The following is a 526540-nucleotide window of genomic DNA, read 5'->3' as shown; positions in this document are numbered from 1 at the left end:
TCAGGTCGGTGTGTGTCCTGGTTTCGGCTGGGATAGAGTTTTCTTCCTAGTAGTTGGTATAGTGCTGTGTTTTGGATTTAGTATGAGAATAACGTTGATAACACACTGATGTTTTAGTTGTTACCGTCCCGCTGAGCTGCCCGTGTCCTTCACTGAACAGCGGAGCATGCTGCGTGTGCTGTCCCTGCTTCGGTTTTCACCTCCTGGCCGTGGCAGGGCAGTAGCGGGAGGCCTCGGCTCTACCCAGAACGCGCGCCGCGGGATCCTGCAACCTGGCACGCTTTTGCCTGCAAACTTTCAGCTGCGGCTGCCGGCCTCTGGTTTGTTTGTGGGTGTGATGGAAGCGCAGAAGTGACACAGGGAAAGACGGTGGCTGAGCCCGGCAGCTGAGACGTGTGAGTGATCTGAATTGTGGTGGGGCGCAGCGTTGCGGCGTGCTCGGTGGGTGCAAGCTCCCCTTCCCGGGAAGGCTCTGGCCACCTCCAGAGGTTTCCTCCATTCTCTGCTCCCTGCCAGAGCGGAGGTGGGTGACGTTCCCAGGCTGAGCGAGGGTTTGTGGCAGCAACTGCCCCATCCTGGCGTGGGTGGGCAGAGGGTGACCCTGGGCTGGGGAAGGGCCTGGCTCTGCGCTGCCCCTGGCCCAGGACAATGCAGGCAGCGGGGGTGCCGCTGGGCAGGGTGCTACCCGCCCTGACGCCGGGGCTTTGCCAGAGCCCGGCTCTGCCTTCCCTGTGCCGCAGGGACCAGAACTGCCAAAGTCAGCAGCTGGAGCCAGTCCCAGTTTGTTAGAAGTAAGCACGGATTTTGCATCCATCTGTGAGCATGGGAGCGCCCGCTCCTGTCTGTATTCTCCCTCCCTGGCTCCATCAGAGCCTTCGCAGGGGCCTCATACAAGCACTGGGATAACCGGGGGGGGGGGGGCATTTGGCACGTACCGGACCCAACTTTTGCACGGGAATCACCTCTTTGGTTGCACCAACTTGCAAACCACCTCCTGCAATTCCTTGACCCCATCCCTGCGCCTCGGGCAGCTGTGGGCAGCAGGAGCGGCTGCTCCCCCAGGACTTTCGCGCCCTGCGGGGGCACGGTGGGTGCAGGAGGCAGCACAGCCCTGTCTCCCCCTGCAGTTTGCTGCTTTGGGAGCAAAATTGAAGCACAAATTAAGCCCAGCGAGCGTGTTCTCCCCACGGACTCATCCCCTTCTCTCCCCCAGCCACACCACAAACACACGAGTGCTTTCCCGTCTGCGCTGCCCCGTCTGCTCTCTCCGGTCTCGTTTTACGGATGTGCAGTGGAGCAGCGATTGCTGCTGAAGGATTAGCCTGGTAATTTGGCTAATTTTTCTTGAGCTTCATTTTTCACATTATGAGCTTTGCAGAAAGACTAACGATCCTGGGTTTGCCTCTAATAGCCAGCGCGGGAGCGGGGAGGGGAAGCTGCACTCCATCCTTTGGCAAAAAAAGAAAAAGATGCATCGAGGCATTGGGGAGCGTGCCGGCCACCCCGCCTGGCGTGGGCGAGCGTGGGGCCGCGGGCGGCCTGACCGGCAGCACCAGGGGAAACGGGGGGCTATCCTCTGCTGCGGGACCCAGCGATAGCTGGGGGACACTGGTGTTTCTTGCCAGCAAAAAGGAAAACACTTTGTACAAAAAAACCCTTTCAAAAATCTTCCTTTTCCTTCACTGACTGCGGATGCTGCCGGTGCACAGGGCAGCATCACCGCTGTGGTGTCCGCAGCGAACAGGCAGTGCCGGGGTGTCTCCCACCGCCCTGGGGGGGCTCCTGTCCCCCACCCAGGGGGTCTCCCCCCTGACCCGAGACCGGAGGGTGCTGGCTGGGTGCTGCCCGTCCCCTGCCAGGCACAGATGGTTTGGTTTTTTGTTTTTTTTTTAAATCCGTGTCAGCAGTGGCTTCTTTCTGCTCCGGTGAATAGATGCTGAAGAGGCAGTGACATTATTTGAGATAACACAGAGAACAGAAAAAGGGTCAGTGAGAGAGAGGAAATGTCAGCGTGCTGGCGCGGGGGGCTGCTCAGGACCCTCGGGGCTCCCCGCTGCTCCTGGGGTCCCTCCGGGGGCCAGGGAGGGAGTGGGGCCAGGGGACCCCTCCGCACGGCTGGCAGGGCTCAGCACTGTGTTGTGTGCTTGGCTCTGTGCAGGGAGCCTGAAGGGCTCGGGGCATCTGGGGGTCCCCCCTGGGGCTGGGGGTGCCCCAGCTGGGTGCTGCCCCGTGCACCCAGGAGGACCAGGGGCTCCTGGGCGAGCCGGGACCCCCCTGGTGCCATTTCAAGGGCAGACTGCAGAACTTGCATCTGCCTCTGCAGAAGGGCTCCCGTGCCCTCTGCCGCCCCGGTGCCGGGGATTTTGGGGCTTGGCACCGAGCATGCGGGGTGCCCAGCTGCACCCCAGCGAGGCGAGCGCCCATGGGGAGCCCGTCCCCCCCGTCTCTCCCTTCGCTCTCCCCTCCCGGCATGCTGGAGGTTTTGAAAGTTAAGTATTACCGTCTGCTTTGTTGTTGCCTAACTACGACAGACAAATTGAGAACTAGTTGTCAAAATGTCAGTGCACAACAAATCAACATTCAAAATGAGTCTCAGCGCTATGTGGTGTATAATTAAAAAAAAATCCTTTTTAGAAATTTCAGCAAGCGTTGGCTCCGCTTTATATTTGTCTGTGTGATTAATAAAGGCAGCTAATTTTCAGACTTTAAAAACAGCTAGAAAATAGCTCCTAATTACATATTAGGTTCCAAGCGGCCCCCGCTGAGCAAGGCTGGTATTGGTGGGCCAGAGAATTTGGCAGGGGCTTAATTACATTCTGAGCATCATCTAATTTTAGTTAAATGTAATGTAATCAGCAGCAGATGTCTGAAATAAAATATGAATTATGAATATGATGAAATTTCATTCTTGAATAAAAAAGTAATTTGCTATTTAGTTCATTAAAGTCGCAGAGGTTTATTAGGGAGCAGGTATACGGTGCGGCTGGCTTGTATTAAAATGGTATTTCAGAGAGAGTAGGAAATTGCATTAAAGGTGCTAAAATATTCTGCCGGGACGATGCGCCGGTTGGGAATTAACATTTACAAAAATAACGGAGCCTCTGGGCTGCCGCCAGCCCCCGGCGCTGGCAGTTGGCTCCGGAGCGTCTCATTTATGCAAGGTGACGTCCCACACCGCGGGGTGGCCCCAGGGACCCGCTCCCACTGTCCTGCCCCGGGCATCCCGGGGCGCGTCCGGGCTCTCCACGCTGACGAGCTCAGCCCTTTCCCCCGTTATTTGGGGAGGCTCTGGTGGGGACGAGAGCTCCCGGCGCATCCCCAGTGCAGGCGTCCCCCTGCCACGCGGGGCCATCGAGCTGGGCTCCGTATGCCTTTTCTAGCTTGGCCAGGAGAGCGAAGCATCAATTCACCCGTCGGCTCCAGGGCCGCGGCAGATCCCCGCAGGACGCCGTCGCCTGGCCATCTCGCCCCGCAGCACCCTCTGCGGATTCTGCTCTGAAGTTTAAATTGCTTTTCTCTATTCCTCGGTGGCCCGGACTGACAGATAAGCATCTTCTGGAGAGGGAGAAAGATGGCGTGTTCATTATTTCCTTGTATTACAGATGCTGTCATTTTAATCCCTCCTGGATGCCGGGAGAAAGGCTGCGCCCGGGCACCAGCTTAGAGCCCTGCCCGCTTCCCAAATGTGGTCTCGGAAGAACAGCTCGCGGCCGATTCCTCCTGCCCACAGCAGGCGAGCGCGGAGGAAAGCCCTGCTCGCCACGGCGTGCCGGCGGCCGGCAGCATCCCCGTCTGCCGGGTCCCGGTGGCTCTGGCGTGCCTGGCATGGGTGATGCTCGTCAGCGAGCATCGGTGCCGGTGCGGGGGCTCGTGGCGCAGCCAGGCTGCCACGCTTGCTCGCGTGGGTTAGCAGTCCTCCCTCTTCTATTCATCAAGGGCATGACAGCTAAAATTCATTTGAAGATGAAGAAAGTGCCGGCTAATCCTTTCTGTGAGACAGTGATAGACTAGCGGCTCGGGAAGAATTGCACAGCAGTAATGAAATTAGGCTAAAACTGCTGGCGGATAGCAGATAATTGCCCTTGTCTGTCACGAGGAATAACATCTCCCAAATCCAACACAATGATTGTTAAAGTTGCAGGAATTTATTTTATTTTATTTTATTTATTTTATGGGTTTGGGTTTGGCTTTCCAAAGGCCTTTCCTGGAAAAAAAAATGAGCAGGAGCTGCGTGCTCTCCTCCTGCCTTCCTCGGGCGCTTCCCCCGCCTCCGCCACTGCAGCTCGTTAGCCTTGACGAAGCAGGCGCACACGCACCATCGCCGTGATGCCCAGGACGCCCGGATGCGGGACCCTGCTGGGGGGCTGTTCCCGGGGAGCAGGAGATGAGCCAGCTGGCACGCTGTGCTGCTGCTCCCTGCCCGCACCGCGGGTTTGCGGGTGCAGTGCTGCCGGTCCGTCCCCAGCTCCCGCTGGCCTTGCCGGGAGGACCCGGTGCTTTCCAGGGGGGAGCCGTCCCCCAGCGCCGGGGTCCTGCCTGGCCCTGCCTGCCCCAGCGGGACCTGCCTGCGCGGTGCCGGAGCCGGTGCTGGCATGGGTGCCGGTGCCGGGGTGGTGATGTGAGCCCCAGCACCACGTCAGGGCTGACCACCAGCCATTTATTTTGTAATTTATGGGGGGCGGCCGGCAGCACAGCGCGGGTGAGTGAGTGCACTGGCCGGCAACTGCGATGTTTTATACGCGAGGGCTGGCACGGGTAATTTACTGCGGCCGGCAATAACATATTTCACTTTCCGTCTCCCAGATGAAGATTACTTGTGTTTGAAAGTGCCTGAACACACACTCAATTCTGCTTAAACGCTCGCAGCCAGCCGAGCGCGGATCGCCACGGCCGGCTCAGCCCTGCGCCGGCGTGGGATGGGGATGAGGACGGGGACAGGGATGGGGACAGGCTGGACCGTAGCCTGTGCACGCGTTGGAGATGCCCGTGGCGCTGGGGAAACCCACCCGCAAGCACCCGGCGCAGCGGCTGGAAATATTCGATGCACCTTCCCTGACATTTAATCGGGCCGGGCGAGGAGCTCCGTGGCATTTCCGAGAGGGGCTCGGGAAAGGTCAGCGGGTGGAAAAGGTTGGCAGGGTCGGTGCTCCCGCCTCGCCCCGCGGCTCCTCCTGACCCCCCCGCGCAGCTGCGGCACAGACGCCGCATCAGCTGCCTACGGCCGGCGCCGGCACGCTGGGAAGCGCCGCGCGCTGTCCCGGGGGTGCCTGAGCCACCTGCGAAATGGGTCGGAACACACCGGGGGGGTCACATCTGCCCCCCCGGAAAATGTCCCTGTGAGATGCAGGGTGCTGAGGGCAGGAGCTGGGGCTGGGGCGGTGGGTGAGCGGCTGCAGCACCCAGCGGGTGGGTGCAGGTGCCGGTGGGTGCTGCGGGGTCTTGGGGCGAGAGGAGGTGGGTAGCGGGGAGCTCCTACGCCCGGCGCCGTGGGAGCAGAGCTGGGCGGCAGCTTGGCAAGTGCTCGGAGGAGGTGTGAAGTGCCCCGTCCCTGATGCTGCGGTTAGGCAGGAACAGCTATGATGCTCTTTCTCCATCTCTCTCTTTTTTTAATTACCAAGACTAACAGCCAGCCGGGCGCGGAGGACGAGGGGCTCAGAGTGGTGGGGGGGACCGACGACAGGGCCGTGCTACCGGAGCCGTGGGGCCGTGCAGACCGCGGCTGCCCCGGCCCCACCGGGGGCTCGGCTTTGCTCGGCGGCAGCCTGGTTTGGGCGCAACGCTGCTGGCACGGGGCCGGGACCAGAGGGGAGCCAGCACGGCTGCTCAGATGGGGCCGTGGGCATCCTCCCGTGTGGGGGACGCTCCAATGCAAAGGCCAAAAGAGCAACGCTGGCTTCGTGGGCTTTTTAAAACCCTGGCTCGCTCTCTCCTCCCGAGGTCGGTTCTGTTCATCGCCCCTCCCTCGCGGTGTGCACATCTACTGGCAAAATGTGGGATTTCTGCAACTCCCCGGGCGGGGAGAGGTGTGCTGCGCCCCAAAATAACAAGGAGCCGAAGCTGGCTTCAGCCTCCAAAAGCAAAACTTAGCGGGGTGCTGACGCCGAGGTGTGAGCGGAGGCGATGGGGAGCCCGTGCGGGGCTGGACCCCGTCCAGCTCCCGCTGCCTTTGCCAACGGCCCCGGGCGGGCTCCAGCTGCGGGCAGAGCCGAGGTGTTGGTGCGGGAGCCCCAAGGCTGTACTGGCCCCCCTGAGCCCCTCGGCATCCCTGGACCCTGCGGAGGGGGTGCCGGCCTGGGGCTGCGGTGCTCTGCACACCGGCCCGGGAGCCGCCGCTGCTCCTGCCAGCGCCGGTGCGTCTCTGCAGCGCTCCCCGGTGCGGCGCTTCTGTTAATGGATGCTAATGTGTCACCCAGCCCATTTGTCTTCATTTGGTGCTAGCTGGCGGCACGCAGGGACACGGCCAGGGCCGGGCACGCAGCCCTGCCGCCCACCCCGCACCGCTCCTGGCACGGCTCAGCCCGTCGCGGCACCAACTCTGGCATGCTGGCGCTGGCGTGGCTGGTGCAACCAAAACCAGCCGACGATGCCCAGCCCGTTTCCACGTGCGCATCCCAGGGAGCATCCCCGGTCGCTTTGCAGGCGTGGGGCTGCCAGCCTGAGAGCCCGGCAGGGCTGGGGGGACCCGCGGGTGAATCCCCCGTCTGCCGCACAGCCTGCACCTCTCTGTGCCGCGGTGCCCGCTGATCCGGCGTCCCGGTGTCCCCATGCCAGCACCGGTGGGATTTTGGTCTGGGTCTGAGCTTGGGAGTGGGGAACATCAAGCCCTTGTACCTCTGGGCTCATGGGATTAAAAGGGAGCTGGGCATGGCTTTTGGGGCACGGCAAGGCTGGGATGGGACGGGCTGGCTCAGAGGTACCCGTTGGCTCCCCATGGTCACCCGTGGGTACCCACGGCCACCCGTCATCCTCCCGCCGTGGCTGGGCGTGAGGGGGACCGCGACGCTGCCGCCACGTCCTGCCGGATTCCAGGATGGAGCCTCTCCACTGGAGCTGCTGGTGGGTAATTTCTGATTAAGGATTACTGTACCATCAGCTTCAGTTTGATTGCAGATGTTTTTAATTATATCGTATAAGATCGTATTATGTAATTGCATTTATCTGATTGAAGCCTTAATTGTAGGATTTCATAATGGTATGACTGGGTAAATATACCATTGCGTCTGTTGTCCCCCAATGAAAATTAGGTGCTTCATGTCTTTATTGCATTATCCTGGAGAGGAGTTTAAGTTGGGAAGAAAGAAATTAGGAGAGAGAGGAGAAAGGAGAGGCGAGTTTGTCCTCCCAGTCCCGGCGAGCACGGTCCCCTTCCCGGCGTGGGGACACACGGGATGTGCTGTGGTGCCCAGGCTCTGCACTCTGCCGCTGGAGCCGCCGGTGGCTGCCGGAGCTCCGGCTCCTGCCCGAGCATCGCCTCCGGCCGGGCATCCCTGCCCGGGGGCAGCCGGGGCGGGCAGAGCCAGGCAGAGCCCAGCCCGGGGCATGGCCGGGGTCCCGACGGTGTCGCGGCCCTGCCGACCCCGGCTGCCGGCGCGGGGCTGAACTGCCCTTCACCTCGGCGCTGGGATGCAGCCGCCTGGGTTTCCTGCAGTGATTTTTGCAAGATCAATGTTGCAATTATCATTTGGTTAACGGCGGCTGGGACAATACATTAAGGGCGATTACAATTAAAGAGCAGGAGGCCGGGGAGGCGCTGGGCCGTCGCCTCGCAAGGTGGAAGCTGCAGTTACACCTGATGGGGGAACTGAGCCAAACCCTCCTGCTCCCCGTTAGCAGGAGCATCCTCGGAGCGCAGCCGGCCCCGGGCGCCATCGGCCTTTAATAAGCAGGTGAGGGAAGGCAGCCCGGCGCTGCCGAGGGGTGCCGGGGCCGGCGGGCAGCGGGTGCCGGTGGAGCCGGGAGCACCATCGCGGTCCCCGTGCAGCCACCCGCTGCAGCCCCGCTGCTGCCTTCCAGCTGCTTTTAAAATAATCTTTTTTTTAGGGGTGGAAAGAGGCACTTATGCAAAATTAATATTTCCATTAATAACGGCGCGCGGCAAAATAATTGGAAAGCCCTCCACCTTAATTGCAGGCCGCCTGGTTCCCGAGGAAAGTGCTAACGAAGTGTTTGCGAGGGGCTCGTTAGCAGGGCGAGGTGGGAGGTTGAGGGCTCTGAGCCCCGGCGCGCTCGGTGCACCTCCCGCCGTCGGGGGGTCCCGCGTCTTTGCGCCTCCCCGCAGCAATTAAGGGAGGTTCAGGTTTTTGTCGGAGCCTTTTTTCCGGCCATAATCCACAACATGTGGTTCGCACGGAGCCTCCTGGCTAATGGGTTTAGGATTACGGGAATATGCACAAATCCTGCGTCTCTCTGTCACTCTGCTCGGCGCGGTAAGGTGATTTCATTAGGATTTAGGTCTAGAGAAAAGTCTCTCTCTCTCTCTCTCCCCTTAATATTATTTTTATTCAATTACATCAGCAATTCATGAAACTTCAAAGACGTTTCATCAGCGCAACCCAAATGCTGCCAGATCGCGCGCTTGAAAGAGGGGAAGAGAAAGAAAACATAAGCTGCTGCTTTAATGGAATTACTGAAAGGGGCTTTTTAATTAAAAACAAAGGTTGGGGATGAGGGCTATCCATAATTCAGTGCTGCTGGATGTAATATCTGCTGGTGGTTTAATTTTAATAAATGTATATATTATTAACGGTGCGATCTATATTTTCCACGCCGGAGGAAGGCCCAGCTGGCCCCGCAGGTACGGCTGCTGCTATTTGTGCCTCGGGGCTGGCGAGGGGACGCTCGGTGGCCACGGGGCAGGGACGGGGACGGGGATGCTCCCGGTGACCCCCCCGGTGCCACACCGGGTGCTGGAGCCGTCGCAGCCCTAACGAGTTAATTACCGGCTAGCACCAGCGTGGATTATTTAGCGTGACTCCATCCCCTCTTTTTGATGATTTCCTCTTAATTAGCCTTTATTAATGAGATGTGACCTTGTCCGGCGTGCTGGTTCCTCGCCACCATCTGCCGGGAGGATGCCCGTCACGCCCCGGCGTGGGACAGGGCTGTCCCCAAGGCCGAGGGCAGCCGGGCGGTGGCCGGGGGGACGATGGCACGCAGCGGTCCAGCTCGCTGCCCGGGTGCTGCCCTTGCGGGGGCGGCCACGGGGGGGTCCCCATCCCATGCGCCATCCCCTCTGCCAGCCGACGCGTGCTAATAAAAACAAATTAACTTGTATAAGCATTAATTTTCCAGCATCCATCCATCCTGGCCTCATTACAATGGCGATCCCAGGAGCCAGGGGTTTGGGCATATTGTAATGAGGCGCATGCGGTAGTAAAAGTCCTTCTAATAGGATTTATTTACTGTAATTGTGATTCGAGGCACAGTGCCATCGCCCGGCGAGCCGGCGGGGCCGGGGAGGAAGGGGCATCGCCACCGCTCCGCGGTGAGGCTGGAAAACTGCTGCATCTGAGAGGGGGGGAAGGCGCCCGGGGGGCCCTGCAGAGCCACCCCCGTCCCTCGCGCCAGCAGAGGTTTCCCAGAGGACGGAGACTGTCCCGGCGATGCCAAACTGCCAAGAACCCAAATGGATTGGTTTTTCCCCCAAAAGCTGGGGGGTGCTGCAAGGAGGGGTGGGGGATGGAGGGAGCGCGGTGCTAACGAGGTGCTGATTGACTGTGCTGCAAGACTAAATATTGGGGCGCAGCAGCCGCTGGCTGAGCCCCATTAAACCTCCCCAGCCCGACGGCGGGGATTTGCATGAAGCCGTGGCCGCCCCATGCCCCCGCCGCCGTGGATTCATCCTGGCGGAGGGCGGCTCACCTATGAGTTCATTAAGGGAGAGGCGAAAGGGGAGAAATACCATTCCAGTGAGATAATTAAAAACTCAGATTAGCAATGACAGGCGGCACTGCCGGGCTGCGGAGGGGAGCACCCGCCATCGGCACCCGCTTGTCCCATGCTGGTGGCCGGCGGCAGGGACTGCTCGGGGCCCTGAGGCCGGAGGGACGCTCCAGCGCGTGCCCCTTCCCCGAGCATCCCGCCAGGAGCTGCCGGGCAGGTCGTGCCGCCGGGCATTGCCGCGTGACATGGTCACCCATCAGATTTCGGGGTTTCCCGCCGGAGCCGGGCTGCGGAAGCTGTTTTCGTGGCACGCGGTTCCTCCCCGGCACATCTCCGTCCTCCTGAGCAGAGGCAGCTCGGAGATTTGGGAGGCGAGAGCTGCTCTGCGGCCGGAGGGATGCTCGGGCGGTGCCGGGGCCGCCGCTCTTGCACGCGGTTTGGCTGCCTGGCACACGTGGCACCGGCACGCGCCGGGGAGCAAAGCCCAGACCCCACCAGGGCCGATCCCGCTGCCGGGGCCCGCGGTGGCGGCTCCGCTCCCGCGCCGGCGCTGGTAACGCATTTCTGCTATCGGAGGTACCCGAACCCGCCCGGGAGTCCCGGAGGAGGGAGCGGAGCCGGGAGAGCTTTTCTCGCGCTCGCACTTCATTATTGTTGCTAAGGAAACCTCTTCCCGGGATCTCGCCTGGAACATGTCTGCCTCGGCGGGGCCGCACATCCATCTCGCCGAAACTGCCCTGAAAGCCAGAGCTGGCGCAGACAAAGGCCGGGACGGAGGCGGGAGGCTGCGCGGGGGCACCGCCGCGGCGGCAGCACCACGGCCCTGCTTTGAACCGCAGCCGGGCGCCGGAGGGGGCCCAGCCGCCCCGGCTGGCTGTGCAGGGTGCACCGCATAGAAAAGTTAACAGGGATCATTGTACAAGAAAAACAAATAAAAAAAATCCCCTGGCCACCCGAGCTCTGGCTGGCAGCAGGACCAGGGGTTTGCAGCCGTGTCCTCCGGCACGTGGCTCCGAGGGCTGGCACGGCAGCGGGGCGGAGCGTGGCCACTGCGCTGGCCAGGGCGGCTCATCCCGCTCTCGTTTCACCCCATCGTTAATTTTGGTCCCCAGCTTATGGAGGGGGCTGACGCTCATGGCCATGGGGCGAGTGCGGGGGCACAGCCCCGGCCCCACATCCCCCCCCCGCGCCCGGCTAATGCTTCGCACTGTAGCGAGATGAGTTCCCATCGTTAGGAATGGGAGACTCATGCATTGATTTGTAGCTTCCTTTTGATGCAGCAAGAATTTATTCCTCGGGAAAGCGTTTTCTATAGCCATCGAGGGATTATTGATGGCATTGAACTCCTCGCTGCCCTCTGAATTGCAACCAGCCCCCGGTGTGGTGCGGTGCCCGCGGGACGGTGCGGGGGAGCCGGGACACCCTGCTTTCGGCACGGCAATGCAGGCGGGCTGGCCCTGTGTAACGACTGCTGGGAATTGGCTGCTGGGGCTTGGGAAAAATATTAATGGGGCCGGAATGGCTGTTGTGCAAACTGTTGGCAACGTGGTGGACCGGTTGGCAAACCGGTGTTGCATCTGTGTTTGTGGTGCCGCACCGGCACCGGTGTGACCTCGTGGCACACGTGGCTCCGTCCCTCGTTGCGCAGCTGGTTGCACTCGTTCGTGCCACGAGCTTGTTGCATGTCCCACGCATCTCTGCAAGACCCCCGCGGGCCGGGAGCAGTGTTTGAGCACAGCTTCCAGGTGGGAGCTGCCGGGAACCGCCGGTGCCCTGCGTGCCGCTGCCACCCCCTTTCTCTGGGGATGCTCCCAGAGCCCTGGGGTGCCCGGCCCCGGGGGGTCCCCTCTCCCCTCCTGCCCTCCGGCTGTGGGACTGGGTGGTCCCGTCAGAGTGAAGGTGCCCGCAGCAGCGTGCGAGCCCAGTGCCCCGCGGATCGGGGCCACGGCAGCGCCCGGCGGCGACACCGCATCCCCCAAAGCCCCGCGTGGCGGAGGTGCCTTTTGTCTCGCCCTTGCCAAGCCACTATCTCCTCTTCTCCTCCTCTCTATTTTTTGCCCTGCATTCCTCATTAAAGACGACTACAGATTTCCCAGCCTGTCTCCTGGTTTTATATTGAAAAGGCTAAATGATATGCTGACACCTTAATTATACCCCATTGTCACAATGTAGCGTGGAAGTGGTGTGAGTGATATGAGAAGAAAGGGCTGCAGCGTGCGTGGCAGCTCCTTTGATTCGCGGTGGCAGGTTGGGAACGACACAAACGGGGGCTCGCGCCAGCATCACCCCCGTGCGCGGCATCCGCGGCCCAACCGTCCCGCCGGCCGCTGGCACGCCGAGCCCTGCCGCCGGCTCTCTGGCATCAACCCGTCTCTGAGGATGGGTGGATTTGGGGGACAGGGAGGGCGACGGGTGGTGACACCGGCATGGACCCTTCCAAGGCTAAGTGATGTGACCAAGGCCAGGTGGGGTGGGTGGCCCCAGCCCTCCCGGTCGCCCTGCCCGTCCCCACGCGTCCCCGCTCCATCCCTGCTCCCGGGCTGCTCTGCCGGCCGAGGGTGCGAGAGCTTTTGGGCTGCGGCTGCCGGGAGCGACGAGGCTCCCTCTTTGGCAGAGACCCCAGAAATGTGCCAATTAAGCAATTGCTCCTGATTAGCAGGGGCTGGGGGAATTCGTTGGGCCGGGAGGGCGTTGCCCTCTGCTACATGCTGTGGTTTTAAAATCATCGTCCGAGCCGCGGCAGCGCGGGCACCCGGCCGTCCCCTGGTGCCAGCTCCTGTCCTCGCCGAGGGGCTGGCAGGCGGCAGCGGGGGTGGCACACCGCGCCCGCCTGAAAATACCCCCCTCCCCCTGCAAGTTTGGAGATGTTTGACTATCTCCAGCGCCTGTTGTCACCGCTGTCACAGCGTCGGGGCCTCTCCAGCTCCTTGCGGGCTTGGCTTTGCCTTCTCGGCAGCCTGGTGCACTGCCCCTGGGGGAGCGGGGTCCCCAAGGCTGGGCTGGGGTGCAGATGGGGTCTGGCCATGCCTCAGCGGCGGGGGCAACCTTTGCGGGAGCCCCCAGCTCTGTGGGACCCCCAGAGGAGCAGCCTCCCACCCTGGGGTGCCCTGGCCGTACGCCAGGGGCTCGTACTTCCCTGGTGGGAGGGTGCAGGTGGCACCCCTGTGCCCTGGGAGCCCCGCTGCCCCCCTTCCCCGCCGCGACTTGGGGGCCAGGCTTGGCTCCCCGCAGTGCCTGCAGTCAGGGCCGTGCTTCCCCCTCCTCCTCCTCCTCCTCCTCCTCCCCACGCTGCTGCTCCTCGTCAGAAATTTATGCTCCTGTTCACTGTGTTACACGTTTAAAAAAACTCCGCTTACCGGCCCCCGCTGATCTGCTGCCAGGTAGGGCGAGGGGAGGGACAGTGTCCCCGCGCGGTGCAGGGGTCCCACCAACTGCAGGGACCAAATACCCGCCTCGCCACCCAGCAAAGCCAGCGTGCGCAGGCGCACGGGGCCGGGACAGCCCGGTGTCACGGTGAGAGCACCCGGCACGTGCGAGGACAGTGGCGGCGGTGGCACGTGGGCAGCCCTGGTGGCACACGGCCAGTCCCCTGTCCCATCCCGCATCCACTGAGGCTGGGAAAGAGGAGATGGAACAGCCACGAAACGTTTTCCATTAACAAAACGTTACCTTTTAAAATGACATGATGTGGGAACGAGACATCAAACAGCCAGACGGATTGCCCGACTGAGAGGCACTTTTCCATATGCATTCAGCAAATGCATTTGTTTTTGAAAATGAAGTCCCGGGGGAGCGCAGGCGCGGAGCGGGGAACTTGTTCAAACAATTGTAAATGCCTTTGTACGATAAACAGCGGAGTCGGCGTCGCAGAGCCGCTCGCGCTCTGACAGGGCAGCGTTGCAGAGCCGACGTGCGACACACAACAGCGGCATGCACCGCGGGGCTGGCGGCTTCCCTGGCTTCCCCGGCGTGCCCCGTGTCCCAGCTCCCTGTCCTTGCTCCGTGTCCCTGCCCCGTGTCCCAGCTCCCTGTCCTTGCTCTGTGTCCCGGTCCCGTGTCCCAGCTCCCTGTCCTTGCTCCGTGTCCCAGCTCCCTGTCCTTGCTCTGTGTCCCGGTCCCGTGTCCCAGCTCCCTGTCCTTGCTCCGTGTCCCTGCCCCGTGTCCCAGCTCCCTGTCCTAGCTCCGTGTCCCTGCCCCGTGTCCCAGCTCCCTCTCCTTGCTCCGTGTCCCCGTCCCGTGTCCCAGCTCCCTGTCCTTGCTCCGTGTCCCAGCTCCCTGTCCTTGCTCTGTGTCCCGGTCCCGTGTCCCAGCTCCCTGTCCTTGCTCCATGTCCCTGCCCCGTGTCCCAGCTCCCTGTCCTTGCTCCGTGTCCCTGCCCCATGTACCAGCTCCCTGTCCTTGCTCCGTGTCCCGGTCCCGTGTCCCAGCTCCCTCTCCTTGCTCCGTGTCCCAGCTCCGTGCCCCAGCCCTGTGTCCCGGTCCCGTGTCCCAGCTCCCTGTCCTTGCTCCGTGTCCCTGCCCTGTGTCCCAGCTCCCTGTCCTTGCTCTGTGTCCCGGTCCCGTGTCCCAGCTCCCTGTCCTTGCTCCGTGTCCCTGCCCCGTGTCCCAGCTCCCTGTCCTTGCTCCGTGTCCCGGTCCTGTGTCCCAGCTCCCTGTCCTTGCTCCGTGTCCCTGCCCCGTGTCCCAGCTCCCTGTCCTTGCTCCGTGTCCCGGTCCCGTGTCCCAGCTCCCTGTCCTTGCTCCGTGTCCCAGCTCCCTGTCCTTGCTCCGTGTCCCTGCCCCGTGTCCCAGCTCCCTGTCCTTGCTCCGTGTCCCGGTCCCGTGTCCCAGCTCCCTGTCCTTGCTCCGTGTCCCAGCTCCCTGTCCTTGCTCCGTGTCCCGGTCCTGTGTCCCAGCTCCCTGTCCTTGCTCCGTGTCCCGGTCCTGTGTCCCAGCTCCCTGTCCTTGCTCCGTGTCCCAGCTCCCTCTCCTTGCTCCGTGTCCCGGTCCTGTGTCCCAGCTCCCTCTCCTTGCTCCGTGTCCCTGCCCCGTGTCCCAGCTCCCTGTCCTTGCTCCGTGTCCCTGCCCCGTGTCCCAGCTCCCTCTCCTTGCTCCGTGTCCCGGTCCTGTGTCCCAGCTCCCTGTCCTTGCTCCGTGTCCCGGTCCCGTGTCCCAGCTCCCTGTCCTTGCTCCGTGTCCCGGTCCCGTGTCCCAGCTCCCTCTCCTTGCTCCGTGTCCCGGTCCCGTGTCCCAGCTCCCTGTCCTTGCTCTGTGTCCCGGTCCCATGTCCCAGCTCCCTGTCCTTGCTCCGTGTCCCGGTCCTGTGTCCCAGCTCCCTGTCCTTGCTCTGTGTCCCGGTCCCGTGTCCCAGCTCCCTGTCCTTGCTCTGTGTCCCGGTCCCGTGTCCCAGCTCCCTGTCCTTGCTCCGTGTCCCAGCTCCCTGTCCTTGCTCTGTGTCCCGGTCCCGTGTCCCAGCTCCCTGTCCTTGCTCCGTGTCCCAGCTCCCTGTCCTTGCTCTGTGTCCCGGTCCCGTGTCCCAGCTCCCTGTCCTTGCTCCGTGTCCCAGCTCCCTATCCTTGCTCTGTGTCCCGGTCCTGTGTCCCAGCTCCCTGTCCTTGCTCCGTGTCCCAGCTCCCTGTCCTTGCTCTGTGTCCCGGTCCCGTGTCCCAGCTCCCTGTCCTTGCTCCGTGTCCCAGCTCCCTGTCCTTGCTCTGTGTCCCGGTCCCGTGTCCCAGCTCCCTGTCCTTGCTCCGTGTCCCGATCCCGTGTCCCAGCTCCCTGTCCTTGCTCTGTGTCCCGGTCCTGTGTCCCAGCTCCCTGTCCTTGCTCCGTGTCCCTGCCCCGTGTCCCAGCTCCCTGTCCTTGCTCCGTGTCCCTGCCCTGTGTCCCAGCTCCCTGTCCTTGCTCTGTGTCCCGGTCCCATGTCCCAGCTCCCTGTCCTTGCTCCGTGTCCCTGCCCCGTGTCCCAGCTCCCTGTCCTTGCTCCGTGTCCCGGTCCCGTGTCCCAGCTCCCTGTCCTTGCTCTGTGTCCCGGTCCCGTGTCCCAGCTCCCTGTCCTTGCTCCGTGTCCCAGCTCCCTGTCCTTGCTCTGTATCCCGGTCCCGTGTCCCAGCTCCCTGTCCTTGCTCCGTGTCCCAGCTCCCTGTCCTTGCTCTGTGTCCCGGTCCCATGTCCCAGCTCCCTGTCCTTGCTCCGTGTCCCAGCTCCCTGTCCTTGCTCCGTGTCCCGGTCCTGTGTCCCAGCTCCCTGTCCTTGCTCCGTGTCCCGGTCCTGTGTCCCAGCTCCCTGTCCTTGCTCCGTGTCCCTGCCCCGTGTCCCAGCTCCCTGTCCTTGCTCCGTGTCCCTGCCCTGTGTCCCAGCTCCCTGTCCTTGCTCTGTGTCCCGGTCCCATGTCCCAGCTCCCTGTCCTTGCTCCGTGTCCCTGCCCCGTGTCCCAGCTCCCTGTCCTTGCTCCGTGTCCCGGTCCCGTGTCCCAGCTCCCTGTCCTTGCTCTGTGTCCCGGTCCCGTGTCCCAGCTCCCTGTCCTTGCTCCGTGTCCCAGCTCCCTGTCCTTGCTCTGTATCCCGGTCCCGTGTCCCAGCTCCCTGTCCTTGCTCCGTGTCCCAGCTCCCTGTCCTTGCTCTGTGTCCCGGTCCCATGTCCCAGCTCCCTGTCCTTGCTCCGTGTCCCTGCCCCGTGTCCCAGCTCCCTGTCCTTGCTCCGTGTCCCGGTCCCGTGTCCCAGCTCCCTGTCCTTGCTCCGTGTCCCGGTCCCGTGTCCCAGCTCCCTGTCCTTGCTCCGTGTCCCTGCCCCGTGTCCCAGCTCCGTGCCCCAGCCCTGTGTCCCTGTCCCGTGTCCCTGCCCCTTGTCACAGCCCTGCAGACGTCAGTGGCTCCAGCCGGTCACTGCAGAGCAAAGCGGGGATGTGGGTCCCAGCTCGATGCACCATGCTAGACCATGCCATGCCGTGCCATGCCGTGCTGTGCCATGCCACGGGCACCCAGGCATTCCAGGGCAGTGGGTGCAGACCCGGGGAGCTTCAGGCGGGGACAGACAGCAGCCGCTGCTCTGAAGGAGCCAGGAGCCAATTTACATGCAAATGTCATTATTAATCAAGGACAAGAGGAGGACTGAGCAGAAAACACCAAATACAAGGGCAGAGCGTTTTTTACACCGGATGCTTTTCAAAGTTGCTAATGAGGCATCAGCAGCTCTTTTCATATCCAGATTATTTGCTGTCTGGATTCTCCAGCGATCCCGTCTCCTCCCAGGGCTGGGGCTCGCTCTGCTCCCCAGCATCGCCCAGCCCGGCCGGGCGCCTCGTCCCAGCCTGTCCCCAGCCCCAGCCCGGCTGAAACGCCAGCAGCGGGAGGAAAACCAGAGCAGTGACATAATGGCACCGGTTGCAATGAGAATGATAAAGCATCCCGTTGGTAGCGCCTCGGCCGAGCCCACAGCGCTTTGCTACGGCGCGTGAGGACGTGATCCCGCTTGCTGTGTCCTGCCCCGGCTCACTGTCCCCACGCTGCGTCCCCAGCTGCCCTCCCTGGGGCTCGGCTGGGACATGCCCGCATGGAGGGATGTGTGCCCATCGCCATCACTCTTGCAAGATCACTTCATCTTCTCCCGCTGGCAGGAGGGCCCAGAAACCCTCCAGGAATGGCTTAGCCACTTAGAAAGACGCTGTCTTCATCTTCCGTGCGTTTATCCCTGTGTCCCCGTGCCGCCTGGTGCGGGATGGGGACCCTGCGGGGGGACGCGGGGCTGAGCCACCTCCTCTCCCACTGCGGCCGCCCCGCTCCTGGGGCTGTTCCTGCCTCCCGGCAGCCCCGACCTGCTCCCACCATGTTCATTCCTGCGCGGGGCTTTGTCTGCTGCCCTTAATCTGATTTCATGCAGCTCAGGGAGGGAACGCCGCCCTGCGAAGGGGAGCCTTGGGAGAGGAGGGGCAGAGCAAGGCGGGGGGGCTCGGGGGGCTTCAGAGAGGACCCCCGGGGCCATTTCCCCAATCTGGTTGAGTCTCTTGGTTTCCACCCTGTGATGGAGGGGCTGCAGAGGGGCTGGGAGCCTGGGATGTGAACTGGGGTTACAGGGCACCCGTGCTCCCCTGAGCCGTCCTGCGGTCCCCCCAGCCCACCCATGTCCCACTGAGGGACCCCGACCAGCACATCCCCAGTGGGTGACCACACGCCTGGCCCTGCTCCCAGCCCCAGAGGGGCATCTGCCACCTGCGAAGGCAAGAAGGACGTTGGCACCTGGCACAGGGGCTGAAATGAGTCCCTCGATATCCCTGACCCGGGGTGCCACCAGCTCCCTGGGTAGTGGGACTGGGGCACCCAGGGCAGTGGGATGCTCGGGGACATCGAGGGCAGTGGGATGCTCAGGGACATCGAGGGCAGTGGGATGCTTGGGGATGCCCAGGGCAGTGGGATGCTCGGGGACATCGAGGGCAATGGGATGCTCGGGGATGCCCAGGGCAGTGGGATGCTCGGGGACATCGAGGGCAGTGGGATGCTCGGGGCCATCGAGGGCAGTGGGATGCTCGGGGACGCCCAGGGCACCTGAGGCCGGAGCAGTCACCTGGCGATTGCAGGACAGGAGGGGTGGCACCGCCTGTGGAGGCCGGTGCAGGGATGGGCAGCGTGCCGGCAGGCTCTGCCTGCACCGGCAGTCCCGTCCCCACCATGCTGGGCCAGTCCCACCCATGGGTGCCCGAGCAAACCCGGGAGCCAGGATTTCATAGCTAAAAAGCTGGGCCCCCTTCATGTCCACCGGCAGCTGCTTCCCCTGCCCAGCCCTGCTGACGTGCTGCAAGGCAGAGCCAGAATTAAAAAATACTAATAAAACACAAAAGTAGTCAAAATAAAATAGACTTGTTACAATGAAGCCAACCTGAACAAACAAACACTGCCATGATTCAATTAATGAAGCGGTTAAGCATATAATATTGTTAAGCAAAGCAAAACAGCCTTTTGATGTGTTAATCATACTTGCGCCTGGCAAAAATCACTGAAAGCAAAGAAATCTGGGCCCCCACTTTGCGGGGGAGGCGGCGACAGGGGCGGCAGCCGGCAGGCGTGGGGAGCGGGGTCGGGGTCCCTGGGACCCCGGCATCGCCCCGCGGCCGGGCGGCGGGATGGGGACGGAGCAGGGTGGGAAGGGGCCGGCAGGGACCCCCGTGCCGCCGCTCGCCTTTGCATGTCGAACACGTCCCTGATTTTATTTCAATTTCATTTAACCGAGGCAATTTCTAAGTAGCCCTGGGTCTGCGGCTGGCAGCGCCGGCTGCAGCCGTTTCTCTTGAATTTTATACAGAATGTTCTCCCAGTGGGAAAGAACCAATATCGGAGATCTCAGGCACAACCTGCCCCTGGCTTCAGCCATGAAAATAAAATAAAATGGAGCAGCGGCGGGTGAGGCCCCCGAGATCGGCCGCGGGCTGAAGCATCAAGGGGACGTTTCAGCCTCTGTGGGTCCCTCGGGCAACCGCCGCAGCTGGCGGCTCCCTGGGGGATTCCCACCTATTCCCTCTCAATCCCGTCGGGAATCTCGGCCCTGAGAGCGGAGGAGAAGGCTGGTGAGATGGAGGGGCTGCGCAGAGGACAGGGACTGTCCCTCTCCGCAGGGGCGGCGGCTGTCGGCTCAGCCCCATAGCAGCCACCGGAGAAGCCACTGCCTGGTCTCCGCGTATTTAATCCCCCGTATTTAGCACCCCCTGAAATGTGATTTATTTACCCCCCCCAGCGGCATCTCAGCTCCAGCACCCACCACCCTGCGGGAAGAGTTGGCAGCACCCACGGTCCCTGCAGCACCCGTGGGGACAGCGCCGGGTCCCCCGGACCCAACCCTGGGGACGAGTGGTGCCCGGCAGGGTCCCCGGGATGGCGGCGTCCCCCGGGTGCCCCGCGGCGCAGCGTGGCTGCCGGCCCCCGGCGCGCACGGCGGCCCGCCGCAGATAGTGCCATAAATCACGGTGACACCTCCTCGGGGCAGGGCGGGGGCGATGACAGGGACCATCCATCTGCGTGTCACCCGCGCTGAACTGCCGGGGCAGAAACGGGGGCGGGAGGGGGCGGCGCGGGGGGCCCGGCGGTGGCATCCATGGCAGCCCCTTTGCCGGCGGCACCGCAGGGTCGAGGCCCTTGGGATGACGGGGGTGGGAGCCGGGTTTTCCCCCTGGAAGCGATGGGGAAGCTCCGGAGGCGACAGCACGCCCAGCATTGCTGGGGCCGGATCCTGGCGCGGGGGGGACGGGGCCCCGGGCATCGCTCGCTCCCGCTGCCGGAGCAGCAGAACAAGAAGGCTGCCAGGTGCCAGGCTGGAAAAATTGCCGTCAAATAAACAGAAAGTTTATTCAAATCATTCCCACTGCAAATCGTCTCCAGAAACGAACTTGAAAGCGGTTCCGGAGCAGTTCACCGGTTTCACAGCAGCCAAAAGCACGGGTTAACGGGGCTCAAACGGATCCCACGGGAACTGTAAATCCCTCCGAGGGGCCGGGGGGTGCTGCTCAGCCATCACGCCGCCTCCCCTTCACCCTCCCAGCGGCAGAAATTGAATAACTGGTGTCATTTGAATAACGCCAGGATTTGTAACGGTACTGAAATGTAAAGATAAAAAGGGATGTAATCAAAAGCTGATGGCAAACAGTTGTTGCTCTGCACTCGGGGCAGGCGCGCCGCGAGGGGCGTGCGGTGACGGGCGCGCTGCGAGCGGCGTTAATGAGCAGAGAGGGGAGGCAGCGCCGGCGTCAGAAATAAGATGCAACATTTCCACCTGACTCAGCAGAGCCAGCACGGAGAGGGGGCAATTATTGAAATGCAAAATCATTACCATCCCGAATCGTATCCAGAGGAATTGATTGCTTTGCCCGGGCACTCGGCGGGGCGGGGGAGAGGGGCTCCATGCTGCGTCGGTCGCCCACCCCGCTCCCCGCTGCGGCCGCACTTATCCTGCTGCGGGGCTCCTCGGCAGAGCCACGACGGCGGAGGGTCCCCATCCCCACGGGGTCCCGGCTGCCACTGGGAGGGTCCCCTGGCCCCGCCGCCTGCTCCAGCCCTGGCGCGGGGCTCCACCGTGCCCCGTGGCTGCCCTGCCCGGAGCCCGCGGCCGTGCCGCCGGCAGCCCCGCTCGCGGGTGGGCTGCTCCTCCCCGCGGGGGATCTGCTTTTGCAGTTTTGGGGCGTTTGGGTGGGTTTTTTCTTTTTTTCCTTTTTTTTTGATAAAACCCAGCAGCACACCTCACTGACACCAAGGAGGTGGGAAACTTGCCACAGCACCCACCACACCACCACGGCTCCCACCACACCACCACGGCTCCCACCACAGCACCCACCACACCACCACGGCTCCCACCACACCACCACGGCTCCCACCACACCACCACAGCACCCACCACGCTGCCATGGCACCCACCACACCACCATGGCTCCCACCACACCACCACAGCACCCACCACACCACCACGGCTCCCACCACACCACCACCTCCCGACACCCGGCCACTGCCGGGGGCTGTTTTTTGGGAAACAAACTGCTTCTCCGGCCGCAGCATCGTGGCGGTGGCAGCCGAGCTCCTGCCCTGCGTCGAAGTGAGTTTGCTGAATAATTTCTCCTGCAAATTGCGTGGTGTTTAACAATAAATTCTCCCCTGGGTGTCTGCAAAGCTGGTGGCTCCTGCCAGAGCCCCCTGCTCCCACCACATCCCCAGAGCCCCCCGAAGATGCTCTCGGGGAGCGGGTGGCGGAGGAGCAGCATTCCCTTGGAAAAAGCCAAGCCAGGATTTTTTCCCGGCTATAGGTGTTTGCCCTGGCGGGATCTGTGCCCTTCCACGCCGGCTGGGCTTCGGCTCCGGTGCCTCGTGCCGGCGGTGCGGGGCTGGAGCACAGCCGGCTCCGCCGCGGTGATGGCAGTGCTGCTCCCGCTTACGGCTCCATTTAATCCCCCGCGATAAATAACAGCACAAAAGACTTTCTGAAGTTCTCAAAGCGGCGTTTGCCGAGCAGCCTCCAGGCACTGTTTGTGAAGAGAGGTTATTAAATTGATTTTTTTTTCCCCTTTACATGCTCAATGAACATTAAAATTAAAGTTCTGCTTAGTCTCCCCCTGGGGCGAGGAGGGGCCGTGGTTCAGCGGAGGTGTGCCCACGTGCCGGCACCGCGCGCGGAAACCGGAGCGGCTCTGCCACGACGGAAGGCTGATCCCGGCGTCACTGCGGTGCGCGGGACGGAGCTCGGCGTGGCTGGAGCTGGAGCTGGAGCTCGGCACATTGGCCCCGAGTGCCGGGGGGCTCCCCGGACCAGTGAGCACCACGAGCTGGACCAGGGTGATGGATGCTGGGAGGGGGACGGGGCTGCCCCCGGTCCAGGATCAAACACCCCCAGTGCGTCCAGGGGCCTGACCCGGTGCCAGGCTGTTTGTCCCCCCGCCGCGGCGGTGTCCCCGGAGGCCAGCCCTCCTCCCGGCATGGCAGAGCAGCCGCCGCAGGCGGAGCAGACCGGGCGCCTGAGCAAACGCCGAGAGCCGAGAGCCAGCCCCGGCTCGGGGAGCAGCCGCGCGCCCATCGGTGGGCGGCACACGGGGAAGGCAGTGCCAGCTTCGTTAGGGTGACTGATTGCTGGTGGCGCGGCAGGGAGGGGGTTGCAGGTGCCGTGTGGGGGCCAGGGCCGGCGTGGCTGCCGGCCCCCCCACTGGGGCACGTCTGGCACTGGGGCACATCTGGTGCTGGGGCACATCTGGCACTGGGGCACATCTGGCGCTGGGGCACATCTGGGCGATGCTCAGGGCAGATTTTGCAGCACCACAAACATCTGCCAACTCTCCAGCTGTGCAGGGCGGCAAGGGGTGATGGCGGGGAGGCAGCAGCCCCCTCGTCCCGCCAGGGACAGGGTCCTGGGGTGTGGGCTGGGGGGAGGCAGGGAGAGGATCCCCATGGCCCCCCCCTTCCTCCTCCTCAGCCCCATCACTTCTCCTCCCGCTCCAGCCCCAAGGACTCGAATCATTGCCTAATTTAGAAAAATGACGGGGAGACGGTTTTCCACTGACACAGTCACTACTGAAAATTTACTTCAAGGTTCATTGTCGGCAATGTCAAAAGTGATGAAAACCAATAAAAAGAACCAGCACAGCATGAATGTCTGGGTGACAGCGCGCGGGGGGGGCCGCCCCAGCCCCCTCGCCGCAGCCTGAGCCTGTACAGATAAAAGGTAATTGAAATGTTAGTTCCATTAATATTTCAGCGTGCCCCATATCTGACAGCCGCGCTCCTCACGCTCTCCCAGCCCTGTCTCTTTAGCTCCCCGGCTGCTGGGGGAGGAGGTTTCCCACAGCCCCAGCCCAGCGTGGCCGTTGGGCAGGGCTGGGTGACACAGAGGGTGTCCCTGCGTGACACCGGAGCGGGGTCCCCGGCACTGACACGTGGTGCTCATCGCCTCCCGCGGTGCAGCCGGGCTCAGTCCTGCAAGAGCTTGGGGTCACCTCGGCGTCGGCTCGGAGATGGGCAGAGTTGTCCCCCTCGTGCCGCAGGCTGTGCACCGGCACACCGGCACGTCGCACACCGCGCACCGGCACGTCGCACACCACGCACCGGCACATCGCACACCGCACACCGGCACATCGCACACCGGCACATCGCACACCGCACACTGGCACGTCGCACACCGCACACCGGCACGTCGCACACCGGGCACCAGCACATCGCACACCGCACACCGGCACGTCACACACCGTGCACCGGCACATCGCACACCGCGCACCGGCACGTCGCACACCGTGCACCGGCACGTCGCACACCGTGCACCGGCACATCACACACCGTGCACCGGCACGTCACACACCGTGCACCGGCACGTCGCACACCGTGCACCGGCACATCGCACACCGCACACCGGCACGTCACACACCGTGCACCGGCACATCGCACACCGTGCAGACACCCCCCGCACCTGACAGAGCTTTTCATCTCTCTCTGCGCCTGCCTCGCCGCATCCTCATCTATATCAAAGCATCAGGCAAATTAAATTGTTTGCAAAGTACTGTCTGCGCGTCTGTTTTATTCCTGCTTTGGGAAAACACGACGCTGCCGAGCCGCCGCAGCTGTGCCATTTTGTTGAGTTTTCCCTGTAATGCCTGTTCAAAGCGCTGCCGCCGGCCCCGCGCGCCCGCCTGCCTCCCGCCATCAGGCTGAGTGCCGCCGCGCCGCTGCCTGCGCCGGCATCAAAGGCAGCCTCTGCTCCCCGCACCCGCCCCGGCGCAGCCCCGACAGGGAAGGCGGGAGGGCCCGGCTCGGGCAGCCTGCCGGGGAATGGGGGGTCGTGGTTCCCCCGCGGTTTGAAGGCCGGTGATGGGGGTGACGGGGGAAGCGCGCGAGCAAGGCGTCCGCTGCGGCAGATGGTGCGGAGGGTCCCCCCTGGGTCCCAGGGAGAGGGGGGAGGATGCTGGTTTGGGAGCCGCAGGGTGTCTGGCAGCCCTGGTTTGGGCACCCGTAGGTGACACCGGCTCGGGTCACCCTGGCTGAGCCAGGGCGATTTGGAGATCCCGAAGGGGCCCCTCGGGCTGCCGGCAATCGCGCCCTCCCCGCACCCGGCAGCCGTCACAGCCCAGGGTCTCACGCCGCCCCGGCCGCAAAAGCAAACAAACAAAATAAACTCTCGCCACCAAATTGCTTCCCATAAATCCTCCGCTCCCCGCCGCGCTCCGGAAAAAGCCCTTTTTCTTCTCCATTGACTGGTGGTGGCTGGAAACCGCCGCGTCCCAGAGCCCGGGCTCGGAGCTGCTGGCCCCGGCGGGGACGTTTGTCACCATCCCGTGGAGCCGGGACAGCGGTGGCAGGGAAAGGGCGGACGGCAAGTCGCCTTTTATTGAATTTCAGCTCGTCCTCACTGTTCCCCCGCTGGTTTTTCCCCCTTTCTCACTTTTATGGCAAATAATTGGATTTAACTTGATTTTTTTTTTAGCTGATGGTGAAGCCAGCCTGCCTGCACGCTGCCGTCCTGGCCCAGCAGCACCCAGGGTGCCCCCAGGGTGAGGGTGATGCCGGATCCGGCCCTCGCCACGGCTCTCGCTGCGGGCACCTCCCCGCTGGGGGCTGGGGAGATTATTTGTGTTAGCAAAAAAGCAGATTAAAAGCCGAGAGAGCAATTCGTTGCTGCTGAATTGCTAACGCGCTGTGTGCAGCGGGATCTGCCGCAGTTGTCTTGGTCCTGAGCCACGGTAATTGTATTCTATGAAATATTTATTCATTTTCATTTCAATTTCATTTCCAACATGTATTTCCTATAAAATGATGTGGGGGGAAAAAAAAATCGCCCTGGATGCATTTATCATCATCACAGGTTCCTTCCCAAACCTTCCCCGAAGTGGCACCGCCGGGCAGGACCACACAGGCTGCCAGATCGGGTTTTTCTAAAAACTTTAAATGCCATTTTTCATTCTGCCGGGAGCCCACGGGGACCTGGGTCGTGCAGGACCCCCCGGAGCCCGGCTCCTGGCCCTCCTCCCCAGACCCCGGGAATCGCACGGCACTGAGTGAAGTACCCCCGTGCACAGCACGATGCCCCTGTGCACAGTAAAATGCCCCTATGCACACTAAAATACACCTATATACACTAAAATACACCTAAACCTGCTGCAGATCCCGGGCTCGATGCCGGGTTACGGTGCCTGAGGGCACTTGGGACCCCCCGCCCGCCTGGCATCGCGGGGAGGGTGGCACCCGACGGCCGCTGCACGTGTCACCTGCGCACCCTCAGGACCGTGAATTTAAGGTGATGACCGTATAATCTCCATTACAATCTATGTAAAACTCTTACCCTGGTTATTATTTCCAGGCTGATTGTATACACCATCTGATAAACAGTTGATTACTTCTCCTCCCAGCCCCGTGCCCAATTTGCATACAATAAATATCGCCCTCGGAAGCGTGCAGGGGAGAGCTGAACCTCGGCTCATGCTTTATTTATGAGAAATAAACACGAGATCAAGTTTGCATAATCAACACATATTTAATTTGTGAGCTCTTCCACTCGGGTCTCTGGCTGTAATCAGGCTCCGTGCGCGCGTCTGACAATCAGGTTGAAAATATCTTCATTAAGTGGCTGTCAGGTTTCGGAGCTGACGTTCAATTGCCGATGGCAAAGTGTGCGGTGCCCAGCCGGGCTGCGAGCCCCGAAATGCCGCAGCGGGACAGGGCACGGCCGGGGAGCGGGAGTCCCCCCTGCTTCACACGCGGCTCCTGAGAAGTTCCCTTCACTGCCTTTAAAACCGATTTTTACTTTACTGTAATTTGTCGATCTTAGCTTCCTTGCGCATGCTAATATATGCAAAAAAACACTTGGGCTCCTATTAAAATGCCATGAAAATCTAATGAAATTAATGTTGGCAACAAATATTACCTAATGGAAGAGCCTCCGGGAAAAAAAAATGAGTGCAAATATATATTTGCACATATTTAAAGGACTCTGTCAAGTAGTTCAGCTTCACAGTTTAGATTTTATTAAAAAGGAGGGGGAGGAAGCACAGAGCGTTTACCAAGCCCAACACGAGCAGAAGGGCTTTCATGAATTATATGTTTAATTTCAATGAAAACTGTTGCCAGTATAACGGAGACCCTCCCAGCTGTGCTGGATGCTCAGGTAGAGGAGCCCGGGGCAGAGGTGGGAGCCGAGCCGTGGAGGAGAGGTGAGCTGGGCACGCCGCATCGCGTCCGGCCGGTGTCGCGTCCACCAAGCATCGCAGCTGGCGAGCATCGAGCCCGGTGAGCGTCCCGTCCGGCGAGCATCATGTCCAGCAAACAGCCCGTCCCGTGAGCGTTGCATCCAGCGAGCATCGCAACTGGTGAGCAGCCCATCCGCCATGCATCGCATGCGGGGAGCGTCCTGTCTGGTGAGCTGCCCATCCGCCATGCATCGCATGTGGGGAGCGTCCTGTCTGGAGAGCAGCCCATCCGCCATGCATCGCATGCAGGGAGCGTCCTGTCTGGAGAGCAGCCCATCCGCCATGCATCGCATGCGGGGAGCGTCCTGTCTGGTGAGCTGCCCATCCGCCATGCATCGCATGCGGGGAGCGTCCTGTCTGGTGAGCTGCCCATCCGCCATGCATCGCATGCGGGGAGCGTCCTGTCTGGTGAGCTGCCCATCCGGCAAGTACCATGTCCAGAGGGCATCCCACCCACAAGCATCCTGTCCGGTGAGAGTTGCATCCGGCGAGCATCCCATCTGGTCAGCATCCCGTCCGTCAGGCCTTCACCTGGGCAGCAGCCCATCCATCAAGCATCACATCCAGGCGCCACTGCGTCCGGGGAGCATCCCGCCTGGAGAGCATCCCATCCAGCAAGCAGCATGTCCAGCGAGCACCCGATCCAGCGAGCACCCAATCCAGCGAGCACCCGATCCGGCGAGCACTCCATCCAGCAAGCACCCGATCCAGTGAGTACCCAATCCAGCGAGCACCCAATCCCGCGAGCACCGCATCCAGCGAGCACCCGATCCAGCGAGGACCACATCCAGCGAGCACCCGATCCGGCGAGCACCGCATCCAGCGAGCACCGCATCCAGCGAGCACCCGATCTGGCGAACACCCTGTGCTGGGGGTGCAGGACAGGGCAGCACCCAACCACGGCTCTTCACTACCAGAGCCGGGGAAAGCCGTGACTGACCCGTCACCGCGGCTGTGTGCCGCTGGTGGGGGATTTCTGCCTTGGCTTGGCCCCGTGGCACAGCCGATGCTCTCCTCGGCCTCCCGTCCCAGGGGTTAACAACCCACAGCGAGGTGGCATCCACCCAAAACCCAGCCGAAGCGAGCCGGCCGCTGCCCACCGCCGAGCCGGCCAGCGCGCGCCGCTTTCGAACACCGTCAATAATTCGCTCTCATTTCTAACCTTCGTGGCAGCCCAGCCCAGCGCGGCAGCCGGCTTTGTGCGCGATGAGGTGGCAGAGTGGGGAAATTTGGCAGGTCTGCCTTTTAGCATCCTCCCAGCCAAAGGGGCACGGCCTGAGCCGCACGTTAGTTAGCGAGCTCGGCGGGGTGCAGGGTGCAGGGTGCTGGGTGCAGGGTGCAGGGTGCTGGGTGCAGGCTGCTGGGTGCTGAGTGCAGGGTGCAGGGTGCTGGGTGCAGGGTGCCACGCTGCCGGCTGCTGCCAGCCGCCCCGACACGGCTGCTCCACCGCTCACCGCAGCGGCCCCGAGGCCTCCCTGGGGAGGGGGCACCCAATTATATGTGTTTATTAACGTACGTGTTAATACTCTAAAGCCATCCGGCAATGACAGCTTATTATAAGCTTATCTCTCACAGAAGGCTTCTCCTCGTCAGCAATTACAACAGCTCCTATTAATTCCTCTTTAAAGGAGCCCTGGCAGGTAATATCTGCCCCTAAATTTAAGATTTGCAAAAAACCCTAAGACCTTAGTGCAAATATTCCCATTAATTATTTTACCTTTGGGCTTTTTTTTTTTTCAATTTGCAGCAGACGCAGCGCGTTTCCCCTTCAGGCTCGCCAGCAGCTTTCAGTCGGCTTTGAAAGTCTCCGTCAAGACGCGTCCTTGCCAAAACCTCGGGGGCGAGCCCCCTCCTGCCCCATGGGGCGAGAGCTGCCACCTCCCGGCACCCGGCGGGGGCCCCGGCAGGGGCTGTGCCGGGGAGGGGTGATGGGGACCTCGCGCTGACAGCTGATGGGTGTGAGTTTTTGGGGGCTGGATGATGCCCCCTCCTTGTCCCCATCGCTGCAGTCCCACCCGCGGGACTCGGGGCACCGGCTGCGCCGGCGGGACGGGGCAGGAGGGGACAGTCCCCGCGGCGCTCGCGCCCCACTGCGCCGCCGATTGCTGCTCCAGTGACTGCGGCGAGCGGTAATAATAGATTTTATGATCCATAAAAGCCATCTTTAATGCTTAAGAGCTTGTATCTGTGGTGTAATGGCATTAAAATGCTACTGGCGGGCAGCCATCCCGCCTGCCAAGGCGAGGGCCTGCCTGCCTGCCTGCCGGATTTTTCCCACCGTGTTGCTGTTTTACCCACAAAAACAGACCCAGCGCGCTGAGAGGAAAATCTGCCGTGACGCCTCCAGCGCCACGCGGCCCCTTGGCTGGTGGGAGCGCGGCGGCGGGGGCTGAGCCCCGGCACGCTCGAGACACGTTTGCCGGGGACGCAGTGCCACGCCAGCCTGGCACGGGGACAGCCAGCCACCACGCCGTGTCCCCAGGAGGGCACGCCGAGGGCTTTGGGGCCGTCCCTAAGCCCTTCTCATTACACGGGAATCCCAGGCGAAGCCGACCCGGCCGCGCGCCCCGGCCATGGGCTGCGCCGCGTCGGCCGCACGAATGGGGATAAACGAGGGGGTTCGGCCGCGGGATCCACGGCTGCGGCAGCCTGCGCATGGGGAGGGACGGGCAGATGGGGATGCCCCGGCACAGCCCCGGCACCGCACGGCACAGTCCTGGCACCGCACGGCACAGCCCCGGCACCGCACGGCACAGCCGCCGGAGCCCCGGCGAGCAGCTGGGGGCAGAAAAATATCAAATTTCCCAAACTGGATTTGCAGTCCCGGCTTTGCGTCCGGGAGGAAGCCACTAAGCCGGAGACGCAAAAGCCATCTGGCTGCGCCGAGAGCCCGGGAGCCCAGCGCCCACCCCTGCCTGGTGCTCATGGCCATGCCACCACCACAGCCACTGCCATGGCCACTGCCACGGCCACGGCCACGGCCATGCACGCTGAGCTGGCCCAGGGCGTGCTGCCCCGCGGGAAAAGCAAACAAGGGGGGTGGCATTTCGGTGCCCAAAGGAAAACCGTGTGGGAGGGGGCTGCTTTGACCCAGGGACATGGTGACATTTGTCCTGGAAAATAATCCAGAAAAATAATTGTTTCGCGTCAAATCAACTCATCGTGTTTGCCCTGAAATGCAAACATTTGGGATTTCCTTTTTTTTTCAAGTTAAGCCTTTGCAAAAGCCTTCCCATTGATGTATATATATAAATATATAGATATAGAAAAAAAAATACGAAGCTCTATTTTTATACTTATATAAAAATGAAGTTCATTTTCAACCATCGGCATGTCCAGAAAAAAAAGTGGCAGAATTTCACCTGGGAAGCATGCGGACGGGAACCTTTGAGCCCCGGGAGCCATCCGCCCGCAGATCCCAGCCCCGAGCCCCTCCACCTCCCCCGGCCTCCCCGGGAGGGCTTCATTCTTCGTTTTAAAAACCAGTAACCCCCTCCTCGCCCACCTCTTCCCAAGTCTGAAATAGCCCCGGCGGTATCCGCTCGGCTCTTCCAGAAAGGATTGTTCAATATTTCTCTGCGAGCTGTGGGATGTCTGATGTTAGTGAGCACATTAAACAGGGGTATAAATTCGTAATGAGAGCCCTGAAATGAATGGTGCTTATCATTTATGGATGGAATAATTAAAGATACTGTACTTGGAGGTTTTACATGGTCCTGTAAATTGTCATCCGTGGAAGTAGGGGAATAAGTAGAACTGAAACACCTTCAATTCGGGCAGCTGAGGCAGCCCCTCGGTGCGCCCAGGGCCGTGGGACCCCGGAGGGTGCCACTGCCAGCGGTGGCTGCGGGGACGTCCCCGTTGCCACCCGTGGTCCCCCTTCCTGGCTCCTGGAGAGAGGGAGCCTGGGCTGTCAGGAATTTGGAGATTTACACTTTTTTGATGACTTTCCTGCCCTTGGAAATCGCCCGCCGGCAGAGCCAGCCCTGGGGCTCCCGCCTGCTGCGCGGCCCCGGCGCGGGGCTGTGCCAAGCCCAGGCACGGCACGGCACGGCATGGCACGGGACGGCACGGCACAGGGTGCCACGGGCCGGCGGGTGATGCTCTGCTCCAGGCATCCCGGAGATTTGGGGGGTTCCCTGCCGGTGCCCCCCAGGGTCCCTGCACAGCCCAGCCACGGTGCACGGGGCTGCGGGGTGTCTGGCCGTGGGGCAGCCTGTGCTGTGGGGCAGCGGGTGCAGGGGGGCACCCAGCCCGCCCAAGCACCCCTGGGACCCCCACAACGCCCCGGTGCACCCCGGGGGGCAGAGCTGCCTCTCCCGGCACCACGTCCTCTGTCCTATTTTAACTCTGATCATCTAAAATACTGTAACTATGGCAACTGCTGCAGGTGAGACTCATTACAGTTAATCCTCTAATTACTAACTACCTCTTCAATCAGTTGTAATTACTTTGGGGACACAGTTAACCTCTCATTAGAAACGCATGGCCACGTTTTACCAAAAGCACAAACAGTGACATGCCTGGTAATTTAGCACCGCGGCACTCAAGGCCACTCTCCGTCTTTTATGCCGGCACAATCTCATCCCTGTCATTAACCAGGAATGGTTGTCATGACAATTAATCATTCAATCCCTCATCAGCAACTTTTGCCAAATGTCACCCTGCTCTCGATCAAATGAGAAGGGAAAATGAAATGAATCAATTCAGCACCCTGGTATTTGTGCCTATTTTTTTTCTGGGGGGGTGTTGGTGGGCAAGTTGGAGATCGCCCAGCAGCCGGGCTGCCCCGCTCTGCCCACGCGCTGGGGGCCTGGGGCGCCTGTCCCAGTTCTGGGGGACACCCGGCACCCTCCAAGGAGCCCCCCCAGGGCTGGGGGTCACCCTGTGCCCCTCGGGGCTCCCTGACATGATAGTCCAGACCCTGGGGCCATTGGGCCATTGGCAGCCCCAGGTCACTGCCAGATCCTGCTGCAGCCACCCAGATGTGCCATCTCCAGATGTGCTGTCCCCAGATGTGCAGCGGTGATGGCTCGGCCAGCCGGGTTAAGGCTGGCGACCTCCAGAGCAGAGCAGAGCAGAGCAGAGCAGAGCGCCCGCTCCTCCGCCGTGCCCCAATTTTGCAAACAATCCTCTCTCCGATCATTTTCCTTTTAAACCTGTAATTAGCTGGAGTCATTTGCTGCATGCAAATCCCAGCCCTTAATTGCTGGCGCTAACCTTGTGCAGCTCCGGGGCTCCCGGCAGCCCCAGCCCCAGCCCCGGCCCCATGGGGGGCTTGCATGGGGTCGGGGGGCTGCTGGGGCTCTTGGTCCCACCAAAAAGGTGTTGGGGTCTCAGCGCCGTCAGCCAGTGCGGTGACTGGCTCTGCACCATCCTGCCAGCCCCAGGGAGAGGTCGTGGAGCCCCGTGGTGGGGCATGAGCCCCCCAAAATATCCTGCCCTGATGTGGCACTGCTCCGCTCGGGGCTTCATTTATAATTTCTGGGGGCTGATCCAGGCCTTCCCACGGGGAAGGCAGAGGGTGCTCGCCCGGCTGCACGGACCCCAGGGAGATGCAGGTGGGTGGCTGTGCATCGGGGCGGCTGTGCATCGGGGTGGCTGCGCATCGGGGCGGCTGTGCATTGGGGCGGCTGCGCATCGGGGCGGCTGCGCATTGGGGCGGCTGTGCATCGGGGTGGCTGTGCATCGGGGTGGCTGTGCATTGGGGCGGCTGCACATCGGGGTGGCTGTGCATCGGGGTGGCTGTGCATCGGGGCGGCTGCGCATCGGGGCGGCTGCGCATCGGGGCGGCTGCGCATTGGCATGGCCATGTTTCGGGGCAGATGTGCATCGGTCCCGGGGGCTGTGTACTGGCAGAGGGTGGCTGCTGGCACCCCAGGGCACCCCGAGGCCACGGCTCATCCCAGAGGGGTGTTGACCACCGTGGAGAGCACAGCATTGTCTTCGCGGGGGGATGCGCCCATGATCCGCACGGCCCTGCGACAGGAGGGGAGGCTGCGGCAGGCTGGGCAGGGCTGAATCATCCCCCGTGGCCGGGGAAGGGGGAAGTTTCGCTGCGACTCAATTATAGAAGATTGTAAAATCACATTAGGAAAGTTGGCATTTAAAGCTTGATGCATTTGGACAGTGTGTCTCTCCTCCGCTCGGGGAAATCGATTATCCGTCAGAGGGCCGGGCGGGCTGGGGCGCGCTGCTCACACCGCGCACGCCGCGCACGCCGCGCGCCTCCCGCCAGCAACTGGGGCAGCCCGGGGACCCCCGGCTGGGGCAGGAGCTGGGGCCAGGGCTGGGGGCTCCCCCGGGGCGCCCAGCTCCAGCGTCCCCATGGGCAGGGCAGGGCAGGGCAGGGCAGGGCAGGGGTGCCTGTCCCAGGGCGGGCGGGTGCCCATGCCCCCGTGCAGCAGAGCGGGGGGCCGGGGGTCCCGCGGGGCCGCTCCCATCCCCCTGCAGCAGCGAGCAGCACGGCTCAGCGCTTTTTTATTTAATAGCCTTGATTGTGAATTCCCGTCCTGTTTGCTCACACGTGCGTGGCTCGGCTCGCGCTCCCACCCGGGAGAGCCCATCTGCTGCCGAAAGCCCCCGGCACTGGCACCGGCACCCGCCTCCCTCGGTGCTGCCGGGTCTGCGCCGGGGCCAGGGCCACGCTCGCTCCCCAAACGGGGTGCGGGATGGATGACACCGTTCAGCGTCACCTCCCCGGGATGACACGGGAAGTGTCACTTTGCCTTAGGCTCACTTCTTTCCATTCCACGTCCCACTGCCCTCCCAGCACCTCGAGGCAGCCAGGATCTGGCCCTGCTGTGGTGCGGGTGGGGATGTGCGGCCCCGGGGGACAGGGTTGCCGTTATATTGGGGTGTCCTCCGAGGGCCCCTCCAATGGGCCGAATTCCCCCCGGGCGCCTCCGGCACAGCTCCAGGCACCATCGGCAATGCCAGGCAGTGCCGGGTGCCGGCATTGCCCTTCCCGCCCAGCCTGCCCCGGCTACCCGGCAAGCCCCTGATTAATTCCCTGAAACCTGCAGTGCACAAATGAGTAATAATCCCAGCAAACGCTAATTGGTAAGCTGCGTCCTGACAAATTGATTTGCTGGCGCAATTGCGTGGCGGGGCTGTGTTAACATCGCACGCCCGGCCGGCCCCGTGCCTGCCGCGCAGGAGGCTCACGCTGGCCTGCCGGGCGCCGATCCCGGAGCCGCGGGGTTGGACAGCTCCTTCCTTGCTGGCTCCTGCCTGCACTGGGGTGGCCAGAGACTGGGGGTGAAGCCAGAGCAGCACCCAAAGCCCCGTGACTTCACCCAGGGGCTGCTGTGCTCCGGAGAGCACGAGTCTCCAGCCGCGGGAGTGCCAGGCACGGGGGGAAGGAGCCTGGCTCCAGGGATGCTCCGGGGATACTCCAGGGATGCTCCAAGGGCTGCCGGTAGCCAGCACCGCCACGACGATCCCGTGCCACTGGCTCACACCAGGAGAGACCCGGAGGGAGCCAGGATGGTGCAGCCAGGCTCAGTCTCAGCGCCCGAGAGCAGGGATGGGGACAGTCAGAGAGGGCGTTGGGACAGGCGGTGGCTGGGATCCAGCACGCTGTCCCCGCACCTCTCCTGTCCCCTGGGTGACATCCCCTGGGCTGGCAGCAAACCCCTCCAAACCTGCCCTTGCCCGCCCAGCTCCATGGCAGGCAGGAGAAGCCTGGGGAGAAGCGGTCCCGTCTCCCCAGCGCCCAGGCGATGGTGGAGCAGCGCCGGCTCCTGTCTCCCCGCAGCTCCGCCTGAGCCCCCCCATCGCGGGGCCGGGGTCCCTGCCCTCCTGGCAATGCCGGGAGAGGGACCACCCCGGCCCCAGCTGGTTTTTGGGGGAGAGGGGCTGCCTGGAGCGGGGAGCCAGGGGGTTCAGAGCGGGGATGGGACCCTATGGGAGCCACAGGACCACATGGGGGGCACAGACGGCCCCGAGCCCGGCAGGGTCCGGGGAGGGGGCTCAGGATGGGTCAGCAGGGATGGAAACCTGGGAAGGAGCATCGGTCCCCACCACCCTTGCTCACCCCGGCTCCAGCACCCATGTGGCCCGGCCGGCCTCACCCGTGACTTGTTGCTGCCGAGCTCGGCAAGCAGGAGCTGGGCAGGAGCCCGGGGCTGCGCCGCTGCCGCTCGCTCTCGTCAATTCTTTATGGCGCTGCATCTTTAATAGCTTTACAGAGCCCATTTAATGTGCTCCGAGACATGAAGTGCTGTCTAATCAGCACATTTAGGAGAATTGCCCACATCCTGGTCTCGCTGCCATAAAACAGTGCCCACAGAAGCATCTGTAATTAATGCTTTTTTCGCTCGCTCCCTCTCTCTCCCACTGAATCAATTTATAAAGCGCGGACTTCCTCTGCGCTGGAGCTTTTAGGCTGTTTTACTCCGGCATCCGAGGTGACTAGGCAGCGCTCGTCAATTAAGCAGCTGTGTATAATGGATGCTTCAGAGTAAAAAACACAGTCTGATTCCCAGAAATGATCAATGCACATTTTTCGCACAAAAACCCAGTGTGCTGGTTTTGGCTGGGGGAGAGTTAATTTTCTTCAGAGTAGCTAGTATGGGGCTGCGTTTTGGATTTGGGCTGGAAGCAGCGGTGGTAACGCAGGGATGTTTCCGTTCCTGCTGAGCAGGGCTTACACACAGTCAAGGCCTTTTCTGCTCCTCACCCCACCAGCGAGGAGGCTGGGGGGGCACAAGGAGCTGGGAGGGGACAGGGCTGGGACAGCTGACCAAAGGGATATCCCATACCATGTGGCGTCAGGCTCACCATATAGAGCTGGGGGAAGAAGAAGCGGGGGGGGACATTCCGAGTGATGGCGTTTGTCTTCCCAAGTCACCGCTACGCGTGGTGGACCCTGCTGTCCTGGGGGTGGCTGAACACCGGCCAGCCGGTGGGACGCGGCGAACGAATTCCTTGGTTTGCTTTGCTTGCGTGCACGGCTTTTGCTTCACCTATTAAATTGTTCTTATCTCAACCCACGAGTTTTCTCACTTTTACTCTTCCGATTCTCTCCCCCACCCCACCGGGGGGACTGAGCGAGCGGCTGGGTGGGGCTGAGCTGCCGGCCGGGTTAACCCGCGGCAGAGGCTCACACGTGCCCACCGGGCTCCGCTCACCCGCCCGGGGCGGAGCGAGGGAACCCAAAAGGAAAGGGGGGGAGTTGGAAAAGAGCTTCTCCTTTCTCCTGCCTTTGGAAGGGAAAAGGTAAAACAGGCTGAGAATTAGGGACAGAGCTAATTACTGTCACCCACTTGGCAGGGACCTGCCTGCTGTCACCCGGAGTGGGTGTGAGGTCCCCGGGGAAGGCACTGACTCCAAATTGGGGGTCCTGTGCTGGGGGAGCAGGTCAGTGTGGCCATGGAGGGTGGGAGGGAGCATGCTGGGCCCCCCTGGGGGTCCTATGAGGGTCGGCCCCTGGCACAGCCCCCGGCCCCCAGCTGGGGCTCTCCGGGGAAGTTTGCAGGTTTTATTGCATGAGCCGGAGGTGGCTCCTAATTGGGAACAAGGAAATAAAAAGACAGAGAAAGCGGGGCTGGGTGGGGGCTGGGCCGGCAGGGAAGGGCCAGCTGCCCCCCCACGCCCCCCACTCTGTTTTGGGAGACTTCAAAGCCTCCCGGCGCACAAAGGCGGCTGCCTTTGCTCTTTTGCCGTGCGGATCAAAGCCCTGCGGCGGGGAGGACACCCGCCAGCGCTCGGAAAGCTCAGCGATGGGCGATGCCGCGTGGCCCCCAGTCCCCCTGACCCCCCAGCTCCCAGCCATGCCCAGCACCATCCGGCATTGCCGCCTCTTCCCTATTCCCACTGCCATGGGATGCAAGAGGAGCCGAGCCCTCCCGCGCCCCATCCTGGCCATCAGCCCACTGCGGGTGTCCCCGTGTGCCCCCAGCATCCTCCCTGCGCCCCGGCTCCGGCTCCAGCTCCCTTCACCCCACGAGGGATGGGGATGGGGACAGTCCAAAGCAAGGCACCACTCCAGTACTCGGCACCATCGTACCCACCAGGACACGGGGACACAGCCAAAGCGTCCCCGCTCCCCTGTTCAGAGCACTTTCTGCCTTCCCAGCAGCAACCTGCCATTTCCAAGGCGGCAGGTTTGGGATGCTCTGCTGGTGCCGGCGCGGCAAACAGGGGCCGGTGCCGCCGCGGGGGCTCAGGGGTGGGAAGCCACCCCGGGGTGATGGTGTGGGGTTCAGGAGCAGCTTCCCCCAAGCAAGGGCAGCCACGGGCTCCAGCAGCACCACCAGCACCCAGCCCCGAGCCGCCCTGCCCACTCCCCGGTGGGGAAGGCGTCCGTCCCCGGGCGGTGGCAGCTGACGGTAACCTGCTCTGAAACGGAAAACTTGTAATGGCGTTTAAATTGTTTTTAAGCAGGGCCTAATTGGGACCATACACCTGGGCTTCGTGCTAGTTTCCGAGCAATAATTGGCCTCGTAAAATGTATGCGGGGGTGGGGGGTGGCGTGGCCAGGCTGCAGCGAGCGGGGTGCCGGGAGTGGGGTGCTGGGAGTGGGGTGCTGCTGGAGGTGGGGTGGTCCTGCCGGTCCATCGGGCTCAGCAGTCCCCGGCTGGGAGCCCCGCCAGGCTCTCGGCCCCGGCAAGCTCACATGAAGGAATAGGAAAGCTCTTGCCCATGAGGGCTATGGCTTTTCCAGGAGGGATTGCAGGGCCAGCTCCGCACGGAGCCCGCTCAGGGGCACGCAGCGGCTGATTTGCACGGTCTCGGCGGCACACAAAGGCGGAGCAGCCCCGGCAGTGACGGATGCGCCGGCTCGGTCACCGAGGCTCGGCTTCCTCCTCCCCAGCCCCGCTGCGGCTCACGCGGTGAGGATGGTCCCAGAGGGGCAATCGCAGCCCGAGCGGGGCTGGGGACGCCCGATGCTGCTGGCGGGGCTGTCAGGGAAAAGCAAGATGATGTGGAGAAAAAGGCTTTTGAAAAAACAAGAGAAAAATCCTGGTTTAAATCAATTGTCTGCCTTGGAGGCGATGGGCTTGGAAACACCCTGCTGAGAACGCGGGCAGGTTTCGGTGCCAGGTAACAGGGCCAGCAAAGGAAGCAGAGCCCGAGGCTGGGACGGCACGGATGGATGGCAGAGCTGCGGCACTGCCAGCCGAGATGTCTGATTTTTCTTTCCCCCTGCAATGTTCCGGCCGATGGCCGTGATGAGGCTTTTTATTTCTCTCCTGCAAAAATATCAATTTTGATCGTTATCGCCATGCGTCCCTGGAGCTCTCGCAGCCTCGTGCCTGCCTCGTACCCCATGGGGACAGGACAAGTGTTTCGGTGCTGCGGCTCAGCGGTGCCCTGGGCATCCGTGTCACATTGTCCCTGGCACCCGGCGAGCCAGTGCCAAAGTGCAGACAAAACTCCGACGGTCCAAACTGGAGCATCTTTGGGCGAGTAAGCCCCTGCAGGCAGGACGTGGGGTGCTGGGGAGAGGGCTGTGGGGCTGGGGACACCCCCCAGCATGGTCACAGCACCCCCACCCCTCCCCTACGGGCTCCCAGCTGATGGAGGAGGTTTCCCACTCCTTTCACTTCGTTTCCAAATTCACCCTAATAAATCCTCCCAGGAGCTGGCGCCTCCTAACATCATTGGGAAAATCCAGGGATTTTGGCGGGGCGATGGATCAATCCCAGCCCCGCGCCTGCCCTCGCTGACCTCTGCCGCGCCGGAGCAGCCGGTGTCCCTGCCTCCCTCTGTCCTCGGCTCTACGGCTGAACCGCTGTAACCGGATTTACGGCCGCGGGCTGGAATACATCATGCGGGGACGGAGCCGCTCGTGCACTCTATATGTCTCCATTAATCTTCCCCGGCACTGTGGGTCACCGGGCCCCACTCCTCGGGAAGGCACCCACCGCTCCTGGGGGGAGAAGGGGCCACAACCCTGCCGGGGGGCAGATGGGGCAGGAGGAGCAGAGCCGGGTGCCGCGGCGGCTGCGGTGCCACGGCCAGGCTGGGCCGAGGGGACCGGCAGAGGTGTGGGCAGGGGGCTCCTGCCCATCACTTTGCTGGCGCGGTGCTTGCCCGGCTGCGGCACGTTGCTGCCTTCCCGGAGGTCGCAGCTCAGCTGTAGTGCCTCCCGAAGCCTGAATGCGTTTGCCTGCGGCAGTCTGCCGAAAATTAATATGCAGAGTGGGGGGATCCGTCCCCCCCGCGGGTGCCACGGCAGGAGCCGTTTGAGTGAGGGGAACATAAACCCGAGCTGAGCGCGCCTGCCACGGGAGCGGCGCAGGAGACGATGCTCTTATCAGAGCAGCGACACCGACAACCGGGCTTTATACATTTTTAATAAATCATTTTAAATTCTTGACTGTCAGGAGGATTGAATCAGGTGCTTCCCTGGCTGAAACGCTGAGGGGCTGTGCCGGCTCTCCCGGCAGCCCAGCACTGCTGCTGTCGGGGTGCACGGGGGCTCCGGTCCCACCGCGCGGCATCGCTTGGGGCCGCCGGGCATCGCCCTGTGCCACGGGCACCGGGCTGTCCGGCCGCCGTGGGCTTGGGGATCTTTCACCTCCCTTTTCCCCCCGGTCGGTGCCCTCTGCCGTGCCGGGGCCACTGACAGCCCGGCAGAGCCGTACCGAGCCGGGAATGGCCCAGGGGAGAGGGGGAACTTGCTGAAACAAGCAAATTGCAATGATTCCCCTTTTCCAAATGTCAGCAGATTTGGAAGCAAATAAGTTAAAGGTGAAGATCTCCCGGGAATCTCCAGCTCGCTCCGATTTCACTCCCAGAGCCCAGCTTCCAGCCCAGCTGCCCACAGACGCGCGCTCCCCCCGGGCTGTCCCCCTCGGCAGAGACCACCCTGTGATCCATGCTGACAGCACACGCCAGCACCACTCCCTCAATGCAATTAAGCGGCGTAATCAAGTCGTTTGGGGGAGCAGAATACTAGCTTCAGAGCAACGGAAGAGAAATGAAAAATGCGTGCAGGGGGAGGTACGTAACACCGCACGCCAGGGATGGGGCAGGAGCAAACCCAGAAGCAGCATCACGCCCGGCCCTGATCATCTCCTGTTCCTGGGAACCGATCGCTCACAAAGCCAAAAGGTTTTGGCCGAGGAGCCGGTGAATCCCCTGCGATGGAGCTCCGAGCCCCTGCCAAAGGAAGAGGCACCCCGGGCTCTGTGGGTCTCTGCGGGCTGAAAGGTGCCCTGGGGACCATCAGGGAGGAGGCGATGCCCACCGGAGCGGGGGACAGTACCCAGCTGGAGGTGGCCATGGCTGCTGACCCCTCTCTGGGAGCGGTGCCTTCGCTGCTCTGTGATGGCCGGGGTGCCGCCCGCCGCAGGTCCCCTCCGCAGCCGGAGCCACGGGGACACCCCAGACCCCCCTCGGCTGCGCTCCCTCCCAGCCCGGCGATGCTGCTGAGCACTTCTGCACAAAGAGGCTGCAAAACAGCCCCGTGCCGGATATTAAATGTTCCCAGGTGAGATAAAACCAAATCACCTGTCAGTCAGGCCCGTATCTCTCATGGCATCGGAGGCTTGTGACTAATAGGGCTAGAAAATGCACCGCAGGCTGGAATCTGCTCCTCCTTGCGCTCCCGTCCCCGCTCACGAGGGCTTTTGCCCAAGCTTTTGAGCAAGGTTGACTTTTTCACAAAATACAAATGGGAAGGAAAGAAAAAGGCATGGGATCTGCTCCGTCGCTGGCAGGGGACCGAGTGTGGGGACAGCAGAGAGCGAGGACGCAGTGACCCCGGGATGCTCCCTGGCCGCTGCTGGGACGCAGAGCTGGCATGGGGCTGTGCCGGGGCACGGTTGGGGCTGCTGCTCCATCGTGCCCCGGCCCCAGGAGCATGTGGGTGTTTCTTGCACCCCCACAGTGTGGGTGCTGTGGTGTCCCCTAGGTGCTTTTACAGGGTGGGAAGCGTGTGGGGGGCTCTCGCGGGAAGCCTGACTCTGCTCTTCGTCTCGGAGCTGAGAAGACCCGGGGGGAAGTCGCAGGAGCGATGATCCATCGTGCCAGTGACCCGGAGTGGGATATTTTTAAGCAGGGAATAAAAATAGACTCCGGCTGATGGCAAGCACTCGCTCCCGGCATCGCTGTCAAAGGGGCTGGGGCTGTGCTGGGGGGCAGAGTGCACCCCGGCCCCCCGTGCCCCGGCCAGCCCGGCCCCGAGCCCTGCACAGTTATCCCCCTGCCATGACCATCAGTCCCGGCTCACTCTTAGGGTGGCCCTCGTGTCACCGCCTGCACCCTGGGGACCATCACCCAGCCCGGCACAGCCCTTCCTCCTGCAGCCTGCAAACGCCGGGTCGTTTGTGCCGGGCTGTGGATGCCCCCATAGAAATCGTGCTGCCTAATGTATGGCTGCCTGTGAGATAATGCAGGCTGCCGCTGGCCCCAGGACCCGACTGAAACGGAGATTTGTTTCAGCTGAATAACTTGCTGAATCTATAAATAAACTGCGGAGGGGGGAAGCAACCACAGAGCAGAGGAGCCTCTGCCATCCTGACCCCTGCAGCACCCAAGGCAGCTGCCCCCGAATACTGGCCAGCCCTGCACCCCTGACACCCCCACGGCAGCAGCATCCAAGGGGACAGCGAGGAGGATGCTCTTGGGACTCGGCTCATTGCCCAAAAGGGAGCTTTCCGTGCCCAGACCAGTCGCTTGCCCTCCGTGCCTCCCGGCTCTGGCTCTCCCCAGCCGGCCCCGGTGCTTGGAGCATTTCTGGCCCCGGGGACCCTGGCAAGGGGCTGTACAGGACCAGTTTCTCACCTCGGGCTTCCCAATGGGCAAACTCTGCTCTCACACCGGTAAGATTTGGGATCCAGGAGCGAGCCCACGCGCTGGCATGGGGCGAAGGACAGCAGATCCTCCGTGCCACAGCAGCATCTCGGAGAGACCCCCGCTCCTGCCTTCCTCCTCCTCCTCCTCCCCCTTCACGCCTGGCTGCCCGTGGCCGTCTCACTCCGCTCCCGCTCTCCATTTGCTTTCCCGACAGATGTTGGTGTCTCTCTTCTAACGAGCGTTTTAACGCCAGAATCTCTCTCACCCCCTCGACTGGGAAGCAAAAAGCTTGACATCTCCCGTCAGCATCAAAGTCACTCGCCCAAACACCCCGCACCCCGCTGTGGCTACCGGCGCCTCACTCCTCTGTGCCCGCAGCCCGGTGCTGCCGGAGCCCACCCGGCACGGTGCCGGGAGCCCCACGAAGGCACTCGACGCCCGCTGCCTGCCGCGTTCCTGTCCCCCACGTGCCCTGTCCTTGCCCGCAGGGAGCCACCTCTCCGTACCCCCATCCCGGGGGTGTCCCCTGGGGAGCCGCCTTTGGAAACGGCTGGGAGCTGGGGAAAACCGGGATTTGCCGTGGAATGGGGACCGGGGTCGTTAGCCGAAAACCAGCCATGAGAAGCGCCCACCTGCGCACCGACACCTTCGTTAGCACCAATGAACCCTCAGCCCAGCGGGTGAGTATCCCCTCCGCCCCTCGCCGTGCTGGGCTGTGCCCTGGTGATATTAATTACGGGTGGGGGGGCGAAGGCGCCGGCCCCCCGCCGTGTCCTTCAGCGTCTCTTTGTGTCCCCGTTGCCAACACGGGAGGGCTGCGAGCAGGGCAGGAGGCAGCGATCCCAAATATCGATGCCGGCCCCGATCAATGCTATCTCCTTTTTCCATGCCTATGAGCTCATTGATTTTTTTTTTTTGTTGTTACCTCTCTGTTTATGTAATGTCTGAACTTTGCACAACTGAACCGTTTAATGTGCAGAAAAGAGCCCTGTTGCCATGAAAACGGACCTGCAAATGACAGCACGAATGCGGAGATATCCCTGTTTTATTGGGCCATGCTGAATGTATTTTAACCTTGATAAGTCAATAACTTTCCGTACAAAAGGAACCAAAGCAGCTACGGCTTTCAGAGCCTTGAATGCATTTAAAGCGGAGAGTAATGGCCCGGTTTTAATCCCCTGGAAATCGTTCCCATTCTGAGGGCCAGTCATTTCCAGAGCAGACTGACATTTTGGTCAAAGAATTACAGCGTGCATTTGTCAGGATGAGAGATGAAAACGCTCAGCGCTCCGGATTGCTAGCGCCGGTCAAAAATAATGATATTAAATTAAAGGGACACCGTCGTCTTAAAGATCAGCGGTTACGATCCCGCGGATCTCCGCTTTGTGAGCGCAGTGACGAGCGGCCGGCATGGCAAACTTTGGGTGGGCTCCCCGGCGCCGCAGAGGAAGGACTTCCCCGCCGCCACCCTGGACCCAGCCGATGCATTATTTATTTGTGCTAAAGCAGAAGGACTTTTAAAAATCTCTCTCCTGCAGCAGCGAGGGCTGCCCGCTTCCTTTTTGCAATTCAATCGCTCTGGATGTGGAAGCAGGGCCGGTCTCACTTTGCAGAGCTCATTCATTAGCAGATTAAGGCTCTCCTTGTGTTCCCAACATCGCTGGGTGAAATTTAGGTTCCGGCAAAGTAGTCACGGGTTCCCTGAATCACAAAAGTGTTTCTCCTCTGTAAAGTCTTAAAAAAACAAAAAAAGGATGTAAATGGGGAGGTCAGAACTGCTTAATAGTATCTTCTTGAAGGCATGCCGAAACACCCACCTTTTGAAGTTCGCTATTTTGAGATGGATCTCTTCCCCAGCAAAAACGCCGTCACCCTTTCAAGTCGTTGTGAGTGACTTCAGGTGGTTAAAACATTTTCTGAGAAGAATGAGGGCTCCATTTTTTTGTGCCGAATAAAAAGCAATCTTTCTTCCTGACTTACTAATAGCTTTGATTAAATTATCTTTGAAAAATCTAAGTGCTGTTCACAAATCTATAATGGTTTTTTTCTTATCGCTGGCCTATATTGCAACACAGAAAGCAGATAAATAAGCTGCAGAGAACGTTCAAAGCTGCACAAGAACCTGCCAGATATATGAGCTAAAAATGTTTGAACTGAAACAAATGAATAGTGTGAATAGCCCTGCTCAAAGAGGGAATTTATTCAATATAATGTATTTTCACAGGGAGGATAATACGTATTATAATTACACAGAGGAATCGCTCTCCTGAAACCATATCTAGCTATTATTTTAATTTCTCTTCAGCGTTTGCTGGATCAGAAGTGGTGACTGGAGCGTTCGGAGATACCCAGCCTCCCAAAACGGTTCCTGGGCTTCAGCTCTCCTCCTGCACACCGAAGGCCCCGGACGCCTGGGGAGCTGCCCTGGACGGAGGAGCAGGAAAGGCCCCGAGAAGAAGCCAAACTGCTCCAAAAATCCTCAAAGCCTTGTGCTGCAAGGCAGGAGCCGGGGAGGAGGGAGGCGGGAAGGCGGCAAGCCCCGGGGGCACATGCTGGGCTGCTGCAGAGGTGCTCTGCGGTGGGGAACTTCATGTGCTTGTGTGTAGGGCTCCTCAACGTCATTATGGGCAAGAGTGAACGGGCTGCTTCCCAAAGTCCTCTCTATCCACGGACGCTCACGCTCTCACGGCCTGTGGCAAAGGTACGGTGGATCTGGGAAGGAATAAAGGAGCTCAGGGCTCGTGCTAATGAGGGCAGGCTCAGCGATGACAGCACTCCCTCTGACTACACAGACCACGGGGGGCTCAGTGGTGGCTACAGCCATCGCCACGGTGGTCACCAGGTCCCCGGCTGTCCGGTGGCGCACACCGCGCTCCTCCAGCCGAGGTTTACATTCCATGTTTGCCGGAGCTGTGGCACCCCGGGGGGTCGCCGTGCAGGACCCGTCCCCGTGCCCTCGAGGGCCCTGGGGGGCTCCCCACGAGGCCCGCGGCCCCGCCGAGCCCACCCCGCCGGGGAAACCCTCTTCCGGCGGCGGGACTACAACTCCCATCACGCCCCGCGGCGCCGAGCAGGAGACATGGCGCGGCGGCGTCGCGCGGGGCACGCCGGGAACCGCAGTCCCGCGTCGTGCGCCTGCCGGAGCCGCCTGCCGGCGGCCGGTTCGAATTTTCCCGCGAAAGGGGCGCGTGTGCCGGGCGGCCCCGCCCCTCCCCGTAGGACGCGCGGCGGCGTTCCCTTGGTAACGCGCCGGGGGCGGGGCCGAGCCGCGTGCGGCCGCCGGGCCCCGCGCGGGGCGCTCAGTGTCGCCGCAGCCGCGCACCGGGCGGGAGGCAGCGCCGAGGGGGCCGCGCCCCGCCGAGCCCCGCCGCCATGGAGCGCTGAGCCGCGGCCGCGCCTGCCCGCCCCCCGCCTCCACCCCCGGCCGCCGCTGCGCCACGGGCCGGCGGGCACCGATCGCCGCCGCACAAAGGAACCGGAGGACCCGCGGTGTGATGCCCCCGGGGGTCCCCGCGCCGCCTGAGCCCATCTGCGCGGGGGTTATTTTATTTTAATTTATTTTTTTCGGATATTTTTTCTCTTCCCCCCCTCCCCCCCCGCCCCGGGGGCAGAGCGCCGGGAGCCGCCGCACGCTGGCCGCGCACGGGGCGGGGCGGGCCGCCGGCGGGGCGCGGGGCCGGGCGGGCGCCGCCGCTGCTGCTGCGCGGCCCGGGGGGGGCGGCCCGGCGCGCCCCGCACCGCAGCGGCCGGAGCCGGCCCGGATCCAGCTCTGACGGTAACGGGGGGCCGGCGGCGGCGGGCACCGGGGAGGGGGGGGGGATTACCGGCGCGGGGAGGGGGGGGCGCGGGGGACCGGGGGGCTCCGGCTCCCGGGGCGCATCAGGAGGCGGCGCCGCCGCAGCGCGGTGCCCGGCTCTCCCCGGCTCTCCCCGGCCGCGCAGCCGCGGGGAAGGCACGGCGGGCGCGGAGCCGCCGCCGGCCGGGGACCGGCTCACCCGTCGCTACCGGAGAGGAACGGGAACAACTTTTTTGTTTTTTGTTTTTCTTTTTTTAAATTTTTTTTTTATGGCTTTTTGGGTCGCCTGACTCGTAAGTGGAAATAAAATATCCACGGGTGCCTCCACGAGGAAAGCTGAGACACTTCTAGCATGAGCCGTCCGTGAGCTGCTGCCTTTTCTGCCCCCTTTTCGCCTGGAAAAAAGGGGTTTTCTCCTCCGCCCGCAGCCGGCCGGGGGAGGGAGGCAGCGGGGAAGCGCCCGACCCCGCAGAGCCACCGGAGCGGATGGTGGCAGAGCCAGGGCACCCGCCCTGGACCCCGCGCTGGTGTGGATACCGCCGGTCACAAAGGAGAGGAGAGGAAAAGGAACCACCCTGTGATGTTTTATTTAAGAGCCCTGGCTGCCCCCCGCCGCGTCGGGTAGCTCCGCCGGAGGAGAGCTGAACACATCTCCCGAAAGAATCTCCGCTGCGGAGGGAGCATCCCAGTGGCATCTTCTGGACCATCCGCGTTGGGAATACGATTCACCGGGGACGAGGCGTCGTGGTCCCCGAGAGCCACCGGGCAGCACGGCTGGGCATCCGCCTCTCCAGCTTGGCCCCCAACAGAAGATGAGGTGTTCCCAGTGCCAGCGGTGACGGCTCAGCTCCAGCATCCAAATCCGGCTCTGGGGAGAGCCGGGAGATCGTGGGAATTTAATGGCTGGAGAGGCAGGGCCTGGACGCAGGGAGCCGGCAGCAGCTCGGCGCAGCTGGCTGCAGGGCTCCGCTGCACCGGGTGAAACCGTGGCACGGCTCCGGCCCTGCGGCTTTATTTCTGAGGCAGCGGCAAAGTTTTACAGCCGTGCTTGGTGTTTTCCGAGGGATGAATTTGCTTGGCATCGGGCAGTGGTGGTTTGCCTGGCTCTGGTTGTCGGGGCATAAATGTCTCTGTAGGGAGTTTTTTGATATATATATGTGTGTGTATGTATATGTATACGTGCATCCTCCTGCTAGGGATGCTCTTGTTCAGAGGCTGCAGGCAGCTTGCCTGGCTGGGCAACGCGCTTTCGTGGAGGGCAGAGTGCTAAGGGCGCGTGGCTGTGGGGGCAGATCCACGTGGCCCCTCTCTCAATAAGGAGTCTCCCGTGTCTTGCTCGGCATGATTTTGTGGGATTTGGCAGTTTTATACCTTCCCGTGTCCCTGCTGTGGGGTTTTACCATCCGGCATGCCGGGCACATGCCGCTGCTTGCTGGTCCGGGTGCCCGCACATGCCTGCGCTGCTCCAGCGGGACCCCGGCTGGCAAAGCCTTCGCACGTGGGCTCCGGTGCCGGGGGGTGAGGTGGGAAACATCCCTGGCAGAGGGCACCCAGCATCCCAGGCCCTCGGGAGGAATTTTTCTTACTAAGGATCCTTAAAACTTTCAGGAATGGTTTTTCAGGTGCTGAGGGCTGTGCCAGGGCGAGCCGCGGTGTGAGCCATGTGCCGTTGGGTCAGGCTGCCTCGAAGCCATAGCGGAAGGAGAAGGAAGCTCTCGCCGCGGCGCCTTCCTCTGACCTTGTATGTAGAGCAGGGGAAGAGAAAGCCGTTCCCCGGCTGTGGGAGCCTGGCTTGTTTTCCTGGCTTTAGGAATGGTTTTCCCACCGGCTGAGTGGATTGGTACTGGTGGGGAGTGTTTTCTGTGCCGGAGCAACGCCAGCTGCGAGATGGGCCCCTTTTCAGCTGACCGTATCATTAAAAATTGAAATATCTCAGTGTGAATACTTATCCCCAGGCTGGAGCAGAGGAGCCCACGGAGGGAGGAGATGGGGTGGCTGCTGCCGTGCTGTGCTCGGGGGACAGAGCACCTCCGGGGAAGCCATGTCACCTCTTTTTTAAGCCCCTCTGGTTATCTGTTTTATTTGAGCCTGAAACACGCATCCATCCCTGAATGCTGTTTCTTAACTGCAGCCTGCTCCCCTGCCCGGGGAAGGGCTCCGGCTCCCAGGGCCGAGGGTCTCCCGGGTCCCACGACCCCGCGGCGGTGGTCCACGGTCTGCGCCCGCCGCCGTCCCTGAGCTGCCCCCACGCTCCCCGCCGTGTGTGTGGGATTAGTGCCGGGCGTTTGCATCCCTGCCAGGTGGCAGAGTTAATTTTTGCCTGAAGCAGGTTTCCTGCGTGGCCTGAACTTGTGCAGGAAAATCTGCGATGCAGCCAGGCAGCCCCGCTCTGGCCTGGTCCTGGCCTGCCTGTGGCATAAATATTTGGTGGGAGCCAGCCCACCCTGCCATCCTCCTGCTAGCGGGGTACCGAGGGCAGGGATGCGGGTGCCAGCCCTGAGCGCGGTGGGTGCTGGGGCGATGGGGTGAGTGGCGGGAGCCTTGTCACCCCGCGGCTCCTCTGGGGACGGAGCGGGCTTTCCTTTCCTGGCAGGATAAGGTCCTTGGCTGGTGGTGTCTGGTCCTGGGGCGGGGGGAGTCCCTGCGCCGTGGCCCCCCAAGGCTGGCCGGAGCGGCCCGCAGGATGCTGCAGCTGGCGGGTGGGCCGGGGGCTGCACCTGCCGGGACCCCGCTCCCAGCCCCGCCGGCATCTGTGCCGCCGCATGGCCGTCTGCAGCGGGCGCTTGCATGCAAAAATAAGACATTTCTTCTTTCTCTTCTGCCTGCGCATTCCTCAAAAAGCTAATATTCATGAAAGGTAATTCAATCAAACCGCGATGCCTATCAGCTAATGCAGCAAAGCTGGCGCAGGGGTGAGAATGGGAGCCAGGAACACAAAAGCCCTGTTTTATTACCTCCTGCTTGCCTGAGAATTGCTTTTCTCCCTCGAGTGAGCCGGCTAAAGCTGGCTTTATTATGTTAACCTATTTGCGTGTCAAGAGCTATTGTGCCTCTCTTTATCTGTGTTTGTATTTGCTCGATGCAGGGAATAAAAGGACGAGGCGAAAATGGATGGCTGGTCAGTGCTTTGCACTCTGGGGGCACTGATTGGTTGCTAAGTGATTTGCATCCCCGGTAATCGCTTTTATCTCGGAAGGATGTCGTGTATAATTATAAGCCTACTGACATCTTTTGAAATCTGCCTAATGGGTGTTTTTAATTTACATGGGAAGCAGGGGCTATTTGTGTTGCTCTGATTACAGGTTGTGCGAGTATATGCTTTAAAATATAGATATTTCCATAGACATGGGGCACTGTGAGTGATGAGGCTGTGATTTTTGGGGAGTCCCTGCTCTCCTGGGGATGGGTGGAAGAGCAGAAATCACTGTGCGTGAGTTTGGGGTTTAATCTCTTAGCCGCCGTGCAGCCTGGGGTGCTGCTGGACCGTGTGCTCGGCCGGCGCATCAGCCATTCCTTTAGCTGTTCTGTGAAATAAAACAAGAGGTGGGCTCCTGGCTGCTGCAAGCCGGAGCCGGCTGCACTGCTCATGGCCATTGACCCCCAGGACCCCCCCTCCGCAGCCCCGGGACGAGGCACGGGGGGGGCCATGGCACCGAGCCCCTGCTCCGGGCATCCATGCCAGCGTGGGACTGATGGTGCTGAGCATCCCCGCTGTGCTGCGGCCGTGTCAGCATGAGCCCCGCAACCGGGTGGCAGGCGGGAGCCCAGGCTCTGCAGTTCCGCGCTTGGCCCCCCCATGCAGAGAGTGCCGGGTGCTTCGCTGGGCCGGGGGATAAATATTTCACGGGTGCCCGGTGCTCCGGCTGAGCCCCGCCAAGTCACGGTTCTCAGGAGCCGCGTGATCCTGCGTCTTTATTAGAGCTGCAGCTGGTGGGTTCGCACGGCCGCGGTGGAGCCGCCGTGTTCGCTTCCGGCAAATAAAGCTCCCGATCACCTGCGGTCCCGCTGCCAGCCCCGGGCACCTGCACCCGGCGGGCTCCGAACCGGGAGGCACACCGGAGCCTGCTGAGGCGTTAATGGGGCTCAGCGTGTGCTCCTGGTGTTGGGGGCATCGGCAGTGCCGTGGGCGCATCTCTCGGGCGGGTGGTGGGATGTGGGTGCTCCGAGACCGTCCTGGGTGCGCTCGGGTGCGGGGGAGCCCCAGTGCGCAAAGCAGCCCGGCAGGAGCGCGGTGCCGTGCCGGCCATGCCGGCGGTGCGCTCGGCTTTCCTGCTTTCTGCCTCCGCGCTGGTAAATCGTCGCGGTGCCTTAGGGGCTGCTGGGGAAGGGTGGAGGTCTGAGGTGGAGGTCGCGGTGAGACGAGGGGTGTTGGGGTCCCTCCTGGGGCTTCGTGCGTCAGGACTGGGATGTGTCTCAACTACGCAGAGGTCCTGACGCGAGGTCAGTGCTCGCGATGGGTGCAGAGGCCGGGCTCCCTCTGCAGCGGGTGCTGGGCTGGGTGAGGGTGCAGGGCAGGTCCCAGGGGCAGGTTACCCATGCGGGCAGCTCAGGCCAGCTGCCTTCCTCCTCCTCCTCTGGGAAAGACCACACCTGAACCACAAGCGCGCCCAAGCGCGCGCCCTGGCTCCCTCCGGCCGCGCACAAGGTGACCCCATGGATTTGCAGGGCTGAGGTGGTTTCGTGGCAAATGGCACCGCGGGCAGCGCTGTGCCGTGCCGTGCCGTCTGGGTGCTGGCCGGTGGGAAACGTGGGGCCCGGGAAAAGTCATTACGGCGCGGGTGAGCGCTGGACCCCGTGCCCCGGGGTGCTGCACCCTCCTGCGTGGGCAGCCCCGTCCCGTCCCACCCTGTCCCGGCTGGCGAGCGGCGGGCGCCGCTATTTATGGCTGACTGTAAACAAACTCCCAATGAAAGAAAGTTAATGACCTGAGACTGACGGGAGCCTGCTGGGAATTTTTATAGCCCCTGGGACTCCTTTCACTAAAGAGAGAATACATCAGCGTTTTAACCCAAAACGGCGAGCCGTGCGGTGCGGGGGCCAGGGCACAGCCCCAGCGTGGGGAGATGTTTTGGAGGGGTTGGCCCTGGGCAAGGAGGGGGGTTTCAGTGGGCTACCGGTGGGGGGACCGGGCTCCCAACCCTCTCCCCGTCCTCCCATGTGGGACCAGGGTGCGCAGCCCCCTCCTCGCCCCGGCAAGGGCAGGCACGTCCCGGGGTCCGGGGCTCTCCAAGGCTTTCGCCATCTGCCTCTTGTAGGTCATCTCTGCCGTGCTCCAGGCTGGAGCGAGGGCTGGCTTAGCGTCGCTGGTAACCACACACTAATAAAGCCTTAATTCCCTGCAGCAGGGAGATTTTGCTGTCAGAGATGAGACAAATATTCATATTGCTTTCGAATTCAGCTTTGGTTGCATGACAAGGGTGACGTGGGGGAGACGGGAAGGCTGTGGCGTGGGGTGCTCCACAGCCCCGCTGGCCTGCCTGCCCTGCCCGCGCCTGCCCGCCCGGCCGGCGCCTTTAATATCGCATCCTGGCTAATTGCAGGGTATGAATATCGCTGTCGGTGCTCTCGGGGGACAGGATGGCAAGCATAGCACAGGGTGACCCACTCCCTCTGCTCGCCGCCGGCTCCCTTCACCGCCACCTTGCACGCGCAGCCTCCGTTTGCGTGCGACGCTTGATTTACCGAGAAGAGCTGGCAGTTAAACCTGACAAATTGAAGGCGGTTTTAAGTGGTTCAGGTTAATTAATAGTCAGGGAAGTATCAATTTTTTAAGGGATGCTCTTGGCTCGTGGGGAGAACCAAAGCTTGACTTTCCCTTTGGAAAGTAACGCCGTCTGTGCGGGTCCCCCGGGCAGGGGGACGGAGCCGGGCTCGGTGCCATTGCTCTTCGGTTTCTGACCCACAGCCTTGTATTTCTGCTTAAATTTCTTATCCCGCGTGGCTGGTGCCGAGGGAAGCGCCGGGATGGGGAGGGATGGGGTCATCCTGCACAATCGACTGCGGTGCCAAAGCCCCACCGCTCCTCTTGGTGCCCTTTGGGGGTCCGATTATCCTCTTTCTTTTCGCGGTGACCTGCTGCTCCTGGGGTCTGTGCCATGGCAGCAGCACCGTAGCGTACAGCCATGCTGCGCCGGTAACCGGAGGGCTTTGGCTGTAGCCGGGTAGTGGTGCAGCCGGGTGGCCGCGTTGCCCCTGCTCCCACTGGGGACCCGCAGGTGAGCACCAGCATCAATGGGACCATCAGACTCTGTCCTGGGCTGGGACTGGGAGCTGATGCGGATGAACTGGAGCAGCACCCGCTCCCCTTGGTTCGTGCGCACGTGACCCAGATGCTCACATCTGCTCGCTTCTGCTGAGCTTGGGCCGTGGGAATGCCGTCCAGGGTTCAGATTTTATAAAAATTCATAATGAAAGAAGCTTAAACTTCCCTGTAAGAAGGAAAGGCAGAAGAGCGGCAGTGCCCGGTCTCCGGCGGCGTGCAGCACAGAAAGCCTCCGAGCTGCATATGATAAGGGCTTGACGATACGGGGGCCCGAGCAGCGTCTGCGGTGGTCTCGGTGTGCCGGTGCCACGGGGTGCGGCAGAGGTGGGCACCTCGGGGCCGTGTCCCTGCCTGGGTGCCGGAGCAGCACAAAGCCTTCGCCGGGCCACGTGCTCCATCTGTCTCGGTATAGACTGGGATGCGGGTGGAAGTGGAGGTTTTTCAGCAGCCCTGATGCTTGGGGATATGAGAGATTAAGGTTAGTGACCATTTTTTAACTCAATAAAGGGAAAGACAAGCTGGAGTCTGCAGTCCAGAGATATAATTAGTTCGCAGCAGTGGTGCTTTCTTGATTTAGCTTCAGAGAGCAGAACAAGACAAGGATGTTATACCCAATTAGCAATAACATACAGTCTGAGCCTCGCTAGGTAGATAACAAGCCATTTTTATAGCTCTTCTTTACGGACCTTTTTTTGGGAGGGGGGAAGGGGGAGAGGGACCGAGTCTTTATTTCTTTTCATCTGGGAACAATTATTAGTGAGCTGAGAAAGCCCAAAGCAAAGAGCAAACAGCAAAAAAAGCTGCTTCAGCTTTTCATGGAGCTGGGCTGAGGCCGTCTGTCCGTCCGTCCCAGCGGGCTACACGGTGGCCCCGGGGCAGCCGGGGGAGGCTGGGCGGATGCCGGCCGTGTCCTGGCAAGGACACGGGCAAGGGCCATCCACGCACCGCGGATGTGTCCCATCTGCTGCGGTGAGGGTTTATGGCACGTGGACTGCCAGCGCTGCTCGCTGCCCGGAGGGGCCCGGTGCGCACGGGGCGGCCGTCGGCGCTGCTGGCAGCCCGGCTGTGCTCCGAGCCGTGTCCCCCGGTGGGCACGCCGGTCCCCCAGCACTGTGACCCCCAGCACTGTGACCCCCAGCCGTGTCCCCTGCACAGCACCGGTCAGATGCCAGCTGCCTGCCGTCTGCCAGCGCCGCGTTCCCGCTTTATATCACGGATCGATGGCCATTGATTTTTTCCTCCCGTGTAAACCTGGACGGGTTGGGGCTGCGGAGGGTTTTCGTGCACATCTGGCTCTGGCGCTCCCGCGGCCGGAGCATCCCGTGCTGGTCTCCACAGCCCACCCACCCTCCCGCAAGCCTCCGTGCAGCGGCCAAACTCAAGGACATCCAAAAAGCCAGCCTTGTAAAAAGTCTAGAAAACTCGGGTTTCATTTATCAGCTTTTAATAACGGGCTCTGCTGTTTGTGTGGGTCACCTGCAGGCTGCTCTCCCCTCTCCTTGCTCCCCGGGCAGCATCGCCAGCCCGGCCCCTCCTGCGGCGCCCAGTGAGGCCGTGGCTGTCGGGACCCGGTGGGCACCCATTTGGGGCACCCATGGGAGCAGGGTGGCCCAGCGTGGGGCATCCCTGGGGACACCCCTGCCCCAGAGGGGTCTCAGGGTGAGGGACATTCTCCCTCCTGGTGTGTCCTCCTCCAGCCACCCCTCTCCCGTGGGGCAGAGCCAGGGGATGGGGCAGGGGGCTGCTGTCCCCTCCCCTGTCCTTCCCCTCCCCTGGCCAGAGAGTTTGACGGGCAGTGTCCCCTCCCGGGGGGGCTCGGGCCGCATGGGACCACTCGAGTCTGTCCCACTGCACCCCCAGCCCACCCTGGGGAGCATCTCCCCTTGCGCGCCCAGGGCTGATGGGGACGGGGATGGGGACAGCCCGGCTCTCGTCCCCACCGGGAGAAGCCGCAGAGCCGCTCTCCGGACTATTAACGCCCCACAATGATCATCAGCACTCGTCGTAATCATTAAGACTATTAGAAAGAAATGTTGGCTTGCAGCTAATGTCAGACTTTCCGTTCTGCTTTGCAAACGCGCACGATTAATGCCAATCAGCCGGGGGAGGCAGCCAGCTCGCAATCACGGCTGCTCCGGCGCGGCTGTCAGCTCTTGCCATCCCGGCTTGTACATTTTCATACAATTGCTATAAACATCCGAGGGAAACTCCGCGTTCTTCGGCAGGCGCGGGTATTGTTCTCTGTTCCTTTTAATTACTCGGCATTCAGCAGCTCATCCGGCCTCGGATCGGTGGGGGAAAGTAGGGCTTTGTAAAACAAATACATAAATCTTGAGAGATGCCTTATTTTCCCTGTTTGGTGGCTGCATGAGGTTATCTACAGCTAAATAAGAAAAGCCTGTTTAATTTTTCTTTGGCTTTTTCTTCTTTCTCCCCCTCTTTGTGTTGCTTTCTCCCCACGGGGACGGGGCTGGTCCCTCTCCCCCAGGGAACCCCGAAAGCAGGGCCAGCTTGGGAGAAGGGGGGGAAGAGCTGGAATTACTTGACCGGATGGTGGTATAATCCTCGTTACAAAAGTACACATCAATTATAAGAATTCCTACAGTAATCTTAGAAATCTATCTTTTCTGCTGAACCAGCTCATTAAAGAGCACCATTCATTTCCATCTCTCCGGGTGAGAAGGGTTTAAATCTCCAGAGCTTTGTATTACAAAATAGACTTAGGGTGATGGACTCTCGTTAAATATTAAAAGAAAGAAGGTGATTTTTTTTCCCCCCTTTTTTCCCGTCTTTTCCCCCAGACTGGCGGCGCAGACGAAGCGTAACGTAAGGAGGCGAGGGTGGGGGGCTGGGGAGGCCCCCGCCGTGAATAGCTTCCCCATCTGTCGGCGGGGCGATGCGGGGCCACGCTCAATGGGCGCCTTTGAGGACCCCGCGCCTCCCCTCGCCCGGGGACCCCAGCCAGCGCCGGGGGAGGAGGGAGGGAGGTTTCCCCGGGCCGCCTTGGCAAGCCCCCGAGCCTGCGCCGGCCCCGGCCGCCGGCACAGGCAGGGCTTTTGTCTGCCGGCGGGGCAGCGGCCGGCCGCGGGGCGAGGGACGAGCACAGAGCCCCTTTGTGTGCAGCTGCGCCCCGAGGCGAGCAGGGGCAGCGGCGACGGAGCCGGCCGATGCGGGGATGGGGAGCGGGATGCGGGGATGAGGAGCAGTGGTGCGGATGGGGAGCGGTACCCGGAGATGGGGAGCAGGATGCAGGGATGGCGAGCGGTCCCCAGGGATGAGGAGCGGGATGCAGGGATGGCGAGTGGTACCCGGAGATGGCGAGCGGTACCCAGGGATGGGGAGCGGGATGCAGGGATGGGGAGCGGGTACCCAGGGATGGAGAGCAGCGGCCGGCCGGGGTCGAGGGCGGCGCGGGGCGATGTGTGCGCCGCCGCGGAGGCTCTGTGCAAACACGTTAATTTGTTTTCTTTCTTGCCTCGCCTTTCAGGGTAATTGGTTGCATTTGAAGCCTTTGTGAAAGCCTTTGATTATAGTAATTTCAGCAGCGCGATCTACCCTGGATTCCTTCGTCAGATTCTTTCACAGCTCAGGCGCTCGGGGCTGTAATTACCGAGCGGCGCGCGCCTGGCCGCCGTGCACGGTGCAGCCGGACGGGCGGCTGGCCGGCCTGGGCGCCGCGGTGCTGCCGTGCTAACCGCGGGAGCCCCCGGTCACCGTGGGGTGCAGGCGAGCCCCCGGGATGGGGCAGGAGAAGCCGTGCTGGGCGCTGGGGAGCTTCAGTCTCTGCGGTGTTGAGTCCGTTGGGTCTCAGCTGGGGACGTGGGTGCTGCACACGCCCAGGGGGTGGATGCCCACACTGGGCTGGGCTCCTGGCTCATCGGGGTCCGGGGTGCTTTTAATTGCTGCTCCGGAGGCCTCCCTGGAGCCGCTTGGCTTTTCTGCCGGTTTGATCCCGCATCTCTGCTGGGGCTGGGACCAAAAGCCCGTCAGCATCCCGAGCCTCCGGCATGGGCAGCTCAGCGGGCTCATCCCCCGGCCCCGCTCCCCCATCCCTGTGCACGACCGTGTCGGATGAGCGAGGTTTCGCTTCGAGGGGCTGGGCAAAGGCCCCCCTGGGGCAGCGTGCCGCCCGCTCCCACCGCCAGGCCCGCTCCCACGGGGTACCAAATTAGAGGGGATACGTACGTACAGGTGGGTCCTGCCTGCGCGCGGCGCTGCCGGGACCCCGGTGCACGCAACCAGGGCCAGGCTCTGCCAAAACACCGAGGGCACCCGAGCGGGGCCCTGACCTTTGCTAACGGGGCCGCTCCCCCCCTCGCTCCTGGCATTCCGTTCCCAGTCCCACGTAATGACCTTCTCGGCAGCGGCGTGCCAGCATCTGCCACTTCCAATTACCCACGCCTGCTCAGCGCCGCAGCCTCTCCTCGCCCGGCGGCGGCACGGGGTTTCTTCCTCCCCGGCAGGTTGGGGGGACGTTGTACCGGGGTCCCCCACCACGGCTTGGGGACCCTCCGGGACCTGCCGGTGCTGCCCAGGGCTCCGGCTGCCCTGCCCCGGGGCGCTGGAAACGCTTGGGTTTCCAGAATCATTATTAACCTGTTCGAGAGCTGTTCCCACTCGCAGCTAAAATAGATCTTTAATCTCTGCCCAAAATAGCTCATTTGATGAGAGGCCTCCTTAAAGCTGACACATAAATTTAACCAGGCTGCCCGAGCCCTGCATGAGGATGTCTGCAAACGCTCAACAGCACTCGAATTGTTTTTTGTAATTCCATTGTTACGGACACACCTGATACCTTATTTCGTCCATCGGGTCATTTGTACCAGCCGGGAGGCAATCTGCTTGTGCTCTGCTCCGGGCTGGGGGGCCGTGCCCCCGACCCAGCCTCCCTGACCCCCTGGCGAGCAAAAGGATATTTTGTAGGGTTTTTTGATGTTGATTTTCTGAATTTTCAGGGGTTTCTCCTTGGAGCTGCCTCGGGAGCAGAAACCTCGGTGGTGGGTGGGATGGGAGAGACCGTTCCTTGTTGCTGCCTTAGGATGCCGGCAGCGGGGGGATGCTCTGTCCGGGTGCTGGCGTGGGCTGGCAGCCCTCGCCGCCTGCGTCGGTGCCGCTCCTTCCCCAGCGGTGTGCGGCGGCCGGTGAGCTCCGTGCTGTCCCGGGGCTGTGGCAGCCCCGAAAAGGCACCGTCCCACCGGCAGTGGGGCAGGAAAATGTTTCCTCCATAAATAAAGGCAGGCTGTGGGGAAGCGGGAAATGGGGATGCTCGCCGTGTGGGAGCGGCAGCCACCCCCCGAGTTGGGGCTGAGATGGGGGCACAGGCAGTGCCTGGCCCTGCCTGGCCTCCTGGGGCCCCGGCGCTGGAGGGGACCGTCCCGCCCCCGTGCAGGGTGCGCTCGGGAGAGGCTTGTGCACCCACATCCCTCTCCTCTGGGGGGTTCTCCCTGCAGGCTCCATCTCCCAGAGTGGGGGATGATGGAGAAGTTGGGGGGTGAGGGACCCCCCAGGCGTGCAGCTGGGCTCGGCCGCCGGGGTCGGACCCTCAAGCTGAGGGCGCAGCTCTGCTCGGTGCCAGCCGGGTCCTGGGCTCACCCCGGGCACCGTCCCCCGCTCAGCCGGCGCGGGTCGCTTCCCCAGCCCCCCGCAGCCCCCGCTCCCCAGCGAAATCCCGAGCAGCAAAATAATCACTTCCAGCATCATTATCCGTTGCAAACCCCAGCTTCCAATTTTAATCAGAGGAGCTGGTGTTGCTTTAAGATCTGCGGGTTTTAAAGATCACAAGAGGGGTTAGAGAAAATTACCCTTGACTCTTACATGCTAATGTAATCTCTAACCAGATCTGCAGCACTGCAGCTAAAATTGCTTTTTAGATTAACATTTAATTATTAACAGGGCCCCCTGAAAGGCCTGGGGCTGGAGCGCGCGGAGGGGAGCGGATTAGCCGGGCGGGATGGAGCGGCGGCCGGGCGAGAGGAAGGTGGTGGCGTGGCCGGCGGCACCGTGCCGTGCTTTATTGCAGCCCTCGGCACGGCGGCGTCAAACTTTCTGCTTTATTTTATCTGGTGTTCCCCGTGATTTACAGCGGGGTGACCTTTCCTGCGCTCGCCCATTGCAGGACCGAGCTGCAGCGTCGCTCGCCGAGCACCGTGTCCCCGCCACCGCCTCGGCCGGGGGACCATAAATCTGCTGCTGGATGGGAGATGGGCACGAGCTGGCACGGCAGCTGCCTGCACCGCCGCGGTGCCAGGCAGCAGCGCCATCCTGCTCGACCCCTCTGTGCATGGAGGGGGAGCCTTCCTCCCCTGGCACCCCCTCACCCTCGCAGGAGGGATGCCATCTGATGGGAAACCAGTGTCGTGGGGACCGGGGATGGCGGCAGCGGCCGTGGCGGGGCTGCTGCGGGGGCAGCACCGATGTCGCCGGAGCCAGCGGGGAGGGGGAGCTCCCCAGCGGGGTGGTGGGTTCCTCCTCCACCCCAGTGCAGAGGGACGAGGGACGGGGGCGTCCCTGGTAGCCCCGGCTCCGCGGCGGGGGGGGTGTGTTGTACTCGGCACGCCGGGGACCGGCGAGGGCTTTTGCTTAATTTGTCAGGGCTGCCGGCTTGCGAGGGTTGCTGCCAGCCTTGGCCTCGCTCCCATGCTGTCTGTCCGTCTGTCTGTCTGGCGCTGTCAGGAGCCTCTTGTGCCTCTGCTAGCCGGGTGACCCGGTCACCTCCTGTCTTTCTGCCGAACCCAGCGCTGTCTTTTAATAGCCGGGGGGAGACGCGGCGGCGTGACTCAAACAGCTTTGCGGCATCCCTCTTCCTGCCCCCTTCCTCTCCCTACCCCGAAAACTCCCTTTTTATGGGCTTGCACCCAGGCGGCCCCGCTAGCACCCAGGAAGGATGCGCACGCGTTGCACGGAGCCCGGACGGTGACCGAGACCTCGGCCCTGGCTTTGCCCAGCGAGGGGGCTGCCCCTGCCCTCCCCTCCCTTGCGGCACAGACCCGGTTCAGGCTGAGACTTTAAAAGTTCCCTCCCCCCCACCCGTCACATTTTCTTTTATCTAAATCCTCGCCTGCGAAAGCCTCTATCGACAGCTGCGCCCGCCTTATCTCGCCGGAGGGACCTTCGCGGGCTCTCGGAGGAGATAAGCCCACTTATCAGCCGCTGATGTCAGAGGAGGTGCCAAACCCTCCCGTCACGGGGGCTTTAGACAGAGAGGGTTTTTTTATTTTTTTATTAAAGTCACAAAGACCTTGGGCTTATAAATAGTGCGATGGCTTCGGCCCGGGGCGGGGGTGGGAAGGAGCGCTTGGAGGGGGGCTGGGGAAGGATGGAGGGGGATGATGCTGGGGAGCGGTGCCAAGGGATGTGGGGTTGGGGGTCCTGGGGGACACTGCTCCGGGTGTCCCCAAGGGACCCCGCTCCTGGCGTCCCAGAGGGACCCCGCTCCTGGCGTCCCCGAGAGCGGGACGCTCTCCCCATGTGCCGCGGTGCCGGCTGTGCCGCTGGCTGCGTGGTGGCGGGGCCGTCGGCGCGGGCTGGGCAGAGGCCGTGCAGACTCGGGGCGGTTTGGCAAAACTGCTGAGTGTTGTCTTTCCTGCCACGAAAGAGCCAGAGCAGCTTGAACTAAATCGGATCCTGCTGATTGGAATTAGTTCAAATGCAGATGGGGCTAACTAAGCCGGCGCTAAGCGTTCGGACAGCCCAGCGCCCAATTCCCATCAGCTGATTCAGGGGCTTTTCTGAGCGGCATTAACGAAATGCCACGGCGGCACAGATGCCCATTGTGCCGGGCTGCCCACCCGCTCGCCTACGGGCGCTTTAGGGGGCTGGGGGGAGGGACGGTGTCGCGGCATGTGCGGCCCCGGGGCCCTCGTGGTTGTAAGCGTGCCCGTGAAGGTGGGGTGAAGCGCAGCATAGCTGTTGGAAAAATCGTCTCCGCTGCGTGACGCTGGGAGACGGGGGCAGAACCGGGACCTGAAATAATCGGCGGCTTTATTTAGTTTGGGTTGTGGCCCCCGTGTCACTCCCGGCTGATGCCGGTGATGCTCCTGCTGTGCATGGCCGAGGTCGGGACGGCTCCGGGAGGGTGCTGGGCTGTGCGCGGGTGCATGGCAGGGCCTGGAGAGCAGCGGTGGGGAGAGCACCCCTGCCAGCATGGGGGTGTCCTCAGGGGACCTGCAGTGCTGGGCTCCCAGCGCCGAGGGTGCCCGTGGCTCCTGTGACTGGCCATCAGCATCCCCCCTTCCCCGGGGGCTCAGCCCTGGAGCAGGGCTGCATCCTCGCCCTCCCTCCTGTCGGCACCCGGATTTGGTGCCCCGCCGGGGCCGCATCCTGCCCCGTGGGGTTGGTTGGCCTCTCCGCTCGCCCCGTGCCGCCCCCTCCCCTGGGTGCTTTCTCTTTGCCCTCAGCCCCATTGTCCGGGGGGACCAGCAGGGACCTGACGTGCCGACCTGCCCACCACGCCCGTGCCCACCAGGGACACGGGGCAGCGTCCCGGCGAGGAGCCGGCCTCGCTGCAGGGGAGGAGGTGACGTCCGCCCGCTAATCGGCCAGATGGTGACAGCCGGTGGGACGCCGGCCCCGAGGTCACCACGTAGGTGAGGTTCAGGGATGGCGGGAGCCGGCGCCTGGTGCAGCGTGGCCGTGGGTGCCCCAACCCGGGGCCACCCTGTGGGACAGGGTCGGCGCGGCAGCTCTCCCCGGCGCGGATGCAGCCACCGCCGGAGCCGGCCGGTGGGCACGCGCCGGCGCGTGCCGGGGGGGAGCGGGGCTGCGTAATGAACCCCGAGTCCCGGCGGGGAGAGGAGAGCTCCCTGGCAGTCAAGTGCGCTCAGCCTCTGAGTAAGAAGCACTTCATTCTCTTTTCAAACTGTATAATTTCTGCCTGATTGTAATGGCATATTTTAAAATTACCAGAAATCGAAGCCAGAAAATGGATACGGCTGCTTTTACTGTGAGCTGCATTAACAAAGGATATGTAATGCATGAAATAAAAACACCTCCCTGCCCCCCTCCTTTTTTTTTTAAGACAGTAATAGGAGAAAATTGGTTTTGAAACTGAATAAAAGTCCCTTTCAGAGGAAATCATTTCTTTCAGGGTACCTTTGCTGAAAGTAAAATAGTGAATAATGAAAGGTGGTTACATGATTGTCTTTCATTTAGAGAGCGCGAGGACAGATGGAATCTGGGAGAAATGCACGATTGGAATAATTGCATGGTAACAAGGCGCTTGTTGTGAAATTAGTATCTTAAGAAAGTAGTGAAAAAGGCTTTTACTCATGAATACTTCATTATTAGGAGAAAACAGCACAATTTGGGTTCTCCAGACACCTGCTTGGTATTAGATGACTTCCTCCTCCCCTCCGGCTCCTCACACCTTTCGCTAACGAGTCTCTCCCTTCCCCAGGTTTGCAGCGTGGTGGCGGCGGGGGGACGGGGCGAGACCCCCAGCCCCCTCGGGCACAGCCCAGCCACGGCACTGACGCCCTGTGCGGGTCCCACCGCCACCGCCGGCCGTCCAGCCCGGGGATGGGCCCGGAGCCTGGGACCCCCCTGCCCCGGTGCTGGGGGGCGCGGGGCGGGAGCGAGCAGCAAGCGCGCGGGCACTGTTCTCGGTGCACCCGCGGTGGCTGCGAAGGCGCGTTTCGAAGGGTGACGTTTAAACCGGCGGAGCAAGGAGAGCCCCGGGCACAGCTCGGGGAGCAGCCTCCATGCTTTGCTGCCCAGCGGGTGATGGTCACAGGCTCTGCCAGTGCGTGCCCCAGGCCACCGCACAGCTCCCCTTGCACGCCGGCCCCAGCACCGCTTGCCAGCGCCGGGGCGGGCAGGAAACGTCCTGTCTGCCGGATGGCTGCAGGAGGAGATGGTTCCCCCGCGACGAAGTGATGTACCCAGCCATGCCACCCAGCTGTGACCCCCAGCCATGCACCCAGCCGTGGCACCCAGCCATGCACCCAGCCATGCACCCAGCCGTGCCACCCAGCCATCAGTAAACGTTCAGCCAGGAGAGCGATGGCTCAGAAGCTGCGACGCCGGAGGACGGGCACCGCTGCCTGCTTTTTTGCTGCTCTGCCCACGTCTCCCTGCCCTCTCCAAGCGGGAATATCGCTCCCCGCGCCAGCCGGAGCAGTGGGAGGGTGTCAGCAGCAACTGGTTATAATTCATGCCCTCCGCGGCGGCTCGTGAAGGATGTACAATTAGCAGAGCGGTGGCGGCAATGACTTTGGCCTGACCCCTCCAGCTTTTGTCGAGCAGATTTTGATGCCAGCTGGGAGCTGGCGACGGATCCCAGGACCCCAAGCAGGATTTTAACGCCATCTTTCCCAGCCTTGGCTGGAGCCGGCGGGATCGCTCTCTGCCGGGAGGCGCCGGCTGGCACGCCGGCAGAGCGGTCTGGCACTGCCAGGAGTGCGATGCCGGAGGGATGCCCTGGCTCTGCCCCGTTCCCGGTGGGAAGGGTGGAAAGCTTTGCAGGAAGCACAAATCACCCACCGTGACCTTCGTATTTATTTTATATACATTCATATTTATTTAAGGCTTTCAGTGTTATTTATTTATCTCCAAAGGAGCAAAGGGCTGTGAGCAGCGCGTGCCCACAGTTGGTGCCTGGAGCTCACCGCATCCAGCTCCTCTGCCTGGGGAGCGGCTGGGTGGGCGGGAGGGTGGCGGGCAGCGGGCGGGCAGGTCCCCTCGCCTGACCGGCGTGTCTCTTCTCTCGGCAGGGCGCGGGCCGGCGGCGGGGGCGGCGCTGCCCGCCGGGAGGTCCGGACCATGCTGGCCTGCCTGCAGAGGACCCAGAACCCCCCAGCCCAGCACCTCGCCTGCCCCAACAAGGCGCTGGAGCCGCGCAAGTGTAAGTGCCCCGGGGGGCGCGCGCCTGCTTTGATGCTGCTTCTCTTATTGAAAAAGACATTTATTTAACCGATAATTAAAAAGAGCAGGAGAAGCGGGGAGGGGGGGGGAGGAAGGAGACAAGATAAGCAAATTAAATTGGGTTGCTCTGGTTGATAAGTCGAACTTCAGAAAATGTTGCAGAGCTGTCTGGGAAGCGCGGCGGCGGCAGAGGATGCTGCCGTCGGCTGCTCCGCAGCCCCCCAAAGCTCCCCGGCCCTTCCCCCCCTAATTACTTTCCCCGTTTTGCTGCAGCTCGCCTTCCCCAGGAGCTGGCCTTTCAGATAAGCTGTAAACTAGTTACATTAAAATGGGATCCAAAAGGTCACTCCAGTAAAGCACCTGTCTCTCCCAGCCTTTGTCTCTCAATCCAAACCATGATTAAATGTATATTTAATGAGCCTGCTTTAGGCAGGCGTGTTTGACCTCCCCGGCTGGGAAAGACGCATTAAGATTCTCAAGTGATGAATGTGTGTTTTAAAGAGGGGAGTGGATATTTTTCTGCTGGTCTCAGTTGGATTTTTAAACATTGCCGGCTGAAGACAAATCAGCTGCTAAAGCTCTGCTTGTTAGTCTGTGACAGCCCCCGGGCATTTGTTTAATGATCTGTGTTTTCCCGGAGACGGTTTTTCCCCTCTACCTGGGCACCCCGACGCAGCCGAGCGAGCCCGGCGCGGGGTTTGGGCGATGCTCAGCCACCCTGGGGGGGCTTGGGTCACGCTGGCAGCCAGGAGGGTTATTTTTCGGGTGAAGCTCCCCAAGCTCCAGCGCAGCATCGCTGCAGGGAGCAGATCACCCAGGCCAGAGGCAGGGTGATGGGCACCCGCGCGTCCCAGAGTCGCAGGCGGGGAAGCACTTGTGCGTGCATCAGCAATCGCAGGGGTGGGTGGGATCGGTGCCCCCCCGAGCTGCTGGCACCCCAGCACCCATCAGGGTGTCAGCTCTCGGGGGTCTCAGCGAGTCTGCAAAGTGGGTGGGTGCGTGCGTGGACCCTGTGCGCTTGCGCTGAATCGGAGCTGGCGGTGCCGCTGGGGTCTCCTTATTAGCGTCTGAAGGAAAACGGATGTTGCTCTTGTAAAATTATTCCTAATCGGTCACGCCTGAGCAGCGCGCGGCGGCGCAGGGCTGGCGCGAGGGTCCGGCTCCCGGCGCGCCTCGTTGCCACGGGCTAATTAGCTCAGCCGTGCCCGCATGGTCCGAGACCCGCGGGCGGGCTGAGCCTGGCAGGGTTTTCTGGAGACCTAGCTGTGGCTCAGAGCCGGGGACCGCCGCAGCCCATGGGGATGCGCAGGAGCAGCACCCTGGGGACGGGGCCCAGGAGCACCCTCCCGTCGGGGGGGTTGGTGCTCCCCGGCGTTTCCCACCCCACCAGAGGCGGTGCTAAAATAAGGCGGTTTGGGGAGCGGGAGCCCTGTTCGTGGCATTTCGACGTGGCAAGGCACCCATCGGTGGGGAGAGCCGCTCTTGGGTGCAGCCACCCACGTCCCAGGAGGGCCCCAGCTCCAGGGTGCCGGGGGGTCCCTGAACCGCGTCGGTGGGAGGAGGGTGGGTTGCAGAGGTCTGACCTCGAGCCGGACCCTGGCAGGCGCGGGGGACCGAGGCACCGGGGTTTTTGGCTGATCGCGCCCCATCCCTCGGGGCAGGACCGTGCTCGTCCGGATCTCTGAGGCTTCCGCCCGGGGCGGGCGGTGTGCGGCGGTGGCCGCGCTGCCCGGCCAGACCCCCGCGCCCCGCTCGCCGCCGGCCACCACCAGCCAGGTCACCTTAATCAAAGTTTAGCTGCCCGTATGTTTCTGCTCATTATGGGCAAATCCAGCACGTCTCGCTCCTCTCTGCCTCCTGCTAGTGCAAATTAAATTGCAGGTGACATCCAGAGCCCCGCATCTGGCCTGGAATACGATTTTCTCTTCTTTATTTATGGCACCTGCGGTAAGCGCGGCGCAGAGGGGCCGGCGAGCCGGCGCGCGGGGCCGAGCCTCCTGCCGCCTCCTAAACGCCTGCGTAGGTAATCGACAAAGATAGCGTTCTCTTAAAACGAGGCACAATTTAGAAGTGCCTCTGATTACTTAATTTGCTCCTGAGTATCTCAGTAATTATCTTTATGGGTCTTATTTCTGTCCTCTGGCATTGTTTCTGTCGATATTAAATGAGTCTGGCTCTCGGCACGTTGGCCGTCTGGCCCCGCACCACTGTGAAATCCTATTATCCTGCCCGCGCCGCTGATTAATTTTTGTATTAATTTCACGTAAAAGGTGAGCTGACTAATTTTCCTGCCCGTGCTGGGAGCTGACGGCCCCGGTGCCTTCGCCCCCCAGTTCTGCCCCTTGGCTCTCCTGCTAATTACCGTCCCCCGGGCGCGGTGCCCCACGCGCCGGCGCGGCCGCGTCCCAGCGGGCTCGGTGCGTCCCCTTCAGTGCCGTAGGTGACTTTGCCGCAGTGCTCGCCATTGCTGGCCCACGGCAGCGGCCGGTTTCCCTCACTGGCAATCCCGGGGCTGCACCGCGGGCACCGGCGTTGCGTCCTCGAGGAGGAGGCAGGAGGCAGCAGGAGGTGCCCGGAGCCCTGCCAGCCCGGCCTGTGTCTGCCCGCCTCCAGACAAGGAGCAGGAGCCTGCGGAGAAGCAGCATCCTCAGGAAAATATCACGTCCAATTAACTCCAGCAGCCTGGTCCCTTTTGATTTTATTCTGTGCGCATTACAGGAATCCTGAGCTTTATTTAAATTATAAATCAAATAATACCACTCTTGGCTTGGCCAAACTCTTTGCTGCTCTTGCTCTCTGCAGTAATGTAGTGGGGGCTTATGTTTAATTAAATGTTACTTTCTGTGTGCCCTCCGTCAGCCTGCGCTGCTCTGCCGTCAGCCTGGGGCTGGGCTGGGGCTGGGGGTGCAGGATGCGTGCTCCCCTAGGGGGTGGGATCCATACGGAGCTGGGAGTTACGGGGAGCTTCCCGAGCTCCCTCCATGCTCACAGCACGTTTCTGCGTGCGAGCATCGGCCGCCCCCTCCCACCGTGCGCATCCTTCTGGCAGGGCTGGATGCGGAGCCCAGCCCCGCTGGCCTCGCGCTGGGGTCCCGTGGGACCCCGCACCTCGGCCCCCTGGGGACGGTGCAAGGAACGGCTCATGGGGGTGGCGGGAGGGGCTCCGGCTGGGTTATTAAAACGCTAATGAGAGGTGATGGCCAGGGCTCGGGGAGCAGCAAAGTGCCAGGGACCCAGCTCAGGGTCACCCACGTCTCTCCCACTCGCCCATGGGGACTCTCATCAGCGATAAAACTGTTTAATTGCATATGGGATAAAGCCCCGTTTAACGGCTTCTCGTTACCCAATTCTACTTATTCCAAGGGCATTTTCATTAAAGTAGCTGCAGCAAGGCTCTGCTCTTGTACACACCCATAAAATATCATTTTAATTTCATGAGGGGTTACACATGAGTGAAATAAGATTAATTCTTTCATTTTCAGTTTCTGGAAGGGATCGGTTAATGATGGTTCTGTGTATTTATATACGTGCCATAAAAAGGAGTTCAATTAACTGCCGTGCCCAAAATGTGCTGTTGACTTGCACTTTCCCTGCCAGGAAACGCTGCAAAAACACTTTTCGATCGGTCACATGCGCGGTGGGAGATGGATGGGTGAGGGGGGCTGCTCGGCGCCGGGGCGGCCTCTCCGGGTGGGACCATCTCCCACCAGGTCAGAGCCGTGGTCTTTGGGTGGGCTTCGCTGGTAACGCCCGGCACACGAGGGGGGTTTGGTTTGTGTCCAAACTTCCCAGGACCGCACGGGTCCATCGGCTGCGGAGCAGGTCCCCGGGCACCGGCGGGGCCGTGCGGGGCTGCAGACCCGGGGACGGGGCACCCGCTCCCCGCAGCCTGCGCGGGGGGTGCCCACCCTGTTCCCCTCGGCAGGGACGGGGTGCCATGGGCACCGGTAGCCGTGCTTGGCGTGCAAAGCCCGTGTCTTAAAATTAATCAAATATTAATTTACTGTCAATGACAGAGCGGAGGGGCTGGGGGTGGCTGGGCTGAGCTGCGGGGCTGCCGGCCCCGTCCCGGAGTCCCCTTGGTGGCTGCGTGGTGGGATGGCATCAGGGGGCCTTTGGGCTGGCATCAGGGCTGTGTTGGGTGTCAGAAGGGTGCCATCAGGGCAGTATTGGAGTGGCACGGGGGTAGCATCAGGATGGCATTGGGACAGCATTGGGATGGCACTGGGTGACATTGGGATAGTATCAGGATGGCATTGGGGTGGCATCGGGGTTTGCATCGGCTTGGCATCAGAGTGGCAATGGAGCAGCAGTGGGGTGGCACCGGGACGACGTTGGGATAGTATCAGGATGGCATTGGGGTGGCACTAGGGTTTGCGCTGGGGTGGCAGTGGGGCAGCAGTGGGGTGGCATCCTCATGGCCACGATGCCGCCCTCCCTGCGTGCCTCCCACCCGGCGCCGTTCGCCTTTGCCGCGCCGGTGGACGCGGTGGCACAGTGCGCGCGGCGCTAATACCTCGTGGAGGAGACAAATGGGAAGTGACACGTGTGTGTGTAGACGGGTATTTGTGGTGACGCTTTGACTGCAGATAATAAAGTGCTCGCCCTGAGGTGATCCAATTCAGCAGCCGCCTCGGCAGAGCCGCGCGCCGTCGAGGGGGAGAAGAAAGGGGAGGAAAAAAGGCCCGTCTGAAATGACATGTCAGCCTAAAAAGGGAACGTGTTAACGGATGAATATCTGGGGACGGCGAAGCCCGGCGCTTCCCTTTGTGCTTTGTCATGAATTTTGTTGTCTTTGCAGATTACGGCTCCTGCGCGGCTGCCGCGCGGGGTTTGCCACCTACGTTTATTCAGATGGATTTCTCCCGCTATTATTTCTGTAGTTGGTTTTAATTTAAGCCCCCGAAGCCGGGGCGCGTTTGTCTCGGCTCCTCGCGCCGAGGATGCTCTGCCGGAGGATGCTTTTGTCCTGGCTCCACACCGGGGGCCGGGGCGCAGGGGGGTCCTGCACTGGGGGGTCCTGCAAGTGAGGACGCAGCGTTTTTGGGGGTAGCCACGGTGCTGCCGAGGGTGCTGGTCATGGGTGGCTGCTGTCCCTGCTGGGGCTGCGCTCGCGGGGGGCCGGGGACCACGCCGGTGCACGGGCCCCCCGCCGCATCCGCCACGGCACGGTGGCCTCTGCGCCACCCATCCTGGGGACACCGTCACCATAGAAACCACCGCACTTCACAGGGTGGGAAAGCTGGTGCAATGTGACAGCAGCCCAACCTGCCTGGCGCAGAGCGAGCGGCGGGGGGGGCAGCGCCGGCGGCCCCCTCTGCCCGGCTGCACCCCAAAAACAGCTCGGGGCACACGAGGGACCTGCGCCGGCTCCCATGGCCGCTCTCCCTGGGGCGGGGGGCTGCACACCCCCATGCCTGCCCACGGGTCACCCCGGGTCTGGGCAGGGCAGCATCCTCCAGCAACCCCCCCAGCTCCACCTGGGACCCCCTGAGATTTGCCCTGCCCTTGGCAGGGGTCGCCAGCTCCAGCACCCCGCTCCCCGGGGCCGGCTGCGCCGTGTGGGCAGGCTCTGCCCTCCGGCCCCGCGGGGCGGGCAGGGGGTCCTGCCGGGTGCTGCTGCCCGCGGCGGGGGGCGGCCGGTCCCTGCCCAGGCAGCTTTGCCACCTGGGGCTCAGACCCACACTGCAAGGACTTCATTTATTTGGTAAATGCACCAGGTTTTGTTTGTTTTTCTTCCAAGTGTTTTCCAAATATTGAGGTTTCTTCCAAGTGTTTTGCAAATATTTAGGGTTTAGCTCTTCCAAAATCTGTTCCCAGTGTTGCAGAAAGAGAAGAGGGGACTTCTGATGCTTTTTGAAGCTTTGAAGACATTGGGATCTCCTTGCTGCGAGGGGAACAGGGAGCCTGGTCCCAAAGCCGGGGGATGAGCTCTCGCCTCTTGCAGAGTTTCATTCATTCGGAGGCTGCAGCACTATTATTTTTTAATAAGAGCCATTGGCACGCCGACACTGAGCGGCTGCTCAGGTCCCCAGCGGCTCCTCCTGCCTCCGCCCGGCGCTCTCAGCGTCGCTCCCCTTCCACCCCCTCCCGCCCCTGTGCAAATTAAAAATCCTGCCTAATTGCTGCCCTTTTGCCCCACGGGGGCTCGGGGAGGCAGAGCAGGAGCGAAACACCAGCTCAGCGCTGGAAACACCAGCGCTTTCCTGCGAGAGGGGCAGGGCAGGACAGGGATGGAGGGCGAGGATGGGGACGGAGGGCGAGGTCTGCCAGGATGCTCGGGGAGGGCACGGCGACCCCCAGGAAATGCCCCTTCCCGGGGTGAATGTGGCGGATGGGACCACGGGAGGGAGGTGGGCAGAGCCGGGGCATCGTGTTGGGGTTCGGGGCAGAAAACCAGGGCCGAGCTCTCGGGCGTTCCTCCCGAAGGGCTGCCCAAGCGGCGGGCATGCCGGTTGCCCTCTGTGGTGGAGCAGCCGGGACGTGCCCGCGGTTTGCCCGGGGCTGTGCCGGGGCAGGAGGAGCGTGGCAGCTCCGGCGGCTGGGGCAGCCCCGGCAGCGGCTCCGCTCCCGTCTGGAAAAGGGGTGAAAAGCGTTTTCCTTTGGGGGTGCGGAGAAGCGAGGCCCGAACAAGGCGCCGGGTAGCTTCCAGCCACAGCTTCGCCTTCGGCAGCGTTATAAAGATTTACTGCCGAGATTACTTCTTTCATTTGTTGCAAAATATTTTAGCGCTTTCGATGTGTAAAAATAAGGTTTGTCCCATCTTATCTCACAGAGGAGCGAAGGAATGGAGGAGAGGGAGGGAGCACATCTTGCCTGTCTGTGGCAGGCAGCGCATGTCTTTCGTGCCGGCTGTTAACCGGTTAGGTGCCGCATCCTCGCTCAGCTTGTCCCCGCCGAGTCCTCGCTCAGGGCTGCGGTGCTGCCGGCGCCGATCCCCGGCACCTACCCCCCGTGCACCCCGACGTCCCCTTCCAGAGTGGGGCAACGCCTGGGGAGCGCAGCATCTCCTGCAGCACCATGGCCTGAAAATTAAAGCCATAAATTGCTGGTGCGTGAGCTCGCCCTCCTCCAGGGAAGAGGAGGCCCAGGCAGGGATGCTGCTGCCGCACCAGGCCGGGGGACACCCGGGGCAGCTGGGCTGCGGGAGCAGCGTGGAGCATCCTCCCTGGTGCCGAGCATCCTTCCTGGGCATGAGCATCCTTCCTGGTACCAAGCACCCTTCCCAGTGTCGAGCATCCTTCCCATTATCAAGCATCCTTCCTGACGATGAGCATCCTTCCCAGTGCTGAGCATCTTTCCCAGTGCTGAGCATCTTTCCTGGCGCCGTTTTGATCTCACAACTGCTTTAACCGAGCAGACACTGATTGCCAGAGCCCCAGTGCTGCCGCTCCTGTGCCGTCACCGCGCTCCTCGGGTGCCGAATTGTTCGCCTGACTGACAGCTGAGCAGCCCAGACAGGTCTATTATTTCTATGGGGCCCGGGCCCCGCGGGCCTGCAATTTAGGTCTGCGCTATTAACCCTGCCTTGTTCTCCACTTTGTAACTGCTTTAGTGCCTTTAAAAGTGTACAGTTAAAATCAGGGTTAATTAGGGGCCTGGCAGCTGGGCTTTGATGGCGCCCATTGTGTCCCAGCGGAGCCGGGGCCGGGGGTAATTGGGGACTGTTGTGGGTTTGTGCCGCTCCTGTGTGGCACAAGCCCTGGATCGTTGGCCCCGGTTAGCCTTGGTCTCTCCTGTCGTAAGGATGGCTTTGGTTAGCTTCCCTCCCCTCCCTTCTCCCCATCTTTCCTTCTTCCCTGGCCCTTGTGGGCTGTGGCTGCAGCCGGGCACAGCGCGGGGGTCCCCGAGGATGCAGGGGATGCAGAGGGTGCAGGAGATGTGGGGGTTGCAGGGGATGCCAGGGATGCGGGAGATGCAGAGGATGCGGGGGATGCCAGGGACGTGGGGGATGCAGGGGATCCCCATCCCCATCAGACATTTTGCACAGACCCGGCTGCTCCGGGCACGGCGGGGCTGGAGCTCCCCTACCCATAAACCGAGATTTATTCTGGATCGCGGCGTCGGTGGGGTCCAGGATTTACATCTGTGTCTCAAACCGGGTTTGGTGGCCAATTTGCTAAAGTAAAAAGTTGTTTAGCTGGAGGCGTAATCTTATAAGCCTGTGCTGCCATTATAATGGCTTCTCGTTTCTGCCTGGCTTTCCAATAATGCTTTGAGCAGAAGCTCGGAGTAATATAAAAAGCCATCGGATTATTACTGCGGGCGATGCATTTTCCATTTACAGTAATAAAATACTGAAGAAACAAAACAATTTAAAATTCCAATAAAATTCAAAACAAATCTTTGGCTGCTGAGCAGATTCAATTATTTAGCTGTTATTGAGTGCAGGCTGGAAAAATAGAGCAGGTCAGGGAGGGAGGGGGAGCCCGGAGCTGGGGCTGTGCTGGCCGCATCCCGTGGGAACGCCAGCGAGGGAGGGAGCCGGGAGCCGGCGAAACATCTTCTGGGAGAAGCGGTGATGGGTGCCTGTCCCTGGGCCGGCGCGCTGCCGGCGGCTGGATTTGGTTTAGGGGTGGCAGGAGCCGGGGCTGCTCGTGGTGGCGAGCCCGGCTGAGCCGGCCCTGTGTCGGCAGCTGGCGGAGGTAAACCGCGCCGGCCGGGGGTCCGCGGCGCATCCCACCCGGCCCCGGCGTGACGGCTCCGATGGTTCAGGTTTAAGAGGAGGGGGGGCAAAGCCGGCGGCGAGCGACTGGTGTCAGGGCTGCCTGCGCCTGACGGGTGACGGCAGTGGTTCGGAGAGTTTGCATCTCGCAGTAATTACAGCCCGTTAGAAAGCAGTAATTACTGCGGAGAGGGGGAGCGGCGGAGCCGCGCAGCCGCCAGCGCGCCGGGAGCCGCCGGGAAATCGGTCGCTCTGTAATTTTCCCGGCGGGGGTTCGGTGCGTCACCCTGATATGTGACAACACACCGAATTGGTGGCTTGTCACATCCAACCCAGCTGGCGCGAAGAGGTGACAAAGGCGGCTCCTGGCTTTCCCCCGGCCGGCTCGCGGCCGGCCACGGCGCTCTCCGGGCACGCGCCGGCACCGGGGCTCGCGGGTGGGATGCCTGTGGCCAAGCTCGCTCACCGGGCAGGCAACTCTGCCCGTCCCGCAGCAGCGGGCAGTCAGGGGGGCTGCACGGGGCCATCCCAAAAGCGTCACCCGCAGCCCTCGGGTGCTCGGGGACGGGGTTTTGGTGACTCGTGCTGGGGAGCCGCAGTGCCCGTAGGCGATGCCACCTCCCTCCCTCCTGCAATGGCCCCTTTTTTTTATTTTTTTTTGCTCAGAAAGGAGCATTTCTGTGGAATGGGCTCATTAGGGATTCTGCAAGTGTCACCAGCTAATTAGTGTCATGTTAATTGAGTGTTCACGATGCTGCCACCTCCAAGGACAGCGGTGCCGGCATGAAGGGGAATGCAGATGTGCATGGCTCGTGGTGCCAGCGGGCTGCGGTGCCGGGCGGTGTGCCATGCCGTGCCGTGCTGCTGGGTAGGTGGGGGTCCTGCTCGCAGCCCCCTGCACCCGTCGGCTCGCGGGGTGCCCGTGCCCAGCGGCACCCAGCGTGCACGCTCGCCTGCGCCCGTGCAGCTCGCCGGCTGCTCTGCAGGTGCCACCCGGGCTTGGGAGCTTTACCGAGGTTGGATGGTGGATGCCCGGGACGTGCCCGGCGGGACTGGCGGTGCAGCCGGGATGCCACACGCCTGCACGTGTCCCACCGTAGGGAGCTGCTGATGCCGTGCCTCCTGTCTCCTGGCAGCTGCATTAAATCCTACTCAAAGGCCCTGGTTTTAATTGGCTTAATATACTCGTTAATAACAATGCTATTTAAGACACCTGTAAAAAGCCCATAACATTAGCTTAATGGGAGGAATGGCGGGTGAATGCTCTGCCGTTCTGCCTGTTAAATTACTGCTGCACCGCTCGGGTGGAGAGGACGGAGAGTGGCCACGGCCTCGCGCCTGTGACTGCCCCAACATCAGGCTGCTGCCCGGGGGTGAGGTGGCGTCCTGCAGCTGCCAGTGCCCCCAGCTCCCCCTGAATCCTGGTTTTAACGCCGTGCCTGGGTCCTCTGGGCGTGCCTGCGGCTGCGGACACCGTGCCGGAGCATCACTCGGAGCGGGACGGAGACAGGCGTTGCAGACCCATTGAACGACTTCGTTAGGTGTGCTGAATGCACCCATGGCGCGGCTCTTCCGCAGAGACGTTGCCGCCCAGCACACGGTGGCATCAGGAATCGCTGGTCCCGGTGGCATCCGGAGCAAAGCGCTCCGCAGCGTCCCCGCAGCGATGCTCAGCGCCTGCAGTCCCCGTCCCCCGGGTACCGTGGGGCTGCGCTGCCTGGGAGCCTCCAAAATTGCCTGGCAGCAGGGGAAGGGTCCCTGGCAGGGCTGGGGCTCCTCGGTGGGGGGTACCAGCCCCAACCCCCCCGATTTGACCATCTCTCCCTTGCCAAACCTGGCTCCTGGCAGGCGCCGGGTCCAGCAGCCCCCGGGTGCTGCAGATGTCCCCTGGCAGGGCCGGGGGTTTTGGGAGCAGCTCGGGAGCTAACGCCGTCCCCCGTGTGCCGGCGTGTGTGTGCCTGCGCCCGTGTGTGTGTGTGGAGATTTTAAACACCTAATTTATTCCATCTATTAGATAGATTTTGTAGATTTAATCATTTTCACAGTTGGTGGCTCATTGGATACTCAAGATAAACTCCAAATGAAAGTATAATGGGTACGACAAATGAGTTTTCACACCAGAATGGCAGAAACTTGCTCGGGAAAGAGTTTGAAAGGAACAAAAATATATACATATATAATTTTTTTTCTGCAGTGGCTTTTGCTGACTCCAGTAGGTTACCACAGTTAATTTCACCAGTTTTGTTCATCTGTAAAATTGCATAAAAGTGACATTTTTGTGCTCATTATAGGAACTGCTGATTTATGGCTGGTAAATGCAATGCTTTTCCATTTTTGGTGAGGTTCTCGTAGCAGCGCAAAGCACCCATGAAATTGCTTGTATAATGTAGTTTAAATCCAATCTCGGAGAAAGATTCCCCCGTTGGGTAAAGTGACATTTCCATTCTCCACACCGAGTTTATTTTAGGCCACTTAGAAGTGACTCCCTCAGCGGGGGGGGCAGGTTGATGCCCTGACCTGGTTTCTGCCGGGAGCGGGTGGGAGCCGGGGAGGGGGCAATGGGTGCCGGGGCGCCGGGTCCCCCTCCTCCTGGCAGCACCGGATTCACCCTACGCTTTGCTCCCGCAGGCGAGACGGCGGCACCCATGCATTCCCCGCGCTACCCCAGCCCCGCCGAGCTGGACGCCTACGCACAGAAGGTGGCCAACAGCCCGCTGACCATCAAGATCTTCCCCACCAACATCAGGGTCCCCCAGCACAAGCACCTTAACCGGACGGTCAATGGCTACGACACCACGGGGCAGCGCTACAGCCCCTATCCCCTGCACGCCGGCGGCTACCAGGGTCTCCTGGCCATCGTCAAAGCCTCTGGCAAAAGCGTGGTGAAGAACTCGGAGGGGAAGCGGACTAAGCTCTCGCCCGCCCAGGTCGGCGTCGCTCCCTACCCCGCGTCAAGCACTTTAGCTCAAGGTCCCTCCTGCGCCGGGCAGCTGAGCTACCACGGCGGCCAGAAGCAGCTGGAGGGTCCCGTGCCCCCCAACGTGACGGTGGCGGCCTCCGTGCTGCCGCTGGCGGGCAGGAGCCTGGCCCTGCCGCCGTCCAACCTGCCCTCCATCCAGAGCATCATCTACCAGATCAATCAGCAGTGCCAGGCGCAGGGCGCCCAGCCGGGCTGCCCGGCCGTCGTGGCCGCCAACCCCAGCCCGGCCAAGCACGGCGCCTTCCCCGGCACCTACGCCGGCGCCGTCCTGCCGGAGTGCCGCAAGGGCGCCGAGCTGGCGCTGGCCTCCAACCCGGCCGCGGCGCTGGGACCCAAGGCGGGCGTCTACCCCGAGGGCATGGACTACCTGGTCTGGCAGCAGAAGCAGCAGCAGCAGCACCTGCGAATGTACAGCGGGGGCAGTGGCGGCGGGGGGGCCCTCAGCAAGTCCCCCGAGACCTGCGCGGGCGCCTCGCGCCCCTACGCCCTGGGCGGCGCGGCCGAGAAGGTGAGCTCGTCCCCCTTGAACTGCATGCACGGCAACTTCTCGGTGGGGCAGTACTTTGCCCCTCCCTGGAACAGCATCTTGGTGACCCCCAACAGCGACTGTTACAACCCGCCGGAGCTGGGGGCCGGGCCCCGCGAGCTGGGGGTGCCCCCCGCCGAGGGGCTGCCCAGCAAGACGCTCTGCAATACCTCCATCCTCAGCAGCAGCCTCCAGTCCCTGGAGTATCTCATCAACGACATCCACCCGCCCTGCATCAAGGAGCAGATGCTGGGCAAGGGCTACGAGACCGTGTCTGTGCCAAGGCTCTTGGACCACCAGCACGCCCACATCCGCCTGCCCGTCTACAGATAAGGAACCGATGCTGCTTTTCCCAAACCCAGGGCGAGGACTTTGGCGCGAGCCGCGCTCCCCTCCAGCACCGCGCGGGTACCGGACCGTGGCAGCGAGGGTGGGGGGACGGGGAGGGGGACATGGGGTCGGCTGCCGAAAGGGCTCCCGGGACACTGGCATTTCACCGGGGTCCCCAGACTGGATACACCCGCAACCCGCTGGAAGCCGAGGACGAAGGACCGCTTGTCTATATAGCTCAGAAATCATTTTATCTCCACGAATGTGAACAGGGAATCGCTACGAGTTGCTGCTATCCAGGGAGAGGAGGCTCCGGTCCGCGCGCCTGCGGGCGCCCGGCCGGATCCGTGCGGGGCAGAGCCCTGTGCCGCGGCCGGCCGGGAGGCTCACTGGCAGCCGGTGCCCGCCCGGCAGCCGGCCGGCGCGGCGGCCGCAGGGAGCTCGCGCCTGACCTGTAGCTGAAGTCCGTAACTTGCACTGCTTTGATTAAAGCTAATAACTGGGGACAGTCTGGAGGCTATTTAAGAAAAACACTTGAAAACTTGAACAGTTTTTTTTTTTTTAATTTTTTTTTTTTTTAGTTGACTAGGCTGTACATCTACATGTTGGCTGCTACAGAGTCTCCTCCCGCCCCTCTTCCTCCTCCTCCTCTCACCCGGCCCCACGTTGGCCACCGGCTCCTATTCCCACGCAACCGGGAGGTTTTGTGCCCCCGCGCCGGGTGCCCGGCGGGACCCCCGGCCCTCTCCCGCCCCGCGGCACCCCGGGAACCCGCCCGGGTCTCACGTCCCCAGGCTGTTTGTTTTTCCCCCTTTATGTCAATTCTACCTTGGTTCTGGGTTAGAGGCGACCACGTACCAGGGAGCTCACATACCTCCTTTTCTCTTTTTTTTTTTTTTAAAAAAACAGTTCCAAAATGCTCATTATGGTCCGTTATTCACTACGTGTAATTATGTGTTTAATAGATTTATTCATTTTAAAAAGGCTCCGCACCACAAAATACAAAGTGTTTTGATGTTCAAAAGGAAAAAAAAGAAAAATACCCCGATGAAACCCAAGGTGATTGTGCTCGGAAAAGAGGTACTGTATCCCTGAAAGGCCTGTTCAAGCACTAAGTGCATTTACAAATCTCTGAGAATGTTTTTTTTTATACTAAAATTGACCATTATATTCTACTGTGAGAAGTGCTGGCTGCACTATATTGTTTTAAAAATGAGAGAAAACAAATGGAAAAAAAAAAAAAACACCAACACAAAACCCGCAAGCCGTGTGTCCGGATGGTGTTTTTCCCAAAGTAAAACCAGGATATCGCTGGACGTGTGCTCTGGAGTCTCTTTGCTTTGCTGTGGCCTCCCCTGGGCCCCCCCAAAGCCGGGACCCCACCAGCCCCCCCGCTCCTCCTCTTCCTCCCGCAGATTTTTAGGGCACGGAGGAGCACCTATAAATAACTGCCTAACGATGCTGAGCCATTAATCCCCGGCGCCAGCCTCCGCCTCGCACTCAAAGGGTGGCCAGGCGAGGCGGGCGCACGTGGGCCAAATCCCCGGGGATTAGGGCTGCGGCCCCGCGTGCACCCATGGGCTGCTCGCCCCTCGCAGCCCCGAGGGCAGGGTGATGGGCGCTGGGGGTCGGGTACCACATCCCCATCCCGGGACTGGTGGCCACCACTGGTGCAGCGGTGGCATCTCCCCTGCCATCCATCATCTGTGGCAAGTTTGCCACCGAGTTCCCCCCGCGGCAGGAGGGTTCCTGTGCCGGCGCAGGATGGGGGCTCTCCGGCAGCCCCGCTCCGGCTGGGGGGCTGCTCTCCCCTACCCAGCCCACCCCCGTCCTCGGCCCCGCAGCAGCCTCCCAGCCCAAACAATGAGCCGGTTGCATTAGGATAATAGCATTAAACCCCAAATAGCTCCGGGCGGAGGGTGCATCTCCCTGGCCCCCGCGTCCTGCGGCAGTGACATATGGCGTGCCGTTATCCCGGCCGGGGAGGGGGCCAAGGGCGGCAGGGGCTCGGCTGCCCGCTCACACCCCTGCCCGTGGCTGCCTGCGACCCCGGCACGGCTGCGAGGACGCGGCTGGGGGTTGCTTTATTTTCCACTTACCCACCTGCAGAATTCGGATCGTTTTTAAACCGGTTCTTGCCCACACTTGCCCATGGCCATCGCTGGCTGCGGGACCGGTCCCGGTGGAAACCCACGGCAGGTTGCAGGTGTAGCGCTGCCCGCTCCTGCCCGTGGCCAGGCGTCCGGCAGCGTGGAGCGGCCACGACCCGTGCCGGAGCCGCCAGCCCGAGCTGTGCGTGGGGGGCCGTGGGTGTGGGCTGGGAGCCACTAACAGGAGGCACAGGGCTGGGGGCAAAGCTTTATTATTATTTTTTGCCCTTGTGCTGCTCCCCCCAGCCCTGCTGGGATGAAGACAGGGATGGGGACAGGGATGGGGACAGGGACACAGCCACGTGCCTGGAGCCGCCCCGCGGCCACGGCTGCAGCCGGGGAGCGCGGCTCCATTTGTCTCATTTGCTCTCTTGCCCTAACCGTGGCGTGCGTGGTTCTGCCAATATTTATGGCGTGCCGGGAGGGGACCACTCCGTCACTGGCAGCGAGCGGTGTGACAGCCGATCCAGGGAACAAAGAGAAATTGGGACAAAAGGAAATTTTCACAGAGGTTAATGTTACTGGGGGAGGGGGGTGTGCCATTGTCTGCCTGCGTGTTAAAATTAGACCAGCTGGAGGAAAATACTTCCTTAGATCTTTGTCATTAAAAAGATGCCACAGCAAAAGAAATGTGAGGCTGAAACACGGCGATGCTGGTGGGTCCCTCTGTGCTGGGCATAGGGTGGTGGTGCTGGCTGCAGCCCCTGTGTGTGGCTACCAAAGGGGGCGGCCCCGGTGCAAAAGAGCCTCACCAGGGGCTTTGGGGGCCCCAGGAGAAACTTTGCTCCGTTACCTGTTCCCCTCCAAGGGGGGGATTCATTAGCGCTGCCTCCATCATATTTCCCACATCACCATAAATCAGGGCGAGCGGCTGGAGCGACGGCGCGATCCATCTTGCAGGTCTCGAAGTCATTACATTTCATTAGGAGGTGCGCAGGGTTTTATTATTTAGCAGGTTCATTCTCCCCTCAGATAGCTCCTCTCGGAGAAGGGTTTCACTGTGCACGGGAAGACTTCAAACGTGTAATGTAAAATAAATGGGTCCCTCCTCGGCGGGCGCCTGCCTCCATCCAGGACTGCCGCAGCGCCGGCTCCAGTGGGTGCAGGTGAGTCCGTGGGGACCCGAAGAACGTGCAGACGCCGGCTGGAGATGGGGCAGGGACCCGTCCCGAGATACATCCTGGCACCCAGGGTGAAGCCACCGCCACCCATAGGCCCCTCGCCCCGGCAGGATGCAGCACCCCACAAGCGCTGCAGGAACACGCCAGGGGGAAGTGATGCCGCTTCTGGTCTGCAAGTATCTTCCTTTTAAAATAATAATAATAACAATAATAACAATAATTTCTAAGGCAGGCGTGCATGAGGCTGATATTAAACTTAGCGGCCGCCTTTGCTGTTTGAGAGTGAGGAGAAGAGACAGGCAGTATAAATTGCATGGCTGCAAAAGGACTTAAAAAAACCCATCTCTCATTTTGATTGATATTAGCTTCACAAATTAAGCTTTAGATTTATCTAAAAATAAATTTGCTTCCGCACTCCGCATTCTGGATGACAAGTGCTTTTCTCTTCCCTTTGTTGGGTTTGTCATTGCTGGCAGGATTGCGCGGGGGGGCCAGGGGGGCTGTGCCCGAGCACCCCCAGCCTGCCGGTCCCTGGGGTGCCCCCCACCTCCACAGCCGTGCCTGAAGCCAGGGGGTGCGGTAGCTCAGGGCTTTGCAGGGCAGGGTGTAAAAGGGCCAAAGGCAAGCCCTGCAGCCCCGAAGGTGGCAGAGGTATCCTGTGCCGGGATGTCACCGTGGTGGCCGCGGTGTCCCCATCCCCACCAAGCCATCGTGGGGTCCAGCGTGACGGTGCAGGGCGCTGGGGCACAGCGACATCCGCCCCTCCTGCTTTAAACCCCGCTCACACATGGGCCCTCAGCTTTGGGACATTAGAATTTGCACAGGGTGGGGAAAAATTGTTTATTTCCAATTACACTGGAAAATCCCATCTCCAGTGCCGTAGCCGGGGGCAGCTGCGGCACAGCGCCCATTTCCGGCACACCGGGCGGCCGAGCCCCGTGCCTGGGCTCCCCCAGCCTCTGCCCCCAGGTCTGCTGGGGCCCGGCCGCCCGGCTGGGCGAAAGCAAAGTTTATAATTTTCAAATAACAGCCAGCGTGAAAGCTGGAGCCGGCTCAGCTCCTCATTCGATTATGCAGCGCGAGCCGAGAGCTGAAACCTCAGCCTCTCCTAAGTAGTGATAATGAAACTTATTCATTCCCTCACCCTGGGGAAATACTTAAACCACAATATGAGAGATATATGTAAATCACATTTAAACGGAGACAGTGCAGTTAAAGCTAACGGCGAGTAATCAAGTTTGAAGATGAACTGTCCCCTTTTCTGCTGTATCATTTGCTTACGGAGCTGGGCTGCCTCCAGGGCCCTGGCCAGGGTCTCTGCCACCGTGCCACTGTGCCACCGGGCCACCGAGCCACCGGCGCCCCCCCGAATCGGTCCTTCAGACCTACCCGATGTCCAGCTGCAAAAGGGAACTATGCCGTTGCAGGTGGCTGCGAAGGGAGATGAGCAGAAAAGGAGCATCAGGGTTAAAGAGGGCGATGGATGGGATGGGATGGGATGGGATGGGATGGGATGGGATGGGATGGGATGGGATGGGATGGGGAGCGTCCCGCCGGGGCAGTGCTGCCCGTCCCGCTCCTGCCGGGCAGCCCCCGGGCCCCAAACCTCAGCCCCGCTCCCTGCCCCACAGCTGGGCACCGCAAGGGCAGCCAGGAGCGGGTCAACGGCTCCTCCCGCAGACCCACGTCCCACGGGCCGGTCCCCACCCGAGGCCGGGGCGAGGGGTGCAGAGGCCGCCGGGGCGGGTGCCCAGCTCAGCGGCAGATCCTGGGTTTGCCCCCGCTCCAGCTCCCCCCAGCGCAGAGCTGCCCAGCCCCACGGCCCGCCCGCCCGCCCCGGTGTGGGGCAGGAGCCCAGCACGGCCCGGCCCGGGCTCCCCCCCGCCTGCCGGGGCCGGATCCGGCATTGCACGGTGTGTGGTGCCCTCCAGTGGAGCAGCAGCCCCGGCCCTGCGCCGTGGGCCGTGCAGCGCAGCCCTGCACCACAGTCATGCACCATCGCCGTGCACCGCAGCCATGTACTGCACCTGTACACCGCAGCCGTGCATCATAGCCCTGCACCGCAGCCATGCACCATAGCCCTGCACCGCAGCCGCGTACTGCACCTGTACACCGCAGCCGTGCGCAGCAGCCCTCTACTGCAGCCAAGCACTGTAGCCATGCACCATAGCCCTGCACCACAGCCATGTACTGCACCTGTACACCACAGCCATGCACTGCAGCCCTGCACCATAGCCCTGCACCACAGCCATGCACCGCACCTGCACACTACAGCCATGCACCGCAGCCGTGTACTGCACCTGTGCACTGCAGCCACGCACACAGCCGTGTATCATACCCGTGCACCACAGCCGTGCACCATAGTCACGCACCATCGCCATGCACCGCAGCCATATACTGCACCTGTACACTGCAGCCATGCACCACAGCCAGGCACCATACCTGTGTACTGCAGCCGTGCACCATACCTGTGTACCACAGCCGTGCCATGGCAGCCGTGCACTGCTGGCCATGCACCACTGGATGAGCACAGGGCTGCCAGGGCCAGGCTCTGCCATCTCCCGGGCAAAGCAGCCAAGGCCGGGAGGGCAACGCCGGGCGCTGCAGCCAGCCACGACCCCCACCTGCTGCTCGGTGCAGCCCTGCCCGTCTCAGCCGGCACAGGGTGCTCTGCCCATGTCCTGGGGACTTCTGCCCACCCCGTACCATCACGGTGCCCTGCCAGGCTGGCAGCAGGCTCCAGGCAGCAGAGGGCACCACGAGAGGGGCTGTCTGCAGAGAAGCGTGAGCTCAGGGTGTTGGGTGGCCATCCGCTGCCTGATGGCACGGCACGGCACAGCACGGCATGGCACGGTGCAGGGAGCAGCAGGCTCCTGCCTCCCTCCCGGAGACCTGCCTGCAGCGATGCTCTCCCAGCTGAATCAGTCAAAGCCAGGAGGAGGCGGTGGTGGCAGGTCAGTCTTTATTACTAAATAAATAGTCATATAAATCTTGTGCAAAAATGTGTGGCAAAAACCATTGGCCTTGGTGAGCGGAGGGGGCCGCGCTCCCCACCGGCGGCAGAGGTTCCCAGCACGGCACAACCAACGGCCCCAGCGTGGCAAAGCAAAGCGGCGGTGCTGGAGCTCGTCTGTGCGAGCTGGAGACCCCCAGCACTGCCGGGACAGGGCCAGGCCCCTCCGTCCGGGCTGGACACCTGCCGGGACAGCAGCTGCCGAGGGATGGAGGCTGCACGAATCCCTGAGGAGCAGACAAGCACCATCCAGCCCAGTCCGCGATTCCGGTGGCTGTGCCAGAGCCTTGCCGGGAGCACGGGCAGAGTCCGTCGGCTCCCAGCGCCGCCGTGCTAGAGCAGGGAGCTCGAGGCCTGGCCGTGCCGCCGCTCCCGCGCCTCCGCCGTCCCCACGGTCCCCAGCGGCACCACCACCTCCTCTGGCTGGCAGCTCTTGTTGAGCTCCACCACGCGCGGCACCACCGTTGACCAGCGATCTGCGGAGACGGCGGGACTTTGCCAGAGCCGGCAGCCTGTGGCTGCTCCCCCCTTGCCAGTCAGCCCCGCGCCACCCGGCCCCCAAAGCAAGTCTGCTCCTGGGGCTCATCAGAGGCTGCAGGCAGCGTCCCGAGGGATGCTCCCAGCCCATGGCAGCGCGCTCACCTCTCCGCAGCCGGCCCACGGTGTGGGAGAAGCCGTAGTACTGGTACGTGTCGCTCTTGCCCGGGTCCTCGCTGATGATGCCCAGATTCTGGTTCCAGTGGGACCAGTTCACCTCGTCCACCCTGCGGGGAAGGTCAGACCTGGAGGGGCTGCACGGAGCGGCTGGGAGCCAGGGCGGCAGCTTCTGCATCCCTGCACCATCCCGCCACCAGCGTCTGGCTCCAAATTAGTACAAACTACCCAGCAAACGAACGCATGGCGCCGGCCCCCCGAAATGCTGCTCGCTGCGGTGGGAGAGGCTCGGCTGCTCCCGGTCCCCAGCTCCCCGGGGCTCCCGCCTTTACCTGAAGCACCAGCGGCGGTCGGGCGTCCCATCGGTGCCCTTCCCCACGGTGACCATCTCCCCCGAGCGGAAGGCTCTCCGCAGGAACACAGGGAAGGAACGCTCGATGTCCAGGATGGTGGTGGCCCACTGCCGGGGACACCAGGGATTCCTCAGCCTCTTGGGGATGGAGGCATGGGGGTCCCTCGCCCAGGTGGTGCTGCTTTGATGGAGCTTGGGGTGCTGCAGTGCAGCTCCCGGGGTATTTACCTGCAGCTTCCAGATGTGCTTGCTCTCCTTGGAGACTTGGCCCACGGTCTCACCCATGAGAGCGATGAGCATGTTGAGGAGGAGCACAAAGGTGAGGATGATGTAGGTGACAAGAAGGATGATGAAGACGCCGGGGTACTTGGCACTCTCGAGCATCTCCAGGTCGCCCATGCCGATGGTGAGCTTGAAGAGGTCGAGCAGGAAGGTGCTGAAGGTCTGGCTGTCCCGGCAGGAGGGGTAGGTGGGCACCGTGCAGTTGGACTGCTCCTCGCTGCAGGACTCGCTGCTGGGACACGGGTTGAGGAGGGACACCAGAGCTGGGGGAGGAAGGACAGGGGCAGCAAGTCCGCAGGGGCAACGGCAAGGATGGGGCCCATGACGGGCCCCCATGCAGCTCTGCACCGGCTGAGCCCCTCTCCCTCTCCACCGCAGGAGGAGGCAAAGGCTGAGCCCGCAGGGGGTAGGATGGGGCAGCCCCCTGCCCGGCTGTGCCACGCCATGCCGCAGGGCTCATCCTTCCCCCGAGCCCCGGCTCACCAGCCAGGCACCTACCTGACGCGTAGCCAATCATGAAGAGCAAGTAGACCAGGAGAAAGCGGAAAAGGTCTTTGAAGAGGATCTGCAAGTGATGGAGAGGGGGGTGAGATGTGCTGGACCGCAGCGCCTGGCCGTGTGCCAGGGCACCATCGCCGAGCCGTGCTGCCGGGCTGAGAGCAGGGCATTGGTGAGCCACAAGAAACCCTAGAGAAAGCATGGAGGACCCTCCTTTTGGGCCACACATCCATAGGAGGACCAGCCCCCGCTGGAGAAGGAGAAGACCCCCAACCCCACCAGACCTTCTGGATCATGATGCTGTAGGTCCCCGTCAGCTTGAGCCCACGGGTGAAGTACAGCGCGTTCATCCAGCCCAGGACCAGCGCGAAGACCATGACGGCCAGGTACGCCTCGATGCCGCCCAGGTACAGCCCCGCCGTGACAATCACCAGCACCGAGTAGATGAAGCTGGAGGAGAGCCGGGGTCAGACCCTGCACCGACAGCCACCGCCGGCTGCTGCCCCTTGCAAGCCCGGGGGTGCTGTGGCTCGGGGAGGCCCCGGGGGTTCCCCACGTACTAGAGCAGCTGGAAGGAGCCGTCGATGAAGAAGGAGTTCACGCCTGGGCACTTCTTCATGAACAGATCCTTGATCTGGGGGAGAGAGGGAGAGGTTGGGGGGGGGCTGGGGGGAGCAAGCCCCTGGGCGGCAGGGTCCCGGAGGGCATCGCGGCAGGGGCTGATGCCTCGGGACACGAGGCTGTCGCCCTCGAGTCGCTCCTTGCGTGGAGAACACGAGGGCTCTGCTGTCCCACGGGAGGACCCCCCGCCTCGCCGCACTGACGTTTGTGAAGAAGAAGAGGATGCCGGTGAGAAGGGTGATGATCTCCCCGGCCAGGCGCAGGTAGTCGACGGTGGTGGTGTACGGGTAGGGGGGCTGCGGGGAAAGGACAGAGCCGAGCTGCTCCACCACCCCAGGGCAGGCAGGGCTGCTTGGGGCAGAGACCCGGCAAACCCCTGCCAGGAGCTGCTGGGGCTGTGCCACGGTGCCGCGGGACTCACGGGGCCTTCCATGGGGCGGTAGTAGGCCACGAGGGTGAAGATGACCATGGCGCAGAGGTAGGAGACCACGCTGATGTAGAAGGAGACGGCCCCGAACTTGCGCCACTTGTCACGCAGCAGCTCGTTGATGGGCTCCACGGCCAACATCTCGTGGCGGTTCTGGTGGGACACGGGTGCCGTCAGTGGGCACCTGGCCCCGTGGCCTCCCCCGGTCCCCCCCGGCTCCTGCGCACCTCGATCTTGCTGTTGTAGACGAGGATCTCCAGCACGGACACCTCCTCCCCGCAGGTGTCCAGCGAGGAGAGGTCGTAGAGGGAGGAGTAGACGGGGCCGTACGCCCAGTCCTTGAACTTCCGCGAGAGGTGCCGGGCGTCCTCGTCCGTGATCTCCCGCCGGATGATGTGCTGGAAGATCTGCCGGAGGGAGGACCGCTCGCCCGTGGGCAGGCCTGCACCCGGCCCCCGCCTGCTCGGGGCACCCCGCTCCCCTCCCACCCCACCCCAGGCACATCCCCTCCTGCCGCTGCACACCCCAACCCACCCCCTGCACCCCAGGGGGGCCTGGGGTGCTCCCGGGGCGCAGGGACACCATTGCAGGGGGCAGCCCCCCAGGATGCTGCAGCTTTTGCATTTTTAACGAACCCCCTGCCCGCACCGCTGGAGGCCGAGGGCAAGTCAGGGGAAAGGACGAGATGTGCCAAGAGCCTGGGGTTAATTAGGGAAGGGACGGAATGCAATGGGGGGTTAATTAGCCAGGTTAATAGGCCGCACGTGCAGATTTCCAACAGCATCTGCAGAGAGAAGCCGTGCTGCTTGCTGCCGGCAGGGACGTGCACCAAGTGCGACAGGGCTCAGCCCTCGCAGGGACGGCAGGGCAGACGGCTCCCAGCTCCGGAGGGGTCACCGTACCCCGATCTTGCCGGTCTTGGCAGCCATCATGAGGGGGGAGAGGCCGTCGTTGTTGAGCAGCGCCTCCAGGTTGGTGTCGGGGAAGAGCTTGGCGCACTTGACGAGGAGCAGGTCGTACATCTTGGTGACGAACTTGGTGTTCTCGCGGGTGTTGTCGGCGATGGCGACCAGGGCATGCAGCACGGTGTTGCCGCGGGAGTCCTGGCGCCGCAGGTCCGCCTGCTTGTGCCCGTTCTCCGTCAGGTAGTGCACGATGTGGGGCTGGTTGGTGCAGGCTGCCAGCGAGAGGGGCAGCTCGCCTGCGGGGACAGCACGCCGTCAGGGTGCCCGTCGCCCTCGCCCTGCCGCGGGGGCATCCCCGGGGCGCAGCCGGTCCTCCCTGGCGACCCGCCGGCTCCCTCCCCGCTCACCGAAGTAGAAGTAGCCGCCCTCGTCCTTGGGCTGGAAGAAGCGGCCGCGGGCCTGGGCGTGCACGTCCGCTCCCTTCTCCACCAGCAGCTCCACGTAGTGCTTGCAGCGGCGCTCGATGGCGATGTGCAGGGCTGTCTGACCTGCGCTGCCGGCGCCTGTCAGCCCCCGCCTTGCCCTGCTACTTCCCCGGGGTGCCCAGCCTTCCCGGGGTACCTGCTGCTCCGGTCCCCAAGGCCCCCCGGAGTCCCCCAGGGTCCTCGCTGCTCTGGTCCCCAAGCCCTCCAGCATCCTCCATCCTCCCCAGGGTCCCCGCTGCTCCGGTCCCCGAACCTCCCCGGGGTTCCCCGTGCCCGGGCAGGGCTGGCGGCGGCCCCTCGCCCCCCTACCTCGGTAATAGACGTCCCTGAAGGGCGAGTTGATGAACTCCCGCATGTTGCCTGTCTTCTCGGCGATGTCGAGGAGAAGGGGGATGGTGTCATTCCTGCCCCCGCTCAGGTTGAGCAGCGCCTTGGGCAGGCAGGTCTTCCCCGTGGAGGGCTCTGGGAGCGGAGGGTGTTGAGGAGGGGCCGGGGCAAGTCCCCCAGACTATGGGGGTGCCCAGCCCCGCACCCCTGCGCACCCTGGCCAAACCCCTGGCTCCCCCCGGGCACTGCACACCGCAGCCCCCCGTGCCCGGGCTTTGCATCACCATCCCCGTGCGGACATGGGGACCACCGGTGGCCCAGCACAGCCCCGGCACCACGGGCTCCCAGGGCAGCGCCAGCCCCAGGTGCTCACCTCGGAACTCCTCATCCGTCAGCCGCTTCTTGTGGGTGAGGAGGAAGGAGAGGAGCCCGTCCAGGCCAGCCGGGGACCCCCGGGAGACGATGTCGAAGAGGATGGGTCTGTTGAAGACCTTGAGGACGGGGGGTGGGTTGGGAGCCGGCCCCTTCGCGCCCGGCCCCTGCTTCCTGCGGGAGAAGCACCAGCGCTGGGGACCGGAGCCGCTGCCTCAGTTTCCCACCTGTGCAATGAGCTCGAGGCTGCTCAGCTGCCGGCGAAAGGCACGGGGGACCCCCCGGCTGGGGTCACCCACGGGGCCAGGGCAGCCTCCCCACCCACAGCAGCCCAGTGCTCCCAGCATCCCACCTCCCAGTATCGCCCACGGGGGCTGGTGGGTGCCTTGCCAGCTCCCGGCTGGGTGCTGCAGCAGTTTGGGCCCCCAGCTGTGCCCCCCCAGCAGGGACAGGCCACGGGTTCGGCCACGCTCCAGCGCCGCGGGCAAAGCCAGACCGGTCGGAGCAGTTGGTGGCAACAGGACGGGTTGGGGACAACCGGCCAGCTCCGGGCACCGGGAATGGGGGAAGGAGGGACAGTGGCTGCCCCAGCCAGGGGGGCACACGGGGCATCCCAGCCCCCTCCACCCGCCCGCATCCCTGCCCACCCAGGGGACCGAGCTCCTGCCGGGGCACCCCACTGCCCCGAGCCAGGCTGCACCCTGGGGTGGGGACAGCGGCTGGGGGCCACGGCGGCTGCCCCAGGTGCCCGGCACAGACGGGCATTGTGCGCCCGGCCGTGGGCTGCCCCCCCCAGCTCCGGTTTCCTGGCGCGGGGAGGGCGGAGGCCCTCCTGAAAAGCCCTTTCATGCCGGGGAGCCAGACGTCCGCACCGGCCAGGGGAGCGGCTGGGCGCACAGAGCCTCTTTCATGGCACCGGCAAGGGGGAAGGGGAGCCACGCTCCCGGCACCGCGGGGCTGCAGACCCACACCGCGGCACGGCACTGCCCAGCGCTGCCGCTGGGACTGGCTGGGAGCTGCCCCGTGTGCGTGGCTCCCCCTGCCCAAAGCACCCCAAAATGCCACTCCGAGAGCCATGGGGGGGTCTGTCCCTGTCCCCAGCTGCCTGGCACCCCCATACCCATGGTGCTGCACCCAGGGTGTCCCCCACCCCATCACTCCCCCGGGTGCACGGGCATCCCCGTACTCACTCCACGACCCTCCTGCGCCAGCGCTTGTTCTCGCTGGGGTGGTGGCGGTAGGTGCCATAGTCGAAGAGGGAGTCCATGGGGGCTTTCTTGGGTGCGGGGACAACAGCCGACTCATAGATGGTGGCCTCCAGCAGCTCCATGGGCTTCGGGGCACCTTTCCGGAAGGCCCCGTGGAATTTCATGCGGAGGTTTTGCTTTCCATCCCCAGCACCAGGGGGGCCCCGGGCCGCCTCAGCAGGGGACGGGGTGTCCTCGCTCTCGAACAGGTTGGCCAGCGAGGAGAGCGGGAAGGAGTCGTTCTGGAGCGACCCGTCATCCCCCGGGCCCTCCCCGGCATCGCTGCCAACGGCGCGTGGGGGATCTTCGGCATCTGCCATGCTCCCTGACCGGAGGGAAGGGTGCGAGCAGCCTGCCGGGGCGGCTGCGACCCCCAGCTCCTTCCACGAGAGCAGGAAACCTGGCAGAGGAAAACCCAGCGTCATCCCCAAATAACCCCTGTCCCTCCCCATCCTCTCCCACGGGGCACCATGCCCCCGCGCGGGAGCAGGTCCCACACCGACCCCGGCAGCGGTTGGGGCCAGCAGGACCCCCCACAGCCCAGGGTCTCCCGGCCTGCCCCGGCTCTCCTCACTGCCCACCTACCCAGCCGCGGGGACCCCTCACCTCTGCAGAGGCCCCACCAGCTGCGGCGCTGCCGGCTTCAAAGCGCAGCCGTAATGGGTGAGGGCGAGCCCAGCCCCGCTGCCTCTCCCCGCTGCGGTCAGCTTGGGTGCAGCCCAGGACAGGGCACAGAGCAGACCCTGTGCGCTCCGATCTGCCGCCCAAGGAAAGAAAACATTCCTGGGATACACCCTGCGCTCAGGGAAGCACCCGGAGGCAGCGGGAAGCTGCCGCCGCAGCGGGGCTGGGAGCTGGTCCCTGATGCCCCACCGCTCCCGCAGCCCCGGAGGGCTCGGTGGGACCTGGCCCTGGGTGCCCGCGGTGCCGGCACGGCCACGCTGGGCACCAGGATGCGGCACAGGGGGGCTGCAGCCCGCGGGAGGGCAGGAGCAGCGGTTAGGACAAGAAATTACAGGTTTAGGCTAGAGGGAGATGGGACTGCAGGAGAGCCATGCTACCAGCACGGAGAGCAAAGCAGTGCACCATGCCACCCGCACCGCTGTGCCCTGCCCGCCAGGTCCCTCCGGGCAGGCAGCGCTGGCAGGGGCATGGACAGGCAGGGCAGGCAGGTGAGTGACCCCGGGTTGTCCCCCAGCCCCAATTTCCACAAAAACACACCCATGAAACACATCAGCGTTAAGGCTCAGCCCAGCTCCTGCCTGTGGGGAGCTCAGCCCTCCCTGCGGGTCCCGGGACAGAAAAAGCAGCCGGGAAACGTATCATTTTCTGCTGGGCTGCAGCTTTGTACAACAAGCCATAATGGCAGGCTGGGCCCTCCCGGGGCGGGCAGGGATCTCTGCTGGATAACGTGCTTCTAATTAGGCAGCGTGTCCCACAGCCGCCCATGGCAGCCCCATGGCAGGGGACACAATGCTCCCACAGACACGGGGGACGAGGGCTGCAGACAGCCCCAAAATCCTGGCAGCGGTCCCCTCCTCCCCGCCGCCCTGGGGGACACCCAGCGGGGACGGTGCAGCCCCGGGAGATGTGGGGCGAGCCGCAGAGCCGACACGGTTTCTCCTCCTTTCCTGCCATCACCCTCTCTGCAAGAAATTCCACAAGCACCTGCCAAAGCCCGCAGGTCCCACACCCTGACCCCAGGCAAACACGAGCCCTCCCACGGCCGATTTGTCCTTGGACAATAGAGAAGAGGGGATTGCCAAGCACACCAACCCCGCGGGCTGTATGTGGGGACGGAGCACCTAACTCCTCAGCTGTGCTGGGAATCCCAGCCCCGGGACCAGCACAGCTTTAGGGAAAAGCCCAAACAGGGCACGGGCTGTCCCATGCGGCCGGAGCCCAGGGCAGAGCCAGGGAGCCACCGGCACAGGTCACTATTCCCCGTAGGAAGCGGCTGGGGACTCGGCCGGGCGGCAGGCAGCCCTGGGGATGCTCGTGAGGCCGGAGCCCGGGGAGACGCAGGGTGGAAGCGAGGGGACGAGTGGAAAGGGCAGGTGGGGCCGGGAGCCAGCGCCGCCACCAGCGACCGGGGCAGGAGGCTCGCGTCGGAAACGACGGGCTCGCTGGCCGGTGCCGTCAGCCTGGGTGCTCCCATGGGCACAGCCGCTGCCAGGAAAGGTGCTGTCAATGGGGTTTTATTTGGCTTGTTAGTTATTTGGGTTTTTATTTTTCAGACTTCCTCATCCCATGGAATAAATGAGCTAAGGTGCAGCTCATCGTGCCGAGGCTCGCCGGCATGGCCCCGGCTCTCGCATCCAACACAAACTCTCCCGCCCGCTCCCCCACGTGCGCTCCCACCTCTCCCCAGCTTTCCACCAAGTTACCTCCCAGCCAGACCAGTATCCCCAGCTAGCCCCCCACTCCAGCCCATCGCAGGGGCACAGATGCCGGTGCCGACACCGGGATGTGCAGGGACATGCCCTGAGCGGGCGGCAGGGAGGATGCCCCATTAGCGGGTGGTGCAGATTTTGCCACATTAAAGTGTTCCTCAAACTAAAACACAAAGGGCTCTGGGTAGGAGTGAATCACTGAAACCACATCGTGTTCACGTTCAGCCCCGGTGGAAACGCTCATCCGGAGTGAACCAGGCAGCTTCCAAAATAAACCGCATCGCCGGGACCGCGCTCACCTGGGCGAGAGCCGTGAACTCACCGTGGTCCAACGGATGAACTTCAAAGCCGTTGGTAACCCCTTCCCCAAAGCACCCCGTGGGAACGCACCCGGCACCTCACCCTCGCAGCGGTGAGCCCCCAAACCGTCCAGACAGGTCAGGACCCCCGCAGTGCCAGGGGAGCCCATGGGGCTGGGCCCTGCCTTGCCCAGCACATCCCACAGCCCTGTCCTCACCCGGGGGCTCCATCCTGCCCCGGCCCCCATGTCCCGCCCCGGGGGCTCCGTCCTGCCCTCGTCCCTGTGTCCCGCCTCGGTCCCCGAGTCCCGCCCTAGGGGCTCCGTCCTGCCCCGGTCCCCGTGTCCCGCCCCGGGGGCTCCGTCCTGCCCCGGTCCCCGTGTCCCGCCCCGGTACCTGCGTCCCGGCCCGGCCACCCCCACGGCCGTGCCGTCCCCCGTTTTTGCGGGCCCCCGGGCCCCACCCGCTCCCCGTTCCGCTCCCGGCCCGTACCGCGGCACGTCCTGCGAAGGCTCCCGTAGGCTCCGGCGCCGCCGAGTCGCCGCGGGGCCCGTCCCGGAGAGCGGCCCCTCCCCGCCCCGGCTCCGGGGGCGGGCGGCACCGGGACCCGCCTGCGGGAGCGGCCCCCGCCCGCCCCCTCCGCTCCTGCCGGCACCCGGGCACCGGCCCGGCCCGGAGCAGCCCCGGAACACCCTCTCCGAAACAGCCCCCCCAGGAACAACCCCCCGAAACAGCCTCCCCAAAACAGCCCCCTCCCAGGAAAGCCCCGAAACAGCCTCCCCAAAACAAGCCCCCTAGAACAACTTCCCTGAAACAGCCCCCACAAGGAACAGCCCCAAAAACTCTCCTGCAAACAGCCCCCCCAGGAAAAGCCCCCCAAATCTCCCCCCTCAAAACAGCCCCCCCAGACACAGCCCCCCAAAACATCCTCCCTGAAACAGCCCCCTCCAAGCACAGCTCCCCAAAACACCCTCCCTGAAACAGTCTGCCCAAGGAACAGCCCCGAAACACCCTGCCCAAAACAGCGCCCCGAAACACCCTCCCTGAAACAGCCCCCCAGGAACAAGCCCCAAAACAGCCGCCCAGGCCGAGGTTACCGTGAGTTTTTATTAAATTTTGTTTCCCTGCTCTGCGGGGGCTCGGCAGCGCCGTAAGGCGGTCGGTTAATAAGGCAACGCGTGCTTCCACAAACACCGTGTCGGGACAGTCCCCCGGCTTCAGCCGGCGCGGCCGTGCCGGCGGAGGCGGCTCGCTCCCACGCAGGCGCTGGAGGAGTTGAGGTCACCCAGGAAAGTCATCGGCTCCTCCGCTGCCGGCATCATTCGGGAAGTTTCTCACCCGGGCGCCCATCAGTAGGTGAGCAGCACCGGGCGCTCGTCGGCACACGGCGGGTACCGGACGCAGCACGGCCGAGGGTGCAGCGGTGCAGTCCGAGAGTCAGGGCAGAGCCAAGGCAGCATCGGCAGGACGCTGCTGCCAGCCACGCTTCATTCCCTGTACCGTGGTAGATACAAACCCGGCGGTTAGGACTAGAAACACTTGTTTTTCCTCTTTAGTACAAAAGCTTGGGAAATCCTACGATGACACGGGCTACAATTGTTTTATTGCCGTATTCTCAATAGAAAATTAATTTTTTTTTTTTTTTTAAGAAAACAGGTTATCCACTGCAGATCCAGACGAGAATCAAAGTGACCTGACAGCCAGGAGCTGCCCCAGCTGCCTCAGTGATTAAGACACAGGTAGCACCCATCACACCTTATTTAAGCCCTGCCAGTCCCGTGCGAGCCTTAGGCTTTGTAGCTCAGCTCGGCGTTCATCTTTGTGTACATCTCATAAATTGCATCCAGGATGGGGGTGACCCTCGAGAGAAACTGATGAATCTTCTCTATGCTTTCCTCCTCTTTGACTTCTTTACCCTTCTCTAACGCCTTCAGCAAATCCGATTTGTACGGAAGAGCGTAGACCGAGCCCTATAAAACAGGGGAAGAAGCTGTAAGGCTCCCACAAACCCAAAGTCCTCCCTATCCCACATGCAGAACCCCAGTTTGAGTTGTTCCCGTGCACCTCCGAGTGCCCGGAGACCCCGTGGCATCCCCATTAGGGATGTTGGCTGGACACTCGGAGAAGCAGGGATGCACAGAGAGGGTCCCCTAGAAATACTGCTCAAAATAGATCAGCAGCTTCCCATGTTTCTGAGCCCTTATTCCCCTAAAACACAGGGCAACTAATGGAGCAGCTGAGCTTAAAGAAAAGCTGTTTTCCTCCACAGAGATGTGAATGCTTACCGTGAAAAGCTTCTGCAGCATCCAGCCGTGGTATTTCTTCAGCGCGATCTCGTAAGCCTTCATGGCATTCACTCGGATGAGGTTTGGATGCTCCTCATCCCGCTCACCGTCGGAGATGCTCTGCAGCAGAACCAGCATGAACTTCAGGCCCCTGTGAGAAGAGCGGAGATGTCAGGGTGGGGAAGGGGATGCTGCTTCCCAGCCTCCAGCACATACCCTCCGAGCCCGGCGCATCCGGGCCCCCCAAAAACTCCCCGCCCCGGCAGCCTCCCCGCAGGGCTGATGCCTGCCCCTGCGTGTTCCTGCTCGTGCAGCCAGCGTGCCGGGCTGTGCTCCCCGAAATGCAGTACCCCACGCTGCCCCAGCCAGACCCAGCCTGAGGGGACCAGCCGGACCCACGCTCTCCGCAGCAGCCTCCGGCCGGCGTTGGACAGGCTCCCCGCGTGCCGGGACACAGCCCGGAGCAGCCCCCCACGCCATGAGTCACCTTTTCAACCACATCAGCGCCAGCGTCGCACCCGTCTTGGGCCAGGCCGAGCCGTGCATCTCCTTCTCCACCTCCAGGATGTTCTGCAGCGTTTTGAACTTGGCGGGGTTGGAGTCGTAAACCGCCCGGATTTTCTGGGAGGGCAGAGAAGGGGGGTTGACTGCTGGGAGCTCCCGGGCAGAGCGGCAGCAGGCTCATGGCTGTGGCGTGGAGAGTGTGTGTCTGCAGCGAGAACGGCGGCTGCTAAATGGTGCTTTCACCAGGAAACCTCGTTAATAAACACACCGAGACAAGCCGCCACTGAGCCTGAAAGCCCCCATGGGAAGAAAAGCCCTTTTTAAACGCCTCCGGGTCTTGCCTCTCCAGTTCCACAGCATCTCTGCCTGGGGGTTCACCCCCCCCAGCCCTCCCGCACCCCTTCCTACCTTGATATTTCCAGTCAGGTCTGCTTTGACCGGCGAGTAGACGATGGGAGTCCCCAGGCAATCTGCGGAAACACGGAGGGAGGACGATTAGTCGTTAGGGGACACAGGAGACACCGCAAAGTCCCGAGTCGTAACCAACAGCTTTCACCTCAACCACGGCCAAGGCACCGAGACACGCGCCAGCGAGGCTGGGAACGGCTCTTCGGGCTTCGCACACGGCGAGCGGCTGCCAGCCCTCCAGGACAGCCCTGCCTCCCGCCCCGGCCCCGCCAGCGACCCTCCGGCTTCAACAGGGGGGACCGGAGCGGCACGACGGGCACAGGACCCTCTCTGCCCGTCCCCAGGCAGGCAGCCCTGTGCCCTGCCCGGCCGAGCCCTGCCACGGAGCCCTCACACAATAGCCGACATTGTGGAGGGCAGCAGGCCGGCGCAGGCCGGCGTGGCACGAGGGCGGCCGCCCCGACACACACCCACGGCCCCGGCCCCGACGTGGGGTGAGCGGCCGCGGGTGGGACCCAGGGGCCGGCCGGGAGCTGCCTGCCCCGAGCGATGCCTGCGGCCGGGGCGTACCGGGAGAAGGCGGCCGGGCCCCGCTGCGGCGTCGGCGGCTCTGCCGGGGCGTGGGGCCCCGGGGTCAGCGGGACGTTTCCCAACGGGGCTGCTCGGCAGGTTTGACGGGACCGTGATGCAACCCCGGTCCCACCAGGCTGCGTCCCCGCGGGGCACCAGGCACCGGGGGAGGGGAGCAGCCGGGCCCGGGGGTGAGCACCTACCGGGGGGGACGACCCAGAACTGGGGGAGCCCCAGGAGCGGAGCGGGACCCAGGACCGGGGAGAGGCTACCCGGCCCGGCGGCGCCCGAGGGCCCTCTGCCCGCAGAGGGCCACGGCTGGACGCGGCAGCGGGGCCGGTCCCGGGCCGGGCCCTGCCGCAGCTCCCTCCCCCGCAGACGGCCGGCCCGGGCTCACCGAAGAAGGGCGGCAGGTGCGCCACGGCCTCCAGGAAGGGCAGCGTCTCGATCTGCTTATCGGCCGGCAGCGGCTTGAACTCGTGCTCCAGCAGCAGCGCCATGGCCCGGCCCGGCCCGGCCCGCACCGCCCGCTCCGCACCGGCACCGGGACCGGCCCCGCCGCCCGACCCGGCAGCGCGCTGCCACCGCGCCCCGCCCCCGCCGCTCTGACCAATGGCCGCGCACCGCCCACCCACCCGCCCGCCAATCGAGACGCGGGGGCGGGCCTCGAGGTGCGGCGGGGCGGGGCTGGGGCGGGGCTGCGCTCCCCTCAGGGCTCCCTCAGCCCGTCCCCGTTCCCGCCGCGGAGCCCGGGCCTGGCCGGCTGCGAGGGCCGGTCCCGGTGCCGGGGGCCGGAGCGGGCAGTCTGGCCTCCCCTCGCTGCTCAGCCCACCCCGGCTCATCCCCCGCTGCGGCCCGGCCTGGTCAGGGCTGCACGGGCACCTGCGGCCCTGCCCCGGCAGCGGGGGGCGGGGCGGAAATCGGAGCATCCCCGGCCGTGGTTGTTCACACACTCGGCCCCGCACCAGCCGTTCCTCCCCTGGCCCGGTGCAGTATTTCAGTCTGGTCGTTGTTAATTATTTAGGGGAGATCAATTTTTCATGGGGAGCAGGCGGTTCGGTTGGCGCGCTCCCTCGCTGCCTGGCCGGAAAACAACCCTCAGCGCTGCCGGGGGGGCGATTTCATTTTAAACACCTCTGCGGAGGGCTGGGGGTGGGAAAAATGACCCCGAGCTCCGTCCAGGCAGGGTGAGCCCACGCTCCCGCAGCGGGAGAGGGAACGGGGAGGACGTGGCAGCGTGGGGAGGCTCAGCCACGTCCAGCAGCGTGGAGAGGGGATTTACCCGTGACGGGGCCCCAAATCCCGTGCTTTTACCGGCTGTTCTGGAAAAACAGGTCGTGGGGCGATACCGATCTCTGGCTCGCAGGGAGCCTGCTGGCGCGAGGCCGCAGCCAGGAGCCGCGTGTCGCCAGCGGTGCCGCACGCAGGGGCCGCCGGCTGCCGCCTCCTCGCTCCGCCGAGCCGGTGCCCGCGGTGCCCGGGCCCCACCGCTGGGGGCTCGGCACGTCGCAGGTCAGCCATAGGCCGGCCCGGTTGGGGTTCGGTGCGGGACGAGCTTCCGCAGGCAGTGCGGGGCTGGTGTCGCTGCCAGGGCTGGCAGAAACAGAAACCTTTAACCCACCTGAAATGTTTACAGCGCAATAAATACCCGAGCTGCTGGCAGCTACCACCCGCCGCGGGGTTTTACGGCACAACAGCTGGCACCAGCCTGGCTGCCCTCTCAAACCACCCCGGCCGCCCAGCTCAGCGAACCGCCTCCTCACGCCCTGCGAGCGTTCGGGGCCTCGGAGGGGGCACGGAGGTACCGGGGGGGGCGGCAGGAGCTGGGCCCCCGGGCCGGCTCGCTGTGAGCCCGCGGCGGGCGGCCGCCCCTCCCTTCCCGCGAAGCTCGTCCCGGCGTGACCCTCGGCGGCGCCCGTAGCGGCCGGCCGCGTTGCCATGGCGCCGGCCGTTGGTGGCGGGCGGCGGGCGATGGCGCTGTGGTGGGCGGCGCGGGGCCGGGCCCCGGAGCGCTGGGCCGCCGAGCGGCGGCGGGAGCTGGAGGCGCGGAGCCGGCAGCAGTGGGAGCGGGCCAGCCGCTCCTTCGCCCAGGCCGCCATTTGCTGCTCCAGGCAGGCGCGGTGGAGCGCGCCCCGCGCCCTCCCGCCCAGGTACGGGCCGGGCCCGGGGAGGCCGGGCGGGGAGGCCGGGCCCCGGGGCCGGCGGGCGCTTCGCCCCTGACGCGCCCGGGTGTGTCGCAGCCCGGCGGCGGTGCGGCGGGAGGCGGAGGAGGCGGCGGCGGCGCGGCTGGAGCAGCGGCGGTCGCGGCTGCGGCGGCTGCTCGGCGAGGAGCGGGAGGCGCTGGCAGCGGAGCTGCGGGAGCTGCGGCGCGGCCGAGGGTCGGAGGCCGTCGGGATGCGGCAGCGGAGCGAGGAGCTGCGAGCCGGCCGGGAGGAGCGGAGGAGGAAGGTGAGGGGGGGCCCCGGTTCTTGCCGGCGCCAGGAGAGGCCTCGCAGCCGCGGGCTCGTTCCGCATCTCTGCCGCTGAAGGCGCGCCCGTACAGCTCTCCCCGCGACGGGACGGGCCAGGCCGCTTCAGATGTGCACATGGCCCTTGCTGGGAGCCCGACAGAGGTGCCCCGCGCTGCGTTTTTCAGCACTTGGTGCGCTTAACTAATGGCTGCCTTGGGAGGGTTTGGTATCTCGAATTCTTCTGTATTCTGACATAACCCGACTCTCTTTTCCAGGTTGCTGAGCAGCTGCTGTTTGAGCACTGGAAGAAAAACAACGCTGAGCTCCGGGAGGTGATGTTACTTTCTTTTTAGTCCCTGCTGCCTTGCATTTATTAAACCAGTTTTTAACTGGAATGTCCTTGTGTAACTACTGTTGTCACTCGTCTTGAATCACAGCAATTGTCCTAAGTTCTGATAAGCAGAAGAAGAAAATGGCTTAACTGTGTAAGAAGTCCCCTCAAAACTGGTATTTTTCAAAAACAGTCAGAAATCTGTTCTGACACTGAGAGCAGATTTTCAGTGCCCGTGATGTATCTCAGGTGCTTTTTAAAGCTGTACCTGCTGTGTCCTTGGCGCTTCCTTATTCTTTATTCCACCGACCTGTTGCTCTAGATGCCACAGCTCTGGCTTCAGTTCGCTGTAGTGACACTGAACTGGCATGTGACATTGACCCTCAGCTTGTGTCCTGGTAGGCGAGCCCACCTCTGCAGAAGCAGATCCTGCTGGGATTTCAGGGCTACGGCTGGGCCTGGAGGAGCTCTGGAGAGTCTGTCTAGGTCCTGGGGGACAGGAGAGGCACTAATGGCATCTGTTGTCATCTACAGGTGGAGTCGGAGCTGCACAGGAAGCACGTGATGGAGGCTTGGGGTGATCAGCTAATGCAAAAAACCAAGGTAGGCTGGGGTAGCCCTGGTGTTACCCGTCGCTAGGGCAGACTCCTGAAACGCGCGGTGTGAGGTGTGACACTGTGTGCCTTTTGACCCGGCTGGCAGACAGCTTACCTTCCTGTACGGGCACGGCTCGGATGTGGAAGGAATAGGAGTTGGCTGTTTGTTTTTCTCACACCAGCCCTGAACCAAATAATGACTGAGGTCGCCTTGCTCATTCGCGTAGCGATGGGGAGTTCTGGTGTCCGTAGAACGACAGGAGCTGCTAACGGGAAGGATGCTTTTAATGAAGAGCCATCGTTCCTGTCTAACAAGTACACGCTATCTGTCTGCTAGAAAATCCAGTGCTATCTGCTGGACGATCCATTGCAGGATTCAGTGTGGCACCAAGTGCTCGTCTAACAGCAAACTGCAGTGCAGAGCCAGCGCAAAGCCGCAAGAGCTCAGTATTTGGATACGCACATGCATGGGAATACAGTGGTTTTGATGTGAGAGAATAATAAAGGCCTTCAAATACAGATTCCAGAGTTAGCTAAAACAATAATTTATGTTGTAATAGGAAAAACTGAGTGTATTTTTAAGACCACCTGTGCTTCACATCAGACCGGTGCAGAGTCCTGCAAAGGATGCGTACAGACTGATAACCATTTTCAGGCAGTGTTCAGCAGATAGTTTTGCTTTGTCCTTGTTTCCTTCCTAGCGTATTTTGTTCCATATTTTCTCAATACGTGTCAGCTTGCAAGAATTTGATTTGTGGATTTCCTGAGCCAGAGGCTGTTTCTTTGTGTTAACCTAACCTTAAATGCCATGCTTTCTTTTGGCTCGGAAAGCAAGAAGCAGCTGAACTTGAAGAGAAAAAACGTTATGAGAATGAATATGAAATTGCACGAAGGGAAGCGCTGGAAAGAATGAGACAAGAGGAAGAGAAGCGTCGGCTGGAAGAGAAGAAACAAGCGGAGACGTTGCTTCAACAAATAGAAGAATTGAAATTACATGAGAACGAGGTAATCTTTAGTTTCTCCTCATTTGACAAGGAAGTTCATTGTTTCACTTCGAAATGCAGCAACACTGACCTGACTTCTTCCCTCCAGGTTTCCGCTAGATTAAATCTGGAACAAAGTTAGTTGTGACATAATTTCTGTTAGTAATGTAGACCTCTCCCATGAACACTGGCGTATTAACTGCATTCCGGTAGCTTTTGTTTGCTCCTCTTGAAATGTGAGCACCCTTTTGTGCTGCACCAGATGAGAAAGAGATTGCTAGAAACTTCTAAGTGTGACAGGTTCGGGTCAAAGGCTTTTTCAGCTGGGGCTTCTCACAGCGTCTCTTGAGCTGTGAGCCACCGAGCCACGAATTAAATTAATGTGGAATACTTGCTGCAATGAGGATTTTGACTGCTTGCAGAGGAGCAGAACGGGGTACAAACCCTGGTACAGACGCTCTCTCTGGGATGTGCTAGCTCTCTGATGTAGTCTTTCTCGGTGGTTGTTTTTTCTTTTAGGCGACACAGCTGAAAAAAGAACAGGAGAATTTATTAAAGCAGCAATGGGCACTGGAGAACTTGGAAGAAGAAAGGAAACAAATGGAAGAACACCGGAAGAAGAAAGAGCTTGGGTATGAGATCGAGTATAGGTGGTTTCAGCAGGGCTTGGATAGAATCTGTTCCTACGTCCGCAACAGTACTTGCCGCACGAGGAGATATTTCAGATGGCAGCGGTGGGTTGTAAATATTTGGTTTTTGACGGAAGCGCCCAGAAGAGCCAATGAGCAAACGTGTTAGTGCCGTCACTTCTTTTTGTTCATGTTAGCAGTAGCAGGTACCTCTGTCGCCTGTAGGTTACGTTGTCACAGACGTACCTTCTTGAGTGCTGGTGTATAGTGACATAGGGCTTTAGAGTCAGTTTGAATGTTTTCTTTTTCTTCTCCTTCAGTCGCTTTTTGAGGCATCAGTGTAATGCCCAGCTAAAGAGACGAGCCCAGCAGATACAGGAGGAGCTGGTAAGAGAATACCCCTTGATTTATACGTTACAGATACCGTGTGCTGAAGAAACTTGTTCTTTGTGTTTTGTTTATGCGTCTGCCTCTGATGCCTCCAGATAATTAGTTAGGAAGCCCCTTCCAGCTTGTGAACAGGGCTGGAGCAAGATCATGGGGAAGCCAGCAGACCGAGCGTCTTCCTGAGCCCACCCTTGACACTACGTCACCAATAATTTGTAGAGAGTAGCCCTGCACACAGGCTGGAAGCCTGTTGATAGTTGTTAATCTTGTGGTTTTTCTCCAGGAGATAGACAGGCAGATTTTATTAGCCCTCCTCGAGAAAGAAGATGAGGATCAGCGCCGCCAGTCTGCGCGACGAGAACGAGCTGTTGCAGATGTTGCCTGGATGAAACATGTCATTGAGGAACAGCTCCAGTTAGAAAAGGAGAGGGAGGCAGAGCTGCAGACTCTTTTTAGGTGAGTCTGCCCGCCTCTGAACGTCATCTAAAGAGACCAAGTGTGCTGAGCGTTCCTGCCTGGTTGGCAGAGCTCCATTCACGTTTGTTAAATAGGCTTTGAAAGGGGACCTTAGAAAGCGGTGTCTGTTTGGCCTTGCAGTTCTAGAAGCACTGCAGCAGAAGCGAGCTCTGCCCCTTCGTTCGTGTGCTAGTACTGCGTACGGCATGCCAGTACAGACAGACCCGAAGCTTTTCTGCCAGGACAGAATCAAAACCTGCGGTTGTTTTTCAATTACTTCGGCCCAACACCTCGTCCATGTAATTTCTATTGTGTTAGCTCTAATGCAAGAGCTTTAATAACAAAAAAAGGTAGTAGCACAGAGGCAGCAAGAATTACCTTTTAGTTGCAAGCACTTTGTAACCAACTTTCAATGATTCTGCATTACTGATGTGGAGGACTCCAAAACTTGCATATCGTTTCCTTTTCTATCTCAGAGCTTGTAGATAAAAGCTGCCTCAGGTTCCTCGTTCAGGTTCAACTTACGCTCTCCCCAGCACGGAGAGCATCTTCACTGGTGACAGGACGGTGCGTGCTACCATCAAGTTTTAGTTAAAGGTTTTGTTGCAGAGGGAAGATTTGCAAAATCTTCAGCTTTTCCAGCAATACCCTTAACTACCCACCCCTTGTGTGAAGTAATATCTTTGTTAAGAGGCACGTTTCCTCCGGAGGCCCTTCTGTGCCTGGAGCAGATCCCGCATCCGAGAAGTGCTGCTGCAGGCCAGCGTTCCCTTCGGCGTGTTCCCTCCCGCTGTTCAGTGACAGGGAGGTCAGGGCGGTTCTCTGAAATAGGCACAGGAGGGGCGCACACGCCAGCTGCCGGGGAACAAGCATGAAGAGAAACCTGAGGGCTCCTCTAAAGCACAGCGCAGCTCGTCTATGCCCAAGGGTTTTTTAACTTCTAAGTAGTAACCTTAGAGATAATTCTTTCTCTCTCCTTTAGGGAAGAAGCTAAAAAAGTGTGGGAGAAGAGGGAAGAAGAATGGGAAAGAGAGAAGAAGGCCAGAGATCGCCTGATGAATGAGGTGATGACCTTTTTTGATGAGGTGTCTCTCTTGGTTCGATGAAGCCCTCGTTCCAGCTGTGACCCTCCAGAGGGTTAGAGCCTTCAGTACCCAGGGCAGAATTTTTCTGCTTGTCTGATACATTTTCTGAGAACTGTTTAACTGTTTAAACCGTGAGATTTCCCCAGTTCTGCTTCTGGCCCCTTTCCGGACTTACCTTCTCCCTTAATCCTCTCACAAAGGTCCTTGCAGGCAGGCAGCGCCAGATCCAAGAGAAGATGGAGTTAAACAGACGAGCCCAAGAAGAGTCTATAAAGTATCGAGAGCAGCTGATTAAAGAACTTGAGGAGGCAAAAGAACTGACTAGGCGAGAGAAGGAGCAGGAGGAGGAACTGAAGACAGCCCGCAGGCAGGAGCTGGAGGCGCAGGTACAGCTTTCCAGACGCACCCAGCTGCGGATGGTGCCCAGTCTGTGCCTGATCTCGCTGTAACAGCCCCGTCTTCTCTGTGCCCAGCTGACAGAGCGCCGCTTGCAAGAACGGGAGGAGCAGCAGCGCCAGAGGGAGGAGGAGGAAGAGGAGAGATCGGCCCGGCAGCGCTGTGAGGAGTTAGTGCGGCAGGAGGCCAAGCGCATGGCTGAGCAAGGGTATCGCAGCAGGGTAGGTAGCAGCGGTTCGGGGAGGCCTGTACGCACAGGTCACCCTGACAGGCGAGCCCATTATTTTTAAATAATTTTTGAGGCAGACTTGTTGCTACTGCCTCAGATGTTATTCTATTTCCAGCATTATCAGCTGCGTTAACGCGGTTGGTACAGCACATCTCAGCTGCTCAATGTCTTTCCACCTTCTGTCGTGCTTTGTCTAGCTCTAAAAAAGCAGCTGAGTAACCCTATCTAAACCACATGCCCAGCAGGTCATGTCTTCATACTGAACTATGAGCTACCCTGCAGAGTAACTCACCTCTGTCATTTGTTAGACCGTAGCTACTCAAGTCAGAGGAAGCTGGAAGGAGGTGTTACTGCCTCAAAGATCAACTCCTAAACGTTACTGATGCTTTTTCTTGGAGGATATTCTGTGCTCTCCAAAGTACCTTCTTTGCATGCTGAATAGCACGGGTGTGGAAGATTAATTCTAGAGCCCATGAAGTAGTTATGATCTTTGTTTTGACCCTGTTAGCTCTACAGTTACCCAAAAGCAGCATGGACCTGAGGATTCTTGTCCTTTGCCCCTGAGGAACGAGCACTAAATGCAGCTGCAGACTACAGAAAGAAAACTTTGAAGAATCAAGGAACTCTTGAAATGATGGTGGCTTTGGAATAGCCTATAATGATGATGAGACTCAACTCCGTAGATTTCTGAAAATATTTAGCTGTGGCCCAGCTGAACACAAGCGAATTCCTCCTGGCTTCTAGAACGCGGAGGTGCGAGCATCCTTGGAGGGCTGAACTGCCTCAGTTGCTCCGCGTTCAGGAGCTGCGATGATGTATTTTAGTACGTGCTACACTGGGGCAACACGGCAAACAAACGGGCCCTTTGGATCCAAACGGTGACAGAATCCGTGCCTCCCGTGGAACAGGAACTGTAAGCCGCGACATGCCGCGTTTGCTATTTAAGTGTCAGGCTCCCTCGGAGCAGCAGGACGTGCCTAGAGGCCCAGCTGGCTTTTAGGAGTTAATTGATAATGCATTGCAAATCAGTAGGATAACGTGTGCTGTGGCAGTAATTCTTCACATGTCCAGTTCCTCTCCAAAAGGTGCTGAAGACTTCATTAATTTTATTTTTTTTTTTACCCGTTTCATAAATAATGAATAATTGCAACCTGAACAACTGTTTGTTTCTTTACCAGGAGGGGCGGGGAGTTTTAGTTGATTATTGCACTTGATTCCTTGCTATTACCGTAGACCACTGCAGCTTAAAATCAGCCATGCACTTCAGCTGGTGCGGTGTGTTCAGATCCTGTCGCAGCGCGAGGGGCTGTTACAGGGCTGTGACAAAACGGGTGCCGTCTCAGCACTGCCGGCTTTCCTCAACCATAGGAACCTTTTCAAGATCTTTTCTTTAGAGAAGCAGCAGTCAAATAACCCCAAATAATTTTGCACACTGAAAGGGTTTTAGCATTTTATAGTAATACAGTAAACAAAAGATTAAGTCAAAATATTGTACAGACAGAATGACACTGATAAATACAAGTTTTGGAAAAAGGCAAAAAGATTTTTACTTTCCTATGCAGCATTTTGTAAAGAAAGAGCAAGTTTGTTTACAGGGGAAAAAGATCTAGTCATAAAAGAAAAAAACCACCATTGTTATTCCAGGTATTACAGACCTTCTGACCCGCAGTGCTGTATGACTCGAGGGCTACTCTACATACTGCTCTTTAGTTCCACCGTTGGTTTTGAACCGTTCTGCCTGTTTTGGAAAGAGCTGAGGTAGCACACCAGCATGTGCTCAGACCACTTCTGCTTTACTGAGAACGTCAGAAAATTGCTTATCTTGCATGGCGTTTGTTCGGAGACAGGGGAATTGACCTGAAATGCTGTTTAATCAATCGCGGGTTGGCCATGTTTTTATAGCTAGGCCTTCCAACAAGCAAAATGGTTGATTTTAGAAAATCTGGAGCTAGCATAGCTGGAACAAGGGCTTGCGGTGATCAAAGCGTCCGTTTGTTTTGGTACAGAGGCAAGTTTAAACAACTGATAACTTACAACATAACTCAGTGTTACCCTGCTTTGGAAATCAGGTAAGATATGTTAAAGAAAAGCATACAATGGTGTCCTGAGAGATTTAAAAATGCCATCCGCTGCCTTTCAATGATACCAATTTAAGGAAAAGCTCCTAGAAGGCTATCAATGTATTTAATTGCCAGTAGCATAATTTTGAAGTAGGTTTTACAAACGTCTTTTGTATTTCTAATCCCAGCCTGTCTGCATTCCCATGAGTTTAGAGACAGGTCTGGAATTCAAAAAGGAAACAAAAAAAGCCACAATGAAGAACATTAATTTACTGGGCTGTCATCAACTCTCTCCATTCCTTTCCTCCCTCAAACTTGCACTACTTTAAAAAGGGAGCTAATTACAACATACAAGAATCCAACAGTGTTATGGCACTTAGTGTTTATATATACATACAAACACAGTATGATTTGAAAAGGAACCAACCACTGAACCTCAGTTTGTTGTTCACCTAAGTACGGCTTTGAGAGTTCGTGGGTTTGGCAGACTGCATGCTGCAGACCTGTTTGTCGACCAGCAGATAGCCGATTCTGACTCAAATGTTTCTGTGAAAACTAAATGTTCACATCAACTGCTGCTGCGTGACAGCCGCGGCAGTTCCGTGACTTCACTCGTAACTAAAAGACCACCTCAAGCGGCTGCCAGCTGAACTGCCGGCCGGCTCCTGGACATGACAACACCCTTCCACAGGGGCACATGCGAAGGCAAAAATTAGCAATCCCCGCCCCACCCCGCCATGGAATTTAGATTCCCAAAGAACTCTATTTTTGAAAGTATGGACTGACACAGTTTTGTGTGTTATGAATGAACTGTTATGAATGAAAAAACCTGAAACACACAGCGACATTTATCACCCACTTACCCCTTTCTAACGGGCAGCCTAGCTTGGGTTACTCCACATGTAGCTTGTAAAATTTTGAAAGATTTGCATAAAACTTGCTAGGCATCAGAAATCTTTTCACATTTGGATATGCTGAGGTACAGAGGTTATATGCTATGGCAGACACAGCTGCTTTTGCACTGGCACTCTTCTAGCTTCCTTTTTTGTTTTTACTTATCACAGAAATCTTTAGTGAAACTGCATCTTGAGTTACTGAGCAATGCTGCTGCAAACAAGATTGTGCCTTGAAGATGACAGTAAAATTCTGTAGGAAACTTAAGAATGAATTATTAAATCAGAAACAAAGCATAATATTTTAACCACTAATGCCCTAAAGTAACATCAAACATATATATTAATGGCATAGTGACAACTAAAAGAAATAACTATTAAGTTTCAAATTCCTTCCAAAACAGATAAAGTGACAAAGACCTTGTATAGTTACATGGAATAAGCTCGGATGCCCACAACTACTATTGTTTTAGCAGACTAAAAACATTATTGCACAACAGTTGATATGGGAACAGATAATATTCGGCTTGTACTCCATTATCGGGACTACAACCTTCTTCCTGCTGGGTGGCAGTTACGGTCCTGGAGCCTTCAGAGCCTGTTTCGCTGCAGGTTTCTCGGTCAGCGGCACCAGGGCACACGAGGCTCCAGGACGGACAGAGCGGAGGCGAGATTCTGCCCTCCGATACGTGCAGCTGACTTCAGCGGCAGTTTTGCAAGCAGTATCTGAAAGCAGAACGTGGCCCCAGGGAAACATCTAGCAAGAGCTTGATACAACGCTGGTACGTGATAATGGCTCAACAGCTATTCGCAACATGCTATTATCTGTAACTAAACTGGCAACACAGGCACAAAATAAGGCAGTGGGTTAAATTAATCATAAAATTGTTAGAAAACATGCAAAAATAATACTGAGTTTTAAAAAAAAGTTTCTTGCCCCTTTAGTTTTTCTCATAAAAATTTGAATAGTTCCACACCTATATTTGAAATTCAACCTTTAAAAAACAAGACTAAAAAGCCAAGTGTGACTCAGTTGTTGTTCTCTTTGGTTGTGATGGTAACCAGCTGTTTCGCAGCCTTGGCGATGTCGTAGGCGCACTGGATAACTTGCTGCGTGACCAGCTGGATGTCTGTGGTAGGGCAGGTCTCCACGGGAAGGGTTTTTTTGCACTCGGATTGGAGTCTGTAGGCACTAGATGTCAGCAGACGCAAAGAAGTCCTTACCAGTTCAGATTTGGGTTTCTGGGAAAGGAGAGTAGAAGTTGAACTCGACAGAACAACAAAACCGTTTTAGGATCGCTTTTAATTAGCTGGTAGTGGTTCACCAGTGTTCTTTAATACAAAACTTGTCCTGCTAGGGCCCTGCTTTCTGCACAGACTTCTCGGTGCTGTAGGAGACATCGCTGCAGAGACGTGGGGTAGGGGCGGATGAAACAAGTTCCTGCAATTTCTCCTCTCTCATCTCAGGAACATTTCAAACTGCTGCCAGGCAGCATGCAGGGAATACTGCTTCATGCTCTCATTTAGGAGATTACTCACACAAATTTTCTAGTACCCGTTTACTGCTACCCAGCCCATGTCCTGGCTGACATCAGGGTACAGCATGTACAAGACAATCCGTTCAGGTATGCACAACAGCGTTAGATCTTCCTTGCGGTTTTATAGAGGTAGGTAAGACTTTACAAAAATGTAATCACGGGGATTTCCCTCCCTAAAATTTGCTGTGAAGAAACAGATTGCTTTGGTAGATGGGTAACAGATCTAAACATAACCTGCAAGTAAGAAATCCAGGCAACGGCGTTCAAGCAGAACCTTGAGGGAGATGAGTCTAGCAAAATTCCCATACAACCACATCACTACTCAAGCTGGATGCAAGTAGCCTCCAGTTTTGGAGGAACTGCGTGCAGTTCTTACAGTTTTAAGTTCAAGAGTAAAATTACAGACCTGGATTCACAACTGGCATGCTAATAAATACAAAGATGCAAGATTTGACAATAACACCTAGTCATTTCTCCCTACCTTTGGCTTTTGGTTTCCATTTACTGAAGGGAAATCTACTAACGAGGAATGAAGCCAAAAACATTTCAATGCTGAAAGGTACTTACTTTTGGGAACAAGGCTGCCATTTCCGTTACTGCCACATGTATTCTCTCGGAGCATGGTATATAGCTGCAAAAAGATGCAATGTATTACTCATTATGCAAAGACTCCCTTTTCCTCTTCAATTTCACTAGTCAGTGGCTATTATTCTAAACGCAACTGAGCAACAAAAACCCCATATATATTCTAAAAATATCTTTGTAGGCTGCACTGAAGGCAACTGACGGAGGTAGTGCAACACACCATGTGGTGACTCCTGATGTCTCCTCAGCGTTCCCCAGCACGCTGCAGCGCCAGTCTGTATGTAACCACGTGACTTCAGAAAAGCAACAACTTAACCCACAGTATAAAATTTAAGTTTTCATTACCCTTTGATCAAAGTTTGTTTGAAGGAATAACTGTCCACACCTATTGTACCAAACATTGTCAGAAAAAGTCTCAATTTGTATGCAATTATGGAAATGTGTCTATGAATATTAACTGCACATTAATTCATATGCTCGCATTTCCTAACCTCCCCTGAACCCAGCTATTCAAACGCTAGAATTCGTCTCCAAATTGTACAGAAAATGACTCAGCTCGTTCTGTTTGGTGTATGCACAACGACATATTATTGTTATATGTGGGACAGCGTGCCCAAGCAAACTGGTTCATGTGAGTCAGGCACAAAGTAAAGTAAGGTTCTGCAGTTTGGAAATATTTAAACAAAATCCAGTGACACAGAGGTGCTTTGGAAAAAAAGCAACTTTTTTCCTCAGTGCAGTGTTGACAATCAAAAGTGGATTAGAAACCCACTTTGTACGTGGGATCTGAGTAAGTTTAGCTTGCTGCTATTTTAGGGAAATCTCTATCCATCTGTTTCAAAAACGCTCTTTCTGCATAAGCCAAGAGACTGCAAAATCAGTCTACTAAAAGAAAAGTTTTTAAACTGCTAAGGATCTAAGCAGCTAAAAATATCCAGTAATCTCTGAAGAAAAGTTAAAAAAAAACCCCAAAGGTGTTTCAATTGATTTTATGTTTCAGATTTGAATTTTGGCCATCTAAACTCTTAAAAATAATTTAACAGCCAAGAGTTCATATTTATAGGACTTGTCTACACCTCTGAAGCAATGCAATTTTTCTGCACTACTTTTCCATATGTAAGTTACAAAGTAGAAGCCTTTAAAAAACCCACTTTGTACCTAAGTTACCAAAATACTGTAAACCCAAAAAACTCTACTCAAAACACTTGGTAGCAAGACCTAGGGCCTGACCTCCGTAAGCTTTTAACCCATCGGTTCTGAGCTAAACTCCGAGCGATCTCTGTAACAAACACGTGCCTCTCCGGGTCAGCAGCCGGGCTGGAAGCTTTAGTTTGTCGCAGAGATGCACGTTGAGGACACACCTTGATTCCAAGGAGATTTATTTCCATCCTTGTATCAGTTCAGTATCAGTTGAAGCCAGGAATGCAGCACCATGCACATATTTCCCCTTTTTCATTTCACAGACTGGAAGGTTAGACACCTCCTGAGAATGGGGTATGCCAAACTTCCAGTACAGAATTCATACCTTGCTTTTTTGGTAAAGTTTAACTAAAGGTAAAACATCACATGAAGGTAACTTAAGAACACCAAGATGCCTTCTCGGATGAATTCATACACATTAAACAGACAAGGAACAATTCTGATACAGCAGCTTACGGATACATGCATCTCCAAACTACCAACTACTTTCACAGTGTGAGAGTTTTAGGCTAAATATTCAGTAATTCTGTTAGCTAATAAAACAAAGGCAGATTCCATCAGTCCTCACAGATTTCACTTCTAATTTATATACCAAATGAAAATTGGTCTGTTAAAAATAGATCTTAAAACTATTTACCATAAGCTGCTGTGAAGTGCTGTGTTAGGGTGGTCTGTCAAAAGTCTAATTTCAAAAGAGTCGGTTTTATGCTTCAAAGACTCAATTTTAGCGTAAGTTAGTTATGATTCAATCTTAAGCAAGAGAATCTCAAAAATCACACAGCAACAGCATTCAAGAAAAATATTTAGCATCTGTAGATTATGGTAGATCATTGCCTTTTCAAGCAAAAAAACCCCAAAAACCAGTCCCCCTTGCCCCCAGTCATTATTTATGCAGTCATCTTGCAATACGAAAGGTGCAAAAATAGGTCACTTGCAAATGCACTGAGAAAGAAGCAACACACTGGGGTCATTTTGGCAATGCAGGAAAATTGCTTTAAAAACAAGTATTTCCGTATGTCTCAAATCACATGAGTTCTTCCAAATAAACTAAAAGTGGAGAGAGGTCTTCCAAGTTCACTGTAATTCCCATTCTGCTATTGAGTTAACAATTAATTTGCTCCCTGCAAGCCACACTGAACAGCACCTTACCTCATTAAAAAGCCAGTTTGCTGATTAAACCCTCCACTAACAAGGAGAGAAAGCCCTAAGAATTACTTGAACGAAAGAGACCAAGATTAATGACACATATTTCATAATATGCTCTCGACGTTAGCTGCAAAGTTTACATTGTGTCTTGGAGGAATGGCTTTATTTTATAGTCTAAACACTCACTGTAAGCTCATGAAATAAGCTGACACATTTGTTGAGTTTACACACATTCCAGTAAGACATCAGAAGATATTCAAGTAGTGACAGCTTGGAAAAAAGAATCCATCATTAGCAGTAACTCGTGGTAACCTCTTCCTCCAATCCTGGTATATTTGTCACTGGCAATAACACCTGGGGTTAAAACTTGGGAAGTTCTGTTTTAAAGAACATCTCACTTAAATTTCATTTTTATTTCAGGCATTAATAAACAATATTTTGGTCAGGTTGGAAGATACTATATAAACACACATCTTTTTTCATTGGTTCAAGATACAAATGATCTCATTTGACACGCCAGCTGTATAAACAGTTGAGGGCCTAAGCTGTCAGGTGTGAATGTTGCATCTTGGGAACTGTGAAACTTCTGCTACTCTTACAACAGTGCGCAGAAGCAGCAACCACATGTTGTGCTGTTAGTTGTCATAATTTAACTTATGTCAACAGACAATAAACAGAACAGAAACAGGAGAATCTTCTACACTAGAGACAGTTACAGTTCCAGGCTGTGATTCTGTTCCACATTAAATCAATACCGGGAGCTTCGACTGAACGGGTAGTATCCCAGGTTCACAACCCTCTGTACTAGCTATCTGCAGTTTCGTTATCATCCAAAGCATTTCATGCATAGCCTTCAACGACCCCCGTGCAGATGGTGCGCGAGGGAAAGAGGCAGCAGAGAGAAAGAGAAAGGACACTGTGCCTGGGAGGCAGGGACAGAGGCCAGAGTACCAGGAGGCAGGACCGGGCTGCTGGATGGTCAGAGGCTGCAGGGGAGCTCTCTCAGCCCAGGGAACCAGCGTGCTGAAGCAGCCGAGGCTATGTCTGAGCTTGAGCATGCCCGCACGCTCTAACGGTCTACTCGGCCAGTTGAGCACAGGAAAAGGAACGGAAGAAAGCGAGAAAAAAAAGGAAGAAGGTGTTTCATTAATAGATTATATTCTTGCATCATTTTATTACTCTCTGATTATCTACGCAGCGCATGGTTTTTACCTACAACGTTCCCAGCACTAGCTTGGAAGATGTATTATTACATTCCTAAGTATCTCATTTTGTTAAGGAAGTGTTCCCCTATTGCAAGAAGAGAATGGTGGAACAAGCCTATTCCATCTCCTGCGTGCCCCAGGCTGTGCAGTTCTCAGCCCACTAAGACAAAGCCAGGGAATAGGAAAACAAAGAACAGCAGCTTCATAGTTCAGTGTTTTGCAAGATTACACTCATTTAAGTACTGGCAAACACCCCACTCCATGCATGGTGCAGAAGAGAAAACAAAAAAGAACATAACAGGTTGTCTAAAAATCTACTCAATTTAACAGCAAAAGCTAGGTAGGCTGTATTGTTTCTTCCAATGATTTTTTAAAAAATATAATTCAAATTCTGTAAACTGTGATATACATTAAAACCAAGCTCATTTAAAGCTTCTCTTACTGTTGCTTCTCTGTGAGAAACAAGCAACAAGGGATTGCAGTGGAAAAGGTTACGGACAAGGGCAACGAGCTCAACACAAACACGTTAGAACTCGCCATTCAGCGTGAGGAGGAGAGGCCATGCACTGTCCCTTCTAAAAATAGAAAAGTACAAGAAGGAAAAAACATAGAACAAAAGTGGCCCCATTGTTGTGCACTTCTCTCAGCAAGGCAGGAAGTGAGGGCTTAACATAAATCGCCAGCCATTTCTCACAGGCAAAGACGGGCACAGAACTTGGGACAGGAGGCAGAATGTAAGACCTGCCAGTCTGCAAGTTCAGATTTTCTGGAGACCAAAGCTGTTCCAGACCTAAAACGTGTTCATACCTGGGAAGACATAACTCTTATTTACAGTCTTCTAAAAGAGCTGTGCAGGAGCACCACCTGATGATCACTCAAGGGCAGTATCACTTTTACTCACTCATGGCTATTCTGAAAATTAATCGTTCAGTTGGGCCAGGAGTTCCCCGAGGGAGCTGAAGCTGCGTGCTACCTGACATGCCGATGAACAGTCTCCTGCCTACCCAGCTATGTCTGTGTCTAAACCCAATAGTTCAAAATAGCTTTTGCTGGTATGTAATCTGCACTAATATTTCAGTAGGAAAACCAAATTCTCCCTGCCTTGGCAATTTTTTCCTGAAACCAGACTTGGTGTTACTATCACACTTCTGCGAGGTGTCCTTACCTAGGGACATGGAGGTCTGAAGATCCAAGAGAAACTTATGCCAGGTTCTCTGCAACATGTTTGATTTCTATCTAAAACAAGACTCATTTTGCAGGAGGATTTCACAGGTGCTTTGCTCCCCAGCGGTCCCCATCCCCGTGCCAGTTGTGGGCAGGGCAGGCAGGCGGCAGGCAGCAGGCAGTGCTGCAGCGAGAACCCACCTGCAGGGGGCTGCGCCGGCTTTTTGGACAGGCACGTGTGTTCCCACTGCCTGTGCTGGTCACTCATCCCCGCTCACCCCGTGGCACTAGGTCCAGCGCACCAGGAAACACCACGGACCTACACGTTTTGTAGGTGTGAAACCAGCATCTCCAGCATTAACACGGCTGGTGGCGGCTGTACTTCTGCAAACACCTGAAGAATTTTCTTCATTTTCTTGCAAACTCCAGAACTTTTCCAGCACTCATGCCTTACCTGTCATGCTTGTTTTCTTGCGCTGCTCGCAGCAGCTCCTGAATATTCTTAGTGATCTGCTCAGTTTTCCGAATCACATCTTCTGTACTGGGCAAACTGGAGCTGGGGGTTGTGTCGGCGTCTTCAGGGATGGATCCCTCCCCCTGCCAAATGACGCTCCTCTGCCGGCCTTTCCTGCCTGATCTGCAAAGGAACAAAGCAGAGGTCAGCCCTGCGGGACGGAACTGGCTGCTTACACAACTCCCTGTCCTCCAACAGCGCGGAGCTGTGCTGTCAGCTCTACGTCACCGCGCCATCAGCTCTGCGTCACAGCACCTACCCTGTCTCCTCCAGCTCCAGAGAGGCGGTGGGGTTATCATAGTCGCTCTCGGACACGCTGCTCTGCTTCTCCAGCTTCGAGGCCTGCAACGAATACAGATTTATTTCAGCGTTGTGCAGGAAAGAAGAGCCCTGAGCTGTGCCAGCGCCACGTCCTGCGTACGCGCGCTTGCTCTTTAGCACAACAGCCCCTGCACCAGCCACTACCCTGGAGCCCGGTGTGCCCCCTCACCCTGTGCTGGGCTCCTGCTGCCAGCTTGTACCCGAGGCCCTGGGCGCTGCTGGCACAGCACGGCCCTGCCAGCCCCGAAGCGAGGGCCCTGCCCTGCAGCCGCAGGGCTGCAGGGCAGGACAGACGGCCACAGCGCGGCGTCCTTCTCCTGCCGCTGACACTGCCACGTGGGCACGGATAGGGAGGCCTGCAGGGCAGCGGAGGCCAAACGGAGAGGGCAGGACCGCCAGGGAGAAAGAGGCCAGATCAAGAGCCAGAGGCCTGCAGCAGGCTAGAGGCCAGACGCAGCGAGGGAGGCTGAACACAGAGTGGAAATCAAACTGAGCATGGGAGGCTGAAACGAGAACTGAGGCCCAGCACAAGGTGCGAGGCTGAACCAAGAGTAGGAAGGCCCATGACAGAGTAGAGGCCAAATCAAGCATGGGGGTCTGACCACAGAGCAGAGGCTGGCCCTGGGAAGTCCATCCATCGCAGAATGGGAGGCCAAAACAAGGGTTGAGGACTATTGCAGTGTGAAAGCCAAAATGAAGACAGGAGACTGAAATGATGGCGGGAGGCCCATTGTGGAGTGGAGGCCAAATTGCGGGTGGAAGACCAAAGGGCATGTAGGAAGCTGAACTGATGAGACTTGGAGCCCATTGAAGACTGGAGGCTGAAACAAGGGTAGGAGGCCAAAATGAGGACAGTTAAGGCCCGTTGCGGATTGGAGGCCAAAACAGGGGTGGGAGCCTGAAACGAGGAGAGTCGAAGCCCATCGCAGATTGGAGGCCGAAACAGGGGTGGGAGGCTGAAACGGGGAGAGTTGAGGCCCATTGCAGACTGGCGACCAAAACAAGGTTGGGAGGCCAAATAAGTGAGAGTTGTGGCCACAAGAGTAGAGGGCCACTGAAGAATTCGTGTCAAAAGGAGGGTGGTAGGCAAATTCCAAAGCAGAGGCCGAAAGGAGGGCAGGAGGCACACAAGGCAATGAATGCCAGAGCGAGCACTGTAGGTACAGAAGGAAGTGGAGGCCAGACCGAGCGTGGAAGGCCCACTGCAAAGTGGGAGGCTGATCCAACCAGGAGTCTGCACCCAGAGTAAAGAATGAATGAAGAGTGGGATACCAAAATGAGCTTGGAAGCCAAATCCGCAGCAGAGGCCGAACCCCGAGTGAAGCTGAGTGGGAGGCCGAACCGAGAGCGGGAGGCACACAGTGGAGCGGAGCGTGAACTGAGCCTGCGACTCTGAACTCAGAATGGAGGCCCACCACAGAGTAGGAGGCCAAACCTAGATTGGGAGGCTGAACCAAGCGTGGGAGGCCCACTGCAGAGTGGAGGCCGGACCGAGCACAGGAAGGCCCAGCTGCAGAGTGCTGCTCCAGAAGGTGGCGGCCATAAACAGAGTCAGAGGCCCAGTATTCTCCTGCTCTCCCCTTCACGTGGCATTCTCTGGGGAGATACGCAGTGACTGTGTGCACACCGGGAACCGGAACGCCGCCCATTCCCTGCCTCTGAGCACACGCGCTTCCTCCCAGGTGTGGTGGCAGAACGTTCACCACCTCCTACTCCCATACAGACCAGCTCTGCACCTCCCAGTAAAGCATTCAATCCGTGGGCAAGGATGATGCTCAGGATTTTTTCCTAAACTCCTTTTCAGCTTTTTCTTTTCACCCTCTCAGAGGGCTGCTAACACAAATAAGCATACTTGCACCATGACAGCTCGCGAGTGCTCTCCCTGCAGATCCTAACATACAGCCCGCTCTGCCAGCAGCAGATTCAAAGTAGACTTTCAGATAGAGAGCTGGCTCCCTTCTCTGACCTGATTTAGCCTTCTTGGATATTTTATGCCCAGGCAATACAACATCCTGGAGGTTTACACTATGAATACCCGCTGTCAGGCCAATCTCTGCAGTCACATGAATTTGCAGTTTGAAGCCCCTGAGGCACACTCCCATCCGCAGCCAGGCCCCAGGATCACCACACAGCTGCCTACTCCAGTCTTAAAAATTGCAAAGCTCATCAGAAGTGCCTACTGCAGCTCGTCCATTTGCAAGTACGCCACGTCAGTCTCACTCCACATATAGACCAGCCTCTGCATCAGCTCCTGCCTTAGTCACAGACACTGCTCACATAATAGGGTCCTTCGCAATCTCCGTTGAAGAACCAGCCTTGGAGCTTTACAGAAACTCTGAAGTTAAGATGAGGGAATTTCAAGTGTTAGACTGTATGGGACACCTTCAATTTGCATCCCTGATCCATATACTTAGGAAATAATATTTCTACCTTGAGGACAGACCAAAAATGTGACTAGGAATTGGTTTTCATTGGTTAAGATCCAGTACATTTGTTAAGCATTCACCTAATGTTAAAACCAACAATTCTTAACTCTGAAGCACCTGGAGTATGAACACTTTCCATCCATTTTAAAGTTACTTCGCACAGAAGGAAAAAACAAGCATTTTTTTGAACACTCACCTCTCAGGATAGCTAGTAAAGATGAATTGTAAAAGTGACACATATTTTGAAGATATGAAACTATTATATGTAGGGTCTGACCCTTCCCCTCTCCCAGACGTATAGAGGAGAACAATACGATTTGTGGCAAAGCTCTATGCTATGGTAAGAAATACAAATGACAACATTGAATTACAAGAATAGGATATTATGGAATCAGTAATATAGTATAGAATCAGTGTACAATAAAAACAAACAAAACTTCTGCAAGTTTCTAGTACTACACAGTACTGATATCAGCTGCAGCCAAACCTAGATTTGCATTTGACCAAGCAGGAGATACTCCCTTGTAAGTTTTATCATCTAGCCCTACTTGCAAATCTAATGTTTTCTTGACTGATATGTCCAAACGCTGTACGGTCAAAATAAAATGGGGACACAGGAGTTTAAAAAACAGGTTCTTTATCCTGGCAGGAAGAGGCCAAAGTATGACCATTCAAAATCTAAACTCACAGACTTGTTTTTTAAAAAATTTAGTATGAGACTCTGCAATGCTTGCCCCCCCAAAAAAATGAGACGGTACTGATTTCATTATAACCACACAGAAAAAGCAGAGCAAAAAGAGAGAACTTTTCTTGAAAGATCTTTTCAAAATCAGTTAAGTCTTACAAAGAAATACAAATACTTCTCTCAAGTTTACTCTCAGAAAGTCTTGTTTAACACAGAAATAAGCAAAGCCTCAATCTTGAACACATGATACAACAATGGGTATAAGCTACTCATTATTTTCTAAGAAATGACACATAAACATCTAAAAACCACCCAAAGGACCTTGTATCGATATTTGCTTCAAAGTTAAAGAAGTTTAGTCGGAGCAAGACCTCGAAATGTGATCAACTCATTCTGATGATGGAGGGTACTTTCTGCAAGCAGTGCAAGCTGGTAGGCTCAGGCTGGTCAAACAGCAGCGTAAAAGCTACGGGTTGTTCATCTTCAGCATTCATTAGTCTGTGACACATGAAGCTGTACCTGCTCAGGGTCCATTACTACAGTCACAGCCCCTTCATAGCCAAAAATGGATGTTATTCTAAAGCTGCAAATGCAATGTGCTTTTCCTTTCTTTTGAATATGTAACTTGCAATTAGTTCAAGGATCCCAAATAAAACAGAGTCTAAAAAGAAGCTGTAATGGACAGACTAGTCTATCAAACTGTTTGCCTTGCTAAATATGTCCTTTTGCAAGGTGGCATTTTATGCTCACTCAAATTCATTTGCTAGAAGTAAGACTAGATTTAAGTGTCCCACTCCCAAAAGAGAACAGTGTTTAAAAAAAGTTTAAAAAGCTGGACAAGGCTTCTCTAAATAGCTAATAGCTCACATATGAGGCCACAGCAAAGACAGTGTCTTTGGAACAACATAAGCTTACAGAATGCATTTAATGTTTCTTGGTAACACTGCAATTTTTTTCCTAAGAACAAAGTTTTGTAGATCTTGATGGAACACCAATATAAGCTTCCTTTATACTTTTTCAGTGTCTTTAATCTTGCCCTGAAAGGAGTCTTGCTAAAAACAATTCCCATGGCCAGTCTTTTGTCTATCAAGGTGAGTAGAAAGCAGGCTAGCTGATACTAAATGCATTGGTGGGCAATATGAATGGCTATCTGGATGCTTAAAGAACTCACTTCAAACAAACTAATGAACATCTGTAAGATAAACAGTCAATCAGTACCAATTTGGATTGGTGCAAACTGGCAGCCCCCAAAGAAAACAGGCTTTAAAGCTTGAACCCAGTGAGCTTCATATGCCTCATGCAGTGCATTTTAGTCAGGAGGAAGAGTTATATATTGGCTTATGGAATATCAGAGTGCCTGCCAAATTACTTTCCAAACAGCAACCAACTTGTCTTCTGGCTTTTTTCAGTGTTACGCACTTGAACAAGTGATATGGAGTAACTGTGCATAGTGTTAAATGCTAAAGATTTTAGCTGTTGTGAAGTTAGAGAGAAGCAAGTATCCACAGCATGTGGCAGAAGAAACGGAAAGTGATGAAATACTGCTTCGTGCAAGCATGAAGGCTAGTCAGCATAAAAGGGGAGAAGACAGAGGCATAATGGCTTCTAGGCAGATTGCCACCTCCTCCAGGTAAAAGACCAATTGGGAAGGTACTTAACCCTTCGTGTGCTTTCATCCCTTGACCAGGAAAGCGTGGAGGGGAAGGAAGGTAGAGATGAAGAGGAGGTCACAAACGCACTCCTCCCGATCTAAAAATGGGAAAGAGAAAAACACTCGGGAAAACCAAAACCAAAACACAAATAAATTCTTAACTGAAATAAAGGAACATTCTTAAAACCATGGAGATGACATAAAGCAAGAATGATTTTGAGAATTTGGCTAAGCCTGAGCGGACTTAATTCTTTCGAAATACAATTGACTTCATGTTAATTCTAATATTGATATTCCAGAGGTACTAAATTCCACAGAGAATAAAATACATTCTCCATAATACCAAATTAACTAACTCCACATAACAAATTAATGCTTCAGAACTGCTACTTCTAACCAAATTTCAAACCAAATGACCAAAGGACCTATATAAAGCACTGTCATGTTTTGCAAACACTGCCACATGCAAAAGAATTCTGACATTTCTTGCTGCCAGAACTGCTTTTATATCAACATGCCAATATAATTTAAGATGACCCAGATTCCATAGTCTGAAGGTCTTATTAATTTAATTGAAGAGGGGGGGAAATCCAGCATACAAATTTCTGCACTGATGCCCTGGTGCACTCCACTGTCTTCTTTGGAATGTGCATGGAACATTTGCCCTCCCTCATGCCAGGCAAAAAACCCGTTAACTTCCAAGTATGTTTTAAAGGGCTTAATTGTTTATCTGGAAGGAAATACAAGACAGTGCTACCAACAGGGAAACATATTGAAAAATCCACAAATGTTAAATACATGCCTAAAAAATATTGTCCCATATTCCTGCCCACAGGGCAATCTAAAAAGATGCAACAAAAAATTAACTTTAATAAGCACTAGTGTGTGTTTGGTCACTTATCTAAAGTGTGAACACATCAGTGCAAAATCCTTGTGGCTAATACAGAACTCCCTCTCCACTATTAGCACATCATACAGGAAAATACTAAACCACAAGAATTTGTTCAACTAACATATCTAAACCACCTTCAGCCTCCAGTTCCAAACTCAGAATAAGAAATTGGTGGCCTAACAAAAAAGTTAGCTTCAATTTTATTTTATTTTTGAAAGGTGGTTCTGAAGTTCCACAAATTGGCACATACTGTATATCTCAAGAAAGAAATCCATGAACTTTACCTACCTTCTTGGAATACTACTTTTTTCCCCCCTCCTCGTTTTCAAACAGCCACACATCAATATTTGGCATATATATTGTGGTTAAAAGAACAGCTGAGCAGAAGCCAAAAGCTCCAGTTTACATATTCCAGAATTGTTATAGCTTTTACTTTTCAAAACATCAAGCTCCTGCAGACATGTTAATACAGCAAACATTAACAATTCTTACAGTTCAAATTCACTCTGAAGCAGACAGTTGAGCAGCTTTGGTAAATGAGCATAGTTGGAATAGACAGAAAAGCTGAATGTAAGAGAAAATGCAGAAGCACCAGCAGTTTTACTTACATGTGGAGGGAAAGGCTGCAGTCTTGTTATGCTTTCTTCTGGGTATGTGACCTCTCCCATGGGGAGGTAGGGTTTCTGACCTGATCCAGTCTCATACATGGACATGGGTCTGCTACCCCGTGCAGATGGTCGCCGCTTTAAAGAAGAATTGTTGGTAGGGTCTGTGTATTCAGAACCAGTTTGGACCTGATATATATTGGTTGTGGCCTGTCTTCTGAGGTTGGTATTCTCACTCTGTAGCGTTTGAAGCTGAAAGAAATGTTTAGCAGTGGGACTTTGTTTTTCTAATAGCAAGCGTCAAAAGCAAACTGACTACACAATACACGCTTGTCAGCTTTACTAGTAAACCCAGTTACTAGTAGCTGGGGTTTGATTTCTTTTTCAAAATCTACTTGACTTGCTTAGTATAAACATAGAAATGTCTATGTTCCAGATCTGGAAATATTTATGTGCTGATTTCCAGCACTTTTTGCTGGGATGCATGCTAAATTAGATCTTAAAATTGGCTGTTGTAGTTAAAAACACACAATCCATTTCTTCCAGCCTGGCTGTACTGGCACATGAATTGTGTAATATAATGAGGTTGTGGGGGGAAGGACTGCCAACAAAACAGTTTTTCAAGCAAAGTGATCCACTTCAGCAGTCAATACAAGAACTTAAAAGAGGACTTTAACATAAGGCCTATGAAATCTGAAAATGCCAAAACTACAGCACAGACACCAGAGGCAGCGCACAGAAAACTAGAGCTTGCTCTGCAAAGCAAGAAGAGAGTTTAGCTTATGAAAATTAAGTATCAGCTACTGCTTTCTAAGAAGCCAACAAGAAGTAATTTTAAAGCTTTTATTATTATGTATTTGATGGATAATAAAAATGCAACAATTCTGATCTTTTTTGTGGAGTTACTCAGAGTAAGTTTGCTATATTAACACATCATAAAGAAAAGATGTAAAAAACGTCAGTATCAGCAATTCTCTAACAATAATTGAGTATAGTATTTCAAATAGTCGATACCCTTTTAAACAGGAAATTGCATATTTACTACTTGCATTTACTTTGCATCATATGAACCTTCAAGAACATTATCTCTACCAAAAAATCCTATTTTGCCTAGATCACTTCCCAGAACCCTAAATTGAATGTGCAGACTTCTATCAAGATAATTTATGCTTTTTCTCCCCACTTTGTGTGCTCTGTAGTAAGATGCATCAAGTCTTAAGATTTGAGGATCAGCCAGGAGCCAAGCTTCCCCTTTAAAGTTTGACATTAGAGGCAATTAAATAGGTCAGCTTTATAGTCTCCTTCTTCCAAACTTCTTCCACGTTTTAAAACGTGCTTTTGGTGCAGTTTTAGCCAACAGCTAATGTAAACTCAGACCAAACTCTTAACCACCTATATGCACCTAAAAACATCTGCAGGCATAAAAACCACAATTTTTTTCCATTAGAATGCCCATTAAAGCAACGGAACTATTTTCATTTTTATTTAGGAAGAATCTATTCTGAAGTGCCATTCAAGTGCAGCTTTGCCTCTTCTTTAATTAGCATCTTTTGCTTAGTAATTGCCATGCAAAAGATTAGATACGCAGGTGGCTAATAAGGTGATACATAAGTGGACAGATTTTTTTAGTTTATGACCTTCTAAGCCCTTGCTTAGAAAAAAAAACAAAAAAAGGGGGATGGGGGGAAAGAGACACTCTTGAATGACATCTATTGCATTAGAATTGCTGAAGTAGTACAAATATATTGGTGTCTTGCCACAAATAATCCAGCAGAGAATTCCCATATTGTACTGAAGTTCCCAGTAGCTTAGAGCTAAGACAGCTGTTACCCCTTCCTCCCATCCTGCATTCTGCAATGGCGCACGGCTATATCGATTCTTCACCAATCCAGAGCCACTAAACACCAAGTTAAAGAAGCCCCATAGCTACATACATCATCAGGACATAAAATTAGTGCAACTCATCTTCAAGGTGAACGAGCCCTGGCTATGCCATTTTTCAAAACAAGTTCAACTGCAGAACAGCAATGATCTCTCTTCTGCTACACCACATAAATATATTGAAGTCTCATTAATTCATAGGCCCTAAACACTTTTTTTTACCCTAAATAGACTGTATCTGTTTAAAGAAACTCAATGTAAGTGAAAAGTTAATTCAGTTTGATGCAGAGAAATGCTTAACCAGCACAAGCTGTTAAAAGACCAAGGAAACACCCTGAGATCTCTTAGGTTCCTCTGAGTATTCACCATTCCAATAGATCTGAAAGGCTGAACACAATTGTAACAGAAGGATGGCACTGAACAGGCAAGGATATTCAAATCTGCTGACTTAGCTTGGCCTCAGATGCTTAAGAGCTAAACAGTTCCCACCACTCTCCAAAGCATCAGCCTCTTTGCCCCAAAACAATGGGGAAACAAGCTCTCACCACAGGTTCACCCTCTGCAGGAGCACAGCTTTGAACAACTTTCTCTACAGGGAGAGAGCTTACAGGGAGACTGTAAGTCTTGCAGTATTGTAATTATTTGGAAAACAGGATTTTTAACACTAGGTAAAGGAATTAATTTGAGGAAGCAGCCAGCCCTTTCTAGCTAGCATGACAGTCGGGATAGTGAACTCAATACAGATATAAATTCTCCTTTACCCCACAAAAATCTCTATTTACCAGAACACTGGCAAAGCGTTCAACAAACTGTTGATTTGTTTATATAAGGATTAGAAGGTCTGGCTTCCAAACTGGGTTTTTGGAGCTTTACATTCAGGATTTTAGCAAAAATGTTCAGTTTTCTGTTTGTATAAGAGTATCTATACATAGTAACTCACATGGTAAATGAGATACCTCTACATTATCCTCGTCTAGACAAAACCCACCCTGAAGGTTTAAAGCAGTAATTGAGTTTACCACTGTATCTTTTATGTGCTATTTCCCATACATTCAAATGCAAGCAAAGAAATAAATCTTGGCCTCCTGGTATACAAGAATTTTATATTGTATTGCCACATTTCAGATTATTTTCTACTGCCAAACTGGATTGGGATTTTAATTTCCCTTCATTCCACCTAGGTTTATTAATGGAAAAAGACCCAACATATTTACCAGAAAAGTTGGAAGTATATTATATAGATATGTGCACACACGTAAGATGTGTGCTAGCACTTACTTCCTCATTGTTGAAAACTGCTTATCTTGAAGCAAGACAGCAAAAACGATACAAGACTTGCAACAACTGTCTTGTCACTTGGAAAATTTATGTCCAAGTGAACTAAGCAGATCATCATCATCTCCACAAAAAACATTCAAAGCATGTGCCGCACATATACATTTATAGTCTCATATCTGATTCCAAAGCAGCTCCATTTTAAAATAAGTTTTCTTACTATCCTAATATTGGGTTATTGCATCTTCAGTTTCAGCAGTTTTACACTGACAACTTAAAATACATCAAGAGATGAAGGGGTTACACTATTGTGCCTGTTACCTTTTTCTGCATGATTCGCAGCTCATCACTCAAGTTGACGTTCACTTTCATTAACTGCTGAATCTTTACCTCAGAAGCCACCAATGCATTTTTAACTTGCATATATTCTTGGGCTGTCACTGGTCCATCTGACAAGTCTGAATCCAGGCTCTATAAACAGCAAGAGAACAATACTTACACCTTTGAGAAAGAGACTACCAAAAGGAAACAAGACTGAGATTTTGACAGCTTTTCATGTACTTAAAGGAATCATGGTTCAAATAAAGTTCAAATTAATAAGATCCATCCATTAAAATAATTTTAGTCCAATATAAAAAAAATTTTACGTCAATCAACTCTTAGCTCCTCTATGCACAAAAACATTTGTCTCAGCATTTCACTGACACAACACTCTTTCATAAGGATTTTTTTTTTTAAATATGCAATAAAGAACTGGAAAGTCATAAAAGACACATTTCTAAATATTCAGTGTGCATGCTACCAGGGAAGATTAAACTAGAACTACTAGGTGTACTGCCCCTGTTTTACCATGCTGCATTATTTTCAGGAATGGTTTAAAAGACTTAGTCACTATTGGTCTGCTGTAAATATTTCTTCAGTAGGAAGCAGTAAATGTTTTGATATACCATGGAATCACTGATTAAGAGTGTTTTGGTAGATCCAATTATTTCATCTGTGCAATTAGATGTGTATCTTAACTCCAGACATGCACAATGGCGCACATTACTTTTCTAGAGGAGGATTTTATTTACAATAAAAATTCCTTAAGTCACAACACTTAATTTTTTTAAAGTTTGTGGACTGAGGCATGATTCTGAAATGAATTTGAAAGTGAATTAAAATATTCATTTTCTGATCATTTATGCATGTTAAATCCCCTCACAAGGGGAAAGATTCACTGCAGATTACCTTTATGAATAAAATTTGGTGTGTGTATAAATATTTCAAACCTACCTTCTGTCTGTTTGATTTAGCTGCATTTGTTTCCAGATCTGTATCTTCATCTGAAGCAACGCTGTCATAATCAGGCTGGTCATTATCCTGACTTTCACTACTATGTTGATTGCTGATTGATTTGAGTATCAGTTCCACATTTTCTGTAGATCAACATACACCATTTAAAAACGTACTAGTAAGTTTGGAGAAGAGATGGAAGTGCATACTTTAAAGTAATTAAAAAAAATTGGAAAAGATCTTCAATCAGAGAGACAATACAAGACATGGCATAATAAAGTATCATTTGAGTAGCCCAGTTCAAAAAATTAATTTAGATCCACCTAATAGGTATGGATTATTACTGTCCAAAACATCGAAGTTTTATGGTTTTGTCTTTTCATTTCTTGTAAGTGTTCAGACAAGTTAAAGTAAGTGGTGAGAATCATGCTTTAGCAGCTAAATAAAATTCACATACGGAAAAAGAAAACCAGAACAGACTACACTGGACAAATGGATGCCGACATTCAAATGAAAAATATAGGCAAAAATTAAAAGTTAGAAAAGATTTTTTGTATTTTCTCTCCAGGAGGAGAACTAGTGTTCACACGTTGTTTCATACCACCATGGCTAGAACTATGGCTCTGCCTGGTTGTTGGCATAGGTATTTGTATTCTTTGATATCGATCATGCTCAAGAAATACAGAAAGCAAACATTTTTAGGCAAATTAGCAATAAGCTCAAGAGCATCTAAATTACAGCAAAGTCCTGCATGTATAGAGCAGCCAGGAGAGCCAGCATCTAAACCACTGACATTATCCCAGCTGCCAATCAGAAGAAGTATCACTCTAAAACCGTACAGCAGTATTCTGGAAAATTTTACTAAGTTATCATAAAAATCACAACCATCATAAATAGATGTTTCTGAATTGCACACATCCCACTTGATTTAATTGTATTACAAATACCAATCTTAACAGACAAATCTCCTGAACTTGGGCATTATTTTGGTGGTCTAATACATGTTGTCAATAGCCTGCTATCCACATGATTTAGTTCTTATCGTTTATAAAAACAGTATAAATCTTTCTTCATTCATATAGTACTTCTGAACGAGGCTATGGTATTGATTAAACTACTGAAAAACTGCATATAGAAGAGCCGACAACCAAAAGTATACCCACCTTTTGAACCAGTGAGAGGATTCCCCTGTTGTCTACGTTTGGCATCACTTAAAATATCTATAACTAGTGTGGCAAATTCATGGGCATTAAATCGAGCTAGTTTCTGTCTTCCCTAAATTACAGAATAATGCAGAAAAAAACAAAAAAGTGCATCGTGTATTAGATGAACAGCAGAGTTGCCAAGTAAAACTAAGACTATAGCACTTAGTGAGTTGATTGTTCAATTACATTTATTGCAAAAAGTGTGATTTAAATTATCCAGCTGCACACTCCAGGGCAGGGGAAATGTGAAACTATTTTAACCTCTTTACAAGTAGATGCAACTCTTCTACAGTAATGAAGTACAGTAAAGCAATATTACTTAGAATACCTGGCCTATTAAATAAAAACAGTTTTACAGTATTAAGAAGATTGCATACCTGATTCCTGGTTGAGGAATATTCAGGATTTACGGGAAGAAAAGGGACCACTGTGGTCTCTGTCACAAGTGTACTATGATTCTGAGTAGCAAGCCAAACTGCTCGAGGGGGGGAAAAAAAAAAAAGGGAATAACCTTCCTGTACTATTTAACAGCGTTTCTTGTCAAAGAATAAAAGACAACCATTTCAAACACAAACACAATCAACTCAGAGAAAGGCTTTTTTCCCCAGAAAAAAATTTGTAAAAAACATAAGATTTTTTTCAATTAACGTCACCTTCAGACAATGCAAGACAAAGAAACTACCATTATCAGTAATTACTGAATACAAACGTACTTTAAACAGAACCATATGCTTGCACTAGCATCTTGCATGTAATGTAACAATTCAAATTTATTTTATACACATTCTGGAAAGCCTCATTCACCTGCGTCTGTTTCCCTCCTGTCAACTTCATCATACACATCCATGGCAAGTTCTTCAAATAAGTGGTTGCTTAGCTAAGGGTAGAAGAGAATAATTACAGCTTGAAAATAAACAAAATGTAATAAGACCTCTATAACATAGAAAATACAAGAGCACAACTCTGCTCGGCTGCTTTTCAGCCTATGTAATTGCTTGTTTCTCAGCCTGCATAGTAAAGTAATCCATTAAGCAGACGTATACGACCACCCAATTGCTAGATACAGAGACGACAATACTGTTCTACACTTTTCCTTTACTGGTTAATGAATTTTTTTCCTTTCCTATCTGATCACAAAAAGACCTTGTGTATTTGGGGTGAAGCAGACCTGCTGTGGGCATTAGGTATCCAAATGCCACTGTAGATGTGGGCTTAACCGAACAGTGAAGACTCACAAAACGCTTGCGTGTTTCAAACTGTGTTCCTACAGTGGATGGTTCAAGAGAGATACTTGTGTTAAGAAGTGAGCTGTTGGAAGATCAGACATGAAATTAAGATGTCACAGGGCTTTGTGGATGTTTCACTTACTGACGTACAGTACATTAACATTAGTAATGGGTACCAGACTTGGTAACTAACTGACAGCGTAAGCAAGCCTGAATAGAAGGCTGATTTTCCTTCTCTGGGACAAGCTATACTAAAAAGGGTGAAAAACCTAACACTTTTTCTAGGCTTCAGCTTTATTTACAGGAAAACCAGTCCCGCTTTTTCCAGAGTTTGAGTCCTAAATTCTTAACCAAAGAGCAACTGCCATCATTCCTGAACTCAGATAAAGCCAGTATGTTTACTTGTGTACTGGCTCTGGCTGGGATGGAATTAACTTTCTTCATAGTAGCCCACACAATGCTTGCTGTGTTTTGGATTTGTGGCTAAAACAGTGTTGATAGCACTAGCTTGTTTTGGTTACTGATGAACAGTGCTCGCACAACATCAAGGCATTCTCTTTTTTCCCCCACTCTGCCCACCCCACCACCCAGCAGCAAGTAGGCTCAGGGTGGGCATGAAGCTGGGAGGAGACAGAGTCAGGACAGCTGATGCGAATCCGTCGAAGGGCTATGCCATACCGTACCACGGCATGCTCAGCAATAAAAACTGGGGTGGAGGAAGAAGTAGTTTTGTTTTGGGCTACCAAGGGGGCTGTGCAGAGCCTGGCTGGGCAGCGGTCTGCCTGTGGGAGGTGTTGAGCGATTTCGTTTGCCGCACTTGTTTTTTTTCCTCTTTCCTTCGCCTATTAAACTGCCTTTCACTCAACCTATGAATTTTCTTGCTTTTGCTCTTCCTGTGCTCTCCCCAGTCCTGCTGGGGGGACTGTGTTGGTGCTGGGCTGCTGGCCAGGGTCAACCCACCACAACTTGCAAAAATATAATGCAGGAATCCATCTACTTCTAGGTAGCTATGCATTTAAAGTAGCCACTAACAGCATGTTAACAGCAGAAAGCCACTTCTAAAGGAGGATTCATATTTGGTTTGTATTGATTACTATTTGAATACCAGTTCTACACATGCTGGCTTGCTTAGCTGAAGTTTTCATGACCAATAGCATTACCTTTACAGAAAAGTGGACACTGTTGAACAGAAGAGCATCACCAGGATTGTTCTTCCCCCAACTGCAAAATTTTTATCCTTTGATACAATTTGCTTCAGCTAAAAGCTTTAAGTAGAGGGAAAACATACCCCCATTCTAACTTGTATAAGGATTTGGCCACCAACACTTTAGTAAAACTAGTGAGCTGGCATTACTATCAATTAATTAGGAGACAGTAATGCTGGCTTTCCAGAAAGTTAAAGGCAAATAGTAACATTTAACAAACAGATTTATATAAAATACATGACAGCAAGACAAACAACAAAGTTTAAGGTTCTGAACTGGGGACACAGACCTAGAGATACTACCCCAAAAAAGACCAGCAAGTATTTGTTCTCCATCATGGATTTGTCATCATCTCTGCTCCTCCATTTCTGCCTATTTTTATGTTTTTCTCCAGACTTTTAACTTGCTACAGAGATGACATTTATTTATGCAGGAATTAATAGCAGCTGAAACCAGCGTGAAAGATGAAGTGCAGAGTTTGCCACGTCTAGACAAAGATGTGTCACACAGCACACACTGGAAGTTTTACTTACAGATTGAAGCTTCTTCTTCGCTGCTTTTGCAAGTTCTGATAAATCTAGACTGCTATGAAAACAAAAAGTGATCATTACATCTACAACACTTAATAGCTTGTCTAAACACAAATTCTACATTTCAATAATTCAATGATTAAAATGTCACTTTTATTTGAAACTCCTTAATCTTTTAGTATTTTTAATATAGTTTTTAACACATTGATCTTACTAATATTGCTAATACACCAATTAGTATAGTCTTAAGCTTTTCTAAACAACAATCTTAAATTTAAAACAAAAGAATCCCAGAAATCCTTTGGAATATGAATATCCACATTTGCATTGCTCAAGAAGCAGTCAAGCTGTAGCACAACAAAATGCTTTCTGTAAGGAATCTGAACAATATGATCATTCTGACCAAAACTCGAGTCCACAGAAAACACACAGGATTTGTTCCACTGGTCTCTGCAGGAGGTAGGTGACCATCAGGCTGGCAAATAGCTACAGCGATAGGGCCATGCTTAAAATTATTCTGTACTGATTAAGAAATAATCTCTTCTACTCATTTCCAGCCTTGAACATGAGGCACAAGATGAAGATTGTGCAGTTCAACAGAATTTATCATAAAAGTCACAGATCAGGAAGCTGACAAATTTTGAGTCCATATTTATACCACCCAGGGGAAGACTTCCCTGACCTACAAGGAGGGAAAGGCCCGAATAAAACCTCTGTATGATTAACTGACATCACAGAGAGTTTGTGTAGGCAGTCACCTAGACAAGAAAGAAAAAAAAAGAAAAAAAAAAAAGACCAGCGGGGGACATCAGGCAGAGCTAAGACAGTCAGGCTGTACTGCAGGCTCTGCAATCTGAGCAGCATCTTTCAACAAGTAATTTTCTCTGCACGTCAACTTCCTTCTCAGTGTAATGAGGCAAACGATACTTACTCTGCTCTGCAAAATACTTTGCATTGAAAATGCACAGTACTTTATCCAATAGCTAAACACAGCATATCTAAAAAAATTACAGGATGTTAACACTAAGTATTTTACCAACTATTACATAGTTTCTATAATTTTTATTTTATTACAGTTTTTCATAGAAATTTTGCAAGTAATAAATTGAACAACAGTTTACTTACAGCCGTCTTATTTCCAATTGCATAGCAATAAAAGAAAAATAGGGACTTGTGATTAATACTCGATGTTTTATACAAATATGATTTCATTGATTCGTAATCAAAAGTTAAAAGCACTCAGATGATTAGAAGTACAAATATTTTCAGAGAAAAATGCAGCCTTCTTGCAAGTATTAGTTTCAAAATGCTGTATCAGGAACATAACTCAATTGGTCCTTTCATTATTTACAAAATCTGTTTCCCAGGAATCCCCATGTGCGTTCCCTTAATATAATTGTCTCACCTTCCCCCTGCATTTTAACAAATACAGTCAACTTCTATAATTTTCTGATTTTGTGTAAATGCCAACATTCTTTCTAAAAAAAAAAAAGCTTCAAAGATTGATAAAGGCACACACTAAGAAGTTAGAATGACAACAAGCTTAAAAGTTGTTTCAGAAAGGAAAGGGAACTTAATTATTAGGGTTTTTTTTATTTTGACGTTTTCAGACATGCCATGGAATGAGCAGCTTACCTGTCTGCCATCTGAGGTATAACGAAGTGCTGTCCATTTTTATGCTCTAGAGTTGAAAACAAATTGCACTTTAATAGGTTCTTACTGGACTATAGTTTTCAATGTTATCAGGATATACAGCTGGTATTCAGTTTTACTAAAAGACATATAATGAGAAACCCAAGAATATATGCAACAGGCAAACACAGAATAATTTATCTTGCATGTAATTACACAATTTCCAATTATAGGAAGCTAGCAAGTCTTAAAAGAAGGTTCCTAGCACAATTTGCTGGTGTTATCAAAGATTCCAATTAAGGCTTATCAACTGTATTAAAATTCCATTAAAAAAAAAGTTAAGTTCTAACATAGATGCCTTTATGGCACCTAATGGCTACAAATTTTTAGGTGTGCTTGAGTTCAAAAGCTACCCACTTAATTGAATACTCCCCTGCTTTTGCTTTTCAATGAGAAGAAACTGCTTAGAAGAGTTTCTACAGTATCCCCTGCAGACTATTCAACATTCACAGAATTTATATTTTCCCTGCAATTCACTCCTTGAAGTTAAACAGTACTCATCTGATCTTATGTGTAGGTTTCTCCACACTTTCAGGGGTATTCCATTTATAGAACACATATTTATGGAAAAACAGAAAGGGACTTAATTTTTAATTTAGGTATACTTAAAATCCTGGAGTTTTGTCTGAATTTTAAATGCATTATCACTAATAAATGCATTCATATGCACAATCACTAACCTTCTTTAGTTCTTCCTGTATAATTTAATAATGTTAGAATATTTGCAATGCATATAAAAAGTGTAGTTACACTGACACAAACATTATATACCATAGTTTGAACTGTCCTATAATTAACACTGAAAGATCTCGGAGTGTAGTTTTTTCTACTTACCTGGTTTCCTGCCACAGAGATAGAAAGCTAACCTGTCTGTGAGTTCATACTGAATTTCCACCAGGCGCTCTGCCAGTTCATGATGCCCACCTTGCCTGGTTTACACACACACATATAAAAGTTACATTAGTTATTCATTTTGAGACACACAAAAAATTTAAAAATGGTTAGAGAAACAGATTTAGTACAAGCCACTGTTCAACGTTGCACGTGTTTGAGTGTATCAAAAGAGCACAGACCCACAGCAGGATTTTCAACAGTATGTTCCAGTAGGCAAAAAACTATAGATAAACTTTTATGAACTCCCCAAAATAAGTCAGTGAAAACTCTGAAAACCTTTGCTTACTGCTTTGCTGTAGAAAAGAAAACAGATTATATAGGCTATTTTGAATACATGATTTACAATCTCCTAGACAGTTCCTGAGCTCATGCAACAAATTCACCCAACTTCACATTTGATTAATAGCATTGAGAAATAGAAATATTCTGGCATACTGTGTTCTGCAACCAAGTGAATTTATTCAGTCTTCAGATCCCATGTATGGCCTCAATTCAAAAGCAATCAGAGTAATGAGGATGTTTTACACAAATGTGCAGCTTCTAGTTGATCAGTAACGTCCAATTTAGCATATAAACACAAAAAATCTTCAGTGCTGTGCTGCAAATCTTGCAGTGCCTCACTACTGCCCAACTGATCAAGAGACATTCATGTTTAATCTTTCTTGACATGAATGTTGTCTGCCCTTGGGAAGCCTAGAGCCTTTCTAAAGGTAAGCTTTCCTGAGGGTGCAGTTCTGCAACTGGATGCGCCTAACAGTTCACTGCCATTAAAAAGCCTGGTTCCATGCCCTGCTCCCTGCTCCATCTGTGCAGTCCAGCCCTTTCCTACAGCAGTTCTCTAGTTAATCCACACTCCTGGAGTTTACTCAGCTTGCTGAACTTGCAGAAACTCTTCTCCTCAGCTTACTTTTCTCTGATTCTGCTAGATTGACACAGCCTGTTTCACTGGGATCACAACTGTTGTCCCAAACACCCAGGAGAACACAGGCTATGAAATGATGAAAATGCTTATTTATACTCTTTATGCATTTGCTCTTTCTGGAAAAAGTACTTATTGGCATTTAACAGTCAAATTATTTTCAGGACAGAAACATATCTAAGCAGGTTCATCACATGATTTACAAATGTCAGTTAATATATAAGAGCATCACATGTATAAGAGCCTTCTACCTTGCATAGTCAACTGGAGTTTTCCCATTGGAATCTTGCGTGCCAGGATCAGCACCATAAACCGCTAATAATTCTGCTTGTAAAGTCTGCCCTGCCTTAGCAGCAACATGGAGCGGGGTGTTTCCTTTCTCCTACAAGTTATTAAGAAAAATATCTACTTAATCAACAGGTCTGAGTAGAAGATTGAAATATAATGTGTATCAGCTGAAATCAGTACAAATATTATGAACTGTAAGAATTTATTATTTATCAAAATAATGAAAAAAGCATTCATACAGGATGGAAGAAGTTGGCTTGAGCTCCTAAGGAGAGTAATCGCAAACACGTCTCCAGATTCCCTGTCCTTACACTGGAATGGAGTTGCTGAAAAAGAAGCAGGATTGTACTTAATACAGCGGCAATAACTGTGATTCATCACTTGTTTTTTCAGCCATGCTTTTAGAAACAGGTATACAAGAATTCTTGCTACAGCTTTTTTGTGTAAACGTTTTTCTCCAAGTTAACCTAAATTGATGCCACTCAATCATCCTCATCTCCAGTATCCATATATATTACCCAAAAAAAGTGGCTTCAAGTTGAAGTCAAGCCGTATTTGTTTATGTAACTATTGCTGTTCTTCAGCACTATTATCTCAAGTCAAAAGCAACTAATTTAATTCAGTCAGATTTCACTGTTCTGTTACACAGAAGTTGTAGCTTCTGCAGACTGCCAGAAAAAACATACTAACCTTACTAAGATCTTTGGCAGTAACACTGTCATCTTCACGGCATGGCAAGCGATGAACAAATGCTAACATTTGATATTTAGCTCTAATGAATTCTGCTTTATTGGGACTGTAAAGAGAAACCCAAGCAACAGAAGGGAAAGAAAATAAATTAGTGCTTTCACAATAATATAGATGCTTTAGAAAAAGGAAAATTCACAAGTGATGACTGCATTAAATCTTTGCATGCTACTAGTAGCAAAGTTAGACACAGAAAAATATCTTCATTAAAAAAACAACCCAGTGCAGATTGTCTAATTATATAGAGCCTACTTTTGTTAAAAACATCAAAATATCTGCAGACTCTAAGATGTAGTGTATATTTCTTAGAAGTAAACGTGGAACTTAAAATTATGCCAACTTAAGATCTATACTTACTATATACAGTTATTTACATTTTAAAATGAAGCACCATATTCAGTGACAGAAATGTCTCAATTTTTTTTAATTCATCAACCAAATTCAATCTCACTAGTAGCATTCAGTTAACTGAAGCACGTGGCATGAGAATTAACAGTCTTTTGATTCAAGTACAAGTAAAGGTCCTCACTATTCAAAGCTAGAAGTCAGGAATCAATAGTTCAGGAATTCTAGCCATGTATTTCCATTTTTGCAATAAATTTTAAAACATTAATCATTGGCAATTTAAAAAAAAAAAAAAGTGAACAAATAACTAGTTTACTCCTGTTCTCTTCCAGCAACAAAATATACACAGGTTCCCATGAATACCTTGCTGCCTCTGTCACTGCTGAATAAAATAATCATACTTCTACAAAACCAAAAATTTTGTAATTTTCCCACTTACTGCACTTTATCCTGTGGGCTAGCTTTGCGCCTTCCACTCATAACAGAGGCAGGGTCCAGCAACGAATGTTCCCATATGGAGTTAGCACCATTATTGTACAGTGTTTCAACCATCTGAAATCCAAAATGTATACAAACAGGCAGTAAAGAAATTTTGCTGTTAGCTGCACAGACTGACTAATCAAATAGCTGTAATTATTTTCAAGCAAACAGCAAGCCAACAGAGATTCATATTCTGTGTGCCAGCATCCATAACTTGCTGGGATATCAGAACCAGGCACGTGCCTAGGAGGTTATTGTGTGGAATGTAATAAGAACCCCCTTAAAATTCTCTACTCTTCTCAACAGCAGCTCTACTGAAACGAGAGGCTTGCTATATATTGAAAATTTAGGTTGAGGCAGATGCATTGCAGAAGTCTGAAAGAAAAGTTGAAGGTGACCTTCCAAAACAAAGGTATCAAATTAAAAAGGCATAGACAATTCTGATTTTAGTGGTCCATCATGGCAAAACAAGAGAAATAAAAGGGGACTAACTTAGAAAAAGAAAGCTTAAAAAGACAAGCCCCTCTCAAACAAAAGCTTAGCGATTTAAATTCCATAAAAAATGTTAAAAAAGTTAATATATCTAGTTTTAATGAAGGAAGACACAGCTTTACTTTTTACCTGCAGCAGTGTTGGAGGCCATGGTGTATGCTTGAGATGTCTCACTTGAGAGATATGACGCCCCAAACTTCGATGAACACTACAGCACTCGTCACAGATCAGAATCCCCCTGTTTATAGATGCCCAACAAGGATCTGAAAAAGAATACATTACTTACAACACAGAAGACAACATGACCTTGTATTTCAAACACAGGGTCTAAACTGAGGAGCTCTGCCTTCTAACCTTAGCTTTACTGCTTAGGCATTGTATGAGATTCCAAATGTTACAACCTTGCTGGGCCTCTGGATGCTGGGGAAATAACAGCCCTTGCACTTACTGGGGATGTAGAAGTCCAAGGACAGCAAGGAGACCTGCTGTGGAAACTCTAAAAAAAGCCCCGCTGTTTGCAGTTCTTCCTATGAAAATGGAATACTTTCCCCTTTGTAAGTGTAACAGGACACTAAATTTATTACCTTCTTGAAGTGCTTACATGTCATTTAGTGGACTCCTACAGAAATATTTCTAACAATAGTACCTACCTGCTCTTTTGAAAAACTCAGAAGTCTATAAATAAAAAGTGGTAATAGTAGTCATGCTTTTTCATATACTACGCAGTCTTTAGTTCTATATTACCTCAATGTTTTTAAATTTCCACATTAAATAATAAAAACACTCAAGAGTATCACAGTAAAAAAAAAAAGGGCAAGATACATATGTGTCAAGTTAAAGGCTCAGTAAAACCAAAAACTGTCAAGCAAATTAACTTCAACACTGAACAGATCCAAATTGAAGCCATCTTATAAGCAAACCAGAAAAAAAAACTGAATGGAAGGTAGAAGTAGTAAATAATATATACTAGCTATTATGTAGCTCCAAACATCAAAAAGTATAAAACCGAGTACGAATGTTACATCAGATTGAAACTGAATATATGCACAACAGGACATTAAATTGAGGTCCCTCTGCAGCTCTCAGCTCAGTCTTCAGAAGAAACGCCAGATTTCTGTCAGCGACACATGAAACTCAACGTGCCAAGAACCCTGCCATAACAGCCAACTGAGTAGCGAGACAGATCTTCAGATCTAGCACATCCCACGAGAAAGAAAAAGGAATTCAAGATCTCTTCTGTTTGGGAAAATTCTTCTTGATTTCAAATCCAGAGATGAGTTTAAGGCTAAATAAGCAAGTACAACACAAGCCTGGTATCTGATGAGAGAATTTCTACATCCTGTCAGAATACATCTAAGCCATTGTGCATCATAAAAAAGTCTTCTCTGACCCATGCAATAAATTTACTGAATCCCTGAAACATGAGATCTGATCATAGTTGTGGTTTTTAAGCAGAGTTGATGTTGTGTGTGTGCTGAAGGCAATGTAGGCAAACCTGTTCGAACCACGGGCCATGAGGGATGGGAGCATCTATTCACAGATGATAACTATCACAGCCCAGAGCCAAATTAAAGTATATGTTTTAGAAAAAAACTAACCTAATTTAAAAAACAAATTAATAATAAGCACGCAACCTCCTTATTAAATCATTCCATTATTTTAACGACTTTAACTTCTAAGAAGGAAAAAAATAACAACAAAATGAGATGCATTAGCGCTAACCTAACAACACAAGACTGGAGGCAGCCTTCCAGATTAATGAGTCTAGTCCCTTTTCATTACAGACAACCTTATCACACACTCATTCATAAACTAATAGGATTCTTCTGAAAGCCATTACGTTTCTTGTCTCAATCACTAGTCACAGGCTGCTTGTAAGCCTCACTCTATTCTGACTAACAGTCATCATCAGGTTTTTTCTTTACATCCATCTCAATGCCTAACTTAACTGGCTCCAAACAATGGCCATTCAGCCACGATAAAGTCAGCTACTGTTTACTTGGTCATTTCATAGCAGAAACGGGGCTTTACAATTCTTCTGAAGAAAAAAACCTGAGGCCTTGCTTGTAATTTCAGCTTGTGCGTACTACTTAATAGAAACCCCATTGATGAAAGAGTCCACATTTATGTAGAATCTGTCAAAAACTGGCATCATTGGAAATGTGGATAGTGTGATGCAAAAAAAGACAACAATAAAAGAAAAACAAAAGGAAAGAGAACAGATGGATTCGGCAAGGGAACGGAAGAGTTCAGCATGATGGGGCAAGAGAACGCTCTTTGCCCCTGCTAAGTGTTGGGGAGGCCAGAGAGGACCAACAGCAGCTCAGGCCCCAGTTTAGGAGCCTAAATGATACGGAACAGAGCAGATTTGACGGTGTGTGTGGTGGAGAGTGGACTAATCAAAAAGCAGTGGGAAGTTAAGCACTGCAACCTGTTTTCTGAGTCACACTGGTTTAACTGAAAGAGGTTTTTTTAATGAAACTGCACAACGATTTGTGGCCCCTCAACTCAATTCATACCTGGCTTGGTACCATTTACTTGTTCCCAAGTAACAGACGGGGATGGGAAAGGGAGAAGGAACACAATATTAGACAATCTGAAGAAACAGAGAGAGAGCTGTGAGGTTATGGAAAAATTGATATTTCAGGTTTAAATTTAATTAAATTGAGTGTTTGTGCTGGAATTTATTTGAATCATTGTTAAAAGAGATCCAATTATGGACACAATCAAAATATGCCTAAGCTGATACCAAAATACAACAGGGGAGAAGCTAAAAAGATAGGTCAAGTCTGTTTGTCTGTTTTCAGGAACACGGCAGAGCGATTCAAAACAGGAAGCGTGTGATGAAGACAAGCCTGAACCGTGAGTGTGAACGGTGAACTCCTGCCTGAGAATAGGAAGTGTACCAGAAAAGTACACGTAAAATCACCTCATGTAAAAGAAAACTATTCATACTTCGCTATAGAAATAAAGCATGTGTCAATGAAGTTCGAGGGGCAAGTACTAATTACTCCAGCAGTTGGGCATCCTGCACTTTGTACACCTGATGTGGGTGAAAAGGCTGCAGTCCGCCAGGTCTCCTGACACAGCTGCATACGTAGCAGCTCCCAAACACACCTCTGACAAATCCTCTTTGGTTTAAGTAAAAGAAGGGTTTGATTTTTTTTTATTTAAGAAAGGATTAAGTTAAGATTTCTTTATATATATGGATAAGCCAGCAGATTTCTTCACCAAGATCAAGTACATATCTGAAAATGCTGTAATGTCACAACACAACAGAATTAAAAGGCCGGCTTACAAGATTACCCCAATAGCGATTCTGATACGTTGCATACTCCTGACGAGCTTAACAACTACAAACACAGTAAAACAACTTTATCTCAGCGTCGTAACACCATGATGTTTAAAAGCATAGATATACTACCTTGTATGAGATAGGGACAACTGGTTACATAAGATATGCAACTTTATTCATTGTGAAAACAAAATTCTGTGAAGATAAAACTAACTCCCTGGGAGTTAATTTAGGATTTTTTTTTTTTTTTTTTTTTAAACAGAAGTCCCATTTTACAAAAGTTGTTATCCCCTCTCCTACATCATACCTTCTGGCAATTCAGGTGATATCTACATTACAGTGTTTTAATTCATTTCAGTATGTACGTAAGTAATTATACTGGAAGAAGCAGCACACACACAAACGACAAAAACTACATAACTCTGAGAAGGAAAGACAACAAATACACGCAGTTGCTAAAAAAAAGTAAACCAGACAGTTTTAAATGTAAGAAAAGCAAAACTACAGATGGTTAGAAAAGGAGATACAACCGACTTTCTAAAAACAAGATTTGTTCCAATAAGGTCCCAAATTTATCTGCAGCGTAAGACAGACAACGTGCATGTCAACACAGAACATATGTTGCTCATGAACATCTCCAATCCGAGTCTATAGGGCATTTCAGAACACCCTTTAAGTTTGGGATACCTACACTTAACTCAGGCCGTGGGGCAAATCATGCACTTACCAAGTTTAAATTTTACTTCCCCCTGACCCTCAGAATAAGGGACGTCCCCAAAGTCCGTCCCGCTCTCATCTTCACAAGCCCCCCGAAATGGCCACCGTCCCACTCAGTGACACAACATACACCCTCCTCCCACCTTTCAGCTCCGTGACTGGAAGACTTCTTTAAGTAACCCTTCCTCCTTTCGAAGCCGAGGAGTTCCAGAGTTACTTACAACCCAAGCGCGGCCGTTGTCCGCAGGCCATCCCCCGATGGTCTGGCCCCTCGGCGCGGACCCGGCCCCCGGGGCGCGGAGCTGCCCTGGGGGAGAGACGGCGGTACCGGCCGGGCTACCGATGCGACCTGTGTGCTCTAAAACCAAGATACAGCAAACTGAAGCGCACCATCGCTCGGTATGAGAATGGGTCCTTCAGAAAAAGGCCGATACGGGCAAAACCGCTGAAAACGCGTCCAAAACCCAGCAAAACCGGCTCCCCGCCGCCAAGGGGCCGCTACAAGGCGGTGACACCCCCAGAACAGCGCCGGGGAGGTGCGGGCCCCCGCCGGCAGCACCGCCTTCCCCCGGGACGCTGCGCCGCGCTCCCCCCGCGCCGGGTGCCGGGGGCGGCCCGCTGACAGGAGCCCCCCGCCCGCGGCCATGGCGGGCCCGGAGCTTCCCGCCCCTCACGGGGCGCCACCTGCCCGCGCCCCCTCAGCGCCTGAGGGGGGAGGAAGCGCCGCTGCCCGCTCTGAGGGGAGGGGGATGGGCTCGCCCAGCCCCTGTGGTGCCTTCGCCGCGCCCCCGACCGCCGCCGGTGCCTACCCTGGGCGCTGCAGTCGGCGCAGACCTCGCTGCTCCTCAGGCGCTTCGACATGGTGCGCGGCGGCGGGACCGGGCGCTTCCTGCCGCGCTAACGGGTCCCCGCCGCCAGCCCCCGCCAGGCGGCCGAGCCGAGGCGGCAGCGCGCAGGCGCACGGCAACTCCGCCCGCTCCGCCGCCGGCGCTATTCACCAAGCTGCGTGCGCCAGCGCCGGGCTGCGTTCCGCAGGAGAAGGCGGCCCCGCGCCGCCATGTTCGCTCCTGGCAAAAGGGCGGTAGTCAGCCCGGGCGAGGCTCTGGCCACGGCGCCGTCGGCCACGTTTGTCCCTGGCAGACGCCTGCTTCAGGCTGCGCTCAGCTTCACAGAAGCGTTGCGCTTCTGCGGGGAAGCATAGAGACCTTCCATAAGTGGCTGCGCCGGCCTACTCGCTGTCCCCTCACGACTAGGGCAGAGGGGGAGCTGGGAGAAACAAGGCTCCGCCGGCTGGCGGAAGAGGCTGCTCTCCATCAAGCCCTGCCCTCACCCACCATGGCGGCGACAGGGCGGGCGGGCGAAACCAATGCTCGGTGGTAGGCGGGGGGGGGGAGCAGCCAGCGCTGAGCGCCGAGTCCGGCCCAACGCCGCACTGCCGCCCCTCTGCGCGGAGGGCGATGGGGCAGCTTGCGGGCGGGACGCTCCATCTGCCCGCCCGCGGAGGGGTAGGATGGGCGGGGAGCAGTAATTTCCTCTTTCCGTGGGCTCGCCAGTGGCGGCAGGCTGAGGGGAACTGAGGGGGAGTTCCCCCCCCCGCACCGCCGCGCTGTGGTCCGTCCCGGCCGCTGCCCTGGAGAGACGGGAAGGAGGGACGCGAGGGCGGGGGTGAGGCGCTGGGGTCAGCGGGGGGCGGCTGGGGCCACCCGCGTGTGTGGGGCTGGGGGGGGCCCAGGGGCAGGGGAGACCCTCAGGAGTGGGGGGGCGAGGGGAGCGGGAGGCTCCCAGGAGCGTGGGGCTGTGGGGGGGCACCAAGAGCAGGGGAGGCTCCCAGGAGCGTGGGGCTGTGGGGGGGCACCAAGAGCAGGGGAGGCCCCCAGGAGCGTGGGGCTGTGGGGGGGCACCAAGAGCAGGGGAGGCCCCCAGGAGCGTGGGGCTGTGGGGGGGCACCAAGAGCAGGGGAGGCCCCCAGGAGCGTGGGGCTGTGGGGGGGCGCCAAGAGCAGCGGAGGCTCCCAAAAGTGTGGGGCCGTGGCGGGTGGGGCCTGTGCCCAGGAGCAGGGGACCCCCAGGAGTGTGATTTTGCATGGGGCACCCTTTGGAGTGGGGTGAAGAGTTCGTAGGGGGTTGTGGCCCAGTGCTCCCCCCCACACCTGGGGCAGGTGAGTGCCAGGAGAGAAGCTCAAGGGGTCAGGGCTTGAGTAATCTGGGGTCTCCAAAACAAAGAGGGGGGGAACAGTGAGGGTAGGCACCCTGCTTCCCCCACTCCTGCAGGTGTGTGGCATGATGAGTTCCCCTGGCAGGGCCAGCAGCGCATTTCCCCTGCACGTCCTGGTCTGGAATAATGACTACAGGCGGCTGGACGAGGAGCTGCAGGACAAGGTAACTGGGATGCCTGGCCGGGCGATAGAGGGGCTGCTGTGGGGCTGGTGGCCCCGAAAGAGCTTGTGCCATGGTACAGGGCTCGGGGCCCCTCGCTTACTGCCTTTCTAGAAGTAATCTTGATGGTACTCCCAGGTCTGTTTGCTGGGCTTGCGAGATTGCTGCGCTTCTTTTTCTTTACCTATTTATTTGTGGTTGCGGGAGTGACGTAAGAAGGAATATACTTTTTGTTATGTAAGTTACCTAACGTTGACTTCTTATCTGTAAAGGTATGCTCAGAGCATTCGAGTGCGGGTTGCAGAATAGCTCCATCTATTTTTCTACTCTACAGAAAGTATTAGGCGTCATTGAAACAGATCAGGAAGAGCAGATATGATGGACATTAATTTTTTTTTCTGTGCCAGAAAAGCAATAAATACTGCTTACCTTAATGGGAAGTCAACTTGCAGAAAAGGTGACTGCTGCTGCCGGAGATTAAACCAGCCTCTAGCTTGCTGAGGACCAGCAGTTCTTACAGATTCATTGCTGTCTGAGACTGTGGGGGCAGCGTTTTTATACTGGCTGGAGTGTTTTCAGCATCTCTGGTAAAAAAATGGATCATTGTTTCGTGCTGTAGAGTAGAAAAATAGAAAGCTGTTCTGTCTCTGGGACGGCTAAGCGAGAAATGGTAATGACGTAAGGAAATGGTCTGAAAAGCTGCAGCAGAGCTCGAGCAGCAAAACATCCTTCTTGCTGAGATGCTATGTAAAAGCTCTGATATTCGCTAGTGTGGAGTATAGTTTGCAGAAGCGGAGCATATTAATTACATTATACCTGACACCACAAGTATATGAGCCAAAGGTCAGCTGTGCCACCTCCTGACTAGTGACTACCATCTGCAATTCTAACGGTACCACAATTTACTAATGCTTGCTTAGAGCATGCTCCTGTCCTATTTTTAAGAGAATCTTTGGAATGCAGTTACTTTTTATCTAATTCATGTGATCTTATTCCTTAACAAAATCTTTAACCTTACTGGCACGTTGCTTCTGTGTATTTCTTTCTGTTTCAATAACATTCTCGCCTGTGAAAGTTTGTCATTAAATAAGGATCATTCTGCTTCTTGTTAGTCTGAGACTGCAGTTCACACCTGTGAAGTGCTGCTTTCTACCTCAACCGCTTTATGCTGTACAGAAATGAGCAGCGTGTTAAGGTGGAATATGTCTGTCTCTTACTTCCTTTATCTGCTTTTAAGTAACTTCTTTTTTTAAAGTATTCCAAAGATCTGTTTCCTCCTGCTTCCTTGGGATAAGCTTCTTGCTGTCAAAGGGGTGCGTGAGGGAATCAAAAGACACTTGCCAGCTGCACTTGGTATGCCAAATGACGGGTAGAACGTGTGGTTACCGGTTAACAGCAGCAAAGACAATTGGGAGGGACACCTTCGAGTCCTTTACCTGTCAGCACAGTAGGCATTGGAGCTGTAGGAAGTGGGGAAGCAAATTAATTAGTATTCCACCACAGAAGTGAAAAGAGAATGCTTTAAAATGAAGCATTTCCCTACTCTGTGTGTGATCTTTCCAACTTAATGCTGTCAGATAACCGTGTTAACTTGCATAATAACTTTCCTTTCTTATTCTGCTATTGACTTTCCCCTTTTCCTTTAGTTATAGATGCTCTTCTGTTTCAAATCTCTAAGCTAATAGTGAAAAATATGTAAGGTATGAGTATGTTGTGCTTGCATGTTTTGGATATTTATGCCTGTGTAGTTTTTTTTTCTTTTTTTTTTTTAGTGACTTGTACAAAATGCACTCACTCTTCATTGTGCTGTGTGTCAGTCAAATGGATGCTTTGTAAAATACCATTTGCTTCTATACTTTCAAAAAGTGCTATACAAAATTGGTGTTGTATGCCCTGTTACTTCTTTTTTTTCCTCCCCCCCCCCCCCTTATGTTGTGTGATGTTAATAAACCCTCTCGTCGTCTCTCAGGCTGTTGACTGTCCATGGTGCAATGCACACAGATTAGAACTCCTGTCTTCTCCTGAAAGAGACTCCTTTTGAAGGGAGACAGAAGGGGAAATAATCACAGAAAAAGAAATGAGAAGCATCAACAAGAACTCAGCGTGTCTTATAGTGATACCAGTTCTTACCGTGTTGGTTTTATAGGCCCTATTCTGCTTCTCTTTTTATTTCAGTGGGGAAGTGAGATTGCACTGTACGGAGTGCAGAAGGGCAGTAGAGTAGTGTTTGAAAACTGAGTCAGCTGTGCACCACAGACTGATACGTGGGAATACCTGGGGAATATTGACTCCTGTATTACTACTGACAAGCTTTGCTTATATAAACTCTCCTCAGTGTGCTCTGATTAGTTGCGTTTGGTGGGACAGCTTCAGCATTATTTCTCTCTCGGATACTCTACAGGATGTTGATCAACGTGATCCACGAGGCCGGACCTTGTTGCACCTTGCTGTTTCCTTGGGTTATATAGAATCTGCCAAAGTCCTCCTTCAACACAAGGCAGATGTAACTAAAGAAAATGCGCAGGGATGGACAGGTAAAGATAACTTGGAAAATAGAAGTCAAGTGTTAATACTTTTCAGTTGTAGATGTTGTATTTTGACTGCTTTTACATCATGTATTTTGCTCAGAAAGCAAACTGAAACAAGCTTGTGTCTGGATTTCTTTTAGTTTTACATGAGGCTGTCAGTACAGGAGATCCAGAGATGGTACAAATGATTCTGCAGCATCGGGACTACCAGCAGACCTCTATGACACTTGGAGGAGTTCCTGAATTACTCCAAAAGATTAATGAGGTAATTATTTAGTTTAAACCTCTTACTCCCCACTGCAATTCTCATTCAAGTAGTTCAGTTAAGTAAACTGAAATCAGATGGGCAATTGTGTTCTTCATTTTAACTTGCATATTCCATAGCGCAATAGGAGATGGAGACTTTTTCCTTGACTTTACTTTGAAATCCTTAGTCATGAACTCCAGCAGTGGAGGCTGAATCTTGTTACTGCTCCTATAGTAAAATAAGGAAGAATAGCTCATCAGAAAGCAGCGGTGGTAGGCCAATGTCTTTTATGGTTGTTAGTTTCAATTTCAGTTTTTTTAACGTTCATTTATCGTGTCTTGAGTTCTGTTCTTTTTTTGTTTTCCTTTACCTAAAATGTTCACGAGAAATGTTGTACTGAATGTTAGATTAAAACTATTTCATGAAGTATTCATAAAGTATTTTCCTTCTCCAGACTCCTGACTTTTATGTGGAAATGAAATGGGAGTTCACTAGCTGGGGTAAGAATCCTGGTCATCATTACTTCTTCTAAACTGTAGACAAAGGGACTTACTTATGTACAAATGTCACAAAAGATATGCAGAGAAATATCTGCTCCCCAGAATACTTATCTCTTCACCTCTCAAAATAGCATTTTATATTTTTGTTGCACAATTATTCTTTGTTTCCTGTTTATTTGGTTTGTTTGTTGTTTTTTTGTTTGTTTGTTTGTTTTTAAATGGAGAGTTTAGCCATCGTTGGGGTTTATGCCATTTCACATCTTTTACTCTGAACTAATGGTGTCTTCCTTTTGATGTTCTTCTTTAATTTAAAGTTGGTGGGTCTTGTCCCTAAGCTGATTGTTCTTAAAGCTAAAGATGATCAGTATCTCACCTCCTCTGGAATAATGATCGTAGTACTGAGCGATCCTGTATCAGGGATATAGCTTGTGCTTGAGTTCAGACTTCCTGTGCGCTTAGTCTCTTGAATATTTTCTATTTACATTTTTCTCATTTTTCTTTTATAGTCCCACTGGTTTCTAGAGTTTGTCCAAGTGATGTCTGCCGCATCTGGAAAAGTGGTGCCAAGCTACGTGTTGATATCACTTTACTGGGCTTTGAAAATATGAGCTGGGAGAGAGGAAGGCGTAGTTTAATTTTCAAGGGAGAAGGTAAATATTTTAGCATGTTTGCACCATTGATCACCCAATACTGTGTGAGCCACAATGAGAAATCCCTATTTTGCACAAAAAGACCTGCTGAGGCTGAGTACTGAATTTTATAAAAGTTTTATAAATATGTTCCATGAGTGTCTCATAGAGATACTGTTTTGTGGTTTAACATAACGGCTTAATTTCTTTCCTTTGAGTAAATCTGAGGTCAAAATTTGGTAACAGAGCTAAAATTTGACTTCAGTCTTTTACTTAGTTTTCCCCCTTCTGTTCTCCTGCCCTGCAAATAGAAAATAATTTTAGATACAGCTCCAAATCTGATCTCAGCTGAGTGCAAAATACAGTGAATTAGCTTCCACCCTGATTTGATATACAGTATATTCTCAGTTTTTCATTCTGGAATACTATTGATAAGTTTTTTAGGTTGAAATGTACCATTTCCAACAGATACTGGAGGCTGGGCAGAGCTAATTGAGATCAATCATGATGATAAGTTTGTTACAACGGAACGTTTTGAGATTTCCCAACACATGAAGCGTTTGACGTTGGGATCTATGACACCAAAAAGAAAAGATGTGGAAAGACGCCTTACATCTCCAATTATTAACACGTGCCTTGATACAAAAAATATTGCTTTTGAAAGGTAAGATACAAAGTTTCTCTTAACAAATAAACATACTTGCAATAAAGCTTTACATACAAACTCTCAAAAGCCCTGATAATAAAAACTTTTAGGGCTAGATCTGAAATTACTTTAAACTTCACATACCATTAGATAAAGAAATTTGGCTTGGTCGGCTTGCCACTATTGCTTGGCAAAAAGTTTCCAGTTGAAAGAATTGATTTGCAGAAAACTTCCAGTTTATCATATGACTGAGATCAATGTTAATGTCTCATTACAAGTTTGCATTTCACCCAAATCCATATGTGCTGAAACTAATGGACAAGAACTTGTAGCTAAGTCAGTCAAATCTCACATTAATACTTTAAATAAAAATACGTGTACAGTGTCTCTTTCCACACACACACATTTGTCTTCCTTGTTTACTACACGTGTTTATCCAGGTATCTGTCAGCTTAGTTCAAACAATCCTTTTTATGAAGCTCCTTTTGGAGTGCTCTGTGATGCAGTAAACCATCCCCATGATCATAAAAACAAGCGTTTCCAGCATCTTTCTCTTGAATATTTAGTACCCTTTCAAAGCTGTCCAGAATTAGTCTCTCTAATGTTCACTGAGCCTTAGTAACTGCAGCATCTACACATCCAGAAACTAAGACTTCTTAGACAGGAGTGTTCCTACTATCCGGTGCCCCAAATTGCAGTGAGAGGTTACTTTTGAAATTGAACTGTGTGTTAAAAGCTGCCATGCCCAGGCTCTCAGGCAAAATAATTCAGTGAGGTTTTAAGCTGTCCTCCTCTGTGGCTCAGGTATCCACATCTCAATCTAAACTCTCTCTGAGAAAAACAGCATGACTTCTTTTGCCCTCTTGTGATATGTGTGTGTGAGGACAAATTGACCTGTGCTTTTGTCTGGGGTTAATAATGAAATAACCTGTCAAATGTTGTTTAAAATCAATTTTAGAAAAACGGGCTGGGGATTGTGTAGAAATGCAACTGTATAGACACTTGCGGTGTTCACTTTTTGTCAGAACCACATCTGGATTCTGGGTATGGAAGACAGAAAAAGCGGAAGGTGTAAACGGTTATGAAGCAAAGGTAAAGCCCATTCTATTCTCTTAAGAGGTCTCATAGCTAACTGAAGTGTGATTGGGTTTTGCCTTTATTCCCTGAATATTTCAGGTCTTAAACTTCCCATCGAGAGCTTTGTTGTGTTGCCAGCAGAACTGTGCAGGAGTGAGGAACTTCAAGGCTGCCAAGCTTGTGGGAGGGATGGTGCCTGTATGCAGGAACATCAGCAGGGTCTTTAGGGGGGAGGGAGGGTCAAAGCATTTCAGGAGAAGAAGGGCAAAAGATTCAACATAACTGCTAGGACTCTCTTCCATCCAAAAACTGCAATTTAACTCATTCTAGAATATTGTCATTCTTTCACTGTTTAAAAGGCGAGGAACTCGTTGGTGAAGTGCCTTGAGCGCTCTCTAGTAACAGTATTGCAAGGAAATAACAGGCTCCTGCTGCCTTGAGTTGCATCATGTGTTCAAGTAATAAAAGACTGCTGGTAAATTAAAGACCCTGTCCATGCTCATGAGTCATACAGTTGCTTAGATTTGTTCCATGTGACACTGGTTTTGTCTTCCATTTCACTTTAGTGAAATATTTTTGAAGATGGCTTTACAGCCTTACTGTGTTAGGAATTTAAGTTAAGAATCACAAGAATTACCTTCCCTGATTCATAAGTCTGTTTACTCCAGGTTTTGGAATTTGTGCAATAAATTACGTTTTGTAATTTCATTTAACAGAAGAATAAATGCTGAATAGCTTTCTACATTTTTATGAAGGTTTTTCTGGTAAGACTGCAGGGCTATTCAGTTGGACGTGTGGTTTGTTAGTGTTCCTGCAGAATTAAACTATCACTAAATTTAATTTGGAAGGTCTTACAAGTGACCTCTGTTTAGAAATAGCATTATCTGACTTTCCTTCTGCATTCTTTCTTAAAATCTCTGCCCAGGTGGGGATTCTTTCCAGCAAGCTTGGAAATGCCTGTCTAGTTTTGAGGTTGTTTTAGTTACAAAAGCATATTTAAAAGTGTGTAAATCTGCTTTCCAGGAAATTGGTTGAAAGACTGACTTCTGTTGCCATCAAAGTCGATGACCAAACTCCTTTGCCATTCTTTCAGCACAGGATGCTTGTGAGATTAGTGCTCTCTGGAGATACTATGGTGTGGAGATACTTTGTGGATTTGCAGAGTTTCTTATTTTATCAACTTGCCCAGCAGGTGGCATGTAATTTCAACCTTAGCATAGGTCTGTCAAGAATATATTGTGTAGGATTTCCATTATACCAAAGCCAATAGAAAAATCAAAGTGCAGCATTTCCTGTTGATCAGCAGTATATTAAAGATTAAGATCTTTGTCAATGAGAGGCAGATTCATGCTGCTTTATTCTGTCTTTAGATTTGTGTACATGGTGTTTTACTAGAGAGAACTCTCTTTTTTAACCTGTGATGCTTTTTGGGTTTTGTCCTTCTACTTTTTTTTCTTTTTTAAGGTATACATTGCAAACAATGTGAATGTGGTCACAAAAATCCGAACAGAACATTTAACAGAAGAGGAGAAGAAAAGATATAAAGGTAGTTTTCCTATAGGATAACTGGAAATAAGTAGAACCTTTGGGCTCTCTGATACTTTCTCTGTGTGACTGCAGAAGAACGGGGCACACAGACAAGGGAAATACTTTTCTTGCTGACTTTGCCCTGCTTTACTTTCACACGTTGTGTGTCTGAGGTAGCCCGTTGCTTGACTCCTAACCTACAAATGAACCAGTATTTATCCTAGCTGTATTTAGAGGAAAGAAGAGCCCTTCAAAACTGCTGAAAGCTTAGTGAAACTTTTAAAGGCTGCACTTTTCCGTGCTTTTTCCTGCTCTGGAATGTATTCATGCCTTTACTTCGCTTTGGCCATGATTACAAGATTCATGTAGGCTTTGTTTGCTTGGACTTTTTGTTTTGTTTTGGTCCACTAATTTCTTCTAGTATTTAAACTAGAGTAAAGGGTGACCGGCCAGTAACCTCATATGGAAACACTGCCCTTCATTGGCCTACTTTGGGGCCTAGGAGGGGAGGCACTGTGAATAATAAAGCTATCTGCTAATGATAGAAACCACTGAAAATCTTTTTCTGTGTATTGTACCCATTTTATACTATCACCTTTAGGTCCTGGGCTGGCTTGCTAAAGCTTACAAGAAATGTGAACAGCTTACTTCACTTTGGGTTAGAAGCTTTGCTTGTTAGCCTGGTGTGTACGTGAATTTTACTGCTAATTAGTAGTAAGAGATTTTTTGGTTTTTCCCTCCTGTTACCTGAAGCTGACAGGAACCCCCTGGAATCATTTCTGGGTACAGTGGAGCATGAGTATGGTGCTCAGGTGAGTGTCTTTGACGTCAAAACAGGTCACTGCAGCGCAGAGATCTGTGCTGATAGGAATTCTAGGTGGAATCACCTCTTCTTTCCTTAGTTTGGCAGCAGTTTTGATTATGAGGTTTAAATTTTCCCTGAGGATGTTTTTGTTTAAGCCCTCCAATGTTCTGTGTGAATAGCAGGTACCTCCTTCTGAACACTTATGAAAAAGACATAGAAACCACTAGCACAGCAAGAGCTGGGGTGTGAGCAGTGGCAGTAAATCTGAGCAAGCACAGATCTTAGTGGCAACCCACCAGTAACCTGGGGAGACGCGTCCGCAGACCTGCAGCAGCCTCAGGTGGGAGATAGTGCTAGCATGGTGATCATCAGACAAAGATGGAAGGATGAAGTGACATTAGCACACTGCTCTTGAGCAACTCGGAGGAAAACCATATCTCCTCTGCTGTTCTGAAATGTGTTGATAATGATTTCGATATGGCTTTAGAAACTCCCTTGCATCTGTACATATTTAAGTACAGTAGATAATAGATTTGCCAACTGCTGGCTCTGTATGGCATTGCAGATCTTACATGGATCTAGAGATTTTTGTTTCAAATACTCCATCAAAGTTTTGCCTTTAATAAAGGATTTGGCGTGTAGAAATGCTGTAGCTTGTGTGTGCGTTTCTGGTTCGTTTCTAGCTTTAAAGTATTTAAGCAGATTTTTCTTGTCTCTAAAATGCTTGGAGATTTTTAACCTCAGTAGAAAGCAGTCTAAACCTGTGTGCTTGTATTTATGGCTATGTGTCACTGGTGTCTAAAATAGAGAATGAGTTACTTCACAACGGGTAACTTAAAAGTTGCTTGTAGTAGCCACTGTCTATTTGTTCTGTACTTTTGTGGTTTGTGGTTTTTTTTTTTTTCTCTTTCCTTATAGAGTACGACCAAGACAACAGAGTATGCTGCAAGTAACAATCCTACTGCTATTACTCTGGAGGAATACTTTGACCCAGAATTTGATTTGAAAGGTAGAGACATAGGAAGACCAAAGGAAGTCACCATTCGAACACAGAAGTGAGAAATAAAATTTTAATTATTTCTAGTTTGTCTCTTCCCAGTCATCTAATCTCTGGAAATAATTTTTACAAATATCCAGTGTTGTTTTCCCCCAGCCTTCAAAATTAATCAAAAGAGAGTTCTTGAAGTATTCAGCTGTAGTCTAATTCTTCTTCCACTAAGTCAAAGAAAACATTTGGACTAGTGCTGTAACTTGTTAGTAACCTCCTGTGCTTTGCCTTTAGTATGACCAGGAATGTGGTTCCATTTCTCAGAGCAGTAACTGTTCTGACTCTTGGAAATGTATGAAGCAGCTGACAATGCTATGTGTTTTGCTTTGCATCTGCTTCTAAACTGTGAACTTAAGATGCTTTTATGCAACTTTCTCTTTAAGATTTAAAGCAACCTTGTGGATGAGTGAAGAGTTTCCCTTGTCTCTTATGGAACAAGTCACTCCAATCATCGATCTGATGGCCAGAACTAGTGCACATTTTGCCAGACTTAGGGATTTCATCACTCTGGAATTTCCACCAGGATTTCCTGTCAAAATTGGTAATATTTAGCATTTTTTATTCTAGCATCTTCTTTATTTGCATTCTTTCTATTGGTTTTGCAACATGTATTTACAAAAAACATGTTAGTTTTTTACTAGTCATCTCACTGATACCTAGAACTGACAACCCAGATGTACATTGTCTTGTACTTCTGGGGTCATTGAATCCAAATTCTGAATGACCAGTACAGAAGTATAATTTTAAAGACAGTATCATTTCAGTAAGAACAAGCTCTTGCCAGCTCTGTCCTCTTAGCTTCAATGCCTTAGATTTGGCAAATCTTATTATAAAATAAGAGATTTAGAGAGAGAGTGAGAATGAGTAAGGGCAACTTCTTGGTGAAGTGAATTGCTGTATACTTTGTCACGATGGGATGCTGCTTGTGGAATATATTCAATAAACATGTAAGGGTTTGATGTGGCTATAGGTGTGGAAGTGAATGAGAGAGTTCTCTTTTTGACAGAAATCTTGTACTCCTCCTTAATAGAAATTCCCCTATTTCATGTGCTGAATGCCCGAATTACATTTGAAAATGTCAATGGCTGCAGGACAGCTGACAAAACATCATCACAAGTGGTTGGAGGTGCACAGTGTGATTCAGGTAAGGAGTGGAAAGATGCAGTGATCCCATCTTTTTACATTTCTGTCAGCGGAATGCACAGAAGAGAGAGATGGTTTAACTGCAGGGAATGAAACCTTCACAGGTGAGAGGAAGCTGCAGTGCATAACAGCTGATCTGGAGTGTGTGATACTGATTGTAGTGACCCATCCTGCCCATTCCGTGCCTGCCGAACTGACTAAACTGAAGTCTAGCAAGCTATCTCAAGTATTTTGAGGTCTAAATTCTGGTGCAAGCTATTGCTATGGGAAGTGGAATACAAAATTGCTGTAAGCGACAGCTCAGTCTGTATGCTCTTTCAGAAAACAGTGGATTACGTTTGAGTACGATGCTCATGACTGCATATATCCAGTGATACTCTGTCCTATGAGCTGTTGCAGATCCATTCATTAGGCATAACCTCAGAAGAGCCACTGCAGTATTTATCTTTTGCAACCTTTTTTTTTCCCCATCTGGTTTTGTCAGAGTTCAGCCACCTTAGCACTCTGCTGCCCACTGGTTTTATTTGTATAACTTGCCAGCATCCTAAAGGAAGGCTTTGCATTCTGTCTTACTGCTGTGCTTGTTTGCCACAGAAGTCTTTCAAAGCCTGTTGGTATATTTAGCCAGGTGGACTGTCTGCATCTTTGGAGTTAACTTAATCATGCATAAACATTCATTAGAATTTTTTTAAGTCTCAACTTGTAAAAATATACTATGCCATGTTTGTAACCATATTTGGCTTCTGTAGGTGCTAATTTTGAGGTTGACCAGTCAGTGTTTGAGATCCCCAAATCTTACCACGTCCAAGATGACGGTAGGAACATACACGTGCAGGATGAAGATAACGAGATCATGCAGTTTGCTATTCAGCAGAGTTTGTTGGAATCCGGTGGAAATAAAGTAAGTGTGCTGTAATCTGTGCAGTGCAGGTCTGACAGTTTTGACAAGGGCTATGCAGCAATAGCTGCATCTCTGTATTAAACCAACGTAGGACCTATTTTTCTAAGAATGTCAGAAGCGAAAAATGCAGTAATGTATTTCAAAGAAGAAATAAGAGTGATTTAAGAGTTACCTTTCAGTGAGTCGCACTGCAGATCTGGTAACTGCTGTGGAATTGTCTGTCTTTCCCCATTTCTAGGAAGTGGGGGTGCATTCCAATGGAGCAGTTGCATATTCACAGGACTTCAATATACAGTATCAGAGGTAACTGATTTTTTTCATGTCAAGCCAAGCAGTGATAGAGCAAAAATACTTCCAACAGTAGCGTCAAGCAATTTTGCAATTTTTTGTGTATGTAGGTAGCAGATGCACAGAACTCAAAGTCTCTTTTCTTGTGCTTCTAACTTTTACTTTTTCAAGAAGCAAGGACTCCAAACTGGGCCTCCCTTGTTTATATAGTATAGCTCTTTAGCTTAGCTGTGGGACTGATCTGCACACATAACAGACTCTTTACCCAACTAATAAACACATTCCTTCTGTTCTGCTCTTAAAACTGTGAATTTGGTTGAGTATTTGTTTATTAAGTGCTGCACACTTCAGGATAGCTCTTCTTTCTTTTCAAAATCATTATGTAATCCTTAAAAACTTAGCAACATATATTTAATGGACCCTTGAGAATATGCTCTGTATCTGTGGGGTCTTCCTGCAATTAAATGCAAAGAAATCTTCGTGCACACAGAGAACTGCATCCTCTTGGTTCTTTTGTACATGGGAAATCATGTTACCTTTAAACTAGGTGAGAATGCTTTTAGAAGCCCATTGAAAATTTAACTGTGAGTATGTATGAAAAATTCTGAGGAACCTTCAAAGGACAGGTTTTACGTTGAGAATTTTATGGATGTTAGAACAACTGCTCTCTTATCCTGAAATCTGCTTTCTGCCCTCTGGGGAGAGATTTTCAGGTTTGCAGTTAGAAAACAGTTGCTAGGAAGGATCATTGCAGGAAATGTGAAATAGGCTCTGTCTCTTACTTCTTGAAGTTCTTTTTCTCCTTCAGGGCACTGCAGGAGAGCTATCTAACAAGCTCAGGTAACTCACACTGCAGCACCCCTAGTGAACCTTCCAGTTTTGAAAAAGACTTACAGCTTGCCATGGAGTTGTCTGTCCGAGAGCAGGAGGAACGGGAGAAGCAACGTCGTGAAGAGGAAGATGCAGAGCTTCAGCAAGTTTTACAGCTTTCTCTTGTGGAAAAATAACTCTGTAGCGATCTCCTGAAATAAGGATGACCAAATCTGCATAAAACTGAAGGCTTTCAGAGCTATCAGTCTGAAGACCACTCCTGGACTGCTTAAGTAAATATTTCACCTGCCTTCTTAGTTGGCATCATCAGCTACAAAAAGCTGATTTATTTTTGTTTGAGGGAGTTTCAGATCATGGGACTCTGCATGTGGCTCCCCAACCATGCAGTCTTAGCTTTGAAGGAAAAGTTTTTATCTAAACATATTTATTGAAGAGCAGATGGAAATTTTGCTTAGCATCAGGACATAGGATTGCAGTAAAGCTTGAAAACCTGATTTATGGGGAATTCAGGAGGGAAACTTCATTACTTACCAAAGAAATATTCATCAGCTTAGTAATTTCTGAATAATTCAAAGCCATTGTCTGTTTCTTCCAGTTGTTACATGGAAGAGTATATATATGCATATACACACATACGGTAGTTCTTCATGCTGACAGTGTACCATGCTGACAGATGTTTTCTGTTAGTTTTGTTTATATGTGATTATCTCTTCTCTAGTTACTGAGATTTTATCATGTGCTCCTGCTTAAGAGGGATAATTTTATACTTGAACAGCTAATCCAAGCTCAAGATTTAACTAGTGCTTTCTGAAAAAGGACAAAACAAATAGCCAGTAAAATTTTAGATCCTAAAATGGGACCATCTGTCTAGTGAAGTAGCAGTTTCTGCAGTGATTCAAAACCAGCTAGTTCCCATAGTCAGAGGGCAGGAAGAAAATAAGCGATAGATACAGGTGCTTCTTTGCGATCACTTGGTGTGTGTGCATGAGTGCGTGCCTGTGTGTGGGTGCTAAATTCAAATAGAGAAAAATTCAGGTGAAATTTTAATGTATACTTATTGGAAGATAAGTTTTAATTCTGTCATCTGAAAGGGAAACGTGTGTTGCTTTTTAAAATTCAAATGCTCATCCTTCATGTGAATACATATATTTTTTTATCTGAATATTTTTATTGATTTTAAAACAAGCCAATATGACTACACTCATAAAAAATGGTATTGTAACAATTCCCAAGTATGTTTTAACCAGCTTTCCTCAGGTCTTTCGTCACACAATATATTTGTAGCTATTTTACCTGCACTTCTGTCAGTGTTTACAGTACTTACACTGTGACTCTCAAGTGCGCTCCACAAGTACACAATGTACATCCACAGGAAAGCCTTATAGTAGTTAAATGTGAGCAATATTCCTCTGTTCTGGCTGGCAGAAGTGTGAAGAACCTACGGTACATACGGTCTGATCTTGCTCCTAATCCTGCACTTGTTCCTTGGGCAAAACAGGGCGGTTCAGTGTGACCAACTATTAACCAGTATAAAATCACTATAAAATGGACTTGAGCGTAACCAGTGAGATGGTTGGTAACTTGGAACCCTATTTTAAACCAATAATCCATTGTTTTACATAGCAAATGATTAAAATTCCTTCAGCGTACACTAGAATTGGTATATCTGCACCATTTTGTTTAATGATACAGCTTGCATCCCTGAACAGCTTATCTGGTGTTTGCAGGAATGTTGCCTTTCTTGCACAGTGGCAGTGGTCTATGTTGGAATTGCATCTTTCTTTGAAAAGGGGATTACTGTGACTTTCAGTTGGAAAAAAGGGAATAAGCCTTGCATTGAGCTCTTGACAAAGTTGTGAGGGAGGAGATGAAACTGTTTTTTTCCTCCAGCGGAAATAAAGCGTGCTGTTGCCTTTATAAAACCATCTGTCTGACATTGCTTGCTTTCTATTAAGCGTTTCAAAGGTTACAAGGGAGGGGTGAAATACCTTTTTTTTCAAGCTGCCTTGTTCTCTGTTTTTTATATTGTAAACTAAAGTATATTGAGCAGTTTCAGTTCAAGTTTTGTTATGCTCCTGCTTCTTAGTCTGGGACTGTAAAAAAATTTGGGTAGGTTTTTGTTGGGTGTTGTTTTTTTTTTTTGCTTTCTGTGACATTTGCGTCATTCCATCTAAACTAGAAGGCTCTGCTTCCCTGACACAGCTACTGCTTTTCTTAAACCCTAGCTTACATCTTACACTGTATGGGTAAAAGGTATCCTCTGATCCTCTGTGTGTGCTGGAAGAAAAAACAAAGATGCTGCACAATGTTACACTACACACGAGTATTTTTTTCTAACATTGTAACTGGAGTCTTTCTTAATAATTATCTTGCCTTTTTGTTGCATTTTTTGTACATCAAAGGTGACGTTATCATCTATGAAACTATCAAAGGTAGTTCTGGTTCAGTCTGAAACAGACACATAATCCCTGGAAACATTTTCTGACATTTTCAGCCAACCTTTGAGTCTCCCTGTTTTGAAAACAGGGATCCGTGCAATATGGACAGTTTTGAGGCAGTGAAAGGCAGGGTGGTGGGAGGACGCCAGTGCCCTTGATTAGTTTCTGTCTGTACCTTTTTGTGAGTAGCAGAGATAGAAGTTCAGCAAAGGGTTGCAAAGTATGTTTAATATTAATGCTGAGGCTGCTGCATAAAAGCCGAGTCCAACTTCTCTCGCCAAGGAAGCTTGAGGCTTATGTAGGAAAGCAGCAGCTCAGAGTTACAAATACCTGTAGTTTGTTCTGAAACTATAACTAGCTTTTAAATACTGCAATTTGAAGTTCTTCAGACTGACACTATTTCCACAGTGTTGGTGCTACGTGTCTGTATCTGTTCCTGAAAGTGAGACTAAGTATGGTTTTTTGTGCGCTTTTGGATGGTTGTTTGCAGTAGGTAGGCTATGTACCGCAGTAGTTCATAACGTGCTTAATTTGGAAATCCTTCTTACAGGGCTTTGCTGACTTGTGATTCAAAATAGACAGTCTTCATAACCGAGTTAACCGTTAACGTCTACTGGTACCTGCACTACACTTGCAGGGTGAGCTTTCGTTTTCCGTTTACTGTTAATGGTTCCTTACTAACAAACATCCATGGAAACGGGGGCTTCACCCAGCTGTTACTGCCGCACTGCTGTCCTGCCCCTGCTCCCTCGCCACTGAAAAGGGGGTAAGAACTGTAAGATTATCAGAGGTGGGAAAGGGAACTGCCTCATCCCTTCGTACAGCTACAGCTGACTTAATAACAAACAGAACATCCATGAATAAATAAAAGTCCTGGCTTGTTTACTTAGCTTTTTATTTGTACAAAGAGACATAGCAGGGAGTGAATGAATGCAAACAAGAATGCTGCTCCCAGGAACTCGGAGCTGTAGCTGCAAGCTAGACCCCCCCAAACAGCACACAGCTACAGGCCAAGTTTTACACCAGATGAAGGACCAAGAAAAATCAGTGATACAGGACTCGGTGATCAAAAAAAGAAAAGGATCAGAAAGCAATAGAGCAGTGTTACCTTGCTTCCTCACTCACGTTTCACTTAGATTAGTAACTAGCTCTGTTCTAGGCCAGCCTCCTACTGCCACTTTGCTAACAGAGCGGCAGCAAAGAAAATCCCCCATTGCAATCAGAGTGGTCAGCGTCCTTTAAAGCAAACTGAACAGAAAACATATCAGATGCAGCACAAGGTTTTAGAGAACAGGTCAACACAATGGTTCTGGAAGTTAAGTTTTAAAACACTAAATAAATTACTAGCCAAGACACACCTATGTTAAATACCAAAGTAATACTTAATAAGCAAAATCCAGTTATTACTCATAGCAGTGCAAAACAAAATAGCAGCATTCATATGCAAGTGTGATTTCAGTGTAAACTCTTGAATTTATTACTGAAAATGCATGGAACAGGGCTGTCCGGAGCTTAAACACAACATACTTCCAGAGAGCCTGAGCCCGGCAGTCTCAAGCATCCGCCTGGCTTGCAGACTTTTGGAAACTTCTATTTCCAGTAGGACAGTAACCTGCTCGGGAGCACAAATCCACCCGCAAGGAGATGAGTGTTCAGCACAAGCTGGAAACCCCCGCCTGCACCCCAGTTTGTAACAGGTTCAGCACGGCTGTTTTGGTGCAAGGCTGCTTGTGGCTGTTTAGGTAAGAGTTAAAGCAAATAACGTCAGGAATGACAAGCCCATCCCTGAACAGCTACAGCAGGGTCTGCTCATGCTTCAGTATTTCTGCTCAGAGGTAAGCACACACCAGCCCCCCACAGCCACAGCAGAGTGCTGAGCTTTTGCCTTTGGACTATTTTCGGAGGCTGCGCTACAAACCCTCAAGACTCCGCATTCAAGCAAGGAACCGAATTAATCAGAAAGCAAAACTAGATGTGGTGTAATTGAGTGCATGGGCCTGCTCGACAGACGGCGATGTTACTAGTCTGCCCGCGTCCTTGCGCCGACCCAGGATGGTTCCCCGGGCACGGATCAGAACGGGCGTTGCGGCCGGTTGCGCTGCCCGCAGCCTCCCGAGGCTCCGGGTGCACACGCACCAGGGATGCTCTCGAGTACATCGCGTCGGATCAGCCTCGCCGAAACGCTGCGTTTTGGGAGGAAGGGAAGACCCTGCTCAAACCCAACCGGCTTTGCCGTCGAAGCGCTCCCGGGAGCTCCAGGCGTCGGTTTGCTGAGGGCTGGGGTGTGACTTCCAGCACCCGGCCACGCTGTCGTTGAAAGTGACGTCACGATGGAGCCAGGCGACGCGAGGAGCCGGGAACACGACGTCAGGCCATCCCCCGTCGCTGGCAGGAGAGGCGGCGGGACGGCTGGGTGCCCGGCGGGAGAACCAGGCGGCACCGGCAGCGCTTCCCCCCGGCCGGCCCCGCTCCGCTACCGCCGCCGGACCGGCTTGTAGACGCAGACGGCCATGAGGATGATGGTGAGCAGCAGGGCGCTGAGGATGCTGCCCAGCAGCACTGCGGGAGGAGGGAGCGCCACATGTTAGGGTCTGAATGCCCCCCCCGAGGCGTTTCCCCAAATTAGCGTTAAAAAAAAAAAAAAAAATTAAATCATGAAAACCAAGCAGCAAGGCGCCCAAGCGCTGCGTATTCGTAACCCGCCCCTGGCCGCTCCTTACCCAGGTTCTGCTTCTGCAGCACGGCGTAGGGCCGGCTGCGCTCCGCCGGGCCCGGGGCCAGCAGGGCCAGCGCCGCCAGCGCCCAGCCCCGCACCGCCGCCAGCGCCATCGCCGGGCCCCGCCGAGCGACCGGCCCCGGCCCCGCGCCCCCGGCCTTTGTGCGCCCGGCCCGGCCCTTCCTCTTCCTGCCGCCCCGCCCCGGGCAGGGCCGGGCCCGACCTTCCGGGGAGCCGCGGGGCGGGACCGGCCCGGGCTGCGCGCTCCGCGCTGGGTGGCTCCGCGGCCGGGGAGACCCGGCTGCCCGCCCCGGCGTCCCTGCACCCCCGTGTGCTCCCCCAGCCCCGTGTGCATCCCCCGGCACCCTGTCCCCCCCCAGCGCCGTGTGCTCCCCCAGCCCCGTGTCCTCCCCAGCCCCGTGTGCTCCTCCAGCCCCGTGTCCTCGCCAGCCCCGTGTGCATCCCCCAGCCCCGTGTGCATCCCCCGGCACCCTGTCCCCCCCCAGCCCCGTGTGCTCCCCCAGCCCCGTGTGGATCCCCCAGCACCCTGTCCCCTCCCAGCTCCGTGTGCTCTCCCAGCCCCGTGTGCTGCCCAGCCCCGTGTCCCCCCCAGTCCCATCGCTCCTCCAGCCCCGTGTCCCCCCCAGCCCCGTGTGCGTCCCCCAGCCCCGTGTGCATCCCCCAGCCCCGTGTGCTCCCCCAGCCCCATGTCCCCTCCCAGCCCCGTGTCCTCCCCAGCCCCGTGTGCATCCCCCAGCCCCGTGTGCCCCTCCAGCCCCGTGTGCATCCCCCAGCCCCGTGTGCTCCCCAGCCCTGTATCCCCCCCAGTCCCATCGCTCCTCCAGCCCCGTGTCCTCCCCAGCCCCGTGTCCCCCCCAGCTCCCGGCTGTGCTCCCCTCTTCTGTTCTGCATCACCCTGACGGAGAGTGGGAGCCGCCAGGAGGGCACGGGGGGGGATCACCGCGGTAGACCAGCACACGGCTGAGACCCCGGCGGGGAGCTGCTGCTTTGCCTCCGCCGTGGTGAACGTGGGTGCTGGAAAGTGTTTAATGGGCCCAATAACTGCTGAGAAATGGTGAGACTGCATTGGAAGCAATGTGACATTATCGGGAAGCCGCGACAGACGGCAGGTGGCTGGTTCACAGCAGCGCCGGGCTGCCTCACCCTGACCCCAATATTTGTTTTTAAAATGAGATATATTAAGGTCTTGTCTTCTTCAAATGCTGGAGGCCGCCACTTCCCCCGCAGCCAATCCTCCTGGCGCAGCAGAGCTGCCGCATCGCGGGGGCAGAGCCGGGACAGGGCGGCAGCGGGGACTGAGCTGCCCTGCTGCAGCAGCATGTTCCTGGAGCGACCCGAGGGGCCACACAATTTCTTTACCAGACTTTTGCAACAGAGCAAGGTATTTGTGGGTCAGGACAGCAGCAGACCCCCCCACCTCCCCCAGCCCAGCCCTGTGCTCTCAGCGGCACCATGGCGCTTCATGAACACAGCACGGCGAGCTCCGGCTCCCCGCCTCGTCTGATCTCCTAACAATTGATATCAGCTTTATTTTCCACGTCACTCGCTGCACAGCTAAAGGCATGCACTGCTCGCGCCGAGCAGGTTTGCACAGCAAGGTCACGAGTGTCTCTAAGCAAGGCGCGTTCACGGCTCGTACCGTCGGACAGCAATCCCTTTGCAGCGGTGCTCGCAGCTGCGCCTCCGTCTTCACCGGGAGTCGGGGTTCACCTCCAAACCGGAGGAGTTTGGCCCCTTCGCTTCCAGCCCATGGGACTCAGCGGCGGGTCCCGTTCTCCCTGCTGTGGATCAGAGGTTTCCCTGCCCGTAGTGAGAACGGGCTCCGGTCTGCCAGCACGGGCTGGCGGTGCTGCTTCCGCCGAGATGCTCGGATGCGACGAGAGCCGGCGGCTGGGGAGCTGCCGCCAGCACCTGCAGCTGCCGGGGGAGAGGCGAGGGGCGGGTTGCTGTGAGGAAGGTGACGGCAGCTTCTCTTCTGCCTGCCCCGTTGCTTTGTCGGGGCAGGAGCAGGAAGCCAAAGCAGTCAGTCTCTGCGTCCCCTGGACGTGCCACCACACTACAGGAGAGGTGACATGCACACCGCCTCTGCTTGGGGGTCTCGTGTTGTTTTCTCTGGCCGAATGCAGATGGCGAGGCGCTGGAGGGTGTAAGCAGGCAGAGGAAAAAGGCAGTGGGTTTCCTTCCCGCACCGGGGCCTGGTGCCACGTGCAGGGCTGCCTGCCCCGGCGTGCCAAGCCGTCCCCACTGGGATCTCGCTCGCTGCGGGGCCGGGGCTGTGTCAGCCTGCACCAGACCCCAGAAAGCAGGAGGTGTCCCAAAAATGGGCCGAGAGGAGGGGTGACGGCTGGGGACAGTCTCCTGCCTCCAGGGCCGTGACTTAAAATGATCAAGCCATGGAGCCATGCTCCTCTGAGCCCTTTGCCAAGCAGCTCTCCAGGCGTGATTTAATTGCCACGTCAACAAAGATGCTGAGGAGGCATCAACCGTCTGCCCAGCTCCCCGGCCCCGGTCTCAGGCTAACCCAAGCGGGGGTCCCTGCCCACCCCTAACCCGCGCAGGGGCCGTGGGTACGCCCACCCTGCTCCTGACCTGCTTGAGAGACCCCGGCGTCCAGACGAGCTTGTACACCATGTAGAAGGGGATGCAGATGAAGGACGATGCTCCTATGAGGTACCCCACCGAGATGCTCCACTCGGGGTACTGATAGTCGAAGAGTGTCAGAGGCGGCTGGTCCAGGAGGGAGCTGACGACTATGAACTGTAACGAACGAAGCGGAGCCCGTTAGGGAAGGATGCTCGTGGGGCAGGGCATGCCCCACTGCCCGGCACAAGCAGGCACAGGGCAGCAGCAGGCTGTGCAGCCCGCGAAACCCACGTGCACATGACATGGGCGGCCAGGAAAGCTCTTCCGTGACAGCCGGGCATCCCTGGCAGACCAGCCCCGTTGGCTCCCCGCGGAGAGCAGATCAGCTGCGACATCCCCCCAGCGCCGGCACTGACGCCGGCTCATCCCGGCTCGGTCTGCATCCCACTGCCACCGCTGCTTTCCTAACCGCGAAAGGCCAGCGTGGACGTTGCAGTGACATTTCCCAGACTGCCACCCCTCGCTAGGTGAGGGCTGGGAGGTCTTCGTCTAACAAACCCCACAGAGACAGGGCCTGCGAAGGCTGCACGTCCCCGTGCTGAAATGAAATCATTTGCTGTCTGCTTTGATTATAATACTTCTCTCCTAATAACCTGTGCAAAGCGCTTAGAGCCATAATTAATCCTCACAAGGCCTCTTCTGCAGATCTGGCGAGATTAGACCCCTCTGCCTCTCGCAGACGGCAGCCTTTGAAGTGCCGGGGGAGCTGGCATTTCAAAGGGGACGGATCCGGCCGGGCGCACAGCACCGCAGTGCCATCAGAGACGTACCCGTGGCTGGCCGTGCCAGCGCGAGCGTGTGACACCGCGGACCAGGAGGATGAAACGAGGCTGCGCTTGCGCGCGTGTGAGCACCCAGCTGCCGGCTCCCCGCTTTGCCCTGGAGCTGCAGAAGAGGCTGGAAAATGCACTTCCAGCTCCCTTTCTTGGTGAAACCCGCTGTCCCAGGGGCTGTGGGCAGCTTGTCATTGCCCGCGGCTGGAGCAGCAGCGTGGGGAGCCGGCAGGGAGGGCTGGCACGAGGTCCTACAGCCCCGGCCAGGACCCTGGTCCACCCTCTCGGCAGCTTGTTCACCCCGCGCAAGCGAGAGGGGAGTCAGCAGCAGCGCAGGCGCCCGGGGAGCTGGGCAGTGGCAGCAGCCGGCGAGGGAAGAGCAGCTCCCCTGCGGGGCATTCGGAGGGGGGTTGACAACCCGGTCTTTAATTCGGGCCGTAGATACTCACCGCTAACAAGGCGGGGCTGACGGCGGCCCAGCACACCTTCCAGAACATCCCCGGGGTGAAGCCCAGCATGGCTTTCACGTCATGGGAGAACCTCTGTATCCCTGCCGGAGGAGAGAGCCGTCACGGCCCCGGAGACCCGCAGAGGACGTGGGTACAGGGACACGGACACGACACCCTCCGTGCCCATCCCAGCCTCGCCAGGAGTCACACGTGCTCCTGCCCCAAACCCTCTGGCATTTACACACGTGCACACGGTTAAACACCCGCGCGGGGGCCTGCAGGATGTTTTTCATAACAGAGGCAGTTTCTAACCGTAAAACCAGGAGACGGCTATCGTTTCCAGTAGCACCACCGCCAGGATTGAGCAGCCAGCACCGAACTCCTCCAGCAGCTTCACCACGTAGGCTCCCCCCTGGCACAGCACAAGGGAGGGGAGGGCGGCTGCAGACCCGGCGGGGATGCGGAGCAGGTCTTTGGCAAAGTCCCGCGCCAGGGGTTGTTGGAGAAACGAGTAGGTGTGTGGCAGGGACGGGAGCGGAGCAGTGCCCGGTACTCACGTAGGTGAGGGTGCTCAGGGAGCCCAGGAAACAGATTGTGATGAGGCCGAGGACGAAGAGCTCCCGTCGCCCGGCCAGGACCTGGGGGTACTCGTCCATCACAGCCGTGATCACGGCCTCCAAGCCCCCAAACTGCAAAGGAAACGCCGGCGTGGGGACAGTCCCGCTCCCCGAGAAAATCTGCTCCTCCCATGGCCCCCTCTGCCTGTGAGCAAAGGGGGGACGTCCCATCCCGTCCCCTCCCTCCATCCCCGCGCTGGCCATGCTCGGAGGGCTCGGGCAGGCAGCCCCCTTCCCAAGGCCATAAGTCCCCTTGTCACCCCGCTATTAGCCGTGGGACACGGCCGTGCCCAGTCCCCGCTGGGGACCCGGCCCCCGGCTGCACGGCTGTGCTGCCGCGCTCCACGGCGGTGCCTACCGTGCTGTCCAGCCCCAGCGTTATCATCATCAGGAAGAATATGATGGCAAAGAAGGTGGATCCCACCATGTTGGCGATTGCTTCAGGGTAGGTGATGAAAAGGAGACTCGGCCCTAGGAGGGGACGCTGGTTTGGTTTGCTGTTCCCCGGCTGCTCTGGCACAGCGCTGGGTGCTGGCGGGAATGCGCTTGGGGAAGGTGCCCCAAAGCCAGAGCGGCCGTGCCTGGCCCTGGCTGAGAGACGGGGGTGGACACCTCGCTGCCCTCCGCTCCTGCGAACCGCTCCCGGGCACAAGCCCCCGCGCCCCGGCAGACCCCTGGGCCGGCCATCACCCTCAGCCGCGACGGGCACCCGGAGCCCTGGGCACCGCGGGGCCAGGATGGGGCGTCGTGCTGGGGGGAGGCGAACCTTTATCTCTCGCTACATCCTCCACCTCCACGTCCCTCATCTCAGCCATGTAGCCCAGCACGGTGAAGATGACGAAGCCCGAGAGGAAGCTGGTGAGGCAGTTCACCACGCTGGTGACGAGCGCGTCCCTGGACGGCAGAAAGCAGGGAGATGTGTCCGGCGGCGGAAACCTCCCTCCAGCACTGCTCTCGCCCCGGCTCGGCTGCCCCGGTCGCCTGCACCCCCCCCCGGTTCCCTCTCCCGGCCCCGCATACCAAAACCATCAGTAAAGCGGGGAAAGATGCTGCGCCCGTGGCCGCGGGGTGCAGGAGCTGTCAGGATGCGGCTCCACTGCAGCCGGGCCTGGCACAGCCCCCGTGCCCGCAGGGTGCAGCCCCCGTGCCCGCAGGGACCCATGGCTGCGGGAGCTCACCGGTAGCAGTTGTTGTGGAAATGGTTGTAACTGGCGAGAGCAAGAAGGACACCAAATCCAGGGCCCAAGGAGAAGAATATCTGCGCAGCAGCATCAACCCAAACCTGGCAGGAGAAGCAACAGGCAGGCTGGAGAATAGGCAGGGGGTCCCTGGGGCTGGGTTGGGACCGAGAGGTGCCCCACGGCGTGCCCACCCCATGGCGTGCCCACCCCACGGCATAGGGATGGGGTCCTTGTTGGTACATGCCGCCAAACCTCCTCGCTTGCCTGTGGCTCCTTCCCCTGCCCCATCCTCCCGCAAAGGCATCCCAGGAGGAGGGGACCTGCCATGGGGCGGAATTAAGCAGCGGCATCTGCGCTCCCCCGTGCCTGGAGTGGGGACGAAGTCAAGGGGAGCCCCGAGACCCCCAAGCCCACTCCTGCCCGGGGAAGGCTCAGCCCCAGCAGCACGGCCCTGATTACCTTTAATGAGAATTCTCAAGTGCTGCCTGGTAATTACCCACAGGAAGCCTATTGTCAGGTCAGGGCGAGAACATGGCACAAACAAAACCCAGTGGCAATGAAATGGGTGATTCAATTATAGATTTGCATTTCCAAGAGCCTGTCCAGGGCGTCTTGTTTCTGTAGGAGCAAGGGCCCCATCGCCCTGCAGCTCCGGCGGCGGGGCCAGGCCCACGAGCAGGGGTGGGTGTGCGTCCCGGGGAGGGGGTCTGGGTGCTGCCATCCCCGGGGCAAGGGGCAGCCAGGGCCGGGGCGGCGCGTCCCACCGCGCACTCACTGCGGTGCTCAGGAGCTTGCCCCAGTCCGGGCGCAGGTAGAAGACGACCCCTCTCCAGGCGCCGGGCAGGGTGGCCCCCCGGACCAGCAGGATGAGGAGGACGAGGTAGGGCAGCGTGGCCGTCACCCACACCACCTGGAGAGAGGCAGCCGTCAGCCCCCGGCACCGGCAGAGCCGCTCCACCGAGCACCCAACCCGCCTGCGTTGGGCATGGCCGGCTTGCTCACGGCTGCCCGGGGTGGCCGAGGGGTAGGGGTGTGGGGAGGAGGCACTATCCGGTGTTTAAGCAGCCAGGAAGACCCCACCAGCTGCCAGGCACATGCCCTGCTCGGTCCCTCCTGCCTGGCCCTGGCCATGGAGGGGATGCTGCGTGCCGGGCTGCGAGCCCCCACGTGCCCAGGGCTCTGGCACGTCTGTGCCCAGGCAGGGCTGGCACCAGAGCCCTCTTTCTTACCTTCCCAGAGGTTTTCACCCCTTTCCACAGGCTGAAGTAGACAATGGTGAAGATGAGGAAGAGGCAGAGGAGCAGCTGCCAGTGGATCCCCCCCACGTCGTACAGACCCCTGGACTTCTGGATCTCCAGGACCTTCCTCCTGCGGGCAGGGATCCCCCCGGCCGGGGAGGGCGTCTCAGGCCAGCGCGGTGCTGCTGGCTCTGCCCTTGCAGGCAGTCCCATGCTCACCTCTCCCCCGGCGCACCGACAACAGGGACCGTGAGCTCCCCGAGAGCATCCCCACATGACAGCCTGCTCCCAGGCACCCCGGTCCTGCTCCCCACACAGGACCCCCCTCCACGGGGATGTACCCCAGCTTAAACGCATTGTCCATATACGTGCACTTACGTATAGAACTCTTCAGCAGGGGACCTGGAGAAGTTGGTCCAGGTCACGTTGCTCCTCCCGAAGTAGTTGGTGCAGTGGGGCGTGTTCCAGGGGTTGTCGCAGCTCGCCCAGGGCAGGGTGCCCGAGAAGGACGAGTAGAAGTAGTAGAGAGCCCAGGCGATGATGGTGTTGTAGTAGAAGGAGACGTACAGGCCAATGATGCAAATGGCAAAGCCGATGCCTGGGGAAAGGAGGGGGCAGACTCAGCAGCCTACACCAGTCCAGCCCTCTCGCTGTCCCCCTGGGACGGGGCTGCGGGGACCTGCACCGCGGCGGTGGCCTGGGGCTGGGGGTCTCTTACCTTTAAAGATGGGGCAGATGCGTTTCCAGATGGGGATGGCGCCCGTCCTGTGGAACTGCCCCAGGGCCAGCTCCATGTAGAAGAGGGGCACCCCTCCGAAAACAGCCATCAGTGTGTACGGGATGAGAAAGGCTCCTGCGGGCGAGGAGCAGAGCGGCGGTGACCACCGCGGCCCCGCGCCGGCCAGCGAGCACAGGCAGGCTGCGGGTGGAGGGCTGCCACTGCCGTCCCTCCCAGCGCTGCAGGGACGTGTCACGGAGCAGCGCGTGCGAGGGGTTTGGACCTGTGTTTGTAAGATGTTTTGCAAATTATCTGTTCAGAGGGGCTCACGGTCCTGTTCAGAGGACCCTGCTCGGTGCCCCGGCTTCCTGGGCTGCTGTGTTGGTCCCTGCTGGCGTCCCAGCCTTCGTTCAGCCGGGACATACAAAGGTAGAAACCATCGGGGCGCAGGGGATGGGGCACCAAGCACCTCTCAGGTCTAGAAGAGTTTTGGAGAATATCCCACTGAACATGCACGGTCACCCCAAGACACAAGTCATTAACGCTGTAATCTGCATTACTCATAATAATGTCATCAGTACCAGGGCTACACTTGTACCCCATGGAGGTTTTGGAACTGGAGCTGCTCACCACAGAACAGCCCTGCTGGGATTAGTTAATTTAACCCCCACGGCTCCTCTCTCCGAGAGCCCTCCACGCGCTGCACCCTCAACCCCTCAGGGGTTTCTCTTCTAGGAACAGCTCCAGCTGACGGGTGAGCCCACCGCCGGCCTCGACCCGCGCTCCCGCTCTGCGTGGGCCATGGCTGTCCCTCCCAGGAGCTGCTATTTGAACTCCTCACCCTCCTGCGTGCGTGGGGCCGGTGAGGAAAGCATCTGCCTGGCCCACATCAATGAAGAGTGGCTAAAGTTTGCTCCCGGTCCCACCGGAGTAAATCACAAATAACTGTGCTTCAGTGTGGGCACCTGGGATCCACATTTTAGCCTTGAGTATGGTACTAATTATCTCCCTCTCATTTTCCCAAGCAGTAGAGGACGTCACTCGAACGCCGACTTTGGCAATTAAATCCACTGTGCTTTTGCAAACAGCACAAAATTTTCATTCCTCATTTTTAATTTCCATGCAAGGGTTTTTTCTACCCTGCTCTATTTAAAGCAATTTATTTAGATGTCATTTACTCAATGTTTTTTCCTTCACAGAGCTTTTGTATCTTAACTCTCTGTTGATCCCTCATAGGAGCGAACACCCCGAGCGCTGTGCGGCGCGGGGCTGCGCGTCCCGGGGAGCCGGGGCTCCTCCGCCGGGTCCGGCACTGCCGGCTGCACGGCCGGGATCAGCGGCAGGCGGCTGGGATGCTTGCGAGGATTATTTTAGAACACGAGCCATCAGAAAGAGTTGCTTTCACAAAGTCACAAGATCATAAAGAGTACAAACCTCCCACCCCAAATTTGCAGATTCTTAATCCTTTTGTGCAGTTTAGACCACGCTAGTTTTCTCTTTGTGATCCTAGAGCTGCTAACACACCGCTAACCATGCCGGGGAAGGAGTGAATGGCAGCGGGGAAGGAGTGAATGGAAGGGGATTTTGAATGAAGAAAGACACAACACAGAAAAGAGGCAGATGTCCGGAGAAGTTGGGTCAGTCTCTAAACCGCCCTCTCCGGAGAGGAGCAGCTAGAGACAAAGAAAGAAAAGAAGCAGCGAGTTTTTCAGCATCGGAAAGATGAAAAGCAGATTTCTCTTCTCCAAAAGAAGACTTAAATAACCCTAGCGCTGTCCTTACCTCCTCCGTTTTGGTAGCAGATGTAAGGGAACCGCCAGACGTTGCCCAGGTCGACAGCGAATCCGACGACCGAGAGGAGGAAATCCATTTTTTTGCTCCACTTGTCCCTGGGGTGGGTTTGGGGCCGCGGGGGCGCGGGGCCGGCCATGGGACCCGGGCCGGGGGCCGTGCCCTGCCGGGGAGGGCTGGCGGCGGGCGCCGGGCAGGGCTGCTCTGCCATCCTGCTGCCCTGGCAGATCCTGCAGGATTCAGGCTGAGTAACTTGGGGACTGGAAGGATTTTTCTGTTGCTGATGACAGATCCGAGGAGGGAGGGTCAGGCTGACTGCGCTTCCCCACCTCCCGCTGGAAACCCACAGCACCGAGGGCGGCCGGCAGAGAAACCCATCCTCTGATCAAAGGCAGCAGGGGGAGAGCAGTTTTCCGAGCGCAGGGCTGCGGCGCGGGGACCAGCCTCACCGCAGGGGTTCCTGTCCCCTCTGCTCCTCTGCTCCCTGGGTCTGCAGCCCGGCGGGTGCCTTTTGGGGTTGGGGTGGGGTTGGTGAAATGGAGCTGTGTTTGCACACAGAGGTGCTGCTCCTTCCTCCTGACAGACAGTTACTTCTTTCTCCCCGGTGAATTTTGCAATTACCGCTCTGGGAATGATGACACCAGACCCACCACAGGAGACGACCGCTCATTCTTGCAGGGGAAACTCTGCAGAGCAAGCGGGGCTTGGAAATGCCCCCCGGCCGGGAGGCAAGCGCGGGGCACAAACTCGACCAGCATTCGCCGTGGGCCCACGGGACCCCCGTGGGCTGGGGACATCTCTGTGTGCTGCCGGGAGCCAGCGTCACTCGCACAGAGCTGCCCGTTTGAGCCATCCCGCATCGCCCCGTCCATCCTCATGGACTCGCTGGGTCTTTCTGTAGCCCAGGGGCAGGAGTTGTTGCAAATAAGCCGCTTGAAAGTGAAATAACTTTTGCAGCTCAGATGCAATCAGGGAGGGGATGGCAGTGTACCGAAAGCCATTGCTCTCTTCAGTTTGACAGTTTAACAGCAAATTTTATTGCAAATGAAATGTGCCTGTGGAGGCTTACAGCCCGGGCAGGTGCCTGTGTCTCGCCCCCGGCCACGGCACGGGGGCTGGTGCCAAGCGAGCCCTTGCCCGGGGCCACCCGGTGCTCCCAGGGTCCTGGGGTGCTCCAGCACCGGCTTTTCCAGGCACCCACATCTGTAATTAAAAGAAACTACAGAAGAGATCAAACCGGGAACTGCGGTTCTTAGGGCCACGGTTAGCGGGTTGCTGTGACGACGTGACGCCAGCCGCCCGGCGTCTGCCCGCCACGGGAAACCTCTGGACACTGTTAATCCTTCAGGCACACGCATGGAGACCTGTTAGAGACGTCCAGTTAAAAACACTTTTTTTTTTTTTTTGGTGTGTCTGGTGCTGGCTGCCGGGGCTGCCGGAGCAGCTCGGGGGCCGATGCTGGTCCCTGGGCGGACGTCCCGGTGCTCTGGGCGAGGCGGGCAGGACCGGCCGTGCCTTGGTGGGTTTAGTCCGGGCTGCGATGGCACAGTCACCCCGGGGCAGAGACACGGCTCTGCCGGGGACGTCACCCCACCAGCTCCTCACCCGCACAGCGTGAGCACAGGAGTCCTGGGATCGGGATTTTTTTTGTCTTCAGCAGCTACCCCTCCTTGCCATCCTGCCCCCAACACCTCGCTGTGTCCCCCCAGGTGTTTCCTCACCCGGTGTGGGGACCACAGCCGTGGACGGCTGAACTGGGGTGCCCAGCCCCGAGCTGCCCCGTCCCAGTGGGCAGCGATGGGTGGTGGCTCCGCTCCTGCCGCCCGCCTGCTGTCGGTCCCCAGGCAGGGCGGGCTGCGCTCCGCACGGCTTCTCCCTCTCTGCTCGTGGAAGGTGAAATTATTGTTCCTTTGAACAGCTCTCGTTTGAAAATGCAACAATTTTCTGCTTGTGTGTTTTCGAGGAATGACTGGTAGCAGCTCTCTGCACGTGCTTTTCTCCGAGCAAAGGGGTTTAGTTGGAGGGTGTCACCCCGTGCTGGTCCCTGCGCTGGGTGGAGGTTGGGGGGGTCCCGTGTGCACGTGGCCCCGTGGCTTGGCCGGCACGGCTCTCCCCCAAGCCGAGGCCCAGCACACAGGTGAGGGACAATTAATCTCCTGCAGGTTTGTACGGGATTTGTGTCCCTCCTGGGACTTTGCAAAGCCGTGAATTTCAGTTGCAGTCCTTATAATGCGGGTGTGGGCGCAGCCGTCGGAAATTAAAGGCGAGGCTGTACTCAAGTGCCGGCGCTGCGGGGGGCTGGCAGAGGGGCTGCAGCCACCGAGGGCTTTGAAGACTTCAGGGATGAAGGTGAGAAATCCCCACTGCCGGCGTGATCTGTCTGAGAGCGTGCTGGGGGAAGCGAGGTTTAATCCCCCCTGACTGAAAACAATTTTAAGGGCATAACTGACAGAACAGAGACAGCTGGTGCCATAGCAACTGTAAAGAAATGACAGCTCTTGCGCTGTAGCTGACCCTTCTTTTCTCCGGGTAGTTTACACGCAATGGAGACCCTCCTGCACCCAGGTCCTGCTCGCTGCCCGGGAAGCCACAGCAGATGGGCTCCGAGTCACTCCCAGCCCCAGCGGGAGGAGCTGGCTGCTCTGTGAGAGGGGGTCCGCAGTGGTCTGCGGGGAGCAGGTCCCCCCACAGCATCCCTCAGCGCGGGGCGCTGGGCTGGGGCCACTTCCCGAGTGTGAAGCTGCAGCTGTTCAACCATTGGCATCTTTTTAAAACTAAGCTACTTGCTCCCCTGAAGAGCTTCTTGTTTTCTCCACACTGATCTTTTAAATTATATGTGATGAGAGGCCCGAGGTGGACTTTGTACTTGCACCTTGGGCGAGCTGATCATGCAGGGATGGCACTAGCCAGGCTTGGCTACAGCTATTCCCACAGCAGCTCCAAGCCAGAGCCGCATGGTGGTTTTGCAACGCAGGGATGTGCAGCCTGCATGTTGCCATCCAAATGCTCCCTATGTCGAGGCACAGACCGGCATCAGTTTCCCAGCACACCGATGCTGCTCCGCTCCAGCCGAGCCGATGAGCCACGCCGTCGGTTCGAGGGCGATGCTGCCATTCCAGCAGCCTCCATCCCTGACAGATCCCCCCGGGTCCTTGCTGGCAAATGAGCCGTGAATGCACCCAGCGCTCCCGTCCCACTCCCCCAGCTCCCACCTTCTCCTTGGGCGCCCGATCGCCCACCCGTGCCGCTGCCCGCCGCCTCTCTGCACCGACCCGCTAATGCGGCTGCCTCTTCTCCAGCATCGGGTCAAGGCTGCCGCTGTCAAATCAATGAGGAGAGAGCTTTGAAATCTCAATTTTTTTTAGAAGCTGCAAGCCGGAAAAACCATTGCGGGTTCTCAGGGCTGCTGGAGATGGGAGGAGGGCAGAGGGAGAGGTGTCTCCGGGGATGGTTTTCATTGCGAGGAGTTGTGCTCCCCAGACTCAGCCCTGGTGTTTTGGGGCCCTGCGAGCGCTGAGCTCCCAGCAGGATCCTGGCTCTGCGACGCGCTGGAAAGACGAGTTTTCCCCAGAGTTTTGTGTATCCTGGTCACAGTTTTCCAGCCCCTGTGTAAGGGGCTGTGTGTTGCTCCAGCCTGGCCCATCAGCTGCACCGCGTGGGGCTCAGCGTGCTCGCCAGGGACACACCAGGCAGGGAGTTTTCTGGGTAAAATGTTGTTATTTTGCCAGTTGTAGCCAAATATTTTTGTCCATCATCTGACATTCAATTAGAAGGATTTCAGAGAGGAGGCGATGGAGAGTACGTAGCATTTGAAATAATACACAGCTGAAGTCAGGGGGGCTGGATCCGAGCGCTCCCTTTGGCCCGTGATGAGGCAGGGGCAGCCGGCAGGGGGTCTCCGCCTTTTATTTACTGCAGCTCACGCTCTGAAAGCCGGCTGGTCCCCTGCGCATCAGCCATCACGTTGTCTAAATTCCTGCACCATCGCGGTCGGACATACTCTGTGTGCTCCCTCCATCGGTTTAGTTTTGCTTTTTCCTGTTATTTTCTTTACTCAAAGCATAAATCACTTTAGATTTAAAATGTAGAGTTTAAGTCTAACTCAAATCAGATTTAAATTTGAATTTCCATCGAGTTAGAAGTTGTTTCTAAACAGTACGATTATTTGATTAGCAAATTGCTTTTATCTTACCTGCTCATCCATGCAATGAAACGCAGAAAAGTGAATTGTGGTCTTAAAACAACTATCCTGTTTAAGCCGCAGAGGCAGCAGTGGGAAGTTTAATTTAATTAGCACAATACTCAGAATGTAACTTAATCACATTAAGTATAGATCAACGTGCTCTCATTTAAGCTCTCCAGACTTCAGAAAGCAGGGGCCAATCACCTCCCGCCCATCTTTAACCCAGGGAGAAGCAGAATTTTCCAAGGAAAAGGAACCAGCAAGGCTTATGGAGAGCTTGTCCCTGTGCTTGTTTCAGTGAATTTCTCCCCAAAGGAAGGTAATAAATTAGTAACAGCTCCCATCCCCTGTACAGCACTGTTGTTCCTGGGGAGCAAGAAGCCAGGAAAATCACTTTTTGTCCCTCCCAAATGGCCTAAGCGTTGCCTTACTTGCTACCCAGTCCCACAGAAGTGCCGGCACCACCAACCCCCGGCACCTCCCTGGGCTGCTCGGCGTGTGGACGCTGCCCACCCCGTGTTAGTTAGCCCGGAGTATCGCAGAGAGATTGACAGGACTGAAGATTGTACAAAACCAGCATGGTTCATTAACAGGAATCGAAATGATCTTCTTGCTCCTCTGGGCTCCCCTCTGCCAGCGCTGTGCGTTTGAGTCAACCGGGTGGTCATTGCTCCCCCGAGCTCGGCGGAGCCCGGGGGGAGTGTGGGTCCCCTCGGCATCACCCCTTGGCCGCATCCTGCCGGCACGGGTGCGGGGGGAAGCAGGCAGCGCTTGTCGGAGCACAAACGCTACGGCAGAGCTGCCAAGGTGTTCTGGGATCTGTGGAAGTTGCTTGGGCTCATCTTGGCCCTTAAAATAAGTGGAGTTGTGTTTGTTTGTTGGGAAAGGTCCTACAAGAGTTGTTTTGGCTCAGCTTGGACAGACTCGTTTTCCTGATTCAGGTGCTAAACTGAACAATTCCTGCTGTCCCTATTCTTCCGCAAGTCAGGAGGCGGGTCAATGGCTCCAACATCATTTTCACAATAGCGAAAGTGAGAAACAGGCAGGAGAAACTCGCCTGCCCGTCCGAGGCCAAGTCCAAAGCTTTGCCAGGCAGCCCAGGCTCTCCTGGCTGGCAGATGCTGTTGGTTTAAGTCAGACAGGGCTGGAGAAGCTTTACAGAGACCAGAGCCGTGCAAGGTGCTGTGCGTGACACGTCCGTGCTGCGCCCTGGCTCCTCGGGAACCTGGCACCTTTTCCGTTTCAGCATCCGCATGTGTGCAGAGCCACGGCTCCACGCTGTCCCCACCACAACTCGGGGTCAGGGGAGCGCGTAGGCTGTCTCTGCCCTTGGTAATTTGATTCACGGTTGGTATCTGGTAGCGATCCTACACGGTGTTTTATGAGGCCACGATGCCTTCATTATGATTGTTTATTAGCCTGTCTTAATTGCCTGTTCAAGACTGTAGAACCCGCGGTCATCAATAAATGACAGGCGGGGTTGCAGAGCAGCAGAGCTCGGTACGAGCCGTGTGGGCTGACGGCGAGCGCGGCCCGAGCCCCTCGGGCAGGGGGGTACTGCAGCCCGGCTCCCGGCCGGCTGTGCCGGTCTCAGGTCAGACCTGAAAAGCCCTGGGCTCCAGCCCCTTAGCACCCTCGGTCCTTCTCCTCCTGCACCCCTTTTGGAGGAAGGGGACCCCATCCGCAGGGCTCTCCAGGGACAGACCCCCGGCGCAGGCCGCAGGGCTGAAGAGATGCAATGGTGCCACCTGGTGAGACCGGGCAGCCGGGCTCGCTGCCTCGGGGGTCCGCAGCTGGTGGTTGTGGGGTGCAGAGCCGCAGCTGTATGGACAAACCAGGCGCGAGACCCCCGGCGTGGCACGCCAAGTCCTGTGCCGCTCGCAGGAGGCCAGGGGTGACTCCCCGGGCTGAGATCGGCATCCCGAGGTCGAGTCAACACTCAGCGACTGCAGACGGGAGTCGTGACCCCAGCAGCGGCACCTGGAGCTGCCTGCCCAGGCTGGATTCCCACGGACCCCAGAATCTTTCTGGGATCCGTCTGGATCAGCAATCACATACCCCCAAGCAAGCCGGCCCTGTTGCTGCAGTGCAGTAATGTTTGCGCTGCCACCACCTCTGTTAACAGGGTGTTTGGCAAGCAAATAAACAGTGAAAAGCAAATAACGTACAAGGAAATAGGTTTTCTCTACAACGGATACGGCACAGGTATTCTCCTGGCCCCTGTGCCAGCGGTAAAGTACAGAAGGGGCCGAATTCTGATTAATCCCGAGTCCAGAGCTCCTGGCAGACGCACGCCCAGCCCGGGCGGCAGAGGGGAGCTGTCGGGATGGATGGCTCCTGCCGTCTTCAGGGCGACCGAGCACCGGCACAGAGCGAAAGGCAGCTGCTCCGACGCAGAGGACACGGCCCAGCTCCGGGTGCGGCAGGGGAGCAGTGCCCAGGGCTGGGGGGGCTGGCGGGTCAGCGGGGGGCTGGCGAGGTGGGAATTTGTAACGGGCTGGGACCTTCCCTGCTCCCTGTGCTGGGATTGAGTCCCTTCCCAAGCGATGGCAGCGAGGGCCAGCCGGGGCTGCGCTGGTGGCCGGCGGCCGCATGCCTGCGTGCGGCGTGGCCCGGCGCCGCTGCCCTCGCGTTAATGTGGTTTGTAGTTATTGGAAACTGGACTGCGGGCGAGCCGGGATCCTGTTTCTATGGAAATGTCCTGGAACAGCAAACGAGGGAAGAGAAAAACAGAAGATATGTTAATGGGAGCTGCTAGGCAGGGCTTCCTCTGAAGGGGTTGTGATTTTGATAGGAGCATCTCGGGTCTCCTGTGAAGAAGTCTTCTCAGCTCGTTATCGTCTTCCCAGTGCGCAGGAGCCCACAGGAGCGTGCCTGGATGGCGCACGGCCGCCAGGACGTTGTTGCTTCGCACCCCCGTGCAACTCCCAGAGCCCCCAAACCCCCGCACGACGCCGGCTGCCCGCCCCAAAGCAGCCCCGCCTGCGGGGACACACCGAGGGCTGGCCCCGGCTGCGGCCTGCGCCCCGTCCCCGCGTCACCCAGCCCCGCGGGTCGCCGTCCCTGGGCACCCCGGGGCACCTCGGCCCCGGGTTGGGGTGCTGGGGCCTCGCTGGGGGGGTGTCCCCTTGCTGCGGGGGCCTGGTGGTGGTGAGCCCCTGGGAGCTGGGGTCCCGGTTGTGGTCGGGGCCGGGCCTGGTTGGGGTCCCCCACCGAGGGCCGGGGCCCGGCTGAGGCCCCCCGTGAGGGCCGGGGTCTCCCCCCCGGGGCCGCCCGTTGCCGGCGGTGCCCGGTGCCCGTCGCCCGGCGGCGCGCGCGGATTGGCGGCGGCGGCGGCGGCCCCGCCCCGGCGGGCGCGGGTGGGCGGCGCGGCCCGGTCGGCCCGGCCCGGCCCCGCGGAGCGGCCCCGCCGCCAGTCTGCCGGCGCTGCGGAGCGGAGGAGCGCGGCCATGGCGGCGGCCCCGGCGGGTAGGGCGGGCGGCGGGCCGGGGGCGCGGGCGGCGGGGCCGGGCCGGGCCGGGCCGCACTAACGGGCCTCTCCCCCTTCTCCCCACAGAGGCGGAGACCCGGCAGCGGCTGCTGCGCACCGTCAAGAAGGAGGTGGGTGCGGGACCGCGGCGGCCCCCGCGGGAGCAGCCCCGTCCCCCTGGTTCCCTGTCACGGCTCGGTGACCCCCGGCCCGCCGTAATGGGCGTCTGCGGCGGGACCCTCCCCGGAGGGGAGCCCCGGCCCCGGGCTCGCCTGCCCGCAGCATCCCGCTGGCTCCTGCCGGTGCTGCTGCAGCGAATTTAACAGCCCCCCCCCCGAAAAACCCCAACCCCGAGCAGCACAACGGGTCCTAGCGTGAGCCCACCCCGGGCGGCGTGGGCTCCAGATGCAGGGCGAAGCGTGGCTGCCCTGGGAAGGTGGAGGAGCATCCCTGCAGCACCAGTGAATTTTGGCAGCCCAATGTCCCGTGTCTTTTGAAAATTGCCTTTCGCTGGTGGCAGAGCCGCTCTCGCAAGTTGTGATTTTCCGCAGGGAAAAAGGGGCGACTCCCGGTGCTGCTCACCTTGGGAGCTGGGATGGGACGAAGCCCCCGCTGCAGCAGGGTGCCCTTTCGCAAGGCGGGAGGCAGCCGGTGTTGGAGAGCCCGGCACAGACGGGGCTGCGCGCAGCAGCCAGCCAAGAAAATGGGGAACGTGCACGTGTGTGTTAGTGTGTCCAGTGCAAAGCGATGGCGTTTTACATCTGCTTGCTCTGGTCTCTCTTCTCGGGCATCTTTAACTCTCTATTAGTTCATACCGTGTTTTATTCTGAGCTGCCTCAAGCTCCTTCTGTCTGCGCAGAGCTTAGTGTTTATAATGTGTGTAGCGTTAACGCAGTGAGCTGACGGTAGATCTGGACAGGGAGCTGAGTCCCACTGCTCTGCCACGTAGTTCGTGTGTTGCTTGTGCGTGGAGGTGCGCTGCGTGGGCCAGCGGGGCCGTCTGAGCCACCCGTCCGTGGCCGCTGAGTCTGAAGCGGCTGAATGTCCTGGGACCTGCAGCAGGCGACCCTGGTCTTGCTCTGCTGTGTGGTGGAGCGCTGGATCGCCGGGAGCTGTTGTCATCTTCTGCCTGTGGTCTGTCCCCACAGGTCACCTCTCCTGGGATTTTGGAGGGTGTGATGTGTGACGTTTTGTTTGTGGTCTTACGAGCGTCTTGATACCCAGCTTAGGGGCTCTGGAAAGTGGAACGTCCCCGCTGGAGACACTGCTCGGAGTAGGGTGAACAAGACCCGTGGGTGGTAGGTCTGGGGACGGTGACGGTGCAGTGTGTCTGGCTGTTCATCCAGACCACTTCCCACCTTTAATCCTGTGCCGGGTGTGGTGGTAAGGAATACTACATGTTGCCTTGGCAACAGCTATTAAACCAGAAAAAGGGTATGACATTTATTTAGCATTGTGGCTAAAGCTGACATCTCATTATTACTGTCTGTCTGCGAGGACTCCTGAGCGGAGAGAGACAAAACAGCAGACTGCACGTCGACTTCTGCTGCTGCAGAACGGGAGGTGAGGATTGCCCATCGGCTGCTTAAACTGCACGGCCAGCGGACAGGAGCTTCCTTCTGGAGACTGCTGTGGCCTCTGCAGGTTGTCACTGCACATGAGCATCTTCTGTGCTGGCGTTCCGTACTGGGCTTCTCTCCCTTTGCTCTTCCTCCAGGGGCTGTGCTTGAAGAAAGTGCAGCTTCTGCCTAGGGGAGCAGAGCTGAGGGTTGTGATGTGCCCTTCTGCTGGCTTTTGGTAAAATAAACATATCGTACGAGGGTTTGGTGAATGCAAGTAAAGATTGAAGGAGAGAGGTGATGTATGGGGAAAGCCCTTCTGCCCTGGTGAAATGCCACCAGCCAACGCGTCATGGTGCCATGACGTGCGTGTTTGAGACAGTCTAGTATCTCTCCAGCAGCCCTTCAGCAAGAGCAGTGCTGACGCAGAGCAGAGTTTTTTCTGGTGGTCTCACCGCTCTGGGCTCTGCCCTGGGACGTCGGTGCGGATGTGGGTTCTTTGCCCGCGCAGGCTCCGGGCGGTTGCACTTTCCTTCAGGTTTCTCCCAGCTCAGTGCCTGCTGGAAGCGGTGAGACCTGGCAGCGGCCTCGGCCCAGCGAGACGGGGCTGTGTGCGCACGGCCACACAGGTGGGCGAATTCCATGTCAGACCCCTGCTCTGCGCTCTCTCCACCTGGGCTTTGCTCTGTTAGGATTTAAGAAACACTTGGGGAAACATGATCCCATAGGTGTAGTTAATTATTTAGCAACCTCCCCGAAATTGGGAGGTGGTGAGACATTCTTTTGCCTGTTGCTCCCTGCTCATTAGGCCCATTTTGCTCATGCTTTTGTTTTTTCTTCCTCTCCTGCACTGACTTCAGGGTAAATCAAGAGCTTGTGCAGACTCCAAGGAGTAGTAGAAAGGGCCAACTGCAGAAATGTCCTTTTTTTCTTTTCCCACTCCTGGAATTTTTACCTTTCACAAAACTGCATATTCTCATTTTATTAGACCATGTCTGGTTTTGCTTCAGCCATGGCTCTGTGTGATCTGTTGAGGTCCTCAAGTGCAGGTGAGCTCCACTGAGACTGGGGACAGCCATGGATCGTACTTGGGAAGCCATGCAACATCTGTTGTCCCAGTGCAATAACTGAAGGAATAAAATATTGTGAAGACAAGGTCTGATTAGAGAAGGTAGATAAACAGTGAATTGAAATTACCCAAAGCACCACAATGAGCAAATGGACTTCGATATTTGATTGTCGCCGTTGTTAATGCATTTTTATTTTTAAGAAGATTTGCAGGTTGAAATGAGTTGTGCAATCACCGTCTTTCCTCCCCCCATATGGTTATAATAAATCAAACTAATCCTGAAAGCTGCAAAATTGGCTATTTGTCAGCAGACTGCAAGGGAAGGAGTGGAAGTATGACTTTCTAAGGAATCCTGTTTCCTGTTATGCAGGATGAGAAGCATAAGCAAATCCTCTCTGATTTCTTTAGAGCTTTTATCAGATGGAACGAGGCTTCTTTAAAAACTCAGAGCCTGAAATATCCAGATTTAGAAGGGTGTTGGATTCTCAACTAAAAATATTCTTCTTGCAACCCATGCTCCTCCCCTCCTTTTGCACGTTTCATTTTTAATAGAGGAGAATCCTCTGGTCTGTTTTTGACTACTCCAGGTAATTGCATTGCATACAAGAATAGGCGGGGAAGCAGGTGTTACCTGTGAAATACAGGCTGTACTACACTGTGCCTGGAAAAGGAGTTGTGGGAAAAGCTGAATGGAATATGAAAGTAAACAGTTGTCTTGCTTATTCTTCTGCAACAACTTAGTTTATATTTAACTTGCCGTTCAGCAAGTAGCGTTAAGTCTTTTACTCATCAATAACTGCTGTGCCTGTATTGAACGTTTTGCTGCCTGTTCTTAGAATTTTTTTAAAACTGTTACTGATTGACTGCAGCCTGCTCGCTTGCTGATGTCCTGTGGTCTTCTATTGGATATATTGTTTATTTTTTAATAGCTTGAATGGTTGTCACTATGTAGCTGTTGACTAATTCCATCATCATATATGATAGGGACAACAGTCAGTCCCTCTTCCCCTCACCCTTTACGTGAAGTGCCCGTGCTACGCAGCCATATTGTCTAGTTCGTGGCTAAGTAGCACAGAGTGGCTGGTGAAAGCAATATTTCTGCAGCTTGGGTTTGTTTTTCTGGAGCGTGTATGTATGCCTGTGGTTCCAGAATATCAGATTGCGGGGGTCAATGCCAGCTATTTCATTCTGGATTGGTAGAAAATTGTAAATTAATTTAATGTTATTAGGATGTAAAAAATTAATGTTGATAGCTTTAAATGTTCTCAAGGCCAATTTAAAAAAAAAAAAAGGCCTTTGGGTAGCTGTCAAAACTGGTCAGGCAAAATGAAGATGAGGATGATAAGCTGCAGGTTTGTAATGAAAGCTGCTGTTTGCAGAGGGGCCTTCTGATGTCTCTCAAGCACCCAGCTCAGCCTTTTTCAAATGTTCCTATATCAAAAGTAAACAGATGGCTTCAATGCAGCATTTCTCGATTGCCTGCATCGATCTCTTCTGAAAAGAGTATTACTAATCGCTGGGGACCATTTTCTCTCCTTTTGAAGACAAAAGCAGTGGTGTGCAGAAGCGCTCTCATACTCCAGAACCCCCTGGCTTGATCTTTCATACTCAAGACAGGTTTCGTGCTGCTCTCCTCCTTCCTTCATCTTCCTTCTCGGCGTTGAGGGAGACGAGATCTGTATGCCAGAGGAGCCTCCTTCCTCCCCACCCAGCCTCTCCTCTCTGCTGCCAAAATGTCATCCTCCTCTCCTTGTGGCGTCCTGGCCGTTGCCATGGAAATACCTGGTTTTGCACAGATTCAGGACTTCAAAGCAATTCGGGGCTGGAAGTTGCACCTGGTTTCAGTGCAAATAGTGTCAGTCTTTGCCGTGTTTGCTAATTGAATCCGAAACGCTTGTCAGCGTAACGTTTAGCACCTTGGAAAACAGAAGCTTTGCGGTGTGATGGGTGCAGAACAAAACAGGGTAATAAAGCTTTCAGAACAGGCGTTAGAACCGGAGAAATGACTAAAGTTTTTCCTGAAATGTTGCAGCGTCTTTATTGAGCATCTTACAGCTAGCAGCACCAGCAGTGCCAACAGATGGCACGGAAATTTGCGTTTGACAAGCACAACAGGAATAGAACCAGCTATAACATGATCTTACGTGATCTTAAATTAGTGTTGCACGTATGGATTTTTGGCCAAAAGTTGCTGCCCTATGAAGAAAGTCTGGTGCAAAATATTGTCAGCGAATACACATCGCTGGGATCATTCCTCTTTCCCCCAGGGTACAATGTTGCGTTATGGACCCTTCCATTTAATTTTTTTAAAATTTCTTTTCCAGCAAACTGTCCAAATATTCAGAGTTTATATGCGTTAGCACCTTCTTCCTCCTTGCCCCCCAAGGAGACTCAGCCCAGTTCCCAGCCGTGAGTACACGTGGCTCCCGGGGAAGGTCTGCTGGCTGGCCTGAAAGTCCCACGTGTGTCACATGGATGATGCCCCAGCTGCAGCAGGTGCTATGTTTTATTTAGTAAGCGGTGATAAATAATTAACTAAGACTTTTAGAAAAGCCAAAGGTCTCGGTAGGATTGTGATCAATGTTTCTGTGGCAGCAAGAATATGGAGTTGGCAAACGGCTTTAGAGGCAAGAGCATGTAAAGTGCCTGGTGCCGTTAGAGCTGTCCCCGAGCCGTCCTCCCGCGGCGCGAGGGGGCCCTGTTCTCTGTTGGTCCATCGAAATGGCTGGCGAGACTCCTTGAAGTCTCTGGGTATAAATAGTGCATGTACTCTGAAGCTGGCAGTATTGTAACTGATTGGAGCACAATTAATTGGAATTATTTAGTGGTCAGCTAGTAAACTCTTAGATAAGTGGCAGAGCTTGGCTGCAACTTGTGATGGTGCTGGAAAAGTCTGTCTGGCACTTGCTTTTGGAATAATCAGGGTGTTTGTTGCTGGAAAGATGAGAAACTGTATCTTGCAACACTGAGTTTGATAATGTGAGTTTTATAAATAAGTCTGCTAAAAAAGGATGTTGTAGCTTTCTCGGCTAAAGCAACAAGACAGGCAATAGGCAGACATCTCATTTTCAAATGAGGAGATAAATCTGGTTTGTGAGAGGTATTGGACTGAGAAGTTCCACTTTAGCTGAAAAAGTGGCTTTTAGCTGCGGCGCTGCTAATTGGTGTGATTGGATGTACTGGTTTTTTCTATCCACCATCCCCAGCGCGCTGTGCCCCACAGAGACTTCCATGGGCACCAGAGTGGACGGTCCAGACGCAGAGGACTTTGGGTTTGGGGTTACGTCTTTGTGTCCTAGAGCTGAACAGAGTCTGCACTTGCCTTGCCTTGGACACTGAACCACCTTTGGTACAAGCCAGCGACGAAAACCAGCCTCGCGTTTCTGCTGGGAAACGTTAGCTGGGTGACCTGGTGGCAAAGCCCTGCGGTGGGACTGCTGGAGCTGCGGTGCAAGTGAATTGTGTTTGTCCTTGCGAATACAAACATGCCTAGGATTGTCTTCGTATTGCTTCACTAAGTGTTCCTTTAGCATTTTATAATACCTGAGAAGTGATAATACTGTAGTGCTACATGGACAAGTCTTGCACAGCGTATGGGAAACCGTTTCCTGTGGAGCTTAACCAGAGCTTATTCCTGGAAAGAGACCTTGATTCGGAGAAGCAATTAAAGAAATGCTCAGATTACATCAAGGAGTGCCCACGTGGACTTGTTGCACCAACACTAACATGTAAAATGGAATTTTTAAGTGCTAGAATTAACTTCCAAATACATAATCAAAGCAGCACTTAAAGACTGCAATGAGAATGATAAAACACTGGCTCATAAAAGAATTTGAAAAGCGAACTTACAAAAGCAAACCAAGTTTAAAGCCTGTATCATCAATGTAGGGTTTTTTTTGGTTTAGTTTTGGGTTTTTATTAGCCTATAGAAAAGCAGATTAAACAAGTTCATGGAAAGGAAATGGACTGAGATTTAGTGAGGAAACTTCAGTGCCAAGCAGCAGCTGTAGATCCTGAAGGCAGTGCTTGTTGGTGCTGGGTGCTTAGTGGGATGCTCTTTCTGGTTCCCTGCATATTTACTTGGGATAGGAGTCATCTTCCTGCAGTCTGTTAAAAAGAGGTGGGAAGGAGGAGGGATTCCCAAGGCCCCTCTTGTATCTGCCGGGGTTTTTCAGTGCTGCTGGTGAGCAGACTAGTTTTGTCTGGCACCGTAACAAGTCAGTGCTTGGTTGCCCTCCTGGCAAGCTGGAGTCAGAGGACACAGGCAGTGCAGCTGCCTGGCTCTGGTGTTGCATCATCTCGTCCCACCCGAATCCTTGACGTCCCATGCAGAGGTGGATGTTCAGAGTAGCAGAAGACATCTTAATTTCCACCATATTTTTAACTGTAAATCTTTTCAGGATGTGGGTTACATGAACGTTCAGCAGAAGGTCTTACTGTTCTGACCAAACCAGATCGATAGCAGTTTCTAAAAACATACTTCTGCAAAGACCAACTCAATCGCTGGAGGCATTTATTTTATTGTAGCTTTTATTTATATGAAGTGACTCTTTTTGTGGAAAGTCCCACTACAGGGGCTGAAATCGGACCTGGTTCTGCTCTCCTGTTGCCCTGGCCGTACACGCTTCAGTGTCCGGCTGCTTTGCCCCGTTGGAGGGGGACAAAGGAGTCTGAGCGCCCGGCTGTCGGCCTCGCTGCTCAGTTACCTGTGTGTCTCCATACCAGAGGCCGTGCTCCAGGGTCCTGTCTCCGGGACCCACGAGGCTGAGTCTGGCAAACAGGCCCGTGCCCGGGAGCGTCACCGCAGCCGTATTGCACAGAGCTCGCTGTTCTGCCGCGCTTTTGGCAAAGTGACCTTGAAACAGGACGGGAAAAGGATCAAGCTGGGGACTCCGCCTCTGGCTGGCTATAAACAATTCCACAGAGTTATGAGTATGGCCAAATATATGGGAGATGCTGTGCTTCAATACAAATGCCTTGATAACCAGCAAAAGGCTTTGCAAGAAGCGTGGCAGGGAAAATTGTGACTGTAAACGTCACTGAATAATCTAGAGTATAGATTGTACGGTGACTTGCCTGGAAGAATCCAGCCCAGTAAAACAGAGTTGTCAGTTAATATTGCCTTAGACTAATTAAACCCAGAGTTATTGGTTTGCTCCTGATCTCTGCACCTTGGTGATTATTGTAACTGCTGTAATATTTAGGTGGCTCCACGAATGTAAATGACAGCTGGGACTGGGTACGGTTATGAAGCTCCGTTACGGGAAAATTGGACTTTGAGATGAAGCGTAACCCTGAGAATTTTGTAGCAGAGAGATCTAAGCCTGCATCCCTCATTGGGGTCTGGGGGCTGTTGGATAGGTAAGGTTTTGTTTTCATTTAATTTTGGAGGGGTGAGGGGAAGCAGTTTGTCAAACAAAATTTTAATAGCAATGTTTCGGCTGCAATGGAGCTGGCCAGGCCAAGGGGAACCAAAGGAGAGGCTGAGAGCTCTGGGATCAGGAGCCTCACTGGAGGTATGGGGGTGCAAGCTCAAATCCCTGGTCTGAAGTGGGGGCGCTGGGATTCCTGATGCCCCTGATGAATGCCATAACCCAAGAACTCTTCTCAAGGCCAGTGGCTCTTGGATCTGGCTTTGGAGATGGGGCAAGGAGGAAAAAAAATTCTTTTCCTTGTAATTGGGACATGCACGTGGAGCAAAGAAGGACTAGCTCACTTGTTCATGAGTCCATGATTCAGATGGTAATGTCGAGACCAGCCTGTCTTCTGTGGTATTTTTGGAACTGCAGTTAATGCTGTTGAGTTTGTGTGGACATCTCGTTGTGGGGTGTCCCTGCGACCCTCCCAGAGCAGGGGGTGACTTGTCCTGTGCTCACAGCTGGAGCCAGGAGGAACGTTTTTATTGTTGTGGAATGCTTTATGATATTCCTCTCGAGTTTACCTACAGCTAAATTATTAGTTGCTGTTTTAATTTCCTTTCGAATAAAAGAAGAGCAAACATCTCATTTTCCTTAGACTGGGTTTGGATAAAGAGTGGGCAGCTTCATTTGTTGAGATTGTTCTGGCTACAATATGAGAATTAGCATTAAAATGCTGGAATGCAGCATAGTTAGAGGCTGTTCAAGTTTCCTCTATGGAGCGAGCCAAGCGTGGGTTAGCTGGCGTTCTCCGCCCCGCAGCGTCGCAAACCCGCTTTGCTTTCAGGAGAGGGTCCGGGAGCACCGGGGCAGATGGCGGCTGCTGCTGCGGCCTTTGTGATCCCAGCGGCTGGGGGGGGCTAGGGTCCGGGTGGGAGAGTCCTTCGGGACCTGCAGACAACGGCGCAGGAGACCTGTCAAGAGTTTTGGGGCTCTCTGGGTTGGAGCTGTCCTACAGATGCCAGTCGTGTCCGTTTATAGACAAATGTGAGATTGTTTTGTTTGACAACTTTCTCGGTGGAACCTTGTTTTCTGTTACGAGACCGTGTCTGTCTGTCCGGCCCCTACCTGCGGGGGCTCTGTGTGTGTTGGATAGCTGCTCCCGTCCTGCTCCAGCCCTCCGCGGCAGGTGAGTGCCCTTGTTGCAATGCCCTTTCCACTTCCAAGTCTTTAGATATCTTTGATTTATTTTGTTTAGTGCGATAACCTCAGTCAACACAGTGTGGGTTGGTTTTTTTTTCTTTTAGTGAGTAATTTTCCACTAAACTGCATCTCTTGGAAGGCTTTTTTCTTGTGTGTCTTGAGAGCGCAGGTTGCTTGTTCTGTGTTGGCAGCAAGATGCCCGGTCAGAGCTGGAGCCCCGCCGTGCCGGTGGCTCCCCAGGCACGGAACAAGCAGATGGCCCCTGCCCCGCAGCGGCGGTCCTGCGGTAGCGCGACTGCGGGCCTTGCGTCAGGGCAGCGGGCGATGGCTTGTGCGAAAGGTGGTTGGCAAGTATTTGAATGTACTGCTTTAATTTGAATATGCTCCTGATTTTAATCAGAAGCTGGTAACGAACTGTGTGCGTTGATTCCCCAGTGTATTTTAGGGGGTTTAAAATACGGTTTACACTTTTGGGTGATTCATAGAGAGGCTGAGTTCCCTGGTGGTTCCTGATCACAATGTTGCAGAAAAAAATTCAGATCCTGAGAACTGATGACCTGATTGGAGTTTAAAAATCCCCACTTTTTTTTTTTTTTTTTTTAAGCAATATCTGCCGTGGTTGGCAGCATGGCCCCACGAGCAGTTGTATCCCTTCAGCTGCCGGGAGGAGCAGGGAGGCAGGAACCAGCCCCCGGGACCGCGAGCAGACCATGTGCCATGAGGGTACATCTTATATCCGTGTGGTCACCCTTTTGTGGTAGATCAGTGGATACGTGAGGGAGAGGTGCCCGTGACCCGCTGACGGAGGAAGCTCAGCCCGGCCAGGTGAGGGCCGTGAGCCGTCTGGGCAAGGCAGCTCGCCCTGCAGGGAGAGCCCAATTTTGGGGGGTCCCTGAGGGCCCCGAGGCGTGCATCGCTGCAACGAGGGGGCGATCGGTGATGGTTCGTAGGCCGATCAGGTTTCTAAAGGAGGGATTGGCTTGTCTTTGTTAGACACTTGTCATGTCAGGTGGAGGAAAAGCAGGAGGTCCGTTTGGTGCACACCTGGGCACTGGCGAGAGCTGTGTGCTGCTTCCCGGCTCTACTTCACCGCGGCAGCCAAGGTCAAGGGATAATTCTCGCTATGATGCAGCAAACCAAGGAGAAGGACTCCTTTCCTGTTGCTGGGACTTGCTCTGTCCCCGTTTCTGTTTCACGGTGTTCCTTCTGTTGTTGAAGTTTAAAATAAAACACTGCTGGAGCCGTGAAGCCTGAGCGAGGATTGCAGCTGCTCCCTTCCCTGGGGCTCAGCACGTGGCAACGGTACAAGGGGCACAACTGTACGTCGGGCGTAACGAAATGAAGGGCTGGCTAACCTCGCCTGGCCTCGCCTTGCCGGAAGGTGCCCTGATAAGGGACAGATGCAGCTTTTGGCCACTTGCCACAATAAAGCACTGAGGTAGAGGCAGCTTTTCTGCAGGTCTCTGGAAGCGGAGCCCTCCGTGCCCGGGGCGTTCCTGCGGCTGGAGTCGCTGCTCCGAGCGCAGAGTCGGGATGTAGGAGCTCCAGGAGTTGTATCGTGCCGTGTCCAGGGGAATTTCCCAGCGCTATGAGCCACCTCCAGTCCCGAGGTCCACATCTCGGTGACGTTCCCTGCTGCGAGTTCCTGACTCACTGTCAGCTCATCTGAGCTGCCAGGATACAGGTGAAATCACACGGCACTGGGAGAAGTCATTTCTGTGAGAGTGTGAGGTTGCTTGAGGTGCCCAGAACCATTACTGTTTAGAGCAGCATGTGTTTTGGTGTTCCCTTCAGTGTCCTCCTTATAGAGAATAACTGAGTTCAGCACATCAGCAAGGTAGCTGCCAGGAGCAGGGGGAGACGTGGAGGGAGGACAACATGCTTCCAACAGGAGACGTTCAGCAAGGGGGGGACAGTCTGCTGGCAACCTGCGTCGGAAGCTGATCATTGGAAATAGGAAGTCAAGGCACTTAAAAAATCCTCTCCTTTCGTAGTGACTCAAATTTGTAACCTGCAGTTGCTGACTAGGGTTGGAACAAAGCTCTGTCTAGCCCAGTTTTCTAGCTCCAAAATACCAAGGGAACAACACGGGCTGCATGGGAGAGAGGGCTGGAGAGCTGAGAGCTGGCTCAGGTACGTCTGCCGAGGCTGCGGGCACGGTGGGAAGCGCTCTGCATTGGAAGGGTGAGGGCGAGCCCTGCAGGATAACCCTGTTCCGTTTGAGCTGCCGGAGCTGAGCCATGGGGAACCAGTCTCGCGGCAGCAGCTGTACCTGCTGATGTGTAACAGACAGCTTTAATGCACAACGAGTTCATTAGCACCTGCAGGGTGGCCTTGCCGTATCTCCGAAAGAGGTCTGGGGGGTCTGTACGCCATGAAAGGGATGCCCTCAGTGGGAGGGGGAGAGCTGGGCAGTGTCAGCGCTGGCAGGGACAGGCAGGAGCAGAAGAGCAGCAGTGCTAGGGGTACTTGGATTTCTTGCTCTGGTAGCCCTTGACTCCTCAGGCTCCTCTGAGCTACTGCTGTGGAGTAGCCAGGCAGTCCTGGGAGCTTCTCCAAGGCTAGCGTCTGTCCTCTGCAGCCTGCTTGTCTGGCAGGTCTGACCTCCCATCTTGTGTCTGCAAAAATTATGCTCCTTATTTATGTGGGTTCCTATTTATTTTCTTCCCCTAACCGCGCCCCTGCTGTGCAACCTACACGACAGCTTCCTTTTGATTAATTGCACCGAAATGCATGTCAGTAGGATGTCATGAGCAGTACAGACTCAGTCGGAGGGCAGCGCTGGTTGCATTGCTATGCAATTAGTGTTGCTGGTCACGTTTGGTGCCAGGTGATCACTGACTTTCGCATTGACAGATAGTTACAGTCGTTTGGGACAGCTATGTCACGTGAAATTTGTCAAATCCCCATAAAATGAGGGAACAAAACAATACTGTAAAAGCATTGAATATGAGATTTGGTTACCTTTATTAAGATGTCTTTTATCTAAATGATTCCTGCAGTTAATTCTCTGCTCGTAGTTTTTCTACTTCGAAGTTTCTCAAAAACAAAACATCCCTTTTTGTTACCTGACTTTTTGAAATAGCTGGTGATGCTCGGCAAGCAAAGATGCAGTGGTACTCCATGAGACCTCTTGTGCCGATCGAGGCGATCAGAGAAGTCGGAGAGCAGAGGAGGTATCCTTACAGACACGAAGCAAGCAGCGCATCTCGTGCCCACTCCACCGCAGGTCTCCTCACTCTGGTCTGAGGCTGAAATTCAACATTTTCTCTAACTGGGCCTCTGTTCAACAGGTGAAGCAGATCATGGAAGAGGCGGTGACGAGGAAGTTTGTGCATGAGGACAGCAGCCACATCATCTCCTTCTGTGGTGAGTCTCTGGTGGTGGGATGTTGACATGACCTGGGGGCTGGAGCACCCTCTTCACGCTGGGCTCTCCCTGCCCGGCGTCGGGGCGGTGGTACGCGTGTTTCCTGGGGGCACGCTCCAGCTCTGGGGCGTTGTGCTGGGGCTGGGGAGGTGGTTAGCGCCAGAGGATGAGTCGTTCTGGCAGCGGTCTGGGTCCCTGAGGCCTTCGCTCTGTGCTTAAAGTATATTGAGAAGTGTCAAAAGAGGGAGGGATGTTGGCAGTGTATACAGTCACTTCAGAAACGCTAGAAATAATCTTTTATTTTTAATTCCCTTGAGAATTGATTAAACAGAAAGTCTGTCAAGTCCAAATATTTCTTTGCTATTACGGAATAGGAATTTATGGAAAGGAGTCTTCAGTCTGCCTGAGTGCAGGAGCAGAGAGGCTGGAGGCTGCTAAAGAATTTTAAATGGAGTTTGTGGAAGATCTGCTCTGATACTGCGCTGGTTTCGGGCTTGTTTTTTGGCAGCTGTGCTTTTCGCTTAACCTGCTTTTTTCACCTTTTTTTTTTTTTCCCCTGGTGTGACAATTTTGTAAATGTGGAAGTGTTTCAGAATGGATCCATCAAAGTCTTGGCAAAGCGTTTTCTAAAAACGCCCCTGAAGAGCTGTTGGCTTTTGTCTGCGATAGGTGCCGGGGGGACTCTGGGCCAGGACTGTGGAGCAGGAGAGAAGGAGTATTTGTACCTCAAAGGTAGTGCGGAGCAGGAGAGAGCAGCCTTGTTCCTGGTGGAATGTGTCACGAGTTTGAGGCCAGGTCTCAGCACCCTGCCCGGTGCAGAGCTCAGCAGGCCAGCGCAAACCGGGAGGCACGTTTGGGGCAGCCCGCCGGCTGCCCTGTTGTGCTTCCCCACTTGCCCTGTTGTGCTTCCCCACTTGCACGTGTGAGCATGCAAACCGTGGAGCAGCACGGTTTGTGGCAGCCCAAACTGCGGCTGCGATGCGGTAACGCGCAGCCTGGCGAGCTCGCTTGGCGGCGGTGCCCAGGCTCCTCTCGGCAGCTGCTCTGCGCCAGAGAAGGCTTCTGGGGGCTGGACCAGCCCACAGAGCGGTGCTGCTGGCCCAACACGTTGGTTCCCCATCTCTTCTCTGACAGATGAAAACAGAATTTCACCCTTTAATGAGATCCCTGCTGATCATCAAAGGAGACTTGGCAATCAAGGTGGCAAAATTAGATTGTTTCTATTCTTTTGGCCCTTCTGTGCAGCTTCGGTCCCCCATTCAAACTGGAGAATAAGCGTCTGCCTTGGGCACAGTTAATGCCTGAGGTAAAGCAGCTTCTTCAGCAGATTCTGTTGTCCAGTCCACCAAGTGCTGCCAGGGTCAGCGTTTGCAAAAGTGGGGAGACCTGGCTGCTGGACGGGGAGGTGTTTGAATTTCAAACCTAGGCAGAAACCAATTAGTCTATTGATAGCAGGGCAAGCACTTCAGGCTATCGGATGGGTGGGGTGGTGGTAGCCCAGGAGCCCCTTGTGCTAGGTGCTGCATGGATAAGAAAGTTCCTCAGCCCCCTGGGAGTGCAGGTGGGATGGAGCTGGAGCCAGGTGGGGGGCTTCAAGGAAACAAAGGGACAGCATTAATCAGACACCTGAGGTGTGGTTTCTGTGCCCCTGTCAGTGTCAAGTGTTTACCCACTCACCCAGAGCTCGAGAGCGTGCTTTGGCAAGGTGCCTGGGGCCTCCATCTGCCTCTGTCTCCCCACTAGCAGCTTTCTGAGACAGACACTGGTTTTGGGAGATACCAGTGACCGCTATGGAAGAAGAGTAAGTCCCCTGCTGTCCTCCAGGTTGGCAGTAGGCTTGCACCTCGGTGGTTTTCCCAGGTGCCTTTGGGTTTTTAACCTGTTTATAGCCCCTTGCCTTGGCAGTGTTACCTACAACAGAGCAGCAGTCAGCATTGCAACGGGCCGTTCTGCCAGACTCCTGCCAGACGCAGTGGTTCTCCCTCCAGGTGCTCTCGGGGCAGTGTTGCTGTTGCTCTCGGACCAAAGCTGTTGCTGTTGCTCACTGACAGCACTGGGCAAATGGTGGAGGTAGTTTGCTGAGGGCTAGAGATCGTGCTGAGTGTCTTACCCTGTTGTGCTTCCCCACTTGCATGTGTGAGATGAGGCTCCATCCACCAAAGTCTGTGGAATTGCCCTCTTTGGGATGCTCCCTGAATTTTGCAAGACAAAGTTCCTACACTGGACTCGTGATGGAAGCGGTTAGAGTTCCCTCTGCCCACTTACTCCCAGGGCAGGATGTCTTGTCCTGGAGCGCAGCGTCTGTCCCTGCTTGGAAGGGGCTTTTGGGGAGCGCGGTGTGCGTGCCTGTGCCCCTGGCATGGGTAGAGATCCCATCTGCAAGGTGGGTGCTGCCCTTTCTCCTGGCTCGGTCTGATCTCGCGCACTCACTGGCCACGCACCACTGCCGGGGAAGCCGTGCCTGCCCTGCCCTTTAGCAGGGTGAGGTGCTTGCCTGCTGCCCTCCCCGTTCCACGTATTTCTACTGAGAAGACGGAGAGAGGAGGCATCATCGTAGCTCTGCTGGAAGAAGCTGTGCTCCCTCTCTGCCCAGTCACCAGTTTTGTAGCTCTGGCACCCGTGCTATCCGCCATGTGCCGGGTCTCCCTGCTCCCGGCTGCCGCGGTAGTGTCTATGGCAACACGCGGGGTGATGGCTGAGCAGGCAGGCCGCGGTGCCGGCGGCTGCAGAGCCGGAGTCTGGGCCCAGCTCTGCCATGTTGTGGGCTCCCTTGGCCTGAGCCTTCCTAACAGCCACGGCCTTCCGGCTCATCGCAGTCCTGAAGGTCTGTGGGGAGTCCCCCGGGGCACCGCTGGGCAGAGCCTGGGCACTGCAACGTGCCTGGGTGCTCCTGGAGCAGATCTCGGGCACTGCCTTGTCCTGTGCTGTGAACCCCTGAGACCAGGAGCCTTCCCAGGCGCTGCAAAGCACTTCGATGGCCGATAGGCAGTGAGGCCTCCGGCAGAGGCAACCTGCATTCCTTTCTGCAGGGCACAGAGCTGCTGACAAACCTGCCCTGCTTTCTGCAAAGGAGGAGCATTAAGGGAGGGAGGCAGGCTGTCCCCTGCAAGCGGTACGGCTGAAAGAGCCTTGGGAAAGACCGCTGGGAAAGCTACCTGCTGGCTTTATCTGTGGCTTGCTGTTTGCTGCCACCTCCCCTCCCCAGGTGACAGCTAGGGGTCCCTGCCGTCCCTGCTCAAAGCCCAGCGTAGCTGCAAGGGGAAGCATTGCTCCTGCAAACCGAGGAGCCTGGGCAAGCACAGCCGGGCTCCGCTGCGGGGTGTCTGCTCGGCATTGCTACTGCCAGGGGTTTGAGATGGGGATGTGGACCTTGCAGGGTCCTTGGCCGAGCAAGTTTCTTTGAAGGGCAAAGCAAGAAACTCCCCTGTCATCCTGCGGCTCAGCCCTGGGACGGAAGCTGCCAGGGAAGCTCTGTGCTGCTCCACTCCGACACCGCGAGCCCTAGCTTCCAGGTAAGGGGGTGGCAGCCTGTGCCCGTCTGGAGCCTGATCTGCTTGCTGTGCCTGTCGCTCTCAGCAGAGATGTTTGCTGAGTTACAGTCAGCTGCGCTTCCAGCACGCCCAGGCTGGGGCCATGTGGCTGCTGCTGAGCAAATGCTGCAGGCAGCGTGTGGAGGGGGAGCGGCACTCCTCAATTTCCAAATAGCTGAAGGGCAGCTGGCTAATTTGGAGGCTGGGAAGAAAATGACAGAAGTGATGACAACTAGCTTTTGAAGAAGTTGCTCCGAGAAGGCTCGTGCAGCACTGTCGCCACTGAGTAAGACTGTAGCATCCACAGACATAGGCACAAAAAAAGAAAGAGAAGGGAGCTGTGAGGTCTCCTTTTCTGCTTTGGAGAGCAAAGAGGCTGCCTTCTTCCCTTTCTCCTGGGCCCTCGCATAAAAAGTGCTTGTTTCAGGCCTGTGTGCTTTTGGATGCTGTTGACCGAATGGCATCGAAAGAGCAGAACAGACTTCAAGGTGTGACTCATTCTCTGCTTTTCTGTGCAGCACGAGGCTTCGCAGCCTGGAATTATTTATAGCCTCCTGCGACACGGAGCTGAGGCATCCAGGCACGAAGAGCTCCTTGGTTCCTTCTGGCTTCTTAATGATGCCGCTGTACTTTCACTGGCTTCTGGTGTCTACACCTTCTGGTCTGTCTGCTGTTGCCCTCTCATTTGAATGGTGTGTGCACCTTCCTCGGTGCTGTGGCTCTCCGGATGAGCTTATAAATAACCTCTTTCCCTGACAAGCAGAGCGTGCTGTGAGCCTGGCTCTGGCTAGGCAGAGCTGCCCTTTTCTCTGGGGAGAGCCACCTTCCTCACAGAGCCCTCCTCATCAAGCCCTCCTCATCCTCTGCGTAACCAGTGTACCGCAAACCCCTTCTGATGAAACCAGTGGTCTGGCAGGAAAGGGCAGCTGCCCTGTTTTGCCCGCGAGGGAAGGGTTTGAAGCAGACAAACGCGAGTTGGCATCTGTCACGTTCACGCTGCCCTGGGAGGCTGATGGAGAGCCAGCAGCAGGGCTGGGGGCCTGCGTGAGCCGAGGGGTTTGTTGTCCACAGCAGTGCTGAGACTGCCTTCGTGAATTGTGCCAGGCCAGAGCGCTCTCCGGATCTCAAACATCTTCAGTCTCTTGCCAAGAAATAAAACTCCCACCTTGCCTGGGTGTAGCTGCCCAGAGCCCCTGCGCCGTGCGTCTCTGCTGTAGGGATGGGGAGAGTCTTTCGCTTCACAGTGTCCGTTGGCAGTGGTGACAGTAAGTTATGAACTGAGCCCAAAAAATCATAAGGTTAAAAAAAACCCCTACCATTACCCCTGGATTTAGCATGGACCCGGTGCACTTAGTTTATGTGCTCAAGTTTTTGAGCCCTTGGGAGAGCACAGGGAGAGTTTTTCCTATGGAGACTGCACATTCATGTGTAGTTTTGCCAGCAGGAGTAGTGTTTTGGAGAGGTTCAGGCTATGGCATTGAGGACAGATGCTGATGACTGCTCCGTCTTGCTGGAGCGTGCTGGGAGGCTTTTCAGCGGTCCGGGTTTTCTCCCTTGTGCTGCTCCCTAGCTGGCAGGGAGGTGTGATGCACGGCCCGTGAGCAAAGCGATCTGCCGCTCTCCCGCGCGAGCATGAGTGCTCTCGCCTGTCTGCTGGGAATTCGGAGCGGAGCTGGCGGCACATCGAGCATCTGGTGCCCAAGAGAGGTTGTCTCTCGGGAGGGCTGCAGGGCGGCTGTGCAGGGCGGCAGCCCCGGCTGCTGGCCCCCCGGGGCACTGGGAGCCACAGCGGCCCCTCGGCAAGCCCCTGTGCTTGCCAGGGTGGGGTGCCCTGGTACCGTACAGCACTCTGGGGGCCAGCGGAGGCAGAGGGTGCCCCCTTTGCTAAGGCATTTTGGTGGGCAGCAAAAGCAGGGAGACCTCATCTGCCTGCCCCAGGCTTGCTTGCATGACTTCTCTCTCTGGCATACGAGGGTGGGTGCGAGGCACAGAGGGGCTTTTTGGGCTCATTGCCTTGCTGGCCTCTTGTTACCACGTGCAGCTGGCACAAAGCTGGGCCCTGATAAGTTGCTGATTGGCAGCATAGTCGATTTGACAACTGATGGCTTGGCAGAGCTGGGAATGCCCCAAATCCAGCTCTGCTCTTGCACCGTGTCCCGCAGCTCCGGTGCCCGGCTGCACCAGGCGAGCATTGGAGCCCGGCCAGGCTGGCGCCCGCTGCGGAGGCTGAGGCCACCTCCGAAGAGCTGGAGATGGCTGCTTGAGAGCAGGGAAATCCCCCAAAATACGAATTGGAGGAGGGAGTGCTGGTGCCCGGCCCCATGTTGGCAGCAGACCCTGGGGCTGAAGTCCAGCTCCGTTGGTAGGGTGCTGACGTTGGCAGTGTGGTCCCACAGAGACCTCGCCCTCGGTTCAGTCTCGGTGGAGAGAGCGGGAACTTCTCCCCAGGTTTTGAAGGTGCTGCTGTGATTTGCCTTTTCAGCTGTATGTCAGCATAACTTTACCCTCCAAAAACAAAGCTGTGGGTTAGTGTTCATGTGGCTTTTTTCTTGCAGTTCCACTTCCAGCGGGCTCCTGACCCCCCTTGGCTGGGGTTGATGACTGCTATTGCACCCTGCTGAGGTTAGCAGCAGAGACCTGCCTGAGCTTTCGGGAGATGCCTGCTCCATGGCTGGGCACTCTGAAATGGGCATGCCTGGGTGCAGTCTCAGGCAGGTAGGGTTGTTTGTGTCTGTCACTTGTATTTCAGCCTTGGAGCGTAGAACAAATGAATGAAGGGATGTTGAGTGGGGTGATTTGAGTGTGTGTGAGGGAGGGATGGGTCTTCTTGCATGTGGTCCCAAAGCTATGAAGCAGTCTGGTCTGATTTTACAGCTGCAAATAGTCCTCTGGGACAGCTAGGAAGACCCGTCCGTGCATGGGCTGTGCTATTTGTAGCACGTCTGGGCTTCAGGAGGGTTTGTGCAGGGCTTTGTTTAAAAACGAGGCTCTGAATGGCTGGTTTTGGGTGAGCAGGACTTGCTGGCCCAAATGTGTTGCTTTTCTGCTGTTAGCACAGGACGTGTCTCGCAGCACCTCAGATGCTGCACGCCCGCCCTGCCCGCTCGTGGTGAACTTGGGCATGGCGCTAAGGAGGGCAGAGATAATGAGAGCATCTCTCAGCCCTGGGAGCTGATGCTGATGGGTCTGCATGAAATGTCCTTTTAAATGTCTCCATAGAGTTGTTCAGCTGTAGGAAAAAATGCCTTTCCAAACAAGAGGCGAATCAGCATCTGCTGGGCCGCTGCAGGGAAGGCTCAGCGCAGCTGGCTCTGCAGCGTCGGGTTGCTGGGGAAGGAGGGGTGCCGGTGCGCCAGAAAGCTTGTTGTCAGACCCAGATCAATAGCCTGCAGAACTGTGGGTCCGTGTAATTTCCCAGTGCTTTGATCAGCCCGTTTAATAAGTCTGTGTTTGACGCTAGACATCCATCCTGAGCCCTCCCGGGGGACTCTGGCAAACAGATTGCCGGTGGAGCCTGTGTGTGTGCGCGTCTTTCTGTGGAGTCATCGCCGTCTCCCATCGCCAGCAGAGCCGGCTCCCCGCTCGCTGCGTGCCCGGGCGGGGAGCCTGGCAGGAGAAGGCGGGCGGCCGGTGCTTTCTGGGCGCTCGCTGTGGTTCGGTGAGTGCCTGACGCTGCCTTTCGGCAGAGCCCAGTGCAGGGAGTTAGGCGGAGCCTTGCACGGGGACTTCACTGCCGAGTACCAGCTGCAAAAATCCAACCGCATCACCACCGAGCTGGGAGGGTCTCCAAAGCCAGACTGAGCTGCTGGCGTTGCCTGTGGTTTATCCCCAGGTTCTCTATTGCCTTTATTTTTTTTTGGGAAAATGTTTGTGTGAACACTGAGATTTTTTTGTGAAAAAACTGCCCCATTTCCTCTGCTGCTTTAGAAATCCTCAATGCGCCTGTCTCTTGCTCCCGAGCTTTCTCCTTCTCGCTTGGACCATCCCAGCGCAGGGGGCCAGGGCCAAAATCTCCTGTTCCAGTCCCTCAGACGGGGCCGAAGGGAAAACTTCAGTGAGTTGTTCGGTTTCTCTATAATCTGCAAGAAACCTGCGAGGAGAATGTCAGCCTGTTTGTCTGCATAGCAAAGCAATTATCCTACCTGGAGAAGATGCAGCACGCTTGCTTGTTAGTTGTCGCATGTCTGATGAGGACATTTTCCTGAAGGCCAGGTGGGGATGTTCTCTGCCTTAAAATAAATTGTCTGAGAAGTTTCACGTCCCGTCCTTCCATCTAGCCCGTTGATTAATGATGGTGGCTGGACTGATGAGCACGCTGGAGGGAAAGGAGAGGGACTCGTGCGCTGAGCTTGCAGAGGGACCCCAAGCCTGGTGCGCTGTTGGCAGTGCCCTCCCCAATGACACTGCAAAAGCCTGCTCTCTGTCCCGGGCTGCTGGGGCTGCTGGCGCATGGACAAACTGGTCACCTGAAATGGTTTCCAGCCCCTTTAGCCGGGGGAGCACAGCCAGATGCAGCACTGTACAGCCACGCTTAGCTTCAAGCTGTTAAACCACAGATAACCTGTTTACTCCCACAGGCTTAACCCGAGTGATCTGTGTGAGCGGCTCTTGGCAGCTCCTGATCTGTGCGATCACTGCCGCGCCACGAGCCGGGCGCTCCTCTGCTGGGAAAATCACCTCTCCGGGAACAGCGACCGTGCCGGTGCAAACCTGGAAGCAGGATGCGACCTCTGTGCACGCTGAGATTTCCCAGCGTTAGCATCGATTTGTTTGCATTCAGGATATCGTGTAGCAGAGCCAGATCCTGGCATTTTCGGAGCAAAGGCTGCGAGCACAGCGGTCCAGGTCCTTTCTCCCGCTCTGTTTCATGAATGAACAAAGCACTCTGAGAAATCCTACTCCAGGCTGCTAGCTTGGCACGTCGGTGCAGACTGCTCGCTCTTGGTGGCACAGAGGTACCACCTCTGTGGTCCAAAAGCTGCACGTTCCCATTTCATCGCCAGTCTAGTAAGGTCTCTTTAGGCTGTTGGTTGGTCAGATAGGTGAGTCCAAGACAGGTTGTCTGCCTGACTAGGCCCTCTCAGGTGACTTCAGGAAGACCCTGGATCTACTTTAACAGGCACAAGTTAACTCTCCATCGAAGTAGGTACATCTTCGCACACTCACAGTTCATGTTTACTTCCATCAAGCTAGCCCTTCTGTTCAGAGTAGCCGAACTGCTAATAGATGTCACCAACCTCAATTTTTCTGTTTTGCAAAACTGAAATCGCACCTCTGTGTAGTCAGCAGAACTGATGACTCTGCAGGCAGAAAAGCCGAACCACTGCTGCTTTGGGTCAAAAGACATCTGGGTTCCTAACCTCCTCTCCGCTTAGGCAGGAATAGAACATGGCACTGTTTTCCTCTTGGGAAACATTTCTGCTGTGGAGTAAGGTCATGGATGCAGCAGGAATCTGCCGGTTGTGATGTGAGCTGCGAGTTCTCCTGCCGCTTCAGTAACGACTTTGCTTTGTTGCAGCTGCTGTGGAAGCCTGCGTCTTGTACGGCTTGAAGCGGAGGGCAGCGGGATTCCTGCGCAGCAACAAGATAGCAGCTCTGTTTATGAAGGTGGGCAAGAGCTTTCCTCTGGCAGAGGAGCTTTGCAAGAAGGTGCAAGACCTGGAGCAGCTCATTGAGAATGCGTAAGGCACCAGCATTGCTGTTATCCCACAGGTTGCTCGCGTTTCGGTGTGGATGTGTAGTTTGGGTATGGCTGTGGACCGCAATGTCCAGCTTGAGTCTCTGCAGGAGGAATTGCTTTTCCAGTGGAGCAGAGTCCTGTCTTGGGCTTTTGATATCTTGACTGAACTGGTGGCTTTTCTAAGAGACTGTGAGTTGCGGTTGTGGTCTAAGCTAGGATGGACAAGTTCTTACTTCCTCTGCCCCTTGTCTCGTGCTTCAGGGACAGCTAAGCACGTTTGCTCCTGAACTGTCACAGTTTATGGACCAGTGCGCTAAGCCAGCTGGAACCAAATTTGGTCTGCCTCAATGTGCAGGGCTTGAACCTGCAGTAATTCAACTTCTGATTGAGAGTGGCTTACTCATCCTTGGACGGGAACCAGGGAGATGGATGGTGCAGCTACCTGGGGGCAGGAATCTTTATGCTGTCCTAAGATAAGCCACTTTGCTTGTGAACTGCTGTCCTCAGGCACCAGTGGAAAAGGTGTGTGGGTTGGAGGACTCTGCTGAGGCAGAGGCTTGTTCTAGGGTGCCTTTACAGTGGGAAACCGATTTACTGAAGTCAATTTTCAAATGCAGATGTGGGCCTTCTGGAGTAGGGGTGGAATAGATGCAGGGCGCAGTCTCCAGAGCCCTGTCCCCATGCAGTTCCCTGGGCATCCCCCTGCCACCACAGTCAGCACCTCCCAAACCCCGGCCTCGTGCCCCACAAGGTGCTGTGAGTGCCCTGGGCTGCTGCAGTGCTCGGTATGAGCCAGTGATGCTGTTGTCTTTTGCCTTGTACCTCTAAAGACGAAATCAAGTCCAGGGCATCCCGGAGAATGTGCGCAAGATGCCGAAGCTGCCCAACCTGTCTCCTCAAGCCATCAAGCACCTCTGGATCCGCACAGCCCTCTTTGAAAAGGTCTTGGATAAAATCGTGCATTACTTGGTAGAAAATAGCAGGTGAGTCCTGGCACGGGCCAACCATTTGCCCCTCCCAACTCACTACCAGCATCTTCCGATGATCCTGGAGTGGTGTTGGCTGAGCTGTGCCCAAATGGGCCAGAGGAGTCCCTGGATGGGACAGTTGAGTTGTTCTGTGCCTAGCACAGGGACTCTGACTGATACCCTGCTGCTGGTGGCCACCGTACACTCCCTAAAATAAAGACAGGCCACGCTTGCTTTGCTGATGGCTGGGTTGTTGGGGACCGCATTGTCCTTATCTTCTGGAAACCGCATGCTGAGGTGTTCTGTCCTGGGAAGGTGTCATCTCCAGTCCTGGGGATGTTTTGTTAGGAGATGGTGATGCTTGCAATGTGCTGCAGGAGGGCATCTATCCCCCAGGAATTTCATGGCTAGCAGAAACATCCTGTTAAGGGCTTCTTGCCCTCTCCCCATCAAAGAGTGATACGGAAAGGGAAGGAAGGGCGTTTCAGTGGTCTAAAACCACTGTCTCTATCACTTTTGCAGTCACAGGAGGTTGAAATGCTACAGCATTCTGCTCTCTATTTCTTTTAGTAAGTACTATGAGAAGGAAGCTCTCCTGATGGATCCTGTGGATGGGCCAATTCTTGCATCTTTATTGGGTAACACTTTCCTCTTACCCTACTTTGATAGCTTGCTTTCCAAACCTGTGTTCCCAGTTCTGTGATCTGGGATGTGAAATGCGATTGTTTTCTAGCAAGAACTTCAGAAAACTTACTAACCCTGGACAGGTAGCCCCGTGGAGTGCTTATAAAGGCCGCACGATGGCCAGCTGCTGAGCAGTGAATAGAGATGGAGAGTTGCAAGGCTGAGCTTGGGGTTTCCTTTTCTCGCACAGGCTTCACTAATACTGACGGGCATAAAGCGGGGCTGCGGCCGGGGCCTGGGGAGCAGGATGAGCAGATGAGCAGTCACGCAGTGGGTTATTGCTTGCTGCCAGGGCCGGCGGACCCTCGGAGTTCTTCACTGCTGTGACACAATGCAGCAGCACTGCATGCTAAGCCTGGTGCTTGTTGCCTGCTGTCCCACCACCCCTGCTCTGAGATGCTGGGCTCCGGGGATCTGAGAAGTGACTGCAGTCATCGGAACAACACCGATGACTTCCTTACGTTTGCGATTTTCTTCTCTGTGCAGTGGGGCCCTGTGCGCTGGAGTACACGAAGATGAAGACCGCTGACCACTTCTGGACAGACCCCTCAGCTGACGAGCTGGTTCAGAGGCACCGGATCCACAGCTCGCACTGCCGCCAGGACTCGCCCACCAAGCGCCCGGCGCTCTGCGTGAGTGGGGGGACGGCCGGGCTGGGAGGGCCAGCCCCTCGCCGCGCTCCTCCTGGGGTGCACAGGCAGCACTCGCCAGGGTTTGAGGCTCCATCTGTTTGAAACGGGCTGTGAAGCCCTCTGATGAGAAGAGGTAGGAAAGTGCAGTTACGTGAAGTCTTCAAGCCAGAAGTGCTGGGAACACGGGCCGTGGAGACCGCAGGCGTGCCGGACCAAGGCGGCACGGCATCATGGGGTCTCCGCCCTTTGGGAACGGCATGTGTGAACGAAAAGCAAAGGCAGCTGAAGTCTGCTCTGTTTATTGCAAACAAAGTACACTCCTGGGGCTTCTCTAAGTACAGAATCGAGCTTGGCCAGAGCCAGGAATCCTCTCAGAGGACACAAGGGAAAGATTTCTAGTAGTGGCTTTCTTAAGTGTGTAAGTGAGGAGGGAATGAGCTTTCAGGAGAAGCTTTCTGAAAGCGAGAGGCGTCTGTGCTGACCTCACGTTTGTAAGTGGATCTCTTCCAGATTCAGAAAAGGCATTCGAGTGGCAGTATGGATGACCGGCCATCGCTGTCTGCCAGGGACTACGTGGAGTCGCTGCACCAGAATTCCCGAGCCACGCTCCTCTACGGCAAGAACAACGTCCTGGTGCAGCCGGTAAGTGCCTGCTGGGGCATCTGGGCTTTACAATACTGCTCTGCTCCCCGCCAGGTAATTCTGTCCTAAGTTGCTCTTTGATGAAGGAAAGCACAGGCTTGTTTCTAATCTGGGAAGGCAGTGCCGGGACTGCGTGTGTTGAGGTCCTGGTGATATGGATCCTCCCAGCGGAATGGAAGAGCTCTGCTTCTGTCAGAGTAGAAGCAGGCTCCTCTCCCTGCCCACTCTTGACCAGGGGCCACAGAACCCTCCTCCTATCCCTTTCTGCTTATTTAGTCAAATCAGCGAAGTGCAGACTGCTTAGGGGGAGGTGTTAAGTTTGGCTCAGCTGGGCAGCTGCTCTCGGCCCTTTTCCAAGCTGGCGAGGTGTCCTGTGGTCTCTGCTGGGAGGCTTTGTGGGGCACTGTGGGTTCTCACTGTTGGCGAGTGGATGGGCTCAGGGGCAGCAGGCAGGGCTGTGTTACGGGCCAGGACTGTGCTCCGGGCATGGCTCAGCCTCGGGTAGCCTGAGGTGGTGCTTCACGCTTCTGGCGTCTCCCAGCCTGCTCTCACCAGCTCGCTCTCTCCTGCATTTCTCTTCTCAAGCGAGATGACATGGAGGCAATCCCGGGATATCTGTCCCTTCACCAGACTGCCGACATCATGGCGCTGAAGTGGACTCCCAACCAGCTGATGAACGGCTCTGTGGGGGATCTGGACTACGAGAAGAGGTGACTGGCTCCGAGGGGAGGCAGAGGGGAGGCAAATATTCCCCCGGTTCAGAGTTTGGATCTGGTGTCCGAGGCCATCAGTGAGTTTTCCCACTGACTGCAGAGCAAAACAATCATCCTTCAGTCTGTAACAGGGGAAGGGACGGGGAAGGAGGCCTGAGGTGCTGGGAGAGAAGATGGGGAGATAGTGTGAGATGCTGTGCTATTGCCCGTCTCTGCTGGGAAGTCTTCAGCAAGGGAACTGGGGGGTGCTTGTTCTGAAAGGCACAAAGTGGTTTCACTTATTGCACTGTGGGGTTTTCTCAGGACAATGCTCTCTCTACACGCTACACAGTGCTTTCAGGTTTATTGTGGTTATTTCAATCTGGGGAACTGCGGAACTCATAAACAGGGGAAGAGTGTCTGCAGAGAGAGGGAACGTGAGCAGTTCCCAGATAATCATACCTCGGTAGCAGAGTGCGTCCCATTTTCTAGTGCTGTTTCCGTGCAGTCTGCAGCTGATGCTACGTGCAGGTATTCAAAGTCCCTTGGATTTAACGGAGTCCCTGGAGCTTGTTCCTCCAGGGGCCCTGAAGTCTCCTTAGTTTGTCTGGCAGGGCGTGTTGCCATGCCCTTTTGCCTGGGATTGCCTTATGGACTGCTGGCATTTCTCTTGATAGCTGCAATCCTTTTAACAAACTACAGGATCATGCCAGGTCCCAATTTGCCTGAGAAACGAAACAAAGCAAACAAAATCCCTTTCCACTAGCAAACGCTCCGGGAAAGCTGGAGTGTTTAGGACACTGATTCTTTGACCTAGGGTAAAGATCTTCGTCAGCAAAACTTATTCTCAGTTTTGTTTATTCTCAATTGTAGTTTTTTGGGTTTTGTTTACCTGTGTTCTTTTCATCTCCCCTTTCTTCTTGGCCCCTGGGCCATTCCGTTATGCCTGGTACACTCCCCCTAAAATGCTCTTTTCATCCCTACACTTCTTTCCTGAGTTCTTGACTTGGGCATCAGCCTAAGCTCTAAAACTTCCCAGTGTCAAGACGTGACCAAGGAAGAGAGGAGTCAGATGACAAAGTAAGTATGGATCTACAAGTAGTGACTCTTGCGCACCCCTTCCCGTCCTTAACTGTCTTCATGAGCCATTTTATAACACCTTTATTTTAAGTGCTGTTTTTTTAAAGTGGCAGATAATGCTGCTCAGAATCTGGAAATTTGCTTTGTTGCAGAGAAGTAGGATGTTATTAAACGCTGACACCCGCACAGAGCAGTGCTCTTGCTAGGCTCTCCGCAGAAATGAAACCCTGCGTGAGGCCACGTGTCTCCTGGCGAGACCCCCTTCCCCGGCTTCCTCCTGGCGTCTCCCTGGCCCTCTGCCCTGCCTGGTGGCCCGCAGCTCTCCCAGCGGTCTCTAGACTTGCTCTGTCGCCTGGAGGTGCCTGTGCTGAGGGAGCGCCGTTCTCAAACAGAAGCAACTGGGACCAAATCTATTTTCAGCTTTGAAAAAACCCACAAATGGCGAGGGTTTATTTCCCCCTCCCTTGGGGACAGGAGCTCAGCAGAGCAGCAGCCCAGGCTTGGACGGCACTGCCTGTTCCCTTGGGGCTCTGGGGCTGCTCCTGCCAGGTTCATGGGGTTCTCCCAGCACCGCAGCAGGGCGAGGAGTCCTTTCCGGGGTGCCCAGAGGAGAGTGCTCAGCTCTGCAGGGCTCCACGTCCCTCCCTGCAATTGCCAGGATCCATGGGCACGTTGCCCATGTCTGGGAACAATGTGAGGACAGAGAAACAGCCCGGGGCAGGTGGGGCTGGACTTGCCCCGATGGAGCTGTAGCGGCAGGGGCAGTTACTGGTTCTGGAGGGGTGTTGTCACTGACTCGGGCTGGCTTCGTGGCAGTCGCACTGCTGCTGGGACCTCGTCCTTTCTGTAGCTTCCCCTGGTGCCAGGATAGCTGGAGGCAGGATCTGGAGCTGATGTGAACAGAAGCAGAGCCTCTTGCATCCCTGAAGCTCACGACTTCCTCTCTTTCTCTGTTGCAGCGTGTACTGGGACTATGCCATGACTATTCGCCTGGAGGAGATCGTCTATTTGCACTGTCACCAGCAAGGTAAAGCCAGAGTGGGGGGCTGCTGGAGGGTGCTATCGCCCTGAGACTTGCTTCATTAGATCTTTGGGGAGTACCCACATGGGGATGTTTTGATTCAGCTCCAGGGCAGATGTCCAGAGCTCTGGGTGGTCACTACTATGTAAGTGCTTCTAGGAAAACCTTTAAAGCAGCTCCTGGCTGTGGTGCTTGGCTGGGGAGCGCTCCCTGCAGAGCAATGCTCTGTGGTTTTCAAGAGTGTGATCTCCCAGGCAAGCCTTCTCCAGGGCCCCAGACTTGTAATGGACTTAGGGAAGAATCCAAACAAGGAAGAAATTCTTTGTTTTGCACATGAAAAAGACAATTCCCTGAGCTTTCTTGCCTGTCCTCTGCATTTTTGACTGGTAATGTTTCCCTCGTTCATGTGTGTGTATTCTCTCTGCTGTCACTGTTGCTAATAGTAGACAGCGGTGGAACGGTTGTCTTGGTGAGCCAGGATGGGATTCAGAGGCCCCCGTTGCGGTTCCCCAGAGGAGGGCATTTACTGCAGTTCCTGTCCTGCCTGGAGAACGGCCTCCTGCCCCATGGGCAGCTGGATCCACCCCTCTGGTCGCAGCGGGGAAAGGTAGGCACCCCAAAACCGGGCTTGTTCCTGAGCCCATGGCCCTGCGCGTTCTTGCTGGGGTGTCTCAGAGCAGAGGTGATGGGAGGACCCTCTGCCTGACTTAGGGGCTGCTGCATTTTAAACAATCGCTCTCCCAAAACTAAGAAGGAAGGTGGGCTTGAAATATGGCAGTTTGGTTTAGCTCATGGCCTTGACCAGCTAAACAGACCCTTCTGGGCAAATCAGAAGGGAGGTGGTGTGGGGCTGCTGGTAGGTTTGGTTCTCATGGACCTGGCCGTGCTGCGTGGATTATACACACCCTGTGCACAAACGGGGTTATGTATTCACCGTGTAATTGAAAGCTTAATCCAAAGGCTGCTCCAGCACAGGGAACGTGCAAACATCATCCAGGCTGACAAAGCACGTGCTCTCGTAGGGCAGCAGTTTGGCAAATGAGGCAGTGACCGTGCTGGCCTGCGAGGTTGAGCGTGGGGCGGCTTGTGAAGAACAGGTTTTGTTCACCTAGGGAAAGGTGTTTCCCAAGCTGAGGAAGCGAAGTCCCCAGGGCTCCTCCGAGTCTGCGTCCGACAAGGAAGATGATGAAGCCACAGATTACGTTTTCAGGATAATCTACCCAGGGACGCAGTCTGAATTCGGTGAGTGCGTCAGCAGAGAAGTTTCAGGTGGATTATCGCGGGGTGTACGAGCAGCCGGGATGCAGCACTGACAGGCTCGTGGCAATTCGCCCCAGCAAATGGTTCCAGAGAAACGGGCTGTGCTTGTAACAGTACTGCCTTTTATTCAACATCATGTATGGATTGGGTTTTATTTTTTTGTTTTAACCTTTCACTTGGTACCGAGTCCTTCATTTCTGCAGCTGCACAACAGGCCATGACTGCCTTAATGGTTGGAAAAAAAAATTCTTGCACATAATTTCAGTAGTAAGGTTCACTTTGGTCATGTTCCTTGGGGGTCACTTTTCACCATCACAAGCCTCCAGGGCTGATTCTTCTCTTGCTATCACCAGGCCAACTCGGCAAGTGCTGCATTAAATCCAGCTTTGTTCCTTCAGCGTTGCTTCTGCAGCGCAAGGGAGAGGATATGGCACCCTCCTCTGTGAACTGCCAGGCTTGACCCATGTGTCTTCACTCCTTAGCTCCCAGGGCAAGGGAGAGGATGCTGCTGGATTCTGTCTTAATGTCTGGTTGTGAATGATCTGAACAATGCGCTTGGCTGAAGTGACTGTACATTTGTCCTCACTCTTCTGTGGGATTCTAAGAACAATTTTTTGACCTCTGGGAACATCGTAGATGACTTTATAAGGGGGGAAACAAAGAGTACAATAGAAGACTTGTGGAGTGCTTTTAAAAAGCTCTGAAACTTGATCAAAAACTCGTTCCTATATTTTTGAGGCTAGAAGGGGGCAATCACATCTCCTGTGACTCCTCCATAACATCAGCTAAGGTTATACTTAGTTCTCCCTGCCTTTAGCTGACTAACACAATGCAGTGAGTCAGATAAAAATCTGATTGAGGCTAAAATAGCAGATAGAGATGCTCCTTTCTGTAGCTTCCTTTTGATCTACGCTGTAAAATTCCGTGCTGGGGGCCAAATTTTCTGTGAAATGAGTTGCTGCAGTCTCCTCAGCTGGCATCATCAAAGTCTGTGCGGTTCCTGTGGACCTTCCCAGAGGGGGGTGGAACTGCATCAGTTCTTACTTCTCAACAGATTCTTCCTTTCTGTTCTTTCATTTGTGCCCTCGTCCTCTCTCTGTGTCGCTAGTTACCATTAATGGTAATTTTCATCCATTCCTTGCATCTGTGATCTCCATCACTGCTGTGAGAGGGAAGATCGCAAGGACTCCAGCTGCAAGCAAGACAGTGGTGATCCCTAAATGGTTTCTGAGTCTTCCCATCACGTCCCGACCTCCCCTTGCCGCTCTGGGGGCATCTCGACATCAGTGTAATGCGGCTGTCGTTTGTGTCTGGTACTACTGCTTGCCTGTGTTGTCACTTGATAATTCCTGCAGAGGGGTCCCCTGTCGCTGCTGACCGTCACTGACCCATCAGCACCTGCTCAGTGTGGGAGAAATAGGAATATTTCAACGTTTTTCTTGCTAGTATCGGTTATTCAATATCACGAGCAGGGAGAGTCAGTGAGACCAAGAGTGAATGAGGAAGCCCTCTCCCAGCCGGAAGCTGGAATTTCTACCACGGTTTAATTTCCAAGGAGGAGCAAGTAGGATTATTCTTCATTAATCTTTTTCTGCATCCCACCTTTTTCATGATGGCCTTTTCCTAGGGAGACCCAAGGCTGAAGGGCAGGGGCTGTTCCGGGCCAGGACAGCGTGGGGCAGCTCGGCTCTCGGGGCTGCACGCTCCCCTTGCACCGGCTCTGCGCCTGTTCGGTTTGCAGGGCGATACCTGAGCAGGATCCGAGGCCATTGCAATAGCACTTCTGAGTTTAAGCAGGGATGTAGCAAGTGACAACACGAAGAGCTGCTTGCTCCTGCTGTCCCTCTCAACCTCAAAGTCTTTATCTCTTGTCTTGTGATTTGGATGCTCCTGTCTTTCCCTGAATCTTGGATGGGATCCTAGTGTTTGAGATACGGGGGCTTTTCTCTTCCAGTGATCCACTCTTCCTGGGGCAGTGGTTGATTTCAGCCATGGTTTTTCTCATCTGTGTGACAGTCTGTTGCAGCCCCTTGTCTCGAGTCTCTCTGGGTTGGGTGTTTGTTTTCTGCTTTGGTCGGCACTCAGCAGTTTAAGATTACCTTGCTGAAGGCACTGTAGTTAATTAGCAGTTAATCTTGCTCTCTCTCATCAATGCTCTTTGTTTCCTTTCCTTTCTCCTGAGCTCACCAGTGCTGGTGCTGTGATCGCCTGGTGTGGGTCCTACCTGGTTGCTGGAGTCTCCTTGGGAAGAGTGTGGGATGCTGCATTTGCTAATCAAAACTCTCCTCTCTGTTGACCCCCGGGGCAGTGCCAATGATGATGCTGATGCTCCTCTCTCTGCCCTCTTGCAGTGCCCCAGGACCTGATGGACACGCCGGCTGCTGGCCTGCCTCCCATGTGGCAGCCCAGCACCCGCAAGTCCTCCTGCTCCTCCTGCTCTCAGAGTGGCTCCTCTGACGGTGGGCCGTCCAACGGCTGCAGCCACGAAAGGTATGATGGCTCTGGTGCTGCTTGCTTTGAGAAATACCGGTAAAATAAAACAGGGGTTGCAGGTGAAGGCCCAGCTGGATGGCTGAACTAGAGCAATTATGGTGCAAGTGGTGTCTCCAGCCTCACCTTGGCACAGTTGTCCAGGGACCATTTGCAGGGGCCAGCGGGCCATGTCCAGGCTGAAGCAAGGCTTGTCCCCTCATCTGGGATGTCTCAGCTGCTCTGTGGCCATGTCCTGGCAGCAAGAGTTGCTGCTCCCAAGCCGAGCAGAGGTCCTGTGGTGCACCTCTGAAGGCAAAGCTGGAACAGTCAGATCAAAGCAGGGGGTGAGGGAATGCATGGAAGCATTTCCTCTCCTCACATCCAATATGTTTTTATTGGCAGAGCTCCGCTGAAGCTCCTGTGTGACAATATGAAGTACCAAATCCTCTCCCGGGCCTTCTACGGCTGTGAGTACTTGTCACATCCATGATGCCTTGAGGTGTGTGATGGGCAAGGGTTAAGGTCCTGGGCTCCGGGCTAGGAGTGGTGCTGAGGCAGCAGGGCAGTGGCCAAGGGTACTGGGACCAGTTGCATGCAGGGCCCTATGTACACATGCTCAGGATTGGGAGCAAACATCTGAACTCTGATCCTCGGACTTCAGCCCAGCGAGCAGCAGTGCTGGTGGTACAAGACGATGAGATGCTGACCTGTCCCAGTAGACTCCTGCTTTGCTGCTTAGGCTGGATGTGGCTTCAGAGGGTCTCCTTCAGGGACCAGATTCGTCAGAGCCTTCTCCTGCACGTCAGCCTTATGGCTCCCTGAGTTCCCTGGCTGAATGTTTGCTTCTGCCTGATGCAGGGCTGGCCTATTGCAGACACCTCTCCACGGTGCGAACCCACCTATCTGCACTGGTTAACCACAACATTGTGTCTCCTGATGTGCCCTGCAACGCCAGCTCGGGACTGACTGTGGACATATGGCAGAGATACCTGCAGGACAGCACGGTAGGGCCAACGCTCTTGGGACATGCCAGTTGTGGTGGGCTTGGGGTGTCAGAGCAGCGTCACTTAAGTGGTCGTAGCATGACGAGGTAAAGCAAATTGAGACGTTCCCTGAGAAGAGAAGTCATACAGCCTGCCCCAGGCTGCCCAGAGCCGGGGGCTCCTAATCCTTGACACGTGGAAGCCGGGGAAGGAAGGCTGCTCTCCTTAGCACGCTTCTGTGCAGAGCCTGTCTGCAGCAGCGTCTGTCACCCTGCGTACTGTGGTCTTGAGGGGGGTCCCAGCATTCTGTTACAGCTGGATAGCTGGGGACCTGTGACCAGTGCCACAGTCCTGATGTGACTTTGGGCCACTTTCTGGCTGTGGTGAGCCAGTGTTTCCCAAAATGTCCATCTGCAGGGGCCTCTGGCTGTGCTTAAGCCCAAGTGGAGATCTGAGAGAGCATCTGCAATGAATGGGCAGTGAGTTTGCGGGTGGTCAGCGTCTGGGCAGCACTCTGGGTGCTGAAAGGCGGCATGGCTGGGCTGGGGTTGCCCTTGCATCTGCCGGCTGATGGGCTGTGCACTGACTCAGAGCTCTTCCCACAGAGTTACGAGGACCAGGAGCTGCTGCGGCTGATCTACTATGGCGGGATCCAGCACGAGATCAGGAAGGCTGTCTGGCCCTTCCTTTTGGGCCATTATCAGTTTGGGATGACGGAGGCAGAAAGGAAAGAGGTTGGTATGGGTGTGCTGCCAGCCCAGCAGCCTGCTGTATTGCATTGGTGTGCCCTGGATATTTCACAGCTTGAAGCGTCCATACGCCAGAGTCCACCTTGTGTCCCACCGTTGTGTCCCCTTTGTATGGCAGCTGTAGATAGGAGGTGGGAGAAAGACTCAGATAAGCAAGAATTGATAGGACCGAGCTCGACGCCCCCCTATGCAGCTGCCGGCTGCTGATGTTCAGCGCCCTGCACGCCTCTGCAAGCCAGGAAGGAGGTGGATGGTCATTTTGCCATCCTAATTTTTGCGAGGTTTTGTGGGTCAGGCTCTGGCGTCACGGTGCTGGAGATGGGTGACTGTCTCATCTAGCCATAGTGAATGCAAGCCTGCGCTTACCTTGTCTGTGCAGGGCTCTTTGGGGGACGGAGGAGGCACTGGCCCCTGGGCTGTTCCAGGGGCATCCGTTCAAAGACCCTCTCTCTAAACGCTGCAGGCTGACGACCAGATCCGCGCCTGCTACGAGCACACCATGGCGGAGTGGCTGGGCTGCGAGGCCATTGTCCGGCAGCGGGAGAAGGAGTCGCACGCAGCAGCTCTGGCCAAGTGCTCCTCCGGGGCCAGTCTGGACTCCCACATTCAGAGGATGATGCACAGGGACTCGACCATCAGCAACGAGGTGCGGTGCGGGGGCTTGGGGAGGGCTGTGCCCACCCAGGCTCCCTGTTGGCCTGTGCTAAAGGGAGGGACAGAGACACAGTTCTTGCTCACCCTCCTTCCCTGACCTCTGCCTGCCTCTGCGCCTCGTTGCTCACTGTAATCCGTGCAAGCTAGAGTTGGAGCTTTCTTACCTGTTCTCTTTCATCTGCTCTCCCTGTTCCGCAGCAGGAGTGGGCATCTCCTGCGGTATGACCCCAGTTCCCACACTCCGGGGTACTGCACTGACCGAGAGGTTTTGGGCTGCAGCCTGAGTGACGTATCGGAGGTCTAACAATTTGCTTTGGTTCTTGCAGCCGCAGTGTCCACAGCAGCACTGCTCTGCGTCCGTGACCCTGGGTGGGGGTGCTGGGCACAGAGGACCTGAAAGCCAGGGGCAGCAGGGAGAGGGCAGGGGGTCCTGGCAGAGGGCAGCCAGGAGCCCAGAACTTGTTTGTGGGGCCGCGTGTCCGAATCCAGACACTCTCACCAGTCCTGTGAAACGTTCCTTGGGGGTATTTCTGGAGAAGAAGAGAGATCCGTTACCCGGTTTGCACTCCTGGTGCACATCAGGATTAGCTCCATGGAAGTCAGTGTTGAATTAGGGGGAGGGAGGAAGACCATGTTTCTGGCACTGAGGGACTGTGAAAGCGGTCCGTGGGCTTCTTGACTCCCTCCTCCCACCAGCTGCTCAGCAGAGAGCCGCTGCCTGGGGGCAGGAGGAGCGGGGTGGCTCTAGGACTGGCCCTGACGGAGCCTGCGGGGCTCGCGGCAGCCTCGGTGCCATCGTGGGACAGAGGTGGGCACCGGCACCCGGCTCCGTGGGACTGGCTTGTAGCAGTGCAGTGAGGAGTTAGATCCACAGCCCAAACCAAAGGCTGTGGAGGGAAAAGCCCGTTAAAGGAAAGGCAGTCCTGGGAACAGAGTCCAGGGAGTGTTTCCCCGTGGGTTTTGCTCTTGGAGGAGAACAGCCGGCACGGCAGAGCAAGCGGTGCTGGGTTATCTGACCTTGTGCCGCTGCACCGGAGGCAAATGGAGGCCAAGCCGAAAAGGGCCCGGTAGGTGCAGCGCTGGAGACTTCACTTGGTTCCCTCTGGGGAGTTTGAGTGATGCTTTTGGAAAGAGATGAGCTCAGCCCCCACCACGCGGGCTACGTGTGTGTACGGGGAGGGAGAGGTGCAGGGAAGGCAAGTCCAAACCAGGGTCTGTGTGCAGGCGCTGATGACGCAGCTCTCGCAGGGGATGAGCAGAGGTGGGCTGCATGGCCGGCGTTGCTGAAGCCCTGTCAGTCATTCCCATCCCCACAGCATCTCCGCTGTGGTCCTTTTTTTTTATCCATGTCTGCCTGTTCTGGGAACGCGCCCTGGGAGGGGAGCTGGCAGAGTTAATACATGCAAGGGTTCGCCCTTTTCCCATCTTAACGTGAAATTTCCTGTTATAAAATGCTCCCATGGAAATGGAGGAAAACTGTCGCCCTTCCTCTCTCCATCAGAGCCCTGCCCAGCAAACACCCACAATACTAGGGTGGGGACAACTCCTGCTGCCGTTCTGCTGCCATTAAGTGTTTTCTTAAAACCCTATTGTTTGTGTCTGAGGTCATTGCAATGCTCCGTACATCCCAACTTGCGTGCAGCGTGAGCAGCCGCGGGCTCCTGCGCTACGATAAGCCTGGCACAGGGGCGGCTCAGGTAACAGGGAGGACTCGCTCTTAAGTGAAGGCTGTGGCTCAGAGGGAATCCACGAGGCAGGGCGCTGAACTGCTCACTGCAAAGCCCAGTGCTTCCTTCTGTGCTTCAGCTGGAAGCCAGAAAAGGGTGCTGTTGACTTTTAGAGGGGCTGCCTCGACTGAGTTTGGCTTGAAACACCAATATTTGTCCTTTAAGAAAAGGAAAAAACATTAATATGCTTGGAGGGATTGTTTTATAGCCTGTGACTTCATCGTTTATGTAAACTAAGATGGAGTGAGCCACATTGCTGCCAAATTAGGACAGAGATTTGTAGAAATTTGCACTCCAGGGAGACAGCGTGACCTCTCTGAAGGCCAGAAGAAAGCAGTTCCTTCCAGACGCAAACATACAGTGCTTGAACAACGGGGTTGGCCTGGGATTTTGTTTTTTGTCATCTTCTCCAGCAGTAAATGGCAGTGGCGGGCTGAGGCAAGGTGCTGCGCCGTGTGACAAATCTGCACGGCAGAGTTGATGTGACGTGAACGTCTTTCACGGTCAAATACGAGAATTTATTGGATGCATTTTCTGTGTGTTCTTTACATGCAGATGTGCCCACCTCTGATAGCATGGCTTAAGCCTCCCCCACCATGCTCTTTGCCTTTTCACTGGCCTTTTCCCTCTCTCTTGCAGTCTTCGCAGAGCTGCAGCTCTGGCCTACAGAATCATGCCCGGCTGCAGAGCGACTCCAGCTCCAGCACGCAGGTGAGCGGCAGCGCTGTGTCCCCTCTTGCTTGTTCGGACACCCAACAGCACACGTCTCTCTGCCCCGGCCTGGGCTGATGGCTAGTCGATAACCCTAGTGATTTCTGGCAAACAGAAGCGGTAGCTGCAGGAGGTAAATGACTCGCAAACCTGCCTCTGGAGCCACTACGCACTGCTTGACGGTGTTTAATATTCACCAGCCTGCTCTGCCCAGGCTCGAAGGACCAACTCCTATGTGGCCTTCACACTTGAGGAGCCTTGGCTGCTCCGTATGTTAGTAGCCATGGGTTTAACCAACCTGTTTAAATGACGTTCTGCCCAATACATTACGCTGAGTAAAGCGTAGTCCTTTGGAGCAGGGACTGTGGGCTCCAAGTTGTGCAAATGCCCAAGCACTGACCTGCCAAGTCCAGGCAGGGCAACCTAAAGGCTGAGGACTGTGCCCAGAAATTCCTCCAGGAGTCTGGTTAAAATGGGACAGAGCGCTAGATGCTCGGGCTGAAGTTGTCTCTCACTATAGTGAAGACGTGGAGCCACAGCCAGGCACAGCACTAGCAAGTTAAAATGCCCTCAAGTCCTCTGAGCTTTCTTCCGCTGGTTGCTTGTAGGAGCCCTGCACGTAGAGAGCGGATCTTCCTCCCTCCTCACCGCTGGGAACACAAACACAGTGTAACTGCTGAATGCAGCTCTTGGGGATATAACGCCTGTGTTCCCAACAGTTTGCTGAATGCAGGGGGTTGGCTCGCTCTCCTGTGGCTCTCTGCTCGTGCTTTGCAGGTGTTTGAATCTGTTGACGAAGTGGAACAGACCGAAGCAGAAGCTCAACTGGAAGATGGCAAACAAAGCAAGATGCCCAATGGGACGGTTCCCAATGGCACGTGTTCCCCTGATTCTGGCCACCCCTCTTCCCAGAACTTCTCCATCGCATCGGGATTCTCGGAGCGCAGCTTCAGCAATGAGGACAGTGCCCTGGAAACCAACAAATCCTCGGCCAGCTCTCAGGGAAAGGCCGGTGGGTCTGACGTGCCAGGCCCACAGGACCGGGATGGTGCCCAGCAGGAGGAGAAGCTGCAGGGCCAAGACAGCCTGGAAGGTGAATTTCCCACCGGTGTAAACGTGGACTTTGTTCCCGTGGCTGAGAGCTCGGCAGGGGTCCTGCGCGATCGTCACGCTGTGGCCCTGACTGTGGTAGAGAGCTGGGCAGACAGCGAAGCTGAAAAGCAAAGCTTGGTGGAGAGTGAAGATAACCTCTCCGAGGAGCCGGAGATGGAGAGTTTGTACCCGCAGCTGGATTCTCTGGCTGTAGGGGATCTGGCCACCAGTGAAACATCTGCTGTCTCCTCGACGGGTGTCACCTACTCTGTAAGTATGGACTTGTTCACTGAGTGGGTTTCTTCCTGGGTGTCCCACTATTTACCTGCATTTGCCCTGTGCTAGTCCTGCAGTTGTGTGTACAGGGGCTCTCCACCTCCCACCCAAACTCTGCCCTGTCGCTCCGTTGCCCTTACAATTTTTTTTTGGTTGTTATTTGAAAACAAATCAACTTTGCTTTTGTTTTGGGCAGCCAGAGCTACTGGACATGTACACGGTGAACCTGCACCGCATTGAGAAGGACGTGCAGCGGTGTGACCGCAACTACTGGTACTTCACCCCTGCCAACCTGGAGAAACTCCGCAACATCATGTGCAGGTGGGAGCTGCGGGGTTGGGGAGGGGGGGCCTGCCAGCCCTCCCTGCGACAGGAGCGGGCTCCTGACACTGCTGGCTGGTCTCCCTGAATTCACCCTGAGGCTGGAGCCTCAAACTCTGTTCTGGTTACTGAGTTTTGCCTCCTTGGCTTCCTCCCCCAAATCCCCTCGTCATCTCCTCCGGGAGCCACAGCTCCGAGGACCTCACGGTTACCAGACCGCGGAGTCCAGCCGTCCCGCTTGCGCGGCTCTGCCCCGTGACTGCCGTGTGTCGGGGTTGCTGGCCAAAGCAGAGGGCCCCTGGGGCTGCCCATGCGTGCTGCCTCGCGCTGTCAACCCAGCGCAGCCCGCTGCTCTCTGGAATATGCCTGGAAAATGTTGTAATGAGGATCAGCCTGCAGAGCTGTAGTGCTAATGAGGAAGTGCCTGAAGCGACCAAGGGTTAGTGCCTACCCAAGAACCCAGGAGACGGCAATACCTGGGTGCGTTTCTGATTCTCTTTGCTTAGTCCCCGTGACTAAGAGGTGTGACATTCACCGACTCAAACCAGCTCCAGCTCAGCAGCTGCGGCTGCTTCAGGGGCAGCGAAGGCTAAAATATTGTTACTCATCTTGCAAATATGAGGAGAAGCTGCTATTTCATTAGAGCTGTCACTTTATCTGACAGCCAGAGTTGGAGATCTCTGCTGAGATTAGACCTACAATACAGCAGATTTTGGAAAACTAACGGGCAGGATGGAAAAGATTGTTTCCTTGTGCCAGCAGTGGATCTGAATCCTTTCTGAACACATTTTGACTTGCTACCAAATATGGGAAGATATCTCTGCAGGGCTGGTTGCTTCCTGGGACGCTGGGTGCGGGGAAGCAAAGCAGGCAATATCGTGCAAGAGGATGAATCGAGGGAGAAGGGTGAGAATGAGAGATAAATTAACAACTCTGTCAGTCTCGGCCCTTTGACCAACCACTCCACCTTGCTGTGCTTTTTGATTTCACTTTTCCCTGCACTGATTTCCATGCAATGGCCGTGGCACAGCCCTGGATCAACACTGCACCATGGCCACGGCCATGGCCATCGCGGGGTGTTGATCCCGGGCTGTGCCCGTGCATGGCTTACCTGAAAGTCACCACGGGAAACTTAATCATTTACAGGCCGGCTGTAGAGGAACGGAGCACAGGCGTAACAGAATAAACGGGTCTGATTTGCCCTGCCTGCTGCTGGGCGTTGGTGGCAGCACGTAGGGAACGCCAGCGTCCCAGGAACGGAGGCAGGGCGCAGGCAAGCGAGGTGGCAGGTTGTGGCACTCGTGTGGCACGGGAAGGGCTCACGGGCCACCTTTCCTGCTCTCTCACACAGCTACATCTGGCAGCACATTGAGATTGGCTACGTGCAGGGGATGTGTGACCTGCTAGCCCCCCTCCTGGTCATCCTGGATGACGGTGAGTGGGTGGCTCTGCTCCACTGGCCCCATACCTGTGTTGGGAGCGCGTGGGGGGATCTGCCGGGCTGGTGGTGGCCCTTTGTAGTAGGAGTGTCCCGTGCTTGGAGGTGCGGAGCAGCTGGTGGCAGGATCCCATTTGTCCTTGATGCTGCCTGACTCCCGGGAGCCCAACGGACAGCGCGTACCTTTGCAGGGTGAGGTGTGTTTCCGAGGCCAGTCCCTGCTGCGCAGCCCTGGCTGTGTGTGTGTGGGGCGTGGGGGGACATTGCTGCTGCGGGTGGATGGCGGGGTGTGGCGATGCGGCTGCAGATGCAGCGGTGTCCGTGCAGCAGAGCAGCGACTGTCTCTCTTCCCTGCGCAGAGGCTCTGGCTTTCAGCTGTTTCACCGAGCTTATGAAGAGGATGAATCAGAACTTCCCCCACGGGGGAGCCATGGACACCCACTTTGCCAACATGAGATCTCTGATCCAGGTAGGGGGGTCCTGGCGCAGGGTCGGCAGCCTCTCAAAGCGGAGGGGGAAAGCTGTTCTTGGGGCGGGGGTCTCGGAGGGGCTGAGAGGAGCTTTCAGTGGCAGGAGGGAGAGCAGGGGGCTGTAAAAAGAGCCTGGGAGTGACACGTGCCAGGATTGCGAAGGAGGGAGAAGCCGGTGGAAGATGGTGCGGTAGGAGAGCAGTAGGAATGGAGGAAGGCAGGCAGAGGAATGGCTGGTGCCTTCGGTGTGCACTGATGAGTTTCCTTTTGCTTTTCTTGGCAGATTCTGGACTCTGAGCTCTTCGAGCTGATGCACCAGAATGGCGATTACACTCATTTCTACTTCTGCTACCGGTGGTTTCTCCTGGACTTCAAGAGAGGTGTGTGCTGGGAGGGAGGCAGCTAAGACCAGCAAATGGGGAGGAAAGGCAAGGTCTGCCAGCTTCCACACGTCTCAACACACTCTGCCACTTCAGTTGTCTGAACTTAACTTTTTACCATATGTTCCTGTTTTGCTTTTCCCTGGTAGATTTGCGGCTGACTTTTCTGTCTAGATACAGAACCTGTTGTTCCAGAGCTGCTGGTGAGCCTCCACCGGGTTTGCGTCCTGAAGCCTGTGCCACCTGCTGCAGGCCAGAATATTTGTCTCTACAGATGACTGACTTATTGCTTCCAACTGGAACAGGTTCTTGTGGGAAGAAACCACCCAGCGTGTCTTCCCAGTGCTGCTGTGAACTCCGTGAGTCAGGATGATTGTAAACCCGTGGCTGGTGTAGTAACTGCTGGGCTTTTTCCTCTGTTAACAGAGCTGGTGTATGATGATGTGTTCGCCGTCTGGGAGACCATCTGGGCAGCGGCACACGTTTCCTCTGCACACTATGTGCTCTTCATAGCCCTGGCTTTGGTGGAGATGTACCGGGACATAATCTTGGAGAACAACATGGATTTTACAGACATCATCAAGTTTTTCAACGGTACGGCTTGTGTTCTGTTGGGCTGAACTTAGGGCAGCCGCTCAGATGTAGGCAGCACATGTCTGTCTGACTATAGACACTTACATCTGGGTAAATGTTTAAAACAGCAGTGTATGGTTGTGCGATGCTGATACTTGGGAGGCGATGGTAAAGAGACCCCTTGCCCCTGAACAGTCAGGCTCTGAGGGGGTCTGGTGGTGCCTGGGGGAAGCCACTGCCATCCCTGGCAACAGCCCACCTTGCCGTGCTTGAAGGGAGCTGTGAGCGTAGGCTGTGCTTCCTGCTGGCTGCAGTCAGCCCGAGATGAGCTGGTGACGGCTCTGCAGTCAGGCGTCTGCGAGGGACGGTGCTCGGGGACTGGGGCAGGGATTCACAGCTTCAGCTCCCGCCTGGGGCTCGGCTGAGGAGCAAGAGCTGTGAGGCTGGGGGACCCCTGGAGGTGCCGGGCTGCTCGGGTCTAGCCTCTTTGGGGGTTCCTTCTGTCTGTGTTCCAGAAATGGCTGAGCGGCACAACACCAAGCAGATCCTGAAGCTGGCTCGGGACCTTGTCTATAAAGTCCAGACTCTGATTGAGAACAAATGAAGGACACGGGGAAGACGAGGCATCCGGACAAAGATCCGGGACTCTCCTTCAATGCTTCCTCCCTTCTCCTTTTTCTCGAAGTGCCACACCTGTGGAAGTAAGGTAGTTGGACACATGCTGCTGTCTAAACTGGAAGTACCCTTAGCTCTCCGAGTGCTGTGTTCAGTGTTAGGTCCAGGGGCCCCGGCTCAGATCTTCGCAGCCTTCTTCAGTGACTTAACCAAAGATCTGTACAATTGCATTTTATCGCTAAGGACTTGCTTTGGAAGCAGGACCCAGGCAGTCACTTCCTTGCCTTGCTGCAGCAGAAGGGCAGCACGTGTGGTTACTACCACAACTACCGAGGCAGTTGCCAGCATCCCAGCTCAGAGCTCGGGGTCTGGGAGGGCAGAGCTGCCAGCCCCCCTCGGGGCCGACTGGGGCTCGCCAGTCTTTGTTGCAAGGAAATAAAGCTGCTTCCTTGGACAGCCGTTACCCTGTGGCACGGGGAAGCCAGCCAGCCCTGCAAGCCTGGGCAAGACAGGGCTGCTGCCAGGACTCAGTTTCTTACTAACATCATGAGGTTCTGCTGGTAACAGAGAGGGACTTTGATCACAGAAATTCCTATTCTTTTGATCTTGTCCCTTGATGCATAGCATCCCCTTTCGTATTTTTTTAGGGCTCTGTTCTCTCCCTGGGATTTTTACGTTGTTTGTTACTACAATATCTGAGCACACAAGCATCCAGCTTTGGATGGATTTTCAGAAGAGCTCCAAATTCAGCATTGGGTTTTTCTTTTAAAATCCAGCCTCTGTAACGCTCTCTGAACGCTAGAAAATCTGGTCCTAACCTCCTCTGGGAATTCTAGACTTGAGGTTTTCATACCTGCCTTACTCTAGCTGCTTGTGTTAGGAGTCTGGTCTCCCTGTCATTCCTTCGCAACCCCCGTTAGGGGAGAGCTCCTCGGAAGGCCGGTCAGAGCTCCCGACTTCGGTGACTGTCCTGACTTTCCCTCTGAAGGTGCCCGTCTCCTCCTGTCTTAATTAAGAGACCAGCTGCTCAAGGCTAGACAGTGCAAGCAATCGCCTTGGTGCCTGCAGGTTTTCTGTGTGCTTCTGGGGCTGGCTGCAAAGCCCCCTAAGTCCACTGAAAGTCTCCAGTTAGGTCTTGGTGGGCTTCTTGCACATGCCTGTGAAGAGGAAAATAGCCCGAGGTCCCTGAGTGGTCTTTGCTTTCGGAAGATGCACTTCTGCGGCCACTTTTCCTGCAGTGGCTCTCCAGCGCCGCAGCCCCTGGAGCACACTGCATGAAGTGCCTCTCCAGCGCTGCCGGCGTGAGAGCTGAGCTGCTGTGTCATGCTAAGGCTGCGCTACGGAGGGTTTGGATTCATTTTTCAACTCAGGTAAAAACAATAAAGGAAAAGGAGAGGTGTAGGTTGTTGGTAGGTCTAGTTCAGCCAGGGAGGGCTTTGTCATGGCCACAGAAGGCTGCCATGAATGTGCGCTTCCAGCAGCAGGGAAGACGCTGGGTGGTAGCTCTCTGAAGGGTACTTTCTCTCAAATTTTGCTGCAAAAATTTGTGTTCCCCCTCCATGCAATGTGCGATGTGTGTGCGCTCTCCTCCTCCCCTCTGCAAGGTAAGGCCCTGCTCTTCCCTTGCTGTTGGGGTGCTGCTCACCAGAAGGGAAGAGGGGCCCTTCCCTTCTGTGGAACATCTGTCTGTGCTGACTGTGTTTTGTATTTACTTGTGGCGTGTGTCAGATGTTGCTTGGAGAAAAGACGACAGATGTAAATCTGCCGGAGAGAAAACTGCTGCTTCAGAGAAGCTCTGCAGTGTGGTGAAGCGATTTGCCGTTTCTGAGCAAATCAGCTAGTCTTTCTGCAGCTGGGACACAGGCTGCAGCTAGAAAAACCCGGGAACTGTAGTAGGTGCTGAACCCTTTGGGGAAGAGGACTGCAGCAGGGAGTGAGCGTAATGGGGAGCCTGTCATTTCTCATAATCCCAACAAGCAAAGGTGTACCAACAATCTAGGAAATTCTTTGAAGCAATTTTCTGCACTAAATCTCCAAAGAGTGCTTGGTCTGTAGTAGCACAGGAAACAAAGGTATTTGAGCTTCAAATCTGGCCGTTCACGTGTGAATCTTTTCTCTTTCTACAAAGCAGAGCGGGAATCTCGTGCCCTCCCTACCAGGCTGTTCCTGTTCCCTCTAGGTCCTAGGACAGGTCAGGGCTCACCTTCTCCGAAGGGGAAGGGACCTGTCCTCCCCTTTCTGAGGGACAAGAACCCATAGATCAACTTAAACACGGTCTTATCAAGCAACGTCGCTGACACTTTATCTTTCAAGCTTCTGTTTTCCTTTTCTTGGTTTTTTAGACAAAAACAGCCAAGAAATTCTGCACAATATTTGCTGTCTGTATTAACTGAGAGTGTCTTTGGGCCGCTCAATAGCAGTGTTTTTTGAATAACTTCTGGGGAAAAAAGTATTTATTTATTGATTGTACATTACTGTGTGTCCTTGTATACTGAAGTATGTGAGTGTGCATCGTTATGCAAATGGAGATATATCTTTTCAATGTTCTTTACAATATCTTGTAAATGTTTACCAGAAAATTGTGTCTATATATAATATATATATAGTATAGAGAGAAAATATGTGAATTAAGTGGGTTATTTTTTTGAGGGGGGAGAAGAAATCTTTTGCTTCTAGGAACCGTGTTGTTTCTATAGCACCTATTCCATGATGTGGCAATCTGTCACTGTCCCTGTACTGTGAGAGTTGTCCTGGTACGGCAGCAGGAGGCCGTTCCCCCGCTGCCCGCCCTGCCAGACCCTCGCCCTGCTGCCGAGGTCAGAAATAGGCTGTGACAGTCCCTGTGCTCTGCCTTCCGCAGCCCCACGCGTGGTCCCGGGTTTGAGCATCTTGTCAGAGTCGCAGCGGGTGGGAGCTGTGCTCCGTGCTGGCCCCTGGCCGGCAGGTTTGTGTGCTTGTGGAGACCCAGGGGAAGACAACCAGGAGTCTGGGGCAGAAGATCTGTTCGAGGGGTAAAAGCTACTAAAATTTAAGGAAAGGTTTTTGTTGTCCAGCTGTTCGTAGGCCTTCCCCTGCCTCAGCCTCTCCTGCCTGGCTCTGCCCCTCTGCCAGATCGCCCTGAGGTTTCCAACAGCGCGAATCCTCGTGGCCCTGCAGGGCAGCACGCATCTCTCCCGGCCCTGCAGCCGGAGCATCGCCTGTTTACCGCGGAGGGAGAAGCCCGTCGCAGGGGAATGCTTGCCCATATACAGTCATCTTGTCTGGCTCCTTGGGGGAGAGGAATGTCTCGTCCCAGCAGCTCCGTGCAGCTGAAATCCACCCCGTGCAATGGCCCTGCGAGCCGGGGACTATCTTTAGCCTGCTGCTGTTCACGCTGCGGGACCAGGGACTCGAGCTGCTGTGCCTTCTGACTCGAGACCGCTGCGTGCTTCCCGCCGGGCGCAGCGAGCTTTGCATCCCACTTGCCCCCAGCCCGTGTTCTCCGCTCCGGGTCGCTCCAGAGCTGAGCTTGGCTGAAGGACGGGCTCCAGGGGCTGAGCTGTTCAGCTCGCATTGCACCCGCCCTGAGCATCCCCAGAGGTGTGGGGTTTTCGCTTTATCTTTTGTTAGAGCTGCTCAGCTCGCAGGTAATCTCGGTGTGTTTAAATACAGTGAGTGTTTGTGTCCTGGCCCTGTGTTCTCCTGAGGGAGTCACTAATGGATTCTCTTTCTGCATTTGAGCTTTCTGCTGATGCAACCTACCAAATAACTCTTGGTACCCATCTCTTTTAGTGTTACTCATGTAGACACTTTAGAAGTTGCCTTTGTTCCTAAATGTGAGATTTTTATAGGAGTTTTTCTCTTACTGTGTTGAGTCTCTGAATTGCTTTGCTATTAACATTTTTCATGAAGATTGAGAGAGTTTTTTTGCATGGGAACTTCTTGCTGCCACCCTGTTCTGCTCTCATCCAGCCTCTTGCATTTTGAACATCCCCTAAGGTATCCAAACATACCTTTTATTGTAACTAGAGCCAGCAGTAGAAATGCAGATATCGGCAACCATTGTCACGGCTAAGTAAAAAACGGGTCAAGAGAAGTGACTATTCTTGATGTGGCAGCTAGGAACCGCAGTTCTGCTGGGAACCCATCATGGGCAAGCTGAGCCCATCCCTAAATCCCACCTTGGAGACACAAGCCTTGTGGTGGTGAAGAGCAATCTATGGGATGAGATTCTTCTTATTCTTTATTTATTTATTTGTTTACTTCTTTTAATCTGGCTGGCTAGTTTTCCTTTCTTTCCCCATTTACTTTGAGTAGCTGGCTAATTCTCTGCACTGGGAGCCACTGTGGCACCCAGTCCTCAAAATAGGTATGGGACCAGTTTCAGGATTCTCATCGTGTAAGTTTGCTTTTAAAAATACCTTATACTAGCCTAAATTGCTGCTCTCTACTGTGGCATTGCTGTTCAGGTAGTGGTAGCCTTTGAGCCTGTTCATCAGTGGGGCCAAAATGATTGTCATTTCATCAAAACATCTGTCAAATATCTTTCACTCCGTTTGGGAATTTCCAGTAGCACCGAGCAGTTCTGGGCACATTTTCTGCATTTTACTATCGCGTGAGCACAAACTGATAGTGAAAGAGCACAACTGGCAGATGAAGTGACAATATTCTAGCAATACGGAAGGGTTGTAACTCTCACCAGAACCAGTTTTAAGAAATTCTTAAAAAAGTTTTCAGATACCCTGAAGTAGATAAAATGCTGCTTACTGTTGCCTGCTATTTCAGGCACTTCAATGATCTCCACTCAAGGTCACTACCCTTGTTGCCTGCCCTGAAGTAAACATATACCACTGATTAAGGCACCTGAGGTCTTTGTGGTCCCCAGTCACACTCACCGCGTTTATGTTTTACAGTGGCAGCGTGGGGCAAAGTTAAGGCTGTTTGGTGCCATAGCCGTGCGTTTCTACAGCTTAGAGTGCTTGGATTTCTTCTAAACTTTGTCCGAATCCTGAATTTCCTGGAGAATGTACGTTGTTGGAATAGCCATAGCAGTCTTTTAATATGTGTCTAATTTTAGATTAGCGATAAGCATATTCAACCTTAAATTCTCATTCGGTAGTTTAATAACTTCCTTTTTTAAATTGGTTTTGCACACGGAGACGGAGCAGGGAGCCCGCAGACGGAGCAGCAGGTGACGGCCTCCGGTCCACGGCCCGGTGCGATCGCTCCCGAGCCGCTGGCACACGAAGGGTCTGTGGCCCCATCGGCTCTGCCTGCGCCGGGGGCCAGTCCTGCAGGCGCAGCCGTGCCCGGAGCAGGCGGGTTGTGTCCCGGCCTCTGCCCCACCGGACGGGTCCGCCGAGTCTCTCGGGTCTCCCGCAGAAAGCCCCCGCTTTCCTCTGCCCAGCAAGAGCAGCCGTCGCCCGTGCCCTCGGCGCTGGCGAGAGCCTCCGAGGAGCTCGGCAGGCGGCAGGGGACGGGCACTGCGTGCTGCTGAAGCGGGAGATGGCTAGGAGGAAGGCCGCTTTTCATCAAATTCTTTGTGAGGGATAAAAAGCACCATTTATCTTTTTTTTTAAATAAATCAATGCTAAAATTTAGACTATGCACAAGATCTCAAAAAGTACGTGGAAGTTTTAAGAATCAGTGTGGCTTCACTGCTAAGGAAGATAAAGAATTGAAAATCCTAATACTGCATACTGAGGTACTAACAATTTCATTTTCGTGACTACATAAGAAGATCTACTTAAATTCTCCGAAATTCAGTCTCTTCTTGGAGAGTAATTCCCAGGAGCCAGGGAAGGCGAAAGCTGTTTTTCGCGAACAGAATTAACAAAAACTTCTGTGGAAAATCCAAGTCGGATGTAACCTTAGACACATGATTGTCACCTCCCCAGTGCTAAGGTGTGTTCTGGAGAGCTTGGCAGGGTGAGCGGGTGACGCTGGGCTGTCACCCTGCTGCAACCATCGTGGAGATGACAGGTACCATCCCAAGCTCTGTGGCACAAGGGATCACCTCTCAACAGCAGGGTTATGAATGTATCTGATGTACTGGCATTAGACTTTTATGTTGCCCTACACGGAATTGCTGCTTTTATATGTTGGATGCCATTTTGGTCTCTGGGAGTTGCTCTATCTGAGCTTAACGAGCACTATAGCTTTTAATATATTTGTAGAAGTGCTGCTAACGTTCTTAGATTATTTGAATTCCACACTGTGGTATAATATCTGTTTTATATTATTTTATCCATGCTTTCGGTTTTTTATGTAAACTGTTCCTTATTGTTGTTCAGAAAGAAAAATTAAAGCTCTATTCTCTATGGTTAATGTATTTTCAAATCAATAAAATCCTGGTTGTTCTTTACGGCTGCGCAGTCCCGTAAGACAGCAAACATGGAGTACCCCGACAAGGCAGTGCTGACGCCTTCAGAAATGCTGCGTCCGAGAGCACTGGGGGTAACGGTGGCACCCAAAAATGCTTTCGTCTCTGGGGGAGCAGTGGGATGCTCAGGTGCCGTCATCCATGTTTGGAGGACAGATTTCTGCTTCCCTCCTCAGGATATCTGCTCCTCCTTGCTAGAAAAACTGCTACTAATTTTTAATGAGCGCTCAGAGCCACAGCAAAATAACTCAACTTTGGGCTGGAAAAAGCTCCTCTCGTTGCCGAATGCATGTCAGTAAATGCTCACTGGCGCCATTAATGAAACAGTAATTCCAATGAAGTTAATCTGCACCAGGCTATTTTTGTGCTCTCTAAGCTGCTGACAAGGAATTTTTCAAAGTAAGAATCAGTGCGTGGCCTGAGATCTTCTAGAGCAGAATCTTCCGCTTGCCCTCCTCCCGCTGCCGGCACTTCTGTTATTTTCCAAAAGTCACAGGCAGCTCTGCGCCGCGCTGCGATTGCGCTTCGGCTTATTTTGCGCTGTGTAGCAGCTTCTCTTGCTTCCTCGCAGCGCTGCGAGGGGAAGGCCTGAGATCCAATGGTGCCTCTTGGGTACGCGTGGCTGGGGGAGCAGATCGTCCCGGGGCGGGCAGAGGCGTGCTGGTTTCGTCCCCTCGGGTGCCGTGGAGCTGCGGCGTGCGCAGCCCCGCAGGCAGCAGCTGCAGCTGGGGTGCAGGCAGCTTGGCTGGAGACCTGCCTGCATCCCGCAGCTCCGGAGGGGCGAGAAGGGCCCGGGGCCGCAGGCTGGCTTGTGCAGGGGAGTTCAGGCGTGGCCGTAGGGAGTGGGACGGGGAATGGCTCTGGGGGTGTTTTGAGAAGCCTGGCTGCCGGCTGCAGTTCGGCAGAGCTCCGGGTCCCTGCCCGTGTGGGCAATGCCAGGCTCCCCGCGGTGCTGGGGGTCGTGTGCGTCTTGCCCAGGCGTCTCCTTTCCAAAATAACCCCGAGAGGGCCATCGCTGCCGGGCTGTGCAGAGGCCTGCCAGGAGCCGCACGTGACAGGGTGAGATGCTCCTCAGCATCCCGTTAGTCCCAGCCTCCGGCAGGGCGGGTGCTCTGGGGCAGAGCTGCTGCTCCTTCTCCTGCAGCGGAATGGCGGGAGGCTCCCGGCTCTGCTTCCAGCCCCCTGGTTGCGCCGGCGTGACCGGCTGCACCGTGGTCACCCGGGCTCCCGTCCCAGCACACGGGGCTGCAGTCTGCTCCGCTTGCTCGCCAGCCGAGTGACTCATCTGGGGCCGGGGCCAAGTTTTACCAAGACCCTGAGAATTTGCAGCGCGTGGGATGGGGGAGCTGAAACGAGCTGGGCCCGAGGGGGAGGCGGGAGTGCCGTGGTAATGAATTGGGGGGGTCGGAGCAGTGCTGGGACAGGCCCGCGCTGCAGCTCCGGGCCAGCACACGCCCTGCCGCAGCCCAGCCCTGCTCCACAGCTGGGGACCTGGGGCACGGAGCGGGCGAGCGTGGCTGGCCGGGGTGGGCAGGGGTCGCAGTGGGCAGGGGTCGCTGGGGGTTGCCGCCGGGCTGGGGAAACACGACCAAGGCTGGGAAACTGCAGCCCTCCGCACCCCACCACCCCCAGCTCGCCGGGGGTGGCTCTTCCCCCTGATCGTCTTTTCTCAAACTCAGACCCCGCCGCAGCTCCGCACGCACCCGGTCCCGTTCCCGGAGCCAGGCCATCGCTCCGCGGGAGGTGGAGAACAGCTTTGCTCTGCAGAGCCGAGGGCTGGGTCCCGGGGTCATGGAGGCACGGAGGCAGCCAGGTGAGGAGCACGCACCGCAGGATCCCCAGCAGCCAGAGGGATGATCTTAGAACTGCGTTTTTGAGGATATTTGTATTTTCACATCACTCCCAGCTTTCAGAGCCCTCCTTGGCTCTTGTCAAGCCCCTCTTCTCCCTTTTGCGCTTCTCCCCTCTTGCCCTGTTGCAGTGCTTGTTTTGATCTGCATCGTGGTCCTCGCCTTCCCCGATGGCTTCTCTTGGCCTTCTCGGTCCAGCCGGCCCGGGGCCTCGCAGCCTGACCCGTTCCCTCCCCGGGCAGATGCTGTGTGCAGCCGGGCGGTGACACCTCCTCGCCTCTGCTGCCTGCTGATACTGTCACCTCTGTCCTTCCTCGTGCTGGTACCCTGGTGGTGTGGAGAGTTTAAACTGATGACTGTCAAGCTGAAATAGAGCCCCTAAAGAGGAGAAAAAAGGCTGCCAATCGCTAGGGAAGGGCTGGGCCAGACCCTCGCTGCTGCACGGGGTGAACTGCACCACCGTACGGCGGATGGGAGGTGGCGGAGGGCCCTGCTGCGGGGGCAGCTCCTGGCCGTGGGGCAGCCCAGAGCCAGGACGCGGTGGTGGTTTTTCACACCTGCCCGTGATCCTCCGCTAACACAGACGGGGTGTGCAGAAGGCGAGGGAGTGCTCTCTGTACCACCGCGTACAATGACCTTTGGACTTGATCTCATTAGCTTGCCTTGGTATTTCCTGGATCTCTCTCTAGAACTTTAAACCGGTGGTGATATGACAGGCTGCGGTGCCTTTCTCGCTGCAGGTAAGCGGGTAATGGGAGTGACAAGCTTCTCGTTAAAAACTGCAAGGAGGATGAGAGGAGAGCGGGAGGACGAGCTGCTCACGGGTCCCTGCTTTGCTCAGGGCTGGCACCCGTAGACTCCAGAAGGTCTTTGGGTGCTCACGGGGGCTTCCAGCGCTCCCCGGGGAGGGTGTTGCGTGTGGGCGTGAGGAAGAAGTGAACCCCGACCATGGGAGCGCTCGGTGCCATCAGCCACCTTTTAACGACGTTGCGCTTGTCGCTTCCTGCGCGCACTGGGAAGGCAGAACAGATTTGCATCAGCCTGAATGTCATGTTTTAAACAGCACCAACCAAGTTTAAATGCATTTCTAAAAATGGGATAGAAGTGAAAGCAAGAGTGGATGCTAACTCCAGATGCCTGGCTCTACCTACTTACGAGAAGAGGCTTAATTAAATAAAACCTGGTATTTAATTAATCCTTAATATGTTTGCTTCTTGGGGCATGTTTGCTCTAATGGCACAGCACCAGTTTTTAGCACAGGCTAATTGATTGCCAGGGAGCTCACGGTTAAGAACTTCAAAAGGCTGATGAAGACACTCCCCAAACATGCATCGTTTGCAAAATGTCAGGGTGGGATTCCACCAGCCCTTGCGAATGTGTTAATTACCTGATATTAATTGGCAATCTAATCACTAGAGGCCAGTCCCCACTGTGCAAAAGCAGAAATGCTCTGCATTCATGGTGCGGAGAGACTGGCAAAAATCCTGCTGTTTAGATGGAGGAAAGTAAATGATCCTAAAAGTGAATTTCATTAATTTTTAACACGGGATACTTTCTCACAAAAGCAGATATCCTGAGGTTGTGCTTTGAAGTGCACTTACGTTGGTACGGCCACTGAAATTTCCATCAGAATTGCCACCTCCATGCGGCGGAGGAGACAACAGCCTGCAAAGCAGCTCCTGAGCGGTAGCAGGAAGAACTGTTCCCGACGTTGTGCGCTGGGTGCGAACAAGGGCACTTCGGGAGATGCTTCACCATCAGCCGGTGTTGGAGGGTGGCAGCTCCTCCGAGAGCGGGAGGGGTGGTGCCAGCCCCAGTATTTTCCGTGGTCCATTTTGATCTCTGCTGCATGAGTCTGAGCCCTTGGGCTGCCTGTGCCACTGCAGCAACTGCGGCTGACAAACCAGTTTTCCGTGGCACATGCCCAGGGCAGCCCAAGGCGGTGGCTGTGTCTGATGGGGGTGAGCGGGCGGCCGAGGGGCTGTGTTGGTAAGCCCGGCGCTGCGGCTGCCGGCGCTTGTCCTAACACACCCTCCCCGCAACATCGCGGCACATGGCACCTGCGCAGCGCCTCGGCCGTGGCCGCAGCGGCAGGGAAGGACCAGGCGTATTTATAGCACATTGCTAACATACATGAATGAACATGTTAAAGTCTCAGCACAAAGAAAGTACTTCTAGTCTAAACATCTACTTCTGCTAAGGTCTGCTCTGTCCTGTTAACACCTCTAGCTACGTCTGACTGTTTAAAGTGTTCTAATACGTATTTCAGAGATGCTCTTTTTCTAGCAAAAATAAAGCCAGTATACAAAGGCTTACCCACAACTGGCTGTAGCAAATCCTTTGGCTAGCCCCATTTTGCACCAGTACAGCACGGTTTGCAGAGGTGCCACTCACTTACCCTGATGCCAGGTTTGTGCAGTAGCACAAACCAGCCTTGGGGCCCTACCCAGCCCAGCAGCGCCGAGAGCCGGAGGTCTGTGCAATAGGGACGGGCTTTGCCAGCCGGGGATTTGGAGTCACCTTCTGCTAGATTTGTGTGTGGTGGCTGTGGTGGAGCAATTCGTGCTATGCTATTTCCAAAGATCTGTGGATGTACCTCACAGCCATGAAAAACAAGCTCAGACGCAGGAGACAAAGGAGCAGGGATGTGTTAAGCTGTTTCTTAAGCACAAGGAAGTAGAGTGCTTTTTTCCTGAAGCATTTCTCAGAAAGTGAAAGCATTTCTGCAACACTTTTAGCAGCTGCATAGAACGATATGTAAGCATTCACGATATTTATCAGAAAGCTCTCAAATATGCTAATGCACAAAATGAGATCATCTGTGCTGGTTTAGACAGAAGCGTATTTGCCGAGGAGTTTCCAGGAGTTCAGCGAGGCTGTTCGGGAGCAAGATGCTGTGGTCACTGTGAGGGGGGCTTGGGGTTCAGCACATGGTCTCTGGTTTAGTGACTGAGCTGGCTGTTGGGTGAACAAGTTTATTTGAGCTTTTATTAGTTCAGCAAGTAGAACAAAGATACTCGCCTTTATCACTTTGACTAACAACGTGTTGTTGTTGGCTGAGTTACAGGAGTGCGAGCTGAAATCTGAGTCATTCTTCTGCTTGGGAAAACAGAAAGAGACTCCCAGGAAATCTGCTTTCCTTTGTTCTCACCACAGTCCCCCCACGTCTGACCATGTGCCGTTCGCTGATAGCACAGGGCGGGCCCCCCGACCGGGATGGGTGCTGTGTCCTCGCCCAAACCAGCGGAGGCAAAACCGCCAGAGATTACATAATTGACAAAAATTCCACACCCACTGATTTTTGACTCTGATGCCATAAACCCTGCACTACAGTGCAATCTAATATCTCCGTCCTACTGAAGAGCATTATACACACAAATTTGATGCTCAATTATCCTTGTTTTTTTGTCAAGGATTTCTGGCTATTGCTGCTTTCAGCAGCTGAGGGATAAGGAAGGTTTGACAACCTCTGCCTTCCTGAATTACTCCTTTCTGGAGGAAGAAGTATTTTGTGGATACGGAAGGTATAATCCTGTGAGACACCGTGCACCCATTGGAGGGGTGATGCCCTTTCCAGGGCTGCTCAGCACCCTGGCAGAGCTCAACCTTCGCAAGGGCGCGAATGATGGTCAAAGCGAGCTGGCTGACGTTGGACTGTGTGTTTTACAGACTCTTCTCATTAAATCAGGACTCTCCCTTCTGCGTTCCTTCTCCCAGTCCTGCTCCCGTTTAAATAAGGAGTGAAACTTGGGGGGTGGGAGAGGAAGCAATGGGGGGTCCCGTGGCTGATGGGGCTTTTATCAGGAGGGCCGTGCTCGGGCTGTCCCCTCTGCTGTGCTCTGAGCTGGGCATTTAGTGCCCTCTGTGTAGCTCTGCACTGATTTTCATGGTGGATGAACATGAAGAGGTGGGAAAGGAGCTTTTAAGGACCCCTGCCGTGGTGGTGATGGGGAGTAGGAGGATTTTCTGCTTTCCTTTTTGCAGATTACCTGTAGTTGGCAGCGGGGCACCTTCCTGCAGTACTTAATGCCTGAGGTGTGCAGGGAGTTCCGGGCCGGTTCCTCCTGGGGCCTCATCTTGAACCTTCACCGACTGTTTTGGCTTTCATGGGAGCACTTACTTCGTGGAGGGTTGCAAGACAGGACACTGAAGTGCTTCACTGCTTAGCGCCAAAGCATTTCAAACCCACGTGGGCCTGAGAAGAGCAGATGCTTGTTCCCCAGATCCAATGAAGTGTTTTTGCATACATCTCCACCTCTTCATAACAGGAGCAACTTGCTCGGCGGGAAGAGATGGAGATTGTTAATGGCTGGAACAAAGGAGGGGGTGAAGTCAGGCAGAGCCTGGCTGCCATTACGGCAGAGGTGACGCGGGAGCAGACTTTTGTCCCCGCGGAGGCAGCAGGCCAGATGCTGTTATGCAGCGGCAATGGTGTTTGCCTGGGATCTCCTCACCGGCTTCTGTGGCCTGACCTCAGGTTTGCGGGAGTGCAACACAGCAGTTTGGCAGTCGCTCCATGTGGCATATGCAATTAACCCATTTCTCCACTATAGGGCACTGACAGACTATGTGAGAGGAACCAGAGCACCGGAGCAGCCTCGCTGGTACACGCAACATTTGCTATTCTTCACTGTTTTATGCAATTCGTAGTTTAATTCTGAAAAGGTCCCACCCTGGAAGTTAATTGTATGGTAGAAATAGTGGCATTACCCTTCTTGAGAAGCGGAGCTGCTAGTAAACTGGTGCATCAGCCTGGCTGAGCCTTTTGTTGGTTTGATGGCTAAGAATTGTTTAAAAAATGGAAACTTCTCATAGATAAGGGGCCTGTCATTTTTTCTGAGTACAAGCACTCCTTCGCTGTATATTGCTTGCATATCATCGTACGGATGGTTCTGGTCAAATCATAACCCAAAGGTTCAAAGCTCAAATGTCTGTGTGAGATGGGTCTGGCAGTGTCTGTTTGCTATTGCCATCCACACCGCAGGGTGGAATTACAGCTCTAATTTATATACATGGGGTGACGGAACAGGACTCTGCATTTAACTCTGCCCCTAGATTGCAGTTAACTCTAGTCCAACGCTTGCTGATAAACACAGTGGGAGAAAGGTTCACGCAGGGCCTCAGATGGGGAGAGAGCACGGGGGAAGAAACCCTTCCTGGAGCCAGGGCTGCGTGCCCCACGTTAGGTCCTGCGCTTGCCCAAGGCAGCGGCAGCGGCGGGGTGCCGGGGGGGTGGTGGGGGGGTGGTGGTTCTCCTGCCTGGTGCTTGAGCTGGGGTGCAAGGGCTGAGCGTGACGGCCGGTGGGGTACCCAGCTCCTCGCAGCAGCACTGCAGATCCCACCGTTCCCTGCTCTGTGCTGGACCCGCACTACAGCCGTTCCCTTTCCCACACGGTCGGGATGTCCCCAGGGCAACAGAGGCTGAGTGAGGGTGAGGATACGGCCCCTCCAGCTTTGCACGGAGGCTCGTCGAGACCAGGCCTGCTCTGCGCCACTGCATCTACCCCGCAGCCCTGCGATCCCGCAGGTGCAGCTGCTGCCTCTGGCCTGCCGGGGCTTGAAGCATCGAGAGTTTTTGTGGCTACTTTGAAGCTCCCAGGTCTCATCTCCCCGGGCATTTGCAAAGGCACACGCTGAGGTTCCTCCTCAGACAGTGGGAAACAAGGCAGCAGCTTCTTGGGAATGCGTCTGCTCTTCTTGAAGTTGTCCATTTGAATGCAGCCTCCCAGAGGGTATGTAGCCTCCGGAGCCTGGCTTGGCCAGTTCTCTCGTCTCTGGCTGTGTCGACGCATGTAGGTGTTTTTGTGGAGGGTGCTGCCATTAGAGCGGCTCCTGAATAACTGATCAGGCGATTTCATTGTTTCGCATTACTCGCTGAAAGCCCCATGTGCTAGAGCAGGGGTTCCCAAGCCATGGGTGGAACAAGAACCACTTCAAAGAGGCGTAAGAAGCAGTAACACCCTCTTTGCAGAGGCACTGGTCCGAGCCGTGGATCATCCTCTTCTGTACGCGCAGGTACCAGTCACCAGCAACAGCCTGAGCTGCAGGGTGGGTGCTGGCACGGAGGTGACTGCTGCCAGGCTGCCGGGGAGGGGTGCTGGGGGGGATAGGTGGATGAGGGGATGGGTTATGTCTTGGTTTCTGGAAAAGAGAAAGGCAAATGAGTCATGGAATTGGGATCCCTTTGTGTTTGCATGTGTGGTGAAGATAAAAGGGTTGCTAAGGTGGGGAAAACACATATTATCCTGATTTGGGAGCAAGGGGGGTCTGTGGGAAAAAGATCTTAATTTAAATGGGATGTGGGCGTGGGCGGGGACAGAGGAGGTGAGGCGCGCTCTTCTATTAGTGCAGCTGTTGCAGAGCTGGATGCTTTTGCTGCTGAAACCTTTCCGCTGGCCCCCATCCATGCACCTGCTGAGAGGCAGCTACTGTGCACCCGTATAGCTAAGGCACGCCGAGAAAGTGTCACCTCTCTCTTGCAGTTCGGGAACGGGTCACAGAGAGATCAATCAGCTTGATTTGCTCAGGACCCCCGACGTCTGCAAAAGAGGCGAGATTGCAACCGGCTCCCTCCGGGGATGGTTAATGGCAGACTAGTAAGGTCCCCAGTGAAGGCAGGGACACGGGACCTGCTGCGTGACCTTTCAAGGTCCTGCTAAGGTGGGGATGCGGAGCTGCTTTCTCGGCATGCCACAGCGCTGGCCCTCCCGGCGCTCCTTTCCCTCCAGGCCACAGCGTGGGCACTGCCCGCCTGCCGGGAGTCACGAGCCTCCGCGCCGGCCCTGCCTCAGAGGCCGACTTTGGACTCCTCCGTCACACAAAACCACACCTTTTGTAATGACGAAAAGCAGCATTTGGAGCATTTAAATTACTACAACTGTGGCACGGCCTTGGAGGGGCCACGAGGTGCCCGTGGGCAGATTTAGTGACTTGGGCGCCATTCCTCGATGGGGGGGCATCTGGCTAAGGAGAAATGCTCCCCAGTCTGAGGAGAAACGCGCCCTGGTCTGAAGAGGGATGTTCCCTGGTCTGAAGAGGGACGTTCCCCGGCCTGAGGAGAAAGGTTCCCCAACGGAGGAGATGTGCTCCCTGGACTGGGCTCCTTCCAGGCCGCCATTTGAGCACCCTGCAAAGGCTGTGGCCGCTGCTCTGGCGGGGGTCTCAGGGAGGCTCTCACGGGGGTCCCTCTCTGCAGCACAAAGCAGAGAGCCTGAACCATGGCGGCACAAAGCTCACCCAAAGGGCCACCCGTGTCCGGGGTGCCCCTCACCCAGCGCCTGCCCGGGGAGGGCGGGAGGCCCGGGGGGCTGCGGGAGGCTGGGCGAAGGGGCAGGGGGTTGTGCTTTCCTTAGGGGAGGAGGAAGGGCAGCGGCAGAGCGCTGCGGCGTGCCGAGGGGGGGGGGGGGGGGTCTGCCCTCATCCGGGCCCTCTCCCTCAGGGGGCCGGGGCGTTGGCACCGCTGGCCGCGGGCGAGGGCCGGGACGCGAACCCGCGTCCGCCGCGCCCGGGGCCACCGGCGGGGGGGGGCGGGGGGGGCAGGTGGAGGGGGCGGAGCCACCCGTGAACGGGCACCGGGCTACGCGCGCGAGGCCCCGCCCATCCCGGCGGAGCCGCGCGGTCGTCATGGCAACAGAGGCGCTTCCCGCGGGGCCGGGCCGGGCTGCGCGCGCGCCGCGGCCGGCGGCTCCTGGCGCCGGGGCGAAGGGCCGGGCCCGCCCCGCGGCTCCCGCAGCCCGGAACGCGGCGGGACCGGGGCGGGGCACCGCGGCCCTCCCGACCCCTCCCCTCCGCGGCCCTCCCGCTGCCCCCCGGCAGCCCCTCGCCCCTGGGGAGTGCGGAGGGGCGGCCCCCGCTCCGCCCCGTCCCGCCCCGCCCCCGGGTGGGGGTGTCCGGCCGTGCCCGGCCGCTGATCACCTCAGCCGGGCAGGCCGCTGGGCTCCGCCGGTCTCAAACTTAAGTTAACAACTTCCCCGTTGCGCCGGAGCCAGCGCCGTCCCGCGCCGGCTCCTCTGAGGGACGAGCCGGTGCCCCGTCAGGGTAAGTGCCGGCGGTGAGTCCCCGGTGAGGGGCGCGGAACCGCGCTGGTGGCGGCGGGACAAAGGCGGCCCGGCCCGGTGAGGCTCCCTGAGGGGAGCGACGCCCCGGGGGCCCCCCCACCCTTCCCCCGGGCCGGCTCATGAGGGCGAAGCCGGCCCGGGGGAAGGGTGGGGGGGCCGGGGCGTCGCTGCCCGTGCTGCTCCCGGTTCCCCGGCAGCGGGGGCGGGAACACGGGGATCCCGGGGCTCGGGGTGCGCGGGGGTCCGTGGCGGTGGTGTTGGGATCGCCTCGCTGCTTGTTTTTCACTGCGTCAGAGCCAAGGGCGAGGGGAGAAGTTGGGTCGTCGTGTGTCTGTGTGCTCCGGGTTAAAAAGAAAAAAGCCCTTCGTGCTTTTAATGTAGCGTCCGTGTGCGGTTGTAGGTAGTTTGGTGGTGATTTTGGTGGTTCACGGGTATACCGTTTTGCTGGCGAGCGCTGCAGATTAGAGCCTTATTTTGTAATCCAAGATGACTTTTGTAAGCACTGCAATTATCTGTTCCCCTCTGGATTAGTGATGATAATGTGCTTGGCATTCTTAAATGTACAAATAAAGATGTCCCCCCCTCTCCCCCCGAGGAGTTTACAGCCGTGCCGACTACTGCTTGGGTTAACAGCAGTCTGCAGAAGGGACACGGGCGTTTCAGAAGTGCGGTATGTGACTCTCTTATGCCTTGGACTTTAGGAAATGTACCTGCTCTCTAGAGTTAGTTTTAAGTGCCAGTTTAAGGTCATCGTGCTGGTTCTTTTTAATTGCACATGCACATACCTTTGCTTGTTGGTATATCAGCCCGTGGATGTGTATATGTTTTTATTTGAAAAGCATGTCTGACATTTGGGTGGATAGATTTGTATTGCTGTCTTGTGTTATGCAACTCATTTGTCCATTTTTCTTCCTAACTCCAAATGTAAGTGATTTATGTGTGGATGAAGGGATGTGGAGTTCTGCTTATGGGTGGAAATAGCTGATCCGAAAGATCACGTGGAGGTCAGTTCCCAATTCCCTGAATTTGCATGGAGTTCTGCGCTTGGATTTGGGAGGGGGCAAAATCGGGATTCTGAAAGGGTGAAGCTAATCTGTGAAATCACTTTATTTCCTGTGTGGTATTGCATCGAGTCGTGTAAAAAGCTTTGCCTTCCTGAGTCAGTTTGCAGCATTGTTACTGTTCTTGGCGTTTCTCCCGTCTGAAGGTGGGAGATTAATCTTTTGGATTCAGGTATTGACTTGACTTCTATTTCTGTGGCGTAATCTGTGTGATTTTGATGTGTGTGTGAGGAATGGGATTAAGGGAAATCACACTTGGCAGATGGCGGAGCTCTTCTATACCATCATGAGATATTGTAACCTTTTATTATACCTACAGATTTGATTTTTCAAAGTTTAGTAATATAATTCTATTTAAAATAAAGTATTGCTCATGATAAAATACTGGTACTGCGTTAAAGCAATTGCAGCATTCAGCAATTGATATTTTGTCAAAACTGATGCTTTATTCCATTGTGGTAATTGCAGGCAATTTTCATGGTAGGCTGAAGAGGTAAACTATGTTTCCAGGGTAACTGTGAAGTTGTTTAGCTGCTTCAGAGGTACTTTTTGCCAGAACTGAAGGTTTTTGGTATTTTCTTTTCCTTGTCTCTCTTCCATAAATTAGAAGGCTTTGCATCTTTTTAACGACCTTTTTAACATGAAAATACTATTTTTCTTTGTTTTCCTGTGACATTTTTAGGGTGTGGTAGGGAAACAGACAATGTACGGCAGAAATGCTAATAACGTTGCCTGGCAGCTTAATCCAGTAAAGACTTTTTCCAAAAAATCTTTCAAGAATTTATAAACTTTTTTTTGGTTTTGTTTTTGGTTTTTTTTTGTGTAGGATTTTCTTCACTGTATGCTATGCGTTTTCTGTAAAAGTTGTCAAGGATATTTATTAGCAAGTAAATCTATAAAGCCTTTCTACTGTAGAATAATTAAAGAGGTAGGAATCCTACTTAAATAGAAGACGTAGCCTGTAATTCACTTTTGATAGGTGTTGAAAATACACTTGTAAACTGTAATCTGTTCTCTCTCAGACGATGCTCTGAACTAGTTCTAAGCTAAATGTTTCTTTTCCAATATATGTAAGACATAGAACAAAGTGACTGAAGTGTCATAGTATAGATGGTCCCTAGAAGAGGTTAAAATCTAGGACTGTTTTCCAATTCAAATACTTGCGTTTGTCATTTTTCACTATCTCATTTTATATATGGTAGCAAACGATGTGAATGTCACCAATCCAAGGTTTGTGCTCACGCTGCAGTTCTAGAGGCTGCCTATCTTAGGGCTGGAGGAGAAAGGGCAGAGTACCCATCTACGTTTCTCCTGACCTGGGCTCTTAACTGACTAGATACCAATGTATTAGGAAAATTGTAATGTCTGGTGATTAAACAATTTATTACCTCTCATCATCATCATTGCCATGTGTATGTTTTTTTTTTTTAATACTGTTTCCAACCATGTGTAACACTGTCATCTTGGATGCTAATTGAGCCCCTTGTGTGTCTGCAGACTCCTCTGACAGTAGTAATGTGCTTCCTGTATGCCTGATTTCTCCCAAAGGAAAAAAAAAATAAGTTACGACTTGGAAGTAGGCTTTATTGAAAGAAAGAATTTTAGGCTCTAAGGTCTGTGTTTGAAAAGCTTGCCAGCCCTTACTGCTCCATGGACTGAAGGTAAAATTCAGACCGCATGTGAAAGAAGCAAGTCCTGACCAGCAGGTCCCAGGTGGAAGGTAGATGGAGAGCTTGAGTATTCCACCTCCTGGGATTCTTTGCACGGCTCTGTGATTTTCCTTGGGTGTTGTCCTGGACTCTGCTCCATTCAGTGCTTCTGTTTCTCTGGCTACTAGATAATTTTGAAACCAGTCCTGTCACCTCCCTTCTCTTTCACACGTGCTTGGTTACTGTAAAGTAAAAAAGGAGCTCTCTGTCCTTGGTGAAGGATGTGTTGCTGCGTTCGCTGCCTAGTCCTTTCCTCGGGATTAGTCTTTCTTTGATCTTTGGTCATGGAGTTTTCTCTCTTCTGGTAGGTTTTCCAAGTATCATCAGAGTCAAGTTGATAGAACTCCTAGTGATTTTTCTCCTTGAGTCATAGAGTTTTTAATAGTGGTAAGAAAACTGCCCATAGTCGTGAAAATTTCAGTATAGCGGTGCTTGTGAGGAATACTCTGCAGATCAGGGACACAGGACTCGGGGTCATATTTGAGAGGATTACTCCAAGCACATCAGTTAGGGACACGGTACAGTTGTGGCTGTAGAAAACTACCTCTCTCATACCTTTGGCTGCTCATGTGTTTAAAAATTGTACTGGTTTCTTATTAAGGATCTCATATATCAAGATTTTTCTCTAAGACTTGGTATGTTTTCTCGAATTGATATTCCACAGAAATTGATAACTTGGCACTGCTCACTAGCCAGGGGAAGTTTCCTTTGGCAAATGAGTTTGTCATGCTGAGTTGTATGCTGTGTAGTTATTTAAAAATTTAACTAGTAAAAGGGGTGTGTGTGTGCATGCATGTCTAAATGCAAGTTTTGAATGTTCTGCATCCAGTTACATGTAATGTCACTGTTTTTTTCTTATTTTCAAGCTGTTTCTTCTTAAAGGATGTTTTCCTGCATGAGGATATGAATGATGCTCGTTGGAAGTCTTTCTTTCACTTTCATAACTTGGTAAATTTACATGATGCTGTTGGTTGTAGGGAGGTATTCAATGTCTTAGCTTTTCTGCTAATTTAGGTTATTAATTTATTTCTTAACGCAGGTGCAGCCCTTTGGGGCTCCTTGTTTGATTCTTAAGTAGCAGGCAGCTTTTGGGAGGAAAGTACTATGTCTATTCAATACTTTAAAGAGACGTTCGCGGAATAGGAGATCATACTGTATTCAGTGGGCTGTTTGTAAAAGCGAGACTGAAGTAAACTACTTAATCCTGCAAGCCCAGGCATGAAGCTTGCAGTGATGCTGTGAGCACAATCTGTATCACTTCTTTGTGTTTGATGCACAAGGGTGACTAGAACCTGAGAATGTTGCAATGTTTTAGGTGTGTTTTTTGTTTTGTATGTAGGAATCGCCCAAAGACATCATATGGAAAAAGCCATAAACTTTTTGGTTTTGCTTCAGGAATCTATTTAAATGAAGACTCCCTGGTGGCAGTAGTCTTTGCAGACTAAACCGCCGCGTGGTTGTCTTGAGTTTGCAGCCAAAGACACTGGAATAATAGCGTCAGGAGAGCTGTGGAATTCCCTCCGCAGCAAACTAGTCTTGAATCCTAATCACAACCTTCTGAATGACCACAGACCTGGTAGATTTAATAGTTTAACTGGAAAACATCATGCTTGATAAAGTCTAGATGCACCTGCCCGATGCAGTTGAACGTACAGACTTTTCCTAAAAATGTACAGGAATTTGCTGTTGGGTTGCCCATATATGTGCTTCCAGTGAGATGTGACTGTAAGGAGCCGATTCTGAGGAGATACTCTACTTGCTGGATGGAAAGAGGTGAAAGAACTTGTCTGCTTTCTTTTCCTTGATTGACTTAGTAGGGCATACATAAACTTTTGTCTGAACTTTCAGGCCTTTCTTTTGAAGCTGCGTTCTAGTAATAGTTAAAAAAAAAAAGTAACAAAAACATAGCAAGTCAATTACTGTTTGCCTTGGATGGGCTTCTGTGGGTGAAGCAGTTTTATGCACAGTGCACTTTCCTTATCTTAGGTTCTATTAAGTGGCAGAAAAACCAAATTCTTAAGAAAACCTGGGTATTGAGTTTTGGCAAAACACACTAAATTTAGTATGATGACTATTCTATCTTTTTGCAGCTATTGGTTAAAAAAAGTTAGTAACGTTTCCCTTTTCTTTTCATGACTGAGTATCAATTTACGCTAGCATGACCTGAACATTGGATCAGAAAGAGATAGGTAAGTCTCCTGGATGACGATTTTCCTCAGGCCTGGGCTTAAATAATCTAGACTCTTAAAAGAAGTATACTTCCGTAAACAGCTTAATCATCAGATTCTTTTCTCAAATCAAGGTGGCTTATTTTCTTGCTTCCCACTGTCTTTGATTTGTTCTGGAAATATGTAATGCTGAAAGTTCTGCAGACAACAAAGCCTTCAAACAGCTTTCCAAACTGTTTGGGGTTATTTTTCAATGCATCTGTACAAATAGGAGATTGTTAATACATGTTTTCACAGTTCCTGAATGCCTTACAATTACGTTGAAACAATGGGAGTTGAATTTTCTTTTCATACTCTTCATCTCTACAAAATGTGCTTGAGGAGAGGAAATGAATTTTTTCTTAGGCTTGTGTGATTGCGGTGATGCGATTTGAGCAGTCTAGGACTACAGAGGATTATTATGTGAAACATTGCTTGGTTTTGTTTTGAGTAATGTCCTATGAACGTGCACTTAAACATTGGGGCTGGAAATCTGGGCTCTGTTAAAACCACATACAGAGCTGTTCATTAAAAGTTCTTATCAGAATTAAGTGCCAAAACTTTCAGTTTTGGGCTATAATAAAGCTGTTGCATGCCTGAAAGAAGATAAGTGTTGGACTTGCAGCAGTGTGAGAACTGAAAGCTTCTTACTATTGTAATAATTATGAGTCAGGATGGTCATTAGCCTGCTGTAACAAGTAGAAAAAGATAACCAAACCTTCAGCAACTGAATTGTTACCTACACAGTTTTCACTTACAGGGAAAAAGCATGCGTGTGCATTCCAGCAGTCTCTTTAAAGAGTGTCTGTATGCAGTATACGAACGGCTCTATCTTTGGTGTAATTTTTACTTGTCTTATTTTACAGAATTAGCGTAAGCTTTAGTGTGGGGTGGTAGGAGATCTAAGTCTTTTTTCCAGGTCAAAATACCCCTTTAATTTGGTTGGGGGCTGGGGAGAGAATTGCCATGAGCCGAGTGGCCTGTTCACTCCAGCTACAAGCTTGACCCAGTTACAGTTCGGCGGCGAAGTCTGCAGAGCTCTGGCATCGCTGGGCAGTGCGTGCGCTCTTCCAGCCATGGCAGCCCAGGAATAGACAACTTTAACTGTGCGGCAGAAGCAGCACTTGGATGCAAATAAGATGGATGGCAAAAATAGAAGAAAAAGAAATTAGCTGCGTTTTGTTGTTTAAATCTAAAATACATAGGTTTGGCACATTGGAGAAGAGGTGAAGAAGTGAAGCTGCTAATGCTTTATTTTGTTAGTTTTTCTTTAATTCTAGTAGTTAAAAACAATTTCACCCTTCATAGTTTCTAGGGATAAAAAGCTGCCAGTATTTTAGTGAAATGCATGAAAATACAAGTATTTGTGTGTGCTTTTGCTGATGCAAACAATGTTTTTGCCATACACATCAGCCCCTTCTGTTTATATTTTCATAGTGATTGTTTTTTCTGGTATTGGTTAAATACATGCTTTCTGTGCCTTTCAACAAGTGATACTAATAAATGTGAAGTTCTAAAACTTGTTATTCCTACTGTTGTAAAACTAGGATGATCTTTATTTTACAGTGTTGATGAGAATTTTAAACACATAAATAGGAGTGGAATTTAAGTTTGTCTTTATTCCATTCTTTTAATGAGCTCAGACTTCAGCTTGGATTAAGTCTGGCTGCTTTTTCAGTTCAGCCTTAGTATCAGTAACTCTTGGTAGGGAGTGAGTTGTGCCAAAATTTAAGAGGGATGTTTATCTGCTGCAAGTATATTCAACCATACAAGGCTTTCGATGGACAAAGCTGTCTCATCTGTAACGAAAGCATTCGGCCCAGCAAAGCCGTGATACATTTTAAACAGGGTTGGAATTTTTGGCCACCATAATTGTGTTTGATTTTTCGTGAGAACGCTCAGAATTCTTCATTGAACGAAATGAGCACAGATGCCTTTCTAAAATGGGCGTTTGTGCTGAAGTTGTGCAGCTCAGCTGGCTCGTTCCTTTACTTAGAGACCTTACAAGAAATGTCATTTTTATTATTTGTTGTCAAACAGTGCTTCTACTGTATTGGCACTATTAAATGTCAGATGTTAGTATGATCTGCCCTTAGAATGTTTTAAGCAACATGATGGTTGCAGACTTACCTAAATATGATCCTGTTCTTGCAGTACGCACGTACAAATGATATAGGGTTTGTCTTTTGCATGTTCGAGCCTACAGTAAGTTATGTCCAAGAAAACAGATATCTTGATTTATGCAAATAATATTAAGTATTTCTAAAACATGTTTAAGTTTATGTATCTCGTAATTCTTGCTAGTCATCATAATGTTCAGTTTACATTATTCACAAAATGATTTTTTTTTTTAAAAAAGATTACTGCAGCTCTCTGTGGTTACTGCTTGCGAAGGAGCGAGTAAATGGATTGATTTGATTACAGTAGAGTTTCTAGTACAACCTCAGATCTTTTGTTACTCTCGTAAATACAGTTTTACCTAGTAGGAGAGAGATGCGCACTATTGCTACATGGTTGTGTCAGGCTGCAGGAGAGGTTTCTGCGTGTCTGACTTAGTCTCACTAAACTTGACAGGGCAATGGATGTTTCTTGACTTCTTCAATATAGTTGAGTCACAGTACACATAGGAAAGACTCATCAATAGTTGCAGATCAGCATTTCAAGGAGGTCGGGGAAACCGGTTTCTGCGTGGTGAGCATTATGCTAATTTGGTTGTTAAACATATTGGAATTGTGCTTCCTTTTGCTTCTGCAGTGCTTGCAGATTCCATCAGAGCCTTTGCGCTGCGCTTGGAGTACAGGGGGTTAGTTTGGACATGGAGAAGCTTTCTTGTACGCTGTATTGTAATCACATGCAAGAAACGTGTCTGCAGATCTCAGTTTGTATGGAGTTCTTTACATGAAGTACTTGCTTAAATAGTGTCACTGTCATGCTGGTGCTTATGCATGAAGATGAAATCTAAGGAGATGATACCGTGATGGAGAGGTTGAAGCCTTGTTTAAGATGAAATATGTATTTTCCTCTCCCAAAGGCACTTTATATTGGGATAAAAGGCTAGGGTAGGCTAGTAGCTGTAATGATTGAATTCATCATTTATGTACATGAGAAAATGAAATGAGAGTGTGTATTGAAGCAGGTGTGTAACTTAGGTCCTGTTACTGACACCTCTTACAAACACTACTAAGCCTTTTCTCTCATATTTGGTCTTGAATACTAGGAATGTGTATTAGTAAACAATTAGTATTGTTTCCTAACCAGCATGTGTAGTATCTTTAAAGATTATTTGTGATATGTTAAAGCATATGTGATATATGTGTAATGTTGTGTGTGTTGATATTGGACTGTTGCACACAATGTAAGAAGCAGTTAATTTTGAATCCAGTTTTTTTGTAGTATAGATATATGATTGACTAAGATGGTTTTTGCACAAGCTTGGCTCTGTAAGGAGTAGGTTAGTATATTTTTCAAATTGTCTCCAAATGTCTTGTCTCAGCTCCACTGAGTTTAATTTTTTAAATTTTTTTTTTTAAATGTAACAGCTTTAATTCCAGATTAGTACACTTTCAGAATGCTGCCATTATAGATACTGAAAATGGTTACTTTGAGGTTAAAGATCTTGCCATCTTTTCTGTTCAGCTTTGCTGTAGAAATGATTGTGCTCTTATGTCTGTTACATCCTTTCTAATAACGCTGGGAAGTTGAACTTGGTGGTATTGCTCCTGATGAATTAGAAGCATCGTTGTACCTTGGGACAGTTGGAGCCTTCCCACAAGTTCTCAGGGCAGGGTGACTTCAGCTTTCCTGCCTACCTCCTGCTCAGGGCTGCTGTAGTCTGGATTTTTCTTAATGCTTTAAAACCCTTATAAACTGTGGCCTGCTCCATTTTCTGCTTATGTTGGCTTCTTCAAATACTGTGAGGCAACTCTATTCTGGAGATCTGCATCTCAGCATCCTGTTAATTACACTGGTTCCACCAGGACTCAGTTGCTGATGGGAGTGTGGAAAAAACCTGTGAATGTGGGAGGGGCACCTAAACCCAGGATTTTGGGAACATCTTCAGGAGTGTGGAGAAGGAGGTAATGAAGCAGATGGCAGGTTAGCATCTGGAGAGCTTTAAACCTGGTAACAGCCCATACTGGAAGGCAAAGGATGCCATTTGGATGCTTGGGTGTCTGGCAGCTTCCTGCTTGGGGGTTCTGTCTGAGTCCCTGGCATTGCTTTGAGTGTGGTGGCCACTGCCAGTGCTTGATGGGCTCCGGTTGTTGAGCTCTCTGGCGTGTTTGAGACCAGGGATAGTAACTGCTAATGAAACAGGGAGAGTCAATACCTGAACTTGTCTTCAAAGAGTAACTAGAGAATGTACTGTTGGCCAGATTCAGTGGCTCTGCTCTCGATTATGGAGAGTGTACTGGAGAGGAGGCTGGAGTGAAAAACTTGTTGAGGCATGAGTGTATATTTTAAACTACATAATTAACAGAAGGTTGTTTATAACTGTTTAACCAATATTGGCTTTAAACCAATGTGCAAGTGTTTATAGTAAGTTGGACTGGCTTTTATTAGGCATCAAAATCTGTAGGGTTTATCATTTTGCTGCAAAACAAACAGGCCATGCACTGCCTGAACGTTGGGCAGCTTTGGTCAGATGGGTCTCTTCTCTCATCCTGTATATCTGTTTTTTGTTCACTCTGATTTTTATCACTTTGGCTTTTGAACCTGAAGACTTCTGGAGAGGGGAGCTCAGGCTGATCAGTACGGTTCCTGGGCAGAGTTTGTGTCCGGTAGTTCTGACACGATATGCTGGTTGGTTCATAGGTGATGAAACAAAAGAAAACAATGAGCCGATCTTCTTCACCGGGCAGGCAGCTTGTCTTCTGTTGGCTCATCAAGTGGCTGAACTATAGATTACTGGAAACTGAAAAGAAATGATATTTTGTGCTTATGTCACTTCTGAAGCATCCTCCGCTGGCTGCTGTCTAATGAAAGATACTGGGATGTGTGGATCTTTGATTTCACTTGCCAAGTTTGCCACTGACTTGGGGAAGCCGAAGATACATTTGGCCTTAACATTCAGCTCCTTGGATTGGCCTGGCTCCTGTTCTGTAAATGGTTTGATTCAGATGGGATTCCTCCTGCAGAAATTCAGGGTCCAGTGTCAGTTACCTGTTGTTTTCATGACAGCATCGTGTCGCTGTTTGAACTTGCAGATCTGCAAAAAAAAGGCCAGTGAGGGAGTCAGCTTTGCTCCCCAGTAGCTGCAGCACTTACCGTGCCTCTTGAAGTTGGTGAACGTGTCTTGTGCCTTCCAGAGGCATCCAGTGGTATTAACAGTGAAGCTAAACCCAGGATCAGTTAGTCGTGCTTTGCTGTGTGGCTTTCTGGGGGCAGGAATGAACAGAGGTGGGGAGCTGGGAGAACTCCGTGTATTCTGGTTTGGTGTTGGATCAGATTTCAGTCAAAGGGACGTTCTTTGTATTAACTTTGGAAACATGTTGTTTAGAAGTTCACTGTGAGGCCATTCTCAGGTTACTAAAATGCTATTAAAATCCTTTCTTTGGATATGCCCTGAGAAATTTGGATCAGGTGTGATTGTGGTTAGGTGGGTGTGGTTTGAGGGAAGCTTCTGGATGCTTGCAGGCAAGTGAGTGCTCATGGCCTGGATGAACTGTTGAGAACATACCTGTGATCCTTCATTCCTGGTAATTTTTGTGAGCTCCAAAGTATGCCTGTGTCAGCTATTCATTATAATTCTGCCTTAAAATGTAAGTGATCTCTACGCTGTACCATGTATTCTTCGACAGTGTCTGCTTTTTTTTAAGTGTTTTTATGTTACTCTTATCTTCATTTTGATGTGTTAGAGTGGTTCTGTGGTTTCTATGCTTAAAACTTGCCAGGAAGTTTAAAAAAACCACTGTTCACTCGTGGTTAATAATGCACTTGTATGCTAAAGCTTGTGAATGTCATTTAAGTAGCCACTTATGCTTTCCTTCACCTCCCCTCCGTGCCCCTGCTAGTGCAGTGTGCTGGACGTGGGGGTGCGTTCCCCATGAGTGTTTGTTCACAGCCAGGCGCTTCCACGTTCTCAGTGCCTCCACAGTGTGGATTTCAGTGCTGTTTTGTTAGTACTTCTGCTATTTTCTTTTTTCTTCCGCCCCCCTCAATAAAAATGTTAACATTTTAAGTGTCTGAACTGTTGCCTTTTAATTAATAGGCAATTTTTCCCTTTGTGTGCTTTCTCAAGCATATAGGGAGATGGAGTGGATTGTTTTTGTTGTCATAAAGCTGCTAGATAAGTGTGTTGACCAGTAATTCATTATAGGCCTTGATCGTGCTGAATAACATTGTGTTTCTGAAAAGCAAAGTAGTAAACGATGGCTAACGTGCACATGCAGGCTTTGTGCTGTCAGAGTTCTTGGCTTAAACACGCTTTTGTTCACAAACGGGAAGAAATGTAGTGTCACTGCGGTGGTTCCTCATAGTCATACAGGACTCTGATGCCGTGTTCAATTCATATCACTTTTGGAAGAAGGGGAAACTCCTTTGTGGATTGCTGATAACAATAACCTGCTAGCAGGTAACAAAAGAAACATACATACAAATTAGCAAAACCAGCCAGTGTTTCTGAAATGGGTAATTGCATTGGTGGAGGAAAAAAACTTAGACTATTTCCTGCATATGTGAAAAGCTAGATGTGACCACTGAAGGAAAAATGGGAGCCTTATCATCAAGGTAGCAGCAGTAGCTCCTCTGGCACATAAAACATTCTTGACATAGCAGCTTTTTTACGGCTGTGCAGCTTGGGGCAGATTATTGATGCCTGACAGGAGGCAGCACCCTGCTGCATAACGTATCCTACCGAAATTAATGCTGTGTTGAGTATATATGGAAGAGATCACAGAGCTGTCTGAAAATTGTTGTTAACCTGAGAGGCAAAAAGATTAATTTCAAAGTATGTAACTGTTTTGTAGAGCAGAGGATGACATAAGGGATTTTGGCCTAGAGAATGATAAATGCCACCAAGTATTTTCCTTTTATAACAATATTTTATTTGACTCAAAATAGATCCACCCATCTCTTGCTGGTCTGGTAATTTTTTCAATATTTATGAGAAGTGAGTGGAAATTGTAAATCTGATGGTCATGTCCATTTGAATGAGTTTCAATGGCTCCATCTGTATACTGAAAGGCATAACTAGAGTAAAATTAATCCAGTTGAAGATTGTTAATAATTGGCTTGTTCAAAATCGGGTCGTCTTTTAAGTAAAGCATTTGAATTACTGCTATAGGAGCAACAGGTTGGGAAAGGGAGGGTTTTTATCAGATAACCTACCCTGCATCATACGTAGTGCTGGGTAAAAGAGCTAAGAGCAGTATTTTCCGTGCTGTGTCGTGTTGGCCTGCCAGAACCGGTGCTGAAGTTGGATTTTCAATGTGGTCAGGCCGTTGCTGAGTGCACTGGAAAATTTCCCCCAGAGTTGATGCAATAACATGTACACCCAAGTCCAATTTCAACTCTTCTATTCCCTCCATTTTGCCTTAAATATTTTTGGGTTATGGGGACCATGCATAAAAAAGGGTCAGTCATAAAAACTCCTCTGTATTCACATGTCCGAGAGAGACGTGTCGGGATCTGCTTCTGCTAGCACACAAAAGGAAGCTTGTCAGTGAAGCTGAGGTTTGTCTTGGCAGTGCCAGTCAGCCCTGTGCCTGCAGACCCCAGGGCTCGGGGCGGAGGTGCTTCCCCCTTTCCAGGCAATCCAGTGTTATGTGCGCTGCCACCGTTGTTATTGTCAGCTGTTAGGAATGTCGTTAGTCAAAATTTGCTAGGTGGTGCCTACGGCTTTTCTTTAAATGTTTGTACCCAGTGCACTTAGTTGCATTCTGTGGTAATTCAGAGCTGAATCTCGGAGAAGCAAAGCTTGGTGCAAGGCGTTGTTCTAGTGTCAGCACTCGGTGTCCCTGCTGGCAGTGCCTTTAAAAGCTGCTCTGTGGGACCACCTGCCTGCCTTGGCATGCAAATGGGGGGAAGTGAGATTGTGTTGTGTTGTTTATTAATGCTAACTCTGTCAGTCTGTTGTCATGGCGTTTGTCTTTTCCAACAGTGACAGTGAGATATCATTATTGTCCACTTCAGATAGGTACTGCCATGGTACAGCTTTGTGGCAAGCTTGATCTTTAAGACAAAGGTGCTACAATTTAGAGGAGCAGGTTAGAAATTGTTCATTTGTTCATGGAACAGAATAATCTGTTCCCGGGAATCATCTGGTCCAACCCCCTGTTTAGAGCAGGGCCAGTTCAGAATGTCTTTCTCCCATTATGCTGCAGCTCATTGCTAGAGTAGGGCTTGGGACAAGTATTTTGGGCTTGAGTATAGTTGCTTGTTGACCAAGCGGGGCTACATGCTTCTGTTATGACTAATGCAAATATTTGAAAGATAGAATGGTGGACTGAATGGAGAAATCGCTGCTAGACAATATTGGCTGTCTGTATTGAAAGAAAATGTGTCGTTAGCAGCAAAATCCAAAGCTGTTGAACACAGAGCTTTTTAGTGTGTTATATTTAAGAAAAGAAGTGGAAAATAAGCTAGTGAAGACATCAAATGGTAAGAGCTCAAGCAGAACATAAGCATTTGTAACAAGAATCGGCAATGACAAATTTCTTTTTAGCTAGGTGAAAGCTTAGAAGCAGCATAATCTATTACAGCATCTCTGCTCTAAGTATTTCATCTGTAGGTGGCACATGTTTTTTGTGAATGAATCTTTTAGCTAGTGATTGTGCAGCTCAGAATCTATCTGTCAAGACAAGTACAGGTGTAAAACTAATACAAGAGACATTTTCCTAGGGTCAGTTAGTTTTCGCTATTAATAATCGTTGGCAGTGGCTGTATAGTGGTCTGAGACAGCTGGCTGTGAACCTTCATGGTGAGAACAAATCCTGAGGATTAGAACAGGAGGAAAGCTGTCCTCCTTATGGAAGCTGTGCAGTTTAGCTTTGCCCAGGTGTTCTGTCTTGGAGAAGATGTGCATATATATATATATAAAAAATTTTTAATCTGTCATGATTCTTTTTGGTCTTCTATCCCATCACTCTGTTTCCTTTGCCCTCCATTTTATGGGTTCAGGTTTTCTTCTGACAATTAAACTGTTGAAGTGATCTAGTGTGTTGAAGGTAATGCTCCAAGGCAAGTAGCCTCAGGTTTTCTTAAAGTCTTGATGAAACTACTTTGTTTTTTTTCCTCCATGTGGTAATACCTTAATCCCTTTTTCAGCAATCAGACAAATGTATAAAAGACATAGCATTTATAAATTAGTACTGGAGATTCCAAGTCAACGCGAGCTGGTTATGCTTTCTGAAGGTGGTTTACTGGGCCAGGTCACAAATGTGTTTTCCAGTGCTGGAAATCCTGTTAGAATTTGAAGAGGAAGATCAGAGGATTATGGGCTTTGTCCTTTCTTACAGTCCCTTCTGACATAAAAGCACCTGCCACGCATAAAGGCAAGCAGGAAATGTCTTCTCACATCACGCTATTTCTGTAATATAGTGACCTTCAGAAGCTCAGTTTATATAGAGTGATCCGTTCCCTCTGATTCCTTCCTGGGTGCAGAGGGTGATGTGTCAGGTTTATTTCTGAAGGCTTCATAGCCTTTGCCTGCAAGCAGTAGTTTGTGAAGGCACTTGCCTATTTTTGTAACAAGTAGGTGGATTTTGTTTTTTTAATAAACCAAAGCCCACGGATCTGTTTCACTCGATACTTTGACTTGCGTGCCACTTCGGGTCAGAAGCAGACCTATCTCTCATGAGGAGTGGGAGTGTTGCACCTTTGCAGTTGTCATTAACTTTGCTTGTTTCCATACTGGCTGGCAAGCTTAGCAAGGTGGTTTACTGCAGGGATTTTCTCAGGGATATTTTAACTTCACATTTGCTCCATGAAGTAAAAAGTTTCAATGTCAGTGTCTGTGTAGTTTTCACCAATGTTTTGGGAGGAAACTGTCCCAATAATATCGTTGCTGCTAATAAAGCATTTGCAGCAGCTGGTACCTCTGAAGGCAGCAAGCGTGGTGAGCGAAACAGAAAATCCAGTGGTAGTATCTGTGTCCTGTCAGCTCCGAGATAGGAGACAGTTGTCCTTTGTCTTCCCTTGCTGCCAAGAGGACAAGAAGTATGCGCAATTACAGTAAATATTTTCAGGTGTGGGTGGTCTCTAAGCTCCTTTTACTGTTGAAACATGGTATTGAATATGGTATTCTGTAGGGGAGTATGAAATGGAAGAATGCCAAAGGTTTTTTTCAGTCCTGTATTTCTATCTGTGCTGCAGACAGCTGGCTCGTCCATCTCCTTACTCTCCTTCAGCCGCGCCCATGGTGTGCCTGCCAAATGAGAGCATTCACGCTCAAAGCTGCAGAGAAAATGCAGCCCTGCCTCGCCTCTGTGGGCTTCAGCTAGAAGGGGATGGTTGAAAGTGCCACCTGCTCGAGGTCAGAGGGATCAGTAGCTACTTGATGTATTTCTGAAACCATAATGAACCAAATTTCACCTCTTCTAAAGCAAGGTCATGGAGACCATACGCTCAAAGGAGGTATAAATAAATTATTATGTGATTAATTTCATCGTATTTGTGATGTACAGCATAAGAGTATGAAAAAGACATAGCCAGGGATTTAACCCTGTCCTTTTAGAATCTGTGCAAAAAAATCTTATTCTAATCAAAATTTATTTTAAATACAATTAAAAATCAAGTTAACCTTCCTGCAGCAAGACAACTTGTGTTGTTCCTACAAATTAACCAGGAGGAAGTTTTATAATGATTCTGAAAAGGTTTGAGGAGAAATTTGCCAGGCTGCAAATTAAAGTATCCACCCTCCGTTGTGTTAGGGATGTAACCCTGTTGACCTGTGGGAACTGCATATAGAATAGGCTTCTGCCTGAAACATCATCTTCCTCTAAGAGCCTTGGTTTGACTTCTTTTTCTTTTTTCAGTTCCGTAGTCAATTTTTCTTGCTTGTAGCTAAACCTGATCATTAATATTTCATCTGGCATGCAATGCAATTGTTTCTGGAATGTCTTTTTTTCACGCTAAACTGCATATAATGGGGGGAAGTTATTTGCAGGCCTTGTTTGTGGGTGAAACGCATTTATGAGGATGAAACCTAAAAGAATATTAACAGGAGTTGAAGCTGACCACAAAAACAAATGTTTGATGACATAAGCAAACAAAGCAGCGCTTTCTGAGGCCTGCTGGGAATACTGACCTTCCGCACAAACATGCTCTTAGCCTGACTTCAGCCTTATCCAGTAATTCTTGTTGTTCCTGCTGAATGATATCCTCCGTTGGCAGAAATCAAGATTTTGTCTTTGTTCTCTATTTCAATGGCCAAAAGAATTGGACTTTCTGAAAATACCCACCCACTAATGAGCCAGGTGGAATCCCTCGTGCAGAATGATAGCTGGAAATAAAAGATGACTCACTCAGGAGGGTGAGGATGCACAGCATCTGGTACCAAAAAATGATGATTCACCAATATTTCAAAACTTTTTTTCCTTTGGTTAGGGTTTGTTCTAGCTAGGTCTCATGAGACTTTCAAAACAAATTAGACCCTCTGTGAAACTTGGAAGGGAGAAGAGTTTACTCTGAAACTGTCAATGAGAGGGTTGTGGAGAATGAAATTATGGAAGAATGAGATGTAATGAGGTAGTTGTACAGGTCAGAGGAAATGCCTAACATGCTTTTTCAGCCTGTGTGCTCTTGGTGGACCTCTCTCTTGAGGAGAACACACTGGCAATGATGTACAAAGAAGAAGAAGCCTAGTCAAGAGTCTGGTTTTAACAAAGTTCATCTTGACAGAGAAGTAGTTGCCCTTAATTGTCTGTGGAACGGTGGTAATTGCCCCCAAAACTCACAGTGCAGAATTTCTTTGAGATCTTTTCAGAGCTGAAAACCCTGAAAATGGGTGAGGGTTGATAATAAATGCGATGGCTGTGTAGGGGAAAGTATGGTCACGGTTGATGTTTGGAGGGATCTCTCTTTGCTGGGAAGAATCACAGATTCTTCCTTTAGAGCCATTCGGCACTAGAGAGGAGAAGAGCGTTTTGTTGGACAGGAGGGGTGGCGGGCGCTGTCCATGGGTGCTGCGTGGTGGAGGCTGGGCTGCGTGGGGGGAGAGCAACAGAACAAGCAGGCTGATAACCCAGAATCAGACTGGTCATTTTTAAAGGGTGAAATTCTGAAACTGTTTTCTTGAAATAACCTTTTCTTTCTGAACAGAGTGCAGAGATGCTGCCGGACAGACAGGGGCCGGGGACATTACTGCTCGCTAGTGGTGACTGTGATTTTTGTAGAGTAATCCTGTTTGGTTACTTTTTATATGTGACACGCAAACATTGTTATGAACACTCCAAAGGACTGACAGCTGCGGAAGCAGACAATTACATACCATTTTTTTCACGAGCGATTCCCTCCAGACCAATCTTTGTCTCACAAATTCAAGGAAATTTGGAGGATGACTCCCTTTGCCCCCCAGCCGTCACAGTGCGTTTCAGTCTTGGTTATGGACAATTGCGTTTTGCTGTTGAATCCTATTTTAACATAAATTAATGTGTTTTCCTGAATGATTGTCTCAATCAATTGATTGTCCTGCTACATCAAGAATGTCATCTTATATTTGTTGTCTACTATGTGGACACGCCAGCATATTTAACATCCAATTTTTGGTTTGCTATAAATGTTATTGCCTGTGTGGGGCCAGTTTGGATTACTGAAGTTACTTGCTTGTAGTGCTTTATAATTTGTTACCCTTTTAACTATCTTACCTTGTAACGTGGGTTAGGATATTTAAATTATTAAAATAATGAGTATTAAAATATAAGGTGTAAAATTGTCACTCTAGTACTGAGATTCCAGCACAATCAAAAGGATAGTTGAAAATATTTCTATTCTTTAGTGCATGTCTAGATCTCAGTGAAGCTCTAGCAAGTGATGATAGTTACACAATTGTACTGGCAATAGCAATTAGAGATTTACAAGTGCTTGTAAATGCTGCTATTTATAGGATGGGCACTTTATTTAACGAAACGCTAATCTTTCTCTGCAGTGGGTGAAAATGTCAGAGTGGAGTGTTTCATCCTTGTGATGGGACTGGACTATAATATCCAAAAGAACAGTACTTTGTCCTTTTTTCTAAAAAAACTAGAGGTTTCAAATAGGCTTGCACATGGGCAATGGAGAAAGAATATTTTAAATTTTGCAATGCTTTGGAATATTAGTATTAAAGATCTGTGGGGCTTTGCAGGTCACAAGATACCCATCTTGTGAGATTTGGAATATGTATTTTTAGTTCTCAACCTGTTAATTTTGATTATTGAGGAGCAGAACAAGCACCTTGTTCTACTGAACTTCTCACTTTGAATCTGGGAAAAGATAATTTAAATGCATTTTATTGCTTGTTCTTACTTTGTGAATAAATTTGTCCAGGAATATTTTTAAAAATTAGAGCCAGTATGACCATATTTTTGTTAATCTTTCTCTTTGAGAGACCCTGTATGTCCTCTTAAATACAACTGATGGCTCCCATTTCAGTGAATGACGGTCCTAGTAACGTGAATCAGCCTTAAATCCAAGAATAGAACAAGCCTTTTTTTACTGAGTTAGTTGCATGATCTACTTAGTTATAACAGTTTCAGAAGAGGGTTTTCTTTTTCCTCTTCATGTTAATTTGACTGTGCTATAGTAAGTCTTACGTTCTGGACAGTATTCACACACATGGTTAAGCTATTCTTTTTTTCATATATGCACAGTGCGTGATTGGATTAAATAAGAATTAGCAGAGCAGATCCTATCAGCAACTCTCCAAGTGTCGCAGGAAGCAGCAGAAGGATGATTGCTTGGGATAACTGACATGAATTGCTGTAGACTGATACCAATATATGGTCAGTGAGGAGAGGAAGGAAAAAAAAAGAAAAAGAAAAAACTTTTTTTTAAAGATTGAAAAATTTCAGACGGTGGGGAAGCCTTTTGGCTTGGAATGAAATAAATCTTGTATTGTTTTGTGTCTGTGCGGCATGTATGGTCGCTGCATTTGTTTTTAGTAGCTCCTGTGGCTTGCTATACCAGTGAAAACCTGCAGGAAGATGAATATATAGTCATTGGCAAAGTTGTGTTTTCAGAAGCTGATAATACATGTAGTTATACAAATCTCTTCCTGTATTTACACACTAAGGGAGTAATTTTTTTATACTGCTGGCAGATTTGCTGGTAAAGTTGTATTTAAAGAAGGAAAACCTTGTGTATATTTGGTAGTTTTCTACTGGAGTATTCTTAGTATAAACAGACACAGATATTCACTGTTGGAGCCATGCTTTCTGGTTGTTTTCAATTTTAGAAACTGGATTTTTGGGGTTTGTTTTTGTTTTGTTTGGGTTTTTTTAAAATAGCAGAGAGATTTTCTCTGTGGAATTTTTATGCTTTCCATCCTTACAAAAGACAGATGGACTTGTTTATCTGCTGTGAGGTTCAGGGACAGATTATAGATTATTTTGCTTTGTGTCATTTAAAACATTCTTATTTATGAGCAAGGAAGTTGGCAATAATCACGTGATTCATGGTGGAAAATTATCTGCAGGCTGCTGCTCCTGTTGCCCTAATAGGCTTAAAGGAATTACCAGTGATGTAAATAATAGTTCTGTGTGCCGCTGATGGGCAAGGCAGGGCAGGCAAACGCTAAATATAAAGGGCGTGTTTTGGGTAAAGCCCCTCCTGTATGATTTTTGCAAAAATACAGTGTGAAGTGAATAATCCATTTTGATTTCTAATAGGCAATGTTAATAATCTTAGTAAAGATAGATTGTTTAATGAAAAATCCAAACAAGACCTTAAGACATTAAGAATTTAAGACTCCGTTTGAGCCTGCACTGGTGTTTGTGTGTGCATCTCTGTAACACCCTGTAGTGGTTCAGCTTGGCCCAGGAAAAATCACAGTTGCAGTTGTTTTGAAGCTGAGGAGGAAGAGCAGCGGGGGAAGAGCCAAGCCTTCATGCGCCATTCTTTTCATTAAAAGCAGGAAGAATTTCAAAAGATATTTCAGTGCCATTTATGCTTTCATTTGTGCATGCAGAATGCAACCCAGAACAGCCAAGGGGAGCGTGACAAAGTGTAGGGAGCACGAAGAGAAATAAAGTCTAGAAAAGGTGACAGCATGGTTTGGGTGCTTTGCTGGACGGAGTGGGGACGTGTAGAGGACAGAGTGGCAGCGTGGGGCAGCGCAGCCGGCTCGGCGGCCACGCAGCACGTGCAAATTGGCCCTGAGCAGAGGTGGGTCAGGGAAAGGAATAACATATTGTAGCTAACACTGGGGTATTTACAGTTGTAATAGTACAATTACAGTAGTTACACTAAATATGAATAGCATCCAAAATTCTCATGCAGTTTAGTTTACAGTTGATTTTTTTAAATTACCCAAAATTTTGTACATTGCCAACTTAACTAGATAGTATTTTATTAGAGAGAAGCACATTTATCAAAACCAAGGTTGTATTTCAAAACCGAGACACAATGTCTAGTGTATGTTATAGGTTGCATTGATAACATGATTCCTCTTTATCGAATGTACAGCTTTCTGAAGTTCCAGGAGCTTTATAATTTCCAAAATTGGGTGATATTTTTTTTCCCCAAATATTTGTTCTCCTTTTTTGAATACTTGTCTGTTTTGGGCCACATATCCGTTGTAGGGTATCTGAGTAATAAGGATTTAAAACCTGAAAACGGACTTTGCTAGATCATGTAGAAAAAATGGGATCCTGTAAAGCTGAGGTGTAGTGTAATAAAACTAAGGAACAGATATCATCAGAATGGGTAAACTGTGGTGTAGGAATGTTGGCTGAAGAAATGAGTTGTATGCTGTTAGCAAGGATTATGCCCCGCATTGTATACTCACTGCCTTGCGTTCCGTTGAGGATCAAGTTTTATTCCATTTAAGAAGCTCCGTGCCCCCTTCTTCTTTTCCAAAAAAAAAGAACTACAGAATGATATGAGCTAAACCTGCTCTCAAGTACTGCAAGACAGATGCTGGTTTTACAGCTTAATTTTTTGCTTTGCGGTATTTCCTGTAGCATTGCCCTTTTTTCAGCAAGTGTTACTATTCTACTTTTAGAGTATAACTGCGCTTCGCAAAACCTTTGCGTCCTTGGAATGTGAGAGCATTTTAATCGGATTTTGATGGTGTTTCTTAGAATAAGGAGTGGGAGAGGGAGGAAGATTTCATTAAGATCTGTGAGATTGTGGAAGGAACAGATTGATTCTGATAAGCTGATTGGGTTAGTGACTATTTTGGAAAGGAGAGGTCGTGGACTCAAAGGGGACTAGCATAGCGTGTAAGTAGTTGAGACAGAATTTCAAGTGGATTGAAAGATGAAAGGGAATGGGCAAGGTGAAGAGAGTTCATTAGCCTGCCTGAGAGAGGAAGGCATAAACGCAAGGGACAAAAATAAATCTCTGCAATTTATGGTGCCGGTGTGGTGTTAGTCTCTTCAAGGAAAGCTGAAGGTGAAATAACCATTTTTCCAGACTGTAGGATCAGGAAGGCAATATCTGTTTTTCTAATATTCACGTGCAGGGGCCTTCATCTTTCACAGAATCTACAAATAGGCATATCTGTAGAGTAAATACACACCAAAATAGATCAGGCGAGAGAAGTCCAAAGACTGCTCCTTCACAGGCTGCCCAAAAGTAGACAAGAGGGTGGCAACACAAAATTGAGCCCCTGAGTGAAAGACTATATGAAATACAGTATGAATTTCCTAAAAATGAAGAGTATGACAGCTTTTAAAGGAAAACAAATGATAATGCATCAAACCTTACATAGCCACCTGCATCTGCTACAAAATTTAAATACACTTTTTATTAGAGAAAAATTCAGGTTACTTCTTGTTGCTGAAATTCTAATTATTGCTGGTTTTTCCTCATCTCTGCAGTAAGAATATAATTAAAGCCAAAGCTAATCTCCTGCCTTTGTTGGCGAGATATTGAAAAACTGCTTTGTCATGGTAAAAGTTATATTTTGATTGAAAATCAGCCGTTTGAAGGTCAGCTTCTCAGGTAGCACTTCACATACTCTTGTCACAGAAAGGCGATTTACAATAGAAAGTAAATTACAGTAATTGAGATTACAGTAATATAGAGCTCAGTGTTTTTAACCAGTGATTGACAATACTTGAATTTGCAAACAGTACTCATGGAAGTGTGGTTTTAACTATGTTCAAATTTGGTCTGTCTATTGTGCAGACCAAGTTATTTACCCTTCACCTTTCACTTACACCTTTAAGGCTTTAGGTGATAATTTCTTGTTGATTCGTTAATAACGGTCTGAAAAATAGTCTTTTGCTTTATATAGTTAAATCAGGTGGCTTTATAATTCAAAATAGGAGCCAGCTGTTTTTACTTAAAACGCTCAGGATTTTTGCCTCATGTGTATTCCCTGTGTAGATCTGGGTATGTGCCATACTTGAATCTGAACACGCTTTGTTTGTTTGCAGGAGAGGTCTGATCAGTGTTGCTGAAGTGATCGCTTTCCCCTGTTCTTAATGTGATCTTGGTGACCAAGATCTTGTTTTTGCTATGAGAAGTGAATCCAGTTGTATGGACTGGTTGCAGCAGAAAATGCAAATTAAGGTAAGTGGTAGCAAAGCTTTTGGAGATTTGTAGAATATGCATTTATTTCCATTGTTTAACTGTAAGCTTTAGCTAATAGATTACAAATAACACTTTCAGTCACACCAATCTTGATGTTTTTGTTAGTTTGAAAGTACATACTCAATGCATCTGGCCAGCTATTTATATTGTAAAAAAGAGTTGATGTTGTATGTCAACATTGAGATGTCTGCTTCAAAAAATAAATTAATTTCTTTATTTTTAAGTATCTCAACCCTTGAAACTTACTCGATTAATGGGAACTCAGTGCTGTGCAGATGCTCTTGCAGATTTTGTGATGTATTCTTTGGTTGTTAGGCCTAATCAATGAATAATGGTGTTTCTTGCTGTTTTTTTAGAGGAGGAGGAACAGTATGTCTTTCATTGTGTGATACACTCTGTAAACAGCATATCTGAAAGGCACCTTAATCTGAGTTTAGCTACCTTATGAATTTAAATTAGAATGATGTTATTTGATATTCATGCTGACTCTACATCAATACTTGCATTTTCTTTCTTTTTTTGCAGATTCTTTTTCCTCGTTGGATTTTTTCAATTCTGTTGAATGTGTAATTACAACTATGGCAACAAGAGTAGAAATAAATTCTACTTTGGCGTCTTTGACGACAGTACCTGACTTAAATGAAATCAGAAATGAGGATAAATCACAGCGTGTGTATGTAAGTGTGCTTTCAGATGCAAGTAGCAAGACAAAGGAGGCTTCAGCATCACTAACTCTTGAAGAGAAGAACAAGTTTGGGAGTACTTTGAGATCTGCAACAATGCCGTCACTAGGATCACGGCCAAGACTTTTCCCAAAGCCTTTTTCTAAAGAGAAATCTTCAGATACTTTTGCAAATGTAAAACCACCTATTCCGGCTTTCAGATCAAGTAGTTTTATAAGAAAGGCCACTGAAGAAACATCATCTGTTAAGGTATTAAGTGGAAATGTTCCTCCGTTAGTAGATCAGAAAGCAATTGAAAATGAAAATAAGGCTGGCAGTGAAGTAGTCACAAACATGACTTTCTACACTGGTCCCAGTGCGAATACGGTCATTCTTTTTGAGACAGCAGGCACAGAGCAATCAAAGGTAAGCCTTGCCCAAGAAAAAAGGGCTGCTGATGACCACAGAGTGTTTAGTACTATGCAAACAAAAGAGCTTCAGTGCAATGCGAAGCTGGAGAAACCATCTCAGCCATCTGAAACATCCAGGAATCCTGAAGGGTCTCTTCATAGGCAGATATCGCTTTCCACCAGTCTTAGACCAGTCTCTTGGAACTCCCTCAAAACTGGTGAAAAAAAAGATGCTTATGAAGTTCGTCCAGGGGAGAAAAACAATGACGATGCAAATAATATCAACAGTAAAGTTGATTTCTCTATTGATGTGCAGCAAAGGCCAAAACATAGACCAGTATCTGCTATTTTTCTGGAATCATTACGAGATCAAAACCATCGCACCGTCGAAGCTTCTGAGGAAGAATCTCCTACAGAGAAATCCTGGGCTAGAAAACCAAGGCCTTTGTCCATGGACCTGACAGCTAAGTTTGAACATAAAGATCTTTCTTCTTGCAAGAAGACTTGTTCATCTCACGAAAGCAAGCAGGATGTATCGATAACTTCTTCTACTGACGTGGGCTGTCACGATCAGTCTGAAATGGGGCCAAAAACTGAAGAAACTGAATTTAATAAAGGCAGTTCTTCTAAAACAAATTTGAAGTGCAGTAGTCAGGACATAGGCATCCTAAATAATGGAAAATACATATGGGAAACGAAGCTTAAATCTAAAAGTGAACAAACTGAGACAAACCCAGAAATAATGACTAACTTGCATGGCTCTGAAAGAAGCCATGAAACCACTAGTGAAAGCAGAACTAATAAGGGGGGGGGAAGGCCAGATCAAAAGGAAACGTCTATGTTTCTAGGCTGTGAAAGCCCTGCAGCTTCTGCGGAAAAAGAGAATAATATCGTAAGAGGTAGTGTTAAAAAACACATTAATTTGTTTACTTCAGAAAATCCCAGTACCTCAATGGATACAGAACTTCTCCCATCAACTGCTGAGAAGGAAAACAGATGTGTGAACATCCAACAGAGAATCAAAGAACTGACAACAGAAAATACTGATGTTAAGCCAGGAAATCTACGCAGATCTCTTCAATCACGACCACTTTCTGCAGACTTAACAAAGATGTAGGTTGCAGAGAAATTCTATTTAATCCTCTTAACTTCATCTCATTCAGTAAAACTTGCTCTCTCAGTATAGTAAAATAACTGATTATTTTGGTTCCACTAAATGTAATTATCCTTTCTACTATTATTCTTGAGCCCCTTTCCCACCTTTTCCCACCCAAAAAAAAAAAGAAAATTTAATGAAATATACCCTGACAACAGCTGCAAAAAAAAAAAAAGCTGTCAATATTGTGGTCTTTGCATGTTGCTGTAACTGTATATCTATTATTAAAATTTCATGCATTTGGAAATCTTGTGGTGAGCATTGTAGACTGCAAGCTTATATATTTGTGAGAAAGGAAAAGAATGGTTAGCATGCCTTTGACAGCGGTGTAGAGTATCAGCTTTTCAGCCAGACAGGAATCTTATGTCGCTGTCATATTAAAGCCTAAAGATCTATGATGTCTATTCTGCCTAAGCTGTGGCAATGAGCAGTGTTGTTAGAGTAATATGAGATCTGCTAATTTTTACATACCAAAACAAAACAAAAAAAATCTTGTCCAGTAAAAAGAGATTTATTCCAAGATAAAATGTATTCTCTCAGTACAAAGTTGGGTAATTGATGATTCAAAATCATAAAAATTTGTTTGTGACGTGAATGAGATGGCGCTTTGTGCACTTTGCAGTACTATCTGAGGCCATACTGCAGGGCCTGGTACTAGTCCGGGTAGTTCATGTTCTGTATGTGGTGACAAAGGGCTAAGGGAAGAAGGATAATGTTTTTTGGTAGTGTAAAGGAAGTGTGCTTCACATAATGAATGCAGCAGACGTTTGGCGAACAGGACCTGCTTTATGAACAGTGGAATAGTAGACTTTTTCAGCAAACCTTGGTCTTTGAACATTGTGATCAAAATAAAGAAAGGAAATTTAACTGAGGCATGAGAGTATTAGTATCTCTTTCACTATGCCGCATCTCTAAATCTTATACTCTACAATAAGCTGCATAACTAACCATTTTTTGGGAAACAACAATCCTTTGGTCTAGATACAATTAAACCACCAAATACAGTTACTTACTATGAAATAGTGATGTTTCTCCTTTAAGAAATATAATTTATTGGATAATTTCTACCAATCTGCTTTGGTAGGAAGCGTACCTGCTAACTAACTAACTGGACTAAAAGAAGTAACAGAAGTCTTTTGTCTTAGGTTTTCAAGTCCGACATCAAGCAATGAAGCAAAGCCTGAGAAACCTGCTGAAACTAGAAACGACTCTACCAATGAAATGCAAGAAAATCAAAAAGTAAGAAAATGGCATCAGCTGATGTGGTCTCCAGCTAGGTTTGCATTTAGAAGGCAGAGAGCACTGTCCTGTGTCCCATGTGTCTTTATCAATCCATGACTTTAAAACGGGTATTGAGAGTATTAAGAATGACGTAATCCTAATAGGTTTACTTGTGTAAGTCTGTCTTTAGGACACACTGATAAAGTATGGGAGTATCATGTCTGTTCAGTTTTTAAAAGTTAAATATGCATGCTGTTAAATGCATGCAGTGGTATAGAGGGAAAAGTATTTTGTATACTATTTTAAAAGGACTTAAAATGCATGAAAACCCATAGTGAATTGACTATGGCTGTTGTGGTTTTGTGCAGTGATTATCCTTTATTTTCTCTAAGCATAGCATTAGTGTAGTGTATTTCTACGTCTAAGTCACAACACCGTGTTAAATATATGCTGTATGTTTCATGTCGATCTCCTAAATAACATTTAGCTTAGAAGTTTTGACAATAAAGTGTTATACAGAAGTTCTGATTTGCTGTAAAAGCTGTTAGGCTGTCTTTGTTTCTAAGCAACACTTTGGTGTTGCAAAACATAACTTCTCTGCTGACACTTCTTAATATTGGAGATTTAATGTCGTTTTAAGGGTATTTCTTGTATGTTCTTGTGGCTGTGCTTTTTTCCTGTCTAGGTTTAAGATAGGAATATATGGTAAGGAAACTAGCAGCTAGATACAAAGTTTCTGTAGTTCAATATAATTTTAAAGAAGATGAATTTGTTTTAGAAAGAAAATCTTTCTTTAATGGAAGTGCTGTTTTCAGAATCTGAATAAAAGTAGGATTAAAAAAATTCCTTTGAATTCCTAGAAGAATATAGATCAGATTTAAAAGTCTTTATTGATAAATGTCTTTAGTGTTAACTTTCTGACATTATTCAGCTTTTTTTAAAAGAGAATCTTAAGTCAATTCCAAGTTTTAAATTTTAAAACTTGAAAAAAAGATTGAACTCTTGTAGGACCAGGGAGTATTCTTTGATTCTGTTTATTATTTACATGCTGTGCTTTTTTAACGAATGTTATTAAAAATAACAGCTTTCAGGATGCTAGTTGCATTTCCTGCAAGTAGATAATAGTAAAGAATTGGCAATAAATACTAATTCCCACTTTCTCTTTTCACTTCAGCTCAGCCTTAATGTTCTTCTTGAGCAGCTCCAGCTGTGGTATTTACTCAGGTCTTCATGTTCCTTGCAGTTACTGACCATGTAACTATTTAGTTAGCGAACAGCTATATTTGAAAAGATAGTTTTGACAAAATACAGTGTATTTGGTGTCTCCTGGGAGTTTAGACTTCCTCTGAAGGTGCCTACATCCCTGTGGTGCTGTTCTATGCTTTGCTTTTGAACCTGAATTTCTGTAGGGCTTGCAACGTAAATGTTCATAAGTGTTTCTGTGGTAGCAGCGGTTATGAACCTTCTGAAGTTTTGTACTATTTTTGAATGTGTTCCTTCTCTGGAGTATGCTGTGGGTGTAAATTCACTGCAGATTGAAATCTCTTGTGAAATCTGAGCTCAGGAACTTGGAGTCATGCATATCTCATGTATCGACACTTCTTACATTTCTCCTTTTTTGTATTAAAAGTAAAAATCAAACTATAAGAGTTCTGTTATCAAGATTCAGGAGCTGGAGGTACACAGTTGCTCAGATTACCCTGATCTCGGTGGATTTTGTGTTCAGAGAACATGGATGTGTTTAACTTGTGCAGGCTGTGTTGCACAGAGTAGGTGCAAGTAAGTTTTAAAATGAACTTTATTACGCATCTTTTAAATAAACTATCTTAACTGTTGGATTTTCTTGTTCCAGAGTAAGGAGATCAAGCTTGCATATGGCACAGATTTCACTGAAGCACATGCTACTGGGAACCCTTGGAAACCCCGGCAGATTTTAAAAATAACAAATAAACCTGATCAGATAGAGAGGAAAGGAAGCTTCCTTGGAGATGGTCGGCATTTTTCTCAGCAAAGTGAAAAATCTGTCTCATTCACAGGCAACTTGGAAAAAAAGTTAAAACCAACCGCACTTATGGAAAAGACGTACATTAAAACTGTCCGAGCCACCATGTTTGACCATAATGTTCAGAGGCATAACGTTGCTGCTGATCATCCTGGGACTGATTTTGCACTGAAAATGAATAATGAGCTTGAGGCAAAGCACGACGTGGTGACTTCAGGGCATAACAGACGGTCGTGGATGGGAGAAGTGGAGGAAACCACTAGTACAAAGAAGGAGTATCACAAGCAATCTGATTCATCAAAACATATAGCAGATGTGGAAAAAAGTGGAAAACTGGCTTGTTCAAGTGAAGACAAGAAAATGACTCTGGGAATTCTCTTAGAAAAATCTTTGGTTGAGAAAACTGAAAAACCCACTCCTAAAAATGCAGAAGACTCTCTATTTTACCAAAGAATAGAGCCAAGATATGAAATCTTTCAGACGTGTGGTGAAAGAGCTCTTAGTGAAGCCATTACAATGGCTCCTGAAAAAAAGGCCATGACACTCAGAAGTAGAAAATCATCTGTGAAAGAGAATAAAAACAACGAGGATGTTTTACACACTGGTCAATCGACTAGGGCAAATAGTAAAACTCTCTTCTTGAAAGAAGATAGCATTATTTCAGAAGCTAGAGACACAAAGGTTTTTACAAGCAAGTCTGCACTGAGAGAACCGAATGATTTTTTCTCCAATGAGTGCACTTCACCTGAAGAGAAAAAAGGCTCCGATAAAACTGAAACTGATCCGATATCAATAGCTGAGAAAATACCCTATTCTACAAATAAAAGTAAATGTTTGGGAATGAATGAAAAAGTAAACCAACTATATTCTGAAATTAAAAATAATAAGAGTGAGGTCTCTTCCATGGATAAAACGGAGAGGTCTAATATGATGAAATGCTCTTCTGAGAAAAGAAGTTTTAGACCAGGTGGGACAGACAGCTATGAATTCAGAACCAGCTTTGATCGTGAAGTTATTTCAACAAGTGTAAACAAACATGGGGCCCAGTCTTCTTCAGTGCTTTCAAGTGAACAATTTTGTAAATCTTCCAGTAGCCACCATCCTGATACAAAAGTACTAACCAATAAAGAGGAATCTGGGGCCTTCGGTTTGAGGACAAGTCTAGACTTAAATTGCAAAGAACAAGACTTTAGCTTAGATAGTACAGCTCATGAAAACAGTGAAAAAATCAAAGTAATAGATCCAGAAGAAAAAGTCAGGAGAACCAGAAGTAGCATTTCTGACTTGAAGATTTCTGAAAGGTGGAGGAGGAGGACCTTGCCTCAGGATTCTATCAAGACAGAAGAAGTCGTCTGGCTCACTCCTGAAAATATCAAAAGGCTGAGTCGGACAGATTCATTGCAATTGGATGAAGGTTCAGTTAAAAAGAGAAGCAAAAAAAGCAAAGAAGGGGTGGAAGGGAATGAAGCAAACCAAACTGTTCTTGGCTGTCCTGATGATTACTTGAAAAATCAGAGTTCTGCCTTTGAGCCAAAGGCAACTTATTTTGCAGTGACTTACCAGATTCCTGGTAACAAAAAAGAGAAAAGCTTTGTTGGCACTTCTAGTGCAAGTGAAACTAATACAATTTCTAGCTCAAGTGAGGGAGCACCAATTAATCTGGACCCTGTTTTTCGTGGAAGGTCCAAACCTTTATTGCAACAACCAAATAAAAATCTGACAAGTACAAATTGTAGAGAAGACTCATGGGAAGTGCATGTTAACAAGGATTGGGTCAAAGAAGAAAACAAAGATATTTTTTCCAAAAACATTGCAGTTGGTAATTTTCCTGTATCTAGGAAAGATAACCAACAGTATCATGAAAGAGGTCTGGATCCTTCTAAAGAGAAAATTATAGATGTTGATGCTTTCCTGTTAAAACAGGATCTGGAAAATACAGCTCAAACTGATCTCAAAAGTAGCAGAAGAAAAGTCTCCTCTTACCATGAACCCAGATCCCCCCTGCGTTTTGCACAGTTACATAAAGACAGTGAGCTAGTTCCCCAGAAAAGGAGTGAAAATAATTATGGTTTATCTGGAAGGAAGGCTGAGGATGGTTACAGATCCCAAATTCTCGATATTGATGCGCTTATGGCAGAATATAAAGAAGAATCAATGAAGGCCAGTAACGTTCCAGACAAGCTCTCTGAAGAGTACAGTTCATTTAGCAGGGAGAAATCAAAGAACAAAAGAAATGTGTCAGATAGGACGACTTCTTCCTATAGCTGGAAAGAGTGGAAGGCATCAGATCACTATTCTGTTAATAACAAACAAGGTAACTGTGCAGAAGAGTACCACAGGCCAGATAAATTAATTCTAAATGAAAAGAGCAAAGAGAAACTAGAATCATGCAGCCCTGAATTTGATAAACAGAAGTCCAAAGACAGAAAGTTCAGTCCTCCTTACTGGGGAAATCCTAGCAGCTTTTTTTCAGATAAGTTTGTAAATTCACCTGTGGAGTTCACTAGGAAGAAAACTTTCATTGTTGATGAAGATGAAGAAGTGAACTTAACTTCCAGGAATCAAAGTTCAAAATTTGTAATTGATAAGGTACAGCCTATAAATGCAGTTGGTACAGACCAAAGGTTGGAAGTTAATTTTGCTTCTAAGTTGTCCATAAAGGCAGATGATGGCCTCTTACAGAAGAAGTTGGTCACAAAAGAACAGTTCTTGGAGGTGTCTCCAGAAGGTGATTGGAGCAAAAATGTAGCAAGGAGCTCTATAACGAGGAACGAAGACAATGCAAATAAGACGATGTGTGGGAACGACTCTTCCAATGTGAAAAGTAAAACTGATTGGAAGAACTATACATCTGGTTTAGGAAGTGCAGCCCCAGATTTAAGACGATCCTATTCAGAAAAGAGCCGCCAAGGAAAAGACAATCTACCGTTTATGCAAGAAGTGAGGGGAAGAAAGGATCTATACCGATCCAGGCAAAGCTTCCCTTTGGAAAGTGCCGATAATGGATGGAAACACAAGATGTCATCTCAGTCAGAATCATTCTTCCATGAGGATAAAAAGGTATTTCCAAATGGTTTCTAAGTGTTTCCTGTAACTAACATTGAAACTTTTCAGCATTAGGTGTGATTTTGCAGCAAGTGAGCAGATACATACTTTTCAATAGAGTTCATTTCCTTTTGGGTTGTATTTTCGTGAGGAATTTGTATTGTACTAGATGACTATATTTTTGTTTCAAGTGTATAAATATTTATTGATGTTTCCATGGAGAGCTTGAAAAAGCTTTAAAACGTGTGCATATTATTTTATTAATGCTATGAACCTGGGATGTTAAATTGTTAACTGCAATTTTATAATTACTTAAAAAGAGGTAGTTTGGGTTTATTTTATAAGTTGTCAACAGTGATCTTTTTGGAGTTCTTTTTGTTTTGTTTTTCTGAAGGAAGCAAATTCCCCCCACCACCACCCTGGGTGAATGGTCCTCATTTGTATGTGAAACTTCACTGCTGATACTGACTTTGGTGAAATGCAAGTGATTCTCTTAACACAGTGACACGTTAATGCATTAATGCATAGCCAGCTGGACGTTGATGGCTATAGTGTTTTTCCATTTTGTGTTTTCAGCTTTGAACTTCTGGGTTTTTTTTTCCGAAAGGGCATTTTATATACATATGTATGTGTATGCATGTATATGTAACAACATATACAACTTTATTTTAACAGGCTTCTAGGAAAGAATGGACCAAGCAGAGTTCAGGCAAAACAGACGGAACAGACTTTTCATTGGTTTCTGCTCAGAGAAGCCGCCACAGTTTTTATAAGGACAGAAGGGCAGATAATGGGACGGTATGTTATTTTGGAGGAGGTTCTTGGGCAGGGGCTAGGGGACGGATAAGGGAGATGCAGCCTGGCTTACTCCATTCAGCCCTGCTTTCCTCTTTGCAAATGGCCGTGAAAGAGAGTATGCGTCTTCCTAGCAGAAGGAGCAGATGCATTTTCTGTGGAGTTTAACTGGCAGAGAATGCTGCTCCCTGGGATTCCACCACACTGGTCTATGCCAAATCTTCAAAACACAAAGCATTAACCATGCAGCTTGTTCATTTTCCTTTCTACGCGAAGAATTTTCATCCTAAACTCTTAAGATAGATCTAGATCATTATGCTTTTTGTTTGTTTCTCAGCTTAGATAACGAAAATTGGTTAGATTCCAGAAAATCTTTTCTGGAAAATTGTGCAGACAAATAGAACCATGTCATACCCTGAAAAATGATGGGTTTCGTTTCCTTTCTGTAAGCAAGACACAGAGAAGTATTTATGTGAAGAATCACCGCTGACATTTTTGGTAGTCTGATTTGTCCCTAATACGCGTACTTTTGGGGTAAATTCCCACTTAAGTTGTTGGGTGATATTCTCCTAAGTTGCAGAAGGATGTCCTGACTTTAGCCCACAGATGAATTTTATGTTGGGAAATAGCATCTTATGTCCAGATGTTGTTCTGAAATACAAAGCAAGATCTGGCTCTTCCAAAAGTTATGTAAGAAATGAAATATAAACATTTTCTGTGGAAAATAAAGGATTTGAAAACCACATCAACAGCACAGAACTCTAGAATTGTAAGAGAGACATTGCTGCTGCCACTGAAATCCTTCCTTACTGGAAGAACTTGTTTTGAACCACTGCAAGTGCTGTGTGGTTGGTTTTTGTTGTTTTTGTTTTTTTTTGGTGTGGGTTGGTTTTTTTTTTTTTAAAAAAAAAACCTTGTGCATGGAAACAGATTTGATACACTGGGATAATACTGTAGTCACTTCAGAGTGCACTCTTTTATAACTCTTCACATACATATTTGCAGTTTTTGAAAATCTGGATGTCCCACATCTATTCAAAACTCTTCCACTTGTATGGAAAAGGGGTGACTGAAAGATGTTACCATACTAACTGTCCCAAGGTCAAATCTCATCTGTCCTCTTAGTCTGCTAGCACACTCGTGTGGTGACTGAATGTACTGCCCTCTGCAGAGATCCTGTTTTTGTAATTACTCATACTGCTATTTACAGCCCTTTAATAGAGAATAGACAAAAAGATAAAAAAGGAAAGGAACTGAGTGAGTTCTTTTTTCTCTTGTAGTTAAGCAAAAGAAAACATCCAAACCTATAAGGATTTTGTAAACAAGTTTCCTAATAGGAGTTTTGGAAACGGGCTCATATTGTTCCAATTTTAGTCTTAAAACTTCATGGAAGGTATCCAAGGGCTGATATCCCCTTGTCTTTCCTATTCTTAGCGTGGACTTCAGGTTAAATGTTCATCTTCGGGGGAGTTTGGGTTATTTACAGAATTGGCAATTATCATTCAATCCCTAAAAGTTGTTATATGCCATCAGCTTACAGTACAAATATGCAAAGAGGTCGTTGACGAGGCAGAATATGTGGGAGAAAAGTGCTGTCAGAAATAGCGCTGTGATAATTGAACTATTCAGGTAGTGTACTCGGATAAATACGACTGTTACTCTCCAACTTGGTCTTTAAGTGTGAGGTTACTCAGTAAACCTTGACTTCATCAAGTGTAGCCTGAGACAGGGAAGGAAGGCTGTCAGCCCCACTAAAAGAGAAAATTCACATGTCCAGCATCCACTGGAATTCAGTAGGATCCGAGTGCTTTACTCCTTTGTATTGCTTTGAAAAGCCTAATCGTGGTGTATTTGTTGTTCTGCAGTGCCATGGTAGCAAAAGGGCAGTCTGGCCTTCGTGCATATAAATTGAGAGCGAGCAGGTGCAGAGAAGCGATTTTTACATGCATTCGGGACGTGGAAAAGTCGCTGTGCTTTCATGTTTCCCAAAGCCTCACATAGATACTGCAGAAGATTATGTAAAACTGAACCATTTCTTCCGGCACCAAGGTTAATACCTCTGTTTTCATTTGGAGGAGATACAAAGGCTTTTGCTGTGCAGTCGCCGTTCTCAGCAGTGCGTTTCAATACTTCCCTCTGGTGGAGAGACACGTTGTGTTGTCTTTGAGTTCGAGGGACGTGAGAGGTCAAGATAGATTCACAGGAGACTCACGGTTAAGTGACATATTTCCTCTGAATTTGAATGCAATCTGTGTTTCACTTAGTACACGTTTAAAAGAGGATTAGAAGGAAACAAAACTGCCGCTGTTTTCTTTGAACAGTTTCTAGTCTGTCTGTTTAGTTGTGAATTACTTGCTTTTTCTTGTAGCGTAGTGACAAAAAATATGCTACAGTACATATCACTGGTCACTCAAGATGTTATCTTTCTAATGAGACTCTAGTGCTCAAAGTGACAAGTTGCTGCTTTTATTGTAGAATAAAAGATTCACTTTCATTCACATTCATTACCAACATAGTGTAATGAACTGTCCCGTATTCTTTGATATTTGACAAACCAACTTAAATTGATATGCATTTGTTGCATTATTTCCCATCTGGCTATGATAATAAACAACTACTTGAATGAAATTTTCCAGGACAGCTAATGAACTAGATTCTTTCGGACGAACACAATTCTAAATAGAAGCAAGGTGCAATAGTATAATTTTACTTCTGGAGAAGTCATTTCTTTGTGATTATATTCTAGGGAATCTACTTCCAATGAGGTTATTTTTCAAAACGTTATCTAGGACTTCTTTTAAATCAAACCATTACAAAATACAATTGACGATACAGGATTGGTGGTTGAAACTATGAAGCATGATACTCTTGAGATTTAACACTCATCTGGATTGCATTTTTTAGCTATTTCCAGTTTGTATTGCTTAAACACAGAGTCAGGCTTTTGTAAAGGTTTCAGTATCATTGCTATCATTGTGTTTTTGCTATGGGTGGTGCTTCTCTCTGTATGTCTTTTACAAAGAAAATCTTCAGTGCTGTAAGGATTACAAGGCTGGTAAAGCATCACAGCATTCAAAGAGGTTATGTTCTGGTGGAAAGGAGAGGTGTTCTGTACTTACAGCAGTAGCGTCCAGACTTCACCACCTTCGAAGATTGTGGTGAATTAATGACTGTGTATGTATCATACTACCAGTGGTTTATATGCTGGAGTTTGAGGAAGAATTGTGCTTGGGCTACAATGTGTCTATGTACTTTAAAAAAAAAAAAATCAAGTGTTCTACAACCTGAAAAGATGGTTTCTCTCTCCATGAATAATAGAAATATCACAGTTTGAAACTGCCCCCTTATTTATTTGGGCTGTTGCAGAATAAAGAATAACAAAGTCTGCATTTTAATGTGATGGTCTTTGAGACTGTGGAGGTGTCATGTCTTCAAACTGAGAAGATCTTTGAAGACTGACAGATTTCTTAGAGTATATTTTCCTCTGAGGTCAGTAGCATTACATCTCATGTACTGGAGAACACGTTATGATCTGCAGATCTATTCCTGCTGCTGTGTAGTTGGATGTTTTAGTGTTCTCTTGGCTGCCTTTTGTCAGAGAGTGACTTGCGCCGCAGCAGTCAGCCGGATAGCCATGTCCTTGGGGTTAGGACGGGAGATGGACTTCTGCTTTCTGGGGTGCGTGAGTGACACAGATATAGGTCAATATAGCAAGGCAAATTCTTCTAATGTATGATTCCTATGTGAATATTTTGGCCTTTCTCTCTTTTCTTGGAGGTTAGAATAAGTTTATGATTGTAAGCTTTGTTGTTAGTATTTTTTTAACAAGTGACTGACTGTGTTATAAATATTACTGCTAATTGTAGCTTAGTGCTTAAATGTTCTATTCCAACAGAAGATTTTTTTTTTCCTTTCCCTTTTCACTCTTTGATATAGCCTGATTCTAATAAAGAAGGAAATAGTTTCATATTTAAAGGCATTCACCTAATAGAGAATTAAGGAAACAAATAGAATTTATGTGAATAAATAATTTCCTGTTTGCTTCGCTAGAGCTAACAGTATCAAGAAGACAAAACTTTTCCCTGCTCATTTAAAAATATTTACTCCTTCATGAAGTCAGATACTCTGTATGTTGTGCTTTAGCCCTGCCTGCATCACAGTATATGTATAAAAATAAAGTTGTTCTTATGTTTGCTCTGGACAATTGGGATTTTAGCTCACAGAATTAGCTGCAAGTCTCTCGGACTCTCTAGCAAGCAGAGAGCTCATCTGCATGGCTTAATACCTTAGGCTATTGTAGGAGTCTTCCTTTAGACCTTGAATGCAATTTGAGGGACTGCGAGCCTCTGTTGTAACTATCTGTAAAATAAAAATGCTCTCTGGTTTTGTAGCCTGTTGTAAGACTTAGGGTTATTATGCACTCTGTGCTCCCTTAGAAGGCACTATAACTGCAACGTGCTGTGGTAAACCACTTGCATTTCAGAAGGTGTTTTCAAGTATTGTCTTTCAATCGTAATGATTCCATCACAGCTGACACAGGTCTTTAATTCTCTGACGTTTGGTCACAAACCTCAATTCCTGATTAAGTCATCAGGACTGATAGGAGTCTTATGAATTAAAAACTGAGGTATGTGCGATGCTGCTCATCCCCCAAACAGAAGTAACTGCGCTTGCTCTATTGGGCTGAAGGGCTTGCGCCTTCATCTGGAAACAGAGCAGCTTTAATGCAACTATGGTTTATAACCAAAATTGCTGGTGTGTGTAGTTAAAACAGAGCACTCTGGTACTAGAACTGGTGTAGGCATGAATTATTTTGAAGCCTCTGGTTATATATTTTATTTATTTATTTTACATTAAACTGCATTTTTTGTCCTTTGGTGAGGAAAATCTGGTATCTGTAATGGTATCCATATGAAGATGCACTTACTTGAGACTGTGATGTGTGGGTGGAGAAGGATTTGTTTAAGAAAATCATGAGCTGACTCTTAAAAAATATTTTGGAAATGAACTGCAAGGGAGAGAAGATAAATATTTTATAAACATGTGCAGATGAATTTAGAGTTTGGCTTGTCACAGTTCACCAGTTGTTTCCAATTCTGCCCACAACAGGTCTCTCTCCTGCCCATTGAAAACCAAGCCTTCTCATCTTCTGATTGTATAAAACCTCTAATATTGCAGCTTCACTCCTTCCCAGATGGAAACAGATGTACTAAAAAAACCATCCTATGCAAATTGTTCTGTTAGCCTAAAAACTGAATCAGCCTGGAAGAAAATCAAAAGAATTTGTCAGCTGTACAAGATCTTAGAGATGGCCATTAGAAAAGTGGGGGGTATTTTCTTAAACATCCAGAACCAAAATTGCAAGCAAAAGAGATGTGGAAGCTGTTTTGTGTCACCTCGGTGTTGTCCCTCCCCGGGAAAGGTGGGAGCCTGAGGAGTGCTGGGTTGGGGGGAAGCAGTCGGGGTCCTCCCTGGACGGGCTCCTGTCACTTGTCTTTCCTTTTCCCGTCAAAAAAGTAGGAACAGATAGAAATGTTAGGATTCCCTTTTTTGCTCTTCACAAAATACCTACCATCATTTAGTCATTTAGCTCTGCTTCCTATTTCTAAAAGCAGCCCAGTGTTGGTTAATAACTTGGTTTGCCCAGGCTTTCTTCCTTTTTTGGTAGTATTCGTTTGCTGGGAACATTCCAGTGGTATATAAAAAGACACTTTGTTGTGTCTATTTCTTCTCGTTCGCAAAAGACATTTTTATATTAAAAGCAGGAGCTTTTCTTTCATATGTGGTTTTTTCTTTTTCTTGTACATTACCCAAAAATAAGGTCAGCTAGCAACCCCGACAACCGCGGTGGCATTAATAGCGTTTCATAACCCAGCCTGCAAAACAGAGTGGGTTTAGAAGCTTCTCTTTCCTTCCAGATGAAGGGCTTTTTAGTGTGAAACCCAAAGTACTATTATTAATTCTAGACTAACACATTACGGATTACTGAGATGGGAGAAGTCTGAGCAGTTAGATGCTAAATAACAAGTGGTTAAGTCACATGGTGCCGGTAGCTCAGCCACTGCTTATAAGTAGCCACAGCATCTGTTAAAGGCGCAGGGCTCAACGTGGTGACGTGGGGCCGGATAAACAGACACCGTACATTATTCATGTTGCTTTTAATTGCTCCGGTCTGCTTTTAACTTCTGCTGGAGGCGGGGAAGAGTGGGGAGGCTGAATCTAACGAGAATGGTTTTGCGTTAACTTTGTACTTTGGAAGATGGAGTATTATTACTGTCCACGTTTGTTGAAGTTGCTGCAATATTTGTGGGTAAGTGTACTCTTTAATGTAACTGCACTTACCAAGTTGGACATTTTTAACTGTTTACAAAAATCCTGAGACTCTTCATAAGTAGCGATGGCTTTGCTTGCAGTTTGCTTCTGATCTTTTTGAGTAGTAACGTTAAACTTGGGAGTTATTTTGGGTGAGAAAGGCTATTTTGTCTTTAATACTCACTTATAAACGAGGAGACTGCAGACTACTTAAATGTGCCTCAGAAAACTCTCTTAGTAATTGGAATTTCTTCCTTGTTTATGTCTAACTGTAGGGGTTGTAGTTTTGCATACTGCACGTTAGAAATATTTTTCCCCATTTGTTTAAAAGCTATCCTTGGACTCTGGAGACTGCTGCTTTCAGACGCACTCCTTCCCCTGCTGCTAGCTAGAGCTGCTGCCTCCTGTTTAAGTAAAATGGCCAGTACTAATGGCTTTGGAAGTGTGTATGTGTGTGTGTGTACAATTCCTTATTTATTTTTAATTTGACTGTGTTAATAGGTTTCACCCTTCTCAGTGAGCACTTCCTCTTCAAACAATCCTTAGGGCCCTCTTCAATGAAAAGCTCTTTTTAACAGGCTGCTTTTACTGTGCTAGTCTGCCGGCTTTGAAGGGTTACTTTTGCACAGTGATTGCTATTTGTCTGACATTTCCACATTTATAAAAGATGAATTTGATTTTTAAAGCCTTTATGAATAGATACTATATTACTTTGAACCTAACTAGTTAATGTTTTAATTTCTTCAGTACTAATCAAATACCAATTCTCATTTGTTTGTGGTATTGTCTGCATTAACCTAGCAATTTTTTCAGCTGTAAATTCAGCATGTAATCAGCACTGACACTTTAAACCTTTTAATGCTAGCTGTTTGCTAACGCATTTTGAAACTATAGCAAAGAGTTGGCTTCCCTCATTTAGAGTATTATTTTACAGTCCTCGCCTTGTATGTGCTTTGATCAGTAGTGAGATGAGATTGCCTACTGTAATTTTTTTGCAGCTGGGAGAGAAAATAGTACATGAAGAACTGGGCATTTTCTTAAAAATCTTTTCCTGTTGGAGACTGTAGTATTGTAAAACATGGAAGTCTTTGGACATTTCTGAAGGTATTTTAATTTGATTAGCTAGGTTTTTAAGAGGCTTTCTTTAAATTGCACATTAAAAAATGAGTGTGATATATCAGACTTTAATATGACGAGGGGTGGATGTTCTTCATGGTTTGCCATGTGTGAGAAGAAGTCTGAAAGAGATCTCTGAATGCTTTTGCTTTCACATATATCTGGCGATTTTCCATAAGGCCAGGAAAAATAAAACAAACCAAACCAAACTTTTTGATTAGTCCAGAAGATCACTGGGATGATACCTAATATTGTGCAATTTTAGTCTGTAACAGAAACAGGTATGTTATATTTTCTGTGTGTATATGCTCTTTTAGAGGCCTTGAAGTATTTCTTAAGCATTTTCATTAGTGTACACTCTCCTGATATGTTGCAAGAAAATATTGGAAGGACAATTGTGATATTCATGATGTTAAATATATATAAAAAAAAGAAATTTCAAGGGAAAAGCACAGCTGTGCCTTTTGTCACTTTCTGTGTTGATGTTACAGCTGAAGGCTACCAAGGAGATATTTATCAGTTCTCTCTATAATCAGGAGTAACCAGAGATGTCGGGGTTAGTTGTCAAGCTTTGTGTTATTTAATCTATCTTGGGGAGCCAAGGTACTTTATTCATTAGGTAGACATACCTGAAGAAGCTGTAACTCTTAGTTAAAAAATATTATAATGAAAATCCATTTTTAAAGCTACTATTTTGAGTTATCAATAGGTTGCATCTCTTCTGCTGTGTATTTGTTTTACTCCTACACGGTGGTGGAGTTGTTAGACATCAGTGGACCCACTCAGTGCCAGCTATCTGCTAATTACTTGCTGATTCCTCTTCTGATCTTTGAATAGGATGTGTATTATTGTGATGTGTAGGAAAGTTGTCAAAAAAGAAGTCTTCATAGTATTTTTTGAGCACAGCATAGTTTGTGGTCTGCCCGAGTATGTGTGAAATGATGACTGACCTCCAAGAAGTCTGTATCCTGTAGTCAGGGTGTTGAGTGACAGCTCTAAGTTTCTGAAAAGTAGTCTTTGTGTCTGGCAAAATGTTTTGTTCAGTAGGTTGTATTAGATGCCTGCAGAGTTCTGTCCAGTAATTCAACCTAGAGCTCCCTTTTCAAGTCAAGTTGCAATAATGAGGAGGAGAGCAAGCTTATCACACCTGGATCGTTTGCACTCTTAATGAGGCATGCTGCAGGACTCATACTGCAGTCGTTCGTGGCTGGTGTTTTCTTTAGTGTGATGCATAACACTGAAACAGGGATTACTGAGAAGCTGGTTCCTAGGGAAGACCGAGCATTAGATTTTTTGATGACAGCAGATGGACTAATGAGAGCTACTGAGAACTATTGCTGTAACTGTACCAACTCGGTAAAAAAAAAAAACACAATAAAAAATGAAAGCGAAAAGTGCTGATGGAGCCTTGCAGGTTGCTGCATAAGGCTTTTATGAGTCTTTAGGATGACTGTTCAAGAACCCAGAAGTTCCTGTCTGGTGTGATAACACAGTCTAGTTTTGGTCAAATTAGTTGATGTTTCTTTGAGAAGGGGAAGAGCAGGACTCTTAGGCACCGGTCCGTGTTTGGTTCACTCTCAGTAAATTGTCTCTTCATACTACAGATGTGCTCGTTGTTGGGAGAGATTTCTCAGAAGCTTGTGGATTTGTGACTCCAGCAATATATCGGTCCTCCTTTGATTCTGGCCATTCAGATTATAGATGGTGTGAGAGATTATCTGTATGGCATACAACCAGGCTTTTGCTGGTGACAGGGGGAAGAACGCTCTGGGCTGCCTCCTAGGTCTGTCAGCAGCCTGTGGTAGGACTGCCTGTGGTTGGTCTTGCCTTAGCCTGTGTTTTCACGAGGGTGCTGGTGGTGCTCTGCTTCCTGGTGTTTTCAGGGCTGGCTCTTCACCATCCAGCTGGTGTCAGCACTGACTCCTTTTGCTGCCTTTTCCATCAGCCTCGAATCCAAACTAACTGAGTCGCTTTCAGTCATACGTTCAGTTACAGACTGTATTTGTTGTTTGGACCCCTTCAGTCAAACGCTCAGATAAGCATAAAGCAGAGCACTCTGTCTAATCGCCAAAGGCATTGTGGTGGTCTGTAGTTCAGCAGCTGAAATTCAGAGACTGAATCATAGCTCTCTGTATTCCCCATCATCACTTCCTTCTCTGCTCTGCCATGTACCTTCCTCCTAGCTGTGATCTTTTCATCATCTTTAATTGTTTAATTAATGTAATTATGTGTTCAAGTGCCAGTCTTTTGGTGACCATGTGCTATATTTATTATATTTGAGTATTTTCCAGGGTACATAGGGTATTCATCATCCCTTTTCCAGTTGGTGAGGAGCTTTGGTGCAGCTGATACTAGACATCTTTAGGTCTGACTTGCATAAGAAGTCCTTTAAGTGCAGCTCAGTAGTCTGTTGTCCAGCTGCTTGCATCAGTCACACTGTCGAGCTGGTCAGCACGCCAGGTATGCAGCCACACTACTGAGGTTTCCTGTTCCTTTGTAATGCCCTTTGTCCAATAACCAGCTTTTTTGGCTCGCTTGTGGACACAGCCACTAGTGGAGTGTCTCAGTTGGTTCTGTTCCTGTCCTTAGCCATCTCAGAATTGTGAGCAATTCTTCCTCTGCCCCAGGGCATTTTGTGGGCTACTGCAATTTGGATGATGTAATCTCTTTTTTGATGTATCTGAGGCTACGCTCGGATACACGTAGGAGCACGCTGATAAACAATGATCCATGTCACAAGTAGGACCAGGTAACATAAGCCAGCTCAGTGAGTGGAGGCCAGCCTTCTTGGAGTGGGGGCAGAGCTGGCAAGAGATAGGAGAGCTCTGGATCTGTTCTGGAATAGGTGGTGAAGGAAAAGGATAGGAGCCCTGGCTGATTTTGAACAGGCGCTGCGGTATTTGCAGGGAGAAGAGGGTTGGTGGACATGAACTATGTTAGGTGCAATTTTTAGTACCTTGGTTAGGAACCAGCTGCGACTTTGGTGGTTGCTTCTGCTGAGCCACCTTCAGAATGGTCCTGGCTGGCTTGATGGTTAGTGAGGGACCTGGCTCAGAGTGCTGGCTGGGCCTCCAGCTGTGCTGCTGTGGTATCGGAGACAATCAACAATCAAAATCTTGGGGCTCGATGGAGAGCTATGTGATTGCTGTTCAATCTAGATAAGACAGGTAAAGTCAGTAGATGAGAGAAGACAGCTGGAAGAGCTGAGAGCAGCTACCAGTGCACCCCGTTACATGAGAGAGCACCGTGATCTCTAGTGAGTGTGTAGTCTTTCCCTTGACAGCCAGATGTTGGCCTGGTCTGGATCCGCCCGCCAGTCTGTGTGGTAGGTGCATAAATCCTGATGCCTCATCAAATGGATAGTTGCATTAGTTTCTATTGAGTGTGACAGGAAAAGCATCTGGGGCAAGTGGGTGCCTGAAGATGCCTTGAAAACATGAAAACATGATAGCTATGGTCTAAGAACGGCCTTGGCTCCACTTTAACAAAACAGAGGTCTGAAAAGCCTGTGGGAGACCGGTGTCCTATTAGGAGCAGAGAATCTCTCATACACGTTGTAGCTCCGTAGCTCATACACGTTATACATACATATATTGTGATATACAGTGGAAATGAAAGTGGGCTCCAGATTCAGTGCACAGTTTTGGCCTTCTGGAATGGATGATGGTGGTGAGTCTCCTGAGCATGCTAGGTACCATTCTCGATGAGTTGTTTCTTCTCAGTCTGGCACTTGTCTTTGTTCAAATAGCAAACAAATGCTACATCCTGAAAGCATTCAAAAGTAAATGGCATGTTTTAAATAAAATGTTACCCTGAAGCACTGTGATGGTTTAAAAGGACCTTCTTATTCTTTGACAGTCATTAAACAATAATTACAAAATCAAAAGAAAATTGGGGTATTTAAGTAAGAAGTAAGATCTAAAGTTTGTTTTGACAAGATTTTAGTTGCTGCCTTCTAGGAGTGGTTTTGATACCTCTTTATCAGGTGACTCCAAAGGAAGTGGCAGCTCGTTAATAGCCATGCTGCCACGGCATGTCACTGCAATAGCATTTTGATGGGTGATGGAGGGAAACCGTAATCACTGGTCTGCGTGCCGTGGGTATGGTTATCCCTGCTTTAAGGGAGGGAAGGCATTCTGTGTCGGTGGTGTGTGGCTTTCCCTTTGTGTGTGCTGCCTGGGGATTTCCTGTGGACAGTGTCTGCTGCTGTTCTGTTACGGGGTTTACTTTTGATGACGGGGCAATCGCATTTCAGGCATACATTTTTTCCAAAGACTTAAAAACCCCTCACACCCAGGTAGTGCTGAGGTATATCTGCTGTGCTGATGTCAGCAGCTAAATCTTCCTTTTAGATAATCTGAGTAAGCGAAGCCCTGTTGCAGGGAAAAATCTGTTTGGAAAGGCATTTTCTTATTTTCTTAATTCCTGAATGCTGCTGTAGAAGAGGAATTCTAGCTTTTGTGTCATTGCTAAGAGCAAGCAGACAAAATAAACCCGGCCAAGGAAGCCCGTTCCCTGTGGGAACGCGAGAGAGTGCTGTTCAGCCGCAGGAAGCCGGCGTGCTGGCCCGAGGCCACTCGTCCTCGTGCAGCTTCAGAGCTCGCACAAGGGAAACAGTGCAGAATCCAAAACAGTTTGTTATAGTTAGGTGCGGTATTAAGTTTAATTTACCATAAAATGCTTTTATGAAATAGCGCATTCTAGGTTAACTCGGTGCAATAAGGTTTGTGTTCAGTAAGATGTAACCAGGTGGAAGCCTGGTAATTTTTTTTTTGTAATGACTGTGTCATTCCAGGCTCAGAGCAGCTGGAACTGGGGGACTGTCTGCCCCAGCCCCTCTCCTCTTTAGTTTGAGTCCAAAGTAGTGAGTACGCTTCTGATACGAGGCCGAAGTGGATTGTTAAACCTCATTTATACATACAAAGCAGAGGTAACTTCACTGCCTCTCCACTAATATTTTGATCTAAAGTTGTTTTGACTCAGTTCCTGCTTTCCCATGCTGTTGTCCATGTCGCTAATGCTGGGAGACAGCCAAGTTCCCACTATTGTTCCTGTTCTTTCAGCAGTTGTGAGTTGTTCATACAGCCAGTGCGTGTTTACTGTACTGAAAGGAAATGGCATTTTAGAGAGCAACTTGAGCATGGTGAAAGTAGTTCTTTGTGCTGGCCTTTCCTCGAGATATGACAGGACTTTGTACTGCAGTGCAAAGCTTCTTTTGAAAAGTAACTTAAGATAACGCACCTCGAATCCTGTGTTCAGTTTTGGGCCCCTCACGACAAGAAGGACATGCAGGTGCTGGAGCGTGTCCAGAGAAGGGCAACGAAGCTGGTGAAGGGCCTGGAGCACAAGTCTGATGGGGAGCGGCTGAGGGAACTGGGGGTGTTTAGTCTGGAGAAGAGGAGGCGGAGGGGAGACCTCATCACGCTCTACAACTGCCTGAAAGGAGGTTGTAGTGAGGTGGATGTTGTTCTCTTCTCCCAAGTAACAGGACGAGAGGAAATGGCCTCAAGTTGCGCCAAGGGAGGTTTAGGCTGGACATTAGGAGAAATTTCTTTACTGAAAGAGTGGTCAGGCCTTGGAACAGGCTGCCCAGGGAAGTGGTGGAGTTGCCATCCCTGGAGGTATTTAAAAGACGTGTAGACGAGGCGCTTAGGGACATGGTGTAGTGGGCATGGGGGTGTTGGGTTGAGGGTTGGACTCGATGATCTTAGAGGTCCTTTCCAACCTTAATGATTCTGTGATTCTATGATTCTATAAATCTGAAGCCTGAATGAAGCTTGGAAAAAATGTAGTATTTGGTTTTGTGATTCAGGGTTGAGGCTAATAAATACCTGCCACATTAAGGAAGGCAGTATAGGTTATATGCTAACCACGGTACATATTTGGAAAGTTTTGATTGCTGGGATTGGAGATTGCAGATGTCAGATGAGACTGGATTTACTTCTGCGTTTGTTCCATAATTCAGCACTATTGCACAGTTCAGGGAAGGAAATACAGCAAATCTAGTTGAGAATGCAGAAGGAATTTCAGCAAATCAACCTTTTAGCTTCACAGAGTTCCAAACCAAATAATAATGCACTTAATCTAAAAAATGTAAACGAAGGCCACACCTGTAACAATGACCCTGATAAGCAATTTAAGATGCAGCCTTCTGCAGGGTCGCATGGCTATTCTTGTACCATGCCACTGCTCTGGGCTCCCGAAAAGCATGTTGGCTGGGTGTAGCTCGCTGGAAGCGTGGGGTCGGCTGTCTTGTGGTCCCTCATCGGTGTGCTGACCGTGTCCTGGGGGAAGTGGGAGCATCGGGCTGTTGTGTGGCTGGGCTGTGCAGCCTCTGTCCCCTCAGATGACGTGGGGCTGACGTGCTGTGCATGGGAGGAGGAGGAGGTAGTAAGAGCAAAGAGTCCAAGAAATAATGGAACCGTGTATGCATGCAGTGTTACACAGCAATGGCAAATAAATGCTATTGCTTTTTTTTCCCTGCCACCCCCCCCCCCCCCAACATGGCATGTTGCAAGATAAAGTGGATGAAGGATGTATTGTATAAACTTATACCTGATATTTGTTCTACTTACTGCGGTCAAGAAGTGACTGATGTAAATGAAAGATGCATGGAATACAGTGTTCTGTAATGGAAAGAACAATCAGGCACCCAGTGCTTCCCAGCTGTGCAGTGGGAAGGTGGTTTAGGCAGTTGTTAGGCAGCATGTGATTATGCTGAGAACAGCCAACATGATTTAAGACGCAGTTTTACCTTCCAGCTTCTTGTTACTACTCCCTGAAGAAGGAAATCCCTTGCACAAAAAAGCATGCTCCTCCTTTGGAGTTCTCTGAATTCTGAAAGTCAGATTTGAACCTTCAGTAGTTGGAGATTACCTGAGTACCCTCTGTGAGAAAGAGAAATACTACCAAATTTCTCCAGGCAGACGGTAATAAAAAGTTCCGTATTTTCTGTCTTTGAAAGGGATGACAGAAATGCACTATTTAAGAAATAGTAAACTTGTCATTTACTGACTGATTTAAGAGAGCGGCGTGCTTTGGACCAAATCTAACTCTTCAGAGAACATATCGTTCCCCAGTATAGCATGCAGTGTGTCTGTCTGTCACTTCTTGAAATTGGCCTGCCTGTGTTTGCTGTGTTTTGAATTGCCCGTGCTGCCTGACTCTGGGAGCACACTGAAATGACCCTGACTTTAGGTATGGTGTTACCAAGCAACGCTAAAACTTGTGAGATTTGAGGAGACATTTTCTGACTGCTAGAACCTGCTTAATAAATGTAACGTGTGTGGGCCAAATCCTGCTTACCCGAAAGCTCAGCTGTGCACAAGAAAAGAGCTCTTCTCGCATGAGGGAATTCCTGCTGTGACAGGATGGAGATGACAGACCCCATCCAGCCTGCGTACTGGGACCGACTGCCTCTGGTGAAAAGTGAGATGCTGGCTGAGGTGTAATGCTACAAAACTGCCCAGACCGCATGTAGCAAGATGAATCAGAATTTCATGGCGAACTTTTAAGGAGATGGAATGAAATTGGTGAATCTGGCATTATCCCTGAAGTCAGATTTTGATGTCTTTGCGGAAGGGTGTTGGTGAGGAGGGGTTTGAATGACTGCTCGTATGCAGGTCTGGATTGACTTTTTATCAGTCAAAGAAAAGGAAATACTTTGAATGTCTCTTCATATCGGATTGTCCTTTCTCGTTTGCACATAATTTGACTCACTTTTACGGGAGCAAGAGCTTTCCCAACCCCTCTTCTTCCCGTTATCATTTTGAGCAGAAGTAGCATGTTCCCATGCTTGTTTTCTTTCACTTCGCTTACCTGCTTTGCCCTGTGAGAAAAGTTCAGCAGTTGGAGGTATTTTAGGCCACGTTCTGTCCTTGGGAAGTCTCTGTTAAAGATGTTTTGCAGTTAACCTGTGCTTCACGTGTGAGAGTCTATTGGATCAAGTGATGGAGAAATAACTGTTCCCCTGTTGGACTTAATATAAAAGCTCTGGCTATGGTGCTGCTTTGTTTTGCCTCCTTGGTGCAAGGAGATCCTTTGCAGGCTGAAGCTTTTGCCCTGTGGCTGCCTGGCATGCTGGGGAGATCCCCTAACTGAAGATTGGGACCTTGGGGAAAATTGGATCAGTTGCGTGTTGAGATCGTGTATTTGATCAAAGCAGCAGAACTGCTCCTGAGAACGCTTGGGCACGTTTGCAGGGAGCATGTGGTGTTCAGCCTGCTTTTGTATTTGTTTACATGTTCATATTTTCATTGCACTGTGCAAATAGCTTCCTTTTCTTATGGATAAGTTTCACATTGTGTTTCTTGTTGACATTAGATATCTCCCCTACTGTAAGATAGCTCCTGGTTTTCCATAGCATCTTTCTTAGGTGATACAAAACTAATGCTTAGCTAATTTGTTTGTAGTTTTCAGCCCACATTGGAGGGAATGTCTAGTATTTCTATGGTAATGTTTATCAACAAAAAACTTTCTTCATCCTGGATTTTTATTTGTATAAATGGAAAAAACTGTATCTATCCATCTTTTGCTTGGCTTGATCCTTTTGATGTAAACAAATGTAAGGAAAATGTTTTTAGTACTTTCCAGAATATTTGTGCTGTAGGAATTTCCTGTTTCTGTTTTGTTTTTCAGTTTTTCCTCCTCCATTGAGATGGAAGGGAAGTGCTGAATGATTATGTACATGGGCTTTCAAACAGCATAGTATATTTTTAGCTTGTTCCCGCAGCTTTAACGTTGATAGCTTTGTTTTATACTGAAACAATTCAAGGTACAAAAACTATGGATATTCAGGATGTTTAACTGGGCCTTTCTTAAGTTCAAGAGAAACATAGTTTGGGGGACAAAAGAATTAACATTTTCCGAAAAACTGTTTTGGCACTCTAGTTGTTGTAATTCTTACTGGTAATCGTATTTAAACTTAAATTGTTTAAAAACTTAGATTAAAAGTTGTATTTCATAATTACCTTTGTTTACAGATTTTTATTAATCTTGGAATAATTACATACTACTGTAAAAGTGTGCAGAATTTTGTATAGAGAAAAGGCTGGCTGATTTTCTACTTTGATTACAAATGAAATGGGAAACTGCAGTTTTTCACTGATCCCATTAAGGATGACCGTGGTAGTAGAATGGTAAAATTATTTTGGCAGGCATAACCAAGTAGGTGGAGTGTTCAATCATGAAAATTATTAATGTGTTTTCTTTTATCACAAGTGTAGTTCTGTAAAGAAAACAAGGAATGCAAATTTAAGTGGTTTTTTTTTCTTCTTACCTCATTCCTCTAATATTGGTTAATTCGGAGGAAAGCACAGCTTTGAAGCACATTTGTGCCTCACTCTGTGCCTCTGCTTTCCCCTCTTCTTTCTCACTTCTGTAAGAAGTGTAAGTATCGTACTTAAATGTGACTTTTCTTAAATGAGAAGGTAAGGTACGGAATTTTATCATATTGAGGTGATAGTGCTGTGATTTTATTTGTTTGGTTTGTTTTGTTGTTACAATGTGCATGAGTGTGTTACATCTACAGAAACAGTAAGGCAAATCTACCCTCAAAGAGTCATAATCTAAAGAGTGGGTGTAAGCCACACGATATCATGAAACATGTTGGGAAGGGTGGTGGTAGCAGAGAGGGGGGATGCGGTGAGCGCTTACAAAAGTGGGCAGAGAGTGCACGACAGCTCGGCACCAAGTGTTCCTGGTGAGAAGAGTCAGGCCGTGGGATGGACTTCGAGGCAGATTAGATGCGTTCGGTATCTGACCTTCTTTAGCAAACATTGCAAAACGTTTCTCTGTGATAAACAGCTTCATTTCATATGTGCTAACGTGCTTCTTGCGTGAGAGGGGAAAAGATGATGTCCCAGCAAAATTTCTAATCTTTTTCTTGTCTTGTTTGAAGTGCGTGAATGTCTAACACTATTTCAAAATTATTGATCAGACTGGGTCACTCTATTTTTTTTTAAAAGATTGAAGAAGAAAAGGTGTTAAAAGTAGTAGCTCTTTGTATATAAAAATGGTTTGGAACCTTGCCCATGGAAGTTTAATCAGCTGCACGCATAACACTTCAACAGCTTTTTGCTGTTTTCACGGTATTATGTTGGACAATTCTCATTGTATGCCACGGGGAATGTTTTATTTGTCAGAAGATGTGGGTGAGACGGGAATCCATGTTCAGGCATAAGCTTCAGCTTTAATAAATTACCACTAGGTAGATATGAGAAGTTTACCCCTTTAATGTTCCAGCTCCTGTTTGAGTTACAGAGTGTCAAGGATCTCCCTCATACTTGCTTCTGAATCCTCTGATTCTCTTTAGACCTGGCCATTTTAACCTCTACTTCTTGAGCACTTCTTGATGCATTTTTCTGCTTGTTTTCATGCTTCTAACTCCAAGTCATTCTTACTGCAGATAAATGTATACAGAGTGAGAAGGTTGGAATGCCCGCAGTCAAGACAAATGGTACAAAATAGGATGTGAAAAATTTCCTTCCTGCTCCCCAGACAGGCGATATGCTGCTTGCAGAGATCTTTGGAAACAAAACTCACATTCAGCAATGGGGGACAGGGGAGAGGGGAGTTGGACTGCAGGTGAGGAAGGAGCCCTGTCTAATGTAAGCTCGTTTTTATCAGCGCTGAGCACTGGCTCCACTTGGCAGCAGTGCTCAGGCAGCGCCAAGCCCGAGGAACAGTGTGTCCGCTATCCCTTCGCACACTGATCTGGGAACGGCTCATACCTGTTCCTTCGCCTGGCCAGGGATGTTCCAGTGGTGCTGTAAGACGACAGTTGTACCTGGGGAGTGTGGGTTTTTTTTTTTTCTTGTTTCACTTTTTGTTTTAAAAATTTCACTGCCATTTTGTCCTCCCTGTAGTCTAACCAAGTCTTTTTCTGTACGAGACCTGGAGAAAGGATATATTTCTCTTGTTTTGTCTTTCCTTGTTCCTTTTTGTTGTCCTCTCTTAGCTGATATTCAAGAAGATATGTTGCAGTGACTATGAGCTATTTGGTTGGTTGTGAAACCTTGGCAGATCATATTCATTTATATTGGGGAAGTGGCAAAACCTGTGCTGTAGGTCTGCAGGGAAGTTGCTAGTTTCCTCCCTGAAATCACTTTCTGTGGCAGGGAATGTTCGTGTTGCTTTTCTGCCCTTGCATGAGGAGACTCTGTTGTGCCTGCCATAAAACATGATTATTTTTATAAAGCGCTTTGTGCTCTGAAAGGATTGTCAGGTTAGCACCCAGCAAGGCAGAGAATAAAGCCTCCCCTTACCCCTCCGTGCTTGGGAGTTGGGCTGTTCTGAATCATCATTTTCTCCTTACCTTGGACACTTCAGCTGGAGTAGGCAGGATAGCATGATGGCAGCCAAGTGAGTTCAGCTCTATTATTTATCAAATAAAAGTAGTAATACCACAGGTGAACTCTAAGAATAAAGTAGTTGTGGAATAAGGATGTGCAGCATGCGGGTGGTATAATTCCTGTTTTCAACGTCTGGCTGTCAAGTGATTCAGTCTTCTGGAGCTTGCACTGCCACCGTTCTGTTACATTGCGGGGTAGGAGATGAGACCATGATGAGTATCTGTCCTAACGTGACATGGTCTGTGCGGACACTTGTGTACTAGGGAATGTGATGTCTTCAAAGGGACACAAATAAGTTTCTTAGTGAAGGTTGTCCTGAAGCAAATTTAATTGGATGATAAATAAAGAATTCTTGTGTCCTGTTCCAGATCAGATGAGACTGATTTCAGAGGCAAATTGCAAAGACAGTTTTATTACATAAGCCTTTTTGCAGTTATGGTGCATAAGTATCAAGAAATTTCCTTTTGCTCTTCAATCTGGAGGAATAAATTAAAAGTACTTGTCTGCAAAGCCACTGGCACTGAATTTCAAAATGTAATTGTTCCCAAGATTGAAATGCGTTACTTCTTTAAGAAATTAGTATTACTCTGAGGTTATTATTACTTCTGTTTAAAATAAAGATTTTAAAAATAGCCATGGACTACATTGCTGAGATACTTTATGAAGTGCTTTAGCACTTTTTTTAAGTCTCTTGTATTAATGTGTGCTTGCGTAAACTTTACAAGCACTGATCCAGAACCTGTTGCTACTGCAGTCTCTCGCTGCTCACTACTTTGTGAGGCCTCTGTGGGCTTTTAAAATAACCTAATAAAAGAAAAAAGTCTGGAAATGGAATTTCAGTCTCTCTTGTAGTTGGCTATGTGTACGAGGGGAACGCCTTTAATGTCAAGTTCTATGCAAGTTGTCTTAAATTCTGAATAAGCATAAATTAAAACTCTATACATGAGCTTAATTTGCTTAGTTTCAGTAGGAAACGAAAGTAGGAATAGAAAACAAATATTTAGTGTAAATATTGAGATACCCGGTGTTTCAGGTTACAAAAGAGATTTCACTGTATATAGACAGTGTACAAAGTCCTTGTGCTAAAACACTCATCCATTCAACTCTTTCTCTCTTTTTTTTTTTTTTCCTTTCTCTTTTGGCCATAGACTGCTTATGGTTGTTGTGGCAAGTGAAACAGTCTAGGCATCTGAATTAATTTATTCATTTATCGTACCACCATGAAAAAGAAAAAAAGCAAAACAAAGCAGATAAAACCACTAAGCTCTTTCATCTTTGGCTGTGTTAAGTTTCATGAGGAATCTTGGATTTGAGGGATGGGAAAGCTAGGTACAGCAAGTGGGGAAAAAGGATGGAGTAAGAAGCAAATTTACCTCAATGATTGGCTTAGAGTCCATGTCATCTCAATTATTTTGTGACGGTATATGTGATACTGTGTAAAAATCAGAGGAGAAGCAAGGTTTTTGTTGTCTTCAGAGTACCTGTGCAACAGTGTTGGTTTTGCTGGGGCCCGTGTCATAAATTTGTTCCAGTATGGGTGTACTGGTACCTGCGTCACAGCTGACGATGCCCAGTGTGTTGGAAGCATACAGGGAAGGTGTGAGTCTGAAGGATGCTGAGCTGCAGACAGAGCGCCTAGCCTGCTGCAGAGCCTTGTCTGGACTGCTGGCTTCGAGGTAGAGATGGATGCTGTGATGTGAATTGTATCATCTCCTTCTCCTCTCTGAGAACAGACCTTGATTGGACCAAGGGATTTATTTCTATTTCCCCTAGACGATGCGTGTCACAGCAATCTTCTGCACCCATGCACCAAGCAGCTTGTTACGGTTTTGAAATTATGCTAGGTTTTGAACTCTGTCAAGTATAAACAGGTGCAGGAGCCTGAACAATTCCAGTCTTTTGTTCATGGACCTAAATGTAAGCCTTTTGTTTAACTTGAGCTCTGCGTTAATTTTTTTTTTTAGCTTAAATGAAAAAAAGATTGCTATGTGCTATGACCAAAAATTAAAGACTTTGTGCAGTAAGACAGTTCTATGAACAGTCGTGACAGCTCACTGACAGGAACAGAGGAAGTCTTGCCAGTGAAGTGAGATTTAACCTGGCAGACAAACGTAGATGGTTTTTACCCATAAATCTGATTGAAACTTGCGCATTTTTCATATTTCCCCAAATCCAGGTGTTCTACAAAATGTACCCTTGGGATGTGTCTTTTTTGTTTGTGTAACAGCAAGTCATTTTGAAGAGAAAGGGGGGGCGTGAGAACTGGCAAGTGGATAGGGACGTTTTAAAGAAACCAACTTGATACACAAACAGTTTTGTTCTTTGCATGTGCAAAGCCAAACATACTGTATCTGTCCAGGCTCTTACCAAATTATGTGTTTTCCCAAGTTAGGACTGGTTTAAAGCAGTTCAGTTGGTCTTGGTTTGGAATGAAAGAAAAAAACAAAAACCTTTGCTCCAGGCTTTTGTGTCTCTGCCAGATGTGCGGCCGGGGCCCTGCCGAGCGGCCAGGGCAGTGGGGCGGTTGGGGAATGGATCGTAGGGGGAGCAGGACTGTTGCAAACTGGCAGATCATTGGGAAGCCTTGAGAATATTACTTGGCATTTCAGATGACTGAGTATTAAAGCATTTCTTTTTTACTTTAAACGAGAATTTGAAGGTGACATGATAAAAACTTTTATTATGGGATGTTACATGTAAGAAATTCAGCCTGTAGTTAGGAATGCTTGCTAGTCCTTCTTTGAACATGACAATTCAGATAGCAAAATAGAGAATACAGAGGCAAAAATAAGGAGGATATAAAAAACGTAAGTTGTTTTGTAGTGTCTGAGGAACCCAGGGAGTAATTGAGTCTGGAGCCATGTAGCTAAGCTCAGCACAGTGCTGCGTCTTTAAATAGTCCATAATGTCAAACACAACAGGTTAAATTAAGTTCTCTTACTAATGAAACAGAAAGAGACTTGATGTGGAATGCAAGACCAGAACAGCCTTACAAGGGCAGGCTTTACTCCTCGGTGGTTGCTGAAGACTGAGTGTAATTGAGATGGACAAACTAAGAGGCCTGAGATGGAATTGAAGCTGTCGTGATCTTTGCAAGTACTTGATCATGATATTTGTTTGTACGTGCGATGATGACTTGCAGAAAACACTTAAGAAATGCATGAATTATTAATAATTGCTAACTTAAGTGGAGCGATGGGGTGTGAGGCAGGTAAGCATCAGGAGAATGGGTTTCTGACTGAGGGTCCCACAAGGGAGAAGCAGAGACTTCGTTTTTGCAGTTTAAACTAACGTTGCCCATCCTTCTCTGTCCTCATCACAATGACAAAGGATCATTCAGGGATCCGGTCTAGGTGAAAACTAATCCCCAATATCCTTTTGATAGGTCTTCAGCTGGATTGCCTTCCCAGTTCCATGCGTGCAAGTGCTGCCAGAAGGGAGGTGGTGATGGGGGGACCCAGCCATTGCTAAAGACCCTGTGGACTTGAATGGCTGACACTCATGGCTGTGCTGCAGGTTCCACCTGCCTCTCATGGTGTGTGTATTATGTGCTGTGCTACATGCAGGCCTGTTTTTAATTTGACCTTCCAATCCTATATAGGCATTAGCATAATTATATGTATTTGAGAACAGGTGAAGCTCACAATGAGCTGAAAGAAGCTTTTGGAAAATATAATGTAACCATAGAATTTTGTTTTCTACTGAATGAGAGGAAAAATAGGGATTGTTACTTCTTTGTGCAGGTTTGGTTTTTTGAATTGTAGGTGGAATAGAAGTTGTTTAATAAAAGTATCCAGCAATGTTTTAATAACGAGGTCCCATTTGCTACTCTGGTAATTAGTCATGCAGTAATGGTTAGCAATGTGTGCTCTCTGTTTTCTGAAACTGCAGACCCTTGACAGATCCAGGGTGGCTGCGGCACGAGATAATCACTAGTATTTTTCAAGGGCAGAAGATCATCTTGTGCTGTTCTTGTTCAGAAACAAACCCTTGCTCAGCCTGAGAAACTGCTGGACTGAAGTGGCTGGGAGACAATTATAGAACATCTGTATGGTTTGAGCTATGTTCTTTAGGCTGATAGTTATAAAAAGATACGTGGATTCACCAGAGAAGTAGTGAATAGAGCCTGTGTGTAACCCACATGCTGTTATTTAATAAAAATATGGTTGTGAGCTTTTGCCAGCTGGGAAGTTTGCGTGGAGTCCTATAGAGCATCATATTCTGGGGAGCCTTAGGAAAGAAAGAAAGAGAACAAGTTGGTGTACTCCCCGGGGAGCCCAGGCTTTCTTGGTCCGTTGTGTGCGCGCCCACAGGCAGGAGATCTTGTCTGTGGCAGCGTGCTCTTTGAAATCGGTACTCTTCTATGGCTAATATAGTCCTTAATCTATTGTGAAGTTGATTTATGTCTTTTAAAATTATTTTTAATAGTGGCTTGTGTTTTTCATACAGGTGAAATCTCACTTGAATCAGAAATGCCCCAAAACATGATTTGCTTTTGAACAGCTTTTGAAAACTCCATCCTTTAGATTTTTCAAGTGTGGTCCAGCTTTGCTTGGCTGATGTAACGGGGTCCTCTGAGGTTTCACTGGATTATTTTGCTTACTAGAATAGAAGGGATAGAAGCAGTCCATTTTAATAGAGTAGAATAACCCTCCTCACACACACACACGCTCTGCACAGATCAAGGCAGAGGTCAGCATATTATGCTTTTGGTGGGGAGGGGTGAAAATAAAAAAATACATTGTGAAATAATCTATCCAGTCCTTGCAGTGTCCAGTGAGAGGTATTTTTGAGGACGTTTCTTCTCTATAATTGCTATGCAGATGCATTTTAATAAAGCAATATTCCTACAAATTTTCTTAAAATGTAATCCATTTTTTTCAGACCTCAGTTATTTTTAGATGGATTTTCTAAGGAAACTAAGTTTGACTGCATAGTCTGTCAGTCTCCTGGCAGCTGCTGAACTCGGCCAGTTTTGGTGTGGAGCTCAAGCAGGAGAACATGCAGTCACTTACTGCATTTCAGCTGAAGGGGTGGAAAAATCTTCAACCATTTGAATTTGATGGTGAAAGCGCATCTGATTATCTTCTAAAATGTTTTGCCATGATGTTAATTGAAGTGTAAATCTAAGCAATAATTCAAATGTTGAGTATACTTAAATACCTAGCAGTATGTTCATGTGGTAGCCAAAAGATACTAAATTTAGTATTGCAGATAGACTCAAATCAGCAGTTTTACAGTCTTCTAAGGATGAAAATGGTAAATGGGGCATAACATCTCACTCTTTTCATGGGAGGTCTAATACGAAAGTGGAATATATTCTCTAGTGAATTTTCAGATCCTTAAAGTCACATACATGTGTGAGAAGTTCTTGCAGCAAGCTGTAAGAAAAGCCGCCTTCTGTCGGTGTTGAGTTGAATCTGGTCGTGCATCTCCTCCCATTTTGTGACAGGCGATATACCAGAAGGTTGGTGAAATTTCAGTTCTGCTCTGCCTGTCCTGTTTAGATGAAGGGACTGCTGACTAACTTGCATGGCAGCTACAGTCCAGAGCTCTCTGATTGCTATTCCGGGGGGCTACCGAATCAGACAGAGCCTGAATCCATCTAAAATAGCAAAGTGCCTCATGAAGAATCCCTGTACTGCAGCAAGCGCAGAGCTGCACTTGCAAATGCGCAGATGTTTGAAATACAGAGTTAGATTAAACAGCATAAAAATGTGTAGTAAGTCTTCAAATTCAGGCTTGGACACAAGATCTCCATTGTTCGTGAAGCATTATCCATAACTGTGTCAGAATAAATCTAATTTTTTTTTCTGTTTCTTTGAAAATATAAGAAACACCCAGCTCTTGGGTGATCAAAAGTCTCTCTTTCCATTTCCGTACAAAAACAACTCTGTAGCTCTTTAAAAGAAGAGCTATGTGAGGAAAAAAGGTTTTTCTCTATTGTTGGATTCCCTTTTAACACTGAGGGTTGTTGTTAGACTGCTAATTTGAGAATGTTGAAAACAAATATGATGTATTCAGAAATGAAGAGTAAGGTATGGAACACTGCATTTTGTCACCAAAGTTTTTCTTGGAGATAAGTTACAGGTTGGTGGAGTTCAACTCTTAAAAACAATGCTTAAAAGGCAAGACACCCCATTTCCTCAGAGCATCTTATGCTTGTGTGCGTGTTTGTAAGTAGAATTTCTGATACAGTAAAACTTTGCGTGAGAGCCATTTCATAAAATATTATCTAGAAATTTTTCATTCCATTAAATCTCTTCCTGAAAGGTTTAGGGGAGGAGAGGATGATGCAAGACCGTGGTACTTTGTGTGGCAGATTAAGCAACAGCAACAAAAAGCCCTTGAATAAACAAGAAAGTGAGCAGCTTCCAACATGCCTTTCTTACCTTCATACCTGTATCTGTTTCCGCTCAGTTCTAAACTAGTCACGTCTTGACTTTGCACACCTACTTATGTTTATTGATCTAAAACCTTAGCTGTTATTTCTGCTGTCCTCCCAAACGGGCTGTTTCCAGAAATTCCATGGCTGGTGACATTTGACTGCTCAGTGTTACCTGCTTTTATCCATGGGGTCTTCTCGTTACCCCCACCGTTTCAGGCTTTGCAGCAGCAGTACCAACCCCATGGTCTCCCAGCTGCCAGGGAGGGAGCAGAGCTGGGGAGTGACAGCGAAAGTTGTTAACAGTGTGTGAAAGTGGAAAAAACGGCTTTAAACTGTCAGACCTGTTCAGCTGTGTTTTCAGCTTCTGGCTTAATCATTATCTTGCGCTGATATCACAGTCACTAACTTGAAAGTATCTTGCTTGAGTCTGTAAATCGCATAATAAGATAGTTCTGCGTGATGGTGCTGCCCGAGTACCCGTCAAACAATGGGAACGGGGTGTAGGTTTTGTCCTAACCTGCCCCCTCCGAATAGGAAGCCTTTTGGTGTCGGTGTAAAACATTCCCTGGCAGACGTTGCTGTTGTTTTCCCAAGGAAGGGTTAAAATCAGTAAGTACACGTGACATATGCAAACTATGAATCATTCCAATAGATCTGTGCAACTCCTGCCTGCTTAGGCAGCAAGCAGATGCTGTTCCCTTGGTTGCCATGGTAACCCTGCCTGTACTATAATAAAGCCCGGCCCAGATCCTTCCTTAGGCAGACCTCTGCGGCTGTTTCACCTAGCTCATTGTTTCCTCTCCGGAGAAGAGGCAAGGCAGGGACAGAGAGGAGGGAAGAGGATACCAGAGGCAGCGGCAGCTTTCGCCTGCGTGTAACCTCCCGCGCCTTGTTCGGGGAGCGTTCGGAGCACGGCGAGCCTTGCTGTGCCAGAGCGAGACGGGCTTGCGAACAGCTGGGATACCCGGCAGCTTCTTCAGAGTGCGTCTCCGGATTGTGTAAGGAGAGGAGCTGGCGTGTGCAGCGGCTTTAATAGGCGTGGGGAAAGTCTCTGTGCTGGCTGCTGGTACGGCGTTTTACCATTCCCGGCTACGTTCCTCTGTTCTGAAGCCCCCCTTGAAGCAGAGGAGCTGATGTCATTCAGAAGATCTTTTGGCAGGCTCTGAGCAGCCAGCAAGTCCAGTCTTGACGGCAGCAGGCTTGACACGGTTCCCCCTCAGCTTCACTGTGCCTCACGAGCTTGTGATCTGCGTTTCTGGAAGTGAAAATCTTGTAGAATGGTTCTGAAGATGGGAAGACTGGTGAGGAGGGGATTCTGCTGGTGCTGATACCTTCCCGCAGACTTTTTGGGGAAGAAAATAATTCGGATTTATTGTTCAGAAGATCTAATTATTTTGCTGCTAAATGGATTGTATAGAAGCATCAGAACTTTGTTTAATGTACTGTTACCTGAAAAGCTGCCGAGCCAGAAGAATACGATTTTTTTTGTCTTTCTGATATTTACAGCAAAACAAAAACTTGGCTTAAAAAGGGAGTTGCTTTTCTGGTTCTGAAATGAGACAGTAAGAGACTAATTCTGTGCTTGTAAATGGACTAATTTCAAGTGACTGTGTCAGGATTTAAACCTTGATTTCTCTCTTTAACATGGCTGAATTAAACATATTTTGATGGAACTCTGGAAATCTGAGTGTAAGTAGGAAAACTCTTTTATTTTTTCCTACTTAACAAATACCAATCTCCAACCTCACATACCTTTTGTTATTTAAATACAGAAATATGCTGATGGTTATAGTGTAGTGCTATTTACATTAGCTGAAAATATTTTATAAGCGGAATCGTTTTTGCAAAATAAAATCAGGGTTGTTAAGGAGAATATATTTTACAGTAAGTGCTACTGAATATTGATTTCTCATCTCTGCTGGAAAAATGGATTACCTTGGAGACAAACTGACAGTGGCACAAACTCACATGACCCAGTGGATGGGTACAGTGCGGAGATCCTTACAGGAAGCACTAAATTTAGTCACTACTGCGGTTGCTCATGAACGGACTAGCGGGGAAGGTGGAAGCAGGACTCCCTTCAAGCGAACCTCCTCCTTCAGGCACTTTGCATCCCGGAGCAGAGAGTCCTTCCGAAGGTTTTCAGTGCGGAGTCAGCAGAGGTTTTCCTCTTTGAGGAAGAGGCAGACCAGTTCAGAGCCACCTGAGCTTGTAAGCTATACACCTTTTTGAGACTCTCGAGGGAGATAATACAATGCAAAAAACTTGGTTTTGTTGCAGCGTTTTATCTAGTAACAAAACCTATACCATGTCTGCTTTTCAATTTTAAAATAGCCCCCAAAACACTTCAGGTAGTGATGTCTGTCTGTCTGCTCCCAGCTGGTTTCTTTCTGCAGCGCAGGTGGATATTTTCATTTGCCAGGGAACACAGTTAATCAAGGTTTTGGGAATGGGGAAGAATGTTGTTGATCTTTTTTAAAGCAACACAGTAGGACAAATATTTGTCTAGAGTTAGAAAGTTAGTCTGAAACTGCACTCATGTTGGTCATTTCAAACACCACAGGTCAGCGTGACTTTTAACGTACATGAATACTTGTAATTTTTCAGTAAAAAATGCCTGAAGCTAAATTTGTAAAGAGTTAAGCGCTGTCACTCTGCAGTCAATGGTAGATGATCATTATTCTCTTCTTTTATTGAAAAAGAGGTGTTTTTTCTCCGTGTAATTGCCACTTTGTCATGAAATAGAAGTTATATGACCAGCATGACTTGCAAGGGTATAATTCCATGGGAGCAAGGGAAAGGTGAAGAGCCCTCGGTTCACCACGACTGGGTGCCACGCGGAGCCCCCCACCCGTCCCTTTCCATTAAATACCTTTCCTAGTCTCCGTGTTATTTTCAGGAGGGACAATCTGTATTTAATGGCGTGGCAAAGTGGTGGAGGAAACGCCGGTTGTGTAGAGAGAAGCCCCTTCCCGGGTGGAGGGGGTGCGGGCTCTGGCAGCTGGGCGGGGGTCTGCCATGCTCCTTGCAGGCGTTATTCCACGCCCCCCAATTCTAGTTCCAGCAAAGACTGCAAAGCGGCAAGGTTTTTAGGTGATAGTGTGTTGAAAGGTAAATGAATCCAGTTTCTTCTGTTTTATTTCATGGAGAGGAGCCTAAACTGGTGATTTGAGTTGTACCTGAAACTGGTAATTTAAGGCTGGTGTTTGAACCATGGGAGGTGGGTGTGCTGTGGTTGACTTGAGTGGAATGGGCACCAAAGCCTTGGTACCAGTATGTGGGTAAATCCTGAACAGCTTGCGCTCTGAAGTGGCTAAAACGTTTTGTTTTGTTTTGTTTTTAAACAAAGTAGTTATTCATTGTAAGTGTAAATACATAAAGTTCTGATGTGGCCTCACAGAGGTTTGTTCACTGAATGATTGAGGGTAAAGTTGCATTCCTTGGGGAGGTGTGGTGTTTGTGTATGGGCTATTTCCAGTACTTTTTATCAGTTATGGTCTACAGCATTTTTGTCCTAGCTTGCTATTCATCTCCTGTTTGGCTGTTCTGGAAAAGAAAATACTGTTGAGTGAGCACAAAAGAATGAAGAGGAAAATACTTGGTAACCACTGTTACAGTGTTAGCATGGTGAAGTTCTGTTGGTTTCTTTTTTTAAGCTGATATTTTAGATATATTAGGATCATCTGAATAAAAAAACTTGTTTAAAAGAAGTGAAGACTGAAAAACGGAAATGTGGAACCTGCAGAGGGCAACTGTACTACTTTCCTTACACTGCACTGCTTACAGAGCAGAAATCGTGAGACACAGGATGACCTTTTCACTTAGTTCACTGGTGACAGCCACCGGAGCTGCTGTTCCTCTGTTTCAGCAGTAATTTTGCATGTGCTTGGCTTTACGCATGAATTTGGTTTAACTTGTGCCCAACTCCCTGTGCTCAAACTTAAGGTCTCGGCACTTGTGAAAGTTCATAGTTTGTGCCATCGCGTCTTCCACAGAACAACTTGCACACACGGACCTTCAGCTATTGTTTATCTGGCTGGAACAGGGTCCTGGTTTTACTTAGTCCTTGGAGCCACTGACATTTTTCTACAAAAACCTATGGAATTAGTATAATGCATGTAGTTCATCGTAAACTGACTTGTTTGTTGTTTTAGGGATGTACTCACTCAGTAGTCACTCAGTGCTGATACTTCAGCGATGCAGTTTTTAAACAAGGAGCAGCCGGGCTCGTTGGCTTGTGAGCCAGCTGCTGCCGTGTGCCCGACACAGCGAGGGCTGGGGGGCTTCAGCTCCGTCTCTGCTGTCGCTGGTGGCTGCTGGCTGAGAACTTAGCATTGTACAAGACCAAGAAACCTGCCAAAATTCAAGTTAAACAGCACAATTTAAGATAGCGTAAGTAAACTTGCTGCTGAGGTTGAAGATAGTGGAGGTGTGAGAGTGCATTCCGCTGCATTCGATGTAGCTGTCCGTTTGTCCCTTCTCGTGACTTTGGTGGACTTTCAGATGAAATAACTTAAGGGAAATAATAGGTTACAGTTTGTATGGATCCCCTGTCACTGCTTCAGATATCTTTTAGGGGAATTAAGAGTATTGTATTTAAATTTGGATATCTGTGACTTTTAAGAAATGCTTAGGCTCAAAAGTTGTCTTGTTTTCTGTTTAGTTCTGTACTTAAGTTGCAATCCTATGTTTGTAGCAGCTTTTATGGCAAAGGGCTGATGCTGTGCGTGCTGTCTGCTGGATCCCCCAGTGGGAAAACTCGGGGCTGTTCCATAGGTCTGGCATAGGTGCAGTACCCAATCTCTTTACATGTGGGGAAACTGGCAGGTTGGCACCTTATTAATAACATACTACAACATATTTTAGCTGGTAATTACTGCAAGCTACGTAGTTGGGGAAGGGCTCACGGGTATTGCATTTTTTTTCTGGGCTGTAAGAGATTTTTATCCACTACAGAGGAGCTTTAGGATTGGAGTGAAAGGGATTTGACGTAATTGGTTATTTCCTTGCTGGAGGTCATAAAAGTAGGAATCAGGCTGGAAGAGAGAAGAAATAATTTTCTTTTCAAACACTTCTCTTGAACAGCTCAGGGATTACGTATTCGCTTTGTTTTTCTGTTCACACCTTGTCACATTTTCCTATTCGATGTCTGGCAGGGCTGACTTCCTGACCCAACTCCATCTCTGATGCTCGGTGTTTCTCTGTAGCGCCGCAGAGAGGAGGTTCTGCAGCAGCTTCCTCGGGAAGGGAGGCTGGGTGGATATACCTTATTTAAAATGTAATCTGCTAGTTTTTATATGGGAACCAGTCTTTATACACAGGACATTGTGAATTTAATTTGTGCCTTATAAAATCTCTCCTAACCTCCACTTTTTCTTTTTTTTTTTTTTTTAATTTAAAGCCACACGCCTTAAATTACACCTAGATAAATAAATGTCTAACACAGGGCAATCTTATGCTGAATCTAGAGAAAGTACAGCCATGTTTTTAAGAATTGCTTGAAAGCTAGGACGATCAAGGAATAAAATGAGCCTGAGAGCTAAAACTAATTTATCTTATGGTTCTCAAACCAACAGTTGATCAGTCAAAATTTAGTATATGCAAATCTGCAAATCACAAACAGGAGTGCAGGAATAATTTTTATTTTAAATAGCTTCTCTGGTATATTTGACAGCAGCCTGTTTGGAAAAAGATTTTTTTTTTTAATTATTATTTTTCCCTGTAGTACTCCTATGAATTTCTTCATTGAAATGGAATACTCTGTCATTTGTCCTACCTTCATTCATAGCCCAAACCGCTGAGCACACTGTTTTTCTGATCAATTGCTGTTTCCCAGCAAGCTTGTCCTTCTTCTCTTCTGCCTTGTGGTAGTCTGTTCATGTAGCCATATCTTCAAAGCTAGTCATCTGTCCGTTTTGTTTCCACTGAAACTGAATTTAATTGGTCTGAGAATATTTTCTACAAATATAGTGTTCTCATATTTAATTTAAGGAAGAAAGATGTCACCATGGACTGAAGAAACTTACTGGCTGCTGCACCCATGAATGCCTGGGCCCTGCTGCTGCAGGTCATGTGCACTGAAAACCATCTGCCCATAATGACACAGGACCAATTTTAATCGCATCATTATTCTGGCATATTAATATCAGATCTGGAATCTGTAGCTGAGCTTGCAGAATTTTTTACTTTACAGTGAAACCTTTTAAATGGAAGCTGATTTTTCTCCCAGACGTTTTTATTGAGGCTTTTTTCCATTTTTCGTCTCATGTCATCAGCTCAGTGTCGTTGTTGTAATAGGAGCAGAGATACTTTCATTAAACATTGCCTCTGTTTTAATCATGCTAATATCAGTCATGTTTCTGTTATATCTGGTTTCACAGCCGACACCATTAGTTCTAGATGTCCAAGTTTGTTGCCGTGCAATAAAAACAGGATAGTTGTTTAATACCCTCAGTTCCTAGCTATCCCCTTACACTGCTAAAAAGGTGTGGCAGTTTGTTTCTTTGTAAGAAGTTTAACTACTTTCAGACTGCTAGGATGAACAACAAAGCTGTGGAAAACCTCAGAGATGTTTCAGATTCTTTGGGAGAAGAATTTTAAATAGAACAGAAATGATTAATTCTATGGCTGCTTGGGCTCGAGGTGTTTTATGCGAGTTGTTCAGATAGGTGCTAAAAATCACACCAAAGTGCATTTTAATTGTGTTTGGCTTTCTTTCTGCTGTACTGGCCCGTTGATCAAAATGGTCTTTTCATTCAGGCTTAATCTGACAGCATCAGTTATTTCGTTTGGATTCAGTTTTAATATAGTTCCAAAGTAAAGATGGGAATTGAGTGTTTTGTTTGACTGCACATGTCCCAGATGTGCTGGGAGGGTGCTTAGTCCTTCAGAGGGTTTTTGTTGCATCCCACAGCCCTTTCACTATCGTCCTCTCTACTAGAGGTTGAAATTCCCATCTTGGTTTTTTAATCTTCACAGATGTTTCTTTCTAAGCTGGTTTAGCCAATATAAGCTTGTGCAGCCAGCTTGTTTGTTGGAAAAGTTGATGGGCTATCACTTTTTCCATCTGAGTCGGGTCCTTCTCTGGCGCTGAAGAGCAGGTGAGGGACCAAAAGGAGCGCTGTTAAAACCTGGTTTGAACTATACACGTGCCATTCACCTGCACATCGCCTGGGATTCTATCTCCGCTTTTAAAAGAGCGTTGATCTGTACTATCTGTTTTGATTTTTACCCCCGGTCTGTCTGCAAATGTTTGTCCTTTTATGGTGAACATCCTTCCACAAACTGCTTGTAAAAAGAAGTTAATACAAGTTGACATTTTTATTCTGAGCTTGGCTATTTTGATACAGACTCTACAACAAAGAGTTGCTCAATTATTTTGCCCTAATATTCACCAAAAGTGCAATGAATTGCTCTCAAAAATATTTTTTTTTTGAACCATCAGTGAATGGAATTTTATCTTTAAATTTCCGGAGAGCTGTTATTGTAGCGTGAAGCATGTTTGCAGAAAGCAGGCTTTTAAAAATGAGTTGTTTGTCTTGTTTCGGGGATGGGGGGGGCAGTAAAGCTGTTCAGTTTAATTAATGAAGATACAGGGGCCAATACTGAAACAGTTCATGCTTTTTCATTCTTAACAACTTTTCTTTGGTTTAACAGGCCATGAACATAGCTGGCAGCATAAATCTGGGCCATAAAACTGTAGTGATGGGTATTTAGTAGACTGCCTTTGTTGATCCCTTGTTATTTTGACAGGAATAATCACTTAGATGACTTCACTCTGTGGTTTTACTTAGGCTGTCTGCAAGGAGTTGATTTTTACCATGTTCTTAGAGCATAAGAAAAGAATGTAAATATATTTAGAGCTGGTCATTTTGTGCTCATTCACCTTCGGTTTTTTTGTTTGTTTGTTTTTAAAAGCACTAAGTGATAGCAGTTAGCTTTCAGAGGGAAATAAAATACATTAAACAAAAACATCACCGAACACAACTCTTAACACTGGCAATCCATTTTTATTGAAATTTTGTAACGAATCGTGATAGTTTCAGGAAATACTAGTGGTGGTTCATTGGTCTGTGTGTGTGTGTATTTTGACTGCTCTCTTCTAAAACATCTTCTAAGTTGTCTGAGATTTTTGTTCAAACGAGCACAGTGCACAGTTTCCAAAGTCTGCATGCTTGTTATTCACTTGTTGTCAAGAAATCCTATCACTTTCTGTACATCTTTAAATCTAGACTTTAAACTAAAGAGCCCTTTTTACCAGGAATGTTTGTTTGAAGTTTGACTTGTGTCTTATGTAGAAAAACGTTAACTGTGCAGAAGAGCTGTGAAGTAAAGCATTTCAAGTAGGAGGTGTTGATTTCAAGCATGTAGCTTTTCAAAAGAAGCAAATATATTCACTTCCTAGCATAACAGTATAAAATTGTCTTGTTCTGGCTTGTATCTCTTGCAACATTGAAGATGAGGGGATCCTGTTCAACTCCGAGTGCCAACTTCTATTAATGCTGATGAGAGTTGCATATGCCCTCTGGGAGAGAGTGAATTCCTCATCTCTGAGGTCGGACAGCACGATTCTGCTCAAAATCTTCCTGATGGACAGGCTGGCATGCCTCTGGCTCTGATGCTGGGTTTGGTTTCTTGGGGTTTAATTTCTTTTTAGCTTGACTGCCTAAGGCTGAAAAAAAAATTTAATATGTTAATCTAGGAGGGATTTTAAAGGTGTTCCCAACTATTTCCTCTGCTCTGCTTTGGTTTTCTACTTTCCCATTTCTCAGAGGAAGTACTGTCATGGCTCACTCAGACCTAGCAAGGTATATATTTAGAATTTGGTTCTTGTGTCTGCTTTTTGCACATCAAGTCAACCTCTGCTCTATCTTCAGCCTTACACTGAAACCACATGATAGTGCGTGGTGAGTGCTCAAAGCAAGTCATAGCAGCTCTATTTTCAGGGTATAAAAAAATGACAAACTCCAAAATGTCTTTGAAATCCTGAATGGAGCGAGGAGGTTTAACTTTACTGAGAGTCACTGCAAAAGCAGTGAGTAGATTTCATTGCACGATGGTAACCAGATTCCTGGCAGAACTAACAATCTGAATTAATTTGGCCCTATTCTCTGTTGTGGCCAGAGTCAGCTCAGGATAGGCTTTGGGTCTCTCTTTGGTGCTGCTGCCTTTCAAATCCTGAGTCTCTCAGCTGGACCTGGCTCCCGAGAGGCACGGCATGGCTGGTGGTTATGAGTGAAAGATCCATTAACGTAGAAGTAGTGATCAGCTAAAGACCGGCAAGCAGGGGAAGTCATTTTGTATGTCAGAAGGTGTGGAAAATGCCAGGGTTTGGGGAGCTGTGATAGTATTCAGGTTCAGGTTTAGGCTGGAAAGGTGTTGCTGGGAACCCGCTGTTTGAACTTGAGTAAATCATTGAACTGCTGGCAGTGATTTCCTCTGGCTCCTTTGTCGCTGTTTGCAGCGGATGTTTTGTGCTGGTGTGGCAAGGAGGATCCCTGTCAGCTCTGCACTAACCCGCTTGTCAAATCATTTGTAGTGTTTAGGTCTGTTGCACAGTTTGGGTGTTTTGATTGAGTTGAAAATACTTTTAGCGTAGCGTAAGGCATGTATATGTTTCAAAGGGATTTAGTTTTGTTTCGATTCAGTTCAAATACAGTACTGAAGCAAAGAGTTCAGCCTCTAAGGTTAAGGCTGGCTTTCCTATCAGCAAGGCCGTAGGACTAGTGATAAGGCCTGTCGTGGGTGAATATAAAGCTTTTTAAAGGAGAGCAGCTGAGCTAACAGTGTACGCGGGGTATCGCAGCTTGGGGTGTTCTCTGCCTTCTCCACCTGGCTACTCTCGGGCACCGGCTGTTCACAACTTACTCTTGGCATTTGCTCCCTCGGGTTAGGGGCTGGAAGGGACGCTTGCCCTCCCCCTTATTTCTGCAGACGTAGGTCTGCTTTCTGCATTTTTTGCCGTGCCTTTCCAGGGGGAAGGGGGTGGGATTCAGGCCCGTGCATCAAGCTGGGAAGCTATGAAAAGGTGGAGCATTAAACCAGTCACCCTCTTAAAAAACCCATGTTTTGGAAGGTAAATGCTGTCAGCTTTTAACATTAGGGATATACTTGGTTGTTGCTTATCATGTCCCGGTGGAAGAGGTAGAGAAGACACATATGGCTGATACAGCCCTGGGTTGCATAGCAACAGTGAGGATGTAGTGGCTGATGTCATTTATGAGAACGTTTTATACCGCGGGACTTGGTACGTACTCCACTGCACGTGGAAAAATTAAACATTTTACGACTGAAGGGGTTTTTGAGTAGAGCAGCGCGGATCCTTAGGATATAACAGCGCTAAATATGTTGTGTGAGTGCTTTCGGACGCAGGCGGGAGCACGCTTGTGTTTCCCCGTGCGTGTGCTCATGCAGTTTGCCACGTTGAAGCGGCTTGTCCTCTCCAGCCTCATCCCCGGAGGCGCTGGGGCTGGCGGGGTGTCCCTCTTGGGGACACCCCAAGGCTGCTCACCGCAGTCTCCTTAGCTGCTGGCAGCAGGGGAGATGGCCTGCATAGTACTGTGAAGGCCTTGGGGTTATGAGATTGATTAATTGAATTACTTTTGTCACTGCTCTTAGGCTTGGTCTCCAGCGTTTGTAAAGTGCTTCCTTGGTCTGAAGATACTGTGCAGAACAGGGTATTTGAGAGGGCTGAGGAGGTCACCCTCGCGTATCGATGCCGTGGGTGGAGCCTGCACTGGAGGTCTCTTAACTTTCCTCATCAGTGAGGTCAGAAAGAAAATGTACAATTCCTGGAACTGTTTATCTGTCACTGCAGCATGAAGGGTGGGGTGGGAGGCAGAAGGTAGCACCTTCTGCCTGGGACATTACACTAAGGCGGTTACTCCTGTCAACAATTAATTTAAACACTGAGTTGGTAAATCTTCTCGCCTGATTGCTAGGAACTAACTGGAGCGTTGGTCTTGAACCATGACTTACTCCTTCTGGGCAGCATTAATTCGACGAATAGTAAGTATATATGGAAACCCTAGGATGCTGATTCCACAAAGTTAGACTTTCCACGTGCTGTCTTGGCACTTAGATACTTAAAAAGAAAAAATAATATGGGTTGTGAAATGTTGTATAGTTTCTAAGGCCCTCTTTTTGTGGTGGTTTTTGTTGGTTGGTTGGTTTTGATATGGTGTTATGTTCTTGATAATTCTGTTAGTGGTTCAAAATATATAGTTTACCTTTTAGTAATAAACCTTAGAATCATTAGGATAATTGTAGAATAATTCAGGTTAGAAAGGACCTCTGGAGGTTATCTAGCCCCACATCCTGTTCAAAGCAGAGTCAACTATGAAATAATAGAATAAAATTTTAATAGAATAAAGTGTATTGCCATCTTCCTGGCACATTGCAGGGGAACAATGGAGACTGTTTTCTGGATTTGTAAGGACTTGTAAACTCTCCCTAAGTGCCGTGTCATACTTAAGGGGCAGGGGAGTTCTGAATATGAGTAATTTGACCAAACATCTGACTCTCTTAATTAAAAAAAGGAGAGAGAAAAAGGGGGGGGGGGGGGGGGGAGGGCTTTTCAAGAAATTAGTAAAAATTTTTCTCTGAGTTTTGTATTAAGAAGGCAGATGGTCAAAACTTCATTCCATTGTGCAATTACCTATTCATATTCAATTTATGCCAGTAGATTTTAACTTTTAATTTTTGCACTTCAAGCTGTGGGGTGTCATTTTGGCTGTCTGATGTCTTGGTCTCTTTTGCAAACAAAGATATTTTTGAAACTGTGCAGATTCTGACTCATGAGATCTCTTTCAACTGGTATTCCTCATATGCCAGGTCTTTATTTCACATCAGTGCAAAAGAGTTTTTCACGTAAACGTATGCATTCATTCTTAGTTACGGTTAATTTCTGCGCTGCTAGGACCAATATTGTGTGTGCATCATTTTCAGGAACTGGAAATTGCAGGAGTAATCAGCCCTGGACTATTGCCAAACCCAGCTTAATTCCGAGGGAGTACCGAAAGAGGCATAATCATAATGTCTCATTTTAGAAGAAGAACTAGAGGCAAATCAGTATACAACTTAGCTGTTTTATTTTGTATAAAAATTAAGTTGATTTTTATCCTGGCTACTGGTGTAAGAACTACAAAGTTAAAGATCAAAGCATGGAGAATTACAGCATTTGAATATTGGATCGAGAGTAGTATTTATTTGATTGGGGAGATTTTTTTGTGATTATAAATAAACCCAAATTAGGAATTTTATTATCTTGTGCGCTGAGAAGACACCAGACCCCTCCTTTTGTTGCCTCTTCCTTTAAAATGTCTGGTTTTACTATATCATGAATATTCAGTTTATCGAGGAAATAGCTGTATCTGGCCTAGCTTCACGTGTTGTACACCTCTTCTTTCAACTTTGGTTTGTTCTTCCAAGGGATGGGTAAAGAAAGAGCATGGATCACAGATATTAGCACGAGTTTGTTCTGTTAATAATGGGTAGTTGTCTCTTACAGGAAAAAAAGGTTTCTGTTCAGAGCAGATCTGTTCTTAAGAGCAACAAAAGTCAAAGCCAGATGTGTCAGTTCTTTATCTTGCAGGATCTCTTGTTCTGTGGAGCTTATACATTAAAAAAAAAAAAAAAAAAAGAATATTTTAATCCATCTGAAGAAGTGAGCTTTAAATTAGGATTTAGGCTAGGGAACAAAGTATGAAGCAGAAACTGGCCACGTTTGGGAGCAGTACATGTCAGAAAGTATTTCCTTCTTCCTCCTTGGGTAAAAACTGGCTTTAATGCACTTCATTGTGCCACTGGATGTGTTGCAAGTGCTACTAGGCAATAGGTAGGGTTCTTCAATCTGTCTTCTATGGTTTTATGTAAATTAATGTGATATAGGGCACTGTGGGATGTGTGATATAATGGGCTTGTGGCAGACCTAAAAATTGTCACTCTAGCACGTTCAGTAAGTCTTACATTATTTTCCCAATCTGTCAGGTTTTAAAGCTTTTGATTTGTAATCCCAGTTTGTTCTTCATTCATGCTGTTTGTCTGTAACACCGAGTTGTTCCAAGTAAAATGTTAGTGCCAGAAAATGCAAATGTATCTGTATGATCTAATTTGAGTTGCTTGTGTCTAAAAGCATCTCAGCCATAAAACACAACGGTACATATGTACAGTTCTCAGAGAATTTGTGTAATTTTGACAGTATTTAAAAAACCAAAAGTTTAATAGCAACTATTAAGTGCTATCCAGAGAGTATGAAGGCTGAAAGAGGATGGAAGTGGAGAAAATGATCCCTCCTCTTTTTTTTTTTTTTTTTTTTTAACTAGCCTCTACTGTTTTTTAAAAAGAAGCTTATAGTTACTGAGAGTAAACATTTTGAAAACAAGGGGAATGGATTTTTCCCAGGCACCTCCAAGGTCCCGATGCCCAGTGTTTCGGTATTACCAGATTGCCTTGAGTCCTTCTGGAGTGCAGTGAAGATGATACAAAAGAGATCTTCAAAAGAAAAGCTAAAACTCATCATTCTTGTGCTTGCTAATAATCATGTACTGGAAAGAATAATCTTTGTGGTTTGTTGTCGCTTCCTTGTTCAGCACACGCCATCTCCTCCAAACTGCACGGGCTATAAATTGCTTTTCTGCGTCACCCTCGGTCCCCCCAGCTGACACCTCCTCCACAAGCTGGGCAGAGCATCGGCTCCTCTTGCCTCTCCCTATTTTGGTCGTAGTTGGTACCTTTTTTCTCTCAGATAGCTGACCGGGTTGTCGTACCTCATTAAATTCTCTGCAGTTCTTCTTAGCCAGTAGAAGCCGGAGTCTTTAAATAGTTTAGGCCTAAGGAACGGTTTGTGGTCTTGAAAGAATGTTTATTTTTTCCAGCTAATCATTTGGCCTATTAAAAAGTATGGGTTGAAAGGGATCACCAGGGAAAGATGCACAGTCGTCTTCTGAAATAAGTAGGTTCTTCCAGAAGCAAATGCAGTAAGATTACTCGGTATAATGAAGTAATCTCTTAGAATTTGGAGTGTCTTATTCCTTACATTTAGACTTCTCAGTTTGTTTTATTGAATTTAAGTTCATAATGTCTACAGAAGTAGTAATTTTTTTTTCTTCAGACTTCTTTTGGTTTTAGCATAGAGAATCACTATCTGAGTGTTAATTACATCGTTTTGGTTATAAAACAGCATGTCAAAGTTCAAATATATATAACATCAAGTAAAATGTTGCCCACAACTGAGGAGTATGTGCTGATCAGTTTGTCTGCAATGTAAAATTTTGTTAAGAATTACTGAGCCTTCAGATGAGCAATATATTTGCATCTAAATTTCTTTCCTGTTGCTTCTGAAATGTTATTATCTGGGTTGTGCATGCTTGCCCCTTACAACCATCACTTTCATGATAACACAACACACTTTTTATAAACAATGTCTCCTAAATGCAATACACGACATTGCTTTTCTGCTGCTCCCATTCCTGTTTCTGAGCTTTTTGGACTATTGTCTAGTTCAAAACAATGTGAGTAATTGCAAGTAATACAGTCTGTACCATGCATAGAGATGCTGTAGTTCTCTAGTGGGAAATACTGGCTTCCAACAAAAAGGGTAACATGCTTGTGTCTGTTGGGTCATCTTCTGTTTGTGGCAGCAAGTGTTACCCGGGGGGACCAGGCAAGGGCTGTGGAGGTGAGTGTGCTGCCACGAAGACTGCCAGATGCTGCAGTTACAGCTCTTGATATAGATGCAACTTTTTCTGTGCAGTGGCAAAAGTTGGTAAATATTCTGTTCATATTGTTTACAAGAATGCGGTAGCTTGAAATGCGAGATTGGGATTGAAAAAAATTCGTAACAAGCATCAAGTTGGAAAAAACCCTGAACTAGCATGGACAGTAGGGAGGAAAGCGAGAACGACGATTTGCATTTGTTAATGCCTTTCCTAGAAGTGAATCAACTTGCCAAAGGATACGCGGCCACCAAGTGACAGCAGAAGGCTGAGCCCAGGAGTGTTAGCTTAGCCCCTTGTGCAAAGCATGAAATCATGGAGCTACAGAGGGAATTTGTGGAAAGCAAAACATATGCCTGAGCCAAGCAGGAGGAAATGCCCTGTGGTTTCTAAGAAATACAGGACTATTTCCCCTGCCACTCACCTAGCTGTTAGAAGTGTATGCCTTGCCCATGGCTGAAGGCTTGTTCCTGGAATGGACCGAAAAATGTAAGAACTCAGCTTGCCTCTGGGCGTACATGTGTATATCTATATATAAAGTGTAAGAATTACTACCAGTGAATTATTAAGCTGTGAGAACATCTGGAAGATGAAAAGCAGGAAACTTCTGTTTCTTGTAACTCACAAACTAAGCCCCTGTTTTACTTGAGTATTACGAACTGAGAATTTTACTGTGTCTAGTAACGGTGCATTGTAATAGTTGGAATAAATGGTGGAGCCTTTTGCTGCTTATTTCACTCAGCATTAAAATAGACCACGTTGTCAGCAGCAAAGAGTATGATAGAACTAGAGAATGGCAATGGCTCCTAGTAGGGTTGGGGAGATAAGCAAAAGATGCAAGCATTGTAGGACTTCTTCAGTAGCCAAGTATCAGGTGAATTATCCTCAATGTCAGTATTTTTATAGTCTTTAGGTTTACAAAATTAAACAAGAAAACATGAAATCTCTTTTTTTTCCCCGATAATATTAAGGAATCCCATTTCATTGAATATCGTTGTTACTTTGTGTTGCTGCCTGAAGTGAAATCGATGTGTTGGTAGTTTCCACCAGCGTGTTCTGCTAGATGGGTTTGAGGGGGTGGGTGGGTGTTGTTTCTTTTTCCCCCCCTCTCCCCCCCTTTTGTTTAAAGAGAGAAAAAGCTTAGGACAGGTGGAAAACAATGTAATCTGCTGTCAGATGAGATCTTCATAAGCAAGGTCGATATGGCACTGAAAACCATACTTGTATTTGTTCAGGATAACGAATGCGAAAGGGGCCAACATTTAATTATCTACGCACAATGTATTATTTCAGTAACTATCTAGCTTCAGTGTGTAACTCAATACAACTGCAAAACAAAAGGTGCAACAGTGCTATGTTCTGGAGCATATTAACATTGGTCTGCTGCAAATCTAGGGTACCAGCAGCAGCAGCTGACCCACTTCTCTCCCCTGAAAGGGAAGGGACCTTAGATGCACTGTTTCCCTCTTATGAAAGTAGTAGATCTATGAAATAAAAATACTTAGGAAATGAGAGGTCAGAGTAGAACACAGAAGAAACACCGTGGTCTGTCCTTCTACATTGTACATTCTGTTTGAACTTTACATTAGCACACATCAATTTGTCAAAGGCTTTCTGGTATCTGGCACTGTGCTTATTTATTTATGCTTTTTATTTTGAATGTCTTCCAAAGAAAGAGCTGAAAAAAAAAGGGTCCTTTTATTAAACCCAGGAAAAGAGCAGTAGAGTTGATGTTTCCCTTGTATGCTTGGGGAGATTAAATGTAGTCCCCAGCAGAATTCTTCGTGTTTGCATAGGTGCTTCTAAAAATTTTGTGCAACCTGAGATACGAATAATGTTAAAGCAATATGGAGTTACTAAAACTAGGGAGTCAGCCCCGGCCTTTAGAACCGGTTATTTGCCCAGGAAAATAGTGCTCATTTTATAGAGAATCGTTGTTCTGAGTTCATAGCCATTTTCCATGTTTAAGTTTATTCCCAGTTTTATGTTGACCAAATTTAACTGGTAGATTCAAAAACACTATTGCAAATAAAATCTGTTAATCATTCAGGCAAGGGCTACAGGAATGCTGAAATGTTGCAATTGTTCTGTTGCAGGATCAGCTGAAGCAGTGCTTCTCCAGACAGCCCCCGGGAGTGAAGGACACAGACACGCTGGTGCAGGAGCCCGACAGCCAGTACGGTACCTGGAATGAGCAGCGGCACAGTGGGGACAGGTAAGGGTGAGCAAGGTCCCCTCTGCCATCCACGCTAGCTTTTCCCTAGCTGAGCACTGAGACGAAACGGTTGTTTTGGGTGTGTATGTGTGCACATGTATGGGTTTTTTAAAGCTGCATGCTCAGTTTCAGTGACTATACAGTTTCTTTAGTCTATAGGTGAAGAAATATTTCTTTAATATCTGCAAGTAGCAATAAGGTTTGAAATCTAAACTCCATCCTCCAGCGAGAATGCAGTGTCACCACTTTTATAAGCAATGACAAAACCAGCTTGGACTGGAATAGATTTAACAAGTCCACTAGTGAGTGAAACACAAGTTAGGTGTTATTTTTTAGTACTAAAATGGTAGAAAGAAGATATGAGAAAAACAGTTTTTCTCAAAAAAATACACCAAATGGCTTTGACTAGATTAACATAGGTAGTAAAACTTTTTTTATGCTTTGTATTTATGTGTTTGTAATTAAAATTAGAAATGTACATTTTCATATTTAGAAAGTAGTTTCCTGCTTGTATGCTATGTGCCTCTGACGGATAGAACTAGAGTTCTGGGAAGATTTTGCTAAAACTGTCTGATTTCCTCCCTCTCAGGTAGGTAAGGAAGTGTCTGGTTATGGTTAGACAGGGTACACGAACAGTTTTGGGGTTTATTTGTTTTATAGATTTGGTCTCTCCCACACCAATTAACATGGCCTTAAAAGCTGTGCTATTAGATAGGCTGAATGGCAAAATCCATTTGGAACGGGTGCTCTGAATGCCAGGCACCTGCTCCGACAGCAGGATGACTGTGGTGCGCCTCTTCACGTGTCCTGATACGCCTCGGGGTGCGATGTCCACGTCTCGCCAACCCTGAAGCATTTTAGTATGGTGAAGTGGAGGATGAAATGGAGTATCAGTTGAATGAAAGATATCTGTTACTAAAACGATTTAATGACATAAACCTAGAGCATTGAAGTGTGAGGTTTTTCATAATTTACACCTGTTGTGTAAATTATAGCTTGATCTACACTGTTTGAGCCAATATCCTATCTGCTCAGTGTAGTATGAAAATAGCATTTTATCTGTTTCTTTTTAATGCTGTACTTGTTGAGATCTTATAGCAGACATTAATGTCAGTAATGTTTGGTGTGTTCTACACTTGAGAACTGTGCGTTATAAATATTTTATTGCTTATGAAAACAGGGTAGCTTTCAACTTGAAGTTCAGTGAGCTAAGTGACATGCCAATAGTGACATCCAAGTCTTCTGTAAAATTAACTTTGATTTCAGTATGTTATAGACATTTTCTGAAATCAATTTCTTAACAAAGGTGCTTGTCTCAGCTCGAAAACAGACAGGATTTGAATGTTACTTCAAACCGGGAGGATTCTTCGTGATTGGAAGAGCTCCACCTAAAAATTCTGGTTTATTGAAGTATTGAACTCAATCCCCATGTCCTGGAATTTTGTTTCCACTGTGAGAAATGTTTAGTTTTTTCTTTTTTTACAGTGTAATGATGACAGTATACTGACTTTTCAGCATTTTGCCACCCCCCTTGCTCTGCTTTAGCTTGACTTACGGTTCATTGTGGGGGAATTACTGGTGTATTAATTCAAGCACTTGGAGAGGAATGAGAGTAATGTACTCTTAAATACTAAATTAATAATGGAAGTCTTCCTGGAATATACTGCAACTGCATTTTGTTTGCATTTTATTATGAAGTAGAAGGCCTTCCGCCAGGACAAGTGCAGACGTTCTCCTCCTCTTGCCATGGGTGATTCGAGCACGTCTCTGCGTTCAGCCGCTGCCGAGGCAGTCGTCTCATCCTCTGCTCGGCCCAGAGCAGGAACTTACAGGAGACTTTGATAATTCCGCTTTCCTGTTTTGCCTGGCTCACTTCCCTTAGGCTTCATATCTTGCCAGCCGTACGGCCCGTGGTGTTGCATTCCTCACGCACCCCGATACGCCCTCGCAGCCGGCGCTTGGCCAGAAGCTGAACCACGGCTGAGAGCAATGGGGGAACAGGCACCGTGGCTCGCTTACCTGCGTCCTGGGACGGCACCCGGGGAGCAAACGGGGAACACCGCGGCAGGGGATGAAACATCGTCACCAGCCTGCTGCTGCTGTGTGGGAGGAACTTCCAGTTTCTGGCACTTGCCAGTATTTGAGTCAGGAAGCAATTATTTTAGCCCCGTTAGGAGTGTTTTATTAATGCATCTGTGAATGAACTCATTTTCTCTGAGAGAGGAAGAGAATTTTAAAATAAAAAGCCATGACTACATGGCAACAGGATAAACGTGGTCCTTTTTGCTAGATAAGCTTCTAGGAAGGTGGGGGAAGGATTGATTTCAACTAGAACTTGGTCACCGCTAGAATGAGCATAATTATGGGGCTGCTCTTGGCTGGTTGCAATGGGCTTTGGCAAGTGACTTCTTAGAATGGAAGGAGATGGTTTAATTTGGAGGTGTTAATTGGATTTTTCTTAGCTTATCTGAAAGATTTTGTTTTTATTTTTTCTCAAGTGCTTTAGTAAGCTTTTCCAAGTTGACATCATAGAAAATTCTTACTTTTAGATCTGAACAGTCTTCATACAGAAAAACGGTTCTCTTTTACAGAAAAGGGACTGTGTTTCTTAGATGATGGATCTATACAGCTCTGACTTCATAACGTTTTAGCCATTTGTTTCTTCAAATCCTTGAAGCTAGACTGCAACAAAGTTTTGGAAAAGAAAACCCACTATAGGGTATCAGCTACCTGTAATAGATGGAAATCTGCAGTTACAGAATATAAAAGGGCATTTTTAAATGGACATTATTTCTTGTGTGATCCCTAGGCAGGTAATGAGAGCTGCCCTTTGATTCTGACTCCTGAGCAGTGTTATTGTAAAAAGTAAGATTCCTTTACTTTTTGACTCCTAATTTCACATGATGAAGCAACACATTCTTTGTGGCCTCGTTAGCACTGTCTTGCTAAAACTAATTAAATTTAATTGCAATCGAAAGTGAAGATTGATCTTTGTTTATTGCATATTTGTGATAACTGTTCTGCTGATACTTGTGCGCACTACATGAAGGATAATTTTTCAGAGAAGCAAGTGTCTGTAAATGATACTTGTTGAACATTGTTGGCGGCTTAAGGATATGCTCATAAAATTTGAAATCTTAATGAAGTAATAGAAAAAGATGCATAACACACCTCAGTAATGAGAACTGAAAACATGTTTTAAATTTCAATATTTGACCATTATTCTGTAGGGAATTTGCCCCCTAATTTGCTGTTCAGACGGAAAGAATCCACTGTGCATAACAGTGTTTGTACTCGAGTCATCCTTGCTGCGTTTGGTGATTAGCTGTGGCACAGTGTTTAGTGTGTAACGATGCTGTAATTGTGCAAGAACTCGGAAGGAGAATCCATTAGAAAGGTTTGTGAATTAGAAACCACCAATCAGTCTAAATGCATCTGTATTTCTTTCATTGCTTACTCTCAAATATTTCAGTTTGAAAAACTGCACAGAGTTGTATTAGCTGAAGCCCTAGGATGTAGAAGGAAAGAGGCTTTCTGGAGATATACAAATCAGACAGGATCCTTTTAATATACATTTTAATTTCGATGAAAGGTGATAAGTCTGCAGATTGTCTTTTGTCTCTACATTCTTCCATATTCTAGTGGATCTAAAGCCTAATGCTGCAGATACCAAATATCATTCGAAGCAAAAATACGACACGAAAACTTCCCCCTGGAGCTCATTAGTACCATTTCTTAATTATCCTGGGGCCCACTGCTGAAGGAGGGAAGAGGCATTCACTCTACTTGTGTGCTGGAAACCCTCTGTGCAGCGTTCGCTCTGCCAGACTGGAAATTATATCATGTGCTGCAGCTTGATAGCAAGTGGTTATTCAACAGTAGACTCCTGAGTGTTTTCCTCCCAAGATTGCCATCGCTGTGGACTGTACCAAATACTAAGGTCTATTGTTTAAAAAAGTGCATATATTCATACCTACATGATCAGGTTTTTTTGGTTTTAGAACAGTTTTCCTAGATACTTGCTCAGGAAAAAGTGCTTAGTAACAAAAGACTCTTGTTAACCAGAGAAAAAAAAACCTGACCTCCTTAAATACTTCAGGTTTTGTTTTTTGAACTAGAAACTCCTAAAATTAGAAGGAAGACAGCCCTATTTTTTACTAAGTAGAGTCTTATGTGTTTCCTACAGTCTCCTGCTGCTTAAAGGAATACCCCAACCTATGTGGCAAAGGGAGACACGTAACTGTGTACAGCTTCAGTCCTGACACTACAACTCGTTTCTGTTAGTCTAGGCAAAGGGGAGATTTCTAGGAATACAGTGGAGCATCGCACCACTGGGGTGCAGGTCCTGCCGCCCTCGGTGCTCTCCCCAAGCACCCTGAAAGCCTCTGCTCGCAGAGCCCTGCCTTAGGGTGCCACCTGCTGCCCACCTCGCCCTTCAGCTCCTCCCAGCATCCTGAAAGGAAAAAAACCTCTGGATGGCCAGCTCTCTCCGAAATATACCCCGAGATAAAAGAGAAGCTCTTTAAGAAAATGGTTGGTTCAGAGAACCAGTTCCGCAGTTGCGCGGGCATTTCTCAGCTCTTAGTTCCCATGCTACGAATGAGCGTGGTGGGGGAGCACGGGGTCCCTACTGCCGTCCCCAGTCCAGAGGCACTAGCTCAGGCTCTCCCCTGCAGAGCTTTCTGCAGTGATTTCCAGCCCTCTTCTTGCCCCTTTCCAGTCCCCTTCCCCGCCAGTTCACTCTTCGCATGCTTTAAAGTCACCCACTGTGAAGCCAGCAGACCTCCTGCCTGGCAAGAGCGAATCGACGAGCCCGTAGCACTTCTGTGTGATCGTGTTGTTGCTTAAAAACTGCTGAACTTCCCAATAGCATCTGATCCACCTAAACTAGCAATGTCCTCTCTCCTCTTTCACATCTTGGCAATTATGGTTCACTGGGTTACTGTTGCTTGTGTTCCTTGTCTCGTAAGGACCAAAGCTAAAAGAAACAAAATCTAACACAGCTCCAGCGGAGGAGCTGCTGTTCTCGGGATGGCACCAACAGAGACGCTTCTTTCTGTCAGGACACAAGGGATGCAATTTTTTTAAATCCAGTGTCTATTGGCATCTAAAAATTGCATCCCAAAACGTTTAGATCCTCTGCATTGCTGAAGATGCTTCAGTTTCCTTGGAGTTATGTGAAATAGAAATTACTCACACCTGCTGCTTGCAACGCATGGAGCACATACTGTGTTGCAGGAGCTGCCATGGTGGCTAGGGCCATTCCCAATACACTCACGTTTTCTTCAGGGCCAGACGTGTACACAGCCTTCTTGTGATTTCAGAAAGTGTGTATAAAACTTTTGTATCTACCATATATATAAAAATATAAATATATAATATGTAATAATATATTAATAATAGATGAGTATGAATTAAAATAAATATGATATGAATATACTTTTGAGAGAGAGATATATATTAAAAAACGTCCTCCTAGGGAAAAGATGGGAACGTGAACAACAGAGGTGTTTGTAAGGTGTGTTCTTGAAAGGGCTGCAAGTAGCTTGTAGTGTCCTGCAGGAATTCACTTACAGTAAAAGAGTAGTCACTGTTTTGTATTTATATGCATTTATATGTATATAAGATAGTTTTGGATGAGCAAGGAGAAGAATCTTTTAACAGTTACTCTTTGCCTGTGGCAGGGTATTGCCCTTCACAATGTGTTCAAATGTATACAGTGCCAAAGTGTAAGGTCCGCTGCTGTTATATATCAAATGGGCAAATTGCTTACGGCTTTTAAGCAGCTTGCGATTTCCCTCGTCTCGTTTGCATGTATATGTTTGAAGGGACCTTTGTGTGGGGAAATGAAACCCCAAGCAATAAAAGCATGTTACAATCAAATTATTACAATTTATCTGCATACTTGCAGTATTCAATACACTGTAAATCCACGTGGGTAAAAAGCTGTGATAACGCAAGCGATCCACACCCTTGTTGCTGGAACCTGCTGCCTCCAAAGATGCCTTTGTTACTTGTAGCTGTAGTTTCAGTTCTACCTTTATTTATCATCTGCTGAGTATGCGTGATCCAAACTATCCTTGCATGTATTTATTTACCCTGAAGTCTCACAGATTTCATTTTCTTAATTTGCAGCTTTGTGCCCGAATCTCCTTCCTTGGACAACGATGTCATTTCAACGAGAAAGCAACCTCCAAATAGCCACCCGTCTTCACTGTCCTCTCAAACGGAACCTGCCTCCCTGGTTGATCACCATGACTTCTCAAAAGACCAAAGGAGCACAAGCTTGGACCGTTCCAGCACTGACATGGACTCTACTGATGGGACCGATTTACCTCCTCTGGGAGACACCTACCCTGCTGAAAAGACCACTGATTTCTCTTTCATTGATGTAAGTTACCATAATGGGAAACAGACGTTCTCCTTCTATGTTAACTATATCGTTACCTGCGTTAATTACTGCAAAGCAGTATCTTCTGGAAACTTTGCACTCAATCTTCCTCTGTCTTTTCTGTATCACATTGAATTTTCCCAGCTGACTTCCTGCCTGCAAAGTTTAAGATCAAAGCTACAAACTTCTTCTAGTGCCTGTAATGCTTAGGTTCTGAGAGATTCCAAAAAGCTATTGGCCTTGGATAGTGTCTGCCAGTGGCTTAATGAAGTTGCTGTTTCTCTTTCTGCTTCTCAGTGAGCTGTAACAGAAGAGTTAAATGGCTTTATGAACATTGGAAACATAATTAAATAACACAAATAGCTAGTGACTGCTGTGGTGTGAGCCATGCAGATTTAAGGCTATAAAGACATTTACTAATATTTTTCTTATTTACAGTTGGCCTCTTCCTGTAGTAGCTTACAATTGCATTTTAGAGGATTTTTTTTCATACTTGAGAATCTTGCAGCTAGTATAAGAGCAGTAATTTCTGGCCATACACAGTTAGATGAGGTTTAGTGTTCTTTGAAAGCACTAACACAACTGTAGTTTTTCAGCACAACATCTAGGAAGTACTGCTTTTTCTTCATGAAGAGTTGGGGCACCTTTTTTTTTTTTTTAATATTATATGATATCTAATGACAGATATATTGGTAAATGCAAGATTCCCAACTTACCTGGGACGTGCAGCTGCTAGGAAGGTCTCGGATGCACTGCCTTGCTGTTGAAGTGCCATAACGCCTTCTGAATTGAGGAGCAGACTGGTCTGTAAAACGTACGAAGGATGCAAGCGGGTTTGTGCCGGAGGCAGTTTAGTCTGGTGCAGCAGAGTTGACTGTTAAAATCGCAGCTGCTTCCTGCGTAGGCTGTTCGAAAGTGCCTCCAGCCAGCTCTGTTCTCCACTGGTGTTGCCATCTACGGAGAACTGCAGAAACCTGTGTTTTGCCAAAGTAGGCTGCTCTCGTCTTGCAGCCCACTCCGGCTCTGCAGCAGAGGCCGTGTTTGGCGGTCCGTTGCTTTAAGATCCCTAACTGCCTATGCCGTGGCCTTGGTATCTGTTGTTAATCCTTTGGCAGGATATCCCAAGTGCACTTTTTGCTCTGTAAAGGAAGTGTTAGTAGCTCAGAACAGCGCGGATGGCACTTTGTCTCTGTCTGTCAGTGGTCTGCGCATAGTGGAGATGGTCCTGTTTTATGCTGTTCCCTGGACAGCTAAAGGTGTCTCTTTAAAACATTAATAGCTTCAAGTACAGCTGGCAATATGCTGTTTTAATAAGTAGTTTATTCCTGACCTGAAATCTCTTGAAAAGAAATAAAAACACATCTTCCGAAGAAAAGGCGGCTCATTGATGTTTGCTGATTACAGGCAAGTCTCTAACAACAAATTGCTTTAAATAAATAAATAAATTACAGCTCCTTCTTTTGCTCTGTAAATATTATTGCCTTACCATCAGGCACAGAGATGGATGTGTTTGAAATGACTGATCACAGAAATTTTCTGAATGCTGTGACACTTAACTTGCAGTCTCCTTGTTGCTGGTGAGTGGCTTGAAATTTCTGTGGATGGCAACCCGTCAGAACAATGAAATGACAGCACTCTACCACAAGAGAATTTTGTGTAGTCGCTCTTTGTGGATCCCAGTCTTCTTATTGGCCCTCAGCTGTTACCAGCTAGCAAGGCCTGTATTCTTAAAACACGCTACGAACCAAAATCCTATTTATTGCAGTTATTTTTTAATTAACTTAGTGAAAATAATTCATGCAGATCAGACATCCACAGCCAAGAGAGATCAAAGAACCAGCATTGCACCCAGTTAGCCACAATATAGCATATCCTCACCGTAAATTCTCTTTAATATGGTTTTAAGTAACTACAAGAATAATAATCAGGCAAATATATATAGTTTAATTAAACTGAACGGGTTAATGCGATAAAGTAGGTTGGGAAATCATTATGGAGGAGATGACTGTTGTTTTCAGGCTGGTTGAAAGTAAAGGCTTTGTTTCTTTTTATAGCAAACCACTATCCTGGACTCCAGTGCGCTGAAAACTCGTGTGCAGCTCAGCAAAAAGAGACGCCGTCGGGCTCCTATTTCCCACTCCCTTAGAAGAAGCAGAGGGCTGGAGTTTGAAAACAGATTTTCTTTGACGGAAGAACCAGATAATACCTGGATGTTTAAAGATTCCACAGGTATCCCTCAACTATCTGAAATAATTAGCTGTAATCAACTTGGTTGTAAGGGCAGGACTTTCTAAATGAAGTTGCATCAAGATTTAACAATAGCTTCCTTTTCCCACCTCTTGGTCATCCTCTAAACCAAGTCTTGCCCTCCATTCCTTGGAGCCTTTGGGGTGAGGGAAGCTGCAGTAACCAGACGTACAGAAGACCAGGGCGAAGGAGAGCTTTGATGCAATTTCCTTTAGTTTCTGGCTGCTGACTTAAGAGAATTTTGTTTACTGAGAAAATACTGAGTTTAGAAACTGCTATGGTTGGATGCATTCTCTAGCACATTCTTTATATCTAAGCCTGTGTATTATTGATAAGAGCAACTGTAATTGTTCATATTCTGTATGTCCTCATAAATATTCTTTCTTTCTAGCATCTATAAGTAGTACAGGACTAAAGAGGCCTAGTTAAGCATAAATCAACTCCTCCAAATCCTCCTGGCCTCTCCTGTTCCTTAGGATGCAATGAGGAAATGCATCGGGCATTGAAAATCCTTGCTCATGGAAGTGAATGAATGGCTTAATGCACGCACTCATTATAGATCCACAATTTAGTACCCGCAGCACTTTGGTGCTATGTGATATATGCTGCAGATATCCTGATATTCCCTGAGCGGAGGAATTACTGGTGTTGCAGCCTGTTCTTTAGAGAGGCTGGTGATTTTTTGTAACTGAGGGCACCTATTAAAAAAGTCAGTTTTGTACATGCCATTTCTGCTTTCCCTTAAAGCCTATGAATACAGGGAAGAATGTGTGATCCAACTGATCTCTTCCGTAGCCTCCTAATCAACGGAAAGATTGTTATCTGTACGGTGGTTGCTTTGGTGCAGGTCTAACAGACCTAAAATATTTTGAAGATTTACCTTGATAAGAAATGCTGTACTGGAAGCTGGAGTGTAATTATCAACTAAAGACCCAGTGCACGTAAAGCCAACCATACCATTGCATCTTTCCCTGTAGTATGCAGACTTCTGCTACTCAGTCTCTTTGTATCAAAGCCCTGCTTTGAGCAGGGGGTGGACCAGATAACTTTCAGGTGTCTCTTCCAATCTCAGTTAATCTCAGATGATCGCAGAATGTGAGATGTTTAGAAGCACCAGCATTCCTTAAATAAGGAGTACCTGCTGCTCCCTCACCTCTGTCAGCAAGAAATCTTTCTATTGCTGAGTACTTAGTATGTTTGTTGCTTTGGTCTCTATTGAAGCATTGAACCCAGTCTTGAGGTGCAGTAATATTACTGTTAATATATTTTTGAATGGAAGGAGATCTAGAACAAGGTATAGCTGAAAAGCCTGCTGACTAACGTTTTTTTCCCCTCTGCCTTTTTTTTTTTGTAAAACAATTAATTAGAAGAGAAGAAAACTATGCAACAGGAAGATTCTGATGAGGATGACAAGATACAGCATACTGCGAGATCGCCTTCTGTACAAGCTCAGAGACTTCCCGTATTTCCAGGAATGGACCACTCTGTTCTCAAGGTGAACATAGGCAGAACACATCAGATGAGAGTTAGACCAGTTCAGTAGCTGCAGGTGCTCTCTAGGAGTAAAGCTAGGAAATTTTGCTGAAGATGACAATGTTGTTTGAGATGGGTGGGGGTGATGTGTAGAAAAACCTTGCAGTTATCTTTCTCGCTTTTAACTGTTGGTTAGAAATACTAACTGATTTGGAATAAAATTAGCTTCGCAATAGCAAACATGCTTTCAAAACTGCATAGGTTTATAAGGAATCCCTTCACTGATTTCAGGCATGGATTTTTTTGTTTTTATAAATCTGAGTTATTTGTTTTGTATTCCAAAAAAAGTCGGAATGCTACCTTAAAAAGGAGCTCTTTTCTTTATTTTTATCTTTTAGGCCCAACTGCGGAAAAGACAAGAGTCTGAGAGTCCTGGTGAAATAAGTTCTCCTCAGCTGTTCAAATCCCCTAAACCACAACTGCAGCTTGGAACTCCTGGTAGCAGACTGCTGCCCTCCAGTGTAGAGAAGGAGGACAGGTGAGAGACTTCCACCAGTGTCAGAAAGATGCTAATACTCGTTTTGGCGGAAAAAAAAATAATGCAAGTAGGCTTCCCAAGGCTATAGGGGAAATTGTATATTTCTTTTTTTTGTTTCTGTAATGAGTTTTCATAATTAAAGAATAAAGAGTATTTTTTTAATATCTTAGGTCAGAAGAAAAGTCTCCTCAGTGGCTGAAGGAGCTGAAATCAAAGAAGAGACAGAGCCATTATGAGAATCAGGTTTGAAAAGGTACCTTCCGACAGAAAGAGGGGCTTTGCTAAGCGAAAGTATGCAGTGATAAAAACACGGGTGGAAAACGTTTCCTTAATGTGTCAGTATAACAACTCTGTAAGCATAAACATTAAAACAGACTTACCCAGGAATGTAAGGTAATTCTGTGTTGAGGCAGAATTCGGAGCAGGTTTCGTAGAAGTGAAGTTTCAATTCCCAGGTGATACAGTTTCACTGATTCTCTGCAGATAACTTTATTTTAACAACACTCGGTCTGTTTGTGCTGCCATTTCATAGTGCTGCCATCAAGCGAGCACATTGAATAACGGGCTGGCACACATTTTGTAAACCTTGGCGTATGTCGTTTCAGCAGTATTCTGGGCAGCTCTTGAGCATTTAGCACATTGAATAGGACGAGACCAGGACGACACTACAACAGTAATATGCATTTGTGGGGGCTTTCCTGTTACAGACACTGAGAGGGGTCTGAGTGCTTCCTTGACCATGTCATACCAGTACTTTAATTGCTTCTGTTTTTTCTTTCCAGAGAGTGATTCTAACTAGAAGAAGATAAAGAAGTTTAACAGAAGCCTTAACTCATCTGAACCTAAAATTCACATGTCATGTTGCTGCTGTTTGCTTCCTGCCTCAACTGCTATGTGCATGGTGCCTTCCTGTTTTGTGGAGAAAGCTGCTTAATATTCATAGTCAAATACAAAGCTGTATCTTTTCAGATATGGGAGGAGAGTCACTTTAGACCTGCCTGGAAGAAGAACTGGTGGTTCATAGTTAGCGCTTCAGAAAGTCTTCAAAGATTGTAATATTTGATCTAGGAGTGCTGTGCACCAGAAAAGTCCCCTCGCTGTTGAACAAAGACTGCATTTCTATGTAGGTGTTCAGCAACTCGGAAGTATGACTTTTGGTAGATGTGTCAGGTGTAAGGCTTTGTGTTTGTTTATGAAAATAACAATTTTAATCAAATTTATCTTTTTTTGTGGAAAAAATAGTAAGCTCCTATTTAGAATGAAGTTTGTGGAAAGTGAGAGTGAAAGAACAAATCATGTTTACTGCCATATTGAAAAAGGAAACTTGATTATTTTTTGTAAAATGTATTTTTGATTGGCTTATATTTACATGTGATCTGCTGACCTAGCAGATGAATATAATTTTTAGATGAACAAAATGTTAACTTTTGTCACTCTTGAAATGGTATATTCTGTGTTTTGTCAGCATGTGGAATAATTGCTTCATCGGAATGTCTTTCCTAAAAAGGATCAAGCAATAATGTCAACCAGTTCTCTTTAAAAAAAAAAAATGTAAATACTGTTTTTATAACAAAAAAGGAAGGGAAGAGGGAGGATGTTACACTCATATCAGGGTTCCAGTTAATTGCTGAATGTCACTTTAATAGCAGTTTGGATAGTCCCACTTCATATTTTTATTCGTTAATCTGTAAATACCAGGTTTAAGTTTTTATTTTTATGCTGATTTTGTGGGATAACCTAAATGTGATCTTCAGTTTCTGAGATTATTTACTTTTCTTCTTTTGGTAAGACTGATGTTATAATAGCGGTATAGATATCTCATGCATAACACGGGTGTGATGAATATCACTAATATCTCAAATATGTTAGTATCTTTGAATACAGATTCTGAAATACCAACCAAGATGTCCATTTAAGACATACTTTATTCTTTCCCCAAATAAGTGCTCTTTTCAGTAAACCTTTAAAGATGTAGCCCAACGAGGGAGGTTGTTCTGTTGCATCAGTATTCCTCCCGACTCGACTAAGAAAGCAGCAACATAGAAAAACGCAGCGAGAGCGGAGCGCCCTCCTCCCCTGGGGCCCTCCTGCAGCGAGGGCTGGGCAGAGCCCCAAAGCCGCGTGGGACAGCGCGGCGGCCGTGGGGCTGGAGCGCGAGCAGATGCTGCTCCTTGCGTTGCACCTCCCGTGTCCTGCTGATGGGCTTCTCTAGATATTAAAGATAAAGCACCAGCACTTGAACTCGTTTTCCTTTTTTTCTTATGATCAGCGTTTCGGAAAGCTTGATTTACGTGGGGTTACCACAGTGGTGCATCTGCTAGCCAGAGTGGCATGCCTGGTCTGCTGTCTATCAGGCTTGTAGCTGCCAAAACCATGTGCCAATTCTTCTCATGGAGGAGTCACAGATGAGGTGATTTTTAGTCCCAGTCTGCTCGTAGGAAATAACAGCAGTATGTCAGGAGACAAGTCCCATATGTGCATCTCTCCTAGATTTAGTTCCGATAGCTCCCTGTACTTAATGGAGATGAAATGAATACATTTCTCTTATGTAAAAAAATCTTTACTTGCTGCTTTGCCTATTTCACATCAGAGCTGTTGCCACCATTACAGTTTTACGGCCCCTTCTGTTACCAATTAAGAAATGATCACCCAAGATTTCTGCCAAGTGTTTCATTCTGCGTGGCTTTTAACTCTGGGCGATGGGAGATGGGCTTCCATTTGAATGCAGCCGACCACCATTAAAGAGCTACTCTTAGCTAATTTTAAAATGTTGCACATATTTTCTTCCCTCCTCTTTAGATGATGGTGGAAAAGGCGACTCTTTAAGATAAGCTTTGCATATGTGTCTTTTGGGATACTTTTGTTATGGCAGCACTGGCGGTGTACCATCGGTTGTATACCACGTGCGACACACGCTTTGGTCAGCCCTGAGCAGCAGGGTTCGTAGGTGTGAGAGAAGAATGATGATTGCTTTTCTTACCCAGATGAAGTGGGGCTTACTTTAAACAGTATCGAGAAATTGGGTAAATTCCCCTTGCTTACGAGAATATTTACACAGGCTTGATTTTCGAATTCAGCAGGTTGACAGTGTTGCATTACCAATGGTTGGAGGATTTACTGGTTCTTGCTCTAATAAATGAAGGCCAGAAATTCTGTAGCTGCAGTGTTTGCTCTGTGTTTGAGGAAACTGAGGGGATTAATACTAGGTTTCCACAAAGCCCTTTGAATGTGTATGCATTTCCACATCTGCTTGGACAATGCACTGAAACTTACTGTATTTAGTAGTTTAACCTACTACTGAGAAATGTTTAATGCTTAAATGTCTAATTAAAAAGCATCTTTAGAATGTTATTGAATGGGAAAGTGTTTTTTCTGCTCTATTATTTCTTTATATTGTACATGGATTAAATATCTATTTCCTTCCTTTCAGGTTATCACTATGTAATAAAAGATCTATAAATATGTTATTACTTCTTAAATGATAGAACATACTGTAATACACTTTATACAATTCTGTTTTAATTCCAAATAATGCTTGTTGAATTTTTTATGCTTTTACTTTCGTTGCCACATATTTTTTTTCCTGTTAATATGAGATGGGAGTGAGCTCTGAGCTTCAGCACTTTCTCGTTATGCTTTTTCATTAATTACTGGAACCTGTCTTAGAGCAGGTTTTGGCTCTTGTCCTAACAGTGTCTGAGTAATAACAAACGTGATGGAGATCCTGGCCCCTCCTCGTGGAGTGCAGTGCCCTCCTCCCTTCCCTTACAGCTGCTCTGCTTTTTTTGCTAACTTAAAAAGCTTCTTCAGTAATGTTTTTTAGAAGTGAAAGTACATGGTTTGTGGGATTTAGAAATACTTCTTTTCTGATTGCACTTTTCTCTCGTTATTACCAAATCCTCCCTCTGTTTTAGTTTGTCATTTGAGGATGTACACAGCTGTTCTGTTTCTTTTTATTGGAATCCCCAGTTGCGGATTTCTTCCTTTTTATTTTTCTGTTTGCAAATTCACCTCTTCAAGGTCTGTGTAGCTTTAATTTGAGTCCTTTAATTTGAGTAGCTGTTCAGTCTTGCTGCTTTGGTTTTACTTCCTGCAGAGAAAGTGCAACGTTTCTGTTCTTCAGCCTTTGAAGTCTGAAACCTTTTTATAAAGCGGCCTTATAGGAATTAACCCCCCCACCTTTGTGCTTGCACAAAAGTTTGCTTTACCCCCTCTTATTTGTTTGCAAACAATTATTGGCAAACAGTTAAGTGCACTACCTGTCAGATTTATGAATGCAAACTGTTAATGGTCCATTTCATCTGGAGCAGCAGCATCCGTTAGTTTATAATCTTTAGTACTTGAGCAAACACACTGAAATATGCCTCCTGTCTTAGGTATTAAACTGAGGATGCGGTCTGACGTCAAGGTGTTAAATGGAGAGCTGAGATACCAGAATAGCTTAGTGGGGATCAGGGCAGTTCTTAGACTATATCGTATAAATAGTTTTAAATACAATGCTTTAAAAGTCTGTGCCCCAGTAAAAGGCACTTCTGTCTCTACAACTTTTTCCCCTTACTACGAAAAAAGTCTGTTGCTGATACTACGGTATTATTGCCCTTAGTGTTACCGCACGGGGGAAGCGAGAGCACCTTTGGCAGGCATTTGACTTGATCCTCTGGAGCCAGGGAACGGCATATCCAGAGCTCCTGTGGGCCCAGCCCCAGTGTGCTCTGTGTTGTGGTACCCCGGATGCGGTCGGAGTGAGTCCGTGGAGGAGAGCAGGATTGCCAGCACGGACGAGCCTGTATCTGGTTTGTGGAAAATTGTGAGGTCAGGTGAACGTGGTATTTTGGGAGATGGCAGTGTGTTCCACACGCGGTGTGGTGGGAGCGGTTTGATGATCGCCTGCTGCAGGTACCTGACTTCGAACAGTAAAACTGCGCTTTCTCCTGGCACGGCTTGTTTTGCTGGGCGGTGGGGTGGGTGTTTCAGCGTGCTGCCACGCAGTGTGGCTCTTCCGCAGAAGCTGCATCCAGGTACGGAAGCTCCTGGAGCCGTGTTTTCAGCACTGTTACTGCTGTCGCCAAGCCAGCCCCCGTGAACGGAACAAACGATGCCAGTAAAAGCGCGGTGGTGTCGCCGCGACTGTGCTCGCATGAAGATGACGCTGTTGGTCAGAGATCGCCGTCTTCGCCTTCCTGAAGGACGCTTGCGCAAGCCCACGGCGCAGACGCAGCAAAGCAGCGGGCAGCCCACCCCGCGTCCGGGGTGTGACGGCTCTGCGGGATAAGTCGCCCCAGCCGCTGCCGTCGGGGCAAGTGCGGGGGGTGGAGGTCTCGCTGTCCTCAAATAGAAGCGGTGTGAAGGAAAAGCAGATGTTTGTTTTCTCATGGACTCCAGCTCTGCGCTCGTGAGAGCTGTCAGTTGTTGGTTTTCCCAGATCTTCATGTGAATTAAAGGAACAAAGGAGCTTTTTGGTAGGCCAGGACTTTTGGGGCAGAAACCAGCCTCGTGGAGCTTTAACGTGGATTTGGGGATGCGGTGTTCTGAGCGGGGACTGCAGGGTCCGGGAACCTCTGGTCCAACCTGGTTCTGCCCGCGCTGGTGCGAGTGGAGGGTGAACGGTGGGCGTCCTTTCTGAGGTGGGGTTCGAAAGAGCTGGTCATGGTGAGCACTGCCCTGAGCACGCCCAGCCGCCCGCGGCCCCCTCTCCCCCTCCCGCGGCCGGCCTCAGCTCGAAATATTTTCACAAAAATGCCATCTGAAATAACTTGATTCTTCTGGTGGGATTGGAGGAGGAGGAGAGACAACGTCTAGTGTCTCACGGATTTTTCTCTTTCCATATTAAACATGATGGTGTCAAGCCTGTTTTTAAAGGAGCTATTGTATAGATTAAAATTTTATATCGTTCCACGTAATCTTATAGAATATGTAAATATGGGTCACAATAAATATATTGTGCTGTGGGAAAAATGTTGTACTACGTAGTTTCCTAAGTAATACAGATATTCTGGCTGTTGTGTATTGTACTGTACAATTACGATTCAAGTTTAGCTTTACCAGATATTAAGAAAAAAATCTGTTTCCTAACAGTATACCCTAAGCATTTCTCAAAGGGATTTAAGAGGCTGACAGCAAAAGGAAATTGAGTTCTGTTAGGAAGACAAATCAACGAGATCTAGTGCCCCTTCTGTCATGTTTTTGCAATTGCCTTATCAATGTGCAAGATCCGTGAGTTTGGGAAAGGAAGATTGACGGGCACTGCAGCCCCTACAGAGGTAAGTGTAATGGGGACGCGGGCGAGGAATGGACTGGTAAGAAAAATTCTGTATTTCTAATCTGTTGAAAACAGATGCTATCGTGTTTGGTAAAAGACACAATCCATTCCACGCTCTCCTTTGAGTCCTCCTCCTGTGCAGAAGTGGTTCTATATTTTACAGCCAAGCAGTTTTGTATTCAAAGAAAAGATGAAAATGTGAAAAGGACCGGCAAGAGAAATGGACTATATGGAACCGCTCCCTGTGCTGGGGCCTTCATAGGTCCAAAACGTCATTTGACTAGTGACGGCAAATGCTGTTGGGCTGCACCGGCTGCCAGTTGCGCTTCATGTTTCGCTTTACGTCACTGAGACCCTATCCCACCCCACCTCGACTCCCGCGTGTCGGAGCTGCGCAGCAGGGGAGGCAAATCTCCTTTGGAGGCGATTTGTCTCGTCCTTCGTCAGAAACTGCAGCGACGTGAAAAAGAGTCGGTTGGAGCGCAGCGCTGCACCAGCCAGCGTGCGGATCGTCTCTGTCGTACCGGGCTTGGCGCATCGCCCCCGCTCTGCGCTGGGGCCCAGCCTCCCCAGGAAAGCCGCCGGCGTGGCCGTACGCCCGAGCCGGGATGGGGGGGAAGAGCCGTGCATAAACGGCTCTAATGTCTGGTCCGGTAGAGCAAACGGCAGCAGAGAGCCCCATCCGGGCGCCCTCGCGGGCGGGACAGGTTTCCGGCCGTCTGCCAATTCGACAAACTTCAAGTTGTCCAATCTGGCCAAGCGGGGTAGCTTTTTGGCCATTTTGGTAAATGTTCCCTGTGTAGTTCTGGTCTCAAGATGAGGCACGCGCAGAGCAGGCAGAAAACCCCGCGAGAGCAGCACTAAATGGAGGTGTGTGTAGGTTGAGTGTTCCCTAAAGAGGAGGGGATCGAGCCCACTACCAGCGAAGTAAAATGCTCTCAGCTTGGCTTCTGGTGTGGGAGGAGTGCCTTTCCCCCGATAGGTCATGCTTTGCCTGTAAAGGTGGATGAACCCGTGTTCGAGGCACTGGGCTCCCAAAGACCCTGCTCGTCTCCTTGAGCCCAGGGCAGTGCCTGTGCGGTGCTCCCAGCAAACACGCAGGGTGGGAGATGAACTGGGGTGCAAAGAAGGAAAAGGGGCTTAATGGAGAAAACCTTCCTGATGAGGGTCAGAGCTGAGGTGAGAACCCGAATCTCGAGTGCCCGTCCTGCTCCCTTGCCGTGCTTCCAGCAGAGCTCCCGGGAGTTGACACCGGCCCCGCTTCTCGTCTTGCGTTTGAGCCCAAACAAGCTGTAAATATTTTGCATGGTTTTTTTGCTTTGCGCTGTGCTTGGTTTCTAAGCTAAACCCTCCCGTTAACTGCTGATGGGAGAGTTTTCCAGAGAACCTGGCAAGAAGCAGCGTGAACGTGCTGATGTGAATTTCTACGTTAATCTTCTGTAAATCGAGTGGCACATTTTTAAGGGACAGCCGGGAGAAATCTGAATAACGTTTCCATAGCACGCTGCGAGCCCGCGCTATTGAGATGAAATCTCATGGATGGAATTCAGTAGACGCAGCTGCTGTATCAGCGTCCAAATAATGTGCTGTTCTGTTCAGAAGCAACCCATAAATAGCAGGGCTGCCCGCGCCGGCCGGCAGAGCGGAACCTCGCCGGGAGAGGTAGCGGCGGCACTGCTTGGACTGGAAGGGGCTTTAAAAAAGAATTAGCATGTCTGAGTCGAGGTCTCAGAGCGAACGTTTTGCTAATGCTTGGCGAGAAGTGCTGCAGGGTTTTGATTAAGGACGCCAGTCAAACTCGGTTTCTTTTATTCGTCTGCTATTAACCTCCCGACAAGCCCTTGCGTTAGCGTGGCGAGAGCAGACGGGGGAGGCTTGTTCCGACGGGGTTTCCTATTCGAGTAGGAACTTTGTGAGATGTTCCTGGAGAGCAAGGAGGGGGCTCTCGCTGCCTCCTCCCAGCCAACGCGGCGGCAGCGGCTCCAGCTGCCGGGGCTGGTGCCCCCCGGGACGCTGGGCTGCGGGAGCAAGGGAGAGCCGTCAGATTTACGTTAGTGGGGAAAGATGTCAGCAGCTGGAAGCTGAAAGCCAGCAAATTCCTGCTGGAAACAAAGGACAGGCTTTTAGACGTGAATTTAATGAGCAACTGGGCGAGCTGCCCAGGGCCAGAGAGGGATCCCGTGTCACTTGGAAGATGGCTCGGTTCGGTCATGGGCTCTTGGCCCCACGGTGATGCCCGGGTGAGGATGCCCACGTGCAGGAGGGAGAGGAGGATGGATAACGGAGCGCTTCCTTCTAGCCTGGACATCCCTGGGGATTTACAGCTGCTGCTGTCGGGGGGAACTGTATTAACTTTCGCTACCTGTTCCCATGCCGGCTTCATCCTTTCTATTTTATTAAGCACTTCATAATTTAAAGGCTGATACCGCACATAAAAGTGATGCTGTTTTAACCTCCTACAATTTGGGTTTTCCAGGCACAATGACTGAGCAGCAAAGTCCCCCCGAGCAGATGGCGACTGGGGAGGGTGCTGGCGAGCGAGCTGGCAATTACAAGGTATACTGGGGCCAACTGGTTACGGACGGACTTCGGGTGATGCTGTAGGTCACCGTGCGTTGCAGTGTGCAGTGCCAGACACCAGGCTGGTACCGGTGTCAAAACGCTGCAGGTTGTGCTGGGGAAGCAAGCAGCCTCCGGCTCTCTTAACGCAGCAGCGTGTTGGTGTCAGTGCTCTGGTAAATCTGCTCCTCGCCCACCGAGCCGAGTGCGCGGGGCTGCGGGCCGGGGAGGGAGGCTTCCTCCGGGGGATTTGCTGCTGCCTGGCAGGAGGAGACGCTGCTCGCTGCGTTTGTGGCTGCCAAGTACATTCGCCTGGCAGTCTGGTGTGCAGCTGCGCAGCGTTTTAATCCAGGAGATAAAGTATCCCGTCACGGCGGGGATCGGCTGTAGGTTTGAGCAGTGAAATTCCTTATGCATTTTTTTAGGTTATAATTCTTACGCTCGTAGGTTGGTTAGAGGTAAATCAGCTGCGGGTGCTGCAATGGCTGCAGCCCTTCCCGCAGCTCGGGAAGCTGGGCAAAGCCGCTCCTGGACGGGGAGGGCTGGAGGTGGGAGCAGATCCTGCAAATGGGGAAAAGAGGTGCCAGGAGCTTCGGCTGCTTGTGGCTTTGGGTGGAAAGAAGTTCCTGAGGACCACGGGTGTCACCTCTGTCCCTTGATACCCCCATCACGCAGTGTCTGCAGGAGGCTCTGGGGGTTTCAGCTGGGACCCCCTTAGGGCAGGGGCCGGGGGGTGCGTGGCCGCACGCGTGTGCAGCCTGGCTGCCGTGACCCTCCCGGTCCCCGAGTCGTGCCGGGCACCCTGGACCCTGCTCCCACTGCACCCTGGCCACTGGCACTGGCTCGAACGCGTCCTGCAGCTCAGCCCCGCAGCCCTGCCGAGGTCCCGGGGAGGCGTTGGGGTCTCTGCACCTGGCAGGGTTTAGAGGAGAACACCGAAAAATGAGCTTGGGCCAGGCCAGGCCAGGGGAACTAATGGATCTGGAGGGAGCAGTGAGGAGGAAACGACGGGCTGTGACCGGGCTGTGACCAGGCTGTGGGCAGGAGACGGCAGCCCACGGCCCTGGAGGTCTCTTAGCACAAGTCCTCTGCATTTTTGATGCAGTGTTTGAGCTGGTCAGCTTGTTTTCAGCCTGCCACGGATGAAATATCAGGCTGCGTTTTACCGAGCAAACATCTTTGGCCAATACCCGGCTGTGGAGCAAAGCCTGGGAGCCGTCTGTCGGGCAGAGGCAGGTGGCAGGATCCAGCTCTGCCGCAGGAGAGGAGCGATGTCGGCAGGGATGGAGGGGACGCAGCCGGAGCATTTGCCAAGGGGGGGCCCTGCACCAGTGCAGGGTGCTTCCCCCCGCGTGGCTGCAGCAGCAGCCGACGGCGTCTCTCCCCGCTTTAGATCACGATCTACGAGCTGGAGAATTTCCAGGGGAAGAAGTGCGAGCTGACGGAGGAGCTCCACAACATCACCGAGAAAGAGCTGGAGAAGGTGGGCTCCATCCAGGTGGAGTCTGGCCCGTAAGTCCGGGGTGCGGAGGACGGACAAGCCCCGGGGTGGGGAGGCAGGGAGAGCATCCCCCACCTCCCGCTCACGGGGAGCAGCAGTGCTGCCTCGTGCTGGGGTGCTCCCCCGGTGCGGGGGTGGCCGTGCCATCCCCGACCCCCCGGTCCCGCAGGTGGCTGGGCTTCGAGCGGCAAGCCTTCGCCGGGGAGCAGTTCGTGCTGGAGAAGGGGGACTACCCGCGCTGGGACTCCTGGTCCAACAGCCGCAGCAGCGACAGCCTGATGTCCGTCCGTCCCCTCCAGATCGTGAGTAGCGGCTGCGTTGGGGTGTCTGTGCCCCGGGGACAAGCAGCGAGGCTGCAGCAATGGGGTCTGCCAGGCTGGGAGGGTCCTGGGGGCTGGGGTCGCGCAGGCACCCTGACCCGTGCTTCCCCCCAGGACAGCCCCGACCACAAGATCCACCTCTTTGAGAACGTGGGCTACACGGGGCGGAAGATGGAGATCGTGGACGATGACGTCCCCAGCCTCTGGGCCCACGGCTTCCAGGACCGCGTGGCCAGCGTCAGGGCCCTGAACGGAACGTAAGGACGGGGGCACCGGGGGCACGCGGGGCACCCCGACAAGGTCCCGTCCCGTGGCGCTGCGGGGTGGTGGCAGGGATGCCTGGCACAGCCACTACAGCAGGGACGCGGCAGCTGTCCCCACGATGCTGCTCATGCCCATCGTGTCCCCTGGGCCGTAGGGAGTGACGGGGACCGGGGCAGCGTCCCTAGGGCTGTGTGATGGCTCCATGTCCTGTCCCAAACAGCGGGGCACTGCTGCAAGCCGTGGTCCGTTCTCCACCCTGGGCTGGCCATCACCTCCCAGCACGATGGCATCTCCCACCCAGGCTCTGCAGCCGCAGCCTTGTTCCGGCAGCGATGCTCGGTGCCAGTGGAGCGGTGGCCCTGGGCAGCGCTGCAGAGCATCGCGTGGCTGCGGCGAGCAGAGTCACCAGCGCTGCCGCGGCCTCTGTTATGGGGATGCTGCCCTCCCATTCTGCCCGGAGAGGAGCCGGGGGGCAACGTGCCCACTGCGGGGGGCTGCAGCGGGGTGGCTGGAGCTGACCCGGGGCACTGCTGAGCGCTGCCTCCATCCCCTGCAGGTGGGTGGGCTACGAGTACCCCGGGTACCGGGGCCGCCAGCACGTCTTCGAGAAGGGGGAGTACCGCCACTGGAACGAGTGGGACGCCAACCAGCCCCTCATCCAGTCCGTGCGCCGCGTGCGGGACCAGCAGTGGCACCAGCGGGGCTCCTTCGAGAACAGCTGAGGGACGCCCCGGCCCCGCGCTGCCCCCGCTGCCACCCGTGCCAGGGGCTGGCCACCGTGATGCCACCGGCTGATGCCGTGACCTTGTTGGTGTTTTTTTGTGCAAAAACCTCAATAAAGCTCTGAGCTGGAGGCTGCCGGGGGCCTGCCTGGTCCGGGGCCAGGGTCGTGCTCGGGGCGGGGGGACTGCAGCGAGCGGAGCCGCAGTCCGGGGCTGGTGGGACGCGGATGGGTGCATGGCAGCTCCCCTAGCACCTCCTGTGCAGAGCGAGTATTCACAGCGTTATATAAAGGCTGCAGTTTTCCAAAAATAACCCCCGGTGGTGCCGCGGCGCGGTGCTGGCGTGGCCGGGGGTGCTGGCGTGGCCGGGGGTGTGGAGCCGTGTGGGGGCGAGCCCTGCGCCGGGGGCAGCCCAGCCCGGGGGGTGGTGTGGGGCTCTCGGCAAGGGTTTTTCTTGTGACTCTGCCCCTTCTCAAAACACCCCCCTGGGCCGGGGCAGCTCTGCTCGTGGCTCTTTCCCCAGCCCTGCCTGCTCCGCTGCGGGAGGGCGTCCAGCCCAAAGGGCACGGTGGCGGCTGGGGGGTCCTGGGGGACTCGGGCAGCCTCAGGGGCGGTGAGGCTGGGGTGGCCCTGGGAGCAGCGGGGACGTGGAGAATGGCCTCGTGCACCCCAAAGGGGGGACTCACCCCGCGGGGTCAGGGCTGTGCCCAGCCCCAGCACCCTGCAGGGCCCCCGCCTGGCCCCGAGGAAGCTTCCCCCCAGCAGCCGGGGTTGTTGCTCCCTGGGGATGCTCTCTCTGGCACGTGGGGCAGCTGGTTTGGTTGCAAAGGCCACGTGCCCCGAGGATGCGGCAGGGAGCTGGGCATCCCAGCGCCCAGCAACCTCAGCCGTGCAAGCGCAGCGGCTGCGCTCGGGGACCACCCGGGGCTGGTGGCAGAGACGGGAGAGGGGCTCGAGGCTGCCCCAGCACGTCGTGCTGGTCACCCAACAGCCGCTCCAGAGCTTTTCTTTTTGGGCCCGGGTTTGCAGCTATTAAAGGAGATTGCGTGGCCCTGAGTGGCAAAAGCTGCTTCCAGGACAGTCCATGGGGCTGCCGGGGCCCCGGGCGCTGCGGCTGCCTGCGGCATCCCACTGCCCATGGCTGGGATGAGCCCAAACCGGCCCTGCAGAGCCCAGGGGAGGGAATGGCAGCCCGGCAGGAGCCGTGCTGAGCACCATGTCCGCAACTCGCTGAGGTGCGCGAGGGGCTGGGATGTGCCGGACGGCAGCTGTGGGGATGCACGTGCCCTGCACTGGGTCCTGGGGCAGGTCCACGGGGGTCCTGGGCTGGGGACCCCTACGAATTAGCCCAGGAAGGTGGGGAGGGCAGTGGCTGGATCCCTCTGTGGTGCCGCAGCCGGAGGCATAGGGAATGGAGAAGGATGGCGGCAGGGCTGGGACCGTTGTAGGCACTTGCTCACGAACCCAACCTGCCAAAACCTGTCCATGGCGTGATTTCTTGCAGAGCCCCACGGTCACCTGCAGCCCCCCCAGCCCCACGAGGCCCCATCGCCGCAGCCGGGGCAGCTGCAGATCGTGGGGACCGACCCCTGCGCGCGTCACTGCCAGGGCAGGCGCTGGTGGCAGCACCCGGCGGAGGTGACCCTGCGCGCCGGGGCGGGGGGAGCGTCCGGAGGTGCCATCGGGGGGGCTGGCGGCACATCTGCTGCGGGACCCCCAAGACATGTTGCTTGCAGAGGAGAGCTGGTCTGGGCCACATTAACCCTGTGTGACACTTGCTGGGGTGGCGAGGGGGATCCCACTCCTCTGGGTGAGTGAGAGGGGACTGTGGGTGCTGCACAGCACCCGGGGAGTCTGATAGCTGTGTTGTCGTCCCCCCCGTGCCGGGAAACTCGCTCTGCTGCAGCCAGATTCGGCCCCCAGCCCTGTCGTGTCTCCCCAGCGCAGCCGGCAGCAAGGTGCCAGCCAAGGGGTTTCGCTGCCGCCCCTAACCCCCAGCACAGCCCGGCTACGGGGACGTCTCCCAGGCTGCGAGCCCCCGCCGCTGACCTCGGCTTTGTCCTGGTGGGATGGAGGGGCCTCTGTGCTGCTGTTCCTGCTGCCCCGTGGGGCTGGGAGGCTTCTCGGGGACCCGAAAAGGGGGGGGGATAATGGACCCTGGCGCCTGGGTGCCCACGCGCTCAGGCTGAGGATGCTGCCCCACTGCGTCGTGCCACCAGGACCAGACCCTGCCCGTCCCTGAAGCCCCGAGTTGGCCGCAGGAGACGGCAGTGGGAAGGGGCTCCCGTGGTGCCCCCAGGCCCAGGAGCCTCGTGGGGTCCCCCTGCGGCAGCACCGGCGTCGGCACTGGCACCGGCTGCGGGGCGCGGGCGCTCCCTTGCTGGGGATGCAGACGGGCAAAGCCAGACGTTTACCAGTTATTTGAAGGCTCGTTTTATCACGCATGGAAGGAGCCAACTTCAGCAGTTTGTGGCGGTTCCAGCGGCGGGGCGGCTCGCCGGTTTGTTGGAGGGATAAAGTCTCTGGCTCCAAAACTCCTGAAGCAGGGCTGGCGGGCGCTTTGTTTGCAAGGGCCGGTCTGGGTCTTGGCATGCATTCGGCTGATGCATGCAAGCTCCAAATCTCCTTGCCAACAAACCCAACAAAGCGGGCGACTCGAATGTGAAAGCTAATGAAATAACTCCCCGACTTGGTGTTTGGGGAGACAAAGGCTGCGGCCGATCAGCTGACCTTGGTTTTCATTGGGTTTTAATCCAGCATTCTCGCTTTGAATCATGCTTTAACTGTTTTGTAAATAGTTTTGGCACCATTCTTCTGCAGCTCGGTATAAATTCCACCTCTCGGCCCTAGCCCTTCACTGGCGCAAGCGGGTACTGGTATAACTGGTAAGACTTTTCGATTTATTGTCCTCTTTTTTGTCATTGCCTCCTCCCGACCCCCAGTGCCGGAGCTCCCTCCCGCAGTGCCGGGCAGAGGCGCGGAGGTGGCAGTGGGGTGCGGGCACGCAGGGGGTGAGCCGCGGGGACAGTCCTGTCCCTGCAGCCCAAACCGGGCGGCCAGCTCAGGAGTGTTGCCACCGGCCATGGCTCGGTTTTTATTTTATCGGGAATGACCCGTTTGCAGCTGGTTTGGAGCCTGCTCAGACACTGCTGGGCTTGAGGACGAGGGCCCTTCGTAGGGGCGGCTGTGCCAGGCGGAGCGGGGAGGGCTCAGCACCAGTGACCCTGCACACGCACAGGCGTGCATGGCCGGGGGGGCAGTGGGAGCCCCAGTGCTTCTCCCCGTCACCCCGTTCAGGCACCCACACGGCACAGGGACTCCTCGGCTGTCACTTGCGGTGCAGGGACAGTGGGAAAAGCCTCGGCTGCAGGGGCTGGGCTCCCCCGGGAATGACTTGGGAATGCCCTGGGCTCACGGGTCCCCTCGCTCCGGGCTAGAGGCCTTTTGCAGGTCCCATCACGGGTGATGCTGTGCTGGGACCATCACGTGGGCTCCTCCACGAGCTAGGGAGGTTTATCCTGCGAGCGAGTGGTGCTGAGCAGCCCTGAGCGGGGACTGGCACCCCTTTCTGTGCAAGTCAGCAGCAAGGAGCAGGCAGCAGCCGGGCGCCGGGCAGGCTGTGGGGTACGGGGGGGGCACAGATGCGGGGATGTCAGCGCAGTCCTGAGCGCGTCCTCGGTGCCAGCTTTTAACCTCCTGAGTTTTCCATCCAAGGCAGCGGACAACCCGGCTTATGATGGCTTCCGAGCACCAAATGCCAGCCTCCAAGCAGCAGCAAGCCAGCTCCAAGGTCAGTGCGTGGCTTCTCCTCGGCTCTGCGGCAGGGCCGGGGCACCCTCAGCCTCACCCAGCACCCAAATCATCCCCCTGGGGTGTCCTGGGGCCCCCGCCAGGCCGGGAGCAGCTGAGCTGCCGCCATGCAGCCCCTCGCCAGCACCCGCAGCGCTCCCGGCTGGTGCTGAGCCACTGGCAGAGGGACGGGGGGACGGGGAGCGGGGTGGGAGATGCATGGGATTCTGCTGGCATCCCACGGCGCAGGTGGAGCGGGTGGGAACGGATCAACCCCTGATCTCCCGCCACCGCTGCAGACACAGCAGATCCGCGCCCGCTGACCCGTGAAATCTCTGCTGAGCTGGCGGCGCTCGGCCCCGGGGCTGCCCTGGGCCCTCCCCGTGCGTGCTGGGCGCCCGGCTCGCTGTGTCCCGACGGCGGCCGCGGTGCTCGGGCCAGAGCCTGGCTGGAGCCTGGTGTGAGCGCAGGCAGCCCCCTGCGAGCAGCACCAGGGCGCTGGGCCGGCGCCGGCAGGGACTCGCAGCCGTGCAGGAGCGAGCGCTGCACGCTCAGAGGGAGGGAAACGTTGGTTCACGCTATCAGGCTCGTTAAATCACTGAAGTGCAGGTTTTGGGGGGCAGCACGAGGTCTGGGCTGCAGCAGACATGGGGCTGCGCTGAGCCACCGGCCGGGGACTGCGTGTGCCCCCCTCGCGGTGCCGGGGGCGGCGTGCCCCTCCTGAGGCCCCCGCTGTCTTCCAGATCGCCATCTTCGAGCAGGAGAACTTCCAGGGCCGCTGCCATGAGCTCAGCGCTGCCTGCCCCAACCTGAAGGATGCCGGCGTGGACAAAGTGGGCTCCATCCTCGTGCACTCCGGACCGTACGTGCTGGGGGGCCTGGGGGGGCCGCAGCGGGGCATGGGAGGGAGGCAGGGGCTGGGATGTGGAGGGGGTCTCCCCGCTGCCGGCACCTGCACCGCACCCCGGATTTCACACGGCCGATGCTGCCGTGCTGCTTCCCCACCCCGCCCCGGCGGGTGCCCGGTGCCAGCGGGAGCCCTGGGCGGGCTGGTCTCCCCCTCGGTGGGAGGGGAGCTGGAGGGGTGTGGGCATGGGCACGGATCGCGGCATTACCCCCAGTTCGGTTTCCTTCCTTCCGGGCGCGGGGACCGGCGCGGATGGCACCCCTCGGCAGTGCCGGCGCTGCCGGCGGCACCTCCTGCCCCCATCCACCTGCTGACCCCTGCGTGCGCCCTCGGAGGGGGGCCGTGCTCCCCAGGCTGGGGGCTCTGGGCAGTGGGGAGCCCCTGAAAAGCACCTGGGGAAGCACCAGGGCGGGTTCCTTGCCTGCACCCTGTGGCCAGCAACACCCTGGGAGGAGCACAGCCCCGTCTGGGATGTGCGGGTGACCCCGGCCTCTCTGGGTCCCCAGGGACCAAGGATTGGCGGTCACCACGTCTGAGCACCGCGCTGGCAGCGCCGGTGCTCCTGTGGTGCCGGTGCCAGCAGAGACCCAGGAGGGGCTGTGGCGGGCCCCGTGCGCTGGACGGAGGCATTGCTCCGCGGGCAGGGCTGCCCGCTCCCACCCTGGCACCCTGCCGGCACCTCACCGGGCACCGCGGTGCTCGTTTCCATTTTCCAACAGGGAGCAGAGGGGCCTGCGCCCTGCCAGGGGGCACGGCTGGGGGCTCAGCCCAAGGGCGTTTGCCGGGGTTGGTGCCGGGGGCTCGGTCCCCGCGCCGCTGCCCCGTCTGAAGCTCGTCCCCTGCTCTCTTCCAGCTGGGTGGGCTACGAGCAGGCAAGCTGCAAAGGGGAGCAGTTTGTGTTTGAGAAGGGGGAGTACCCCCGCTGGGACTCCTGGACCAACAGCCGGAGAAGCGACAGCATCACTTCCCTGAGACCCATCAAAGTGGTGAGAGCACCCAGACAGCCACTACCCACCCGCCAGACCAAGGTCTGCAGCCAGAAGTCTTCCCCAGCCTTCCCCCGCCCTCCCCAGCCCCGCGGGCGGAGGGGCACCCCCTCCTGCGCACCCTCGCCCCGGCCCTCGGGGCCCGGGGAGCCGGTGGGGGGTCGGAGGGAGCGCGGGGACGGGGGTAGTGGCAGGTGACCCCAGAGCGGAGGATGTCTGCTGGTAAGTCTGGCAGTGCCCGGGCGGGCGCCGGCTCTCTGAGCTGGGTGGAGGGATGCGGAGCACCCCTGGCACATGGTGCCGGCCCCTTGCCTCGGTTTCCCCATAGCCCTGGGCTTTGCCCCCCCTGCCCAGCCCCGGGTGCCGGCAGCCGCTGACGCCCCGTTTCTGCTCTCCCCGCTGCAGGACAGCCAGGAGCACAAGATCGTGCTGTACGAAAACCCCAGCTTCACCGGCAAGAAGATCGAAATCATAGATGACGATGTGCCCAGCTTCCACGCGCACGGCTACCAGGAGAAGGTCTCATCCGTGCGGGTGCAGAGCGGCACGTGAGTACCGGGGGCGGTGGGACCTGGGCGATGCCGGAGCATCATGCGGCTGAGCAGCTTCGGCTGTGCCGTGGTAGGGGCGATGGTGTGTGACCCCCGGGCTTGCCTTGGCAGGTGGGTGGGATACCAGTACCCCGGCTACAGGGGCTACCAGTACCTGTTTGAAAAGGGGGATTACAAGGACAGCTCGGATTTCGGCGCTCAGCACCCCCAGATCCAGTCGGTCAGGCGCATCCGGGACATGCAGTGGCACCAGCGCGGCGCCTACCACCCCACCAACTAGAGCCCCCGGCCCGCGCCGGGGCGTGGGGAGCGGAGAAAGCTTTCCCCCGGCCGCTGCTGTCCCCCCGCGGCCTCGCCTCCCGCCTCGCTCCGTGTGATGCACGCTGCTGCCGAAGCAACTGAATAAAGCTTGGAGTTTCAAAGTCCCGGCTCTGGCCCCTTCATTCCCGGGGGGTGCAGAGGGACCCCGCCAGCGGGATGCCCCCGTGCTCCTGGGCGGGGAGGGGGGCCCATTGCCGCACCCCCAATGCTCTCCGTGCCGCCCGCATCCCACCCGCCTCCCGGTCGCCCGCTCATCGCCAGCGGCATCGCCGTGGTCGCCGGCCGGCGCTGAAGGACTGAACTGCCCGGAGGGAGGTGGGCTGGGGGGCTCAGCAGGAGGGACGGGAGCTGCTCATCTCCGCCGCAGCCAGCACCCCTGGGGGGGTCCGGCCCGACTGCGACGGCTGCGGGGCTCAGCCCTGTCCTGGGGGGCACGGCCAAGGGTGAGCGGCTCCTCCGCAGCCGCGCGTCCTGCTGTGGCCACAAAGGTGTCCCCGGCGCACCACGGTGCCAGGGCGGATGCAACAACGGCTGGGGGGTTTGCCTTCCTGGTCAGGACCTCCAAGCCAAATAATTGCTTTAATTATTAGGCATTGTAAGCTTTACTTAGCAGTAATATTAATTTAGCATTAATAATGCTAAAGAATGCTTTAATGCATCCTAAGTCGAGCAAAGGAAGCTGTCGAGTGCCGGCTCCCAGTGGAACCGCAGCTCACGCTGCCCGGCTGCGCTCGGCGAGGCGGCGGCACCGTCCTCGCAGCTCCACGGCTCTGCCGGGGCTCGGTGCAGCGGCGGAGGCGGTGTGGAGGCTGCGGGGCCGGCCCGGTTCGGTCCCCTCCCCTGGCAGGATGCGGCCGCCGCTGTGTGTCCCTGCAGGATTGCGGCGCGGGGCGGCTGTGGGCATGTGGGGGCCGGGGGGCTGCACGGCTGGGGGGGGCCGCCTCCCAGCCCCCGTGATGTGCATCTGGCGGGATGCCCCGGCCACCCCCTGCCACGCTCTCACCCCTGCACCGCAGCTCCCGGGGAGCGGGGACCTGGCTGCCATGTTTTGGCGTGAACACCAGCAAACCCGGGCACCGCGGGGAGGTGGGGATGCGCAGCCCTCCCCTCCGTCGGCTCCCACGCGCGACCGCCCCGGCGGACGGTGTTTTGCCCCCTGAATCCTCCGTGTTTCAGAGCCCTTTCCGCTGTGCTCAGGGATGACTGAGCCCGGCATAAATCAGCGGTTTGGCAAGGCCCAGCTCCACCGGGCGAGAATCTGAATTAATCATTTGCCAAATGTTGCTGTGAAATGTCAGCTCCTCGGCGAGTCGTGCTTTGGCAGCGCGCTGCCATGTCGCCTCGACCGAGCCGCTTCCCTGCGAAAATCTGTGCGTTTCCCTCGACGGGGAAAATTCACGATGATCCCAGAGCTGAAAATTTCTCGTGAAAAATGGGGTTTTAATGAAAGTAGTGACACACGCCGCTCTGTGCTGCCGATGGGCGAGCACGGCCTCGTCTGGGCGTTTGGCTGTGAATCGTCAGTGGGAAACGGCGTCTTCAGGGGGTGCAAACTGCTGAAGTCAGCAGCGAGGCAGAGCAGAGACCCGCAGTGCTTGCAGCCAGGGACCGGGGCAGCCCCTGCGGGGGGGGCTGTGAGCAGCGGGGGGGTCTTGCACCAAAAGCAGAAGCGGAAAATGTGAATGAGCCCAGAGGCGGCTCGTCTGGGACTTGAGGGAATTTCCTCGTCTGGCGGCTGGCTGCACTCAGGTGGGTGCCCTCAGGTCACCTCGATGCTACTTCAGCTCTGCCGGCTGGGTTTTTCCGCTCTCTGACTCCGGCTGCTCCCTGGGGCATCAGGGGCCACCGCGCTGCCCCAGGTGCCCACGGCAAGGGGACTCGGTGATGCCCCGAGCCCCCGGGGTCCTGCCCGGCTGCATCACCTCCCCAGCATGGCAATCCTCGTTGCTGGCCCCACGGTTTCATGGCCTGAGCCAGAGATGGGAGGAAACAGAGTGGCCGCGGCACGAGCAGGACCTGGCCCCCCAGGCGGGTGCTTTGCACCGGCGGGTGGGCTGCACCCCGCTTGCCATGGGGCAACGGTGGTGCAGCAGAACAGGTGGTTTCTGCAGGGGCTCACATAGGAGGAGACGTGACCAAGCGAGGGCTTCTGTATGTGGCAACTGCTCCTGTTCTGACTCACCAGTAACCCCAGCCCCAAAACCTGCCAAAGGAAGTCCCGTCTCGTCCTGCAAACGGTGCTGCTGGGTGTCATCCACAGCGCAACCCGTGCCCCCACACGCAGCCGTCCTTGGCCGGGCTGGAGAGGTGCCGGGACAGAGCACCTCGTTCCCCGCCTTGCCCCCGCTGCCCGCGGAGGGGCCCCGAGCCACGGGGTTGGCAGCCGGACGGCTGCGCGGCTCTCGCTCCCCGCGCCACCAGGCACCACGGCTGCCGGCTGGGACGGAGCATGGGCGTGCTGCTGGGTGGGAGCGGCGTTATGCCCTGGTCGGCCTCCCAGCATCGCTGCTGTTCCCGGCTGCTACAAGCAGGGAGAGCTCCGGAGAGAGCCACTTCCCCATCTGGCTGCGTTTTTAAGGAGACACAGACAACAAATGTGAAGCCATCTGCCCGGCAACGCAGGCAGCCCGGCAGGGCGGGCAGATCTCCCAGTCCTCCCAGAGGCGTGGGCTCCACCGAGAGAGGCAAAGAGCCAGTCTGGTCTGGGGAAGGCGAGCAGAGACTCGCCGTGCGCTGTCACCCCGTGTCACCAGGGCAGAGCCGGGTCTCCGGTCTTGTGTCGCCCTGTGCCAATCGCCGAGGCGGGAGCTGTCAGATGCTGGCGCGTGGTCAGGACCCGATGGGGCCCTGGGTGCCACCCACCTTGCCTGGCGGCTGCCGGCAGCACGTGGGAGGTGATGGCATGAACAACCGCTGCACCCTCTGCGCTGGTCCCCGGCCGTGGCACGGGGCTGGCAGGATGCGGGGGGCACAGGACAGGGCACCCCACTAGCCCCTGCCCCGGTTACGGGGTGGCCGCACCGTGGGAGCAGGGAAAGCCGGGGTTCGGCTCTCGGGGCAGCAACGCTGCAGCACCGCTGTCAGCTGCGGAGCCCTCCTGGTTCTCCTCTTACAGGGATCGTTTTTCGGCCGCTTACGCTTTCCCAGAGGTTTGGATCCACCACCCAGGAGCGTGGGGCTGGAGAAGGCAGCGTGGGCTGCTCGCTCCGGCTCGGTGTCCTCCTCCGGGGTGTTTCCTCCCTTTGCTCCCTTTTCCCTTTTGAGAAACCGTAGAAGTGGTAGGACCTGGGGCGGGGGAGAGAAATCTGAGACTGGGCGGCGGTGCAGCTCCGCAGACAGGAACAGCAGAGCCAGCGGTTGGCGCTTGAAGCTGAGCAAACCCAGCGGAGGAGCGAGGGCTGGGCTCGAGGGTGAGGGCAACCGGCCTGTGCAAGAAGCACCCTTGGCTTCGGGGGGATTCGCCACCATTGGAAACGTCACCACCGAACCCAGTGTTTCGGGAGACGTGGTCACCCGAAAGGCACGGCTCCTCGGCACGGCCGAGCAGATGCCGTCACTGGCTCAGAGAGAAATGTGCTGCAAATTTTTTTTTTTTAGTTTTTTAAAACTTTTTAAAAAATGTTATTCAAAAGCACAAGATCGCCTCCGTCCCACGCGAGCTGCGGAGCTGCCATCTGCCACGCTGCTCTCCTGCCGCCCGCCCGCCCCGGCCCGGCCGCCCGCCGCAGCGGCTGGGTGCCCCTGGCCGCCCCAAGCTGCGCCTCCCGGACCCCCTCCCGCACCGCTGCCCCCCAGGCCTCGCTGCCGGCGCGCGGGGGAACCGCGGGCGCTGTCAGCGGCAGTAGCTGGTGATATTTCAGCGGTCCCACGGCTCTGCCGGCGGGTGGGTGGTTTTGCTGTCATGCCAATAGACGGGAGAGCTAAAGCTGTTCTGCAGACTGGCAAACTATTTTTTTTCAGCTGGCAAATACCATGGGGGGGCTCAAACCCGGTTGCCACCAGCCACACTGGGTTTCAGCCCCCTCGGGTGGCCGGTTCCTCCGACGCCTGCGGTGGCTGGGGCACGTTCGGTGCTCGCAGGAGCTGCAGGTGCCATCGGGCGGTGGGGACCCCCGGGACCCTCTGCAGGTTAATCCCCCCCGAGCGCCGGGGGCCCGCGGGCCGGAGGCAGGAACGGGTGCTGGCTGCAGGGGAAAGCGCAGCAGCAATTTGCTATGGAGTAATTCATGCCAGAATAAAAATAATGCAAAACTCTGGCTAAATCACACCTGAGATTTAGGTGCCTTTTCGTTCCTGTTTTATTTTTCATCTTGAGCACCGGCCATTGTCTGTCCTTGCAACGTGCCTTCATGGGGGAGCGTGTCCCATGCGGCATGGGCTGGCTGGCGGGGAGGAAGCAAGTGCGGTGGGAAGAGATGTGAAGATGCCCGGTGCTCACACTGGCTTTCCTTCGCCTTCCCACTGTGCCCGCCGAGCCCAGCGGCGGCAGCGGGGCGAATCCCTCTTTGTGTGCAGGGTGCCGAGGCCCTGGGAGGCACGCCAAGGTCGGGGAAATCATTGGCTAAAAAACAATAGCCTTGAAAAATATGAAATGTTTATTCTTAGTTATAGTGGGGTGAGGTCTGTCTTGTCTGCAACCTGGATGCTTTGGGCATTGAATGCACCCTGCCAACTCTTAGGCGTTTACTGCAGGTTTCACATTTTTTGTCCTTTGAAAATTATTGTTATTGTTATGTTTAATTCTCCAGCTTCTGGAGCCACGTGACTACGTGAGATTCTTAGCTTTGATTTTTTTTTCTTCTTTAAATTAAATTGAGCCTCTAGCCTCCTGTTTGTGCATACACGCACAGACCCTAGCCACCAATACTAAAGGCTTAAGAAAGGAAGGAAAAATAAGCAGGAACCCAACAGGTATTATTAAAGTCTTGTGGTTTTCAGGGCAGATTTGTGATTTATCAATGCTCAGCTTTGGCACATGGAAAAGTAACCTCACCTCTGATTAATGCGAAAGTTGGGACAAGGGTGAAATAACCGGGCGTCGTTTCTCCAGCCGAGAGAGGAGCCTCTCCCCGCTTCGGCGAGGGACGCCGGGCTCCTGCTGTCCCCGGGGCGATGGGGAGCAGCGGGGCTGGGCAGCGGGGCTGGATGCTGAGCTCCCAACGGCTGCTGCGGCCTTGGTTTTCCCCCTCTTCTGATTAGAGAAAACATCTGGGGAGAAAAAGCAGCCGCTGTGAGCGAGGGGACCTGCTGCGCGGTGGGTCCTGCCGTGGGCTGGCACCACGCTGGCTGGCAGAGCTGGGGGGCAGGAGGGGTACGCCGGGCGCTGGCACTGTGCCGCGCGGCCCCGGCGAGCAGAACGACCCTGCTTGGCTTGTCTTGATAAAATCACCTCTGTTTATGGTTTTTAGTGCTCTGTGTGAGGGGTGTGTGGGGCTCAAGTGATTTTTCCATTTCAGGCTCTGAATGCTGCAGCCAAAACGCAGGATTAGAAGTGGAAGGGAACTCAGCCGGTTCTGATGGCTGCTGGACACCAGCACAGGACCCGTTAGCGTTGCTGGCCTCCTGCCAGCCCGGGGTACGGCTTCTCCCGTCTTAGAGGGGGCCGTGCGGGTCAGCGGAGGAGATCTCCAGTACTTATAAGCAGAGGTAATACCAGGTCCTGTCCAGCAACCGGTGAGACAAATGCGCCTTGATCTCCTCGTGGTACCCTGGGCTCCGCGCTGCGCCGGGAGCAGATGACCGGAGCTGATGGATGCTCCTGGCCAGAACGCCAGGCTGCCATTCGCTTTCCTGCTGCTTGTTTTTGTTCCTAACATTAGTGCGAAGAGGGAGAAAAAGGAAGGAAAGAAAGCTTTACAGCTTCCTAGGCTTCTTTCAGCAAGTAAAACTCCTGTCCAGTTGAAATGCTAATTAAGAAACATCGCTTCTTCAAAGGCCAGAATTGGAAACAGCCACATGGAGACGTAATGGGATTAAAAGGTATCAGGGGATTACAGCAGCGGCAAGGGCTCAGCGCGCGGCTCCTGCCCCGTGCACTGCAGCCAGTCGCTCAGTGTGTTTTTCCCAGCGCTTGATTATGAAACACTCAGGACAAAACCAAAATGTTTTAATAACACGAAAAGCCAAAGGGATGCGCCGGGAAATAGAGAGCGGGCTGCAGCCGAGGGTGAGGAGCCCCCTGCGCATGGCTGCGGCGCTCAGCCCCGGCCCCCGCGCGGGGGCTGCAGACACCCCCGTGCCACTCTGCCGCGGGACGGGGCTTTGCATCGAACGGCTTTACCCAAACACATCTGAAAAAAGAAAATGTTGTCTTTCCCTCCGGGCGAGCGGCCAGGGCAGCCCCGATTGCTTCCTCGTCCCGCTGCTGCCGGCAATTAAACCCCGGCGATCGCCAGCAAACGCGGTGTGACCCATCCATTGTGCCCGCGCACTGCGAGCCGGCATCAGCGCTGCCGCCTTTGTACAGAAAATAGCAGCTCGAGGTGGGTAATTGGAATATGAGCAGCCAACGCCATTATATAATTTAAGGCTGTGAAAACCAGCGGCGGGGTCTCGCTTTCAATGTCAACACGAAAGGCAAAGAAACTATTTTCAGTGATGTAAACTCCTGGGCAGCAGAAGTGCCAATTAGGAAACATCTGTTCCTCGTAGTCCAGGCGGACTATGAGCAACCGCGTGGCAACATAATGGGATTAAAATATATCACCAGATTATGTTAGTGCTGCAAAGATCAGCTGCTGTGGATGTTCTTATGAAATCAGGGGGAAAAATGAAAAACAAATTTCTCCCTTCAGGATGGACATAACCTATTTTTTTCTTTTTTTTTTATTTCTTAATTTGTGTCTTACGTAACGTGCAGGAGCTGGTGCCATACCTTTTCTCTGTACGGTTCAGTTCATCTAAGAGACAGCCCGGGCTGAGCTGAGTTTAAGCAATTTCAGAGGAAGTGGCCACGTGAGCAGCTGGTCCCTCCCGGTCCGCGGGCGCTGCCTGCGCGGCCGTGGCTGCACGGTGGGAGGCTGCAGCCCGTGTGAAATGCTTTACCCGGGTGCCTGGGGTATGAAATGGTGGCTGTCCCCCCTGCCACCTCTGTGCGGCCTCTGCTCCCGCTGGCGGGTCTGGAAGGTGCGGCGTGAGCAGGATTCGGTCCCTGGGTAGAGCCGTGCCTTGTGCAAGAGGCAGGAGTCAAGCAGCGGCGGGCGGCTCGTGCAGGAGCGGGGCCGTGTCTGCGAGCACCCCCGGGGCGCAGCGGCGAGAGGCTCTTCCCCTTGGGCTGTGTCCTCTGCTCGTAACGTTTGGCCTGCAGAAGAAGACTGAGCGAAGCACTAGGAAAGAAGAAATTCAAGGCAGGGAGAGAAAGATGATCAGAGCATGAGAGAAACCTGCATTGTGTCCCATGCCCGCCAGCTCGCCTGCACACGGGGCCACCCCGGGGCTCCCCCGCCGATGGGACCCCAGCACGGCTTGGCTGGTTTGGGACCCCCCATCCCTCCCACACCCCAGCCGACCCACCACGAAAGGATTCTGTGCAGCAACAAGCAGCGATTTCCAGCCACCAGACACTGCAAAGCCAGCAGACAATAGGGACATTCTTCAGAAAACCATACAAATAACACAGAAACACGCACACTATTTTGGGATGCTCATATGCTCTAAGGCAAATGTCATTTGTATGTAACATCCATTTAGGGAGCCGAGTAATGAAGTCATGCATCATAAGGAGGGAACCGCTCACTTAGCAACCTTCCCATCGCATGACGTCTTCCCTCTCTGCAGGACGGGATTGCTCCTTCAACAGCCAGGAGAACAAAATGCTGCTCGCAGCTGCCAAAAGAGGCATTTTTAATTGAAAGACACACCAGCTCCCATTAACATCAAATTCTTGATTCAGGCTTGTGCCCCGAGTTAGACCCCAGGCAGCCTTTTACGAGGGGCGGTTCGGGTCCTGCTAGCTTCTGACTTACACCAGCACATTCGAGCGCTGCCTTCCTGACGGCTTCCTCTGCTCTTCTACGGGAGGAAAGAAGCTGGGGCATGGGGGGGGGAAACGGAGCCCTTCCATTTTGGGGACTGAGCAGGAGAGCTGCGATTTCAGTTCCCGTTGAGAGCTGCTGAGCCGTCAGGGTGTCTCTCTGACAGCGCTGCAATGGCTGATGGCAAACGCAGCAGCATCGTTTACGGGAAGCGCAGCTATAAAACCTCCTGGCATTTTGTTCATGAAAAGCGTCTTCGGAGAAGCAGATTGAAAACCAGCCCCTGCTCTCTGCCAGTGCTGCTCGTGCCACCGCAGATTTTGTCTGCGATGTGCCACACGTGGAGGCGAACGGGCACAGGAGTGCGCTGGGCGCGCTGGGCGCACTGGGTCATGCTGGCAGCAGGACAGCAGCAGGGAGGGAGAGGACGGCTGTATCACATCGGGGGGAGCGTCTGTCCTGGTTCACTCCGAGGTTTCTGGATAATAAGCAATTAAGGGAGAGAGATTTACAGAAGATTAAGTCAGAAGGCAAAGTCCATTACCTGCTGAGATGAGCTCCAAAGGAAGAGGCTGAACGGGGAAGTAGGACGCTTTAACTGTTGAAGTCCCTTTCGACACCGAGCCGGTATCCGAAGGACAGCAGCGGGGATGGTGGCCCCTGCAAGGATGCCGGCCCGAGGACCGCAGCAGGTCCACGCGCTGCCTTTCCCTTGCCACAGTAATGGCATTTTGGTACCTGCATTAGCCCCGATTCTCTTGTAACAGCCTGGCTGATGAGAAACGTGAGCATACGTGACGGAGCGCTTGGTTTAAGCACCTGTTGTGTGCAGTGTGCCTGCCACGCTGCAGCTCTCGCACAGAAAGCAATAGGAAAGGTGTTATTTGCTGAGTTTGCAGTGCATGTGCCTACACGACAACGTAATTAATACCTTGCATTTTCCTGTGTGTGGTTTGGAGGCATTTAGTCCTTCTCTGCCCTACCCAAGCAGAAAGGAGCTCATTGCTTTTAGTGTTTAATCGAAACAAGTATCTTTTCTACATCCCATCTGTTTGATGTGCTCTTAGTACAGTGCATGGTAATGACCGCTTCTCTTAGAGGACAAAGGAAATTGTCCTGTCGGAGAGGTGCTTTTCACCAGCACCACGGGTCAAGCTGAGCTAAAGATGCTAAATCCATGTGAATGCGTTTTAGCAGAAAGATGCTTTTGAGGTCACTGACCGTTTATTCACGGTGCTTTTTTGACATGCAAATCTCTCTGTGAATTGTCCCTTTTTTCCCAGGCAGGCTGTCTTCGGGATGCTGCAGCTATCTGCCCGGATGGGCCCCTGCACCCCACCCATGGATGGGCTCCCGTGCGCCTCTGGGCAAGGCGGCCTCATTGCAACCGCGTTTCCTCAGCTGTGAAATGAAGATAATTTACTGGTTTGCTTTACAAGGGCACCGAGAGGGTAGATTAATTGTTTGGCATATGGGGACCGCAGACAGGATGGGTTACGATCCTGCAAATCCTTCTGCTTCATTGTCATGCACAGTGCAGCAGGAGTGCACTGCGCCGTGGCGATCGTGGGCTCCTTTCCCCCGTGGACCTTTCCTGCGGCATCGCTCCTGACCAGGAGGCCACAGACTCGGGCGCCGGCACAAGGGCAGAACCAGCGTCCCGGGCACGGCACAGCCGGCAGCTCTGGTGGCCTCACGCTTGGCATGCAAAGGGCAACCTGGCCTCCAGCATCCGCGCGCGGGGCGATGACGCAGCCATTGCTGCCTGCCGGAGGCACCCGCTGCCACACGTACCTTTGGTGTCTGGATTAAACCTGGTATCCAGAGCCTGAAAATCTGCTTAAGGGAAAGCTGACACAATTCTGTGGGTTCCCAGGGCGTGCGCTGCGGGGCGGGGGCAGATCCCTCCCTGCTCTCCTGCTAATCCAAGGCAGGTGCCCACGGACGGTGCACCCGCTGGCTTTAACCACAGCTGATATAGCGGGACGCCCCTTCGCACCATCCTACAGCCGACGAGAGAAAAATCACCTTACGGGATGATGTCCGGTGCCTGCAGATGGGCAGCAGATGTCCCCGAAATGGCCAGCCCGCCCGCAGCCCCCGGCCCTTCCCCGCAGCAGGGAGGTCCCCGGCGGCGTTGCCTTGTCAGGGAGCAGGGCCGGAGCCACACCGCACGGTCTTCTCCCTGCTGGCTCCTTCCCCGGTACGGATGATTTCCCGAGCATCCTCATCCCCCTACCAGCACCAGTCCCTCGGCGTCCCTGCAGTGAGCTGTGCCCCCCCTTTGCTGGCCATCAGCTTGCTGGGGAGCTCCTTCCCCGCGCTCTGTGCAGGTCCTGGGGATGTTTGCTGCAAAATCAGGAAGTTTTGGGGAAAGGCAGCACACCTGCCCGTGCCGGGCACAGCGGCACTGCGCAGCTCCTCCGGGACCCGGGCACTACCGACACCCAAGTAAGCTATCACTGTCATCTCCTGCCAAACTGGAGAAGGCAGGAATTAAGCTGCTGAGCACACACTTCTTCCAAAATTACCTCATTTATTCAGAGAATCAGATGCCGCAGTCTTTCATGGCTTCTTGCAAGGCTCGAATCTTGTGGGATGCGAGGCTATTAATAGGAACCAATCTTTCCCCTTCTTCTCCTCCAGGCTAAAGGGAGAAGAATTCAAACAAGGGCCCCTTTGATGTGACAGAAGTACAAATAAACTCCATGCCATTTTGTTCCCAAGCTGGCAGTGCATTCCTGCCGCTTCACCCCATGTTTCTGGTGAGGTTTCTTGCGCGAGGGCTCGATCCGCAGCACCCGGGGTGCCCTGGAGCAGGGCGGCCGAGGCGGAGGAGCAGCCTGCAGCACCGCTCTGCTGCCACGGGACACGGAAAGCACCAGGTTGGTTTTGTTTTGCAGAAAGAGTTGTTTTCTCTCACTGAAATAGAGCGCGATGCAGCCAAGTAGAAAAATTAACGGCATAATGGCTGGCTCAGGCAGAACAGCGTGATTTCCCTGCTGGTTTCCTCAGCAGGCTCGGAGGAAGGACTTTTCCCAAGTAGGTTTTAAACACAACGAGCAGGTAGGGAGAAAGAAGGGCTGGGACACAGGCAGTGGGGAGCAGGAGGCTGGGGCAGCCTGGCTTTCCCCGGTGTCTTGCTTCCTCCATCCGCAGCCGACGGAGATGAGCCTCCTTCCACACCTCGTTATTTGTGGGCACGGTGGCCGGTGCTGCAGGCAGAAGGCATCCCCTCCGCTGGGCAGGAGGCTCTTGCCTCCAGCAAGACGACAGTGGACGAGCAGCGAGGGCAGCGGCCGAGCAGGGCCAAGCCGGCTCCGCTCTGCCCGGGGCGAGCCCGAGCTGCCAGGCTGGAGGAAGGGGCCATCCAGCGCCGCTGGAGGCACGTGTGCTGGAGCTCCACGCCCCGGTCCTGGGCGAGACGCTGACGCCTGGCTCTCGGTGCCGCGCAGCTTCTGGTGCCAGAGCGCGGCAGAGCCGCCCCGCGCTCGCCCAGCACGGGGGGATGCGCCGGCTCGGGGGTGGCTCGGCCATGGGGGACCGCGACTTCGGCTTCTGCCACCCTGCACCTTCCAGCTGACACTGCTGCCGTCTGCGGTGACATCAGGCGCCGAGGGCCAGCTCGGGGAGCAGAGGTGTAGTATTGGATTCGGGTGAATGATCAGCCAGGGCAGCAAATGCCAATTTGTGTGCAAATAGACTTTGAGTACGAAAAGCCAGGGAAGAGAAATAACTAGAAAGCATTTCCCACATAACTAGAATTGTTTCCAAGGAGCATATTTTAAAGGTTTTCTAGCAGCCTGGCTTGGCTGGCTCGTCGCAGGCAGCCTTCCTGGCACTCCGAGGGAATTTCAGCAAAGCGGCGCTGGCGCCCCGCACCCCCCGGCTGCCAACCTGCTCCCACCGCGCCTGGTGCATTCGGCATCGCCCTGGGGCTGCCGCCGTCCGGAGCGAGCCCTGCGCCCTCCCACTGCCTGCCAGAGTTAACTGTGCCCTTCTGATATACTCCTGCACCAGGCAGCAAAACCACCCTGGAGCTGAGGGCTTTTATTTTCAGCACTGCATGATTTACCTTCCATAAGATGTTGTGACAGGATCTGAATTAATTCTGCCATTTCAATATCTCCACAGTTGTCGGGTTTTCTCCTTCTAGCCCTCAAAATTTCTAGCTAAATTAGTCAATTATTGATTTTTTTTCCCCTTTATCAAGTTACATTCAAGCCAGACCGTGGAACAGTGAATGCTGAATGGTTCCCTCTTGACGTCTGTTTGTCTAATCAGTCTGTACAGCGAAAATGCTTCTTTAATGCCAGCTGATATTAGCTCTCCCGTACAGTGCTGAAGGGGGAGTCTTTTTAGGGCTTTAAGACATTCGCTGTTACAGTCCTCATTGGGTTTATTTGCTTTAAACTCTAACAACACACGCTGTTGTTTTTGTACCAGGGAGCCCCTGAAGACGGGTCAGTTCTGAGCTGGGCAAAGGACGGCAGGAGTGGAGGAGCCCAGGGGGGTCCTCTGCAACCCCAGGACGGGGGGGTCTGTGGGGCCACTGCCCCTCCTCTCCTGGCTCTCAGCAGGCACCTCTAACCCCAGGGACAGGGCTGCAAGGAGCCTCAGCAAGGTCTGAGATGCTATGGCCATATTGTGATCGAGCTGTAAGGAGAATCCAGGGGGGAGATTTAAGTGTAAAAATGGCTCGAACTTCTCCTTGGTCCCCTCCTCCGTGGCAATTCATGCAGGGCAGCCCCCCTCGCAGAGGAACACGGGGTGGGTGCAAGTGGCACCAGGTGATGCTGCTTAAGGAGCAGAACCAGGGCGGGGGATTAGCCCAGATCCGCGGGTTACTGCGGCAGTAACAGCGGGTGTTCCTGTGCCGGTCCTGTGCCTCGGCTGCTTACCCGGGGCTGCGCTGGTTTTGGCGCGGTGATGCCGGCTCTGCACGGGGATGCTGCTCCTGCGCTTTTTACGCTTGCACTGGCCAGGTCAGAGGCATGCTTCTTTTTTTAGATGTGTGCGTGGTGGGAAAGCAAGCTGTTTCATCGCCGTGCTCAGCTTTAGTAACATTCCTGTGCGCTCTGCGAAGAGGTCACAGCCAGCCCCGGCAGCACGCGAGGGCATCGGGCTGCGGGCTGTAGGGACGGCAAAAACACAGCCCATGGGAAGGGACCCATGGCTTTGCACAGCAGCGGGTGCGTGTCACAGCTGGCAGGGACGGCTTGTCTGGCACTCATGTTTTCAAGGAAAAGCTTTATTTTTTTGCCATGCCTGTGGAGCTAGCAGTCGTCGTTCAGGTGCTAAGATCGTTTTTACATTTGACGTCTGTGGGTGGCCTCAGGTGAAGGTCTCTGTTGGCACACAAATGTCCCTGTTAACTCTCCATTTACAGCTCAGTTATAAAGTAAATAAATAAATTGTCTTCAGTAACTGTTCTTCCCAGTAAATGATTTGGCTCAGCCCATACAGCTTGGATTTGAACCCTCTGCTGGGACTTCTGGTTCTCAATACAAGCAAACAAGCCTGATCTGCTGCTGCGGAGAGCCCAGCACAGGGAGTGCTGTCATTTCGGTCAGGCCACCGGTCCCTGGGAACCCCTCGGGTCCTCGGCCCCTGTCGTAGCACACCCTTTCCGTGACAGGTTTATGCCAACCTGCCTCACCACCAGCATCGCACCCTGGGGAAAGCAGAGCCCCGCTTCTTTGCAGATGAGCGAGAGCTGGCTTTCCCATCCCTTAGGCTGGGTTTTTCCCATTATGTTAAAAGATTTGCGGGGCTCCAGGTACCTGATGAGCTCCCCAGCTTGTGACACGTGCTGGTACATGAACCATCAGTGCAGCAGCTTGTCTGCAGCGGGGCATTTGGACTCGGTCACAAAATAGATGTTTACTGTTGCTATTAATGACCATTAATGGCTATTAAAGAGAGCGATACTGCCGGAGCATCAGCCCAGCTGATGGGTAAAGGGACCAGCCCCCCGAGAGTGCGCAGGCTGGGAACACAGAACACCAAGGTGCTACAAAAGCACTGCTAGGAAAAAAGCGTCTGGGGTTGTGGTGGGTTGCACGCCAGCAGCATCTAACCGGAGCATTTCAGAGAGTTGTGCTATTCCGGTTCAAAAGCCAGGGTCCCCGTTTATGGCAGATGTAGAATAGAATATTGTCTTGCAGCCCGGACGGACAGGACATTAGTAGCTGTTAGCCTGTTACGGAAGAGGATTATTACTAGAATTAGTGCTGATGTACACGGACCATTCTTTTCAGGAGAAAAAAGGGAATTTGCAGAGGATCCTTTCTGGCTTCTTTTAATTCCCCACTGAATGGGCGGAACGACAAATCAGAGAGGTTGTCACTGGCGTCCAGCGGTGCCCTGGGCACTCCTGCAGGATACGTGCCGTGCTGGATGCTCGGAAGGGTGCACGCTCTGCTTGGCAGCAGCAGAGACAGGCACGACAGTTTGGGCAGAGCCGGGGCTCAGACTATTCAAGTACAAATGTTTGATGGTGAATAATATGTTTGATAATTTAATTACCATTTGTTTCCTAATTAAAACTTAGCCTCATCATCACGTCAGCTAGTTACAAAAAGGAACGTGATGATGTTAGACTACCTTGAGTGCTCTACCTATCAGAAGTGGTTGAAGTACCTTCCTTAAGAGGATTTAGGAGAAAGCTGGAGGAATTTGTGGAGATGCAGAGGAGCCATCGCGTTTCTCCGGGAGGCCAGAGCTGCAGCGCTCATTCGCCTCCCGAGGTTCAGGGTGCCTATGCGACGGCAGTGCAAAGGCAGGGGCTGTCTTCTGTAAAATTGCTCCTTCTGGAATAGTCAGTGAATAAAGGCAGCAGCAGAAATGGCCATTAATTACTCTATTTGTTTTCCATATTGCCTCTCGCTGCTTCTTAGCATAGCATTAAGGAGATGGTATGCAACTTCAGTCTCAGCGCGGGTGCTGCAGAGGAGTGCCCGCGTGGGGGCCTGGCTGTGCCTCCCGCCCTGCTCCGCTCCGCGTGGGTGGGCAGGGGGGGCAAAGCCACCCCGGACCCCAGAAATCGGAGAAGGCCGACAGGCAAAGGGAATAGCGTGAGGCTGTTTCCTTGGGACGCCGGGCTAAAAACGTCCCCCTGCGCCGCGTCCCGCGGGAGCCGTGACTCTGCACCTTCTTGTCTCTGCTGTAGGGCAAGACCGGGAAAAGGCAGCAGACCGAGGAGGGCTTACATTGCCTAATTTTTACTAAGAATAGTTTGCATTTATTTATCTCTTACTGTCCTCTGGGCACTTTACCGTTGCTTGCTAATGAAGCCTCACACAACCTCATTAAGCAGGAGCTGCTGCTCCTGTGCTTTACCTCCAGGTAACCCTGCGGTCAGAACCCGATTTCAAACACTTTGGCGAGAGGAGCTCGGCGGAGGCGTGGGGAAGGGCCTTCTGCCCTCTCCCTTCCAGCCTAGCACGCGGTCGCACCCCAGATAATACTGCCAGAAGTAGAGGAGCCGCAAAACGTAACCTCCCTGCTTGGCTATTACACAAACAAGCCACGGAGAGTCAGATCCCATCGGGACCCATCCCCAATGAATGTATCATCCTCTACCAGCACTGCTGAGGAGGAGCAGGGAACGCCGCTGGCTTGCTCTCTCTGTAGACAGCAGCATCCCATGGAGGGAACTGAGCTAAACACTGCTTAACGCTCTTAATCTCAAACTATGCGCATTTCTGGTAAGATGTTAGAAATATTTAAAAAATAGCATTTTATAATCTTCTGTGTGAACGTTCTCCTCAAGAGGTATATTGTTAGCATTAACCATGCATAGCAGCAAAGACCTTATTCATTACCAGATTTGCCACAGGTTCGAGGGCAGCAGGACGAATATGCCTCCGTCCTGGTGTGCCGTTTTGCACCACTATCTTGGTGGGATGATGTTAGTATAGGGCGCGCTAATAAATCTACTTTAGACGCGTTACTCTCTGTAATATCATGTGTCATCCTGCGAAGCACAGCAGTGCAAAATTAAACATTTAAATCTTATACAGATGGTAGGAGAAGCTCACTCCTCGGAAGGAAGGAACACCAGAGAGGAGGCAGGGTTTCTTGGCTCTGCAACGGATGCACGCAAAACCCTGCGCTCGAGCCCAGACAGGCCTCGAGACACGTTTAAATTGATTGAACAGTATCAGTCAGCACTCACAGAAATGTCAGGAGATACTTAAATGCATTCAGGGCGTGCGTGAGTGTATCATATTCTGACCTCTGCTAACCCTGGCATCGATTAATTCAGGGTTTCCTTTACCTAGCGGAATACACAGGCCGGCACCGAGCGCTGTTTATAAACACACACAAATACCACATCCAAACACTGACACCGACACACAATGCATAAAGCAACACTCACAAAAAAGCCAACCCCAGGTACAATACAGACAAACACTAAACCTGGGATACAAACAAGTGCTAAGAAAAGCTGCAGACTTGCACTTGGGGAATGGAACTTCCCTGCGAGGGATGCTAGCACTGCCCGTGCCGCTCTCTGCAGCTTCAGCTTTGGGAAAAAAATCAGGGCTGCTCCCACTCCATAATTAAAAAAACGCCCACCCAAGTGACCTTCAAAAACTTCTGAATATAAAACTGCAAAATGCATGAGTTTTACATGCTGCGAGAGGTCACAATTAATAAACAGACCCCCTGCCCCCATGCTGGTGCAGCACAGCTCCAGCTGGGTGTAAGGAGGGAAGCTGGAGCTCTGCTAGCCGGCAGCGTGCCCATCTCCCCAGGCATGCAGAGGGGTGGCCAGGGGGTCATGCCACCACCTCTGACTGCATTGCAAATACACATTTTAAACGAAGAGTGAAGAGAACACCTTTTATTATAACCCACCACTGCTTCAGCTCCAGCTGCTGCTGCCACGCCAGCTAGCACCAATGGAAACACAACAGCAGGAAGAAGAGAACAGGTTTCTTAACTGGGTTTCTGTATTAGCCATCACCAAACACGACTTCCTAGAAATTGCCACCAAGAATGCCTTTGAAGTGTGCATTACAATAATATCCAGATAATAATGGCGAAAACGTGGCATAGGAACAAGGAGAACATTATGAAGCCTAAGTGGCATTTTTGTGGCCATTATTGCAATCATCATCACCGTAAAGTCATTTAAATCTTTTAGAAAACAAAAGGGCCGTCTTTGGCGGGTAGCGATGGCTTTCTGTTTGCTTTCTGCTCCCCCCGGTGTGGGTGCATCATGATAGTGGTGTTTAGCAACATCATCGGGCCAGCGCTGACAACCTCCCTGCAGTGCTGCTGCTGCTTCTGCACGTTCACGTTTCGGGAAGCAAAACCCCGTTCTCTCCATGGAACTATCTGTGAGTGGAGGGGCAGAGGGGCCGCAGGAGCTGCAGCTTAGCCAGCAGCAATGCATGTGGAGGAGCCAGCAAAATGCACGTGTCCGCTCACGTAACCAGGCTAAGGACGTGGTAAGGGTGACAAATGTTTACTCCTGGTTCAACAAATTAGAATACTCCTTATATCACTGGAGCCGAACGGTTTTGGACTCGTCATTAGGCAATGTCAGTCTTTCTCATCAAAACTCAAACATTTTAAAACTCTCAAATGTTTCCACAGATGAGGCGCGGACAATGGTTTTTCCCTTAGTCAGTAGATTAGTGCGCTACAGCACTAATAATGTACACTTATGTATTTACAATTAGACAATAAGGCTGCAAGTGTTGATGAGGGTGCACAGCTGTATGTGCCTGGACGGCTTCACAGACAGCAACGGGCCCCCTCCCACGCGGAGGACTGAGCAAGAACGCTCGGCCGGGCGGGGGGAGAGGTACCACGGGAAGCCCCCGAAATCACCGCACGCAGGTGGAATGTCTGTCCCGTCAGGACCCCTGCAAAAGGAGAGCCCACGCAGAGGCACCGAAATAAGCTTTGGGGCGGGAGACTGGGGTCTGGATGAGCCTGCGGAGTGACGGGAACCACGTCTGGCCCACAAGCCAGACCCAGCGCTCGCTGCCAGCCCGGCGGAATTATGAAAATAAAAATACCCCTGTCCATCCCGTATCTTGGCTCAGTGAAAATTTTAAACAGGGCTGGTGGGAAACTTTACACTGAGCTTCCCAGAGGGACCTGCCCCAGGTCCTCCTCTGCTCCCCTCCACCTCTAGCTTGAACACCCCAAGCCTCAGCACTGCCCCGTGGCGATGAGGAACTTCACTGGCGGAGGAGAAACCTTCCCCAACGGATCTGTTCCGGCAAAAAGTGTTGGTTTAAATTAACATTTTCAGCAAAAAGCGGGTTCTCAGACGGTTCGTAATGAGCTGCACGGTGAAATCCTCCCAGCTGTATACTCTACCTAGCTTTAATCAGATCATTAACTTTCACAAAGATGTAGGAAGGAGGAGTGGCGGCACTTCAAAAGAGCTCAAAACAAGCTGAGTTTTAAACTTCAGACTTGTCATTGACTTAGCCTTTCATTGAGCCAATTATTTATGACATATTTGACGAAATTCAGAAAAGGAAGAAGTTGAAATCTGCATATCTGCTTGGCTGCAGTAGAGCTACTACTACAGTTATAAGCAGGAATACGAGCGAGGAGCTCTGCTCGGAGCCCCTCGGTGCCCGAGGACGCGCGGGAGCACCCCGACTGGCACAGCTAGCCCTCTGGTTTCAGTGCCCAGCCTGGTTTTGCACCGGTTTTTGCCAGCAATAAAGTTTCAGTGACCAGTAACAGGGTTTCATACAGATGCATTTATTTGTATCCAGTTTTTCTTATGCACATCGCGTTTCAATAAACTATGAGGAAATCAATTTTAAAGACAGGCGTCCGGCTCGGCGCTGAGGCTCAGCAGCAGCCAGGCCATCGCGCTCCTCGGCTCGGCGCGGCTGGCAGCGCCGCGGATGCGCGCTCTGCCAGGCCGGCGGTGGCTTCGGCGTTCCCTTGCCGGGCGTCCCGGGGAGCACCCGCATCCCCCAAACCCTGGCTGAGCCCAAGAGACAAGGACGACCCCGCGCCGGCCCCCTCGGCTGCTTAAGCCATATAAACCCTTCGCTCCCTGCCTCCCCCGCCCCCGGCAGCAGCACCGGGAGCCGGCCCCGGCCTCCCTGCTTCCGCGGGGTCGGCGGGCTCCCGCCCCGCCCGCACGGGGGGCGATGCGGCCGGGACACGGGACGCGGAAGCCCCTCGGGGCCGGGCGGACCCCGGCGGCGGCCGCCCCCTCCCCGGGACCCCCGCGGGCGGGCCCCCCACCCCCACGCCGCCGCGCCGGCGGCCGCCGCCGAATCCAGGTCCGGATTTTTGCAGGCGCCGCCGCGCCGCAGCCCCTAACGCCGCGCCGCCGCCGGGCAGCCCCTGCGGCCGCGCCGCCCGCCCATGGCCACCGAGCCCCGCGGGCGCACTCGGACCTGCCCGCCCGGCGCCGCGGGGGCCGCGTAGGCTGCGAGCCGCGGGGGCCGCGCCGGGCCGCCCTGCCGCCGCCATGGGCCCGGCGGGGGCGGGCGAGCGCTGAGGGGCCGCGGGGGCGGGGGGCGCTGCGGCCCGGCCCGGCGGGGGCGGCGCACGGCCGCGGGGGGGGGGTTTCCCGCCCGCCCGCCGCGGCGGCCGCGGGCTGAGGGCGCGCAGGGCCGGCGGCGAGCCCCGGGCGCGGAGGGCGGGGAGGCGGCCGCTGCCCCCCCCCCCCGCGCTCACACACGCACACGCGCACCCGGGAGGCGCTCGGCGGCACCGGCGGAGGGGGAGCCGCCGCCGCCCGCCTCGCCCGCCCGCCGCCAACCCCCCGCCTCGGGGGCGGCTGCCCCCGGCGGAGCCTCCATCTGCAGCCCGGCGGCGGGAGCGGGAACATGGCGGACCTGGAGGCGGTGCTGGCCGATGTCAGCTACCTGATGGCGATGGAGAAGAGCAAGAGCACCCCGGCGGCCAGGGCCAGCAAGAAGATCACCCTGCCCGAGCCCAGGTACCGCCCGCCCCGCCCGGGAGCCCCTGCCCGGCCCGGCGCCCCTGCCCGGCCCCGGCTCCTGCCCGGCGGCCTCCCCGCTCCCTGCCCCCCCGCGCCGGCTCCGCGGTGCTGAACATAACGGTCTGGCGGCGGCCGGCCCTCCCGCCGTGCCCGGCACCCCGGCCTCGGGCGGGCGCGGGCTGGCGGCGCAGCGCCCGGGCGAGCGGCCGGAGCGAGTAGCGGGGTCGGGTTGGATGCGCGTATTCGGAACAACTTCTGCAGGCGTTTCTGGGGAGGTAAAGATGCGGAGAAGCCCGCTTCTCCCGGGGAGAAAAACCCCGCGGTTCGGGTGTTTATTTCATCCTAAACTTGATGCTTCATCCAGTGGGTGAGAAATTCTTTAAGTGGTGAGCTAAATAAAATGGTAAAACCAAACTGAATCATTCTCACGGTTTTATTCTGCAGAGCTCTTTTTTGGTGATGCTTCATGAGGTTTGACAAGAGAGCAGGGAGATGCGGGGAGGGAGGACAGGCTCGGGAGAGAGGTTTTCTCTTAGCAAGCAGCTCACGGAGCAGAGGTGGTGTACAGCCACGAACTAGTGCAGGTCGCGGGCTCGCGGCCGGCTCCATCGCTGTGGGCTTCCACGGGTCTCGCCGGGTGAGCGGACGGGTGCCTTGGCGTAGCTGAGGTCGTTTTCTTGGGGTTTGGTGGTAAAAGCAGCTTTTCTTCTGAACGACAGTCCCTGGTTATGCATGCGTTGTAAAATCACCTGAGCATCGCTTACTTATTTATTGCTGAAATTAGAAGTGAGCTTTCCCTCTCTTTCATGGCTCTGTTATATATTTAAAACAAAGATTTAGCCAGCAGACAAAATATTGCAAGAGAAAAAATCTGAACCAAAATTTATTGCAAAATGTATAGGCAGTTTGCAAGCCTGCTGGTGGCCTAGCCTAGCTGTCTGCCGCGAACGAGAGATCACGGAAGCCCTCTTCTCACTTGTTCACTCGTTTTTCTGCCTTTATGCTTGAATTCTGAGCAGCGCAGTGAGGCTGCAGAGCAGGGGAAGGCGAGGGGCACGGGGGTGCCCAGCCCACGTTAATCCCCCTTGCAGAGGCAGTGAAACCTCAGATAAAGAAGTTTGGCAGTCGTTTTTGAGGTCCGGTTGAGGATGGCTTGCTGGACAGACGAAGGCGCCTGTTTTTCTTCTGGTATGTGTAAATGCTTATAAAAACAATATCCATGAGATTCAGCCTACACTGTTAACCTGAGGTACAGCACGCTTTATCGGGAGCGCTGGTAGCTTTACATTTATCAGTGCTGTGGTTGTGGCTGTGAGTGTCCTTGGTGTCAGCGGTGTGCAGCGGTGCTCCCTGTTTGCAACAGGGACGCGGCCCCCCTGGGGTGGTGCCGGGTGGGGATGCGAGGGTGTGCAGGGGAGGAGTCCTTCCAGCGCCAGGAGAAGTATCAGCACCGTTGGCGCTTGTGGGGAGGCTCGAAAGCCGCTGCCTGGACCGACATCCCCTTGCGCAAAGTGCGGCGCAAGCCTCGCAGCACAGCACGAGGCCTGAAGACCCTGCGGTGTGCTGCTCTCCTCCTGCAGGATTTGCATTTTGTCGATGTTTGGTAGTTTTCCTGAGCTCGGAGAGGTGGTTCACCCGCGTTCGGCTCCGCAGGGTGGGAAACGGCAGCCAGGCAAGAGGAAGTTTTGCAGAGTAGGAGGAAAGGTGAAGGGTTAGGTGGCTGAAGTGTCTCGCTCCTAGACCTGCATGTGGAAGAACCTGTTTGCAGATTACATGAAATACTAACGGAAAAAGATTATTTGCCATCCCCCCCAGACTGGCATGCTCTGAGGAAGGTGAGAGGCCTTAAGCGAGGGAGAGGTTTGCAGCTGCAAGCGGTGCCGGGGTGCCGTGGGACGGGGGACGTGTAAGACAGCTCAGCAGATGAATGAGAGGAAGCGTGGACCTAAATGAGAACAGAGACTTACCTAACCCTGGGACCACAAACGGCTCTAGGTTGCTTGAAATGACTGAACTTCTCAGCTTCTAACTGAAACAAGGGATTTCCTCATACAGTAGGAAATTGTGACCGTTATTCTGGTGTCAGATGTCTTCATGCTGGTTTCTGGTTGGGTTTTTTTGATCCCTCTCATTAAAACTGACGTGGTGTGTTGGGTATACTTAAATATTCTGTATCACTGGCAAAGTGATTCATTTAAAATTATATAAATTGGCTGGTTAAATGCAGGTTGATATAGTAACAGTAAAAAAAATACAACACACAGTCCTCTCTTACATGAGTTTGAAATCAAACAATTTTTCCAAATAATTTTGTTTTATTTCTCTCTGTGTGTGTCTGAGAGCAGCTCCTGGGAGGAGCGTGAGCGCAGCTTTGTAACGCCGGGCTGTGAGCAGCCGTCGTCGTGTTCGGCTCCTGGCTGTCACTGGGACAGATAGCAGGAAGGTCACTGGAATATCACATCCACGCTTGAAAATAAATGTCTCGGCCTTATTGCAGTGCTCTTCTCGCAGGAACGCGTTCGGCGTTGGTTTATCTCCGGCGGGCAGCCGCTGCCCAGCGATGGCATCCTGTGCTGCTGACGTTATCTCCCCGAGAAATATTACGAAGGTTTTGCCCCCCCGTTGCAATTTGTCTCCTTGCTGGAGCCTGGACACCTGTCAGCACCGTTTTATCTGTCTGAGATAAGACTGACACTAAATGAAGTAACCGAGTTTACCGTAATGCAAATTTGAGGGGGCTTCCTGTTTACAAGGAAATAGCTGTAGTGCAGGCAGGATAAATTCCAAGGCTGCAGGCCAAGGCTTAGCAGCAAATAAACTATGAGGGTGAAGAGTTTATTGGCCGTGGGGCTGATTATTGCTGAGTTTACATGAAGCATCCTCAGACTGTTTTTGTACCGAAATCGTTAAATATCACAGTTTGGGAAGGAAGAGGACAGAAAATGCGAATGAGACAAGAGTGCCTAAGGAAGAGGCTTAGTGTGTTTTTGTTTTTTTTAAAACACCAAAACAAAACAACCCTTTTTCCATCCTCTGTCATCTGCTTTTCCTTCCCTTCTGCGTTTCCTCCTTTCGTGCCTCAGAGCCTTGCCAAGAACTGGGAAAGCTGCGATATCTTGTAGTTTCACGTTGTTTCTTAAAAGCCTGTTTTGCGGGTGGAGTCGCATGGGTGGACAGAAGGGCTGTCAGAGGCAGGATGACCTGCAGAAATAGGACCTAAAACGGAAAAGACGACATACATATTGAAATATGAGTAAATACGAAACCTTAATCTTTTTCTGCAGAATTACCGTCAAATATTTTAAGTTTGGGGGGAAAGGAGTAAATTAACTGCACTCTTATTTTTTTAGGCTATTCAGCAGACTTTTGAAGTTTTTCCCTTTTCCGTGTAAATTTTAGATTTCCCTTGTTTTGGTCAAAGGGAGTGGACCTCTATAACACCTCTTTTTATTTGCCAGCAGCTGCTTCTGTTTTGAGTAAAGGATTTGCATAATGTGAAGTTGAGAAAAATAGTCCGGGGAATCAGGTAAGTGGAATCAGAGAGGGTGCAGGGCTTGCAGAGGGCTTGCATACAGCACTGCTGTCCTCACACTGGCTGCGGCTGTCCTCGCCAGGAAAGTTAAGATTAAAGCTTCCTTGCTATAAACATCACGTAAGTTAGGGTGCTTTGGGTGTACAAATACCAAGGGCATGGTAACAAAACATAGCATGCGTCTGTCCAGGCTTCTCTCCTGCTTCTCTTGCTGCAGTTGTAGATGTTTCTCATCTCATCTTTCCTTTTCTAACTTGCTTATTTCAGTAATTGCCTCCTTTTCAAGTTAATTCCTATTTTTCTCCCAAACTTTTTCTTTGGTCTCCTACATTCCTCTGAATCCTACCCCTCTGGGGGAAAAAAAGGCATGTTGCAGTCACTTAGCTCTTAAAAATCAGACTTTTAACATGACATTTTTCCTCAGTTACCATTGCATCTTCACTTTACCTCTGGAGATGGAGACTAATGCACTGGTCCCCAGCTGCCTCTCGCTGGGACAGTTGAGTCTGCGATGCGCTCTTTGCTTTCTTACCTAGTATTCAAACTTGTTTAAAACTCCAACTGAGGTTCATTGAATGCACGGAGGTTGCTTTTTCTTCTCCAATTCCATCCTGAGCCACTTGTGATTTGCTTTCTTCCTGTTGCAGCGCTGAATATTGGCGAAACCCAAGCGACATCTCCCGCTAGGAGTTAAGCATCGTTGCTTCTGCGTCTTCAATTTTGTTCTCTTGGCATTGCTATACTCTTTCTCTGAATTTCAGTTGTTTCTTTGGTGTGTCCTTCAGCGTGTTGATGTACCTCTTGAAAGTTCTGTAACATCTCTAAGTCACAGGCTAAAACTCTGCTCTCTCTGCTGTCAGTCTCGGTTACTTTGACGGCATTTTCTCTGGCTTTGTTTAACGCCTTCTTGTTGTGCTTATTCATTTAGAGTGCTGTCTCTAAGAAAATTTTCCAGACAATTGTTCGTGTCATTTTCATATTTGTTGCTATTACGCTTGTGTCATCCCTTTGCGTCTTTCTAGGTGCTTCTTTGTCTCTTGCTTCAAGCATACTGTTCAGTTTTGGGCTTCTGCGGGTAGCGCCTAACTCACTGAACACCTCTTGCTCAATGTCACGGTGCGGAAGGCTCCTGCAGCCGGCTCCCCCCGTTCCCCTGCGTGGGTTGGGAGGCACAGCCTGCTTCGGTCTGTGCTGTTCGTTGCCATCGGGTCTCCAAAACTCCTCCCCTAAATCCCTCATCAAAACGCCCGTTTGTTACGAAGCTTGTGAAGTTTGACTGCGATGGATCTGCCAGTGTTGGTGCAGGGCTTGTCACGTTTGCCGGTGGTGGTTCCCGCCTCTCTCCGTGCGCAGCCGCTTGTCTCCGATGGCGAGCGCGGGACCTGGAACGCCTTTTGTGGTGTGGGTCCGTGGCACAGCACGGCAGGGTCTAGCAGCGTCTCAGCAGTGATGTTAATACCAAAAACCCCTACTTTATATGCGGTTTGTTTAGAGAATGTAGTGGCTCCAGGAGGCCTAGTGCTATGTTGTGCTTCTTCCTCACGATCTGAATGCAAATGGCAGAAACCTGCAAAAGTACTGTTTTCAGAAAAAAAGTAGGCCCAGATTTTTCAAAGGCTTATGCATTTACTGGGCTTTGCACAGAAACGGTGCCGATGAATGCAAAGTTAAATAGGAGATGATATGGAGGATTAGGGATCTAATGGTTAATTCAGATGAATTTGTGTCACGGTAACTTCAGCTCTGTAAGGTGGTGATGCTTTACTGAAGCTTGTTCCATCTGCTTGTAGCAGTAATGACTGTAAATTATTTTAGCAGAACTTCTTAAGCTTGGCTGTCTAAAATTTCAAAACGGTTTAGGTTTTTGTTTGACACTTACAGTTTTTTTAGTTCAAGCAAGATTGTTTCTTGGTATTTTTATACCGTTTCCAGTACTTGGTAAAAATTGAAAAATTTGAAGTAAGCGATTAAAACCAGCATGTGGACGCTCAGACTGTTCAAAATGGTTTCTTCGACATGTAATTTGTGAAACTACGGAAGGAAAAAGGATTCTAAATGAAATGGTTTTATAAACTAATTTATTATTTTGCTGCTATACTATATCGCACTGTTTGAGTTGAACATCTGAGCGAAGAGTAAGGGGAGCAAAGCTTGGCGAGGGCCAAAGACGGCTGAGGACGTGGTGTGCGCCAGGCAGGTGTTCTGAGGACTGGGGTAAGTGCTGCAGGTGAGCCTGAGGTGGGAGCGTGCCGCAGCAGGCAGTGTGGATTTGTACTTTTCCAGGTCAGAGCGTCCCCGTTAAACGGAGCATCTCATAGTTCACCGGGCACTTCCTCGAAGCGCGTAGTAAGCTACTTGAATGGATGCATTCCATGGTACTGTGCTTCTGAAAGCATTGCCGTCTAGGAGGTGCAACTAATACTTCTGAAATGGTGAATGTCTTCTCATTTCAGTGAGACAGCAGAGCGTCTGCACATTTTTCAAGTGCTAAAGATACCTGTGAGAGTGCTTTTGAGGCACTTGAGGTGCCTTTTGCCCCCTGCCCCCAGGCGATGGTGCTTGCTCATTGTGCTTGTGTCGTGTCCTAGACTATCCCTCGATTTTTTTTATTTCCTTACTTAAAGTATTAAATTATTATTGATGATTATGGTCAAGAAAGCCATTGTTTATTTGGTTTGGTGCAATTCATAGTAGTTAGTTTACATGTTCAGGAATGATGACGTAGTTTACATGTTCAGGAATGATGACGTACGTAGACCGAAGCTTATCTTAGATCTTATGTTACTTGGTGAAAAGGCATGCTTGAATATTCATATGGTGACTGTTTGAGGAGGGGGAAAAACTTCTTTTTTTCTGAACTAGCATTACAAGGAAGACTGAACATTTGTGTTTTTATTGTGGAATAGCTTAGTCCTGCTCAGGGTGAGTATGGATGACAGAGTAGTTAAATTTGGCTTAGAAATTCAGCCTCCTAACTTTGCTGTCAGTAGAAGTGTGTGGCTGAGAAGGTAGTAACAAGATGGCTTTCTCATCTTGTATACGTACGGAAAGCTCGGGCTGCTGACAAAGTGCACGTGCTTTTTATCTCAAGTTTGCTTTGTCCTAGAGAACTTTCTTAGGAAAAATGCATGCTTTAGGGATGGATATAGCCTGTCAGTGTAGGAGCCTGTATAGGAGGGCTCCCGCTTGCTGCGGATGCTGCTCTCCGCACCAGCCGGTGTTCTGTCATTTGGGAATTCAGGTCGGTTTTTGTTGTAACTGCGGTGTCTGATACCTTGATAAAAGACAGGCCTATGCAGAAGAGCATGGGCAGACGACGGTCCTGTTGCAAAGCTCTTGAAGCTTTAACAGACGAGAAATGAGGGTCTGGAAGAAGGGCGCTGGTGTTACCGCATTGCACAGATCAGAAGCTAGGCCGATTAGAAAAGAAATGATGTACCTTTGTTCACAGTAGGGCGCTGGGCAGATGCAGGGGTTGAAGTTAGACGCTCTGAGCTTCAGAGCAGCAGTGGAGGCCCTGGGCTGTCCCAGCTCCTGAGCCTACGTTACTTGGCGCGTCTCTGGGCACGGGAAAGAGATCTGGCCTCGAGAGATGTTCCAATTAATCCTCCTGTGGGATGCTCTAAGGCTGAAGCTTATGTTTTGAAACTTAGACGTTCCCTCGGGCGTTATTACCTTAATTAAGAAAAAGGTAAATGGGGGTGATCTGGGAAGAGATCAGCGTGCAGCCTTCTGTTACTGTGCTAAAAACAGAGGGGAGACGTTTTTGGGGAAGGCTTCCGTAATGTGATGTTGCGTGATAGGTGTCGTGCGTCTGTGTGATCCCGTGGGGAGCGGCTGCGGCCGGGCTGCGGGTGCTGCTGCGGGGACCTGGAGCAGCGGCCAGCGCTGGGTGCAGCGACTGCAGGGGGTTCAGCTGAGCTGCGGCACACGGAGCACGCTTGGTGTTTCTAGTGGGAGATATGTACAGGCAGATTTGCCTTTTCAGTAAAATTAATAAACCTTCTAGCTATTACTCCTTTTATAGGTATGACGGCTTTTCAGCGCCTGAGCCTTCCCATGTGAAATGTTTTCAGCAAAACGCTGGAACTATAACATCAGGAAATGAACGTATGCAGCTCCTAGTTTCTGTTCTGGTGAAATCATGTGGAATGGCCTGGTTTAATCTTCTTATCAATAATAGCATTTTTTGGGGTAATTAATAAAATTAGAAGAAAGCTTATCAGGAGCTGTCAGGTGCAGGTGCATAAACCGAATCACATAGTTTAATTGAACTAAATTGATGTAAAAGCAGCAGTTTCTAGCTTTAGAAAATACAGCTGTTTTCCACATAAAGAGCTTCACCCTATGCTTACTAGTTTCTCCAAGAAAATAATTCCAATACTGAATAAACACCTATATAAATATGCCTTGCATAAATAAATAAAAACTTCTGAGAGTGTTCGGAGAAACCGCTTCCATATAGAAACCCCCCAGTCCCCTCCCAGTGTGCCCGGAATTTGTCCTGTCAGCACATGTCATATCCTATTGAGAAAGGAACTGGGGAAAGGCAGATTGCTTGGGATCTGGTAGAGCTGTGCAAATCAAAGCCTTCATTAAACGCCCGGAGAAATCCAGTCCAGCTGATGCAGCGTGTTTGCGATACACCCCAGCAGACAAGCACCAGCTGCATTCCGACCTCTCCGCACTTCGCTGCAGCCTTGGGGGATTCCGCGGGGATGCACGCTGCGGAAGCTCTGTGTGGAGCTGGGAACGGATGGGTGCTCGTCACCCACGAGGAGCTGCTACCTCTGTTTAAGGTGCAGATGAGAAAAGAGCTCCCAGTAGCTTCTGCATCCTCCCAGAAAATTAAAAAGCACTGGGGAACCCAACACAGTACTCAATGCTTCAAACCTTGGAGGAAGACCCCTCTCCCGAGGGACTGAGCGTAGAACGCAGCCTCCACATGACAGCTCTCTGGATGCTACTCGGCTGCTGTTCTGTTTATTGCATTTCTGTCTTAATTGCTGGAGGGAAAGCAAGCTCTGTGAATGCAAGTCTCGGTTAAGCTGAACTTTAAATGGAAAGAAGTCAAAAGGTGGGTAGGCGTTTTGCTCTTGAGCCGTAAGTGCCTGGTGAAGCCAGCCTGCCGCACCAGCGGACCTGCTCGGGCGGGGGTTTGGTTCGGGCATGCGGCTGCCCGGCTGGGGTCGCAGCCCTCGGGGCTGCGCGGGCAGCCCAGCGGTGCCCCTGCGGTGCCTGTCCTTTCTGAGCCTTCTCGGCACCGGCTGTTTTTCTTAAGTCTGCGGCCTGCCTTCCCCGTGTCTTCCCCATCACGTTCTGTTCATTTTCACACTTAAGCGATTCTGTCTCTCTGTGCATCAGTCCTCTCTTGTTTTCTGGTTTTGTGGGGTTTTTTTTGTTACTCCATGTTTTCCCAGTCTTCTTTCCAAATTGTTCCAATGGTTATGGTTACTTTGTTCACATCTCCCTTACTTCTGGGACCTTAAAATAACTGCCAGGTTAAAACGTACAATGAGAAGCAAAAAATCAGCGAAGACAATTTTACACTTCTTTTTTCGTTTTGCTTTAGGAGAATCGCTGCTGCGGTGTTTGGGATGCAAGGCTCTGGAGGGATGCTTGCCTGCCCGAAGGGGATTGTTTCCTCCGGGGGAGAAAAACATGCAGGAACTTTTCTGTAGTTTTAGCTTGTGGTTTAAAAGAGTTCTGAGAAGATCTGATTCTTAGGCCAAATATTTCATAGCAGTTTTCACTTTTGATCAATCTTGCATTGCTAAACCTTTCAAATGCACTTTTATAAAGAGACCAAAAAAAGTTTTGGCTGTAGTGGCTGTGTGCCATTCTGCCATTGCTTTGAATTGTGCTTGTTGACCCTGTCGTGCTTTCAGTTCAGGGGCCTTTGGGGCAGGATCTTTGGTCCAATTTTAGCAACTTTACAATGGATTTGGATAGTGCAAATAAACATTTCAGTCTCTGTAAAATTGCATCCTGAGACTTATAAATGAATAAATAAATCACAGGCCAAGGTAATGTGTTTCAGTCAATGTTGGCTGTGGTTCTTGGTAGCTTAGTTAATGTTTATACTTGCACGCTGCTTTTGAAGAAAGTTATAAACATTTTATAGATATGGAAAGATTAAAAAAAATTGGCAAGTCTTCAGTAATTTTGTATTTGTTTAAAAAAAAAATTATGATTGATGGATTACTTAATTGCAGTAGGGGCGAGGAGATGTGATTTTGCTCCGACTTCTGTTTCTTGTAATTTCTCAGTAGCAGCGTTCTGGTGGAAGGGCAAGTCCTTGACATTCAGTTCAGTGTAATTATTCCTGAAAAATTCATGTACTTAGAAGCTTTTGTATTAGTTTCAGATTTCAGCAATGATAATGCAAATGGTCCTCAAGGAACATGAGGATAGTGCGTATTTTGAAATCGTAGCTACATAGCTATTGCTTTTGGCTCCCTTGTTGTAAACTTTTGCCATTAATATAATTTGCATAAGTGAAGCTGCTTCGTCTCCTGGATGAGATGCACGCACCAGAGGGGGGTTGTTGCTGAGCTTTAATCCCTTCCATTGCAAACAGGTTCTTGGGTGGAATATGCTATTAATCATCCTTGACAATTATAAGAGCATTAGTTCACTGCAGTGAAATGACTTGGCAGTGGGCTTAGCATAAACTTTAGAGGGTGCGCAAAGGCAGAAAATGGGATAGAAATGGGTGAACTTGGGATAGAAAATGGCAGAGCCCTGTTCTTGCCCTGTGTGACATCCAGTGCCAGAATAACTGGGATTTGTTCAGCAGGCGCCGTTGCTGCGTGTATGGGGCTGTGTGGGCATGCGTGTGGATGTGCTGTGTTTGTGGCGAGAGGGGAAACTGTTCGGTTTCGCTCATTGCTACTTCATTTGTCAGCTGACGAGACGAAGAGTGGAATGGGCATCTGCACCCGTGATCCCTTTTATTTCTCTATTAAATAATGAAGTCAGTTGGATATTGCATTGCTGTCAGGAGTATTCTAGTAATAGTATAGGATGCTCAAAAGTACAAGAATAAAAGGAACATATTTTTTTCCGTGTTATTTCATTGTTGTCCAAAAATGTTTTTTCACGGTCTTCTAATGATTTGTTTCCTTCTCAAATATGGAATTTTACAAGTAATAGATAAATGTATCAGATTAGGTGGTCTGATGGTCCTTTCTGGCTTTGTATGCTGGGAATTTACTTTGCCCCATGAATTGCTTGAGAAAAAGTTGCAATGTGTAAAATAGCTTTGACTGCATCTGAGAACAAAATCATTTGGAGAAGTATTAACTTCTGCTGAACTTTGAGCTGGGCACAAGTGTGAGGGGAAGCAAAATGAAATGGATTGAATGTTTGTGATATGCTCACTATTTTTACCTCTTACATAGGAGGGAAGCTAGTTCTTTTTTACTGGTGGCATCAAGTGTCTGCCCTTCGCTTTCAGCCCCGAAGTGGAGCATTAAGCTGGCCGGGGGGCTGTGATCCAGTGACTCACTGCAGTTTCCAGCCTTGTTCAAGGGGAGTTTTCTGTTCAGTTGGGGAGGTACTTCATGCCGGTGATGAACATATTACAAGAAAATAATAGCATCATTAGTAATCAGTCACACAGATTTACTCTTCGTGGTGAGATGTTTCATTCCTTCTCCCTGTCGTCTTCTGTTATGTGACTTGTTTTCTTCCCTACTCTGCAAAACCTCAGTAAAAATACTTTTAAAGAGCAACTGCATTACTAGGGACGCATTGGTAGTATTATACTTCAGACTTCCAGATTTTCTTCTCATTTGAAATCGGGTCTGAGCGGGCTTAGTTACTTCCTGACTGCAGGCAAGCGCAGGTCTTCGTGGGCTGTGTGAGACTTGGGTCTGCGGGCTGGTGCCTTTGTGCAGAATGAGAAGGCGAAGCAGAAAGTAGAGGTGAAAGCTGGAGGGGATGAGGGACGTGATAAATACAGTGGGGAAAGCCAGGTGAGAGCAGGATGAGAGAGCTGAAAAAGGGAAAGAGGGAGTGATAACAAGAAGGAAGAGGAGAAAGCAGACAAGAGTGAACGGAAGGTGGCTGTCCAGGGTGGGAGCGGGATGCTCGAAGTGCGGGAAGGCGGGGGGGCGGTGCAGAAGGTCGGCAGTCAAAGGCAGTGGTAATTTGGGTGCTGAATACCTGGCATTTTCTTGAAATAGTTATTAGCATTGGAGTAGTTTTTGGACATGCCAGGAGCCATCGGGAGCTTAGTGTGCTGGGTACAGAATACACACATGGCGAAGGATGATCCCTCTTTGTCGTCAGGGCAGGTAAAAAAGAAATACAGCTTTATTTTACAGACTGGGGATCTGAGGCAGGTAAAGTTTATGACTTGCCCGAGATGGTACAGGAAATGTTGGCAGAGTTAAATACTGAACTCTGCTCTTCTCAGGCCAGTCTCTGTAAAGCCATTTCGTTCTTGTCTTGTTTTTCTGTTCTCCTTTTTCTGTTTCAGCTTATAGGGGAATATATTAGTGAGTGTAACTGCGCATTAATGTAGGTATGATTCTTTAATGCTTGCAGTAAGGCCAAACATTCTTTTTTCAAGCTGTGGTGTGCATGTGTGCATCTGTACAATAGATAATATCCCACAATCTGAACTCGTATTGATGTATAGGAAAAAATAATCTGCTTTTATGATAAATAATTAAAAGCTCCTTTGAGATACAGTAGTAAGAAGGCCAATTGTAAGTAGCTTCTTGATCTAGTTCCAATAGTAAGAGTATGTATACGTATACATACCATCGCATCTTTCTTTACCCTTTCCATTTTCTAGGTGCGAGATGCTTTCGAAAGAACTCCTGTATAATTTAGTATAACAAACCTGCGGGGACAAAATCCATGCCTCTGTGAAATTAATAGCAGAACTTTTAGGAGATGTCAAAATGAATGCTGTTTATTTTGCTCTCCTCCATAACTTCTAGTTTCTGCGCACGCCCGCATCCGTTGCGGTCGTGCTCCTGGCTGCCTGTACTGACGCGGGCTGCCTGATGGACCTCGGGCTCCGTGGCCGTCCTGCGGGCTGTGCGGTTGCAGATGCAGTCGTACACCCACCTTCTGATAGGTATGCTTGTTGTTGGAGTGACAGAATACTGCTGGTCTGTTGGGGGGGAACAGCAGGGCTAAGTATTGCTGTCGGCACCGGCGTGTGGCTGCGGCCAAGGGCAGGTCCTGGCTTGGGGGGACCTCCTGGTTTGCTCCTTCTGCGTAGCTCGCAGAGAGGGAGGACTGCGGAGGAGCGGTGCTCTTGCTGTGCACATGTCCTTTTCTGTGTTAAAAAGAACATAATGTGTTTTCTTCTTAGTTTTTCAGAAGATGTGCTTTCGAGTAGGTGTTTTCCACCTGTACTGACCTTGGCGCTGTGGCTGTTGTCTGTGTCCTGTCAAACTGCATGCCACCATGCATGCTTGTGGACGGCGAGAGCTTTTTAATTACAGAATGTATTTTAACCTTTAAGGTTGCTTTTCGGTGGATTTCTTTGACCAAGTCTGAAAGACCAGGGCGCTGGCTATAGTAACCAGAGCTTCAGGGTGCAGCTTAAAGCTCCTTTTAACAGATTCTTCAGCTCACGCTTGTAATAAACCCCTTTTCTGGGGAGGTGGAGGAGCTGAGCAGGTTAGAGCGACCTGTGCTCTTCACAAAGTTTATCGTTTGTGAGGGTGCGGATAGTCATCTTTCTGCCTGCTTCTGGGCAGGCAGCGCGCTCCGAGCTGCTTCGCCAGCCTGGTGGTTTGGTTCAGCCCTTTCTTAAGGGCAGCTTCTCCCGGGGGGCTGCAAGAGACGAGACGTCAGCGTGAGGGGCTTCGTGGGTACCGTTTGCCTTGCCAGGGATCGAGATGCTCGTTTTATTTGCGATAAAAAAACTCTCCCAAAACTTCTTTACTGTCTCAGTGCTGCCTCGGCTCTCTCCGGCTGGCCTCGGCGCGGGTGCTGCTGCGTGCCGGCCCTGGGGCCGGTGCCGCTCCCTTGCCTGCCTGGTCAGGGGCAAAGGCTGCACCGTGCTCCCGCGTACCTGCTTAAATTTGGTCCCGGTTAAACCGGCAAAGAGGTATACAGAGTCCAAGTTGCATTTCTCACAAGATTTTAAGCCTGACTTTGATTTCCCCTAAATATACTTGTCCTGTTATTGCAGTTGACTTGTGGTATGTGGACAGCAAACCGAGCGTTTCTGAAATTTTTGTTGTTTGCTATTTTCTTCCTCTCTGAAATAAAAAATATATGGACAAAAGGTTTTGCTGCAGTACAGTCGGATGTGCTTTTGTTTCTGAAGTCTCCCTGGATTTCATTTTTAGCCAGCTTTTGTTTCTGCTTATTTTGCGGGTTGCTATTAAGGTAGATCATGCTGTGAACTGAGATGAACTTATGCAAAAAGTCCACTTCTCTCATTAGTGCATTGTTTGCGCCGAAAGCATATTTGGATATGGAAAGCTTTTTAGAAATGGCTACTTTTCTGTAAAATGCAGCTTTTAATCCCAGATTGTTTACGTGTAGGGCAACTGATGATTCAATATACAGAGGCAGAGAGGGAACCTTCCTTCCTATTTGCGGAATGTGCTGGGCTCCATTTTAAAATTTTCCATCCTTCTGAAGGCTGTATGGATTCTGCTTCAGTTCTCTTGAACTCAGTAGGATTTTCACCTTTAACTTCTGTGTGAGAATTAGAAGGTGATTATTCTGGGTAGTCATAATCCACTCTGTGTCATTTCCTATTTATTCGCATGGATAAGGAGAAATGATTTTGAAGGGGTGAAAGTCTCTTCTTTAGAAGCTGGAATGCAGCGTGGACTCCTGTAGCCTGTGATCATTTTACAGATTTGTTCAGATTCTGTAGCTACAAAAACGTTTTGTTCCTTTGACGTGTTATCCATCAGACCAGAAGTACTAGATGTCAAGGGAGAGGAGGAGAGGCGTTGGAGAGATTTGTTCGTTACACAATCGGAGTGTTTTCCTGGACACTGCAGTCATACGTTAAATTTTTCGTTTTCTTCTCCCACTGTCTAGGCTAAGAGATGTTTGTGTAATTTCTTGCCGCGCACTGGTTAGCGCAGAAGAAAGCTTTCTTGATGTCATTATTATTAAAAAGGCTTATTATGTTACTGATGGTCTAGCGGTCAGTGGGAACGGGACATCGCCGAAGAGCGCTCCACGCTCCCGCGCTGGCGGGCTGGGCTCGACCGGGAGGCAGAGGAGGGGGGAGTTTGCGATCCACGCCGGCTTCAGTTGTGGGGGTCCTCCTGCACGCACGGGGGGACGAGGGGAAGGCAGGGTTGGGAGAAGAGGGGTGCAGGGGGAAGGAGCCCAGGGGTGGGCAGAGCTCTCCTAAACCTTCCTGGGCTGACGGTCCCCCCGCTCCTGCAGCCTGGCCGCGCTGCTCCGCGGCTCCCGCTGCCCGCGCTCACCGGTACGTGACGGTGTCAGTGCGACTGGAGGTGTTTTGCCATCGATGTGCTGACATTTTATGGATTCAAGGGAAGAATTAAGTTTTACGGCCACCATTTTAAACACGTGAAGCTAGGATGTATATTTTTAAAATCTGCCCATAGAACAGGCGGCCAAACTTTGCAATTCTGTCAATTATATGGTAAATTTTATTTTACTACCCTGCTTTTCCCGAGTACAGAACATGATCTCCATTTACTGCTTCCTCTTCATTTGGAATCAGGATTTCGTTTAGGTTGTAAAAATACACAGAGAGTAGACCTCGTTTTTAATGAACAAATAAAAAGACTAGCAAGTTCGTCACTGAATAATTTATAGTCTCAAACCTGATGAACAACGTTTAGCCCTCCCAATTCTTGTTTAACTTGATGTGGCGGTTAGCCTCCAGAGTTCTCGCTTTGGATCACCGTGTTCAGAGATCTGTGCTCCATGTGAGGCTTTGAGATACACATAAAAACTATTAATAGAATAATTTCCTAGATCGGGGTTTAGGGCCCTCGAGTTAATTTCTTGGCTTTTCATGGACTTTTTCCTGGTCAAGTCATTCAGACTTCATGCCTCAGGTCCTCATTTGAGGAGGAGTGCCAGTGCTTTCCTCCCTCGAAGACGATGGAAGGATGTTTGTTAATATTTGAGAGGTTTTTCAGGAGCTCTGGTGCTGGGCTCCGTGCAGGCGGGAGGGGACGGTCTCAGCCCGTCGCGGGCTGCCTGCGAGCTCTGCAGCCTTTGGGGGCTCGGGGGGTGCGGGACCCAAAATGAAGAGGCTTTAGAGAAAAAACGGGTGAGAAGTAACCACAGAAATCCAGTTTTTCCTCTCCAGAAGATGTTAAAATTTGTCCATGAGAACTGGCCTGTTCTGCTGCGTTTCAGAAGTAGGTTTTTCAGTTTTTTCCTGATGTGAAGTAGTTCAGGGTCCACCTTTTACAAGGCTTAGGTGCTCAGCCTTACTTCTGCAAAAGTGTGAGTGATATTTAACAATCGTGTTTAGGGCATGAGTACTTTGTACAGGGTATTTGTGGTTATTTTTATAAGAATAAATGGCACATATGAAAACACCAATTTTAAAATTGGAAACAGAAAAAGTCTGGTGAAATTTTGACTTAATACTGTGACAATATAGTTGTTTTACTGAGGCTCAGCGCTGGTAGGCTGCACTGATTTTAAAATTTATGTACTTGTATTGTTGCCCGTATGAAATTTTTATAGGCATTATATTAAAACGAATATTGAGGTTACTTGACAAATACAGGAAATCTTTGTTAATGCGGTTTAAATGAGTGATGGTGACATTATAAATTAAGCGAAGTAGATGTTAAGTGCACTGTGGCCAAGCTAGGGGCCTAATGGAGCTTGTGTTGGCTCATTTTCTAAGTGATACACGGCAATTGCAGCGTTAACGGCCTGATGGAGCTGTGGCTGACGTGTACATTTATTTTACATGGTGGAAGCCAAAACTCGATGCGAGAATGGCGAAGCGAAGTGGTGACCAGAGTGTCCCCTGGGAAGTGCTGTGAGCCAGGGCTCCGCTCGCCCGAGGCCAGGCCAGCCCGGGGCTGCACCTGATGCCGCCTCTGTGCTTCTGCCCGCAGCCGCCGCCTCTGGTTTTGGGGAAAAACACCCAGCGTTTGCTGCTCCAGCTCCCGGCGGCAGCCCCGTACTGCCCTTCCATTCAACCCGCAAATACCTAACTGGGATAAAAACCCCGCTGGGCAAACCCCGGGAAAGCCTGGGAGCTCTCCTTTAAACTGCTGTGCTCTCGCTTCTGTGGCGGCATGGGGTGAAGGGAGGTACGTGCAATCACCGATGGCGCTTTTTTTTTCCAGTTTATGCTCGGTTGTGGCATTTTCAAACCTTATTAGATAGTATAGATTCTTAAAGCAACGTCACGCTGTGTGGTGTAGGCTATTGGTGTGTTAAGCTTGAAGTATGAGAGTTATCTATCTTCTACACTGAATAGGTACTAATATTACTAATATTCCACAGTGGTTAGTATTAATATTTACAGTGGGGAAAAGGGGTATTTCTTGGGTACCTCAAACCCTAAGAACCTTTAAAAAAAAACCTTAAAAAAATCACGGTATTGAGACTGCAGGTCTAGTTTCAGGCTAGGAAGGTGATGTCTGGAAAGGTATTCGTAGGCGAAGACTGAATTTTCATAAAATAATTTGCAACGTTGAATTCTGTGAGCTCGACAATCTCTCTGTGCGTGTGACTTGACTACAGCCAGTTGACGTTCGTGGCTGCAGTCCAACGGACTCTCTGGTCTTTAGGTAGAGCAGCAGGCTGCCTGTCGTGCTGGGAGTTGATGCGGTAGATGGGCAGTGGTATCTCATTTTGCATGAGTCTTTTACATTGATGTTTCATTTTAGTGATCCTTTTCTCCAAAGTATGTTGAAGGTCTGGTTGAAAAGAAGCGGTTTCAAGTAACTCCTTTTTTTCTTTTCTTTTTTTTCTTTCAGTATCCGCAGTGTTATGCAGAAATACCTTGAGGAAAGGGGTGAATTAACCTTCGACAAGATCTTTCATCAGAAAATTGGTAAGTCATATTTCAATAAAACGTTACTTATGTAAATATTTTTAAGATTGGCTTGCCTGCCACTTCTCTGTAATGACTGCTGAAAAATCAGTGTTGTAGATGGTCTGAAGAACACTGGAATATGGGCAGGACCTAGCAAAACAAAGGTCTTCAATAAAATGAAATGTTGTGAAAGAGAAGAAGATGAAGCAAGGCAATCTGTCAACTTAACTTCATGCTCTGGAAAACTACTGGAAAAATAATTAAATTATTTGGAAACATCAAGGAGAAAATTATATTACTTGGTATGGGCTTGTCAACATTATAATGTGTCACATCAGTTAAACTTTTTTTTTCTCTGCAGGGGTAATAAGCCTTGTTGATAAAGGGAGCAGTAGTAGAAAAGATACCGTACGTGTTGTCGTGACTGTCTGACATCGTGCTCTTGCTGGCGACACAGGGAGATGTGGCCTGGGTGAAACCGCTGCGTGCAGGGGGAGAAACTGTGGGGAAGCTCGACCTGAGGAATAGTTATCGGTGCTTCTGTGTGAACGTGGAAGGATGTATCCAGGGAGTTTGCACAAGAGCGTCAGAGATCAGTTACTATGCAGCGTTTTAGTTAACAGTGTGAATGCTGGGATGAAGAACCTCCGTATTCTGCTTGCGTGCTGAGAAAGACTGTAACCACACCGAGGACAAGGGCAGAATTACAAAAGATCTCCATAAACTAGAGGAGGGGGAAAAACGCAGTGCTTCTCAGTTAAAACAGGTGGTGTCCTCTACACCTGTGCTGGAGTAATTACACAAATACAGGGTGGAGAACCACTGGTCGGGTAGACATTTTTAATTGACTTGGCTGTTATACTGAGCCGTAGGTTGTATTGTCTCAGCTAGATCATACGACTAAATATAAAATCAGGATTGTAGCCAGTGAGGCATGTGAAGTAATCCTCTTTTGGCAGAATATTATGTCCATCCTGGCACTGGACTACAAAATATACATGGACTTGCTGGAAAGAGCCCAGGAAAGAGCAGTGGGAGTGAGCAGACCTTACTTAGCAGTCTGCTAAATATGACCTAGAAGGAAGTATTGAAATAGGGTGTTAGGCTATGAAAGAGAGAAGTGAGGTTGAACAATCTTCAAAAACAGAAGAGTTGTTGCAGAAATGATGAGGTTAGTCAATTTTCCAGAGGCTTAACATGTGAATTAAAAAAAAATCTGGATATGGATAAAACCATTTTAGTAGTAGGATGGGTAGTAAAGCAGGGGAATGGATTTCACGAGGGGCTTGTGAAATCTTTGTCCAGTAGATTTGAGGAGTGGGTTGGCATACGTCTGCTAGGTTAGTACAGCTGCTCTCGTCTTGCAAAATGGGGACAAAACCGTAAAACGGACTGGGAAGACTCTCAGTGGACCTATTCCTGTCTGAAATACACCGAGACTGTAATTAGGAGTGGAAGCAAACACCCAAGAACAAACTGCCGCTGCGCCCGGTTTCCCAGGTGGTGCAGTGGGGGTATCCTCGGGCTGGTTGAGCTTTAGCTGGTCTCCCTTCCTGGCTGGAGCAGAAACGTCCAGCCTTCCTAGTCGCCTGGAAATGTGCAGCTCAGTAGGTATGAGAATATTCTGGAGTGAGAGTTTTGAGTATGGCCAGATTAAAATAAATAGTATTCCTGTATAGTATCAGAGATTGTCATTAATGGGTTTCATAGCTTTATACAAAGAGGGTTGTGGAAACGCCAGTCTGAGGGATGTGTTCATAGGAGTTTCATGGAGCTTTCCATTGTATTACAGTAATTGAAGTGTGGTCTGTATCTCTGTGCATAAAAACTATGACTTTTTATTCTGGCCAAAAATTTTACACTGTAAATGCATAGATACATCATTTGCTTGTGCTGACATCTCTCAGTATGTGCTTCAGCTTAGATGTCTGTGCTGAATCATTAATATTTTGCTATAGCATGGCAGTGGCAAAATAAGTGGAATTTTAAGCAACCAAACATAAACTGACTTTAACTGTTTGATTCTGTTTGGTGGCAATGAAGTGAGGAAGTCTTTTTTTTTTTTTCTTTTCCTCCCCTCCTTTAAAAAAAAAAGTAGTCAAACAGAGCAGCTTATATGTAATGATGTTTCTATTTATGTAATTGTATACTTTTCATTAATAATTGGTTCCAAAGAATGGTGAAGAATATTTTGGTAAATTACAGCAATTATAGTTAGGTAACTGTAACCTTGGAAGGATTTTATCTTTCTTTTTTCCCCATGTTAGTAGCCATCGAACCTGGAATTTTAGAGCCCAGAGTTTCGTTAACATATTAGTTTCTCCCCCAGATCTTGAGATGCGTAGTTCACAGATGTGCAGAGAGGTTTTTTCCTCCTCTCCCCTTGTACAGTCATAGCAGTACTTGCCCTCTGTTACCTGGAAATGAGGAGGTCTTCTCTGACCACTTTGCTGGAGTTTCGGTTGCTTCTGAAGCTGGTTTCTTCTGAAGAAGGATTTAGAATGGAAGAAAAAAAAGATTAAAGATAAACATGACTGTTCTTAACAGAAGACTTTGCATTGCACTGGAAATTACTGTATTTCTTTACTGTGGTTGTTCATTTAAATTTTATTGCGTTTTCTAGCTTGTTCTTTGCCATTAAATTAGTTCTGTTTCCAGACATTAGCATAATTGCTTGTGCTAAAGTACCTTCAATTTTAGGCAAGCATTATGCAGAAGGCTGTGAAAATAAATATGGTGAGGTGATTAAAAGTCTAATCGCCTCTTTACTCTTGTTGTTCTCTCTCTGTATGGGGGGATGTGGAGCGGCCGCAGCTGAGGCTGGACCCGCGCGTGCCCTTCTGGGGCGGACGCCCCACGGGAGGCAGCTCCTGCTCGGGGGAGTTTAAATCAGCCGAGCCAAAGGAGTCTCTGATTGTGAGCTGTAATTCTGCTGCTTCATCCCCTTGCTGCCGGCTCTTCCTATGCCTTTATTTTCTCAGTTAAAGAGCTGTCTAGTATACAGTGCTTTCTCCCTATATACTAATTATAAAATTTCATCAAGCTCCCTATTTTTTCCTTTGGCAAGCGATGTAGATGAGGACTGTTAAGCTTTTTTTTCCAGACCACAATTCTCTCCAGGTCATTGTTTTTCCTGTTTTTTAGTATCCTTCTTTCAAATGTAAAAACCAGGGCTGTGATCAGTTGTCTGGTACAAGTTTTTCTGATGTCCTATATGGAGTGTTCCTGTTGGATGTTTTCCTATGGGTATGTCTAATTATGGTGCTGGTCTTATCAGCTGCGAGTGTTCATCCTTAATGGACCCTTACATCCTTTTAGGATCAGTGCTTTCCAGGTCCCATTGTAAAAGATTGGCCCAAATTCCCTCCCCGCCACCTCCCCCAGGAGTGCAACTGCAGGGAATCGCGCGGGCGGCTTGAGCTTGGAAACCAAAACCTTTCCTCTGCTCTTTAGGATCCAAATAAGAGCAGGAAGCTCTGTCAGCGTGCGGTGTGGCAGCAGCCCTTCTGGGGATGAAAATGGCCTGGAGACTTCATAACATTTGCATAAACAAGTGTCTGTCCTCTGTTTATGAAGGCAAATAGGTTGCTCTCATCTCTTGAAGATGGCACGACTGTTTGCACGAGTGATGCTCCACAGTGATCTTGAACTCTCTAAGAATTGCCTAATGAGTCAGAGGACATGAAGATAATAGAGCCACCCAGAAAAATGCTCTGGCAGCGCTTAATAGCCCAGCAGCCGGCTGTTCCCGCAGAAGCTGCTTCCTCCACAGCAGAAGCTTCGTGGGGAAGTACAGCATGTCTCGAAGCGGAGCGCATAACCACCTTTAGCTAGTTTTCTTTTTACCACATCCTGTTTGCTACAACACCAGATTATGTGTTTGCCTTAGAAAAAGAGACATTTTCTGGTATCCCAATATCTATAATTTACATGCGGAATCCACGCTGCCTCAGGACTGCGTTAAAATTGCAGGTGGAGCTCTTCTCGTGCTCCCTTGCGCTGCGGGGTGGGCACGCTTGTGAAAACGCCGCTTTCCGAGGGCAGTTTTGATGTGAGCTGTCGTGTGCGTAGCTGCTGGGCGGATCGGGGTCTGCTGCAGCAAGTACAAGTGCCAAGTGCTGAAGGGAGTGAATTAGGTCATAATATTACTTTAGAACAGGATTATCGTGGTTATTAAAGTTAAGTGCTTTGGAGCGAACTTGTTGCCAGTTATAGTTCAGTGACTTTTACGTCTGACACTGGACTTTCTGACAAATGGCATCTACCTTGTAGGCAGTGAATAAAGTTGGCTTAGAAATTCTGGGATGTGACGGTAAAGCATCCTACAACTTCAGGTCCTGGCTTAGGTTCGGCCTCGGGTTCCCTGGTGCCTGCCTGGAAGCCGGCGGGACGTGGCCGTTTGTCTACACCCCTCTCAGTTTCTCATCTGATAGACAGAGCCGTTGGGTTGGGGTCTTGGGGAAAGATGAGAACAGAATATATTTTAGCTGTTTCAGCAGCTGGTCATATGCAATATAAGCTTTTCACCTTGCCTAGTAAGTAACTTGTGGCTTTTTTTCCCCTGAAGCTGGACCTAATTTCTGTTTTATTTTCTTGAAATATAACACTTGTAAAAAGAACCAGTTAAAAAAACTTGTAGTTGACGTAACAAGTTACAAACGTTGTTTTTTCCTATTTACCATCCACTTTTGTATAGTGAGGAATGATCTTTCTTGGGTGATTCATTTAACTGTCTTTTATATCCTCTTAAATCAGCAGGCTCCAAGTTGGAGGTCTTCCCAGCCGGGGTGAGCATTTTGCCATCTGTATCAGTGCTGCTTCCTACACACGCATCTCTTGCGAGGGGCTCTCTCGCATCTTATCTGCTCCCTTTATACTGCTGCAGCCAAGTATAGCTGGTGTATGTTCTGGTTGCTGTTTAGCTGGGTTTCCAGAGCAGAGGAGCGTTTGGTCTGTTTTGTAGTTCCTTCTGCACAGACAACCTACAACTGCGGGGAGGGACTTTTCTGCCTGCCCTCTGCAGTTAGAGGGAAACGCACTCCGGACCGTTCTGGCTGCTGTTTCCTCCAGCTCTGTCAGTGACAACTTTCTGTTGAAAATCAACAAACTAGGGTGAGAACAGCTAAAGAGGGTTTTTTTTTTAGGGCAATGAATCATGCTTTCTGTTGCTTGTTTCTCTAGTTATGGACCCATCGTATTTCATTATTTCAGAATTTTGATGCTAATCATTAGATGGATCTTGAGTTAAAATCTGTTGAGAAAAACATTCTTGCTCTTCCTCTTTCTGTTGCCAGTGTGGTAGCACAGCGCGCTGTGCTCCCCGAGATACCTAAAAATAACAGGCTGGGAAAAGTACCTCCCTAGAGCATTATTTAAGCTATTGTTTAATTTAAGCATAAGATCTATGTGCCGTTGGCATTCTGAACTAATTAAATAGTCCTCTGAGGAAATAACAATGAAAGCAATAAAACTTGGTTGGGAGTAAAGAAAAGCACCTGAGTTTTTGGCTATTAAATGAGCAGGGGGTGACAAAATTATTGGTAGGTCTTGCTTCTAGCCATTTCCAGCCGCTCGTGATGGCTCTGAAGCCGCCCGCTCGCCGGCACCCTCGGGGAAGGAGGCGCGAGCGGCGTTCCCTCCACCCGCGGTCCGGCTCGCCCCCGGGGCGGCGGGGCTGGCCCGGGCGTGCTGGGGAGCGGAGTCCCGGGGCTGGAGCGAGGTCCTCCGGCCTTCCCGGGGAGGACGGCGGCGAGGAGGAGGAGGGGCTGCGCAAAAACCTGCGCTAACGCGTCTTTAAAACCAGTATGTTTAGAGGCAAGTCGCCTGGGGGCATACACTAGCTGCTGATCCAAGACTTGAATGATCGGAAGTGCCACAGCCTTGGGCTTCCTTCTTAGAGCGTTCATGAGACTTGTAGCACTGCGATAGGTTTACTCTATTCTGGCATATTGACGGTAAATAACGTGCAGCCATATAGTAGGGAAAATAGTTACTTCTTGGCGGGTTTTCTGCAAGAGCAAGAAGGCAGGTTGCTTCTTCAAGTGGTTTTATTCTGGGGGTTCCTGTTCTGACCCGGGGAAGATGGCCACCATACAGAAGTAGACACCGTCAAAACTAGGAAGTAACTATACGAACGAAAAATTATATTTAAAATACTGTTTGAAGACTGATCTTCTGCTTTCTTGTGTAACTTCTTAGTTTCAATTCAAGTTTAGACTAAAACTTGGATTGTGGATAGTCTGCAGGAGGCCTTTCTGAATCTATTGGACCCATGCTCTCCTTGCACGGTTCGTATGATCAGTTAAAAACAACACAAAAACCAAACCACAAGTAGATGTTGGAAACTGTGTGATTGTAAACCGAAACAGAAACTATTAACGTAAGACATTTCACAGTGGAGCTGTGCGGCGATTCTCCACTTGTACCAAGCTGGGGTGTGGACAGTGAAAGAGAGAAAATACGCACCCAGAGCCGCCTTATAAAACTCGGTCTGTTTTGCTGTATGCAGTTTTTTTTCACCGAATTAGTGTTAGGTTTAAGATCTAGTTTTTATGTCAGAATTTAAATGTTACTGGAAGCTGCATTTCTTTCAGCATACTTTTATTTTGTGGTAAAATAAACGCGATACTTGCATGAATTACATTGACGATCATTTAGAGGGATGCTGACGAAGCTTCCTGCTGCAGATTTTCTGTGCGTTTTACCTGCAGGCAGTTTTAAGGAGGTGTCTGTCTCATGTGTCAGGGACAAACAGTATCCAAAGTCACTATAAAAAATGTATGTGTTCAATTTGGTTTTTCTTCTGATCATAAATAATTGAGCATTCCTTTGTTGGGATGCAGCCCGATACGCTCCCATGCCTTTCTTTGTGGAGGGGTGGAAGATACTCAGCTGTGTGATTTCCCAGTGGACTTGCAGATTAACTCTGAGCTTTAAAATAGGAAAAATATATCTCCTATCATCTGGAACTTCACATAATGGATAAGGTACACATGCTGATACATATTAGCATTTATATACAGTGTAGTTCTTGGAAGATTTAAGTCATGGGGAAAAACAGTCTCTACCTCAGCAGAGCACTGTAATAACACAGTTTTTGGGTTAGATTATCAGGAATTCCGGGTAGACTGGAAATTTTGAGCTCTGGAAGTAGTACTGTAGGAGAGTAAATGAGCAGGACAGCTAATGAGTATAATACATCTAGAGGTAACAAATTACAAACTATTTGAATGAAATTTCACTTGGATGTGTCCACGTGTAAGTTTTCAGCAAAAACAGATACCAGGCAGTAAACCCCAAGCTGGTCGCACACAGCCTGCAGTGACTTCGCGTACGTTTCGGCGGTCGGTTTGGTTTTCCCCAGGAAGCATGTACGTAAACTCGCTCCTTTCCGATTAGATGGGCCCTGGGTGATCTGCCCGGCCGTCCCGCAGCCGCACCCCGCCGGCTGCGGCAGCAGCCTCCTGCAGCGCCGGGTCCCCGGCCCGCCCCTCCGGCTCCGTTGGCAGCGGCTTTGCTGGCGTGCGGGGCGCTGAGGAGAGGAGAGGGCGGCCGGCCCCAGGGCTCTGCGTGGGTGCCGGCGAGGGACGGCACTGCCAGCACGCCGCTGGTGCTGCAGCCGGGCGGCTGTGGCCTCCAGAGGGTCCTTGTGCAGGCGCTGCTCGGGCGCAGAGCGTGGCCGGGCTCCCCGGTTAGCCCATTGCCGGGTGAGCTGTTTGTGCGCCTTCGTGCCTTGCCAGGACCCCTGCCCGCTGCTGGGGAGGGCTTGCGAAGACCAGTTCGGAAAGCTTTGAGCTAAAATGTCCTTAATACAGCAAAGTGACTTCCACACCAACTTCCACAGAGTGTTTTCTGTCTGCGTGTACTCACTTGAGCTTTCTTAGCTCATTTCTGATGTTTATACTTGTATATAAACAGTGATGGTGTACAATTTTGATTTCCCCCTCCTCAGTCGATCCGAAACAGTTGCACTCCCATGGAGTTTTTATCAATGTGTCTTCCAACAATTCACAGACCCATTAAGCCTCTGAACACCACTGTGCAATAGGTAAATATTAGTTTTCCAGGTCTGTAACATGGCATAATAACAACTTTAATGAGATTTACCTGCACAGCTCTGTACTAATAATAAAGCAGATTCTCTGGTCCTGCCAGTGCTGCTCACTTATCTCAGTGGGATAACTCATTAGTAACAGGAGAAGAGCTCAGAAACCAGGGGAAGAGTAAGTAGAATCTAAATTACTGAAGCTGTTAAGTCTTCTAACTTTCAGCAGTGCTTTTAAGAGATGGAGCAGTTAGAAAGTGGCAGAGCAGAGAAGCTGGAGAGCTCTGGCTATCAATTATCTCATGAATGCATTTGTAGAGCAGAGGACAGATGTGGATATTTACTATAAGCCTTTCAAATGCTTTTATTGTTCTATACCAGTATCTGCTCTATAAAAGAACGGTGCATAATACGACTTGCAAACCCCCCGGGGAATTGGTCCAGATTTGCGAGGTTCTTGCTGCAGAACTTGGTGCACTGTCAGGCGGTGAGTAACGTACACTGTTGACTCCGAATCGTCAGACTCCGTAGGGGAGCAGGCAGTAACCTTATAGGGTAGCTGCTTCTCCCTTTCCTGGCCCCTTTCCACTGACACGTTACGTCCAGCCAGTGCCTCGATGATATGCTGCTCTCAAACGTGCGCATGTCTGCGGTGGTTGGATAGGTAGGTTCAGAGACATGCAAAACAGCTTCTTAATGCTTCTAGATACTTCTGTCAATAATTCCTTTGCTTGCAAGGGGAAGGAGTCTGAAGAGAAGTAGAGCCATCTGTTCCTGAACCTCCTGCTCTCAGCAGCTTTCTTCTCCCTTAGAGTGCGCAGTTAACCAGAGGAAGGCTTTAAAATTCATGTAGGAGAATCATCTGTGCTCTGTCACTGTTGTTTTAGTGGTTTTGCTCCTCTTTACCTAAGCGCTGTGTGTATTTACGAGCTGAATACTACTGGTTTTGTGTTTTGATTTTAACCACAGTACAGCAGTTCCTAGATGCTATTGCAGAACAGTTGGATTCTTTACAGTGGTTAAGATGCTGAAGAGTACTTGCTGAAGTGAATATTGGCGTCAGAGACTTACTCTCACAACAGAGAATACTCTTCTGTTATGAAATTATTCCATGTCTTCATTAAAGGATCCCCTCACCCCCAAGAAAAAACGCACACAGATGTAGGCCCTTTCTAAGAAGTAGAAATACACCTCCCAGTGAACTTTGCGTGTTAAATAACTCGTAACAGTGAACACTGCGTAACTTGGAGCATGTCAAAAGAAATAGTGTGCTTTGCAGTAATAAAGGGATATTGGCTTGCATTATGTAAGTAATTTTAAAAGGTAATTTTTAAAAAATGGAAAAAACTGATCAAGAAAATAACAACTGTCACGTCCTTCATAGGGACTGAATATTCTTGTGAGGTGGGGAAAGAACGGATACAACAAATAACAAACAACTGTCATGATGTCTTTAAGCTGCTAATACTTGTTAGCTTGCTAATAGCTTGCTAGTAGCTGCTAATACCACTTGTAAAAGCTGTGGGAGTTTCTTCTCTTTACAAGTGAAAAAAGAACAAAACCTCAAGTGCTATGTATTTCCTGATGAGCTTTGGTGAAGGAATTTAATCACATTCTTTGCAATAACTGATGGATTGAAATGAAATGCTTCCATTCTGTAGTTAGTTGTTCTTTTAAAAATTAGAATATTTTTACGTATCTTTGTTTAGTGATATTAGTCCTTGGTCTTTCAGAGGTACTTTTTCTTATGTACAACCCTTTTTTTTCTTTCACCTTTGATATGTTGAATGCCTCTGATACTCCACTTTCAATGTATGTATAGATCTGCTTTGGTGGACTGGAATTCTGCATGTTAAGGGAGACGTGTACTAAATGTGGTTCAGATATAATTTTTCCGCATTCTTTTCTTTTCATGGCTTTAAAAAATGATCTATTGCATGCTCAATACTCAGAGGTACATTTCATGAAGGTCTTAGGACGATATGTGGTGGAGGGTTTTTCTGAGGCAAAGATCCAGTGCCAATTGCAGTGGGTGAAGCAGAGACATCACATTTTTTTTAATGATTTACATCTGCGTGTTAAAAATAGAGCACATTCGCCTTTTCCTTAGAAATCCTTTTATCGTTTCAATTGGTGTGCCTCCACTTGACATCTTGACAGCTGCTGGTCCTACCCTTTGAAAGCGCTGAACTCCTGGCTGCTGGCGGAGGACGGGTGTTTGCCATGTGCTTCCCGTTCGAAATGCAGACTCTCTCATCCACCTCGAGTATTTTGCTCCCAACTGCTCTTCTGGGCTTGGAGCGGAATAATAATTGAATGCTCTCAGTAAGTCACTATATTAGCTGCTTAAGATCCTCTACCTTGTAAGCCTATGTTGAGGTTTGACACAGAATCTGGGGATGCTCCTCCGCTGCGTCTGAACGGCGCGTGCACGTCTGCTCCTGCTGCTGCTCTCAGGCAGGTTTTAAGGCATGCGCGGGTCTAGCGTTGGGGAAGATGCTGACCAAGTTTTAACAAGCGTTAGTGATTTCACTGGGTGAAAAGCTATTGGAAAATATGCCTGGAAATAAGGATTTTCTCTGAAGGCACTTGAAACCTTTTAGCCAAAGTTTATTTTCATACAATGATTTATAGACGTCATTAAACAAGCTACCTGGCAACTTACAGACTAATTTGAGCTCAGTTTGACTCCGTTCTAGGGAAATCGTTCTGCACTCCTCACCATCATATGCAAGTCCCGTCTTGTAAAATATAATTTGTTCTTTCACCTGCTTTTTATGCACAAAGATATGTTTTAATTTGTTATGATGTATTATCTTTAATAAAAAGTAAATACACATTAGGGTCTATTAGGAAAAATAGGTTAAGGACAAATAACTCATAATTGGAAAGAAAAGTTGTGAAATCTGTAATGCCTTCTGGGCTGTGAGGATTTTTGTGGCTTTGTACCTAGCCAAAGCCGTGATTCCTACACAGATGAGTTTTCCCTGGTAGTAGCAAGTCTCTTTGTTCCTGAACAAGGAAATTGGTGGTTCTCTCAGTTCTGGAGCTTTTAGGTGGTCTTAATTATCCTGTGCTATGGCAACTGAGTGCGTATACCATACAGAACAAGATTTTGAACTTGACTGGATATTCTATAACAACTGCAGGCTGGTTTGAATTGCAGTTTTTATATGGTTTAATAATAGACCTCTACCCTAACTTTTTGTGTCTAAGACCCAGATGTGGTGTCGGTACCGATGGTGGGCTCGTTACATTACTTGAGACATAAAGTAAAATGGGATAAACCATGAGATGGCAGTTGGGAGGAATGGTAATTTTCCAGCAGAAAAGCCAAGCGTGATCCCCTGTTTCTGGTCCTGGCTCCCTGTTGTGCAGAGGCTACAGACCGCGCTGGAGAAGAGCTCAGCGGATCTGCACCGTTTGGTGGAGGGGTGACAAAGCCTTGCTTCCAGGTGAGGGCCGTTTCAGGTGGTTGAAAAAACTACCAGTGGGTTTTAAACATAACCGTACAGTAATTTCACTACGGCGTGTTGGTGGCGTTTTGCTGTTACTGCATGCTGTCCTGCAGCTTCCTCGGCAGTTCTGCGCAAGAGGCGTCTGCGGTGACACGGCGTGCAGATGTCCCTCTGGTTACGCTCCGCTGCGTGCTGTTGTCCGGGTTCAGCCAAGCAAGAAGGGTCAGGAGAGGTCTCGGAGGGACTTAGGGCAGAGACCTTGAGTGCCCTAAATGAGGAAAAGCCCTCGTGCTGCGGGGTTTGCAGAGCACCGGCGCGCGTTCCCGAGCAGCCTGATCCGGGGAAGCTTGCGCTGAAGCTTTTTCTGCCTGGGAGTCGGAGCCATTAGCCGCAGCCGACGGGAAACGAGCCTGGGCTGATTCTGGTGCAGATGTCGCTACTTATTTGTTTGTCATTATTCCGTATTTATACACAGCACGTTTAGTTAGGATTTGGAAACAGCTTGATATTTTTTGTTTTCTAATTTGCTATTTTGCCTACTAGAAAGAGTCTACATCAGCATTTTGGACCACGTTCAGGTCTGCTGTAAATAGATGCAGCTTCCTTTCAATCAGTGCCATTGTGAATACTTACATGAGGGCTAAATGTGTCTATTTTTAGCTCTGCTGTCTTACCTAGTCACTTCTGTTTGTTTTAATAAGATTTTTATTTACTCCTGTTAAAGGGGTATTTGAATCAGATACTAATGAAATTCCAGTTAGAATTAGATAAGTAGTTTTCTCCAAGGTTTGTTTTATTATGGAGCTCCTCATTAATTTTTTTTTTTTTATTACTCCACGCTCTCAGGTGATTGACATTCTCGTGAAGATCAAGATAGGGCGTTACGAGCGCAGCGGCGACCTTTAGTCGGCAGAAGGCAGAGGGCCAGCGCTCTGCTGGCAGCGGGGCTCGAGCTGCCGTCCCCTCGGTGAGCGCTGGCGGAGCCGCCCCGGCGGGCTGCGGCTCGACGCCTGCCGAACCCGCTGGTGGGGCGATGCATCCTGCTTTAATAGCACCCGTAGCAGGGCGGGAAGATTGCAAGTAACTAAAATGAGAAGGCGGCTTTAATCCCTACAAGCGGAAGGGCCAGCGTTTCTTTATTAGAAATGTAAGAGAGGGGTTCTACATTGCAGGTTTTATTTCTTTTTTAAAAGAAGACTCTGCTAACAAACAGGTGGCTTTTAAATATGCTGTGTCTCGGCAAAGCCGGTGCTGTTGGTCTCGATAGCGTTGGGCAACCCCGTGCGGGGAGGCTGTTTCGGGGAGGCTTCAGGCGGAGCCTTGCTGGTGCCGGGGTGGCCGCAGCCCAGCGGCATCGGTCTCGCTGCAGAGCCGAGGGTGGCCACTAAGAAGCCCTGGGCTTGCATCAAACCCGGGCAACTGCGGAGGTGTGGATTCAGAATTTCGTAGAGGAGACTGAAGTAGATAGAGTGTGTTAAATGGATAAACGGGCCAGCCCGGGATGGCCTGGGAAGAGCTGCGGGCTTGTGGGGGACGGGCACGTAGCCGTGGGTACCCGCTGGCCATTTGGTGGGAGAAAGGTGGCGTGGATGGCATGGAAGCCTTCTGTGGAAGTGAGAAGTGGTGCAGAAGGCTTGCTTTGGGGCAACAAAATAGTATAACCCATACTCAGCTTGTAAACGTGGTGTCTGTGGCCAGGACAGGTTTGGCAGAAGTGTGTAGGCTGGTCACCAGCTGCAGTTCTGTTCTCTGCCCCAGCCTGGCCCGAAAAATGCTGGATTCGGGAAACAAAAGGCAGACCTAATTAATTCAGGGGTGGAGTGGGGGATTGCCGTTGGCTTGAGATAGGATTTCATGCAAAATTTCTGAAGTTATGTTAGAAAAACGTAATTTGAATAAATAGAGAAGTAAAAAGTATGTTCTTTTTAAAAAGAGATGGGTTAACTTAATTCCCTCACCTTGTCCCCTTCAAGGTTGTGAAACGGACCTTGTCCGGTTGAGGTCTGGGAATGGCCCGATGACTCAAGAGGGCGCAGGCGTCCTTGCCCAAGTCCTCCGGTGCTCCCCGCATCTCCCCACCCGTACCTGGTCGCGAGTGTCCAGTTAAGACTGAGCTGCAAACGTGAAGGGTCGTCTTTACCCCTCCTTGACAGACATTTTGTCTTGGTAATTGAAGTTAGTGCAATTAATGGCATTTGGCAAACTTAGCTGTACAGGATTGTCCATAAAAAGATAATGGGAAAAAATTATTGTCCAGAGACTGGGAAAGAAGAGGCTTGGAGCTAGGTGCTGTCTTGCACTCGCATGTATGTATTACTGATAGCATCCATCACTTTGGTGTTGCCAGAAAAAGCTTTTAAATTTTTTTTTTCTTCCCTTAACAACTAGTGGTCTGGTTGTAGAAATTATATAGTATAGAAGAAGAAATCTTTAAAGCAAAAGCTGTCAGCATCTTTATTTCATAAATAATTGCTGGTTCCTTTTATCTGTTACTTAACGCTATCATTTTTTTAATTCCTGCTTTCTGTTCTTGGTCTTATTTTTCTGTGTGTAGTTAACGGTGCTTATTGTGCTTTTCGTCAATTCTCCTTGAACTCCTTAAAACTACTGTCACTTATTCAATGCTGCATCTGTCAGTTAGTTTTGCTATTATCTGAGAGCTACGGTTTCTGGCTAATAATTTTTCACTCAATCTAAGAACATCAATAAAAGAAGAGAGTTCCTTTATGCTGCAGTGGAAGTGCAGAATCCATTGATACAACGGGAGGTCGAAACAGAAACGCTTCCAGTATGGAGAACATTAACATTAAGCTCTAATTGGATTTGTTTGAATTCAGGACAGCGGAAGGATCTCAAGTGCGCTGATACCTGGGGCCGTGGATTGCACGGTCAGACAAGCTGAAAACGCAAGACAGGGAGGAGTAAGTATGTTTGCACAGGCATTTGTGCTGTAAAAGAGCTAATGGTTGAAGGCCAATCATTCAAAAGAAGGTAAAAATCAGGGAATAGAACTTCTAAAACGAAGGGTTTACCCACAAAATCTTTTGAATTTTTCTTAATACTTAAGAGTTTTAGATCCTTTTGAGCAATACTCTCGACTGGGTGGTGGAGACTCTGATTCAGTTGTAAATCTTCAGCGAAGTAACTACAAGTCACTAAAAACCGCTCTCATCGCTTTGCAACCTGTCTTTGTTTCTTGGCTTCCCCAAGGATTTTTCCATAACGTCTCTGTCCTCCAGGCTCCGCAAGAGTCTCTTACAGTCCCCAGATCCTCTTCATTCCTTGTGCTTGGCCACCGGCCTCTCATCAATCATCCCTGGAAATAACGTTTTCCTGCAGACCTCCCACCTTCCGGGCACCGTGGCGGCGATTCGCCTCCTCCCGCCGCTTCCCGGCGCAGGCGGCGGGGCAGCTCTCCAGCGGGCAGGGCGAGGAGGGGGGCGTTCTGCTGCCTGCACTGGGCTGTCTGACACCGCGGTCGTTTTGACAGGGAAAATGCCTGAGCTGACACCTTTCCCCCCTGTTTTCATGAGGCAAGTGAAACAAATCTCATTAATCATGGGGTTCCAAATTAATTAAAAAGAACTCCCATCACTCGGCTTATCCCTCCCCAGATACAACCTGCTGAAGGAAAAGGTTGTGCTGGACACCCACAGATTTTCTCTGATGTCTGCGTTGCTAATAATTTTAAGAGCAGCACTCAGGGTTGCCTAATGCAAACCAAGCATTAGGATATACTTAAAAACCTGTGCAAGAATCTGGCTGTCGCCAGTCCCACGTGGAATATCGTCGCCGGGAGGAGGTCATTTCCCCAGCGCAGGGAGAGGGCTGCCGCGGCGCCTGGACCCGTTGCCGGAGGCCGCTGGCATGGCTCCCGCGTGGGACCGGCAACTGCTTTGTCCGTTGCCACCGCAGAGGCAGTAATGAATTCTGCAGCTGGCTATCCAGTTCTAAAGTATTTTCCCGGTGCTGAAGGCACCAGACAGTGTTTCAGTGACGGGTGCAGGCACCGTCACATAGCCATTAGAAACGTATTCTTGGAGGTATTCAAAATGCATGGTTCCGCTTGTAAGGCGTGGAGCGGTACTAACAGTCACGTGGAAAACTTGCAGGATGAAATAACCTGGTACTTATTTGCAGAGCAGCGCACGTGTCTGCCTTTCTAAACTGTTGCTTGGAAAGCTTATGGTACCTAATCCTTCTTATGGTTTGTTAGAGCGTATCTTTTGAAAAATAATACTGGAAACCTTTCTGTCAAGGGAAGCTGGTCCGTGTGAAATCCTGGTTTTTTGATGACTATATAAGCTGCATGTATGTATACAGTGTATCTTAATATACCTACATAAATGCTCCCAGTCCATAGGTTCTTCAAAGGAAACTTGAAATATCTATTTTTATTTCAACTTAACTGGTATCAAACAGGGAATGTGGTGGTTTTTTTTTTTCCTGAAAAGACAATGGTGAATAGTTGATGAAAGCTGATGCTCTAATTTATGTGTTAGAACACTCCCCAAGTGTTAGAATAATATTCTTCTCGGATGCTACTGACCTTTTCAGGTGGTTTTTTTTCCCCTCTTGCAACTTGTAAAAATTACAACAAAAAAAAGATCTTAACCATTTTTCCGGCTACGGGCGAATTTCCGTGTGACCTCCTGCTGTTACACACACGGCCGTGCCCTGGGAGCGGGACCAGCCCCCGAGCACGGTGCCCACCCTCCGGGGCCACCCCCACTCCCACCCTCTCCCCACCGCCCTCTGCTCTTCAGGGTGCTGCGGAGCTGGAACCACCACCGTACGCTTGAGTCTGCAGAGGACTTGGAGATGGCTTGGGTGCCCTGCTAGTGAATAATTACAACGTTGGTAACTTCATGGAGATGTTCCGTGCTATAATTTATTTTACTGCAGTATTTTTTAATTTTTTTTTTTTTTTTTTTTGGTCGTCAGACACTTTAAAATGCTGCTGTAATGATTCTGCTCATCTTCACTGGAACCTGGCTAACAGCATTTTCTCAGTATTGATGCATATGGCTGTAACTTACTATGACTATATTAAAAGTTTCTAACTTCTTGGTTTTGTCATAGCAATGCAGTTTACAGGAGAGACGTGGTGAGAAGCGGGCTGTATAACGCAGACGGCATAAGCCTGCTATTGTTCCCTGTGCTCTGGTCTTGCGAGCCTTTTCTTTCTCTGCGTAATTAAATTAAAAAGTTTGGAAAATATTAAACAGGGCTAAAATGTTTGGCATGGCATTGTTGAAAATTTGTGTTGGTATATTTTCACACTCCGCCCACAGTTGTCTTTGTGGTTTGTGTTTTGTTTTTTTTTTTTTGTTTGTGGGGTTTTTTGGTAAACAGCCAGGAGCTGGGACCACGCCAGGGATTTTTCTTTCACTGCATTCATTGCTGTTTGTGCCACTCTTTAGTCTCTTAATTACATGACTGTAATCGTCTTTGGTTCATTGTCCAAATAAAAGTTCAGTCAATTCAGCATTATTTTGCTCGGCGCTGCTGCTGTTTCGATCACGTGTAAAATACTGCATTGGGTTCCGGTCCGTAAGCGGCAGGTTTTGCTCTCAGAACCGGCTTCGCGCCCCGTTAACCGCGGGGGGCGGGCAGGAAGAGGGGTGCTCCGCGGGGTGCCCGTCCCTGCAGTGGCCTTGGCAGCGCTCGGGGAGGGCGCGCGTGTCCCCGCTGCGGCAGGAGACCGCGCTCCGCGGGGGCTCTCGGGTGCCTGGCTGGGGATGGGCGTCAGGCGTGGGCACTGCTGGGGCTGCTCCTGCTTCGCTCCTGTCCCCTCTGCGGTGAGGGGAGACAACGTGCTGGGAATATCTCCAGGAAAATAGGAACTAAGACGAGCTCTGGGGAAAAAAAAAAAAGAGAAAGAAAAAAAGCACTCTGATTGCAAATTGCTTTTAAGGAATAGAAAACTTGGGGTTGGTTGGTTTGTTTGTTTTCAGAAAAGCACATTTGTTTATGAAGTATTTCAAGAATGATTCTTTTTGTTGAGAATAATTAGAAAGTTTGGAGAATCTCATAAGAGAATCTCTTAATTAGATTCCTGCCCTTATTTAGAGAACAAAACCCAGTTTGTATAATCTTCGAAATATCATCCTAATCAGCTAAATGAGTCAAGCGAAGTATAAGAGTAGTCTGGTCACAATCCCTTTTCTGGTATTCTGACTGCGACCAAATAAATCCAGGGGACCCTGGGAAAACAAGCTCTTCCAGTAGGAAATTTAACTTGGGATCCAGATATAGCTAGAGGGGCTACCAAGAAGCTGATAAATGTTTTCATTATACATAAATTAAAGCTTTTGTTTGCCTGATTAGTGTTGCTTTGTCCGCTGAGACTAATGGTTTTGCTTCTCAGTAGGTGGTGGTTTCTTTTCTTATTTAGGTCTTTGATAAAATTAGATGATAGTGAGTTGAAAGAACATGATGTTCATAACTGACAGTTAAACGCTCTCCTGTACACTCTACAATGAAATTGCTATGTAGCACATGAAGTGGGTTTTGCATTTTTTTAAAGATAGTACACTCTGGAAAACATGAGATGTCGTAGGTGGTTGTATTATTTCTTAGCAGAGCATACGGTGATGTGCTACTTTTTTTGGTAATATAATTTTGCTGTAAGTTCAAATTACAGTTACATTTTAATTTAAAAAAAAATGATCTCTTGTGTATATATATATTTTTTTTTTTTTTAAGTTGAAAAGGGGTGGTTTATATCTCGCTGTGCTGCCCTGTTGGGAGCGCGGTCGAGCGGGACGGAGCGGTTCCCAGCCAGCGCCAGCCCTCCAGCTGGCGGCTCTGCCTTCTCTTGCTCGCGTTGTTATTTTAGTTTGCACTTTTGTGGTCTTACCCCCAAAAGTTGGGTGTGATGTCAGTAAGTACGCAGTAATTCTAAATGAGGAAAGGTATTGCCTGCTGCAATGAACTGAAAGCTCGTTTGTTTACAGCTCTAAGGGGCTTGCAGATAACCCAGACAATGAGCTGCGACAACAGGTACCCAGGTAAAGTAAAAGGGTGGCAGGTACCAGCTCAGGCGAGCGTAAAGACGGTACTTCCACGAGGTGAAGCGTGGAACGGTGCGTTAAAATGCTTATAATGGAAAATACTCATCAGCAGGCTGCAGCGGTCGTGCTTTAAATTACTTGCAAAGGAACCATAAAGATCCTGATGTAATTTATTGTGCTGTAAAACCTGTTAGAGGTAACATTAACCGGGAATTCTAAAATTGGAATGCAGAAGAGGTTGCTTTTTATCAATAAAAAGTAGGTAAATCTATTTCAAAAAACCGTGAATAGTATCTAGTTTTTACTCTGAAAAAAGAAACAAAATCTGACCCGTGAAGAGGAATGGGGTATTTCGGTGCATTATGTAAACATCTCATAAAATTCTCAGCAGGTAGAAATTGGAATATGCTTAATATACCTATGGGCGGTGAGTGAGGTTTATGATCCTTTTCTGTTCAGAATGCTCTAGAGCCGCTTGATAATCAGTATTGCGAAGCCTTGGCAATTCGGGGTGCTTACCCAGGTATATACGGTCCGTGATGTGACCTGGGTGGGTTTGGATCCCTTTTTACAAGTTATCGTGGTAGTGATACATTTTTTCTGAGACTGTTTTCCCCCACTTTTTTCTTTCCAGGATTTTTGCTTTTCAAAGACTACTGCATGAATGAGATTGACGAAGCTGTCCCTCAACTGAAGTTTTATGAAGAGGTAAGCGGCGGTGGATGGCGTTGCGGGGCCGAGGAGGGCGTCCTCGGGCAGGGGTGCTGGCGGGAGGGGGAGGCGTGCAAGGGTGCGCCTTGTTCGGGGTCATTTCAGCTTCGTACGGAGTGGTCGGTTCGGGAGAGGCAATGTTTTGTGTAGTAACGATTGCATCTCAAAGGGACAAAACTATCATTTTAGACATGTTCGAGAGACTTTTAAAAATAGCAGTGTAACTATTCAATCAGGTCGGTAATTTGGTACGGTATTCGTACAGCGTATGTTATGAGAGTAGCGTCGATGACTTTTTTTGCCGTCTTCCTGGGCAAATACTTAAGATTTAGAAAATGGAGTATTTGTAGGAAAAATCTACTTAGCCAGCTTCTAACAGTGCTTTTATTTGCGTATACTAAAATGGTGTCTTTTTATCAAACATAAGCTAACAAAGCCTTTTAAAAGCTACTGTTACAGTTTTTGTCCTTCAAGAGTTGTGTGTTTCGTCTGAAGGCACAGTATGTTGAAAACAAAACAATGGAAGGGAGGTACCTGAGCAGCCACTTAACCAAATGTTCATTCACCACATTAATGTGTCAAGAGATAACTTGGAAAATGCTGAGAGAATGATGGAAAGGGGAAGAATACTAAGAGAGGCTAAAATACCTTTAGGTTTATTAATGTTTTTTATCATAAGGTATGCTCTTTGACTGTGGTTCATTTCAAATATTCTTAAGAAATGAGTTGAAATGAGGTTCATCTCCGTCTCTACTTGTTAAATATCTCTGATACCTCAAGTTAAGCCGTGTATGTTCTTGAGAAATGGGATAAGCTTTTGATCTTCACTTGTGAAGATGATAAATCTTAGTTGTGCTACAAAACAAAGATGAAGTTAAAGTAAGTGACATTTGCCAGCTCTCAGTGGAATTACAACAGTGGATTCCTTCTTTCGAAAAGACCTGAAAGCAAAACCAGTGCTTTTTATTATTATAGCTGACGTGGGATGTGGATTCATATCTATTGCACATAGCGAAATTTTCCTTAAAGGCAGAAAGCCTAAAATAAGCCAACTTGTCTTACGCTGTCCCAAAGAGCAAAAGTGGAAAATGGCGCGTGGCTCCCCGCTGCACTTTGCTTGCTTGTCCCTGGCACGGACGTCCCTGGCATCCCAGCCAGCTCCTGGCTCGGCTCCGCGTCATCCACCGGAGGAATCGGCGCGTCTGGCCCTCTCCTCCCTGAAGCTTTCCCCGTGCCCTCGCGCTTCAGAGATGCCAAACCCTGCGCCTTCCGTCCCAGGCACCTCTGTGTAGCACCCGCCCGGGCAGAGAACGATGCCCTGTTGTCTGTAGCGGATTCCGAGCAGCTGCCTGGGCCTGTGGAAGAGGAGGTGCGACTGAAGTTACCGGTGTTTGACCGCACTCTCAAATGCTTCGTGCCTTTCTCTAACACCCTTTTACCGGTAGAGGAGACGGCAGGGTACGGCTGCCCATGGCGTGGCGCGAGGGACGTGGGGACAGCTGAGCTGTGCCAGCTTCTGAGGTCTCTCGGGCTGCGGGAAAGCCCTGTCAAACGCTGCAGGTGGTGCGGGGATCCTCCGGGAGGGATACGAGAGGTGGCTCTGGATCGATAAGTCAGTTGTGCTCCATCGTCACGAGGTCATCAACGAAGGAACTAACAGACGTCGTGCCCAGGGCAGGCACGCGTCCAGGAGGATCGGTGTTTGAGACGAGCGCGGGGGGAGCGCGTCGCGTCCTTCGGCAGCCCTCCTTGCGAAAGGGCTCCGTCAGCGCTTCTGCAAGGACCGCTCGGGAAGCGCGATGAGTCTTGCCGCTCCATTCACTCCTTGTTATATTTGTGACACTCTAAATATAAAACTGTAGTTAATCCTATCATAGGTGCTGGTTTCGGTTAAAACATGCACACGTGCTTTTAAAAGGCAGCCTGTATTGCTCAGTATTAATTAGAAGTGCTGCCTGAGGTAACCTTCTGTCTGGATTACTCTTCAAGCCGGTGATTTAAAATTTTTCTTGCTCGTGGGCTAACAGCACAAAATAGGCTAAGCTGGTTATCAGTTTGGAGATAAATCCTTAGCAATATACAGTTCCCCCACTCAAATTAGATACTCATCAATAAAGAAGAATCTTTCTATCGTTTTCATCTTTTTATATACTGAAGATATCACGGTCATAGGTAATCAAAAAGGCATGTTGTAACAGATCGTTTAGCAAGGTATTTTTAGCTGCCTCTATCTCTGAAACAATTTGAAATTGTATTTTTAGGTTATTAGCAAAGTGTTGCCTAAAAAGAATTTAAATGCTTTGTCATGTACTTTTTGAAAAATCCCATTAAAGGTATTTAAAGAGAGGTTCGTTGCATTTTCTTCTGTGACATACCAGATTCAGAAGCTTTTCTTTTTTATATATATTTGGTTTACTTAGTGCATTTATGTAGAATAATTTGAGTACATTGCTACATTAAAAATCACTTGATGTAGAAGGGCTCCGTACTCCAGGGATTTCATACTTCTGCAGCTTAAGTCACGATCAAGCATTTAACTGGATGAGTGATTCATCCAGATCGGTTTCAAAAAAAAGAAAAAGAAAAAGGAAAAAAAAAAGAAAAAAAAGAAAAAGGAGAAAAAAAAAGAAAAAGAACTTCTAGGTGCTTGAAAACTAATGCATTCTGATTTCGGTTTTTGAAAAGAGGCTTTGTCAGACACTTTTCTTGAGGTGAGCTGAAGTTTGCCAGGAGGCGAGGCGATGCGTGGTGTCGCAGCACGTTACGGCTGGGTCAGGAGCGGTGCTGCGGCGGCTGCTGCTGGCAGAGCAGGTTGCGTTTATAGGTGGTGACACTGCTAGCTCGCTGTGGTGTTTTGGCAAGGTACGGTAATGTTCTGCTCGATGAACATGTACAGTTCGCTGCTGACCAGGTCGGGCACGCCTGTTACGTGATGGAGCGGAGGCGTCTCGTCGCGTCGCTGGTGTGGAGAGCGGGGCCGGGCAGCGTGTTCGGAGGGCGTTCTCCCGGCCGGGGGGAGCGGGCTGAGCAGCCCGGGAATACATCGGGGGGACTTTTGTCACCTGCTGTTCTTTTCTTCAGACCTCTACAGAACAAAGGCACTTGGAGTGGTTGGAAAGCCCACTGAAAGGGTGGCAGTGACACCGACCGGGTGCCAGCGTGGCTGAGGGAGGCTGCTGCAAGAGACCCCTCCGCTTTGGGTGCGGAGTTAGGTGGTGTAAAAAAAGAAATATCAAAGGGCAGGAGGTTGCATTCAAGTAAGACAGTATGACATGCATCAGGCTTTCTCCTGTACTTCCAGTTATTTTGCAGCATTGCGTTAATTAAAAAATGTTTCTTTGGCAAAGATGTTTTGAATCATTTTAATTATAGATTGGTACCAAGGGGGAGGTAGTCACAGATGGCAAATGGTGGTGGAACCTGTTGCCTTATCATAGTCAGCAAACAAGAGGACTACAGCTAGAAAAATACCGAGTTTAATTACGGTGTTCCACCTTCAGAGATAGATTGGTCTGGGTTTGTCACGTGGAGACCTGCTCAAGGGCTGTCAGGTACAGCTCATCCTGTAAAGGAGCAGCCTCTGAATGAAAATAAAAAAAAAATTCTATTGTGAAATAGAGGCAAAACACATGTTGTTAAAATCTGTGCTTTTAGAAGTCCTCAGTAACGTGCTTTCTGTAAGCCCTGGCGCTGCTCTGGGCTGGAGGAGCCGCGCTGTTTGTCCTGGCGGTCCAGCAGGCGTGGTTCCCTGCCTCCGGAGGAGATGCTCTGGGACATCGCTTGCGCAGGGTTTGTTCTGTAGGCTGGAAGCACAGACAGCTCTGATACGGCCTGCTCCTTCTCTAACAGGCACTGAATGAAATCCAGCTGGGTCTTACTCTGCTGTGGTTTTCTTGAGTCGGTGTAGGGGGGAAGAAAACCTTCAGAAGCGCTGCTGTGCCTGTTTGCTCGTCTCGCTCTCCTTGCACGGTCCAGTCCTCCCGCAGTTAGCTTCTGACTGCCCTGCAGGGATCCTGGCCAGTGGCAGATGGAAAACACGCTGCGTCAGCTCCGTCCTTTTCAAATTTCGGAAAACAAAGTTCTGTAGCAATTTTAAGCAAATCCGTTTCCGTGCATAAAAATTCTAAGATAGGAGGGAAAGCTGAGGTCAGCTGTAACTATGGTATTGCAGGTGGTTTTTCTTTAAGTCTTAAGAAAATAATAAAGTAAAATAAAACTTCAGCAAAAGTCTTGTTTTTACCAAGTGAGTGAAAAATCATTAGAAATGTGCTCATCTAATGGATCCTTCTCTCTTGTATTGCAGATAAAAGAATACGAGAAACTGGATTCTGAGGATGAGCGTCTGACCCGAAGTCGGCAGATTTATGACATGTACATAATGAAGGAGCTGCTGTCCTGTTCGCACGTGTGTATCACCCGGGTTTCGCACTGCTCTCTGCCTTACTCGAGTAGCTTAACAGCAGTGATAATCCAAAATAACTGCTCTTTCATTCAGAGAACAATTAAGACTATTGCCGCAGGAATTGTTACTACAGATACTTGCAGTGCTGTGGATTTCCGTTTGAAGTCCGTGGGACTGGGTTTGGCTGAATTCAGCATGCTTTTTTTGTGTTTTTTTTTTTTTTTCCCTTCAGTAATGAGGTGTAAAGATGGTGGTGTGTGCCAATTTTTGTTAAACTTGGTGGCACGCGAAGGAAGTATTTGGAGATTTATCTGTTTTATATTTCTTTGAACTAAATCTCTATTTTAAAATATGATGAGTGCCGTTTGTGTGTATATATACATGCACACATATACGCAGATTAACCAGCCCCCTCCAACCCAGCCACAGCGCTGCCCCCAAAAACTCAGAGAGATGTGAGCTGCCAGGGGCTCTGCGGGACAGTTTGGATGTTGAGCTTTCGTATCCCTGAAAGTTTGAGATTTTGAGTAAAGTTTGAGATTTTGTCTAAAACGGATCACACAAAGATTTTTTTATTATTATTTGTTTGGTCGTAAAGCAGACTTTCATACCAGAGACCGTACGCTTTGTAGCTGCGGTATGGTAAGTGAAGGGCTTGGGGCTGTGTTGTGACAGATGCAGCTCTGTTGAAGTCAGTGAAGACACAGGTTTCCTCCAGCTGAGGTTTTGGCCCCTTGATCTGTATTTAACGGTTTCATTTGCTCTTACTTTAAAGAAAAATAGGGAGTGTGTTTCACCCTAGTGGTTCTTTGGATGAAGGGTTTAAGCCATTCCTTTGTTAAGCGTGCATTATTGGCTCTGCAGTGGTGAAGAGTCCGTGCCCACTGCTGTACCTGGAGCTGTCCCTGTGTATGGGATTCGTCATGAATGGGTTAAAGGAGCATCATCTAGCCCTTTTATCTTCACCTTGCTCCTCCTCATCTTCCCCTCTCCTGCCTTCCCGCTTTAGAATAATTGTTTTACTGGATCATTCTGTGTGTTTCACGATAACGCACTTGGAAGAGCTATATTGCATTCATTCTGGAGTACGTGTATTTTTTATATGGTTCAAGAGCAACAGTGCTGTAGACCTTAAATGAAACTTCTTACATTTCCAACTGTTTGAAATCTTTCTTTTTCTTTTTCAAAAGCCTTTCTCAAAACAAGCTGTAGATCATGTCCAAACGCATTTAGCCAAGAAACAAGTGCCAGCCAGCCTTTTTCAGGTGAGGTTAAGACAGTCTGAATGCTCAAGTTTTCTTCACTTATTTGACAGTAAGTGACTTTGTACATATTATTTAAGGAGACAGAATAAAATGGTACTGGTAAATATTCTTCACTGGTAATAGTGATATTAGAATGCTTTTCTCAGTCAAATAAAAATTACAAATTACTATTCTTATCTAAAATATTTTTAAGCACATTTATGAAAGCAAACTATTCCTTGGTATATGAGCAGAATAGTTTTTAAATTTATGTAATTTAAGCCATTAAATGATTTAGAGTAAATCACCGTACATCAGAAAGATACACATCCTGTCAGGATAAAGCAAATTGCATAGTGGAGAAATTGCCTTAGTGTTTCAGTAATGTGAAATCTTTGAAAACATTTTTCCTTTTTCTTTTATTTTAAGGTATATTAATTCCTAGTTGATGATGGTGAGGAATTAAGCATTTTTACCATTTTACATGTCTCTCCACAAGACAAAACCCAATCAAAAAATTACTTTTCTGAACAGGAGTTTCTGCACCATTCAAATTGTGGTGCTTTTTTAAAACTTCCTAAAATTCTGAATTGTTAGAAGAAAGTGTGGGATTTGCATATCCTCCGTTTGAATAGAAATATAAATGGTATCCTGGCTCATTTGCGAAATGATACATCTTTTATGGTTTTATTTACTTTAGAAAATAAAGAAATGAGAAGTGAAATATTTCTTGTATTGTTATAGCTCTAATACACGTTGATACAAGACAAGAAATTCAGAATTATGCTGACTTTCATAGCTAGGTGCATTAAACCACTGTGGTTTTGCACATAATGAACCTCATCAATCATGGGAGTGTTTATAAGCTTAAATGTCTTTGATGTAAATCTTACATATTTTTATATACTGCAAAAATGTGAAGGCTGCCCCTGCTGATTTTTCTTACTGCTCAGTGAACTGTTTTTAATGTTGCAATTAGGTGAACTGACAAATTGATAACTGCATTGCTTGGGTTATATCTCACCGCTAATTGGGTTGGGATTTGAGATCGCTGCATGCCATCACACATCAAGAGAAGTGTTTCTCTAGAAGAAGTCACTTGTGAATTGAAGGTGCTGGTTTCTTAGAGAGGAGAGAAGCACCAAAAAGATGAAGCGTGGCAGCAGCGCTGGGAAGTCACACTCCGCGGGAGTGACCATCTATTGTGTTTAAATATAATTGAAAAAAGAACTGTGCTGTGATTGTTCTGCCAAACTTGTTGTCCACAGACAGGTGCTTTATGCAGGCTGCATGCAGCCCCCCCAAGGCAAATATTTAAGGTTTTCTAGCTCATGAAAATATTTTATATTTGACCCCAGGGCACCTGCTCGGATGCCAAAAGCTAAATGAAGCTTAAATGTTTCATTGAGCCTTCTTCAAGGAAAACACAGTAAATGCTGTAGTTCTGTAGGGCCAACGCGAGTTATACGTAATGGGTAGTATTGCATCATCAGTTTCTTGTATGCTTAAATACTAACTGTGTTTCTTAACCCTTTTTAGCCATATATAGAAGAAATTTGTGATAGTCTCCGAGGAAAAATATTTCAAAAATTTATGGAAAGGTATGAGCATGACATGCTATCCGGACTTTCTACCTAATGTAGCAGGAAGCCAGGTCCCTTAAGTATTGCTGTAAAGTAAGGCCAAAAATGTTTAATAAACTTCATTTAATTAATAGTCTATCATCAGCAAGCTTCTGCAAATGACTAGCTTTGTTGTATATCATGATTAATGTTAAGATGTATGCGTGGAAAAATTGTAAAGGTGATAGATTTTTCTGTTGCTCTGTGTAGCAGTAATAATAGATTGCAGTTTGATCTTAAAGGTTTAAAAATGCAGAACTATGTTGTTGAGGGATGTTCTCCTGAGTAACCATCTCTCGCGTGTGACTGAAAGACCCAGTCATTCTGGTTTGTGTCTGGACACCTTGCAATTAAGCAGAAAAGGTCTAGAAAAGAATACAAGGCGTAGACCTGGTTCAGCTGAGCAGCCCTCTTAACCTTAACGGAACTGCTCTTGCGTGCAGGGTCTGTAAAGTATGGCTCTCGTCCAGCGACAGCCAAATAGACTGTATAAAATGGTATATAAAGGTGGTATTCTGCAGTCAAACTGAAATAATTGTAAAAATTGTTATTAAATGCAAAAATTGCCTCCATAGAACTATTATTTCTTACTCTGAAAATAAATACTTAATTATTTATGTAGAAATGAGAAGCTATTTTTTTGGCAACAGCTTGTGGTATTATTGATGTTTTTCCTATTTTAAGATAAAATGAGTTTAAAATGTTCCTTGGGGTATACGGCGGTTCATTAACATAAATCGAGCTGCCTCTGTTTTCTTATAATTATCTCTCTCTTTATGTAATTTAAATGTTTGTTAGTTCCAAACTTAGTTGTTTTTAAAAATTAAAAACCATCTGAGAGAGAGATGTGAGGACATACTGAGCACTTACAATTACAGGGATAAGGTTATCTGATATCCTTCTCTGATAAGGATGTAAAATATGAAGTGTGCACTGCCTAGTAATTGTTTTTCTTGGTGCGGGTAAGATTACAGTTGTTTGAAAGGAGGGCTATCATTTACTAAATATCACAACATGCCCTAGAGCAAACTTTGTTTTAAATATCAGAGTCTTGATGTTTTCTATAATACTTTACAGAATAGTCTCAGACAACTTTTAAACTTTTTTTCTACAGTGACAAGTTTACTAGATTTTGTCAATGGAAAAACGTAGAACTAAATATTCATGTAAGTACTTACAAGTATATTTGTCTTGTCAAAGGCTGATACAGGAAAGAAAATGTTCAGTTTTGAATTCTGCTTCTGAAAAGGCCTTATTAAGGAGCACGGTGAACGCTACTGATCCGCTCTGCTATTCTTAGACGTACAGTCCTAACAATTCCTTCCTGGACGTCCCTTCTGTCTGTCGCGAGTTAATAGCTTTTTGATTTTTGTAATAGCTGAAAGAAACTGAACTGCCAGAATTGCTGCTCTTCAGCAGCCCCGGCCACCGTCTGTCTCCGTTTTCCCACTATGGTTCTGACGTTGTCCCCAGCAGCCCGTGCCTCGGCCTCCGCTTTTGTCCCTCTGCACTGCTCTTCTACCACTTTGTCTGTAAAAATAGCCCTGTTCTTCTGCAGAGCCTGTGATGAATGAGACTGCCCGTCTTTGGCAGCGACAGTCTCATTCGTCCCGTTGGTGCTTCGGACCGTAGTGCTTGCAAGTATGTTGAAATATAGACAACAAGGGGCTCCTTTTCCAAAACAATAAGTGCTATGTGAATTACAGTAGTTAAGTATATTAAGGCAGTAATGGATTATTTAGATGTTTTTACAGTAAGGTTTTTTTAGTACTGAAAAATGACGTCTGGTTTTGTTTTGTTTTGTTTTTGCATTCACAGCTGACCATGAATGATTTTAGTGTACATAGAATAATAGGAAGAGGGGGATTTGGTGAAGTGTATGGTTGCAGAAAAGCAGACACTGGAAAAATGTGAGTATATACACGCTTTATTTTAGAAGTAACTGTAAACTCTGAACTAGTAAGGAAATCCTTCCAGTCATTTCTTACAAAATCACTGGAAAGCAGTGTCGCGTTACTGTATAGCTCTTTGTAATTAAATTTCATCCCAAGAGGTTCTGATTTCTGGATCATCTTTAAGGTTAGTTTGATATTTGATCCTGTTACATGCCATGCAGTGGGGCTTCAGTCTAGCAGAGCTCTTAAGCACATCCTTCATTTAAATGGTCTTGTCAAAATTAATGGAGACTGCACATGTGTTTAAAATTAAGTATGTGCTTAAATGATTTCCTGGATCAGAGCCTGACGGCGTAGAACGATGTTCTTGTGGAAGCCTGGTGAGATGTCACCTCTCATCTGCTGAAGGTTGCTCTTCTCACAACAAAGCGCATCACGTAGCTGGTGCTGATGTAGGGCTGGAGGATGACACGGGAATATGACCTCAGTGTGTTCAATCTGTAGGGTCGTACCTGAATACGGTACTCCAGATTTGTGTAGTTGCATACGTTTCTGCCCTGATGAGCACGTTTCACTGGCGAAAGCAGTGATCCTTGCTTACGTTTGGAAGAATATAGTTCCAGTGTTGAAATTCAGTTTAACAGAGCTCTCGGTGGGAACTCCAAGATCAACCTGTGTGGTTTTTTCTTTTTCTGGACTTACCATTCACACACTTCTCCTAATCAACAGATTTCAATCTCTAGGCATAATTGTCCCATTATGTCCTGTTTTGAACATCTGGGCATTGATTTAAAAATCGGTCTCAATACCTATCCGTTTATTTATTTATTTACACTCCACCCCCCTTCCCACCCCCCCTTTCATCTTGCTTTTCTCCTAACAGTTTTAGTCCAGGGACTGTCCTTACACATTTCTCTTCTAAGTAAGCATGGTGTGTTTGAAGTGCCAAGTCTCTGTGATTACAGCTGGCTTCACTGGCAATGGTGTGTGCTTGGCATCCTTGATAATAATAAACTTTGGAGCTATTAACAAGTGGAAGGCATCTTAATGTTGTTATCATGCTCAGTATTTTTGCAGTGACCTCCAGTGTTTATATTAATATTATTACTAACAATACTGTCTTTATTCTTGCTTTGGTACTTTTTTGTCCATGTACAATTCATTAATTTGTCCATGTACAAAACCAAACATTTTATTTAGCTTGAGCCACGCTAAGCAGGTGTCCGCCCTGAAGAGGTAGTTCTCAGATTCCCAGACATTTTCCTGTCTGAGTTTTGCTCTGGCAGGAGGTGGATAAACCTTGGGACTAGCAAGGGAGGCAAAGGACAGTTTTTATCAGGTATAAATAGAGTAGAGGGAAGTGAAATGTGGGAAAACCAACCTTTTTCAGATTTGAAGCAAAACTTTAGATTAGGTTCAGTTTCTGGGTAGAGGTTTGGTTTAGTTCTTTCTTAATCCAAACCTGTTTACCCATCCCTAATCCAGATCCCGTCCACTCTAGATGGCTGCCTCTGCTGCACTTACTGCCTGCAAGGAGCTTGGGAAGCCACCCCTGCAAGGTAAATGCCATCGGTGTTTCACTAACCCACAAAGATACACCTGAGGCTTCTTTCACATCACCTCCTTCAAGGACGTCTAAATAGGGGCCAGAAGTACAATGCAGAAAGCAGTCCAAAGGGGGAGGGATAGCAGTGCTTTTTGAGCACCTAACGCGGTAGAAGAAGGAGACACTTGATGTCGATCAGCCTTCAGTGGCCCCAGTCGTTCGCTTTGATCAGTGATGTCAAAGCATAAATAAAGGGTAGCGTGTGAAATGTTATTTATAGTCGTCGTTTACAGACTTCTCAGCAGGAGCACGTGCTGTGAATATATTCCTTGTTTTGGAAACTTGAAATTCCAGCGTGTTCACGCTCGCTCTTCCCCCACTCAAACCCATGCATGGCAAGGAATGACGTGGCTTTTTTAGGGAGCGCAAAGCGAGGGTGATACGAGGCCCTGCTTCTGCACAGAGCTGTCACAGCGTAGGCAGTTGATTAGCATTGGTGCAGTGCTGTAACATGGTGTTTTCCTGAGCATATTTTAAAACGAATGGCCTAAAAATCCATGGCTGCCCACGTCTAGAAATCTTGTATGGAGGAACACACATGTCCTTCTCGGCTGTTCTCTAATAGTAGGCTCACCTAACGTCTTGGAAGAACATCCACAGGCTGTATTATATGCTACTCTTGTTTGATGGTTGTTAGGGTAACATTCTTTTTTGAGCAAAATTTTATTAATTTCTGTAATACAGATGATAGAAGATTAAAAAAGCTTTCTTGTGTGTATCTGATTTTTCTTTGAGTAGAAAGAAAATTTAAAACAAACAAACAAACAAAAAACGGCGTGTGTTCAAGATATTTCTTTCCTGGTAAGGTTGAAACTGTTAGAATTAAATGGAACCGTAATAGGGTCTCTGTTATTTAATTCATACTGAAAATTCTTGCTTGTAGATATTGAAAAATGGACGTACGATATGTAATTCCTATATCACTGTGGTTGTTTGGACACAGAATTATTTGTAAAGCACATTTCTCTGTTAGGAGGCTTCTGTTGAAATTGTTTAATTCTGTGAGATTTTGGAGATTTTCTTGTTTAGTCATATAATGATGTTTTTAGTACCAGATTTAAGTCTTTAAAGAGCTTGCTTACAGGATACTGTAAATACTCATGGCATAACTGCTAGTGAATAATAGTATAGGAGGAAATTTTTTCTGGTGCTTTTTCTGAACGGTTAATATTTTCAGGTATGCAATGAAATGTTTAGATAAGAAGAGAATCAAGATGAAGCAAGGAGAAACATTAGCCTTAAATGAAAGAATTATGCTGTCTCTTGTCAGTACAGGAGTAAGTATCATTGATTTGTTATTCTTTGGTTGTTGGGTTTTGTTTTTTTTTTTTGCATATAATGTAACAGCTTTTACAGATAATACACATTCCATCAATTCAGTTGTGTGACATGCAAAAGTTAAACCCCCCTGGAGCCTTCCCCCTGATTCTAGCAATGTGTCTGGAATAAGAATGGAAAAGCAAGCTTGCTTTTCAGTTTGGGTACTTACAGAAATGAGCATCTCAGCTAAAGAGGCTTGAGGAGGTTCCCATTTCTTAGGTAATTCATTCTCTCTCTCTCTCCCCCCACCCCCTTCTGATTTTTTAAACATTCCTTTTTCAAGTATTTATGTTTGAAACTTTTCAAAAACATTATTCTGTCTTGTAAAGAATTGTCCTTTTCTGCTATAGTTACATAGTACTTTTGCAGAATATAAGATGCTATTTCAGAAAAAAACCTTCAGTTACCTCTTCGTCCTCCTTTTCCTGTAACTCTGATATTACCTCATCCAATTTTTCCATTTCGTTTCTTATGTGCTTTAGCTGAGTACCTGTCCAGGAGTACCAAGTAAATCTGTCCATCTAGCATACAAGTCTCTTTCCAGTTAGAAGTATCGCTAATGTGCATAAAAAGCAACGCAACTGGCGTTGGTCTCACCAGACCGTGTCTTGCGACCCGCAGAAGAGAAGCTCGGCAGTGGCTGCAGCACGTTGCGCTCAGACAGCTTCAGAGCAGGCTTTGAAGTGCCAGAGCCTGCTGAGTACACTGGCCTCATTAAACAAAACTTGAAATCAGCTCGTATCACCATGGTTACAGGTGATGCTGGTAAAAAGGTTAATTTTCCTCATGACTATTGTGGTGTACGAATTAAATATTCCGTTTGCAGCTCAGGGTAAACACATCCCCTTTTCCCAGCCCAGTTAAAGCATGAGAAGGAACTGCGCGTGATTTTGCTCTAGGCTTGTACACAGGTGTGCGAATCGCACCGTGTCTGCAGCGCAGGGGGATTACTGCTTTGGCTTACAAGATGGCAGAGAGCAAACGCTGTGCTGTACTCTGAGACAAGATCTGTATCTTGCAGAGACTGCAGAGACTGGGTAAATCCTGGTTTTGGTTCTGCGTTACCCAGGAGGGTTAGTAAATACTGATTTCCTTGTAAAAAAATCTCACTTGTGATGCATTTAGCATCCTTTTGTCCTGTAAGTGCTCGCGCAGCACCCTGGCTGTCTTCTGTTGTTCAGGGAACCCATCAGTCCGATCGGGCTGTCTTCTGCCCGCAGATGGTCTGGGGCTTTGCACTGCATTGCTTGTAGGCGCAGCCGCAGGAGAGCTGCCCGTGCTGCGGCGGCCCTTGTCTTCCGCAAACTTGGCTTTAAATAACGGAGATGTGTTTTTCAGGGCTTAGATATAAATACAGAGCTATAATTGCTAAACAGTGCCCTTTTATTGTCACATGAATGCATTGTGAAGCAGACAACACGCAGTGCTTTCCAGCCGCGCGGTAGGCATGGGAGGTGCTCTCTTGTGCAGACTGACAGAACGGGAAAGCTGGTTGCAATTTTGGCCCTAGAAGATTAGCTTTTGGACTTTGCCTGCTACCCATCAGATCATTTTCCTGCTGTTAGAAATATCCTGGTAAGGCAAATCCTAAACTGGAAATTAGGGAAGCTACACATCAAGGTGTTATCAAAAGGTTTAACTTTTTCCTCGGTGCAAAGCTGCGGAGGAAGGACGAGGCACTTCTTCTGGTGCCTTTCACTGGAAGCTCCCCCCTGCCCCAGCCCCTCTCTGGAGAAGGGCAAGCGCGCGCTGAAGTTAAAAGTCAGTGTGCTTCCTTTAACACAGAATTGCATTCACATTTGGCTGGAACGTAAAGATAGACAAAGGACTGGAAAGTATTTCTTTGTTCTTTTATCTGTCAAATTAACAATTGGGATTTATCGGTTACACTTTTAAATGAAGTTAACTGTTTTCACCAAAGATAAGTTGTGGCTTGTCCAGAAGTGTCAGGAGTCTCGAGAGCCAGCGGGGTGAAGTTCTGTAGGGGAGACTAGACAAGAAATCTAGGCACATTAGTAATAATCGTCCTATTAACTTCAATTTGTGATTCTGTTGCTCCAGTACTGAATGTGAATTTTCGCGTCTAGCGATTCAAAAAGAAAATTGTTCACAAGGCTGCTAATGGAGCGCATAGCTAGTCATTTAGCAACAGAAAAGCAAGACAAACCATTTGGGCTTTTCTGTTAAGGATTATCAGCTCATTAGAGTGTAACTTCTTTAGATTCTCAGAAATTTGAAAGAGAGTTTGAAAAGAGAGATTTTGTGCAAAATGCCACCCATTCAGGTTGGATACACCTGCTGGTGCGAGAGCTGCTGGAGCGTTTTGAATATGCAGAATTAAGTAGGTTTGAAAATGGTAGAATAAGATAATTCATTTCATTCCTGAATATAAGCTGTTAGGTTTGAATGGCGCGTGCCTTCCCCAATGACAGGATTTATGTGCTGCCCGGAACGAAATGGAACTGGGAAGTTCATGGTAGTACAATTAGTCATTTAACTGGGAATCCAGATGTCTCTGCAAAATACATAATAACAGCTGTGCAGATTACACATACGTTTGTGTAATCATTTTTGTTAATCCGCCTAAAATTTTGGCATTCACAACTACTTCTTGAATAGGGAGCTCCCAAATTTGAGTACATCGTGGCCACGTTGTGAGAGTAGCTTTTCAGGGTAACATTTCGAATCAGCCCAGCTCAGCAGTACGGCAGACACCTCTACAGAGCAAGGGGACTGCGCAGGTTAACACGGGCTCTGCGTTATTCAGGTTCTCCGTTGGTGTGTTTGCCTTGTCGCTTTGGTGTAAGATGGACAAACTGTTGCTGAGGTTTGTGTTTCCTTTTCTGCAAGATGCAGGCCCTGTCTTCCTTACCCATAGAGATGCTCGGTCTGGAGGCTGGAAATGCATTTTGAAATTCTTAGAAGATAGCATAGTAGGGAAAATATTTTACTTTCTGTTAAAAGAAAAAAAAAATATTTATTTTCTGTAATACCCAATATTTGCCTAACGTTCACAACGTGGAACTTTGAAATCACCAAGAACATTGCTGCTGGTGGACTGAATAAAAACAGTCCGCCAAAAGGTGCTGTTTGTGGAAGGAAGTGGTTATTTAATAAATCTTCTCCCGGGTAGGAGGTGGTCATTCCGGCAGTCTCTTGCAAGACCAGGGGCCTTGCGGGGCTGTGGCTCAGCTCTACTGTCTCTTCCAGTTCTCTGGTTCTGACAAAACTCGGCAGTAAAGCTGTCTTATTCAGCTCTTTTGAGATAATTTGACTAAATTTTGGACTCGATGATCTTAGAGGTCCTTTCCAACCTTAATGATTCTATGATTCTAAAGACTGGATTCAAGGTTCCCTCAAGGGATGATAAACACAAGGTACAGCAAAAGTGGACAGGCTGAGCAATAAAACATCTGAGATCAATAATCAAGTATTTTTTTTCTGAGAAGAGCAGGTACTTTGTTGTCAAGAGCACCGAGATTTGTAGGAGTCTTGATTGTGCTCAAAAAATGGAATCTATTCCCAAATCTTGATAGTCACTTGAAGGAACATCTATGGGAATGGCAGATAATAGCTCGGTGTTTCAAGCATTGATTTACACATCTTTCTGAGTGAGACCTGTCAGGACTGAGCTACTCTTTACTTAAAAATGCTACACAGCTGCTGTACACTGCGAACACGTTTTTCACCTGTTTGCTGCCATTTCTATGGTCGTGCTCCAAATCCGGGTTACAGGAAAGAGTCAGAATCAAAGTTTTTCTTCTGAAGCGATTGTTAGTGTGCTGATGTCTTGAAAATATTACATTTGTACAATTTTTTATAGTTATTCTAATTTTTTTTCCTTCCACATGATTTATTACCAGAAATTTGTCTTCTACAATTTTTTGGACTTAATCCAGGGTTGTTTGGATGTAAGGAACTGTTTCCAAACTATTCTTAATTCACACATTCACATCATACTGTCGCTTATTTTTTTCAGAGCAGAAACTTGACTGCAACGAAGTATTACTCTCTTGGAAAATTTGCTTTATTGCCTTATGTTTCATTTAAAAAATACCTGTGGGATGTTTTTTTATTTTTATGCTGGAAAATACTCTTGCAGTGGTTTTTGTGTCGGAAAAATATCGCAGTACTACAATTTCTTCTCTCTGTTAAACAGTGAGAGGGTAGTCATTAAATTAGGAAGGCTTACACAAAAATGAATTATGCATCACATTTACACTTGCAGATTTCTTCTATTTAAAAAATGAGATCCATAAAAATATAGGCATACTATGTTCTGGTATAGAGACACCCGTTTATTTTTCTGTGTATGGTGTTTAAATTCTAACACTAAATCCTTCTGGGTAATTAGATTGCTCTAAGGCTTTAGGAAGCCTGCTTGGGGGCACTTCCGAATTATCCAGTTGATTCAGAAAATTAAGTTAATAATGCTACTGCAGCTTTTGTTCTGTTAAGTGGTAACTACAATAGTCCGCAGTTATGAGCAATACGAAGTTTATCAGGAGAGGTAGTATCTTTTGTTGCCTTGCCTGTAGTATCCTTATTTCTAGGGCCATTTAGCAGTTAGGCGTTTTCGTGCACGTTTCAGGCGCGTGCCCGCCTTCTGCAGAGGTGTATTTGGAATTAGTACTCGCACAGTAAACAATGAAATAGTTAGGTTTGAACGTTACTGCAGGGTCAGTCCACGTGGTGCGGCAGTCGTTTGGGATCGCAGTCCAGTATATAAAGCTTTACATTTCAACCTTGCGTGGTTTTGCCCTGTGGAAGGATGAGGCGACTCGAACCGTCCCGGCCGGCCGCTGAGGATGGTGCCGCCGCTCCTCCCTTCCCCGGGGCAGGGGCGGCCAGGGGCACCCCGAGCCCCGGCCCACGGCCACCGGCCTTTGCCGCTTTAGATTGGGAAGGAAACGAGTTCCCGTTAGAGATTCCCAGAGCTTTCGCTATCAGTACCGCGGCAATTAACAGATTGCGTAAGGCACGCTAGGTCGCGTCCGTGCTTGCTGGGGGGGTCCTGGCCCGTCAGCAGTTGAGCCCCTCGCAGCTCGTCTTCCCGCCAGCCTCGCGTCGGGGCCGGCCGTCGGCCGACCGGCCGTCCCGTCTGCTTGGGCAGCACAGCCCTTCCTTACGTTTTCCTTGTAGACTAACCGAGCAGCCCTGGCTCTGGAGAAGGGGCCGACAAGGTAATAGCCACCCCCTGTTAATTAGCCGCTACATCCAGGATAGGCCTAACGAAGGGAGGAAGGTCTGCCAGCTTTCCGCCATGGCGTCTTTCGGTGCGTTACAGAGGTACAGCGCGCTGCACAGGTCACTTGCAGTAAAGAGGTGTTTTTCCAGCTGCATTTTTTTTATGGCTGCTTGTCTGAAACACCGGTGTGAATTAAGGTTAAAGCGCTTCAAGCAGTGGGAATGGGCTCACGTATCCTTCCCTGCGCGCGGCTGCTCTGCAGCGACGTTCCGAAATCTGCGCCCACCATACTTGTTTTCTGGGTTTTGCGTAGTCTGGACCTTGCTGTTCTTGCTTCCCGTGCATTGCATGCGCATGGAGTTGCGACTTCCTTCCTAGTGTATTTATGTTCCTTTCAATCATCCGTTGCAAATGCTGCTGGAGAGCTGAAGGGCAGCAGCGAGCGGCGGGACACCTCGCTGTCACCCTCGTGCAGCTCTGCAGGGGGGTTCGGCGGCCTGGCCAGGGTGTTACCAGCGTAGCTGCGTTTAATGTATAGGTGAGGATAAAACTTTCTTTCCTTTGGGATTTTGTACGTGATGTGGCTCAGACTCCCGATGAGCGTTCTGACAGCAGAACGCTCGCCATGCAGTCACGGGAAATGGTGCGTATCCTTTACACTTCGTGGGAACAGCTTCATTTTTTTCTGAGCTGTAAGTCAAGTGCAAACTCAGGTGGATATTTTTATAATATGCTGTAGCTGAAAGTCTCTAGAAGATAGTGATGCTACCTGCATTTTTTAAGCCTTTGGCTTGTCATAGCTTTTTTGTTTTTGTATTGGAATGAGATGGCAAAATCTCAGATCTCTAGACTGTAAGTGAAACATCAGAGGATGTAGATTAGTACACAAATTGCTTTAGAAAATTATTATTAATATTGGCAAATATCATAGGAGAAATATCATATGTATTTTTAGCTTCTCTAAGTAGTACTTTGCTTATTGCCTGAGATGAACTCTTTGCTCCTTTCCTCCTAGGACTGTCCTTTTATAGTGTGTATGACCTATGCCTTCCACACCCCTGACAAACTCTGTTTCATTCTGGACCTGATGAATGGTAAGCAAGGCTCATGCAGGTGATGATAATATTACAGAAATATTGGCAGAAGGACTTGCTGAGGTCATAAGGAGAATGAGGGAAAAATAATCTGGTGTGAAGCACCAGCCTGCGGGCAGGAGGGGTGAATTGATCTAAAGCGGGGAATGTATAGAACAGACTGAAAAATTTCTGATACCTTATAACATTAGCATGTTTAAATAAAGATATCAAAGGGCCTACTAGGCTGGAAGCTTAACGAAACGATGGTCATGTGGAGAAATGTGTGAGGAGATCAGGGACACAGCTTTCAGAATAAAAATAAAAGGGCTGCTATAAAGAGCTCTGCAAAGAAAATAGATGGGGGAAGATTCCTCAAAGGAAAGAAATGATACCTAGAAGCCTTAGGATAACTCTTATGAGAACACAGAGAGAGAGAAATGGGCAGAGTTAAGAGAAGGTACTGCAGTGCCCTTATTCGCTGAGGATGCTCAGCACTTGTGGGACTTGGACTCGAACTCTGACTGTGGTCCTGCGGTAAGCACCTAAAGATGTTGGAGCGCATCTGCACGTACCGTGTTGCAAAGCTGGAAATGTAATTGAGAATTAGAGCTCATGTCCTGTAAGTAACAGAGACTGGCTTTGGTGTTTTGCAAGTGAAGATTCTCATTAAAACCTAAGCTGTAGGTCAAATTCAAGTAACTGGTTGGTTATTTTAAATCTGTAGCTTGATCAGAAACAGTTTTTTAGGAATATTCACAATTTGATATGTTGATGGTGTGGATTAGCTCACAGCGTGACATTGTGTTGTGCCTGTTCTTTCATTAGGAAAGTGTGAAAACATCCCCAGCATGAATATTAGAATATTTTGGCCCAGATGACCTTTCGAGGTCCCTCCCAACCTGGGCTGTTCTATATGCTTATTTATTCAGTTCTCCAGAAACCTGTGTATGTGACTGCGTTTACTTGCTGTGGAAATCCTTTGCGCTAAGACTTGGTTGCTGGATTAGTCACTAAATGCAAATGTGTATGAAGTGAATGTATTGTTAAAACGGAGTTTCAGATTGATCAAATTTATTTACTAACTTTCTCAGGTATTTTGTCACCATGTGTACTTTCAGAGTGTACGTCTGGGTTCCTGTATGCTCCACAGGTTATCAGAACCTACAAATGTTATGCTGTTCCCCCCCCTACATCATGCTGTCTGCCTGTGAGGCAAGATTTTACTGTTCTTTTAATTGCATCTCAATTCTTCTAAATTTAGGAGGAGATTTGCACTACCACCTCTCCCAGCACGGAGTGTTTTCTGAAAAAGAAATGAGGTTTTATGCTACTGAAATCATCCTGGGCTTAGAACACATGCACAATCGCTTTGTTGTATACAGAGACCTAAAGGTAATCGTTAATGTAGTGACTGCATTCACACAGGTGGTTGTTAGATAGCGGCAAACAATCCAGAGATACTGATAAGTTAAATGAAGTATCTTACCTGAAACCTTTTCTTGGGAACCAGACAGATCGTTTGTTTTTGGCTGATTTTTCTAATAATTTTTCAACATAGTTATAATCTGTGCTATTATCTAGTTTTAATAGGCCTGGGAGATGCTTCCTTGGGGTCAGAATAAATCCTGTGGAGTCTTATTCATCTCACTTACCATCTTAATGACGCTATTAATTTAGAGAGTGTATTATATTTCTGAGAGCCCTGAAAGAGGAGTGTGTGTGATGGGAGACTAATAGGAAGAGAGTTGCTCGGGGGTGTTCTGCTGAGGATTGGGAAGTTGAGGACTGCTCCCAGAGAGATCCATGAGCCAGGTGACAACAAAAGTGGGGAAGAAATCTGCACAGAGAGCGCAGAGTGTAGATTGCAAGTAAAGGATGTAAGAGCCACACACAGCCCCTTCTGTGAAAGAACCAAAAGCAATGTGGACTTGAGGCCAAAACGGAATTATTTTTTCATGTGCTTTGTGTTTCAAACCTTGCCTGTTTTTTCTCTTCTGTTATTTGTCAGTATTTCATAATCTGCTCCGGAGTCGATGGTAGTGCTCTGTTAGAATGTGGATTTTATCTAGAAAACGTCTATTATATTGATGGGGGGGGGCGGGGGGGGGAAAGGCAATTACCTATTACCAGAGAGTATTGATGTTTGAGAATGAGTTACTCTGTTCTGAGAATTTGTAGCTCTGTCAGCTGAAAAATACCAAGCGGTAACCTTTCTGCCTCTATGCGTTCCTAGCCTGCAAACATCTTGTTGGATGAACATGGGCATGTGAGGATATCAGACCTTGGGCTGGCTTGTGATTTCTCCAAAAAGAAGCCGCATGCTAGTGTGTAAGTATTATGTATGGTAGCTTTGCTGCACATATAGTTATTGCTAAATGAGTCCTTTATGTCTCTTTATAATTTAACTTTGCCTAAAGGAAAAAAAATAACACTTGCGTGGCACAGGCTAGCTTTATAACACAGCTAAGCTGGATACTCTAATAAGGTTTTTCAGTCTCCTCTTTCTGTTTTCCTGCACAGTTGTAGCAGCTGATGTGTAGGCATGGCTGGAAGATGACACATTATTTCGAGATGATTCACTGTTCAGAGAAGATAAGAACCTGACTGAGTTAAAGTACCAGATTGTTTTCATTGTCCTAAATGGATAATTAAATATTCCAAAACTGACTAAAAAACAGGATTTACTGTGTCTTTCTCTTTCTGGATCTTTGTAGAACTGGAGGCAAATTGTGTTCCTTACTGCCTCTTGGCATCAGGTCATAACTTGGGATCTGAATCTCTTGGGTTGTGTGTGGATTCCACATCTTATCTGGCACGTTTTATTCTTAGGTCCTCATTTGCCCTGATTTCGTCTCAGAATTTATGCAAAAAGCAAAGCTTCATCCTGTCATATCTTAAAAAATTTGCAATTCAGTAGCTTCTTGAAAAAGTTCATACGTTCCAATTACGTCAAGGGTAAAAGCAGTAGTTCATGGTGACTGCTTCCTAGTGGTGACCAGCGATGACTTCTGGCGGAGGTTGTCAAATCTGGCACAGGGGTGGAGCTGGACGGAGGCACGTGAAACGCATGGAGGGCGCACAGGCCAGCTCTGCTCCCCCTGTGTCTGGGGCCGGGGGCGAGAGCAGGTCTCAGTCTTGCAGGGCCCAGGGCTGGGGCGATCTGGCCTGAAATATCAGGAGCCCTGGCTCTGTCCTGGTGTCTGTCTTTCCTGTGAGCCGAGTGGACAGAGCACGCAGCTTTTCCACCTCTCTTTTGCGTTCCCCTCTTAGGCAGAAGGCTACTTACTGACCCCAGTACTGATTCTGCTAAATCTTGCTGTAGCTGCTTCAGCTTGCCTAATCATTCCTGTTGTTCTCTTGCTTGTTTTAAGGTATTTCCTCAGTAGATACATACAAACAGAAAACATGCATATGTATGGTCAAAGACAAAGCAAAATAAAATCATGTTTAAAATTAATTATTTTTAAATTAGGCTATCTTATTGAGAAAACACTGATTTTTTTTTTTTTTTTTTTTTTTACAATGATAGTTTTGGTTGTAAACAAAATTTTGTCCCTTTCTGCTTCTCAGAGGTACCCATGGATACATGGCTCCAGAGGTGCTCCAGAAGGGAACAGCATACGATAGCAGCGCAGACTGGTTCTCGTTAGGCTGCATGCTTTTCAAACTTCTGAGAGGGTGAGTGAAGTTTTATGTCCCGTGTGCTGCTTTTTTTTCAGCCTGTGCCTCATCACATGTCTGTCCCTTGAAATACTAATATGTAACGTATTACATATTATCTGAAATGATACCTTGCTGCCATCTGTGCAACTTAGACCACGTCTGCACGTGAGACTAGAACAGGCTTCTTTTGCTTCCAAAACAAACAAAACACAAGCCCTGCTTCCTTTAGTAGGTACAGGTGTGGGGCACTGAGGAAAGCAGATGCTCTATCTGCTCTTTTGACTTCCACTGATAGACAGTTTACTCATCTTTTGGCAATTGTTAGTGTTTTAAATGATACGACGTTATTGATTTCTTAAATACACTAGCAGCCCTGTTAAATTATGGACTTAATTTTATGCTTAAGACCTGCTGTTATGGTGAAGCTCTTTGCTGCGTTGTTCCCTTTTTACATGATGCTCAGTCTTTCCTTCTGTGGTGTGGGGGTAAGTTGTAATGTGTGGATGCTTCCGTTTGCTGAGTCTGGCCTGTAACCATACAGGTGTACAAAAGATTATGGTAATTACAACTTCGTCAGCTATTTCCTTCTCAGTTAACTTATGTGGCTATGTAGAATTTACTAAGACTAAGGGATTTATCTGAACAGTCAATAAGCACTGATTGGCAAGTGTTTGTTGAAAATAGCATCTTCAGTGTTAATGGCAAAACAGGAAAAATCTTTTAAGCTTTTCAGAGTGCTTATCTGAAAAGATTGATCATTAGTTAGATCATCCTCGCACATAATTAATTATAAGCTCTTACCTCTATCCCAGACACTGTACAAAGGAGGGTAAGCGTGTGACTTCTGAATTGAAGTATAGAGCTGTATCAATTTAACATTAATTGTCACAAAATAGACTAAAAGTGTGCAAATAAAGAAAGAAATGGTGTTTAAATTGAAAAAAAAAATTTCTAAGTATGGACAGCATCACACAGCTGTGAGCAGTACTCTGTCTCTAATCGTTGAAGGGTTCTGTAGGTAGAAGGACACACAACAGTTTGGGTTTGCCAGGAGGAGAGAGGAGAGTGACTTTCACACGCAGGACCACCGTGGACTCCTCGTCTTGTCTTTTGAGACCTTTTCCTTTTGAGTCACTTGGGCACAGAGGATGAGGGCATCTGACTGACTGGCGTGGTTCCTCCTTCACAGGACTGAAGTTGTGTGAGCAAAGAACTACCACCTAGGGGCAAATGGTCCCATTTACCACGGAAACTCACGGGGAGATCTCAGTCTTTGTGGGCTGTGATTCTTCCTGACAGAGATGTGTGGGGTGGTATCGGTGGTCGGCCAGAAGCCAAAGCATTATTCATCGTGAACTATCCTTCCTCATCTGTTCTGAAGCCAATTAAACAACTTACATCCCAAAACAAGGGTTGGGCACATGGTGCCATTTCTTGGTGTTTAGTAAATTTAGTCTGGCATAAAATCTGCCCATAAGTCCACAGTGAATCATTTGCTTCCCTGATCTACTCAGAGCCTCATGGTCAAGGTTAGGCCTCATATGAGGCTGTATGTTAGCCATTTAGTCTTGCCTTCTTACCTATCATGCTTAAAAACAGAAAAATGGAAGTCCTGGTCTGTCCATCAGATCCATTCATCAGAAATGTTTTTGAGGATAAAAGGGAAATAACTCTTGAGTGGCAGGTCCCCAGTTGAAACAAGCTAGTACACACTGCCGTGTGGCAAGACAAAATGCTTTATAATAGCTAACAAATGTATTGATAAGTAAATCCACATTTTAATTTTGAAAAATACCATTCCTGCAAGGTTTTGAAGAAAACTAAGAAACAGGGAATATATCCTAAATCTAATTAAAAAGTCTGATACTAAAATGTTTCTGCTTTCTTTCTCTTGCTGTTGTTTAAGCACTGCATGGTAAATCTGTAATATCCTAAGGTCTTCTGTAGCTTGGGGTTGGAACTAGATGATCTTTGAGGTCCCTTCCAACCCAAACCATTCTATGATTCTATGATAAAAGGAAAAATTAAAACTCAAAACAGAATTATAAAGCAGGAAAGGGATAAAGATGATGATTTACCAGATATCATCAAATACCTTCCCAGTCACTAATGTTGTGGTATCTATGATTATCTTCTGTTTCATCTACTTACTCTAAGATCTTGCTTCATTCTTCCCATATAAATGAGTGGTAAGTTCTGTAGGTCATACTCAGTTTCCGTATATAGATCAATGTTGTTAAATATCTGTGTTGTGATAGCTGTTCAGGGTTTTCTTGTTAGATGAAACTGTTCTGGTTTTTGGGAGACGTAGGTATAATTGGTAAGGTGTTTGAAACACCATCTTTAAGGACGGATCAGTGCATTTAAGAATAAACTAACCCTCTGCATGCCTTTATTGGAGTAACTAGATGAGATTTCCCTGAGTTTGATTATCCTCAGGGATGTCTGTGTGTAGTTTCAAAGAAATTGAATGGTTGCTTTTCTCTGGATTTGATTTTGATGTCCACTACATGCAATTGTACTGAAAACAGAAGGGATAAACTTTCTTGCAAAGTGGTGCAGCTGTCTGTAGTAAGAAAAGAAAACAATGTTGTAAGAGGTCAAACATTGATATTTTTGAGGCAGCTAGTAGCCACAGTATGCTAGTGTGTAAAGTCTCATTTTTGTTGTAAATGCTAAATGTTTTACTACTTGTTTTATTGTTCTGCAGGACAGGATTGATGAGGTGGAAGAATGGGACTAAAAGGATGCTACAGTCTTTCCTGGGGTTGCCACAGCTGAAATAACCTGATATGTTATGGCTTTACATTTATTAGTGCATTTTCTTATTTCTACAGTCACAGTCCTTTCAGACAGCACAAAACCAAAGATAAGCATGAGATCGACCGGATGACGCTCACCGTGGTAAGGAGCCTGGTGACAGTCGCAGTTACCTTCCTCTTGTTTAGTAAACTCCCATTTCCTCTAAAAACTGGAAGTATCTGGCCTGCTTTCTGCGAAAGCTGTATTTACACATGGAAGAGTTGTTTACAAACACTGTCAAAGAAAAGATACGCTCCTATGTAGGGAAGGCAGCTCACACTACTTCTATAATTAAATGTCGCTTTTTGTTTTTCTTTTTTTTGTAGAATGTGGAGCTACCAGATTCCTTTTCTCCCGAACTGAAGTCCCTTTTAGAAGGGCTCCTGCAACGGGACGTTAGCAAGAGACTTGGATGCCAAGGAAGAAGGTAGGTGTTGTCTTCTCCTTGGACCACTGCCTTTAAAAATTTCCACTTCGCTGTAAATGAATGAATGAATTCCAAGTGAAAATCTGCTTCCTGTTGTGATGATTTTAATTTTGGAAAGAGAACTCTAAAAAGTGCTATTGCATGGAATTACATTTCAGCTTGCTTTGGTTTGGACAAATTTTTGGACCATTTCAGTCATTACAGACTTCCCCCAAGCTTTCTGCAGTCATGCTTACATTGGACGGTGTTCATACTTCTCATCCCTGTGTTGTTTTTGGTTTTGCCTGATCTGTTTTGGCATGAAGTCATATTACTTGATTCAGACATACTGATAGCTAAAATCTATTGCTTATATTGTAGCTGTAATAATATGTGCATATTACACAAAAAAACCCAACCCCCAAACCACCATGCACAGAAAGCTGCCTCTATTTCCATGTTTCATTTCATGATTCTAAGGAAAAGGGCATTTTTTTTGTTTATTGACTACAAAACACTACTTGCTCCTGCCAAGCTTACCTTGCTTGTAGCTGTTAACCGAAATCTTGTTATCACCTATTTAAAAAACCAGTGTGTGCCTTGTGTGAGACGAGGAGAGAAAACTATGAGAGGAGTAAATAACTGTTGAGAAACCCTTGGCAATGTGTGATACCTGAGACTGGGGCTGGCTTTAATTCCACTGAGATGTTCAGAGGCCTTTTTATCCTGGAGACATGTGTGATAATGACCTGAGGTTGCTTTTCAGCCTTGGCGCTATCAAGAGGAGTTGCTTATTTTGCCATAAAGTGTGTATAATATCATACGGAGTGGAGTGAGCTTGTTACTTAGAAGTAGTGTATGGGATTTGACAACAGACGAGTATTGATTGTTGTTTGAAATGATGGAATACCGTAGCAAAACAAGAGTGATGGCTTGCCAGACCTACAGCACTATTTCCAGTGTTTCCACATGAAAGTATTTTCTTCTGTTGTTTATTTTGGAAGACTTTTTTTTTCCTTGAAAAAAAGAGCATTTTACCGATGTTTTCAAGTGATAGAAATGTGACCTTTGAAGGCTTTCTCAAATACCTTTGAAAAACCCCTTCATTTTGTTGACTTCAGTTACTTTTATTTTGCAGTGCACAAGAAGTAAAAGAACATCCTTTCTTCAAAGGCATTGATTGGCAGCAAGTCTATTTACAAAAGGTAAAGGATTAAGATAGTAACCTTTGCTTACTTGGTAAAGCAGTAAAAAGAAACTAAGCCTAAACAGGTAATGGACAGAAAACTTCGGGGTTCCAGTCCCCAGCACGTGTACTCATTTGCACGAATACGTGGAGGGTTGTTGATGAAACCTGCTGTATATTCATTACTACAAGTCCTCCTGATCGGTAGTACTGAATTACTACTTTTTCAGGGTCAAATGACTGCATGGTTTCTTCTGCTTAGCTGTCTCTAAGCTGTAGGGTTTTTTCCCCTGAATTTTTGGAGGACCGTTTATTAAAGGAGGGGAGAACTTCTTTGCACTGAAGTTTCATTTCAAGGGACATACTTTTGCGCAGTCATGTGTAATTTGTGCAAAAAATAAAAAGGCAGAATGGATTTAAATAACGTCCATTAATTTGTCTTTAATTATGCTGCTTTTAATTTCTAGTATCCTCCACCATTGATTCCTCCCAGGGGAGAAGTAAATGCAGCAGATGCTTTTGATATTGGGTCATTTGATGAAGAGGACACTAAAGGCATTAAGGTATACAACTTTAAATGATAGGTAGAGAATGGCACTGTGATTGCTGTGCTTAACTTTTCGTGTGTGCATGCCATTCCTTCGCTTCAGGGGCTACTGAATGTGCAAGGAATTGCTTTCAAGTTGGGAAACTTAATCATGCTGTTACGAAAGAGGTAGCTTGGGCTGGTCGGCTGGTTTGTTGTTGCTTGCCAAGTCCTTGTGTTTTATTTTTTAGATTGACTGAAAATCTACCTTGCTATCAGAAGTTTTATATGATAAAGCAAATATTTCAAATGGTCAGACAACTTTTGGGAAATCCTGAGATTTTCAAGAATACTTAATGGTTTGTAGTTTTAGAAATTGTAATTTGTTTCTGGTAGCTTGGATGAATTGAACTAACCCTTATTTTAATAGTGTTACCTCATGGTCAAAGAGTGCATTGGAAAACTCTTACAAATGACAAACTGTATATTAATGGTAGCAGCTTTGTAAATTAGAAAAGTGATAAAAGAAACTTTCAGGTTCTGATACTATCCAAAATCTAATGAAAACAGTGTAAAGGAAAAAACGAGAAGTTAAAGCTGCTGGCCCGTTTCTGACTTGCGTGGAGGTGGTGTGACGTACCTGCGTATTCATCCCCTCTTCTGAAGCCTCCCCGGTACTTTGAGACAATAGGTGAATCAGTGCTTGTCTTGGGTCTGTCCCGTTCATTATTTTTATCATACATTTCTTCGGTAGATCAAACTTTATTCTTGTTATTACAGAAGTGAGTCAGGAGAGAAACTAATTGCTCTAAACTTCATAAGCAAAAAAACATGTTAAGTACTCACTGTGCCTAAAAAGGAACTTGTCTGTCAGTGTCACCTGCTGTAATTACAGAAGTTGGCACAGAAAAGATTTTACGTGTTTAAAGAGAAATGCAGAGAACCCAAGATGTTCTTTATCCCAGAAAACTCCGCATCTTCAGCGTCAGTGTTAGTCTAACAGGATTCCAGTTTCCTGCAGTTCTGGAACATCATAATTTGGAGGAACATTTTGCAAGGAGAAACCAGGTGGTCTTTTTATTTATTGAGGGGATCAGATATTCTCAGCAAAGGCCTGTAAATTGTATTGCCAGATCACTTCCATGTAATCTTTGTTCAGACTGCCTATAAGGTGAATTTATTCTTAGTCATGAGTCAGTGAGGGGTATCATGTACAGCTGCTTTGCTCTGCGCTTTCACTGGGATGTCACAGTCTTTTAGAAGGGACTGAATAATTCATGCCTCTGAGTCAGCTGCAGTCGGAGCTTCCATTAAGGTGTCAGGAGCCGTCTCTGCCCGTGAGGACGCCAGTTTTGAGTGCCTTGCTCTCTTCCGTTGCTCCCGCGGATTATATTTATACTGCAGAGTGTCCTGTGACACCCAGAAGAACACGTGTGCTTTGAGGTTACAAACTGGAAAGCCTACAGTGGATGCCTGTGGCTTTCCCCTCTTACTCGGATGCCATAAGGAGTCCCCATGAGCCCCTTGTGCGGAATGGCAGAGCTGGCTTCTGGCTTCAGGTCCAGTGTGTATTTTCCTGCCGTGGTAGGGCTATGGATCTCTGAAAAGGAGGAGAATATCGATTCTGGGGGAGTCTGGCCTGGCTGCAAAGGAGCATTGAGCAAGGCTTTCCTGTCCTGCTCCTGCCGCTGCCGTGTGTGGCAGCAGCGGCTGGCGGCGCTGGGTTCGCCCTGAGCGGCGGGGCGCGTGCGTGCCTTCCCCCGGCACGCTGCCGCAGCCCGGACCGCCGTCAGGCAGGGCAGTCTGGCGGGCTTACTGCGTTGGCAACAGGGCACAGGGTGCTCTTTGTCTTGCTCTCTGAAAGAAAGGTCTAATCTCTCTACTGATTGACAGAAACTGAAGCGACTGAGTTTAAATTCATTGCCAAACAAAAACCTCTATTAAAGTTATAGGGAAAACATTGATCACCTTCTGTACTGCGTCGAAGTGCCTTGTGGCTAAACCCAGAATATGGCTGTGTCAAGCAACAAACAGTCCTTCCTGAAGATCCAGTGATTTTAGTTTCCTGTAGTATAATTCAATTCAAGTAATGTAGTTAAAGATTAGGGGAGAAGAGAATCTATGTAACAGGAAAATTGCAGCATGCACTGCTGAATTTTGAAGGTTAATTATTAAGAATGTAAAATTAAGCTGTGGAAGCATGGATGGCATTATTGTATAAAAGGTATCTTTTCATTTATTCGTGGAGTTTTTGTGCTGAGAAAGTTTTTAACACAAGTAGACATTTTGGTAACACTGACTATGCAATGAAGTAAGGCTTTTAGAGCTATCAAACCAAACAAGTTTTGAACAGCTGGCCTGTTCTCTGTATATAAATGAATGTCTTTGCTTAAATTAGTATATGTGTTTTCTTTTGTTTGCACCTGTTTGTTCTGGTAAGGTTAGAGTTCAATATGTCTTTTAAAATAATACTGTTATAGGGGTAAATATTAACTATTGGGGATAAGAATAGTAAAAGTTATTAAAATGTTGGGTTTTTATGTTGTTTTTCTCTTGCAAGTTGCTTGATAGTGACCAGGAATTATATAAGAACTTCCCTCTGGTGATATCGGAGCGTTGGCAGCAAGAAGTAGCAGAAACTGTTTATGATGCAGTAAATGCAGACACAGATAAGATTGAGGCCAGAAAAAGGGCTAAAAATAAGCAGCTTGGCCATGAGGAAGGTAATCTGTCAAATACACTTCTCTCCATCTTTTGCTGCTAGGTAGTAATTCATGTGTTTGAAGTTTCACACAACAGACTCTCATATTACTGTCATTCACCAGTAATTGTTAGAATTCATTTAGTCAGTATCATGTTTCTTAAGATGTTTCTTAATGTTTCGAAATGCTGTATGATGACATAATGTTTTGGAAAATCTTTTGTACTCTCTTTTAAAGATTACCATGTACAACCTTTCATCATTTGTGTTTATGGTGTATGCCCAGAAAAGAGTATGTGGGATTTGATTTCATGACAAAGAAGCCGGGAAAGAAAACAGGAGGTCCTTTACAGCAAACTTCACTTGTTTGCACGAGGGTGTCGCATCACAAACTCTGAACTTTGGATAGCAATATACAATTCTTTTAATAGTCAGTAAGATGCTTTTTTAAGAACCAAGTTCTGTTCTTGGTTACTCCACTGCAGCCGCATCAGCTCATGTAATTAAGGCAGAATCGGCTGTGTATGCCTGTGCACATAGAAGCACTACTGCAAGCCTGGTGAGAGCACATTGAGTCACGTTGTGTCCAGGACTGTGTCCTTTCTCAACATAGCACATTTGCAGAATGCTTTTAGCCAGTACTACCTTGTTTTGCATACTATTGTTTTCTCTTGTTATAGATTATGCACTTGGGAAGGATTGTATTATGCATGGATACATGCTGAAATTGGGGAACCCGTTCTTGACTCAGTGGCAGCGTCGTTACTTTTACCTCTTCCCAAACCGACTTGAATGGCGAGGAGAAGGAGAGTCACGGGTAAGTGAGGTCACTCTGGAGAGCAGCAGCTTCCAAGGGCATGGAAGGCAGGTGGATGTTGAGGGAAACCTGAGAACTCCTACTCGGGCATACCTCCCATGGAAGTAGAGTTTTGTCAAGTAAATGACCAGTGGATCTGAGTAACTTGAGTATCGCTGTAGTTAATGGGTAGCCACACTGCACTGAGGAAACATAAAGTTGACTTGAGAAACCTGTTTACTTTGTTTTGTTATGTTTTTAAAGGAATTTGGTAGTTCATGGTGTTGTTTTTCATTTAGGACCTCTGGACTATTTATACAAAAAAACATAAACTGGTAAGGTCATAAATGCTATAGCATTTTACTTCAAAGAAAATGCTATAGTAACTTTAGTTTAGTCCAGCCGTGATCATGTGCTAGGCAGATCATTTGTATATTTGGTTAATTAAGGTTTTGGAATTTCAAAACATTGTTCTCCTCTCACAGTCTATAGGGAAAGCCTTTCTGCAAACTGTTGCATATGTTTGCTTCTTTGTAAGCGTATAGTGCTTAAATATTCCCTTTCAGCTCTTTGAAATAGTAAGATTGCCTTTTTCTTTTATAACGGCAATAATACTTGGAAAAGATATAAAATTATATGCAACTCTCTTGGGGGAAAATAATGAATATTTTGTTTGTAGACACTCCTATTTGTAGATTCTTATTTCATGCTGTCATTACTGGCTTTCTTAGCTTATGTTTCGTTGTCTCTGTTGAAGCAACCAAGCTCCTTGCTAAATCTCTCTCTTACCTTATAATCTATCTTTAGTTCATGACCCAGTCTCCAGAAATCAAGAAATGTTTGTGTAATGACTGTTGGATGTTCATAACTTGATTATGTGGGTAGTCCTGAAAAATTAGATAGTGGCTTTATTTGATGGGCAGCAGGTTTTTTTGAATCATCTCTCTGCTTTATTTTTGCAAATGCTACAGCAAAACCTGCTGACAATGGAACAAATCGTATCTGTTGAAGAAACACAAATTAAAGATAAGAAATGCATCTTACTGAGAATTAAAGGAGGAAAACAGTTTGTCCTACAGTGTGAGGTGAGACACTTGTTTTTCAATAACTGTTAATCAGATTGTTTTACATATGATAAAACAATTGAAAAGTTTTTCAGGTCCTCCCGTTATGTATTAACTAAGTGTACTTTACGATGCAAAGCTGAACCTAAGCAAAACTGGGAAGTTTTTATCACACTTGAATTTTGAAAGCAGGAAAGCTGCAGCTATGCCAGTTTCTGTCATGGATTTCAATGGTATTTGGGCCAAAATGAGTTCGGTTTAATAAATAGCTAAAAACGTCAAAACTTCTCAACCTACGTGGGCTTGGAAGGCCTTGTCGGCATGTGTCTCACCGCAGTTAGTTCATGGTAGCTAATGTGTTTGCCAGGGAGGAAGTACACAAGTCCTCGTCACATCTTGACCGGCTGCAGTTGCTGCTGCCTTGCCTGGCTTCGGTGGGGTGACGGAGAAGCAAAGGGCTGCACGTTTTCAATATCCAAAGTTACTCATTCCTTTGGAAAACTAAAATAAGTTGCTTAAAAGTGCTATCTAAGAGAGAAGACGCTATTGGCAGTTTACTATGAAGTGCCAAACTACTTCTGTATCTCTTTCAGAGTGACCCAGAATTTGTTCAGTGGAAAAAAGAGCTGACAGAAGCTTTTACTGAGGCACAGAGGTTGCTGCGTCGGGCTCCAAAGTTTCTCAATAAATCTCGCTCAACAGTTGTAGAGCTTTCAAAACCACCGCTCAGCCACAGGAATAGCAATGGTCTGTAGGAGAAACAGAGAACAAAGTTCACTTAGGGAAAGCTACTTTGTGGACATGTTGAGTTTCACAGAATCCTTATGAGTTACTTTGTGCAATCCTCGACGCGGGATGTGCTTAGAAGAGGAAGAATTAGATGTTTACAGCGTGGGATAATGTCAGAACTCTTGTCTCTGGAGGTTGTGAAGACTGGAACAATGGCAAGTGAATTCATGCTCCTAGCAGCGGTGGAAACTACCACGCGTAGAGGCTGCATATTGCTCCCATGCATTCCCGCACCCTGGCGGTGTCTAAAACGTGGTCCGTTACTCTAGAACTACTGATGGAAGGAAGATGATGTTTTCTCTGCAATACCCTTGTTTGGTGCCTACCAAGCCTGGAGACTGAAGAGGTTACTGCTGGCTGGGATTGCACGTGTGCGTGCGATACCGACGAACCCCTCAGCTGCGGAAGGAGCTGCAGACTTGCCATGTTGGATAACCTTTAATCTGTCGTGTTGCCATGTTCTTTCCGACCATTACTGCTGACTTGATAATAACCTTTCTCCATACTGCTGATGATCAACAGTGTGACTCTTATGCACTTCAAAGTACTGAATTCTAACTGTCCTGTGGTTTAAATGTTATTGCTACTTCATGGAAACATTGAACTCAATTTATTCACTTAGTTTGTTGTACTCACTAATAGTAGCTACCACCGTTTTGCTTCTTCTACGTATATGCAGTACTATAACTGACACAATAGAGTAATAATTGGTGAAGAGGAATTTATGGTAGCTTCATCTAGTGCTCTGTTGTATAAATTGACTATTTTAGCACCGTTTTTAAAGAGCAGATTCCTTTTGACAAGTTTACAGTGAACATAAAGACAGTTCTTTTCCATTTCAGGTCAACTGCACTTTTTAAAAATTAAAAAGAAATTATTCAAATCCAATGCATTTTAGTGCATGTACTGGGTTAAAATGTCTGGGTACCTCGGTACGTATTCTGGATCACTCTTCAGTTATGGGACTTGTGGATCCTTCTCTGTTGCACACACAAACATTAAGCAAGTGTGTTCTCATAGCGTAGATACCCCAGACTTCCATTGTAGCTCAGCTCGGGAGGTTTGTGCACATCACGTGGCTCGGCTTGCAAAAGGATTTTTAATTTTCTTTTCTAGAGAGTTCAAACTGTCCACACTGAAAACAGTCTGAGAATAATGAGGATGGAACTGACAAAACGAGCTGGTCAAATGCCAGATTTGTATTAATTCTACTTGAGACATCAGTCGTGTCATGTGGAAACTCTTGCTAAAGTGAAGATATAATCTCTTAACTGTTAGACAACTTTAAGCATGTGAATCAGCCTTTCCCTGGTTATTGTGATGTTTTGTAAGAGATAGGTCAGGGCTTAATTCAAGCTTTTTTCTGATTCAGTAAACATCTTAGAGAACATTTTCTGCCTAATTATGGTGGTACAACTCTCATGGTCCCTAAAGACGATGGGAATTGCATCTCCGTAAATGGGAACCGAAGTTACACCAAAGCTTACTCTGCCCACCCAGTGTGCACGGCGTGTAGCCTGTGTTGCTAACCGATAACCACAGAGTTCTAGAGCTGTTTTCCTTGTAGAAAAGTACAAATTGGCAAAAATAGGAGAATTATTTTGGAAGTATTTGTTTATCCTGAACGGACTTGTAATAAAATTGGATGTATTTGCTTCTAGAAGTGGGAGTGGCTTAACTCTGCACAGCATGAGCTTTCACACGTGTGCGAACTGTCATCATCTGGTGCAGCATAAATGGAAAAACGCGTTTTGGAAGGTACCCCGTGTGAGTCAGGTGATATCTTGTAATGATTTTTTTCCCCATTTATTTTTCGGGTTACTCTGTAAAAAGAGTACCAACTTCTCTGTTATTCTTACTGGTAAGTGATGTTTAGCATCTCGGCATCCTCTGTAATGAGTAGTTGTGGTATTTACCAAGGTTTGGAATAGAAAATGTCTCATCTTACTGGCGCTGACTGTGCACTGGATGTTGTTAAGCTTTTCCTACAATACCATGCAATGCTCTTATTTTTCTTCTTGATTTGGGAAAAAACCTCAGATTGTGATATGAACCGCTCTTAGTTCTCATGTAACTTGTTCATACTTAGTTCATTATCAGTTCCATTCTTCTCTTTTCGTTATTTTCCACAGTTGCTTTTTACGCTAAATCCTTGTTGGCATAGTTTTGCGGTTTCTGATGCAGCATACCATGGATTCCGGACACTGGTGTCTGTGAGGAGGGGAGGGACAGATCTGTCATTGGGAAATTGTGCCTCAAAAACATAGATTTTACATGAAACGAAGGCTGCCTATTGACTTACGGAAATACGCGTATTTTGAAGTGTAATGGAGCTGTGATGGCCCTGGAACATGCTTGTTAGTGTGGTCCTTATTGCCTTGCCCGGGTACACGACAGCCGAGCTGTGCCGTCGGTCAGCACCGCTCGCCAATGTCGGACGGGAGCGGAATAGTAAAAGATATGTTTTTCTTTACTCAACTGATTTATCGACAATTTATGAAAACTTTGTATTTGTGACACACATAACGACTGTGCTGTTAGGAGAGAAGGAGAGATTACGGTAGTGAAAAACTCCCGTACGCGTGGGGGAAGTTGGGATCCCAGTAACAAGTGGGGTTCTGTGTGGAAGGGACTGGATCTTCTGGTGTGGAGGGAGAGCTGGAATTCCGCTCTTCAAAGCAAAATATTAGCTACTGCTCCGAACTGATCGTTCCTGGTTTAGGTACCAAATTCTCTGAGTTTTTTTCTTGGATAAAGATTCTTGATGGTGTTATTTTACATGGGGGTCTCTAGCTGTATGTGTAGAAAATCTTGTTGAACACAGAGAAAATAAGGCACCGTGTTGTCTACGCACTTTGACCACAACTTTACTTTTGTGATCAAAGTAAAGATAAAAGAAATTAGAGCTTCAGGCATCAACAGAGCTGAGTGAATGTTTAAACACAGATTTTTAAACAAATTATCTGAAAGTCCTTTAAAAAAAGATCAGCCGTACTGAAGATTTAAGCATGCACGGGAATTGTTTCTTATATTTCAAAATAGAGAATTACATGCCAGATAGGGCCATATTAAACGCTCCCCTGACACATCCACATGCCTTCAGAGCTGCAGGGATTATTTTCTAATTATTCTTTGTCCCTGACGTACAAGCTGACAAACGCAGTAAGACTAGATCCTGGAAAGCAAGTGCGTGAGTGCCGTGATTGTAGAAAGATGCGCAGTTTCTGCAGGAGCTGGGCTCGGGGGGTCACGGTGACTTTTAGGAGAGCTGCAGCTCTTGTTCTGTGTGCTTTTCCTTTCCCTTTCCCTCCTCTCTGAGGTAGGCTGGCATTTTTGATAGGTGGGAGTTGCTCTAAATTAGTGTCTGGTTTCAAGATAGGGATACAGCAAATTCCTGCCAAAATCAGACTTTTATGAGTTGAAATTCAAGTGCAGGAGAAGCAAAGCACCAGTTTATTCCTGCTGCAAGCAGAGTGTGACTGAGGAACCGTTTGGAGCTGGGCACGAGCTGGGCCGGCGCTGTAGGGCGTTCCCTGGACCCTCTGTCGGCTGAGATGTCCCATCATTGCAAGTATAATTAGGCAATTTTTAGTATTCAGATTTATTTGGTAATTATTTTGCAAATTCATGAAACTGTTAAAGGAACATTTACTAGTTTTTTTTTTTAAGTCCTTCATTTAACTGTAAGCTATCCAGTTTACTAAGATTTAAAGCTTCTTCATGTTAGTTATGTTTGAGCTTTGTCTTGTCACTGGTCCAGCAAAGTCTACGGCTGCAGTTTCACGGGGTACTTCTCAAACCGCTGTGAGATAAGCCCCGCTGGTGTAAGTACTGGAGCTGATCCAACTTGCACTGCTGTTCCCGGTATGTTACCCCCCGTGAGGCTTCAAAAACAAAGGCTCCGAGCACGCTAATAACAGTTGGATGTGCGGATGGGCAACCTGGCAGGCAGGGACAGCGCTGTGCTCGCTGGGCGAGGGTGATATACCTCAGCTTAGTCGCATTGGAATTTTCCTTCATTTCAACAACTCTCCTTTAGAAATGCAGCAGAAGTTTTTCTTCTCCCACTTCTGTCGAGGGAGGGAAAAAAGGAAATAGGATCATCGGATCGGTTTTGGTTTTAATATAAATTGCAGTCCAGTGGATAGATAAGAGGAAACGTTGTGTATTTGGTGCTAAAAACAAACCTGTTTGTCCAAGTTGTGATCCTGTGCAAGCGGATGCTGTTGATGTCCAGCAGAACTGCTCGGGGCGTTGATTCTGCGCGGCTGAGGTCACGAGCAGGATCAAGCCCCCGACGCGTGTGATGACTTGCGCGTTAACGGTTCCTAGGTTTACCGTCTCCGATGATAGTAAATTATTAGCTCCTGAACAGCGAAATACCTGGAGCTCTGTGTGTTGCTCTTTTCCCAGCAGCTGATCAGTTTTAGGACTAGGTTCTTCTTTAGTATCACGTACATATCTACATACCGCAGACCTTCGCAATCGCACGCTGGTTTCACTGTTCCCCACAGAGCAGATGGCAATGACACAGTTAATTTAGCTCTGAAATGCTCACACTCTAAATATATATGGAGGAAGGACTATTTTGAAGTGTACAGTAGAAAGTAAATAATTCTAGTTGTGTTGATTAATATAAGGAATGAGTCAATTCTACAAATTAAAAAATCTGAAAAGCGTATTTTGAAAAAGCATAGTATTAATTTTAATATTGTAAAAAAAAAAGAAAATATCTAAAATATGCAGAGAACATATGTATATCCAAATGTCTGAGGAGTTTCAAGATAATCTACTTTTGTTTTCTGTTGATTTCTATTCCATGGTGTACATATTGTGTGGATTGAACATTGGCTGTTTTAATACTATTGTTAAATTGTATTTTTATTTTGTGTTAAACTAATCATCACAGACTCAGCTTTATTTTGTTTATGTAAAGGTTGCTATGCTATGTAGGTATAAAACCAAGAATTCTATTTTAACAAAAAAGCATTTTATATTATTTATTAAATACATGTTTCTCCAACTTCTGACATTCCACAGATTTTCTGCTCCGTATATGTATAGAAGTGGCCGTTCCTTTCAAGCAGGATCAGTCAGCTTTATTCTGTTTTTCATAATAAAGTCGAAATAGTTTCCGTCAGTCTGTCCAGCTCACCATTCTGTTCCGAGCACAGGGACTTGCAGGCACTGTCAGGACCGTCTCGAAGTGCAGAGGCTCCTGAATGCAGAGACATCTGAAAAGCTCTTGCAATATCCGTTTGATATTTCAAGTTTCCCCTTTATTCCTCAGCATTCCAGAGAGCGAGCTTTTGTTCGCGTGAGCCTGTGCTGGGTTAACAAGAACTGATGGCCTTAAATTGGGGCACGGAATCAGCTTGATACTTGAAAAAGCTCGGAGACAGCTCAGCTGTTGCGGAGCTCTTCGATGGCGAGGTTGCTGAGCGCGTGGAAGGGAGCGGCTGCCCTTCGAGCGCGGGCGCAGGCCCCGCGGGTCCGCGCCGGGGGTGCCTTGTGTCGGGCTGGTTCGGGTTTAGGGCAGAGAGGGGCTCGCTGGCGTCGGTGATGGCAAAAATGTGCGTACTGGAAATGATTTTTGCTGTTTCAGGGTGATAACTTGGTCCTTAAAAATAGGCCAGAGCCCATGAGGACAGGAGAGGGGTCCGGCAGAGCCGGGACTCTGCTCGTTGCCCCCGCGCCGCAGCCGAGGAGGGGAGCGGCGCCCCGGGGCCCCGGCGGGGCCCGTCCCTCGGGGGGTGTCGGGGAGGCGAGCCTGCGCCCCCCGAGCTGAACCCGCCTGGCGAGCCAGCCCCTCGCCGCGGGTGGCGGCGGGGCAGGCCCGGCCGGCGGGGAGCGGGGCTGGGCTGCGCTGCCGTCCCCCGCGGCTGGGCCCGCTGGGCGGGCTCGCTCTGCCCGCGGAGGTGCGTGCTGGAGCGTGCCGCTGCCGGGCACCTCTGCAGGTAACCCAGGCCGAGCAAGGTACAAAAATAGCAGGAAATTCATCAGATAGCTCATTTGCTAAAAATAGTTCCAGTTGCAGTCATGGCCTCTGTAGTTTGAGGAATACTCAAGGTATTAAGGCACGTGCTTTTAATTTCCACTGTGGTGGAGCCTGAAGGACGTGCTCTTCAGGGCTTAACCGAATGACAGCTCGAGGGCGAAACGTGGCTTTTGCCAGCCGTGCTGCTGAAGCCGCCTCTTGTTGAGACGCTGCCCGAAGCGGGGAGGGGTGGCTGCTTTTCCCCTCGTGGTAGTTCTTGCCGCCTTTTCCACTTTCCCCTTCTCACGCCTGCCTGATGGGGTTTTCTTTCTGCGGCCGAGGAGTGAGCTGCAGGGCTGAGCTGCGCTGCCCGGCGGCGCCCGGAGGGAGGGAGAGGCCAGCGGCGGGCGCGAAACCGCGCCGGTGCCGGTGGGATCGCCGTTTCTCGGCGTCACCCGCCAGAAACGTGCCATGATGGGGGTAGTGCCGAGCCCAGTGCCGCAAACCGGACACGTGCCCGAGCAGGGATTTGTTAGAAAACCTGGGGACAGATCAGAAAGCTGGTTGTTTGCCCAGGGTCAGGACTCGTCCGGGTTTGTGTCACTCGCTGTGCGGCCAGACTGGAAGAGGAGACAGACCAGGGCTTGCCTGGCTATGGGGCTGGGCAGAGGCTTTCCTGGCTGTGGCAGGCATCTTTTCCGTAAGGAAAGGGAGAGTTCAGAGAGCAGGTGAGATGGCAAATAAAAAATAAGTCTGAAAAACAGAATAAAGCAAGAGCATCCCAGGAGAGGCGTTTTTATGAGCACTGTTTCAGTGACTACATTTGGTCCTTTAAAAAAAAAAAAAAAAAAAAAAAAGGAGCAGATTCACATGAATAGCTACTAGTGATTTAAAGAAATATATTGAAAGAGAACCTGTTTTCAATGTGTAATTTAATGGTAAGAAAAGCCAGTATCTGTAAATAACTTTAGATATTGTATCTATGAGAATCATTCTTTGTTTTATGTACTTGGCTCTTTTCATATTTATTGTGCAGAGGAGGGTGTGCCCCGTGCCGGTGTATGCTGCTGCACGTCCCAGTAGTACTTCTCACAGAGACTATCTTCAGAGTTTACAGTCCTCGGCGATTTGTGACTGACGTGCCACACTTAGTTAATTCCGCCAGTATTTTTTTAAAGGATTATGTTGGCACAGCTAAGCTGCTTCTGTGTGTTGGTCAGTACAACTGCTCTCATACGACGAGAACCCCAATAAAACCCGTCCTTTGCGTGTGTGCTGCCGCCTGGTTCTTTCGGTCTCGCCTGCCCCTTCCCGTGCGGCGAACCCCCGCGCCCCCATTGCCCCCCGCTGCTCTGTGCAGAGGTAAGTCCCTTCGCTCGCCGGAGAAGCGGTGTTCACGTGCACCGTGTTCCTTCGTGCTTTTGCCACGGGTGGCTGCTGGGGGACGCGCCCGCTGCGTCCTGCGGATGGGACGGTGCCCGCTGCGGCGAGGAGGGCCCTGGGGGTGATCCTCGGCCCGGTGTGCTGGAGCGGCACGAAAAACGGGCCTGGCAGGGACTCTGAGGTGTGCTACGGGGGACGAACAGTGGCTCTCTGAAAGCGCAGGAGGGACCCCAATGCTCAGAGCCGAGGGGAGCCCCAGCAGCGAGCCCGGCACACAGCCAGGCTCCCCCGAGGCTGCGGCGCCTTCGGAGACCATGCGAAGGATCATCCGAAGCTGCGTGCCCTCGTGCCGTTCCCGGCTGGACACGGGGTGTGTTTTAACCCGTGTTGGTGAGACGCTTGGGGCAACCCTTGGTCTCGTGCCGGGCAACTACAGCCTAACAATCCTATTTCCTTTCTTATTCACAGAGCTTTTCCAGCTGTCGGTGCTGATGCCCTGGGCACGTCCGTGGACCTCTTCAGGGGAGACGTGGAGCGGCGGAGGGTGGGTTCACCTTTGCAGCTGGGCTTGGCCGGATCCTGCGTCCTGCACCCCTGGCTGGGACTTGGATGCTGGTGGTGGCTGCACTGGGGCGGGTGGGACGCAGGTCCTGCCGGTCCCTGGAGGGTCACCCTCTGCGCCGCGCCGTCACCCGATGGCCCCTCCATGGCTTTGTCCCCAGCAGAGCTCAGTGGGGAGGTGAGGCTGGGGATGGCCATGCCAGGAGTCCCCCCCGGGCGGGCGGGGCTGCCCGCTCCCTCCCCACCTGCCCTGGCCGTGCTGCTGACCGCGTTGGCGTTGGTGCCACGGTGACTTTTTCTTTCCACCGACGGGAGGCTATTTTGAGCGTTGCTCTCAGGTCCCTCCCCAGCTCGGCCCCCCCATCTCAGGGCTGGGGCTGGCGGGGGGAGCTGGGGTGCTCCGGGGAGCCCCGTGCCGGAGCTCCGACCCGCAGTCCCGGGGTCCAGCCTGGGGTCCCCTCCTGCAGCAGCAGAGTGCCCTGGGCTGGCTCATGTCAACCCACAGCCGTTCCCCGGCTTCTGTGGGGTGCGGCCGTGCACCGAGGAGGGCACAAACACGCGTGCCAGGGAGGGCGCGGGTGGCACACGTGTGCTGGGCGGTGCAGAGAGGCCAGGGAATGCGGTGCCATCGCCTCTCCCCAGCCGAGGCCCCGGTGCCACCGCCGCGGGTATTTTTAGCAGTGACATGTGTCACCTCAGCTGCCGCCACGGCAGGGGGGTGGCGGGGGGAGGCGCACGCTGCCCCGCTGCCGCCGCTCGCCTGCGTGCCGCCTTCGCTCTCCAGCTCGCTGGGGTCCCGCACCGGCGGCAGAGCCCGGTGCCGGCGTGGGCCGTCAGCCCCCTGCGCCTGCAGCCCCCCACCCAGGTACGTGCGCTCTGGGGGGGCCTTTGGGGCAGGGGTTCAGGGCTAGGGTCTGAATGGAGCTTTTTGGGTGTGCTGGCAGCCGGGCCGTGGGCCCCTCGGTGGGGAGGGCTATTTTTAGGTGGGAATGGATGGCGATAGCGGCAGCCCCGGCTTCGGGGGCGGCTTCCAGCCACCGGTCTGTGCTGGGGAGAGGTGCACGGGAGGGCTGCGGTGGGAGCGGGGACAGGAACAGGGACAGCACTCCCTGCCCTGTGCAGGAGGGCGGCTGGGGACCCCTCGATGGGGCACCCACTGGGGTGGCGCAGCGGGTCCTGGGTGGCAGCAGGAGCGAGTACCCAGCCGGCTCCTGTGTGGGGACCAGACCCATGTGGCTGTGGCCCAAACGGGGCTGCATCCTGCTCCCTGGGGGGGGGCAGCCAGAATGGTGGTGGTGGTGGTCCCCAGCCCTTGTTTGTGCCATGCTGCGTGCTGGGTCGAGGCACATGCCCCTCTGTGCCTCAGTTTCCCCGTGTGCGGAGCAGGACTGAGGATCCAGCTCCGGCTAGCGGGAGCGGGGTTGCCTGCAGCGGGCACCCTCTGGCTCAGGGCTCTGGCTGTGCCGTTCAGGGCTGGCTCTCCCCCGCGGCCGCAGAGCCCTGCCTGGGGGGACAGCATGGGGCAGCGCTGGTCCCTGGCGGGAGTGAGGGCACATGGTGCCCAGGGCTGCCGCCCGAGAAGGCAAGTGACATTCCTCAGCCGGCTCCTGGCTGCTCCCGGCGCTCCTGCCCTTTACTGTACAAGGAGATGTGGCTGCCGGCGCGAGCGGCAGGGCCAGACGAGCCCCGACCCGCTCGGTGCATGAATGATCTCGACAGGTGAAGCCGGGGTCAGCCCAAAATGAGGCACAGGCGGGCTCCCGCGGCCGCCCTGTGCCACCCAGCCCAGGGCAGTGGGGTCCCAGCACCAGCCCGGTGCCACCGACACCCTGTACCACTGACACCCTGTGCCACCACCTCCCCACACCTCCTGGCCCCTCGCCGTGCCGGGGGCTGGAGGTGGCTGCTCATGGCCGTGCCCTCCCCAGCACTGCCAAACGGCCCGTCCCCTCGTGCCCGGGCTGCCGCGCTCCAGCCGGTGCCACGAGCTCAGACTGGGGCAATGCCCGGCAAGGTCATGGTGCTGCCGGCCCCGGCACAGCCCCGGGGCCAGCAGGAGCCCCTGGCTAACTCTCTCCTCTCTCTCCGCCTCGTGCGCCCGGCGTGGCCCGTGGCTCTCCGTACAGCACCGTCCCACCTCGCCGCCAGCATGGCCATCTCCTCGCGCCTCGCGCTCTGGGAGCAGAAGGAAAGTCTCGGTCCGGGGTGGCACCAGCGGTGTTTCGGGGCTGGATGGTCGCGGGCTGCCCGGGGGCTCAGTGCTGGGCGGGGGGACGCACCGCAGCCAGCCTGCCACACGCCTCGGGGTCGGCGTCCCCTCGGCTCCCTGCGCACATTGCTCCTGCTGAGTCCAACCCTGCCGGCTCCGGGCACCTTTGCAGCCTGAATGTTCTGGTTTGAGCAATTTTGCTGCCGTTTGGGACACGCGGTTCCCTGCAGGGCCGAGAGTTGTAGGAGTCTGCAGGGCTTGGTGCTGGTGCTGCTGCGCGGTGGCACAGCTGGGAAAGCCCTTTGCCGTGCGAGCTGCGGGAAGTGGGGCCGGGTTTTGGCTTGGGGCCCGGCATGCAGCAGGTCTGCACGTGGCCGCAGCGATGCCAGAAACCGCTTCTTGACTTGCTGCAGCCGGGGCAGTTCCCCCCGTGGCCGTGCTGGAGCTGCTGGGTGTTGGGCAGAGCTGGCAGCGCACGTGGGCTCCCCGCGGCGCCTGGCCCTTGGCAGCGTGCGGAAACCTCGGCGCTTCTCTGCGGGGCTTTTCTTCTTGGTGCTTCTCCCGCTCGCCACAGCATCCCCGAACCAGCCTGGTGCTTGCGAGCAGCCCGCGGCCTCGCCGGCAACCTGCAAGATGCCTGCAACCGCGGCTGGCCCCGCCGGCAGAGCAGGGCCCTGGTGCTCGGCTCCACCGCTCGTGCTGCTGACGCGCCCACGGCGCTGGCTTTGCCGGGGTCGCGTCCCCGCACCGTGCCCCGTAACCCAGCCTCTGCTCCTGCAAACAGATACGGGACGAGGACCGGGGGCCGCCCCCGTCCGCCCCCCCCCTGCTCCTGTCGGTCATCCCCGGGGGGTTCATCAAGCAGCTGGTGCGGGAGACCGAGAAGGAGGCCAAGGCGGCGAAACTGAAGAAGGAAACCAAGGCGAGCGTGAAAGAGGTGAGCAGTGATGAACCCCACGCAGCGCCAGGGCGTCCTGCCTTGGCGCTGGCTGGTGTCCCCATCTGTCCCCAGCCCAAAGCGGTTCCCATTCGCGGCAGCAGCCGGGGTTGCTGCGGTGCTGCCTGCCCCCACCAGCCGGGAGCCTGAGCTTTTTTTTCTGCATGAGCTGGGCTGGACGGCGAGGCCTGGGCTCGCAGCACGCCATCGGCTGCAGCAAGCTGCGGCCCCGGCCAGATGCCAACCTTGAGCAATTAATGCTGGAGACTTCATTAATGCAACTTGCCATTCCTGACTTGCTTAATTGGAAGGCAAGTAATTAAGCAGAGCACAAGGCTCTCCAGTTCGGCTCACTTAGCGCAGGAAGGGGATTGCGTGGGGCGTCCCCGGGCACAGCACCGAGCGGTGACCCAGGATGCGGTGGGTGAAGGGACGGGACGTGGCCAAGCAGAAGGGAGGAGGAGGAGGAGGAGGAGAAAGACGCCACCACCGACTGTGATCTTGCGGCCAGGTCCAGGCAGGCACCTGCAGCCATCGGCCGTGCCTGGAGCAAGCGGGTCAGGGCTGGAGCTGCGTGTCCTGCCGGGCTGTGCTCTGCACGGGCATCCTGCACCGCGCTGCGGCTCCTGGGGCCGGGGCTGGGGCCAGGTCCTTCGCCCCGTCCCTGTCGGACCCGGCTCCTCTCCTTTGCTTGGCAGCCCGCGGGGGAGGACGGCGAGGCCCGAGCCGGGGACACCCCAGCTGCCGGAGGAGAGGTGGCCAGCGAGGGGCAGCCGCTGCAGAACGGGCTGCACACGGAGGGGCAGGGGGGCGAGGGGGTCGTGGCCCCCCCACGCAAGGAGCTGCCACCCGGGAGGGCTGCACCGGGGGCCATCCCCAGCAAAGCCCCATCCCCTGCGCCCAGCCCAGCAGCGGCTGCCCCCAAACCAGCGGAGACCCCTCACCCGGAGGCTCCCAAGGCAGCGAAGCTGTCGTGCCCGGAGAAGAGCCCCAAGGACCCCCGCCCAGGGCGCAGCCCCCCAGCTCCAGCCCCCGCACCCAGCAAGAGCCCCCAGCGCTGCAGCAAAGTCCCAGCGAAGGAGGGGGACGCGCCTAAGGGGACAGGCCCTGAGACCACCAAGAAGGAGAAGGGGGCACCCCCGAGCCACGAGCAGCACCCAGCCAAGGGGAGAGCCAAGAGGGAGCCGGGGCCAGCTAGGACAGAGCCGGAGAAGATGAAGAAAGATGTCGCAGGCGGCAAGAAGGAGCCAAGGGAAATCAAAAAGCCTGGAAAAACTACAAACAAGTCAGAGGGGCCCAAGGGGGAGCCAGGAGGGATCCAAGAAAAGTCAGAAGATGTGGCAAAGGAGGTGGGGAAGGTGAAGGAAGAGCCGGGAGAGGGTAAAGAGGCACCGGGAGAGAGCAAAGAGGAGACAGGCGAGAGCACGGACAAGGACCAGGTAATGTGTCCGCAGAGCTGCCGGGCTGTTACCCCATGTCTCGGGGGCACTGATGCCATTTTCTGGTTTCACGCAGCTCTCCCCGTTCGCGTGGGCTCAGCTGGGGGCTGGGGGAAGGTGTCCCCAGGGCCAGCCAGGAGGGCAGAGGAGGGGAGGGGTTCTGGCTGGAAGTGTTGCTGCCCATGGGGCAAGTGCAGTTTGTCCAGCTCAGTTTTCCACCGGTTCCTGCACGATTCCCCTCTCTCCTCCCCGCAGGCTCCGAGGGATGTTTGGTACGAGGCAGAGAAGGTCTGGCTTGTCCAGCAGGATGGATTTACGCTTGGTAACTTGCCTTCCTCTGCCCTTGCTTTCCAGCGCTGAAGATTCGAGCTGTCTTCAGCTTGGCTGTGGGTTGGGAGCAGGGTGGGCACCGGGTGCTGCGCCGGCACCGTGCCCAGCTGTGCCTGCGGTCGGAGGTGGCCCCTCGGCAGCTCCCCACACTGCAGCTGGCTCTGCCCCGAGCTGCCTCGGCCGTGCCGCGCAGGAAGGACTCATCATCCTCTTGTTGCAGCCACGCAGCTGAAGCCGGACGTGGGGACGCCCGAGCTGCCGGCGGGGAGGGTGAGGGTGCGCCGGGAGGCGGACGGCAGCGTCACCGAGGTGGACGAGGACAGCGTGCAGCGGGTGAGCCCCCTCCTCGGTTTTGGCCCACAGCACCTTGGTGCATGGCAGCGCCCAGGCAGGATTAGACCCAGGGCAGCCCCGTTGCTTGGGCCATCATCCCGGGCTGGATGGGTCCGGGGTGCTGGGGTGCCGGCAGGGTCCGGCACAGCCCGTGCCACAACGGCAGAGCTCGAGGGGGGCTCTGGCTCTCTTCCTGCAGACCAACCCCCCCAGCCTGGATTACGCCGAGGATCTGGCCGCGCTCGTCAACCTCAACGAGTGCAGCGCCATGAACACGCTGCAGCAGCGCTACCAGTGCCGGCTCCCCTACACCTACGCCGGGCCCAGCCTGGTGGCCATCAGGCCCAGCCTGGCTGCCAGCAGCAGCTCGGGGAAGGTGAGGGGGGGGCCGTGGGGCGGCCGGGGTCTCCTGTGGGAAGCGGTCAGCGACCCCCGTGGGGACAGTGGTGGGGGGCGCCGGGCGCTGCGGTGCCGGCAGGTGGCACCGTGGGACCGTCACAGCGCGCGGCAGGGGATGCTCTGAGGACACTCAGGACCGGGGTGCTCGGGGCCGGGAAGGATAGGGGCCGGGGATGCTCTGAGGACACTCGGGACCGGGGATGCTCTGGGGGGTGCTCGGGGCGGGGGGTGTTCTGAGGATACTCGGGGCCAGGGGTGCTCGCAGCTGGGCACCGCTCCAGCACAGTTTTCCTGGTTTCCAGGAGAAAATCGCTGTGTTGCTGTGACTGCACCCCCCGAGTGGTCCAGGGGTGCCGGGGCTGGGGCGCAGTGCCTGGGGTGGTGCTTGGCCGAGCTCTTGCTCACAGGCAAGCCAGAGCAGGTCCTGCTGCGGGTTCCCTGGTCGGTCCCCAACCCTCTCTCCGGTGCTGGTGCAGCGAGGCTAGGCTGGCCGGGCCGGGCGGCGTTTCCCCTCTCCCTGGGAATCTCGGGGCGGGGTCTGCACCCTGGGGAGAAACCATCGTCCTGAGTGTGACATGTCCTCAGGATTTTATCCACAAGGAGAGAACCTCTGAGGGTTGTTTTGGGATGTGCCCTCCAACTCTCTCCCTGCCCGCAGGCGTTCAAGGGGAAGTGGGACAGCATGCCCCCGCACATCTGCTCGGTGGCACAGAGAGCCTACAGGAACCTGCTGATGCAGCGGCAGGATCAGGCCATTGTGCCCCTGGGGCGCAGCGGGGCTGGGAAGACCACGTGCTGCCAGAGTGCCCTGGAGTACCTGGTGGGCACCGCGGGCAGCGTGGACGGCAGGGTCTCAGGTACGGGGCACGGCGGGCAGCGTGGACGGCAGGGTCTCAGGTACGGGGCACGGCGGGCAGCGTGGACGGCAGGGTCTCAGGTACGGGGCACGGCGGGCAGCGTGGACGGCAGGGTCTCAGGTATGGTGCTGGGCGGCCACTGTGAGCTCCGAGCCCCGGCAGCGATGCACCGAGCGCTGGCAGTGAGGTTGTGAGGTGCTTGGTGCTGGGAAGAGTTGGTGCACAGAGAGTGTCCGTGCAGGCTGGGGAGTGCATGCAAACGTGAAGGTGATGCCGTTTCCATCCAATGGCCTCCATTTGACCCATTCCCGGTCTGATTCGTGCCCTGTTGGGGTGGTTCCATGTGGCTGTGCAAGCGCAGCACAGGCTGGTGGGGCTGCAGGGCTGCAGGCCGGGAGGCTGCAGCAGCGGGGCTGTGAGTGCCCCTGCCTCTTACCCGTCCCAGACCCAACACATTTGCTATTTTGATAAACAACTGAGTAAGCACCAGAAGGGAATTACTTGCATGCTTGGGGCAGCACTTTTCCCATCTGATCAAGTTACTGGTGACGTGAGAGGAAGCGCTGTTAAGCAATCAATCAGTAGCTGTAGAGGACAGGTTTGGATTTTGGAGCGAGCTCTGGGTACACCATGCTCTTGCAAAGGGCTGATGAATGGCCCGGAGCAGGGTGGAGGTGTGGGCAGGCTGGCACGTGTCCCTCCTGCCAGCACACGTGCTCTCGCAGTGCGGGCTGCTAACCTGGCCAGTACCCCAGGTCCCCGTGCACTGGGACAGACGCCCGGGAGGAGCAGGCGGAGGCGCAGCCAGGAGAAGCCTTCTCCAGCGCTTGTTTGCAGCCCTGAGGCTGCGCTGCTGCAGCAGCGGCGCAGTCTGGCTCTCTCCCGGCAAGCAGTGGAGTGATGCAGGGCTACAGCCATCGCAGGGCGGCTCAGGGGGCTGCCGGTGCTGGTTTTGCAGTGGAGAAGATCCAGGCGATGTTCACAGTCCTGGGCGCCTTTGGGTCAGTGACCACCGGCCACAGCAGCAGCTCCACGCGCTTCTCCATGGTCCTGTCGCTGGATTTCAGTGCCACCGGCCGGATAACGGCTGCTCACCTCCAGGTACCCCACGGGCCCCGTCGCCTGGCGAGACGGGAGGGCTGTGACTGAACCCGGGGAGCCTCGGGTTGGGGCCGAACAGCCCCTGCGCCGCTTCCCAGCCAGGCTGGGCGCGAGAGGAGTGATGCTCTGCTCTGCTTCTCCTCCTGGACCAAAGGTGCCCCCGGGCCGCAGCTGAGCAGCAGCTCTGTCAGCAGTGTGGCGGGGTCCCCCACAACCCACCCCCCCTCCCCTGGCAGGGAGCGCAGAACAGCGCTGGAATGAAATGTTTATGAGGAAATGTATAATTCAGCATTTCATTAGCAGCACCTTGCACGTCAGCCTTGAGCAGAAGCCTCTGAGGGCTTTTATCACCATCAGGGCTGTTACACAAAGGCACTTTAACCAGAGCTGCCGTGGCCCCGGGCCTCGACTGATGGAGGAGAGGGCTTGAGCCGGTGTCTGCCCAGGGCTTCCCAGGGCTGCCCCATTGCTGCCCCTCCTCTGCCCCAGGCACCGGCAGGGAGCCGATGGCCCGGCGTGGCCGTCCTTGTGCAGCAGTGGGACTGTGCCCCTGGGAGCATTCGCTCTCTGGACCACCAGTACCGTCCTGGGATGCTCGTGGGGAGGACAGGACAACCGAGGGTCCCAGCTCTGCAGGGACTTGTTCCTGGTGTCAGGGCTGGATTGAACAAGTTTGAGAAGGCTGGAGGCAGGTCTGGGCTTGTCTCAGTCCTGGGCAATGGCTCACCCGTTGCTGGAACACAGAGATTGTAGCATCTCTGCTAGGGCCATCGTATTGCCCAGACCTCCGGAGGCGGGGAGGGACCATGGGTGTTGCACCCATGTGCTGAGATGTTGCCCCTTGATGCACGCCTGGGGCACGATTCGGCTCTTGCTTGCGCACCCCGCGGGAGGAGCAGCCCCCAAAGCCAGCCGTGGCCCCGCAAGGAGAAATCCAGCCCCTCCTTGACAGCTCCCAATAGCATCTCCCCGTCTCCGGGTGCCACTGTCCCCTCTCTACCCTGTGTGCCCGGCTTCCCTGGACCCCCGAGCAGACCGGCCCCCCTGCAGCACCAGGGGCTGTCCCCGCCTGCACGCTGGGGCTGGGGGCTGCCGCTCACGCCTGCCTCCGCTCCCTCCCCCAGACCATGCTGCTGGAGAGGGGCCGCGTCGCCCAGCAGCCCCACGGAGAGAGCAGCTTCAGCGTCTTCCCCCTGATGCTGGCGGGGCTGGATGCGGCTCACAGGTGGGTGTGCGGCTCCAGGGCACCGGGCGGCTCCGCTGATGGGTAGCCCCGTCGCCGAGGGGCTCCCTGTGATTTATACCCCAGTTTGCTCCAGCAATGTGGTTTTTGAGACCTCTCTGATAAGAAAGAGATTGTGAGGGTGATCGCATTAGTGATGCTGCAGGGATTTTTATACACTTATATATTAGAGATTTTCCAGGAAACGGGCATTTTCTGGTGCTTTTTCTGAACCTTTACTAAAACTGAAATTGGGCTGATCAAATGAGAGTAGAGGTCCCTTTCCCTGCTTGCTTCTGGCTTTCCCCACAAGCTGCGCATGCCCGGGCTGCCCCGGGTGAAGGTGCCAGCTCCGTCCCCCTGCCAGGGGCAGAGCCGCGGGAGCCTTTCCCGACGAGGCCCCTCGGACGTTGCCGTAAAGGCAAAGGGGCTCTGCGGGTGTCGGAGATGGTCCCCGAGGAGAGGGCGGGGGGTCTGGGGAGTGCTGGGGGCAGGAGCGAGCTCGAGTCTCATTTTCTGTAACTGCTTCCAGGACGATGCTGCACTTGCACCAGGTGGCTGAGAACAACTCCTTTGGGATCAAGCCGTTCACGAAGGTAGGGAGAAATGCCGGAGCCACGCAGCAGCCTGCAGCGGGATGCTGCAGCGCACGCCTTTGTCACCCCCGGTTAGAGGATGTGTTGGGGTGCTCGGCTGCTGGGCGACTAGGGATGGTGCGGCCGTACCGGGCGCGTGGAGGGAGGGAGCGTCTGCCCAAACAGCCTCCAGCACCCCTCCGACAGCCCCGCGGGAGCAGGGGGGCTGCCAGGGCCGGGGCCGCTGCTGCCTGGTGTCTGTGCTCGGGTTTCGGACACCCCCTGTTCGCCCCGGGGACGGAGCCTGCTGCTCCGGGGCCAACAACCCCTGACGTTTCCCTGTGGCAGCAGCTCCTGGGGGGCGAGCGCATCCTTTGGAGGGCCCAGAAAGCAATTTTTAGGGGCTAAAGTACTGCATTTGATTTCCAGCCCCGGCTCCTTATTAGTCTGAGCCGTTTGCAAAGATCAGGCAGAAGGTCTATGAGCCAAAGCACTTGGATGAATCGCAGCAATTTGCAGTTACATCATCTATCGATGAATTCAATATTCGATCTTCATTAGGGAGCTCCTGCGCCGGTCTGGCAGCCAAAGGCATCAGCTGTTTGAGCAGCGGCTCTCGTGGAGGGCACGGCGGGTACCGCGGGTCCTCGCCCTGCTGATGCAGCAGCAGATTTGGGTTCAGAGATGGGGTTTTACCCTCCCGTCGCAGCCCCCGATTCCTGTGCGTTCCCCATCCCAGCACGGAGGGTTTTCCCACTGGGATGCAGAGGGTCAGCAGGAGCCGGGCAGCACCGGCCCCGGACAGCACCTCTTCAGTTCAGGGAGTGCGAGCTCTGCAAAGGGGACAAGCGCTGTCCCCACCACCACTTCTCCTCCTTCCCAGCAACATTCCCCACGGAGCACGCATGTCCCTGGAAAACCGGGCTTGGCATTCTGTTCAGCACGGACATGGCAGGGCTGTCCGAGGAGCACCCAGGGCACTGGGGATGGGGACGTGGAAGGATGAACTGCCCAAAAGCGCCCCGGGGGGATGAAATCCTGCGCTGCAGCCTGGCCGGGCTGAGCAGGGACGTTGGTAGCGCTCTGTTTGCCTGCTCTGGAACCAGCCCAGAAGGAAAGCCAGGGCGGTGGTGTGCTGCGTTTGGTTTCCGTTGGAGTTTGGGGAAATTTGTCAGATTTTCCTTTCTGAACAGTGCTTTGGATGCCGAGATCAAAAATCTAATAGGCGGCATCCCAGCCTTCATCCCCGCAGCCAGTGGGGATGGATAACCTCTGCTGTGACAGCGGTGTCACAAGTATTTGGGGTATTTGTTTGAGTCTGGAGAAATTGCAAACCCAGCTCTGTTTTCTCATTAGTAGCCGCCCCGTAGACCTCTGCGGGAGCCAAAATCCTTTAGCCCGGGCGGGCTGGTCCTTGCCAAGACAGGGATGGAGCCCACGTGCGGTGTCTGCCCCCAGGGCTGCACGTGTCTGCATCGAAAATCCTCAGTTCAGGAGAAAAAAGCCCTAATTTTGCGGTGGGGCTGTATTTGCAAAAAAAATTGCAGGAGCCGTGGACGGGGCCACGGTGTTGGAGGCGGGCGGATACGGTCCTGCTGGTGGCTGGGAGCTGTTCAGCGGCCCCGCACACCGGGGCGGGGGTGTGTGGCGAGAAGTCAGCAGATATAAAATGTCTGTCTCCAGCTGCTGCTTAACGACTCTGTAGGCACTCCTGAAGTGGGAATTATGCGGTGGTGTACAACGAGAAGACGTACCCAGGCTTACTCCTAACGCCAGGGGCTTCTCCCACTGCTGTCCAAACTGGTCCTAGAGTCCCTTATTGTTTTTTCCTTGCTGGCCACGTGGTTTTCTTATGCCCTTTTGCGTTCCCCCCGCGTGTATCCCTGTATCCCCTGTGCCCAGCGCCCGGGATGCTCCGGCAGAGGCAGTGACGTTTCCCCTCCCGTCTCTTTCTGCCTGCAGCCCGAGGAGAAGCAGAAAGCCTCAGCGGCGTTCGCCCAGCTCCGGGCTGCCATGGGCATGCTGGGCATCACGGCGGAGGAGCAGACGGCCGTCTGGCGCGTCTTAGCCGGCATCTACCACCTGGGAGCCGCCGGGGCCTGTAAAGGTAAGGGCGGCTCCTGCCTCTCCTTCCCTTATACCTCGTCTCGGTGCCGGGGGTGAGCAAGCACGTCCCAGCGGCGTTCGGTGCTTGGGCACGTTGCACACCAAGAAGCGTTCGGGAGCGATGCTCGCCCGGAGGCTGTTGCACAGGCGGCTGCTCCGAGCTCCCCGTTGCACGTGGAGGAGCTGCCTCGAGCTGGGCGATGCTGCGTGCCGGCGTCCTGCCCCGCGGGGGCTTCTGGAGCGGGTCCGTCCCGCGGCCACGCACGGGCAGGACGGGGGCTGCAAGGCGTCGCCTTGTGTCTGCTCTTTGGGAAGGACCGGGGTAGGTGACTCGTTTGTTGGCACATTGTCCCCAAGGACACTGCGAAGGGACAGCTTCAGGTAGCAATAATGTTATCATCTCTTCAGTGTCTAATACAGTAACTGAATTATAATAGCGTGAGTCTGGGTGAAGATTGTATTTATAAAGACTTTGTTAATATGGGCATATAGAAATTGCCGTATCCCTTATAAATTATTTTAAGATGTGCTCTAACCCATTTTAGAGACAGCCACGTTGATTTACACACTTCAATTTATGAGGGCTGCATAAAGGCTGCTATAAACTAAACCATAGACATTTATAAATGTCTCTGCAACATGTCATAACACATCTATGGTAATTTATGCCATTAATCATTTATTAATTATTTTAAAAGGATGAATGCTGTCGTCACTTACAGCGAGTTCTCTTTCTCCTTCTCTCTGGTGTTCTCTTTCCCCATCTCCATCTCCCCTAATGCCCTTCCAGCTTTTAAAAAAATGACCCTGCTGTCTCAGGCTGAAGTGTGGGATAAGGCTCTTGGCAAAAAAAAAAAAAAGTCAGTCCTTCTGCCTTGAGGGTTTTCAGGAGAGCAGATTCTGGAGACGCGTCTCATTTTAAGAGCGGCCAGCTGAAAGGCAGCAGGGGGGACGGTTACTGTGTTGGCCACGGGGGCTTGCTGGGTGAGCGGAGCTGGTTTGCTCAAACTTACTGAACTTTCTGTCCCAAGCATCCTGCAGGTCAGTCTAGAAGTGAATCGAGTGCGATACTCAACAAATCTTGTCGCAATGATTTCAGCACGAATAGGAATGTTAACCGCGGGCCCAGGCAGGGCTTGTGGCTTCGGAGCAGGCTTGGGTACGGGATTAACAACCAGAGCATGTCTCAGCATCACTCACTCTGGTATTGATTCCCCCATCGTGTGTCAACAAAAGGGGAGAAATGAAAGGAAATATGGATAAAAAATGGATCAAAGCTGGATGGAGCAAGAGTCTCAGTGGGGGCGATGACTCTTTTAATGTGGTTAAACCTGTCTCCCGATAGCCATCTCTTCCCTTCCGCTTTCATGCGCTTTGAAGTTGTATATTCCAAGTCCTCTGCCTGAGATCTCGCCGAAGGGAGCCTCATCACTGGTTTTTCACTTGCATTCAGGAGCGCAGCCAGGCGCTGCAGCCGCGGTCGCAGCCGCCGCCGCCGCCATCCCCGCGACAGCGGCCCCGGCACGTGCCGTGCTCCGGCTGCTGGGCCCCAGCACAGGTTAAATGCACCTTTTTTTCCTTCTGCTGATGGGTGTCGTCTCATCACAAATTCAGTTTGTCCAGGGATGAAACAGGAGCGAACAGCACCACCTCTCTCTGGCTGAGAGTGGAAAATACGTTTGCAGCTAGAAAAACACCGAGAAGAAAAGGTTGCATTTCAAAAGCCTGCTCCGTCCCCGTGTCAGCGTTCCCCGTTGCCTTTGAAACGTGTTAGAGCAGCTCTTTTTGTGAGAGAGCAGCCTGACAGCGAGAGGCCAGCGGGGCATCCTAGGTACCCATTCACCTAAGTGCTTCCAGTCCCCTTTGTGGGCTGCAGAATATTACATATTTTCATTTATTCATTGATTCTTTAACCAGGAGGGAGGTTTCGAGCGCAGCTGGGGGTCGGCATTCAGCTCGCTCTCAGCTCGCCGTTTTGCTGACTGTTATAAAAATAAAGCACCGTGGCTCCCTGCTTTCTGCGGGCTTCCCACCGCGCGCCTTTAATAAAGGCGACTGGGTTTCCAGCGGCTGCGAGTCACCGAGGCCCTGCCGGTGCTGCAGGCGGGTGTGCGCCGTGGACGGGAGCCAAGCGCGGCTCCCCCCGCACCCCCGCGGCACTGGGCAGAGGCCGCTGCAAAACCAGCGGCCTGAACCCCTTGGAAGGAGGAAAACCATAAGGGCAGAAGTGCAGGAGGAGGGGGCAGGAGCCGCTGCTCAGGCGGGGGAGGCTCTGAGCCCCCCCAAACCCCGCGGAGGTCGGCAGCACCGGGGCGGCATCCTGCATCCGCCGCCCTCCCGCCTCGCCGCGCGGATGGGGCTGGTTCCCCGCAGCAGCCCTGACGGCGGAGGGATGGGAGCGCCCAGGCAGCCGGGCGGGTTTGGGGTCCGGTAGGGGAGACCCCCAGTTGCTGGGGACCTCCATCAAAACGTAAGAGGGAGAGCACCTGGCAGGATCCGACGGGCGTTAATTATGCAGCTTCCTGAGCGCAGATGTCAATCAGGAGTGGGCTCGGATGACTTATTGCTTTCTCACCAGAGCTGAGAAAAAAGCCTTAAACCTGCATTATCGCTGCTGTTTTACAGCCTCTGAGATGTAGTGACCTTTCCTTAATTGATGTGGAAATGACACTTTGTTCTTAGTTCCACCCAAGCTCAACGCCTAGATTTACCCGAATTTTTTATTGCTGCCTGTTGCTGAAAGGCGGAGGGAACAGCGTATCCATAATTAGCACTGTGCCAGGGTTTCCCTTCTGTGGCAAATATATCTGTCCCCAGGGTGGTCACTGGTGCAGAGGGAAAAATGCGTGGTGGGAGGATGGATTGCGGGGCTGCTGCCGGCACAGCCCAAGCCCGGTGCTCCGGCAGCGCGAGGGCTGCCGTCGGGAGAGGAGCGCACAGGGGGCCGGGCAGTAAATTGCCTAAAGCAACATCGCGAAGCTGCGTGCCGATCGTTCCTCTTCCAGCAACTCCACCTTGCAACGCTCTCAGGTACCTGCCTGCAGAGTGCAAGCCTTTGCAGTCCGCTCTGTGCGGGGGGAGCCCGCTGCAGCCCCTCCTTTCCCTGGGATTCCTGTGCGTGCAGAGGACACGGGTTTGCAAGGAAAGCCCAGGCATCGTCGCTTGTGGTTTTGGTGCCGCTTGCATGTTCCTCGGCACCGGCTGCGACAGCCTTGCTGGCGTCGGAGGTGAAGAGGAGAGAGCAGGACCCAGCGCGGGGAGCCTCTGCCCCTGCTTTCGCTTTGCTTTTCCTTTGCTGTCCCGGGGCTGGCGCCCAGCGGGGCCCTTGGGTGTTGTTAAATCACTGGCTTTGCCGTAGCTCTGTGCTGCGGGTCAGTGAAAGGCCACCTCGCTCCTGACGGGAAGGGCTGCTCTGCTTTCCTGCATCGTTCGTCAAAATGATCCTTGGAAAGGATTGCATTAGGGCTGGCCTCTTGATCTTGCCAATTTTTCTTTCTCTCTGTTAAAGCCTTTTGCTCTTCAGCACCTGGGTTCTCCTGCCGTAGAAGGAAGCGCAGCTGATTTTGCATGTTTTGTTTTCGGTAGTATGGTGGCTCTCAGTGCTTCTTGAATTGCAACCCTCAGGAGCAACAGTTCTGCCCTGATGAAGCCTGATGGCTTCACGGGAAAGACCTAAACCAAGGTGGCACAGCCTCCAGGGGCTGGCTCATGGTGCAGTGAGCGTCCAGCCACAGGCCTCTCTCCGCTGCGGGATGTCCTTAGGATTTCTTTTCCCCAGGCGAGAGGATTTAGGCAGAATGATGCGTCCCCCCCAGGGCAGGGGGACCCTGGTTTGGAGCACAGATCGGGCAGAGCTGCGTGATCTGCTGCCCGGGTCTGCAAAATGAGGAGGTTTGCTGGAAATTGTGCTTTGAGCTGCTCAAGCCCCGTGCAGGGAGCAGGAGGGAGATCCAGCCCTGCGGGCAGCGGGGTGCCGGGGGGTCTGCACCTTGGCGCATCCCTGCTCCGCGTGGGAGCCAGGGGAGCAGGAGCAGAAAACACTGGGAATAGCCGGAGTCCTGGCTGGAGCCTGGCTGCTGCTGCCGGCTTGTCGGGGGCCGGCTCGGGGATTCCTGTTGACATTGCCTCTCCTTCGTGGAGGTTTTTACGATCACCACCGCAGCTCCTGGTCCGGGTGGGCTGTCTCCCCACACACCGAGTTATGGCACTATCTGTTCAGTGCTCTGACATCTTTACTGCAAACAGTCAGGGAAATGCAGCCAGAATGGCAGATTTCTTTAATCATGCTATTACACAGCTCTTCCCTTTGTTATATATAGGCTTTAATATGTCATACATCAGGCAATGGGTCAACAGAGAATAGACTGGAGAATTTAGTGCAGGACAAATAAATTAAGCATTCAAGTCAGGAGGAGCCTCCTCTCTCTCCCTGCACCCTCCCAGGGTAATAAAGAGGAATAAATGGGCTTTTTTATTTGTCCCATTAGCAGTGCAAATGTTTTAATGACAAAATAAGTGGAAGAAAAAGGACAGGCTGACAACGTGCACCCCGAGCAGCCGAGGGAAGGCAGGTGAAGGGGGCTGCTGGCTTGCATGGGAAGGGGGCTCGCGGCGAGGCTGAGCTGCCCCGTCCTGGCAGCGGGCCCGTGGTGCAGCTCCCCTCCGCTCCCGGGCGCCGCTGCTGTCGGCTCGCAGGTACCAGCCCAGGCAGAGGCAGGGATGGGGTCAGGGGGACGGGGTCCAGCCCCTCCGGGCTTCCCTGCTGCTCCCCATGCTTCCCAAATTGAAATAAAAAATAGGAACCCTGCTGCTGCCCGGGCAGCACGCATGGGCATGCAAGCGAGACGAAGCTGGTGCTGACCCTGTATTTTCCTACTGCTTCTTTTAAATATTAAATGGGCCAAAGTAATTACCTTTTAGGTGTTAAAGCTGGCGTGTTTTACAATGGTCACATCGCACCCAGGAGGGCTGCTGCTGTTTATATTTTATGAAGTGTGAAATGGTGCCCAGCCTCTCCTGGGGTGGGCTGCCGGGGGCCAGCGGCTGTGGGCTGGGCAGATCCGCAGCTGGGCAAGCTGCGGGCGCAGTGGGGTTTGCAGCAGCGGCCGTGCCCCCAGACTTGCTGACTCAGCGCACGCCAGCGGCTAACAGCGAGGGTGTAATTTGGGGAGCACCAAAGGGCCAACCCCTCGGTGGGAGAAGGAGCGTGTCCGGGGGGTACCAACATGCCGGGCAGCATCACGCCAGCCTCCGACACCACGTGCCGGTCAGACAGCGATTGTTTGGTTTTGTGGAGGTGTGAAACACGGCGCTGCATCCCTCTGCCCAGCGCAGCAGGACGTCTTGCATGCCAGAGCAGCAGGGCGTGGGCATCTGCTTCCCCCCTTGCAACTGCTCCGATGGGAAGAGTTTGCACTGTGGCAGGCTGGGCTGAGCGGAGCCCCTCGCTCGTCCCAGGGCTGCCGGAGCGGGCAGTGTGGGATGCTGGCTGCGGGAGCCCCGCCGGCGGGGCAGGTCTGTGCAGCCCTGGCCCCGCAGCCCCTCCGCTCCCCGGCGTGCAGCAGCGTGCGGAGATCTTCTGTCTGATGGGGATCAGCCTCTGTCCAGCCAGCTAAGACGAAAACAAAATAAATCAAAGCCTGGACTGTTGAGGCAATTCCTCTGTCTGCTCCAGTGTAGCCCTTGATGTTGGAGCCCTTCAGTCAGAATAAAAAATAATGGGAAAAGATGAAATGGGAGGGAAAGGGGGGGATGACTCGTGGGTGTGCTGTAAGCACCCCTCAGCCCCCGGCCCTGGGGAACGTGGCCTTTTGCTGCTTTGTGCATCACCTCGGCCAGGAGCGGGGGACCCTGCGGTCATCTCCCGCTCTCCATCCCAAACCCTCTCCCCGGCCACCCGCCGCCTGCTGTATTTTAAGGGGTACCTGAGCCGTGAGCCCCCAGGCCGGCTCCTCATCAGTCACCACCTAAAAGCGCTACCCAGAGGTCTCCGGGCGACTTCGCCCGTCTGCTCCCACTCCTGCTCGTCCCTCTGTATTCCTGAGCGTGCGTCGGCCGGCTGCCTCCGCAGCACCTTTCCTTCCTCGATTTGTAAAAGGATTTATCCTGCAGATTGCTTCCCTATTGGTTTTAATCATTAAGCTGGAATTTGCTATTGCTGGATGTAAATAATGTGTGCCGGCTCTGTTTGCTGACGGAGCTGGGAGGAGTGCTGCTCTCGGGCTGACGGGGACAGCAAACATTGCTGGGGCTGAGGAAGGTGATCTGGGATTTTGAGGGATTGGTTCATAATCCCATCAGCTTCCATAAACACATCTGCTAGTTTGCTCCACAGCAGCTCTTGAAATGCACAACATTACCGATGCTGTGCTCGCAGCAGCAGCCTGGGCAGGTCGCGTGGTCCGCCTCTGAATTGCCTTAAAACATCTCCTCGGAGCAGGTCTCTCCTCTGCCTGGTCTTGCTGGGCAGGAGGGATGCTCTGAGCACCTGGGGAGCACTATAGCAAGGAAAATACGTTCAAAAGCATGGATTTGAGATCCTTAAAGTTTTGAACTATCTTCTGACCAAAAAAAGAAGGTCCTCTTATGCTAAGTGATTGCCCAAGGGACAAATCCGTCAACCTTTCTCAAGTCAGCCAGCCTTTGATATGATAAGTGTCTTGCAAAGCTGAGAAAATCCTTACAGCTGCTGTGAGCAGAAGCACGTGGGGGGGGGGCAGCCCCACGTACTGCGCACTGTGGGAGCGGGAGCCGGGCAGGCCACCGAGACGGGGTCCGGTGCCTAGAGAGAGGTGCGGGAGTTGTCCCTGAAGGAGAAGGGATTGCAGGAGGCGGCGGATGGACTTACAGGAGGAAAAAGCTTTTCGCTTCAGTTAGCGATGTTATGCAGATGGGCAGTGAGGTAATGCTAAAACTCTTCCTAGCAGCCAGGCCGTCAAGGTGGAATCATCTTTTGCTGTGGGTTATTTACAGCCATTCTGCAGGCCCGTCTCTGCAAGCATCCAGGCGCTGGGGGCAGAGGCCCCCTCCCTGCCCCCGGCACGGCTCCTGCCTGCTTTGCCCAGGCTCGCTCTTTGCCCGAAGGGCATTTCCAGGCTGTGCTCTGCAGGTCGTTGCTCTGAGCGGGTCGGCAAGGGCAGCGCCTGGTCTGAAACCGCCCGCTAGGGATGCAAGGGAAGGGCTGATCCAGCAGTCCTGGGGGGATGGAAGGAAAGTGGGGTGCAGTGGTACAGCACCTCCACCTGCTCCCCATCCCACGCTGCGAACAGCAGTCCTTTTTTGTTTTATTTTATTTTGATTTTGAGGGCTTGCAGGTGGAAGTGGGCAGGGGTGATTGCCGGAGGCACCGAGCCTGCACCCGGCTCCGCTCCGGCTGGCTCTGCCTGACCCGTCCGTGCCCCCCGCGTCCCCCTCCCCAGTTGGCAGGAAGCAGTTCCTGAAATTCGGGTGTGCGAGCACCGCCGCAGAGGTGCTGGGCTGCGACCTGGAGGAGCTCACCACCGCCGTCTTCAAGCACCACCTGAAGCAGATCCTGGCGCAGGTCACGGCACGAGGCAGCCGCCTGCCCCCGGCGGAGGAGAGCCCGGCAGGTACCGGGATGCTGCGTCCCTTTTTCCTTTATTGTGGGTGATAGGGAAATGCTGTGCTCTCTGCTGCTCTGGACTTTTCTTTTCAGGCAGCGAGGTCCGTTTGAGTCTGTTCATGTTAATTAAACTATTAACTGCTCCGTCATGGAGCTACCCTCGGCTCTACAGCTGACCCTGCCTGCCGCTCCTTCGGGACACCCGCAGATCAGGCGAATTCAGATAGTGCCACTGGCGGATGAGCGATGTGGCTTAAATGCTGTGAGAGCTCTCCCTAGAAAAGGGGGGGGAAAACCCCAAACCAGGAGGGCAGCAGGGTGGGCGTCCTTCCCCTGCCCACAGATGAAGCCGTGCCAGCATTGTGCTGCGTGCGCCCACGGGCTGGACACGGCGGGGAGTTGTGCTGCTGCCACTATAAACCTCGAATTAATATATGGATCTAATTCACAGAGGCAGATCCAGCAGGCACACGGTGGGGGGGTGTGAGATACTGCCCGGCCTTAGGGTCAGCCTTTACATGCCCAGCTCGTCCTCGGCAGCAGGATTGCAGCTGGGCCCCTGCCAGTTATTCCGATAAAGGCAAGAACTTGCAGAACTGGCCTTTGACATGAGAATAGTTCTATTTCTTAAATATACGTTAGGCAGGAGACACTAGAGGAGCTGATGCAGGCGGGTGGATATGCACTGCTGGTGTAACCGGAGCGATGCCGTGCCCGGCAGACAGAGGCTGGGAGCCGCGCGGGTTATCCTGCCCAGCCAGCGAGGGAATCCCCTGTTACCGGCTCGGCTCCGCGTAGGCTGGACTCAGCTGGAAATAAATGGTGTGTCTTTGCCTGCTTTTCTCTCTGCCTGTGCCAGGGCCGAAGATGACGGGCGTGGAGTGCGTGGAGGGGATGGCTTCGGGTCTCTATGAAGAGCTCTTTGCCGCGGTCGTCTCGCTGATCAACAGGTACGGAGCTGCCGGGTGCTGCGCTGAGGGTGTCTGTGGGCGATGGCTCCTTCTCCTGGGGCTGCTGAAGAGGAACCTTTGCCAGGGGCTCTCCAGAGAGAGGCGTGGAGCAGGCAACTGCTGCCTGCTGAAAAAAGAAAGTTGTCTGAAAATCTCCATCTGGGAGAGCACGCTGGCACTCAGGACCTTCCACGGGCTGTCGGCCCCAGGCGAGCCGCCACCGGGGTGAATGCCCCCACGGAGCAGCAGTCTCTGCGCATCCGGGTCTTGCACGGGGCAGCACGTGCCCTCCCCTCCTGCGGGCGCGCAGCCTGGCATGGAGACCCGGCACCGGCAGCGCCTGGCTGGCACCGCTCTGCTGCACTGCTGGAGGCAGCACCGTGAGCAGGCGTACCGAGCAGCGGGGAGCAGGGCACGGCAGCGCTGAGAGGAGCAGCCCGGCTACCTGTTAACAACAGATGTGACTTTGGAGACCGAAATCAGTGTTACCAGTATGGGCAAAGCAATAAAGCAGTCAGGGAATCTCGCAGCGAGCCCTGCAGATGCTGGTAGGAGTCGCTTCGTGGTAAAAGCTTGATTGCAGGAGGGGATCGAGATGTCGAGAGTGAGAGGGTCTGGCACCAGAGGAGCTGCCGAGGTGCCCTGGGACGCTGCGTCCGTGTCCTGCTGCTGGTGCTGGTGCGGCCGAGCAGGCAGCACCGTCCTCTGCCCCGGGGACTTGTCCTCACTCTGCATATGTCTGTCTGGAGAGCCAGGATGTGGCCAGATCCTCTGTGGCTGGGTGTATCTCTCTCTTCAGGTGGTGTAAATCTGAAATGATCTATTTGGATAAACAGAATAATTTAACACCGCGGTAAGGATCAGGCCCCCGAACCGTTCCATTTTCTCAATTCCAGTGCGCAGCTCTGTTGAAGTCAGCATCCCCATAAAAGCTGGTGCCCAAAATACTCTGAGTGGTTGCTGCAGGTTTATTTTAACCTGCAGTTATTTAACCTGCAGAATATTTTTATTGTAATTCCTAGCAACCACACTCCAAAGGGAAATTGCTGATGGTACTCAAAGGGCTGACAGAAGAGCAAAATGTTGCTGATTCTCCTGACAACAGCATTAGCTCAGGATGTGTCCCGGGTCCCCTCTTCCCTTTAAAGGAAGCTTTGTTTTGCCTGGCCTTGTTTTCCACACCAGCCCACCAAAGCCTATTAAACCATTGCAACAATGATCCAGGTGAAGAGGCATATTTCAGTGCATCATGAAAATGCTGTTTCCTCAGTGAGGTGATGGTGATGGTGAACCTGGATCTTTTCAATTCTGGCTGCAGGAGGGTGCTGCTATGAAAATCTGCAAGCACTTCATAAATATACTTTTCTTTCTTCATTGAACCCTGTGCTTTCACGGAGGTGCTGGGATCCTCGGTGCCCTGTGCCACCGAGGAGAAATGCATCTCTTTTAACCTCTCCGAAGCAGCAGCGGGGCTGCCGGGGAAGGGGCAGCACTGCAGCCGGCGGAGCAGCAGAACGCGATGGCTGTTTCAGAAATGCACATTAAAAACAATCTTAGAGGTTTCCCAGGGTCAGAATCCCCTGCTGTCCTTATCTGAAATACTGGAAATGACTGCAAGCAACATTTGAAGAAGCAAACATCTCTGGCTCTCCCAAGAAGCCCCTTGATGTCTGCTTCTCAGATCACGCGTGTTACGGGCTGCGGTTCCTGTTGGCGATTTCTTCAGGAGCTGAACATCGGCAGCTTCCCTGTAGAAATGCCGCAGACGGCACGGCACGGCACGGCGTGGCATGGCAGCCGGGGCTTTGGACACTCCCGTTGTCCTCAGTGTTGGTGTCGCGTGCCAGTTTAGCTGCTTTTCAAATGAACCGGTCCATCAAACTTAATACATTTGGATGAAGATGTAGTGCTTTAAATCTAGAGTGCCAGGATGGGCCAAACATGGGAAGGGTGGCATCTCATCCCACCCCATCGTTAGGTGTCCGTGGGGCCAGGTCAGGAGCAGCCTGTGCCATGTGTCCCCATCCAGGCTGGGAGGAGAAGCCTGGCTTGAGTAGATCAGAGAAGAGGTGGGTGAAGCGAAAGGGACAAGCAAAGGAACCGTGCCAGGAGGTGCTCCTTGATGGGAGACACTGGGAGAGGGGGAAGCGCTGGGCTGGTCACTGCTGCGTGGGCTGGTGCCCACCCAGGGGCGTGCACGTCGTGGGGAGGAGGCAGTGTCACCTCCGAAGGGAGAGCTGAGGGATGTCCGTGGGTAAAACCCGGTGGTGTGTGCGGCTCTTTCCCCAGGTCCTTCTCCTCCCAGCACCTCTCCATGGCCTCCATCGCGGTGGTGGACACTCCTGGCTTTCACAACCCGCGGCACCAGCGGGGCGAGCGAGCGGCGACTTTTGAAGAGCTCTGCCACAACTACGTGCACGAGCGGCTGCAGGCTCTCTTCTACGAGAAAACCTTTGTTTTGGAAACGGAGAGGTACAGAGAGGTGAGGAGCGAGGGCTGGGAGCAGCGTCCCCGGGAGCCGCTTCCCAGCACCTGGGGACGGGGCTGCCTTTGACCCAGTGGGTCCCTGTGCCCCGCCGTGGTGAGACCGAATAACACGCTCAGTAGCTTTAACGGGAAATGAGGGGTCTGTAGCCTTGAGCCGGGTCTGTCATCCCCCCGCTGCCCCAGGCACGGATCCTCTTGGGTATTTCCGACGTGCCAGGGATGCCAGGCAGCAGGGCATGCTTGTTCCAGCTCAGGAGGCTTCGTGCCCTTCTGTGGTGCCGCTGAGTTTTTCCTCAGGTGATGAATAATAGAGAATAGAATGGAAAATGATAAATTATTGCAGAAATAAGCTGCTGAAAAATCTACTAGCAGAGATGAACTTATTAGGCTTGCAGAAGTTACTTTAATATCTCTAGCCCTGGAAAAATAGTTGAATTCCCATGGCTTAATATTCACACATCACTTGCGCCAAGTAAGTATATATGTGCTCTTCACTGGTGATGAATATGTAGTTACTGGCCAAGCTTGAAATGACAGCGAGCTCAGCAGGCTCGCCTTGCCTTGGCTTTGTGGCTGGCTAAGGACGGCTGCCCTGGTGCAAGGCATTTCCCTGTGAGCCACGGGACTGCGACGGTGAGCCCGAGCCCCAGTGACCCATTTACTCCCAGAGCGGGGTCACACATGGGGGTGATGGTGGCACCCATGATAGGAAGAAGCTCAGCCCCGCTGCGGCTTTCTGCTCCGCCTGCACGCTCAGGCTGCAAACCTGAATCCCTGAGCAAAATCTCGCCCTGTTACCATGGAGAGACGTTAAAGCTACGGCCCTGGCTGAACATCCCCAGTTCACACCTGAGCGAGAGCAAGCCGTGCTTACCCTGCCCCTCCCGGGGGGCTCCCCGCGCTCCAGGGCACGGCACGGGGGGTGTCGGGAGCGGGTGCTGGAGCCGGGGGTGGTGGGTGAGCCCTGCAGCCGGGGGTTTGCAGCCTGAAGCTCTCAGTTGAGAAAGGGAAACAATGCCTGCAAGCTGACAATTAAATAATTGATTGTTTTCTTGGTGCTTTCTCGTTAAGTCTTCAGTTATTGTCATATCCATGATTTATGCAGCTTGTCTGACATCCACAGGAGCCCGTTGGGTGCGGTGGTCCCGAGAGCCCTGCCCGCGGGGCGGACGTGGCCATGCCTCCATGTCACGGCAGAGGCATCTCCAGTGGCTGCTCCGCTCCGCTGGCGCTGGATCCCCGCAAAGCCGAGCGGGAGCACAGCCCGCACCATCCTCCCCCTCCGTGCAAACACATCTCCTCTTGGCTTTCAGATGCCAGACCATGACTGAAGCAAGCTTTTAAATAATGTTTTCCAGGAAAATGTTGAGGTGTCTTTTGATCTTCCAGAGCGCTCGCCACTGGCCACGCTGTCCATCATCGACCTGAGCCCCTCACAGGTAACCTGTCCCGCGGCCACGGCGGGAGCTGGTTGCTCTGGCTGTGCTTGAAGCATCCTTGTGCTCAGAGGAGTGAGGATTTCGGAGGCAGAGTGAGACCTTGCGGTGTGTTTTGCACAGAGCAGCCCGGGGCGTTGCAGGGGACAGCATCAACCGGGACCTTTCTGGCTTTTTAAAACACAAGCACCCCTCCTGGTCAAGCCCTGCGCCCCGGGCACCCCTCCACGCCTGGCTGCAGCGCTGGGATGACTGGCCTCCCCGGGACACCGTGTGACTGCGGGGGTCTCATGTCCAGAGCTGGATCAGGACCCTGGTCTGGGGCAGGGGGCACGGCTGAGCAGAGGTGGTGGGGAGCAGGGTGGGAGCGAGGTGGGAGCAGGCTGGCATGGCGGTGGCTGGAGCCGGCTGTCTGCAGCCCTCCTGCCCCTTCCCCGTCACCAAAGGCCGTCTCCCTTCGGCAGCCGCAGGTGCTGCCCGGCAGCCCGGGGGCCGATCGCAGGGGGCTGCTGTGGATCCTGGACGAGGAGGTGCTGATCCCAGGCTCCGGGGACGGCGCTGCCTTCGACCGCCTGTGCTCCTACTTCGCCACGAAGGGACCCGATCAGGAGGGTAAGTCCGGGTCAGCGCGGCTGCCCGTCCTTTGGCATCGCCATTTAGCTTTGGAAATTTAAGAAACCATGCAGCAAATGAAATATCTCACTGGGCTTTTCTTCTCGGGCGATTCTGGGGTGCCGTCGCAGGGGACGGCTGCATGCGCCGGTGCGAGCAGGCGCTGCACTTCGAGATCTCCCACCAGCTGGGCACGGACCCCGTGCGCTACGACCTCACGGGCTGGGTCAGCAAAGCCAAGCTCAACCTCTCGGCACAAAACGCCATCCAGGTGCTGCAGCGGTCCAAGGTGTAAGTACGAGGGGGTGCCGCAGGGCTGGTCTGCCACGGCACCGGCGGTCGTCCCCGTGCCCGCGAGAGCGGTTTGGGATGGCTCCCACCGAGAGCTGAGTTGCTCCAGCTGGGGCTGGAGGTTGCAAACCTGCCCCAGCTCTGAGAGGTGGTTCCTGGTGGGGAAGGCGGAGGGTTGTGAGGCATCCCAACGGGGAGGAGAGGACCCATAGCCTGGCCGAGGTCAGCCGGGGTGGGCAATGGCCTCGGCACCAGCTGCGAGGGGTCCCTGCCTGTCCCCCCACCTCCTGCTCAATGCACAGCCCAGGGGACGGAGCTGACCCAGCCGTGGGTGGGCAAGGAGGGGATGGGATCTCGAGCAGATCCCGTCTGCGGGGCAGCCCGAGGCACCTGCCGACACCAGCGTCGCCTTGCTGGAGTCCAGCTCTGCCTGGGGGAGAAACTGCAAGGAAGCCGGAAAAAAACCACAGCTTTCAACCCAGCTTTGAGGGAATCTTGAGAGTTTAGTTAAGGTGGGGGAGCAGATGTCAAGTGATTTGATTTACAGCCATCAAGCCCCCGGGCTGACTGACAGCCAGATGTACACGTTGTGATCGCAGTAGATGCTGGTGAATAATGCTGCGGTGAACAGCTTTCCATCAAAGCTGTCTGGGTTCTTCGAGTCAGCAGAGCCGTGCCATTGACGTTTCCGTGGGGGTCCCCTCCTGCAGGCGTGGGGGGTGGGGGGCAGGGGGGGACCCCGCGATGTCCTCGGCTCCGCAGCGATGCGCGCTTGGGCGTCCGGCACAGGTCGGGGCCGGCGAGGGCAGCTCCCCGTGCAGCAACCGCTCAGGTTTTCCCCACCACTTCGAGGAACCTTGTAAACTAAATTGGAATTGAAATGTAATCGAGCTGCTGCAGATGTCTCCACACGCGGGATGATTTTAACCTTCTGCTTAAACACTCCCAGCTCATTTTGTTTCAGGCTTCAATTCAGGAAAATTTTAGTAGCGGTGAACAGCTTGGTGCCTGAACCAGAGAGGAACAGAGGGGGTGGGGGGTGTCCCAGCACCCCTGCTCTGCTCCGCGGCCAGGCGCGCTGCGGCAGCACCAATGCCGAATGGGGTGCAGAGCACTGGATCCCCATTGAAGGGGCTGGGAAGCAGAGGTTGCCCGGCGCCGGCGCCGCTGCAGCCCCATCGCCCCGTCTTGTTGCTCGCCCCGACAGAGACGCCGTGAAGGAGCTGGTGTTGCCGCGCTCGCGGGCGCCGCTGGCCTGCCGCGCCGTGGCGGGGCTGGAGGGACGCTCCCAGGCGGTCCTGCACCGCAACGGCTGCGTGAGGAAGACCTTCGCCAGCAGCTTTGCAGCCGTGAAGAAGAGGTCGGTGTGTGCTCAGCTCAAACTGCAGGCGGTGAGTGCGGGCACCGGGACCCTCGTGGCTGCAGGTCGGGGTGTTTGCAGCACTGCGTATCCTGACCCCACACTGAGACCCTGCCTTAGACGCACGCCTCCTTAGCGGGGAGCCCGCACCCCCCGGCAGGCACCTCCTGCACCGCGGGGCTGGGGGTCACCAGTGCGCTCTGTGTCCCGCAGGGCTCTTGGCCCGGGATGCTGCTCTGGCTGCGGGTGGCCACGAGCCTCCCCAGCACTGCTGTTGCTCGGGGAAGGCTTCCCAGGCAAACAACTCATAAAGCAGATTACACACGCACTTCGCTGTGCCGCCGCTTAATCCTCTTAAGCGCTCAGACGAGTAGACTAGCCCTCCGTGCTGGGCACGTGCCAAGCTCCTGCTGATCTTAGCCATAATTAGGTGCCTCAACTCTCTGGAGGAGATGAGGCTCAGTCTCCGTAGACCCCCGGCCAGCCCGCTTTGTGGTCCTGGCTGTCCCTGTCAACCCCCCGCCCAGCAACCCTCCACCCCTGTAACTTTTTGTAGCCCATCAACTGAAAACGTGGGGCATTAGGAGGAAGGGTCCCGCTCAGCATCTGAGACCTGCACTTCGGGGTCACCTCTCTGAGCAAAGCTGTTGTTCCTAACGTGCACTTGAGCTTGGAGGGCTCCGAGGATGGCTCCTTTACCTGCCCAGACACCTGCCGGCGGGTGCACGGGGAGCGTTTCCCACCGATGCTGTGCTGCGCCTTCGTGCTCCCTGCCGTCCCCCTGAGCTCTGCTTGCCCGGCAGGACGCGCTCACGAACCTGCTCCGACGGTCCCAGCTGCACTTCGTCCACTGCCTCCTCCCGGGAGCGGGGGCAGAGGGGGCGGAGGGGCCGGTCCCTCGGCCCCCCGCGCCGCCCGACGCAGCACTGCGGCTGGACGTGCCGACCCTGCGAGCCCAGCTGGAGGGGACCCAGCTCCTGGACGCCCTGCGCCTCCACCGCATCGGTACGCCCGGCCCTCCACCGCTGCCGTGTGCCGTGCCGGTCCCAGCTGCCGGTGCTGCCCTGCCGGCAGCTCAGCCCTCCCACGCTTTGCTCATCATCTGCCCCTTGCCAGCCCCACTTCAGAAAGCCCCCAGGTTTTTATTGCTGCTTTTTGCAGGGGTTCCCAGCCCTGAGCACGGTGGCTGCAGCTCTGGTGGGCTTCCCCCGTGCTCCCCTTGGAGCATCCGTGCATCAGGCTGTACCTGCACCGACCACGGTCACGGTCCCTGCCAGGGGTAGAGGGACCCATGCAGGAGGCCCAGGGGAATCTCTTGCACGAACACAAGGCACTGGGATGGCGTCTGGCCACCTCAAGCACATCTCTGCTGCTTCTCCGCTCCCTCCGCCCTGCCCTCGCTGCAGGGGTTTCTCTCCATTCCCTCAGTCCCCACCACCTGCGACACCTTTTGCTGTGTGCAGGACATGCCACCCTTTGCAGCAGCCTCCACTGCCGGTTCCCTCCCTGATATTTCGGTGCAAGCCACGTGCCCCGGGGCTGGCGTGGCCCCCAGCGATGTCTGTCTGCCCCCAGGGTATGCGGATCGCCTGCTCCTGACCCAGTTCCGACGGCGCTTCCAGGTCCTGGCTCCGGATGTCATGAAGAAGTACACCTCTGCCTACGAGGTGCCGGACGAGAGCAAGGTGCGTGCCGGGCTGGCCTGGGGAGCGCGGGCTGAGAGCCCCAAGTGGGGCTCTTTGAGCCCTCCCCAATGCTGTCAGGGCTTTCTTTGCAATGAGGAGCAATTCCTGGAGCTCCCTGCAGGCAGCCGCTGCGCTGGCATCGCCTGTACCCTGCGTGAGCCCGGCTGTCCTCCCGGCTTCCCAGTCCCTGCCTCGCGCAGGCATTCGGTGTGGCTGATATTATTCCTTCGGCTGCTGTAGGGTCAATACCCGCAGGTCTGCGGGCTGCTGAGCTCCGGCGTCTCCCGACAGCTGTGGGCGATGCTCCTTTGTTGCTGCAGAACCCGCCATGGGTGGGAGCGCACATCTGGACAGCTGTGGAGCCGCTTCGGTAGCAGGGTTGTCAGCGCGCCTCTGGGTGTTTCTTAAATGGGGCCTCGGGAACTAGGAATGAAGGAGAAAACCCACGTTCAGCAAGGCTCAGGGTAGCTCACCAGCATTCGCCGTGCTGCTGAGAAATGGCGGTTGGGTTTGGGAGTCTGCGGGGTCAGCCCGCAGGTCCGGGCTCTGGGCAGCCGAGTTCCCTAGCAATGATCTGGCAGTGGGGCTGCGTCCTGCGTGGGTGCAGCCTCGTGCAGCGCTGGGTTGCAGGGGTGGCTTTGCATTCTGCTCCTCTTCACCCTTCCCACACGTGCCCGAGCACGGGAGGACGTGGGTCCTCCAGCAACCTGGCAGAGCAGCCAAGCTCGGCTCTTCGTCCCGGAGTTTCTCCCCCCGAGGACTGTTTTTGCAAAGGCAATAAACATGCCTGGCATGGGCTGCATTTGCCAACGTTATTGCACCATGGAGAGGACTTGGAGAAACCAGCCTGGAAATGAAGCCTGTTATTGCTTCTTTTTAATACTCGAGAGGAAACGGCTTTGAAAATCCTGCTTGCTGAGGGCTGTGCCGCAGTCCTCCGGTGCTCTGGCTGCGTGCCCAGTAGATCTCGTTTTGCAGGACGGGGCACTAACTGTGGGACTGGAGGCATGTGCGGAGGGCAGGATCCGTGCATTGCTCTGGTCCAGTGTGGCGGCACCCCATCCCTCGCCCTGGCTCCCCAAAAACCGTCTGGCTGAGGACAAGCCAGGCAGCATTCCCAGGGACCCAACAGAGCAGGGACCGTGGAGGTTCCTGGGGACCGGGGATCCCCTGCCTTCAGGCACCTGTAAAGCAGCAGCCCAGGGTGGCTCCTCGCCTCGTCCCACGAAGCCTGAAAGCCAAAGGAGCTCAGGGATGTAGGCGTAGACTTTCCAGTTTTATTTGTTTCATAATAAATTTGTAGCAAAAACCGGGGAGAACCGCCCCTACCCCTAGAACAGGCCATGAGCGAGCCGGGAGAAGCTGAGAGGAGATGAATTAAACATGGGCACGTGCTCTGTTGTGCAAACTGCCAGCCAGCACGTGCAAATTCAGTTAAGACCTCGGGATTTAATAAGACAAGTTTGACAGTCGGAAAAGGTCAATATTGTTATTAAATGCTGTAAGGAGGCAGAGGGTGCCTCGTCAGCAGCGTGTACGCAGGGGATTTGAAAAATCCCATCTTCCCTGGAGCTTGTTGCCACGTGGTTTTGTTAGCTGGAGAGTGCTTCCCGGTAAGTGCGTTGACTCGGCCGCTGGAGCACAAGAGATGCCTGTCTGTAGCAAAGGTGACGGTGCAGCGATAACCGACCCTGTGCTCGCGCCAGCCCTGCTGTTGGGGATGGGGTGGGATGGGATGGGATGGGATGGGATGGTCCCGCGCAGCCCTGCGCCTGGCCCCAGTCCCAGCAGTGCCGCAGGAGCGGGGCGCTTCCTCACTGCAGAGGCAGTTCTCTGCACTGTGGTGTCTGTCCCCGTGCGCTCGCATGCTCCGTCCCCACCTCGCCCCGGTGCGTGCTCGGCTGCTGGCGAGGGCCAGGGCTGCAGTTCTGCTGCAGCAGGGTGCTCCTGGGGCCGTGCCAAAATATTTCTCACATGGGTTTGTCCTTCGTGGAGGAGATGCGCGAGGTGGCTGGAGGATGTTGTATGGAATGAAGTACTCGCGGAGGATTTTTGTTGCAGTTTCTGTAGCTCTGGGGTTTTCAAATCATCCATTCGTCCAGATAGTGTTTGCTGCCCTGGGGAAACGTACAGTATTGCTGGCTGTTACATTCGCACGTCGATCCAAAGCTCAGGGTAATTGAGTTCAGGTTCTCCTATGGCTCGGACTCATCTCCTGCTTGCCTCCTCGCGGGGGCTTGGCCCTGCGCCGGCGGGCTCGGGGGGGAACTCGGCACTTTTCCCCCTGCTTTCGGCTCAACGGGCTGAGCCGCTGGCAAGCCGGGCAGGAGGAGAGCTCCGGGGGCTCACAGCCAAGCCGCGCAGTTGGATCCCGGCTGGACGGTGCCGGGACGGGCTCTCAGCTTCCCCAGAGCAGCCTCCTCCCAGGCCGTCTGTGCATCGGGGTCCTTCCGGATGGCAGCAAAAGGGGGAAAATCTTGCATGCTGCAAGGGTCTCCGCTCCCCATCCTACCGAAAGCCTCCGGGGCAGAAAGCCCCTCTCGCTTTCCCTCCGAGAGGGACTCGGGGCTGGGGCAGCCGTTTCAAAGGCTGCTCTTGGGCTGGGTGGGTGCACTTTTGCGTGGGGAGGAGGAAGGAGAGCACTACAGGATGCACGCTTACTGGGTGCCCGTAAGCTGGACGCACCTTACTGGGTGCCCATAAGGACCAGGGGTCTCTGCACCCCATTTCAGCAGGCTCGTGCCAGGGTGTAAATGTTTTCTGAGCAACTCCACGATGAACTCCTTCTCCACAGGCTATAGAGGAGCTCTTCCAGGTGCTGGATCTGGAGAAGAAGAGCGTCGCCATAGGACGCAGCCAGGTACGACGGCTCCGGTCTCTGCTTCCCCGTTGCTCTCGGTGCGTGTGGGCACAGCCAGCCCGCGCCGGGCGCTGCCGCCTGCCCAAAGCTTCCCAACTGGAGAGAAAGCCTCCTCTCCAGGTGGGCTGGGAAACCAAGCCAAAATCAAAGCTCCTAATTCACATTTGAAAGCGTTACCCTGGGTAAACTGTGTACCTAATTATCAAAATCTGGCCCCTTGTGGCATTTAGGTTCCTAATTACCTTTGATATCTCACGGGAGTAAATGGGGCTTGGGCAGCTCATGGTTTTGGTGGGCTGGGGTTAGTCTGCCGAGCCGGGCAGCTGCAGGTGCAAGAGTTGTCGCAGCAACAACATTAGAACTTAAATGCGATAATCTCAAAGAAAAATTAATTTTGCATGCATGCAGCTCTCAGAGTCTATAAAGAAAGAATTCATGAAATGGTTCTGTGGAGCAAATAACTTTCTTTTATCCTGCACAGTGCAGTTTGCAATTATCTCTTCTATGAAACCCTTGTACTTAATCAATAGTGCGATAGCGGCTCCAGTCACATCTTGTTATAGAGGAGTTAGTTTTGCCATTGCTTTGAGCATTGATTTTGTACTAGCTTCTAAAACCCGCTGGCTTGTGAAGTTAATACAGACATTAATGAGACAATCAAATAGGTGGCGGAGCAATCATAGCATTATCTCAAGAAAGTGAGTTTCCTTGGAATTGTCCTTTGATTCAATTTGGCATCTTTAAAATGCAGCTCTTTAAGTACACCACCGGCTTCACAAGTGTAATTCAGTTTTTATTAAAGCTGAATTATGCAAATGGTGCACAATATTCAGGAGTGATTGTCCCATATCCCGAGAGCTTCGCCAGGCAATGACCGAGAGACATCTTGCACTCTGAGAGATCGATATCGGGCTAAATTTGATGGCATCAGCAAACCTGTATCATTTATGAGATGTTTCTGACAAGTTCAGTTAAAGAAAATGATGTGGTTAATTCTGTTTTTCCTATGGTAAACTGGCACCTTTGCTGTTATCTGTGTGTATCTGTGTGTAGCTGTCAAAGATGTTCAGCGAGGTGGCCCTGCCGTCCGAGCTGCGGGTGGGAAATGGGAGTGGCCCATGGGAAGAGTTTCAAGGACTTGCAGCTTCTTGTGATGGTTGATGCCTATGTCAAAAAGGAGGAGTGAGAAGAGGCAGGGACAGGGAGCAAATGCCAGCGTGCGCAGAGTGCGAGGGCCGGACCCCGAAGGGCGCTCAGCAGCCCTGTCCCCGGGCAGTCAGTGGGACCCGGGCAGCCCTGCATGCCCCGTTTCGGCGATGCCCGGGAGCCGGAGATGGAGGGGCGGGTGGAAGGTGCTCTCGGGATGTGCAGCTATCCCGCTGCCTCGGGGGTGGGACGGAGCTGGGACGCAGCTCCCTCTTGCTGTCCCATGAGCGTCCCCAGGGAGGTTGGTGCCAGGGCCACCTCAGGTACCGTCGTGGCACGGGGCAGAGGGGTGTATTGCGGGTTTGGCCAGGTGGGGCTGGAGTCCCCTTCCAGCCCGGCGTCTTGGGCTGGTGCAGTGGTGGCACTCACTGGTCCCGGCCGGTCCAAGGACCTTTGGTCTCCCGCAGGTTTCAGGGGAGGCTGCCAGGTCCCAGCCAGAAATACATCCTGCTGGCTGCAGGCAGGTTTCGGACCCCGTCCTGGGGGTGTGTAACCTCCCTTGCTTGCTGTCAGGTTTTCCTGAAGCCGGGGGTCATCTCCAGACTGGAGAAGCAGCGCGACAAGCTGATAGCCCAGAAGATGGTCCTGCTCCAGGCTGCTTGCAAGGGCTTCCTCAGCCGTCAGAAGTTCAAGAGGTTGAAGGTATCCATCCCGCGGGTCATGAATACCCTGTGCCCACCAAAGCACAGGCTTGGTGCTGCTGTGATACAGCCCAGAGCATCCAAATTACAGCTCTTTGAGCGGAGTAGGCTGCTCCTTTGAAGGGTGCCCTCTCTGCCCTGCCCTGTGGGCAGCCGTAAGGTGCCGTACTGCCGTCCCCTGCGGTGCAGACCTCCTCCACCACCTCATCCCTCTCCATCCTGGTGCCCCAGCCTGCTCCTTCCCGGTGGGCTCGGTCATGACTGGGCAAGGGGCCATGTCTCCCCACAGATCCAGCGCCTCGCCGTCCACTGCATCCAGAAGAACCTGGTGGTCTTCCAGGCGGTCAGGCACTGGCCCTGGTGGCAGCTGCTGAGCCGCGTGCGGCCCTTGCTCAGCGTTAACCTCGTGGAGGAGCAGCTCCGGGCAAAAGAAGTATGCACCAAGCGACGGGACGGGGCTGGACGGGACGGGATGGGAGGGGATGGGATGGGATGGGATGCTTTAGGGGCTCTGCCTGGTGGGTCGGTCAAACTGGAAGTCACTTCTGCCAGGGCAGAGATGTTTTGCTGACCATCCAGAAGTCGTCATCTGTTCTTAGCACTGCATTTTTTTCTCCAAGTAATGTGTTTTGCAGAGCAAAACATTTGCAGAGCCTCCCTCCAGTGGAGGGAGAAATAACTCTCCTTCCTTAGAAGGACAGCAGCGACCGCACCATGTCCCTGTAGGTGAAGCCCTGTCCCAGGGCCCTGGCCACTGCCCTCCCCGCGAGCTCGCTGGGGCTGGGTCCGCTGAGCCGAGCCCCGTGGGGAGGGGTGCCCCACATCGGTCTGTGGGAGGGCGGACGATGAGCAGCCAAACGCATCCTTGCGGCAGGGGACGCTGCCCTGTGCTGTCGCCGGAGCTGGGCTGCCTTCCGCCTGAGCTGCCGCTGCTGATGGGGGACGTTAATGGGCATTTGCTGACCCGGGAAAGGCACCTTTCGCCCCTCCGCACCGTCTGAGGCCTGCGCTAAATTCTTAGTCCGTCTTCTCTGGTGTCCTGCTCCTCCTCTTGCCTTAGTGAGGTTTTAACAAGATGTTTTCAGGCTGGTTCAGATGAAATAAAAGCTGCCCAAGCCTCTGTTTCTCTCTCCAAACCCGCCTGGGATCCATCAGGCCCCATCACCCGTTAACCTCTGTTTTTATCACAACTCTGCACAACTTCTGCTTCTGCTCAGTGTTGGACATCAAAGCAGGACAAGGCTGCACCGAGCGGCTCTTTCTGCCATTATAGTCAGGCTGCCTGAAAAAGAATCACAGAAAACAATGTGCCTTTGCGGCCGCTCTGTGATAGCCTGCCAGGGCCCCAGGAATGCTCCATGAGCAAAATTCAGATGTTGGGCTGTTCATCCCCGGCTTTTGAGGTTTGCTTCTTTCTCATAAAATGTGCTCTGTAAGTACACCAAAGCTGACATTCCCTCCGACGAAATTCATGTCAGGAGCTGGAGTCCCGGCGATTTGCAGTGAGCAGCCTTCAAAGTTGCCTAGTAAATTTTATTAATAAGGCAGCTATGTCTCTCCCACTTATTTTTAAGAGCAAACAAGATTTTTCATAAATGAACTGAGGATGCTGTGTTTTTTTGCAATCTTCCCTAGGAGGAGCTGGCGGCGCTGAGAAGGAAGCTGGAAAAATCCGAGCAGGCGTGCAGCGAGCTCAGGCAGACCGCAGAGAAGCTGGAAAGCAAGGTAGAGCCCGAAAAAAGCCTCCGCCGCAGCCCCGCGTGTTGGGGCGAGTTGAAAATTAAGCCGTATCGGGATAAACATGACCCCCAATTACATTACAGCAGCAGGAGCCGCGATCAGCAGAGGGTTGGGCAGGGGCAGCTGCCGAACTGCCGGCAGAGTAACCGCAGCCAGCGGCGGTTCTCTGCGCAGGACCCGGACGGGCTGCGGTGCCCGGCTGCAGCACCCAGGGCCAGCACCGCTGCAGGGTCCGTGCTGGGAGGGATCCTGCCTGCCAGAGCAACGGGTGCCCCCAGGGTCTGCACCCAGGGAGCAGCCCAGACGCCCCGGGAATGGGCCATGCCCGGGGGTGTCCCCAGGGAAAGCCTCCTGTCCCCTCTGGCAAGGACAGACGTCACCTCATGCTGCCACCGGCGCAGCATAGGAGGCTGAAAAGTGGCAGTGCCAATGTCATCCCTTCTGCTGACAAAAGGGTGTAATTAGAATGGGAAATTACACACAGATGTGTCATGTTCTCATCACGCTCTCAGGACTGCAGGCTCGCCGACCTCTGCAGACACCAGAAATGACTTAGTTTCACGGGACGAATGCTAATACCGAGGGGACAGCGCACAGAAGTGTCCTGCCCATCCCCTGGCTCCGAGCGTGCCCCCGCCGTGCCGGTGCTCGCGGGGTGGCAGCTGCCGGGCAGCCGCTCGGCCGCCCCGTGGTGCCTGTCAGAAGGGACTCGGAGGCACGTTGGGGACCACGTGCATCCCCGGCCGGCCGCTGCTCCTGTGCGGAGTGCCTCCTCGGAGGCACGGGCTCCTGCGCAATTGCAGCTGGGGTTTCGTTAAGCACCGGGAGGAGAAGAGCTCCCAAGTTTGCTACAAATACCCTGGGTTTACCCGGCTCGCCGGGCTGCGGCTCCCGGCCCTCGCGAGGGGTGGCCGGGCTGTGGTCGGTGTAACGCTGCAGCTCTGGTTAACGGTACCAACAGCCCTGGGGCCAGGGACCCCCTTCTCAACGGGAAGCGGCTAAAGATGATTTACCTTAAGCTCCGTGCTATAAATGAAATCACACCCGTGAGGCTGGGACTGCTGAGCGAGGCTAACGCCTCAGGACAGACCTAGAAAAATAGCGTCTACCCCAGGGAAAGAAAACCCGTTGAGTTTACTTGCCCAGTTACACTTGTTGGGCCCCTGAAGAGCTTGTGTAGTGTGCCTGCGAAATGTGGAGTGCCCCAGAATGCTGTCAGGCGGAGGAAAAGGAGCCCTGGAAGCCTGCGTGTTCCTGCTGGCCCTGCCGCCTCTGCAGCCGCTCGCTCGGCAGGATTAGCGGGACAGGCCGGGTTCACCTCTGCTTGGCAGAACATGGCATTAATTCTCCGGATTAATAATTCACTCCTTCATTCACCTGCTTGTTGTTTCTAATTAAACTTAATGCTAATCAGCTAAAACGGTGCAGAAATCTGATGAGCCCTGCCTGCAACGCACTGCAGGCGCATGCTGCAGGCAGCACAGTGCAGGCAGCGCACTGCAGGCAGTGCACTGCAGGCAGCACAGTGCAGGCAGCGCACTGCAGGCAGCACTGCTGGTGCCAGCTGCTGGCTGTGCAGCCGCAGCGGGCAGCTGCCCTGCCACAGGCAGCCAAGCGAGGAGTGCAGCCACGGGCTCCAGCAGCAGTTGCTCTTTGCTGGGCACTGCCAGCAGGACCCTGGGTTCCCGCTGGTGACACTGGTTGGTGACGGTGTGCACTTACCACCTCCCCTAAGCACAGGCAGCTGCCAAAGGAGAGCGGTCAGGACACGCGGGTCGACGCAGGCTGGCCGGGCCCCCCCAGGCTGGCATGCACCGCGATGCCCAGCCTGACTCGGCGTTGCCCCCCCAGATCATCGACCTGACGACGGAGCTGTCGGACGAGCGGTACAAGGGTGATGTCGCCTGCCAGGTCCTGGACGGGGAGCGGGCAGAGAGAATGCGGGGCGCCCGCGAGCTGCAGGAGCTGCAGGTAGGAGAGCCCTGAGCCGTTGGGCCGTGCCGGTGGCGATGCTGCGCTCTTGGAACAGCCTTCCTGGACCCGAGTGCCCTGGCGCCGGGTAGAGCTGCTCCCTTCCTTCCCCGGGTTTCCCCAGAGCAAACACGACCAAGTGCAGAAGAAACTGGAGTCGGTGGAAAAGCAGCTGGAAGAGGCCCAGCAGCTGGTTCAGTTGCGTGAGATGAAGATAAGTGGCTCTGGAGGAGGTAGGGACGTCCCTTCGGGGGCCATGCATGCTCTGGGCATCCAGCCTGACCTGTGGGGCCAGCACGGCCACCCCAGCGGGGCAGGAAAGCCTCTTGCAATGGGCAGAGGCTTGCTCCCCTGCCAGGCAGCTCTGCTTCTCCAGCCCCTGGCCACCCCAGTGTATTTTTGGCACCCTGTCATTCTGCATTGCTTGTCCGGCAGGAGCTGGCAGCGACGGCTCGGTCGCACACGGCTCTGGCTCTTGCGCGGGGCTGGGGCTGCAGGCAGGGATTCTGCCTGAGGGCACTGCTGGCGCTCGCTGGCACTGCCCGGCACTCCTGGCAGCTCCAAGCGTGTTTGAAGCATGGTTTGGGGTGATGAGGAGGCTGCTAAGACACAAGTGGGATGGGATAGAGTGGGATGGGGTGGGATGAGCATGCATGCTTAGCTTAGGGTGGGGGTGCATGTGCTATGCGAGCCGGGGCAGCCCTGCGTGCCCAAAGCAGAGCTGCACCCTAAGAGCTCGGTGCTGGCGTTCGTGCCATAGAGGAGCCGCGGTGCCGTTGTGCATTTGCCCATCCGACCCTGGCACGGCCGCTCGGGCTGGTCAGGCGTGAGCACCCACCCAGCACCTCGGGGTCTCTCCGTTCACAGAGGACGAGTGGCAAGTGCGCTTCGACTGCGCGCAGACGGAGATCACCTTCCTGCAGAAGCGGCTGGCGCAGCTGGAGGAGCGGCTGGAGGGCGAGCTGGGCGCCCGGACGGGGCTCCAGCAAAAGGCAAGTGCTGCCGGCCCCGGGGCACAGGAGGGGACAGGGGCTCCCCGGGGACACACCGAGGAGCGGGGCTGCGGCTGGAGCCGGTTGTCCTCTCCTCGCTCCCAGAGCAGGCAAAGCTTCACAGGGCTGAGGCTCGGAAATGCAGCCGTTTGCTGCTGATGCTCTCACTGTCCAGGGGAAACCGGCTGTTTTCTGCTGGTTTGAGAATAAATACCCCAAAGCTTCCTTCAAGCTTAAAAAGTTACTTTTGCACCGTAACATGGCAAAATTCAACCTTGGTCAAGCGTGAGCGTGAGCACAGGGTGGAAAGCTGTGGGGTGGAGAGGGGCTCAGCGGTGGGTCTTGGTGTTAGTCTGGCTTTTGGATACCGGACTGGGTTGTGCCTGTACCACCGTCACACGAAGAGCTGTTAATGTAAAGAGCTGGCAGCTCCCAAGCTTTGCCATGAGGAGGGAAAAAGCCAATGTGCTTCCCTGAGCAGTGCCTGGGAGTCAGGTCACTTCCCATAAGGATAAAATAAAGAAATGGGTATTATTCATGGTACATTAAAAAGTAATAAGAAAAGCAGCCCAGTCTTAGGAGCTTGGGTAAAGCAAAACAACCCATTTGCTTTCAGATAGTTGGTTTGGAATTACAGACTTCATTAATGCAAGATTTTGCTTATTTAAAGTCATTGCTTAATGACTCCATTCTCTGGCTGGCAAGAGCTCTGCGTGTCTCTCTGCCCCAAACACGACGCAAATCCTTAGGGGATCCAGCTCCTTCGGTGCTGGCGCTGCCTTTTGCAGAGAAACGGGATCAGGCGTCCGCCCCCGGGGCAGCTTCGCTGACTCAGCAGGAGGGCTGGGATGCTGCGGGCACTGGAGTGAGAGGGGTCGGGGCACCTAAATTTGTCCTTGCTTGGCGAGAGACCTCCGGGTGAAGCATCCCCTGGCGCTGGCGCGGGGCTGAGCCCCGGGCGGGAGCGGCTGCGGGGTGCGTGTGCCGTGGGGTCCCTCCGCCGCTCACCGTCGCCTCTGCCCGCAGCTCGGCGAGGTGCAGGCAGCGTGCGAGGCAGCCAAGAAGGTGTCCCAGCAGCTGCGGCGGCGGTGCAGGCAGCTGGCCTGCGAGCTGGAGGACGCGCGGGTGCTCGCCGAGAGCCAGCAGAGCCGCAGCCACGAGCTGGAGAAGAGGCAGAAGAAGTAAGGCTGGCGGGAGCACCGGGGAGGGCTGGGGCTGCTGGAGCGGGAGGGCAGGGGACGGGGATGCGTAGGGCGGCTTCGGGTGAGGAGTTCCTGGAAGGGCTGCTATTTTTGTCTACTTCGACTGCTGGAGGTTGCACCAAGCCGGGAGGTTATTTTTACATCCCCTTGCTGTGTGACTGTAACACGCTTCCGTAATAGAAATCACTCCCAACGCAGTGCTCGGTGGCACGGAGGGGCTGGGAGAGCACGCTGGCTCCTGCGTCGCTGGGTGCGGGGCACCCTCGTGCCGGGGTGTCCCAGGCTTCGGTGTGCCTGGACGCAGAGGTGCCCGCACCGGGAGCGCTGCTGGCAAACCGGGCACCTGGTGTGGAGGAGAGAAGCCCCGCTACCAAGAAATGGCCCCCAGCGTTTTAATGCTGCCGTTTGATACCAGTGAATTAAATAGATTTTCTGCCCAAAAACAGGATACCAAGACCAAGCAGGCACAGAAAACATGGGAAATCACCAATCGCGTTCTTTATAATTTCTTTAAATTTACACTTCATTGCCCTGCTTACCTGTGCTGAGACGCTGACTGTGGGCTGGGGCTTGGTCTGACCCAGGAATACGAAGGTGCTGAGAAGCTCTGAGGATCATTGCTCCGAAGCGGCAACTCTTCCTGAGCTGAAACCAAAGCCTCGGCGCGGCAGCGTCCTGGCCAGCCCTGGGGATGGAGCTGCCCGCGGTGGCGGGGAGCAGAGGGCTGCTGCCCACGCACAGGCACATTTCAGGGTGTTTTGGGTCTGTAGCAGCCAGTTGCAGCAGTTTTTTGTGCTCTGCTCTTGGCGACTGCCAAGATGTGTGCACATCGCTGCTGCGCCACACCGTGCGCTTCCCGTGGCTGGCACTTGTGCGGAGTAATTAGGGGTTCACAAAATGATGGCAGCGCTTCACAGACAACAGGCTTTTTTTTTTTTTGTCCTCTCAAAAGCACTTGGGAAGTCCAGTGCCAGGAGAAGCGGCTTGCCACCGCTGAGGCTGTCTCCCTGCCTGCCTTGGTGCAGCTCCCCCGGCCCGGAGGCAGCCGTGCTGCCGTCGCAGACCCGCTCGGGAGAGGTAACGTGTGTTTCCCCCTCCAGGTTTGACCTGCAGTTAGCCCAGGCCCTGGGAGAGTCTGCCTTTGAGAAGAGCCTCCGTGAAAAAGTGTCACAGGAGAACACCAGCATCCGATGGGAGATGGGCAAACTTCAGCAGAGCTTAGAGGTAAGAGGAGAGTATCCCGCTTTGCTGCATTATAGCCAGTTTCGGGAGCAGCTCTCAGAGCAAAGCCATTATCTTTTGCAATTATAGCAGAGGCAATCAGGCACAAACCCGGCAACTTGATTCCAATTTCTTTTAGTGCAGTTCTGGGATGTGCCTGCTGTATTTAAACAACATTATCCTCTGCCAGAAGAAAGGCTATCACTTTTTACAAGTGATACCCATCCCACGGTTTAGCTAATTAGGCCCACCCTCATTTTCACTGAAGTCACTCCTGCTCTTCTGCACGCCTCTACCCGCAATCTCACCTGCAAGAAGCCGCAGGTCTGTGCCCTGGTGGGACGGTGCCGCACCGGGCGCCCGCCGAGCCCCCCGCAGCGGCAGGGGCACGGTGTGCTGGGGCGGGGGGGAAGCCGCACGGTGGCTGCCAGCCACCCCAGGCGGCGGGGGCTGCGGGCGCTGCGGGGAACCCGCCTCGGGGACAGCCCATGGGAGGAGGAAGGGGAGGTCGGGGGCGAGTGAGCAAAACCCAGAGGGAAAGGATTGCTCGGGGCTCGTGGTGGGCACGGGGCTGACCGCTGCCTGCTGCTGCTGCGGCGTGTTTCTGAGGATGCCGTTGGAAACGGTCTGGGTTTTAAGAGCGAGGTGCGTGTGCGTCTCCCACGTCTGGGGCTCGGCTGCTGACCCGCCGCTCTGCCCCTGCCGAGCAGCAGAAGGAGGCGGAGGCGGCCAGCCTGGCGCAGCGGGCGACCGTGCTGGCCGGCCGGGTGCAGGAGCTCAGCACCCCCAGCGCCCTGGACGCCCGCGCTGTGCCTGCGCTCAGGAAGCAGCTCTGGGACCTGGAGGCCAGCGCTGCCGAGCAGCGGAAAGAGCTGGAGCGGCAAACGGCCGCCGTCGATCACCTGGAGCAGGTAGCGTGGCCCCACGCTGGGCTGGGTGTGCCGGGGATGTTCACCCCTGCACCTTCCTTGTCCCTCCGGGGTTGTGTGCAACCGCTGCGCCTTCGTCTTTCAGCTCCACCAGAGGCTGGAGCTGGAGATAGAGCGGATGAAGCAGATCCACCAGAAGGAGCTGGAGGACAAGGACGAGGAGCTGGAGGACGTGCGGCAGTCCTGCCAGAGGAGGGTAGGTCGGTGCCGGGGGGGACGATGCTGGGTGCTCGCCCCGAGCTGCCCCTGTCCGCAGTGCAGAGGAGGAGCCGTTCCCAGGGGAGCGGGGCAGCGTGGGCGAGCGCTGCTTTCCCACCACCAGCCCGGCGTGAGCCCCGTCACAGCCCCGGGGTGCAAAATCAGGGTCTGGGTCAGGCGTGAGTCCCTGCCGCGCTGGAGGGGCTGTCGGGGATGGTGTGCGAGAGCCACGTGCAGCACACGGGCACGGTGCTCCCGGTAACGCCAGCGTCACGCCAAGGGCACCAGCTCCAGCCAGCCAGGGCTTTGTGTATAGTGACAACGAACAGAAAATACCCTTTCAGCAAGGCCGCGAGGTCGGTGGCTTGCAGACACAAATTCCAATTTCTCCGAAATCCAAGGGTGTTTGCTGCGGGGCTGTGGGGCTGCATGGTAGCAGCCAGTTGCCATTAGGCCTGGGGCATACCTGGCTGTCGATAGTGAATTAACATTGCTGAGGCTTAACGAAGAGGTCGGTGGGGCTTTGCGTGTGCTATTTCAGGAAGGCAGGACAAGTGGGAAGGCAAACAAGGCAATCTCTGCTCCTCCTGCTCCTGTCAGCACCTAGTCGTGCCCTAAGCCGTAGGGCTCTGTGTGCCGGGGGGCTGCCCGGGGGCTGCCACCGGGTGCAGGCGCTGCCGTTCCCCACCACGCTGCCTTCCCACGGTGCTGCCCTTCTGCTGGGTGGTGCAGCAAGAGCGCAGTGCTGCTCTCTCCCCCTCTCCCCTGGCCAGTTTTTGCCGAAGCTCTGGGCTGGTCAGGAGGACGCGTTGCTCAGGGCTCCTCCCCGGGATCGTCCCTGCCCTTCCACACCTCTCTCTCTGTTTAATTGCCCTGTGCAGAGAGCAAGGTACTGGCAGCGTCACTAAAGGAGATGCGGCTGCTCTCGACCGATGGGGTGTCGTTCATCCTTTCTCTCCCTCACCCTGCGTGGCCCGAGTATTATTTTCCAAATGAGTAAATGGCAGAGACACTCTGGAGAGCAATCCATATTTAGCAGTCTGCTCCCGTTCCCTTTCTAAACCCTGTTTCTGAGCAGCGGCTGGGGGTGCAGGAGGCGGCTGGGGCAGGGAGGGCTCTGGGGAGCTGTGCCAGGATCGCAGCCTGGCACGTCCGCTCCCGCGGGCACAGCCGCGCAGCAGCTCGCAAGGGGAGGAGCGGGCCGTGAAATGGGCTGGCTGGCTTTGTTAACACGTTTCCACCACCCCCCCCAGCTGGACTTGCTGGACCCCTCACAGCTGCACAGCAGAGCTCTGCGATGCAGCCCCGGGTCCCGTTCCCTCCTGCGCAGCACTTGCCATTGCTGCAGTGCTGCGGGATGGCGATGCTTGAGCAGAGGCAAAGGCAGAGGGATGCAGGCTCCTGCGCTCAGTGCTGGCTCTGAGGCTCCCTTTGCTCCCCGGAGCAGCACAAATCCTGCCTTTACGGCACACTCTGCCCTGCGAGGCCACTGCCACCTCCTCGCTGGTGGGGAGCTGGAGCAAGAAGCATGCTGCCTGCCTGGCTCGTGGTCACGGGATGCCTTGAGGAAACCTGGAGGGATTAGAGCCGACCCCCTTCTCGGTTGGCTGAATGCCCCCTGATACTGCTCCAGAACTGCAGGGACAGCCCCTGGGGACATCTGAGCATGCCTCGCAGGCGGGGTGGCTCAAAGAGCCCATCGTGTCCCCAAAAGTCCTGCAGGCTCCTGGAGTGCTAACCCTTGCTGCTCGTGGCCAGGAGCAGTTGCACTGCCTGGGGGTAGCAGGGGCTCCGGGGGAGGTGGCCTGGTCCCGGTCCCCAGCGCCGGCTGCAGTGATGGGAGGCTTCGGTGCGCACCCTCTCCCAGGGGCTGCCCGGGTCCCCGCCGTGGTGGCCGGCACGCCGGGCTTTGGCAGGGGGTGGCCGGGCTCTGAACGTGGCTGGGGTTGTCTCCCGCACACAGCTCCGGCAGCTGGAGATGCAGCTGGAGCAGGAGTACGAGGAGAAGCAGATGGTGCTGCATGAGAAGCAGGACCTGGAGGGGCTCATCGGCACCCTGTGCGAGCAGGTAAGAGGACGGTGCCTCCCTGGGCCAGCCTGGCGGGGCTGCCGGCGGGGAGAAGCGTGCTCCGCTCTCCTTGCTGCTACCTCCCGGCCAGCCAAGCCGCTTCGCTGGCCGTGCCCCGGCTCAAAACACTGCCCGTAAAAAAAAGGGAGCGTGAATGCATGCACGCCTGTGGACGGGGCAATAGCTTGGTTGTTCACGCACGTGCGGCTGGCTGTGATCCCCCCATCCCTCGCCTCTTCCAAATGCCACCCGGCGGAGCAGCGGCGCGTGCCGCAGCAGGCGCTGGGTGCCAGGAGGGTTTCGGGACTGCAGGTGTCACATAGGAGAGAGCCAGTCCCACCAAGGACCCACGGAGGGGAACTGTTTGTTTTTCTACAGGAGAATTATCTAAGCACGGGGAGGGATTTGCTTCTTGCTGATGTTTTCATGAGAGTCAAACAAACAGGACTAACGCTGGAGCAGCTCCAGCTGCCCAGAAAAGCAGTTTATCAGATTCTGCTCTTTGCAGAGGAATTCTGTCCCAGACACATTTGTTGAACAAATCCTTTTTCACTCTCTAATGTGTCTGTGGCAGTGATTGAAGTGCACGTAATGGGAAAAGAACACACAGCTGCTCCCTGTTAAATTAGAAGGCGAGGGGCTGAACGCAGCCTCATTGAACAGCATTTATCGGCTTGGGCATCACTCAGCATCGCCGAGCAGCCAGGCCCAGAGGCCGCCTCACGCACCAGCTCCTGCTGAAGGAGCTCTGGTGACAAAGAAAGGTCCCGCCTGGTCCTTGCCTGGGGCCGCGGTGCTGCCAGGGGCGAGGACGGTGTCAGCCTGGCACGGTTCAGAGCGGCCATCTCAGTGCTGCTGCACCCCAGGGCTCCCCGGAGCTCAGCAAGGCTGGGTTTGTGCTGATGCCTCCCAACCGCCCTTGCACAGCCCCCATCGCGTTGCAACTCGCCCTGCACGCGCAGGAATTAAGCAGCGGTAATTAGGCAGCGCATCCTCCGGCCATTGGCACAAGCTGGCTGGCTTTCACCATTTCACCAGCCCTGGCAATTGCACGTGCTCATTAAACGGGATGAATCTGGGAGCTTTGCAACACTAAAATGGTGGACATATTTCAAGTAGACACACAATGGTCTGACGAGGCTTATCCATAACGTCCCCCCAGCTCCTGGCTTATAAAATGTTTTGGGAACTGTCAGAATAAATCTTGCTGTATAAAAGCAGGTTATTATTATAACTGCCTCTCAGTCCAACATGTCCCTTCTGTTTGGTGGAGGAGAACTAAGATGGACGAGGAGGCAGCAGGAGCTGCACGGAGCGAAGCCGGGGGGGGCTCTCGAGGAAAAGCACCTTCTGCTTCCCGGGACCGTCCCCAGGCACTGCCCAGGCAGCCCCCGGCCCCCGCCAAGAGGGGAAGGGGGGATGGCATAGTGGATCTGGGTATTGCTATAGCATATGCAAAATACAGCCGGAGCTTTGAAAGCAGCTATTAAATGAAATCCTGGCTTTGTAACTTAAAAAGCACCGGGCTGCAATGGTGGGAGGCAGCGGTGGCTGCCGTACCTGCTGCTTCCAGTTACGGTACAAAATCTATCGTCTGTGGCGGCGGGCAGACCCTGAGCGACGGGAAAATGATGCTGAACAGCGTCCAAGGTACAGTCTGTAGGGATGGCAGGGATAACAGCAAATCTGCTGCGCTGCAGTGGTGTTATAAATGCCGTCTGATTTACAGTGGACAGTGTGCTTCAGAGCAGTTTATTAAAAAAGAAAAAAAAAAGCCAAGCCAGAAAACTAATTAAGGAAATGGAGATGCCAACGATTTCTGTTTCCAGCAAATGCCAACCAGCTTAAACCAGGTTACAAGGTCAAATCCGCACAATTAATTTTAGCCAGTGAACAGAAAATAGGAGTTTGAACCAAGAAGAGCCATGGAAAACAGACTACATGGAAAATGCTCTTATATTTCAATTAGTCTGAAATCAAGCACTGAAACCATGTCCCTGTTTATTTGGTGTTTTTCTAATTCCTTTATCCTCGTAACCATGGTTGCTCTCAGCTTCAGGGGGGAATGTAGAGGGGTTTTTTTTAAGGCGTTTCCTACTTCCCTTCTTTAAAAGGCTTCAGAGTAATGTGGTGACACCACACCGCCCAGGGACGAGCCTCCAAAATCTCCCAGCAGTTATTTTCCGCCAGCGCTGCTGGGGATTCACGCTCGGGAGGTTGCTGCCTCCCGCACCGAAGGCGGCAGCGTCGGTTATGGCCCTCCGCGGCTGACGGGGACTCCAGATGCTTTGCATTAGAGATGTGTAAATAACTCCTAATTTTCTGATGAGCTTTCCTCATCAGCGTTTTGCATTTTTTTTTCCTCTTTCCCCTTTGGACTGACTTTCTCCTGCCTTTGTCACTCTTTTCCCCAAAGGGGCAGAGGGGTTTTTCTGGGTTTTTTCTTTCACACAATGACTTTTGCATTTTCTGTGCCAGCTCTCAGCACAGATGCTGGACCCACATCTTCTGGGTCTGCCCCTCTCTGACCGTACCCCGCAGTCAGGGTGGTTTCCCGGGGGGTGACAGTGCCCGGTGGCCACGAGGACAGGGCACTATGGCTCTGGGGACCCGCAGTGCCCCCCTGTGCCCCCCGCTTGAGCGGCCGGACTGTCCCTCTGGGCACAGGGGTGGTCGCTGGGCAGGCACGTGCCTGATGGAGAGCAGGGGTGGGCTAATGTTTTCGGAGGAACAGCTTTCTGGTGGGGAAAAAATGTGGTGTTTTGGTAGAATCTGCCAGTTTTGATGTTTATGTGATTTATTTTCTCCCTTTTACTTAACTATTAATTTTTTTTACTTGATAAAGAGGGAAAATTGCAATATCTATACATAGATATTTAATACCGTCGTGCATCGTGACTTCAGCATTACCAAAATATTTCCCTATTCCCAAATTGCGAATGCCTTGGGGTGGGGCGGAAGGGTCCGAGGGAGGTTCTGCGGGGGCGGCAGGGCTCAGGACACCCCCTCTCCCCTCCCCAGATCGGCCACCGTGACTTCGACGTGGAGAAGCGGCTGCGGCGGGACCTGCGGCGGACGCGCGCCCTGCTCGCCGACGTGCAGCTGCTGCTGGCAGCCCCCGGGGAGCCCGGCGCCGGCGCCCAGGAGCTGGAGCGGCTGCGCAAGCAGGTGGGTGCCCTTGGGGGTGCGGGCATCTCTCTGCCCCTTGGAGCATCGCCCTTTGCCTCGGCCAAGGGGAAGCTGCAAGAAATGTTTCCGGATCTCCTGGCTGTAATCGTGAGCATCACCCAGGCCAGGGCGAGAAGCGCCTCTTGCGCTGACGAGGGTTGTCTTGTAAGGAGCGCTTCTCTGTAATTAGGCCAACAGTGGTTAAGTATTTTTTTCCTTTTTTTTCCCGCAGCCCTGTTAATTACCTTCTGTTCTGCGTTTTCTGTCTGTCTAATAAGGAGCTCCAGAGGCGCTGCGTTCGGGACGTGTTGCCATAGGGATGCTATAAGGCAGGAGCAGGGATCGCAGCAGATTTGCCATAGTTTAAGTGCAGTTCACAGCCGGTGCTGAGCCACCCGGCGCGTGGCTGCAGGCGGGTGCCGTGCTTGTGCCCACCGTGCCACCAGCTGGGGACGGTGTCAGCCCCGGGGTGAGCTCGGGGTCCGTGGGGTGCCCTGCCTCGGGACAGGGGTGGCACGGGGCTGTCCATCCCCAGGCTGGCCGTGCACACGCATCCTGCACCGGGGCTGAGCTGATGATGCCAGTCCTCCGAAACCTCTCAGTCATTAATCTGTACTGTACATTTCCCCTGGAAGCAAACTGCTCGGGAGGCATGAGCGATTCCAACAACATACATATATAATTGAGATAATAGATCTGCATAAATAACATCTGTGAGCAGCAGCTGTTCCCACCTGCGCCGGGGGAGAAGGCGAAGGTGAGCTCGGCCTGACGTGGCCGCCGGAATGCCCGTGCCCGTGGCCATGGCCATGCCTGTGCCGCTGACCTGGCCGGGCAGGGGATGGCCATGGCGGGGGCAGGCAGCAGGAATGGCCATCTTTGGCACTCGTGAGTTCTCGCTTAAACATTATTGAGCTGATGCTGTAATGCTGCACTTAACAATTAATCCCTCAGCATTTCCCAAATCCTGCTGGAGGTGATGCACAGCCCCGGCTTTGCTCTTTCCCAGCCCCCGGTGCTCTTAACGGGGCTGGGCCCTGCTCAGCGCCGCAGCTCGCTGCAGGGGGCTGAGGCAGAGGGACCCCTTCCACGTGCTGATCCCAGGGACCGAGCGGCGATGCCGGGGCGCTTGCTCTCCCCAGCGAGCGTGGCCATCCCCGTGGCGTCCAGCCACATCTTGCCAGGGGGATAACGCCCTGTTCCCCGAGCAGCCCGGTCCCCGCAGCGAGGCAGGCTCGTGCAGGGGGTTGCTTCCTCTTGCCTGTGGCCGCGGTGCCACACGGTCCGTCCCCGGCTCCCTCCCGGCTCCCGCGTGGGTGGCCTCTGCCCGGCTGCCTCGCGCCTTGGAGAGGGAGAGCGGAAAGCCCTTAATGTTGGGAATTCTGGGTTGTTGCTGCGCCGCCAACACTGAGACTCTGCATGCGTTACAAATGCCTCATGATTATGCCGTCCTTTAAATTTAAACGATTTCTAATGGCATTCATGACAACTTTCTCAAAAGCCAATACATCCTACCACCAGCCCACAAACCTCTACAAGAATAAAAACTTTGCTAAAATGCTACATTTCCGTTAATCAAAATCCATATGGCTAGAAATATAGCATTGTTTCTTAATAAGGCTGAAGCCATCCATTTTACGCAGGTATTTAACAGATGGTGTAGCACAGCAAAGTAATGTTGTTCGGAAGTTCATACATTATGCATTTTTGGGGGGGATTTCAATTTATTCCTCCCAAGTGGGAAAATTCCATTACACGAGGTGAAATGGAAGCTGGTATTTAATGAGAGGTCCTGGAGATGCATTTCTCTCTGATTAAACTATCCGGAGTTTTAGTGTAATCATGGCAGGGGAAAGGCCAGTCCCGGGGGCTGGTCGTGGACGGGGTTGCTTCTGGAGGAGCCCGAAGCTGGGCGGGTGGAAAAGCCCTTGTCCGTAAAACCAGCAGTCGGTCAGATCGGCATCTTTAACGTCTCCCAGCAGCTATCGCTGGGGTCATTTCAGTAACGGCTGCCTGAGCTTTATGCAAAACATAAAGGCTATTTTTCAGCTGGTGGAAGAAAGGGGAACACGGCGTGTGTCGCTGTGAGAGTGGCTCTGCAGATGTATGAACAGACCGGCTAGACAATCCATCAACGCGGGCTGAGTTTGGACACAGGAACATCATTTTAAATAACAGTTCTGCAGGATTCGAACTGCTGAATGTCTCTATGCCAGAGCTTTATGTTCCCCACGGTGAGCAGCTTCTGGCTGGCACTGTAGCTGAAGACCCAACGGTGTTCGGGATTATTTCTTCCCATCCGTTCCTTGGGTCGTGCGGGGGTGGCAGAAGGGCTCAGAGGTGGAAACGGTGGTCCCAGGGGCAGAGACCACCCAGCGCGCCTCGGTGGTGGAACGACGGCGCCTCGGGGCAGATGCCTGTTTGCTTCCGGAGGTTTTGCTGAAGTTGCTGGTGGGAGCCGTCGGCGCTGTGCCTCGTGGCAATGGGGGACATGTCCTCTGCCTGATTCTCTCACCAAAGGAGTGAAAAATAGGGGATGCAATTTAGAAAGCAAGGCGGAGGCTGAAGATCAGAACCCTCTGACGCTTCCATGTGCAGCAGAAAGGCCATTGCTCTGGCCCTGGGATGGAGGGGGAAAAGGTTTCCCTTGCTGCTGGCTGCAGTGGCAGCGCTGGGTCCCCCCCACGCCCGGGCAGCCCTTGGGCGCAGTGTGCTGCGTCCCCCCGCACCCCGGGCTCTCCCTTGCTGCGGGCAGGCGGTGAGGAAGGCGGCCGGCGTGCTGGCACCACTGCAGGGCTGGGCAGGGCTGGGCAGCGGCCGTTCGGAGATGGCACTGTGCCAGGTACATAAAAAGAATCATTGCCTTTAAGGGAAAAACGACTTCCAGTTCCTCTGCAGGTTAGGCACTGAGGAAGCAAATTACCTGCTCCGCTTCTCCAAGGAGGTCTCAAGCACCCCAAACAGTTGAGGGAAATGAGCCGAGGATTGCTGCAGTTACAGTACTTTGTAATCCCCCTTTTTTTGAGGGAGAGAGTCAAAAAAAGACAAGTAAACCCTGAGAAAATAGCCTAAAATGCTCAAAGTCTCATCGTGGTGCACAGCAGCTCCTCTTGCCCCCGGGAGCTCTGCATCCTCTGCAGGGGAATGGGGACCAGGCACGGGAAATGAGCAGCCAGCGCAGGGGTTTAGTTTTCTTTTTCATAAAGAAAAGAAAGAAACCCAAGCGAGCAAGGGAAGGAACTGGATGTTCAGGTACAGCCTACGTAAACTTGTCCGTCCTGGCGATGTGAGTTTTTGGGATGACGCTGCATCTTCCAGATGCTTGCAGCCCATTTAAGATCATTGTAGTCTTAATGGCTGAGCTATAAAAACCGAGAGCAAATTAGCATTTATAAGTGTGATATTTCATGTGTATTTGCAAATGCAATTTATGCCACGTGAAAAGCCCATTTGCAAACTCCGAATCATGAATTGCTCTAATCAGGAATTACATGTAATTCACATAATTTTGCAAATTAATGATCCCAGCTCTACCTCACCACGGCAGTGCCAGACAGAGGGTGGATGTGCAGATCGAGGCGCTTACTTCAGCACGCAGCAGGACGGTCAGTGGTGTTAGGATCCACGGCTAGGTGTGCCGGGAGCTGCCAGGGAAGCCCTGCCGCACCGGCTGGGAAGGGAAGAGTTTTCACTGTAAACCAGGAGCAGACGGGCTGAAGAGCAGCACAGATTTTAAAAGGTCGAGTTTCCGTGTGCGTTAGCAGGGGAGAATGCTCGGGGGTGCAGTGTAAATAGACGTGACGGTGCAGCAAGGGGACCAGCATAATCAGCACGCGGTTTCTGCAGGCACCGAGCGCTCCTTTAATTATGATCTCCCTCAACTTTTCCCAGTTGGAAGAGAGCGAAGCAAAGTGCGCGGAGGCCCAGAGGTCCCAGCAGACGGCGGCCCTGGAGCTGGAGAACTTGCACACGGAGCTGGAGACGCTCAGCAGAAACAAGACCCTGGTGCGGAGACACAGCGGGGCTGGGGAGGTGGGAGGGCAGCGGCGCAGTCCTACCTGCTCGTGTTTGATAGCAATAATCAGCTTTTTTACTAAATCAGCAACAATCAGCATGCTAAATCACCCAGCTTCTTTACTAAATCACCCAGCCTCTTTACTAAATCACCCAGCCTCTTTACTAAATCACCCAGCCTCTTTGGGAACAGCCCCCGGGTGGCTTAATGGATGCATAAGGGTGCAGCAATGGAGAGCAAAAGGGAGCAGCATCCCGTAGTCCCCCCCTGCAGACGCGCAGCAGCTCCCCTTGCCTCTCCCGGCGCGAGCGCGGGGTCGGGGGCTGGCGGCAGCGTGTCCCCGAGGGTGCCGCGGCCCGGGCGGTGCTGGGCGGTGGGTCCCCCGTGGGATGCGCGAGCCAGCGGCCCCGTGGGTCCTCCCGCAGGTGGACGAGCAGCTGAACCAGCTGCAGCACGAGAGAGCCGACCTCCTGAAACGCATCGACGAGGACCAGGAAGACCTGAACGAGCTCATGGCAAAGCACAAGGCTCTGATTGCCCAGGTAGGAGCCGGGGCAGTGGAGGCTGGGCAGCATCCCCCTCCCCGGGAGGGGGCTTGGGAAACGCTGCAGCCTGGCTGAGAGCAAACAGCAGTCCCCATCAGTGCACAGCAGCTTGGGGACCCCAGGAAGGAGATGCTGTGACGAGAGGAAGGAATGGCTCACGGCTCCATCTCTTCTCACCCGTAGTTTTGAGTTTTCGTTCAAGAGGCGTCTTGGCTTTAGTTTCAATAGCTGGGAAATCCTATAGCATCCCTGTCTGGATCCTTCTGTATTCTTTCTTTCACTGTTTACTCATGCAGAGCTTAAAAAGTGCTGACAGACAGCCCTGGGGCTTTCTGCGCAATATCCCGACTGAGGCAGGCTCTCCCAAAGGATTGTACCTGGGGCTGAGGGACCCCGAGGCTCCCGGTGGAGCGGGGGTAGGCTGGCGAGACTGACAATTCACAGTCTGGTGCCCCTTGCAGTGGTGTTGCGGAGCCGAGAGTCTGTATCTGAAAGGACCCTGAGGACAGAAATGACCTTGACATCGTGCTTTCTGTCCTGATCTACACAGATTTGTTTCAAAAATTAGGGAAGTTGCATTGAGTCAGGTGAATTAAGCTCCTTCAGTCCCGTGCAGGAGCGGCTCACTGCTTCGGTGGCAGGAGGGGCAGGCAGGAGCCAGCCTTCGGCACCGCACTCCTCGCGGCGAGTGCCCTCCCAGCCTCGGGTCTGCTCCCACTGCTGGGCTTTCTCTTTCCGCAGTCGGCAGCGGATATCGCTCAGATCCAGGACCTGCAGACGCAGGTGGAGGATGTGAAGAAAGAAAAGCAGAGCCTTCAGGAGAAGGTAATTCCTCCCCAGCCCGTTGCACCCAGGGCTGAGGAGCAAGAGCCCATGCGGCAGGGCTCTCGGGATGGAGAGCCCCACTTCTCCCTCCTCCCTTCCCTCTGCTGGTGCCGAGGCAGGAGCTGCCCCGCGGGGCCGAGCGAGCTCGGGACGGGGCCGGCCCCGGGGTCGGGGCTGGCCCCGGGGTGGGTGCTGGCGGGTGCTGCGCTGCCTCGCCTCTGCAGCTGCACCGGCCCTCTTGGAATGCATGGATTTCATTTTAAACACATGAGTAATCCCATTAACTTAAGTGCTTTATTGGAGCGTGGCTAAGCTGCCCAGGAATCAGAAGCAGGACTCGCTCCTGCGAGGCGGAGCGGGTGGTGCTTTAGAGATAGGCCAGATAAAAGAAGGCAAATTCCCATACTTCCAGGTCAAATACAAAATCTGAACCAAACTTGTACCGGGGTTGCTAAAAGGGCAGTTTGCTTTGGAGATCTCAGTGTAACGGCTGAAAAAACGACTTGGTGCAGGCAGCTTTCCACATAGGGGTAAACTGTGAATTTTTACGCCTGCTGTCCTCAAAGAGTTTGCTGAGAAGAGAAAAGCCAGAGAGACCCAGACACGTGTCGTCTTGCTGGCACATTTTTCATTCAAAAATACACGTTAGTGTCATGCATTTATTGTGGATTTTAACAGCAGGGAGTCCTTCAGGAAGCCAAAGGCAATGCTTTTTTCTGTGGCAGCCTAAGCCAGGTCCTGCACATTCACTTTGTCTCAGGAGCCATGAGAGGTCCTGGGTGCACGTCACACCAAGGAGAGGGACTGGGGGCGGATCTGGGAAAGGGACCGGGAGGTGTTTGCATGGGTCAGGGGCCGGGGAGGTGCTAACGCAGCCCTTCTTCGTGCAGCTGCAGGCAGCGCAGGCAAGAGCGGTGCGCCTGGAGCAGTGCCCGGCCGAGCGCTCCATCATCAGCCGGCAGGAAGCCCGCATCCGCGACCTGGAGAGCCAGCTGGACTTCCAGGCCGTGCAGATGAAGCGCTTTGAGGTACCACCTCTTCACTGCTCGCAGAGGGGATGCGGAGCCCTGGGGAGATGCAGCTTGCTTGCAAAAGGCGGGCGCAGTGATGCCACCGCCTCGGCTTTGCGGGGAAGAAGCCCCCGGGAAGGGGAGGGGAGGGACAGGTGGGGTTTTCGGCCAGCTCTCAGCAGCTTGTGGACAGTCCATATACTTCCACGTAATGCCACTGCCGTTATCTGTTCATGCTTTACTGCGGTGTTTATTGGAAGCCAACAGTGGGTCCAGCGCTGTGAACCCCTGGAGGAATATGTGGTCCTGCCTCCGGACACAGGGCGCGGTGTGTGCTGACCGCTGGGCACGTCCATCACAGCACCGCCCCGACAGGCGTCCCCCTGCGCTGGCGCCGTCCAGAGGGCAGGACGTCAGGCTCCATCGCAATATTTCACTGTCCCCATTAATCAGCACGTCTGCTGGCACCCCGGAATACGTTTTTACTGTCACTTCTTCCCAGAGTTGTGTTGCCCGAACGAGCCGAGCCCAGGGGTGAAGGAAAATGCTCTTGTGCTCCCAAAAGCAGCAGCTGGCTCCGTGGGAGCCCTGGGGGACACGGCGTGGCCGTGGGGGATGTTGCTGCCTGCTGTGGTGGGTGCAGAGCTGGGTGCAGGAACGGGCTGGGGACACGGGGGTCCGCACCCGCTGCAGGCAGCTGCTGCCACTTGCAAGATTTCAGGGCGATGCTTGATACCAGTACTAATAGCGACTGGCCCTGCGGTGCGGGTCGGGGAGGGAGCGCTCTCCACATCGCTTGGTCCTTGCGGAGAGCTTTGCAAGTCCTCACCTCCACCTCCCTTGCTTCACCTCCTGCCCCCCTTGCCGCCTGCCCAGGTGCTGGTGCTGCGCTTGCGAGACAGCATCATAAAGATGGGCGAGGAGCTGGAGAAGGCGGCCGAGTCGGAGGCGCGGGAGAAGGAGAACACCCAGTACTACCAGAGGAGGATGGAGGAGATGAAGGCTGACATGGACGAGCTGGTGCAGAGGGAGCTGGAGTCCAGCCGCCGGCGCGTGGAGCTGGTAAGGGGGTGCTGCCCCGGGGGGGTAGCCGTGGCAGGGGTTTGCTGCGCGAGGGTCCCAGAAAAGTAATTTTCTGCGTGGTGCTTTGTGCGCTCTGTGTTTGGAGCTGGAGCTGGCCAATTTGCTGGAGCTGGCCCCCGCGCAGGTAAGCCGTGTTTCCCGGGCTGCTCCCCCACGGCTGCCCTGCGTCTTGCTAATGTCGGGGTGTCAGGCTCGGCTTTGGCGAGCGGAGCCAGGGAGCGCTCGGAGGGGCAGGGAATTGCTTCGCATCCCTCCGCAGCCCCAAACGATTGAACCGAAGCTGTTACTGAGGCACCTCGCGTTTCATTTCTCCATAGCTGGGCCGGCAGCCTGGGCAGTCGCTCTGCTCCCCGTTTTGCTCCCAGAAGGAGATCGCTTTGCCTGCTCAGCTCTAAGAAATGCTGAGAAGTTGCTCAGGTCATTCCTGCACCTCCCTGTGCTGGTTTTCCACGTGTCAGGCAGAACCGCAGCGGGACCAAGGGCTCCCCCGGCACGGGGGAAATGCCCGTCCTCCTGCCAGACCCCCACATGCCGAAAGCTGGCCGCGTGGCTCGGCGTGCCGGGGCTCAGCCGAAGCGCCGGCTCCTCCTCGCGCTCCCGGCCCCGGCCAAGTAACTCCGCTGTGGCACGGCGGCGCGTCAGTCGGTGCCGACAAGCAGCTAACCTGCTCTGCGCACGCAGAGCCCCGACCGGATTTGGAGTATGGCAAAAATAGATTCACCTTCATTTACAGTCCGCTACGAGCATCTCTTTTCATGTTGTTGTTTTCCAGTAAACAAACGGAAAGCCTTGCTTCCAAGCAGTAATTGAAAGATATTGCATTTCCGCTGGCAGCACAGCCACATTAGAAGCAGTTATTTTATCAATAATCTTTTATTTAACAATCAAGGAGATTTCAGCATTTATTTCTCCCTGAGGCTGCCAGCCTTTCTGAAGGGAATGGTGCTTTGGTGTGAATTATTCCACATCCCCTGCCTGCGCCGCGAACAGGCTCTGTCCTTGCTCCGCCAGCCCGAATCCTGGGTGCTCGCGCCAGCTCTGGCTGCCGGGACGCCCTCCCCCGGGCACGAAACAGGTCCCTCGGCTGGCCTGGAGTCGTGCAGCCATTGATGCTCTTGGGAGCCATGAGATTTTAAAACCAGATGCTCTGCTGGGTGTGCAGCCCAGTTGCTGTGTGCCCGCATGCCGAGCGGCTCCCCGGGCTGCAGGGCTGCCCGCCAGGCTTGCAGCAGCCCACCCCGGGGCCGGATCCTGCTGCTTTCCCTGCGGGCACCAAGCGAGACACAGCTTCAGTTGCTATGATAACTGTGTGTTTATCGCAGCTTTGTTACAAATGCGATGTTTTGGAACACAGATGCGCTGTCTGTTAGCATATGGGTGGGTTCTTTTAACTGTATTTTCGTATTTGTGCATATATTTTTAGAAGCTTTTTGAATGTTTCATAGGGTGATGTGAATGATGGGTGTAGCAAGATACTTGGTCTTCTTAGCACGCTTCTGTTCTCACAAATGAAGTTTGCAAAAAAATCTGAAAGGCATTTTAGAAGCACCTCCCTGGAATACGACCCAAAACCCCGTAAGCAGACAAACTCGTAAGCCAGTGCGGAGGGGTCTGGCTCTATCCAGGCACCCAGGCGTTTGGGGTTATCTGGCGTCTGCTGCAGGGTGCGGGAGGAAGGAGCCAGGCGGCCCTGCGGGGGGTGAGCTCCCCCAGACACATCACAGCAGCCCCCGGTGCCTCCCCCCGGCACGAGGCAGCTGGACGGGGCCATTGCTCCGCGGGCCCCGGGGCCCCGTGAGCCCCTGACGGCACGGCCGCGTCGGGAGCCAGGGGCTGCCGCGGCGTTCCCCGGGAGCGGAGGCGTTCCCCCAGACTGTGTGTTCTCTTAACAGCGCTTAAATAAAACATCGCGGGAGAGCTGTGATCGCAGAGCCCGGCCGTGCTTGTCGAGCGGCTGGCGGAGAGCATCAATAGTTAATAGAAAGCCACTTACGGCTCTGCTCCTGTTAAATCCCCCATCAATTATAAATACTGCATGAATTATTCACTGAACATTACTTAAGTCATAGTCTGCGCCTAGCAATTTTTTTTTAGTTTATTTAAATAAACAGTCGCGAGGTTGTGGACTTGCCACACACTGTCAGGGTTTAAGCGATGCATTGAAGGGACAAATATGTTGTACAGATTGGGTTAGAAATCCCGTCTTGTTTCCTGGGGTCCTAAGAGCTGGTGCCTGTATACAAGGTATTTTATTCTCACAGCTCGTATTTGTCAGTGGTGGGGGCACTTGAAAATCCTGTCCCACCGTCCCCGTACCTTCAGCCAGGCTCAGGACAGCTATTTTCACCCCTCCCTCATCTTCGACCCAGCCTTGGGCAGTTGGGAGGCAGACTCATGCCATTCACAGCCAGCAGGGAAAATCCAGCAGGAAGCAGGGATGGGAGCAGGAGAGCTGGCTGCCTGGCAGATGGCTCTGCCGTATGAATTTTGTAAGACGAATGGGTTTTGAACACTTTCCAAGCCCGGTGCCATCGCAGTGAGGGAGGCATGTTTTCTAATGGCGGGGGTAGTACTTGGCCTGGTTGTCTCTGTCTTTGCTCCGGTTGCATGTACTGAATTGCCTCCATGAAGCTGTAGCTCCTCTTCTGATAAAACCTGGATCCCAGCCTGCCGCAGCTCCTCATTTCTCAGCTGCTGTGCTGACACCCAGAGCTTGAAAGGCTAGACCCAGCTGCCTGGTCTCCTCGGGCCACAGCAGAAACTGAGTCATAGCGAGAAGCGAGAGATGGATTTCCAACCTAGAGTCAATGCTGGGGAGCTTAAAAACAAGCCCTGGGCTCTTCACTCATTGTGTATGCACATGCGCTCGTGCTTGTCCCCATGCAAGTGTCCCCTGGTGAAGCTGCGTGGTGCGGTGCAGGGAAGGGTGGAGCAGGGGCTGGGACCAGGCGTGTGGGGCGATGAGCTGCCGTCACTGCGGCTGGGACCAGCCAGCGGCTGCGATTTCCCTCCTGACTGCTGTTAGGGCAGGATGGAGCCACGGCTCCTGGCTTCAGTGCTCCGGAGGTGATGCTGGAGATGGGTAGATGGTCCATCATGAGCATCGGGGAGACAAGGGGGTGTGTGCAAGAGGCCTCGTCTCAGCTGCTTTGGGTGTCCACAACCATCACTGGAAGGCTTGGGCGAGGGCAGCATAGGGGCAGGACAGGGACAGGGACAGGGGCAGGACAGGGACAGGGACAGGGACGCTGCTTGAGGACCCTGTCCCATGCCTTGCCTTGACGGGGCGGTTTTCACAGAGCCTCTGGCAGAGCATCTCCCTCCTTACCTGCGGGTTTGCTGCAGCAGAGGGGGGAGATGCGAACTGCTAACAAGCCGGGATGGACTAATTCCACCTTTTAGATAGTAAATCTTCCAGGAGGTGCCAAGCAATAGCTAAAAAGCTTAAAGAAACCCCGGGGTCCCTCCTGCCCTGGAGAGCTGGGTGCCTCCCGCCCGCGTGGGCACCTTGCTGAGATGCCCGGGGAAAAGCAGGAGCTGATCCTGCTGGGATGGAGCCCCGGCGGGCAGAGCCGCGTGCCAGGGAGCCGCGGTCTCGCTGCGTCTCCGCCAGCCGCCCTGGACCGACCGACAGCTCTGCTAACCCCCGAGCCCCCGCCGCTGGGGCACGCGGGGGGGACTTGCGGGCGCTGTCTTAAAGTCAGGCTTCTTTAATGAAGCTGTGAAATTCATCAGCATATTAATTAACTATTTTTACTGAAAACTGAAGTACAGGTGTGAAGATACTCTTCACACTTTTTTTTTTTTAAAAAAGGTGAGAGTCACAGTGTAAATAACCTTTTTCTCTGGTTCTTACGATGGCAGATCTCCTTTGTAATGCAGCCCTGTTATCGCAATCCAGCACGCTGTAGCACATTACAGCCTGATCTCTATGATTTTTTTTCGTTTGCAAGCTTTAAAGATTTTTTGGTGCTTTCAGTGAACTCGAGAAGTGAAGCGGGAGCTGTCTGTGCCTCCAGCCGGGAACGCCGCGCTCCCGCCCAGGCAAACCTACAGCTCCCAGCAGGGTCCCAGCAAACCTCTGATGTCTCCGCAGCCCTCGGCCCCGCACCGCCCGCGCCTGGGTCTTTCCGAGTTGCTCTTTTCTTTAGCAGCTAATGACTTGGCTAAGTGTAACAACAATTATCATCAAAGGGAGCCGGTCCTTAGAGGTGAGGTTGGGTGATGGAGGAGCCCTGAGTGAAAACTCGACCGTATGCGCTAATTAGGCCTGTTGTATAGCAGGCCTGTGATTTCTGGTTTGCCATTAAAGAAGTAAATTCTTCAGGAAATCATCAGCACTTGTGGCTGCTCGCAGCAATTACCGGTAACGCTGGTGTGTGCGAGTGCAGAAAGAGCCGCTCGCCCCGTCTCACTCGAGACTTCAACCACGGAAATTTTGTCACTTCAAACTTTCTGAAAACCTGCAAGTTAATTACGTAATTAAAAATAATAATGATTGATGAATACTGCAGGTGTACGCTAAATTATTCAACTAGAAGCAATCCAAATTGGACTAATTAGATTACACTTCACTTCAGGTGGATGGGAGCTTGCAAAGGTTATGTTGTGACAGCAGAACCACAAACAAAAATAAAAGACAGGGACGAGGACGCGGCGCTGGATGCTCTGTGGTGCCTGCCTTGGCATCCTTTATAGTCCATCAATTATTTCACTGCTGGTTTTGCTTGGCTCCTTTTAACTTATCCTCAAATGCTTCTGAGACAAAATTAGATGAAAAAGAAATTCTTAAGAAAAAGAGGTTTTAGAAATCCTTTTCCAGAGAAGCAATGAAAGCAAAGCCAGGATGTGGAGAGATGGCAGGGGACGGGGGTAGGAGGGAGGGAGCTGCCAGCTGAGATGTCCCCTCTCCCCCTATTTCCAGGTGGGCTCTGGGCAGGGGCTGCCTGCTGGTGCCCCTCGCGCCACGCAGCCTGCCAAGGGCTTGAGCATCTTGCCCTGGCTATTGGAAAAGACCGCTGGCGAGCCGCAGGAGGAAGCCCCAGCGATGCTCGGGGCGATGGTGGGCAGCGGGGTCTCGCCTGCCGGCTGCGCGGGGGGCAGAGCGGGGCAGCAGCCCCCCAGGAGCAGGGAGCCCCCCGGGAGCTGCCAGCCCACGTCTCCTCCTGTCCTTGCTGGCTGGCCTGGCCTGGTGCACAGCCCGCGCTCGTCTTGATCTCTTCTGCCGCGGCGCTGGCTGCCTGCTGGGTGTCAGCCCCAGCCAAATCTCTTCCTTTCCGACCCAAATCTCTTCCTTTCCGACCCAAATCTCTTCCTTTCCGACCCAAATCTCTTCCTTTCCAGCCCCTCGCAGTGAGGGTGGTGCTGTGAGGGGGGCAGGCGGGTGGTCTGGCGGTCGAGGGGCTTTGCACAGGGCGGGTGCAGGGGGGCCGTATGAAATGCAGGGAAAGGTGGCCGGCAGGCCAGACCTGCTGCTGAGCACTCGGCTCTGACACTCATGGTAGGAATTAATTTTTTTGCAGTGTAACTCATGTTGTCAGGGACTTTCCAGCGCGGATGTGCAGCAGCATCCCCCTGCGAGCCCCCCCGGGCGAGGGCAGGAGTCCAGGCTGTGAGCACCAGCATCTCGGCATGGGTTTGCTCAGTGCTGACCATCGCCAGGCGAGCTCCCGGCCCCCGTGTCTTGAGAGCGCCTTTAATTCAGGCTCCCTGTCAGCAGAAATGAACCTCAGCTTTCCAAAGTAAATGCTTTTGACCTGCCAGCGGACCGGTGCCATCGGGTTTGGGGAGTGCTGTGCTCTGGGGCGATCTGTCCGCCGATAGGCTGTGAATAGGAGAATCTAATTTGGAAATGTATGCAAAACCAGGCAGAACATATATTTTATTTATTGATTATAAAATATACATCAGTCGGGGTTTCTGAGCTGGTCAGACTGGTTTCTGCTGTGCGTGACTGACTGGTTTGGTGGAAGGAGCCAGATTTAGCGGCAGAGGATGCTCCTGAGCCCGCGTAGCAGAAGTGCCCTCAGCCCCCATTTGGGAAGCCGGTGCACCTTTCCCTGGGCTCAAGCTGGTGACGTGTCCCCGTCTCTCCCCACGCTCCCCGTGCCACAGCCGGGTGCGTGGGCAGGTTCCTTGCTGGTCAGCAGGACGGACGGGGTAGGGCTGCTCCAAACCGCTGCAAGGCAGGAGAGAAATTAGTGGAGCTTTTCAAGGAAAAATCAACATACGCGTGAAGCAAAGGACCGTTAGTTCTGCTTCACCATCGCTGGTTTGTGGCAGTAGCTGTAGCTCTTTTCAGGAGCACTGGGGCTTTTTGCAAGTCTGGAGTCTGCTGCTTTGCAAGGGAGAAGGCAATAATTCTTGCTTTTCCGTGGGAGAAGGAGGGAGCGTGCTTCCAAGGGCTGATGTGAACGGCTGATGGGGGCCCCTTTGGCAGTGCGGTCCTCACCCGGACCCTTCCTGGCCCGGCGGTTGTGGGGTTCCCACCCTGAGCAAGCAGCCCCCCCGTCTGCGGACACCTTTTGGGGAGGCGCTGGGCCCCCCCGGGGCAGCCCCGGCACTGCTCCTGCTGGGCCGTTGGCTAAGGTGTATGCGTATGGCTGGGGTGAAATCCCCCCACGGATCAGTTTGCCGTGCAATGCCTATTAGATCCCTGTGGAGGCTAAAGAGTAGCAGAAGAAGAAATCTCATAAACAGTTGGAAAATTGCCGCCTTACTCCCCAGGCGTTGTGCAGCGCGAGGGCAGCTGCTCCAGCCTTCGCCCCCTCCTTGATTAGGTGGAAAGGACTGATTCCCCTGGCAGCCATTGCTTTATAAGCCCCGTTCATCAGCGCGGCTCCTCTGATTGCAGCCCCCCCAGCAGCCGTCCGGGTTCCCCATCATTATCAGCGCCAGCCGGAGCACAGGGGCTCCGATAACGAGCCATTAACGATGAATAACGCAGCAAAATGACATGCAAGTCACCTTTCATCCCCCCAGATCCAGCCGCACTGCGGCGTATCGCTCTGGTCCCCGGCAGCCTCTTGATCGGCGTCGTGCGTGGTTTCTCGCACGTGGTGGAGGGCAGCGGCCGGCTGGCTCTGGCTGTGGCCACCGAGTCACAACGTGCAGGGAAGCTGGGAAGGGGGGGAGCAGGTCCCTTCGTGCTCGGCTGAGGTGGGGCTCTGCCGAGGGAGGAGGCACTGGTGGGGGGATTTCCTCGCCTTCCGGCTGCTGCCCAGGGTGGGGGAGGACGGGCTCATCCCCGGGGTCTGGCGGGATGGGGGGAGAGCACGGCCGGGGGTGCAGCACCGCTCGCTCCGCTCCGTGCAGCGTGTCTCTCCCAGGCGGAGCCGCTGCTTCAGCAGAGCCACCTGAACAGGCGGGTTATGAGTTTTCTCAATAAATATATCTCCCCATTTTTTTCCCCCCTTTTCTGCTCAGGGAAAAGAAAAAGCCAGCGACGCTCGGCAGTTCATCCTGAGTGAGGATGTAAATGCTCAGACCAGTTGCTGTATTAAAAGGGAAAATGCTTCTTGCATTTACATTTAGATTGAAACAACGTGTGTCAAAGGTGTCTAATAGCTCCCTGGGACAGCAGTGGCCTGATGCTGGGACGATTCTTGTCAGTTTATATTACGAAGATAATTTTTTTGCATTTCAAATTTAATTATATTGACATAATTAGTCCCTTCCTTGAGATAATTGTATGGTACAGATACTTTATGTTTGAGTAAAACATGAAGTGCCTCCATGCATGAGGTGTGGGTTGAGCGCTGGGATGGGTGGGACGTGGGTTCGCAGCCTCCTCCCCACCGCAGCGCTGTCGTTACGAGCACAGGGCTGATCGACGTAGCTGCTCTGTGACTGTAAGCACGCGCCTTTCTATTTTGCGCTGATTTGAGCCCAAAATGCTGAGCAGCGCGTTTACTCAGAGCATTTCCCCTTGTTCTGCCTCTGGCCCGGCTGTGGCTCTGCAGACTTCCTCCTCCTCCTCCTCCTCCTCCTCCTCCTCGCTGGCTGCAGCATCCTCACGAGCTGCGGATGTGCTGAGCCCAAGCTGAAAGGCAGGGCACAGAAATCGAGCGGTACCATCTCTCTTCCCCACGTCTTCTTGCTGCAGATTTGTATCACCAGAGTTCACCTTACAGTAACGCCTGAGCCCCGAGAGCTAAAACGCACCTTGGGCACAGGCTCGTGCAAGTCACTCGGCGGAGCGCGAGCGTGGGGCAGCCCCGCTCTGGACGTGGCTGGCGCTTTCCTCTGCATTAATCACCGGGTGCCTGGGGCGATGGCGGTGGTGATAGTACCTCTGCTGGAGGGAGTCTCTGCTAGCAACATCGCTGAGCTTGAGCAGCGACAGCTCGCTAAGAAACAGGTATTTTCAGGCTCACATTCAAATTGCTGCTCGGGCGGCATGTGGGCAGGGGACCCCAAGGCTACCCGCATACACCCAAAGTGCCCCCGGTGTCCTGCGCAGCCCCCTCCCAAGGCTCCTCCCTGCTGTGCAATGTGGGTGCCCAGGGACCAGGGCATCCCTGAGGGGAGCCGGGCTCCTCCCTGCCATGCAGCGTGGGTGCCACAGACCATGGGTGCCCAGGGACCGGGGCACCCCCGAGGGGAGCCGGGCTGGAGCCCTGGCTCGGCAGCATCAGCCCCGCGGTGGTCCCATTTCTTTCGGGGCGTCCGCGGCAGTCATGCGGAAGGCAGCGGGGCTGGCGGGACCCCACCAGCCGCCGGGACACGCTGATGCTGCTCTTGCAGCTGCACCCCGGGGATTTCGTTTGTCCCCGGCCAGAGGAAGCGGGGTCAGGGTGCCGGGAGTGGTGCGTGCCGCTGTGTGCCCGGCTGCCTCCCTGCCAGTCACTGTCAGGTTAATAATAGCAGAGCGGAAGAAAGGAATTAAATGCAGCCACTGAACTATATTTAATTTGCGCCGTATCCTGGAGCTGAGGAACCGGTTCAATAGAGACTCTTACCAGCCTGTTTGAAGGGTTGAGCTTTTTATCTAGCGGTTGTTTCACTACCTGGTCTCGCAGTTGCAAATAGCTGAATACAGGCACGTAGCCAGCCGAGGCTTGGGGCTCTCTCCCCTTGGGCTTTTCTGCTCTCGGGGGTCAGCGTTTCACCACGTGCCCCCCCCCAGCCCCCGGCTGTTTGCAGCGTCAGCCCCGGCGTGGGGAGCAGCTCCGCTGCCTGGGCAATGGGCCATCCCCATGCCACTCGGAGAGGTTTCACGACAAAACGGGTCCTTTCCACCCTCCTGCATTTGCCCGGGCCGGGAGGGAAGCAAAGGGCTTGGAAGCGCTGAGTTTCAGAAAGGTTCTTGGCAGCGTTCAGGTTTTTACCAATACCAGCGTGTTTCCAGAAGCAACCGTGATGCTGCGCAACCCGAACTGGGATATTTCTTTGCATGTTTTTATGAACTGAAATGCTCTTCCCCTCGGGCCCGGTGATCCCAGGGCTTTCATTATTTACTCTGACAGTCTGCCGGCTCCTGCGCCGCAGCCTGTCGCAGCCCGTGCTGCAAATCATCTCTCACCTTGTCACCACCGAGATGGCAATTTTACAGCTGGCAGCTTCAATCACGGTGAATTTGCAGCTCGCGCTCGCTCTCCTCCTCTCTCTGCCGTGTGATGGTTTAGCAAACCGCATGAAGATCTCCTTCCTAGCTGAAAGGACTTGGAATCCGATGAACACGGTGGTGCTCAGCTGCGGCGGGCAGTGCCGGGGCAGCATCCTCGGTGCGCCGAGAGGCTGCCCGGCCGCGGGCGATGCTGGGTCCACGGAGCCTTACGGGTTGTGCTGCTCCTCCGGCTTTTCCTCCCTGTAGTTTAAATTATGAATGGAGTTTCTGGTTTTTCTTATCAGCTCCAGCGTTCCTGGAAAGGGCTTCGTTTCTAAGCAGGTGTGTGGTGTGTGTGAGTGGAGGAGCAGCCCTGAAACGCCCGGGAGCATCCCCGCGGTCTGTGCCCCGCTCTGTCCCCAGCAGGGACCCGGTGCTCTCACCCCGGGTGCTTTTACATACGGGGTGGGGAGTTAATGTTTAATGTCAGATTTACTCATTTGGTATATTGGCGTTACATTTGGATTTAGCAGGGCGATACAGCGGTGTACTGAAATCACAGCACGGGCACAATACAGCAATTGCAACATACACCCGAGTCCTGCACAGACGTGATGCCCGTCCCGATCTCTAAACACTCACTGCCGCGGTGCTGGGCATCCCCAGCTGCTGGGAAGGGATGTGTGGGTTGAAGCCAGCTCAAGCCCGTTGCTCTCTTCAAAGTTTGTTTTATTACTTGTCCAGGTTTTATACTGGTTCTATACAGGTTTTATATGTTGGGCTGAGCCACATATATGCTTCCCCCACGCTGGTCTGTCTGGCTCAGGAAGACATTAGTCTCTACTCATTATCTCCGGGAAGGCTGTTGGTACAACCTGATGATGCCCTGGTGCAGCCGTGTGCCTAAAAGCAAGGTCACCCTCCCCTCCCCGGAGTTCAGTTCGGTTTCCACACGGTAATTCTGCCCAGCACTCGGGATTTTTGGCTTATCTCCTCTGAGCCTTTTTCCGTTGTGATCCATCACGGAAGGGTTCAGCTTCATTTGCTCCTCTTCTCGTGTACGGTGAAGTTTGCATTTTACAAGCTATTGCGCACGCGCCAGGGAGCAGCGGCAGGTAGCAAGCGCTGGCAGGGCACAGAGAGCACTGGGGTGGGGGGGGTTTCAGCAGACGCCTCGCTCGCCTGCTCGGCGGCTCGGGGTGCCGCGTCGGGGTGCCGCGTCGGGGTGCCGCGTCGGGGTGCCGCGTCGGGGTGCAGGCGCTAACCCGGTGCCGTCTGCGCAGGAGCAGCAGCTGGCGGAGCTGGCGGCGGTGCGGCAGGTCCTGCAGGCTGACCTGGGGACCTCCATCCGGCGCATCGCCGACCTGCAGCTGGCCCTGGAGGAGCTGCGGTCCAGCGACGAGAGCGATGCCGAGAGGTGAGGCGAGGCGTGCCGGGGGCTGGGGGGCTGCGGGGGGCTGGGGGGCTGCAGAGGGGCAGGCTCAGATGCTTTGTGGTGGGGAGGGACGCTGCACTGTGCAAGGGCGATGCCAGGGTGGCTGTAGCTGCACGTCTGCATCCTCGAGCATTTTCGCTGCAGCAGCACGTGTTTACGAACAAGAAACTTCATGTTAATGAAAGGTTTCATGAAAAAGTGTCACCCTTAAAATCATACTGTGTGGCCCAGCTTAAAGTAAGCAAAAGGGGTGGAAATAGCCCCATTCGCAGAGCAAGCTCCCGTCCCTAGCAGCGTGGCGTGCTGCCACGTGTCAGCGGGTGCCCCAGCGCTGGATTTATGGGTTGAAAATCCTGCGCTTTGTTCAGCCACAGGAGCTGGGGGGGTGAGGGAACCAGTGAAGCTGGGCGGATTGGGTAGAGGATTTTACTAGGAAAAAACGGGAAACAAATTCCAGTGAATTTTTCAGGTGTTATTTCTACAGCCCTCCAATTTTCCCCTCTGCTACACTGCTAAGGGGGCATCATGACAAATGGAGACAAAATAGATAAATACATTCAAAAAAAAAAAAAAAAGCAGAGATGCACTTGTCGCCATGCCGTGAGAAGAGGTTTTCTTTATGTAGTGATTAAACCAGGGAAGGGTGAGATAGAAACCGTCAGCTCAGAAATTCGCTTTTTCATAAAAAAAAAGTGATTTCCAATACAATTGACACATTAGCGGGAGGTGAGAAGTGCTTCCCGGCAGGGACGTCCGCAGCTGCTGCGTGCAGCACAAGCGGTGTATTTTGCTCCCTGTCCTTCGCCAGCGCAGGCACAGCGGAGGTGTTCTGCGAGTGCAAATGCAACATACGCTGCAGTAGCACCCATCTCTGTGATGGGGGTGCATGGGGTGCATGCCCTGGGGTCCCTCTTGCAGCCGAAGGCCTGAAGGGTGCAGGGAGCAGGTGAGGAGGTCCTCAGCCATGCGGCGTGCTGGGAACAGCCCTGCCGCTGCCCCGGTCCCCGCTGCAGCTCTGCTCGGGACATGTTGCTCAGCTCCGACCATACCGCAAGCCCCAGCAGCAGTTTGCTATAGTTAGCCTGGGAAGTTTTCATCTCATCAGACTGGCGCAGCGGCCGTGCAAGCCATCGGCAGCGCCGCGGCTGACTCTCTCTTTTGTCCCTTGGCCGCAGCGTGCAGACGGCGCGGGAGTCGCTCTGCTCCAGGAGGGAGACGTGAGTGAGCCCCGGGGAGCTGCCCGCCGAAGGGCAGGAGCCTGCGCCGGGTTGTGCGATGGGTTATGGACCACCAGCTGCCCGAGCCTGCCGTGGCACGGCTCGGGCACCCCTGGGCTGTCGGATGGGCTGGCTTCGTGTGCCCCCCGTGCCCGTCCACCTGCTCGCTTTCCTGGGAGCTCTGCCTGTTGAACCGGGTGGGATGCGCTCCTTCCTCCGGGCTGCGCTTTGAGCATATGAAGCTGATCTGTGGCTTTGAAGGAAAACTGAGATCCTAAGGGATTTAATCTGCTGCAGCTGGAGTGTGGGCTCCCGGCGGGTGGGCAGGGGTAGCTCCGGCCCCGGGGGAGCCCAGGGGTGCGCAGGGCCCGGTGGGGTGCCCAGGGTCACACTGGCTCTGCCGCTGCAGCTCCGGTCCCGGGGCACTGCAGGCAGCAGCGGGGTTTTCCTGCCCACTGTCTACAGGCTACAGGGCACTTACAAAAGCATGAGGGAAATAGTTAACGGCACAAGGACCAGGCTGCCTGGAAAGGTTTGTTTTATCCGACCTGTGCCGGTGCCACAAAACAGCCAGAGCAGAGCCCACCGGCCGTTGCTGGAGCTGTGACGGAGCCCCGGGCTGTGCCCAGCCTCACCCTCACACGTGCTCCAGGACCCCTTCCCGGGGCCGCCGCCCTCTGCCTGCGCTCGTGGAGCTGACGGGGTCTCACCTCTCCCCGCAGGGACGCCTGCTCCAGCGTCAGCTCCACGCTCAGTCTGGAGCCCGCAGAGAGCATCAAGTCCTGGCCGGGGTCGTCCGCGGGCTGGTCTTCCCCGGCGGGTGCCAGCGTGGCCGGGAGCCTCACGGCGCAGTTCGTCGGCAGCCGCAGCACCCCAAGGTAAGGGACCCCCAGCCCGTCCCGGGCACGGCCACCTCCGGCAGTGACAGACGCGCGGCTGCTCCCGCTGCACGAGGCGCCCGCCGCAGCTTTCCTCCAGGGAAACCGCAGGCGCTTGGTGGCAGCTCCAGCATCTTGCAGATGCATGGAGGGTAGAAAAATACCTTGCAGGAGCAAGCCATCACAAAAGTATTTTAAACCCTCCTGTATTTTTATTTAAAAAAAAAAAAAGTGTGAGAGGCAGGAGTAGGCTGCCGAGCATCCCAAACCGCTGTGTATCCTCGGGGGCTCCCACGTGCTCTCTTTGGCTGTTATTTTCCCGTGGGAAAAATAAAGTCACCCTTTACGGGTGACGGGTCCCACGGCGCAGCAAGGAGCACATGCCTGCAGCTGCTGGGGGACAGGGAGGCCCCCGGGCTCATCGGGGGGTGCTGCAGGTGCCGGCCTGGGGACAGCGGGCGCTTCGGCTGTGCTCCTTTCAGGACACGCAGAAAGGAGGTCGGGGGACCCACGGTATTTCAGGTCAAAACATCAAATCAAGGAAGGTAGTCGCTGCCACGCCAGGATCAGTGAAACGCTAGATGAAAGTCGCTACATCAAAAACATGCTTCAAGCAGTATAATATCCCTTGATGTATTCTCTAGAGATAATTTAAAGAGGCGATGCAGCCTATTTGAGGATTTGTATGCCATATGCTCGCCTTTCGCTGCTGAGGAAACAGTATGCATTTATACAGTTCTAATATAAAATATGTTAATTTTTGACGGTAATGCTAATGGGCTGTGAGGGAGTTGGAGAGTGGCCCAAGCACTCGCATGGCCAAACGGCCTCTGCTCGGCTCCCGCTGCCGCCCCAGGGTGCTCGGCGGCAGGGCTGCCTGGGGCTCGGCGGGTGCCCGGGCACCCAGCCTGGATCGAGGCCACCTCGCCCGGGTGCCCGTCGGAGGGACCCTCCAGCCCAGAGACAAACCCACGGTTTTACAGCCGTCCCCAGCACCGCAGGGTCGCAGACAAACCAGTTCTTTGTGTTTCATGTGTGAAGCAATTGCATGGGTTGAGTTTTGAAAAGCCTTGCAAGTCAGGGTCTGGTGGCTGCATCTCAGAAGGGAGGTGGTGGGGACAGGGAAGGGCGTCGGGTCTCCTCGGGGCTTGGGAGAGCCGTGGGTGAGCAGGGATGGAGCTTTGAGTCGTGGGGCCGGAGCGGCTCCAGAGAGCATCATCCGCACGAGGGAAGGTGGTTTCTCTACTTTGCGTGCAAAGATCTGCGAAGTGATCGCTTTGTAACAAACAAAAGCAGGCTTTTTTGCATAATGCGTGATCTGTAGCATTGATTGCCGTGGGACGAGGGGGCAGCCGGCAGTGCCCATGGGTGGAAGGACCGACCAGCTGAATTCACAGTGGCAGGGCTGGCGGTACCCCTGCCTCAGCCCCGGCAGTGCCCCCGCCTGCAGCCCTGGCAGTGCCCCCGCCTGCAGCCCTGGCGGTGCCCCTGCCTGCAGCCCTGGCGGTGCCCCTGCCTGCAGCCCTGGCGGTGCCCCTGCCTGCAGCCCTGGCAGTGCCCCTGCCTGCAGCCCTGGCAATACCCTGCCTGCAGCCCTGGCGGTGCCCCTGCCTGCAGCCCTGGCGGTGCCCCTGCCTGCAGCCCTGGCGGTGCCCCCGCCTGCAGCCCCTGGCTCGGGGCCTCCCTGCCGCACTGCTTTCCCGGGGATGGTGTACCGGGACATGCATCACTATTTTCCCGGCTTTTCCCCCTATTCCCCCCAGAACCGGGGCGGGGGCCAGGCTGGCGCTCGGCACAGCTCGCTGCGGCACCCGCCTGCTCCCTGTTCGTGTGCAGGTCCATAGAGAGCTGCTCCGAGCCGATAGGGTTCGACAGGGTTTGCAGACTGCCGTTTCATTGCAGACATTAGTATTAAGCTCTCTGCTCTGATTTTGGCGAGGTCTGTCCCCGCTGCATTCACCTGCTTTGTACAGTAAAATAACTATTGCCAGAATTAATTTTCTGAAGAGCAAGTCCCCCAGCAGCAGACACCTCGAGCATGCTGGAGCAGTTTGAAGCTGTCCATTGCTCATACAAGGCAATTTAAGGGTGGTCGGGCAGGGCTGGGACCTGCGGGGAGGTGATGGGTGGGAGCCCCGAGAGCAGCCGGCCGAGCTCGCTGGGACCCCGCACCCATCAGAAAAGTAATTCCTCAGTACTGCTTACAGGTGTTTGGTCCAAATAACCCAGCTCTGATCATAAATGAATGGCAGCAAATCAGAAGCTGTGGCTAATATCATATTTCTGAGCTGAAATACACTGGATTTATAATAAAAGGGCAGGTATGTAGGCTTGGGGATTAATAAAAATAACTTACTGGACTGACCGTGGCCGTTGTGAGAGGCAGTTTGTACCTAGACCTGGAAATAGCGTGACAATCCGCCTCCGTGCCGGGGGTCATGAAGAGGTGAAGTGCAAATCTTGGTGTCGTAGCCGTGTTTGGCTTCAGCTAATCTAAGATGGAAATACCAGAGAGCAGGCTATATGAAATGCAAACAAACAGACGACGAGACTGGTAAGGTAATAAAAATGAGATCAGCTAAACGAGCTCTTCCTTATTAAGATTCCTTTGTCTTACACAGGCTCCCAGTAATGAAAAATGAATCTTCCTAGCATTCGCTTCTCAGCACTACATATGGGATATTTCCTGAACAAACAGCTGCCAAAAGCCAGAGGAAAGCATAGAAGGCTGTTATCGTCAGCGTAGGGTACAGGAATGAGAGATTTGATTAACGTTTTCTTTAATTCTCTGCTATTTAAGTGCTTGTACAAAATGTTGGCCAGCAGGGCTAAGCCTCAATAAATACAGCACATTGCAGAGTTGGACCAAACTATTAGTTTTTTGCTTGGGAAGCCAATTCAAAACTTCGGGCATTTATTCTGCCCCTCGCCAGGCAGGGCAGGGTTGCGTTGCGATCGAGGGGCTGATCCTGAGGTGCAGCAGGGAATGGACCTGCAGCACAGGGCCCTGCCTCGCGGTGCCTGCACCCCGCGGCACCGCGGCATCCGCAGCCCCGCATCACCCCGGCATCCTTCCCCCTTCTCCTGCGGTACGGGAAAGCGGGAGCCCGGGTCCCAAGGTGATGGGGATCCGATACGTTTATTTCTAAAAATTTTTGTTTCAAAAGCAAATCATTATATGGGAAACGGGGAGCTCTTCTGTAGATGACGGTGTGACAAGAAAATCCTCTTCTGACAGAAATTAGGCCAGTCTCTTTTCTCTCCCTGAAATGGAGTTGTCTTGGCTTTATTTACGAGCTACCAGGAAAAGCATCCGAGCCACACTGTCATCCCTGGTCATGTGTTGCAATGCATGTGTGGATTTTTATTGTATAAATTATTTCAGCTAGCATAATTGTAATCATGTTAATTGCTATGTAATCTTCACTAATTATTGTTGTATGTCATTTGCTTTGGTGTGAATGGCATATTGCAGAACTCTGTTTGGCTTACAGATGGAAGCACGGGAACAGGCTGCCCAGGGAAGTGGGGGTCCCCATCCCTGCAGGTTTTTAAAAGACGTGTAGACGTGGCTGAGGGACAGGGTTCAGTGGTGGACGTGGCAGTGCTGGGTTAACGGTTGGACTTGAAGATCTTAAAGGTCTTTCCCGAACTAAGTGATTCTATGATTCTATGCCTTCCCAGTTCTGCATCGGGCCCTGCTTTTGCCTTTGGCTGGGGAAAATCATCCTGACGCTGAGGCAAGGAGCGGCGGTTTGCTCGGCGGCTGTAGCTGCTCCTGCGTCACCCACCACCGGGGCTCCCGGGGGTTATTCCAGGCCCTGGGAGGTATTGCCGGCATGTCAGCCCTTAGCCTGGGATTTACGGATGAGCAGAGGATGCTGCAGGATGGGACGGGACCGTCTCGCACTTGTGCCCTGCCTTGCGAGGAGGCTTGAGTACAGCCAAGAGAAGATTAGCCATGATTTTGGGTGGGTTTTTTGGTAGCCATCAGGGTACGGTTAAAGGAACAAATGATGAGGACGGGGTGCTGGTACAGTGGCGTGGGGTGCAGCCGCGGTGGCACAGCTTGACCGGTGACAGGGGACGGCAGTCCAGCCTCCCCGGCTGCGGCAGCCCGGCGGGATGCGGCCGCACCAGCACCGGCCTCTGGGCTTGTTCCGTCAGAAACCTGTTGCACGGGAGAAATGACCTTGTGGTCCTCGGGCTCCTTTTGCAGAAGGTAATTAATTGAAACTGAGGTGTAATTTCAGCGCAGCCCTGGCTGGTGCCGGGGTGGGCGGCAGCTCGGAGCTGCCGTGAGAGGGTCTCCGGAGGGGGGCGAAGCAGGTTTTGGCTTCCTAGGAGGGGAAGCGATAACAGCTTTTGCTGGAAGGACCTGAGTGTTTTAGATGCTGGAAAGCAAGAGGAAGAGCATCAAAAGCGGAGAAATCCCTGCAGTGTTTCCTCACCGCGCAGTGCCTTTTCGCTACTAATGTAAACCCGAGGAATATTTGCATTTTCCTTTAAAACCCAGTCAGGCCCCGCGTGCGCTCGCCAGGCAGCTGATGCTGCTCGGAGTTAACACGCCATGACCCTGGCACCGACCTGCCGGCACCGGCGCCGCACGCGCTGACCACGGGCTGCTGAGCGTGTCCGGAGAGATGCGGCTTCCCTGGGGAAACCAGCCCCTTCCCTGGCGTGTGCGGTTGGGCTTTGCTTGATGAGCGCAGCTACTAGGAACTGTTGGGAGGGATAAGGACGGATGGGGTGGTCTTGGGCTTCAGGTCTTCTGCTGAAAACCAGGGCACGGAGAGCGTGGGCAGGGGATGCTCCATTATGCAGAGGTCCCTGCTGGGGCCCCGGGGGCTGCGGGGCCTCGGCGGCCGGACTCGTACTAGCTGTGGGAGCTGAGGAATAATCCCGTGTTTGCAGCTCGTTCTCTATTTCAGGCTCTAAAGAATTTCATAAAAATAGTAACTGTCCGTTATGCTGAACAATAATATGGACGATAAATAGCAGCATGTAAACCACCCGTGTTCACAGTCCATTAGTGTTTCTTACCTCTCCAGCTCGTTTTTATCTCAGTCTTAAAAAACAAAGAAAAATATTGAAGCTGGCTGTTTAATTTATGAAAGCCGGTCATGCAGCAGTCAGTTTACAATATTATTTGGAAACGTAGAGAGTGATTGGAGCAATTTCCGTACAAATTCTCATGGAAGGATTACACCAGCTATTTAGGTAAGATGCAATTGAGGATCCTAAAAACCAGCATTAGCCAAATGTCTCAAACTATTAATCAGCTGCGAGGCTTCAGCAACGTCGGGTGCAGCGGTGCGGGGCAGCCCTGGAGGTTGCTGCGTTCCAGGGAGATTAAATCTCTGGTTAATTCATTTTGCATTGGATAATCAAATGGTTTGGGCCCGTTTAGTGAGCCGCGGGCACACGGCGTGGCAGTGAGTGTGGGGCCAGGCGGGCATCTCCGTGCCCTGAGCTGTGCCAGTGGGCGCCGGGGACCTGAGGCCGCTCCATTACCCCATCACTTCTGCTTGCGTTTCCCAGCCGTGGAGTTTGTCTTCAACCCGTCTCGGCATGTAAATTATTTCACGGGTCAGCGGAGCCTGGTCCGAACGGGTCCCGCGCGGTGGCTGGATGATCCGCTCTCACCCCGTTCCCATGGCAACCCCAGCATTCCTGGGGCAGGATGCTTCATTACCAGCGATGTAAAACTTGACCACTGCTCCCGCACCTCGATGCCTGCTGGCCTCCCAGAGATGCATTTATATTTAGGTTCTGCTGCATTACTCTACCCTTCGCTCTTTTTTTTCCCTCCTCCTTCCTTTCTCAGACAAATTCCCATCCCGGCAGCCTTCTCATTAAGGCCAATTCCAGGTCCCATTCGGCTGAGCGATGCCGGGGGTATCTGCGAGTGGGGATAATCCGCCGGTGGTGCCAGCAGCTGCCAGCACTGGGCGCAGCCTTTGTCAAAACGCATCGCTCGCAGGCGCCTACGCTCCTCGTCTCACCGGCAAGCGGCTGCGCGTGAGCAGCTATAGATAGTAACTGGCTATCATTGATCTGAAGCGATGTACCGAGGAGAGGTGCGGCGCAGCTCTGCAGAGCGCCTGCTTTGTTTCAGACGTGTCCTGGCGAAGAGGCCCTTTGCCTTTCCCTACAGTGGGACAGGCAGAAAATACAGTTTTTCAGCCCTTCAAGCCAACGTAGGTGCTTGGGGGGGGGCATGTAAAATGTCACATTGGGAGCTTAGTGTCAGCAGTGACACCGAGCCCACCGGTGATTGCAGCCCCCTCCCCACCTCTGCGCATCAGCTGCACAAGGAAGGGGACAGGCTTGGTGCAGAGAAGCCCTTTCTGCAGCCTGCGTGTGCCAGGATCCAGCTGCTTGGGAGGGGCTTCGGCAGCTGAACAGGCACCGCATCAGCATCCCGCGATGCCCAAGGGGATGCTCCCAAGGTCCTGTCCTGGCAGAGCGGGTGCTCAGTGCCATCGAACGCTTTGGGGAGGGACAGGCAGGACTTGGGGGAAGGCAGGACCATCCCCTGCTCCTGCCACGCTGCCACCCCATCCCTGTCCCGCTCAGCAAGCGGCCGGTGCAGGAGTGGGAAGGGTGTCACCACAGCGGTCCCAGAGCAGCTCTTGCAGTCGCGTGGCGAGGAGCAGGGGTTAAATCAGGAAAACCAGCTGGCCGGCAAGGCTCCTCCTGGGCATCGTCTCCCAGCAGGCTGGAACCATATGCCAGTCCCAGCCACAGACCCGCTGTGTGCTGCTCTGCTCTCAGCACAGAGGGGCATGCCTTATTATTATTATTATTATTATTATTATTATTATTATTATTATTATTATTATTATTACCACCCTTTCTGCTGCTCCACATATGCACTCTGCACAAGCTGCAATCCTGGCAGCAAGATCAACATCTGCCTGTGCTGAGCCGCTGCCATCCCCAGTTTGGCACCGTGTTCTGGCTAAACCAACCCTACAGACTGCCCGTCAGCCTGCCGGGTGAGGGCTGCCTGTTCCGGGGATGGCGTCCGGCTGTGACGGTGACCGGTGCGGCTCCTCTTTGGCGAGCGGAGGTGGAACCCGCACGGTTGCTGCCATCCGCATCAGCCCCCGTTTGCAGGGTGAGGTCCCAGCCCCGCGCGTCGCTGCTGTCAGTCGCTCTTCAGTAGCAGCCCCTGGCCAGGCGACGTTTGGCGCTTGCAGCTCACAATTGTTTTCCCTCCCCAGCAGGACCCTGGGTGAATCATGCCCCGCAATAACGTTAAGATGCATTCGGGGTGCTCTGCAAGCTGGTTTCATAAAATTTTAGTGAATAATCTTTGGCTTTGACAAAAATAAATCCTACATATTGCTATAATCTGTCAAGAAGAAAGGACGTTTGGAGGTATGTGTTGGTTTGGCAGAGCTAAAGGCGGCCGTGCCACACACCCTACGCCGTGCATTCAGCCGGGTTGGCTGACTTAGAGTTATTTAAGATAAAATCTTTGGGCATTGCCCAACTGCTCAATGTGGCAGCGGGAGTTTATTCTGAGACTACCCTGCCAATGCCGGCTTTTTGCTGCTCAGCCTTGGCCTTGCTGGATGACGTTACGGTCACTGGAAATCACACAGCTTAAACTAACACCAATATCTGTTGTTTAGGGTGAGCAGAGACACCAAGGAACCAGCAACGAGCCGGCCGGCTTCTTCCCTGAGCACTGCCAGGTCCGTCGATGCTGCGGATCTGGGGAGGATGGCGAGTCCCTTGCTGGGTGCTAGAAGACGGGAATACGGAAAACCTCCGCCAGACGAAGAGGAGCTGGAGAGCCCAAAAAAGCCCACGGATCGGATAGGAGAGACGTCTCCGTTGGTGCTGCGGCGGGGGGGCTCCCCCGCCCCGGACGGGAGGTTCCCCAGCCCGCTGTCTCCGACGGTGCCGAGGAGGAGAGGGCTCTCTCCGGCGGCAGGGCCGGTGCCCAGCTCGTCGGCCGCCCTCTCCGAGTACGTGGAGGAGCTGCGGCGGCAGCAGGGAGCGGAGCGGGAGCAGGGGCGCCCGGCGCTGGGCGACACCTCTCCCCTCCCCATTTACCGCACCACCGGTGCCGCAGCCCTGCGGCGCTGCAGGGCTTTCCCAGTGCCGGAGGATTCCCTGGGGAAGTTTGACGGGAATCAGCTGGGGGAAGGCGAAGGAGCAGGCGCCAGCCTCGTGCGCTCCTGCAGCCTGCGGAGCATGGCCTCGGAGCCGGCCGAGCCGGCACGCTCTCCGGCGCTGAAAAGAGCATTGAAGTTCGGCTCCTACGACTCCCTCCTGCAAACCCTCGATGGCTCCGGCCGCCGGCCGAGCTCTCCGGCTGCGGGGACGGAGATGCTAGGCGTGCTGCGGCCGAGCTCCTGGAGGAGCTGCCTGGAGCCGTCGGTGGAAGATGCGGAGGCGGGAAGGGGCTCTGGGGGGCTCCTGAGCTCGCCGTCCAGCGCCGGGCTGGGCGAGGGGAAGGCGGGCGACCCCTTCAGCTGGAGAATACCCACCCTCAACTACGAGAGGAGAACCAACATCGACTTCGACGACTTCCTCCCGGCCATTCGCAAATCCCGCTCCACCAGCAGCCTGGCCAAGCCCAGGAGGGACAGAAAGGACGGCCACCGGCCCCTCACCGTCCGCTTCCAGGATGAGGCCGTAGCGGGCACCTCGGCGTCCTCCGAGACGAAGGGCACGGCCAAGCGCAGCCAGGCCCCCTGGGAGGACCCTGGGGACCTCTCCGACTCCTCCTCGTCCTCCGGCTCCCTCCTCTCCTCCCAGAGCGCCGACAGCATCAAGCGCCGGCCCCAGCGGGGGGACGGGGAGGGGTGCAGCGGCAAAGCCAGCACCCAGAGCAGCGGGGCAAGCCGGGCAGAGGCAGAAGGGAAGGAAGACGATGTCAACAGCATCATGAGGAAGTATCTGGGAAAAGACTAAGGTAACCGTGCTCAGCCGCTACCCAACACTGGAGCAGCGGTGGCAGGTTTGCGGTGCTGGCCCCGAGCCGCTGCCCCTCCAGCCCACACGGTGCCTGCACCGATGCCGTGGGATGCGTGGGGACAGGGTGCCCCGGGCCAGCGGGTGTCCCCAAGCTCTCCCCCGGCACACCGGAGCAGCCCAGGGCAGGGGAGGCACTGGCCCGGCTTCAGCCCCAATGCCTGGCTGTGCTCCCCGCTCTGCAGCAGCCAGGACGGTGCCAGGGATGCCCCCAGGCACCCCCCTTGCCCTCTCCTTGCCCCCTTCGGAGCTGCAGGGAGGTGGGCAATGGGGATGCTGCCAGTGCCGGGGACAGCCCCAGAGCTGGCCACAACACCAGCTCCAAGTCCACTGGGGTCCCCCAGCTCCCTGGACTCCCAAAGACCGTGTCCCCCAGCTCCTACCACAGACACGTCCTCCGGAGCCCCGCTGAGCGCTCATCCCGGTGCCCGTGCTTATTCGGTTAATTTGCGATTTGCTTTGGCTGGACGCTGGAGGTTTTTAAACATACCATGGTTTCTTTATGCTCCTGCCCTGGTTCCGTCACCGCAGCTTTGCTCAGGGCCAGCCGCGGGGACGAGGGACTTTCCTGTTCTCCTGCAGTTGTTTGACTCAGGAGTTGGTGCTGTAATTAAAACCCAGCGGCTGCCATAGATGCCTGATAACATGCCACGCTGGCCGGGGGAAGGCCACGCTGTAAAGAGCTGGAGGAACACCAAACCCCCTCCTTTTTAACCCAGAAGGTGCAGCCCAGATGTCTCATCCCATGTAGCACTGCTCAAAAATCAGCCGAACGGCCAAAGGATGCTTTTGGGTCTCGGTGTGATACCCAGCAACAGCGGAGCTCTGAAGCTTTTACAGTTCCGTAGATATTTGAAGACAGATCCGTCGTGCTTTCATGGCTCCTGCCTGTTTGGGACATCTGGGCACATCCCACTGGCGTGCAGGCAGCACTGCGGTGCGTGTGGCAATGGGAGGCTGTATTTGGATGTCTGCTTGGTTTTTACACAATAAAATATTTGCTTCTTTGACACGAGCTGCTGCTTGTCTTTCGTTCCCCGCAGCGAGAGCAGGTCCGTGGAAGCAGCGCGGTGCAGAGCCGAGCGCTCCCCCCGCCAGCCCCCACGGCTGGGGGCTTCTCACCCCGACCCTGCCAGCCTGCCCATTGCTCTGCACTCACAAAAAGCTCTTTTTTCAGCCTCAACCCTCTTCCCTAGGAGAGATCCAAACTTACTCATTTTTCAGAGGTTTGTGGCAAAATTATACAGGTACATGAACAAATCTTGCCTTTCCATCAGTGATTTCTAAGTTATTTGCTCGACTGACATTTGCACCAATTTGCACAACCTCGTCGGACCCTCCGGGGCAGCCGCAGCGCAGCGGCGGCTTGAAAAGGCAAATTGGGTGGTTTTCAGCATTTTATTTTGCCTTTTGGATTCTTCACATTCATTTCTAATTTAAACCAAACCCTTGCAGCAAGAGGCATTTTCCTTGTCGCAGATGAATGCAAAACCTCCGGACGTGGGTTCACATCAGCAGTTTGCTCGGCTGCCCGTAGGCTGTCAGCAGTTCCCAGCAATTCCTCGCCCCCAGCCAGCTCCGCGCTGCCGGCAGCCTGGCAGGAGGCAGCTCCGCACAAGGTGACGTTCCCTGCGCTTCCAGGTCTCTTTTGCTAGACGCGACTCATGCAAGAAGGCAGCAAATGAAGAAGTTCTCTCTAATTATTTTAAAATTGGCCTTACTAATGATTCTGTTATTTCTGGAAGCAAAAATCAATGCATTTTGTAGTTCTTCATGTCTCAGCACCACCACCCCGGCCCACGCCCGGCCGTGCACCGCAGCCAGGTACGTGTGTTTGGTGGGTGGTCGGGTCCTGCCCCTTCCCGGCTGGCAAAGCTGCCGTTCGGCGCCCTGGGCTGCCAGCCCTGCCCGCAGCAGCGCGGTGCCGGGCCGGTGCTGGTGCAGTAACACGGCGCTCGAGGGCCGGGCTGGGTGGGTGGCCCCGGGCTGTGCATCGCCACGGGGCTGGGACACCCCAGGCTTGCTCTTTGCAGCGAGTCTTGCTCCCCAGATGGATTTCATGCCCCTTTGGGCAGGGACTGGCATCTCCTGGGGTCGGGTTCAGACTCAACAGCACGAAAAACACCCCACAGCAAGCCCCAGCGTGGCCCGGCCGCGGGGACTGCGCTTCACCCAAACCTCCCCCGCCTCCCCTGCGCAGTCCGAGGCGGGGTCGTTGCACTGCAGGGAGGGTTTGTTGCAATGTTCACCGGACACGTGCTCCGCCTGGGGAAGCGAGGGGCCAGCTTCCGCCAGCAGCGCTCGCAGGGTCCCTGCAGAGCTGGCTGTCAGCGGCGGTTCTGTGAGCACCTTCAGTTCTCTCGGAGCTCAGGGCAACCCCAGTAAGAAAGCACGTGTACGGGTTTTTTAAATCTTCTTTTTCCCTTGAAACGGGCAAACTGCAGTGTGCTGTGCCGTCATTGCAGTCCCTGCAATTTCACAAATTAAGTGAAAGGCATTTTCTCCCCAGTTCTCTCTGTATAGACTATGCAACTCAAAGAAAAAAAATAGTTTACAAAAATCCTGTACTTCCTTCTGTGCTTCAGATGAAAAAAGAAAAAAATCACAGATTGTGCCATTTGGAAGAGAGATCTTCATGGTCTGCCCTTCCAACTTGTCTGGAATTTTTCAATAATATATTTGAACAAACTGTTCAGGGAAATACCTTACAAAGCAGCACCAGCCGAGCTGGCAGCACCAGATGCTCGCAGGTGGGAGCGAAGGCCGGGGACCCCCAGCCAAGGCCGCGGTGGATGTGGGGTGACCAGGGCAGGGGCTGCAGCGGGGGGACGTGGCACACGGGGGCCAGCACACAGGGTGGGGGAGAGCAGCCACGGAGCTGCTCACTGCGAGGAACTTCTATATGTGTGTGCCGTAGGACTCATTGAGTTAATTGTCCAAACGAGCTGGGCAAGCCGATATAATCTGATTAAACTTCAGCGCGGCGGCAGCACTGATGTGGTGGGAACGCCGGGATCCCGCGGCCCTGGGCAGGCAGCTCCCACGGCACAGGCGGCAGGGGAGGCAGAGCGGGTCCGTGCCGTGGGAGGGACGGGAAACGTGGGGTGCAGGGCTGTAGGACAGCGAGCAGGACGCGGATCGGGGGGTGAAGGCAGACGGACGAGCAGGAAGAGCATCGCAGCTCGGTCGCCTCGCTGCTCCTTCCCTGCAGCACGGCGCTGGGGGGCCGTGCCAGCGCCCGCGAGGGTGTGGGGTCTGCAGGTAAGGGGGCCCCGGCTCGCCCAGCGCGGAGCCGGCCGGTGGCACCGGCGGGGAGGGAGGGACACCCTGAAGGGCACCCAGCACCCATGCCAGGAGTCCAGCCCTGCTTAGCATCGTCACCACCTTCGGCCTCTGAAGTCTGCCCTACAAACACGGGCTGGATGAGGTGTCGGTTTGCGGTTCATTTTTAATCTAATCTCAAAACGCTACATAAATTGCTCATTATGTGGTGGCTGTAGCAAAATGATTCCTTTGACACTGAGCCTTTGACTTGGAATTACTACAGCAGTGGGTTTGCTGAACATTAAGCTGTTACTATTTAAACTTGGAAAAGAAAAGCAGATTTGTGTGTAGTACACCGACTTCTTTTTTTTTCCCTTTTGCTTTGCAGGACACAGAGGAAATTGCTCTGTCACTTGAAATGGCTTTGCACATCCTTTAACAACAAACCGGGGAAAAATGATGCTTGGAGTGGAGCTTTTCAGGCTGAGTCCAGAGAATTGTTTGCCCTTGAAGCAGCCGGAGCAGGAGGAGAGCGATGCTCATGGGCAGCAAGAACAAGCCATTCGTCAGTGCTGGCCGGCAATAAATACTGCGCGTGTACAGCGTGGGGTGTGAAAATGCCTGTTCCCTGCCCACTCCCGAATGCACAGGAGACAAGTAACCGATGGCCAGGTCAGTCAAGTTTAGGACTACGGCAGTTTATAGCCTGGAGTAGGAGGACAAGATTTATTCTCTTTGCCCCTGTATTTTAGCCACATTTACCCGCTTTCAGCACAAGAGCTTTGCCGTTTGCTGCTGTGAGGGATGGCACCCGCAGGGAGGAAAGCGCGGCTTTGGGAAGGGTGCTGTGCCTGTGGGGTGAGTTTTGCTGCCAAGATGCAAACGTTGCCAGCCCAGCTCGGGGCTGCCGCGTGCTCTGTGCCTTGCAGAGGGCATCCCCCGGGGACGTCCGTGTCGCCCTCGGAGAAGGGAGGGCGTTGCCAGCCCGGAGCCCTGCGGACGGTGGGCGTCCTTCGCCCGAGTGCGCCTCAGGGCCTGGATCAGGCCGGTGCGGTGAGGGCAACCCCCCAGCACCCCTGCGCCCGCGGCAGCCGGCTGCCTCCGTCCCTCTCCACGGAAGGCAGACACCGCGAAGGGCAAGCGTCTCCACTCAGACAGAGAAGCACCAAGCAACCGAGGCTGCCAAGTTTCTAATTAGCATAATTAAAGCATGCTCTTTTCTTCCCATGGATGTGCCTTCGGAGAGCCTTCATCAGAGAAACGATCTCTGTAAAGAGCTCCTTCGTTTGCAAGATGCTCATCATTCAGGATTGAGAGTGTCCAAAGCCGTCCTGCGCTGACTGCAGCGTTCACGGAGCCTGGGCCCGGCTGTTCTGCTGGCAGACGCTTCCTTTGGCGCGTCACATCCGTCTCCGACGGAGAATGGAACGCCGGAGCGGGTGAGCCGGGCGGGCGCCTGTGCTGCCCGCTGCACGCCACCAGGCCAGGCAACGCACGGTCCCTGCTGCGGGCAGTACTGGGGCTCCCCATCACCCCCCCTGCACCGCGATGCCTTTGTAGGAGGTGCAGGGGGTGTCGGGGAGGTGCTCTGGGGTCCCCTCCAATGCTCGCAGGGAAGTCAGGGAGCTCCATTCATTATACTTCCAAGTTTATCAGCTGGGTACGTAAGCCTCTTTTCAAACAAATAAGCTGTTTCTCCTGGTGCCTGCATCTGGAAACAGCCCGCTTTGACTCCTAACTGCTCAGTGGGATGGCAAGCACAGGGCGGTGCACGTCCTCACCGCGTCCTTCCCGGGGATGGGACCTGGCAGAGCAGCCGGGGCTTCTCCTGCGGGCTGGTGGCTCGGGCAGCCGGGAGGGGAGCGAGGAGCCTCCCCTCTGCCCGCGCAGGCAGGGCCGGGCAGCGTCCGGCTCCCGCCCCGCGTGTGACAGGATTCAATTTCACGCCTATTGGATGCAGGGAGTTAAAACCCGATTGCTGCCACGCACGGAGCCTCTCTGCCGCTTAAATGTGTCCCTTCCAAAAGGGAGATATAATTGAAATTATTCTTCCTGCAGGCGGTTCAACAGGCGTGGAAGCCTCCTCTTGCTCTCCCCAACGTTTGCCATTGTGGCTGCTCTGACAGCAGCCAAGCCTACCGCCACGACAGCGATTTACTGGTGACCTTCAGACGGGCTTGGGCTGGGGAATTCACTCTGCAGAGGTGAGACAAGTCTTTGTCGGCACAGCAGAGCTGGATGGGAAACGAAAATAGCCTGGACTTGCCAAAGCGGTGCAGCCTTGGCCAACCTCCCTCCTCCCTGCGCGGATGGAGAGCAGGGACGGTGCCCCCGGGCTGTGCGGGACCCCCTAAGGGTGACCCCCCAGCCCCAGGTCCCTGCCAGGATCGGGACCGGCAATGCCACCCCCTACCCCTGCCTGGAGTGACCTCCCAGCACCCAGCGCCCACGCCGGCGTGGGGACCGGCGGGGAGGAAGGCTGCCCACACGCCCGCTCTGCTCGGCAGCGATCCTTGCCAGGACGACGGCAGGATTTGTGCTCCCTGCCCGGCTCCCCGCTGCTGCCTTTCTCCCCAGCTCAGGGGATCTGAGCAAGGGCATCTGTCAGACCTGGGGGTTTGTTTTATCAGGCTGAATTTTATCCCTCTTGAAGTCCCGCTAGGTTTCCTACAACAGCGCGAGCCAGCCCGCACCCTCCTGCCGCGCCGGTGACAGTTGCGTGCCGTGCTCCGGTGAGGCTCCCGGCAATCCCGGCGGAGCCGAGAGCACCCCGGCTAATCCGGTGAATATTTCACTACACCTTGCACGCACATGCCATCGCTTCACGCTTGCTGAGGGGGGGGCGATTCCCTGGAGTTGCACAAGGAACCGGAGGAAGAGCCGGTGTCTTTGGGCTGGGGCTCTGCTGGGCTCGGCTTAGGCTGGCACTCCCCCCACAGCCCCTCCACCGGCGCAGCTCCGCCGGAGCTCCTGGGTTTAAAGCTGAGAGCTGAATAGCAAATTAGCAGAGGCCGTGATAGGACTGCAGAGTACAGATTAAGAGCCAAAGGTGCATTTCAGCGACCCCCCCCCTCCGTGGGCTCTGCCCGGGAGGCTCCGGTGCAGGGGCAGGGCTGTCCCCGCTCTGGACACTCGTGTTTCTCCATGTGGTTCCTGGTCTCTGTCTCAACTTGAAAGGTCCAGAATGGGTATTATATGCATTATACATATTTTATATATATGTATTATAGAGGAGTTTGATGTGTCATCAAATGACTGATGCATTAGGAAAAAACACTATAATTATCCTCATTCTATTTTCCAGTTCTCACTAAAGGGACTTTTGCTTGAACAGTTATAATTGTTATAATTAATTTTTGTTTTCTTTTTTTTGAGTGTAGTCCCATGCAGGACTTTCCCACCTGTATCCAGAGAGATAATTTTTACCGTACGCACACTGATGTCCACTCTTGCGTGTTAAGCAAAATTGCTGCAAAATGAACCTGATACAATTACATTTTGCTGGACAGCTAGTGATCATTTCTAACAATTTCTATGGTGCTAAATAATTTATATCGTGTGAGGACTGAGAGCAGGAGACGGTCCCTCCTCCACTCGCCCCGGTGATGGAGAGGGAGCAGGGACAGCGACGGGACCGCGGGCCGGGAGGGGGGAGGGATGCGAGCACCTCGCTGGGGGAGGCACCTCTCGCTGCCGGCCGTAACCCCCCGGGGCCCTGGGACCGGCGCGGCGGGGGGTGCGGGCAGGAGCGGCCGGGGCAGGAGGGCAGGACGGCGCCTGGGGTCCCACCGGGGCTGCCCCGGGGGCCCGAGCCTCAACACGTTGGCCGTGGCTCTCGGGGGGAAGCCTTGCTTCTCCATGGCTCGCAGTCAAGCTGCTCATCTGAGTTGGAAGGGATGAATTTCTTTGAATTGAAGTCCTGAAAGGATGGCGAGAGCTTGATTCCAGTAAAAGGCCCTTGTGCTTGTGCAGCACACTGCAGATCAGCTGGGGAGAACAGTTGCTGCAAAAGGAACCTTTTCCAGAGTAATATGCTGGCATTAGGGGACCTGGGATAGAGGGAGGTTTTTAAAGGGAAAAAAAAACACCCAACAGCAGGAGAAAATCACTAGTCTGAGATTCATTTGCATTCCTCTTGCAGAGCTGCAGCACTGGCAAAACAAATTCAACCCACCCAGACATCACTTACAGGAACAACTGCAAAATCCAAAAATGAGGCAAACTGTTGATGCTGAAAATGTTTTTCAAAATGAATATTAATATTCTCATCTGCTGGTTGGAGGGGCCAAGGCACAACGACTGTGCCCTGGGAAACAGGCCCCTCAGAGATGGCTGTAGACGTGGGGATGTGAGAGGACACAATCACACTTCTGCCATTTTTTTCTGACATGTTAAAAACAGCTCAAAGTCTTGTTTTTTTTAAGACAAAGGTCACGGAGTTTGGTATCTGTCCATTTTAATTACTTTCCAACAGCATAGCCTTTGTCAGCTACCATCCTACAGGATAAAACCATTCTGCTTTGCCATAGTTTCCCAGCAAAAGTGGGATTTCACGGGGAACTTGCATGCACAGCGCTGTGCAAAAAAGCAGGGTGCAGGACAGACCGACAGCCCCGCCGGCGGCCCAGGGCTCCTGCCGCCGAGAAGAGATGGGAGCGGGAGCGGGGTTTGCTCCCGTGGCTGCTGGGGCAGGTCGGGGTGCCCCAGGCAGGGGCTGGGGAGCGCGGCGGCTCATCCGAGCACGGGGACCTGGGGAGCGCGGGCAGGGATCCAGGGAAACAGGGCTCCATGCTGAAAACGTGAACATGTGCTTTATGGAAAGTGCCAAGAAAGCAACATTTGGAGGTTAAGAAATGGCAGAAAACAGACAGATTTTTTCATGCGAAATTCAGTGAAATGATGACTGTGAGTTTCACAGAGCACAAGCTGTGCAGCTTTGATAATTAATTAATATTTGCAGAGGGCTTTGGGATCCTCAGATGAAAGGTGTCAAGTGTGAGTACCATGACAGACGGCCGATGACAAAGCGGGGGATGAAGGTGCGCGGGAAGGGGAGCTGCGCTGTGCCGACGAGCCTCCTCCCACCCCGCGGGCTCCCCAGGCTGCAGGGCGGCCGCAGGGCTGGTGGTGCAGACCAGGTGCGTGAAGGTGTAAAGGCCTCGAGGGCTCCGCTCCGAGCGAGCCGGCGGCCCCGCAGCAGCAATGCCCGGCTCCCCCCTGCTGCAAGGGAGGTGCGGGGGGGCTGCCAGCTCTGCACCCTCCAAGCATCTTTGCATTGACATCGCCAGTTGCGGTTTTGAGCCCAAAACACCCTGCAAATTAAATTATTTATTCATATGAAATGTGCTTACAATTGCAAAAGGGTTTCACTTAATTGAAAGTGCAGCCAGCATTTTAATAAAACTATAAAGGGGTGAAACGTGCATAAACAGAAGAAAAGTGTTTAATCTCAGAGAGATCGCTTTATGTTAGTGAGAGCATTTAGCTTCCAATATAGCTAAGCAAATAATACTGAGATCCCATGAGCAAAGAGATATTTTTATCATTTTGCACAAGCCCTAGGTTTAAATTTGACATTATAATTGTGAATTATGTTAGTTCATTACCATAGCTACAGAAGGCTTTGACCAGCTAGTGGATCGCATTACTAATGGCTGTCACAGGTTGGCTGTGCGTGTGGCAGCATGACAGTAATCCCTCGCACGCACGCGGGGCTGCCGTGCCCTGCGCGACACCGCCGAGCCAGCGTCAGCTGCACGAGGCACCGTGGGCACATTATGGATGCAGGGTCAATACAAAAAAGAGTCCTTGCTTGTATTTAAGCCACTCAGATCATAGGAGATGGCAGCTATGTGACGAACCCGGCTAACAAAGGGGCTGATGGTCACCTGCCACTGTCCCCCGGCTCTGCTGGCACCCTGCAGCTCCCGGCGCAGTCCCGGGACGCACCCTGCACCCAGCGCCAGGTTGGAGGGTGAGAAAGGCTTCTGAGCACCTTTTATTTTACATTTTGCACCAGCCTGGCGTGCTGCCCTCTCGTAGGGGCTGTTTTTGGGAAGGAGCTGGGGGGCCCTGGGACGGGCACTCGTTTCCCAGCTGGAAGGCGCTGCCGTAGCTGCACCAAGGAAACCTGGGAAGGGGCAAGGAGCTGCTGGTTCAGGCACCGAGGATGCTGCAGTGAGGCCGTGCCCAGCCCTGCACAGCCTCGGGGGGATGCAGGACCTGAGAAAGCATTTGCTTATAGAGCATCAGCACAGCACGGTCCTGGAGCTGCGTCTCCTCGAGAGCAGCACCCCACCTACACCTCCCCGGTGCACTGGAGCTCGGAGCAGCACCCCACCTACACCTCCCCGGTGCACCGGAGCTCGGAGCAGCACCCCACCTACACCTCCCCGGTGCACCGGAGCTCGGAGCAGCACCCTCCTGCGCTTCCCGGGAGGTGCTGGGTGAGAACTGAGGCAAGCTGAGTCCCGTGCCGGTGGGTGTAGTCCCACGCCAGGTATAATGGGCAGCGCATTCTCTGTTTGGCAGCTCCCAACAGCCAATTAATCCTTTGTCTTGTTAATACCTCGGAGCAGCTTGTCTGGGCTGCGCTAGCCTGTCTGCTTCCCGATGAATAATACAGCACAGCGGGGAGGTTGCTCAGGAATTATGCGGTGATTATAATTAGTGTGGCAAGTGGAAATATGGGGCACGGAGGGGATGTTCTCCAGGAGCGGGGCGGGAGGATGGAGCCAGCGAGCTCCGCTCCAGCCCAGGCTGGTGCATCACGGGGCGTGCTGCTGCCTATTGATAGCCCCGGCTCCACGGCAAGGACGAGGCCATTAACGCTGGAGGAACTGCTTCTGCCCAGCCCTGCAGCGATGCTACCGGGGGGTTCCTGCCAGAAACCTCCTCTTCTTCCCTTAGCCATCTGACAGCAGAAGCTCTGGACACCCTGCACAGGACTTCATCGCCTCCTGCCTGGAAATGGCCTGACCTGCTCCTTGGGCTGTGCTGAGCCTCCCAGATCGGGGTTCGTCCCTGCCAGGGCAGGGCTGTGGGACAGGCACGGTCGCAGGGACGGTCCCAGGGGGCACAGCCGACAGATCCCAGCTCCGGAGAGATCCCTGTGCAGGTGCTGCGGGAGCTGCTCAGGCTGCGCTTTGCATCCCAGAGCCAATTTCATAACTGCTGCTAATACTGCTAAATTACAGCAGCAAGAGAGCACGCGGGAGGGCGGGGAGAAGTTCTGGCTTTCACTGTTATAGAGATTAACTGAAAAACATGCAGAGCAATCCCCCGGCAGCTGTGGCCTCCTGCCCTCGGTGCAGTGCCACGGCGCAGTAACGATGAGCGATTGTTGGGGGGACCCGGCAGCCCTCGGCCGGGCTCCCCCACCCACTGCTTGCAGGGGTGGTGGTACCCCCACCTACAGGGCACGACACAGGCTGTTGCCCTCGGCCCAGCGAGCAAATCCCCAGGGATTTCAGGCAGATTAGGAGCATTAGCAGCAGCTGGGCAGGGGTGACCACTTTGACTTTGCAGGTCCCAGGTCCTCCTGCTGCTCTCGAGGCCTTAGAAAACTTGTTACAGGACAACTTTTGGCTCTTTCTGCTGCTGGGCTGAGCCTAAATCCCTGCCCAGCAGTAAAGCTGCGGGGAAGGAGCCGCCAGCCTTGGGCTTCTGCACTGAAACCCCTCCCCGTGTGTGCCAAGGTGGAGGCTGCAGCTCCTCTCCCTGCCCCAGCCCAGGGATAAGGGGTCTGTGCATGGCTCCTGGAAATCAGAGGAAAACTCCCCTCCCTTCTGGGGAGGCAGCTGAGATGTCCTGCGCCAGTCACTGCCCTTCCCAGCTGCAGCCCAGTGTTTCTGGCTTCACACACTCATCGGATCCCTCTCCCACACTATCTCCTGGCCTTGGCTTTAGGCTGGGGTTGGCTGTCAATAACTCCAACAGTAAAAATAAACAAAATCACTTTTAACAGACATTAAACACACAAATTCTGTGAAATCTTAACAGATTCCTAAATCTCGCCTCGCAGCAAGTACTGCCTGCAGCCTGTGCATGGCACAGGGATGCAGCCGAAAAGGCACGGGAGACCGGTGGTCCCTGGGCAAAGCCTGGTCTGGCTTCAGGAGCAGCAAGGATGGAGATCAGTTCAAACCAAATTCTCACATTGGGGTGCAGGGGCTTTGCGGAAGCATCTCCAGCGGTGCCGCACGGACACAGTGCTGCTGCCAGATGTGCAGCTCCCACCCCGTGGGAAGGGCTGAGCCCGCAGCCCATCGCAGCTTTCCTGCCACGGCCACAAAAGAGCAGACTCTGCAGAGACGTGCAAAGAGAACTGCGCTTGTCCAAAGCGATCCTCTTCCCTGACATGGCCGAGGTCGACTGAAAACCGACCCCGGCAGCACCCTGCAAGGCAGCTGGTGGTAACTGGGATTGCACCGAGTCCGCCGGCGCCGCTCCGACTGCGGTGCTCAGCCACCTCTGCAAAAGGAGTGCGGGCACCTGCACGATGCCCTCCTCTGCAGCGCGTCCTTCCAGCGCTGTCCCCAGCCCCGGGGTCCCTGCGCAGTGGTACAAGCGAGACGGGGAATCTCAAATCTGGGGTTCAAACTCTCCAGCTAAGGAGCTGCTGCTAACAGCCTGGTCTCCGAAACCGCATTTGTATCGCCTGTTGTGTGGAGTTACCGTAACCAAGGAGATTGGGAACTCAGGGAAATGGCTAGTCCCGCTTATCGGGGGCTTTTCTCACTCGCTTTAATAAAGAGGTTGAAAACGGCACAGCCATTTGCAGGGAGAGGCTATTCTTCACAAGGTACGCTCAGCTGGCATCTGCTGATATAAAAAGATGGACAACTTAGAAAATCAGTGCAGCTAGCAGCTGAAATTCTATGCACTCCTCTAGTCATAAAACTTACATCTGAACTGAAAAAATTACCGGGCAGTTTCCAAGCCGGCGTGAGCTGGCATCGCGCCGAGGAAGGCACCTTGCACCGGCTGACAGCCCAGTGCAGAGGTGTAGAGGTGCCTGGGCGGTGGTTTGGAGGGCTGCACCCGTGTGCTCTGCCTGCGGGGACCCCTTGGCTGTGTCCAGGGAAAGCAGAAGACACGGAGATACAGGTCACCGGGAAACTCCCGGTGAACGCTGCACTGCAGCCCCCGCGGCCCCACCCCAGCCCCACAGCAAGGAGCTGCTCGTTCCATACATAGGACAGAGCATTAATATATTCCTGCCTATTTTGGAGCCTGCTCCTGGGGAGGAAAGCCATTATTTAAACATTAATTCCTTGTGTGGGCTCTCCTGCAATAAAGCAGGAGTGCGGAGGTGTTGAAGGAATTACTTTTTTATTTAATCACGGAGTAATTACAGGACCGTAGCTCGACAGAGTGGCTCTGATTGACTTCCCTGCCCAGATCAGCCCAGCTCACGGGAAGGGCTAAGCTGTCTGACCCCAAACACACGCAGGGATGACTTCGCATCGGGCACGGCCTCTGCAACTATGCTGCAGCAGCCCCTGCCAGAAGCATCCCGCAACCTCCCCGGGCTCCCGCACGCTGCCAGCCCCTGCCTGCACCCCCCCAGCTGCCGGCACTGCTGGAGGACTGTCAGCATGGCCAAGGAGTAGCTGCTCATCAGGTTACATATATATATTTTTATATATATGGATATATACAGAGTCCTGCAAGGAGAGCCCCAGCTTGGATGGGGCTCCACTTCCAGGGTGGTTTTGGACCAGAGAGCTGCAGCCCCATCACACAGGGCAGACACCCTGGGGCCACATCCAGACCGCTCTCTAACTTCACATTTTGTACAGGGCACCATTTTACAAAAGGCAAAGGAAATGCCCCGTGGGTGGCAAGTGGAAAAGCAGGGACACTGGCAGGACCAGCAGTCCCGGCTTCACTGGGGACGGGCGCAGCGCTGGGAAACGCCTCCTCTCCCCCTGCCCACGGCAGTGACTTGAACCTTGTTTTGCCTTAAAGCTTCCACCAGTCTCATCAAAACGTGGTTATGCTGATTGTAAGGCCAGAGGGATTCCGCAGGGTCTGGGCTGACCTTCGAGCATGGGCAATTAAATTCCTCCAGTCGCTGCTGGACGGAGCCCAGTCATTTGTGTTCAACTAAAGCTTCGTCTCAGAAAAAACATCCCGTCTTAATTTGAAAACTTCAAGAGATGGAGAAAGCACCACTTCCCCTTGATAATTTGTTCCAGTGGTTAATTATCCTCACTATTAGAAATGTGTCCTTTGTTCTAATTTAAACGTGTCTGGCTCTGGCTTCCAGTCATTAGTTCTTGTCACGCTTTCCCTGTTAGATTAAAGGGCCCTTTCAGAGCCCGCTTTATCCCGGGGAAGGTTTTTGCACAGTGGATTCAAGGCACCTCTGGATCCTCTTTTTGCTAAACCACATGGACTGCGCTCCCCCTTGCCTCTCAGAGGCAGTTTTCCAGACCTCAGAGGATTTTCCTACCTCTTTTATTCACCCTCTCCCGTTTGCCCAAACCCCTCTTTAATTAACCACAGCTCCCAGACCTGCCTGGAACATTCCCCTTGGTCCCAGAAGCGCGGCAGGACCATGGCAAAACCACCCCCCGCCACACGCCGGGGCTGTTTGCTCCAGCACAGAGCGAGCATCAGAGCCGTATCACGAAGTGCCGCTCTAAGAGTGCCTGTTGAGTTGCTTTTTTCCTACAGCCTCTAAATTATTTTCACATTTGATGTTTTCTGGGACGCAGCCTCCCGGTTTGCGAGCATGGCCTATATTTTCTGTCTCTAGATTGCAACATCGCCTTGAATTGCATTAAAACGTATTTTTTCTTGGATGGCAGTTAATTTACCAAGTAACCCAGATCCCCCTGCTCCCGCGGGACACCAGCTCACCAGCGGTCCCAGCAAACGTGGCTCTTGAGCTGCTTTCCAGCAGCACCCAAACCTTGCAGGAAGGCAACCATGGCCGAGAGCTCGAGCTGTTTCTTAATCCCACAGAAGTGCCCTCGGCACCAAGCCGCTCGGCTCCCGGGCCAGTGCCACTGCTAATAGGTTTAGCATCGGGCCCCACGGCTTAAGCTTCTTAGCGGGAGTAACGCTGCGCTTGCGGGGAGATGAGGGCAGTGCTGCCGCTCAGGGATCCCCGCTCCCGTCCCCATCAGCAAAGGCAGCCCGGGAAGCACCAGGGAACTCCCTGCCCTGCTCAGTCCTTGCCGCTCTCCCTGGGGCTGCCGGCACGGCTGCCCCATCGGCACACACCGGCGTGCGAGGGGTGGCCGAGACACCCTCCGAGGGAAGGCAGAGATGCATGGGAGGAGAAAGCGCATCCCCTAAGGCTCTGGCTTGGCAACCAGAGCAGATCAGCGAGGAGCACCCTCATCCCGGGCCGGGCATGCGCCGGTTGCTGCTGCAGCGCCCAGCACTGGCACTAATCCAGCCTTGCTTGCAATCACAGTGTTGCAAGCCTGAGGTGTTCTCAGCAATTATATGTCACCCCTAACGACGTCTCCAGCCAACTGCAGCGTCATTACCCGCTCAGCAGTGTGCGAGCAGGACAGCTCTGGTCCCTGCCTGCTGACACCAGCAGTCTGTCCCAGGGACCCAGCCCCCCGGGACACGGGTAGCACGAGCACCGCTCTGTTAGGACTGCTTGGGCTAATTAACGGAGGCCGCGTTGCCCAGCTAGTGCTGGCCTTAACGACCCCATCCCAGGGCCATCCGTCCCAGCCCAGTCATGCTCTTCATCTCCATATTGTGTGGGATTTTGTGTCACCACAGCTCAGCAGCGGGCTCCCCGTTGGGGTGGGTGGCTTCAACATTTGTGGCTATTCACCAGACGGCGGCCGTGGATGATTTCCAGGTCAGGGGACGCCCGCAGAGAGCGCGGCTGGGATTACTCATGGCTTGCTACTGGCGCTGTGCATCACTCCTGCTTCCTGGCTGGGTGACAAACAAACAGGATGAGACCACACAACACCTACCACACCACAGGAGGACGTGCGGGGGGTTTCTTCAGCAACAAGGAAGATCTCTGCCAGTTTCTCTGAGCGAGGCAGAGGCCAGTTGCCTCCTTTGACAAGACCAGTGCCTCCACACGAGGCAGGCTGGGGACCTCTGCCCTGCACAGGGCAGGTTCATAAATCATTGACGACTTGCTCAGCCCTCCTCTCACCAGAGCCAGGTCCTTGTGGAAGTGCTCCAGGAGGGTCTTTGTGGACCTGCTCCTCCTCCTCAGGGGTGTTCCATGCCAGCATCAAGAAGTCATCAGGTAAATAAAGATAAGAGACTCACTCACTGCTGCCCATGTGAATCATCATGGGTTCCCACAAGGGCATCAAAGGAAAATGCTCCATTTTCCTAGACCTTTGCATCTCCACTAAAAAAAGAAATCCTGGCTGTCCCCTCGCCCTTGCTCTGGGCTCTGCCGGCGGTGCTGAGCTGCCAAAGCCCCAGCACAAGAAACCTTTGCCAAGCATCTGCAGCCAGTGCAGAATCACGGAATTAACTGTGCTTTCAGCAGTCTTTGCTGCTTTTTTCTGCATGTCTCTTATTCTGCAAAGACACTTGCACACAGGGGAGAAGCGCTAGTGGGAAAGGCACCCTGAGCCAAGGCAAGGAAACAGCGTTTGCAGCAGGGAAGCAGCCATCGGCTCGGGGCCTTGCCGCGATCCTGCACAGCCCACGCAGCCGAGCCGGGCTGGCGGGAGAGGGGGGCTCTGGGGACTCAGATGGCTTCAAACCCCAGCAAAAGCCCTTGTTCACTGCTCTGAGGCAGCAGGCGCAGCCCGTGCGCCGCAGGGAGCACGGCCCCGGGCAAGCCAGGGGCTGAAATGCTGCTCCTGCAGCTTGTTCCAAGGGGATTAAAGAAACTGCTCCCGGAGCGAAGCGCCCAGCAGCAGGGCTGAGCTGGAGCAGCAGACCTCGCTGGGGAACCGGCCACTGCTTTCAGCTGGTCTCCTGTTTGCAACGGCAGGCCAGCCTGCAGCCCCGGGCAGGGGCTGTACAAACGGATAACGAGGGGTCCTGCCACCAGCTGTGACTCTGCCTGGCCGGTCTCCTCCACAGACATCTCTGTCCTGGCTTTTAAGTGATGGCTTTAAAAACTGCCCTTGTTAAAGAGCCCATCTGCCATCAGAGCGCGCTGGGCAGCGGCAGCGGCCGGCACGGAGCTCCTGCCGGGAGCGGGAGGCGAGGCAGCGCGGCAGGCAGCGCCCAGGCTGCGTCCTCCACCGCCTCCGAGACCAGCAAACATCCACCGCTTGCTCCCGTCGCAGGGCACACGTGTTGCAGCATGACTGATGTTCCTTCCGTACCAACCCAGGAGCTGAAATAAATTGCAGCTATACAATGAAGAGGCACTTTATTGCTAAGGCATTAGGCAAAGCTAATGTAATCTGAACTGATATTGAATACAAATCCTTGACTGTGAGTCACCCTGCTTTTACATTGTGTTCTGCGCTGGAGGAGCGGCATGCCGTCAGAAAGCCAGGCATTAGAAAAAATAAGAAAGGAGTATGCTTTTCTTCATCCCTGTGAAAGACAGCTGCAATGATGGCCAAATCACCTAATCATTGCATTAATTAATAAGTATTTGGAGCCTCCTGAGATTGATTGGATCATTATAACACCAAGTGAAGCCTAAAGAGAAAGAACTCCTGGGGGAAGATGGTGCTGGTTTCACGTTCGCTTTGGCGCTCTCACTTGCAGAAAAAGCGTATCAAAGCCGAAGCAGTTTGGGAGCCCACGGAGGGGAAGAGCCTGCATTTTTCCCGGATAATTCATTCCCGCAAGTGGCACGAGACTTTACAACCGGCTCCTGTTCCGACTTAATCCCAACACGGGGCTGAGCTGCAGTGCTGGGGCAGAGCTGCAGCATAAGGACCTTGCAGCTGCAGAGAACTGGGAAACGCAGCGATGAGCTGGTCAGGGCTGCTCTGCACCGGGGCTGCTGCACGCCAGCCCTTCTCCTGCCCTGCACAGTGCTCCTGCCACGCTGCTGCAATCACCCCTCCCCAGGGAACCACCGGTGCTCCCTCGCTGCTGCTTTCCCCCATGCACAAAGCCTGCTGCCCGGCCCGAGCGGCCAGCGGAGCTTCATTTTCCCCAGCTCAGAGGCAGGATCTCTCCCTCCCTCCCCAAGACCAGAGCTGAGGAGCTGGGATCCTGCTCAGCAGAACATTTGTTTTGCACAAGATGATTACAGATGCCACATTTGTGCATGATGCACAATTAACAACCATAATAGCGCTTCATACTGACAGAGCATCGTTCATCTCTGGGTACAAATGCATTTTTGCAGACATTGATTAATCAAGCCCCTAAACATTCCTGCAAGGCAGGTGCTACCGATGCACACAGCATTAGGTGAGATTTAGAGTCAGGCATGGCCTTGTGCTGAGTTAGGAAACTTCTGCTGCTCGCCATACCCGAGGTCAATACTAATGCAGTCCTTGATCCCACAGCCAGCCCGAGACTGAAAATCCTCCTTCTAACACAGCCAAGAACCTTTCCCTGCTCAAGTCTCACTTTCCTTTTAACTTCTTCTTTCAAGGCCAAGCAAACTTGAGCAAATAAAAATGGTGTCTCTGGTCCACCAAGGCCAAGAGCCCCAGAGCATCCCAGACGGGCAGGCGAAAGCCCAGCAGTGACGAAGGGCAGAGTCAATCTCCGTTCAGGGGCTGCTGGAACCGAGTCTCCGTAGCGCCCAGCCGAGGCAGGGTGTGCCCCAATCCACTGCCGAAACCTGCATCCAGGCACCCCTGGGGACAGCCTGCTCATCCCCTACACCCCTACAACAGAAATCCTTGAAGCGTGCCAAGAAAATAATCATGATCCCAGAAAGAAAAATCACAATACCTCCCACTCGTGTATTGGATCATCACCTTGTCAGATATCCACACTGTGAGCACATGCGTATGAAATAACCATGAGTGTTTGAGCGCAGAGATGGCTCTCCAGCATAATGAGGTGTCATCCCTGGCTGCAGGCACACTGCCAGCCCCGCGACAGCCCCCGTGCAGCACAGACCCCTGCGGCGGGTGGGTCTGCAGCAGCAGCCATGGCCAGCATGCACTGCATGGCCAGCTGGCGAGTGGATATACAGCCACCGAGCCCAGATGCCACCTGCACGCGCTGAAGCTGTTCTGCATCGCGGGAGGCTGGGAAGGCAGCACTGGCTTGTGTTCCCAACTTGCCACTGCCCTAGTCAAGGCTTCTCACTCGCCTTGTAAGCACGGTCATGGATCAGCTGGGACCATCCTGCTTTGGATCATCTCACCAGCTCCTGCTGGGCATCAGAGCTGGAAATGAAGCACTGCTCCCAGCTGCAGCGAGACAGCGACCTGCCTGCAACAGGCACCTCCAAGCCCTGCGCTGCACCCCAGCCTGGCATCTCCTCCTGTGCCCCGGGGACCCCACGTGCACGGAGGCCAGCGGCGGCTGCAAGCCCTGTAGCAGGCGTGTTCAACACCTGCAGCTTCCCCGGCTTTGGGGAAGAAGGAATGAACCGTGCCTCGCGCTGCCGGCAAAGCCTCTAGCAAAGGCAGTAAGTCATTTGCTCCTCTCCCTCGCAGTGCACCCCTGTTTAATGAGACTATCCATCACTGGGGTTTTTTTAAGCTATCAGCATGGTTCAGGGTGAAAGACTCAGTCATCAGTCACAGGGATCCATCAGTGTCTGAAAGCAAAGGCAGAGGCACCGACTGCTTCCCAGAGCAGCATTGCACTGAGCCCCCCGAGCCCCTCACCTCCGCAATTTGGGGTGCAGCACGGTGCCTCATCCCACCAACGGCATGGCTGCTCCCAGAAAGGCATCTGCTGCTATGCCATGGTGCTCAAGGCTTTCTGAGCAGAGACTATTAATCCAGACCCCGGGATGGGCCACTTCTCCGGCTGTGCCAGTGCTGCGGCGCAGGGAAAGCTGCGTGCAGTGGAAAGCAGCCTCTGCCAGGGCCGTTCAAGGCTGCATACTGAAAAGGTCAGGCTGACACAGTGCAGTCTCTCGGTAAATGATCCCCCAGCCCCGCAGTGGTACCAGCCCCGTGCCATCCCTCGGCTTGTTTATTTTCTCTCTTGAAAAACACCGGGGGAAGGGAAGCAGAGCAGCTCGGAAACGGGAAGGCACAAGGGCAGTGCGATGAAAGAGGATGAAAGCAGATGGCAAGATGGGGAGGGACCAGAAATACCTGGAAGGCTTGAACAGCAGAGAATCGGTCTAATATGCAAATAAGTGCATTTTCCACAGTGCTGCGCACTGCAGGAGGGCAGGCAGGGGCTGCCTGACGAGTGGCTTCTGCGCCATGAAATCAATCCCACCCAGCACACGCAGGCACTTCTGCTGGAAACCACCATTCGTTCCACCAGGAATCCTTCCTGGGTCTGGCGAACCCACCTCTGATCAATACCCACAGTTTGCAAATGGAATTAGAGCAGTGATGAGTAAATTGAGACCTTTTTTCCGGAGTGGAAAAGACCTTATGAAAGTGAGAAAATGCCAGGAATGACTGGTTTTTAAGGAGCTGTTGGACACGGCGGTGAGCCAAGAGGAAGCTTGCACAGAGCAGCGTTGGTAGCAACACAGTTCTCCCGTGCGGAGCCTGGCACTGCACCCTGAAGGCAACAGCCACAGGGACCACACACCATTGCAAGTTCATGTGTAAATAGCAATTTGTGACAGCACAGAAGCATCGCTCCATAACGTCCTTGAAGCACAGGCTCAGCAATGCCCAAAGAGATTTGTTCAATGAGTTTTGCAGAGTGCAGGAGCAGCCTTGGCTCCTGCTCGCCCTGGGGCCAGCCTTTGCTTGTAAAAGCCGGTTAAGCAGTTGTGCAGCACGGCTGGCATTGCACAAGAAACCGCAGCCCCTCCTCCAGCCCCCACACCGTTGGCAGTGCCCCAGCACGTCCCAGTCCCGGCGACGGCAGGACCAGCCTGAACAGCCATACTGCACCGAACAGCCCGTCCCCACCAGCTGCAGGGCAGAGCGATGGACCACATGGAGCCAGCACGTTCCTGGAGGTTCGGGGGTCCCATGGAACCCCTTTTGCCGACAGTCAGGCTTGGCAATGGCCACCGAGATGTTCCTCAAGGTGCTGGGGCACGCAGCCGCCTTTGCACAAGA

At 52.0% G+C, this 526540-nt stretch overlaps 15 protein-coding genes across 31 annotated transcripts; 10 read left to right on the top strand and 5 right to left on the bottom strand.

The window, feature by feature from the left end:
• Positions 1–62100: 62100 nt before the first annotated feature.
• Positions 62101–76512, top strand: FAM222A (family with sequence similarity 222 member A). The gene is made up of 2 exons (XM_075167100.1): positions 62101–62200; positions 73514–76512. The coding sequence occupies exons 1-2, from the start codon at positions 62119–62121 to the stop codon at positions 74722–74724; spliced, it is 1293 nt and encodes a 430-aa protein (XP_075023201.1). The 5' UTR covers positions 62101–62118; the 3' UTR covers positions 74725–76512.
• Positions 76513–80947: 4435 nt separating this feature from the next.
• Positions 80948–87495, bottom strand: TRPV4 (transient receptor potential cation channel subfamily V member 4). Its single transcript, XM_075167099.1, has 15 exons — positions 87119–87495; positions 85930–86102; positions 85539–85691; positions 85152–85292; positions 84742–85040; positions 84067–84246; positions 83834–83992; positions 83616–83708; positions 83352–83425; positions 83076–83241; positions 82792–82858; positions 82240–82556; positions 81992–82119; positions 81648–81769; positions 80948–81481 (listed from the first exon to the last, which is right to left on the bottom strand). Exons 1-15 carry the CDS (start codon positions 87493–87495, stop codon positions 81339–81341), a joined length of 2592 nt encoding a protein of 863 aa, XP_075023200.1. The 3' UTR covers positions 80948–81338.
• Positions 87496–90959: 3464 nt separating this feature from the next.
• GLTP (glycolipid transfer protein) lies at positions 90960–94211 on the bottom strand. 2 transcript variants are annotated; one of them, XM_075167527.1, is made up of 6 exons: positions 94032–94195; positions 93065–93126; positions 92640–92773; positions 92153–92303; positions 91623–91837; positions 90960–91361 (listed from the first exon to the last, which is right to left on the bottom strand). In XM_075167527.1, the coding sequence occupies exons 1-5, from the start codon at positions 94132–94134 to the stop codon at positions 91655–91657; spliced, it is 633 nt and encodes a 210-aa protein (XP_075023628.1). In that variant the 5' UTR covers positions 94135–94195; the 3' UTR covers positions 90960–91361; positions 91623–91654. The 2 variants fall into 2 exon arrangements, with proteins under 2 accessions (XP_075023628.1, XP_075023627.1); XM_075167526.1 differs by having other exon boundaries at positions 90960–91837; positions 94032–94211.
• A 1394-nt stretch (positions 94212–95605) lies between these two features.
• On the top strand, positions 95606–102326 carry TCHP (trichoplein keratin filament binding). Its single transcript, XM_075167524.1, is given in 11 exon segments — positions 95606–96082; positions 96360–96416; positions 96950–97018; positions 97843–98016; positions 98514–98626; positions 98944–99010; positions 99294–99466; positions 100449–100530; positions 100752–100937; positions 101025–101168; positions 101685–102326. Coding segments are annotated over 11 exon segments (1575 nt in total). The 3' UTR covers positions 101718–102326.
• Positions 102327–102609: 283 nt separating this feature from the next.
• On the bottom strand, positions 102610–137504 carry GIT2 (GIT ArfGAP 2). 8 transcript variants are annotated; one of them, XM_075167518.1, is made up of 21 exons: positions 137337–137472; positions 132645–132778; positions 131983–132095; positions 131142–131247; positions 130691–130777; positions 130415–130545; positions 129185–129279; positions 128294–128339; positions 126662–126713; positions 124502–124574; positions 124075–124172; positions 123656–123767; positions 122493–122635; positions 121539–121688; positions 118065–118313; positions 116573–116662; positions 111741–111823; positions 111422–111604; positions 109550–109675; positions 106235–106298; positions 104940–105371 (listed from the first exon to the last, which is right to left on the bottom strand). In XM_075167518.1, exons 1-21 carry the CDS (start codon positions 137386–137388, stop codon positions 105159–105161), a joined length of 2400 nt encoding a protein of 799 aa, XP_075023619.1. In that variant the 5' UTR covers positions 137389–137472; the 3' UTR covers positions 104940–105158. The 8 variants fall into 8 exon arrangements, with proteins under 8 accessions (XP_075023612.1, XP_075023613.1, XP_075023617.1 ...); XM_075167511.1 differs by lacking the exon at positions 109550–109675 and having other exon boundaries at positions 102610–105371; positions 137337–137504; XM_075167512.1 differs by lacking the exon at positions 109550–109675 and having other exon boundaries at positions 102610–105371; positions 126662–126710; positions 137337–137471.
• A 425-nt stretch (positions 137505–137929) lies between these two features.
• Positions 137930–152997, top strand: ANKRD13A (ankyrin repeat domain 13A). 4 transcript variants are annotated; one of them, XM_075167523.1, is made up of 16 exons: positions 137930–138192; positions 138827–138905; positions 141304–141436; positions 141571–141695; positions 142132–142177; positions 142684–142827; positions 143275–143470; positions 144478–144544; positions 145994–146075; positions 146810–146868; positions 147780–147916; positions 148293–148450; positions 148940–149053; positions 149802–149953; positions 150192–150256; positions 151050–152997. In XM_075167523.1, exons 4-16 carry the CDS (start codon positions 141606–141608, stop codon positions 151246–151248), a joined length of 1509 nt encoding a protein of 502 aa, XP_075023624.1. In that variant the 5' UTR covers positions 137930–138192; positions 138827–138905; positions 141304–141436; positions 141571–141605; the 3' UTR covers positions 151249–152997. The 4 variants fall into 4 exon arrangements, with proteins under 4 accessions (XP_075023624.1, XP_075023623.1, XP_075023621.1 ...); XM_075167522.1 differs by having other exon boundaries at positions 137950–138032; positions 138798–138905; positions 149001–149053; XM_075167520.1 differs by having other exon boundaries at positions 137962–138032; positions 138798–138905.
• Positions 152998–154388: 1391 nt separating this feature from the next.
• On the bottom strand, positions 154389–156435 carry C18H12orf76 (chromosome 18 C12orf76 homolog). The gene is made up of 2 exons (XM_075167525.1): positions 156231–156435; positions 154389–156069 (listed from the first exon to the last, which is right to left on the bottom strand). Exons 1-2 carry the CDS (start codon positions 156337–156339, stop codon positions 155984–155986), a joined length of 195 nt encoding a protein of 64 aa, XP_075023626.1. The 5' UTR covers positions 156340–156435; the 3' UTR covers positions 154389–155983.
• Positions 156436–158202: 1767 nt separating this feature from the next.
• LOC142089959 (sodium-dependent serotonin transporter-like) lies at positions 158203–166120 on the bottom strand. The gene is made up of 13 exons (XM_075167098.1): positions 165649–166120; positions 163867–164001; positions 163527–163746; positions 163140–163278; positions 162686–162820; positions 161908–162011; positions 161496–161623; positions 161088–161200; positions 160670–160801; positions 160425–160524; positions 160113–160213; positions 158837–159004; positions 158203–158384 (listed from the first exon to the last, which is right to left on the bottom strand). Exons 1-13 carry the CDS (start codon positions 165866–165868, stop codon positions 158304–158306), a joined length of 1776 nt encoding a protein of 591 aa, XP_075023199.1. The 5' UTR covers positions 165869–166120; the 3' UTR covers positions 158203–158303.
• A 1766-nt stretch (positions 166121–167886) lies between these two features.
• Positions 167887–220855, top strand: SGSM1 (small G protein signaling modulator 1). The gene is made up of 28 exons (XM_075168164.1): positions 167887–168006; positions 171928–172045; positions 173397–173524; positions 185791–185866; positions 194915–195077; positions 195907–196059; positions 196615–196682; positions 197215–197360; positions 197871–198002; positions 198588–198712; positions 199712–199774; positions 200734–200801; positions 201239–201402; positions 201908–202037; positions 203164–203343; positions 204407–204545; positions 204930–204994; positions 205386–205531; positions 206116–206244; positions 206723–206905; positions 209280–209351; positions 210129–210713; positions 210916–211040; positions 212392–212474; positions 212838–212947; positions 213232–213328; positions 213755–213922; positions 214417–220855. The coding sequence occupies exons 1-28, from the start codon at positions 167887–167889 to the stop codon at positions 214503–214505; spliced, it is 3825 nt and encodes a 1274-aa protein (XP_075024265.1). The 3' UTR covers positions 214506–220855.
• Positions 220856–230598: 9743 nt separating this feature from the next.
• On the top strand, positions 230599–264333 carry LOC142090381 (uncharacterized protein KIAA1671-like). The gene is made up of 7 exons (XM_075168162.1): positions 230599–230764; positions 253281–253416; positions 253963–255622; positions 256811–256904; positions 258739–261948; positions 262609–262731; positions 264163–264333. The coding sequence occupies exons 3-7, from the start codon at positions 254016–254018 to the stop codon at positions 264331–264333; spliced, it is 5205 nt and encodes a 1734-aa protein (XP_075024263.1). The 5' UTR covers positions 230599–230764; positions 253281–253416; positions 253963–254015.
• A 4482-nt stretch (positions 264334–268815) lies between these two features.
• LOC142090118 (uncharacterized protein KIAA1671 homolog) lies at positions 268816–318824 on the top strand. Of its 2 annotated transcripts, none has more exons than XM_075167506.1 (8): positions 268816–269038; positions 304706–304824; positions 310960–311215; positions 313270–313444; positions 314830–314957; positions 315334–315473; positions 315644–315726; positions 316256–318824. In XM_075167506.1, the coding sequence occupies exons 1-7, from the start codon at positions 268988–268990 to the stop codon at positions 315720–315722; spliced, it is 948 nt and encodes a 315-aa protein (XP_075023607.1). In that variant the 5' UTR covers positions 268816–268987; the 3' UTR covers positions 315723–315726; positions 316256–318824. The 2 variants fall into 2 exon arrangements, with proteins under 2 accessions (XP_075023607.1, XP_075023608.1); XM_075167507.1 differs by lacking the exon at positions 268816–269038 and adding an exon at positions 298671–298902.
• Positions 318825–319084: 260 nt separating this feature from the next.
• CRYBB3 (crystallin beta B3) lies at positions 319085–327229 on the top strand. Its single transcript, XM_075167508.1, has 6 exons — positions 319085–321733; positions 324209–324288; positions 325685–325803; positions 325962–326094; positions 326227–326369; positions 326933–327229. The coding sequence occupies exons 2-6, from the start codon at positions 324214–324216 to the stop codon at positions 327096–327098; spliced, it is 636 nt and encodes a 211-aa protein (XP_075023609.1). The 5' UTR covers positions 319085–321733; positions 324209–324213; the 3' UTR covers positions 327099–327229.
• A 2806-nt stretch (positions 327230–330035) lies between these two features.
• CRYBB2 (crystallin beta B2) lies at positions 330036–333750 on the top strand. Its single transcript, XM_075167510.1, has 5 exons — positions 330036–330888; positions 331631–331749; positions 332648–332780; positions 333186–333328; positions 333443–333750. Exons 1-5 carry the CDS (start codon positions 330832–330834, stop codon positions 333609–333611), a joined length of 621 nt encoding a protein of 206 aa, XP_075023611.1. The 5' UTR covers positions 330036–330831; the 3' UTR covers positions 333612–333750.
• Positions 333751–353260: 19510 nt separating this feature from the next.
• Positions 353261–429854, top strand: GRK3 (G protein-coupled receptor kinase 3). 5 transcript variants are annotated; one of them, XM_075167493.1, is made up of 22 exons: positions 353261–353566; positions 371030–371106; positions 390241–390314; positions 394621–394722; positions 395910–395984; positions 397503–397564; positions 398700–398751; positions 399404–399495; positions 402264–402363; positions 408610–408688; positions 409932–410062; positions 410904–410998; positions 412241–412348; positions 415171–415237; positions 415462–415562; positions 416680–416746; positions 417195–417290; positions 419814–419976; positions 420635–420771; positions 421722–421835; positions 424265–424370; positions 429617–429854. In XM_075167493.1, exons 1-21 carry the CDS (start codon positions 353454–353456, stop codon positions 424337–424339), a joined length of 1980 nt encoding a protein of 659 aa, XP_075023594.1. In that variant the 5' UTR covers positions 353261–353453; the 3' UTR covers positions 424340–424370; positions 429617–429854. The 5 variants fall into 5 exon arrangements, with proteins under 5 accessions (XP_075023594.1, XP_075023593.1, XP_075023596.1 ...); XM_075167492.1 differs by having other exon boundaries at positions 353262–353566; positions 424265–429854; XM_075167490.1 differs by having other exon boundaries at positions 353264–353566; positions 422408–429854.
• A 1153-nt stretch (positions 429855–431007) lies between these two features.
• MYO18B (myosin XVIIIB) lies at positions 431008–507190 on the top strand. Its single transcript, XM_075167505.1, has 44 exons — positions 431008–431369; positions 431751–431756; positions 432651–432710; positions 433516–433670; positions 434369–435109; positions 435365–435431; positions 435660–435772; positions 435972–436148; positions 436830–437028; positions 437987–438129; positions 439254–439354; positions 439884–439947; positions 441889–442033; positions 449451–449621; positions 450474–450564; positions 452854–453046; positions 454410–454490; positions 454952–455099; positions 455231–455390; positions 456598–456781; positions 457554–457755; positions 458326–458435; positions 461230–461295; positions 463015–463143; positions 463432–463575; positions 464778–464867; positions 466734–466853; positions 466978–467086; positions 467721–467845; positions 468872–469026; positions 470148–470271; positions 470979–471179; positions 471283–471393; positions 473359–473463; positions 476485–476631; positions 480523–480636; positions 481072–481188; positions 481933–482016; positions 482907–483044; positions 483903–484088; positions 494940–495073; positions 496267–496308; positions 497031–497186; positions 504830–507190. Exons 1-44 carry the CDS (start codon positions 431210–431212, stop codon positions 506118–506120), a joined length of 7359 nt encoding a protein of 2452 aa, XP_075023606.1. The 5' UTR covers positions 431008–431209; the 3' UTR covers positions 506121–507190.
• Positions 507191–526540: the final 19350 nt, after the last annotated feature.

This window comes from Calonectris borealis, chromosome 18, assembly GCF_964195595.1.
Source record: "Calonectris borealis chromosome 18, bCalBor7.hap1.2, whole genome shotgun sequence".
In the NCBI taxonomy this organism is placed as follows: Eukaryota; Metazoa; Chordata; class Aves; order Procellariiformes; family Procellariidae; genus Calonectris; species Calonectris borealis.
The sequence above is the reverse complement of the archived record's forward strand: the minus strand, read 5'-3'. Positions and strand labels throughout refer to the sequence as shown.

What these genes read in the sequence shown, in the direction of transcription:
- GRK3 (XM_075167490.1), top strand. Translation starts at nt 353,454, where the DNA reads ATGGCGGACCTGGAGGCGGTGCTGGCCGATGTCAGCTACCTGATGGCG. An exon ending in AGCTGCTGTCCTGTTCGCAC is followed by an intron (nt 394,723 to 395,909) that starts GTGTGTATCACC and finishes CTTTTTCAAAAG; the next exon opens with CCTTTCTCAAAACAAGCTGT. An exon ending in CTTTTCAAACTTCTGAGAGG is followed by an intron (nt 412,349 to 415,170) that starts GTGAGTGAAGTT and finishes TTATTTCTACAG; the next exon opens with TCACAGTCCTTTCAGACAGC.
- LOC142090381 (XM_075168162.1), top strand. Translation starts at nt 254,016, where the DNA reads ATGGCAACAAGAGTAGAAATAAATTCTACTTTGGCGTCTTTGACGACA. An exon ending in TCTGCAGACTTAACAAAGAT is followed by an intron (nt 255,623 to 256,810) that starts GTAGGTTGCAGA and finishes CTTTTGTCTTAG; the next exon opens with GTTTTCAAGTCCGACATCAA. An exon ending in AAATGCAAGAAAATCAAAAA is followed by an intron (nt 256,905 to 258,738) that starts GTAAGAAAATGG and finishes TTCTTGTTCCAG; the next exon opens with AGTAAGGAGATCAAGCTTGC.
- ANKRD13A (XM_075167520.1), top strand. Translation starts at nt 137,985, where the DNA reads ATGGGGCAGCTTGCGGGCGGGACGCTCCATCTGCCCGCCCGCGGAGGG. An exon ending in ATCTGCCCGCCCGCGGAGGG is followed by an intron (nt 138,033 to 138,797) that starts GTAGGATGGGCG and finishes CCACTCCTGCAG; the next exon opens with GTGTGTGGCATGATGAGTTC. An exon ending in TTTAATTTTCAAGGGAGAAG is followed by an intron (nt 142,828 to 143,274) that starts GTAAATATTTTA and finishes CATTTCCAACAG; the next exon opens with ATACTGGAGGCTGGGCAGAG.
- LOC142090118 (XM_075167506.1), top strand. Translation starts at nt 268,988, where the DNA reads ATGGAGTATTATTACTGTCCACGTTTGTTGAAGTTGCTGCAATATTTG. An exon ending in TGGACCACTCTGTTCTCAAG is followed by an intron (nt 314,958 to 315,333) that starts GTGAACATAGGC and finishes TTTATCTTTTAG; the next exon opens with GCCCAACTGCGGAAAAGACA. An exon ending in AGTGTAGAGAAGGAGGACAG is followed by an intron (nt 315,474 to 315,643) that starts GTGAGAGACTTC and finishes TTAATATCTTAG; the next exon opens with GTCAGAAGAAAAGTCTCCTC.
- CRYBB3 (XM_075167508.1), top strand. Translation starts at nt 324,214, where the DNA reads ATGACTGAGCAGCAAAGTCCCCCCGAGCAGATGGCGACTGGGGAGGGT. An exon ending in AGCGAGCTGGCAATTACAAG is followed by an intron (nt 324,289 to 325,684) that starts GTATACTGGGGC and finishes TCCCCGCTTTAG; the next exon opens with ATCACGATCTACGAGCTGGA. An exon ending in GTCAGGGCCCTGAACGGAAC is followed by an intron (nt 326,370 to 326,932) that starts GTAAGGACGGGG and finishes CATCCCCTGCAG; the next exon opens with GTGGGTGGGCTACGAGTACC.
- GLTP (XM_075167526.1), bottom strand. Translation starts at nt 94,134, where the DNA reads ATGGCGCTGCTGCTGGAGCACGAGTTCAAGCCGCTGCCGGCCGATAAG. An exon ending in ACCTGACTGGAAATATCAAG is followed by an intron (nt 92,774 to 93,064) that starts GTAGGAAGGGGT and finishes CTGCCCTCCCAG; the next exon opens with AAAATCCGGGCGGTTTACGA. An exon ending in TGCTGCAGAAGCTTTTCACG is followed by an intron (nt 91,838 to 92,152) that starts GTAAGCATTCAC and finishes CCTGTTTTATAG; the next exon opens with GGCTCGGTCTACGCTCTTCC.
- TRPV4 (XM_075167099.1), bottom strand. Translation starts at nt 87,495, where the DNA reads ATGGCAGATGCCGAAGATCCCCCACGCGCCGTTGGCAGCGATGCCGGG. An exon ending in CAGGGACGTCTATTACCGAG is followed by an intron (nt 85,293 to 85,538) that starts GTAGGGGGGCGA and finishes CCGGCAGCGCAG; the next exon opens with GTCAGACAGCCCTGCACATC. An exon ending in ACAGCATCATGATCCAGAAG is followed by an intron (nt 82,859 to 83,075) that starts GTCTGGTGGGGT and finishes CATCACTTGCAG; the next exon opens with ATCCTCTTCAAAGACCTTTT.
- SGSM1 (XM_075168164.1), top strand. Translation starts at nt 167,887, where the DNA reads ATGCGGGTGTGGGCGCAGCCGTCGGAAATTAAAGGCGAGGCTGTACTC. An exon ending in GAGCAGCTCATTGAGAATGC is followed by an intron (nt 195,078 to 195,906) that starts GTAAGGCACCAG and finishes GTACCTCTAAAG; the next exon opens with ACGAAATCAAGTCCAGGGCA. An exon ending in ACTCCAGCTCCAGCACGCAG is followed by an intron (nt 209,352 to 210,128) that starts GTGAGCGGCAGC and finishes CGTGCTTTGCAG; the next exon opens with GTGTTTGAATCTGTTGACGA.
- FAM222A (XM_075167100.1), top strand. Translation starts at nt 62,119, where the DNA reads ATGCTGGCCTGCCTGCAGAGGACCCAGAACCCCCCAGCCCAGCACCTC. An exon ending in GGCGCTGGAGCCGCGCAAGT is followed by an intron (nt 62,201 to 73,513) that starts GTAAGTGCCCCG and finishes TTGCTCCCGCAG; the next exon opens with GCGAGACGGCGGCACCCATG.
- LOC142089959 (XM_075167098.1), bottom strand. Translation starts at nt 165,868, where the DNA reads ATGGCAGAGCAGCCCTGCCCGGCGCCCGCCGCCAGCCCTCCCCGGCAG. An exon ending in CATCTGCCCCATCTTTAAAG is followed by an intron (nt 163,747 to 163,866) that starts GTAAGAGACCCC and finishes TCCTTTCCCCAG; the next exon opens with GCATCGGCTTTGCCATTTGC. An exon ending in CCCTGAGCACCCTCACCTAC is followed by an intron (nt 160,525 to 160,669) that starts GTGAGTACCGGG and finishes GTGCTGTGCCAG; the next exon opens with GGGGGAGCCTACGTGGTGAA.
- MYO18B (XM_075167505.1), top strand. Translation starts at nt 431,210, where the DNA reads ATGTGTCACCTCAGCTGCCGCCACGGCAGGGGGGTGGCGGGGGGAGGC. An exon ending in GTCGTCTCGCTGATCAACAG is followed by an intron (nt 450,565 to 452,853) that starts GTACGGAGCTGC and finishes CTCTTTCCCCAG; the next exon opens with GTCCTTCTCCTCCCAGCACC. An exon ending in CCGTCGATCACCTGGAGCAG is followed by an intron (nt 471,180 to 471,282) that starts GTAGCGTGGCCC and finishes TTCGTCTTTCAG; the next exon opens with CTCCACCAGAGGCTGGAGCT.
- C18H12orf76 (XM_075167525.1), bottom strand. Translation starts at nt 156,339, where the DNA reads ATGGCGCTGGCGGCGGTGCGGGGCTGGGCGCTGGCGGCGCTGGCCCTG. An exon ending in GCTGCAGAAGCAGAACCTGG is followed by an intron (nt 156,070 to 156,230) that starts GTAAGGAGCGGC and finishes CTCCTCCCGCAG; the next exon opens with TGCTGCTGGGCAGCATCCTC.
- CRYBB2 (XM_075167510.1), top strand. Translation starts at nt 330,832, where the DNA reads ATGATGGCTTCCGAGCACCAAATGCCAGCCTCCAAGCAGCAGCAAGCC. An exon ending in AGCAGCAAGCCAGCTCCAAG is followed by an intron (nt 330,889 to 331,630) that starts GTCAGTGCGTGG and finishes GCTGTCTTCCAG; the next exon opens with ATCGCCATCTTCGAGCAGGA. An exon ending in ATCCTCGTGCACTCCGGACC is followed by an intron (nt 331,750 to 332,647) that starts GTACGTGCTGGG and finishes GCTCTCTTCCAG; the next exon opens with CTGGGTGGGCTACGAGCAGG.
- GIT2 (XM_075167518.1), bottom strand. Translation starts at nt 137,388, where the DNA reads ATGTCGAAGCGCCTGAGGAGCAGCGAGGTCTGCGCCGACTGCAGCGCC. An exon ending in CTGCCAAAGATCTTAGTAAG is followed by an intron (nt 130,778 to 131,141) that starts GTTAGTATGTTT and finishes CTTCTTTTTCAG; the next exon opens with CAACTCCATTCCAGTGTAAG. An exon ending in CAAGAAAACAAGCATGACAG is followed by an intron (nt 109,676 to 111,421) that starts GTAAGGCATGAG and finishes CTGGCCGAGTAG; the next exon opens with ACCGTTAGAGCGTGCGGGCA.